This window comes from Pelodiscus sinensis, chromosome 2 (genome assembly GCF_052426305.1).
Source record: "Pelodiscus sinensis isolate ZL-2025 chromosome 2, ASM5242630v1, whole genome shotgun sequence".
Lineage (NCBI taxonomy): Eukaryota > Metazoa > Chordata > Testudines > Trionychidae > Pelodiscus > Pelodiscus sinensis.
Window position 1 is genome coordinate 202588339 of NC_143053.1, and position 576716 is coordinate 203165054.

The 576716-nt window shown below is 42.2% G+C and overlaps 4 protein-coding genes and 1 long non-coding RNA gene across 11 annotated transcripts; 2 read left to right on the forward strand and 3 right to left on the reverse strand.

Annotated features, from left to right (window-relative positions):
* Positions 1 to 8981: 8981 nt before the first annotated feature.
* On the forward strand, positions 8982 to 47608 carry CDCA7L (cell division cycle associated 7 like). 2 transcript variants are annotated; one of them, XM_075922234.2, is made up of 10 exons: positions 8982 to 9168; positions 25587 to 25727; positions 34458 to 34592; positions 35175 to 35531; positions 39255 to 39329; positions 41213 to 41401; positions 43375 to 43506; positions 44962 to 45111; positions 47078 to 47214; positions 47404 to 47608. In XM_075922234.2, exons 1-10 carry the CDS (start codon positions 9151 to 9153, stop codon positions 47432 to 47434), a joined length of 1365 nt encoding a protein of 454 aa, XP_075778349.1. In that variant the 5' UTR covers positions 8982 to 9150; the 3' UTR covers positions 47435 to 47608. The 2 variants fall into 2 exon arrangements, with proteins under 2 accessions (XP_075778349.1, XP_006138410.2); XM_006138348.5 differs by lacking the exon at positions 8982 to 9168 and adding an exon at positions 9445 to 9579.
* Positions 47609 to 48115: 507 nt separating this feature from the next.
* On the reverse strand, positions 48116 to 121717 carry LOC149525417 (dynein axonemal heavy chain 11-like). The gene is made up of 20 exons (XM_089776662.1): positions 121583 to 121717; positions 114954 to 115127; positions 105955 to 106077; positions 97237 to 97441; positions 94329 to 94493; positions 90486 to 90626; positions 89301 to 89471; positions 87454 to 87576; positions 86742 to 86935; positions 85791 to 85939; positions 84704 to 84831; positions 81948 to 82175; positions 73219 to 73410; positions 67461 to 67580; positions 62840 to 63082; positions 56161 to 56343; positions 55964 to 56079; positions 55281 to 55393; positions 52212 to 52352; positions 48116 to 48869 (listed from the first exon to the last, which is right to left on the reverse strand). Exons 2-20 carry the CDS (start codon positions 115028 to 115030, stop codon positions 48622 to 48624), a joined length of 3060 nt encoding a protein of 1019 aa, XP_089632788.1. The 5' UTR covers positions 115031 to 115127; positions 121583 to 121717; the 3' UTR covers positions 48116 to 48621.
* A 19-nt stretch (positions 121718 to 121736) lies between these two features.
* DNAH11 (dynein axonemal heavy chain 11) lies at positions 121737 to 311797 on the reverse strand. Its single transcript, XM_089776661.1, has 62 exons — positions 310978 to 311797; positions 308576 to 308716; positions 295198 to 295394; positions 289771 to 289960; positions 287896 to 287995; positions 283840 to 284051; positions 277107 to 277340; positions 275424 to 275591; positions 264261 to 264377; positions 262026 to 262163; positions 261789 to 261913; positions 258277 to 258472; positions 254165 to 254269; positions 253163 to 253558; positions 251467 to 251799; positions 250556 to 250810; positions 246426 to 246595; positions 245090 to 245312; positions 238413 to 238529; positions 238235 to 238321; positions 236840 to 236998; positions 235221 to 235304; positions 233860 to 234018; positions 230323 to 230445; positions 229910 to 230032; positions 229285 to 229509; positions 227648 to 227739; positions 225284 to 225410; positions 222093 to 222242; positions 218758 to 218991; positions 216010 to 216141; positions 214032 to 214192; positions 213390 to 213546; positions 213135 to 213280; positions 212383 to 212499; positions 209907 to 210045; positions 207646 to 207738; positions 207296 to 207490; positions 204074 to 204151; positions 203084 to 203216; positions 202357 to 202484; positions 201150 to 201298; positions 198620 to 198770; positions 196367 to 196498; positions 194045 to 194218; positions 192905 to 193109; positions 187986 to 188151; positions 184518 to 184620; positions 183545 to 183784; positions 178720 to 178881; positions 176202 to 176395; positions 172623 to 172785; positions 169992 to 170115; positions 168771 to 168913; positions 160390 to 160551; positions 150643 to 150876; positions 146268 to 146414; positions 137924 to 138037; positions 137183 to 137326; positions 130508 to 130690; positions 128829 to 128930; positions 121737 to 123034 (listed from the first exon to the last, which is right to left on the reverse strand). The coding sequence occupies exons 1-62, from the start codon at positions 311209 to 311211 to the stop codon at positions 122999 to 123001; spliced, it is 9921 nt and encodes a 3306-aa protein (XP_089632787.1). The 5' UTR covers positions 311212 to 311797; the 3' UTR covers positions 121737 to 122998.
* LOC142827321 (uncharacterized) lies at positions 311643 to 340658 on the forward strand. 2 transcript variants are annotated; one of them, XR_012902002.2, is made up of 3 exons: positions 311643 to 311783; positions 335608 to 335795; positions 340423 to 340658. It is a non-coding gene; the product is annotated as an uncharacterized LOC142827321 (long non-coding RNA). The 2 variants fall into 2 exon arrangements; XR_012902001.2 differs by lacking the exon at positions 311643 to 311783 and adding an exon at positions 311877 to 312124.
* SP4 (Sp4 transcription factor) lies at positions 326224 to 364959 on the reverse strand. 5 transcript variants are annotated; one of them, XM_006138347.5, is made up of 6 exons: positions 364811 to 364959; positions 363315 to 363409; positions 361327 to 362881; positions 336012 to 336240; positions 335580 to 335779; positions 326224 to 329526 (listed from the first exon to the last, which is right to left on the reverse strand). In XM_006138347.5, exons 2-6 carry the CDS (start codon positions 363387 to 363389, stop codon positions 329279 to 329281), a joined length of 2307 nt encoding a protein of 768 aa, XP_006138409.3. In that variant the 5' UTR covers positions 363390 to 363409; positions 364811 to 364959; the 3' UTR covers positions 326224 to 329278. The 5 variants fall into 5 exon arrangements, with proteins under 5 accessions (XP_006138409.3, XP_006138408.3, XP_006138406.3 ...); XM_006138346.5 differs by lacking the exon at positions 364811 to 364959 and adding an exon at positions 364527 to 364570; XM_006138344.5 differs by lacking the exon at positions 364811 to 364959 and adding an exon at positions 364030 to 364293.
* Positions 364960 to 576716: the final 211757 nt, after the last annotated feature.

Below are 576716 nucleotides of genomic sequence, written 5' to 3' on the forward strand. Positions count from 1 at the left end.
GTTCTGCTTCACCTTCTGATGTAAAGTAGGTCTAATGCCAACCGGAAACTTTTTCTTATATAGATAGACCTGCAAAATTGGGCCTATGACGTCAGACTAAGTGTAGCAGTAATTTGCAAGGTTCTTGTTACAGTATGATGGGCCAAATTCTTCTCTCACTTACATTCTTTTTAAATAATAAATAATCAAGAACTGTACATGTTACTCTGGGAAACGTGTTGATGGCAGCAGAAAATCGGAAGACAGAAAGCCAGGTCTTTGGCCTTCACTGACCCCGCACCATGTCAATGTGTGCCTTGGCATCAGTGGCAACTTTAATGTGGGTTCAAGGGTTGAATTTCACTCTCAGAAATCATGAAACCAAGAATGCAAAAACAGGCAAACAGACACTTTACCCAGTGGAGGGGAGAACAGACCCTTGGAGGAGGGTTGCAGAGTGAACCCACTCCTTGAAGCAGCAGCTTTTGACCTGCAGAGCTGGGACTGAAATCCCCACTTTAGATGTTGCAACCAGGTGCACAGGATCATATAGCTACCCATTCAAATTTGGCCCCGTTATTTCATCATGACAGACAGCCGGGTCCTGCCCCATCACTGTGGTACAGGAACCACTGCTACAGAAGGACTGAGGGGAGAGTTTGTACCCTGTCCCTCTCTCCTCCCAGAAAGGCCTCCCCACTACAACAGGCCAGGATTAGGGTTGAGTGCCGAGGTGGACTGTGCTGCTGCAGATGGTTGGTGCCCCCTCAAGTGCTTATTATGGCATACCTATTGAATCAGGAGCCTATTTCCAGTTCAGCTTGCTACTGACTTTAGTGATTAGGCACGAACTACCCTTTGCACTGCTGGACCTACACAAAGGACACTTAAAGCTGCCGCAAGCCAGAATCCAAGAACGCTCTGGAGCAGGGGAAACTTCAGATCACATAAAGTTAAAGTAGCCATCTTTACAGTAAGGGGGAGGATGTATCAGGAGATGATGGAGCTAGAATGCCCAGGGAATCAGCTGATCCTTGGCTTGGCAACCACTCCAGCCAGTGCAACTTGGAGCAGCTTTAGGCTACTATAAATTAGTCACAGAGGTAGCCCCACCACTGGGGCACCATCTTGCTTCCCTATCTCTCCACCTGTGCCAAGTGTGAGCTGGATGTAGGTTAGGAAGTATGCTAGATCTAGCCTACATCCTAGAGGCCAGTAGTTAAGGGGACCACTCAGCCTTGTTACCTCATATTAACTCATAACTGAAGCCAAGTCCTCAGAGTCAGGGGAGTCAGAGTCATAAATACCAGAAAACTCCCTTAAAAATCAACTTCTGAAAATTCTGCAGAATTTCCCAGTTGGTTTTGGCTTGTTTGGAAAATTGCTAGTTTTAAAATACGATAAATATGCTTTAGTGTATTATAATAGACTTTATAATTATAATACTAAAAGCTGCATTAATGTGTAAGGAATTCAGTATCATAAGCGCCTTATAAATACCATAGCTAGATTTCTTGTTTTTCTTCTGAATACAATTAAAATAAGTTGTGTATGTACACATATAATTAGAAACTATAACAGAAAATATCAAAAGCATAAAAAGAAAAAAAGTGATGTGAGAGGTCAATGAATTAATATAGCAGACACAGTTCCCAGATAAGTGTGACCACCAGTAAATCTTAGTTTTGATGTTTCAGCTATGTCTTATAAAATGATGATTTGCCCTGCACAGCAGAACAGATCTTGGCCTTTTTTTTCACTTACCAAAGGATTTACAGAGCAGGAAAAGAGGATTACAATTCCTCTCAGCAGAAAGTAATCCTTTTAAGTTAGGTATGTCCGCATTCATTGAGGAGTGTGGGAAAGTGCATACTACTTAAAATGCTTGACAGGTCTTGGAGAAATGAGGTGGCAGAAGATGGGAGCAAAAATTCCTAAAGTCATGACTACAATGGCCCCCAAATTAGTATTTGATGGAGGAGGAAGCATTAGAAATGGAGCTCAGGAGTGGGGATTGAGTTTAATATTCATCTGTTTGTGGGACTGAAAGCATTAATGTCCAATATTGTAATCTAAATTTTCATTGTAATTATTCAATTAAAAACTGACAGTAACCATTCCAATTTACAAGCTCATTCTGAAGAGGTAGTTGTCTTATTCTTTAATTATACAGTATATCAATATGGCATTACAGTGATGAGGCTCGTATAAATTGATAGATTTGATATAGTTGATATATCTTCATAGCAGCTAATAATTTCTTCATGTATGCTTGTTTTCTGTTCAGAAAGCGATAGTTCAGAGGTATTGTAGTCCAATTATAGTGTTCGTTCTGAGCTTCAGAACTTATAAGTTTCATTATATAGTTTAAATGTCCAAGGGATAGACCCAGAGCCTATAAAAAATGCTCTCATATGATGAGCAAGGTCAGAGGCTAGTCTGGACTCAATAGCTGTAAAGTAATTCTGGACTAATATATAAAGTTGAGGTTGAAGAGCACCTAGGATTTAGTTATAATATCAGGTTTAAGAGGCTGATGAGAAAAGGCAATCACACAAAGGTGACAGGAACTCAAAAAAGCAGACTTTGAAGTAATATGAAAAGTGGTAAAGAAAATGGCAGGAATTCAGTAATGCATAGGAAATCCACATTGGTAAAGTGAGAGCTATTTGAGAGTATGTTTACACTACAGAGGGTTTTTTTTTTAACCGGCCATTTTTCCAAAAAACCCTCACTTATGTCCACACTGCAATAGCATTCTTTCAAAAAAAGTCGAAAGAAAAAAGGGTTTTTTCTGACATTAGTAAACCTCTTTCTACAAGGAAGAGCGCCTTCTCTGAAAGAGCTCTTTCAGAAAAAGGCATTTGTGGAAGGAGTTCTTTCGATAGAAGAGGAAAGAGGAAAAAGCAAAGGTGCCCTGGTAGCCACTCCACCCATAGTAATCACAGCTTATATGAGAGATAGCATCCATTCAGTGTGGACATTATCTGTTGAAAAAGCAGATGGTTTTTTTTATGTGCTTTGGCAGTATTGACGCTGTCTTTTGGAAGTTTTTCAGAAGATTTCTTCTGGAAAAGCTTCTTCAGAAAGAAGTCTGCAGTGTAGACATAACTTGAGATACAGTTGGAAAGATTATAATGAAATTAATTCCAGTAAAATAAAGAAAAACTAAAAAAGCAACAGATTCCAGAGTGTGGCTGTAAAGAGCAGTAGAATCGACAAAGGATTTAAAAAAATATTGGGAAGGAGAAAGATTGTGAGAGGTACAAAAGTAGAAAATTCAGGAAAAAAAAAGGAATGAAAGCAAGAAGCAAATAGCATAAAATAGCACAGGATTAGACAGTTCATAATGTATCTGTAACAGCATAAAAGCCACACATTTGTATTGTAATAGAATGCAATTTAATTCAATCTAATTTAACACAGGACATTCTAACACAATAATTTGAAATCTGCTGTTCACAATCCAGGCTAGCTCCTTGACAGCTTTTTAACTGAATGGAGTGCTTTATATGCAGACTGCTGGGGAAAAGCAAGAGGAGAAGAAACCCAGAGTTAGCAACAGGATATATAAAAGGCAGATCTTTCAGGAATGTTGAAGTACAAGACACTTTTATATTTTAAAATGCCCACATTTCCTAACATAATACATAATTCTCACTCTTTGTCTTTGGTTGAATCTTCTTCTCCCCCTCTCTTCAAAGCTCCTTACTTCAGTGCCCTGAATGACAACCACGGGGTTCTCTATAGTGGATGCTGCAGAGCAAACCATTATTTAAATAGCATGCTTTGGCTTAATGGTTCTTTGTTTACTGGTAACCCCTTTCCTCAGACTCAGTTCTAATAAGCAGTCCCCATATGGCTAGTACATAGGCATAGAAATACTCTGCTGCTCAACTGGATAGCCCATGTTAGGAATCAATAAGGCTATATCTACACTACGAGTTTTCACTGCAAAAATATGCTCAGGGACATAAATTTGCATGACTTGTGATCTCATTTGCTTATTTTCTGCCGATCTGGTTTTTTGCTAGGGTTTTTGCGCAAAAACAAACAGTGTGGACATTTCCTTCTTGTGCAAAAACCCCTTTTTCCCCGCAAGATCTTGTGGGAAAAGGGAGGTCTTGCGGGAAAAGAGACGTTTCTTTTTTGCGCAAAAAAACCCTTTTCCCACAAGATCTTGCGGGAAAAGGGGTTTTTGCACAAGAAGGAAACATCCACACTGTTTGTTTTTACGCAAAAACCCAAGTGAAAAACCAGATCGGCAGAAAATATGCAAATGAGATCGCAACTCATGCAACTGAGTCCCTTATTAGCATATTTTTTGCAGAGAAAACTTGTAGTTTTAGTGTTTGATACAATGAGCAAAATCAAATGGTAAATTACGTGATACCATTTGATATGTGTTTCATGGTGTGGGGTTTGGTTGTATGGTGGGAGAGGGGCTGAAGCATCCCTCCTCCCCATGCGTATAGGGGACGCATAAAACCATACAGAAAAAGGAGACCAAATCACCAAGCAAGTAAAAGAAGCTGACTGTCGACCCTCATCCAGGACTGCCCTAGCCCCAAGCCTCCCACCCCCAGGTGACCTTTAGGACGGCCCGGGGAGGGGGGGGGGGTTGAAGCTCCCTTCCCTCCATTTGTATGGGAACACAGCTAGCTGTTCCCCTTCATCAGGGAGTGAGGGAAAAGTGCAGTTTGCTGCATTTGTCACTCTGCAGGGAGCACAGAGGCAGATGAACCTGGACCTTTCCCAGCCACGCACCTCTCCCCAAACTGACAGATGAACCTGCACCTCTCCCCAAACTGTGCTCACTGGAGCTGCAGCGCCCATGGAGATGCGCTTCTCACCTGGCCCCAAGCTGTTGTGGAGTGAGAGGGCTGGGGTAGTCATCTCTACCCCGGGAAGGGTGCTTACAGAACCCCTCATCTCCAGGCCCACCGCAGAACAATGATTTAATTGAAGAAAAACAAAAATTAATTAAGGAATGCCAGGTAAAACTTCTAGTATAATAGATATACACACACACATCTGTTTGCTTAATACACTCATAGATCTCTGAGAGCTCTTTATCTGATTAGCACACAGTGTGAAAGTGAGCAGGGTATACAATGTCTGTCATGTCTGCATATATATAGCCCTTCACACAAATATTTTTAAAATAGTATCTCTCGTTTGTTTTTAAAGGCAGCTAACTGGAGCTTATTGTAGAAAAGCTGTAAGAGACAGTTTTTGATTATTTTAATTTTTTTTCTGCTAATGGGAATTCAGAAAGAAAGATTAAAATAGGAAACCATGAGGAGAAATTATTTTAAAAGCAGATTTAAATTTCTCTTTCTCTTTTTTTTTTTTTTTTTTTTTTGCTTTCCTTCAATCTGACTTAGTTTTTAACACTTGAAACTGTATTTGTTTTTCACTGTGTTTCCCCTGATGGGATGTTGCAACAAAGCTTATGCTTCTATTCAGTTTCACCTTTGATTTCACTAGTATTAGCCCAGTATTCCAGTTAAGATTGCAAACAGCATAGGAATGCTTATAAACACCATTTTTTTCTTGAATCTTCGTATTAGGATTTATAAAACATATATTTTAATCACATACTTTCATACTTGTAGGTTCAGGGCTTAAACTACCAGCATATCTTTATACAGTACTATACAGTATTTATACAGTATAGGTACATTTATTTTGTTTTTTGTTATGGAAGGCAGGAGAAAGGGAAGGTGTTGATTATAGACTAAAATAAACATGTATTTAATTTCTAAAAAAATCTAGGACCACATCTTGGCTCATAGTATTCCCTTTTGCAGCTTTAAAGGCATACCAAGAGTCTTTCTTGCAAAACTAAAGCCAGCACACTGAATTTGTACTCCCTTACAGGTGTGTGGTAGAATGCTGTGCTGTGGTGAGCCAGCAAATTGGTCCCATAGGACCATTGCTAGAGACAAAAATTAGAACAGCTGAGGCTGGAGAAGAGATCAGGGGACTAGATCTTTAAGACATTTTGTCTTTAAGTCCTACAATTTCTACTGACATAACTACGTGGAGCTTACATTTCTTTACTAGAAAAGATGGGAGGCTACAATGTTACTAAACCTTGTGATTTCATCAGAAGTCTCATAATATTTTGTGTTTTTCTTAAAGCCTCAGCTGCAGCAGTCAAAAATATTGGATTTTATTTAAAAACAAAAAACAAACCTAGCTCTTCCTATTCCAGATAAAAGTTTGAAAAAAAGAAACCTAAAGGCTATAACTAGAAAGTAAAACACTGATCAATTACAAAATGATTTTAATGTCAATCGTGATTTTGGGGACTGATGCATCATGAATTATGAACATTTCAGCCTGAAGACTGGAAGAACGTAAGATCAGCACAGGTAATAAGGGGTTAATAAATAGCTGTGGGACTTGAATACAACCACTTCAGGAACAGAGAGTGAACACCTGCATAAGGAACAGCAGGCTGGAAAGAGGAAATTTATGTCTAAGGAACATGGCACAAACTACCATATCATCTCAGTGCCTGCACAGTTTTTAATGGACTGATCTTTACAACACTCAGGTGAAGTAGGAAAAAGCTGTTGCCTATTATCCCAATTTTACAGAAAGATTAAGACCAGGTCTACACTACAAACTTTTGTGAGGATAGCTATGTTGGTTTGAGGAGTGTTTGACTGATTTGCAGTACACACAGCTATGCCACTACAGGACCCTCATGTAGACAGTTATAAAGTACTATGTTAACTGGCTTTTCTGATATCTCACAATACATATCTTCAGTTTAGTAACTGGGACTAGTATATTGCCTACCATATTATGCAATTGCATGGTTCTGCACTCTACTTTTATGCAATAGAGGCACAAGATAAGTAAACAAGCTGTTATCAGAGATTTATTCAAAACTAAGGGGCTGTGCCCTCTGCTTGTTACACTCATCTACCCCATTCTCTGTCCGCTTTTGCTTCACTGAGAGAGCCTGATGATGTCATTCTGTTGCCCAACAGGAAATACCGTTTTTATGTATCTAGAGAAAAGCAACTTCCAATGTGTCATAGGTCATTACAGCTTCAGCCCAATTTCTTACACCAATGGTGGGCAACCTGTGACCTATCGGGGTTCAATCTGTGACCCGTGAGACATTTTGTTTACCACTGCCCACGTGCAGGGTTGTCAGGTTTTGCTAGTCTCTATGTATTTTTTTTCCTAGTGGTATTACTAAAGTGACGTACCTAAAACAAAGGCATGTAAAATGAGGTGCTTGCTGATAGCACACATTGACCGTGAGAGCCATATTCTCCCTCTGCATAAAGTTCAAGTGCTGGAACAGTTTAATTAGTATACACTGTAAATTGTAGATACACAAGCACAATTAGCAAAATATCGTAGCCCATTCAGATGAAGCAGGGCCACTGATTTGGCTTACTCACTAGCTTAGGTTGCCCATTGGTGTCCTATACCTTCTGTATCTATCGTGATAATCAATGCACTACAAGATACTGAAGTGCCTTCTGAACCATCAAAGATTAAATTATGTTCAATATGGTTCGTGTTAAATGTATTTTTAGTGATCTGGGTGTACATCATGTGGTGCCCATAATGATATGTAGTATCATACTGCATCTGATGAAGTGGGTCTTTGCCAATGAAAGCTTATGCTCCAATAAATCTGTTAGTCTATAAGGTAACACAGCACTACTGTATAGAAACTTTACCTGCATAAACTTGAGTGCTTCATGAAATCAATCACCCTGCAATGCAGTACTGCTCTTGGATTGGTGAGTACTTGTATTTATTTTATAAGTTATTCATTTTACTGTATTTTAATTCTTTGGAAACTGGTATTCCACTGGTAAAGTATAACTCTCAGTTAACCAAAATTTTTGATTAACAGGAACCACCCCCCATCCCATTCTCAACACATCAGAAAACAGAGCTTTTATTGTACCAGCAAACTCAGGCACTTTTCCCAGTGTACCTTATTTCACACAGGGCATGGGTGGGAAAAGATGAGGGACTTAAATCAGCTGTATTAGTGCCTTTTTCCTGGTACAAACTGCAGCTACCTTATCTATGCATTGCTATTATAGCTAGGCATAATGCCCCTAGTGTAGACCTGGCCTAACTGAGCCAGGAATGAGCCATAAGTAGCCCATGGGCTGAACATGGTTCACCAGGGTTAGCCCCTGGAGGGCTACCAGATGCTTTATTTGCCCCTGCGTCCGCTGGTATGGCCTCTTTCTGGGACACTTCTCACAGCTCCCATTGGCCGGGAATAGTGCTCTGTGGGCAATGACAGCTGCAAGTGGACGTACCAGCAGATGTGCCGGTAAATACAACATCTAATTGACCTGCAGGAGCAGTGGCCAAAACAGGTGACCTAGGCGGTCACCTAGGGCACCAAGTAAAATGGCCGTTGAGGGCTTTGGAGGCAGGGGTGCCGATCACGTGTTTCGCCTAGGGTGCCAGTTGCTGGCAGCTTGTCTAGGGCCGCTCCTGTCCAGGGGCTAACCCTGGCGATTTGCATTTGGCCTGCAGGCCACTTATTGCCCAGCCCTCCCCAAGAACAGCAGTGGCAGAGCTAAGACTGGAGCCTAGTTGTCACATCTAACAGCCTAAGGAGCAGGCCAAGGGAGCAAAGCCCTCTCTCTGCCTCGCAGAAGCCTCCCGCAGTGCAGCAAGCCCAGTCTGCCCCAGCCCAGCACAGGGGGTACGTCTACACTCCAGTGGCATGTTGCAACGCCGTGAAGAGGAGCTGCTCGCCTGGAACGCTGCTTCCTAGGTGGGAGCAGGGAGCCCCCCAGAGGAGATAGTCCCCCTCTCCTGGAGGGGCGGCCGGGTTGATGGGCAAATCCTTCCGTGGCCCTAACTCTGGTGCGCAGGGCGGGAATCGGCCGTAGCGCGCTCAGGGGGCAGCGCGGTGGCCTCAGCCCGCGGCCCTAGGGGCTGGGCCCGAGCCGGCCGGCCAGGACGGGGCTGACGAGCGCGCCTCGCAGCGCGGCTAGCGGGGGCGGGCCCAGCGCAGCCCGCGCCTCGCCCCGGGCGGAGCAGGCGGCGGCTGCAGCTGGGCCCCGCGCCCGCCCTGCCCCCCGCACGTCCGGGGGAAGCCGCGCTCCCTGCGGCCCAGCGTCGGCGGCGCGCTCGGTCCCGGGCTCGGGCGGCGGCAGCACGATGGCAGCGGCGAGCAAGGTGAGGCGGCCCCGGGCGCGCCTAGAGCCCCCCCCCGGCCGCAGCGGGGCGCCAAGCGCAGCCCGGCTGCGCGGAGGCGCATGTGCCCGGGCAGCGGCGGCAGAGCTTTGCAGCGCGCCTCTTGCCCCGCTCAGCCGGAGCCCGCCTGCGTCCCTCTCCGCCACGTGGAGCGTGTCCTCCAAAGGGCGCTCCCTCGGCGCCAGCGCTGGGACAGACCCCGCCGCCGCCGCCTCGGCCCTCTCCTCCTCCCCGAGCGACCCCCCGCGCATTGCAGAGGCGGGAGCCCTGGGCGTGCTGATTAATGGGGCGGGTGATGGGCTGGGGCAGGAGGAGGGGGGTCATGCTGCGTTGGCCTGGACTCCCTGTATTGCTTGCAAGTCCGCCCGGCTCTACAGGTTGGCCTCTTAAAAGGTAGTTGATTCCCCTGCTCCTCAGAAGTTTCCAATAATGAACCGATTGCTTGGTGCTACTGGGGAGGTATTTGCAGTGTGTTTGTGGGGCTGCTTTTCCTCCAACAGCTCTCTTCTCATTTGACGTGCCAGATCTGACTTCCCTCTTTCTGGATTTTCCACTTACTTAATGGGACTTTTACTTCTTACACATCTTAGATTTGGAACAAAACTTGGGGATGTTACTGCGTGTAGTTGGCGGCGGCAGCAGACTCTATAGACTAGCTGGCAGCAGTGGCCAAAAAAAAAAAAAAAAAAAAAAAAATGGGGCTGGCAACTACACGCCCCTCTTTCCGTTTTTTCCCCTCCTTCCTCCTGCTTGCATGATAATCAGTGTTAAAATTCAAAACCCAAGATTTGTGAAGCTTTATTTAAGTGGACGCTGCTGTATTTTAAAAATTAAAAGGTTCTTCACTTGTGATGATGTGTTCTTATATTATAAAGCAAAACACTAAACTTTAATTAATGTGTTGTTTGTAAAACACCATTAGGAAAAATAAACTAGTTAGTGTTACTGTTTCTTTGTAATTAAGTTTTTTTCGTTTTCCTGTTATCTTCTGTACATTGGAATACAGAACCGTGTTTTAAAAAGCATATCTTAAGAATTTGTAATTTTTGTAACCAAATCTTAAAATATTTGGTCTACCCTATTGGTGAATTTATTTTCATTGTTTTGTAAAGGGGCTTTTTAAAAAGTCTCTGGATGGCCTGATTCTCATATATTTTCTAGTGATAGTTCTTTTGCTTCTGACCTCTTCTTATTTTTGTTAAAGATGTTGTTTAGTTCCCAGTGCTACAAACATGCATATATGAGTAACATTAAGTCTGTGTGTAAATGTTTGCAGATTGGTGCTTTTGAGGTTTAGTTTTACACTTATGAGTAGTTTTGAACTTCATGTACAATTAGTAGTTAAAGGGACACACACACACAAATTTACTTTTGAAAATATTTGCAGGATTAGGTTTAATACATTGGCACCTTCTTGGAAAGTCACCACATGTATCGTAATTTCATTAATGAATCTGTTAAGCTTAAGAAAAGAAGCTTTACATGAGAGGCAGTTGAATACAGACTAAAAACCATACTAAACATTTCAAAAGCAAAAAGATGTTAAATCCGTATGCACTCTTCCATACAAATATATTAAGAACCTGAGGTCTGTTCCTGGCTCTGCCCTCTCAATTTAACATGATCCTCAACTTCTCTCCATCTGAAAGTGAGACTAACAATATTACTGGAAGTCCTGTGGCACTTTATAGACTAACAGATTTATTGGAGCATAAGGTTTTGTGGGCAAAGATCCACTTTGCCAAGTCGTGGGTCTTTGCCCACAAAAGCTTATGCTCCAATAAATCTGTTATTAGTCTGTAAGGTGCCACAGGACTTCTAGTTGTTTTTGCAGATTCAGACTAACATGGCTACCCTTCTGATACTAATATTACTGGAGTGTTGCAAGGCTATTGGTACTTGTAAAGTGATTTCAGATCCTTTGTCTGATTGCCTTTTATTGGAACTGCAAAATATTAATGCCTAATGCTACAGCGTTATTACGACCAGTTACATTTTTATTCAAGGGACAAGAAATTAAATCCCCCCCTCCCCCGTTATATAAATAGGGCAGTGGAGGGGAAAGAGAACAGCAATCTTTTTAATATTTCTTGTGGCAGTTTGGGGTTGTTTTGGGGTTAAGAGGCACTGCAGTCCTGCACTCCTCCCTGTTATTTCTCTGGAGCTCTAACAGTGGTGAGTTAAATTGTTTCTTGCTGAGTCAGGTGGATTCATCACCTGCAGGAGGGTAGATGTGTTTCAGGCTTCCTTGTCTCTCGGAATCATAATGTAATCTATTGATTATGTTAAGCCCTTAACAACACAGTGAGGTTCAAAGGTTTCAGACACAAACTAGTTTGGCGAGATAGTTGTGTGACCCCATTTTAGCCAGTCACTAGCCAGATATTCTGAGTTGCAAGACCTCTATTCATGTATATTGTTTGGTAACCCAAAGGCCTAATTTTAAACATATCTGTAGAGTGTGCATTTAAACCTAAGTTTTACAGATAGCTTTCAACACTTACAAAGACTTCTTAAAATTGGAGTTTTGTTATAAAAACTGACCCTTGTTTTAGAAATTTATTTTCCTTGGCCAAATGTACATTTCGGGTATCACAGAGGCATTTTAAAAATCATCTTTGACTTATATTAACTGGAATTCTGTCTTTGGATAATACCATCTATGGCTCCAAGCCTGCAAGTGACTCCGGGTAGTGGGCCTTTGTGACTGTCTGATGCGCCACTGAACTCCATGACTCCAGAGAGCCAAGTAGCAAAATTTGGGCCTATTTTTTTTTCTAGACTGGTAGTTTACTCAGGGTACATCTAGACCAGTGTTTCTTAAACTTTTTAAGACAGAGGAACACCAAATAATAATTTTTTTATGAAGAACACCAAGGATTCTTTGTTGAGCTCTCCCCCCCCCCAAAAAAAAAGGGCGGGGTGGGGGGGCAGTAATTTAAGCAAAAAAAGTTGCCTGCTCCTTTAAGGGTGGCCATTTTGAACTCTGTTCTCCGTAGCATACCTCCGACTGCCTTGCGGCACACTGGTGTTCCCCAGAACACAGTTTAAGAAACACTGGCCTAGACTGCAAGATTCTTTCGAAAGAAGCTTCTTTCAAAAGAGAGTGTCCACACCTCAAAACCAGATCGAAAAAGCGATTTGCTTTTTCAGAAGAGAGAATCCAGATTGCATGGATGCTCTCTCGAAAGAAAGCCCTGATTGCTATTCACAGAATGGCCACTAGGGCACCTATGCTTTTTTTCCGACTGCCTCTTCTTTAGACAAATGTCCCTGTTCTGCGTCCACGCATGCCTTTTTTCAAAAGGGCTCTTTCGAAAAAGGCATTTTTCCTTGTAATTTGAGGCTTACCAATATCGGAAAAAAAAACCCCTGCATTCTTTCGATTTAATTTAGAAAGAATGCAATTGCATTGTGGACGCAGGTGAAGTTTTTTCTAAAAAAGGGCAGTTTTTTTGAAAAAACAATGTAGTCTAGATATACCTCAGTGGTGCAGTGATACTGTGCAAATCTGCTTCCTGGGAAACTGGGAGCCAGAAGTAGATTAGAGGCCTCGAATGAGAAAATGCTTCTCTTGTTTCGGGCAATATTAAATCAGAAATACCAGCTTCTGTGTGTGTATCAGTAGTAGGTATTGTGGGGAAGAGCAGATAGGAGAAACGGGAGTGAAGTTGAAGCATGGTTATACTATCTATGGTTCTCATATACATAATGTTAATCTTTTATGAAAGTACCTTTTATAGATTGCAGGCTCACACTCCCTATAAAAAGCAATTGTTCAGTCTTATTCCTGCGATTTATATTGTGTGGATAGACTGCTGAGCCCCATTGGCTTTTGGAGGGCTCCATGTAGGTGTAGCAGTCTGCCCACATTCTAAATTGCAGGATTAGGGTTTTAGTTCCTGGTAATAGAGGCTGGTTGGTTGCAATGATAAACAATGGGGAAAGTTATGGCTTCGTGATGGTGGAAAATGCTTACTGCAGGTCTGGGGTTAAAGCAATAATTCTCAAACTTTTTGACTTGTGGTGCACCCCGCTCAACACAGATCTTTCTGAGGACCACAAGCCAACCACCCATGGTAACAAAATGGGTGTGCGAGGGCGTGGAGGTGCAGGCTTTGGCCAGGAAGTAGGGAACAGGAGTGGGCTGAGGGTGGGAGGTAAGGATGCAATAATATAGTTGATTAATCAATTAACCGATAAGCAAAAGCTTATAGGTTAATGCTACAGACTACACGCATTTCTGCCTCCCTCCCCCAGTAATTCTTTTAACAGGCAGGCCAGCAGTCCAGCTTAGTCCCAGCTTGCACCGGGTCTGAGACCTACCCCTATTCCGGCTCTGCATTTAAATTGTATTAGTAGCCAAGCAGTCTGGCTCAGCTCCAACTCGTGATGGGTCTGGGAGCTCAGATCTCTCCCTGCCACCCTATGCTGCTGTCTCTGTATCAGGCATCCATTCCATGAGAGGAGCCACTTTTAAAACTAGCTTGTGTTTAAACTGGCTTCCCTTGCAGACCAGCTCCTGCCTGGCATCCTGCTCTGCTGCCTCTGATACAAAGACAGCAGCAACGTGGGGTTGCAGGGTGCTCCTTGGGAGTGGGGCTGGAGCGCACTGGCTGCCAGCCCTGCCCCCAGGGACTATAGAATTGTCGAGTAACCGATAAGAATTCATTAGGTTAATTGACTATTCAATTAACCGATATTTAACATCCCTAGTGGGAGGGTGATGCGTTGAGGGGGATAGAGGGGTGGTATTAGGGCATGAGGGAGGTGGGTGGCGCTTACCTGGCTCTGTGTCTCCCGCTGTTCCCAGGCACCACCCTCCGCTGCTGCAATTGGGCGTGATTCCAGAGCCTGCGGCCCACTTGCAAGACTATCCTGGACCACTAGTGGTCCAGGAACCACGATTTGAAAACCACTGGGTTAAGGGAAGTGTCATAGCACTTAACATTGTAAATAAGTTTCTTGTCCTAAGACTTCATGAGAAGTCAAATATTTATAATAGTAACTTCATTTAGTTACTAATTTAAAAACATTTAGAAACCCAGAATCCATTATTTGGGGCATTCAGAAAGCTAAAATTAATGGAAGAGTCCTATTCAATAATAGTTTGGCTAATGTAATAAAGATCATAGCTTTTCATGAATAACTAAAATGTTCACAATATACAGCTATGGTGATAAAGTACTTTCATCTTGGATGGTAATCCATAACTCTTAATCTTGTGTGATCTTTCAGGTGTACATGCTTTTTCCCCATCACATTTTTCCTCTACTTCTCCCAAAGCAGTTTTATGTATTCCTCTATGGCACTGCATGTGCATGGAATATTCCATCCTCAAACTATTTCATAAAGTCCCTTTAACTATAGCCATCTTGTTCCAAGCATTTGATGAGAAACTGTGAACAGGTAAGAGATGATCAGGTATCTCAGTTTGAGTCAATTAAAAAAATCTTCTTGTACACATAGCTAATATGAACATGTGTAATCGTGTGATTCCTATCATTGTCATTCTTCTTCTTCCCTTTTCCACCTTCATTTCTTTTATGACCACTTGCTATAACTGTATGTCTTTAAATTAGATCTTGATTCTACACTCTTATTCAGGAGCAAGACTTGGAATGTAAATAGTTCATGGCAGGGAATGTTTCTTGCTATATTTTTGTTCAGTACGTGGCCTAATAGAGCTGTGATCCTGATTTAGGGATGTTAAATATCAGTTAATTGAACAGTCGATTAACCTCATGAATTTTTATCGGTTAGTTGACTATTCTATAGTCCCCGGGGGGTGTGGCTGGCTACCAGTGTGCTCCGGCCCCACTCCTGGAGAGCCCCTGCTACCCTGTGCTCTCTATCAGAAGCAGTTGCACAGGGTGCCAGGCGGGAGCTGGTCCGCATTGGGAGCTAGTTTAAAAATTAGCTCCCCATGTGAACTGGCTCCACAAAGCTTCCTCTGATAGAGACGTAGCAGCATGAGGTGGCAGGGAGCTCCCTGGGAGCGGGGGTAGGTCATGGACCCGGCGCAAGTCAGAACTGATCCGGGCTGCTGGCCAGCTAGCTAAAAAAATTACTGGCCTGGGGAATTGGGGGAGGAGAAATGCATGTAGTCTATAGCATTAACCTATAAACTTTTGTTTATCTGTTAATTGGTTAATCGACTATACTGTTGCATCCCTATCCTGATTAGGGCCTCTGTGTGCTACTGTGACACAAATAACTATTGTAAGCCTTGAAGTAAATTTATGCTCAGAAGTTAGTCTGTGAAAATCAATCTTTGATGCAGTTTCTGCTCTGAATGGATAAAATTCTGCTGGCTTTGCTCTTGCCATTAGATCTGTTGATGTCATTAGGGTTGTTGCAAATAAAGACTTCTTTACATGCAGATTTTCACCAATTTAGATTTTTTTAAAACCTGATTTATTTAAATTGTCTCAAAAGGTTGTGCAGACATGTATATTTTGGTCTAAAGTCTAAACCACATTGATATCTTTTTTGGTGTGTTTTGTCAAATCTACAGCTCAAGTGTTCTTAATATGAACATGTGCTGGGCCATCACCCAAGAGTACTATCATGAAATATATAGTAGAATACAGGTAAAACAGATTAGGAAGCATATAGTTTTGCCCCAAGGAGTTCAATCTCAAATGTAATTAACACTCTTTTTTTTAAACAAATGTCATCAGCATTGAAGTAGGTCCTCTGGAATGGTGGTCGAAGCATGAAGTAGCATACAAATGTTTAGTATATTTGGCGCATAAATACTTTACAGTGCCAGCTATAAAAGTGTCATGCAAATTTTCTCGCTTCCAGGTGACATTATAAATAAGAAGTGGGAAGCATTATCTCCCATAAATATAAAAAAAGTTGTTTCTCTAAGCAATTGGCTGAAGGAGAAGTAGGTCTGAGTGGACTAGGTGCTATACTTTTACATGGTTTAGGTTTTTGAGTGCCATTATGTAACAAAGAAATCTGCATTTGTAAGTTGTACGTTCACAATAGTTGTACAACTATGTATAACATGAATTAGAAAATGCTATTTCTTTACTATTTTTACAGTGCAAATACCTGTGATAAAGTGATATCAAGTGAGCACTGCACACTTTGTATTAGGGATGTAACAGTGTAGATGATAAGTGGATGCTTATTGGTTAATACTATCAGCTACATGCAGCTTCACTCTTCTCCCCATCCCGTGGCTCTGAAAGAACATTTTTTTAGCAGGCTGGCCAATAGGCCAGCTCGGTCCTGAATCGCACTGGGCCCTGACATGAACCCTGCTGCAACTCTGCGTAATTAGTCCCCAGGATTGATGCTGGGACCTGGCAGAAGCTGGGACTGAGCCAGCCTGCCTCTGCGCCAGCTCCCCAGACAGTGCAGAGCTACGGTGGGATTGATGCTGGGACTGAGAGCTTTCACTGCTAACCCTTATCGGTCAATCATGTAGTTGGCAACATTTTTGTCGACTACACAATTAATAAATTACATGCTTTGTATTTTGTGTGTTAATTGAAATTAGTCTATTTGAAAACGTATTAAATATTTTGGATATTTTTCTAATTTTAATTTATTTTCTATTTTAAGTGCAATTAAAATTGTGATTAATCAAGATGAATTTTTTGACTCACCTGCATGAGTTAGCTGTAATTAATCAGCAGCCCTAGTTGAAAAGTGTTGTCTGGGAAATATTTCTCTTTTTATATATATAAAAACATTTTTCCTGTTAGATGACAGACTGTTCCTGCCAGGTGACAAAATGGAAGTCATCAGCCTCAACAGGCTCTCTCAGCGAAGTGAAATCGGCCAGAGAGAGGGGGGAGCGAGCAGAGGATTCAGCCCTCTAGTGTGTATATAATGAAAACACTTGATAGTGCAGTAAACATGTTTATTATCTTTCAGAATTTGTATCCATTAGAGGTCAGATATGAACATACATGTTGTGGGTTGGAGATGTAAAAGGTTGACTGGTTACCCATTAAGCATTAGGCTTACCAGAATGCTTACTGGGTTATCAGCTAACCAGACCTTGTCCAAACTCCCAAGCATAGCCACTGTGACCGGCTGGAGCAACCCTGGGTGTGTTGGGCCAGCTGGTGGGATCTCAGCCATGTAGGGGTGGCAGGCTGGGCTATGTCTACTATAAGCAGGTACGGTCCCAGCCATGCAGTGGGCAGGCATGACTCCGGCCACCATGTCTGCTTCAGAGTCCCTGCCACATCAGAGCAGATGAGACCCCAGTCCTGACTGCCCTGCACCCACCCGTGAATGATTAACTGGCTAAATGGTATGATTTTAATCATTTAAACCAATATTTACATCACTATTGTGAGTGTCCTTTTAAATAGTCTGTATTTCTCCTAACAGAGCAAAAGCGAAAAGCTGCAGAATGGTGAATTATATTCTGTTCTGCCCTTTGCATCAACATAGCTGCCTGATAAATTCTGATTCCAAAATCTTTACTGTTGCTTCTGACATCTAAAACAAAATCACATCACCTGGTTATTCTTCTCTCCATCAATTCAGATGGAATTTGCACTGCTGTCAGTAAGGAAAATATTGTTTTGACTGGTAGGGAGAGCAAATATTACACACATTCTTCATGGGTCACATATTGAATACCAAGATGTTACTTAAAGTTTGTATTTTCTTACTGTGTTGAAAAAATAACAAGTTTAAGCTTGATTTTTCTCTGTGTATCATTCCTAACCTTTGGTTACAATGGGCACAGCATTGTGAATTTGCATAATCACAAAATAGTCAGATTCCCCAAATGCATGTTGTATCTAATATCAGTGAGCTTAAAGTAACATTTGTACAAAGATTTCAGCATTCTTAAAAAAGATAGATAAGGTACTTCATTATTTCAAATTTAGAGATGAGGAAACTGACCTAGCAAAGCATTTATGTGTCTTGAGATGCTTTTTTCCGTTATCAGTACAAAGGCCCGGTATATCTAGAACTGAGGCCAAGTCTACACTGGCACTTCGCAGCACTGTAACTTTCTGGCTCGGGTGTGAAAAAACGTCCCTCCCTGCTTCCTGTCTCCCAAGCGCAGCAGCTCTTTCCCAGCGTTCATGCTGTGGCCACGTTTCAGTTCAAAGCGCTGCCGCTTTAAACTGTTAAGTGTAGATCAGGGGTGGCCAACCCATTTAACAAAAGGGGGGGGGGGGGCTGGGAGCAGGCTGCTTGGCTCCTGCTGCCTTTTGAATTGCAGAGCCGCAGTGGGGTTTGGTCCCAGCACGAGCTGGTACTGCCTGCTGAGCCAGTAGCAGCCCCTGTCTATGGAGAGCCCTAGCTGTGGCCAGAGTATTAAGCGGGGTGCCCCATGGGTTGGTTCTGAGGCCAGTTTTGCTCAAGATCTTTCTTAGTGATTTCGATGAGGGGATGGATTGCCGCCTCAGCAAGTTTGCGGATAACACTAAGCTAGGGGGAAAAGTAGATACGGTGGAGGGTAGGGATAGGGTCCAGAGTGACCTAGACAAATTGGAAGTTTGGACCAAAGAAATCTGAAGTTCAGCAAGGACAAGTGCAGTGTAAGGATGTTAAAGTGCGGTTAATTGACTAGTTGAGTAGTCGATGGAATTACCATCGACTACTTAAATAGTCAATAGGCACGTCTGCATTCCTCCTTTGAAATGTGTAAGAGCCCCACCTGTGCAGTGCTGCTGCTTTGAAGTACCCCTTCTCCCCTCCTTTCCCCATCTGCTGCCTCTATCTGATAGAGGCAGCAAGGGTGGGGAATCAACTAGTCAACTGACTATTCGGTAAGCATTTGCTTATCGGATAGTTGACTAGTCCTTAATATTCTTAGTGCAGAGTCTTGCACTTGGGATGGAAGAATCCCAAGCACTGTTGCAGGCTAGGGACTGACTGGCTAAGCAGCAGTTTGACAGAAAAAGACCTGGGAATTACAGCAGATGAGAAGCTGGATATGAGTCAACAGTGTGCCCTTGTAGCCAAGACTAATGGCATATTAGTGTGCATTAGGAGGAGCATTGTCAGCAGATCTAGAGACGTGATTGTTCCCCTTTATTTGGCACTGGTGAGGCCACACCTGGAGTATTGCATCCAATTCTGGGTCCCCCATTACAGACAGGATGTGGATGCATTGGAGAAAGTCCAGTAAAGGGCGACCAAATGATTAGAGGGCTGAGGATTTGATTTATGAGGAGAGGCTGAAGGATTTGGGCTTACCTAATATATAAAGGAGAATGTTTGTACGTTTGAGCGCTAATAACTTGGACACTATGGGTATGTCTAGACTACATGGCTCCGTTGACGGAGCCATGTAGATGAGTTTACTAGATATAGGAAAATGAAGCAGCGATTTAAATAATCGCTGCTTCATTTACATCAAAATAGCCACCGCGCTGTGCGGATCAGCTGTTTGGCGGCACAGCACGGTAGTCTGGACGCTCCACACTTGACAAGGGAAGCCTTTGTCGACCGCTCTGCTATGCCTCGTGAAATGAGGTTACCAGAGTGGTTGACAAAGGCTTCCATTGTCGACCACAGCGCGTCCAGACTACTGCGCTGTGCCGCCAAACAGCTGATCGGCACAGCGTGGTGGCCATTTTGATGTAAATGAAGCGGCGATTATTGAAATCGCTGCTTCATTTTCCTATGTCTAGTAAACTCATCTACATGGCTCTGTCAACAGAGCCATGTAATCTAGACATACACTATAAGAGCTACCGCAACCAAACTTTGCATTGGATAATCTTTCATCCAGGAGAAGGTTTTAAGTATTTTTGGACCTGATCGGGGTCCCGCCCTGCTCCCTGTGGCCCCAAGTGTGAGCTGGGGCGCCCTTCCCGCGCCTCCCGGGACTCGCCTCCTCCTCTGCTGCCTATGAGGTTACATAACCTACCCTCTTCTCCCCCGCCAGCATGCAGTGCCCCCACCCTCATGCTTACAATGGCTCGGGAACCCACCCTGCCCCCCCCCCCTCCGCGGCACCTGCAGTCCCAAGCGCGAGCTGAGGCGCCCCTCCCGTGTGTAACCTCCCTTCCATCCGGGGTCGCTCCACACCTGCCACCCTCCCCCCTCTGGAAACCAAAACCAAAGCCAGCCAGCCTTTCTGCTCAGCTCACTGGGCTTATCCGAACAGAAGGAATCCGTGTGCCTGCTGCAGTGCAGAGCGGAGGGGCCAGGTTAAACCCTTGATGTGTTATGCTGCTTTGAAGCCAGCCAGCTACTGTTCGTACTGTGAGTGGGGCTCTTCTGTGTCTGGTTCCAGTCATTGGGGCTAGATGTGAGCTCTGAGCTTTTGCTTGCCAAAGCGGGGCAGGTGGATCCCTGAGCCAACCTTGCAAAGAGAAGTCCCTTTGCTACTGGCCACATGGCTGTGTACTGTTCTCCTGGGGGCTGGCTCCTCGGTCCCGGGGGGAGGAGGGTCCTGCTGCTCTCAGAGGGTCAAGTGTCGGCCAGGAGCCTTCAGCCCCCAGGGTCTGTGGCTCTGGGGGTCCCCTGCCTCAGGCTCCCCTCCTTTCCTACATTTTCAAAATTTTGTTCCTCTGGTTTCCCGAGAAACGCCGGGTAAGTCCAGCTAGTTTAGTCTGTAGAAGAGAAGAATGAGGTGGGATTCGATAGCACCCTTCAACTACCTGAAGGGGGGTTCCAGAGAGGATGGAGAGAGGCTGTTCTCAGTAATGACAGATGACAGAATGAGGAGCAATGGTCACAAGTTGCAGTGGGGGAGGAGAGGCCTAGGTTAGATATTAGAAAAAATTATTTTACTAGGAGGATGGTGATGTGCTGGAATGGGTTACCTAGAGAGGTGGCGGAATCTTCATCCCTACAGTTTTTTAAGTACAGGCAGTCCCCGACTTACGTGGATCCGACTTATGTCGGATCCGCACTTACGAACGGGGCTTTCTCGCCCCGGAGCTCGCAGGCAGCGGTCAGCCACCTCGACCTCCGGGGCGAGAAAAGCTGCTCCCGGTGCCCCTGGTCTGCTGGGGGGGGGGGGGGCGCAGCTAGTGTGCCCCCCCCCCCAGCAGACCAGGCTTTTGTTGTGGACCCTGGGACAGAGCAGCTGGGGCGCTGCCGGTTGGTCCCGCAGCGCCGCTCTGGGCACTACTGGACCAACCCGGCAGCACCCCAGCTGCTCTGCCCCAGGCGTCCTGATTCAGCTGCTGCTGGTCAGTTTCAGCAGTGGCTGAATCAGGACGCCTGGGGCAGAGCAGCTGGGGTGCTGCTGGATTGGTCCAGTAGCGCCGAGGAGCGGCGCTACTGAAGCAACCCAGCAGCACCCCAGCTGCTCTGCCCCAGGCGTCCCCAAGTCAGCCGTTGCTGAAACTGACCAGCGCTGACTACAGGAAGCCTGAGGCACAGTTGCTCTGCCCCGGGCTTCCTGGAATCAGTGGCTGATCAGTTTCAGCAGCAGCTGACTTGGGGTTCTTAAGTTGAATCTGTATGTAAGTCAGAACTGGCGGTCAGTTTCAGCAGCGGCTGAATCTGGACGCCAGTTCCGACTTAAATACAGATTCAACTTAAGAACAAACCTACAGTCCCTATCTTGTACGTAACCCGGGGACTGCCTGTACCATCTTGACAAAACCCTGGCTGGGATGATTTAGTTGGGATTGGTCGTGCTTTGGGCAGGGAGTTGGACTCAATGACCTCCTGAGGTCTCTTCCAGCCCTATGATTCTATGATTTGAGGTGCTCCTGCAGTATAAATAAGCATCTTACAATGTACTATTAATGGAGATGGGCTGAGGAAGTGAGATTCAGGTTTGGATTAGGTTTAGACTACTATTTGTGTTCTAAGCCAGACTGGGTTATTACCTGTGAAATTGCATTTTTTAAAGGTTTTGGTTTGTTACAAGTTTTTCTTGGGTATTTAGTGTTGTTTTGTCATCTCTCTCTAATGTTCTTCAAAGATATTTGCTCATATCTCCATGAACCTGCAAATTTAATTTGTTTCACCACCGCTTTTTGTATTGGAATATTCAGTATAGATTTTTGAGCATATTTGGAGTGTTTTTTCTCTTCACTCCCTCTGTGTGTGTGCTTTTTAATGTAGCATCCCAGTGTTAAAAGTTAAAGACACTATGAGGTGCTTCTATCCTTCAAGTATATTGAATTGGCAGTTCTTTCTCAATTTTTGTAAAATGTGTTTAGGGCAAACATGTTTTTGCTGTCTTTGTTTTGCTTGGCAACATTAAAAGAATAGGATCTAACAATTATCAACTATTTAGCCGCTTGAATGCATTTTGATTGATCCTTAATAAGAGAATGAAGTGCGTGGCTGTCAAAATTTTACACCAGAGTGACACATTCCTTTTTTTTATGGTGCAGATTCATCTTTGGTGTAGCTCTGTTGTTATCAGGACTGTTAGATCAGGAATAAATTTGGCCTGCCGAGACAGCTGTGTATGTAGTGCTTGCTGATCTAGAATGTTGTGACACTTACAAATTTTCTGAAGATGGCCTTTTTATGGTGCTTTAAAAGTCCTTTATGTTACAGTGAATGTATTTGTCTTACAACTTATATTTATATCTTTAAAAATGCTTGTGCAGCCTGAGAGAAGCACACACCCTAAAGATCTGTCCATTTCTCCAAAACCTTTGTGGTCTAAAACTCTAGTCTTGCATTCCTCCTGCTTTTCAGCTCTGAGCAGGAGTGCTGACATTGAAATAGCTGTGAAGCACACACACAGTCTTTTTATAAGAGGGGAAGAACCAACAGTTGATGCATTAATAATGGATGCTTAAAAACTAGTAATGTTTAAAATTGACCATCTGCAATTTCACCAAGTTCCACAATCTGCCGTTTCTATCCCTTCCATTCCCTAGCACTAAATCATCTGCTTTCCCTTTAAAAATTGAGGGTTTTTTTTGTTTTGTGGGGTGTTTTTTTGTTTTGTTTTGTTTTTTTGCTATCACTTTGGATTTTTGATACATTTGGAGCACAGAGTTTAAAAAAATTATGCATTGTGAGTAACTATTGTGTTGACTAATAATCACTGATGAACTAAACAATCTCTTAAAGAAGATAGACAGGAAAATGACAGCTCTTGGTGCCAGGAACATAACTTTTATGATGCACTAGCAGGGTGTCCTGTGCAACCTCATTGACTATGACCATCTTACATAAATCATGCCTTCTTTGCTTTTATTAAATTAAACCATTTAGCCAGAATGGGGACTCCTGAACATTTTAATGAGACTCTTGAAAATCAGAGGGGGGGGGGGGGCCACAAACTAAAAGTCTTTTGAAGTTCTGCAGCAAGTTACTTTAATCAGAGCCCTCAGTATCTAAGAATGCATAGAGATCAAAAAAGGTCCTCTACTGGGAAAGTATGTTTTTTCCCCTTTGTTCATAATCGGTAATTACACCCCCATAATGGCTCCTCTGGTGCAGATGCAGAAGTAATAGACGGTGAAGAAGAAATTAGTTAGGCATACAGTAATCGCAGCAGTGGCTAGCTCAGCTGTACAATAGCACAAGAACTAATGCAGTTGCTCCTGGAAGCAATTTATTCATAGCAACAAGGCTCTTGTATGTTTTCCATTAAGTCATTAAAATGTATAATGCTCCATTTTTAACCCTTCTCTGAGTGAAGAATAAAATTTCTCCACCGCAGAGGAATGGTATTCTGGCTGCCCGTAGTTAGGGATGGGATTGGGGAGAATTCCAGAAGAACTCCACTGTGGCCAATGCAGCTGTGTCTGCTAATTTAAGCCAGTTGTTTAGTAACTGATTCTGACCTTAAACCAGCGTACGTCAGGATTGAATCTGTTTACATCTGTACAGTATTGCTGAAGGTATGAGATTAAAATTAGGCATTTAGATGCTCTTGTATTATTATTTATTTGAAGACACACTTGGCAAGTTGCTACATTGCTTCTCCAGTAGCAGTGGAAATTGGCCAGTAATATGATTCCCCTCTGCCTCCAGATGTTTGGAAAATGGCAGTTCCCATTTGGAAAAATTTTGCTCTTGGCAAAGATAAAAGTTTGATTGGGAATTTATATCATTTTGGGGTTATGTAGGAACTCCTTATTTGTATTTGCTAATGGCATTCTGCATATCTGAGCTCATTTGGAGAGCGTTGTCTTGTAACATAAACCTTTGTGAACCTTGTTTGAACACCATATCCTTCTTGTCAAGCAGCTGTGGTGATCTCTCCAGCATTCATGTGCTTTCATCAGTTTTAGTAGAAATTGCATGTGGGTATGAATTCAGAAAATGCAAAAGAAATCCATACAGAGAATAAGAGATCTTTGCTTGAAGTGTACACGTGGCTCTGAGGATGAACTGCTTGGTCACTGGTGAGCAGTTTGGGCACTTGACTAAAGACACTGTTCGGCTGAGCATTCCTAAAGCATTCTGCCATTCAAGTAATGCTAAGCTTGAATCATTGTATAGATATGCATTAGGATAAGAAAGGGCATTAATTAGATCTACCCACACAATGCAGAGCACCTTCTATCCCACTTCGTACAGATGGGCATATTCATTCAGCCATCCCATATGGAAAAGCTCTAAATGGTACAAGCTTGAGAGCTGCCTTAAGGACCTTCTTAAACCTAACTAAGGGTGGCAGGTCAAAGATGGTATCTGGAATGTTAGAACGTAATGTCCCAAAAGTGAAGCTCTGGGTGCTGGTGGCAGAACTTTCTTAGCTTTTGGGCTGCACCTCTGGATTTTGTTCCTTATGTGAAGGTATGATTAAGCACAAATCTGGTCATTTTAAAAAGACTGGAAGATCTCTTTGTCCAGAGCTTCCACGTGGATTAAATCCTGTGGTGCTAGCTGATAGCTCTGGGCACCATGGGTTTACTTTGTATTATTGAATGTCCCAAAATAAGCCTTATGTAGTGATGAGTATGGAATGCACGTTGTTTTTATTTTTAAAAACATTGCAAACTGTTGTTTACAGTAACTATAAATATAGTTATAAAAAGGATAAAACCCTCCAATTAAGTTTCTTTGCATCGGCAGACCTGCCTGAAATCAGTGACAGCCCTCATTTCTGAACTGTTTGCTGTGTCATTAAATTGCAGGTGGTAGTGAGTTTGAAGATATTACTTATCTAAAGATCCATATGGCATATTTCTGTGATTAAAAGCTGCCGACTCCTCGTGCAGACACTTGTGTATTGCGCTTGTCTTTACTCCCATGAGCTGTCCCATTGTGTGATGTTAAACACATGCAGAAATACTGGTAGGATTGGGACCTGAATTTGTACATTAAAGCAGTCTGCACAGCAGCCTGTGGAGTTTGGCTTATTGAGATACAAATATACATTACATAGAATACATGAAGCAGAATTGTATGTGAATAAGAGAGTGACAAATGAACAAGAGGCTGCTATTCCCATGAGAGTTTTTAGTAGATGATTATTTGCAATGACTGACTTTATCTTCCATCTCATTTTGAATTGAAAACAGATGCCCAAGGAAATGGCTGACATTTTTAATGCCCCCAGTGATGATGAAGATTTTCTTGGGTTTGGAGATGATGTTCCCATGCAAACCTTTTCGTCAGATGACAGCTGTGATAGTTTTAATTCATTGGAGTCAGGAAAAAAGGTAGGAACATTTTATCATAAATGCTAGTGTATTGGTTTCGAACAGTAAAACTTCTTTGAATTTATTTCAGGGCAGTGCTGACCTTAACTTCGGGCAGATGTGGAAATGTATAATCCTTGTAGTAGAATCAAACTATTCATCTTTAATTTGTAATGATTTTTAAAAATGGACTGCTATAAGAAACTCATTTTCCTTTCTGCATTATGAAGGGAGCCTAGAGTGAGTTTGGTATTTGTAACTTGCCCACATAGCCTGTAGGAGAGAATAATGGCCATTCAATGATTGCCAACACTGGAGGATGTGGTGCAGCTCAGTAAAATGTGTCAGTATGAATCAGTTGCACCTCTGCAGTGCTGAAGTGGGATTCTGTTGGAACCTCATGCTTTGAGTTGCTTTCTCACTACCAAGATGCTAACGTGTTTTTATTGCTTTAATTTGTAGAATCTACCAGTTACTGCTCTAGTGGTGAGGTGCACAGATGTCATTTTGTGCCTCGTTAATGAAGTAGTCAATCTGTGCAGTGACTAGATATAGTAGTGTTTGGGTTTTTGAGGCTTTTTTTTTTTTTTTTTTTTGCACTTGGAAGTACCAGAAGTGAGTGTGTGGAGAAGGACACTGGGAAGGGAGCAAAGAAAAAAAACTGGTTTATATGAGAGTTGACTGGTCTTGACAGTGATAAACTTACATCTGGGTTTTTTTGTTATAAGGGATGGAAAGCTAGTGAAGAGATTCAAGGAAGGCAGTAGCACACTTGAAGGAAGGAGTCGGCTTTCATGGTATTTTGCATAGACTGCAGGTGGGAGATGTGAGGAGAAGGGTTACAGTAATCAAAAAGATGACTAATGCACTTTAAATGCAGAACTGCAGTGGAGGTAGGTTCCCGACCTGGTGCAAGCTGGGACTGAGCCAGGCTGCTGGCCAGCCTGCTAAAAAATTTACTGGCAGGAGGAAGGGAAATACGTGTCGTCTAAAGCATTAACCTATAAGCTTTTGCTTACTGGTTAATCAGTTAATCGTCTATACTATTGCAACCCTACTATAGAGCTGGACCTGCTGCAAAGCAATCTCCAGCTCCTGGATCTCATGCTGCACCTCTTGGTGCAGTGTTTGCAGGCTGCCTTCATGGCATGGCAGAATCAGGACTTGCTGCTCCCTGCGGGGCACCACCTCACTTCTCTCCATGTGTGGTTCATGCAGCACAGCCCCTCCCGACCGTCCCTGCACACTGTACACCTTCACTTCTGGACTGGACTAATTGATGTAAATCCTGTCAACTACAGGCAGTCCCCGAGTTACGCGGATCCGACTTATGTCGGATCCTCAGTTACGAACAGGGCCCTTCCTCTCCCTGGTCTCCAGCAGACCAGGGAGAGGAAGCGTCTGGGCTGTCAGCTGGCCGGGGCTGTCAGCTGGCCGCGTGTGCCGCCGCTCTGCTCTGCTCCCCCTCCCCCTGGTCTGCAGACCAGGGGGAGGGGGAGCAGAGCAGAGCAGAGCAAAGCAGCGGAGCCGGAGGGCAGCAGGATAGCCACGGCGCGTCTGGGCTGTCCCGCTGCCCGCGTGTTCCGCCGCTTTGCTCCCCGTCCCCCTGGTCTGTAGACCAGGGGGACGGGGAGCAAAGCAGAGCAAAGCCACGGAGCCCGAGGGCAGCAGGATAGCCACGGCGCGTCTGGGCTGTCCCGCTGCCCCCGTGCTCCGCGGCTTTGCTCCGGACGCCTGTGGTACAGCAGCTGGGGCGCTGCCGGTTGGTCCTGTAGCGCCGCTCTGGGCGCCACTGGACCAACCCAGCAGCACCCCAGCTGCTCTGCCCCAGGTGTCCCCAACTCAGCAGCTGCTAAAAATGACCAGTGGCTGACTCCAGGAAGCCCCTGCCCCGGGCTTCCTGGAATCAGCCGCTGATCAGTTTCAGCAGCAGCTGACTTGGGGATGCCTGGGGTTCTTAAGTTGAATCTGTATGTAAGTCAGAACTGGCGTCCAGATACAGCCGCTGTTGAAACTGATCAGTTTCAGCAGCGGCTGAATCTGGATGCCAGTTCCGACTTACATACAGATTCAACTTAAGAACAAACCTACAGTCCCTATCTTGTACGTAACCCGGGGACTGCCTGTATTCAGTTAATCGAAATTTAACATCCTTATCTGGGACGTGGACATGGTGATGTGCATCGTGGGGGACGCAGCCCACTCTCGTCTCCCTTGGCTTATGAATCCCTACACTCGACACCTGGACCCCACCACGGAACAGTTTAATGTCAGGCTCAGCAGGGCCCGTATTGTGGTGGAGGGCACCTTCGGGTGCCTCAAAGGGAGGTTCCACTGCTGCTTCATCCTCCTGGATTTTAGCGAGTGGGGGTGGCATGCTGAGTCCTCCGTAATATTTGTGAGAGTAAGGGGGAGACATTCCTGCCAGGCCGGGGGACAGAGGCCAAGCAGCTCACCAGAACTTTTGAGCAGCTGCACACAGCTACCATCCGACAAGGCATCAGGGGCCTGTGCGCATCCAAGAGGCCCTGAAGGAAAGTTTCATACAAGGACACCTGTGAAACTCTCCCCTGGACTTCCCCAAAAGGGGCCTCTGCAGGGTTTGTGTGCCTTTCCTCCTTCACCCCTCTTTCCCTTCCTCCTTTTCTCCCTCCTCCCTACCCCTCTCCCACAGACACAATAAAGCAGACTTTTAAGTTTGGAACAATGAACTATGTTTTTGTTTTTGTTTTTTAATTTGGAGTAATGAAAACTGGGGAGGGACAGAGGAAAGAACCTGGGAAAGGAGAGGGAGATGGAAGGGGAAAGAGAGGCTCAGGGATGGGGCTGGGAGTGGTACCTGCCTCAGGTAGTTCCACCGCTTCTTGTACAGGGCCCTTGGCAGCCATGGGGAGGAGTTAGGGGAGAAGCTGGAGGAGCGAGCGAGGGGCAGCTGCTAGACTGCGCAATGGCAGCATGCATGCGGTCGATGGCTGCTATGTATGTTGCACACATGCTGTGGGGCTCTTGTGCCGGCTTCCACCAGGTGGTGCGGCGTAGCTCCTAGTCCGCTTCCCACCGCTGGTCCTGCTGCTCCAGAGACCACTGGAGGTCATGCAGGCAGGTGATGTGTTCCCACTCAAGTCCTCACAGAGACGGGAGGCTGGCTTGGGAGGTTTTGTGGGCACCTCGCTAGCAGCTGGTACGGCTGCGAAGAAGGAGGAGGGCAGTCATCCCAGGAGACAAGGTGTATGAAGCCTAGCCCTCATCTCTGAGGTGACACGGAAAAGTCTCGGGTCAGACAAAGGCGATGTGCTTGCAGCAAGGCCATCAGTAGCCTAGACAGCGGGCCCCGTCCTGCAAGAGCACAGATGTCCCCGGGGGAAGCCTCACTACCCCCACATTCTGAGGACAAGCAGGCATGGGTGCTGGCCACAGGGAGAAGACCTGCATCCCTGTCCTCTGGAGGGGGCGGGAAAGGTAGTGGGGGAGGTGTGTGTGAGTGGCAGACACTGCTTACCAGGAAGGGTGCTGCTGGGGCCCCCTCCACTTCCTTCCCCTCCCAGCACGCTCTCTTTGCAAGGGCTCGGTGTCCTCTGCCTTACTGTGCGTGTCCGGGAGTGCATGCTGCCCTGAGAGAGTGGGCATACCCACGTGCCATGTGCGGCACTGCTCTGTGTGTGTGTGTCCATGACCTCAGCCTCCTTAGTGGTGACTTGTGGTGGGAGGGGTCCCACCATGGAGTCAGGCAGACCTCCAGAAACCCTGTGAGTAGGAGCCTAAGGGTCCTCTTCAGCAGCCTCATTGCAGCAGTGTGCTCTGGCCTGGCGCTCCACGTGCACCCATGTGCACAGGCTGCTGCGCAATCCCCAGGCCGAGAGGGCCAAGCGAGGAGTGTGCAGCCCCTTGCCGCCTGCCGCCTCCCCCTGCGTGTGTCTAGGGAAAGTAATGGAGCTCGCCTGATGTGCCTTCCCCAGCTTAGTCTGATCCCTGGGCAACATCCTGGGAGGGTGGTACTGGCTGAGCTCCTGGCTGGCAGGCATCGAAGTGTCTGTGGCCTGGTCCTGCTCCTCCTTGGCTATAGGTCTGCCCTCCGGAAGGGTGACAGTTGGCGTCTCCTGCCCAGAACTCACAACAAGGCTGGGGGAAAGGGACTGATTCCCCTCCCAGGTTGCCGTGGAGCTGGTCAAAGTAGGGGCAGATCTGCGGTGCTGTCCCTGAGTGGGAGCTGCCCTCCCTAGCCTTGGTATAGGCCTGCCTGAGCTCCTTGACTTTCATGCGCACCTGCTCCTGGGTGCACATGTGTCCCCTCTGACCCAAGATGTCAGCCATCTGGCCATAGATGTTGGCGTTCCTGCACCTGGTGCAAAGATCCTGGAGGTTTTCCTCATCTCCCCAGAGCTCCATGGGTGTGGACGTTAGTTCGAATTAACTTTGATAGGCGCTACACAAGCGCTCCGCTAGTTCAAACTTAATTCGAACTAGCGGAGCGCTTAGTTGGAACTAGGTAAACCTCATTCTATGAGGACTAAGCCTAGTTGGAACTTACTAGTTCGAATTAAGGGGTGTGTAGCCCCTTAATTCGAACTAGTGGGAGGCTAGCCCTCCCCAGCTTTCCCTGGTGGCCACTCTAGCCAACACCAGGGAAACTCGTATGCCCCCCTCCCGGCCCCGGACCCCTTAAAGGGGCACGGGCTGGCTACGGTGCCCGTGCCAGGTGCAAGCCTGCCAGCACCCAGCTAGCAGACCCTGCACCTGGCACGGCTCGAGCCAGCCACCCGCTGCCACCCAGCCCTCCCCCTCTTCCCGGGACCAGGCTGGCGGCTCCCGGGAGCTTGCCCGGGACCGCAAGAGGCGGGCACCTGCCTGGGCTAGTGCGGACATCGTGGACCTCGTCCACAACCTCCGCACTAGGCACAGGAAAGTGGCCGTTTAGGGCACGAGAGCTGCCAGCCTGGCCACCCAGGAGCAGGTTTGCATGAAAATCAAGGTGGTCCACTGAGACCCCCGACCCTGAGCCCTGAGCTTAGAATGGCCGTCCTGGGTCAGACCAAAGGTCCATCTAGCCCAGTAGCCTGTCTGCCGACAGCGGGCAACCCTAGGGACCCTGGAGGGGATGGACCGAAGACAGTGACCAAGCCATTTGTCTTGTGCCATCCCTCTCCAGCCTTCCACAAACTTTGGGCAGGGACACCACTACTACCCCCTGGCTAATACCACTCCATGGACCCAACCTCCATGAATTGATCTCACTTCTCTTTAAACTCTGTTCTAGTTGTAGCCTTCACAGCCTCCTGCAGCAAGGAGTTCCACAGGTTGACTCTTTGCTTTGTGAAGAACAACTTTCTGTTACTAGTTTGAAGCCTGCTACCCATTCCTTTCCTTTGGTGTCCTCTAGTCCTTCTATTATGGGAACTAATGCAGAACTTTTCTTTATGCACCCTCTCCACCCCACTCGTGCTTTTATAGACTTCTATCATATCCCCCCTCCGTCTCCTCTTCTCTAAGCTGAAAAGTCCCAGTCTCTTTAGCCTCTCTTCACATGGGACCTGTTCCAAACCCCTGATCATTTTAGTTGCCCTCCCCTCTCCCAGCCTCTCTCTTCCCCTCTCCCACCTCTTTTTTCCAGTCTCCCCCAGTTTTGTTCAATAAAGAGAGATTCTATTTTTGAACACAATTGTCCTTTATTTAGTACATCAGGAAGGGGGGCTAGGGAGGGGTAAGTGGAAGGAGGTGAGGGAGGAATGGGGTACGAGCCCCCGATCGGGAGGACTGGGCTGTCTCTGCCGGCTTCTGGGGGTGGAAGCTCTCCTGCAGCCCCCCAATTGCCCCCTCTCCCCAGATGGCAGCCTGCGGCAAGTGCAGCCGGTCTGATGGCCGAGTGCTGTGATGTGCCCAGTGTGGGTACTCCGGGCACTCCAAGCCAGGACTGCTTTGCAAGAGGGGCACCCCTGAGAACTGTCTGTCCGGGGTGGGGGTCGGGTCCCTTTAAGCACAGCCCTCGGCTAGCCTGAGACAGCAGCTCCACACTCTTAAGTCCTCATCTGATGCCCTGCCGGCACTGCTTCCAGCCATCCTTAACCCCGGTTCAGGGTCCACTTAATGTGGACATGCTAGTTCGAATTAGCAAAACGCTAATTCGAACTAGTTTTTTAGTCTGGATGCGTTAGTTTGAATTAGCTTAGTTCGATTTAACTAATTCGAACTAAGTTCGAACTAAGTTCGAATTAGTGCTGTAGTGTAGACATACCCCATGAGACCAGTCTAGGATGGGGCCTGCCTTTTCTGCCCCGGGGCAGAGGCTTGGGAACTGCCGCAGCAGTGGGGGCTCAGAAGGAGTGCTGGGGTCTGCCATGGCAGCAGGGAAGTCAGAGCTGGGCACTGCTGTGCAGCACAGGGCTAGCAAGGCTCTCATCGTGCCACAAACTGTTTACCCTGAAGCTGCAGCTTTAAGGGCTGAAGGGGAGTTCTGATGAGTGTGGACAGAGTGGCCACCAGGGCAAATGTGAGAATCCCTGGAGGCCAGTTATTTTGAAATAACCTCTGCTCCCCCTTTTACACATGCCCTATTTCAAAATAATTATGCTCAAGGAATGAATAATTATTTTGAAATAGGTGTCATTCCTCGTAAATTGAGGGTTACAGAATTCTGAATAAGGCGCCTGATATTTTGAAATGATTTCAAAATAGTGTGCTTGCTGTGTAGACGCTCACCTAGTTATTTCAAAATAACGCTGGTGTTTAGACGTGCCCTTAGAGACTAACGAAAGTATATAGTTTCATAAGCTTTTGTGGTCAAAATCCACTTAATCAGATAATTAGTGGATTTTGCCCATGAAAACTCATGATACTAGATTCATTTGTTAGTCTCTAAGGTGTCCCAGCTACTTTTTGTTTTTGTTACAGACTAACATGGCTACCTCTCTGAAACTCTTTTGTGTCACTTAAACATGTGGTCAACCTAGCTATGTTGCTCAGGGTTGTGAAATATTTCATTCCTTGAGCATAATAGTTAGGCAATGTAATTCCCAGTATAGGCACAGCTAGGTCAGTGGAAGAATTCTTCCATCACCTTTTAAAGGGATAGTTTAATTACATAGATGGAAAACCATTTCTATAAATGTAGAAAGCATCTATGTTACAGCGTTACTGTACTGTAACTGCTGTGCTGCAGGTCTGCTGCTGTAGCACTTGTAGAGTAGATATAGTCTAGTTGCACTTGTTTCTCCTTGCTTGCTTGTAGTAAATTACTATTAAGGACATCTCAGTGTTGGAAGCATCAGGCTGTACTGTTCTTACACATCATTGGTCCTAATTCCCTATTTTCAGGCACTGTCACAGAGCTAGCAAACTGACAGTCTTCTTTCTAGACTGCGCTGCAAAGTTTTATGCAAGTTCAGAGCAAACACAAACTTAATTTTTCTCAGAGAAAAATACAATTTCATTTTCAAGTTACTTTCCTTTTATGTTTGTTCCTTTTTCTAGCAGCTGCACTGCAGCTATCAACAAAAGAACAAAGTAATTTTGCTCAGAGAAAACTCACTCCAATTACCCATAATAATTTGTAGGAGATCTTTTAAGTGTAAAGAAACAGTATATGCAATGATTTTTCCTCTATTCCCCTGCAAGTTTTTCCACTCATCTATTATATCTATTTTTCACCAGATATTATCTCAATATAAAGAAGTGTATAATTAAAGTTGGGGAAGGGAGGGAATTGAAGGAAAAAATAAAGATTTTTAGCCAAGTGTAGTTGTATGAAAGGTCATTTCTGTATCTTGTGTGGGAGTTAAAAACATCCAAGGAAAACTGGAGAAGCAAACTGTATCAACTGAATGATGCTGAGTTTCAAAAGGCAGGTGCAATGTGATTGTGTGTATGAACCCTGCCCTGAGCTAGTCTTATTTTTTGCAATAGCAGTAGTGACACATTGATGTAAATTCTGAAGTTTTTTTTATATTGTTTCTTTTAAAATCTCCCTTTCTCATCATGAGATGTATATTGCTGCTTTTTTTATATGTATAGTAAACCACTTGTGTGTAAAATATTTGATGTGCATGCAAGACCTGAAAGGCATTTGGAGATTCTTTATTTATTTGTGGAAAATATTTTTCTTTTCACTAGTTTTTAATGTTAGAAATTTGCTTTCTATCTAGTTTCGAAGACACTAAGATGACCAGAGAATTAATAAAATGATACTCCAAGAGCAGAGGAGGAGAGTAGAAATTGAGCAAAAGAATTTTTAGTTAGATTGTTTAAAACTTTTCATTTTTGTTTTCACTTTATTGAACTTCAGTGATGAACTGACTTTTTGGGTAAAGGGAACCTTTGCTGATTAGTTTCCTCTTCACTTCAGTTAAAGTGTGACAGACCACCTCTCCCAACATTTCCATTGAACTCACAGAAGACCAGAATTGTTATTTCTGAGGTTTAAAAACAAATCTATTTTTAAGCAAATCCTTCTTAGCTCTGCTTGTGCACCATAAGGAAGCAAAGAAGGATACAAGCTCAATTTTTAAAAAAATTATCTGAGCTCACCTTTAAAAAACATAGCAAAAGTGGAAAGTATCCCTGTTCATTTGAAATAACTGATAGGGCTTAAACCCAGTGCATCTTTTTCTTGTGACAGATTTTACACTTAACATTTTCACAGGAACATACCATCTGCTTAGTAACACGTTTCCATTAAGCATTTTCTGATTTGGCTTGGGAAATAAATTTGGATGCAAACTGTGTCCTGGTTGTTGTAATTCCTGTATACTTGTTCAACAGGATGTTCGATTTCAATCTAAGTACCTGACTGAGGAATTGAGGAGAATTTTCACTGAAGACACTGATTCAGAGAATGAAGTATTTGAGGGCTTTGCTCCGAGTGAGCTGGATGTAAACAATGCAAATGGAATAAAGGTAAAGCTAACATTTTCATTGTATTCAGATTCATACATGGACTCTTCCTGCCCCTTTTTCTTTCTTTGTACAGTCCTTGTGTTTTCATACTGCTGGTTGAAATTTATTTTCTTATTTAACAGTGTCAAAGATTTGTGCTGAAAATAATTGTTTGGTTAAGTATTTGTTTTTAGCACAATTTTCCTTAATAGTTAATCTTTTATTAATGTATCATAAAAGACAGAGATGGAAAGTATCAACTAGTGCATATAACTAAGTCCTATCTGCTTAAGGGAAGGATAGGAGATTAGAAACTTTTCACAGCGAATGAAATTCATTCCTGTGCTGAGGTTCAACACAAAATCTATGTGCTCCTTATGTCTCACATCTTTATATAATTAGTGGGCATTGAGCTGGTGGAGCAAAGGACAGAATTGCACCCACTGTGAAACATTTTATTTTTATTTTAAACTCTTTAGCAAAACACACAATGAAGTTTCCAGTTTTTCAGATTCTGATACTTATTCTAATAACAAGGGTAAAAAGTGGCTGGTTCCCATGTGACAGCTATCAATATACCATACTAATGATCTCTGCTTTCAGCCAGTGGAATCAGATTTGAGTGATGGAGAGAACAATCATTTATCTTTACTGGGTAGCGAGGAGGACGAGGCAGAAGAGAAGGCTTCCCTCAAGAGAAGAAGCTTTGGCCTTCGTGTGGCATTTCAGTTCCCCTCAAGAAAATCTACAAAGAAGAAGGTGCCCGAAACAACTTTTTCCAAGTTACACTTGCAAGACAATAACTCCCCTAAAACTATCACAAGAGAGAAAAATAGCAAGCGATGGAAGAAACTAGAGGGGTCTGCCTCTGAGTCTGAGGAGGATGTTAAAGAGACGCAGGAAGAAAGCTCCAGTGCTCTGCTTAAAAGAGCCATGAACATCAAAGAAAATAAAGCCATGGTAAGACCCAGCCGACGAAAGTTAATACTCAATAAGGGTATGTCTTCCACTACAGAGTTACTGAGTTAGTGGCATTCGAGTCCTCAGGCTAGCTTTGTGCGGGTGTGAGCAGCCACACTGCAAAGCCGTACTTGAGTTACTGTGTCCAGCTGGTGATACACTCTCTTGTATGTGCATCATTAGGCCTTCTGTGAGGATATTCCTTGGTTCTTTATGCTACAGTAAATTGAGCCACTCCCAGTGAGTTGTGGGAAACTTGTCTGCCCTAGGCTCACTGGGAGGAACAGGGAAAGGCCTTGAAGTGGTTGCATTCTTGCTACAAAGTGTATAGATTTCCTGCGTGAGTGGAAAGCCTCACCTGGGCTCCAGCCTGTATACCCTGAGCCTTGCCGGCTAGTTTGGGCTGAAAGTACCACAAAACCCAGGGCAGAGGTTTAAGTGTGTGGACAGGAGTGGGATTAGCCCAGGTTACTTATGTGGTGAAATCATACCTTATAACTAGACCTTATCAAAAAGCATTGCTGTCCATTTTCTTAAGTGCTTCATTGTGAGATTGTACAGTAGAGTTGCTAATTTGCATTAGTGACTGAGATCTATTGCAGTTTTCTAAATGGAAAAATAAGATAAAGCAATCAAGACTTTTGTATCTCTAAGGCTACGTCTACACTGCACAGTTATTTCAGAATAAGATATTCTGGAATAGTTATTCCAAAATAGCTTATTTCAAAATAGTACGTTTACACTGCAGGGAAGCCTCAAAATTCGTCCGAGGCAGGCTTCCCTAATGTGGACATGCTATCTTGATTTAGAGCCCCAGGAGGAGTAACTTAGAATAGCCCTGGTGAGGGGCTATTTCGAAATAGCATATACACATGCCAAAATAGCTGTTTTGGAGTAGGTGGTGGTGTTCATAGAATGAGGTTTACAGAAGCCAGAATAAGCCGTTTGTTATTTTGGAATTATTTTGAAATAACGGAATTGCTGTGTAGACGCTCACATTGTTGTTTTGCAATAACAGTCATTATTCCGAAATAACTTTGCTGTATAGACACACCCTAAGTGTATATTGTTCCCTTGTTTGAGAAGTGTTAAAACTTTCATGCTGGTGCATCATGTGTGAGGGAGACCGTTACCTTCCTGTTTTGTGCTGTGATGCCTTTGGCTTTACTGCTGCCATATTGTGATACAAACCCATAACATACTTGGGACTCCTGTTGCCCTTTCAGATTTACTGCTTCTCTTGTTCCTGCTTCCCATTGGGCATGAACATTTTATTATTTCCCTCCAGGGCTACGGGCTTGTATCTTTCCAAGTTAAAGCTCACTTTGTAGTTTCTTACCCTTGTTCCTAATCTATCTTGGTTCCTCTGTATAATTGTGCTGTTCTTACTAGGGATGTTAAGGACTAATTGATTAGTCAATTCCTCCCCCCTGCAACTATCAGATAGAGACAGCAAAAGGGGGGAAGTGAGGGTACTTCAAAGCAGCAGCGTGGCACAGCTGATCCTGAGATCAGCTGTGCAGCACTTCCCTATGTGGAGACTGGGGTCAGCTGGGGAGTCCCCAGCTGACCCTGTTCTGGGGAAATGTCTAGCAGAACCCACGGTCATGTGGGTAAAATAACTATCCTTTGTACTTACTGGTATTTAAAATCACTCCCAGTTTAGTATCTGTGTGAATTTCTTTAACGTTTTCTTTATTCTCCTCCAGACTACTAATGGGGGATATTTAATATGTCTCTTTTTAGATATTTAAAATCACATTAGGTTTTTACTGAGAAATGCCATGTACTCATTGTGGCCTTTTCATGTCCACATGTAATTTTTGCCATGGTTATTTCAGAGGCTTGATAGCCAAAAATCTCCCCCATTTCAGGTCTTTCCTTCTTACGGTGCTCCCTAATATCAGTGTTACCCACACATCTAGTGTGGTTCACTGTCCCATGCAACAGATAAGACCAAAAGACCTCTCCAACACAGGCTGGGAGCCAGCTGGCTTTTAGCTCAGAGGATAGAGGTGCCTATACTGAGCTCCACAGGTCCCAGGTTGAAATCTGCCTGGTGGTGGTTACATCAGCAGCTGTTGAAACTTAGCCTCTGACCCCCTTCAGAGCAACTCAATAGTATTTCAAAACAGCCAGTCAAGGTGATGTAGAGAAGAGAGGCACAGGTCCAGGACCTGAGTTTAGGTCTTTCATGTATTATAAGTACATCGAAGTGTTACTGCTGCTTTTCCTAGCTTGCACTGTGCTGGTGACATCACACTTGCCATGGTGGGGTGGTGCTGACCAACAGGAGTATTTTAGTACCTTATTTTGCAAAGAGGTGTGTTCATACTCTCACATACACACAAAGCTTTATTACTAAAGCTAGGCCACCTCCAATCTGCTCCATGGAATGAGTGAGCTGTGGATTCACTAGTAAAGAACTTGTGCTGGGCTATTGTAAAAGGAAAGCTACTGACTATTCTCACTGGGTTCTGATAAGAATGACTAGGAGAAAATTCTGATCAGCCAACAAAACGTCACTAAGACTCTGGCTGCTAGGGATGTAAACGAGTAGTCGAGTATACAGTTAGCAGCTAAGCCTAGGCTTACCGGTTGATCTTCTCAACTACTCGCATTCCTGTAAGTAGAGGGAAGCAGGAGCCAGTGCTGGAGGGAGTTCAGACCACCCCATGTACAGACCACCCCTCTGTATGCAGCCTCCCTGCCCAGAGCAGCACTCTGTATCTGAGGCAGCAGCACAGGAGGGGAAGGGGGCAGGAGAGGCAGCCAGTGTGCACAGGGAGCTGGTTTTTAAACTGGCTCCTCTCAGAGACCAGCTCCCACCTGGCACCCCACGCTGCTGTTGCCTCTGATACAAAGGCAGCAGCATAAGGTGCAGGGGGCTCCCTGGGAGTGGGGCCAGATTGCACTGGTTGCCGCTCCCCCCCCCCTCGGGGGAGACGGGAGGGCTATAGAATAGTTGAATAGCCACTAAGAACTCATGCCTGACTCTTCAGTTACCCAATATCGAACATCCCTAAATACAGCACTTGCTGCTGCTCTATGCCATCTAGGAAGAGGTCTTCTATTGACTTAATTACTCCAGCCCCCTGCAAACAGGGAGTAGCTGTTCTGCCCATCTACTGCTGTCCACGTGGGTGCTTAGATCAGTGTAAGTTACATCAGTGTTGGGGGTTGTCTTATTTATATCCCTGAGCGACATAATTTATACCAATGTAAGCTTTGTGTGTACATAGCCTAAGTCTGCACTGTCAAAATAACAGTGTGCTAGCAATTTTGTATTAGGAAAGTATATGTGCCAAGAGAGCCCACAAGAAACCTCTTACCTCTTATAATCCCTTGATACAGTTAGGTCCACTCTTGTTGTCAAGGGATTAGCTTTCCCATGTTAAGTGAAAATTTCAGTCATTATTGGTCATGGATACTGTAACCTCAGTATAACACAATTCTCTAGAGCCATATTTGACAGAGTTGGATGTGATTTTAGCTGCACGACTTCAGTAAAAATCAATGGGATTCATGGTGCTAAAATCTGCTGCAGAATGTTTAGGGGTAGAGGTTTAAATGAAGTGTTTTAAAGAATGGTTACTTACACTGGAATTTAATGTATTTGAAATAACTGAGAATGTGTGAGAGCAGAGCATGGTAAGGAATGAGTAGGTTAAATATTTTCAAGTTTACAGCAAGACTTCAATAGGATTTCTTTATTAATTTCAGCTTGCCCAATTATTAGCAGAACTGAATTCCATACCTGAACTGTTTCCAGTGAAAACACCAACCTCAACTCCTTCTGTAAGTTTTTCACTGTTTGGTTAAATGTATATTGTAGCTGAACTTTAATGAGATTTGTGTCTTCTGATGAATGTTTTTCTTTTTGGGAATTTTATTTGTATTGATTTGATATTAGTTAGATGTTATGTAAAAAGGCAGGGCTAGGTTACCAAGATATGCATGTAAAGAAACATCTCAAATTGCACAGTGTTTCTTTTGAATATACAGAAGTGAAATTAGGCACGACTTCATTAACTTAGGCCCAGAGAGGCTCATGAGACACTGGACAAACAAATGTATGTACAGGCAGTCCCCGGGTTACGAACAAGATAGGGACTATAGGTTTGTTCTTAAGTTGAATTTGTATGTAAGTCGGAACTGGCTCCAGATTCAGCCGCTGCTGCTGAAACTGACCAGGGGCTGACTACAGGAAGCTGGAGGCAGAATTGCTCTGCCCCCAGCTTCCTGGAATCAGCCACTGATCAGTTTCAACAGTGGCTGAATCTCGAGCCTGGGACAGAACAGCTGGGCTGCCAGGTAGGTCCCTGCAGGACCAACCTGGCAGCACCCAGCTGCTCTACCCCAGGGTCCACAACAAAAGCCTGGTCTGCTGGGGAGGAGGGGACGCACTAGCTGCGCGCCCCCCCCCCCCAGCAGACCAGGGACACGGGGAGCAAAGCTGCAGCGGCGGCGGGGTGCCGTGCCTCTGAGGCTTTGCTCTGGCAAAGCCTCAGAGGCGCGGGACCCCGCCGCCGCTGCGGCTTTGCTCCCGGTGCCTCTGGTCTGCTGGGGATCGTATCCAGCAGACCAGGGACACCGGGAGCAAAGCTGCAGCGGCGGCGGAGTCCTGCGCCTCCCTGGCTTTGCTCCAGGTGTCCCTGGTCTGCTGGAGACGGTCCCCAGCAGACCAGGGGCACCCGGAGCAGCTTTTCTCACCTCGGAGGTCGAGGTGGCGGGACCGCTGCGCTCTGGGCGGTCCCGCTGCCTGCGAGCTCCGGGGCGAGAGAGTCCCATTCGTAAGTGCGGATCCGACATAAGTCGGGGACTGCCTGTATTTGAGAATGGTGGTTAAAGGGCAAATAGGATCTTGTAGCTGGAAAGCTAGAGAGAGTGAAGAAACTGAAGTTTGTTTTCAGATTGTGTCAGTTTCTTGCTAATTTTTCTTTCTGTTAAAATCCATGTTTTAAGTAGAGTTGTGATGGGAAAATTCAGTCAGTCTTGCATAGCAGGATGTTTCTATTTCTACCTCTGGAGCATCTCTTTTTGGCTTAGAAATCCCTAATCCACAGTGATTACTGTGGAATAATGTTAATTTACCAAGTATTCCACATGCATGAGGAGGATTGCACAGACATGTTCCTGACTTGGAGGTGTCCTTGTAAAATGTTTGTCATTTGTGTCTTAATATATTTTAAATATGTTGAGATACATTAAAAGATAAATATGTTTGTCTTCATATTTTAAATTACAAAATATATGAAAGTCTGGCTCATCATTGATGGCACTTCAAGTATTAATTGTGACATATTAAACCTACTTTAAATCTCTGGAATCTAGTAATATGTATTCAGTATTTTTATTCTGGAAAGAATCTTGGGGATAGAGAGTTGGAATGCTCCTGTCCCGATGACAGATTACTTACTCATTTTTTACATATATGCTCACTTTTCCAATTTTTTTTAAAGTAACAATTACAGAATATTGCAGCAAGTTTCCCATCCAGAGAGATTCTGCGCATTGGTTTGTGGTACTAAATTTGCCAGGATTACCTCCTAGATCTGTGCAGACACATATATAGGTCTGGTAATTTCATGCCCATATAATCTCTGGTTGCTTCCCACCCCAATTACATAGCAGTGAGGCTGATGTGACTGTTTTAATAGAAACCATTTTTTCCCCTGTAGAAACAGAAGAAAACCCCAAGGAGGACATTTTCTGAAGGCCAGATAGAGCGTCGTACAAACCCAACCAGAAATGCTCGTCCACCAGAGAAATTTGCCTTGGAAAACTTCACTGTGTCTGCAGCCAAATTTGCAGAACACTTCCATAATTACAGACAACAAAACCTCTTACTAAAGAAGAGACTGAGCGGGGTATTTGCCAGTTTAGTTTGTTTACTAATCCTTGTCGTGTGAAGATGCCACTCAAGCTGCTCAGAGCTGGCAAGCATTTGGAGTGGGGACAGATGCAGCAGAGAGTTAACTAGCATTTAGAGCCTTTGTGCTGGGATTAGAAACAGGAGGGAAAAAAGGATCCCAGAGCCTCTCCCATCTCTAGTCGCCCAAGCTGTTCCAGTATGTAACCCATCTCATTTGAAGTATATCTAATGATATGATTATGCATTGTCTAATATTAGTATTATTTACTATTTGAAATCCAGTTGTTGCCCAGGGCGCGCTAGGCTCCAGCAGGCTAAGAACTGGGGTGATAAAGAGGTGGGGGGAGAGGTGACAGAAGAGAAGGAGGGAGAGTGTTAGAAGGGAGCAGAAATTGAGGCTGAACTTGCCGAACTTCAAGTTAAGAATTGGTCAGAACCGGTGTGGGGGGGGGAGAGAGAAAGGAATGGGAGAGGACTTTGGAAAGCACCCAATCAGAATTTGAAAATAAGCAACAAAATAATTTTTGGAGTCATGTGATGTTACTTTTTTGTTACATTTGTCCTCCTGCCCCATACCTCGTTTTATCAGTCATACTTGTGTGTCATGTCTGCTAATAAATGGTAAACTTTGGTAAGGATTCGCTCGTGTTGCGTCTGTGTGCCATGCTGAATCACAATGGGACTGTAACCCTGCTTAGGTCCTTTTGTGTGGTACCCCAACATAAATGGTAACAGCAATGAGAGAGGTAGGAAATCCACACTATTAGGTGAGGAATGTGGCAGAAGGGAAAGAGGAGAAAATGAATTTTCAGGTGGATATCTGTGTGATCGTGAGGCTCTCTAAAGGCAGTCAGTAGATTAGGGGTGCTCAAATAGGATGTTGGGGATAAGCCAACATTTGGATTTATTGGGGTAGGTTTTGATTGGGGAGAGGTGGAAAAGAATCAATGCTGGAGGAGAAAGTAGAGTTAATTTTATTAAACCATAAGAGGAGAGGGAAGAGGAAATCAGAAGAGGGTTCAGAGAGGCAGAGCAGTTATAGACACCAATGGATGGCAGGTCACAGAGTAAAAATATGGGCAACATTGAAGTAGAGGTGATGGTTGTAAAGGGAACTCGGTTACTGCGCAACCAGAGAGGGAATAGTGCTGAAGGAAGACGAGGTTGAGTGAGTGGCCATTTTGGAGAGTTGATCTGGTGTTGAATGGCAAGTGATATGAGTGCAAAGACTGAGTGGCCAGATAGGAATTAGTGTGAAAATTGAAATATCTAGAGGGTGTGGGTAGGGATTGGAAGGAGAAGCAGGAGAGCTTGGAGTATCAAAGTCAAGAGAAGATTAGGGAGGAGTCGGTGGCTGGCAGATAAGTTACATGGAGAGGGAGTGTAGAATATGATGGGCGCATTGCTCAAGGAAAATGAAAGGATGCACTGGACAAAGAGGGGATGCTGTACATGGCAGAACCCTCACACTTGCTTGTGGATGAGACTGGGAGTGAAGAAAATTAGGCTGCTGTGGATGCTGGAGATGGAGGGAGCAAGAGATGAAAAGGTGGATGGCAGATATTTATTTTCTATGAAGCAGGAAGTCTATAGGTGGTGTGGTTGATTGCCATTGAAGGAAAGGATGAGGCATTTGTTGGAACATGATGCCAGAGGTCTGAAAGATGGGGGTGATGGGAGAGTCAGGGCTAGGACAGATTTCCTTAAAGGAACAGAGACAGTGGAGGTAGGATAGGAATTTTGAGAGTGTTGAAGCAATAGGGGAATAAGGATGAAGAGGAGAGGAGCTAATGAAAGCACTGAAAACTGGGATGATAGGAAGGATATGGAGTTAGAGGGGCTACAAACCCTACTTGATATGTTCTGTTCTGTTATAGTCATAGCCTGTGGGATTGCACATTTGATCTAAAGATAAAAGCTCTTTGCCCATCATAAGACAAACGGTGCTGAGATGAGTTTGTTTTGTAGGGTGACTGTGGAGTGCGCAAAAGAAGAAGGTCATCTAAATACTCATCTTACCGTCCTGTTGAAGATATCACTGATGAGGACTTGGAGAATATCGCAATTACAGTTAAAGATAAAATCTATGATAAAGTCCTGGTAGGTTTCTGCTTTTTTCCCTTTGACTGCTTAGAGTGAGGAGCGTATGATTAACTACTTCATTTCATGAACTGAATATAGTGCTCATTGAAACGTGGAAGAGTAAGAGCCCTGGAGACTGCATTGCATATTTATCTAGTGAGTGGGAACAGCAGGGAATCTTCTCTCCTTAGCAAGGGGAATGTAATGCACTTTCTGTACTTAGCCATTTCTTGCCAGTTGTGGCCAAGTTCTGCCGCTGTTACTTGTTGAGTGGGAACTATATTGAGACCATTAATTTGCTTCCACCAAAGGGCTGTTAGATGATAGTGGGCGTGGCCATGAATGATCTGGGCTCAGCTTTAGCCAATGACCTAGAGGTGCTTGGTTCCAGATCCCATTTGTGTTCCTCTGTCCCCCTTACCACAATTACCCTGAAGTGTTAGAACCTGGAAGAGACAGGACTATTCAAAAGGACGTTTTTGTGTGTCTCTGGCATGTTGTTGCATAAGCAGGGCTGCTCTTCTAAACACCCACTTTGACACATTGCTTGTGCATACTTTAAAATTAAAATGCACACGGGTCCCTCTGATTTGTGGTTTGATGCTGTCACAGGAATCACTGCACAAAGCTTACCTAATCCTATGATTTCTTTAGACTAGTGTATATAGTTATTTTGTAGGCCATGTGGTATTCTTCATCTGGTGGCCTTACTGGCAGGAGGGTAAATAAGTTGCAGTAATTACTCCATGGAGATTGCACTTGTCTTCCTCTTGCTCCGGTTCTTTGCTTCCAGAATCCCTCCCAGCAAAGATTGAGGTTAATGGTGCTTTACTTCCGAGGGAGTCATAGGTTTCAATTTCTAGCGCAGTGGATTGCAGATGCAGTAGAGGGGCGGCAGTCTAATGTATCGACTGGTAAATATATGCATCCATTAGGCAGTGTTTCTCCCGCTCCTGAGAGGCCTTTGCACCCTTAAAGAGTTCAGAGAATCGCCATGTTCCCTTGTTTAACATCCTCCCTCCCCCACCTTTAAGGGCCCATGTTTTCACCACAGAGACCTGCATGGAGATCCTTTTGGTGTGTAGCAATGGTGTACCTTACTTTCCTAGAGAAATCACTGCTGAATGACTCTGTAGGTTCTTAGCCTTTGCCCAGGGTGGATTGGAACCAGAAATGTAACATGGGCTCATGTGACACATTAGATTCCTAAGCATTCAGAACAGGGTTTGTCTCTGTGTTTTGTAGCTCGCATACTTCCAAAGACTGTAGAAATAATCATGGTGTTGGAAGTTACGTTTTTTTCTGGTGTTTTATTAATCTAGTTGCATCTTGCTCCGAAGGAGGAATGTTAGTTTTCTCTACCTCAAGCTGAGAGGTGCGTTTAGAGAATTCCAATTCCTGGCATCAGAAGTTCATCATGATATGAAATGCTGAATTTTTACTCCTCTCTCTCCCTTTCCTTTCCAACTTCAGGGTAGTACATGCCATCAGTGTCGGCAGAAGACAATTGATACTAAGACAGTCTGTCGTAATCAAGGGTGCGGTGGTGTGAGGGGGCAGTTCTGTGGACCGTGTCTTCGTAATCGATATGGTGAAGATGTGAAATCAGCCCTTCTGGACCCCGTGGGTATCCAATTAAGACTTTTGTAGCTTCAAAATCATCATGGATTTCTTGCATAATGTGAAATACAAACATTATGTCACATAAAAGCCTGAGTGGGGTGGCAGGGATTGATATTTATCTTGCTGAAGTAGGGATGAGAGTGTGGTGCTTTCAACCTGCTCTTAGTTGCACTCAGGAGCGGGAAAGATAACTAATGAGGCTTAGAAGAAAGGGGACCTGATTCTCCCAAGTGCCTGCTTTCCTGATGCTTACACTGGTCTTGTCTGCTATGTAAACATTGGAAAGAACCTCAAGAATGTAGGTCCTCTTTCTTTCCCAGAGCCCTTAGTCTGTCTTCAGCAGAGCACATAGACCTGTAGTGTCCAAATCAATTCCCTTTCATAGGGTCTGGCTGTCTTAATAATTATAATATGGAGGTATACCTATCTCATAGAGCTGGAAGGGACCTTGAGAGGTCAAGTCCAGTCTTCTGCCCTCTTGGCAGGACTAAGTACCATCCCTGACAGATTTGCCCCAGATCCCTAAATGGCCCCCTCAAGGATTGAGCTCACAACCCTGGGTTTAGCAGGCTCAAACCACTAAACTATCCCTCTTGGCAGTTCATATACAATTAGCACCATAAAACTCAGCCTAAGCTGCTTTTCCAGGCTTGCCTTTTTGTTGCCCTCCTCTCTGGCTGAGATACAAATCCTGCTTTCTTCCCCCCTTTATCCTTGTGGAAGTAATCAGATCCACCTTCCAGCATAACAGAGTTGAGCCTAATAACAGAAAAGCCCAACATTTTTATACAAAATCTTGGGTCTGTCACCCTGTTAAGCAGTTTCCCTGCCCTCCAGAGCAATGGCCATCTTTTTGTCTGATGCAGTTCCTGAAGTCACGTGTTGCAGGGAGCCAACCACCTCTCCTTGCTCTGAGCTCCTGTCTGTTTTTTTTAATGTTGTCTTTAAAAAACATTTTTTCAAAATGTTTTCCCTTTCAGATAAACTGGCTGTCTTTCACACAGCTGCTGAGTGACAAACCCATCCCTCCCTGGAATTTGGGTTCACTGGTAACTGAAATATAAACCTTAGCCTAGGGCTCCTGCTTAAAGACCTTCTCTGCTTGTTTCTGGGCTCAGAGACATTCTACCTCTCTTTGATCCAATTAGCTCCAACCAGGGTATAATCTTTCAATATGGCTCAGCCATAGTTATCCTGAATCTTAATAATGGAGACTTATCTCCTAAGGTGCTGGAATGGAAGAGCCTCACTCTTTCAATTATTTTACAACACTATATCTTTCAGGAAATCATTATTACTAGAATTTGTTGAGGGTGAGCTAGGAATTTTTCAAAGTAAAGAACGGATAGTGTTCTTTTCAGTATGGCACACTGATTAACCAATCTTTGATAAGGTGCTTACAATATTTGTTTACATAATACAGTATTGCCTTATATAAAGTACTGTTACATGAAGTAGTCTATAGCTCCTTAGAGACTAACACACACACAGTATCATGAGCTCTGTTACAGGAAGTGGAACTTCTGTTTAGGGTCATTAATGGGGTGAAGAAGATGGTTATACTTTTACATCTTTAATGCAAACCTGTTTAAACTGTTAACGGTTATGTGCAGGCTCCTGCCCCACTTCTGGGGAGCCGGCTGCCACCCTGCACTGTTAGCTCTATTAGAGCTGTTTCTGGGGCAGCAGCCAGCTCCCTGGGAGCAGGGCCAGTAGGCAGGAGCTGATGTGCACAAGAGTGGTTTCAAAATTAGCTTCCAGCATGCACCAATTCCCAGAGAGCCGGTTGCCACCCTGTGCTGTGGGTGCGTGTAATTGTGTAACCACTGACATTTTCAGTGTAACCACTGACATTTTCAGTAGTTACATGGTTACCCAACTGCCTACTAGGTATTTAATGTACCTAGTATAATACTTCTGTAGATAACTCTGCCCCTATACCTTTCCCTCCTTGTCTGTAATTCAGGATTGGATTTGCCCGCCTTGTCGTGGTGTCTGTAACTGCAGTTACTGTCGTAAGCGTGATGGCCGCTGTGCCACAGGAATGCTTATCCACTTGGCAAAATTTTATGGTTATGACAATGTTAAAGAATATCTTGAAAGGTAAGATGATGATTATAGAACTTATATACGTGCTGTCTTGGCTCTAAGGGGGTGGGGAGGAGGCCTGAGCCTCATGGGCCAGATCAAGGCAAGCCATGGCTGGGGTTTCCAACACCGTTCTATGCTTTTGTTAATGCTTTTAAAAATATCAGATTCCCATAAAGTAACATTTCTCTACTTGTTTTCTAGTTTACAAAAACAACTGAGCGAAGACAATTAAGGATGCTGAGCACAGCTGCCTGACCTGCAGACAAGTTTTTTTTTTTTTGTTTAAAAAAATTTAGTTCAGGGTTTTAAAAAAATTACAATTATGTTTATACAAGATAGAAATGTAGAACATACCTTGTATTTGTTTTTACTGATTGGTCTTTTATATAAAGATTTCTCAAGAAAATGTTTTAATAGAGGATCCATTATTTTCTGCAGACTCGTCTGTACACACAGAGCAGAACAGCACTTTTAAAACTTTAGTGGTTAGTATTTAGTAGAGCTTCAGAACCAAGTCAATGCTCAACTCCAAAAGCTGTGAAGGGAAATTATGTAGCACTAAAATTTAACCAGTGGGGGGGGGGGGAGCCCAAGATCTTAAAATAAAAATACTTTTCTTAGGCCAAAAAGTATTATTACATTTTTAGTCTTTTCCCACGCCAGTTTGCATGGGGATACAATACTACTCCCTGACCAAAAGAGTCAAAGCCTTTGCTGTTGGTTCATGAGCAAATCAAGTAACTGCATTCCTCAGTTTGGGGAAAAAGTAAGTTTTCCCCTGCAAAGATGGAGAGTGTCCGTTTTTGGAAACTTACAATTCACCCAGAACTGGAGTGAAATTATGTGCTGTTTTTACCACCTAACTGTTCGCTCCCCCTTTCCCTCCTCTTTAATCTCAAGAACTTGAGAGTGCAAGGGGTGTAAAGGGGAAACATTTTTTCCTCTTTGTTTAAAAATAAATGACACACGCTGCTCATTGTGAAGAAAAGAGCTTGGCACAGTGATGCACCTGTAGTCAGAACACTATACACTCTTTTAATTTTACAGTGCAAAGTAAGTTTCATTTTAATTCCTAATTGGCTGCTTAATATGTTCAAGAGCACATGTCTGCTTAAAGGCAGGCTTTATAGACAACACTGTTTAAAAAACCCATATTACTGCAGTCTGTCAAACTGTTTGTAAAATATTGTATGTTTCATTCTGTGTAGAGATGATAAACCATGGAGGAGCATTTTGTGGGTTAAAACAGTACATGGAGCTGTTTTAATTTTCCATAAACTGAGGGAAAATGTTGATTAACAAAGGACGTAAATCCAGTTTATAGAGATCCACACTTTTAAAGTGTTGTATAACATTATCACAGTAGGACATAATGTGAGAAACATTTATCTCCTTTTCCATGTGACTGTAGGCTCAGTATTAAACTGCCAAGAGTAAAGCTACTCCTGCAAGTACCCATTTAGCAGATTTCTCCTTGCTCTTCAAATTGAAAGTCCAAACATATGTGGGGCCTCTGTTTTTAGTTTTATATACTGGACATTCATATATGTTTTTGGTGTCCTGTCGCTCCATTGGAATAGCTCGTACAAAGATGACTGGCATTGCTGGAGTCAGATCCATGAGCCGGGCTTCAGCTATGACCCCTGACTGGATGTCCCATCTCGCTCCTGTAGCAAGAACACACACAATTCTGAGTGTTATAAATGCTGCTCTTGTGTGCCATACAAATGATTCAAGTCTCCATTTTTAATAGCTGCTTATTGGTAAATACCTTGCCTGAGGGTAGAGCAGATATGGCCAGAGGGCAAAACTGTAGTCCATGGTATTCTATAGTGCAGCTGCATACTCTTACTTGTAGATCTCATCACACACTACAGAAATGCCTGCTAGAATCTGTAGTTTTGTTAATGCTGCCTTCTAGATTAAATGACTGTGGTCTATTCTTTGTGGGAACATGCGTGATGCAACATTACTTCTACAACTAGAAGAGTGGAAGTTAAGGGGCTGGATTTTCCACACCAATCTAAATGGAGTAACTCAGGGTACAATTTAAAAACACACAACAGGGACTCGCATGTCAAGGGCTCAGGCTGTAGGGTTTAAAATAGGAGTGTAGATACTTGAGTCTGAGCTCTTGACCTTCCCTTCTTTCAGCAAGAATAGCCAGCTGGACATAATTGGCTTGCTGTAACATGTCACTGGAGAAAAGGCCCAGGTAAGTTTTTACCATGATGTAGCTAGTGAAGATCAACCTCTCTCTGGGAAATAAGGGTTGATCTTGACAGCTTCATCAAGGTAATACCTGCTGTGCCAGGTGTTCACACTTGAAAGTCTATATGCTGCAAACTGCCAAGTGCCCTCAGTTAACTTGAGTGGGAGATGAAGGTGCACACAGGAATAGGCCCTGGGAGAGGGGGAGATGCTATTTCAAATTTACATCCCTCTTAAAGCTTAACGGTACTTGTTTAAAAAAATTGTGCAAAGCACCCCTGTCATTTGTGAATTCTGCTTGATGTAAGATTCATAAGAAAATTGAGGAGATGTGTAAAGCCATACTGTGTTTGGATATGCTATAAAACAGGCTAAACAAATTATTAGATTTATAAGGAAAAGCTTATCTTGTACTGATCTTTTAGCTTACTGTATTTAGGCACAGTTTTGTTAGTAACAAAAATATATTTGCATCTCTCAAAGCTGCACACAACTAGGAGCTACAGCAGGCTTGTGTGTATGAGCACAAGATTATAAAAGCTGTCCTATGCTGCATTGTGTCCTTCCAGATGTTGAGTTCACCTATCCTCCTTCCTCTAAAAACCAGGAAACACAAACTCATTGCTGCTATCAAAGGTTCAGTAAGGGAAAAGGGTGGGACAATAAATAGTCAAGAGGAAGTTCTAAGAACAAGTTCTGATTTTCTTTGTGTTCCACAGATTTCAGTTTATCTGCCTTCAGTGTGTTAGGAGTATCTGTATTGAATGGTGAAGGGCTTAGTTGAAGCAGGTTGACAGATATTACTTTGCTCTGACAAGAGGTGGTAGTGTACTGCACTTCCAGTGACCAGGTATGCCTCTCTTCAGCAGTGTGTTCTGTTGGTGGTCAGCTGGGGTGGAATACATGAGCAGAGGTCCTGGATTTTAGGGGTAAATGAAGGGCAGTGTCACAAAAGGATCTTTAAGGCAAGAGCAGGTAGGAACATTTTCTAGGTATGGGAAGACTTGTATGGATTAGACTTAAGGTTTGAATGTAGTCCAGGGAGTGGGGTAGGTAGTCCCAAATGCAAAGGTTAAAAACCTTTCTGCTCCTATTACATCCAGTATGTGTGTTGGGACATCACTCAGATAGCACTGCTGGAGTGGCATGTACCATAACTTTGTATTTCCTGGCTTTCAGAAGTGAGCGTTAGACTGAGTGTAACTGAAGTTAACATTTTGAAAGGGCACAAGGCAAACTTTAACTGTTATTAAATAATCCAAAATGGTGTTGTCTGTGTATGTCTGAAATAACTTCTCAGAATCTCCATGTGCCCTAGAACATACTGACAGTGATTTTGCTATTTTTGCATCATCATCTTTTCTAGCCCACACACAGGCTCCTCAGGGTAAAGGAAAGGATGCAGGGAATAGCATGGAGCAAAGCTGAATCCCTTCCAGCATCCCTCACTGCATACGGTCCAACAGTGGGCTCTGGCACATGGGGAAGGGGCTCTTTTGCATCCAAGTCAGAGAGATATGAAGTGCTCCGTTCCTTTTACTGAACGAACATGCCCATTCCCAGCTCCTCACCCACATTTCTGCATTTAAATGCCTGTTCTCAGTACTGGGGGGGGGGGGGGGGCAGATTGCTAAATACTGTGGATCCCACTTTCATCTTGGAAGCAGCAGGGGGCAACAATGACCCTGGGACCTCTTCTCAATTGCAAGCAGCAGCCTAGGAAACTATTCCTGGTTCAACACCAAAGTGTTAGAACCGGAAAACGTTCTGAGCAGCTCATGTAAAGGGGGTGGTGGAGCACTGCGTCAGGAACCCCTTGACCTACCCATTTGCTTTCCTTTGACCATGCTCAGTGCCACTGCACAAGAAACAGTTACATTAGCATAAATGCCCGCTGCAGTCTTCTATTGCTGTCTGTTAGACAAGGCTCATGTCTTGACATTTCTAAAGTGAAAGGCTCTGAAGGTTGATTTTAGAGCACTTAACTACTGGTTTGTGAGAGATTTTTCTCTCAGGGCAAAACTTTCAAAAAAGGAGCTCCAGGAGTATGGCAGTACAACCAGCAGGGCACAACTCATGTCCTCAGAAAGCTGTTAAGGCAGGGTTCCTACATGGAGTGCACAGATGCAGCTCAGTTACCATTCTTAACAGAAGGACTAGTTTCAGAAGATCGCTATTCTTGCTGCCTGTGCACATTTCATGCTTTTAGTCATTTCAGTTTAGCTCACACCAAATGTTACATTTTAACTTTTTCAGTATTGCTTCTCCATAGGGAATTTGAGAGAAATTCCAAATAGCTGAGATTATTTTGGGGAGGATAAGTGTGACTAATATGTTTGGTTTGGCCTCAAGTGTAGCAAAAAGTTGTTAAAACCAGGTTATCTTGCAAACAGGTTCATTTTAGGAGAGCTGTATCTCTGGAACCTATTGCTGAGATGACACCAACTTTGCCCTGCCAATGCTACTCTTGGAGCACTGCAAGGTTCAAGACAATTCAATTAAAAGTCTTGGTGTCAAACAGGAAGTGTTTCTTAATAATGGCTACGTAGTGGAACTGCTGCTCTGTTACAGTACAGTCAAGCTTAATGCTTTGTTAATGCTAGTGTAAGTTTATGGAGTAGAGACACTGGCTCTGTATGAATCCTGGCCTAAATAAATCTATCATCTATCCCAAAATGACTAGTGAAGAGCTAACTACTTGTGGCAACAATGACCCACTTTAGAGAAACATGCAGAAAAATTCTAACATCAGTAATTATAAGGCTGATTAAATCAAGCAGTTAAACTAGACATCTTACCTTCCATAAAAAGACCACAAATATATGCTCCTTCTCTGGGTGGGTGGCCATAATCTTCTCTGAACTTTTTGGTAACCTCTACCGTCAGACACATCTTATCCAAAGGCCAGTCATTCTTGCGGGCTGTGCACTGCATAATAGCTTTAAAAAAAGCCAACATTACTCTGAGCCATTTACCATTGACAGTAATTTTAATGTCACAACTCCTCAGGTATGCTTCCCAAGTTTGTTATACCTGAAAGCTACCAAGCTGAGTGCGGCTCTGGCAGTTGTTTGCAATAGCTCAAATTGCAAGAAATTAGTTGTATACACTGCTTTTGAACTTTTCAGAAACTAAAAACAAAACACATGAAGTCAGGTCTCTTGCAACACAGCAAAATACATATCTACCTGGGCGCACAAAAATAGGTGCCTACTCTCTGATTCATAATTAAAGTTAGGAATGCTGCAGAAGTTATTGCTTCTGCTATTGCTAATTCATTGTGTCACTTGGCCTACGGCTACACTGCAGAGTTTTTGCACAAAAACTTGCGGAGTATCCACACTATACAAGCCTGTTCTTGCACAAGAAAAAAGTAGAGTAAAGTGTAAAATAGGGTTTTTTGCACAAGAGTTATTCCTCTCCCCAGGATGAATAAGCCTTTTTCCGCAAGAGTTCTTGCACAAAAAGACATGCGTGGACAGGCAACAGGGGATTCTTGTGCAAGAAACCCTTATGGCTAAAATGGCCATCAGACCTTTCGTGCGCAAGAGAGCATCCATACTGCCATGGGTGCTCTTGCACAAAAGCACATGGCAGTGTGGACACTTTTGTGTACAAGAACTTTTTGCAGAACATCTCTTCCACAAAAAGTTCTTGCACAAGAAGCCTGCAGTGTAGACATATCCTTAGTGAGTTAGATGACTAGAGTCATCAAACTGACTAGACAGAGGCTGAAAGAGAAAAGGGTGTGTGTTTGCATAAGCCTCAGGACTCTGCTCCAAGACTCTAGTCTAACACGTGAAGGACTAGTTGAATGTCTTTACTGGCTACTGTGAATTTGAATTAAAGCATTTTTACAAATCTCTCTTCATTGTGTAACTCCCATTAGTGCACTGATTTCCAAGCTATGGCCTGGGGATCACCAGCTGTCCAGTGATGATGGGGTTCTGAAGAATTAAATATGTTGAGATGTTGGTTGGCCGGAACTTGAGGGTAGTGGGGTAGCAAGTCCCTGAGAGGGAATTTGATTTTACCAACTACTGGGTAAAGTGAAAACTTGCTGAAGCTTGGCAATGGCTTCTACGTAGTTGCTTTAGATTGTAAACATGGACTCTAAGGGACCAGTTTAATAAACTGCTGAAGAGGGGAACGTCAGTTATTTTTCTCACTTCCTTTACATTATTAAAATATTTTACAAGTGAAGAATAAAAGGCATGAAACAGAGTGGTATATTAAACACATTGGCTACGTCTACACTGGCATGATTTTCCAAAAATGCTTTTAACGGAAAACTTTTCCGTTAAAAGCATTTTCGGAAAAGCATGTCTAGATTGGCAGGATGCTTTTCCGCAAAAGCACTTTTTGCAGAAAAGCGTCCGGGGCCAATAGACGCAGTTTTCCGCAAAAAAGCCCCAATCGACATTTTTGCGATTGGGGCTTTTTTGCAGAAAACTTTACTGTGCTGTTTACACTGGCCCTTTTGCGCAAAAGTCTTTCGAAAAAAGACTTTTGCCCAAACGGGAGCAGCATAGTATTTCTGGAAAACCACTGACGATCTTACATGAGATCGTCAGTGCTTTTGCGGAAATTCAAGCGGCCAGTGTAGACAGCTGGCAAGTTTTTCCACAAAATCGTGATTTTGCGGAAAAACTTGCCAGTCTAGACACAGCCATTTAGTTTAAAGAATACTGAATGGAAAAGCTATGGTTACAAACTAAATTTAAGCTTTTGCTTTAATCAAACACAAAAATGTAACTCAAGTTCAGCATCTCTCTTCTCACCATCCAGACTTTTCTCCATTTACAGATGTCTGATTGTGCAAACTATGTATTACTCATGCTATTAATCTCACTGAATCAATTGGAGTAAGTAGTACTCCATATGGACCTGAAACACCTAGCTATTAGCTCACTAAGGGCATGTCTACACTAGGACATTATTTCAAAATAACTTATTTCGAAATAAGCGTTATTCCTCGTGGAAAGCAGGAGTTATTTCGAAATAATGGGCTTGGTAGTGTGGACTCTCTGTTTGTTGTTTCAAAATAAGGGGAGTTATTTTGAAATAACTTCTTAGGGTAGACTAGGGCATAGGTAGTAAGGGCCCCCAGGATGTACTAAACAAGATTGCCAACAAATTTTTTAAAGGGACAGTGTCAAAAATAACAAACATGGTATCTCACATCTCTAGAACACATTAGACTGTCAACAGTGAACATTTTAAAAATCTTAATTTGTCTTTTCAACTTGGATATAGAAAATAAACCAGTTTGTTTCTAGTCAATTTCACTCATTCAGTCTCATACAGTAGCATCAGTCAACACTGCTAATACCACAGGGCTATGTCTACACTGGCGCGTTCTCATGCAAAAACTCTTGTGTGGAAGAGTTCTACTGCAAAAACTATTCCAGAAGAGAGCATCTACACTGGCATGTGGTGTTGCGCAAGAGCATCCATGCCAATGTAGATGCTCTCGTGCGCAAGAAAGCTCTGATGGCCATTTTAACCATAGGGCTTTCTTGTGCAAGAAATTCATGTTCCCTGTCTACACTGGCCTCTTCTGGAAGAGCTCTTGCACGAGAGGGCTTATTCCTGAGCAGGAGCATTAGAGTTCTCGCGCAAGAAGCCCTGATTTTATACATTAGAACGTCAGTTTACTAGTGCGAGAACACGTGGCCAGTGTAGACAGGCAGCAAGTTTTTGCGCAAGAGCGGCTGCTTTTGTGCGTGATCGCGCCAGTGTAGACACAGCAGAGGTATGTTTAAGTTAACAATAAAACCTGTTTGTAAAAACTGTCAATCCAATAATTTGGGGTTGAAAAAAATATGACCTTGTTCCTTTAGCTGTTATTAGCCATTATTACTCACCAGTCAAAAAGGACTGAGGGTTAAAGAATCCAGAAAGCCACATCACTGCTGGAAGCACAAGATCTTGTGTCCAGGTATCAAGTTCTCGACACCGCAGAAGGAGGTCATTAATCCTGAAACAAGAAGCAGCAGCTACTTCACTGCTGCCATGGCCATGTGAACAACAGTGACCGTGTATAAAAATGTTGTGTACCAGATAAATTTTGCAGTCTCTCTCTGTGGGGAAAAAAGCATGAGCCTAAAGAAGTCAAAAAGCAGGTATAGATTAAGAAGCCAACGCTAGGATGGGATTAGCTCTTTTCTAAGTATAGACAAAGCATAAAGACGGTGCAAGGAATCGGATGTGAAAAGAGCCGAAGGAGTGAGGCTAATACATCTGCGATTGGGCACATAATCCACCCACTCTGTCATGGGGATGCAGTGACATTATCCCCTTTGAGTTGCACTGTATAATTCCAATTTTGCCAAAAGCATAGCTGGAAAAGTTCAGAAACACTTTAAAGATTAGTATTCCAGCAATAGTCATTTCTCTCTAGAATAAGAGTGAACTGAATTAAATGACACATTTAAAATGCACAGGAAAGAAGCATATGCTGCACTTTTACAGCAGAGGAATAACCACATCCATTGAAATTAAGCAACATGAGTTACGTTTATTTGGTAAGGTGCTGTAGCACACTTACCATTGTGCAAGGCCATAGGTGGATGCATAAGCTAACTTGGTCCATGCATCAGGTACAATATTATAAAGCAATGCCGACTGCTGTGCTTCCATGTCAGGCGAAAATGTCAGCTCCCCCTGTGAAGGATAATAAATTCACTTAGTACCCTAAAGAATTATGAAGTTATTCCTGAGTAAAAGAAAATTCATTTCTCTTACCTTCAACCCAAGGTCCAGTTGTTTAAGTGATTTGTGTATTGCCCGAATGAGAAGGTTCATTCTCTCACATTCTTGGAAACAAATGAGGACATAGGGGCTCCGAACAGCAGCTTTCTGTGTGATCTCTGTCATATTGAACTCTTCGGGAAGTTTCTCCAGAATATCATCCACGATATTCTTAACCTTATCACATCAATACAGAGCGATCAGAAATGTGTGCATTAGGGATTCAAACAAGACCCAAGATTATTTGTATGACAGTGGTGCTTCATGGCCCCAGACATTAGCTGACATGCTAATATTGATTTTTCATTGCCCAGCCGTGGAATCAGACAAGCACAGATCGTTTATTATTGACTAAACAAGGACTTGTAAAAAGCACCAGATGTTCAGTTCAACCTATATTTTGGAAGACTATCCCCTAAAGCCCATATGATAGTCTCACGCTGTCGTGTGGACAGGAGCAAAACGAACAGCCACAGAGGGTCCAATCCTCTAGGGAAAAAAGATGAGGTAGGAAGCAAGCCACTGTCTATGCATGACTTGCAATAAATGCTGCAAAATTTCATTGGCCTATTGGAGGGTGCATCACCACAGAAAAGGGACGTAGGGCGAGGACAGCTGGGGTTATGGTGACAGTCAGTTGCTAAGCCATACTTCCCAGTCCACAGAGGAAAAGCGCAGCGAGCCTGGAAGACACAAAGGTGGCAGAGATCCACAAGGCTTGAGAGTCTCCTGGCACTCCAGCTTTAAGAGCCATGCCCCAGATCACCTCATAATCAGGGCTGCTATAAGTCAAATAGGCCCAACCTGGGGTCCTAGTTCCTTGAGTCAGCTATATTAGAAACTCAGATTTGACTAACATATATATGCAGGTTTCTAGCCCTTAGAATTGCAAAAGCGAGTCTGAAAACAGCTAGCGTGTATCCAAAGTTGCAATGTTTGCCTTTGGCTGCAGAGCCTGGCGCAATGGCCCAGAAAAATGAGGGTTGTCTCAGCATCTCAAAGGATGTTAACTGCTTTCAGCGGGCGCAGGGAGGCTGCAAACATGACTATAGCAGGGGATGCGTGCATGGTGCAGGAAGGAAGATGCCCAGGAGATGCCCTACACAGCTGAGATACATGCCACTCCCTCAATGCCAACTCTGCCCACATATCTACACCAGCAACACCATCACAGGACCTAACCACATCAGCCACACCATCACGAGTTCATTCACCTGTACATCTACCAATGTAATATACGCCATCATGTGCCAACAATGCCCCCTGCTATATACATTGGCCAAACTGGACAGTCCCTACGTAAAAGAATAAACAGACACAAATCAGATATCAGGAATGGTAACATAAAAAAAACCTGTAGGAACACACTTCAATCTCCCTGGACACACAGCAGTTTTAAAAGTAGCCATCCTGCAACCAAAAAACCCCCCTTCAAAAACAGACTTCAAAGAATAAAAACTGCTGAGCTACAATTCATTTGCAAATTTGATGCTATCAATCAATTTAGGATTGAACAAAGACTGTGAATGGCTAGCCAACTACAAAAGCAGTTGCTCCTCGCTTGGGGCTGTGTCTACACTGGGCCACTTATTCTGGAAAATCAGCCGCTTTTCCGGAATAAGCTGCGAGCTGTCTACACTGGCCCTTGAATTTCCGGAAAAGCAACGATGCTCTACTGTACAAAATCAGCCGCTATTCCGGAAAAACTATTCTGCTCCCGCTCGGGCATAAGTCCTTATTCCGGAACACCGTTCCGGAAAAGGGCCAGTGTAGACAGCCCAGTAGTCTTTTCCAGAAAAAAGGCCCGATCGCGAAAATGGCGACTGGGGCTTTTTTCCGGAAAAGCGCGTCTACATTGGCCACAGACGCTTTTCCAGAAAAGCAGCCTGCCAATGTAGACGCTCCTTTTCCGGAAAACTGAAAACGGAATAGTATTCCGTTTTAAGCATTTCCAGAAATTCATGCCAGTGTAGACATAGCCTTGGTGTTCACACTTCCACATCAGCTGCTAGAAGTGGGCCACATCCTCCCTGACGGAATTGATCTCGTTATCTCTGGCCTTCCTCTTGATTGGTACTCACTTCTTTTCATGTGTCTGTATATTTATACCTGCCTATGGAATTTATACTACATGCATCTGATGAAGTGGGTCTTTGCCCATGAAAGCTTATGCTCCAATAAATCTGTTAGGCTACGTCTACACTGGCATTCTTTTCCGGAAATGCTTAAAACAGAACAGTTTTCCATTATAAGTATTTCCGGAAAAAGCGCGTCTACATTGGCAGGATGCTTTTCTGGAAAAGCACTTTTCCCGGAAAAGCGTCCGTGCCAATGTAGACGCGCTTTTCCGCAAAAAAGCCCCGATCGTCATTTTCGTGATCGGGGCTTTTTTGCAGAAAAGAAATCTGTGCTGTCTACACTGGCCCATTTCCGGAAAAGCACTGATGATTCTACAGTAGATCGTCAGTACTTTTCCAGAAATTCAAGGGGCCAGTGTAGACAGCTGGCAAATTATTCCGGAAAAGCGGCTGATTTTCCGGAATAAGTGGCCAGTGTAGACACAGCCTTAGTGTATAAGGTTCCATAAGACTTTTCGCTGTTTATGCAGATTCAGACTAACATGGCTACTCCTCTGATACTTGCCCCCTTCCATTGTTGCCCTCCGTGCATTACAGTAGTCACTTGCTGTCCCCAAGGAGGGGGAGCTCGTGTTGCCAATTCCAGGAGAATGAGCCCCATACTGCTGCTCCTGCCTCTCTGGAATGGAATGCTCCCAACCAATGTAACTCCCAGGGTCATAAGAAGTCATGGAGGAGTCACGTAGTGGAGTGTCTATGGCACCAGATTGTCTTGATCCAGTTCCAGCCATAGTCTCATTGGTCCACAGTCAGACGGGAACATGCCGTGGGATAGTCAAGAGTATAGTGATTTCTACCCAAGTTTTCTCCTTCAGTTTTTTATGAGAGAAGCACAGGAAAGAAATCACATAGCAAAGTGGAAATCCAAGACTACATCGTTCTCACAAATGTCCCCTATAATTTGTATGTGACTAGGAAGTGGTCATGTCCTGAACAGATATGACTGTTCTGTGAAGGCAGCTTGAGAGTCCTATTTTAAGTCAATTATGAAAATGTTCTGCACCAAAAAGCAATCATAGTCAAGTTGCTTTCATTAACTGTAGTTTGCTAGTTGTCAGGAATTCAAGAAGCAAAGTGGTAATTGGGAAAAGTTTTTTTTATTGCCAAATAAATCCTCATTCTACTGTATCTTTTATAGAGACCAACAATGACATCCAATTTGGCTGAGTCGAGCATCTGTTTTTTCCTTATGGAAACTAAATTCTGAGTATGATAATAGTATGAATGCAAACGGGGTATCAAAGAAATATACATCCTCTATGGACACAACCAGGAAAAACCTTTTCAACTTTAACAGCTTTTTTGTTTCAAAATGCATTGAGCTGAGATTTAGGTGCCGAGTTCCCCCCTGCGGAAGATGGCAGATTTTCTTCGTTCTTGATGAAACCAGTACACTTATAAATGTTGGCACCCTACATCTAGTAGCATGAGGAATACAAAGTGTACACATGCACACACTGGTATACGTGCACACACACACAAGAGTAGCAATGAGCAACCAAGAATAGTTAGTGGGCCATATGCGTGGCTCTCCATCTCAGTGGGCTGCAGCAGCTCGCGGCCCACTGGAGTTCCACCAGCAGCCCTGTGTGCCCCCCCCCCGTCCCTCTCACACACCGGGGCACTGGAGCCTGTAATAGGGCATCTGCCTTGCACAGGGCCTTTAAGGGTTAAAACCCAGTCCTGGAAGAAGGCGGTGAGAGTGGAGCCCAGAGCTGAGGCAGATACAGCCAATTAGGGCCCAGTTGGGGTTGTATAAATAAGAGCTCCTGGAGGGAGGAGAACAGACACACTCTTGCTTTAGTTGGGACCTAGCTGCTAGGGAAGCTGACAGCTTCCTGAGACAGAGCAGTGTTGGGGAAAGGCAGGCAGAGCTGGGGAGCTCTGGCCTGACCTCACTCCCAGGCTGCAGGCCTGAGTGAACTAAGGCTGCAGGGAAACAGCCAGAATAAGAAAAGGCATGAGGTCCAAACCCCCTTGCCAAGGATGAGTGACCATTTCAGATTGCAGTTTGCCCCTGAGGTAAGGGGCTAGTAAGATGATGACAGGCAAGGTGGGTATAGAGGTTTGGGGTTCCCTGGGAGTTACAGACCCCCAGAGTGGAGGGGCACTGACCTAGGACAAGCTGAGGAGGAAAGGGCATCATGGCTAGGAAGGGACACGAGACTGACCCAGCAGAAGACCTGCAAGAGAGGCTGCGACATCAACCAGAGGGAGGCGCCTGGGGGATTAGTGCCTGCCCCATGACACGGCCCCACACCTGCTTCTCTCCCTCCCTCCCAGAGCTGGAATGCTGCGAACAACTGATTCTTGGCGTTCCAGCTCTGGAAGAGAGGTGGAAGAGTGGGGATGGAGTATGCATCAGACGATTTGTGGCTCCTCTAAAAGTGCTGGGAGGGAGGGGAAGAAGCAGGAAGTGTGAGGCCCTGATTCATGAGAGGTACGTGGGGAAGGGGACAGCCAGGGGGTCTGCAGGCTGAAGGTGGAGTCACATGTGGTCCATGTGTTGCATGTTGCCCACCTCTGCACTAGAGCTTACACTCTGATCAGTTTTGTGTTCTGTATCTTACATTTGCTTGTTTAATACAAACCTGGCTTCACATACAAATGTAACACAAACCTGGGACGGAAAAAAAAACACTTTCTGGACTAAGTGCAATTTAGAATAATAAAAGTACATATTTGAAAGCTGTGTTTATAAGGGACCTTTTGAGATGTTGAAATCGGGACTTTCCATGCTAGTTCAGTACTTGGCTTCTCTGCTGATCTTTCCAACCACAGATCCAATTGTGCGGTGGCTTTACGTGCAACATGGACAACAGTCCAAAAGGATCTGATGGCCGACATCTCATTTTGCATATTCTGCAAACAGCTACTTAATGGTACTTTACCAGGAATCTTAGAACCTGGGCCTCTTGAGAAACTACGTAGGTGCTGCTCTGCCTTGCTGTAATGAAGCGAGAGCAGCCTCTTGAACCATAATGCTCATTCTTCATGTAGTTGTATTGTGAAACCCTTATTCTTAATCTCAAACAGCTAAAATATTGGGTGCATCTTTGTCATCACTTGTTTATATGTGTCTTACCAATCTCACCCCTTTCTGCATGTACTCTGTGAATATCCCCTGCTGCTCTGCATCCATGCCTAGAACTAGTAATTTTATTTCTAACGGGGGTAATTTTGGCTACTTGAAAATAACTTCCTGACACTAAACAGAACGGCATGATGCATCAGTACATGTAGCAACACCAAGAGCTTTCTCTGTGTAGGTCAGAGGTAGGGAATATAACGATGACCTCCTGTTTGCCTGATCTGGCCTTGAGGCTTAAGGCTCCCTCCTAGTATTGAAGATGGAGCACCAGTATGGGTTCCCCATCCTCCCACCATTCCCCACAAAATCTACTAGCCTGGCCCCCCAAGACTCTGGTGTGTGAGAGGAATGTGGAGAATGTCTTCTCAGTCCCAAGGTCGCCTCATTGAGGAGTGGCTTTTCCCCCCTTCTCACTTGTGTGCAGTCCCTGACCCAAAAAAGGTTCCTCACCTCTGGACTAGGTACTTATATGGCCCCCGTCACGACGGTATGTGACTGCTAGTTAAGGTTATGTGGGTTTATCTCCTCAGCACACTTATCCTATTAAAAATATATCTTGCACATATGGGGATCTGAGGTCCAGAAAGTGTATGAGGCAGATTCTCTTCCCAGATCTGCTCTATTTGCACCAATTAGGTGGCCCAAAGAGAGCAGAAGCCTCCTGCGACTCCCCTGCAGGGAGAATCATGAGGAAGCTCAGACCGCAGCTTAGAGTCAGTGTTCTGGCTCCAAGACCTTGCTGCATCCCTGCAGTGCAGTGGGCTATGGGGATTGGCTGAAGCATAGCATAGTCGTCATAGAGGCCCTTGGGGATATTGCCATGGCAGAAACATCAGGATCCAGAAGTGGCTTCCTGACATTCCCCCACTTAACTGCATTCAGTGGAAGCTGGACATTGTAGAAAATCTCCCCCCTTCCCAAGTGATTTGCTCAGAAGCACGTGGGAACTCTGTTTCAGAACTGGAAATTGAAGCCTTATTTCAACCACATCAGTACCAGGCACTTAATGTGAAAACTGAAGTAGCTGTCAAGGCAAAATGTTACCTGCTTCCTAACTGACAATCTACTGAAAATGGCAGGGAAGGGGAAGAAAACCAGAATCAGACAAACCATAACATTATGTTTTTCTAAGTCAATGTTTTTTTGCTCTTTTAAAAAAAAATATAAAGAGATTTATTCACTGGCACCCCAGCTTCCATCCAAAGTGAAAATGGTATTAGCAGTTCCTATTAAAAATTACAGGTTTCTCTTATTGATGGGCCAAAATTCATCCTTGATGTAATCCTGAGCTTCACCAAGTTTAAATTTGACCTGCTGTTATTTATAGAAGTTAACTATCTCTGTGAAATAATGCAATCTAATCAACACTCCTTTTTAGTGGTATCCTCTGGTGCTAGGAGAAGCATTCCTATGGGAAATGTGATTAAGAAGAACCATCACTTACCTTTTCCTCTGCAGACTGTCCTGATTCCTCACCTACAAGTAAATTCCTGGGCTGCATTTCCAACAGAGTTTTGAAGAGGTTCTCTGATGTCACTGTCAAGAATTCTATCTCTGCATTAGGATGGAGTCCATATAACACTGGGCTTTCAGCTGGAAGCATTTCATCTATATACTTATGGTATCCAGCATAATCCAAATTTGGAGGTGATAGGAAATCTGGAGCCAATGCCAGTTCTCCGTCAAGCTTCAGAAAGAGAATGTACAAGGTTACTATCAGGTTTACTCCACTGTGCCAGGAATTAAGTTCAACAGAAGCCTGTTAGAAGTGCCAGCTATGTTCTACCACAATAAAATATGGTTATTAAGGATTCTTATTACAATTACTACATATATTGCTAACGTTCCCATCACCATAGCATGGAGGTGCCTGCCTGTACTACCTTTCACTTTCAGATGTGTGATATTAGGGGTTATTTTAAATATGCAACTATAGTCCAATTCCTGTAATATTAGAGCAAATATTAATGAATGTATCCCCTCCACACTGCCATGAATGGTAATGAATTATTATTATTCAGTTCTATAGGTGGGAAAATAGTGGCATTATGGGCTGAAGTGACTTGCTCACAGTTACTCAGAAAATTCGTGGCACAGGCAGGAGTACAACCTAGATCCCCTGAGTCCCAGTTGAGTACCTTGACCACAAGACTACTGTTTATTATCTTAATTAAACATTTTTATTGTGATACCATCTACAGTCTAGCTAGATCAGGGAGCAGTACAGGCATGTAGCAATTGTATGTCCCAGCCTGAAGAGTTTACTGCTCAGAAGACATTACAAGGTACATGATGGAAAAAAGCACACCTGGGTGGATAGTAGTAGAGAAAGGGTAACAATAACAGGATCTGAATCATACTGAGCTAATCAGGAGCAGCAATCCCAACACACCACCTGCTTTGCCACTATCAGGAGGCAGGTTTCTGTGTGTACAACAGCATCCGTCCTCCTCATTCCACTTTGCTCCTAACATCCAAGTGGTGAAATGCAGAGGAAGGCCCTGTTTACTCTATTAACCTCTCAGCTGGCATGTTTCCTGCAAAGGGAGAGGAGCTTTGGATTGCACACTGAAAGTGTCAAGGTTTGGACTCAACTGGGTGTTCAATGGTGGTAAGTTTCACAGCTGAGAAAGTCTTCTTCCTGGTTGCTAGATTGAATCTGGATTCCACCATCTGCTGTGTTAGAGAGAACAGTTGCCATGGAAAATTGCAAAGCAACTTTAAGATAGGCAGGTCCTAACCCCTTTAGGGTTTTAAAAATAAGAATCAGAGCCATAAAACAGACCTAGAGCTGAATTTGCAGCCAGCATGCAGCTCAATGCACTGGTATGAAGTGCAGTCCATGGTCTGGCCTACCTCACAGCGATAACATAGGTAAAATAAAAGCAGTAATATACATATATAATTGCACTAGCTCTTTGCTTTCCCTTCACCCTCACTTCTGAGCTGCAAGGATTTCAGTGGTTTCAGAAGGTCCTCTGAATTCAGCATCCCAGCCACAATGGTCTCACTCCAGTCTGGAGTGTCATTTTTGTTGAAAGATTTTTTTTTCTGGTTACAAGTGGCTCTTTTTAAGACAGCCACTTATTTTAGATGTGGAGGGGAGAGGTCTGTTCCATATAGCCACAATAAACTTCAAAGGTGTTCAGATATTATGCCAAGTCAAGATCAAGCCACTGATGGCACTAATACAATCAAGTTATTTTCATCTTACATCCAGCTGTTTATTGTGCATCCGGCAATACAGACCTCACCTGCAATGATCTCCTCAAGGTGCCACGTCAGCTCCAAGTTTTCCAGTAAGTTAAAGGCAGCTTCTGTTAGTTATTCAATATTGTTTGATTTCTTTGGTGGGTACTTTAAATAAATCTAATTATATTTTTGCTGGTTTACACACACAATGCAAGCTGTGGTTTATAGTAGGAACCAACGGTCCCTCTTTATCCATCCATGTGTGGAACAAATTTTGTTTTGTGCACTGAGACATGTGTGTGTGTGCACCACCAGTTGAAACACTTGCTTCCAGCTGTAGGTGCTCTGCTAATCAGCGGGGTGGCATTTGAATATCTCCTGTGTGACCATCCAAGTGTTCAGCTTACAGGGAACACTGGTGGGAATACACCAGTTTGTCTTTGGCCAAACACTACATACAACACCAGGCAAAATCTCAATACAACACTCACCCCAGCCTGCCTTATTGATTACATTTACAGCTAATGAATTCACCAGGAGTGCCAATAATTAAAGACAAGTCACTGATTTGCTAAACAAAAAGATAAGAATGCTGATTAAATGTATTTGTTGCCATATCTGTTTGTGTTTATTTGGCTGCCAGACAATAAAAGAGTTCTTGTTACCTCTGATAATTTCGGGGAATAACACTGTCCTATCATAGCAAAAAGCCTGAAAATGTATCATCTCATTATTTCAAACATCAGCAGATCTGTACTCAGGGCTGGGTACCTAAACTTTCCAAAGGGCATACAAATACCAGTGATTCTCCTCAGGTTTCACCACCTATATTTATTTTACAATTATTTGAATGAAAGTTCAGGCTTCTGAAGGTTAATGGACTGCCTATGTTGGAAACAGTAATTCTTTACTTATCATAGGCTAGACACAGAGCAAGAACAGCGGAATGAGCTTCCCACACTGATCCCACGACCTCAGCTGTCATTTAGAGAAATCCGCCTCTGTAGAGGTCAGAAGTACAGTAGTGTTTAGCCTTCCATCTCCATGGTAACTTATTCCAGCCTCTTCCTCTGAACAGCGACTTCCAATTGTGTTAATCTGAGTGTGGCTTTTTGACATATGAAAACCTGCTCATTAGGGATTGAGGAGATACAAGCACACTCATTTCACTTCGAACCTTCAAGACAGACTTAGCTGCAGTGGCAAGGGTGAAAAGTGCATTTTCCTTAAGTTATCCAAGCTCCAGAAATGATCTGCTTCAGGCTTGCATGTTAATGCTACCCCTCTACCCCACACGAGCTGTTTGGACAAGGCAAAATTAATAAAACTGTAAAGGCCATTTTAAAAAAATGTGTTCACTCTCTTTAGTATAGACATTTCTCCACTTTGACTAGCTAAAAATCTTAAGAGAAAGCAACCAGAGAAATTTAGAGTAAAATAATACCAACACACTCACTGGATTTCTAGAAAGAAAATTAAGTAAAGCCAAGATTTTCCATGGTTTATATTCTGTCACAACAGTGAAACAACTAACTCTGCTTGTAATACAGAAGCTGTGGATTTTGAAACAATTTTGGAAATTTTGCACTTTGAATGGGTGAGCAATGCAGTCTAACTTCAGATATCTAAGATTAATATACATCATGCTACATACATCTGGTGGCAACTTGCTCTAGTTCAGTGGTTCTCAAAGTGTGGTCTGCAGACCTCTAGTGGTCTGCATCCATCCTGCAGGTGGGCCACAGTCTGGCAATCCCCCCCCAACTGCCCGCCGTGAGGAGCCTGCACTGGCGCTCCAGCTCTGTGCCCTCATCCCATGAGGTTGGAGCACCAACATCAGTTTCCAGCTGTGTGTATGTGTGTGCAGGGGGAGCCCTGAGCCTTATGGGCTGGATCTGGCTTGCAGGGGGAGGAAGCAGCTCTGTGCATGGAAGCCACTCGCCTGGAGGCTTTCCCCATGGCTCCCATTGGCTGGGAGCAGACGGGGGTGTGGAACCAGATAAGTGCCCCCCATTCTCCTCCCACTGAGATCCCGCACCTGCACCCTCCTCTACTGCCAAGACCCCACCCCTCATCCCCAGCCTGTTCTTGCACCCTTCCTCCCCCCTAGACTCCTCCTTCCTCATCCCCTCCTGCACCCATTTTGTCATCATGGGTGGTTGGTTGGTGGTCTGCTCCAGCTATATCTAAGAATCAAGAATTCCACAGGAGTGGCAGAAAGGGAGAAGCAGTCCATTATTGCATCTCATATTCTGAAACCACTGGGAACTGAGGGAAAGCCATTTTGCTCGGATGCTTTTCATTGACAAGAAAAGAATATATAAGACAAGTAAGTATAGGTTCTTGGGTGCCTGGTATGTGTATCACTCTGTGGTGTGATCAGTGAGGCATCTTTCAATTGTGCAGCTTTTCTATCCTACCAGGAGTTTTCAAACCAAGAGTGCATCACAGAGGGGTTAATTTTTAATAGCAAACCCCATTAACTAAATGCACAATGCACTTCAGCTGGCCATTCTACACAGTATGTAGTATTGTTACAAAACACTGAACACATGTTGCAAAACTACAGATGGTTGCAAAAGCAGCTAAGTAATATAGCAAGTCACAAAAGTGTTGCAGACAAGATTTGTGTGTGTGTGAGATGAAGTACTGTACTAATTACAAATTGGATTATTTACTTCAAAACGGACGTGCAAGATTTTTGTATGGCTAGGGTAGGGCTGAGTGTTATTTCAAAATGCTTCAGCTCATAGCAAATCAGATAAATGAATAAATAGTCATTATGAAGTTTAATGTATTAAAGCTAAATACAAAATATTTTATTCCTTATAATATTTTAAATTTAAAATTCTTTAGGTATATATAAAAATTACCATAGCTGGGCTCATGAATTCCTCTAAATACATATGACAGAGCTTGCGGTCCCGGTCATCAGTGATGTGTCCACCATACATAATCTCTCCAAAGAGATAACGCAAATCTTCCCATGGAACCTACCGAAGATAATGGAATGCATAATTAAACAAATACCAAGTCAGCTTTCAAAGGACAAACCAAAGTCGAACAGAATTATAATGCACGAAAAATGTTTCATGAGAACAATAGAAAATCAAAACACTTTCCTGAGAAGTTGCAAACATTAGATGCTCTCATTATTTTGGATTTAGGATAAAACATACTACAATTTTTTTAATTCCAGTTATTGGTTTGCACAATCAGTGATTTTTAGCTGTAATTGTCATGACATTTGATCAAGTGTGTGTGTGTGTGTGTGTGTGTGTGTGTGTGTATACACACACACACACACACACACACACACACACACACACACACACACACACATTTGATCAAATGTCATGACAATTACAGCTAAAAATCACTGATTGTGCAAACCAATATCAATTGAGGTATAAGTCATCATTTTTATCCTAGCCCTTACAAAAATCGTTTAAGGAGCAAAGTACATTTTCAAAACACTGCATAAGGTAAGAGAATGTAACTCATTGATAAATATATGCGTTTCCCTATACAGGTTTTAGAAAACATAATCCTGTGAGTGACTGTAGGAAACCTAATTATGTCTCTTTTAATGGGAAAAACAAAACATGTGTCCGACTGCAGTTATATAAATCTCTCTAGAAAATACTGAGTAAGTGAAAATCTGTTATTTGAACTAGAGATGCATTCAACAATTTCAGTAAAAATGGAATTAATATTTATGCCGTCACTACCAAATCACTTGAGGATTATAGTCATTGTGATTATGGTCAGAGTGCCATACCTCCAGCTACTGATCAATGATAGTAGAATATTTTATTCAAGAAACCACTGTCTCTATCTTTTTATTTGACTTAGCAAGATTCAAAGCCTCTTTTTGCTATCCCTGGTTTGCAAAATATGCCAGTTTGTGATGAAGCCTTTCCAGGCAGAAACCTTTACACCCTCGAGGGCAGTATTTGCCTCCTAACAGTTCAAGTAAAAACTTAATTATAGGCTTTGCATGATGTGACAGAACAGAACAAGTAAAATATATGGAGCTATTCCAGTGTGTTTGCTATAAGTTTATTTGAATTTGAATGTGTGAAAGTCTTATTGCACCTTTTTTTCAAATTGGTTTGAATTGAATGAAAAAGAATGACAAAGAGAAAGAGTCACCAGAATGTAATAAACTATGCTCCAGAAAGGCTCGACAGCACATCTCTAAGAAGAATATTGAGAATTTCTGATTCAGAAGATTAATCTTACAAATAAACAAACAAGTTTTTATCATTATTGGCTATAAAATTGCAACTGATGCATGTCTCAGTCTACTATATATTTATTTCAATATACCAGTATTTGTTGGTAAGGAAATTGCTTTTCTTCTTTGTGCCAGATAACCTTTTTCAAAGTCTGTGTGTGTGTCTTACATGAGTATAGCAACACTTTAATTCAGTATAACCTCAATTAGCCACATGTCATGGGGGACATTGACAATGTTTAGATAATCAAGGCTTCTGAGTTAATAGAGAAATTTCAGTGCAATCACAAGACATCAAGGACACCTTCTAGCTTTTGGATAAAAGAGGTTTCTGGATAACAGGTTTGCATAATTAACATTGTATGGTGTAGGAAATTAGCCTGATGTGTTCATAGAGAGGGAAAGTCACCCTCCATACTACTCTAGTCCTGCACAGGGGCTATGCTGTAGAAGTTTACCTACTGAGTAGTTACACAGGGCCGCCTACACAATTGTGTGCCACAGAAAAGAGCTCATCTATACTAGTACAGAAGGGCATGTAGTGAAAGTGTTTTACCGGCAGACCCTGCTCATCTGCAGGGGGAAATCAAACCTGGGACCTCTGGAGCTAGGAACACAAGTCTCCACTGTATGAGCTAAAAGCCAGCTGGCTGTTCGCTAAGGCTCTAGAGCAGACTTACTATTCTCTCTGTAAGTGGTCTCAGTGCCTCTAGATGGGCAAGTACACCACACCCAGAAGGTGTGTGGGCTATAAAAGGGTCAAAAGGCCCCAATATCCTATATAAAGGGTCACTATTCTATCCCACACTCTTGAAAAACAATTGTGGTGGGAGATGGAGTGGGTTGAACAGAAGCCCTGCACCTTGGCCCTGGGTTGTTTTTGTCTCCACAACCACTTTGAATTCCACTTGCAGAGAGCTCATATGCTTGGGTTTTGTATGGGTGAAGGGAATTTCACCCATGGGGAAATGGATTGATTCATGTCAGCTAAGAAGCCACAAGAGAATTAAGTGTCCAAGGATAAGGTCCTCAGCTGGTATAAACTGTCATAGTGCCATTGACTTCAATGAAGCTGTGACAGTATACTAGGGATGCTAAATATTGGTTAATTGAATAGTCAATCTCATGAATTCTTATTGGTTAGTCAACTATTCTATAGTCCCTGGGGTTAGCAGTGGGTGTGCTCCGGCCCCACTCCCAGGGAGCCCCCTGCTACACCTCCCACTTCTGTGACTGTATCAGAGGCAGTAGCACAGGGTGTCAGGTAGAAGCTGCTCTGCAAGGGGAGCCAGTTTATAAACCAGCTCCCTTTTCAGACTGACTGACTGCCACCCCACGCTGCTGCCTCTGATAGAGAAGCAGCAGCTTGGGGTAGCAGAGGGCTCCCCAGGAGTGGAGCCAGTGCAAGCCAGAACTGAGCCGGGCTGCCTGCCCACCTGGCTCCTAATACATTTTAAATGCAGATCCGCAGTGGGGGTAAGTCCTGGACCTGGAGCAACCCTGGAATGAGCTGGGCCACTGGCTAGTCAGCTAAAAAATTTACTGCCATGGGGGAGAGGGAGAGGAGGCGAGAGGGGAAATGTGTGTAGTCTATAGCATTAACCTCTAAATTTTTGCTTATCAGTTGATTGGTTAATCAACTATACTATTACATCCCTACAATATACCCCAGCTGAGAATCTGTCCTGCAGTCTTCAACATGGCAATGGGTCAATTCGTGCTAAATGTGTAAGGCAAGCAGGATTTGACTCTGTCTTCACACCACATTTTGATGCTTTTAAGATCCCTTTTTTCCCCTCTAATGCCTTCATTTTTAAATGCCAAGGTTACAATACAATGTTATGCAACTTATTCACCAACACAAAATTATTCATATTAACTATATGCAATACTACCAAATGACAAGGTTAAATAATTCTCTCTCCTACCCTCCACCTGAATTAGTATTTAGAGAAGACTCCAGGAACATTAAATGGCATGTCTTTCTGAAGCCTAAAATGTCTGTTGAGTCCACATGAAGCAATGGAAGCAGCTACAAGTATGACCAATAATTCTTTTTATTCAGAATATCACCAGGTTGAATCATCACTGGTTGTTGTGGTCTATTACCATATAGTTTTAAAGTTCTCAATCATTTTGACTTTACAAATCATAGCCAGGCAGTGTACAGCTACAGTAAGGCATGCATCTATGTCACACCAAGAGCCCTAGGCCAGGCCTACACTACCACTTACTTAAATCACTCAAGACTGTAAATAGGCCACCCCTCTCTCGAGTGACATAAATTACACCAACTGAAGCGTTGGCACGGACTGTGCTCTGTTGGTGGGAGAGCTTTTCCTACCAACATAACTACTGCCTCACACACAAGTGGATTTATTACACCAACAAGAGAGCTCAGTCCCATCAGAATAGAGTATTTTCACCAGATGTAGCAATGTAGTGCTACTGATATCTATGATAGTGGAAGCAACTTGACCAATCACCATCCTTATTTTACAGCTAATTTGCATGTCATAGTCTAATTGGTCATCTATAGGAGATGGCACAGATGGCAGATTACTTAGCCAAACTGCCACACCTGTGCACCCAACTGCCATGCACACAACTAGCAAAGTCCATTGAGTCACTGTGAGGTGATGGAAATAAGAAGAATGGTTGAGAGCTGGTATTGTTTGGAATACCAATAAGTTCAATTATTGCTGACATCTGTGTTCTGTTACCAACAAATTTTTTAATTCTCACCCATTTTTGGCCCTTTAAATTTAAAAAAAAAATACACATGACTTTATAAATTATACCCATGTGACAGCATGGCTTCCAGATACTAGTCGCTATTTATTAAGCTTATGAGTAGTTATTTTGAGAACCAGAGGGGTAACCGTGTTACAAATCTGAATCTGCAAAAGTGGCGAGGAGTCCTGTGGCACCTTATAGACTAACCGAAGTGTTGGAGCATAAGCTTTCGTAGGCAAAGACTCACTTCGTCAGATGCATGTAGTGGAAATTTCCAGAGGCAGGTATAAATATGCAGGCCAGAATCAGGGAGGATGAGGCCCTCTTTTAGTAGGTGATCTGGAGGTGTGAATTCCAAGAGAGGAGAAGCTGCTTTCGTAGTTAGCTAGCCATTCACAGTCTTTGTTTAATCCTGAGTTGATTGTGTCAAACCTGAAGATGATTGGATCTACCTCTAGCCTGATTGGATCCATCTCTAGCCTGATTCTGGCCTACATATTTATACCTGCCTCTGGAAATTTCCACTACATGCATCTGACAAAGTGGGTCTTTGCCCACAAAAGCTTACGCTCCAACACTTCGGTTAGTGTATAAGGTGCCACAGGACTCCTCGCCATTATTTTGAGAACAGAGCCTAAAGAGAGAAGGAGATTTATTAATAACGAACACTAGGGATTGGAATAAACTGATGTTAGAGTCGATTTTCTAAATGAGAACCATTGTTAAATCATCACTATAAAAATAAGCAATTTTTTCTAATGTGACACCAAATACCAAATGATGGCAATTCAGTTTCATGTCCTGTAAGCAAAAAGCTTATGTGTGCAGTGAAAAGAATGAAAGGAAAACCAGAACAAATACACATAATGACTGCAAACCAGGACACACAGGGAAACATAAGACTCTGAAGGTAAGATTTCACGTATTTAAGTCGTCTGCTGATCTCTGACACGTCTATGTTATTAAGAAAGGTGGCATCAGAGGACCTACTTACTACCCACCTATTAAATGCTGAAAAATCATTTCTATGACACGGTCTTTGGATTACGGAACTTACAAAAAATACATTAACAGAGTATTTAAATCACACAACTATCAAATATGCTGTCGCTTAGAAATAAAACCACTCATCTATCCTTAACTTCCACTCAGGGAACATTACAGAGAAAGTCACAACAAGGTGGCATCTTTAATACATAATAATGACACATGCAGGAAATGCACCATTATTTATATATGTGACGTGTTGTAAATTGCTTCCATCATCAGAACTAATTGTAGTGATTATTAATGCAGTGTTATGAACTGTCAGAATTGCTGTATGTAATTACATTTGTGCAAATGCTTCATTACCTGCCTAATGAATTTGGCATGTATGCACATGTAAACCACTGTTTTTGTTAACATAATGAAGGACATTTTTTTTGAGCTAAGCTGCTGATATGGAACTGGTTTGACCTACATTCTGAAGTTCAAGCCTCCACTGCTGAAAAACCTTTGATCTGGCATATTTTCATAGTCAGCAATAAATGCATATAATGTAAGCTATTTTAAATAACAGCTTCAGAGAGAAATTATGCCCTACTCTTTCAGTATCCAAGACTGACAGATTCAGAAGAATCTTGATAAAAGGTTGCTTGACCACTGATTCTTACCTTAGTGTGTGCCTCTAAATAGTTGTAGAGGACATTTACACAAATGGTGAGATCTCCAGTATTGAAAGGATATCTTCGATTCCAGCCTTGCGGTCCAAACTTAAGCCTCCCAGCCACACAAGTGTGAAAGTAGCACAGAGAAAAGAGTATACTTTTAAACTCTGACTCCTTGGAGGACAGTTCAAGCGTATCCTGCCAAAGAAGAAAATCACTGTTTTTATCTAATGACCGATAGACTTATAGATGTAGTTGCCTTATTTGGGCCTACTCACACATGTGAAGTTAAGCAAATGGAGTGGTGGGCAAGAATGCAGTCTTAAGTATTTTTCATTTTATATACTACTTTAACTATAATAAACAGAATTGTTCAAACAAATTTTCTTTTTATATAAAAAGGAGCACTTTTCTGCCCTTCTGGAAGAGACTTACAGAATTTAGTAACATTTAAATCAGTAATACTATAGAAATTGTGTATGTTTATATAAATATTATTTAAATGATACACTTTGAAAGAGGATATTTTAAAAAAGAATTTCAGAGAAAATGACATTCCTGCTATAGAATTCTATAGGCTACTTTAAAATAAAAACAAATTACAATGACCAAACATGCCTTATGTTTGGAAAAGGCACATAATATCTCAGCAAGAGTTATAACTTCTCAGTGGAATTTTAGTGTTCGCTGAGAGAAGCTTGGAAATAGGAGTTTCTGTATAGATTTTCCCTCCTCAATTTCTTGAGTCAGACTTTAAGAAAATAAAGTATGATCCGTGGACCCCCAGACTCTTGAATTTCCATAATTGTGTACAAGAATTAATATTACAATTGATTTTTGATACCCATATAAATCTTAGATATACAACATTTCTGGGGGCTTAATCTCTGCTGTCAAGGCAAATCACCTTCCATAACGGAAGAATGAATAGGAAATTGTAAGCAGAATGTGTTTTCTCCACACAGAAACTGGGAAACATTAGGTCCTACAATAAAATTTCTTCTGATCAAAGTAGAGTATTAAATAATCAGAATTAAAATATTGGAATAGGATTTATGAATCTGACTCAATATTCCTAACCCTCTTATAGAAATTAACATAGAATTAAATGTGTCCTATCTGGCGCTGGCTACAGTGTAATGACTATTTTTTAAAACTGCAGGTGCTCCTATAGAAATGTCAAATAACTTTACAAGACCATAAAAAGTATAGTAAGTGCTCAACTTAGTCTCGATACATTTGCCGAAGAATCTGTAGAACAAAAGTTCACTTCAACCAGCATTGATTGACAACAATAAGAAAACACCACGAGAGTTTCCTGTTGAAAATCTCACCTTCAGAAGTTGACAATCCTGCTGAAGTCTTTACAAAAAAACCTGAGAGCCATATCTCAATTTAGAACAGAGTTAACCGAAAGTATCTCTTCAAATTCCAGGATGCCTTGGCTGTATGAGAACTATTTTTTACTAGATTCCTTTTCAACATTCCAGGATGAATTAAGGTGACAGAAAATGAAACTTGCAATAATTAATCTTTGGTGCCAGCTGTAATATTCACATTTCTAATCAACAACCGTCCTTGGCATAAAAGCATTTCACATGTTAGAAGAAGTCTCCATAATTCAGTAATATTTTAGCTAAAGTATTGTGTGCAACATCAAAAAAGATATTTTGGCCTTGGAAAGGATTCAGAAAAGGGCAACTAAAATGATTAGGGGTTTGGAATGGGTCCCATATGAAGAGAGGTTAAAGCAACTGGGACTTTTCAGTTTAGAAAAGAGGAGACTGAGGGGGGATATAATAGACGTATATAAAATCCTGAGTGGTGTGGAGAGGGTGGATAAAGAAAAGTTATTTATTAGTTCCCATAATAGAAGAACTAGAGGATACCAAATGAAATTAATGGGGAGCAGGTTTAAAACTAATAAAAGAAAGTTCTTCTTCACACAGCGTGTAGTCAACCTGTGGAACTCCTTGCCAGAGGAGGCTGTGAAGGCTAGGACTATAACAGAGTTTAAGGAGAAGCTAGATAATTTCATGGAGGTTAGGTCCATAAAAGGCTATTAGCCAGGAGATAGACATGGTGTCCCTGGCCTCTGTTTGTCAGAGGCTGGAGAAGGATGGCAGGAGACAAATCGCTTGATCATTGTCTTCGGTCCACCCTCTCTGGGGCACCTGGTGTTGGCCACTGTCGGCAGACAGGCTACTGGGCTTTGGTCTGACCAAGTACAGCCGTTCTTATGTTCTTATAAAAACAGTGTTTGCCAATACAGGCAGTCCCCGAGTTACGCGGATCCAACTTATGTCGGATCCGCAGTTACGAACGGGGCCCTCTCCCTGGTCTCCAGCAGACCAGGGAGAGGAAGCAAAGCGGTGGAGCACGCGGGCAGCAGACAGCCCAGACGCGTCTGGGCTGTCAGCTGCCCGCGTGCTCCGTGGCTTTGCTCTGCTTTGCTCCCCGTCCCCCTGGTCTGCAGATCAGGACGACGGGGAGCAAAGCAGAGCAAAGCCACGGAGCCCGAGGGCAGCAGGACAGCCACGGCGCGTCTGGGCTGTCCCACTGACCCCGTGCTCCGCGGCTTTGCTCCGGACGCCTGTGGTACAGCAGCTGGGGTGCTGCCGGTTGGTCCCGTAGCGCCGCTCTGGGCGCTACTGGACCAACCCGGCAGCACCCCAGCTGCTCTGCCCCAGGCGTCCTGATTCAGCCACTGCTGGTCAGTTTCAGCAGCGGCTGAATCAGGACGCCTGGGGCAGAGCAGCTGGGGTGCTGCTGGGTTGGTCCAGTAGCGCCGAGGAGCGGCGGCGCTACTGGACCAACCCAGCAGCACCCCAGCTGCTCTGCCCCAGGCGTCCCCAAGTCAGCGCTGCTGAAACTGACCAGTGGCTGACTACAGGAAGCTCCTGCCCCGGGCTTCCTGGAATAAGCCGCTGATCAGTTTCAGCAGCAGCTGACTTGGGGATGCCTGGGGTTCTTAAGTTGAATCTGTATGTAAGTCAGAACTGGCATCCAGATTCAGCCGCTGTTGAAACTGATCAGTTTCAGCAGCGGCTGAATCTGGACGCCAGTTCCGACTTACATACAGATTCAACTTAAGAACAAACCTACAGTCCCTATCTTGTACGTAACCCGGGGACTGCCTGTATATTTTTATTAAAATATGCTGTGATGCTGTATTATAAACTATATAGTTGTACAGCAAAAATTGCCACTATAAAAACCTGTCTGCTTAACCAAGAATATATAGAATTATTTCAGGTAAAAATCCTCCAGGATCTCCTCCTTTTTTTCTACTACCCTCAAATCACAACAACCATTCCTCTGGCACAGGAAACCTGATGTGTTGCTCTCTGTATTTTGTGTTGCCCAAAGATGTTCCTTAGAACACATGTACATAAAATGTTGACCACTGTGCTCATGCCTTGATGAGTGCTAAAGACAAAATTCCTATGTAACAGATATTTGAATCACTAGAATACCAAGATAAATACAATTATAATAGTTTTACTTTGGCACATTTGAATGAGAGGGATGAGCTTGACTCTGATGCACAGTTTATCCAGTTGTCCAGCTAACCTAAACTGAAATTGGAAAGTAATCTACAAGTCCTCCCAGAAGAACAGACTCCAAAAGGAAAAGAGTCTCAAGGGAGAAATAGGTTGTGGGGTAGACACCAAGAAATGCTATTTCGCTACTCTTTAGCTGCTTTCCCCAATACTTGTCCTTGCTGGCAAGGCCCTGAGGCAGTTGGTCATTGCTTCCTTTTTCTGTTCTCTCCTTCCCAGCTATTTAAATAAAATTATACAGGAGAATAATGAAAGACCAACAACAAATACTTTTATTTGCATACAAGCACAGGAATTCATAAAGGGGGTATGTAGCCAGTCCTTAAACATTTTTTTTCACAAAAAACCCACGTTGTGCCCAGGAAATTAAAAGGGTTGGACATAGTCCAACCTAACAGTCATTTAGAATGGCACAAGTATTCACAAAAATTGTCTACTCAGCCTACTCCTTTTAAAGCAAGCTTAAATTCTTCACTAAGGATTTTATTTTGGGGGGAGGTGGGCCAACTAATAAACTGATTATATACATGGAGGGCGGGGGGGGGGGGGGTGTGGGAAGGAATTATTTTTTATAGTTTCAAAATAGAGTCAAAATACAGTAGTTGGTTTGCAAAAATAAGGCAGTGATATTACATTCAGACTCAAAACTAAAGAAAAAGCCCACAAAACAAACTTGAAGTTATAATAAATAATAAAATTAACTGAGGAGACTATCAATAAGAGTCAAAATACTGCATATGACAATCAATGTAAATTGACAGAAAACAATCATGTCATACAATATTAACATGGATGGTCAAGAACAGGGGTGGCCAACCAGTTACAGATGAAAAGCCAAAATGGCTGTGGATAGAGTGCGAAGAGCCACTTATTGTATATTTATTTATATATATCTATAGATAGATAGATATAGTACACAAAATGTAGTGATAAAAATAATATTACAGGACATTTCAGACAAAAGCCAATAAAAAAGTCTCTAGTCACTTAAAAAATTCATGGCCAGTCCATAGATCTTCAAAGAACTTGATAAGGAACAAACATCACATTTTTAAAAAACCCTTTAAAATACAGTAATATTCTCACACACACACACATACAAAAGCATCCCCACCACGTAGTATTTTAAATGTTAAACTACTGCCCTATTATGTCATGTGAGTTTTTTAAAATTAAATGGAACTGAGAAATAAATTTGCATAATTTGAAGTGCCTGTTTCTCTCCAGCTTGTTGATCTCTGGTATGGTTTCCTTTTTTTTTTTTTTTTGTACTTATGAAGATTATGGCTTTTTTATAGTTCTAAAAATTCAGGTCTGTCCCACGCTGCAAATATGAGAGGTTCGAAAACAATAAGGGAGAGACTCATCTCTCAGAATAATTGCTTCAGACTGGCAAACAATAACCTTTGAGTTTTCTTTAAAGAAACACAGTGTAAACCAGGTACATGCGGATTCTTTTTTTGCCCTGGAATTTAAATATGACATCTGTGTTGGCTGCCTTATTCTGCATCCATGAAAACTTTAAGGTGCTTCAGTCCCTCCCCCAGCTCTAACCCAATGCTCTCCCCCTCCCCCAAAAGCCAAGCACACTCAGGCTTCCGCTCTAACCCAGTCCCCCTCCTCTTCCCCAGAGCCAGGCAACCCCAGATCCCCCGCTCTAACCCAATGCCTCCCTCTCCCCCAAAGCCAGGCACCCCTAGCCCTTAGCCCCCTACTCTAACCCAATGCGTGGGTCCCAGAGCCGCTGCCGCCTCCACACACTTCTTCCTCCAGGTGCTGGGGCACGTGCGCAGAGTGGCCAGTCGTGTGTTAGCCACCCCTGGTCAAGAATGTTACAAATATTAACGTTATCAGGGAAGTGAAAGAGATTATTCATCTTAAGAATCTAATTAATCAACCTTAGAATTCATCTGTAAGGAAATAAAGTTTTTGTTTCATCATCATAAAAAATACTTACTATACATAAGAACAAGACAGATTTTAAAACGATCTAGCAGTCTTACTGTAGAGGGCATCAATAGATCTTATAGAAGTTTATGTATTTTGAGTTTCCATATTTTACATTAGTTTATGAAAATTCAGAAATATATTTTTTTTCAAGAGCCAGAGCTGATCACCATTCACATGCCTTTTAGTTAAATAATCTACAATAAAACCAATTTACTATCACCTGCACCTTACTGCTTCCTCCATGCCTGAGGAAGTGGTGGAGTGGATGGCACAAGATTGAGTTCAACTGTATAAGCTAGATTTTTGCCAGTGGACTGTTCCCCGTAAAAGAAGAATGTGACCAGCTATGACAAGAATTCACCTACTTTGTGCCACCTGAACTGGGCAAAGTGGATGAAATGGATCAGAGAATCCAGCTCTAAGGGTCTAATATCCTATTTACATACATGCCTGATGATCAGGCTGGTCTTTGCCTGCTTAGCCTATGTGCAATACATTTCAGTCACAAGACTGTTCTACATTACATTGGCTGCTCACTGCTCTGGGACTGTTTTGACACGCTTGGCAGCCAAGCCTATTTTAAACAAAAAACAGGACTATGTAGCACTTTAAAGACTAACAAGATGATTTATTAGATGATGAGCTTTTGTGGGCCAGACCCACTTCCTCAGATCAAATTGTGGAAGAAAATTGGCACGACCATATATACCAAAGGATTCAATCAAAAAAATGAACACATATGAAAAGGACAAATCAAATTTCAGAACAGAAGGGGGATGGAGGGGGAGGTAAATGTCTGTGAGCTAATGATATTAGAGGTGATAATTGGGGAAGCTATCTTTGTAATGGGTAAGGTAATTAGTGTCCTTGTTAAGACCTGGGTGTAAAGTATCAAATTTAAGCATGAATGACAGTTCAGAGGATTCTCTTTCAAGTCTGTTGTTAAAAGATCTTTGAAGCAGGATGCAGGTAATAAGGTCGTTGAGACAATACCCTGTCTGGCTGAAATGGCAAGAAACTGTTTTTTCTTTGTGATCCTGTCTAACATCTGTTTTGTGTACATTGATTCTTTGGCGAAGTGTCTGAGATGTCTGTCCAATGTACATAGCAGATGGACATTGTCGGCACATGATAGCATAAATTATATTTCTGGATGAGCAGAAACGTGTTCTTGATCTTATAACTTAATTGGTTAGGTCCAATAATGGTATCAGCAGAGTTAATATGTGGACAAAGCTGGCAACGGGGTTTGTTGCAAGGGAAAGTTCCAGGGTTGGTGTTAGTGGGGTTTGTCCTGTGGTTGTTGGTAAGAATCATCTTGAAGTTAGGTGGTTGTCTATGGGTCCCACAGTACTCTAACATCTTTATGGCTGACTTAGAACAACTTTTCCTCAGATCCCGTCCCGTCTTACCCCTTCTCTACTTATGCTACATCGATGACATCTTTATGATCTGGACCCATGGCCAAGAAACACTGGAGACATTCCACAGACATTTTAACAACCTACATCCCACCATCAATCTCAGCCTGTACCATTCTACACGAGAGATCCATTTCCTGGATACCACAGTTCAAATCACCCATGGTAAATTAGACACCACTCTCTACAGAAAACCCACCGTCTCATACAGTTACCTTCATGCCTCCAGCTCCCATCCAGAACACACCATACGATCCATCGTCTATAGCCAAGCCCTTCGATACAATCGCATCTGCTCTAATCCCACTGACAGAGACCAGAAACTTAAGGATCTCTACCAAGCATTTATAAACCTCAACTACCCACCTGGAGAAATAAAAAAACAAATTGAAAGAGCCAGACGAATACCCAGAAACCATCTACTTCAAGACAGACCCAAGAAAACCAACAATTAAACACCACTTGTCATCACCTATAGCCCCTAACTTAAACCCATCCAACACATTATTAATAAACTACAACCTATACTGGAACAGGATACTAAACTCCGAGAGGCTCTGGGAGACAGACCCATAGTCTCCTATAGACAACCAGCAGAGTGATATTCACTCTGCTGACACCATTATTGGACCTAACCAATTGAGTTATAAGATCAAGAACACATATTCTTGCTCATCCAGAAATATAATTTATGCTATCATGTGCCGACAATGTCCGTCTGCTATGTACATTGGACAAACATCTCAGACACAAAATCCTGGTTTTTGTTTCAGCTAGACCAGACTAACACAGCTACATATCTATATATGCCTATTTTACTGGAACATTGCCACAATCTTTATGGACGCTCGCCAGCATCTGGGGATTCCCAGACACTGGAGGACTCTGTTAGTGGATCCTTAAACCAGGCCTTGGTGTAATATGCTGCTGGAATAACCAAGCATTACATAATATCCAAATAATAAAAAAAAAAAAACCCAAGGAGGGTGTCCAGACAGTAACATATGTAGATGTGATCAAAGAAAAAGTCCTTCCTGTCTCTCTTCAAAATCAAACCACTACACCATCCTCATTGCCCCTCAAATCACCCTCAATCAACCCATTCATCAATCTCCCGAAGAGCTTGGGGAAACAGCTGGGTATGTTCTGATGATCACCAGATCTGAACTAGGGCTACCAAGGAAAAGAGATGGATGGTCACATGCTACCTACTAGTAATAGAGAAGGGGACATCATGACTTGTATGGCTAGTAACAGTGGTAGTGGCATTTTTAGTTCTCCCTTTGTGAAAATTAAAAATACTACTACTAAGGATGGGAAGATCATATGTAACATGCGCTGGTAGGAATTTGCAGCTGAAGGGAAATGTTCAGCCTTTGGAAAATGTCAGGGTAGGAAAGGGGAAGCCAACATGACATTCTTAGATCTCCAGTTGGGAGGCAGGGCATCAAATGCTGGGCCATAGCATGTCTCTGATGTTGAGGTGGTCAGTACAGCTACATGTCTCATGTTCAGTTTTCCTGACTGACAAAACTATTATGTTGGTCCATCCTATACTGCCCCACTACCTAATACTCAGAAATACTATCAGAGACAGTGTCTGAAGCACTTTGCCTGGGATGATGGGAAAGTGATTATAAGGAGGAAGGGAAGGGTAGTCTTCTGTGGCCTTTTTTTTTCATATGGAATGGATACCGTGGCCCCCAGCAATCAGATGCCAGCCCTAGTACACCAGTTATTTACAAAAGATTGTAGTAGTAAAAACAAAAGCAAATCCAGGTTAGGTAAATGTTGTCGTTACCTGGTCAAAGTTGTAGAGGGCAGCATGCAAATTAGCCAGCACCCCAGTAGGAGGTTCATTGGTAATTTTAATTGAGTTTTCTAGAATTCCTTGGGGGATGATGTGTTCTTCTGGGGTTGGAGCTGGTTCAGCACTCATAAAGACCCGGAAATCAGGGTGGCTTCCTTTGCTATGTTGTTCAAGGAGTTTCTCCAAAGTTCCCAACCACTTGGCTACCAGATGAATATTCTGTTGGAAAACAGGTAATATATTCATTGTGAGATAAGAATAGGTGTATTATTTCAGAGTAAAGTATACACACACGTTAAAAATACCTTTAGAAACACCATTGAGGCAGTTTCATGAGAAGGAACAGACACTCGACTCCAAATGACATTTCATTATTAAATGAGCTGGTAGTGCAGAAGCAGAAAAATGAAGGATTCTAAGCAACTAGCATATCCTGACCGTGATTACATTAGCAGATATTTCACTAGCCTCCAAAGGTTTCACTCCTTGATTGAGCTCAGCACTACAACACATGGTTAACTTTTAAGCATATGAGTATTTCACTCCTTCTCAGCAAAGCTCTTAGAGCACCAGCTTACATGCTTTGTGGAGCTGAGCCCTGTGAGTACTGAGCTGGGCTCAGATCCCCTATGTCAAAGCAGGTGGGCCCAACTGATTCCATTGTAGGGGGCAGTGCTACTCCTGGGGCTCTAAAGGCCTGTCGCAGGGCAGGAAGAGAAGATGTGCCGGGGAGAGGAGCCCCAGAGGAGTGGCACCAATTCCTGTGACTTGCCCCTTTAGCGGCTGTTCCAGGTGAGCAGCAGAGCTGAAGGAGAACAGCTGAAAAGAGAGTTGCTTGAGAAGAGAAACCCTAGGACAATATGTCTAAGGGAAAGGAAAAGGTGAACGAAGGGGCTGGTTTTTTGATCACTGGCTTATGTTTGGACAATATACCTAAAGGGAAGGAGACTGGGTGTGGAGGTGTCACAAATGGTGTCAGATGGTGGAGAATGTGGGAATCTCAAATCTGCCACAGATACTAGTGGGAGGGAGCAAAATGGATCTTTGGTGCCCAGTGAAGAGAAAGCTGAACCCTTGACATGCCACATTTGGGAAGGTAAGAGAGAAAAATGCAGGAAGCAATTTGTCTTTGGATAACAGGACAGCAGCAGTGGATGGCCAGGGTATAGCAGACACAAGAGCAGCAACAGCTTGTGCAATTTATGAAGAACTTGCAGAAACAGCAAGAGGCATCATTTGCAATTAAACAGAGATGGCAAGATGCACCCTTTCAATAAGAAACATGATTACAGACAAGTTGGACCAAGACATGCTGGGCAACATGGCTAGTGATGGAACTAGGAGCTGGCTGGCTGGCCCCAGGTCTGTCAAAAGCAGGAACCAAAACACAATCCCAAAGGAGTCACTGAATGTTTGAGACAGTGCAAAGCAATACAGGATGAAAAGGATCATCCTTGTATAGCACCATTCCTGATGCCTCGTACTGAGCAGTAAGCAAAGAGCAGGTGATTTCCTATCTGGCAGTGAAGGCAGCCATCCGAGGCTTTAGAAGTGTGCCACAGTGAAAACTGAGCTGTCCTCATTATCCTGCTTCTAAGCCTAACCCTGTGAGGTGCTGAGCATTCTCAAATTCCACTGAAATCCTCTTTTCAGCTCCTTCTCTCTCTCTTTTCTCAGACAATCCCATGGCTTTACTTACTAAGAACTTTATCAATATTAACTGAAAGGTACACCTCCTGGTAGAAAAACTGGAATAGCTCAAAGGGAAAGCTGGTTTAAAAAATAGTGACAATGCCTTTAATTAAAATCTCATTTAAAAAAAAGGTCTCAAGTGTTTCAGTATAATGCCTAGTACAATGTGGCCTTGACCTCATTTGAGGCCTGTAGTCACTACTTATATTTATTTTATTACAAGAAAAGCTAAACAGAAAATAACATTTGCAATAGATAATTAGGTTGGCAAGTTGATGCAGTGCTGATAATGTAAAAACAGAACTGACAGGAATAATATGGCTCTCCCAATATCTTTTATTGGCAAGGCCAGGAATCTACACTTCTAGTAGTGTTTCAGGACAGATATATAGATTAGTATACTACACAGTATATTGTAAAACTGTATAGATTAGTATACTACACAGTATGTTGTAAAACTGCTGGTCACAGCACCTTGTGATAGTGACATGAAGAATCCCACGGCTCCTGTCAACTTCTGTGACTGCAGCAAGAATGATAGTTCACCAGAGAATTGTAAAGAGTGTTGTGTTTGTTGCAGAGAGTGGATTCTCAATTCACATAGTGCTAGCCAAAGCTGCTATTGCTATCTCTGAAGAGCAGCACTCTGGTGCCGATTTTACAGCTTCCCATGGGCTAGCCATTCTAATTTTATTAGAAGTCTCCATTATGGCCTAGTCAATGGAACAAGCGTTCTTAGTTATGAAGTAGAAAAGTGTTCCCAAGGACACAATCATGCCTAGCAGTAGGGTACCTTTTTGTATTATCTCCCATAGCCCCTCTGAGAATACTAAAGTAGTGTTTGTAAATGTGAGGGTAAAGGCAGACTGCCACATACACTCAAAACATGGGAACATTTACCTGGCCTTTTGCAATGCAAAAGAAAAACAAAACACAACATTCTGTTTGTGGTCTTTTGAATTGCACAGAAAGTTGTTCCTTGTTGGACAATCCTTACCTTACAGTCACTCCATTAGCAAACACAGCCATTCACCTGAGTGCTGTTTAACACTTACTTGGAGAATGACCCAATGCCCATATGTGGCAGCCTTCTCTAGTATCTCTTCTGCCACCGTCTCTTGACCTTGTCCTAAAGAGATATTATGGAATTTTCCAGACTCGAGAGTAAACCCAAGTTTTTTGCCTGTAAGGGAAGTGAATAGCGGAGAAAGGGGAAAAATGATAACGTCTCATTAATTTCACTATCACTGGTGCAATATATATTAGTCCTTCTGAAGCACTTCACTAAACCCTTACAATTTCAACAAGCAAAATTGCGAGCTCTCAACAGCAGCCTTATTGCTGGTATTAGAAAAAGCCTGTAGAAATCTGTTCCCTTGGTTTTAAGATAATGAACCTTTTGACATTTTGATAGATGGTAGGCATTGTTACTGAGCTTTAGTAACTCTTATAGGGGGTACAAAGCAATTCCCTTATAAAAAAGGAGCAACATGTGGTAGATATCACATCAGTTTTTTAACTGATTGGTTCAGTGGGTAAATGCACAAGCCTCTCACCTTGTGAGGCCTGATCTTAAATTGAGCACAGTCAGGTCACAGCTGTATTAACCTGGTATTCTCAGTATAGTCTGTGGGGAATAGTAATCCTAAGTATAAAGCGACAGTGCTTTACACAATTGAATATAGTTTGTATAATGACCATTATTTAGTCACAGGGGGCACAAGATTACATGAGCATGGAGAAAATTGCCCTCTGGCCCTCATCTAGTCAAAAGGTAGAAAACAGTACAAAAGAAACTTGCATTATGCCAAGCAGAGGAATGTTCAGTCTAAAAATGTCTTCATACTATAGTGCTAATAGCCTTGCACTTTTCATCCACTCCATTTATCACAAATAGGTGGGGGGTGGGGAAACTTTACAACTTAACTCTTTTATTAAAAATAAACCCAGTCCAACTTTGCCACATTACTTTCTATTCTTTTATAATGACACATTGCTTTGGTTTTGATCTTTAAATTTTGGACTCAATCCTGCTCCATTTACATTTAAGCCCATAGTCTTTAATGGTAGCAGGATTGGGGCCTAGAGACATTTACTCTCTCTCCCCTGTGCAAGTACAACTTCCTTTGAAAACAGACTCACCAAGTGTCTCCATGTCTTTAAGAGGGTCTACTCCAGGGGAGAGGATGAAAAACACTGGAGTGGCAGGACTGCTCTCTTCATATGATTTTGTTAAGTCCATCCTGGTGCCCTCCACGTACTTTGAATCTAGTTTGTCCTCCACAAAGTTTCTATGTAAATATAACATGTAAACTGAGCATGCAAAGAATATCCACAATTACAGATCTGGGGCCTGCATTATTCTCAGGCTATATAACTTGTTGCTACTTGGCTATCAGCAGTTTTATTAAAGAAAGGTATCAGGGAGACAAGCTAAGGGAGGGAAGGGCAGCCAAGCGGTAGAGAGGGTGCAATAAAATCAGGTGGATTTCTGATCAGGAAAAAGGACAATGATGATGCAATAGAAAGGCCAAAGATGATCTTATTTTGGAGGCCAGGAATTTAAAATAACCTCAGAGGGTTGAATCATCTCATGAATCTAACTGCTATCCCTAGTAAAATAATGAGAATGAAAATTCAGAGCAAAATAGGTCTAAACATTGCGCAGTCAAGCAGCCTGGATTTTTTAAAATTATAAATGAGACACTCCTTGTGGCTCAGGGCACATGTATAGAATCTAATAAAACCACCAGTCTATAAATCTATAAATAAGTAAGCCAATTCTCTATACTCAGCCAATCACCCCCATCTGATCCCACCACCTTCTTACAAATACTTGAAAAAGACTAGAAATACTTGAAAAAGGTACTTGAAAACAAATACTTGAAAAAGACTAGATCCCACCACCTTCCTACAAATACTTAAAAAAGGCTATTGTCATGAAGGCCAATAATCATTCATCTTAGGCTCTGATGACCAGCTTGCTTGTAAACTAGAAACCCATAATTGAAAATTTCACCACCGTGGGCTCCATAGCCAATAAGCCATCTTCACACGTGGGTCCACGGATACACACAATGTCAAAGTCCGTACCTAACAGCATAGGTCATTCTATCTGGGCGCAGTGCTCTCAGTATGATAAGTTTCTGAAAAGAGTTTTTGTTTTTCCACTCTTGAGGGAACTTTTCCTTTTCTGGGCATTCTGAGTCCACCCACTTCTTCCATCTCTTAGCCGACCCTTCAATATCTCTGTCCAACCCTTGGAACTCATCCATTAGGGCAATGGCCTGGAACACACCAAACACACACATAGGTTATGTGCCCACAATGTACAGGTGGGGTGATAATGTAGTAAATGTTACTAATAATATTTACTAGTAATATTATTTGACATATATGGCCTAATCTAAAGCACAGTTTATACTTATAGCCCTAAATGAACACGTTTTTGTAAGAGATTACAGCATCTCCATAAAATCTCTTTACAGTTAAATACATAGCTACCACACACCATAACACAGAAGATTAGCATGTTATGAGAATAAGGAAGTGGTTGAAAATTAGAATTATGTTTCTGCAGGTATGATGAATTATAGCAAATCAGTGTTTCCACATGAAATATATCTGACTTTCATTTCAGAGAAAAAAATGTAAAAAGCAAGGACAACTCATTCAATAGCACCACAAGTTATATTAAAACTTAATATGGAATAGATGACTTTATCTGACATTATCTAGCTCTAGCAGGTCTCCAGAAATAACATGAAATAAGATTTAGAACTGAAAAGCAATTCACCAAACCTACCTTAATGGCACTCCATGACTGAGGAGTTAAAAAGTCAACAGGGCTCTTGTGAGTGTGTTCGACTGTGAATCGAAGCAGGAAATCCAATTCAACGAGTTCTATCTCTTTACTTCTCAGCAGAATCTTGATAGCATATACAATTGAAAAAGGTCATCAGGTTTACTTGGCAGTCACTTGTGACAAAGCATTTACCACTCAATACACATTATTGAACAGGCAGCATAAAACACTGAAAATTCTGGTGACTGAATCTTTTGAAGCTCCAACAGAAGAATTTAGCTTTAGCCAATTATTTTAAAATAAGGAATTGAAATATATTATAAAAGTAGTAATGGAGTGAGATTAATTCCTAGACCTTCATTATTCATAAAGCTTATATATTATATTTTCAAGCTTAGTCTTATGTTTGTAGTACAAACTGCAGAATTTGCTTTAGAATGTTAAACAGACATTAAAAAACAAACAAAAGACCCCTATCAATAACTTCTGAACTCAATAATTTTGCAGAAGTTGGAATTGTTGTTATGCTCTAGCAGTAGCACCCAAGTCCTTGCATTTTTTAAAATAGCTAGATTACAATAATACCTATGATTTATGATTCTTTAACTAAAGTAAAAAGAGTTGTTATATGTAAAAACAAATTTTAAACCATAGTCTTTAAAGATCAGTTATTCTGGGCTTCAATTGTGAAAGTTTTTTTAATAGCACTACTGAAGTGAGTATGGAAACCTGAATTCCTTACAATTCCCTACATTTGTCCTCAACCCCCTTTAAACGCATACTAAGGAACAGGGAGTTCAAACCTCTCAGAGTAATTGTTCTAGGCTCTCTTCAGACTTAGGAAGACCACAATAGTTCACATTTGGAACATTTTCTTGCAACGAGAAGGGTGGTAACTTTCTCTTTTAATGAAAATTTAGAATCTGCAAAAGTTAAACATGTCAGGCATGTGAAAAAACCACCTCAGGTGAGATGAATCTAGTCCATAGGTGTAATATACAATAAAAACCTTGGATTCAAAAGTGTTTTTTAACAAAATGCCTAGCATTACTCTCTGTTCTCTTTCCTCCCCTTGCACACTGTGAAGAATGAGAATTATCCATGCTAATTTCATGAATGTTAGATATCCGTGGATAACTCTACCCTGAGAGTTAATTCTAAATAGGGTTCTCCACAGCTACACAGTACTTCAGCCATGATTAATTCAATTTCCTAAGGTTCAGATGGACAATACACTGAAACCACCATTGAAAGACTACCTCCTATCCTCTCTGGAGAAATGCATCAAATCTGATCAGATTCAGGAGACCTTCTCAAAACGACTAGCCTTCAGGTAGGAACTCTTGAACAAAGAAACTTAGAAATGGATTAAAAACAGCCTGTGACAAGAGTCATACACACATGCTGACCAGGGGATCAGATTTTCAGAAAGAGAAATAATGTAGGGAATGTAGCCTGTCTCATCCAGCCCCAAGATCAGGGACCTATTGATTATTTATTTGTATCCTATCTGGCCTATCTTCTATATTATTACTTGGAGACTCTATGCTACAAAAGCCAAATTCTACACAACCTTACCAAGAAGCACTTCCATAATTTTCATCCTTATAATGTCCTTAGAGGTGTATAACAACATTTTTAAATGCTCAAAGAAAATAAATACTTACATAAAATACTCATGGAAGTTAGTATTATTCACATTGCAGTAGCATTCAGAGTATGTTAGGTGTTGTACAACTGCAGGAATAATATAACATATCCTCTTACCCTGAAGTTTCCTTGGAAATGAGAATTAGGTAAAATAAACCACACTCTCCACCACTACTACCTGATCCCCTCCCCCTCACCTGAAATGTTGTCTGGGCAAGAAAGGTGAGTTTATCCCTTTCAAAAAGTCCCCGACTGGTGTAAAGGAAAGCAGAGTATGTAATAACTTCTATCAGGTTGGTGATGCGCCCCTGTAGATCTTCTGATGCTTCAGCCCGTTCAACTGCTTTATGGAAGACTGTGTTGAAGGCCTAAGGAGATGTAGGATCAGATTATTTTTTAAAAATTTGTGTGTGTGTTTGTTTAAAGAGCAATTTCACAGATGTCCAATGCAAGGTTTACAAAGTAAGTGCCCGAGCAATGCAAAATAAGATACTGGATAAAAGTTGCTGAGGGTAAACCTGGAGAAAGTTCGTTCCAATGGGGCAAGAAGAGGGAATTACAAATGGCAATATTTTTTCAGTCTACTCATTTAACTCAGGAGCAAAGAACATATGCCAACTGACTCCATGAATCTCTCCAGCTCACTAGACATACTAAAATCAACACATTCTATCAAAGTGAAAAGCCTGGTCATACACACGTGCTGAGGAAGGAGATTTTCCGTACTCAGACAGTCATTTTTAGTATGTTTATTGTAACGGTATTACTTAGTGAGTGCTTTAAATCACTCTGTTCACTTGGCCTGCCAGGAAGACTTAACAAAAGAAAGGTAAGCATGACTCTCATAATCAGAATGTAAACATCTGAAGAGATTATTGGGGGTGTTCCATATTGTGAGGAATGGGTGGGAAAATGTATAACCTTCTATCTAACACACTAAACCCCTTACATAGCAAATATTAGTATCTGACACAAATATAATAGGTACAGGTGGAACCACTCTAGTCCAGCACCCTCAGAACCTGACCGGTGCCGAACCAGAGAATTTGCCAAACTACAGGGAGGTCAATATTATCTAGCAGCATTACAAACACTTTCACTGCTTACTGGGCTCTTAGAAGACATTTAGGTGTAAATTAGAGCTAAGCAACAGCACGGAACACTGAGCGCTAAGACTGGTGGCTGTAATCAAACTTTATGGGACAGTGGGAATCTTGGCCACACCCATAATAAGCAGACAACTGGCTAACTACAATCATGCCATACAACGGATGTTGCTGGACCAGAAAGTGCTGGACTAGAGAGGTTCAACCTATGGCTAATTGCTGAAATCAAACCTTCATGCTTGATCTTTTGTACCGCACCAGAAAATCAAATTTTACCTTTAGTGAGAACTGATAGATGGGGTTGATTTTTCCCAGATCATTAACAACAAAGTAAAGGACAGATGCTCTCAAAGCAGCTGGTCTGTAATGCTCTCGGGCTTCATTAATTTTCACTTCATTTTCTTTTGCTTCAGCTACCTGTGGGATGATACATTTTAAAATGAACTAGGTGATACTACAACTATCACACTGATCTGAATAATTAAAATTGAAAAGTTACATTGGCATAGCTACATCTCTCAGGAGTGTGAAAAATACATACCCCGTGAGAGCTGACCTAACCCCTGGTTTAGACAGCACTAGGTCAACAGAAGAACTCTTCCATCAGATATCACCACTCAGGGAGGTGGATTACTCCTCACATCACTGTAGTGTCTACACTGAAGCATTACAGATTTGCTACAGTAGCATTTTAAATGTACACAAAGCCTAAAGCAGAGGTTCTCAGTGAGGGACACATGAACGCTTAAGGGTACATAGAGGTCTTCTAGGGGTTGCATCATCTCATCTATATCTGTGCCTAGTTTTACAATAGGCTATGTAAAAAGCACTGGCAAAGTCAGTACAAACTAAAATTGCATACTGACAAAACGAGAAAGCAATTTTTCAGTAATAGCGTGTTGTTACTTTTCTGTATTTTAATGTCAGATTTTGTAAGCAAGTAGTATTTAAGTGATGCAAAACCCAGGATACACAAAGGAGGGAGGAAAATAGTCTGGAAAGGTTGAGAACCACAAGCCTAGGGGTACGTCTAGACTACAGGCTTTTGTCGACAGAAGCTTTGTCGACAGATACTGTCGACAAAGCTTCTGTCGACAAAGAGCGTCTAGACTACATTCAGTTCTGTCGACAAAGCAAGCTGCTTTGTCGACATGGTAGTGTAGACGCAAAGGACAGTTTACATGCAATAACACCTTCTGTCGACAGAACTCTGTCGACAGAAGGTGTTATGCCTCGTAAAATGAGGTTTACGAGCGTCGACAAAACTGCTGAGTTCTGTCGACGTTATGTCGACAGAACTCAGCGGTAGTGTAGACGCAGGTATAGTTTTGTCGACAAAAGTCCACTTTTGTCGACAGAACTCTGTAGTCTAGACACACCCTAAGTGACACATATGTAACCAACAAAAATCTTAACAAGGCTAAGTGAGAAATATAACAGGAATACAGCCTCGAAAGCCAATGTAGAGGAAACAATAAAAACTGTTTGGCACAAGTAGAATTAAACTGGACTAATTTGCTGCCTACAGATCAGTGTTGATTTGACCATCTTTACTATCATAGAATCATAGAACTGGAAGAGACCTCAGAAGGTCATCAAGTCTAGCCCCCTGCTCTAGGCAGGACCAATTCCAACTAAATCAACCCGGCCAGGGCTTTGTCAAGCCGAGACTTAAACACCTCTAGGGATGGAGACTCCACTACTTCCCTAGGTAACCCATTCCAGTGCTTCACCACCCTCCTAGTGAAATAGTTTTTCCTAATATCCAACCTGGACCTCTCCCACCACAACTTGAGACCATTGCTCCTTGTTCTGCCATCTGTCACTACTGAGAACAGCCTCTCTCCATCCTCTTTGGAATCTCCCTTCAGGAAGTTGAAGGCTGCTATCAAATCCCCCCTCACTCTTCGCTTCTGCAGACTAAACAGACCCAAGTCCCTCAGCCTCTCCTCATAAGTCATATGCTCCAGCCCCCTAATCATTTTGGTTGCCCTCCACTGGACCCTCTCCAATGCGTAACTATGCATAACTATGCGTAACTATGCATAACTATCATTTTAAAACTATAGATTAAGAAAAGGTCTGATATCAGTAGTGAATGTTTCATATTTGTTTTCTTGATGCAGAAAGGTTGCTTACGTAACAACAGTGTAAGCTTGCCTTTATTTGATTAGAAAACTTACCAATCAAGCCCCTCCTTCTTCATCACGTTAGAAGTTTAAATAGTAAGGGTATGTCTAGAATGAACGCCTTTTTTGACAGAGGATTTGTCAACAGATACGGTCGACAAAGCCTCTGTCGAAAAAGAGCGTCTAGACTACAACCAGTACTGTCGACAAAGCAAGCCGCTTTTTTGAAAGAGAGTCTAGACCCTCTCTTTCGAAAAAGCACAGTTTGCATGCAATAGCGCCTTTTTTCAACAGAGTACTCTCGAAAAAGGTGTTATTCCTCATAGAATGAGGTTTACCACCGTCGACAAAACTGCCGCGTTCTGTCGACTTAGTGTCGACAGAATGTGGCAGTAGTGTAAACGCAGGTATAGTTTTGTCAACAAAAGCCCACTTTTGTCGACAAAACCCTGTAGTCTAGACACACCCTACGATGGGTAAACTGGAGCATCTTGTATTAAATGAGGACATTTATATAATAAGTCCCCTCCCATGCTTTATGAAAATTGGCTTGTGAAAATAAATATGCATAACTCAAAGATGCTTTAAACAAAATACCTCATGTAACCTATCCAGTTTAATGTTACAATCTGTTGGATCTTCTATTTTGGTGCTTGAAGTGGTTCAGTGTCTGCATTGCTGTGCAGGGAGCAGTAACCCCCAAATACGTGCCTTACCTGGGGGAGACTAGAGGATCTGACCCAGCAGTATAGAGTAGTGGGGAGCCCCAGGATGCAAGAAGAAGTGTGTCAGTGGCATGACTGTTTCACTGGAGAACAATCCCCAGAGGTATTCTGTGACCACACCTCATAACAATAGGTATCACAGAAACTTGGTAGAATGATGATAATCAATATGATATGTTAATACCAGAGTACAAAGTATATGGAAATGACAGAATAGGTCATGCTGGTGGAAGAGTGGCATTGTATGTGAAAAAGCATAGAGTAAAAACCTTAAATTAATCAAACTGTATCACAAAATCTCTACAATTCCATGCTTGAATAATAAAAATATAGCAGCTGGCAAATATTACCAACTACCTGAGTAGGATGCAGATGGTCACTGTGAAATGCGCTGGAAGATCAGAGAGGCAATAAAATAGAAAACTCAATAATAATGGGTGGTTTTAACTATTCTCATAATAATTGGTACATGTCACCTCAGGATTGGAAGCAGAGATAAAGTTTTTTGATACCATACATGACTGCTCCTTGGAGCAGCTAGTCCCGGAATCCACAAGGGAGGGGCAAGTCTTCATTTAGTACTAAGTGCAGTAGAAGATTTGGTCCCAAAGGTAAATATAACTGAACTGTCTCATAATGGCAACTTTATGATAATTAAACCCTTGTTGTGGGAGGGAACACCAAAGTGGCCCAATATAGTAGCATTTAGGAAAAACACAAAAATGAGGAAGCTAGTGAAATATAAATTAAAAGGCACAGTAACAAAAGTAAAATGATTGCAAGCTGCATGGAAACTTTAAACAAACACCACAATTGATGCACAAATTACATAAATTAAATATATATCCCCAAATTAAAAAAAAAAAAGTCATAGGGCCAAAAAGTACCATCATAGCTAAACAACAAAGTAAAAGGCATCCTTTTAAAATTGGAAGTAAAATCCTACTGAGGAAAATAGAATAGAACATAAATTCTGGCAAGTGTTTAGACAGCCCAAAAAAGAATTTGTAGAGCAACGACCAAAAGACTCAAAAACTAACAGGGGAAAAAAATTATACCTTGTAACATATATGACCAGTCACATACCACCAAGATAGGATTTGCATATAGAGCATTTACCAAACAATTAAGCATAACAGCAACATTGAAACAAAGCAAAGTCTATTTATGGATAATTAGAAACACCTTCATTTTAAAAATATGTAACTAATAATTTGAATTTTACTGGTGGCTTTTAAAACTAAAAGAACAGAAATTGTTATTGCCTTATGCTCTATTTCTGCCGCTGTAGACTTCGTTGATTCAAGTTTCTCTACCAGCTCCATGTCACCCAAGAAACTACCCTCAGCAGCTGACAGGCGAAGCAGAAGATCATCCTCTAAGTGCTTCAGCTCAATCTTGAAATCATTCTGCTGTTTGGTAAGGACAGACTAAGAAAGGAAATGAAAAATTTAGACAAACAGCAGCAGCAAAAGATGTTTTGCACAATCTATTTCAGTTTGCTTTCTAGCATCTTCTAGTCTAATGAAAAAGTATGTTACAATTACAGAACTCCTCACTTAACCTTGTCCTGGTTAACATTGTTTCATTGTTACGTTCAGAGCCATCTTTACCCATGTGTAGAATACGCAATTGAGTACGGCACCCAAGAATTTGGGGCACCACTGGGTCTTTATATCCACCAACCTGCTTCTCCCTATCTCTGTTCTGTGGCTCTGCATCCTCCAGAGAGTATCTAGTTCACTTAAAAGTGAAAAAGTCTGCCAGACCTATTTGCAAAATAATCAAACCTATGAAAGAGTCATTCAAATGGTAATGAATCCATTTAACAGGCATTTGTCAACCATAGGTATATACTGCCTGTTTCTGAATTTACTGTGTTAGTAGACAGGACCTTAGTGTAAAATTAGTTTTAAAAATATTTCAGTACTATGTTGCTGCCCCACCCCTGCCTGCCATTGGACATAGAGGTATCAGTTTAACAGTACTGCATAGAGCCCCATAAATCCTAAGGATGGCCCTGGTTATGTTGCTTATCTATTAGAGCATGTGCTTGTTTAAAGTTGTGCAATGCTCCCAAACAAACAACACTGTTTGGCTTCCTGCTTTTTTACCACTATTTGCAGGTCTGTCCTCCTACGGACTTAGACCATGGTGGGCTGGCAGCCCCCTCATCAACTCCCCTAAATTCCTGGCAAACTAATTTATGTGGCTGGGCAGCTGCCAGCAGCAGTTCTGCTGCCCCTCCCACCCAGCCCTGGAGCTGCTTCTGGGAGCTCTCTGCTTGCTGAGTGGGAGATGGTGCTGATGTCAGGACGTTCCCCCATCCATCGATAGAGCCCCCCACTCTGGACCCCATTTCCACAAAGCAGGTCTATTGCGTTTCCAAGGGCTGTCAGATACTTTCCCAAATAATCCCGAATTTTTTTTAAACATGTAGGCTGTGTCTAGACTGGCCAGTTTTTCCGGAAAAATCAGCCACTTTTCCGGAAAAACTTGCCAGCTGTCTACACTGGCCACTTGAATTTCCGCAAAAGCACTGACGATGTCATGTAAGATTGTCAGTGTTTTTGCGGAAATACTATGATGCTCCCGTTCGGGCAAGTCTTTTTCTGAAAAACTTTTGCGCAAAAGGGCCGGTGTAGACAGCACAGTAGTGTTTTCCGCAAAAAAGCCCCGATCGCGAAAATGGCGATCGGGGCTTTTTTGCGGAAAAGCGCGTCTAGATTGGCACGGACACTTTTCCGCAAAAAGTGCTTTTGCGGAAAAGCATCCGTGCCAATCTAGACGCTCTTTTCCGAAAATGCTTTTAACGGAAAACATTTCCGTTAAAAGCATTTCCAGAAAATCATGCCAGTCTAGACGTAGCCGTACTGTATAGGTACACACTGTCTTTTGCTTGTTGAAAAAAATTTCCTTGGAAACTAATCCTCCCTATTTACATTCATTCTTATGAGTCACTTAGCATCACTTTGCTTAAAGTAGCATTTCTCAAGACTATAACTAGAACACCAAACAATATTTTTTTTTAAAATGAGGAACACCAAGGACTTTTTATTGAGGGGGAAAAAAGTCGACGGTCCCTTTAATGGTGGCCATTTTGAACTCTATTGTTCTCCGCAGCACACCTCCGACTGCCTTAACACTGATCTAGAATGTGAAGCAAGGAGTTACTGTATAATAGCCAAATAATGTAATGTATAATAGCATGGTCAAACATGAAAGCATGACACTAAAACTCTTGGTTCTCCTCCGCTTCCCTGCCCTCCACTCTTTCCATAACCCTGAGCCGAGCAAAGTAAGTAGGATCTGATCATAACTGGCAAATGGAAAATTCCTTGGCAGAGGAAATTCCCCTGTAAAGGTGATGGAGTCAACTCCTGCTATTCCACTCCTCTCTCAACCCAGCATGTTGGCTAGTGGAGTGAGACGGAGGTCTGTTCTGCTACCTTGATCTTCCCATTGGTTTATGCTCCTTTAGGGAAGCACCCAATCAACACATGATCTCTTATGGGGGCACTTTTACTGGACCATGAGAAATAACTCAGAAGATCAGGGGAGCATAACTGTTTCCCTGACAGCTGTCCCTACAAACCTGCACAACACAGTGCTCGGATGCAAGGGAGAATTTAGCTGAGAAGTTTTCAGATCCTGCTCCCACCTCTGTTCTTTGAGAAGTAATTTATCATATACCAGTTTGACCGTCTATCAATGGGTAAAATAGTCTCCAGTCTTGCTACTGGTATTGTAAGGCTTGATTCATTTGAGCCTGCAAAGTGTTTTTAGATTTTTGGAAGAAAGGAGTTATAGCAACCTGAAGTAATTGTATTATTAATTTTCCTCCTATACATTTTTAATCTTTCATATAACATCCAGTAAATATGACAAATCGAATCAAGACCCCTTTTCAACAATTTATAAAAGTATTTCTGTTCATAAATGACAGTAAAATGGGTTATTACTGCCATAAATATATGTCTGCATTGTAGAAATAGCAAGAATAGGTTCTTAGTACCTTTAACTCAATGCCCTCAAGCCTACTAGTGCATTCATATCTTCTTACTTGTTGGCATGAAATTTAGTTTGTGCTTATTGACTGAAGATCATTGACTCACAAAATGCATTGAATGGAGTCAGTCCATTTCACCATTCACAAACATAAGGTGGTCTTACCTTAAGTTTTTCTAAATCAGGCCTTTCAACACTAACAACCTCAGCTAACAGCTGGTCTTCTAGCCCATCCTTTGTGACAGTGAAATTAATGAGGGTGGTCTGAGCCTGTAATTCTGGCTGATAGTGAGGGTTAGCCAACTTTGTGTGAAGGATGAGACGGAAATTCTTGTTGAACTCACATTCTTTGTCTTCAATCTTGATATACCTGACAATAGTTAACATGCATAGTAATGGAAACAATACTGAATAAAGCAATTCACAAATACCCTAACCTTATGTAAGACCAGTACTTAAGAACTTTAATGCAACAGAAAAAAGATACAAACCAAGTGCTTAAGAATTGCTGTTTGAGGTACAAAATGGGGATGGTAAAAATTCATCTGAAGCAAATGAAATTTGGACTCAGCCATCATTTCAGATATCTAAAAGGATGTCATAAGGAGGAGGGGGAAAACTTGTTCATCTTGGCCTCTGGGGATAGAACAAGAAGCAATGGGCTTAAACTGCAGCAAGGGAGCTTTAGGTTGGACATTAGGAAAAAGTTCCTAACTGTCAGGGTAGTCAAACACTGGAATAAATTGCCCCGGGAGGTTGTGGAATCTCCATCTCTGGAGATATTTAAGAGTAGGTTAGATAAATGTCTATCAGGGATGGTCTAGACAGTATTTGGCCCTGCCATGAGGGCAGGGAACTGGACTCGATGACCTCTCGAGGTCCCTTCCAGTCCTAGTATTCTATGATTGCATCCTTTTTTCCATAGGGTTGCTTGTTCATATAGCATACGCTTGTGGCTTATCAGCAATGAAATAGGCTGCAATATAGAAAAGTTCACAATTCAGAGGTAACCTTGTGTCCTTGCACTTTACCATGAACTTGGAGACTCTTACAAAAAATTATTGCATGAACTGTGTGCGTTCTTACAATTGTTTTCTTTAGCATCTTTTAAATATTCCAGCTACAATAGTTAACACAAAGAAATGAACAGAAATACATGTTTATGACACACTGATAAAGGACAAGAAGAGACAAAAGGCTATTGACTGAGGAACAGAAGAGCATTTTTAAAGGTGACTGATAAAACGCTTTGTTCAAAACAAATTAATTACTGGGTCACATGCTGCATAGAATGAATGATTCTAAACTTATATTTTATTCCTCTTAAGATCCCTTAAGTAAGAGCCTGCTCCCTGGCTCTGCTCGCACTGTGATGTCCCAACGTGCACTATGTTGTGGTGGTACTGTTGCAAGGAGACCTTACTAGGGAGATACTTTTCATGTTCCACCTTTTATCCCAGGTGGGACATGAAAAGTCTCAAGATGAGACATGGAGATGAGGTAGCCCTGATCTAGCCCTCATACTTTATGTCATATAGTTTTGAAAAACAAAAGTTAATATTTTGTAGTCTTTGGTCTCGTCTTATTTACTTCCTTTCCACAGCATCTTCAAGTGGAAAGACACAAATGAGATTGCACAACAGAGTGGTGGTATCCTACACATCTCAACAACTAGCTCAGCAGTCATTGAGCCTACAAGGTTAGAGAATCAGAAAAAAGAAAGGCTCCTGAATTGTAGCAGATGGTGAACCTGATTGACCTGCAAAAAAGCACATTAACTCTAGCCAAATTTTGAAACTTGGAGCATGAAGCTAGACTCCTAAATTCTTATTTAGGCACCTAAATATAAATGGCCTGAATCCCATTTAAAACAGTGCTAAAAAGGATCCAGCATTCAGTTTGTCATTTTTTGGGGTAGGATTTAATACATAAGGATGAAGTTCACTTCTCAGTTCAGCGAGGCAGATTTAAAGTCTGATACTATGTTCTTGCAACACATTAAGCTCCTCATGTGCAATTCTATACTGGTCTGGAGAGGAAAACATCAGAATCAAATACATCTGAGCTCATCTAAGAGGGTAATTTTGACCTCAGTGCAACATACATATACACAAGCATAAGGGTGTTGGAATCAGGTCTCTGACCGAGGAGACCATCAGTTGGCTTTGTCAGTGGGAATACTATCAAGGGAACAGAACCACCTTATAAAATGAAAGGATTTCTGGCTGTTAAATGAGCTCTGGACTCTTGAGTAGATGTATTGTTTTATGGGTTCTCAGTTCACAGAAGTAGTAAATTATCAATTTCCATGGTTATCATCTATGAAAGGCAAAACCTACATCATGACTCAGTGGGTTTTATAACTGCAGCTATACTGACCTTTTTGTTAATCACAGAGCGGGGGAAAATAAATGTTTTGTTATTGCTCTCTCATGGTTCAAGGAATGTGAGCACCAATGATGTTAACCAAAGGGATGGAAAAATGTACAACAGAAACATTTCATGAACTATATCTATCTAGAAATTAATTCTGGAGTATGAAAGTGTGGAATTCTGATTGGAGAGGCAGTGCAAGCGTAAGCTGTACAGGAATTACTACAAAGGATTACTTTTGGTTGTAGGCTTCTCTTTTCCCATCTTACCAATAGACACAATCTGAACACACTGCATCACGTCTCCCCCTGCCAAGGAACATGGCAGAAGACCTTTCAAACAAGTCTGACAGTGGAGGTTCCTTAGGGTTAAGCGAGGCTTTCAGAGGAAAAAAAGATAGACCACCCCCACTTTACTAGTAGAAGTTATCACAGCCCAAAGGGCTACTTCAAAATAAAGTGAGATACACGTATGTCCCAGAGTTGCATCTCAAAGCACCTGTAACACCATGAAAATAGCAAGGTCTTTGCCACAATGTTTTGCTGTTTTAAGAATCTCAGAATGAAGGTTGGGAACTAAACTCCTGTCTTCTAATGGGTCTACGAATGATGGATATGGCTGATTAGTGGGCACAAAGCCAACATTTTCAAAAATAGGAGTTTCCAGTTAGGTGACTAAATCAATAAGTGGCTTGTTTTTTAAAAAGACTAGGCAGCTATCACAGCTTCATCTTTTTTGTTGCTCACTACTCAGGAACTTCAGAGAAGAAGTCTTAATCTAAGAAGCAGTTTCACTCAGTTTATGTACATTAGTTTGGAGCACCAGAAGTTGGCAAAAGGGATTTGTCTTCAGGAGAGTAGTTCTGGAATAAGGGAAGTTTCCGAGGCCAGCTCAGTACAAGATTGATTAGGTTTGAAAACAGAAACAACCAAGAGAGTCAACAAAATCATCTCTGTTCTTTTTTTTTTTTTTTTTTTTAGGATCTGACACCCAAAGCAATACCCCCATTTTTTCCCAACCCCCAAGTGAAAGGAATGAAAGACTTCTGCATCAAAGGATCAAGAACAGAGACAGTTCTGATGACCTATTCAAAGAAAGCTGCTTTATGGAAAGCTATGCCTTGGACTGGCAGATACTCTGAAAGATCTGGAAGCTGAGACTTCACATCCTGTGGCTCAAATTACCATGGCTGAACTAATCTACTGAAAGGAAGAACTCTTCCCTGACAGGTTTGTTGTCTGGGAAAAAAGGCAGAGTTACACCCAAGAATCTAGACGAGAATTGCTAAGGAGGAAAAGTCCTGAGTGGATGAATATGGCCTCATTGTCTGAAAAAGGTGAGGAATCCTGATCCATCTTGTAACTTGAACAGCAGCTTTTTGTAGTAAATAGCTTGACTACTTAAACTTAAAAGAGCTGTATGTATTAGATGTATAGCAGTGATGGACAACCGAGGCTAGTGGGTGGTCCAGGAGTACCACTTCTACATTTCAGTGGGCCACAAGATTTAAATCAGGCATGTGCACTAACCATGTCCCCAAGAATAAGATTAAGAAAAAGAATACATGGCTCACTGGAAATTTCAAAACAGGTAGAAATGTTTTACTCAATCATGTGTTAGTAGAACTGTCATTAATTTCAAATAATAAAAAAAGAAACATTTACACTTAGTTTATAATACAGCATACTCGGGGTGACTTCTGATTGGATCTGTCCTCCACAAGTGTTCTTAGATTAGGACTAAGGACTTAGGACTCCCTTTGGGGGAGGAAGGGAGTAGGTCTCTGTGCATTGCCCCAGAACCATCCTCACAACTCCCATTTGCCAGAAACTTGAAACTGGCACCACCTCCTGAACATCAAGCTTAATTCCTAGGTCACAATCCCCTCTCCTGCACCCAAACTCCCACCTAGCCCCTGCACCCAAACTTCCTTCCCCAGCTCAGAACTCCCTGTTATGCTCAGACTCCCTCCCAGCTCCCACACCCTCTCCAGCACCCGGTCTTCTGCCCAGAGATCCCTTCTTCAAAAAAATTCCATCCAAGACCTGGAACTCCCTCCTGCACCCTCCCCATTAACATAGTAGAAATGTGCAGGCCAATTTTACCAAAAGTCTTGACATTTTACCAAAATTCTTGAACGGACCCTTCCCCTGCGAATATTATTGCCCATCTTTGTTCTAAATGGTATAAAATATGTCAGACTTCTCCTAGTACTACATTTTAGAGCAGCCCAGAGAAGATGGAGAGAGGTGGTAGATTCTTTTGGACAAGAAAGCAAGGGAAACAATATTTTTCTACTTTGTAGAGGGGAAAAAACACTGTTCAATTGATTTATAAAAACGCTTTATTTCAAACCCCGCTGTTTAAATTAAAAGCTTCTGCTTCACACTTCTGAACTCCAGCAACTAAAGCAGAGAGCAAAACTGAACAAATCAGACGCAAACTGAAGCTGTTACTTAGCAATCTCAGCAGGCTGACTGTACTAGTTGGTCACACTAGTTTTGTGGGGAAAAATCAGCCTGAAAGTTGCACAGCTGGCAAGACGTTCAAGAAAATGAAAGGTATTCCTGTATAGAAACTGAGTTAATTGTCTTGCTATTACCTAAACAATACATAACAGTCATGTCTTACTTGCATGGACAGTACGTTATCAGACTAATGCTGCAACTACATGTACAACCAAACCAGAAATCATCTCAAAGAACAATCTGCACTTCATAATTTCCCAATCCTTTTTGTGAAAAGGGGCTCCCAATCCAGTACATACTACCTGTTAAGGTGGCTTTTAGAGAGAAAATATATTTGCATGGCCAAGATTTTTAGTTGTAGGTGCCTAAGATAGTAAGCCCGATTTTCAGAGATGCCAAGTACCCATTGTAATGGGGCATTCCATATACTTTATGAAACTATTCTTATGAATATGAATATGAATATGAATATGACATAACCAGAGGCACCGACTGCTTCTATAGGCCCCCCGAGGCAAGGTCGGGGGGTGGGAGAGAGGGAGCCTGGCTCCACATCTCCTGAAAGGGGCAGGACCTCATGAAGAAGGGACGGAGCTGGAGCAGCCAGCTCTCAGCACTGCCCAGACCACAGCGCTGCCTCCCTGCCCCAGCCTTCAGAGTGGCACTCCAGCATTGATTTAAAGGGCCCGGGGCTCTGGCTGCTGCCACTGCTGGGCCAGGAGCCCCAGGCCACTTTGAATCACCAGGTCCTTGGAGCAACTGTCCCCTTTTCCTCTCCCCACTCTTGTCGGTGGGCCTGGACATAATGGGAATATGCTTTATGTGAAATACTCATGTCACATATAATTGGAAAAGCTATGATCTACTGAATATGAATTTGCCATTTCTATGCATGTATCATCTTTGTAGCTCAAGTTAGGAATATGGAGTATAAACCTGTATTATTAATGTAGCTAGGCAAAAGGGAGGCCATTAATAGTACTTCAGGCTATAAAGGCCCATTAACAAAGAGACAATGAAGCTTAGCCTTCCTGCAGACACATGGATGAGCCAGTAAAGTATGGAGCTGGGATATAGGTCTTGAAGAGACATATGACCATATCACCTGACACGGGAATCCATCTTAAACCACACACTTTTACCATGAGTAGCTGGGAGCTGGGTTTCAAACAATGGAATCCTGCCTTATATAAATCCTATTTAAGGATGAGGAGTGAGGCAATCTATTTGGTGAGATCTCCCTGGCTACCTCACCCAAGATGACTGCTAGAAACATCTACGACTGAGGAAGGGGAAGGATCAAGCCCAGAATGGAATGCTTGCCAGTCTGTGAAAGAAACTTACTAGGATAATTCTGAGAGCGAGATAGTACATGTAACTTAGTCTCTTTAGTGTATTAATCTTACCCTGTTCTGTTTTATTCGGTTTGGTAACTCACTTTGTACTGCCTGCTGTGTTTATTAATAAACCCAGTGTAAATAATTAATACCTGGGGGGGGAGGAGGGGGCGGAGAAGCAGTTGTGCATCTCTCTCTCTACCCCGAGAAAGAGGGTGAATATCATGCGCTTACTTTGTATAAAATTTCATACAGATTAAGATGGCTGTATCTGGGGTTCAGGTGCCATTGAGGCTGTGCTGAAGCAAGTCCCTTTAGTTCAGGTCCCTTCCTAGGGCTGATCTGATCTCTATGTTTGAATCATATTGTAGAGGGCTGTGACCCCCAACTCCATCACTGCTGGAGGAGGCCTAGGGCATGGCTCAGCAAGACAAAGTTAAGAGATGCCCACGAGGGCAGGAAGGTGGGCTCAGTGTTAATCCAACATACCAAGTGACAGTCCCAAGGGGGTCCTAGCAACCGAACCCATCACTCCCACTGCAATTATTCATGTTGCATGAGCGCATTATATATGAGATTCTCTAAAGCTGAGAATTTTGACAGCAGTCTTAATTCAGAAACACCACCATAAATTGGTATTATGCTACTTTACAAGATTTAAGATCTAGAATAATCCCAGTAAACTATGGTGGGATATAATTTTATGAAGTTGCTTCACAGATCAGCAAATTTTTTAATATACAAGCTAATAAATTTGCTTTGGAAGGACAAGTTGATATATCTTCACAGCTATGCTTTCTGTCGATTGATATTATAAGATATATTTTACTTAAAATTAGGATTGTCTGAAGTTCAGTGGATTTAATTATTTCTAATTATTCAGTTGTTGTCAGTATGTGGCCATTTTATGATAGCAGTATCTACTGTGTGGGTCAGGTTCAACTGTATATCTTTTCAAACACAGAATTAATGTACTATTGATGAAACCATTACTAGAACCAAATTAAAGTCTAGGCTGATGTATTGGTCTGCAGGGTGCTGTCAGACATGAAAGGAGTAATTAGTATTCATTACTTCATACTCTACAACATTCCAATTATTAATGAACTTCAACTGTTGGACTGCACCATATCTATCACAAACATCTTTCTAGTCTTTCTTTATTAAGAAGAAAAAACAAATGTCTGACACAACTACTAAAAAACAGAATGCTGAAAAGTTTGCTGGTTTACTAGGGGAAGTCTGCATATTTTCACCACCTCAGGAGGTAAACATGACACACATCTTTCATGAATGTAATATCTTTCAAATGTTAGCTTTTATTCATTCCCACAAATAACACTTAAACACACTGGCTGTGTCTACATTGGCCCCTATTCTGTAATAGGGATGCTAATGTAGCACTTGGGAATAGGCAAATCCGCGGGGGTATTTAAATATCCCCCGCGGCATTTGCATTTTCATGGCTGCCGCTTTTTTACGGCTTGTAGATAAGCCGGAGAAAAGCGCCAGTCTGGATGCGATCCTCCGGAAAATAGCTTATTTTCCGGAGGATCTCTTATTCCTTGAAAGAGCCTCTGTTTCTCTGGAGCTGGGCAACAGGGGAGAGATCATGTGAGGATTACCTGTTGTGTTCCCTCCCTCTGGGCATCCGGTATTGGCCACTGTTGGCAGACAGGATACTGGGCTGGATGGACCATTGGTCTGATCCAGTATGGCTGTTCTTATGTTCTTAGAGACCACATTGCCATATTTCAGATGAAAAGACCAATCAAACTGAACAGATTCATGCCAGGTTTGAAATGATGTAACTAAAACATCTCTCCAAAGTGACTGCAGCAGCAGCAGCTGATGTGTCATACATTTATTTAAAAATCTTAATACACAATATACTAATTGATACTTTTATGAAAAGTGCTGGAGAGCACTGGAGACTGGCATTTTCAACCACAGAACAGGTACAGCACAGTCCCACCAGCATGCCTCATCTGTGACCATAGAAGTTTCAGGTCTAGAGATACAAGAGAGTATTATCCTCTACTGCCCACAAAGGACTATCAATTAACTCCCAAGCCAAAGTTTACTGACTTCAGTAGAAAGACTCTTATGGACTTTAATGGATTTCAGATCAGGTAGCAACATTTTGTCAATAAAAAAAGGGTTGTAGGACAGTCTCCTTCATATGTCTGTTCTAGTTTATTAAATCTTTATAATTTGCCAGTCATTGCGAATAAATTTACTTTTAAGTGATGTACATTTAACTAAAAAGGATGTAATGATCATAGGAGACATTTACAATAGACAATACTATTTTACAAATAAAGCAAACTGTTGCTGAGGTTCAAAGAACTTTGTTTACCTTTTCCTAATTTTGCATAACTCTGCACTTCCAGTTTCTAGCTAAGGGTAGAAAAAGCAGGAGAAATCCCAGAAGATATTCTAGTCATAATATTTCCAGGCCAGTTTTTAAAATTTGGATGGCATTGGTGGTTTTACATTTTGATATACATATGAACTTTTGGGTGCTTATCTAACCACAGCCAGATGTCCAACTATTTGATATTTACTCATCACCGCAGTTTTAACTCATCACCCTTCTTGAAAAAGACATAAGAATTCTGAAGAGAAGGTAAGAAAAAGAAAAACACACAGTGCTCTTGACAGTAACTCCCAACTAAAAATTCTGAGTGCACAAGAATACTTACTTCCCTTTTTTAATTGTGTTTCTTCCAAGTAAGTGATTGAGTACTGGGTCTACTGTTTCATGCAAGTTTTCAATTAGGATGGTATCTCCATAGGCCAACGCTCTTTCAATGGTCTTCAAAAACCTTAACACAATAAACAACCCCACCTATTAGATAACGTGCAAGTTATGGAGCAATCATGTTTCTGTTTTAGATTACACAAACTGGAGAAATATTTATACAAGGTTCTGCCAAAGCCTGATGTATTGCATTCATAAAGGTATTTTCCAATGATTAATAATTCAGTAATTTTGAGGTATAAATCTTTATTCCTTACTGCTATTTATCTAGTAACAAATATGAGTTAGGCTTTATTAGGGGTTCTGACAGGACCAGATGGGAGGGGGTTGGCTCTATGCTTTCACAAAGGATGGGTCGTTGGGCCAACAGGGTGGGGTGGAGGCTAGCTTCCCCTGCCAGCCCTTCAGTGCCACCTGGAGCATGCTGCATGGGGCTCCAGCAGCAATTTGAAGAGCTGGGACTCCTGGCTGCTGCCACCACTGCTGCAATGGTGGCAACAGCAGCCGGGAGGGATCCCTGAGCCCTTTTTAATTGCCAGGCTCTGGGCAGTTTCCCCCTTTGTCGGTGGCCCTGGGCTTTGTTCAAGCAAAATGAGGACAAGGGCCTACCATGAATAACTACTGATGTGAACGCTTACATCAAACATTCACAGAACAAACCAAATTCACATGCAGGTGATGTTTTCTCTCAAGTGATTTGTTCTGGGTTTGCAACGTGCCTGTTACAATGGGACTCTGCCCATGACTGGGGCTCCAAGGCATTACCACAAGACAAAGAAAAAAAGTAACTGAAATAAATAATTATAAAAATATTTAGGAATGGAATTAAATGCCACAAAAAGTAAATGACAGTGAATCTGAGTGTGTCTTGTTGGCTCCATTATTTTTGTTTTAGGATTTTGGGTGGACTCTCCACTATAAAGTGAATACTGCCTTAGGATTTCAATGACTCCTTGAAGAACTGTATTTTAAGAAGACTTGAAAGAGGAGAGGCAGATAGCTCAGTGAACTGGGTTTGGGAGGATAGGCATATGGACAAAACTGTATAATTTTAGGCATAATGAGGCAATAGGGAAGACTGAGAAGAGTGGGAGATGACAAAGGGGACAATTATTTGGGTGGGTTGGGAAAGCAATAGAAGAAGGGGCTGAATGGGACAAGTATAAAAAAGGGAGGCAGATAGAACCTACATTGTTCACAACGGTTAAAAATTAGGCATTATTGAGATCATTTCCTGTACTATGCTATGTAACTGTCTGTTGTACCTGGATTTCAATAACATATATTAACCTAGCCACTTATAGAGCATGACCGTCTTTAAAAGGTTTTGAACACTATTAAAAAGATGTGGTCGTTTCAAAGATATTTTACTGCAGTGAATAAAATAATGTTCAGTTCAAAACTTACCACAATCCCCTCAATAAATCAAAGTCATCATGAGAGAAGATAAAAACAAACCCATTCCAAAGAAGTGATATCAACCTAAATTTGATTCCATTCGCACTTAGCTATCAGAATTTCAAAGTGGGTTTTTCATTGCTACTGAATGCAGTCTTCTGTATATCATCACTAGACTGAGTCTCCATCTGTGCATTAGGTACATATATGTATTTATCCTATATACTAAATTATACTTTATAATGTTCAGTAATCAGGAAACTGATTAAAATCTTTCATTTTAGCATTCTATTTATAGGAAAATTAATTTGTCCTTTACGGGCAAAGCATCTCCAACATTTATTTTATTCCGGCTTCAGTATTATAATATTTCAAATCTAAAAGTAAATACATTACAACAAACATCAAGTCCCTATAAAAATTATGGGAACTTTATAGCAGTAAATGTGAGAGCTAATTCTTCAGTGTGTACACATACCCTTTCTGTCCTAGACGTATAACTTTAAGGTCAGTCCCATATTTATTCTTTATCCATTTAATTCCTTGTTGCTGGGGATCTATCATCAGAGGCCAGCGCTCACAGTTTGTTAGAATAGTGGCATTTTCTGTTGACATTCTATCACCAGGCAGGCCTTCGTTATTCCATGCTGCAATTGTAGCATCATCAGTCAACATGGCAATCAGGTCCAGGCCTTCAGTTATTGGAATAGGAACCTTTGAATCAGAGTGAAATATAATAATCCAGGTTGCAAAGTAGCAAGGTTGCAAAGTAGCAAGACAAGACTCAGCGTGATGTACGAGATAACAGGAGCCAATGCAATTACAGATTTATTATATATAAAAAACTAAGACCCCTGTGGACTATCAGATGCCAAAAGAAAAAGGCTATATAATAAATCCTATAATTTACTATGATACTTTTAAAATGATGTTTTCTCTTCATTTAAGGAACTTCATATGTATTTATGATTTATTAAGTAAACAAACAGTATATACATGTTTATAGTTTTCAAGCATATACAGATTTTAACACTTCCAGAAGAGGACAACAAATTCGGTGTGCATAAAAGGTATTGAATTGGTAATTCTGGAGAATAAAGCTAATCATTTACAGAAGACGTATCATATACAATATGGGTAGCAACATTATATCATTCTTGCACCACTTTGCTAATGCACTTCAGTTACATGATAAAGAGGTTACCAACATAAATTACAGAATAGGGGAATCTCCATTTCTATTGCGTCTCCACAAGGTCACCCAATAAACTCACCAATTAAAGCCAGCTACAACGGTTTTTGTAATATGGACACTTTTTGACACAGAACTGCACCGAGACCTCCACATCATTTCACACAACCCAAATAACTGTGAGATAGCCATACTTACTGTAAATATTATGACTTTGTATCCTTTAAAATATATGAAAATCTGAAATCATGAAGCATGAAAGCAGGGAAGTTGGAATGCACATGCAAGAGGGAAAGTTTTTTTTTTTTTTTAAAGAGTGTTTTAAGGATTTCTCCAAACAGGTAATGTATTCTGTAGATCACAGGATTGACAAAGGGATATTGAAACTTTCCTGTCTAGGAATGAAATGATGGCATATCAGTGATAAAACTTCCAGTGATGCCAACAGTATCAGGATTTCACCCCGGATTTTTATTTCTGGCAAATAGCAGCCTGATCTAAATTCCAAAACTATAATTTAGAAGAGAAAGATTATCAATCTTTTCAGCCATCCAACACCGTATTGCTTTCTTAGCACTTTTTTGGAGAAAGGGGCAAATTATTCTCCCCACCCCACATAGGCACACAGACAGAATTAATGTTCTAGTTTCTTTTAAAGCACACAGTAAAACCTAGAAGAGTTCTTGCGCATCATTATACAGGCAATGATGTTTTGCAATATCTGTTGCACTAACAAAAGAAATTATAGAAATTGTAGGACTGGAAGGGGCCTGGATAGTTCATCTAGTCCAGCACCTTGCACTGAGGCATGACTAAGGGCATATCTACACTAGGAAATTATTTTGAAATAACTACATTCAAAATACAGTAAAACTCCGATGGTCCGGCATCTCATGGTCCGGCACTCCTGATGGTCCGGCACCATCAGGAACCCGGAAGTGCTCTGGGCACCCGGACCATTGGAGCTGCTCTGCGCCCAGCTTCCCCGATTCAGCCACTGCTAAAACTGACCAGAGGCTGAATTGGGGAAGCCGGGGGCAGAGCAGCTGGAGTGCTGCCGGGTAGGTCCAATAGCGCTGCTCCTTGGCACTGTGGGACCAACCCGGCAGCACCCTAGCTGTCCCCAATACAGCCTCTGCTGAAACTGACCAGAGGCTGACTTCAGGAAGCCCGAGGTAGAGCTGCTCTGCCCCGGCTTCCTGGAGTCAGCCACTGGTCAGTTTCAGCAGCAGCTGACATGGGTACACCTGGGACAGAGCAGCTGGGGTGCTTCCGGGTTGGTCCCACAGTGCCGAGGTGTGGCGCTGACGGGACCAACCCCGCAGCTCCCCAGCTGCTCTACCCCAGGCGTCCTGATTCAAGGTAATTAGTTCCAGTGTTTAACTATCCTTATAGCTAGGGAGTTTTTTCCAATGTCTAACCTAAATCTCCCTTTCTGCAATTTAAACCAATTTATCACTCTCCTTTATATCACCATCTTTTAGGCTATGTCTAGACTACATCCCTCTGTCGGCATAGGGATGTAAAGAAAGCACTTCGAAAGTGCAAATGAAGCGGGGATTTAAATATCCCACACTTCATTTGCATAATAACATAATGGTGCTCTTTCAAAAAAGTGCTATTTTGAAATCGAAACTGCAATCTAGACAGTTCTTTTGAAAACGGGGCACTTTTTTGAAAGATACTGTAAACCTTAGGATCTTTCAAAAAAGTGCCCCGTTTTCAAAAGAACCGCGTCTAGATTGCGGTTTCAATTTCGAAATAGAGCATTTTCGAAAGAGTGCCATTACGTGATTATGCAAACTAAGCATGGAATATTTAAATCCCCGCTTCATTTGCACTTTCGAAGTGCTTCATTAATACTTGAAGAATGTTACGTCCCCCTTCAGTCTTCATCAGACTGAACAAAGCCAATTTTTTCAATCTTTCCTTCATAAGTCATGTTTTCCTGACCTTTAATAACTTTTGTTGCTCTCCTCTGGACTATCTCCAATTTGTCCACATCTTTCCCAGAATGGGACATAGTACCTCAGTTGAGGCCTTCACAGTTTTGAGTAGAGCAGAATAATTACTTCTTGTATTTTGCACATTCCTAGTACATCCCAAAATGATGTTCACTTTTTGTTGCAACAGTATTACACTGTTGACTGAGATTCAGTTTATGGTCAACTGTGACTGAGTACTGTCTTTTCCTGGAGGGAGGCCAAGTTGCTTCACTGTATGGCATATTGACTAGTTCAGAGGCTTATAGAGCCCTGTCACAGTCTAGGAGCTCCAGCTCAAATAGCAGTTTGAGTGCCCTGCCTCCAGCTCACGGCCAGCAGTCCAGAGTGTAGGGGCTCAGGTCAACTCTATGGCCAAGCGACCAGTCCAGGCCTAGTTCAGGGTGGGGCAACAAGCAGTCAAAAAGACAGCTTTGGGGCTCAGCGTATCTTCAGGCTGTACCAGAAGTCATGGTCAGGGCGGGGCAGAAAACAGTTAAGGGCTCAGGCCTGGCTGCAGACTGAGCAACAGTTTGTAAATCCAAGTCCTTGGCCACGGTGGGACAACCACCAAACAGTATCAACAGTTTGAGGCTCATGCCTGACTGCACACTGAACAGTAGTTGTGTCTCCTTGCTCTGGTGGAGAGCCGACAAGCGCAGGGGTTTTTGCCCTGACAAAGGAAACCTACCACCCCAGGTGAGGTGTGGCAGGGGTGCGTCCCAGCCCAGGGCCCTAACAGTGACAGCGCTGGCCACCACTGGGTCAGTGGGGATCCTGGCCACAACACGCCAACCAGGTCATAGGGTCAGCAGGGATCCTGACTGCAACATGTCCTCAGCCGGCAATGGGTCAGTCATCTCTAGGCCGCTTCCCAATTCCTCCTGTGGGCTTATCTGGCTCAGCCTCTGCTCCTCAGGGTCCATCGGGGACAATGGCGCCAGAAGAATGTCTATAGGCTCTGGGTCAGGATCAAGCAACGGTCCAGGTGGCCCAGCCCAGTCTTCTGGGTCTGACAATGACCCTGGCAGGCCTGGCCAGTCTTCTGGGCCCAGCAGAGGCTCTGGCCAGTCTTCTGGACCTGATAGTAGTCCAGGCGACTCAACACAGACTTTTGGGTGCAGCAGTGACCCTGGCAGCCCAAACCATTTCTCCTTCCTAGGGGAGTGCAGTCAGGCCTTTCTCCTTGGGAGACTGGGCAGAGCCTCTGGTTTGCTCTGTGGCTGGGTTCCAACTGAGCCCTTGGCTCCTCCTTTTAAACTTCTGGCCCACCTTTCTGCGTCCTGTGGTTGGGGCTGGGTTGCTCTAGTGCCGCTCACCATGGGTTTTTAGGGAGTTTTTCCCCTTCCAGGTCGGAGGGAGGTCAAGCTGCCTCACTACAAACCCCCAAATTCTTTTCTGAAGTAACCCTTCCCAGGCGGTAATAACCCATTTTGTATTTGTATAACCGAAGTGGACAGAGTACTGGGGTGGTAGTGATGGTGGTTTTCTTTATAAAGTAAGGTTTGTATTTTAGTGTATAACTTTATCTAGTATCCCCATACCTGTACTAAACTCAAAGACTGTATCACCGTAGCTTCTACTTTTTATAAAAGAGATTTTAGCTAGCACCTGTGTTTTTAAAACAATTCATTAACTATATTTCACTCTCTCCATGGGGAAGATGTCAAAACTGAAACCAGCAATCTTGGCAACTGCCACTCAGTAAAAGGTTGATTTGACTAGCAATGCCAGTATTTAGAGAGTGTATTCAAGAAATTATTATTATTAATTTAAGGTAGTGATCACAATGTGCTAAGTGTTAAGGTTAGGCCCTTCCCTAAGGAGCACACTATTTAAAGATAAAGAAGTGTGCAGTCGCTGGAAAGGAATAACAGTAGATAATCTACATACAAGTCACCTAGAACAGGGGTTCCCAAACTTTTTGACACGGAGACCAGTATATCCATTCACGAACTTTTAGAGGACCGGTAATGTTCATTTGCATGTTCATTAATCAAATGATGAATATTCAAATAAGTTGTTTCTGGTCCTCCCAAAACCCCGAGTGCCAACTTTAGCAAAGCTTTTGATATGGTCACCCACAATATTCTTGCCAGCAAGTTAAGGAATGTAGCTTGGATAAATGGACTGTAAAACAGACAGAAAGCTGGTTAGACCAGGGTTTCCCAAACTTTTTACTTTAGTTGGAACCCTTTTTTTTTTTCAATACTGCTTTTTGCAGCTCCAAAATATAAACACATAAAAAACAAACTGAGAAAATACCAGACATATAACATGTCTGGTATTTTCTCATTAGGTAAGTTGTATTATTACTAGTTTGTATCAGTTTGTAGTTTCGAACAGCCTGGCTGGTAAATGTGCTCAGGCTGCATGAGTGTGTCTACCAGCCAGACAGTTCGCAACTACTGGAGGGATGTGTGTGGGGAGGGACAATAGAATCCCCAGGCCGGACTAACTCATGCTTTGTGCTTTGCGGGGGGAAGGGGAACAGGGTCAGTGCCCCAAGATCTACATAGGATCAGGTCAGTCACACTCTCCGCAGGCCGATTGATTCCTCCCCTCTGCTCCCCCCGCTGCGCCTCTGGCCAGCCCCACTTCCCCCAACCCCCTCCCGGGCATCCAGTTCTCCCCCGCTTCTCCTCCCAATCTCCCTTGGCCAGTCCTGCTGCCTGCGTCTAGCCCTCCTTCCGGCGGCTGCTTCTTCTCCCCCCACCCCCATCTTCCCCAGCCAGCTCCCTGCCCCCAACCTCGCAACCCCCGGCAGCCCTGCTTCCACCAGCCCTCCAATATCCCCAGCCTGCCCCGATTCCCCCGTCCAATGCTGCTTCCAGTGGCCAGCTCTCCCCTCCTCCTCACCCCAGAATCCCCTGGCACCTACACCTTCCCTTAGCCCTGCACCCTCCTGGTGCCTCCCCCTTCCCTTACTGCCGCTGCCCCCTTTGCCCTCTTTTTCCCTGATACCCACCCCCTCACCACTCTCTGTCCCATTCCCCTCCTGCCCCTCTGTGCCCTCACACATGACTTACTCCATCCTGGCCTTCCTCATGCCCACCCCTTCTTTCAAGACTTCTCCCAGCACCTCCTCCTCCAGCCCCCAATGCCCTTCCCCTCTCCTCTCCTCTCCCAGCATCACCCTGTCCCCCCTCCCACTGACAACTCCTCTCCTGCCCTTTCCCTCATTGTCTGCACTTGGCCCGTTGGCATTTGTCTCTCTCTCCTGCACCCCTGTCCCTTGGTGCCTTCCCCTCTCCCCACCCAAGCCCCTTCTCCTTCCACCCTTTCCCCTCCACCTCTGCTGCCTCCTCGCCTCCGCCCAAGCCCGCCGCCACCTCTCCTCTCCTCCCCTCACTGCACCACAGCCGCGGCCCAACCCCGTTCCCTACCTTCTGCCTTCCACATTGCGGGGCCAGAGGCCGCGCTCAGGCCCCGGAGGCTGAACCCGGAGCCAGCATGGCCCCGTCACGTGCCTCCGAAGAGTTTTAAAATCCCGGGCCATGACGTCACGTCACACCCGGGCGTCCTCCCCGCCCATGTACAACGCCGCTCATGGGCAGCAGCAGGCAGTAAGGAGGAGCCGCACAGTGATGAGGGTTGTAAGAGTAAATCAAGACATACACAGAGGTTGGGAGAATTCACTCACAGAGCAGAGGGAGTGGGAGGGGAGAGAACAAAACTTCACAAGGGAATATAAGCAGAGAAGGGAAGAGTGACAGAGTTTTGAAATTGGTGACAAGAAGATTACATCTGATATATTGGATGAAAAGCCAATAGAGGGATTCAAAGAAGTTACATAGTACAGGGGCAGTGAGGAGTCCTGTGGCATCTTATAGACTAACTGAAATAGTACAAGGGGTTTGTGTTACAAAGTTACATGACAAAATCCAAAGGCAAGAGAGATGAGTTTAGTGGCTGCATTTTGGAGAGATGGATGTTTTTATGAGCCCAGAGTGGATGATGTTCCAATTATCAAAGTAATAAAACTATTTCAAAATGCTCTTGGAACCTGAACATTAAATGGAATTTTATCTTTACACACCCCTATCAGTAACAATGGCTATAGCACTGAACTAGCGGAGGACATAATTTGGTCAACAGAATGAAGATAGGTAAAACAAAGGAAAAGAAATTCACTTAGAATTCAAACCTCAAGTAGAGTTTGAAAGCCTTATGGTTAGAGAAAACAATATTTTACTTGTAATCTGAGAAAATTTGATACAAACCCATTTTAAAGACAACTAATGAGCTCCACAAAGACATTTTATAGTCTATGTTTAAGAGCGAAACTAATTCTACCTTCTGAACTACAGAGAAGTTAATGAACAGGGGCTTCTGTTATGGACTTTCATTTTGTACAATATGTTTTACCTTTTGTGATTTAAGAAAAGGAATCCACATATGTTCCACCAGTTCTTCGCGATACTGTTTTGTAAAGGATCCAACATAGGACACAAAAGCTGCTGTTAACAGGACGTCACCACATAGTGTCTTTTTTTGAGCTTCAAAGTGTTTAATAGATTGGCTCCAACGAATTTTTTCAGCCTAAAGTGCAAAATTATAAAATTTCATGAATACATATTAACCATCTCTTTAAACTCAGAAGAGTTAACCTTAAAATAACTTAATTTATAGAAGAATACTAATTTGGTGAAAGAAAATGCACAATATCAGTGATGGATGAGTTTAAGATTTAGAGATTTGGTTCAGATAACAACCCATTTTTTTGTACAGGTTGGACCTACCTCGTCTGACACCCTCAGGACCTGATTCCTGAACAAGGGGATTTGCTGAAGACTTTGTGGCTGCTATGGCTGGGGCTCCATAGCTGTTGGGGTGGCTAGAGCTCCATGATAGGGCTCTGTGGCTGCCTTGACTCTGTGGCCGCTGTTGGCTCCCATTAACCAGGGGCCAGAACTCCCCTGCTCGCCCCTTCCTCAACATGGGGCTCTTGGTGGAGCCCTCGCCCACTCCTGCCCTGTGGCCCAATCTTCTTATACCTGGACTCTGTGGTCCAGGAACATCTGTGGATCAGAGAGTCCCAGTTAAAGGCGGTATAACCTGTAGCTGTATTGAACTCAGGATATTAAAGAGAAAAGGTGGGTGGACATCTTTTATTGGACCAATTTCTGGAGAAGGTAACCAGAGTATCATAGCTAAATACAAGGTGGGACAGATTGTTAAGCATAAAGGTTCACATGTTCTAGAAGACCACTTATAATTGAAGTGGGCAGTTAGTACCTCCCCACTCACAGAATGAAGAAGGATCAATAGGCAGCAAAGTGTGCTATAAATTGTTATAATGATCCATATAACCAGTGTCTCTTGTTATGCCCATGATCTTTAGTGTCTAGGAGGTTTTATACAGGTTTTCTTTCAGGAAAAAGACTGAAAGGTCAAATATAAAATGACCATTTTGTGAACACTATTCACTCATAGATGATAGCATCTTCTATCATTTTTTGTGACAATTTATTCAAGGGTATAGGGGCTGTCTGATTTCACCCACATAGTAGATTTTGGGGCATTTGATGCAGAAAGTGAGGTATATCACATGTTCGGACAGGCATGTGTAGGACCCGTGAATCTTGAAATGTGTGTTGTGAGAGGTATTATAGCTGCAAGTTTTGCATCTGCTGAAAGGTCTGGTATTTTGGGTTTGTGCCCTAATGAGAGGGGATCTTGCTTCTGATTATGAGTTTGGCAAGGCTGGTGGGCTGTGTTTGAAGGCCAGAAGAGGCAGCTTGGAAAAGATCTTTTTCAATATGTGGTCCCCACTGAACATTGATTATACTTGATGGATGATATCCCGTATGCATTGAGTGGTAGGTAAGACTCAGGGTGTATGGTTTTTAGATGGCAGGGGGAGGGGGAGAGGGCTGTTTGCCTTTTTTTAAAAAATAAACTGTAATGAAACAATTTCTTTCAAGGAAGCTGGCTAGCCCATTTCATGATGTGATCTACTTTTGTGCTGCAATGTCCTTGTCTGGAGAAGGCAGTTTTAAGTGTGTTAACATTTGTATCTTGGATTTCTTCTTTGGAGCTTGTTATGTGAGTCTGGCTGCAGATAACAGATTTTTTGATGTGTCCGGGATGGCTACTCTATCTGTAGAGGTAAGCTTGGTGATCCATGGTTTTCATGTACTTAGGTCTGTTGAATTCCATTTTAAGATGTCCAGAAAGATGGCAGAGAAGGAATGTCATAGAGAGAATCTGATATACATATATGGTGGTTGTTTGAAGTTATGGTGAAAATGTATGAGGTAATTTAAGAGATGAAAAAATATCAATATATCTCAGGTATACCATATATTTCATAGTGCATTTAAAAATCATCCTTGACATGGCCTATGAAGAGGCTGGCATAGGGGGAGCTATCCTATAACCTCTGCTGTTCATATGTTTTGAGCAAAGTTCTATTACATTTAGATTTGTTGTAGATGAAATGGGTGAGTTGGTAATGCACTTGTGATGGATACTGCAGTATTATCCATTGACTTGTGGACAATTAATGTCATGGTGAGGGATGTTGGTGTATTGCAGGGCTACTCAACATTGGAAGCTTGATTCTGGTTGGGGCCACACATACTCTGATAATAGTGTTTTGTGTGTTATTTCATTTCTTCTGACCAGAAGTGAAAAATAACAAAGGAAAAAAGATAACTGAACTGTTTGACCCTCAAAGATATAACTTAATTTTTGGTTCAAATTTTGGTTGAAAAAAAATCATTCTTATTTTGTCTCACTTGATGTACCCATTATGAGTCACGGAGATTTTACTGAATTAAAAACTGTAAAGATCTGGGATTCATAAACTCTTTTTTCTATCATCAATGTATTGGCTGGAAAACAGTATAGTGAGGGCCAGATAACTGCAAGGAATAGGTGGGGAAAATATGTCTCCACTCCGGGGAAGATCGATGCTGCTGTGATCGATCTTCCGGAGTTCCATTTAGCAGGTCGACAGCCAATACTCCTGCTCCTTTGAGAAATAAGGGAAGCCAACTGAAGCATTTGTTCCCATTGGCCTCATTCTGTGGGGACAGCCGGAAAACTCACATCAAGGTACGTTAACATAGGCAATTAACATAGCTGGAGTCGCATATCTGAATTTGACCTTCCCCTTTAGTATAGACCTGGCCTAAGATCGACTTTCTCCTTATAGGATGCCACCAAAAGTGCAATTAGCTGACAACTTAATGGTTTGTATGAGAGAAAGGCTGGAAGCTGAGCATATGAGGTTCTTTGACTCCATATCTTGATCTACTCCATGTTCTTAGTTGTGCAGAGGATTTCTACAAAGCACTTTTTTCCAGTTCATATTTTGGGATATTTTGGAGAGATCTTGTGTGGCTAGGTGTGGGGGATTATTATTAGATGTATAGACAAGCATTATTTTTCCCTAGTGGCTTGTGAAAACAATTCATTGTGCATTAAGAAGCTGTTAAAACACCTAAAGACACGGGAATTGGCGTTTAAAAATGTATCAAAATAAATATTTTTAAAATCAGATTTTAAAAATGACTTTATTTTCCAATTAAATTGCATAACATTTATAAAAATGATTTATAAAGTATTTGGCACATAATCCCCAATGTACTGAATTCCCATTGAAAGGTCTGGCAGTAGAATTGGGTCCCAGAGGTTACTTACTGAAAGCACAGATTTGGCATAAGTTCTGAAAAATGTTCAGTTACTACTTTGTATATTATGATTATGGCCATTCATCTAGAAAATTAAAATATATTTTCAGCCTATCAAATATGAAAGTAAATACATGTATTTCATTGTGGCAAAATTCTGAACAACAAAGATACATTCTGTAAAATATTAGGACATTAGTTTATTTATGTACTATTTTTGCAGATCTGAATTATCTGTAAAATATATTCATGGAATATTCCTGTCTCTCTTAGGAATACTAGTGGCACTACATGAGATGGCCGTATGTTATTTTAATACATGTGAAACTTCATGAAAGACAGCAGATATCCAGGAGACCTTAAAAGATTATGCCACAATGAGCATACAGACCCAATGCAGCAGTTGCCAGCATGAGACCACAGAAGCACATTGCTGGACAACTTGATAAGCGCTCAGCCCACCACCTCCAACATAAAATTTAAATTTGTTGACTGAAGAAAACTAGAAAAATAAACAAGCCATGACATTTTCTAGTTTTTCAGTCCCTTTCATGGTGTGATCAACACAAGTGACAGCATTAGTCTCACAGCAGAAAAGATACATATTTCAAATTAATCATTCCACTGTGTGTGAACAAGAATCCCAAAAAGACATGCATTCCAAAACCTGAGCTTTAGCTTATGTGCATCCCAATTATCCACAAAGGTAACAGAAGTATCTTTACTCAAACCACAATCCTTAATTGTATGATCTTTCAAGCCTCATGGTATGAGCTCATTAAATGGAACTTGATACGCAGGATGGTGCTTAATTCTAAATGTGTCCTGAAGCATATGAGCTTTCCAACAAATGGTGAGAATAAGGACTGTTTTTGTTTAAAGCACTAACAATTATCTCTGTAATCAAGTATCTTCATTTTGAAGTATTTTAGATATCCAATACTTACTGTAGACCCCATTAGATTCTTCCTTAAATCATTAACTTAAATCAACTCAGACAATAAATCCATTAATGTACAAGAGGGCTTTTAGATTTATCCATTCTCCTTCCTTGTTGTCACTAGTTGGTAAGTCATAAACAATAAAGTGCACCCACCTAATTTTCCAAAATAGCTTTGAAATTTGAAGATTTACTAAACACAGAATGATAGTCTATTTAAATCTTCAGTAATTTTACCATACTCCCCAAGCACAATAAATCACTAGTGACATTGGCTAACAAGGGTTTAAGAGTTGGAACATGCAGTGTAATAAATTTTCAGACAGTTAAAAATCACTATAATTTTATTCTAATGCATTATAGATTGCTTGTAATGTCATCCTGGCCGAGGTGACCCATTTCTAATTTTGAACAGCTGTTCAGCTCGGGAGTTAGTTAATGATTAAATATAAATTGCCTGATTTATTAGTCTGAATGGTTGAGCTTCCAGGTCAATGCTATATAGACAAAATCATCAGTCTTGATACTTTTCAGAAGTTAACTGTCTCCTGTTCTAGTTAAAAAGTATTTATTCTCAGAGGAAAAGACTTGACATTCTCAAAAAATCCTTTAACATTTTTTTCTTAGATTATACAGTGCTATCGCTAAAGAAAACTCTGTCTTTAGGAATAATTTTCTTCAAATTTGAAATAAACCCTTAAAACTGGAGTCGTAGGGATAAAGCTGAAATAAGCTATGCAACTTGAGCTACATCAATTGCGTATCTTAAGTCGAAATAGCTTTTTCGGCTTTTGGTGCTGTCTACACAGCAGGAAGTCCAAGAAAGAGTATTCTTCCTCCAGCTTCCCTTACTCCTCCTAAAATGAGGGTTACTGGAATCAGAGTAGGAATTCCTCCAGCTCGCCATTATTTCGACATTATGTCAAAATAACTGCTTGTAGTGTAGATGTGCACTATGGTATTTCGGAAAGTTATTCCAAAATAACACTGCTGTGTAGACATACTATTACCAGGTTTAGACCCATTGAGAACTCAGTAGAACTTTACTTTTTTTTTTTTTTTTACTTGCAACATCTGGCTAACACTGAGGATTTGAGGTTTGTCTTGCTCTGACTAAAACTGTTCATTCCCAGCTAATAAGAAAATACACCAGTGATTTCACTGTACTGTAACAAGTAAAATATTTTTTCTTAAGTGTCTGACAACATGCAAGTTGAAATTAACTATATGACAAAAACTGTTTTGTTTTAATTACATCATATCATTATTATTTAAGTCAAACTCATTCTGCTTTTCAAACTTCTTTGACTGATTTCAGTGTCATTGTGGTCATGCTGGTCCCAGAACATTAGAGAAACAAGATGGATAAGTCATATATTTTATTAGACCAACTTCTGTTGGTGAGAGAGACAAACTTTCAAGCCTACACGGTCGGTGCTCTTCTTTAGGTGACCTTGAAAGTTTGTCTCTCTCACCAACAGAAGTTAGTCCAATAAAATATATTACCTCATTCACCTTGTCTGCAGAAATGGAGGCACTTAGAAAAGTAGTGAGTTTTATTCTTGCAGAATATACAAACAATCTAACTGAAAATTACTGTATTTTTAAAAATAATTTAAAATACATTGAAAGAGCACAGGAATACAAGTAGTATAACAATCTGCCGTTTATTTTTTTATTATTGTTAATACTAATTTACCAAGAAATGAAGTGTAATAAAATCCACATATTGTGTCAAGACGGTATTTTCTGCATGAGTAATTAGGAAAGCCATATAGCAGCATTATGGTGTACTTGAATGGATATAGAATGTGATCATTAAACAGCCATCAGTTTTTCTATGATGATATTTGTCTACACACAGGAAGGTAATGGCTACACTGAAATTTATACTATGTTTTTTAATAAAAATGCATTATGTTCCTATTAAAAATGAATAGTTTTTGCAACAGCCATACCAACCCCCTCCTAACAAGTGTATTTTACTTACTTACAAACTAAGTGCAATGTGGGCGGATGCCATGTGACTCAATCCTGACCTAGAGGATTGTTCAGTCTCTCTGCTCATTAGCCAGAGGCTGCCCATGCTGTCACAATGTGTTCACAGTTGTGTACAGATGTGGTGACTTAGTTAGGGAGACTTTTTCTGGGGACCATGCAAACATAATCTTATGAGGAGAATGTACATTTTTTAAAAAAATGCATGATACTCCGATAGTCTTCTCAGATTTTGGTTGCCCGTTACCGTATCTTGCTTATTAGTCTTTGTTTTCTTGTTCTTTTACTGAATATATTTAAATCATCCATCATCTGGGAATTGTTAATACCTTATACTCGAATTTTAATGTATTCAAAAATAGTTTAAAATATTTTAATTATGAATTTGGGAAACTTCATTAAGAAAACAGTCTACTTGCCTGAAGTCCCTTGACAAGTCTGTTAGCCAGCTCAATTGTTTTGTTGGTGCGGTCCACATCTTCTTGACATCGGACTTTCTCTGCTATTGCTTTTTCAAATGAAGTCGTGAGTCTGCACAGATTGGTGTCTAGATCCTGAACAAGAGTCAGATATAAGTTTTGTATCCTCAGCTATTTTTTCTGTACTTCAGTAATAATAATTTACATGTATGTAATCACTTCCATTCTGAAGGATGCGAACTCTAAGGCAGGAATGCTTTGTACAGAATGGTGGTTTTCAACCTTTTTTCATTTGAAAAGCCATGAGAAATTTGCAAATGGAGGTGCAGACCCCTTTGAAAAGCAGACATAGTCTTTGGACTGCCAGGATTTCATGGAACGCAGTTTGAAAACAACAGGTTTAGAAGAAGCTCTCAAGTCAGCTGCTGATTTTACATTAGCTTTTTAATCCACAGCTAGTTACAGGTTCCTGGATGAAGATGGCTTACAGGTGCCAAAAACAGTTGGGTCTGTCATGTTATCCCAGTTGGTAAACAGGGGGGCTGCAGTGCACAGATCCACTCTGAGGGCGTATTTACACTGGGTAGTTATTACAAAATAACTCCCTTTATTTTGAAATAACAAGGCAAGCATCCACACTACCAAGCCTGTTATTCTGAAATAATGGGCTTATTTCAAAATAATAACTCCTGCTTGGGGAAGAGGAATTAACTACAGTATTTCAAAATAAGCTATTTCGAGAGTTGTTATTTTGAAATAATTTATTTCTAAATAATCTGGTAGTGTAGACATAGCCTGAGAGTGGTAGGACTACATGGTTCTATCCAGAAAATGATGAAGGTAGCGGAACCTGTCTCCAAAGAAGTGCACCTGAGAGAAACTAAAAAGGGATCTGAAGCTCAGCCTGTAAACATCATACTGTGAGACTCTGGGGAGCCAGAACCTAGCTTGCAGGGTCCATGAGCAACTGTCACATCCATGCTGCCACCCAACAGCTCTAGCAGAGCAACGACTAATGGGCTGTGAACCTTATGAGGACAAGTACCGCTAGATATCCTGCCCAGAGAGGCCCTGACTGGAGAAGCCTACCACATTCTTTCATTGACCCAGGCACATTATTTAAGGCTTAGGGAAAACACCTGGAGACCATCTGTGAATCAAGCCAGATCACTTACCTGCTATATAGATACACCCGGCCTTATTCCAACCCTGTCTCAACTTTTCTCCTGCTTTCCCTGACTCCAGGTAACCAAGTTCAGACCTTTGGCTTATGCATCCTGACTCTAACCACTAGGATTGGCTACGTCTGCTTCAATTCCTGACAGATAACGACACAGGCCCATTTACAGAGGCCAGAATTTGGGAATTTAGCATCATAAACACAAACTGAAGAACACAGCCAGGAGTTGCCTTTATTTATTTTGGGAAATATGCCAATTTAGTATTGCCAACCTAAAAAAAAAAATAAATAAAAAATCATGAGATTCCCCCCTCCCACAAACATTCAAACAATTTTTTAAACAAAATATTGTGTTTTATTTTGGCTTTATCTTTTGAACTCCCTCTAGCCATTCCTAGTGTATGTGAGAGACAATTAGTTTCCCAGTGTTCCACATGTATTGGGAAAGAAGATTTTTCACGCTGACATCAGCCCGGCTCCATCCCTTCAATTAATTCTGGCCACAACCTTCTAATCAATCTTGTCCCCACATCGGTTCAGTTGCCCTTCCACAATGCATCAATTCATCCACCTAGATTTCCAGGACGGGAGGTAACAGCTCCCAGGATTCTTTGGAGTCTCGGCCCCTTCAGAGGCTGCAGGAACAAAGGTGCTACCCTAATCCTGTTGCTTGTAGAGGAACTGAGGGTGGGGCACCACCATCTGGGTGGCGCTAAAAGCTAACTGTCCTTGGCCCCACCTCTTCTGCCCTTGGCCCTGCCCCTTCTGGGGGGTGTGTGGAGATGCCCCCCACCTTGCCCTGGGGCCCATTCATCCTAGACTGCATATAACCACTGGATTGGGAGAAGAATGTTGCAGTGGGACTAGATGCAGAAGAAAGGAAACTAACCCTGGAAAACTGAGAACAGGCACAAACTGGAGATGGCCTGTGAAATGCTAGGTGATAGCTAGGTCAAAAAAGAAGTTCTACTTCCTGGAACGGGTTGGTGTTTGTTCTGACAAAACAGGAAATATGTATAGTAACCATAATCTGTGCCTTCCATCTGGGGATCTCAAACTGATTTATAATAATAGAATCAGAAAAGTAGAATGGAAGGGACACCAAGGCCCGACCGAGCATATCCTACTATTCCTGACACGTTTGTCCAATCTGTTCTGAGCTTTGCTTTGATGCCTACCCCAGAGCTTAACTCTCTTTATATTTATTGTTTTTCCTATTATCTAACCTAACATTTCACAATATTTAACCTAACTGAATTAAATCTCAGGACATCCCACAACTTTTACAGGTAAGGAAACCTCTGTGGCTCAAAGTATGTGGCAAAGCTGAGAAAACAATTCTGACTGGTCTTTATCATAGGACTCTGCTAATAAAAGAATATTAATCTGAAGCTGAAGCTCCCCAAATCTAAACTTTACTAAATGGAGGTTATTTCACAGCTTTCTGTACAGAAGTGGTTTTAACTTTTTTTTTTTTTGTAATTTATTTTTATCTAGCTGACTATCCCAGAAAGGTGTGTGTTTGTATACATTGCTTGGTGATTTAGACTGCAGTGTTATAATCACGTTAATCTTTTGAAGCCTTATATAATTGTCAGATAAGCACAAAATTTTAATTAAAATGTTTCCATTAGTTCAGTAACAGATATTATTATAACAACATTACCTTTACTTGGACAAATCAAATGCATTGAAGTACTGACAAATGGTACCTTTCCTTTATCTAGTGCTACATTACAATAAGTGAATTATTGTGGGACCATTTCTACATCTGATAATGCCACATAGCTGCAGGATGAGTGGATTTGTAATTTATACAAATGAGCTACTTAAATCAGATTACTCATGTGAAAGAGCAAAACACATTGGGAAGCAGTCCCCTTTTCCTATAATTTGTTGAACTATATAAAGCATTTGAATAAACTGTATGATATTTTCTACTTGAAGCTGAGGGGATCCAAGATGTGGGCTGCAAGAAGTACATATAGGAGTTTCAACAGGAGATCTTTCAGTACTCATGATTCCCTCTTTCTTAGGGAACTGCCATATTAAATGAAATCAGTAGTCTATCTAGTTCAACATCCTGTCATCGAAGGAGTCATAGGAAGGTAAAGAAACCTGTTGAAAGTTTCTTCCTAATTATCAATAATTCAAGGTTGGATTAAGGCCTGAAGCAGAGACGATTATTTCTCTTCCAAAACGCCTGGTCATTTCTAACATTTATTACGAGATTTACCCGCTTTTGGGCGGATCCTTAACTCAATTCAACTCAAGTGGAAAATAAAATGAAAATGTACATGCTTCATTTGAATCATTGCTCTGGGGTGGGGCTAGGGATAAGGGGGGGTCAGTTTGCAGGCTGTCCCGGGGAGAGAAGACTCCCAAAGCCCTTTCACCACAGCAGCTTGGGGCCAGATGAGAAGTGCCCCTCTATGGCTGCTGCAGCTCCAGCAGGCACAGCCAGGGGAGAGGTACAGCTGGGGTAGGTCCAGGTTCATTTGCCTCCTTCACTCCCCAGCCAGATTGAGGAATGCAGCAAACTGTGCACTTTCCCCTCGCTTCATGATGAAGGGGAACATCCAGCAATGTTCCTGTATGAATTGGGCTCCGGGAGTGGGGTGGCTCAGGGCTGGAGCAGGAAGGGAAGGGAGCACCCTCAGCCAGCTTCTTTCATCTGCGTAGTGATTCTTTTTTCTGTATGGTTTTACGAGAAGCAATCCCATTCTAGGCACATCCCATCTTCCTAGTACAACCAAACCCTTTCCTTGCTTTAATTTATGATAAGAGGAAGCTGTATACCAAATTTGGTGGTCCTGGCTCTTACCATTTAGGAGGAGTTCTTGAGCAGACAAACATACAAACTCTCTCAAATATAGAATAGATAACAATTCTGGATAGTCTTATTAACCATACAAAGGTCTAATCCCTTTCTGAATCCTGCTGAGCTCTTGGACTCAGTGATATGCTCTAGTTCAAAGATACAGACTTGATGCAAAAATTACTGGATGAAATACAATGAGCTATGTTATTCAGGAGATCAGACAAGATCATAAAAGTACCACTTGGCCTTGAAAAACCTATGACTTAGGTTAAATAATGCTTTGCATAAAAAATATTTCCTTTTGAATTTGCTGCCCTTTGATTTAATTTACTCTATCTCTTCTCAGGTTACATGACAGCAGTTCCTAAGTTAACTTCCCTATGCCATGTATTTTATACATTTTTATGCCCCCCCCCCTCTTATTTGTCTGTTCTCTACGTTAAACAATTCTAATCCTATCAATCATTCTTTGTATGAGGCTTTGTCCATATTCCTAATTTTTCTCCAAACCACCTCTAATTCTGTAAGATTCTTTTTGAGATGGGGTGACTAGTACTGAACGCAAAAGAGACAACACCATTCATTGATCAAGTGGTGCTTTAGTTTCTGCATTATTCTACCTTCCCATTCTGTAGCCAAGGATACAAGATATTGGGTATATTTAGGATACAGAGGTGAAATCTAAGAATTAATTCATGTTTTAATAAAGGGCATGCAGAGGTCAGGCCTATAAGATATTTAGCTTAGCCAAACAGCCTCAGGTGGAAGAATGGGTTGCCTTGACAAGCTGATTGATAAATAACCTTGTGCTGGAAATTATGCTGTTACAATAAATGTGTGAAGTTCTGCAGTCTGGAGAAAAATGTATTGTAAAGTTCCAGATAAAACTAGTTAAAGTTGATTGTAGCATTTGGGGAATTTTTTCAGGTACAGAGGGTGGCAGCAACATACTAACAAGTGATAGAGGGATGTGACTGTTAATAAGTTTAAGGTTAACCAACAAGCTAACCCCTGAAAAACAGGACACCCCAAATTCAGTGGGCTGTGGAAGCACAGATAAAGAAAAAGGGGGTGAAACCTTCATGAAAATTATCAAGCCCAGTGGTCTTTATCGTAACACATTATGAAAGTTGTATCCTGGAGTCTGGGCCTGAAGAGACATCAGGATGATACCTATTGATGGTGATGGAGACAATGAAGAGGAGAAGGAGGAGGCAAACATTCCAGACGCCCCCCCCCAACAGGAGACATGAGTGAAGCCTAAACAATTTGCAGTCTTTCCCCACAGTTGTATTGCAGTGATCCTGGGATTGTAGCTCTGCTTAGTGGATTTGTTAACAAATGACATTGTGATAAACTGTAATTGTTTCTCATGTGCACCTCAGGTCTGTCATTCTAACAATATTGGTAATAATTTTCCTGATGCAGTGGCCATCTAGGAGCCCAAACCATTATTGATCAGTGCAGTCTAAGAAATTAATCAATATACCAATCCAGCAATTACACTACAATGTCTTATGCATTCTAACACTTTGCTTTTTTGACCACAGCTGACATTGAATAGAGAACTTTTCACTGAACTGTCTGTAATGATGCCCAGGTCTCTCTCTTCACATGATACAGTTAACTTAGAACCCAGAAAAGTGTAGGAAGAGATCATATTATTCTCTCTAAAGTGTATCACTTTCCTAATTTCATCTGCTATAGTTTTGCTTATTCACTTAGCTTGGTGAAATCCCTCTGAAGCGCCTCACAATCTTCTCTGGACCTGACTAACTTTCCAAAGAGAAAGAACTGTAACCTGACTTTCTTTTGTTTGTTTTACTACAAAAATTAACCACAGCCAGGCCCTCTGAAAAAGGAAGCCTGGCTGAAGATCTACCATGTACTCAATATAGCTATTGAGAAAAATATGAATGTTAAATATGCAGTGTGATGATAAATTTGGCTATACAGATATTCCCAACGGGAAGTGTAAATTCACCTGTGGTGTTTAAATTTTCCTATAGTAAGCTCTCCATAATTAGAGCACAATAAGCATATGACCATCTGTAGAAAAATTCATAAGGGGAAAAAATGAGAAATGCACATATATGAAAGGCCAGAAAATGGACTCAGAGAAGGGACTTTGTTGTTGTAGTAGTAGAACAAGAAGAGAGGATGTAGCAAGTTCTTTGAGCTATTATTAAGCACAAAACAAAAAAGCACAATTAGTCTACTCTAAAAATTTACTAAAAAAGGCAGGGAGTCCCACATTTACTATCTCTCAGTGTCTTACTGATCATTTCCACCATCACACATGCTTAAAAACGATTTATTCTCCCTCCCCTTACTGTCATATTCATCAGCCTTGCAATCTCAGTCTGGGATCTTTTCTTCTTGTATGTCACTTCCCAATAATAAGGATTCTGTAGGTCAAATTCTACCCATTAGAAATTAAGTTGCATAGGTCTGATTCAGGATAGAATCTGTTCCATCTACTGGATTTTTGTTAACAATTAGCAAGCCAGGACAGCATCTAACTTGCTTTCTTACAGCTGAGTTGATTTGGCAGGGCTGAGAGGAGTAAAGAAAGCAGTAAAGGGTTATTTTTATCCAGAAAATAAGCATGGATGGCTCTGAATATAAACACAGGAGAAAAAGTTTTATAAATATTTGATGATAAATATACTTTTATCAATAACTCAAAAGACAGGATGGTCTGAAGAAGCCGAGGTCCTAGTTTCTGTCTCCAAGTTTTTTAATGTTTTTCTTAAAGATTCAGAGAGGATTTAATTTCATTTTTATTATATAATTAATGCTTCCAACAATGCCCATTCTCTAAGTTATTCCTGTGCAGCTACAGGTCAATAGCCATATAACTGATTCTGCAGAGATATACAGCTCATACAAATCATTCTGTTATTTATATAAATTTCCTTTTTTGTTTATTAAATCTATTGGTTATATCGAGTGACTGAATGAGTTTTGGAAAATTCTGTAATTTCTTTTTAACAGCCTAGTGTGCTCCAACAGAAAATGCAGCATGTCCTTCAATGGTTTTTATAAGAAAAGTAGTACTAAAACTTAATGCAACCATATCTTTGACACTAAAACAAAGACTATATGGCACTTCAGGACTAGGGAGTAATAAAACCAGTTATCTTTCTGGACAGAGTTGGTGCCTTGCCATAGAGATAGACACAAACCAATGAAATAAGCTCAAGTTACTGGAGAAGGATTATTGTTGTTCAGACAGTACTTACAACAAGCTTTTTCCTAATTGCTTCTAGCTTTTCAGTGGCTGCTGCTAGTTCAGCATTTGCCTGGGCTAATGCATGACGTTTCGGCTCCACATCACAATACACCTTGAGACATATAGAGAGTATAGTTATATTGGGACAAAAAGTAAGTCTTGTTTTCATTCACAAAAACTGTAAGTGACACCTGACGAAAGAGCATCTACTTTGTGCAGTGAGCTAGTAAGTCACAGGTCACATACATTTGCTTTAACTGTAGGTTTTTTTACATTGTAGTGAAATACATACAAACCCATATTAAATTCATAATCGTAGCTATACACGTATACTACTGACTTGCTAGGAGAGGATGTATCCTGCCCACTCTTTGCAAACACTTTGCAACTTTTGTTTTCTTAGCACAGAACAGGAGGGTTTCAATTTCAGAAAACAGGTCTGCTGTGGAGCTCACAACAGTTTACACATGGAATTATTTTTTTGGTTCAGAATGAAGATTAAAGGGTCAAGCTTGCATTTAAATGGTACACTGCAATCTAGTTCATTTTCTAATATTTACAACTAGAAGACTTACCCAATGTTGCTCAGATATTTAACTCAATGTTGTTTTTTGGAAAATTAAATTATGGGGCTGGGGATGAAGGGGTGCAGTAAGCAGGCTGGCCCAGGGGAGAGAGGACTATCCCAGCCCTCTCTCAGTGCAGTAACTTGGGGCCAGGTTGGCCACTGAAGCTCCAGTGGGCACAGCTAGGGGAGGGATGCATATCCCCTGGATGGAACAGATCCAGGTTCATCTGCCACCTGCACTCCCAAGCCAGAGTGAGGAGTGAAGCAAACTGTGTACTTTACCCTATGGGGAGCAGCCAGCAATGTTCCTATATGAATCAGGGGAAGGGGGGATTCAGCCGTCCCACCCTAAAGGGTGCCTGGAGGGTGGGAGGCTTGGGCAGTCCTGACGGGGGAAGGAGGGAGGGCAGTGCAACCCCAGCCAGCCCCTTTCATCTGCCTGGTGATTCTGTTTCTTTTCTGGATAGTTTTATGCATCCCCATACAAATGGTAGGGAACTGCAGTTCTTTCCCTTTCCCTCCCTAAAGGGCAATGGGGTGATTCTCTTTTTAGTATGGTTTTCTGAGAAGGCACATCCCCATTTTCCTGGCATAACTAGCCCCTTACCTTGCTTTAAGTTACGACAAGAAGAAGCTGTATACTGAATTTGGTGGCCCTAGCTCTTATCATTTAGAAGAATTCTTGAGCTGACAGACAGATACAGAGACAGACTCACTCTCGCATGAACAGAGACAAACTCTCTCAAATATATAATAGATTACATGGTATCTATTGCTCAACTGTGTTTCGTAGAGCCTTTCATTTAGACAGGTAGCAGAGATTTTTCTCTTAGTTCAAGTGGTAAGGGAACATGCAGTTGGAGGAGAAGGATACATGATTTTCTTACCATTCCATTATAATGAATTGTAAACCCCTATGGCCACAATTTTGTTCTTTTTTTAAAAAAAGTTTTCAAGTCTCTGCATTGTTTTCCATTTCAACCTCTATCTGCATTTAGTCTTGTGTCTTCACTGAAAATAATACACTGAGCCTGCTGAAATAGTCACAAGCCTCTATCATAGCATCCTTCCAAACCCACCTACTTATCCAGTCAGAAACCAAATATTTTGATATATAATACCTCAAAGAATTTTACTATATTGATGACCCAGGCACAGAGACCAGCTGCTGCAAAGGACTTTGTGCGAACCAAATTTGGGTTGAATTCTGGATCTTTCAAGTAATGTTCTTTGACCACTTTCAGACAGTTCTCAGGAATATGCTCCTTATCATAACTAATTATAGCTTGAAGGAAGTCATCAACCTGCAAGAAGAAACAACCCAATGCACCAATCCATAAGCATTACACAGAACATTCCAATGTCATAAGTTAACTCCCGCTTTTGTGACCTGAGATTATTAAAGCAAAATGGACACTCTACATTTAGTTTTGGAGATTGTACTGATCACTAAGGGTACGTCTACACTACAGCATTATTTCAAAATATCTAATTTTGAAATAGTTATTTTGAAATAAGATAATTTGAAATAATGTGTCTAGACACAAAATGCATTTTGAAATAGCGTTTTGCTATTTTGAAATAGCACGTCCACTGCCATTCCCCTCCAGAAGCGTGTGACTATAGCTCTCTGGAAGCGCTCCACTGATTGGATGCTGAATCGCATTTAAGGGCAGCTGAAACCACTTCTGGCAGGGTATCAGGTCAAGAGTTACTTTGTGTGGCTGCTGCCTGAGGCTATGTGAGGCCTGTGCTTAAAGGGATCCCCCTGGACAGCCTTTCCCTGCTTGCTTGCCTACCTCGCTGAGAGACAGCAAAGCATTTTTTTCTCTGTGTGCTCCAGTTGCCTTCACTCGGGACACCACAGCAATCTGCACCATGGAGCCTGAGGTGCCCCTAGGCGCTCTGGTGCTTCTTTTGGATGTGTTGCTGCAAGCCTGGCAGCACTTTCTGGAGGCTGCCTTGAAGCATCTGCTGCAGCCCGACCCCCAGGCCATCCTCTGGACCCTCTTGGGGTTCGTGGAGGACAGCATGCAGCTCCTAGACGCCAGCGTGCCCCGCCACATTTGGCGCCTGGACACCAGCAGCCACTGGTAGGACCACATCGTCCTGGACCACTGGGGAGACCAACAATGGACCCAGAACTTTAGAATAAAGAAGGACACCTCAAGCTCTGTGAATGGCAAGCCTCTGCTCTGCAGTGACGGTACACACACGAGGCCTGCCATTCCCCTCCAGAAGCATGTGGCCATCGCCCATTGGATAGCTACCGTTCGGCACGGGGAGATCCACTGTCGGAGAAGTGCTCATGCAGGTATGGCGGTCTCCAGCTACTGTGCTAGGAGGGAGGGGGTGCAAGGAGGGGATGGGCTGCCCTAGGGAAAAGGGGGGAGGTGATGTAAGTCCCCTCCACAGGAGGGTTTGTTCTGTCCTACCCGCATTAAGGACTGCCCGCGGTGGCCAGGATTGCAGTGGGAGTTGCTCCTGGGGAGTGGGGGCACGGGGCAGTGGCGGGGAAGGAGCAATCTCAGCAACCCCAGTGACTCTTGGTTTTGTGTGTCCCTCTGCAGGTGGTCAAGGCCATCAACAGAGTGCTGCTCCATATAGTCATCTGCCTCACTGATGTGGATGCGGTGATCAAGGGGTTTGGAGGCTTGGGCTTCCCCAACTGCAGGAGGGGCAATCGATGGGACACACATCCCCATCCGTGCCCTAGAACACCAGGCCTCCCTGTACATTAACCGGAAGGGGTACTTCTCCATCAGCCTGCAGGCTGTGTCTGACCACCGGGGCCCCTTCGTGGACATTAATGTGGGCTGGTCCAGCAAAGCACATGAGGCGCGGGTGTACCGCAATTCCTCCGTGTGCCAGAGGCTTCACGCCGGGACTTTCTTCCCCGAGTGCCACATCAGTGTCAGGGACATGGACATGCACGTGTGCCTGGTGGGGGATACGGCCTAGCCCCTGCAGCCCCGGCTCATGAAGCCCTACATGGAATTCCTCAACCGTCCCCGACAGGCCTTTTATCTCAGGCTCGGCAGGGCCCGCATCATGGTGGAGAGTGCCTTCAGCCAGCTGAAGGATCATTTTAGATGCCTCCTCATCCACCTGGACTTCTCTGAGCAGAATATTCCGCACGTGGTGGCAGCATGCTGTGTGCTGCGCAATTTGTGAGAGAGGAAGGGGGAGGCTTTCCTGCCAGCCTGGATGGCAGAGGCCGAGCTCTTGATTGGCCTGTACACACAGTCCCGCATGGCTGCCAGCCAGGAGGCCCATCGGGGGGCTGTCTATATCCAGCAGGCCCTGCGGGAGAGTTTCCACCCAGAGGAGGACTAAAATCTCCCTGGAGTGCCCCACTGGGGGCTTGTGCCCCATTTCACCCTCACATCCTTTCACTTACCCCTCCTTAACCCCCCTTCCTAATTACAATAAAGACACGTGTGGACGAAAACAAACTCTCTTTATTGAACAAAACTAGGTTGCGGGGGGGGGGGGAATGAAGGCGGGAGAGGGGAGGCAAGAGGATGGGAGAGGGGAGGGGTAAACCTGGGAGGAGGGAGCTGGAAGGGGGAGGTGAGGGGAGGAAGAGGGAGGAGAAGCTCAGGGTTGGAGGTCTTGCTGGCCCACCTGTCTCCCAGCACTGTGGGGGGGGGGGGGTCTCGGTGTCCCCGTGGGGGGGGGAGGGAGTACGGAGGGTGGGGCGGATGGGAGGGGAGGACGAAGCAGGAGCGGGAGCAGGAGTGGGAGGAGGAGTGGTAGTTGGGGAGGCAGCAGGGGCTGGAGCAGCAGGAGGCACCATTCTGTGCACCAGGGTCTGCAGGTGGTCTCAGATTGCACTGCCTTGGGCAAGCAGCTCCCGGCAGCTCTCCCACCAGAGCTGCAGGTCTTCATGCACCTGGTAGTCCAGGGTGCAGTGCAGGCCCCGCAGTATCGCCTGGTGCTGCTGCTGGAACTCCTCCTGGTTACGGGTCACCCTGCTGAGTGCATGGAAGTGGGAGGATGTTCTGGGTGGGGTGGTGCGCCCTGCACTCACAACTGCTGCAGCTGTGGAGAAACATGAGAAGTGGTCAGTTCTCCCTGGGGACACAGTGGGTGAAGCCCAGCCCCCCTCTGCACATCGAGAACGGCAGGTCTCCGCACCATTGGAGCCGATGTGCTTGCACACAGGTCATGTTCAGGATGTTCTGCAATCCCTGGGCATGGGACCTGGCCTGGGACTGCACCCATGACCCTGTGCTGTATATAGTGTGTGTGTGTGTGATGGGGGGGAAATGTCCCCTGCCTCTGTGTAGAGGGGGCTTGTGGAGGGAGGGCATTGTGCACTGTCCCATCCTGGGGTCACGAGCACGTCATGTGCCTTCATACATACACGTGTTGGGTAACACGCCCCTGTGTGGCAAGGCCCCTGTGTGGCAGCCAGCTGGAGCCATGTGCCCAGGGATGGCACGGCACATGCACAGGTTGCTGCATGAGCCGTGGCCAGCAAGGCCCACACGAGTGGTCCTTGGTCTTCCTCCCTTCCCTCCCCCGCATAAGGGGACAGTGATGGCACTCACATGTTGCTGCCTTCCCAGCCTCGGACGACACTGGTGACAGGTCCGCTGGGACAGCTCAGGGGCCCTGGCTGTGCGGCATGCTCCCTCTGGGTTCCTGCAGCTTCTGGCTCTCCTCCTCCTTCTCTGTGCCCTGGTCAGGGCCCTCTGCACCAGGGTCAATGACCACCTGGGGGGCACGGACCATCCCGCCCCCCAGGATGCAGTCCAGGGCATCATAATAGGGGCAGCTTTCTGCAGCTCCTTGGTTTTCATCTGAACCTGCTTCTGGGTTCGCATGTGGCCTTTACAGCCGGATGGCTACCAGCCTGGCTACCAGATGGCCACGTTCCTTCATCTAGTGCTGAGATCATGGATGTTGGAGGCCTCCTCCCAAACCTCAATCAGGTCCCTGATCTCCGCACTAGACCAGGCAGGGGCCTGCCTTTTCCGGCCCCTGGCAGGCTCCTGGAAACTGGCAGACTGGTCCGGGGATGCAGTAGAGGGCTGGCTGCTAGTGGGTTGCTGGCTCATGCTGCGTCCAGGCTCAAGGGCAGCAGCAGAGTGGCTCTGGGCTGGCAGGCCTGGTGCTAGCCACAACAGACTGTAGCCAGACTCTGGCCCTTAAGGGTTCTGGGAGGGGGAGGAAGGAGAGGAGTTTTCCTGTTTGTGCCCAGAGTGGCCAGCAGGGCACCCTGGGAAGGGCTGGAGGCTCCTTATTTCAAAATAAGCATCTACACAGCACTTATTTCGAAATAGCAATTTCGAAATTGGAGCTATTCCTAGTGGAATGAGGTTTACCAATTTTGAAATAAGCGCTCCGCTACTTCGATTTAATTTCGAAATAGTGGTTTGGCTGGGTAGACGCTAGGGAAGTTATTTCGAAATAACTTTGCTGTGTAGACAGACCCAAAGTGAATACAAATTTGAAAACAAAACAAAATGTGTGGCCTGAAATATATTTTCATAGAAATCATTAATTTGTAGATTCCTGCTCATTACATACACCCACCCACCCGGTGTCTCTTTTTTGCAATTAAATGGGGAAACTGATATATATACAGGGCTCGACAAATACACTTGCCCACTCGCCCGTGGCAAGTAGATTTTACCAACTGGCGAGTGCAGGGGTGGGCTGGCCGAAGCCTGCACTACGGGCGGCGTGGCCCCATCTGATCCGCCAGCTGGCGGAGGAGTGGAGCGCCGCCAGGGAGAGGGAAGTACAGTGATTCTCAGTGCCGGGCTGCCTGCATGTAGCTCCGGTGTGAGGAGGCGGGGCGTGAGCCAGAGGGCAGGATACTGGAGTGATGTGGCCCCGCCGATTTTAAAGGGCTGCGGCAGCTTGGCTCTGACCGCGTGTCCCTGGGAGCTGGCTGTGGCGTGCGGCGCAGCCAGGCCCCACCCCGCCCTGCCCCACCAGCTCTAGTCCTGCCACGGCCCCAGCCTCCTCGCCGGCGAGAGACCACTCCCTGTCGACCGCCCAGCTCGCTGCGCCCGCCCTGCACCCCTTTGTCTCCACGCCACCCATTCCCCATGCCACCCCTGCTCACCTGCACTCCAGACCCCCTGCTCTCCCTCTTCCCTGCGACTCTCTGGCTCTGCATCACCCTTGCACCCCACACCCTGCTCTCCCCGATCCCCAGCTCTGTGCTGCCCATTCCCTGCGCTGCCCCAAGACCCGGATCCCTCTGCCCCTCCTGTTCCCCGCGTCCCATTCCCCATGCCTCCACCGCACCCTGCTCCTCCTGTGGGTCGGGAATGAGGAGTGCTTGTCCATAGGGAGGGGCTGGACAGGGCAGGGAAAAGGCTGCTGTGATGCAGCAGTGAGTGAAAGGGGGAGGTCACTTGAAGCGCCTTTCCCTTTATGGAAAAAAACGAATGAAAATATTATTTGCTATTTATAGGGCTAAAATGCCGGGACAAAAATGAAAACAAACAAAAAAAAAACCATTGCAAAATGCAAACATGTAAAGAACACAACAAAAAAAGGGGGGGGGGAAGGTTTTGCTTGGGGCAGCAAAAAAGCCTAGAGCTGGCCCTGGGAGAGGGGAAGGGTTTGAGCTGGGCTGAGGGGAGGGGACGGGAGGGGAAAAATATGGGGATGGGGCTTGTGCTAAGGGGAGGGGAGGAGAGGGGAGAGGAGGAGGTCAGGAGAAGAAGAAGAAAGGGGAAGGCACCAAGGGACAGGGTGCAGGAGAGACAAATCCCAGAGGGCCAAGTGCAGACAATGAGGAAGAGGGCAGGAGGGGAGGTGTCAGTGGGAGGGGGGAGGATAAAGGCCACTGGGGGCTAGAGGGGGAGAGGGAGTTGCTGGGAGAAGGCTTGAAAGAAAGGGTGGGCATGAGGAAGGTGGGGATGGAGGAAGGTGGGGATGGAGCAAGTCATGTGTGAGGGGACAGGGACATGAGGGGAATGGGGGGCAAAGGGTGGTGAGGAGGTGGGTATCAGGGAAAAAGAGGGCTAAGGGGGCAGGGGCAGTGAGGGAAGGGGAGGCACCAGGAGGGTGCAGGTGCCAGGGGATTCTGGGGGTGAAGCAGAAGGACAGACACCTGCAGGGGAGGGACAAGCACCAGAGGAGAGAGGCAAGGCAGGTGTGTAAAGGGAGGTGTTAGGAGAGGGGATGAGGAAGGGTAGCTCACATGATCAGAGTGGGGCTACTGGAGGAGTGGGCACAGGGGGGAAAGAAGGGCTGGTGGAGGGAGTCAGGTCTCAGGAAGGCTGAGGGCAGTGAGAAGGGCAGAACTCAGGACAGCAGAGGAGGGTGAGGAGTTGTGGGGAAGCAGGCACCAGGGGAGCTGATGAAGCAACGGGAGGAGACATGGAAGCAGAGAGGAAAGGTAGAGGTTTATAAGATATTTATTAATCACATATTAGTAATTACTGTTCTTATTCTTATTAGGAATTTATGCCATTAAAAAAACACTTTTTTGGGGGGAGGGTGGCGAGTCCCTTTTTTGTCTGGCGAGTAGGGTTTTCCATAATTTATCGAGCCTGCGTGTGTGAGGAACTGTCTTCCTCTTAATTGCTTTCAGTTTTGAAAATAATGATCAATCCCAGTTGATGCCCATGTTGACTTTGGTGTACCACTGAAGACATGTGGAGAAATGATTTATAACAATATGACAATTACATCCATATTGTAAGAAAGTGATATTACATTTTACTTAAACTTTTCTTGAATATAATATTTAACTAACTAGTCCTCCCCTCACCTATCAATAGATGATCAACTTAGCCAACAGACAATTTCCCACAGCACAGTACCTTTCCCATGAAGACTTTAGCAGCTTTCCAACTTCGGTCTTTGGGGACTTTGCCTTTATAAGCCAGTAATACCATGACTGCAGCAGTAACATTGGTTACTGCAATTGGTGGGTTGGGGAAGGCTTTTAATTCAGTGAGATTAACCTAAAGAGTAATCACAAAAAAAAATCACAAAATTGCAGAATATCAAAAGACAAATATTGCAATTGCCAGCACAGCACAGGTAGCACAGAATCATTCTGATACAGAGATTAAGAATGCACAGCTGTACTCTTTGAAGATTTTTAATCATTTGTGTCCCCTTTGGTCATTACTTCATGAAGTAAACCGAGCTGCAACTATTTGCATGATAGTTAAGGGAAGCCAACATCATACAGTAGCACTAAAACAAAGAAGTAATGTTCTGCATGAAATCTATATACATACACATTTTTCCACAGTGTAAAGTGCAGAAACCATTTTCTCATGTAAAATTCCTACTGACCTTGAAACTAAATCAACAAATTATACTTGCTGCAATCAGCAGAATAATCTATCATAAATAAATATGTGGCTTGATTTTACCATCTGTAAATAATTCACAGGAGAAAAGTATACACGCTTATAGCACTTTCAATACAAGTAGGTAAAATAATCTACACACATTCTATTTCTTTGTCAACTTTCTTATGGTCACATGAATTTCTTCCCTCTCTTTTACACACTTACTCTCTCTATATTTAAAAAATGCCTGGTTCTTACCTTATTAAGTGTATCTAAAGCTGCTGTCGCAGCCACTAGAGCAGGTTCAGCTTTCACCAGGTCATCTTCACATTCTCTCTGCTTCAGAGATACTTTAGTTTGGATTGCCGCTACCTATTCAAACAAATAATCTTAAAAAACTAACTTGAGTTTTAATGTTACATATGGAGCCAGAGCTGCTTAAATTGCAGACAGATTTTTTTTTTCTGAGCATCTAAATATGTAAGCAATTTATAATTTGTAGTAGTTTTTCTTACAATGGGCACTGTCACATAAAATGTGTGGCAGACCCAAGGCTTCTCATTTAACAAAAAATCTCCCAACATACAATGGTCCAAAGGAGGAGAAAATGGCCACATACTCAGCTGTGACTGGATTCTGCTAAGTTAAAAGCTCCACCTGGCAGGTGACACACAACCCTCTGCTTAGAGGGAGACCTCTACTGCAGCCTCCTCTTCCTGTGGACCACTGCTCCCACACAATACTTAAGCCCCATTACTTCTGATAAAGAGTTCAGGTTTCTTTCAGCCTAGTTACTCTGCTGTCTTGAATCATGATATTACTCCCTCTTGTTGTTCTGCTCTTTTCTGAGCAGCAAAAAGGAAGATAGTGGAGGACACCTATTGCATTTTTTGTGTGGAAAAAACAGGATAATGGAAGAGCTAGAAATGGCAGAAATTTTGCCATATTTGTTATAGAATCATAGAGGATTACGGTTAGAAGAGACCTCAGGAAATCATCTTGTACAACCCTTTGCTCAACGAAAGATCGACCCCAACTAAATCACAGCAAGAGCTTTGTCAAGCCTGGTCTTAGAGGTTTTTAAGGATGTTAACTCCACCACCTCTCTAGGTAATCCATTCTAGTACTTCACCACCCTTCTTAGTGAAATAACTTAGCTCCATCCTCTTTGGAACCCCTATTCAGGTAGCTGAGGTCTGCTACAAAACCCCCCCTCAACTCTTCTTTTCTGCAGACTAAATAAAGCCCAGTTCCCTCAGCCTCTCCTAACAAACCATGTGCCCTAGTCCCTAATGACTTTTGTTGTCTCCTCCAATTTGTCCATATCCTTTCTGTTGGGGGGGACGGACAACACTCTAGATGTCGCCTCACCAGTACTGAATATAGCGGAATAATTACTTCCCTCGATAGGCTACTAGGGCAGCCCAATATGCTGTTTACTTTTTTGGCAATAAGGACATACTGTTGACTCCTATCCACTTTTTTGTCCACTGTAACCCCCAGGTCCTTTTCTGCACAACTGCTGCCTAGACAGCCAGTCCCCAACCTGTAGCATGGAATTCTTCCATAGTAAGTGTAGGGTTCTGCACTTGTCCTTCCTGAGCCTCATCAACTTTCTTTTGGCCCAATCCTCCAATTTGTCTAGCTTACTCTGGCCCCTACCCTTCAGTGTATCTATCTCTTCCTCAGCTTAGTGTCATTCATGATCCAGCTGAGGGTTCAAACCAACCCATCAGCCAGATCGTTAATGAAGATGTCGAATAAAACCAACCCCAATACTGACTCCTGGGGTACTCTATTTGATACTGGCTGCCAACTAGATATCGAGCTAATGATCACTATTAATTGAGTCCAACAATTTAGCCAGCTTTCTGTCCACCTTATAGTCCATTCATCCAATCCAGAAGCCTTTAACTTGTTGGCAAGAATGTTAGGGGAGACCTTATTGTGGATTTATGTGTCACAAACAGGTTTATCTGGCTTCTTGACAAAAAAGTTAAGTTTTGCAATCATTTACCCAGTTATGTAATCACAAATGTATGATGGATTAGGGTCATAGGTAAACACAGTAATAGGTTCCATCATAGTTTTTACATTGACAGTTTTATAACTAAAAATTTAAAAAATGCAAACCAGTCTTAAATTTGATGAATATGTTTCATTCTTGGAATATATTTTTTCTTTTAAAATTGGTTTTGATTTTATCAATACATCAAGGTAAGAAAAGAGACATTTAGACCAGTTTGGGATTTTTGTAGCTGTGCAATTGAAAAAGAAGCATGCATTTAAAAAAATAAAAGTTTGCACAGAGCTTCTGGTTTATGACATTGTTTTGTACAGTACTGTGGAAATAAATTAAGCTTTCTGATAACTCAATAGTGTCAACTCTGTTTTAATAATACCCACTAATTAAATAAACATGCATTTAAAAGGCCATTTCAGAACAGCTACAAGGCACCACGAAAGGAAGAACTTGTGTAACATCGGCTAAATTACTACCTACACAGAAAAATTACTCTTATCCTGAAATCACCCTGGAAATACACTACAAAATTTGTTACTTAATCATTTCTTTTCTGGATATGCTCTCTTTGCCATTCAAAGACATTTGAATTGCTATTCTCTTCCTGCAAACATCACATTATAGCAAGCTCAAACTTGATTATGAGACTCCACATCTTGACCACAGTGCTGCTGCTCTCATTCCAGAAATGTATAATAAATGTGTCTGAATAAAGTGCTACTATTACACAGTTTTATTTTTAATCTACTATTAAAATTTGAGTGTTTCCTTACAATTGCTAAAGCACTCATCTCGAGTGAAAGTGGAAGGGATATAGCTCTGTCTTGGAGCAACCTGGACAAGCATGAGCAACCTTCAATGTCTGTAGAATGAAGAAACTAAAAATTGTATAAATAAGTTGGTACCATGGTTCAAAGAACTTTCTACTCAAGGAATTATCCTTCTGTAGAAGGATGAAGGTCAACCCAACTGAAAGCAGACCTATTTGGCATGACTACATAGCAGCTCCACATAATTTCAATTCAATTCAGGAATGCTTTATTGGCATGACAACTCACAGAAATATTGCCAAAGGAAGAGAGGCAGGAAGAGACAGATCCTCTTCATGGATGCTGCCATGAAGAATGTTAAATGGGCACTGACGTCCTTGGGATTGGTTTGATGTCTGGCGATTGAAGTGCTTTCGGGCCCAGACATTTAGGGTGAAAAGATATGAGCACTTAGGAGCACAAATCAGTTCTGCTAAAGTAAAATTGAAAAACTCTTTCAAAAAGGTGTAGCAACTTTGGGAAAAATAAAGGAAGATTTTTTTGTGATGTATGAAAGGAAGAGTTTATCTTGATAATAAATGATTCAGTAGTATGAAAAATGACTTATGGAAGATGTAGTAAGAACAGAGGATTCAGACTTTCACCAGATTGACTGATCAAGAAGCATGCATGGAAATGAAAGACAGCGGCTTAGATGCCACATGTTTGAATAGGTCACAAGAACCTACAGAATTGTGGGAAGATCCCAGGTTGGGGAGGCAGGTCTGAGTGCTAGCTTTGCTGGACATGCTCCCCTAAAGAGCGTAAAGAAGCATACTGGCTGCGAGCTTCACCCCAGGGATTATCGAATAGTCCTATAACTGATAAGATTTCATGCGGTTACATGGCTATTCGATCACACTATATCTAACATCCTTAGCAGGAACTCTTACTTTGGTTTAAGAGAGGTTTATATCAGTTTGCCTGAAGTCTATTAAGAACACACTTAAACAAAATCAAATTAAGCCACTTTAAATCTGAAATAAGAGCACCCACATATCCTTGTGCAATGGTTTAACCATATCAGTTTAAAAGCCAGTTTGGGTTATATCAGTACAAATTTCTCATACAGACAAATCCTTATACAGAATTTCTGTGCCACTTGTAATTACTTATTTGGGAGATTACTTAAAGGTGCCTGGGGCTGAAGACAGTTGTACTTAGTTATGTCTTTATCCTGGCATATCACAACTCATGTGAAATAGCTTCTCATTCACACAGTTCCTGTTAAGTCTTGCTTCTAATTACAGAGAAAGTAAAATATTACAGTGATTGGGACAGTAACATTTATTAGATGCTACAATGCATTGGCAGAAAAAAGTTTCTACAGGAACTTTTACTATGAATAGGTAATATCCTAGCTACGGTAGCTGTTTATACAATAGTCAGGGTTGGCTGTTAATAACACATACACACAAGCAAGGATTAAGTGACACGCTGCTACACCAGAAATCTCAATGTAAAGCTTAACAGTCCCTCCTCCTACCTTTTCCCACCTCCAAAACAACATAGGTTCAGAATTGAGTTGGTGAGAGGAACATGTTGAATTTCCCAGCATTTATTTGTTTGCATCCCAGACATAACACACTTTAAAATTTAAGTATTGTGCATGGTTTTCAGCTCTTCCTTTGATCACGCTTTCTCTCCACATGCTGCAAGCCTTCTAGCCTAAGCTACTTATACCACTATACATGGAAAAAATACAAATTCCATATTAGACAAGCTACCCTACATAGGAAGATATAACTCAGCTGATCTGCCCAACAGCTATAGTGAGACAAGGTGGGTGAGGTAATATCTGTTATGGCACCAGCTTTCTGTTTGTGAGAGAGATAAGCTTTTGAGGTGCACTCTGCTTTTGAAGAAATTGATCCAATAAATTATATTACCCTAACTACTTTGTGTCTCTAGTATCCTGGGACCAACATGACTACAACAATACTGCCTATCATGGATATAATTGTACAAGCCTGCACCAACTGAAATCTCCTACATCATAAACAGTACCATGCAGTGATTCAAATATGATGTAGTACTTTTCAATAAACAGGACAATTAAAATATCACAGACTGATTCTTCCTCATTTTCTCTTTTTTGTTCTTATTTATTGTGCTAATTACGCTTTGTTTCTTGGAGGCTGGAGGGAGCTAAGAAGCTATAATGATTTTTAAAGAGAGATAGAAAGTTGATTTCAATAAATCCAGTCATTGAAGTGAAGATAGGATTTTAATACTGATCTCTAACATGTTGGTAGTCCAGTTCCAGGGTGGAAGTTCCCACAGATAAGAATTCCCGAGAACTATCTGAATTGCTAGGAAAGCTAGAAAATAAACGTACTATCATCTGTAAAAAGTAGTTCGACTAGCGAACTCAGTGATAATCCAAGGACAGCACACAAACAAAAGGCACTGGTCTAGTTGGAGGGGGAACCAGAGGAGTTCCAGCCTCACTCCCCATGCTTGCTCAGTGTAATTCCAGCATCCTCAGTACCAACACTTCTCTGCAGTGGGGTCACAGGGTTGTTTTCTACTTTGAAGGAGCAGGGTCCTTACTAGAAATCAAGACATATTACAATGCATTTACAGCTACTCTGCTGCAGAAAGATTACCAACACTCAAAGAGTGCCTACAGCTGCCATGCTCCTCCCATAGTTTACAAGCTCAAAAGCTCAATAGCAGACTTTCTTGACTTCTATACAAGCTTCAGTTGACACCATGGGACTGGTCCCATCCAGACTTATTCTTCCTCCCTGGATGATTCTGATATGATCAGACCACCCCGGGCCTCCCCTCGCCCTTATAGATAGGGCATCTCTAAAGGCAGCATCTAGAAAATGCTTTAAAACTTACAAAAGCCTTACACCATTAGCTTCCTGTGACACACTGTACCTAAAAGAAGGAGCACATTGGAAACCCCACATTCACCTTGGTGTTAAGTTTTGTACAAAATATATCTTCCAGGGTATAGTTTAGAAGTCTTGATCTGATGAAGATTAATATCTCATTTGGTTACATGTCAGGGGTGGGCAATAATTTTTTGTCGGGGGCCACTTGGGAAATTTTTGAAGTGGCCCAGGGCCACACAGGAAGGGGCAGGGCCAAGATACTTCTGGGTTCCCCACCCCCCCGACAATGATTGGTCTGGGGGAGAGGGAGTGCCCCCCCGCCACGTTCCCCCTAGATGCCCATGCCCCTGGCATGGGAAGAGACTTCTCAAGCTCCCCTGCCCCTAGACCAATTAGGGCCTGGGGGTGGGGAAGCGTGCAAAGCCTCCTCCGCCCTGTGAGCAGTGCATGCTCCTGCAGGGTGGCAGGCGGCTTTGTGTGCTCCCCCGCCCCCAGGCCTTAATTGGCCTGGGGGATGGGGAGCGGCAGGGCCTCCATGGGCTGGATCCATCCACTTGGTAGGCCAGATCTGGCCCGCAGAGGCCCTTTTGCCCACCCCTGTTATATGTACTGTTAATGCATGTGAACTCATTGTCTTTAATGAAAGCAGAACAAAGCTCAAAATTTGCATTTAAAAATTAAGGACACTTAATAGAGTAAAACTCCTATTGTCTGGCATCCAGTGGTCCGGCACTCCTGATAGTCCGGCACCAACTAGAACCCGGAAGTGCTCTGGCCAGCTGGACGATTGGAGCTGCTCTGCCCCCAGCTTCCCCAAGTCCGCTGCTGCTTAAACTGACAAGCGGCTGACTTGTGGAAGCCGGGGGCAGAGCAGTTGGAGTGCTGCCAGGTTGGTCCTGCAGTGCCACTCAGGTGAGGGGCGGCGCTGTGGGACCAACCCGGCAGCACCCCAGATGCCCTGCCCCCGGCTTCCCCAAGACAGCCGCTGCTGACCGGCAGCGGACTTAGGGAAGCCAGGGGCAAAGTAGCTGGGGTTCTGCCGGATTGGTCCCGCAGCGTCGCCCTCTCCCACGCTGTGCAGTTCCCCGCCGACCCCCCACACTCCAGACCCCTCATATCCCCCCCTTCCGGTACTAAAGGTGCCGGATTATCGGAAGTTTACTGTAGTAACTTTTGTATGGGATGAAGGGTAACCTCAAGGAAAGGTGAAACTTTTGAGAGCTCTACAGACAGTACAGTATGACCCTAAGACAGCGTCTTTTCTCAACTCAACAATTTATAAAATTTGTTGGAACTTGAGTTACCTATCCCTACATCAAAACAGTTTAATTCAGGGGTGGGCAATAAGTAGCCCTCAGGATGGATGTGGTTTAATCAGTGAAATATCTGCAGGTACAACTACTCTCAGCTCCCGTTGGTTGCGGATCGCCGTTCTTGGCCAATGAGAGCTGAGGGAAGCAGCATGGACTGAGACAGTACTTCCTGCAGCTCACATTGGCCAGGAACAGTGATCTGCAGCCAACAGGAGCTGCAAGTGGCCGTTCCTGCAGACGCACAGGTAAATAAAGGATCTGGCAGCCTACTAGGGGCTAACCCTGGTGAACTGCATTCAGTTCACTTATTGCTCACCCCTGGTTTAACTAATATTCTGAAGCATTACGCAACTCCTCTCTGATATTAACGGAGACAATATACATTAGTTTTGATAGCAAAATGTCAGTCTGCACAGGTCCACTGGATTGCAGGATGGAAGGGCTTAAATGGATCAATAGCTACGATAACAGAAAGATGTATTTTAATGCTAAATTGGGAGGGTTCATTTAGTGATTTACATGTTTTGATTCAGGAGCAAATTTGATTCAGGTAGAATTTGAGTCTATCTTTTCAATAATAAAACTGCTAGCTAATTACACATGTTGAGCAGAGCAGAACAGAGGGGGGAAAAAAGGATTCAGATTCTGAACTACTTGCACACAGGGCGATTCTCAAAGGGAAAACAGGACACTGCATGAGGCTAGTCTGAGCAACACTCTTCTCCTGCCCTGGCATGCAGGACTGGCACAAGCTACTCACTGAACACCTCTCCACCACTGTGGGGCTGGCGTGACCCATTTGCCCAATTTCCCTCTCTGCATGAGGCTAGTGCTGCTGCTCGCTCAAGTCCTTGCAGACCCACTCCCCCACGAGGCTAGGGCTGGCATCACTGCTCACTCAAATCCGGACCCCCACCCCCATCCAAGCTTTACCTCCCACCCTGCACAGGGCTGGCATTGCTGCTCTTCCGCCCCGCACTTTCCTCGATCTCCACTTTTTGACAAAGGTGGGAATTTGTCCTGTTTGCTCTTGCAAACTTCATCAGTTGACAAAAAGCAACCAGAACAAATGCCCACTTTCCCCAAAGCAGTTGTGACAGCTGGCACATGGCTTAAAAAAATAGATTGTTTTCACCTGAACAGGATGTATGGTCACCTTACTTACACATCTCATAGAAGGATTTTAGGATTCAAAATTTAGAAATTAATGTTGTAAGGCAATGGAATGGATTTTGCCATTAACTGAACTATTCAATTTAACTAAAAACACAAAGCCTTTAGAAATATAAAGTTCTCAGAGAAAACTCTGTGACCATTACTACATTACAAATATGCCCAATTCTTAAGATCCACATTCATTATATGCTTGAATGTGCACAGTATTTATTGTTCTTTCATATTATTAAAAGAGCTAAAAGGTTGGGAAAATGAATAATGTAAAGAAAGGTCAAATGATAATCATGGTCTGAAATGCAGTTACATGTGTAAGTATAATAATTCTTTACATTTTATGCTCCCTAGAGAGGAAGCTCTTCAAAACAGTTCACCTACAAAAGGTTTAGTTTGTGTTAAATATAACTCAACAACCCTAAAGGGTGGAATTAGACTGACCTTTTGCTCCTCTGCATCAGCAGCAGCTCTTTCCTGGCTCACTCTCTCAGTCTGAAGCCCTATCTTAGTAATCAAAGCTTCAGCATCCTGATTTCTCAGTTGTAGTTCTGCCTCTTGACAGGCAAGTTTGGATTTTAGGTCTTCTACCTACAGTGCAACAGAGAAGAAATTTTGGAGCAGTCATTAATTAGGCACATTTCTTGAACATTCTCATTTCCTGAAGGGGGAGGTATAACACTTGGACATAACTTGTACTTGAACTTTCTTTTTCATTTCCATTTTAAAGCAAAATAGTATCCGTTCCTTATTTTCCATCTTTACTTGTTATAGTTTGTTTCCATAATGCAGCCCAATTTCTGTAGCTCATAGGGGAAGTATGTTGCTTTCTAAATGACCTCACATATCATACAAAACAATAAAACCACACCTATGAGAAGCTTAACGGCGCCTCTGATATGTCCAATCTGTGATCTGTCCACTTTCTGAGAGCCAAGGTTATTCTTGAAACCAGATGTCTAAGCAGCTCAACAAAGTGCTGCAAGCCCTGGCATAGATGTAACTGTATAAACAGCAGCAAAAGGACATGTTGGAAAATGTTCAGTAACCACTCTGAAGAACCTTTCATAGATCATTTTAATGGAGATTTGCCGAAGGGTTTACATATAAAATATTCAGCTTCTTTTTAAACAAAGACTACCTGTTTATTGAAAGAGCAATTTATTGCCTGACATGCTAGTCACCCACATCAAAATATCTAATAACAGTATTTTTCCATGCATAATGGAACTGCTTTTCTATAATATTTCTTTTTCTTTTTATTCCTTACTCATCCAAGCATCTTATCTAGTTGTTAGTCATGTTCTGATTCTGTATCAACTCAGAAGAGATTCACTATGACCTGATATGGACAGATGCCAAGTCAGAGCTTTAAACCTCAAAGCCAGTAGAAGGTATGAGAGCTATTCTGTTTGTTTGCTGGAAAACGTACAGATGAAATTCTGAAGCCTAACAAAAAACCTATGACACAACCTCTCCCCACCTTTGACTCTGCTAGAACCCTGGGAATCTTCCCACTTAACCCTCTTGTGGCATTGTTTCAGGAGCACCTCGTGGGGTACCCTAGTTCTGACTGTTAATCTAGACATATATTTTAGAAATGTGCATCTGTCTGTCAGGGAGTGAGTTTGTTCAAGAACTCCCCCTACATGGTAAGAGCTAGGACCACCAATCTTGGGCTGTGTCTAGACTGGCCAGTTTTTCCGGAAAATCAGCTGCTTTTCCAGAAAAACTTGCCAGCTGTCTACACTGGCTGCTTGAATTTCTGCAAAAGCACTGACTTCCTACTGTAAGAAATCAGTGCTTTTTGCAGAAATACTATGCTGCTCCCATTCGGGCAAAAGTCCTTTTGAACAAAACTTTTGCGCAAAAGGGCCAGTGTAGACAGCTGAGATTTGTTTTCCGCAAAAAAAGTTCCGATCGTGAAAATGGCGATCAGGGCTTTTTTGCGGAAAAGCACGTCTAGATTGGCCACCGACGCTTTTCTGCAAAAAGTGCTTTTGCGGAAAAGCGTCCGTGCCAATCTAGACGCTCTGTTCCGAAAATGCTTTTAACGGAAAACTTTTCTGTTAAAAGCATTTCCGGAAAATCATGCCAGTCTAGACATAGCCTTGGTGTGTAGCTTCCCCTTACCCTAACTTAAAGCAAAGTCTAGGTTTGGTTGTGCCAAGAAAATGGGAAATGCTGGGAATGGGACTGTTTCCCTTAACAAGAAAGGGGAGGGGCACAAAGAAGAGGGACATGATACTAAGGGTATGTCTACACTAGCTCGTTAATTTGAGCTAGGTATGCAAATCAGGCAATCGGAGTTGCAAATGAAGCCTGGGATTTAAATATCCAGGGCTTTATTTGCATGTTCCAGTCTGGCCGCCATTTTAAAATCCCCCTTAGTTCGAACGAACTGCCCACGGCTACACGCGTCAGTTTACAGTTAATCCTAACCAAGTCCTTAGTTTGGATTAACTTTAAACTGCTGTGTGTATCCACGGGCAGTTCATTCGAACTAAGGGGGGTTTAAAAATGGCGGCCGGATGGGAACATGCAAATAAAGCCCGGGATATTTAAATCCCGGGATTCATTTGCAACTCCGGTTGCCTGATTTGCCTACCTAGCTCAAATTAACGAGCTAGTGTAGACATACCCTGAGAGTGACCCTGAGGGCAGCGAGCCTGCAGGGGAGAGCAATACTGCAGATTGACCACTTGAGGCAGCCACACCACTGAGAGAGTGGCCAGAAAGGATGGGGCTTGCCATCCTGCCTGCCATCAGACTGGGTAAGCAGCCTCCTTACCCCAAACCCTTCCGCCCCCAGCCCTTGGCCACAATGCCAGGGGAAAGGCCCCTGCTAGTGGTGGGGGAACTAGGGGAAGAGAAAAGGCTCCTGTTAGCTGGGGGGAAATGGCAGAGGGAAGAGGGAGAAAAGGCCCCTGCCGGATGGGGGAAATGGGGGAGAGAGAAGGCCCCTATTGGCTAGGAGAACCTTCCCTGAACACCTCCTCAACTCCCTACCCTGACTTCTGTGCATGAACGCGCGCGCGCGCGCACACACACCCACACACACACCCACACACCCCCTCCCCCCCAACCCCACCAGCTTCCTGCACTAAAGGCCCCGGACAACACTGTGTAAGCCTTCTAGTACAGTAATAAAAGACATTTCTGTGGGCTGTTTCCTTTTTGCACATCCCTCAGTTTGGACAACAGAAATAAAGTTTCCATCTATGGTTCTCATGCCTTAGCACAAAGTTGCAATGTTGTACAAACACTGCAACTGAATGTGTGAATGTTACACAGTAGGGTGTGTCTTTACTATGCAGCATTTAGCATCAAGGCTATGTCTACACTGCCCTGTTGCTAAAACTCAACATGTGTGAATGCTTTTTGTTGGCACTTTTGCAGACAAAATAATTCCACCCCCAATGAGCGGGTTTCCCTTTGTCAACAGGAAAGCACTCCTGCTAACAAAGCAGCGTTCACACGTGCACTTGCCATGGCAAAACCTTGTCATTCACCGGGAGAGGGAGGTAAGCACCTATGAACAAGAGCAAGGGCAAACGTCAACACAGCCTAAATCTATAAACATAGAGACGTCTTAGTTTTAGCAAACAAACTGCAAGATTGTGGCCAGCAATGAGCACGCGCTTGAGACTGGGGGGTTGGGGGAAAGATCCAAGGAGCTATTCCCCTTCTGGTACCCCTGTGCACATATGAGTCACAGAATGAACAGCAGGTTTAAGAGGCAAAGGGAGGCAATGCATTCCCAAACCGCCAGCCTGGTCGCGCCCACACTCTGCTCCCACTCTCACCCCTTGAATGCATCTCCACCAGTCTCCAGGGACTGCCTGGGCTCCTGCCCCACCAAGCCTTGGGCCATGCTTCTAGCTCTAACAGGGCTGGGCACTGTCTACATGCTCCAGGGCTAGAGGGACTGTGAATCCTCTGGGTTCACGTGCCACCCGCCCTCTCTCTGCTCGGTGCACTGGCTGGGGCCAGGGAAGCCTGGGCCCATGCACTGCCCTTCCCACCCCTCACCTCTGTCCTCTGGCCAGGGAAGGCTGGAACTACAAGCTGCCGCCCTCTTCCCCCTACACCTCCAGTGTTTTTGCCAGGGTCACAGAAGGCTGGGGCCACACACTGGCCGCTGGGGTGGAGGTGGCCTGCTCCTACTGTATATGTGTGTGTGTGGGGGGGAGGGGACGACACTTGGCTCCTGCAGGGGCTCAGACAGCAGAGGCGGAGTTGGGAACTTGCCTCTCCCATCCTTAGGCTCATCCACAGCCCATGAGTCACAGTTTGGTGTGGAGCACAGACACTGTTTACAACTAGCTATCATTAGCCTCCTAAATAGAGATGGGAAGAAATGATGGCATGGCTTCACCCCTCTAACCCTCCGCCTCCCCATCAGCCAGCCAGCTGTTACATTCAAGAGCCCATCTGTACTTTCTCCCAGGGTGGCCTTCTTGTTATGGTAGTATGTGCTCTGAGCTTCACAATTTCTTCTGGGGCCCTCCTCACCCCTGAAGCTTCGATTTTGAGCCATAGTGTAGCTCAAATATTAAGATAGTAACCCATTTCTCTGACAGACATCTACAAGTATCTAGAGTTTGAAAGGCACTGTTTTTTAAACAGTCTAAAATAAAATCCAGTTTCAAAGACCTAGTCTGGCATCGAACAGGGAAATGTCAAAACTCAGTTGCCTAGTGAAAGATGTTTGAATATAAGATTACAAATTTTGCCTCGGTGAGATAGAAAAAAATATGCATTCCTTAGAAGAGAGAGAAAGACAAAAGCAAGCCTTTTCTCACACGTGATAATTTACCTGAGAAGCTGTTGTTTTTAACTTCTGAATGCCATTCACCAGATGTGCCATGCGCTTGGACATCTCCTTGTTTTTCTTCTTCAGCAGGATCTTATAAAGTGAAATTTGCTCCAGGAAACTTTTTGGAGTGGTATAATTGTACCGCCTCTCGTTCTGATAATATCTTGCACTCATCTCATTGACACTGGTGTGAGCATAAGCCATGAAATGGCAAATGGAATCCTGAACACGTGGCTGAAAACATCGAAGGAACAGAAACATTTAAATGTAAGGAAAAAGAAACATTTCAAAGATTAAATACAGATATATATCTCAGAAGAGGTTGCACAGCTAAGGAAGGATCACCCACAACAACAATTTTCAAACTCCATTTCAAAAGCGTAACACCATCAGTGCACTAAAAAAAAGTTTTCAAATAATAAAACTGAGTCTTCCCAACTTTTTACAATAGAAAATCATTTTTCTCAGTATTCACAAGTTTCACAGCAGTTGAGCACTCTGTACCATTTCACCATATATTTGAGACTCTGTTCCTTCTCTTTGAAGCTCTGCCCCTTTTCCAAGAGCCCCGGTCTTCACATCACCCCTTCTCCCCGAGTCCCTGCTCCATGATGCCTCCTCCCCCTAAGATTCCATCCCCCACCTCTTTCCTCTCCACCCCATTTCCCCCGCTCACTCTAAAAGCGAGTAAAAAGTGATGGGTTCATAGTCCACAAAACCCCGTTAAAGTGCCCCTGATCTGAGTTATTTGTTAAACCCCCCAAAATACAACTAAAAATAGCAAGATCTATAATTAATCACCATTGTATTAATAAGCATAGGTAGAGTGAATGTTCTAGGAATTTGACATTTCCTTTGGAACTCTTGATTGAAAAATCCTCTTCAGGTCAAGTAAAAAAACATGAATGATGATCTTGCTGTGTTTCCACGGATCCCCACAGATGCCCACATATTTCATATTTCCCAATCCTGTTCCTATCTGAAGTCAACTGGCAATACCACTATTAACTTCCAAATAACAGGGTTGGGCCCAATCCAATGCCATTTGAAGTCAAAGGGAGTCTTTCTAGTACTTCAATGCACATTGGTTCAGGCATTTAATGCACTACTTTGTGTATATATACTGCACTCACTGATGGAGTATTTGTTCATAACTTCTTTCCTATAGATTTTATTTGACAATCCTTCTTTATGATCCTTTATTGTGTATAACCTCTTCCAATATACTACATGATAATCAAAAAGAGTCAAAGCATAAACAAAGCTCTTGAAAGAGATTATATGTACTCACATAATCCCATGTCAAGCACAAAATATGGACAAAAGTGAAACCATCTTAATCTACTTGACTTGAGTTAAGTGTGTGTGAGGGGCGGGGGTCAGGAAGAGGCATGAGAAGGCGTGTTTCATGTACAAGTCTTTAAAGTATTTTCAGTCCAAAATAGCCAGCAGATGAAATATGCTACCCTGGAAATATGATCTGGAGCTCTTTTCACTTGGTAAACCTTGGAATGAAAAGCTCATTTCGCATCAGAAAAGTTGGTCTTTTTTTTTTTAAACAGTCTAAGAATAATAGAGTCACTAGAACACATACATACACATGTCTTAGGTTATACTCCGTCCACCTTCTATCACACATAAAAATTAACTGGAAATGCTGCTATGAAGATTTATTTAAGTCCATCACTGTAAGACCTTCCATTTTGTCCTCTATGACTTCTAACAGACTTAACTTTATAATTTGTGGAGTCACATCTCCCTCATTTTAATGATTATTTATTGCATTCTGTACAAAACAAATGCAGTTCAATTAATCAAGGGAAGCCTAAAAATCAATTAATATGAATTAAATGAGCTACACCAACTCTTTAGGAAAGTCACACATAATTTACCAAAGCGTTGTCAATAATGCTTAGAGATCTTTTGGAAAATTGCTCATGAGTGGTTGTTGATGTAGTTAAATGTTTCAAGCCTTCATCATTAATATTACAATCAGCTTGGTGTACACAGACTTACAATTTTTCCTCAGTAAGAAGCCTTATTATAGTTTGTGGCTTTAAAAGCTAGCTTTAAAATAATGAACAGTTTCACCTGTGATTATGATAATGGAAATCAGAAACAGGAACCAGATACAAGAATGTCTGCATATATGGAAAGTTGAAATAAATTGCCTTTAAAATAATAATCTCCACATCCTTTCTTGGAGCAAAGGAAGCATAACCCAGCTAATATAAAAACAAAATGCAGAAATCTGTTCTTAAAGGTGCAAAATGAACAAAAATATTTTATGCGAATTTGGTCACAAGCAGAAATCTGTTTCAGCCTTTCACTTTTAAATATCTATTATATACACAAACATTGCAGTACAGCTATCCATCCTAGCCAAGGGCAACCTTCTTACAGAATAACTGGCCCCTACCCAATCATGACGCTTATGAGCGGTCTCTTCTCAGCAGCCCTGAAAAGCACTCTTTAACAACAGTTTCATTTGTAAATCAGTGAGGGAAGAAGTGGGTTCCGGTAGAGCTGCAAGTGGCCTGAGACAACTTGTCTCAATGGGCAAAATAACTATTGTTATCAAGCTTAACAAAATGGCACAGCATGGGAGATATGCTGAGCCAGAGAGCAGCTGGTTGTAATTCACACTGTTTTTCAGAAAATTCTAATCGTTCCCGAACAGACCTCTTTGATGATTGGTCTTCCCTGCATTTTCAATTTGTCACTTTCTCTTATGATAAGGTCAGCAGTGACAGCACTTCCTGACATTAACAGCTGTGGCTTTTAAAAGGGTCATTGTGGAACTACTAATTGCAGTAATTTCATTAGCATAAATTATTTATTCTGCCATTCATTATCTCTCTCCTTTTTTTAATACTACGTTGCATTTTTCAATATAAGCCCATTCAGAGATGTAGGCAAAGGAAATTATTATCGCTAGTTTGGTCTCCTTTATGTGAAACTTGTTGATATTTTCAATTTTTTTAACTAACTGCTGGACTCTAGGAAATATAACATAGCCACAAGCCAATAACCAAGATTCTCCAGTTCTGACTCAAGAATATTTAGTATTCTGAAATAGGATTGGGAGGATAATGTATTTCCAATTCATAACAAAATACAAAAGTACTTCTGATGCACCAGGAAAAATCACTATTTTAGATCTTGACATACTGGCTTTTGTGTATGGAAGAGCTCAGACAATCCTGTATCTGCTCTGGATCACTACTGGAGTTAAGAAGACTTTTGTGTGAATAAGGAAGGCTCTTCATTGCTTCTCTCAGAATCTAACCTAATCATTACCAAACTAGCTATTCTGAATTGTGACTACAGATCTAAGCTTTTGCCAACAAGTTTCACTAGCTGAAAATGCACTAAGCAACAGTAGAAATTATTGATGCTACTGATTCTCTTGATTGTGTATTTCAGGCAGTTATCAAAACAGAGGGAAACCTACCCATTGTTATATTGGGAGCCAGGAAGGGTATTTATTTCAAGCTGCAGTCATGTCATATTATGTTGGCTTTCACTGTCTCTTATGCAAGATATAGGATTTCAAGGGACAAATTTTCTTAAAGTGCACAGTTTAGTACCAGGCCTCCAGCATTACAGTGCTACAGCCCACAACAGAAGAACTTCAAAAGAGTGGGGAAGATTTGTTTGTTTGAGGAAAGAGAGGTCATTTGTGGATTCCCTTATTTTATGTTTCCAGTTGAAATATGAAAATAACTGCTGGTTCTGGGACATGGAGATTATGTGGCATACTAAGACTAGCCAGAAAGAGACGATACGTCAGAAAACATACTTTGCAAGTATTCTTTCAGCCCCATACAAAGTTTTATAACGGAGCATTAATCCTATACACCCAATATTTGGCATTTAAATCTCAGCATCTCTACATGGGGTTCTTTGTTTTTGCCAGGCTGCATGTTTATGGTTTGTCAATTTGAGGTTTTTTTAAAACATTTTTTAAAACCTACCAGAACTAACCTGACCTCTATTTTAAGTGACACTGTCCATTTCCTCCCCAGTCTCTCTGAACTTTAAGCTCCTTTTCTCTTCCTCACTATTCCACTCTCACTATGCCTCATGGCCAGCATCCTTCCAGTGAGACTCCTACAGCTAGAGTGGAAGCTGCTGAATAAGGCAAATTGCTTGCTCTTCTCAGCTGAATATTTTGTTCATAGATGCATAGTTTTAGGCCAGGATCAGTAGATCATCTACTGAGAGTTCCTGTATATTTCAATTCATGTATATTAAGTTTCACCCAGATCCCTTCACTCAGCCCACTAATTCGTACCTGTTTGACTAAAGCCAATCTTCCAGAAAGACACCCAGTCTTGATTTAAAGACATCAGGGGTGCATATAGGCAGCACCCTTCTGTCGAAATAAACTACGCAATCTGCACTATGCAAATTGAGTAGCTTATTCCGAATTTGGGTTGAAAGAGCTTATTTTGTAATTTGGTGCTGTGTAGACAGCACCAAATTTCAAAATAAGGCACTATTTGGACAATCCCTTAACCCTTGTGGAATGAGGGCTACAGGAATGCCAGAATAGCGCGCTCTCTATTCTGGGAAATAGCAGGCGCATATAAAGATGCAGCATTGCTATTTTGGGATACTTCCAATATCTCAAAATAGTGCTTCAGTCTAGACATACCCCAAGAAATGGAGAATCCATCAAATTCCCTGGGTAGTGTTTTCCAATGGTTAATAACCTTCATTTAAAAACATGTGCCTTATTTAAAATTTAAATTTGCCTGATTTCAGCTTTCGGCCACTGAATCTTGTTATACCTTTCTCCACCTGATTAAAAAGCACTATAGTACCAGTATTTTCTCTTCATGAGAATAAGTATACATTGTAATCAAGATGCTTTCAATCTTTTTTTGATAAACAAAACTGACTAATTCTCTCTCTTTAAGGCATTTTCTCCAGCCCTTGAATTCTCTTTTTTTTTTTGGCTCCTTTCTGTACCCTCTTTAATTTTTCAACATCCTTTTAAAAATGTGATCAGCATGGTATGTGGTATTCTACTGTTAACCTCACCAGTACCATACGCAGAGGCAAAAAACACTCCCCTACTTCTGCTCTCTACTTCCCTCTTTATACATCCAATAATCACATTAGCCTTTGTGCCATAACATCCCACTGGGAGTTCATGTTCAGTTGCTTTTCTATTATGATACCTAGATCATTTTCATAGTCACAGCTTTAGTTAATAAAGTCCCTCATTCTATAGATCTTGCCTGCAGTCCTTGTTCCTAGAGGTATAACTTTGCATTTGGTTGTACAAAAGGTTTTATTTGCATGGGCCCAATTTACCAAGTGATCCAGATCGTTCTGCATGACTGTCCTGTTCTCATCATTTACTACTCTACTGGTTTTCATGTATTTTATTTCATCTCTCTTTTGGATATTTCTAGCCCTTGCACTGGGAAGCAAAAAGAGAAAGAACTGAGTGCAGGTATGGTGAAATGCTGCACTAGGATCAGTGAAATATTTGAGATTTTTTTTAAACACATAACATTTAAAAATAAAACAAAAAGGTGTTTAATGATAACTGACGTGGTTTTTGCAGAAGAGACACTGTAAGCTCTCGGTTAGTACAAATGAACTTAGTTGATTTAGGGATATGAAGGTTTAACCGGTAAGCATCACCCGTAACAGCCCAATTTGCCTTTGGTTTGAAACCCCCACGGGCTCCAGTGGAGCCAGGATTTAACTTTAGAGATGGGAAGAAAGCTTGTTTTTTCTCTTCGCTTGGAGATACTGTCTAAATGCTAAACCCTACATAAGCACAAAATCCAGTTAACTTTCTGTTTGTCTGAATTTCTTTTGTTTACTTTCACCACAAGACAGCTGGCATTAAACCCAAAAGTTTACCTTTTAAAACAGTTTTAAAACCTGCCTCAGACTAAACCCCCTTGTAGTTATTGCAGTTTTCTTAAAACATGGGTTTGGGAGAATTAAAAGTTGAATGTAGGTCACACTAATAAGCAAATGCTTAACTGAAGAGCCGACATTCAACTTTCCAAGTGACTGAATGGCATGATCATAATACAGTCTGGACACAGGTGAGCTATGGCTAACAAGACACCTCTTATAAGGAGTAGTAAATAAAGATCTAAATATCTAAAATGAAGCAAATCGAACTACTCATGGAACACAGCAGCACTACAAACGAAAAAGGAAAAACCTTCCCAGCTCAGAGAAGCGGCCGGACACCAGTTAAGGTTCTCTCTCTTTTTCAGGGTGATCCTCTCCCACCCTGCTTCACAAATATACCTCTGCCGCTCTCCTGGCACTTCCTTTGCTTCCCATTCCTTTCTGATCATTCCTTATTCACAGCACTTTCCACTTTGTACTCCTCCTCAGCTGCCCTCTGTTACTCACCTCACCTACTTTCTGATTCATTTCTGCTTCTCTGCAGTCTCCCTTGGTTTTGCTACTCCACCCCCAAAAGACAGCTGTTATAGCTGCTTTGTCCTTTTCTATTCCAGGTCCGCCCTGCCACTTCCACTTCCACTATTACCACCCCCCACCCTTGCTGGTCTTTTTACATATTGTATTACCATGTTCTAATTGGCTTCACATACCCACAGACATTATCTGGACTGACTTGGCCATCAAATGTCTCAGAGGTGTTGCTGTGTTAGTCTCTAACTTTAAAAACAACTTTAAAACCCCCCAAAACAATGAATAGTCCCATGGCACCAAATGCTACTCTGAAAAGAGTGCACTGAGACATAGTCCTAAAATAAATTTCTGATTCTGATAAAACATCACATTATTTTGTCTTTTTGGTTAATTGCCATTAATTTCATTATTAGGCTTAACAAGAAAAAAATATTTCCTGGAGGCAATTATGAACTCATTTGAGCCTGTTTACAGAAGAGAATCACATATGCACATATATATTTCCTCCTGATAATGAATTATTTCTAAATGTCCAAAGCAAGTACCTTACACCATGTAAAAGCATTGTTCTTCACAAAGGGTCAGTTATAAATGCCTAAATTGTGATGACATGTTGTGTTCTCAATGGAGTAGATTAAAATTTATTAAAGAAGTGATCAAACTTGTATTAATTCAAATCAAAATAAATGTGTTTAATCTTTAGCCAAAAGAAAGTGCACCATAAACATATTTTCTTTTCTGCACATTATCCTCATTTCTTCTTTACCTAAACAAGAATGTGTAAGCTGATAAAACAGCAATAAATAAAATAAATAAATAAATAAAACAATTGGGTGCCCTAACACCAAAATTTGTTTAAATATCTTACAAAGCCAGATTGGGCTGTTTATATCAAAACAGTAAGAATTTCTAAATCAGTCTGTCCCTTTTTCTCTCTCTCAGAATCCTATAGGAGGCATCAGTATATCACTGTAGAGCTGGTTACAGCAAACACTAATTGAGATAAGAAGCGAAGCAAGTCTCTCTACAACCAGTAGATGTCATTGGTCACTTTTCATATCACAGCTTGCCTGATACTGAGCACTGTCAATGGCACAAGTAGTAAGGACTGCTACCAAATAGCTCTGCTACCAAAATGCAAAGATCACCAAAGCAGCCCCTCCATTTCCTCTTTATTTTTTAATAATTCCGTATTTTTTCCCTTGTGAAGGGAGTACAAATGTGGCAATTTCTGTCACACTAAAATTTTATTCCCTATTCAAGCATTTCAACTAATAAATAAAAGTTTATCACAGAAATCAGATGTTTAGCAGTGTAACAGAAAACATATGGATTCAGCACGAAATGTGTTCTCTCTTTTCCAAAAGTTCCAATCCTTATTGCATCTAACTGGTGGCATCAAGTTCTGAAAGCTCTTTTCTAAAACATCCCTTACCTGTTGCCACAGTCAGATCTTTAGTTTCAGCTTTTGTCATCCCCACAGCATTCTGTTGCCTGGAAACTCTCCCTGTGGAGTTCTCCTTAATGCCAGGAGATAGCTAACTTGAGATGCTAGGCTTTTCATCTACCCTCTTGAAATCCCTGTGCTTCTGAGCTCTATAAATCCCTTACATCACTAGATGGACCCAGGAGCAGCAGAAGTATGATCCCCTGAAAGTCAGAGTTGCTACAAACTGATTGCCACTGAACCAACTAACAATAACAATTTCTTGCATATAAATGAAACTTTATGAGCATAGTCTCTGCATTAAATTTCTACACACATTAGAGTCTAACTTTTAAAAATAGCCACATGTGAGCAATTTTCTCTCTAATCATTTCCATCCGTGTGTGGGTTTTTTCCACCCATGTACGGAATAATTTTTTATGTGCTCCGAGGTAGGTGCAATTACACCCCACAAGTAGAAATAAAAAACCTACCTGTGGGCACTCTGCTAATCAGCTGGCTGGCATCTGAATGCCTCCTGAGCAGTTTACAGAGAACAGTGCATGTGCAGGAATGAGTGGAGATCACAGTTCAGTTTGGCATACAGCTCGTTAGAGAAGTTGTCTACATCTAAAAACCACTGCACAAGCTGGTATCATACCCTTCGTAGTCCAATAACAGAATGGGAAAGCATTTATGAAAGTCCCCAGGCACACAGCAGCTTTCACACCAGCCTTTGTTAAGAGTCCCTCTCCTTTGCAGCCACCAAATTCACTTATGCACTACTTTAGAAAAACAGATGTTGCAACTGTGAAAAGGGATCCTTGGTCTTTCCAAAATCCTGGGATACAGAATTCACCGAGAATATTTTCAGAGTTGCTGAAAGAGGATAAACATTTTTTCTGGTTTACAGTGAACTACATAGTAGCAAGCAGTTTAATATAAGAAGCTGTGTTATCTATGCTTTCATATCAGCTTCTGCCATCAGCATCAATAATGATGCCAGCTGTCTAATCAGTTATACACCCTCACATGCCATCAGGCTGAAAGAGCAACAGAAACACAACACCTCTGAAAGAAGGAGGTCAATATCCTTGAAAGTCTTTTAATGAGTAGCTTTCTTTTTTCTCCATATTGCCCCCAAGACAATATGGACGGGAAAAATGGAAAACTGCTGCCAGGCTTTTAAAAGCCTCGCTACCCATCCCAGGAGCTACGTTTGGGTGTTTTTCCATTGAAAACCTGGGGGGGGGGGGGGGGGGGGGGGGGGGGGGGGGGGGGGGGGGGGGGGGGGGGGGGGGGGGGGGAGGAACATATGAGATTTGAGGTGGGGTCAAGTTTCAGATTCCAGCTTAAGGGGAGGAAATAACTCTGTTCGCAGGTTTTAAACTACTGGCTGCATTGTGCATGTAGCTGTTGGGGGAAGATTTCAACTTGCCAAAACGTCACTGGCTGGAAAACATTAGCTCTGCTTCGGTAACAATCAGGATAGCAGTCTGCAAGTGTCTTGTGCCCACCTATTACTATGCTAGTGAACACATCTAATTACCATGACTGGATTAAATATGTCCCAGGGCCTAGGGCAATCTCATGCCTGTGGGATCTCCAAAAGCCCAATATCTAGGGAAATGTTGGGGAAGATAAGCCATGCACTCACATCACTGTTTCCCTCCCCCACCATTCCCCTACTCCTGCTGAAGAGCTCTTTAAATTCTGCTGGGAGGACCAGCAACATGTCACAGAAATGCAGTCAGTAGTCGGGGTAAGCTTTATAACCTTAAAGGATAACGAATATGCAAAAGGAATAAAAAGGGTATTGTTTTTTCCTGCTTATTCAATTATTGATCTTTCAGGGAACTGTATTGCTTTCTCATCCAACTGACGAGCTTGAAACTCTGTACCTCAATCACCTCCGTCTCTTCAATGAACCTCCTGCTGACCGAGTGTAGGGCCTCCTGCGGCCACTCATGAAACCAGTCAATAGCTGTGCAGTTAATGATGGCTGGGAACTTCCGTGCTCTAACTCTCAGCGTGGAACCAACTGGAGAGAAACACAAAATGATCTGCGGAGATGAGGAGGGAAAAGAGAGTAAAGAATTACATGGCAAGTTGAGGCGATTAAAGAAAGGAATGTAGTGAACCATGGCAATGAGCCATTGCAAGTGGGTTCACAGCTGAAATTCCAATCAGCCTAGCCGCTAATGAACTTAGGCAAACTAGAATCTTACCTGATGCAAATAAGTTTTTTACTCACTCTATTGTATCTTATCCAAACAATGCCTACTGTGGGTGTCTCTCCTCCCTCCTCAAGCTGGTATCAGTTACTTAGGTTAAAGTATGTTAAACTCAGTAGTATGCCCATAAAATCTTGTCAACACAGACATCCAGCGTCCACTGATTCAGATAACCAAATAGTACTGGTGTTCTGGAATCTATGTAGGTTAAAGTAATATCTACTACTGTTTCAATATCTCAAAATGTCCAGAGGAGCTAATGGAGGAGATAGTTGCTGTACTTAACTCCCTAAAAAGATGTTAAGTTCGATTTAAGAGAATTCACTGAATGTCAAGCATTAGATGATCAAAAGTGGGAAGGAGTTCCTTTATTGCCCATTTCTACCCTCATAGGATGAGATGTATTGTTTCTGTTTATTTAGGAATACTTCATATCATGCAGTATCAACAGCTGTTTGAGTAAATATCTTAATACTATTAATTCCAGAGAAAAATACCAAAATAGCACTTTTACTAACACTGTAAAATGTCTAGGATTAATTATAATCATTCCTAATAACAGGAGAAGCCAGAACAGAGGTCACAGGAGCCCTCTAGATAGATGATAGGTTTATTCTGCCTCTTTATTCATCTGTCAATGCCTATATAATGTATTCATGGAAAACTGTCAAGAAGTAAAGTGACACTAACTAAAAAAGAAAAAGAAAGAAGCAGAGAGATAAAGGAAGCTATAGTAGGGGAAGACAAGGAGGTGAAACAAGAAAAGTCAAGAAAGGATGAAGAATTGAGGGGATTAGTCAGGAATAACATTTGGCAGGAATGGAAAGCTCTTGGGAGAGGAGGGAAAAGAAAGAATTTGGGATGAGTGGCTATACTATTAAAATGCCAATGGCTAGTGATTGCAGAATAGTTTTCTACAAATTCTTCCCTGTGGGAGTAACCCTTGAGGATGATTTGTTGCAATCAATTTGCATTTATGGACAATTCTGAATAAATTCCAGCAAACTGGGAAATCTACTGTTTCTCACTTTCATGTAGATTTCATACCCGGCTTTCTGAGTACCTTTGATGCAAGGACAATAAAAATCCAAAGTCTTGCACATACTGCTAAGCAAGGAGTCTCTCAGAGTGAATAGTATCTCAGTCTTCCATTTCAACCAGTAGTTTCTCTCCTTCTTAAATGTTAGGCACAATTACTTTTATGATATAAAATTACTTTTATGGAGAAGAAGGGCCGTGTGATGGAACGCAGACAGCTTTGCACAACTGCTGGCCCTGCTCTCAGAGAAGAAGGTACTGGTCAGTGAATTAGCATAAAGAACATAATTTCAGGAATCCTTTTGAAGACCATTATGGAGATGATGAAAGGGGGAGGAAGCAGAGGAGAGAATGAAAGACAGGCAGTGAGGGAGGAGAAGAAAGTGATGGGAGTGAAGGAAAAAGGAGAGATGAAGTAAAGAAGACTGACAGCTGTCAACATGAAAATTGCCAGATTAGCTAGTAAGAAGGCAACTGAAATTGTTACTGGAAAAATCCTACCATCAAAAAGGAAATTAAGGTCCCAAATCCATGCATTTGAGACCCTGATCTCAGTTTTGCATTGCACATATCACCAGTTTTAATTTCCATTTACTATTTTTTTAACCCCTAATTAACAGTGTCTCACAGGTAGGAATTCAGTTTCCATCATGCTTGGCACATTGTTTCTGTTTCCTTTAGCTATGATCTCATTGTGATTATTTCTTTGTGTGGTACATGGGGAGGGACAACTCATTCATGTTATAATGGAGATTTGATTTGTTATAGTCTCTCTGATTTCTTTAGCTGATCTAGTTTATGTACAGAAAAAGGGAACACGCCTCTCCTATTCACCTCAAATTCCTCTATCCATAACTCCCTTGTACATTTATGCTGGGTAACATATGGGTGGTACGCCCAGTGGGTGCAGTTTGGGTTTGAGTGGAGAGTCTAGATAGCAGCCTGCCAAGGAACCCAGAGGTAGCCAGGCTATAGCGGGAGTCTTCTTCCCCCCTGCCACTGACTTTCTTGTCATTGTCATGGTGCTAGCATTGGAGCCACATCAGCTACACCAACAGTGGGCAAAATAGGGTCCATGGGCTGGACCCAAAACAGCAAGCCACCAGGTCCGGCTTGCAGTCCAGCAGAAGCCTCAGGCAGGTTTCCTGACTGTTCCTCCCTCACATGCTAATCAAAATGGCTGGCTGCAGGGGCCATGTGTGTCTCTGAATGCAAGAGAAGAAGGAGAGCCATTGTGCACTGCCCCCCAACCCCAGCACAATCTTACGATTCTCATTGGCCAAAAAGCAGCCAACGGGAGTTGCCTGGGCTGTGTTCACACACTGCCTGCATTCCAGGACTCAGCGAAGCACATGGTCCCTGAAACCTGCTGCTTTGAGTGGCATGCAGGGGGCAGCAAGCAGGGAACCTGGCTCAGGAATCTGCTGGACTCTTAGCCAGAGCATGCATCTGACACTCCTCCTTGGTCCTCCACCCAACCCTCTGCCCTAGGTCACAACCCAAAACTCTGCATCTCCTCTTGTACCCCATCTCCAGGTCACAATACCCTCCCAGACCCTGCATCTCCTCCTCCAGCTCAGGATCCTTTCCTGCACCCATACCTCCTCCTGGACTTTGCACCCCTTCCTGAACTCCAGTCCCCTGCCCCAGGTCACCCAACCCTCTTTCACCCAAATTCCCTCCAGATCCACTCGCCAATCCCTTACCCCAAGCTCCCTTCTGCACCCAACCTGCACCTGCACCTTGTCCAGAAATATCATGCACCTTGTCCAGAAATATCATGGAAGAGTGCGGCCCCTTGACCATTTACCAAATTCTTGGAGTGGCCCCATCAAAAATTATTGCTTACCTTGATTTACCTGGACATTGCATTGACCTAAGTACACCAATAAAAAGCCTTACACCTCCCATGGAAGTGATGTTACATCAGTGTAGTAAGTTATTTCAGGCTGGTCTACACAACAAGCTTAGGTTGATGTTTTCAGCCTTAGGTTGAATTTGTAATGAGTGTACCTACACTGCTCAGTCCCTCCTGTTGATCTAAAGGGCTTTTTAAAATCAAATTCTATGTTCCACCTGAACGAGTGGAGAAATGTCTGATACAACATTCATGCCTCAAATTAAATTCAGAGTTACTGGCCTCCAGGTGGTGGTCCAGAGTGCTCCACTGTGAATGCTTTGGCAAGCACTTTGAACTCCAATGCTCTTCAGCAAGTTAGCAGGAAAACCCCCCAGGGACTTTTGAATGTTCATTTCCCACTGGAGCAGCATGGAGAGCTCACCAGCAGTCAAACATGCATGCCCAGGGTCACAAATGCCTCCAGCATGGAGCATTGAGGAGACATCAGTCTGAGTGCTGGGGTGAGTAAGGAAGAGTCTGTGCATGCAGAATTCTGAACCAGCCAAAGAAATGCTGGTATTTATTCCAAAAATCACATAGGGCATGATGGACTAGGGACACATTGCAATGCGGTGTGAAAATAAAGAGCTTAGACAAATGTACCACAGAACAAGCCTGTCTCTGGGCCACAGACAAGGGAGGCTGATGATATGCATCCATAACCACCCACAACGTTTTCATCCCATGAGTCATAACCACAAGGGATAGCTCAGAATTCCAACCTGCTGCAGAGATTCAATGTGAGGATGTTCTCTGTCGACCAAAGCCATCTACTGAGGACATACAAAAGTGCATTTGCTAAATCCGATACTCCAAGTCAAATTAAATATTATCAACCTAATTTTGTAGAGTAGACATGCAGCGGAAGCAAGTGTATAGTGTGTACACTGACATAATCAGGTTGACATATGCTGCTTTATCTTGACCTAATGCTGTACTGTAAACCAAGCCTCTGTTCCTGACATTCATGTAGATTTCATACCAGCTGTCAGAGTATCTTTGATGCAAGGACAATCAAAATCCAAAGACTTGTACACACAGCTAAGCAAGGAGTGCTGCAGAATCTAACAGTTTCTCAATCTTCTATCCCAAGAACATACGAAATGCATTTGACTCTTTCCATTTTTTCCCCAGTCAAAACAATTCAGCCAAATTAAGCAAACCATTTCAGACCAAGAAAATGCACCTTTTGATGTTCTCTAGCTCTCAAAAAAAAATTGCCCAGATCAAATTTGGAGTCAGATTCTCCTCCAAGACATAATTAAGGTACAAGATGAGCAGTGATCACAAAGGAAACGGGCTTAAATTAACAGTATTGGTTTTAGTAAAATGCTGAATAATAAAGACACCGTTTTTTACCTTCATTAAGCTTGAGGTTCAGAAATAGATTGAAATAGTTAATGTATTCATTTTTATATCTTATTGGTCTGTGTTTACACTGCAAATCTGGGGAAAAGAGGTAGGGAGGAGGAGAAGGAGGATGACTCAGCAATAATCCTAAATACATACAGATATCTGCTATCATATTAACTCATGAATTTTATGTCTCCTACAGAACAACATCTCTGCTTTGCAGTCACAATGTGAATAGATACGCACTGTTGTCTCCTGACATGGTAATTTGCACAGCGGGAGACGGCAAAACGGTAGCAAGATTGGAGGCATTTTGAAAGCAGTTTTTTAAAAAAAACCTTTTAAAAATAATAAAATCATAGGAACAATCAGAAGGGGTACAAAGAACAAGGGAGCAGGAAAAAACTGAGAAGGGGATACACAGGCATTCACAGCTTTTTTCCTCCTTTCTTCAAAAAAGCATATGAATTTTCTGTTCATGAGATTGAGACACTAACTAGAGCTAGATATAAAGCTGGCATGTACTTTCTCCATTAGCTGTGATGCACTTCAACCCTGAGGATCAAAAACAGCAGAGAATACAATTCATACCAAATCCTTCCTATGCCTCCCAGAGCCAGTAACCAAACATTCATCACATATCTTGGAAAACAACAATGGAGGACAGAAGTGATAGCAACAGAAGAGGCAGAAACAGAAAAGCAGCAGAGAGAAAGTGGATGTGAAACGAGGTGAAAATTCATTTGATATTAGCTTAACCCAGGGGACGGCAATAATTTCTGATGGGGGGCCACTCCCAAGATTTTGGAAAGTTGTCAAGGGCAGTAATCTTCTATAGTATTAATGGGGGAGATGCACGGTCTGGGGGTGCAGACAGGAGCTTGGGATAAAGAATTGGGGTGCAAGAGGGAGAATGGAGTCTGGGAGGGAGTTTGGGTGAAGGAGGTGGTTGTGACCTACGGCCAGGAACTAGGGTGCAGGGTTTTGGGATGTGACCTAGGGTAGGAGGGGATTGGGTTTTCCCACAGAAGATGGGGTGCCAGATCTGGGAGGGGATATAGGTGCATGTGGAATACTGGAGCAGGAGTGTGGGGCAGAGGGTTGAGGAAGGGAGGAGCTGAGGTGCCAGAGGCTTACCAGCCTGCCTGCAGAACTAATGACTTGCAGAGCTTAAAATGTTTCTACCTGCTTGGCCATGTGCTTGAGAGAGTGAGCAGGAGGGCTGTGCTTTGTGGTTGCCTGTTATTCGAACAGGTAGCTCCCATTGGCCAGAGTTTGTCCAGAAACTAGCCAATGGGATTGTGCTGAGGGAGGAAGTAGCATCTGAATCTTCCTCCCTCCCCTGCAGACTCAAAGGCTGTGTCTAGACTACACCTCTCTGTCGACAGAGAGATGTAGATTAGGCACGTCAAAATTGCTAATGAAGCAGGGATTTAAATATCCCATGCTTTATTAGCATAAACATGGCCACCACTTTTTTCTAAATGGAGCTTTTTCGAAAAAAAGGCAGCCTAGATGTGGATCTGTCAAAAATAAACCCTTTTTCAACAGATCCTGTAAACCTAATTTTTGGAGGAATACAGGATCTGTTGATAAATGGTTTGTTTTCGACAGATCCACGTCTAGACTGCCGGTTTTTTTTTTAAAAAGCTCTGTGTCGAAAAAAAGCGGCGGCCATGTTTATGCTAATGAAGCATGGGATACTTAAATCCCTGCTTCATTATCAATTTCAACGTGCCTAATCTACATCTCTCTGTTGACAGAGATTTGTAATCTAGACACAGCCAAAGAGAAAGTACCCCTCAGCCGCCTTTCTGAGCAGTGTGTGGGACTGCAGGGCAAACAATGGAGCCTGTCTGGGGCTCTCCACTGCCTCCAGGGGCCAGACCTGGTGGCTTGGCAGGCTGAATCCAGCCTGCGGGCCATATTTTGTCCAAGCCTGGCTTACCCCCTGCAATACAAGGACTTGTATCCATTTCAAAGTTTCTTTTCTTTACTGTTATAAAACTCCATATTCTTCTTATCTGTATAGATGAGTTGCAAAATTCAGGTGAGTGATCTTAAAGCAGGCGTGGGCAATAACTGACCTGAGGGCTGGACACGGTTTGCCAGGGTTAGCCCCTGGTTGGGCTGCTGGATGCTTTATTTACCTGTGCATCTGCAGGGAAGGCCACCCGCAGCTTCCATTGGCTGCAGATCACTGTTCCCAACCAATGGAAGCTGTGGAAAGTAGTATCCCGGTTTACGCCACTTCCTGCAGCTCCCTTTGGCCAGGAATAGATCCACGTCCAATGGGAGCTGCAAGCAACCATACCTACGAACATGCAGGCAAATAAAGTGTCCAGCAGCCCACTGGGGCTAGCCCTGATGCATCGTATTGCCCACCTCAGCTTTAAGATCCCCATGACACTTTTCACAAGAGCTAATTGTTGGACTCCAGTTTCCAACATGGAGAATTATGTGCTGCATACTAACAGTTCCCCATGATCTGAGATAAATAGGATGAAATTCAATAAGGACACTTATGAAGGAACAATCAGTTTCACACATATAGAATGGGAAGAGACTGTCTAGGAAGGAGTACTCCAGAAAGGGATCTAGCGGTCATATAGATCACAAGCGAAATATGAGTCAACAGTTACAAAAAAGTAAAAAAAAAGCAGCAGCAAACATTCTTCTGCTCTACTCTGTGCTCATTAGGCCTCACTTGGAACACTGTGTCCAGTTCTGGACACCACATTTCAAAAAAGATGTGGAGAAATTGGAGAAGATCCAGAGAAGAGCAACAAAAATGATTCAAGGTCTAGAAAGCACAAGCTATGAGACTGAAAGAACTGGACTAGTTTAGTATAGAAAAGAGATGATTGAGAGGGGACATGATAGCAGTTTTCAAGTATCTAAAAAGGTGTTACGAGGAGGAGGGAGAATTGTTCTCCTTGGCTTCTGATAATAGGACAAGAAGCAATGGGCTTAAATTGCAGCAAGGGAGGTTTAGGTTGGACTTAGGAAAAACTTCCTGTCAGGGTGGTTAAACACTGGAATAAATTGCCTAAGGAGGTTGTGGAATCTCCTTGTTCGAAGATATTTAAGAGCAGGTTAGACAGACATCTATCAGGGATTATTTAGATGGTGCTTAGTCCTGCTGTGATGGCAGTGGGCTTGACTCAATGACCTATTGAGGGCTCTTCCAGTTCTAGAATTCTATGAATATTTCCATAGGATATTGCCGTCTTTTTCACTTCCTGACGAAAATTGCTTTGTATTGTTGCTGTGTTAAACAGCTCCAACATTTTATTTATAAAACAAACTGCATTATGATAGGGAGTGAAGGGGTCTCTAATGTGAAATTTTAAATCACTAGTACAAATGTTTAGTGCAGACATGATTTACACCAGTGCAGCAACCCAATGGCTAGAGTCCTAGCATTGATAAGGCATGTATCTAAATACACTCACATATAATGTCACAGCCTAGTCCAATAATACTCAGGTAAAACTCCCAATAACTTCAAGACTGACTCAGGGAAGAATTAGTCCGTAGTCTGTAACACATTTGTACATTATTTTGGTCTCCTTCTGCATGAAAGCTACTATGTAAATGTAAGCTCACTGTGAAAAGCATTATCCATGTGGAAATGTGCATCTTTATGCATGGTGTCCTGGATTTTAAATGCATTTCGTAGTATATTGAAATAATCCAATTTTCCATCACCAGCTGCTGGTTTCACAGAGTTTCTATCACGTGTGATTTGCCTTACTTTCAGTTGTAGTCGCATTCGGTCCAAAAAGAATCTCCAACAATTTTCTCTGGTGTCAATCAGACCCAGGCTTCGGACCTCATTCCTAATTCCTGTAATAATGCTATCCATATCTTCATTGCTGAATAGATCCGGGATTTCTCCTACATAACAGCATTAGGGAGATTGAGGGGGAGGAGAGAGAGGACGAATCAGAAAAGTTCCAAAAAACAAGAATCCAAACTATTAACTAAAGTATGTCTGGACTTAGCACAGGGGGGTACTGGTCCATGACTGGGGTAGGCACAAGGGAAACAAACAACAACAGTTAGGCCGTGTCCAGACTCAGGGGTTTTTTCGGGAAAAGTAGCCTTTTCCCGAAAAAACTTTCCCTGCGTCCAGACTCAAGCCGCGTTCTTTCGAAATTATTTCGAAAGAACGCGGCTTTTCTTTCGATGGCGGTAAACCTCGTTTCACGAGGAAGAACGCCTTCCTTCGAAAGTTCCTCTTTCGAAGGAAGGCGTTCTTCAATGTAAAGAGGCCGTCTTCGAAAGAGAGCATCCAGACTCGCTGGGTGCTCTCTTTCGAAAAAGCGGATTTCTCTTTCGAAAGATCCGCCTGCAGTCTAGACGCGATCTTTTGAAAGAGGCTCTTTCGAAAGAAGCCTGCAGTCTAGACGCGATCTTTTGAAAGAGGCTCTTTCGAAAGAAGCCTGCAGTCTAGACATAGCCTTAGTGTTACCCTCTACTTTTTTTTAATCTAAAGAGAGAATTATTTCTCAAGTGAAAAAAATTCTGTTTTACTTCTATGAACCATGCATGTGATGGCCTTTAAAACAGTAGTTCTCAGACTTTTGCAAACAATGATCCCACATTACAAGTGATAAGAGTGTCAGGTCCTCCAAATTCAGAATCCATACCCTAAAATATTAACAGAACCTGAATCTCCTCTCTTCTCCACTGGTATAATCAGAATAAATGCAGATAAATCAATGCAATTACACCAGTGTAAAATCACATAAGTGAAGAGGAGAATCAGGTGCATAAAGTCCACAATTTATGAATTACATGATTTTGTTATTAGCCTTCTGAAGAGGACTCTGGATCCGTAAGCAAACTAAGTATAATACTCAAACCCTGCAAACATCTCTAAGACAAATAATCTCTCTCTCTAAAGTTCAGTGAAACCACAGACTATTTGTCACTGGGGAAGATCTTTCAAGAAATGTGTTGGTTTAATCACCTGATGCTAACAAGTCATTAATCAGCACAAGAAACCGTTCATCTGAAACATGGGCATCTGTCAGCAAAAACACAGTGGGCATGCTCTTGGCTCCAGTCTTGATGTACAAATTGGCAAGATCTACCTGTAAGGAAAAGAGGCAATCATTCATGTTTTGTTAAAGTGTTGATACAGGAGGGAAAAGATATGAAATGCATGTAATTGACATCAATGCCCCATTGATTTACATAACTCTTTCAATTTATTTACAACTGTTTAGCTTGCCACATTACATCCAAAGGAATAAAAGCAGGTTACCTCCAGTTTTAGACATCTGATGACAAGAATGGTGACTTTCACATGACCAAATGGTAATGATGTGAAACAGGCTTCTATCAATAAAAAAAAACTTCCTAACATAGTGGAAACTAATATCAAAACACTTCTACCAAGTAACTCCTTCTCAAAAACAGTTTTAATTATGCTAATAACATCTGAGCATCACACAGAAAAGCCAGCATAATCTTTTTGATTCTTCTTATTGTACCTGTTGTATGATGAATGCAAAGGATTATTTGTTTTGCTACTAAAAGTAGTACATGATTTCACTAATAGGGGAACGGTATGTTATTATTATTTGTATTTCGGTAGCATCTAGGAACCCAGTGTCATGGACCTATATTACGTTGAGCTAAGTATTGTGCAAATACAGAATAATTTAGAAAAACAGAAGACATTACCTGTGTTTTAATTTGTTTCATTTGTGATATAGATTATTTACAATGACAGTTTATATGCTCAGCCAGCCACAGGGCTAGCAGGTTCTTCCCCTCATTTCCCCATCTCAGCTCCTTGGGGGGCAAAAGCTAATCTGCTGCTATAGCTGAGGTTATGTTTATCCAGCCTTACAAACCAAACTGTGAACTGCAATTTACACCAAAATGCAATGCTGCAATTTCTGCGTGGATGCTGTGGGTGTGAACTAATGTTTCTTGTTCACCTTAACACAGTCCCCAAACCGGATGTGAGCTAGGAACCTTTTGGCTTGTTCCCACACTTTCCACATGAAGGCATCACAGCCCAGCATTCACACCCTGGTAGTATAAACTGCAGAGCAGTGTAGAAAAGCCCCAAGTCTTCACTTAAAGTGATTGTCCTCCAAATCTGATATCACAATAAATAATAGAAATAATCAGGAAGATGAGCAGATGATGAGGACTTCAGGGTACAAGGATTATTTTCCCACAGAAACTGAACAATACCAAAAAAATCCTCAAAACCCAAAACCAAATGGCTGTATGCTCAGAAGCATCCCTAGCTAGAAAGCTTCATAGAGTTTTCCATAAGGCAGCAACAGCAACTGAGTGAGATCCAAATTCTGCCGTTACAAACTGCATGCAAACCACCTAACTTCTAGGTGGTTTCAAATCAACATTCTTCAAATATGGAAGAAAAGCAGCATAAAAATATAAATTCTTGTCATTCATTATAGGCAAAATCCTAACTTTTTCTATTATTATATATGCTTGTAAGGTTCTGTGGATGGGAAGTAGAGCAGATCCCACTAGGCACCACTATGCAGTATGTTATCAGCTTTCATGCTGGTGCAGGAAAGGATGGCTTGGGGATGAGTGTGATTTGAAGCATCTCTTACTGTGGTATCTACTTTTGCACTTTATAGCCAATGAAGCATGTGCCCTGGTGACTTGACCTTGGTCCAAACTGGCAGGTAATTTCCTATTGAGGCCATAGTCCACTCACCAGGGTCACACAGACACCCTCATCCAGTACTCTGGCCACTAGGTTTGGAATCTTTACTTGCTGCTTCACAAGGAATGTGAAGCAGAAGAAATTCTATATAACCTCTTCCCCTCTTAGGGCACACAGGGCTCAGTCCCCAAGGTCCTCACCAATCTAACCCTGATCCAGCAAATCACTTAAGCACATGCTTAATGTTAAGTATATGAGTAGCTCCATTAATTTAAATAGCTCACATGCAGCAGAAGACAGAATTCTGTCCTGTAAGTCCAAGTAAAAGTTTTATTCCACTTAATTAGCTTATAGCTGATCACCAAAAACAAACAACAAAGGAGATAATTGTAATTACCATAGTTTTTACCAGATGTTTGCGGCTTAGAAAATAGCTATCTTGAAGGGAGGGGTTGTGGGTGGGCAGAGGAATTCCCACAAGATTTAAGGGAAACTACTGAAATACTGTAAAATATATAATAGTACCCTCCCCCCTTCAATTTGGCTATTGAACTAAAGAAAATTTTAAATAGCATAACTGAAAGCCCCAGGAATTGCAAGTTTTGTTGCTAAAAGATAAGCTGTGAATATAACCGATTTTTCAATTTACTACCCAATGAAAAATCATTTTGGGTTGCCCCAAAAGAAAATTATCTTAATGTTTCAGGTAAGTTAGGAGAATAATTACTACTGTTTGGTTCAAATGAAATGATTAGGGTTGGGGGAGGAGAGTTTTCAATGTTTAGGGTATTTATAACCCTTTTTTTTGTCTCAAAAATTTTGCCCAGCTCTAATCTCAAGTTGTGCAGCCCTTCCTGCACTCTTATTGTAAGCCCACAGGTTCCAAGCAGCAACTTCTTGAAGTCATTAATTCTCAGGGGAAATCAAACAATATCTATTTACCCTCAGGTCTTGGATCCCATAGCCTTTCTTCAATGTGATCTGGAACATGTCAAAGGAGCATATGTATGCTGCCAGCCTAGATAAGCTTTGTTTTCCACTACCACCTACTCCAACAAGAAGTGCGTAACCGCGAGGGGCTTCCAAGATACGACTAATGCGGCACCTGATAATGGAAAAATGAATATAAGGACCGTATTAATTCAGTTTCTAATTTTCATGGATGGTATATATTTTAAGGTTAAAACTGTTTTTTTTTTGCATTAGGATGCTTTTTACCTCCTTATACATGCTGTCATTGATTCATCTTTCTATTGCCAACTTTTTCCAGTATTTGGAAAGCTTGATAGGTAGATAAGTTTAATCATCCTTTCCTAAAGAGCATAAATACAGCACCATTCCTCCACCTAAACTCACTGAATTTACAACTTTTACAGTGACCTCTTGTTGAACAACATTTTAAAGGCCTGATCAATGCCTACTAAAGTCAGTAAAAAGATTTTCATTTAACTTCAATGGGCATCGATCAGGTGTTTAGGAGCAAATCTCAGGCATTTATATTAGGAGATCTGGACTACCAAAACAACAGGATTAACTAAATTTTGTTACAGAATCACTTCATAAACAGTGTGTTTGAAGATCAGCCTTCAATTTACACCTGGCATTTTTAGCTTAGAGTTTGAACAAAGAACTTGATAATCATCAAAACATTCTAAGCCAAGCTGATATTCAACCATAGATCAAATACTCAGCTGAAATCAATGGAGCTGTGGCTAGCCATCTTATGCCAGATGAGAATTTGGCTCATAAAAACATGATTTAGTTTAATAAGAATCTGTTGGAAGTACTTTAATATTTTTGTCCACAGATTAGTGCTTCTAAAAGTTAAAGAAGAAACACATTATAAATAATCATCTAGGTTAAGCTAGTAAACAAAATAAACAAAAAGGAAAACAAAATTTAAAAAATCCTGAAAATTGTCTTTTAAAATTTCAAGATTTCAGTCATCTGATTCTAGTGTTACTACTGTTTAATAGCATTGTAACACAAGCATTTGAAGACTCCTTAACCATTTGCCTCACTGAATACTCTAAACATTGTATGATAATTTAGAAATTGTCATCATAGTAGATCATAACCCACTCCAGAAATCATTCCTGACAACTATTCTTGAGTGGAATCTCTTTAATTAAAGCAGTCAAATAGTATCTATATCTAACATGGATACCTCCTGAAAGGAGAACAGCAGACCTGTTAAACCAAGTCTGATATGTTTAGCTCATGGGCAGAAGTATCATTGTCAAGCCTCTAAACTGATTTCATAATTATTTAATTGATAATTAATTAATAAAAGTAATAGAAAGATTTAGAGGATTTAGCTTCCATTGCATCTTTCAGCAGTTGCTGCTCCTGAGGTTTCCTAAGAAAACTGTTAGTTTGCGTGGCACACATGGATGCTACCTGCTGTCTCTAGACAGTGAGAAAGTTAATGAGCTACCAACATTCCAAGAGAAGGTTTCTGCACTATGATAATCACTTAAATCTCCCAATCAAGAGAACAGAGTCTACTTCCCCCCAAGAAAGTATCTGTAGGATTATTTGTCTATTCCAGCTACTTCCTACTCTGTTTGGAGAGAGATTTCCTCAATGGACTGCTCTGCTAAGGATGACTTTCACAGTACCTGCCCCACTGAACATGTGCTACATAATAAAGAGGCAGAAATACTAGTACAATTTAACAATGAGAAATACTTTCATCTTCAAAGTTTTGACATCACAAATAATAGGAACTGCATTAACAAAACTTAGCTTTGTTAGTAGTGATCACTATAGCTCCCTGAGAAACTGCATGTTAATTGAGGCCCGGTCTATACTAGACCAGGCAGGTCGACTTAATGAATGCAACTCCAGCTACACAAAATGAGTAGCTGGAGTCAGATTACCGTAAGCCAAGCCCTAGTGGCTTCCACACAGTGGGAGGCCAATGGAAGCAAATGCTCCCATCAGCTTCCCTTACTCCTTGCAGGAGGAATACCAGATCCCAGCAGGAGCTGTCCTTAGTGTTTGATTTATGGGTTTATACTAGACTCACTAAATTGAACATTAGAAGATCGACCACCAGTGGTGTCAGTTGTCTGCTAAGTATAGATGTGCCTTGAGAGAATATCTATATTAGAAAGAAGCTCTAAATAGTGAAAAGTAAAAGCTATTTTGTGTCTGCATTTCACTGACTCAACAGAATAATTCTTTGCCGCCTGAAAACATTTCTAGCAAACATAAACTTCTACAGCTTAAGTTGCATCTCAGAAATTGTGCTGCAATTTTTCTGCCATCTTGGATTCCAATATACATCCCCACAGAAAAAAACAATATGATGGATATAAAGTTGAGAGTACATATTAGTAACTTAAGGGTAAGACATATTATGGGTTGTTGTAAATTAGTATTACAAACCAAGCAAATTCAGAGTTCAGATTATGTTTACAAGACATTTATATTAGGGATGTTAAATTGCATTTAATCAGCTAAACGAGTAATCTATGGAATTTCCATCGATTACTTGATTAGTTAATACAAGAGGAAACTGTAGAGCTGCAGCAAGGTTAGCTCCTGGGACTTTTAATACCTTAAGGCAGAAGTGCAGCATCTGGGACCTGGCGTGAGTCAGGAATCAACCGATTCCCAGCTCGGGCCTGGTCCCCCCCCCCCCCCATCTCCTCTGCCTCCACTGCCACCCTGTGGAGACAGTGTTGGGGGGAACTGGCTTTTAAGATGGCTCTTCGCATCACTGGCTCCTGCTCCCCACCCTTGCTGCCTCTCTTTGATAGAGATGTTCCGGGGGGTGGGCGGGGAGAAGTGACTAGTAGAATCACTACTCGACTACTTGATAAGCATATGCTTGTCCGGTAGTCAACTAGTAAACTAGTCCCTTACATCCGTAATCTAGACAGGTTATGGTATGGAGATGTGCAGCTAAGGCTTTTAGAAAAACCTAAGCTCAGCCTTGTAGTGAACACTATATAATAATAATAATAATAATAATAATAATAATAATATAATTTTAATGTCTGTGGTCCCAGATTAGATTAGCCTGATTTTTTAAAGACAACTGATTGTGCTTTTCATATTTTCACCCTCTCTTCTTTAAATAAAAAAGTTGACATACTAAATTTTTCAAAGGACACATTTTAAAAATTATTTTAATACATAAATTAGTGGATTTACTTGCAATTTCTGAGAAAAAAATCATTTTGTACTCAAAGGGTAAATGTGGTTCATACAAAAACAAAGAGGTTGAATCCCTGCTTTACAGGTAAACTGAAACTCATCCTTAACTACTGAGTCTTGACCTGCATCTCTGTAATGTTATTAGTGAAGTTCTCTCACCCTGAATACTACTAGATGGTCGTCTTGGTATAATAATTTTACTAAAAATGCAACTAATCTATAGAGTAAGTTCTTCAACATGGCAAAAGAGGCAACTTCTTACTTAATAATTCTCTGACAGCAGTATCTCCTCTCAGTTTGACTCCGTGGACATAAACAAACATATCAATGGGCTTTTACAAAAAGTCTACTTACAAATGCTGCATGGCATCTTCAAACAAAACTAAGTTCATAGAAGAATTAAGCTCATTGTAGCTTTCTAGTGTCTCTGTAAGTATCTTCCTCAGTACTTCCCACTTCTTGACTGGCATGTAGAGAGGGTTGGCTACCCCATTTGCAAAATGGCAGTAAATGAGTGGGGACTGGAGCAGAGTATTAGCTTCCACATCCTAGCAAATGGGGACAGAAAAAAATGTCAAAAAAGCCCCACAGGAAATACTTTTCATTTAATGGCTGATCCAACACCATAGCAAAAATCTTCAATACTGCCAAAAAGATTTGCTGGAAAGCTTCATCTGAGAGCTGGACAACATTTTTAATTTGAAACTTTTTGTTTGACAAATGACTGTCCTTAATTTTTTTGAAGAAATATTTAATGTTTTTTTAAATTTTCCAATTTTCAACAATAAAATAAATGAAAACCTCAAGCCCACAAAAGATTTCCAGTTTTTTGTTTCCCTTCCCACACACCCTTTTATTCATTTTCTTCTTTTTACCTCTTTTTCAGTGGCAAAACATGGAGGAAAAAGGGTGTGTGTGAGAGTGTGTGTGTTTGTGTGTGTGTGAGAGAGAGAGAGAGAGAAAGAGTGAGAGAGAGAGAGAGAGAGAGAGAGAGAGAGTGACACACACAATGAACACAAAAGGCAAACTTTTTTTTTAAATTTGAGGGGAGTTATGAAATACATGTGCATTTTTGACAAGCTCTATTTCAGATAATAATCCCACTGCCTTGTCTGGGAAATAATGGATATATTTCAGAATAATAAATGTATTTAAAGAACGACAGGACTCTATATAGTTAATTCACATGTGGGCATGGGCACCAATGCACCATTTATTGGGAAAAAAACTACAGGCTTTAATATCCAGCCATTGTATTTTGCTGACATTGTGCTACATTTCCAATGGAATGTTATGCCATGCCTGATATAATGGACAGCACAGATATACATTTTCTTTGTTGTATATGCCATGTTAGGCAAGTGGAAAGATAGTTATAGTAAAGTTTAAGGAAAGGGCTGTTAAAAGAAAACAAACTAAAGTGAGAGGAAAAGACATATTCCCAACTGCCCAAAGGACAAAACATACATAGTTAACTAAGTGATATGATGCCCAAATAAATGGTACAATTAAAAGCTAAGTAATAATTAATGTTTTACATTAAATAATAATTGTTTTATAGTAATTAGTTGCATATATTTTGATCACCTGTCAAACTATTGGAGAAAAATTCTAATGCAAAAGAAAATAAATTAGTCTGACAAGGAAAAAGCTACAAAGGTATTAAATAAATATATTTTTATAACAATTTATGATAAATGGATCAAGTAAGTGCCAACTTGTTACCAGAGATACACCTAGCTATATGAAGATTCATGTAATCAAGAAGACTGCCACCTTCATTTTTGCAGGAGGGCCTCAGGTGTTTGCTTAAAGTTAACAAAAGTGCAACAAACTTGAAAATCCTCCCTCATCAAACATAAGTGCACACCTATGGTCAATAAGAATATTATCATATATGCAGAGACCAGAATTAATTATATCCGACTGAAAAAGCCTTACTTATTATTATGGTCTTTGGAAAGCTATTATCCACTACCACAGAAATGGGCAATAATTTTTTAGGGTGGGGGGAGAGCACTCAGGTAATTTGGAAAGTGGTCAAGGGCTGCACTCTTCCATATTAATGGAGGAGGTGCGGGGGTCTAGGATGGAAGTTGGGTGCAGATGGGAGTTTGCAGTAAGGGATTGGGGTGCAGGAGAGGGTGTGGGGTCTTGGAGGGAGTTTGTGTGAAGGAGGCAGTTGTGACCTGCATTAGGGGACTAGGGTGCCGAGGTTGGGTTGTGACCTATGGCAGGAGAAGATTGTGACTTCGGGCACAGGACTGGGGTACAGGAGTGGGAGCAGGGGTTTTGGTTGTGGCTTGAAGAGGGTATTGGGGTGCAGGATCTGGGAGGGGATATGGGAGTAGGAGGCGGCAGAGGATTTGGCTTATGTGGTGTGGGGGGGGGCAGAGGGTTAGGGTGCAGGGCCCATATGGTTTTTGAATATTTACAAGCCTGAGGAGAGGAGTGGAGGGTGCTTCTCAAGCTGCCTGTTAACAACAGGCAACTTCCATTGGCCAAAGCTGTGCAAAAGCTCACAGCTGTTGAAACAGAACCTGGCTTCTCTCAGCAGCATGCTTGGGGCAGGCAGGGAATCTGCCTGAAACTGCCCACTGCATCTGCAGGCCAGATTTGGCCTGCGGAGGGTATTTTGCTCAGGCCTGCACTACCACATAAACAAGGTGCTTTCTTTTTCTTGACAGAAATCTTACTAACAGATGACGTTAAGGGGAATATGTTCAATCAGCACAATCATTGGCTTCAATTTCTTGAGCTACAGTATGAGATGTATGTGGCAATTTATAGTTACACTTAACTTGACATATCCCTCAACAGCTTTAATGTAATCAACATTGCGGAAGAAGATATTTCCAATCTATATCCTTACCTCAAAATACTTTTGTGCAGTGTCTATCAGCTTTTTATGAAAGAAATGACCATCTTTTGGTTCCACTAGTTTATCTCCATAAACACGTGAAGATTCATGAAGCCAAAGATGCACAAGATCATTTGGCTGCTTTAAACATTCGGGCATAGCAAACCGAATTCCCTAAAAACAAAACAATCACATATATATAACTCCATCCAAAATACACAGCAGCTGTGCATCAAACAAATGTTCGAAAGAGAAGGAGATCGAAGTGTAGCTCTCTAAGGTGTAAGGACATGGTGCATGACCAGATGGGGAAGACAATCAGCACCAGAAGCCAGTAATAAATAGCCCTGTTTTAAGGTATCACTAAGAAAAATCTCAAATGGAGTTTTCTTGGCCAGAAAGAAAGAGGCTATTTAGAATGTGTTGGTTGAGTTGAGGGCCTGCCAGCAGCGAATGTAACTAAAAATGTCTTAGAGGTACTGTCCTATTGCAACCCGGGTCCTTGTCAGCTCTTTAAATAGTTCCCTGCTGGCTTTTGCTGTAGCTCAGTCAGCTCTTGCCTGAGTTGCACACCAGGGTGAACCCACTAACTTTTACTTCTGGGCCCTCAACTCATTAATACAAGCCCAAAGCTTCAACTCCACTAGTTCGCATGCACTGAAATAAGACTTGCCTTGTATACATTAGAATTTTAAAGTGCTAGCTAATTGTTCAAAAATTGACACCTTTTTATCATAGTCAAGACAAATCCAAAATGATATGGCATTCCTTTTTAAGTTTGTGTGGAGTTGTAATGGGATATTCACCTTGGGAGGGTCTCCTAGAAACTTGGTATGGTACAACTGGCCTTTCATATCCCTGTCATGCTCTGTAATTTGTCAACTATTTGGTAGGCCTTCAATGGCTCAGACCCTCAGCCAACTCGTAGTCAACTAGATGAATCTCTTCCATGGTATCAAAGAGTTCAATATGCTGTCAGCCCTCACCAGGGTCTTTATCCCTATCGCTAGGTCCTTGTAATACTGTCTTTCACTTGGGTTTTTAAAGGGACCTTGCCCCCTTCAACAGTGGTTGGCAGGGTTGGGGTAAGAGGTAGGATGATCAGATGACCCGATTTTATAGAGGCAGTACCAATATTTTCAGAATGTCCCTATAATTTGGGACTTTCCTTGCATTTGTCTTATATAGGTGTTTATTTTTGCCCCTCTTTCCCTGCCATCCTGATATTTCATCCTTGCTATCTGGTCACTAGAGGAGATGACCCAGACCCATCTTCTAACTCTGGGTCCCAGCCCAGGGATTTTACAAACAGCAGCCATGTATTGCCTCCTTCAGTTTCCTGCTGTTGTTCCCCAGGTTTTGTCCCCATAGCCTCTTCAATCTACCTCAGGCCTGAAGTTCTCAAATTCTCCTTGCTGAATGCAAGTACCACCAGAATATGTCTTCTGGTTCTCCCTTGAGTGCCTGTGACCAGCAGGGAGCACCCTTTTCTGCTCCTCTGGCCACAGCCAGGAACTGACCTACTCAAACCTTGCAGCTACTTTTATCTGAGCCTGCTGGGTTCTGATTGGCTGCTCCTTCCAGAGGTGGGGGATGGTAAGACCATGGGGCCACCAGCAGAGGGTCACAAATGCATGGTACACTCTATCACAGGAGAATATTACAAATGTTGGACTGAGCAGAAGAATCTCACTAGTCTGTGAGTTGGAGGCCCGGTCTATACCTAAAACGAAGGTCAACCAAAAGATGCTCAAGGATGAGAAAAAGAACAAGACTCCTGAGACACATCCTAAAGCTGACTTAAGCCCCAGTGTAGTCACAACTAGATTAAATGGAAGAATTCTTCTATTGACTTAACCACTGCCTCTTGAGGGGGGTGGATTTACTGCAGCAATGGCAGCAGGTGTTTGCATTACAGCAACATAGTCACAACACCTCAGCTGTGCCATTGTAGCACTTGTATCATAGATAGCCATTTCGTATTTCAGTGAACTGCAAACACAAAAATCCAGTATCAGGGTGCATTCGAGGTTACCGAAATGTAGGTTAGTGAGGGTCCCGTTACAATTTTCAGCACAACTCACCTTTTCCCCTACCTTCTATTTAATTTTTCTAAATTCCAGTCTTGACAACATCACGAGAATTAATTGCTCACGAAATGGGCTATATGAATTATTACAAGAGTTTACAAGTTTTCTGATTCACTAAAGTGAATTATTTACACCACTCTCTTATGGCTTAAGATTTCCTTGTTACCTTATATTTTTATGCTCAATCCAATGGATAAATCATTGCCCATCATTTTGGAAGTTACAGATAGGGCTACAGTCTCAAATTGTTAGATCCTAAAATTTTATTTTTTCAAGAAAAAATGTCTGTAAATATACAAGGATGAAAGCCCATAGACTATGTCAGACAGAAGGCATATATCAATGGGAAATCGCATTCAGTACAAAAAAAAACCCTCTAACCATACCCGATTTGAAAAAAATTTTTTGATGACATATGCATAAAACACTCTGAATTAGCTTCCTTACTGCGGGTACTGGGAGGAGTGGTACCCTCTCTTTTCTGAGAGACTGGAACCATGCAGAAACTCCTCCCTCCTAAGCCATGTGGGTTGGGTAAGAAAAATATTCCAGAGAAGAGCCATCTCCTCTCTTATCCTACAAAAAACTTTCAAGCTAGAAGGATCAAACAGAGAGCACAGTTTTCACTTTGGACTCCTGTGCACTGATTAGCTGTTTGATTCATTCCCCAGCTTCAGTCTCTTCACCTCAGCCTCACTTCCCCCTCTACCCTATGTCTGCTTCCTTACCTTCTCACCTTATGTTTCCTTCTCCCCAACAAAACCTCACTAAAAAAATAATAATAATAATAATGCAGATTGCCTATCTCCTAGAACTGGAAGGGACCTTGAAAGGTCATTGAGTCCAGTCCCCTGCCTTCTCAGCAGGACCAAGTACCACCCCGATGAATTTTTGCCCCAAATCCCTAAATGGCCTCCGCAAGGATTGAACTCACAACCCTGGGTTTAGCAGACCAATGCTCAAACCACTGAGCTATACCTCCCCCCAAAACTGTAGTGTTAATGTGAGGATTGCAAACCATCACTCTGAGTATTACATCCCTTTCTCTTGGGGTATGTCTACACTACAGTGTTATTTCAAAATAGTTAATTCAAAATAAGTTATTTCAAAATAACGCATCTACACACAAAATGCATTTCGAAAGTGTTTTGCTATTTCGAAATAGTGCATCCACACTGAGTGGACGCTGAATTGCATTTAAGGCCAGCCGGAACCAGGTCCGGCAGGGCATCAGGTCAGGAGTTACTTTGTGTGGCTGCTGCATGAGGCTATCTGAGGCCTGTGCTTAAAGTGACCCCCCCCCCCAATCTCCCGGGACAGCGAGTTCTCAGCTTTCCCTGCTTGCTTGCCTACCTCAGTGAGGGACAGCAAAGCATTTTTTTTCAACGTGCTCTGGCTGCCCTCACTCAGGACACCACAGCACTCTGCAACATGGAGCCAGAGCTGCCCCATGGCACTCTGGTGCTTCTTGTGGATGCGTTGCTGTGAGCCTGGCTGCACTTTCTGCAAGCTGCCATCCGGGAGGTCCATCGGGGGGCTGTCAGTATACAGGAGTCCCTGAGGGAGAGCTTCCACCCTGAGGAGCACTAAAAGCCTCCCTGGTCTGCCCCACTGGGGGCTTGTGCCTCATTCCTCCCTCATGTCCTTTCACTTACCCCCTCTCTAATCCCCCTTCCTGATGTCAAATAAAATACATGTATTTTCATGAACACAAACTCTCTTTATTTAAGAAAACTGGGGGTGGGAGGGATGAAACTCTAGTGAGACTGGGGAAAGGAGGTGGGAGAGGGGAGAAGAGCGGAGGGGAGAGGGAAACCTGGGAGGAGGGAGCTGAAAGAGGCAAGCAGGGGAAGAAGGGGAAGGGGAAGCTCAGGGCTTAGGATTGGGGGTCTCGCCCGACCAACCTGATTTTCATGCAAACCTGCTCCTGGGTTCGCATGTGGCCATCGGTAGCCAGGCTGGCAGCTATCCTGCCATAGATGGCCGTGTTCCTCCATCTAGTGCAGAGATTGTGGACATTGGGGGCATCCCTCCCAAACCTGAATAAGGTCCATGATCTCCACCCTGGACTAGGAAGGTGTCCATCTTTTCTGGGCCCTGGCAGGCTCCTGGGAGCTGGCAGACTGCTCCTGGGGAGCGGTGGAGGGCTGGCTGCCAGTGGCTTGCTGGCTCATGTTTTGGGGCCACTGGGTCAGGGGCAGTGACTGCTGGCTCTGGGCTGGCAGGTTTGGAGCTGGCACAGGTACTGTGGCCAGAGTCTATCCTTTTAAGGACTCCATGGAGGGGGGAGGGAGAGGAGTGTTCTTAGTTGAGGCTGGAGTGGACACCAGGGCACCTTGGGAAGGCTGGAGGCCCCCTATTTTGAAATAAGTGTCTACACAGCACTTATTTCAAAATAGCTATTTTGAATTTGGCGTTATTCCTTGTGGAATGAGGTTTACCACATTCGAAATAAGTGCTCCGCTATTTTGAATTAATGTGTAGACACTAGTAAAGTTATTTTGAAATAACTTTGTGAGTAGACATACCCTTGTTGTCTGCCTGTTTTGCCCTCAGATTGTAAACACTGCAAAACAGGGACTATCTGTTACTACTGGGACAGGCCCTAGCACAATGGGACCTTATTATTGGTTGATCCTAGGCACTACTATAAAAAAGACAAGAAAAGAAAAAGAAAAAAGACAAGGAAAAGAAAAAAGATGATGATATGTTGTGCCTAGTGTGAAAAATCAGTCTATGGAACAGACCTGGAAGATGTTTGAGAGATCTCTTAGGTTAAAGATGTAGTGGAATTTAATGGCGGTTGGCAGAAAATTCTGAACCATAGTTTGATGAAGACATATTGCTGCTTGGATCATAGCTGGAACATTCTTTAACACTGATGGATTGAAAGGGTGCCCCTGGAAGTGGAAACCAAGGATCTTGCTATAGATGGTGCTCAGGGCATCAGTGGATGGGAAGTTCAGAGCAAACACTGTGAAATGTCTCTGAAAATAAGAAAAAAGACGATAACATTTTCATTATTCTGAGAGAAGACAGAAGCCAAGTCAATGGCCAGCTGATAATTCCAACAGACTGATGTAAAGTGGCTGAATGCTGTGTGCCACTCAGGGTATGTCTACACTGCAGCTGGGGATGAGCCTCCCTCCCACCCTGGATAGCCAGACTCAGTTTGGCAAGGCATGAGCTAGTGCACTAACAATAGCAGTATGGATGTTAGGGGTTGGCTGCGCTTGAGAGCCAAAGCTGCAGCCTCAGCTGTAACCTCTTCTCTCTCAAATCTGTCTACTCAGGCTGGGAGGCTCACTCCCCCACCCATGTTGTGTACATCTCCTATCCCAAGAGGCCACAACGGGGCTGGTTAAGGAATCAGAGAGCCAGTTGGTCTCGACTGACTCTTATGGCCTCACTTGGGAGCATAAACCAGAGGTGAAAGTAAAGGCCAGCTGACTGCTGTCAAAGAGTTTTGGAAACCCAGAGCAGACATGCACACAGGAAATACCAAGAGGGTCCAGCACTTTATATACTTTAATAAAATCTGTTGGTTGTGAGCATACAGCTCCCACTGGCATTACTGGGAGTTCAAGATGAGAAAAAAAGAGTGATCATGTCCAAAGTAGTGTTTATATCTGTTGCATAAAAAACTACATTCTAAACATTATATCTGACATATTAAACAATAAATGTGGGGTTATTATGCCATAGCGCTTAAAATTGTACCTGGAGTCGAGGGTTGATAGTAAAACTGCCAGCAGTTGGATTCATGCAAGCAACATATTGGCAATTATGTATTTCTTTTACAGTTAACTTCTGCCTATCATACCTAGTCAATAGAAAATATAACAACTTTAGTTTTAAATGATCGATAATTACTGTCAGAGCATGATAGGTAACAATGTTAAGCAGAAAATGGAAATTCTTCTGACATTTCAAAATTTGTTTTCATCCTGACTCAGAATGAAAATTGCAATTCTGAATTTTATGTAGAAAAGAAACTCTGAAAATTTTATTTGGAAACAACAAAATGACCTTAACAACAACAAAAAAAGTATAATAAAAACAAAATGAGAAAGTCATCGAATTATAGAAACACAGGGCTGGAAGGAAACTCGAGATGCCACCAATCCCCAAGCCCCTGCACTGACAGGACCAAACAGGACATGAGGCAAGGAGTCAGAGGACCTGGATTCAATTCCCAGTTCTACTATTAACTCCCTATGTGACTTGGTGTCAGCCGACGGTCAGGGCAGTGTGTGTGTGTGTGTTTCCGAGAAAAGGTTTAACGTCTGTGTCTTTACTGCTAGGACCGGGGTCCCGTCGCAGAGGGTAGCCAGCAGGCCAACAGACGCCCCTTTATAGGAAGAGCTTATTACACCTCAGATTTTAGCTGCTAGGATGCAAAAATCCCTTCGCAGCGGGCAGCCTGGGAAAGACTGAGAGGTGCCCCAACGGACCTGTCACCTGGGAGTGACACAGATCCAAACGCCCAAGCTCTTCCTATACCTGTCCTTTATGACCGGCTGAAGTTCTTTTAAATTGTGCTTGGTTCTGTTACAGCAACTGAAGGAGTCAGGTTAAAAACTTAAACAGTTACAGGTTTATTAAAAAGACTTATAAAAGCATATGATTACAATGGCTATTGCTCTCTCTCTTAACTGTTAGCAAATACAGATTTTAAAAATAGTTACAAAGAAAATAAAGATAGAAAATAGAAATAATGGTACCAAGTGACAGCTTAATCTTTAAAGAGCTCTAAGTCTATGTGTACACTTAAGACAAAGGACCACATCTAGGTACAATTTTTACCCCTTTCTGTGCCTCTTGACTCCAGCCTGTCAGGCTAGGGCCAGTCTCTCAATTCCTAGGAAAGATGAATACGAGGTGGGCGTCCCCTCTGGAACCTCAGGAGATCAAACACCTAACCCGACCAGCAGATAGATGGTAGATTGACACTCAGAGTAAATGTGCTGCTGGGCCTATCTTTATACCCCTGGGGGCCCGTATCCTCTTTCTTATCTTAAGATGCCAAATTGTACCGGTCCATTTTGTGGTACCAGTTCTTACAAGCAAGTTTCAAGTTAATTTACACTTGCAAGAGAGATAACTAAATTGTGAATACTAGACATTTTTTTACTGGACGAGAGATTCCTCCCCCCGCGGACGGCTGTGTATTCGTATCAATATGGGTTTGAGTCAAGGGCACTCCTTGGCAGCGTCTTGGTCAGCAATTGGCATATCTCTGTTTACAGCCATTCACGGTCATACAGCCTGGGCCTTCTGCTCTGTGTGCCCTGTATGCGCCAGGCAAGCAAAAATGGATGTTACAGGGGGGTTCCTGTCTGGCTACACTTGGGCAAGTCATTTAGCCTGCTTTTGGAAAAAGTAGCCTTTAACATTGGGTAACTTCAGTTTTTGAAAACTGAGGCGCTCATTTTTAGAAGTGAAGAGCACTCATATTTTCAAAGGAAGGCAATAAGAGATGCAACTGCCCCATTCCTCTCAAAATCAGGTACTGTACTACATATCAGAAATTTTACACCCAAAATTAGAAGCTGTTGGGAAAATTTGGGCTCAAACCTCTACACATCTCAGTGGCTATACGTATTATTATTTTGTTCAGCATTACAAACAGCACAATATCCAAACATCCAATATGGGTTGATAGTGTGATGCACTGCATTTATCTTGTGCCTTTGAACTTCTTACCTATACTCTGCCCATTAATCCATCACTACTAGGATTATAATTAACATTCCAAACCTCTGGCATCTTCCAGCAGCCAACAATTTAAAAGTAATAAAATAAACCAAAACATTTATAAACTTTTCTATTCATGAGTAATTCAGCCATCACAAATTAATGCCAATAAAATCCTTTACCTCTTACCACAAAGACTTGTATTGTCCTCTCTCATATACGCCCTGCAAGGATTCTCAGATAAGCCTAACTTTAAGCACAAGTAGCCTCATTTAAATCAATGGGACTACAATACTCAAATACATGAACTTAAGTGCTTTGCTGACTATAATGCAAATCAGTACTTTGCAGGACCAAGCCCTACATAAGACAGAGGCAGACAGATGTACACTTATCAGAGTGGTATAGCATCCCACTATAGTTAATGTAGAATATCAACTTCTATTCTAAACATCCTGTGGTCAGCTCCTCAGAACTATCAAAATTTCTTTCGGGCTGAAGTTTTTCATGCTCAGCCTCATGCCAAAAGGAGTGTGGGTTGTGTTTTTAAAGTGTGAACAAATTCAGTGCAGTCACTTGGAATTATCTAAGCATTTGAAAAATGTAGCTTTTCTATATACTCCGATCAGAACTCAGATAAATACTCTCTGGTAGGATTGAATTACCCAATATGAATGTTCAAAACTTTACAACTACTAAGTCAACTTTCCCCTAGCTCAGCTTATTCTATAGAACTGAAATGTTTAAAAAGGAATCAAGTCAAGTTTAAAGAAGATAGCATCAGTAGTTTTAAATGTTCATATTTAAACCAGAAACAAGAAACCTTTTCTAAAAATAGATTTAAAGTTAGGGCAATTTATAGCCTGGGGCAGGTGGGTCTAAAAAGTGTTAGTTTTCTCATTTTGGACTGGTTGATTCCATTGAATTAGTGATATCTCACTGTTAAATAAATTGTCACTTTCTCTCTCTCTGTCTTTTCCCCTGAACATCTGAAGATATTCAGGAAAACATCAGACGTCATTTCTGAATATATAATATTTCCTTCTATATCTTTCACAGAGTTAAAAACTGAATCTACTGTAAAGGACAGGGGAACAGCACAGACACTGGTCTGCCCCCACTCCATCCCTTCTCTGATGGCCACACCCTGCCTCTTCCCACCCCTACTCTGCCCCCACCCTGCTCCACCTCTTTATGCTCTTCCCCTGAGCAACCCTCATTCCCATAACTTCCCTCTCCCTCTCAGAGCATCCTGCACACTGTGAAACAGCTAACTACAGCAGATGGAAGGCATTCTGAGGGAGGGGACAGAGCTGATCACTGGCTGGCGGAAATGAAGAATAGGAGGGGAGCTTGGCTGCTTGCGGGTGCTTAGCATACGCTACTTTTTTCCTATGATTTTTCTGTTTTGTTTTCGGCATGTAAAGAACGGTTACAGAATTTTAGCACATAATCAAATTTTGATTTAAACATAAAAAAACAATTGCTTACCAATGTCCATAATCTAGGTGCTGTCGAATCAGTGTGTGGGGCTGAACTGTTCCATATACATCCACTTCAGGCATGTTCATATCATCAATAAAATAAATTAACTTCTTGTTTCCTATGGGACCATAGTTACGGCCAGCTTTTTTTTCTAGGCTTTTCTCAAGAATCTCTAAAATATTATGAAGGAAATACAAATTCTCAAAACAGTACAGAGACTAACAATCAAGAATGCACAATGAAATCACTTAAGGCTTCAAAGGTCTAGGATTTTCAAAAGCAGCTAGTTGATTTCAATGGGAATTGGGGTATTTAGGCACCTAATGAGATTGGCATTTTCCACAATCTACCTTTTAGATGCCTAGATGCCTTTAAAAACTCTGGTAATTTTGACCTAGTCATATGAAATGCAGTATGTGAGCAGAATGGTTCACCTTCTGAGGAGACCTGTTGAAATCAATTAGGTTCTTCATAGGTACAGGGGTCCATCTATGCACAAGCACTTTGTAGGACCATAGCAAAAAAAAGCAAACCTATAGTGGTTTTGGTCCTGCTTGCAGATTAAGTGGCTCTATAGGAAAGTGTACATTCAGAGACAATCCAGGAAGTGCCAGCTAAGAGCAATGCATAATGAGTTGTGCCTCACTGTCTTATGGAGCAACCTGTTTCCCATCTTTCTGTATCTGTTTTTGTGTGTTACAAGTCTCAATTCTAACACTACTTTTATTCTTATACTTCAAAAGAGTATTTTTTATTTTGTCATTGAACTTCTCTGTAAGCTATGAACACAAGTCAGCAATTTAAGCTAGAATGTGATAGTTCTATATCTTCACAGCATTTACATTTCTTATAGGAAAATAGCACCATTAACTTTTGAAGTTTGATTAATTAATTTGTGTAAAGTGCACTGTGATCATCTGGCTGAAGGCGCCATAGAAGTTCAAAATACTATTTTTCCCTTTTACAATTAAATCTGAAGCTTGTTAAAATCAAATATCCAAACCTGCTGATCTTAAGCCACTACAGTAGAAAAGAACATAAGCAGGATAAACTTCTTTGGTTGATATTAGGATTATGTAATTGATAGGTGAGAGAAACAACAACAACAACAACAACACCACAAGAATTATGTACCAGATAGAAAGTCTAGTCACTTATATACCTAAATTGTAAGTATCTTCGTAGTAAAGGTAAAAGATTTCCCTTTTTAAATGAGAACACTACATTTTTTATTGTACAAGTAATTTTCAATACATAATGTACAACAAAATTAGTTTAGAAATCCACAGTAATTTATCTGATTTGAGCAACATTCCCCAAGAAGCAAGGGCTGGATTCACAAAAGGAATAAGATGCTTAACTGTCACTTTAAGTGCCTAAATTCCAAAATCAGGCTCCACTGGGATTCACAGAGCCCCCACTCAGCTACCCTCAAATCCTGCAAGTGCATAACTCATTCTCATGCTTGCTTGTTCTCTCTCTCTCTCTCTCTCTCTCTGGGTCAACGATTCTTCCATTATTTATCTACATAGGAACAGCTTCACTATTTGGGAGGTGGGGAGGCAGGAGAGGAATAAGAATTACTCTGTAGTCTGGTGGTTAGACCCAGAATCGAGCCTACATGCTCCAATAATTTTTTAAAAATTATTTATTTACAGTGGAACAGCTTTACCAGGAGAGACTGAGGAAGCCTCACATCAGAATATCCCACAGAATATTGCACTAGCCACTGCCCAGTGGCTAGTGCACTCATCCAAGAGGTGGTCCATTCCAGCACCCCAACCATGGTGCTAAAAGTTATTTATGAGGAAGCTCATTTCCTCCTCCCTCACCTTTTGGCTTCTTGTTAAACTGTGTAGCTGCCTAATGCCAAGAGAGCTGAGAATCTCACTTGGAGGGAGGCAGCCTCTCTCATAGGGTGGGGGCGGAGGCTAAGCACACATCCCTTCAGCATGGCAACTCCCTTAGGAAAGGAGCCATCTAGAGTGCCAGCTTTCATCAATCCCATTCTCAGTCTCCTATCTCTCCCCTTCCTTGAATAGGGAGCCTAGGTGCCTAATTCAGTCTTTGTGAATCCCAGCAATATTCTATGGATTTAGAATTCTTTGTGAATTAAGCCCATAGTGATTAGTTTCCAAAACATCTGGGAAACAATTTCATACAATCATAGGATCATGGGGTTGAAAGAGATCTCAAGATTTCTATATCTTGAACAGTTTTGACTTCACATCTTCACAAGACAAAATGATCTGAACTATTAAAAATCATCTGCTGAATTTTTTTTAAAAAAATCTTTGCATACTGAAGTTGTAATGTATTCATTCTTCAGTAATTATTTTCTGTTCCTCTTTGGAAACATTAGACAGGGAATATAAACTCTCTCAGTGCATACAAGTATGAATGACAAATTTCATACTAAAGCACTTGAGAAAATATCATCTGGCAAGCACCTTTCTTAATGGAGAACAAGGCGATGTGCAAATCAGATCATGGCCAATGCAAATGACCACAATTAGTTATTTTCACAATTATTTCATGTATATATAGAGTTGTGGTAAATGTGTGTGCACTTAATCCATTTAAAAATATGACCCAAAAAGCATACACTTAATAATTGTGTAAATTATTGGTTTTTTACATGGATGATAGGTTTCATGATAGCAAATGAGAACAAAGAGGATAATCTGCTCTAAGTCGTTATTTAATAAATGTTGTAGCTTTCCTTCATTTGCTCTGGACTTTACAATATCTTTGGATTGGAGTAGAGAGAAAAATGTAAAGGTTAGCATTGGACTATTTTTTATTATACCAGGTTTTTATGATTGCCTGCAAGTAAATGGAAATATACAGGAACACATGAATGCAATGTACCTACGTGTGGGTGTTTGATATTACTCTAGATCTGATTTATATTAGTTCATTTTGTTTCTTAAATGAACAGCCAGGAAACATCCCACATAAATAAGTCACTTGCTACAATTGCCAGCAGGACACTGAGCTAACTCTGTAATGCACTCTTAATTACTTGGCACAGGGGAGAAAGTGCCTCATGTTGCTGAACAGTGACTCATCTAGCCAGTTCAGAAATGTGGTGATATTGCCCCCAGGAAAGCCCATATAGTCAAGTTCAGGTAGAAGGATGGCTGCTGAGTGTGGAGGAGAGATGTAAACAAAGAACTGAGGTTCACTGAAGGATAAATCAGAAATGCAGAGGAATCTCAGGACCTTTGCAGCTATATCATAGGATTGGGAAAAGTCTGCTGTAATTGTGATGCCTCTGGCCTTCTGCTTCAAACCTCTAACACAATACAGATACATCATGAATTAAAGTAAATCACTGCAAGAACACAGCTCTTAACAAGAGGAATTAACATTCTGGGTGTGGATGACCAAATTTAAATAATAGCTGGTTGCAAAAAGGATCATATGCTATTGAAAAGGAAAGAAAACTTGTTTCCACGCTAGTTGTGGGACACTCCCTCCAAAAGCTGAGATTAGCTGTGGGATTGAAGCAGTTTGTCCCTTAATTTAATATTGAGTTGTTACTGGTAGAACATGGTCAGTAAGAGGGACTTGGTTTTAGAACAGCATTGGTAGATTGAAGAGCTCTAGGATAAACCAAAGTGCTTGTTTATTTTACATTCCTTTTTAAAATTTCCTAAAAACAAGGCTGATACATGATTTTTAAATGGTTCTTTAAAATCTGAAGGCATTTATTTGCCTAGTTTATAATGAATTTAATAAGGTCCAAGTTCCTTAAATGTATGCAGGACAGGAGTTTCAATTTTAACAGAATCCCCTATTGATGCAGACTTGCTGCGGTGTTATTAATGACTGCTCTTAGAAACTCATCTGAAGAAGTGGATTTTGCCCACGAAAGCTCATGATACTATATAAATATATTTGTTAGTCTCTAAGGTGCTACAGGACTACTTCTTGTTTTAAAGTTACAGACTAACATGGCTGCCCTGTTAAACCAAGCAAATACTTGTGACTCTGACTAAATATTTGGTTTACTTAAGAAGTTTCCTTTTAAAAGAACACATAGCCTTCAGCAGCAGTTGCCTAGAAGTTCCTTTCATCTGAATCCGTTTACAAAGGAAAGTGTCATGTCTATGTGCTTTAGGATCTTGTTCATAGCTTTCTGCAGCAAATGGCAACTGTTTGCTAAAACAAATCCCAATAAGATAAAGATATCTTACACTTTGCAGGGCAGATCCTTCACTAGATGGGCTATGACAGTTTGCACCAGCCCCACACAGGGAACACCGGGAGCAGCTGCCACCACATGCAGGGCCAGAGCTGGGGAACCCTGGGAGCAGCTGCTGCCTCGCTCGGGGCTAAGAACCCCAGGAGCAGTTGCAGCCCTGCATGGTGCAGGGATGGGGAGCACAGCCCCGCAAGCAGGCTGGAGGGCAGTGGAGCCAGACAGGTGGGCTGGAGGTCAGGCCTCTGTGTTCTCCCAGGTCAGCAGCCAGGAGGGGAGCCCTGGGAAAGCCCAGATACCTGACCTCCCCTGGTCCGGCAAATTCCCTTGTTCAGGACCACTCCGTTCCCAACGGTGCCAGACCAGGGACGCTTAACCTGTACTCAGACAACTTCTATCTTTTTGGCTTCACTAAGCAATTATTTGAAGTGGCAGATCTACATTAGGCCTTCTGAGAAGCTAAAATAACTTAACATGTACAAACATGCATACACACAGACTCACGCATGCACATGTTAAAATCCTATTACTCATCCTGTAATACATAATTCATGACAGACATTTTGGTTAAGCAAAAGACAGACCATTGTACAAGCTACCCACTTTGTAGGTCTACAACATCTTTATAATCATATAGGCAGCATTGGTTGAATTCTGGTCTTTGCCCTAAAAAGAATTATCTAGGTTTCTTATGTTATAATGTTTATGAGGGACTTACTTTGTAGCACCAATGACGTAGTGTAGTAGTTGAAGGGAACATCAGACACCATGTAATCATCAGAGAAAGCTGCAAGTCTATCCCTTACAAATACTGTTTTTCCTACTCCTGCATTTCCAACAAGCATGACTGGTTTGCCTTTCTCTAGCAGCAAATCAATAAAGTATCTGAGACGTGTGGTCTCAGATGTATGAACGAGGGCCATCTGAAACAAAGAGAAAGAGTAGCAACAATTTTTATTCATTGCTTCAGTTAATTTGAAATAAGTGATCTTTTCAGGCTTTTTAAAAAAATACTATGGAGCTACCTGGTAGTGACCTCATATATATAGTTTGGGTGGAATTTTAAATAGGATTAAATGGGACATGGCTTCCTGTTTTTCACTAAATCTAAGAAGTCTATGAATGTGAAATTTCACACAGGGTTAATTTTATGCTCTTTGTTCTGAATACTTTCTTAATTTTAAATCTGAAATTGAACTCTAGCTGAAATCTATCAATGGCAAGCCAATGTTTAAAAAACCACTACACAAAATATGTAGAAAGGTGAACACTGAATATATCTATTCTAGTGCAAGAGGTAGGTTTTAAATTTTGGATTTATATTAATCTTTGGCTGTTATTCAACATAACTGAAATATAATGTTCTATTGGTTTGCAATGGATAAGCTTTTTGCACCATGTGAGCTATTGATGCTTTGCTATCAAACTGAGGAGAGGAGGACCTGTCTAGAGGGGTTGCACATAGGTCTGTCCTGGATCTGGTACTATCCAAAATTGTCTTTAATGACTGGGATAATATTAGGTACATCATTTATTTGACTTTATGCCTCAGTGTCCTCCTCTATGAAGTGAAGATGAAATAATCACTTCTTTCATGGGGTATTGTGTCAACTAATGTGTGTCTGTGTAGTGCTTTTATAATGTCAAGCAATAAGTGAATACCAAGTGTTATTATCCCCAAGTCACTCAGATATTGAAGTATGGACCCAATATTAAAGATCCACCCAAATACTAAAAACTGGAGAATGTTGTTGTTTTCAGGCTCCTAAGAGGATATTCACATCAGTGACAAAAATAAAAATGGAAAACAAAAAGAACAATGTTATCTATACATAACTTCAGTACACATATATTGTACCTGTAAAGGTGTTTCTGGATCCATATCAAATTTTGGAACTTTATCAGTCCATGGCAAGAACTTCCTTGTCTTTGGATCAAGATAATAATCAAAAATTGTACCCTGGGATGGAAACTTCACTGCTTTCATCTCCTTGAGCCACCAGAGGCTGAATTCAGCTTGATAATTTGAAAGCTATAAAAATATTGTAATTTATTTGTTTAGTTCTTTAAACTATTATGGCCTATTATGTTATGTTTACAGCATGAAGTTCTTACAATGTGTAAATAAAGATGAATATTTAAAAAAAAGACACAAACATTGCAGGCATACATAGAAATATGATTTTTGTATACATGCTCCAACATAGTTGTACAGATTGAACCTCTCTGGTTTGGTACTCTCTGGTCTGGCAACATCCATGGTCCAGCATGATTTTAGTTAGTTGGATGTCCACTTATTATGAGGGTGGCCAAGTTTTCCACTGTCCCATAAAGTTTTTTTATAGCCACTAATCCTGAATCCCCGTGTTATGTGCTGTTATTTAGATCTAATTTATCCTTAATGTCTTCTAAGAGCCCAGTAAGCAGTGGAAGTGTTCGTAATGCTGCTAGACCATCCTGACCTCCCATGGTTCAGCAAATTCTCTGGTTTGACATTGGTCAGTCCCAAAGGTTCTGAACTAGAGAGGTCCAACCTGTCATAATGTAGGGTACCCAAACTGTATTTAACTGAGGGCTTGTAGTCTTTCTGACTGAACTGGCTGATGCTCAGCTGGTGCCACTCTTTTATAGGCTGAAATCAGAAGCCCTCCAATTAAACTCACCCATTTTCCCTGTTCCCCATCCCTCTTCAAAAATATAATCAGTTAAGTGTGGCTCATATTTAAATAATAGTGAGTTTAGAGGGTTGGATTGCTTCAATCAGGCCTTGGCTCTTTTTCTTTACTGTCCAAGAACAACTTTCTAAGAGCAAGCGGAACAAATTCTAAAGAGCCCCGAAGCCCATGTAGCTGCTGAATTCAGCTTCATCTTACAAGGCATGAACTTTATCCAGCTTTCTGATGGGACAGACTGAATAGCTGTCATCAATCCATCTGAGGCACTTCCTGCTTCTTCATGTCTACACAAGTTCCTTTTTTACCTCTCAGATATGTATAAACCCCATCACACTTCCAGGGGGGTGAGGGAGGAAGGAGGCAGGGGTGTGCACCTTATTTGTATTAAAATGGAGCCAATTCAGTCATTTTAATCTTTAATACAGAGGTGTGGCTGGGCAAAAATTCCAGGACCAGACATCTTGATCCAAAAATAATTCTTCTAAATGCTTTTTGAGGTTATTAGCCAACAGAGTAGTTCAACCCACAACATGTGATGGAGCCTCTCAAAAGCTCTCAGGAATGGTCTCAGTAAAAGAAAATGTGTGTCTCTATGTACTGGAATGCATACACCTTTTCACTCCCTTTTTGCCTACGTACAGAAATCAGTCATTACATTCTACGAGTGCAGTTAATGCTCCACGATAGTGAAGACAATGGTTCTTCACAGAGAGGCAGGAAGAAAATTGTAAGCTGGGCCACATTCATGTGCCACCAGAGCTGAGTTGATGTGAGGGAAGTGCCTGCCTCCCCTTACAAAGGGGACAGTCTTTTTGGGTATGTCTACACTCCCCGCTACTTCGAACTAGCGGGGTAATGTAGGCATACCGCACTTGCAAATGAAGCCCGGGATTTGAATTTCCCGGGCTTCATTTGCATAAGCGGGGCGCCGCCATTTTTAAAACCCCGCTGGTTCGAACCCCGTGCAGCGCGGCTACACGGGGCTCGAACTAGGTAGTTCGAACTAGGATTCCTATTCCGAACTACCGGTACACCTTGTGGAAATAGGAATCCTAGTTCGAACTACCTAGTTCGAGCCCCGTGTAGCCGCGCTGCACGGGGTTCGAACCAGCGGGGTTTTAAAAATGGCGGCTCCCCGCTTATGCAAATGAAGCCCGGGAAATTCAAATCCCGGGCTTCATTTGCAAGTGCGGTATGCCTACATTACCCTCCTAGTTCGAACTAGGGGGGTAGTGTAGACATACCCTTTGTTCTTTGTATGTGCCATCTCTGGCACAATAGGGTCTTGCTTCATGACTTGCTCCTGGCCATGATCTCTAATAATAAGTAAGGGCTGTTCTGACCCTCAGATACATCATGCCTACCTCAGCGGCAGCAGCATCTATATGGACAGTATCTGCATTCTCCTATCATCAACACTACTGGCTGAAGAGATACAATTAAGGCCTATATTTCTTCAATGAATATCAAAATAATCTGGTTGTGTAAACTGCTCTCTAGCATACCTGATCTTGAAAGAGTCCACCACCAAACGCCCAAACACATGCGAAGACAAAGTATATCTCATAAAGATCTCTTGGGCAGTCAGAAGGCAAATTTTCAGGGGTCAGCAAACAATCCAGCAAGGAACAAAGGGTCTTTAAAAAAAAAAAAAGCGAAGAGCATGATCTTTGAACCCTTGCTCCCAAAAGTCAAGATGGTGACTCTAAGACTATGTCTATACTATGCACCCTACAATGGCACATGTGAGCTGCTGCAGCTGCGCTGCGGTAAGGTACGTTGTGTGGCTGCTCTTTATCACCAGAAGAGAGTTCTTTGGGTGACAAAATAAAACCACCTACAACAAGGGGCACCAGCCTTGTCACCGGAGTGTGGCTTCTGCTGATAAAGTACTGTCCGTACCAGTGATTTTTGGTCATTACAAATGTCATTCAAGGATGTATCTTTTCACACCCCTGAACAACAGAAGTTTTAATATTAAAAGGTCTAGGATGGTCTAGTAACGTAGACAAAGCCCAAATGTCAGGGACAACATGATGTACAAAGTATGCAGCAATCATGACTATATAATGCAAGTAAAGGAGGCTGGCATTAAAAGAAGGAAAATGAGGAACCATCGTAAATAGTTCATTAGGCTATAGTATTTCTGCCTGTAATATTTTTACGTTTGCGCCATTTATACAAACTTGTTAAAAAAACCACAAAAACCCACCACGCAAAAAAATCCCAGAAAATATACAAGTCTCTGAATAGGATAAAAGAAAATTAAGTATAATCTTGAGGGAATTCTGCACCTGGTGCATGTGGAACTATAGTAAAATTGTGGAATTCCTCTAGGACTGAGTTATCCACTCTTCCCCCATTCTGTATCACTGAAAGATTCCTATTCTAGGCCTTCAAAAGGAAAGACTTAGGGACATCCCATGTGGGAGAGGACAGAACCTCTTTTCTGGAAAAAATGGGCAATTCTAAAATCTCTTATATTAAGTATTCACACTACAGAGGAACAATTGGCGTTCAAGCATATTTTTAAATTTATTCCTAAAAATAAACTGATTGACACACACAGAAGCACACACCAAAAATACTCAAATATTATACAACTTGTTATGTTTTGGCAGTTATTCAAATAAGAAATAATTTTAAGGTTCAAATTAACCATGCAATCCACTTAATATTCCATGCAGAAAGACTACTTTAAAATAACATTAAGATTACAAACAGAGCTGTGCAGAGACTCGAAGTTCCATTTCAGTAAGGTTTTCAAGATTTGGCTTCATTCCAAATTGGAGTAAAACCCAAACATTTCAAAATTCTCTGCAAAACAAAATTTCTGTATGTTCTCGTTTAGTGTCAAAACATTTCATTTTGGCAACAATATCTAATACAAATACAATTTTAAACAAACTATTTTTAGTTTAAATGAAAGACTGAAACATGAAATGAAAGACTGAAACATTTAGTTATGAAAATGTCAAAAGAGGATGTTTTGACATTGTCAGAATTTTGTTTTTCTGTCTATTTTCCAAAGCAAATTTTTGGCCAAGCATTTGAACTTCAAAAGACTCATATATACTGATGAAATGTGGTTCTATCAAAATTTTTCCAACCAGCTCTACAAAAATTCAAAGTAAAGCATTTGGAATTTAGAAAATGACCAAATGCAGGTATATACGTTAGGATTTAATCATATTACATGATAGTATGCATTTTTCTATATGACCCCTGTGTCATGATCATTTAAAACATTCATAACAATAAAGATGACTCACATACATAAAATTAGACATGTAAATAAGGATTTACAGTAGAAGAAACTCGGTGTTTGTTGGCTAACTCGTGTTCAGTATAGTAAACAATTGTTTAATTTTATCCCCCTCTATCATTCAATAATTGGTACAATGTCATATTTACTGGACACCAACAAACTCGATTTCTCTCTCTTTACAGGTGTTTATAAATAATTCTTCTTGTTACAATAGATCCCAGCAGGAGAACATCTTTGGATTCCTAACTCTTTCCCCGCTCCCAGTAGTCACAGGGAGAGAGGCAGAGCTCCAAAAATGTGTCCACTTTTGACACAATTATTCTGAAAAATAAGTTTAGAATCTATTAATTTTACACATTTTGAAGATGCAAATCTATTTTAACAGCTCGGTTTCATATGCAACAAAAATAAGATTGCATGTTCAGTACAGGTTTCAGGAAATTTGTTATCTATACTTACTGACATATTTTAATATCATTTTAATGCATACCTGCACCATACTATTCTCAGGAATAGGGGTGATAGTTTTAAAGCTTGTTCTGAGCTGGTCTAAGCAGGGAGGCACATATTTATCAAAGAGTATAATTAAATTAGCTTTTTCAGATTGATGACTTCTGTTTTCTATCCAACTGGCAACATACCTGCAAGCCGAAAAACAGAAAGAACCAGATTTTGTAGGGCAGAAGTCCAAAATGGAGGAAATTCTTCTCTAACTTCCAACATATATTAGGTTTGCTGAACAAGAACATAAGAATAGCTATATTGAGTCAGACCAAAAATCCACCTAGCTCAGATCCTGTCTTCTGATCAATGCCAGAAGCTTCAGAGGGAATGACCAGAAATGAGTGATTATCAACTGATCCATCCCTTGTCAACCCATTCCCAACTTCTGCCAAACAATGAGATAAGAGTCAGGCCTTTGCAACAATATAAACTTGTGACATACCTCTTGTCCACACACAGTAGCTATCAGATTGGTTTGACATGATTTGTTCTTTACAAATCCAGTCCTAGCCTTCACCACATCCTCTGGCAAGAAGTTCCATAGATTGACTGTGCTCTGAGTGAAGAAAAACTTCCTTCTGTTTGTTTTAAACCTACTGTCTATTAATTTCATTTGGTGACCCCTAGTTCTTATATTGTGGGAATATGTAAATAACTTTTCCTTATTTACTTTTTCCACAACAGTCATGATTTTATATACCTCTATCATATCCTCCCCCCCCAAATCTCCTCTTTTCTAAGCTGAAAAGTCCAGATCTTTATAATCTTTCCTCATATGACTTTTTTTTGTTCCAAACCCCTAATCATTTTTGTTGCCTTTTTCTGAACCTTTTCCAATGCCAATATATCAGTGTTACTTAATCTTTTTAAGACCAAGGAACACCAAATAATAATTTTTTTATGGGGAACACCAAGGATTTTTTGGTTGGAAAAAAAAAGCCCCCAGGGAAAAGTTGCTGAGCCAAAAAAAAAAAAAAAAAAAAAAAAAAAAAAAGGAGGCTTGTCCCTTTAAGGGCAGCCATTTTGAATTCTGTTCTCTCTGTGGCACACCTCCAACTGCCTTGAGGCACACCAGTGTGCCACAGAACACACTTTAAGAAACGCTGCAATGTATCTTTTTTTGAGATGAAGCAACCACATCTGTACGCAGTATTCAACATGTGGGCATACAGTGGTTTTATATAGAGGCATTAAGATATTTTCTGTCTTATTCACTATCCCTTTTTAAATTATTCCTAACATTCTTTTTTCTTTTTTCACTGCCTCTGCACACTGAATGGATGTTTTCAGAGAACTATCCACAATGACTCCAAGATCTCTCTTTTGAGTAGCTCTAGCTAAATTAGTCCCCATTATATTGTACGTATAGTTAGGATTATTTTTTCCATATTGTTTATAACATAAGACCTAAGTGGAAAGACCATAATGTGTCTATAGGCAGCATATAGCGAAACTGATTCTCCCTCTAGTTTTTACCGAACCAGATACCTACATTTTCTTACCATGATGGTAAATATTGCATGAAGCTGAGGCTGGACATGTTTGTAGCTACTGATAAATAATTGGGGAAAAATCTGATTTGTCCACTGTTAATGCTTCTAAACTCACACTGAGGGATGGAGGTTCAGGAATATTAACCAAATGTTCTCTAACCTGGTGTGACCATATTATGTTAGATTGGTCATTCTGATACCTGACTTCTCAGGGTCACCCCTCCCAAATCCATCTCAACACTTCTCAATAGTTACTATGAGATTATTAGTCTAGTATTGCATCCATATGTCAACATTAGCATTCTAATATACGTTCGCCTCATTGGACATCTTGTATACCTCCCAGACCAACCTCCCATGAGTTACATTAAATTATTATATTCACTAGATTTCTTCCGGGACAAAAGCCGGATGTATGTTTGCACAGCAGTGAGCCCAAGGCCATCCCAGTTTCAAGTGTGATTGCTAGGTACTACTGTAATACACATTTTTCATCAACATTTCAATTTTGACTGCATGTCCACAGTTTTTGTAATCAATTTTCACAGAATCGTGACTCTAAAATAAGTCAAAGAAGGGGAAAAGAACGATTCGTAGATAAATGGGAAGTTGAACTGGAAACTCTCACAACCGTATTTCCTGTTACATGTATCAGTGGAGCAAAACAAGAGGATAGTTTAAAAAGGCTGACAGATGTCTCTAGTTACTTTACAGCCTGAGACTGACCTCTTGCAGCTGACATGCTCACATTGTAAATTTCTGAGAATCAGAGTCAGAAATCCCAGATTGAGAAGAATAAACTAGGGATGTAAAGTATAGATAAAATATGGAACAGAAAATCCCAATGTTGACAGTTTTACTGCATATGCAAGCATGTGCATGTGTGCACCTCTCTATACATAGTAAATATGATCATAACTAGAATAATTAATAAAAAATTAATAGGTTCTATTCCTATTCAACTAATTGATAATATTGTTTTAGCATTGTTTTGAAGGTATCTTTAAGAGATAAAATACTCACGGATTCCAACCAAGGTCCTGAGGGTTTACATAAAGAATACCTGCTCTAGATACGGTAGCTGGGGTAGCTGATTTTAAATGATGTATCTCAAACAGCAACCTCATTGATGGAGTCAGAGGGACACGTTCATTGCTGGCAAGGGTCAGGACCTAAACATAACAAATAAAGCAATGAACAAAAGCAATGTGAGCCATGCATTCTAACAATCACATATCATGAACAGGTCTGTGCATATTGGACCTATGTAGATATAAAATTTATTTATAGCACATATGTACCTGCACACATAAATATGGACATAAGAGGATTCTTCCAATTTTAAAATTTAAGGCCACAATTTTTGTTGAAAAACAAACAAAAAAAAGAGTACAAATTAGAGGCCATACTTTATGGAATATGATATGCTGCTTGACAATTCAGTTAATTTTTATAGACAGCAGAATCCACATACATTTTCTTTTAATGGTATGTATATATTCCAGATAATTATTACACTTCAAAATAATTTTCACATGTCATGTAATCTTAAAAAAAGAAGAGAATGATTAAAGCTCTGGTATGAACTAAAATAACATTTATAAAATTAAGTTTAGAATATATTTAATTTCATTGTAGCATTTCTTGTAGAAAATACTGTTGTTTTCCTTGCATTGTAGCAATCATGTGATTAGAGTACAGGATTGGAAGTCAGAGGTTTCTATACTATTCTGGCTCTTTTGCTAACTTGATTAGGCAAGCCACTTACAATTTTTTGTGCATCACGTTTAATAATACTTACCAACTTCATAGCAGTGTTGTTAGGCTTAATTTATGAATGTTTGTATAACTGCTTTAGATTTTTAAAGGAAAAACACTCAGAAAATGCCAATTATTAACATTAATAATAATTACTGTATTTTGGCAGACACTCTGAGTCATATCCCAAAGTACATTTGTAAACCCCATCACACATACATATCCACTGGGTGGTGCATATACCTTTACCATGCAGACAAAATGACTTTAAACATCTCCATTGTGTAGGATCAGGTATGAAAGAGAAAGGTGGTTACCAAGTAGCATTGCACTAATTGGCAACAGTGAAGATAAAAAGGGAAGGGTTAAAATCCTGTAATGACAAAGATATTATACTGAAAAAATATAAATATACACACAAAAACCATATAATTAGAGAGAGGAAAAGCCACTAGGTAAGTTTCCCTGTTACCTTGTTATCATCCATGACAGTATTCAGTGACTCAATCCACATAGGATCTATATCTCCATCTAGAACAATCCATTTTGGCCCATCCTGGGTAATATTAGCCTGTTCTCTTAGAAGAGATGAGAAGAGACCTGCAAATTATGTTTACACAAAATCCAATCAATATGAGTGCTTCAACATAACCTTTTGGAACAAATAACACTCCAGAAATATTACTGCCTCATGAAAAACACAAAAGATTTGTAACAATGTAAGAAAAGGAGCCCTTCTGGTTGCTTATTTAACAGCCATTCAAATTAAAGAAGAGTATGTTCGGTGAGCAGATGACACAGCAAATTAACTGGATTTAAACAATATAAAGACTGATTTCTAGTTTGAGTGCATGACAGTACTGTTTGAGAGAGAATCTTTTCCACTGCATCAGTCCTATTATGTGGGCTAAGTACAGGAGCGTCCATGAAAGTGAGGGAGAAAGCAGCCCTCAAGATCACCCTTGCTCTTTTCCACTTTGGCATCCCTGTTCTGCAGGTGAATCTGACTACAGGATCTACACCGCAAAATCAATCTCCACTCTTTGCGAGGCCACCCCTGCCCTGCCTCCAAATTTCTCTGCATGTAAATATATAGTAAACCCTCCCTGACTGGCAGGCACTGTCTATATTTGTTTTTTTTTTCCTGATGGAGGACTATATAGATATTAGTAATTAAAGTAATGTTATCTGCTACTAGCCATCTTTCCATTCCCGGGTTGCATGATGTATAAAGCCAAACAGCTCATCAGTAGTCACAGCTTTTGGGTTTAGGTCATTCCACACAAACTTTTGTTTCATGTTCACATACGTTCGGCTCAGAGTTCTCAAAACCTGAAAGGCAGGAGAGGAAAAGATCAAGCATGTAACACAGTAACTGAACCTCAAAGGGGGGAGGGGGGGAAGCAAGCAGCTTCTAGCTTCTTTATTGTTTTCCAATACAGTAATGACTCATCTGTCAACCTACATCCACTGCTGTCTTGGTTTCCCTGAACTCCCTCCACTGTCCTACTTTATCACCAACCTCCCCCAGAACAAGTTAAAAGTAACCAATTGGGAAACCTGGTCTGACAACCCTTCTATGGCTTCACTACAGAAAGCTCTTCCAATGGAGAAACACATATGAGGATGGACTTGTACTCAAACCTCTGAACTAGGAATCAAAATAAAAAAAACAGACTCCCTGTGTGACTTTAGGCAAGTCCTTTCATTTCTCTAAGCCTCAGATTCGCTTGGGTAAAATGTGGATAATATACAGTAATGAGCAATGCATCTAGTTTTTCTTACTGTCTGAAGGACCATAATATTAAAAAAAAAACCACCATGGCATTATATACTGACTGTCAAAATTTAGTTGCTGAGATGTAAGAGTGTTATCTTTCAAAAATATTCAGCTACTACTTTGGGAATAAGGCAATGTAGGTCCACTCTTCCTACCTAGTAATCTCACTAAACCCTCCTGCGTGACCAATTCAAACCTATTTGCCAAATATAGTTACTATTATTCATTGTCATGATTATTTTCATTTTGAGTCATGCCAGTAATATGTAGGAGAAAAATCTAAATGTTAACACTGGGGTTTGTGATTGCACTTCTTACCACGGACGCAGGCAGAAAGAGAATTTTTCTCTCCATAAACTAATGAAATACTCTTTATAAAGACTGACAGAAAATATGCTGTCTACTGTACCTTGCTCTTTCCTGTGCCTGCATTTCCCACCACAAAGACAGAATGACGCACTGCCAGAAGCTCCTCCAGCTGAACAACCTGCCAAACAGAATTAGTACATAGCTAAGGGTTTTGTTTTCCTGTCCTCCCATTATCACCAAGACACTAATTATTTCCCACATATTATCTCCCTCCCACCTTTTCCCTTAGTCAGGAAAATGAGCTGCTGGCTTCTCAGCTAACTTAAAAATGTGTATATTCAAGGACTCTGAGTTCATCTTCTAAGGCTGGAGGCAGAGCCCAGCCTGCCTTGGATGAATGAACACATCTCAACAAAAGAAAACAGACCTCATTTCTTACTGTCTGAAGGACCATAATATTAAAAAGCCAATTCCAGGAGGCTCCTGGTCAACCACAATACTGGTTTAAACATGGAGCAACAAACCGTCTGGGTAGCAATATAGGCTGGATTGTCAAAGAGGACTAACTGGACTTCTATGATGACAGGTTATTAAAATAAAAAAGATCAATCACACATTGGGTTCTTCCAGTGCTTGGGGGCCAGTCACTTACACACATCAATGGATGCTCAAGACCTTGCACCAAACAGAATACTATAGCCAATCCTTTAGTAAACTAACTCAAGATTTATTAACTTATGAAAAGAGAAATAAGAGTTACTAAAAGGTTAAAGCAAATGCAATGCATTACAGTTGCACCAAATGACATATTTCAAAATGTTAGCATGGCTGTTACATTAGCTAACTTTCTATAAAATTCTGTGTTGATCAAATCATTTTTGGGGACCTCGCTCCTTTTGTTCAAAATGTCTCCTCTCAGAATTCATCAGTTTAAAGATGAGGTAGGAAAGAGTGGCCAGGGGACTTTGTTCTTACTCTTGATATCCTGACCCCTTTTTGCTGGAAAAAAATCCTTGTTGTATCATGGAGTCAAGCACTTCTACATCATATATGCTCTGCCAACAGTTCCTCATCTGAATCACCAATTTTTGCTTCAAAATTTTGTGTACATGCCATTTGAGGCACCTTCAGGGATGACATACAGGGCTACTATTTCCTAGGGATTTTAGATATTGAGAAACTGAATAGTCAAGTAACTTCATGAATTCTTATTGGTTACTCAACTATACTATAGTCCCCGGGAGCAGGGCCTGTAGCCAGTGCGCTCCCAGCGAGTCTCCAGACACCCCATACTGCTGCCTCTGATACAGCTGAGGCAGCAGCGCAGAGTGGGGGGGAGCAGGCAGCACCATGGAGCCAGTGCTGCAGGGAACCAGCTTTTAAGCTGGCTCTCCCCAGCACCCACTCTTGTCTCCCCCCTCCCCAGCTGCCTCTAATGCAGAGGCAGAGGCAGCGGGGGAGAAATGCATGTAGTAAAGAAGATTAACTGATAAACCTAGGCCTACATGTTGCCATCTTTATTGTTTACAGTTCCTTTGTTATTCCTGAAGAGCTAACCTGTGGGCGTGTCTCAGATTCACAACATTTTTTAATTACAAACATACTGCAAAATCTCATAATTCCATAATACACAATATTGATATAGACATTATAACTACTATCACAGAGAGGCACTTAGTAAAAACTCAGGGCACTGTGGGCAGGCCAAATATCACCACCTTCTACTGGGAAAAGTATCATGGTCCTGGTACCATGAAATAAAAGGTACAGTACTTACAATGATTGTGATTGAATCAATATATGAAAATACAGATACATAAGAAATGAAGCATCACAAATGAATCCATGACCAAAAGTGAAGGGATTACAGATGCTAAAGGTAACACATGGAATCAAAACTTCCATATGTATTTATTCAGGTTCCCTAAGTCTAAAATTGACTGAAATTCCCCCAATTCTTTTTCTGTACCAAAAAGTACCTAAAATAGAACTTAACTCCAAGTATTCTGGTACCTCCTTGACAGCTGCTATCAGAAATATTTTTTCTACTTCTCAAAGTAGAATATCCTCATAGGAAGATACTATGAAAAGGCAAAGGCATGGAGAAGTGCAAAGGAGTAATCTTTTGAACTGTATGCCATAGGGAGACTTTTCATTTGTCTCCCTGAAAAGTTGGGATCATCTGTCTCAAAATAGCAGAAAGTGACTCTCTCCCAAACTCGAGGTACCCGACACCTGACACTGGGAAGACAGCAGAGCACAACATGTGCCTTTTGAATCTCAGCTTCTTCTGACTCTTCGGTTCTACTGTCACCCAAAACTGAACAGTAACAACTACTTACCTACCATAACAATAAAACATGAAAGAACACTGAAGGAGGGAGGAAGAAATCTGGATCTGAGCAAATTGGAGTGGGTTTTCGTCTATCCAGGCACGTGGCTGTAAGGAGTAGAGGTTTCAGCCACCTTTGAGAATGTTTGGAGAGACTGAAGGGAAAGGTGATGGTGGGGGAAAAGGTGAGAAAGTGACCCAAGGGACACTGCTAGGCAAAGGTTCTAGCATTAGGCTCCACTAGGCAGCACAATACACATGAATGGGACTATGCAGAGCCACTCAAAGATCTTACTTCTTGAATCCTTGTTTTGCCACTGCACTGTGTATTGCTGTCACTCACTGTGTCTTGTTTAAAATAAACTATATACATACTATAAGTAATAATAGTTAGCATTTGCTGGTGTTAACAGGTGTTGGCACTGTAAACCTACTGTACTGTGTATTAACAGAAATCATCAACAACAAAGGGGCAGTGCTTCTTTTGTACTGGTACCTATTTTCCCTGCATAACTTAAATTAATTGCATTCCCCTCAGGCATACTGGTACCTCTTTTCCTGGGGCAGCTGAGCTCCCAACTGACGCCCGCTTGGGACATGTGGCTCTTAAAGGGGCTGCAATGGCATTTTGGCCCCCAGCATGGTTTTTTTTTTTTTTTTGCTCAACAACTCCCCCCCCCCAGAGTACTGGCACCTTTTTTTCTTACCAAAAAAAAAAAAAAAAAAAAAGCACTGCAAAGAGGTATTTGAACAAGAGACATTTCCCTGTCTCCATATGGGCAGTATATGCTACATATTTACTAACATGAAAATACTTCTATTAAATTGCATGTTGTCATGACATAGTGTCTTTGAAATACCTACACTTTCAGGGCACATTAGGAACACTGAATGTACTGCAAGTTAACCTTCATGTCTAATACAACCTCACTGCAATTATGTTGATTGAAACTCTTAAGGGGCTTAATTAAAAGCAATGGATTCTTTTACTTTGAGAATAAAGCTCTCCTCAGGCTGCAAGTGAAGCTCCAGGGTGGATTGTTTAACCATCTGTTCAAAGTGCAAATCCCTCCTCCTTGGAACATCCAGAGCTGGAAACAGGTCACTGATCAGGCCCATGAAAATTGGGATATCATCTGTCACTATTTTAGGCAAGTTGAAGTCTCTTAAGGTTCGCATAAGTACCTGGAAAAGGATGGTAAATCACTTATTATATCAGCCAGGGCTTTAAACACATCTCCCTCTTGTCAGGAGTCTGTCTTTATTCACAATGACCCAGAGATAACACACAAAATTTCAGTAGTTCTTATGACTGTTAAATATGTACCTAAGGTACCTACCTGATCCTCAGGTCTGTTCTTGTCTCCTCGCTTCAATGAGCCAGCAACAACCAAAACTGATTTAACAGCACGAAGTCCCCAATCATAATGATCCTATAGAAAAAAAAAAGACACTGACTATCCAGGAAAGTTTATGAAATGAAAAGTTAAAAGGAGAAAAGTGCATACAATTTCAAGTTAAGTGGTGTGCTCAAACTCAGAAAGGGATTCCTTCTCACAGTAGGATTGGAGCTCTGGAGCCCCTGGCTCCCAATCCTGAAATCACATAATAGTAATTTCTGTACTTTTACTACATACCAAAAGTATAGAAAAAAAATTCAAATAAATCAAAAAGGTCTTTTTCATGTTTTAAAGAGTGTGATAGAAGATGAACTTTAGTATATTTTCAGGGAGGCAAGAATTACAAAGTTATGCATGTAGAAAGTTAAACTGTTTTCTTTCACAATGTTTTTCTTTGCCAAGATTTATGGATAAAGGCCAAAGGGTTGTTCTGACAGTTTTCATTCAACTCATAAACCTGAATATAAAGAATACTCTTCACTTGGAAAGAATTATACACTATTTATTCATTTCCAAATGTAAATTGAGAAGAAAAACAATAAATCTTCTGACTTTTATAACTTTGGGGTTTTAGGTAATGAGACTTCATCCTAGTACAATTATTATATAATTTAGCAAGCATACTATATTTCCTGTATTTGACATTATCTTTACTATATTTGTGTGGGAAACTTTAAAACTCTCATACAAATATAAGTAGTCATAAATAACCTGTTGTAATTCTTATATTGCCTAGTAGTTTTTCTTCTTTCAATAGATCCTACCTAGTGTAGATACAGTACAACAGCATTAATTCCACTGCACTGTGTACTGAACAGTTAATAGTAAATTTAAAAAACAACAAATGATCTGGTAGCACTTTATGGAGTAACAAAACATGTAGATGGTATCATGAGCTTTCATGGACACAGGTGATTTCTTCAGATGACCAGAGTGGGCTGTGCCCATGAAAGCTCATGATACCATCTACATGTGCTGTTAGTCTATAAAGTGCTTCCAGAACATTTGTTGTTTTTTAAGTTTATCCTGTACAGACTAACTAGGCTACCCCCTGAAGTTAATAGTAAATTATTTATTCTAAAACTAAAGCATTATAAGGAAAAAGTCACTTCTGAATACACTGATTCATTGTTTTAAATTGCATGAACTGTTTCACAGGATATCACTTTAGCTGATATAATAAATGAAAACCTACAAGCAATTTTTAAAATATATATAAAATGAGAAGGTTTGCCAGCATGGCTCAGGTCCTTCAGGGCAGGGGATGTGGGGGATGCAGGAGTCAGGGTTAGGAAGATGAGGAGGGGCTCAGAGCAGGGAGTGGAGGTGCAGGAATCAGAGCAGGGGTAGGGGAGCTCAGAGGACAGTGTGAGGATGGCTGTTCCCCAGGGCAAGGCCAAAATGGTGGAGGCTGCAGCAGCTGCTCCCTAGGACCAGGCTGGGACAACAGAAGCTGCATGGCTTGGCCAGTGGCTGCTCCCTGGTGTCAGGCCAGGGTTGCACTGGCTGGCTAGTGACTGCTCCCCAGAGCCAGCCCAGGAGAATGAGGGGGCCATACAAGCTAGGCTGGACAGTGGCTGCTTCCCAGGACCAGTCCAGGCCAGCAGGGACCATGCTGGACAGCTGGCCAACCCGTGGGGGCAGGAGCAACACAGGCCAAGGCAGCAGCTAGCTGCTCCCCAGGGCCGACTCAGGACAGCAGGGGAAGAACTGGTCGGCCGTCTGGAGCTCCCAGGAGCAGCCAATAGCTGTTCTCCAAGATCAGACTGGGTGGTGGAAGCTGTGCTGCCCTGCTGGTGGGGCACTTCCTGCCCCCCTGTGGTCATTTGAGACTATATCTGTCTCTGCTATTACAGGACTTCCTTTCCATTTGGTGAGAAACAATCACATTCCACACACATCCCACTGTCCTGGCACAAACCCTTACCTTGCTTTAAGTTACAAGAAGAAGATGTATACCAAATTTGGTGGTCTTAGCTCTTACCAGTTAGGAGGAGCTCTTGAAAAAAAATGATTCAGATGGACGGACGGACGGACGGACACACACACACACACACACACACAAGCTCTCGGAAGTTATAAAAAGGTTATAAATTATGGAAATTTCACTCTGCCCAACATCACAATTTTGAAATCTGGGTTGGGGGAAGGTAGGAGTAATTAGCATATATCTTACCCAGAAGTCCAAAACAGACTCTCACCTGTTTAGAAAGCAGTTCTCTGCAGAGAGTATACAAGGTAATAAACTTCCTGGCTAACAACTGTGCATCAATAAATCCCTCAGCAATCAACATAATTTCACAGATCAGCTCAATGTCAGGGACAACCATGGCACAGGGTCTTTAAAAAGTCAAAATACAACAGATTAGTATTTAAGCATGGTCAAATCAAGTCACCTAAATCAAGTGACCCATGTTTATAAACATTCTTAAATAGAGCTCAAGAGAGTCACAATTTTGTGTGTCAGTCAGAGCTAACAAGGACTCTGCGTCAAAGTAAAAATGGTTAATTAGGCACTGTTGATTATTAGCATTCAGTAATATGTACAAAGGATATTACTGAAAAGTACAGAGTTTTCAAGTCAGATATTTCAGCCTCCTTAGCGCTACAGCCTCAGAACAGTATATGATTCTGTCACTTAGTGTGATGGATTGGCAGATACTGAAAGGCACAATGAATAATGGAACACATAGTCCTACAATTCAAGTCATGGTCACCATGTCAGATTTGCACTTTTCAAGAGTGAATCCTCCTGGAGGATTAGTTAAGATGGAATAAAACTTTACTTTTTAGCTCTGATTTTTAAAAACAGAATATACATTGGCAAGTTATCCAGCCATTAAAACTTCTCAGTCAGCATAAAACCAAAAAAAGACATGAAAAAAAGGAGATAAGATGAAAGAGACCCCTTATTAAATCATTATTTGAAATATGTAGACGTTCTTATTTATTTTTCATAGGGTAATTACATTTTAACAGATATTGTGTCACATAGAAAACCTTTCCTTCCTTCTGCAAAGTGATTTCTCCCGTTCATGATAATGAATGAATACAGAAACTAACAAAAATATTTAAAACAGTGCTTTGTGTAGTCCAAGGAATTTTCCTCACATACATGAAGGTGAAAACAAAAAAAACCATAGTGCACAGTTGTTGAATAAAAGTATCCATAGGGTTAATTCTTCCTAATTCTTTTTAGTGGATGCCTTGTATCCTAAAGTATGAATGGCTAGACTCCATTTATATTCACCTAATTGAACATAAATAAAGAGGTGAACATAGCAACCTCTTGCATGGAATATTAGTTTAATATTTACTATGTTTTGGCTGTCTCTTCTGATTTTGATAGGTGATGACAAAGGGAGTAAGTAAAGCTCTGTGTGGATATAAAATTTGTATCCACATGTAGTCCACGGATATCCATGGATTTGCAGGCTCTAGGAGTTCATACTGTGTTAACAACCAGCTCAAACTGCACTCGCTGTTGAACTTCTTTATAAGAAAATAAAATTTACATTATCTTTCTATACTCCTCTATCTTTGTGTGGGTCAGACTTGAGGAGATGACAGCCCTGAAAGAAAATGATCATAACATGTTTTCCATTGTTCTTCATATTATCTTCATTCGACCACAGTAATGGAAAATACCAAGTAGAATCAGAAATATGAAAAGGAATAAAGAAAGCCCATCCTGTATGCCAAATAGGACACCGGTAATCAAGGTTTGAACAAAGACCTGAAATGGTTGGGTCATTACATTCCACACCCTAATGACATAAAAAGCTACGCTCTGGGTACCTACAGACTACTCTATTAGCCTCATTTAGCACAGATACCTAATTGACCATTTCCTCCCCTATTTTTTCCTTCTCTTTCCCTCCACATTCCCTCTCTTTCTCTGCTATTTGTTTGTACTCTGGACCCCTTCACTCCATTCATCTGAAGAAGTGGGTTGTGCCCACGAAAGCTCATGATACCATCCAGTTTTTGTTAGTCTCTGAGATGCTGCAGGACTATTCGCTGGTTTTTAAGTTTTTTAAAGAATGATTCCTCATTCTCAACGGGAACCTCTGAAACAGCTTCCATTGTTGGGGAGGAACAACTAGAGAATGTGGGGCTACAGTGTTTTTCTGATTTTGTTCTTATGCTTTTTGGGTTTCTTAGACATTTTACTCCTTTTTTAAGCATTGTGCATGCAATCATTACATTAGTTGAGGATGAGGCCTTGTGCTTTTGGGAAATGCTTTCCTTAATACTTTTCAGACAAATGCTCATTTGCTATTTTGGGGGGACAAAAATACTGAAGAAGAATATTGAAAGAAGTTTCCCAGTTTGTGAATTAAACTGCCAAGAATTCTGGGAATACCTGTTTCCCCAGCTGGTCAGTATGCATTTAATAACTTTTCCAGGAATCTTGATGTTTCTGGGACGTGTGACAAATGTGCGGGCATATAGAAAGGTAAATTTCACAGCTATATGTAAAAAAGAAAAATATCAAAGTGCACCCACTCCTATTATTATTTATTATTATTATTATGCATCCATCCCTATCCATTTATTTGGGGAGAAACGATAACTGTGTTGAACATTTCTGCAGAAACGATGGAGTAAGCACAAACTAGGTCCAGGACATCAAGTGGCATGAGTGTTCTAAATAATAATCTACAGTATACTTGCCTAAACAGAGCTTTGAGATTTTCAGGTAGTTCTGTTCGGCCAGCATATCCCGGGTTCATGGTAATAAATATCCCAACTGATGGTTTCAATGTAACATTTTCTCCAAGGAATAAAAATCTGCAATAGCCATGACACAATGTCAGTAAATGGACTGGCTATAATACTGTAGTTTGATTAGGTGCAAACAAATATTTCAATCTTAAAAACACTAAGAAAAACTTAGGATGACAGAATTGCATTTAAAATGGAGGACAGATTGCACGATTTAGGGGGAAAATTGTGCATGTGAATGTGTATGACCAAGAAAGAGTATATGGTCGATTGCTGTGGTGTTTGCCAAATCAAAAGAAATAAGAGAAAGACACAGAAAACATTGGGGCAGATAATTTGCTGATTAAACTGTCATAGCTTCATTGACTTCAATGGACTTAGGACAAAATTTAGCTCAGGCAAGTACCTTCTCCATAGCATACAATAACTCTATAGCAGGAAATCCGTATCCTATTAATTAAATAAAAAAACCTCCTAGGGGGACAATGAGGACAACATTTTGTGTGTGTTTTCTTTATATTTTGGGGGGAGAGCAAATCTTACATATTAAATTAGCTTGTAGATATACAAGTAATACACACACACACACACACACACACACACGAGAATTCAACATCTGTCCATAGGAGGTTTTTTAGAAATGTACTTTTAAATGTTTGTCTTTGCAAAAGTTTACAAAGAAATGGCATTAAAACACTCACTTTTTTCTCTTATTTCTAATGGCATCGTGTATAGTCTTTACTTGCACTGCAACCACTGATAGGACTTCTACTGAAATTCGATTAAACTCATCAAAGCATCCCCATGCACCTGTCTGGACCAAACCTTTGTAGATGTTTCCTATGGACTAAGAAATTGAATCAAGCATTTAGTATTTACGTTCACAAAGAACTAAGTTTTTTAATGTGCTGTATAAAAAAAGTGCACTGAAATCACTGTTTGACAAAACACCATACCTTATAGTCCATCTGTTCAGAACAGTTGAAGACATAGACCATCATACCAAGGGCATGGCCCAGGTCTTTGGTGGTCTCTGTTTTGCCTGTGCCAGCTGGCCCTGCAGGAGCCCCACTCATTGTCAGATGTAAAGATTGTGTTAGAGTAATGTAACACCTTTAAACAATGAGAGGAATAATTAATACTTCATGCAAAAAATGTTACTAAAATGCTGGAGATTTCAAAACCACAAAAGCTGGGAAACTTAGAGTTGAGGATATCACTAAAACCTTAATTTTATATGTTGTGAACATACATTATAATAGAGTTAGGGTTATAATGGACCATGCAAAAGTGAAGTGCAACATGTTAAATGACATATTTATTTTACATCCATAAGCCAATTGTGCAGAATGGTACATACACTAACTGCAATAGTTGTCAGTTTACACTGAGAACATTTAGCACATCAGCTAAGGAATACTTTATTTAATCTATTTACAAACACAAAGGTCTCATCCTATGTTTTATTTCAACACATAAAGGTATTGCATATCTTAAACATATTTATGAAAGGACACAGATTTGCTATGGAAAGTTTAGCTTTATATTCTATTAAATGGATTAATCAGAGATACTGCATTATTAACAACCGTCCGTACCTGTCAGTCAGAGGTGTAATAACTAGCCGAGCTATATTTCCCAAATACTCATAAAAGTACTGGAACTGAGCATCGCAAATGTTGGCAAGGCAGTGTTTCTGGATCTCATCCCATCTATGGCGTAGTTGTGACAGCCAAGCAAAAGCTTGGGAACTAGTGACCTAAAACCATTGCACATACATTGTGTTATATGGAAGCTGTACAGATGAAAGAAATCAGACACTCCAAAAACCTTCAATTGTCATCAGTAGGTTTCACACCTAGTCTTTTACAAATAATGACTACTACAAGTAAGTATACAGGATTATATTCATTTCTTGGCATGAATACATTTAAATGGAAATCTGTGTAATAGAAGATCTTCTTTTTAATAGGGCTATTATTACAAAACATGTATCACTTATTCTGTCAAGCTCCTTCTTGACAAGTGACACAACCCAAGTATGTAAAAATAGTGTCTGATCAAATCATCTTCCAGCATAATTTAATTTTACTTCTCAAATCTTATCTCTTGTCACCTGCAATCCTAATCCGTAACTCTGAAAATAATGCCTCATTTGTTTCTTTCGCCAATTCCCACCTACATGCACTTTTCCAACCTTATCCTTGTTACACTCCGCCATATGGGATAGGTGTAACATATATAACACAGACTCATATCATGTGACTGAGGCCAAGAAATAAAGACAAGGATCTTACCAACCCCACTGTGTAGCACACTTTTATTACACAGTGTTGGAAACAGGGGTGAAAGGAACTTAAATTTCTTACAGGCACTGTCCTATAGCAATTTGGGTCTCTGCCAGCTCTTTAAATAGCTCCCTCCTGGCTCTTGCTGCAGCTCAGCCAGTTCTTGCTAGAACTGCACACCAGGGTGCATCCCTTTACCTTCACCTCTGGTTGGAAATAAACTAATTCATTGTAAAAATGAAACCAAATCCTTCCCTTTGGAAGGAAACCTGGTGGGGAAATATAGAAGGAGATTGCAGTGTTTCCAGATTTTCCTAGAGTTATTTATATTGCTGGGAAACCAGAGAGTCTCAGGAAGTTGAGAAAAATGGGAATTACCTCCAGGAATTCTAGAATTATTTTTATAGTTGCAGTGCTGACACCTACTGAACCAAACTGTAAAGTCTGTATGTAATGGAAACCACTTTAAGCAAGGGGCGCAGCTGCACTGCCAGCACCCCTCGTGCCAGCACCTGTGATTACCTCCTGAGCCCTCTTCACTCTCCATCCAATATAAAGTAATATGCATTTGGACACAGTGACACATTCCTGTAACTTCAGTTTCACCTACTGAAGAACAGACTTGGCTTACCCAAGGATAACTTGTGCTCACAGCAGAGCCACCAATAGAGTGGACAAAGAGAGCAGCTGCACCAGAGCCCAGTGATTTAAAAGGGCCTGGGGCTCCAGCCTGCCACCACTGCTACCGTAGCAGCAGCAGCAGCTAAAGCTCCAGATCCTTTAAATCACCACTGGAGTCCTATACAGACTGGTCCAAGCGTGGGACTCGGGAAGGGGAAAACTGTGGACTCGGTAGGGGGAAAACTAGACCTCAGGCCCTGCCACACCTAAGAACCTGCCCCTTTTAGGGGCCCAGAACTAACCCTCCCTCCCCCATTCACACTCCCCTTGCTGAGGACCCGGCAAAATCTGTTGCCTGCCCTGGCTCTTGGTTTTATGATCTAAGGTTCTGAAAGGAACACTTCACTGATGAAAGTTTAAACCTTGTAACTCCTCTACAAATGGGTTAAAAAAGTTCTTGGTTTGATTCATCACTCCAGAAGATAACGTACCACAGAAAGAGACACAGCCAGTGGTTTGGTACATGGCTAAAAGCAGGTATCTTCTCTCCCTTCCTTCTGCACTCCTACAAGCCCAGACACATGCTTGGCTGAAAATACTTTTCTCTCTCTCTCTCTCTCTTAAATTCTAAAACATTCTATGAAAAAAGTTATACCTTACAATTTACCTTTTGCGAAACAAGTTTTGCTACCACATCTCGAGCATGAACATCTATAGTGCAAATGGTCATGATCTTCTGTCTGTCACCCGAGGCAAGTTCTCCCAGCAACAAAGCAATGAGAGTGTTTAGCTGAGCAATCTAGAGAGATAAAAATAATCCTGTTACAACATTTAAATTCCACTGTCCCAAACACCACCCCCCTAGAGATTAATTCTGCCTATGGAATGAATTCAATTACTACACAAGCTATCTTGTATGTGAATAGTTGTAATTCACAAGTAAGTTTGGAACACTGGAGCAGTCCTGAATATATGATTATTTGTATGGCATTTGGGGGAAAAAGGACGAGTCAGATTTTCTAAAAATAAATAATGAAATCATGGCCCCAAACAGAAGGAGAAATTATTAAAGTGGTTCAGAGAAATGTAACTAGGACATTGGGATAAAGTTAAACAGGAACTATTATAGTCAATACCAGGAAAATCTCCTGAATGGTGAGATCTCTTGGACTGCAGAAAAATCTTTCAAGGAAAAGGGGGAAATGGTTCATTCAGACATTTTTACTGGACAAAGAACTTAAAACTGTATGAAAGCACAATGGCTTGAGGTTTAAAGACAACAACATGCAGAATGGAGGAATTGCTAAATATGATATGAATGAAGTTACTTATAGCTGCACTGTGAACACATCCTTCATAGTTCTTTAAAATATTTCACATTAACTGTCAAGAAGATCACAGCCTATGTCTGTGCACATTTTTATTAGGTAAACATAACATTAATAAGAGTGCATGTAATGCATTGTGTAAGCAAGTCATCAATTTTTAAGCAGACTTCTCTACCTCTTTCAAGAGGAGATGGGGGGGGGGGATTCTGCTTAAAATTGATGACACAATCAAACAGAATTATGACACGTTTAATTTTTTCATTCTCAGCTTGCTGACATGAGGAAAAACCTACTTAGTTCTGGCACATTATCCATTATAATCAAATCAGGTCTAGTTTTTAAAAATTAAGCTATTTAATTTGAAAGTTTGAAAGGAAAAAAATGCTAAAATGTGAACATTATTTTTAAATGAGACGGATGGGGTAATAAACAGTGTAACTTCTGTTAAAACCTCAGGAAATATTCATTTGGGAAAACTAACCACAGTTTCAAACTGAACTCTGATTACTTAGTGTCAAATCAAACAAAGCACTGTCCTAACAGACCCATAAGTTTTGGTTTCCTACATACGTATTATTACCCTCCCGTTCTTCAGGCACATATATTTAAGGGTGTGTGCACCTAAACTTTCCATAATTTCATGGTAGTCTAATCAAGTTTTTCCTTATCGAACAGTATTATACCCTACATTTTCAGAATTACTAGTGATATTTGGGTGTCCCAGTTTTGGGGTGCTCAGTCAGAGATGTAATTCAATAGGAATAGCAGCAATTCTGGTAAGCTGAAAGAATTTTGAGTTTTCCAGTCCCACCACAATAAATGTGCTCCTGATTTTCAGAGGGGTGGTTGGCACTTTCTAAAAACCAATCCCATGAAAAATGACTCAAGGAAGGATGTTAAAATGAGGTTAATTGACTAGTCGACAATTTCCATCGACTAGTCGATAGGCACTTCTGCATTCCAGTGGGGGCCCTTGTACATTTCAAAGGAGGAATGTGGAACTCCTCATCCCACTGACTCCGGGCTGCATGCGGGTGCCTTCTTTGAAATGCACAAGAGTCCCCAGCAGGAGCTCTCGTGCATTTCAAAGACATGGAGGCCAGGGTCAGCGGGGTACTCAGAGTCCCCCACTGACCCTGGGATCCAAGCTACGCTGCATGCCACTAGGAACACAGGGGTCAGCTGAGGACTCCAAAGCTGACCCCAGGCTCCAATGCCCCTTTGAAATGCACTGAGGTGGCATTTCAAAGGGGCAGCTGCCATAGAGCCCAGGTTACCTGGGATCAGCTGGGGACTCCTAGCTGATCGTGGGCTCCCCATGGCAGCGAAACCCGGGGTCAGCTAGGGACTCCCCAAGTGACCCCAGGTTCTGGGGAAATGCCACGCAGACCCCGGGATCAGCTGGGGAGTCTCCAGCTGATCCTGGGCTCCACTGCTGCCTCTCTGAAATGCCGCCTTGGAGTTTCAAAGTGGCAGTGCTGCACAGCTCATAGAGGCAGTAAGAGGTGGAAAAAATTGACTAGTCGACTCGTCAAAGATAAGCAAATGCTTATTGGATAATCAACTAGTCTTTAACATCCCTAGACTCAAGGTACAGATTATAAACTGAGGCACCCCAAATCATCAATAGCTTTTGAAAATAAATTTCTATATCACCTTTTCTGAATAAATGTCCCCCATCTGTCTTTATTAAAAAAAATCTCTCAAAGAGCTGGATTTGGTATTTTCTAAGTTTTAGACACTTTTGGGCCACAAATTATACCTGTTTGAGAAATATTAATTATAAAAAAAAATCTGTATCTTGTAGTTTTTACCTTTCTTCTTGCTCCCCAATAAAACCACAGAAAGCTATCATGGCAATTTTCATTATTGGCAAGAGACACAGAAATGGAATTATCAATAGAGGAAATGAGAATCAAAACAAAAGGAGGCATGTTTCCTTTTCTTCAGGGGATGGCAATAGCAGGTTGCCGAAAATACAGTCTGAACAAAGACACATTTAATATGCTGGCCGAGCATTTCTAAGTGATAGGTTTTTGTTTCCATAATGTACCAGTTTTCATACAATGTAAACAAGACATCAATACCTGTTTTTTATTGTAATCTTTCAGGGCTGTTTCATACCCCTCCTCCAGCCTGTTAAATGCTATCCCTACATCTGTTGTCCACCAGATTTGTGAGCTAGTAAGTGCAACTTGAGCTGGGTAGTCAAATATCCATTGCTCTCTGGGTTTTTCTTCATAGGCAGCTACTGCCTCCATGATATGACGATGCACTGTTTTACGCATGGTTTTTTCAAGGTGGTGTAACCAGGTCTCCACCTATTGAAAAAGATATGCTTGCATCAGTGCTCAAAATATTTTAATGAGGGATTAGCTTCCTAATTTACTGGTATCATGAATGCTTAAACAGATATTTTGTCAAGGAATTTCTTTGTACTTATTAATAAAATAAAACATACACATACACAGACACGGACTCTTTTTGCAACTTCCAGTTAGAACCAGTTTTCTTTCCATCCGTTTTCACCATTGTTGTTTGGTACTGGAAGTCCATTCATGAGTACTGAGATACCAGCACCATTTTATTTTATTCACTTAATTGTGTATGTGTGTGTTTGGGTTTAAAGCTCATCATATGTGTTTGCCTGACAACCCTGATCAGAAAAGTTCTTTATTACCTAAGGAACCAGTACAGAGTGGGCATTAGCAATGCAGCCTTCCTGATGTTACCTTATAACTTGCATAAAACTTATATATAAAACTCACCATATAGGAAGAAAATTGAGTGACCTTGCATGTTCAGTCTCTGGCTTCCCTACCCAAACAATTACCGAGATTACTGATTAGTTTTGATTCACACCCCACATTAGACAAGAGTTCACTGCTCTTATAACTGACACTAAACAAATTCTTGTCCTTCAACTGCTACCAGATGGTAACTACTTTCAGACATCATTCAACTAGGCTCTGTGCATATCCCCTCATTAATACTGCCCCATATTTATTTGTAAAGAAGAGTGTAGAAATAACTACAGTACAATGAAGAACAAAGAATTACATGGGCTTTGAAAACCAATCAAAATATTAGCCCCCACAACTGGTGCTATGGATCTTAGCAGCCTCCTGGGGAAAATGAACATAACCATGAGCACACCAGATAGACGTGAAACATTCTAGTCACATTCGTTTTAGGGGGAAATGTAACACGCTTACAAGAATTATGGTGCATATTTATTGAGAACTATGTATTTTTTTCTTCAGTTGGGAAATAACTTTAATAAATTAGTACTTGTAGTTTTAGCTGGTAATTTTTCTCCTCGGTTTTTATCTTTAAAGCAGGAGTATTAAGGAATGTAATCAGTTGCTCTGAAATTTAATCTAATTGAAAGAAGGCTTTTTAGCTGTGATAAAAGGCTTAAAATTAAGTTTTATCTCAGACAAACATCTGCTTACATGTTCGTTCCATATTTACAGATTATGGAGTATCATCTCATTTCAACCTTTCTTAGTAAGCATATATGACCACTAAGAGGAGATATACCATATTTTTTAGGTTCCAAAGTATGCAATAGTATTTTCCAATCTGATTAGTGCCTATCTAAGGTAGGGTATAGAAGAGGGGTAGAAAGAAACAGCACAAACTTAGCACAGAAAGCTGCATGACCTTAGATTCAACCTGTTCCCACACCATTCCTTCCCTAGCCATTGCTCTTTGAAAACCACCTACCCCCCTGTATTTGATTAGCAGAAGCTCCTATATAATGTATTTGACAGCAAGAACAGCTTCCCAACAGGCTCGAGTAGCTGCCCAGGGGATCCTTAATGGAAACTGCTGATCTGACCAGCATGCAAATTTTTCTGGGAACATTGAGGGAAAACTGCCATGGAAGGAAAATGGGAGAGGATATCACCAGGGAACAGAGGAGGGGGAAATAATATCACAACTCTCAGAGAACAGAGATTGAAAAGGATAAGAAATGAAAAAATGGAGAGGTGGCAGAAATTGGGCCAGGGCACGAACAAGGAAACTTGGTTAGGAAAACACCATCTACCAATCAATATCACAAAGGTGAGGGGAGGGCCTCTCAATAAAAAGACTGACATACATATTGAGATAAAATCAACTAACGATTTCTCTCTCCTTCTAGGAAGCACACTGATGAGAAAGGTGAAAGCAATGCACTTTGATCAATATATGGTTTACATGGTGATGTTTCTCAAATTATTGCAAAAATTAAAAGATCAAGGCAAATATTTTAAGTGTGCTTGCTTCCTTCTCAGCAGATTAGAGTTACACACATACAAATTTAGCAAGGGACAATGAGAAATAAAAGGATTGGTCCTAAATAAATAAGGAACAAGGATATATGTGGGTGGCAGAGGGAGGGGGCAGCCGGTTGGTGCTCCCTGGGGCCAGCCCAGGGCACCATGAAATGCACTGCCTGGCCACTGGTGCTCCCTGGGGCTGGGGTGAGGGGCTCAGGGCAGGAGGTCGCTCTGCCCACACACCAGATGCTCTCTGGGACAGGGCAGCAATGGTGGCACAGAGTGGCAGAAGCAAACCTGCCTGCCAGCTGTTCCCCGGGGCCGGCCTGGGGCAACAGGGTCCGCAGTGGCTGACCAGGAGCTGCTCCCCAGGGCTGCTCCCCAGGTCTGGGGCATTTGCTGCCCCTCTCCCCCGTGGTCATTTTGGAATATAACTGTGCTCTGTGCTGCCTGCCCCCCTCTGTTCATTCATAAATATAACTGTCCCTGCTATCACTGCCCTCCCTTTCTGTCTGATGAGAAACAATCATATTTCATGCATATCCCATTGTCCTGGCACAGCCAAACCCTGACCTTGTTTTAGGTTATGATAAAAGAAAGCTCCATACCAAATTTGGTGGTCTTTTCTCTTACTGCTTACTTGAACAAACCGACTCATTAAAGGTTTAATGGCCACACATACAGACAGACACACAAACTCTCTCAAATATATAGTAGATGATAATCGCTGATGAGAGATCAAAATGCTGCTACTCCATCTCCAATGAATAAATCTTTCAATCTTCAGAAAAAAGTGTGACAGATTAGTGTGTGCGAGACTAATTATGTGATATACTGCTGGGTAGAGTTTGAATGTCTCATAGGTGTATTTTAATGTACACAAAACACCACAAAAAACTTTAAATCTAAGCATAGTCTCAAACAACGGAGAGCTGATTTCAGTCAGATCAAGCAAATGTAAAATATAGGTAAGTATCGCCATGACCAATGAGCAGACTCCTGTGACCTCTGCCTAGTAGCAACCTTCTCCCTGGATCTCCAGTAAGTTTAGCAGAAGAGAATACTCACTTAGTTAATACTCACTTAATTTACCTCTCTTCAACTCCAAGAAGAAAAAAAATCCACTATATAAAAGTTTAAATAATTCAGTGTACCTGACCAATGCATTCACATTTTGCATGGAATGAAACAAATTCCTTTTCTTTGCTGTACATCCCGAGTGCAATATTTGTGGATTTCTCTTTATTGTCTTCAAACTGAAGATCAGCAATGTTGTCAAAAAGTTTGGGAAGATGACGAGTCACCTGTGTCCAGACAATAATAGGTATAAGAAAATAGATCACTGTAAATTGACTCAGATTTTCTATTTTTTTCCCTCATTTCTCTTTACATGAATGAAGATCATGTCAAGTAGCACCTTTGCTGTAATAATCTTGCATTCTCTTACTCTGTTTTTTCTCTCCCTGATTACATACAAGACTGTTTCCACAGGCCTTCAACACACAAAATTTGCATGGATCTTAGCAGGAATTAGACACTGGTAGCAGCACTAAGCCAGTACTTTGGTCTTAAAGATAACCAAGAAATAAAGGCCACATTCTCCCAAACACTGCAGAAGCCCTGAGGTTGCTTTAACTTATACTAGCAGCTAACTTCGTTAGGATGCCGCACAGATGCAAAGCTCTGCCCATAAAGACCTGAATGCAAGCTCAGGATCATTAAATACATGGTCTGTATTTAAACATTTTGCTAAAGAGATATCCCATGCTCACAGAAAAAGTGCCAGCCCAACAGCCAGAGAGAATGAAGTTCACCGCCCACAGAATAAATGTGGCGGGAGAAGTAGTTGTGCCAAAACTTCCTCATTGTCCTGCCAGTGTGCCACAATCCTGAGCAGAAGGCCCACCTTTAGCATGAGTGGACAGTTCAGTGGCCTTGATCTCTCTACTGGTGTGCTTTAAGAATGAAGCAAGTCCCTAAGTTTTAGTGATGCAAGGACGCGATGTGAATTTATGAATGTATTTTAAATCTCGAGTCCGTTATTCTTTGGTAAGGAACTGTTCCTTGCTTCAAGAATCACATCCCTTCTAAATATGCTCTACCTAGGGCACAGAAATAATTCTGAAACCCTGAGAATTAATGGCTAGAGCAGGAGTGGTCACTGACTGGGATGTCATCTGGCTTGTAGATAAGGTGATGTAAAGCTTCTGAATAATATTCAAGTGTAGATGCTTCAAGATAAATGAGCCTCTAACTGTCATGCAACCTGACAGATTATTGTTTGAGGGGAGCAAACAGAGTGAGATGGTTACAAAAAACCCCCGAGTACAATAGTCCAAAGCTCGGTCAGTGACAATGTAACAACGACCATAGACCTTTCAGCACTATTTATCATTGTTACAAGTGGCACCTCTCGGAGATTTGATCTCTAACAAATGCTGGGCCCCAGGCAGTATGGACTGAATGATCCCATAGGTCTTTTCCATCTCTGACATCTATGAGCTATTACAGGTGGCATGTGCCCAATATTTCCTGTAAAAGAAGGCACAGCACTTGCAATACTTCCTCCCTTAAAGACTGTTTCATTTCTCCCTAGGTGATGCTGTCTAGCAGATTGCCAGCTCAAGCTAGAGCAATAGGGTGTGTGTGTAAATATCAAAGAAATGCTAAAGGTCATTGTGCGTTCAAGCCAATTCATTAGTTAGAATAGATCAAAAGGAGATATTGATTGAACTGTTTTTGCCCATCTGTATTCTGTTCTCTGCTATCACATTACATGTAGTTACATTAAATATACCCTGTAATTAGATAATCCTAAATCAAAGGTGTATTAGGGTGAGAATTTAAATAATGTGTAAAATATCATGAAAACTAATAACAGATTGTTTTGATTGCTGTAAATGGAATGGTAAATGAAGACATATGCTAATTCAAAGTATGGGCCATTGTGTCTGACAATGTGAAATCCACAGACCCAGTCTTTGTTCAGCCAACAGAGGAAAAACCCATGCTGTGATGGAGACACTAGCCAGATTGACTTTCCAGGGACTGATCCTGTATCTCTGGACTGATGGATTCTGACAGGGTGAAATAGTGAGTGATTGGGCAGAGAAACCTGAAGCTATTCTAGGTAACCCTAAGGGTATATCTACACAGGAACATTATTTCAAAATAACTAGAGTTATTTTGAAATAACTTAGTCCACGTCTACACAGCAGGCAGTTATTTTGAAATAATGTCGAAATACTGTCAAGCTGGATGATTTCTTACTCCAACCCCTGTAACCAGCGTTGTACTAGGAGTAAGGGAAGTTGGAAGAAAAGTGCTCTATTTCAAATAAGTGCTGTGCAAACACTCCCAATTTTGAAATAAGCTACACAATTGATGTAGCTCAATTTGCGTAACTTATTTCAAGTTAAGCCCTGTTGTGTAGAGACACTCCGAGAGACTTATGAAAAACCAGCAGATTACCTGATCTCTGGCATTATGTTGGACTTACAAACTTTGACTTTGTTAATATATATAAACAACGAATAGACCTTCAGCACCTTAGACACTCACAAAAAATGTAGATGGTAATTATGAGCTTTCGTGGGGACAACCCACTTCTACAGGATGAATCAAATGAAGGGGTTCAGGGTACAAACAGCAGAGAAAGAGAGCGGATGGGGAGTGAAAGATAAGGGAAAAAACTGTCAATTACAGCGACAGTGCTAAATGAAGCTAATAGAATGGGCTCTAAGTATCTGGTGCTTAGCTTTTTATGTCATCATGTTTGACACCTCGAATCCAGGTCTGAACAAAAGACCTGAACTGGATGGGTGCCAGAGCAGCACAAATTAAAACTCTGGCAGCTGCCCTCCCCACAAGCCCACCACTAGCAGCAGGAGCTTTACCTTCAGTGCTGCTGCTGCCCGGGAGCCATAGGTTGCTGATCCCTGCTGGGTTAGCAGCAGGGAGGAAGGGAGGAGGCAGATCAGCTGAGGGAGGAAGGGCTGTGGGATGCAGAGTGATGTGATTACATCACTCTGCTATCCCACAGGGAAAAAAATATATATCTATAGAAAGACGTCAACAAGGTGTCTACTCTGTTTTCTGACAGTCTGACCTGAGACTGGTACTCTCAGTTGTAAGCTATACCAGAAAATATAACAACCTGTTTAAGCACTTACCATTTTTCCCCTCACAAACAGGGACTGTATTATTTACAAATATTTATATTTTGTTTACAGTGAAATCATACTTTAAAAGGAGCATACAGCCATATATGATCTCTTCATAATTAGTATCAAGAAAGTCTTTCTTTGGACATAATGAAATTGCAAAAATGTGCGAGCAGTATTACCTGTCTTGGCTGTGTTCCTTTTGAGAGAATGTCAAGTAAATCAGCCGAAGAAATAAAATAGAACCGAGGAAAAGCTAAGCGCTTGATTTCTAAATACTCAGCAAGGGCTTTTTCACAAAGAGAAAGCCTGAAAATAAAAAGAGTTAATTACATTTATATTTTGGAATTCTATGACTGAGGGCAATTTCCTTTCAAGAAGCTGTAAAATAAGAATTAAGTTTTGGGTATTTAAAAATGAATAACGTAGGTGGTATAAACCACAAAAGACTATGAAGAAGCCATTGTAGAAGCACTCAGTGGGGAATGGACAGAGAGAGGTTATTTGCAAAAAGAAAACTGGATAACAAGTTTTCCATATTGGTTCAAGAGCAATTAGTTGAGAAATAGGGAATAATATGATTTCCTCTTTTTTTTTTTTAGGTGAAGTACAATGAAATGGCTCATGGAGCATCTTTCTCCTGAAGGATACTTCTGCAAAGGAACAAAAAACAAATTTACAGTGCTTTATAGGAATGGCAATTGATGACCATGTGGCAGCTTTACAGATTATACTAGAAGCGCTACTTGGGCCCAGTTGCAATGATGCAACTGTGTTGCTGTAGCGTGTCTGGTAAACACGCTTTAAGCCAGTGGTCCCCAACCTTTTGGGGCTGCCGGGCACAGGGGGGTGGGGCCGCGCCTGTGCCACGCACCCAGTGGTGGGGCCACACCTGTGCCACACGCCCAGGGCCGGCACCGGGCCTGTGCCGTGCGCCTGGGGCAAGGGCCGCGCATGCTCGGTGCACCTGCAGCCCAGGGCGTAAGAATGGCTTGGGCTGGTCACTCGCTGGGCGCACATAAATGCCCCGGCGGGCACTATGGTGCCCGTGGGCACCTCATTAGGGACCACTACTTTAAGCCAATAGGAGAGTGCTCTCCTAGCAGCATAATTACTGCACCTTCATGAAAGGTGGAAGCTATATCAGAGGAAGAACATTGCCCACCAGCAAAGCACCAGTTTGGACAGTGCTTAGGTCACTGTAAATTGTGTAGGATGTCTGGTAAATACGGACAACCCATTTATAAATGGAGATATACCTCTCTCTCAGAACTGAAAGAGACCTTGAGAGGTCAGGAAGTCCAGTCCCCTGTCCAGGACCAAGTACCATCCCAGATCCCTAAATAGCCCCCTCAAGAATTGACTCACAACCCTCAGTTTAAGCAGGCCAAAGCTTGAACCACTGAGCTATCCTTCCAGCTTAGGTGCGTCCATACTCCTCACCTCAATGGGGAGCATCCCACTTTCAGAGTGTGCAGAGTCTCTGTTTGGTGCGCTCAGCTCATTAACAGCTTTCCTGACAGGTTCCTTTCTTCCTCCACTGCCTCTGGCTGGACTGGTGCCCAAGAAAACCCCTAGACCCTCTGGTTCCCTAGGCTCTGGTGCACAACACATCCCTAGGGCTTAACCCCTGCTGCAGCTAGAGGACAAGCAGCGGCTAGGTGATGTGGGTGGCCAGCAGCAGCCTGGAAGTGTTAACTGCTTTTCAATACTGTGCAGATATGAAGGGGCAAGCTGCATGGAGCCACAGGGGAGGGAAGGTGGAAAAGAGATGAGTTCTCCAAAGACACAGGCCAGGTCACCTCTCCCCCCTCCTCCCCTGTGGCAGATGCAGCTCCCATCCCTTCCCTCCTACACAGTGCCAAAAGGCTATGCTGGGCACATTCTATTGGGAATCCTGGCAGAAATATGGGGAGGGGGCATTTGACCCTTCATGCTCCTTCTCCTCCTCCCAGTATTGCCTTAGGAAGATGTGGCAACAGGTACCAGGCTCATCCTAGGTGCCCAGCCAGGAATGGAGGGTGGAGAGGGCTGGGCAGGGAGGGTTGGATCAGTTGGTCACTACTCACTGCTTTTCCATGTGAGAGGGGTGTACGGAAGTGTGCATGTGTGTGTGTGAGTAAGAGACAGAGACTTTTTCCCATGTGAACCCTAAAGTCTTAAAGATAAGAAGGTAAATAAGAAAGAATCCAACTACACAGAGTATTTCTTTTTAACAGTGTCACAGACAACATAATTTGAATGTTTGCATTGCATCATTATGATGGATTGCTACTGAACTCATTTGGCTAATGTTACCAGGTGTTCTGTATTCAGCATAGGGAAATGCAAGTTTAGGGTGACTGTATCACTCATGGGGGGTGGCTTTTTCACATCCCTGAGACACGCAAGTTATATCTATTTAAGCTCTAAGCCTTCAATGACAGCATATTGTAGTAAATCTGCACAAAAAAACAAAACACACCAGCCAATCTTCTAGAGTTTCTTAATTGATTGTTCCTGGCCTCTATGTTTAAACATATTCAAAATTATAGTTTCAATTTTACCTGTGTTGCAAACCTTCAAGTTTTTCATACAGATTTGGTCTGGTTGTTGCTTCTAGCACATTTTTTGTATTCGCTGTCTCATGCATTAATTCCTGTGCAAAAGTGAATAAGTGTCAATTATAACATCTGAAATTCAAGCCAAGACATTCCTTCTCATTGTAGCACATAGTATGAGTCAATAAAGGCACATAAGAGTTGGAAGGAATGGTATTAATGGTTTATTTCAGATTCCATTTTTAATGGAAAATATAAGGATAAACCCACTATTTAGTTCAGTGTCCCCACATTCTGAAGTCCTCCCCTTCAAAGAACCCTAAACCTTCTGTGCTGACCTTGTCTCTGTGGCCCACGGTCAGTCTTCATCTAGCCGCTGCAACAGGACAAACTACAGTCTGAAATGGCCACTCATCATTGGCAACGGGGTGTGGACTTGCTGCCTTCTGCTGCCCCCCTGCAGTCCAAGTAGCCTCAGGCCTTGCTTCAGGCCCTGCAGCCTGGGAGCTTCCCCTCTCAGCCTGCCTTTCCCCAGCCCTACTCTGTGTCAGAAAGCCTCTAGCTTCCCTGGTAACTAGGGCCCTCCAGCTCCATAGTTGGAGAAAGATTGAGTCAGAGTCTTTCCTCACTTCCAGGAGCCTTTATTTATACTGCCCTCAGCTGGGCCCTAATTGGCTAATATAATTGCCATAGCTGCTTGCTCCACAGTCCCAGCCCTCTCCCAGGGCTGGATTTTAACACTTAAAGGGCCAGTGCAGAGCAGACGCCCTGTCACAAGGCAGAACACCTCCTTTGGTCAGCATATACTTCATCTACACCACTGGGTTATTTTGGCATAAAAGTTGTAGTGTAGACAGCCTGAATCATGAGTCCTTTCCCTGTGCTGACCCCAGTGTACTGCTCCTTACACAGTGCAAAAAAACTTAATGCTGTTTTGTTTTCCTCTTATTCATTATTAATAAAATCTAATTATCCCCATTGTATAATTACTATGCAAATAATATTTTAAGATGTATATACTGTTATATATCTTGTGGAGTTCCACAGTTTAGGAAGAAATCAGTAGAAACACAGAGAGCTTGAGCAGTTGCAAGTGTCCATTTTATTTCATAACACAGCACTAACTAGAAGCAGCCCAAACCAGCTAGGCTGACCCCTAGTGACCTAACTCAGTTACTGTAACAACAAGATCTACAGATACAACCCAATATACAACATATACAAGAGAGACTGCAGAACTGACCTTCATATGCAAATTTGACACTGTTTCCCTTGACCTGAACAAAGACTTGAACTGGTTAACATATTAGAAAACCAGCTTTCCTTAATTCAACACTCCATTGACATAAAAAACTAAGTATGGGACACTTCCAGCCCACTCAATTAGCAGCAGGATCACAATTTACCAATACCTTCCCCTCTCTCACCCCCCGCTCCCTTCTTAATCTGAGGGTCCCCCTTTTTCTCTCCACTTAAGCTCATCTCATCTGAAGAAGTAAGTTTTGCCTACGAAACCTCATGTAGATATAGATATAGTGTCACAGGACTACTAATTGTTTAAATAAGGAAACCAGTATTCTACTTTTCCTGAAATAAAAAGAGGAACCATTTCACTATATTATGATAAATAATATCCTACTAACTTTAAAGTCTGCATCAATTCCATCAAATCTTTTAGCATCTTTAGGTAACTGGTTTCGGATATCATCAGAGCCAATGAAAATGCTTTCTAGATGAGACCAAGTACGCTGAACTTCCATCCAAATGAAAATGACTGAGTCTGCCACATTCAGCGTCCTTTGCCAGCTTGTGACTTGTTCAATGAAATATTCTACATACTTACTTTGCAGAATTGTTTGCAACTGAACCTAGAAAAACAAAAGGAGAGCAACAAAAAAGTGGTGATCAAAATAATTCATCTTCCCATAAGTTTTACAAATTCTCTTATAAACTTATTATTGTAGAACAGAGCAAAAGACATTATCTAGCCTTGCAAATGGACAACATATTATTATATGATTTCAAAGAACCTAAGAAAATATAAGAACAAGGAGCTGTAATTTTGCTAACTCCTACACAGAGACAGGAATTTTTCTTAAGATATATATAGTTAAACAGCATACATATAATTTTATAGAACAACATCTGGGGTAAATAGTTTTCATTGTAAATAAAAATTCTAGATAATGTTGTCAGTTTAAGCTATTAAAATGCATCAGAAATAATGAGAATACATATACTGGTAATATTAATATACCAAAATATTACCTGGTTATTCTCTAACGTTTCAAAAAGTTGTTCATCTGATTTTAATAATGGAATTCTGGCTCTGTGATGGTCTTCATAGCAGAACTCCATGGTAGCCCATGTTTGACTGATGTCTGTCAGAATCTGGTTAAAAACAGCATCAGTAACACTTTTATATATTTAAGTTTGATGCTTTGGGTTGCAAAATAAAACTTACCATAAGCAGTATTTGTAAAATATACCACATGCAAAGCAATTAAACACTCTTTCATCTACTGCTATTGATCACATATCATTTTTCAACTGATCACATGAAACTATTTGTGTTAGCCATACATTTCTTCACGTCTAAATTTTATCCATGTTCAAGAGTAAATTAATATACTTTGGCAGGACTACCCTTCATAACAGAAAGAGAAATGGAATTGACCTACCTTCTCAGTGCCCAGCTCTTTTACTGCTTTGTCAACCATGCTTTGGACTATATCTTCTACCGTATGCAGCTGCAGTCCCAGCAAGTCTGCTAAGGTTGTGCCTTCGGTCACTGACAATCTGACCTGTGAAAAAAACAAAAGCTTTGTACAAAATATGCCTTGTGAGGAATTATTTGAAAAATAATACCTTGCTGGTCAGTATCATGAAGAATTGTGTGTAGCAACATGATATGTAACGTGATGAACATAGGCTGAAATCATGACTGAAAGAGTAAGCATGTTTTTGCAAAGAAAAAGGACAAGATGACATTCCAACAAGTGTCAAAGTTGTTGCATCACCTTCAAATGGCCATTTTTGGGGCAAGGAAAAGGGGCAGGAGCAGGGAAATCTGCACCTTAGCAAACAAGAGCATGGATTCTCTCTCACCACCAGACCCCTTATCTCCATCCTTTTAGCAGGAATGAACTTTATCTAGGGGTAACCCTCAGGAAATTACATTGTTAAAAGGAGACTGAACTATAAAAGTGAGAAGCAAAAGCACTCCAAATTTTCTCTACGTATCCATCTCTCTTCTCTTGCACCTAAATGATGACAAAACAAACAAGCCTATGAAAACTGATTCAGATCTGGGAATTTGGTCAGCAATGTTACTGGAAACATGGTAATAGACTTCACCTCAAGATGAGTCTAATTTGTTAAGTTTACTAGGAAGTGTTTTATTTTCATGTCTCTTGTAATCATTTCTTGACTTATGTTTTATACTGCGTACCAGTATAAAACATAACACCTTATAGATCAATTAACTTTTTTTATTCTTTAATCAAAAGTAATCCAGTGTTGTGAAATGTGAGGTTAACTCCATTTAGGCAAGTAGCAAAACTCTTGTACTTTGATTTCTTTAAAGGGGCAAAGGACCTTATATATTGGATTGTCCATGAGGGGACTGGACAGATCAGAATACATGTTTTAGGGGCAAATTGTGGGATGATGTTGTGGTTACCAAGACTAGTGGAAACCAGAGTATTACTGATGTGTGGTCACAAGGCTGCAGCTATGCAAAGAGTTATCTGAAGTGTTATCTGAAGGCAGTCTGTGAGCAGCCCAGGTGGGGAGATACAGCAGCAAAGCACTATGAAGCACCAAAGTTTGTAGGGCAGGTGAGACTCAACTCCGCAAGGGTCTTGATTGCACCCTGGAATGCCACAGACACTCACTATGCTTTTGTATTGCACCATTAAGTGTACTGGAAATAAAGATTATCCCATCTGAAGATACCTGACTGACATGGACACACATTCCCTAGTGGAATACATTGGCTTTTAATATCAGGACAGTTTGCTGCTCATAAGTATAGTCTCAAGAAATTTCTAATATAGACATTAGGAAAATTAGGGATCTGTAAAGTATAAGATTTAAGCAAGACTTTTGTGATTTAAGGTGGTACATTTCTCACAGTAGTACTATTTCATGTAGTATAAAGAAACAACACCTATGTTAAGGTTTCACAGAGTCTGATATAGATGCCCAATATCTTTACACAAGCCACAGCTGTAATTCTCTCATGGCTATTTTTACTATACAACTAGTGCATACATATTGTTTGAGTGAACTGGCAGAGAACTGACATCCAATCCTCAAGTCAATGGAAGTTCTTATAGAGTATGTCTAGACTGGCAAGATTTTGCGCAAAAGCTGTCTACACTGGCCGCCTGAATTTGCGCAAGAGCACTGATTTTGTAATGTAAAAAATCAGTGCTTCTTGCACAAATACTTTCATGCTCCAGCTCGGGAAAAAGCCCTCTTGTACTAGAATAATTGCGCAAGAGGGCCAATGTAGACAGAGAAGAACGGTTTTGCGCAAAAAAGCCCCGTTAGCTAAAATGGCGATTGGGGCTTTCTTGCGCAAAGTCGCATCTAGACTGGCCACGGATGCTTTTACGCAAAAGCATCCGTGCCAATCTAGACGCGCTTTTGAGGAAATACTTTTAACGGAAAAACTTTTCCGTTAAAAGTATTTCCACAAAATCATGCCAGTCTAGACGCAGCCATAGTGCATAGATGACAGCACTTGAGTAAATCTTTTCAGGACTGGAGACTAAAGCTATATCTACATCACCACACAGTTCAGAGGTATGAATAGCAGAGAGCCCTACTGTGCTGAGCTGGAACTCCCCTGTGTGGATGATGCGGACATGAACTAAAAGGTTCCCTCATTCGCATTAGCGCAGACAAGTCCTAAGAAATAAAGTTAGATATGTTTGTATTGCTTCCACTAAAGCCAATGGACTTAGCCTGCATGCATTAAATCCTCTGGAAATTATATTTTCTCTTCCCCATATTGCCACCTCTCCTCCTCTTTTAGTACATTCATTTATTTCATGCACTCTAAAACCTATTAAATATTTCAGTCGTCTTGATTTAACCACATCTGTCACCTCAACCGAATGATACTCTGCCCTCATCATCTATGTTTCTAACTCAGAAGTTATGTAATATATACTCTGAGTTACAGCTGATTGCAAAATTACTCCATTTAAAAATTTTCCTCCAAAAATAGCCTTCTATTAAAGTTGATTTTTTTTGTTTTTCAGTGAAATTAGAAAAGAAATTTAGCACTTTGTAATTTGCCATGATTTTTTTTTATTGTATAGCATTTTCAGCTATTTTTGAAAAGGGAAAAAAAAGAAAACAATCTCCCACCCCTCCCAAAAGTTGGTCCATTTCGAATTCTGTGAAACAATTTTAATTTTTTTGTGAAATTCATTTTTCCTTTTTCAACTAGCTTTATTGCCATTTATGTAAATTTAACAACCCATCCTTGTAACAGCTTCCCTCTTTTTATTTTTGCACAGCATGAGATCCACAATCCGTTCTCCTGTTCTTTCAGCCTTTGCTATGGAAACTTATGTGTTTTAAACAATACAAAACAAAACAAAAAAACTCTTCTACACATTTGCATCCCTCCCTCTCTTTGGCATCCTTCATTTCATCCGTGGCTCCATCCCAGCCTTGACACATTTTATACATATTACAATTAGTTTGTTTGTCCTTAACAATTATTAGCTATGCTTTAATCCTGCTGCAATGCTCTAGGACACAGTTCCCATGTGTATTCTGAGAGCTGGAAAGGCATCTTATGGCACCTTCTATGCTTGTGTTCCGGAATGTCTCGAATGCAGCACTCAATTGCTGCTGATTTGTACACAGAGATCATCCCTTCCTGTGATCAAACCCTTCCTTCAAATGTAGCTGGCAACTATTCTACTGAGTGAGCCAAGTTTGACCTCAGAAGATAGTACCAGAACAAAAGCAAAAATCCAAACTGTGAGGTCATTTCTCAACACAGAAGGCACCTCAATGATCCAGGAATCCCAAATCCTCCTTTTTACACCAGCAGGATATGCTCTGACTGATCATGGAGACCAATCATCTGCTTTTATTCCTTTATTCTTGGCACCAGTAGCTTAATTATACATTGGATGCGACCCAGTACTATACTGATGGCATGAAAACACTGTTTGTTGCTGGATACTTACACCTGTTGCATTCATGAGCTGGTGCCAGTGCCTTTCTCTTAGTGCAGGATTCTGCAATTCTGTGATTGCCCTCAGGGATGTCATTATGTTCTTCACTGTTAATGTCAGGCTTATGTATACATCCCAAGAGCGAATTTCCTTGTCCAAAGACCACAATTTCTAAGAAATAGGTTAAAAATAAAGGTCATGGCTGCATGCCACTATCATAAAATCACCATTCATCTTGCTGATACTGTTAAAAAAAAAGTCTTTCCAAAACTTCCTCTCTTCTGTATAGAAATATGGGAGTCTTAACTATGACAAGAGTAGGGATGGTTTTAGTTGGTCTTTGATCCATGTAGTTACTGAAAAGGTTTGTAGATTAATCTAGAGTTCTGGATGAACCAATCTTAAATAAACTGAAATTAAATAAATGAATATATTTATACAGTGATTATAAACAGATTCAGATTAAACCAGAGCCTTGTCCTTTATTATGGTTCTAATGATCTTGGTATAATATTGTTATAAATGTTAGCTCACTGCATGTAAGAAATTACTTCCCTGTGATATTTAACAGACTGGAATAACTAGAGGAAAAACCAAAGATGTGATGAATGTGACAAATATAAAGTGTAGCAGTAACTCAGACTAGAGAGACATTTATATAAAACCATGGTTTAAAACTGAGAGATTCACATTGGGCCTGATTCTTCTGTCACACCAGTATAAGTCAGGAATGCCTTCACTGACATCCAGTTAATTTGGTGTAAAACCAATATGGAAGAGATCCATGTGCACAAAGACCTTCTCTATTTCACTTTTCCCGATGAACTACTGACATATGCGATGGTCCTGCTAATTCTTCTAGTACTTCAGTTTCCTGTTTCTAATCCAATCTCTCCATGTACCATGAAATTATTGCTTTCACCTTTGTACAAACTCCCATTAGGGACTCATTAACATTTCAAAGGAAGATATTAAATGTTTTCAAGGGGTTTCCTTCCTTCTACAAGTGAAAGTCTCCAATGGCTCATGGTCTGGCAAAATCTGTCCAAATACAGAACATAAACACCTGAAAAGCCCACTGATCTCTGAATTAACGGCTTTCACCTGCCAAAGTCCTCTCCTAGAGCACCACCTTTATACTTTCAGACTGTATTAATTCATAAAAAAGTGACAGTGAAATGTTACCATATACATTCACAGCATGAGGAACCTAACCAAAAGGGATACAAAAAGTTTAAAGAATAAAAGTTCCAGAATGTTCAGTTTGGACAAAAGCAACAAAGACTGAAACATCAAATAGTGGGTGGGGAAAGTGAAAAAGGGGTAAGCAGGGAGACAGATAAACTGTAGAAATAGACAGCTGTGGAACCTGCCTTGGCAAACCTTCTGAGCTCTGCATCCATCTGTTCCACATTAATCTGTCTCCACTGGGTTTTAGTCCAATCATCAATGTTGCTCTGAAACAGTAAGTACAAATAAAAGTATCAACAGTCAGTGAAAACAAGCTTCTGCTGTAGAGTAGATAAATGTATATGACGGGTGGTTCTATCACCCACTGATAGCCCCAGTTCTTAAAACAGTAACTCTGCTTTTCAAGCCTGCACCACCGCTGCTAGTCCAAACTGTACCAAATAGCCTACCGTTTTCAAGGCCAAAACACTTATTTAAGCCATTCAAGTTTCAGTATCTGATAATGCCAGGAGAGCCATGTATTATATTCATGTATTATTAATATACATATAGCACTGTATCTACATTTCTCCATGCATAAATATACTCTACATCTACACAGAATATACATATGAGGGCCCCTGAAACTGACATGAACACTTACCAGACCAACCAAAAACAAACCCACATCTATTCACCGCTCCTTTACCAAATTAATATGGAAAGAAAAAAACCACTGTTTTAAGGCCAAAATATCCTCTTTTTCTGAAGTGAACAGAATTTTATGTTTGATGCAACAGAAAAGTATCTGCTGAATGTGAGTGCTTCACTCACTCAGCCCACTCCCGACACTACTTTTCTTTTTAACTTTACAATATCGCCCTTCAGACTGCTTTCATATACAGCATGAATACCACACAAAATAAATACAATTCAATATGCAATGTGTTTAGTCTATCATAACTCTGCCTTCACCTTATTTTACTCTCCATTGAGATGGCAAACAAGATGTATAGCTCTGTGGCTAAGAGATATATCTTTTGCAGGATAACTCATTCTGGACATGGTCTTTTGCAGGATAACTCATTCTGGACTTCTGCAGCCACAAGTGAAATACCAAAAGGGCATAAGGCTGTAAATGTACCTAGCCTCTAGGGTTCTCTGACAAACCATCAAAATATTTAGTATGTGAACTATAGTAACTGGGTTATTGCCACTGACACAAAATGAAATCCCAGCCCCAGTGAAATCTATGGAAATTTTGTTACTGAGTTCAACGGTGCCAGAATTTTACTGCTAGTGTGAAGGGCGCACAGGGTGGTAGAATTATGAAGGCAAAGCTAAGGCAGTTTCAGTATCTTAAAACTCTTCTTTCTACACTTTGCATTGCATATTTGTTGTAACTCTGCATTTCTTTTATCCTAACACTGAACTTTTTGCTTTCTGGATTTCTAGTGTGTCTTTTTAAAAAACAAAACGAATAAAACTCCAAAACTTTCTGTAACAATGTTTCATTTTATTCTTTAGGAAACTGATATGTATTTACAATTTCCTCTTCAGCTTAAAGTTTTGGGTTCTAGGTTCTTTTTTATATGAGTATTTTAGAAATAGTTAAAATTGAGAATAGCAATATGTTGATCTTCATACTCTATTTATAAACAAACGGTATATATATTTTTTTAAATTGAAAACAAAAACTTACCACATCTACATCTGAACTTGAAAACTTATTTTAGAATAAAAGTATGAAACCTTAAAATAGTACATTCAGAATAGATTCCAGAGCTACAATGTCCCTTTAAAAACAAATAAAATCTCTTACTTTAACATAAATAGAAATATCCCACACTTCCTTGAGTAACCGTATTTCCTTGCGACATTGTTTCATTTGTTTGTAATCTGGAACAACCACTTCAAAAAGATTTGCAAATTCCTGCAGTCGTAACATTTCTTCTTCCAATGCCTCAAGTTCTCGATTTATCTTGAAGAGGAAAAGAACACTCATGAATATAATTATAAAATAGGTCTAGATATCTTTAGAATAACCACCAGATCAGTAGATCTGAAAACAAAAGCCTACAACAAATGTTTGAAACATGTAAACATCTCTCTTTTGGTCTTTGAAATATCAAGTCTATAAGATTGTATACACATTTATATTCCATATGTATATACACAAAAACATAGACACTGCTAGGGATGTGAAGGACTAGTCGACTATCTGATAAGCAAATGCTTATCGGCTGGTTGACAAGCTTGTCGACTAGCTGCTTCTTTCCCCTCACCCCCACACCCATCCCCCTTTGCTGGTTCTATCACAAAGAGGCAGCAATAGAGGGGGGAAGAAGAGAGGGTACTTCAAAGCGGCAGTGCATGGACCCCAGGCTCCATGTGGCGCTGCCGCTTTGAAATGCTGCAGGAAGCCCAGTGTCATTCTCCTCCCGGCATTTTAAAGCAGCTGCACTGCGTGGAGCCTGCAAAATGTTTTTGGTATAGGCTGGACCTCTATAGTCTGGACTTCCACCATCTGGCAACATCTCCAGTCTGGCATCCCAGTGGTTCCTCCCAGGTTGGAGCACTCATGAGGAAAAAAGAGGCCCTGTGCTTAGCAACTAATCCCCAGCCCTCCCAGAGTTTCCAGAGCACTGCAAATTGCTAATATCTAGCACCCAAGCAGCACTGAAGCTCAAGGAAGGATGGGGAGGAGCAGTGATGGGGTGGATACTCACAGGAAAGGGAAGGACGACTGTGGAGCCCCAACACTGGGGACCAGGAGTGAATCATGGTGGTGCAGGGCTTGGTGCACTCCTGTAGGGCTTCGCTCCTGGTCCCCAGGCATGGAACTGCACAGCTACTCTGCCTGTTCCCCCAAGCAAACTCATCTCCCCAAGCTTCATTCTGTCAAAGCTGGCCCCTCTACTGCCACGAGAGCAGAGTTCCACAGTTGTCAGCAGCAGAGGGGCCAGCACTGACCTCCCCTGGTCCGGAAAAATCCCTGGTTTGGGACTGATCAGACCCTGAGGATGCTGGACCTGGGAGATAAAACCACAACAGATTGTAAGATCTACAGAAAGAAATATAGCAGTAAAATCTCAGCCTCTCACAGTTCCATATCAAATATAAAATGTGCAAGTATTTTAATACATAAACTGAAACTTTTAAAATTTTCTACAGAAAAAGATTTCTAGGAAAATGCTTTTTATGGTTTTCCCATTACCTTATCTAGAAGTCCATATGGATTTTTTGCATCAAAGCAAAAGGGAGCTTCCACTCTAAATCTTTCTCTGAATTCTATCTGCTTCTCCTGATGAAAAGAAATGTAGGCAATAAATTCTGTCAATGTTCTTATTCTCATCAGAAACATGTTAGATAACTGAATTCAGAAGTCAGCTTACATCAAATGAAGCACATTTTTTTCTGATCACTGTGACCTCAGAAATCTGAAGAGGAGCCACTTCATGCTTTATAGATGCTGCAACTTTTTTGGTGGTATTCCATTTTTGAGGCAATTCCTATCGAACAAAGTAAAAATCTCTTATATGAGACCTTTCACATTATACACAGCAGAAAAGACAACTTAGAAACCATCTATACAAACTGCTGGCCTGACCCCAAATCTAACTAATATCCAAGGAACAATTAACTTTCATCTTTATTTCACAAATCAGCTTTTTAGGGAAAAGAAATTATATAGGACTTTTTTTAGTAGTAAGTTAGATATGGGTTTTTTCCTTGCGGTGGAACTGATTTTAATAGCTGCAACATAATAAGTCACAAACTCCTCTGAAAACATAGAATTACTAAACTATGCTTCACTGAGCTATTCCAAGTATATAAATCCAAGTATTCCAAGTATTATAAATCATATAAAACCAGATCTATGAGGTATTGGGCACCTCTTACACAGTGACCAGAGCACTCAGCTCTCATTGCCTTGATACCTCAGAGTATGTCTAGACTACATGGCTCCGTCGACGGAGCCATGTAAACCAGTTTACCCAGCATAGGCAAAGAAGTGGGGATTTAAATAATCCCAGTTTCTTGAAAATAAACATGGCCGCCATGCTGTGCTGACGATCAGCTGATCCAGCACAGCGCGGGGGCCAAGTTTATTTTAACGAAGCGGGGATTATTTAAATGAAACGAGGTTTACAGGATCGGTCGGCAGAGGCTTCCCGCATCTAGACTGCCACGCTATGCTGGATCAGCTGATCTTTGGCACAGCGCGGCGGCCAAGTTTATTTTAACGAAGCGGGGATTATTTAAATCCCTGCTTCTTTGCCTATGCTGGGTAAACTAGTTTACATGGCTCCATCGACGGAGCCATGTAGTCTAGACATACCCTCAGAGATTAAGGGACCATATTTACATTGTAACAGTGCAATTAGGATTAGGGCCCATTCCTGCTAGGTATACCCAACTACATATGTGAAATCCCCGCACAGAAAAATTAATCTAATTTGAAAAATAATTCAACAATATCAAGAAGTTGTAGATGTAGTATATCTTAATTTGCTTTTGATGCTGTCTCGACCGTCTCATAAACAAACTAGGGATAAACAATCCAGATGGAGCTACTTTAAAGGTGGATGAATAACTGGTTGGAAAACCATTTCCAGAGAGTAATTATCAGTGGTTCATGGTCGAGCTGGAAGGGCAGATCAAGTGGGGTCCTGAAGGGATTAGTTCTGAGTCTGTTTCTGTTCAATATCTTCATCAAGGATTTAAATAATGGCATAGAGAGTAAACTTTTACAAAGTTTTACAGATGATTCCCACCTTGAGGGGGCTGCATGTGCTTTGGAAGATAGGATTAAAATTCAAAATGATTTGACAAGCTAAACAAAGTCTGAAGTAAATAAGAAGAAGTTCAATATGGACAAATGTAAAAGTACTCCACTTTGGAAGGAAGTCAGTTGCACATATACAAAATGGGAAATTGGAAGGGGTACAGTGGAAAGGCGATTTGGGGGTTACATTGGATCACAAGCTAAATGAGTCAATAGTGTAACATTGTTGCAAAAAAGCAAACATCATTCTGGGATGTATTAGCAGGCACAATGTAAGCAAAACACAAGTAATTCTTCCACTCTACTCTGCACCAGTTAGGCTTCAAATGGAGTATTGCATCCAGTTCTAGGCACCACATTTCAGGAAAGTCATGGACAAACTGGAGACAGTCCAAAGATGATCTGCAAAGTAATTCAAGATCTAGAAAACAAGACCTCTGAGGAAAGATTGAAATAAAATTGTGTTTGTTTAGTCTGGAGATGAGAAGACTGAAGGCAGAACATGATAACAGTTTTCAAGTACATAAAAGTTTGTTACAAGGAGGAGGGAGAAAAACTATTCTCTTTAACCTCTGAAGAAATGGTCTTAAATTACAGCAAGGTCAGTTTAGGTTAGACTTTAGTAAAAACTCCCTAATTGTCAGGGTCATTAACAATTGGAATAAATTGCCTAGGAAGGTTGAGGAATTGCCATCATTGGAGATTTTTAAAAGCAGGTTAGACAAACATCTGTCAGGAATGGTCTAGATACAGGGATGCTTTGAGTGTAGGAGACTGGACTGGAAGACCTCTCAAGGTTCCTTCCACTCCCATGATTCTATGATTAAGTATGCATAAGAAATTGTTGAAGAGGAAGAGAATGATGTTAACAAGAATAAGGTCATATGGTTACATATTTTTGCTGTGTGCACAACTTTGATGGGTTTTAGTCATTTGAAAGTCTTTTCCTCCCAGAAGTTATAGGCATAAAAATCAGCAATCAAGTCAACAGTACTTGGCTGATATCTTCTAGACATCACATCAAAAGTTCTTAAAAAGTTTGATATGGAGTCAAGGAGAGGAAGCCAAAGAGTATAACCAACAGTGATTTCAAGAAATGATTCAGTAAGGTAAACTAATCAAGGTAAACTAATGATTTGGTAGCCTGTAATGAAAACCTGGTATTTGTGATGCTGAATCATTGGGTCAAACAATTAAGTGTAGTTAAGACTCATGTATTCAGCTGAAGCAAACGGGGAGGTGGGCAATTAACTTCTGTAACTAAAATTAAGACAAGATTTAGTTATTTTCAAATTAAATAATTTTCAATTATTCATGGAAAACTACCTTTGGGGAAAGTACAAGTTGCTAGCTTTTTGCTTTAGTTCCTTCTAGGCAAGAGCTTGTTAGCGGAACAAGAACACAAACCTTTATCTACTACATATTTGAGAGAATTAGGGTATATGTCTACACTACAGCATTATTTTGAAATAGCTTATTTCGAAATAACGCGTCTACACACAAAATGCATTTTGAAACAGCGTTTTGCTATTTCGAAATAGCGCATCCACACTGAGTGGACTCTGAATCGCATTTAAGGCCAGCCGGAATCAGGTCTGGCAGGGCATCAAGTCAGGAGTTACTTTGCGTGGCTGCTGCCTGAGGCTATCTGAGGCCTATGCTTAAAGGATGGGAGTCTGAAGCTCCCCCCATTCATTCGGAGACACTGCTGGCTGTTTCCTTTTGTCAGGGAGCGAGGGAAAAGTGCAATTTGCTCTATTCCTAAATCTGGCTGGGAAGCACAGAGGGCAGATCAACCTAGACCTGCCCCAGCTGGGGGACATGCACCCGTCTCCTGGTTGTGCCCCCTGGAGCTGCAGCAGCTATGGAGAGGCACTCCTCATTTGATGGTGGAGTAATCCTCTCTCCCCGGGGCAGCCTACATGCTGAACTGCTCATTCCCTGCCCCACCCCTGAGCAATGATTTAAATGAAGAAAATACAAAAAAATTAAGTGAGATAAGCAGGGCTCGACAAATTAGTCAATCTACTCACCCGGGGCGAATAGATTTTAAGCTGGCACGGAGCCGCAGTGCGATCAGTTCATGCACAGCGTGGTCTGTGCATGCGCAGCGTGCCAAACCGCGCAGCTGGCGAGCGGGGCTCGCCACCACTTGTCAAGCCCTGGAGATAAGAACCTGAGCAATGCTGAGTAAATCTTTTAGTCAGAAACATAACTATCTGTAGGTTGGCAGCCAGACCAAAGTAGAAAAAGAAATGTGCTATGTTTCTGGGGAAGTGGGATATTCCCCACCAAAAAACAAGGACAAGGACAGCACTACAAAACTGCTCCTGGCCCTCTCACTGCGGGAAGAGAATGAGTAAAAAGGAGTTGGGCAAAAAATGGGTGGCTCAACTTCCTGTGGCAAATTTTCTTGGGAGGAAGATCCAGCTCCAATGAGCACCAGTGACATGAGCTCTAATTGGCTATGGTAATCAAGCCCATGCACAGGGATTTCATGGGAGGGGGGACTTTTTTTTTGTAAATGTGGACCACAAGGGTATGAATGCACCCCACAATGTCCCCCAAATAAGCATGCTCTGGCTGGGGGAAGGCAAGAGCAGCAAACAGCTCAAGCCTCTCACCCTCATGTTTTGGACAGCTGCGAGAAGGGTTTCCACCTCCCTTCCACAGGAGCAAGGCCCAGCCCCACCACCCCACCTTGCTCCGGGGGAGGGGAGGGGGGGCAAGAAGAGAGAAATCAGCCACAACCTTCTCCTGGGCGGATGGAGCATGAGGGGAGGGAAGTTCAGGCAGAGCCCACTTACTGTGGGACCATGGGGTGCATTTGCACCCTTCGCACCCCCCTGTGTACAGCCTGATAATAGCTGCAGGGACACAGCCAGCAGAGAATCAGCTCTAAGCTCAGGAACAAGCCTATGGCAGCTTAAGCATGTGTCTGCATTGCACTATTTGTAGGAATTAGCCAGCGCTGAGAGAGAATGAGATGCTTCATTCCATGACTGAGGAGCTGAAGCTGGCACAAAAGCTGGATAATATGTGGCGGCATATAGCAGCAGTTTTGTTTGTACTGGGAGAGAGGGGCAGTTGAAAGAACAGCTATAGAAAGAAAATAGAGAAAGCTGCCTAGACTTTGCAGGGCAGTGAAGGTACCTTTGTCTGGGACTGAGACATTGCAGATAAAGTTTAATATATGTAACTGATAAGAGTTTGGAATGCTTTCTGGATGAATTCCTGTCTCCCCAATAGGCAGATAAAGGGGATATGTACCCAAAGATCAATTACAGGTGCTAAGACCCCACTAGTAACAAAAGAGTCCCCTTACTGCATTTCATAAATATTAAAAATATGACAAGAAAATAAATATGACAAGCCAAAAAGAGTTTTGGAAAACAGGATGTGTCTTGCCTATGAATTAGCTGCTGATTTCACTAAAAACCTCCTCAAAAGTAACTTCCCTTTCCAAAAGGAGAGTTCAATACAGGCAGTCCCCGGGTTACGTACAAGATAGGGACTGTAGGTTTGTTCTTAAGTTGAATTTGTATGTAAGTCAGAACTGGTACATATTGCAGGGGAAACTCTAGCCAAACATTTCTCCAGAGTTCAGTTTTATTCTCCCACACCTCACTTCCCTCAGTCCTTTATTCTCAAGCTGAGGTGTCTGCTGAGAAAAGACGCTCCGCGTCTCCCTGGTCAGCTGGGGGGGCGGGGGCGCGCTAGCTTCGCGTCTCCCTGGTCTGCTGGGGGGAAGCAGCTAGTGTGGGGTTGCCTCACCCCGTTTGTAAGTAGGGATCCAATGTAAGTCGGATCCATGTAACCTGGGGACTGCCTGTATACTGTTTGAGTCCATTTTCAAATTCAGAGTTTTATGCGTGAGATGCCATTTTTGCATGGAGATAAGAAATTTTAAATATTTTTATGTAAATTGCTTTTTTGTCCCATCCTCCCCAATCCCCAAGAGAAATTTCTAATTTAAATTGCAAAGTTTTCCAGGCAAGACTGAGATCATAGGCAGTGGTTGGTCATGTCCACACTTCGCCCCCAGCCCCTCTCCTACTTTCAGCAGGATTCCCCCAATCTCTTGGGGCTGCTTGGTCTTCAGCTCTCTATTGTCAGTCCTCCCCATGCTCCAGAGCTGGGGAAGTTGAAGTGGTGGACTGCTTTCCTGCCAGCCCTCCCTGTACTCTGGTAGGGCCAGTCCACAGGCTGCAAGAGCTCAAGGGGGCTGGATTGCAGGCCACCAATGTTCTGGGGGGTGAGCCACTTTTGGCCTATGCTCACAGGGGGAAGGGGAAGGGCTGGGCCATGGGCTGCCTGTACTCAGGAGGGGCTGGGCCACATACTACCCATGCTTGGTGGGGAGGAGTGCACTGGGGAGGCCTTAGCTCTTATGGGAGCCATGGGTGGTAGGGGCAGAGTCTTGGACAAAAGTGGAGGCTAGGGGCTTGCTTCCCCCAACCCTAGGTGGATATTGGTAGAGAAAGGGAAGCTCTTTGGAAAAGCTTGCCCACAATAATAAGAAGATATAAAGAAGGCATCTGCCCTAGTTTGCAGTCTTGGAGTCTTTTCATATTTTTCAATGCTATTGGATGCCCAAATTAACATGGTGGCAAAAAGCATCAATTTCTATCAGCAATTGTCCAGAAGATTGCACCTCATGTTTTCTGCCTCAGACATTTCTACAGAGACCTATATATATGCAACCTTGAAATTTGATTGTCTTCAAAACCACGTGACCTGTAAATCTCCAAAATGATACAAAAGGCCTGTGTATCAACACAACTCACCAATCCACTGACTCCCTATAAAATCCACATTTCAGTGCAAGGTTTCTGTCATGATTTTCTAAGTCTATCGTGGGATTGGCCCTAGTTGCCTGAGAAGTTCCTTCTCCATACATGATCACAATAGCCATATTTCACTGGAACCATGAAAAGTCAGCTACTAGGGAGAGGCTTGCAAGTGCAGAAGACAGAACTTTCATAGAAGCTGGACCTATTCTATGGAACTCACAGTCTGAGAAGACAAAAATAGACTATGATCCTCATTCTTTTCAGAACTAATTGCAGAAAATTCTCCAGTTTGGTTTTCTCCTCAACAAGTTCTTCACACACAAAAGCAAATAATTCAAAAAATAAATAAGAGCTAATTTTCGTATAGCTGGGAAGGAAGTGAATATAATTATAATTTCTACTTGACTGTGAAATGTTCAAATAGCATGGTTGGGAGGGCAATACACATATACAGTATTGAGTCTTTTCTTTATTTTTAATCCTATAGTACCTCTAACTGGACATAAACTTGGTCTGGTATCTTCTGTCCATAGCTTTCCAACAGTGTAATAGTCTCTTTTAGAGGTTCAAAGAGCTCATCAGTAGCTGTCTGTCTGTCTCTCATAGCCAGGAGATGCCCCATGATTTCAACTAGTCCGTTATAATCTCTTTCATTCACTTCTCTCTGGAGTCCAGCCATTGTTACTTTTATAAACTCTTCTAGGTCAATCAGACTATCAAGCAAAAGAAAATAAGATTTCAATTCTGAAAACCTCCCTCACCATCAATGTGATCCAATGCACAACAAGCTTTAAAATTAATTTCCATTATGGTTGGTTACCTTAGGCAGAGCATCTTATAACAGTTTTTGCCTGATTTTCAAAGATGCTAAGCACCTGAAGCTTAGATTGACAGCAATAAGACTTGCCGGTGCATAGTTGTTTTGAATGTCAGGTCATTTATACCTGATTTAAAAGCATTATTGAAAGTCCATCCCATTATATACAAATATTTTAACATACCCAGCTTTAAGATTGCATATTAGCCTCCCTAGCCCAAATTCTGCTCGCATGTACTGCCAGACTGTCAAACAAATTTAAGGTACCGTATTTTCCGGCGTATAAGACGACTTTTGATGTTAAAAAACATCCCCCAAAAATCAGGGGTCGTCTTATACGCCGGGTATACACTTTGCGGCTTTGCAAAGCCACGGAGGGGCTCCGGCGGCGGGGCAGGCCAGGCGCGCCTGGGATGCCCCGCCGCCGGCTTCCCCCGAGGCTTTGCAAAGCCGCAAAGCTGTATACCCGGCGTATAAGACGACCCCCGATTTTTGGGGGATGTTTTTTAACATCAAATGTCGTCTTATACGCCGGAAAATATGGTACCTTAAATTTGTTTGACAGTCTGGCAGTACATGCGAGCAGAATTTGGGCTGGGGGGCTAATATGCAATCTTAAAGCTGGGTATGTTAAAATATTTGTATATAATGGGATGGACTTTCTGAGGCCTATGCTTAAAGAATGGGAGTCCGCTGCGGCTTTGCTCCCGGTGCCTCTGGTCTGCTGGGGACCGTCTCCAGCAGACCAGGGACACCGGGAGCAAAGCCGGGGAGGCGGAGGGGCGCTGGGGTATAAGACGAAACCCTATCTTTTAACTAAAAAATTAGGGGGTCGTCTTATACGCCCAGTAGCCTTATACGCTGGAAAATACGGTAATAGTGTTGCAGAGTATAAATCAAAGCAAAATTCAGTTCACTGAAGTATTACATTATTTAATAGATATCAGTGGCATTTATGAAAACAGCAGCAAATTAGAATTACACTGAAAAAAATAAGATGCATTTTTACCTGTCAATGACAAATCTCAAAAGATGTTCCTTGAACATCCAGCTCCATTTCTTAATAATGTTTAACAAACTCATTTTGAAAGGTTTCATATCCACCTTAAACCAGTTTTCAAATGTCCTGAAGTCTTCAAACTTGCTAATATGAATGTAAAGACTCTCATAGATGTCAATCTACAGCAGATACAAGATTATATTATATATGCAAACATATAAGCATATAATCAAATCATTACAAACCATATTTGATTGATGGAGACCATATCCTGAAAAAAACCTTTCCAAAACACTCTCTTCTGGTCTTCAAACCCCTTTCCTCCTTCCCCAGCCCCAGCACCCTGAGACACAGGCCAGGACACACCAATTCTAAGTAGCACCACATCCTGACAGAACTGAATGCAACACTTGCAGACATATTTCCACTGCTACAGTGATCAACACTTCCCACAACCACAAGCACCAACTTTCAAAAGTGCCAGGACAGTAATCGACCCCTGGCTCTGCCCCAGCCCATCCGCATTCCAGCTCTTTCCCCAAAGTCCCACCCTCTATCCACCTCTTCCAAGCCCCACTCCAAATGTGCTGCATCCTTGCTCCTCCCTCCTCCCCTCTAGTTTCCCCAATGTCACAAAAGAGCTGTCATATAGGGCCAAATTCTCTTCCAAATGACAAGAGTGGAAATCAGGAGTAAAGTTTATTGAAGTCCATGGTGAGTACACAGACATAAAAAAAATGTATGGACCAAAGAACATAAACAAGACCTACTGTTTACAATCTGATGCTATTTGCACATTACAGTATTGCAGTGACCAGACTGAGGACAATCAAACTCAATGACTGGGGAGGCGCAGGAAGGGAGGGGGAACAGATAGCGGCTGGTGGATGTTTAGCACCATGAAATCTGTGCCTTTGCCTACAACACATCTTTCAAGATCCACAGATCCCACATTTGCCTACAACATGTCATTTACCTTATCCAGTGCATCAAATGATCTAATAACTACTATGTGTCAGAAGCCAGACAAACACTACACTCTTGAATGAGCTCACTCAGAAACATGATAAAGACAAAAACACCATATCAAGTGTGGGCAAACACTTTTCACAAAACAATCTCTGCACATCAGGTCTTGCGATACTCTTCCTCAAAGAAAACCTGCAGGACGCTTTGGAAAGGCAAGCCTGGGAACTTAAATTGATAATACTGCCAGATCTTAAAATGTTGCATGCAACAGAGAAATTGGTTTAAAGGTCACTAAAACAATTTGTAACACACACCTGACTGCTGACCCTTAGCAGCCCACTTCAAAAGCCTTTTGCACAGTGCCTATTTGAAATCATGGGATGGTGGGTGGGCAAAGCCCGCCCACCTTCTAAAAGCCCCTCCCCAACCTTATGGGGGGGACACTGGACCCATGTCCAACTGATTGCTTGGGACAAATAATGACTAAAGGATCAAGAAGTGCGGGCTAGAGGTTCAAAATAAGGGAGCCGGATGGAGACACCGAGCAGAGAACCCCGGACAGCGCCCACTGCTCCTCAAAGCTGTCAATGGAGCCAGTGGACGCCGCCCAGAGGAACTCTGCCCGGATTCGTGACACGAGGGAAGAGTGGAAATAGGCCCCACAGTCGCAGAGAACCCCCTCGTCTAACCTCCTCCTCCTGCTATTATAGATGGCAGCTTTCGCTAAGGCCAGGAGGAGGTTGACGAGGAGGTCTCGCGACTTTGTGGGGCCACGGATTGGGTGTGCGTAAATAAAAAGGTGAGGGGAAAAGTGCAGCCACAACCTCAATAAGAGGTTCTGGAGGAGCCGGAATAGGGGCTGCAACCTGGCGCATTCGAGGTAGGCGTGCGCCAGGTTCTCCCTCACGCAGCAAAAGGGGCAGGTGTCTGGGATTGGTGTGAACCGCGCCAAGTACACGCCCGTGCTCACGGCCCCGTGAAGGAGCCGCCAACTGATGTCCCCAACGGGCCGCGGAATTAAGGTGGAATAAACGCTGGCCCATCGGGGTTCCCCACCCTCTATAGGTCTGAGATAGTCCCGCCACTTTGTATCGGGGTGGGACACGAGGGTGGGGAAATGCAAAGCGTGGAGCACGAGCGTGTACAGCTGTTCCCTGGGCGCGGTCCGGAAACAGACCGGCTGCAGATTTTGCAGCCGGCTGGGGGTCCAAGGGTGGGGAGGCCGGGGGGGCCCGCGGGACAGGGGCCTGATAAAGAGGGACGGAGGCTTTGCAGGAGGGGAGGGGAGGGGCGTTCCCTCTCGCAGGGCTCTCTGTAGGAGATCGCGAGCGGGCTGCGACAAAGCCGCCTTCACCTCCTGGAGTAGGCGCAGAGAGGTTCGGGGGGTGGAGAGCCCCATGCGTTGAGCGAGCGCTCGGGGATCCACCCAGTCCCCCCTGTCGTAGTCCAGGAGGTCCCCGACCATGGTGGTTTCTGCCAGGATCAGCCTCCGGCGCACTGAGGGAGACTCCGCCACCTGCACGCGCAAGGCTGGATTGTGGAGCAGGGGCTCCGCGAGGAGGTCTGCTCCCTCGGAGGCCACAACAGACCTGGTCGCCAGAAACAGCTTCCAGGTCTGGAGGAGGTCCTGGTAGAATTCCGGCAGTTCTGAGAGGTCTCGCGGAAGGCCCCTCGGCTGGATAAAAAAGAGCTGCCGGTCATATCGGAGCCCTCGGAGGCGGCGGAGGAAGGCGTGCCCCAAAATGCTCCATGCCGGACTACCTGCACTAACGAGGAGTCTCTGCAGGGCCTGGAGGCGGAAGGTCCGGACCTGGCTGCGCACGCAGACCAGGCCCTGGCCCCCCTCCTCCAGGGGGAGAGACAAGACCCCTGCAGAGACCCAGTGCAGTCCCGGCCAAAGGAACCCCAAAGCTGCCCTCTGGAGCTTGGCCGGGACCTCTGGGTGCGGGCACAGGGTGTTGAGCCGGTGCCAGAGCATGGACAGGACCAGCTGATTGAGCACCAGTGCCCTCCCACGAAGGGAGAGACACCGGAGCAGTCCTGTCCATCTCCGCAGTCGCTCACCCACTCTGGCCTCCAAACCTTGCCAGTTTTCCGGCGGAGAAGGATGCGTGGCGGATAAATAGACGCCCAGATAGAGCAGCGGACCCACGCTCCACCTGATGGCCTGAAGCGCGGGTGGGAGGGAGCCGGCCTGCCACCCGTCCCCGACCACCAGGCCAGAGCTCTTGACCCAGTTGACTCGGGCCTTTTGCACAGTGTGACGGGCCGGCCCCATCACTCATGCCGCGTCCAGGTGGGCAGGCAGCTCGCGCAGCGAGCGAAGAGCTGGGGAAGCACTGGCTGCATTGCCGCGCATGCGCGGCAAGCCGGGAGCCGCTTTTAAACGCGGCCCCGGCACACCTGAAGGGGGAATGTGCCCGCAAGCGGGAAACGGCGGCGGAGGACGCCGAGGAGGGGCGGACGGACTGTGGAGGCAGCGGGCAAGCGGAGGACCCGGACAGCGCCTCCTTCCCCCCCCTCCCCCAGACAAGAGGGGGCACGCTGAGAACCGCGGCAGAGAGCCCGAGCCGGGACTGACCAGACCCCAGGCCACAGAAGGGCAACCGGGCGACGCGAGACCACGGGAGTGACGCCCCGACCTGGACGGTGTCCCCGGACTGGTGAGAGCTGGACTAGAGGGAGCCCCGAGATGGGGACCTCGGGGGAGGAGGAGGCCATGGGGGTTAAGTAGCAGGGTCCTGGTCATAGCGGGGCTCGACCCCGTTATAAGAGAACCCTACTACGCCCTATAGGCCAAGAGAAAAGGGGTCAGGGGTAGCGGGGAGCCCCTCCGTGAACTGGATGCGGGCTCCCTTACCCCACATTCCTACGGGGCTAGATGAGTGGGGGGGTGGTTCCCCCGTGACACACAGCTATCTAAACATTATTGCCCACCCCATTTCAAGTGGCCTCTTACAACGTCTTACCCTCTATGCTTAATCTGTCCCAACTTGTATTTCGCTCAGACACTGATATCCTTTGTAAAACCTGAAAAACTCTGTACAGCTCAGAAAATTGTCCCTTCTACCAACAGACACGGGTTCAATAAAAGATGTTTCCTCATCATACCTTGTCTCACTCAAATAATAAAGTAAGTAAAAGCTAAAAATGAATATTTGTTTACTTGCCTGTTCTTTAAACTTCTCAAGAGTAGGTGGCTGTTCATGCACTCCCTCGTTGGCGTGAGCATCCATCTCTTCGGAAGTTAAAACATGACCATACAGCAGAAACTGCTTCATAAACTCAGCCCTGTCATCTACCCAGAGATAAGCATAGGTATCCAGAGAATTTTTGTAGTTCAGGGCTTTCTCAATAACATTTGCCACTCTGTCCATAATCTCCTGCCTGATCTCAGATAGCTCTAGCATGTTGTCCATATCACTCTAGGAATGAAAAGAGAAGACGTTATTTTGCAACTGTAAACCAAGTATATTAAATACGTTAATATTAATAGATATAGCAAATGCAAACTAGCTAAGAATTTATGACTGCAAAAATTGGGAGTCCCCATCACTGTTACCGCCAAAAACAACAGAGGAATGCCTGTCAGGGATGATCTCTGTACAGTTGGTTTAGCCTTAGTGCAGGGGAATGGATGAAATAACCATTTGAGGTTCTTCACAGTACAACATTTCTATGATCCCATACACAATAACCAATTGAGGGAACCTCTAAGGGCAGGATTATCTCTGTATTTCTGGATACTATGCTATATACAGCAGTGACAAAAACTGTCACTTCAAAAGAGGAGCGGAATATCTCCTGGAATTGATATAATTCAATTCTCTAGGTAGAGGATGTTACCCTCCTCATTGCTACAACTGATTAAGCTTTGGTTACTAGTATTGACTAGTGCAGCAGCCTGAGAATTCAAAACTTCTGCCCCCAATTACCGAGGATGTGGGACCAGGTTTGAGGCTTGTGGTCACTCTATGAAAATGATGCATTAATTATGGACCTCAAATTCTTGTGATCCACATTTATTTTCAGTTAAATTAGATCCATTACTCCTCACGTATATGGAGAAATTATAAAATACCTGGTAACTGTCTACTTCCAGATGTGCTGCTACTCTTTTCACCTGTGCAGAGATTTTGAAAATATTGCTCAAGAGTTCTTCTACTAGGTCATAAAAGCCATCTCCAGCCTCTTTGTCAAGTGAAGGTTTAAATTCAATATCTGAGGCATTAAGGATCATTTGTGCCTGAAAAAATGGAGCAGGCTTCAAATCTTTGTCTGTATTCTCCAAGAAGTAGTCTAAATTGTGCAAGATTGTGTTAAAGAAGCCATCAACTATGATGTCATCAATGTACTCTATATACATCTTCCAAGAGTCTGAGGAGGAATCTGCTCTTAAGAGCTGCAAGTTTTCCTGGGTATGAAAAAAAAAAAGCATATTATACAATGTTAAAAATCATAATTATTTGCTGTAAAAGAATCAGCATTCAAGAAGTTTAATTGCTTCAATGGTATTTCATTGGTAAGGACCTACAACAAAATAAGATCACTGATTAATGTATTAATTTAAAAAAGGGACTATTACGTAATTTGTATAAACTGATAATGATACCTACAACAAAATAAGATAAAAATAAGTGTGGCCCTGATTCTGAAATCTTATCTACATGGGTAGATCTTGAAGCTTCCTTGAAGTTAATGGTACTGTGGGCAAAGACAGGGTCCCTGTACATATTAGATTGCAATTCAGGGCCTGAATCATTATGTTTTGTTAAAATTTCAATGGAACATCAGCACGTTGAAAGAATATCATTGCAAGCTACTGCAGTACATAACTGCTTCTTTTCTGCACTCCAGTGTAAAGCCCTTATTAGATTCATAATATTTTCAAAAAAGATAAAAATCCTTATATGGTCTTGTTCTTAAATAAAAACAAACTCTTTACTTGCCATTACCAATAAAAACTTATATTAGAAGATGGGCCAGAAAATTACCTTGAGACTATGGCATAAAAACAGTTATTGGATAAACAAAAATATTTAAAGTCTATGTTCTCTTTCATCAGTCATATAATTTGTGTAAGAAATAGACAAGCACAGAATTTTCAAGGACACCAGCAAAAAATGGGGGAAGGAATACAAGAAACTGACATGGGAAATATTTTTTCAGATCAGGACTCCGATAAAGTCATGTGGCACAGTAACTGTTTGAGGGATTTTCAGAGGGGGTAATAAATTGTATTGTGTTCATAAATAACATGGAAATAAAACATTATTAAATATGCCCTCTGAAAGATAAACTACCCAAAGCTGTACTTGCAAAGGTAATTTTACTTATGGAGGTCAGAGAAAAAATTTAGCACAGGGCACCAGGGTAACAAAACTGAGACAATTCAATCTAGACAATAATTCTTCTTATGAGATACAAAATAGCAATGCTAACATCAATCAAGATTATTTTCCATCTTGTCCCCATTTGTTTTTAAATGTATTAATTTTAAAAAGGGACTATTATATAATTTGTATTACTGTTTAAATAATTTAACAATCAAGTGTACATCAGTGAATTTAAATGAATGATAATTTGCAGATAACAGAACGCCAACTATTTAACCACTTCTTGCTATTCCAGCTATAACTCACTTATCCTTAAATTTAACACATTCTATGCAGGATGCTATTAATACCAGTGTGATTATGAATAAACAAACAAAATATGCTTTTTAGAAAGAAAGATTAGAAGATCTAAAAACCATGTAGGATTATTGCAGAAATTACCTCACCAAGTTGATTAATCTTATAGCCATCCTCTTTTATTAATTTGTATGTCTTAGTAAATCTATCTTCTTTATCCTCCAGGCTTAACAAAGCATCTTTCCTATTATCTTTCCTGGATAAGAGTGTGTGTTCTGCCCATGCATTCATAATATGCTGAATTGTTTGAATATTCTCCTTTGACTGTTGAACTCTGTGCTCCAAGCCATTTACTGTAGCTTTCACTTGCTCAATATATTTCCAGCAATTCTCTTCCTGCCATGTGAACACTTCTTCTGCTTCTCTTAACTGATCATCAAGAGCTCTCAGCTCAGTTTCAATTAAAGGATATTCAACCTCCAGAACAGTCTGTTTGAGTTTGTTGTACCACTGAACGATGAGTTCAAGGTTTCCAATATACTGTTGGTGTAAAAAGACATTCATAGGATAAAATTGCTCTAAGGCTGTGGTGTCCAACACGCTGGCCACTAATCACATATGGCTGTTTGGCCAGTTGAGAGTGACTAGTGGCTACTGCTTCCGAACTGGCTGGACACCACAGCTCCAAGGTAATGCTCCCAGTGCCATTTAAATGCCTAGGTGACTTCTTACGTTGGAAAAACAGTTATTCAGTAGGGCCACCATACACCTGTGCACTAGAAAGGAGAACCATTCTGGCCCCAAATGGGCCAGCATGAAATTGAGCTGCATGAGTCAAGATACTATTGGATCCACACTTTAACTATGCAGTTAAAGTAGATCAGCCAGCATGTACTGCATCTGCCTCTGTGGATAGTATAGCCACGATTCTGAGCTGTCACAACCCCATTCCCTTCCTGCCAGTAGCAGAATCTATTTTGTCTCCTTCAAAGTTGTCCACACAAAACCCAGCCATCCCAGATTATGCAATCAATGGCAAATTTCAACTACATTGAACAGGAGAACAAAGTAGAGCACACATGCATGTACACACAGCAACATTTTGCAATAAAAAGGATATATTTCATACTTCCTGAAAGCACAAACCTTAGCAAAAAATTTCCTTTTCTCATATATTGCTAATGCAGAATCTGGAATATCAGATCGATTCAACATCAGGAGATATGTCACCTCTCTCAACAAAGCCACTAGCTATAAGAGACAAAGCAGTGTTATCTTTAAGAAAAAACTTTCTGAAGATATGTGGGTTTTGTTTAATTCTATGTATAACCTCACATAGTAAGGTGCTCAGATGCTACAGTGGTGAGCATGTTAGAAGATTCTCTACAGAACAGAATCTCTTTCATTTAGATTCAAGAATGTGAAGGTGAGGTTGGGCAGAGTTTAGCAATCTAAAAATTAAAAGTGCTATACACTGTACAGTAAATGCCAACTTATTATTATTATCCTCTAGTTATCTCTAGAGAAAGCAATCAATACTACAGGTTGAACATCTCTAGTCCGGCACCCTCAGGACCTGACCAGTTTCAAATCAGAGAACTTGCCAGATGATGAGACACCAATATTGTCTAGCAGCTTTACTGACACTTCCATGGCTACTCAACTCCTAGAAGACAGTTGGGGTAAATTAGAGCTAAACAACAGCATAGAACACTGAAAGCCAGGATAGGTGGCTGTAAACAAACTTTATAGGACCATGGGAAACTTGGCCACACCATGTGATAAGTGGACATCCGGCTACCAGAGTTCCTGCTAAGATTTTTCCATCCATGAGCGGAGTAAGTTTTGTCTTGTGCACCAATACTGAGTTCATGTCCACTTGTTTGGATGTGTGCCACTGTGGCACCCAAGTTATAAACCTCTCCCTTTTACGCTCTGCTGCCATGTCCCTCACCCTCCCCTCACCCCATCTGCTCCCCTGGTGCCTGCTGCTGCCCCATCCCTCCTCTGCTCTCCTGGCTCCTGCCCTTTTCACTCTTCTCAGCCCTCCTGGGACCTGCCCCCACGCCCATTAAGGATGTCAAATGGCAGTTACCTAGCTAATTATATAATCAATACAATTTGTATTGAGTAGACGATTAGTTGATAGGACTGCTCTGAAGTCACAGCAGGGGTAGCTCCAGGAGCCAGCTCGAGCCGGGACTAAGCAGTCCCAGCTCATGCCAGTTCTGAGAGCTACCCACACTGTGGCTCTGCATTTTAAATGCAGTAAGAGCCACTGGGCTTTTACTATATTTAAAATGCAGAGGCGCAGCATCCCAGGCCAGTGTGAGCTGGGACTACTTGGTCCTGGCTTGTACTAAGCTCGTACAACGTGGACAGCCCTGTCTGCCATGAACAAGGACTGCTACAGGAGCAGTCTCTGTTCACGGCAGCCAGGAATGGCCGTGGGTAGCGCCTGGTGCAGGAGCAGCTTCTGTTCACGGCTGACAAGTCTTGCTGCTGCAAACAGAGGCTCCTCCGGCACCAGCCCCTGTTCATGGCAGCCAATGCTGGCCACCACAAACAGAGGCTGATCTGGCACCAGTTCGTGGCAGACAGAACTGGCCACAGACGGGGCTGCTGCCAGAGCAGCCCCTACCTGTGGCCAACTCTGGTCCCCATGAACAGGGGCTAGTTGGTGGCAGCAGCCTCTGTCCGAGGGGCCGTCCAGCTCCCCGCTGGGATCCCTGCAGACAGGGGCTGCTTTGCAGAAGCCTCTCCTATCCCCACCATGCACTGCCTCTGGCAAGCAGCATTCCACAGATGGTGCTGGGGGTAACTGGCTTTTAAGTCGGCTCCTCCCAACACTGGCTTCTGCTCCCCCCCCCCTTGCTGCCTCAGGGTATGTCTACACTACCCCCCTAGTTCGAACTAGGGGGGTAATGTATGCATACCGAACTTGCTAATGAAGCCCGGGATTTGAATTTCCCGGGCTTCATTAGCATAAAGCCGGCGCCGCCATTTTTAAAAGCCGGCTAGTGCGAACCCCGTGCCGCGCGGCTACACGCGGCACGGACTAGCTTCTAATCCGAACTATCTAGTCTGTGCCGCGTGTAGCCGCGCGGCACGGGGTTCGTACTAGCCGGCTTTTAAAAATGCCGGCGCCGGCTTTATGCTAATGAAGCCCGGGAAATTCAAATCCCGGGCTTCATTAGCAAGTTCGGTATGCATACATTACCCCCCTAGTTCGAACTAGGGGGGTAGTGTAGACATACCCTCTGATAGCTTATGCTTATCAGATAATCAACTAGTCGCTTACATCCCTGCTCCCCATCCTCTGTGACCCCAGCACCTGCCCTGCCCTTCCCCCTTGTGCCCACCCTTTCTCTAGCTCCCTTCCCCATTCCCTGTCCTAACACTTTCCTCTACCCACCTGCCCTGCCTCTCTTCTGCCCTCTGGTAACTGTCCCTCCCCTCCCCGTGTCTGCCCTTCTGCTTCACCCCCACAATCCAGTGGCACCTGCACCTTCCCTTAGTCCTTGCACCCTCCTGATGCTTCCCCCTTCCCTCACTGCCCCTACCTGTCCAATACCTGCACTCCTTGCCCTCTTCCTCCCTGGTGCCCATCTCCTCACCACCCTCTTCCCCAGTTCCCCTCATGCCCCTCAGTGCCCTCACCCATGACTTGCTCCATCTCCTGCCTTCCTCAGGCCCGCCCCCCTTAAATCCCTCTTCTCCTGGCAATGACTCCTCCCCTCTCCTAATCCTTCTTCTTGCCCCCATTGCCCCTCCCCTCTCCTTTCCCTGCATAACCCTGTCCCCCTCCCATTTCCTACCCACACTGACACCTTCCCATTCCCCTTCCTCCCTCACTTCTCCTGCCCTTTCTCTTCATTGTCTCTTCTTGGCCCCCTGGCATTTGCCTCTCCTCCACCCTGCCCCCTTGGTGCCTTCCCCTTTCTTCTTCTGCCTCATCTTCTCCCCTCACCCCCACCTTCTCCTTAGTTCTCCCTCTGCCCCTTCCCTTCTTCCATCCTGACACCTGTACTTGCACCTGCCGGGCGAGGCAGCATGCCGGACAGCTGCCCTGCATGTCGGGACTCATGCCAGGGCTGCGGTGCTATTTTTAGTACTGCAGTCCTGGCCTCAGCAGTTGCCATGCAGCCATGACCCCAGCTGTTCCCGGGGACTGTGGCGCATGGTAAGCAGCTGCCCCACCCAGGATTGGATCTGGGCCCGCGGTGTTATTTTTAGTACCGCGGCCCAGGCTCCAGCTCCGGCAGCTGCCATATGGGCTGCATGGAGTCTGCCCAGTTTCTTCTGGGGTGGGAGAGCTACCTGCCACATGGCCCCACCCCTGGGAACAGCTGAGGCCATGGCTGCATGGCGGCTGCTGGGACCAGGACTACGGCTCTGCTGAGAGGGTAGGCAGGACTGAAATTCTTGGTGTGCACCCATGCAGGCATGCACCTTACAGAGAATCCTGCCAGCTACCTAAAATCATGCCAGTTGATGGATGTTGCTGAACTAGAGAGGTTCAACCTGTAAAACAGCCTTTTTATTTCTGAAAAAGTGAAAATTCTCTCCAACGCAAGCACAGGACAACCATATTTCCCAACTGAAAAACTAAGATAATAATGAAAACAATCATAGGAAGCATAAGGCAAAGGCATTTTCCCCAAGCATTATGATTTAAATATATACCAAAATATTAATTTCTCTTTAGAAGGTTTCAAATTTACAACTCTGTCAGGGTATGTCTACACTACCCTCCTAGTTCGAACTAGGAGGGTAATGTATGCATACCGCACTTGCTAATGAAGCCCGGGATTTGAATTTCCCGGGCTTCATTAGCATAAGCGGGGAGCCGCCATTTTTAAATCCCCGCTGCTTCGAACCCCGTGTAGCGCGGCTACACGGGGCTCGAACTAGGTAGTTCGGACTAGGGTGCCTATTCCGAACTACCGGTACTCCTCGTGAAACGAGGAGTACCGGTAGTTCGGAATAGGCACCCTAGTCCGAACTACCTAGTTCGAGCCCCGTGTAGCCGCGCTACACGGGGTTCGAAGCAGCGGGGATTTAAAAATGGCGGCTCCCCGCTTATGCTAATGAAGCCCGGGAAATTCAAATCCCGGGCTTCATTAGCAAGTGCGGTATGCATACATTACCCCGCTAGTTCGAACTAGCGGGGTAGTGTAGACATACCCTCAGTATTTCTAATTTTGGGAAAAAAACACCGCACAATACACATTTAGTTGTAATACTTTATATCATACCTTAGAGTCAAAATTCACACTTAGGAGACCATTTTCAGGATTGCGTTTAATTAGTGGTTGATCTAAATTAAACTGACAAACTTCATCCACCTGAGCTTTCCAGGCACCATAGACCTTCTCTTCATATTTGTCAAGTAATGTCAACAGCTCTATATATTTCTGATAAACTAAAGCTGTCTCAAGACTTGTCAGGATTCTGGAAAAGAAACAAATTACACAATCTATTTTATTCGTTAATAATTGACAATAACATTGCCAAATGTGTTTAGATGCAAAAATCTCACCTCTGACTTAGTTAAAATTTAAACAATGTCCTCTGTTTCTAACTATTTTCTTAGTTAAATCGAATTTCCTCATCCAAACCACATAAAAAGTTGGAGAGAGACCAAGAGTGAGAATGCATTGGACCAGTGTATGTCAAGTGGGTCATGGGCCCGCCCGGGCAAGCCACTGGAGGACCAGCGCTGTTTTTTTTCCCTCTAAGTGTCCATAGCAATGGAGTCTTGCAATTCCCATTGGCTACACTACACTGTTTCCAGTCAAGGGAAGTTGTGGGAAGCAGTGCTGCCCACTTCAAGAAACACTACATTAGACCTACGCTTCACTGAAAATTTAAAAAAAAAAAAAGCTGTGGAGAAGGGAGAGGGCTTGCTCCCTCACTTTACTCACTGGTGTACCTATTGCCCAGCATTCCAAAAGGCTGATTTTCACACTGATTATTCCACACTTATTTCAGAACTGTGCTGGTTTTTGTTTCACTATCAAAGTACACATATTTTTTCTTAGTGGAAAACTCCATCCATGGCGTTGTTTCATATTAAAAAGTATATACACTTGAGTCTCTAATATGGCAACCTTGGGAAACAGGATATGCTGGATTAAAGATTTTGCAGGGCACTGCAGGGTCTGGGGGTGAGAGCGCAGGGGTATGTCACTCACCTGCTGCCCCACACCCACATGAGGCTCCACTTTCCATGCCAATCTCAGACACAGCCCACACAGCACTGAGGAGTGGTGGGGAAAAGCCTCAGGGGAAGCAGCTCTGCATGCTGCCATTCCCCCACGTGGGGAAAACAGTAGTGGCAGCAAACAGAACCGCTTCTTCCTCTGAACGATGGGTGTACAGTAGAGGCTTAAGTGTATTGGATCTAAAGAGATAAGTCACTTAGTGCTTTGATAATTTAAATTTTTGCATCCTGTCACAAGGACTGGGCTTACCAGTGTGTGGCCTAGCATTTAGGTCCAGCTTGGGCTGGATGAATTACTGGACATCACATGACAATCTTTAATTAAAGATAAAGCCTTAATTCCTGGAGATTCAATGACAATTCTGGAGGGTGGCCAGCCCTCCAACATTCCCACCAAAGAAAGAATATTTCATCTCCAAGCCCACTGCATTGGCATGGCCTTGACTCAGGGCTCTTAGGGTATGTCTAGATTACATGGCTCCGTCGACGGAGCCATGTAGATGAGTTTACGAGACATAGGAAATTGAAGCGGTGATTTAAATAATCGCTGCTTCATTTACATCAAAATGGCTGCCACACTGTGCCGATCAGCTTTTTGGTGGCACAGAGGGGCAGTCTAGACACGCTGTGGTCGACAATGGAAGCCTTTGTCCGCTCTGGTATGCCTCGTGAAATGAGGTTTACCGGAGCAGTCGACAAAGGCTTCCCTTGTCGACCGCGGCGCATCCAGGCTGCTCCACTGTGCCGCCAACAGCTGATTGGTGCAGCAGCCATTTTGATGTAAATGAAGTAACGATTATTTAAATCTCCGCTTCATTTTCCTATGTCTAGTAAAATCATCGACATGGCTCCGTCGATGGAGCCATGTAGTCTAGACATACCCTTAGTGTCTCTATCTGCAAATCCTCTCCAAGTGTGAAGGAAGAATAATTTATGTCCCTCCCTCAAAAAGGAAATTTAGAAATTACAGGATCCCAGGCCTTCCCTCTTCACCAGATTCTGTCCCAGGACTAGAAGGAAAGCAGGGGAAATAAACATTCTGATTGCTTCAGAACTGTCTCCATAGGCCTGGGACACCTCCTGCCATTTGCTTCCCACAAGGCTTCAAAGGTCTTTACTTAAAGATCAACAGAAAATAGCAAAATAACAATCTTCAGCTCAGCTACACTCAGCTAGTAGCCTCTATCTTCACAGGGTAGCCCCAGCTTCACACTAGGCCAAGGTAACAGATTGTGATGACCCCACCAATTCAACTGCCCAACTTTAGGTAGGCTGCAACCTTTGATCAGCCCGATTCACTCCTAGTTCAGGACTCCATCTCCCTGGATTCTTTCAGTCCTCAGTCCAAGAGAGAAAGCTACCAGCTACCCCTCTCCTGGGTCTCCTCCCTGGACCCTCTCCTAGGCCTGGGGTAATTGCTGCTTGCAGGCCCCTCCTTTGCAGAAAAGGTTTCTGTTATGCCCTTGCTTGCTTGGGAGCTCTCAAGATAGGTCAGTCATCTTTATCTGGTGAGCCTCCCTTCTGAGCTGTCTGGTTCCCTTTAAAGCTTCAGCTGCAGCAAGCTCTGCAGGTGTAGTGGAGCAGAGTCTGCTCCTTAGCCAGTGTAGGTTTTAAATATCCTGAAGTCCCATTTAGGCACTTTTGAATGTTTTACCCATGTAGAATAATTGTTTGCTTTAACTGAATACAAGTTAGCATCATCTCAAAAGCTAAGGTTTCTCAGCTTTGCTTTGAGTGAATCATACACACCAAGAACACTTTTTACAAATATTAAAAAGTAATTCTGAGGTTATACCTATAAGAGGCAATCACTGTGTGTGTATCAGCATTTTCTACTGAAGGTCCCAACTCTGCAAAGAGAGTTGATTTGGCTCATGTCTTTATATGCGTGGATTTTTTGCAGATTCAAGCCCTAAAACTATTCCTCAACTTGTATTGGCATCAACAATTCCAATGCATAAACAAGGAAGTTAATCAAAAAGTGCCACAGTTGCAAAGGGGCCATATGGCAGCTTCCAAAACTGTGCCCAAAATTTCATATACATGCTATTTTGGTTTTAACATCAAAGATTAGACACATAGAAAACACATATACAGTAAACAGCCTGCAAGATTATCGTGTAATTTTAGAGGCTTATGTAGATCCTGGTCCACAACTGGGGATCATGGGTGCTATGTTAATAAAAATAAATAATAAAATTCTATGTGAAACCATTAAAATTTCATCTATAAATACAGATTTTTTACAGAAGTTACATTTTGAGTTCCTGTCAACACCAGTCTGATAACAAAATGTTTCCATCTCTCAAATACTGATATTACAGCAAAAATATAATGTCAAGTGAATTTGTTAAAGCCAGAAGGTCGATAAAGCAATATCGAGAAATCTGAAAAATGATATCATGTAAGCAATTCATATTTGATAGATTCCTAAGAGAAACAGACAACTTTCACATAGACAAATTACTTTCACCAATAATTGACAATGCCATGTTCAAGGGCTGTCAATGTTATAGTCATACATAAATAAATGTGAACGCTTACGGGTGTGACAGATATGAAAAGTTTGACCAGAATATCTGTATTCGTTCTTGGAGAGCTTTGGACCATTTAAGGTTTCCTGAAGTAAATGGCATATTTTTGTTTATGATTTCCTTCCCCTCTTCCACCTGCAAGTGTTAATATAGCAGAAATGAGTATATAAGCAATTATGAATTAGAGTTCATTAGGTGCACCTAACAAAAACAGGAAAACATTGCTTTATTTTGCTTTGCTACATACCTGCCTAATGTGCTCATCATACAAGTGTTTGCAATTATCCAGCTCTTCATCAAGCATCTGCAGTAAGATGATGTAATTGGGGCTAAAAATCTCCATGATAACAGGTTTCTCTAGAAAATAGCCAAAGATGGCTAAAAGCTATAAAAATTAAAGTGTGTCAGATTCCATCATTTATAATACTTCAAATATGTATCAAGAGTACCTTTTTAGTCTTATTTCCCACTGAAAATTCTCACACCAAAAATAGTATTCCTAAAGCAAATGGACCAGATCTTTATGGAACTACACCTGCAATTTGCACCAGTTGAGAATCTGGCCCTATATATTTGCCAATAGGCTATTAAATTGTACTAAAGTTCACTGCAAAAAGGTTGTGGTATAAATGTTTAATGCATGTCACTTAAAAGCTGAAGATGAGCAAGTAACTTTCCTAGACGCCTTTCAAAATCCTAGCCTGCGGACTGTTGTGATTTCTCTGATATCTTCTCATTTTTTCCCACAGTCCAGAGATCTTCCTCCTTTCCCAATGAGGCACTGGTCTACTGATCTAATGTGGTCCCACTAGTTTATCTAAACATTTAGTTTTAGGTTCCCTGATAGCTAAATGGTCACCTTTAAAGACACCATAATAGAGACTCAACTTAGGGTACGTCTAGACTACATGCCTCTGTTGCCAGAGGCATGTAGATTAGGCTACCAGACATAGGAAAATGAAGCAGCGATTTAAATAATCGCCGCTTCATTTAAATGTACATGGCTGCCGTGCTGAGCCGACAAACAGCTGATCAGGAGGCATACCTGGGTGGCATACCTTATCCCAGGAGGGATTTGCATTCCCTTTACTTACATGTCTGTACAGGTTGAACCTCCTAAATCCAGGACTCCCTGTTCTGGCAACACCCGTGGTCCAGCAGGGATCATGGGTAGGGCTGGACCAGAAAGCCCAACGCACCCAGGAGTGCTAGCCAGCCAGGAGTTCAGCAGGGAGAGTAGGATTGTTAAATTTAGATTAATTAACTAAATCAAATAGTCGATGGGATTTCCATCGACTATTCGATTAGTCTACAAGGGTGCAGGGCTTCCTTTCGAAATGTACATTTAAAAAGGAAGCCCTGCAGGGAGTGCAAGGCCAGTGGAGGACTCCCCCACTGGCCCCAGTCTCCCTGCAGTGCCTCAGTCTTTGAAATGGACAAGAGCCCCTGTGAGGCTTTTGTCCATTTCAAAAGGAAGCCCCCGCTGGCCCCCTGCTCCCTGCGGGGTTTCCTTTTGAAATGTATTTCAAAGGCTGAGATGCCTCAGGGAAAACAGGGCCAGTGGAGGACTCCCCCTGCTGACCCACGCTCCCTGTGGGGCTCCCGCTGGGGCTCTTGTACATTTCAAAAGCAGAACTGCAGCAGAAGTGGCGCGAGTGAAAACTGTTTCAGTTCCCGCTTGCACTGTTTCCGCTGTGCCTCTACCTCTCCTGCCCCCCATGGAGACAGTGCTTGGGAGGGAACCGGCTTTTCAGCTCCCCTTCTCCCCCCCCCCCCCCACTGCCTCTCTCTGATAGAGGGAGCAAGGGGGAGGAAGCAACTAGTCACGTAACAAGTCAACTATCTGATAAGCTTCTGCTTATGGGATAGTCGACTAGTCTCTTACATCCCTAGAGAGGAGCCCCACCACTGGGACTGTAGAGATCCCTAGCTGGGCACAGCACAACAGGGCAGCCACGGAGCCCCATCCCCAACAGAAGCAGGGTAGCGGTGGATGGGGCGCTCCAACCTGGAGAGCCCCAGCCAGCTGGCAGCAGTGGGCCAGAGCCAAGCCCAAGCTCTGTAGCAGGAGGGCTGGAGTGGAACCAGCTGGAGGGAGAGGCAGTGTCCTGGGAAGCCAGTGGCAGGGGACTTCCCGTGATCCGGCAAATTTCCTCATTCGGGACTGGTCAGGTCCTGAGGGTACCGGACCAGGGAGGTCCAGCCTGTAGTGTTAAAAAATATTAGGGCTGCTCTTGCTCCCACTGAAGACATTCACAAACTCTCACTTACAGGTGATGACCAACATTAGTCTCCAGCTATACTAGGATTTGAGACGTCCTAGTATAACCTCTGTAAGATTAACTGCACTCTTCAAGGTATTATAATAAGTACTTTATATTTATTATTCGTGAGTATTAGTGACTCAATATTTTTTCTGAATTAACAATATTCAGCCCCATAATCTAGAATAAATGTATAGTTATGTTTATTCAAAACTGACCTTGAATGCTGATTCTAAACCAGAACAGTCAAGAAATCCTACACAAAGGAGTGACCCAAGATGTCTGTCAAAATCCAGGATTTTGGTTTTAAACTCCACATAGTCATCTTCAAATTCCTATAAAATATATTTTAAAAATCCTGATTTTAATTTTAAACTACAAGACATTTTTAATTTACTGAAATGAATAAACTATTTACAGAAAAAACATCAATGAAGATTCCAAAACACAACTGAAATTGACTTGGTTAATTCAAATCCTTGGAACAAACAGTAATGTCTTAATATTTGCTTGCTTCTTAAATGGAGCTGGAAAAAAAGGGAGAAGGGAGGAGGCCAAATAAATTAAAATATATATTTGACACTGAAGGATACATGCTGGGAGATACTTAACACATACTTAACTGATAGACAAACCTCTGTCATGGATTATCTGTATGGTGTTTGGACCTGCCATGAGTGCAGGAGACTGGACCGCTCAAGGTTCCTTCCAGTTTTAGTATTCTATTATTCTAATGGAATGAGCATCTGAAAATGCTTTCTCAGAAATAAATCACTAGGGCCCAGATTCATTGATTTCAGTGGAAGTTAGGAGCCTAAATACCTTAGATGATTAGGGCCAGGGTAAATTCGGATTGACATTAAAGTCTCTAATGAGGGCAGCATCCACACTTCTTCAACTCCAAGGATTGCCACAATGTGGGGTCTTTTGACCATATATGTGGTAGACGTATCAAGGTGTATCACCAAGGATCTCTTCTTTAGGAAAAAACTGAAATTTCAGGTTATGAAGATGTGAATTCTATTTTGTGAGATATATGTTATTATAAATGTGTTGTGTAGATATGATTCCTGTTCCCCATATGAACTAGATACAGTACTGTCCGCTGAAAACAGTGCCAAAGAACACACAAATTGCAGTTGTGTACACTACCGCATCTCATAGATGAAGCTCCAAATAAACACAGCAAAACCTTCAAAGGATCCTAAACTTGGATCTGGATATTTGATCTAGGGATGTTAAGGACTAGTTGATTATCGATAAGCAAATGCTTATCGGATAGTCAGTTGATTAGTCGATCTGATAGAGACAGCAAAAGGAGGGGAGGAGAGGCAATACTTCAAAGTGGCAGCACTGCACAGCTGAACCTGGGATCAGCTGTGCGGTGCTGCCCCTTTAAATTCCACCTCAGCGTTTCAAAGTGGCAGTGCCGCACAACTGAGTCTGGGATCAGCTAGAGACTCCACAGCTAATTCCGGGTTTTGCACGGCATTTCAGTGGAACACGGGATCCACTGAAATGCCGTGTGGAGCCTGGGATCAGCTGGGAAATCTCCAGCTGACCCTGGCTCTGTATGGCATTTCAAATCAGCAGCGCAGCATGGAGCCCGAGGTCAGTGAGAGACTCTGAGTCTCCCGTTGCCCCAGGCCCCATGCTGTGCTGCCTCTTTGAAATGCACCAGAGCCCCCGCTGGGGACTCTTGTACATTTCAAAGCTGGCACCTGTGTGCAGCCCAGAGTCAGCAAGACTTGGAGTTCTGCATTCCTCCTTTGAAATGTACAAGAGCCCCCAGTGGGTCTCTTGTATATTTCAAAGGAGGAATGCAGAAGTGCCTATCAACTTGTCAAGTAGTTAATGGAAATTCTATTGACTACTCGACTAGTCAATTAACTGTTACTTACCATCCTTAATTTGAACATCAACCAAATGGTTTCCATGACTCTTCATTTTAGTCACATGCTTGACAAATAGGAGCTAACCATGTTGATTACTTTCTTTCTTTCTGAAAAGCCTTTCTAGCCTGTATTCTGAATGGTATATTCTTTCTCAAAACAAAAAGGTTACAAAAAGATCACGAAAATGTCACAGTTAAATTAATGTTCTTTGTTTCCACCAGATGGTGAGCTCTAAAGCACAAGTGAAGAAAACTTTCACAAGTAACAGTAGTGCATGTGACAAAGTCTATTCAATGGACAGGGACCTGCTTACTTGAAAGACAGCCACTCACTCCATGGTGTACTTCTATACTTGTGATCAGTAGAGGTATTCATGCTAGAGCCTTCTGATGTAAGGGAGCTACTGGCAGGACAGTTTGCTAGCATTGCTCTCAAATTTTGAATAAAATCTTACTGTACCCCCAGCCCTAATTTCAAGTAATTTTAATTTGTTAATGTCAGCACATTGTGGAAAACCCATTCCTTTTCCATGTCGTTTGATGGGTGTGAAGAGTAGTGGGGGATTTGTTTGATTATTCTGGCGCTCTAACTGTATGAAGCTATGTTGATTGGGCTCACTTTATTGTAACTTTTGAAAGCAATATTTAAACTGATGTACAGGCACCAGGGTCTATTAGATAGGCACTTTTCAAGGCATAAAAGAAAAGATTAATTTTTTTTCCTCAGACATTTTGACAGAATTCCTTTACATTCTTCCAAAGAAATTACATTACATTAAAAGATAATAATTGTATTGTTTGTCCTGGCATATGATATTATTGTTAGCCAAATATACGTGATATATGGTGGCACAAAATTAGAAAAGAAAACTGAGCTGTCCTCTATTATTTTATTGGGTAGGGGCTGTAAGGAGAGAAATGTCTACACATATCTTGAATGTGTGCCAACTAACTATACTCTTTACTTTCATTCCTATTCTGTTAGCCGTTTAGTCAAACAAGTTTTAACATGCCTAACTTATCCCTTTACTTATCAGAAAGTGGGATTTATAGGCCTCAAAATTCTGCTCAGATACTCAGTTGGTTTGAAAGTTTAAGTAAACAATAAGTCAGAGTCAAAGATACTCCTTAGTTAAGATAATTTGAGAAATCAGCAGCTACACTATATTAGGCCAAAATATAAAATGTTTTCTACATGAGAGCTTTCTAAACCACAGTATAGGTTCAAACTCTCTAGTCCAGCACCCTCAGAAGCTGACTGGTGCTGAATCAGAGAATTTGTAGGACCATGAGATGTCAACATGGTCTAGCAGCATTACCAACACTTTCACTGCTTGCTGGGTTCTTAGAAAACATTCTGGGGTGAATCAGATCTAAGTAACAGCACAGAACACTGAGAGTCAGGACTCGTGGCAGTAAACAAACTTTATGGGATCACTAACTAAAATCACGCCAGACCACGAATGTTGCCAGACTAGAGAGTTCCGAACTGAAGAGATTCAACCTTTAATATCTAAAAGATATCAACTAGTTATTGCTCAGATTTAGGTTAATATCTTGGTGCTCTCCATAAACAGAGCAGTTTGTAGATTTGGACTCCCCATCTGGCTAGTAATTCAGCTGAAAACACGGCTGGTGAAAGAACAAGAGTTCATGCACAGAAATCTATTTCCACTATGAATCTCACCTCCAAGCAGTCATTTCCTCTTGATTTTATTACAGTGAAGTCATCATCAGCATGTTCCTACTAAAATCAATGGCAAAGCTCTCATCAATTTCAAAAATAAAGGATCAGGCCCTAACTGTGATATCAGCTTTGTGAAGTCAGTCTGGCAGACTTTTGTGTAGCTTGGCCTTGAGCAAAACAAGCAACTGGGAGCAAACATTCCAAACTCAAGTCCTCAGTTCATAGCACAGCAGGCAGCCCCATTAGTTGCCCGCATCTGTGCCTGGCTAGTTATACAGACTGACCTAACATTCATGAATTAATAAATAACTTTAAAAACTAGGCATGTGACTCCATCACTTGCACCATTTTTTTAAAATAAAAATTGCTATGGATGATTTGTCAGACTCAAAGGGGGTGCAATCTGACTAAACTGCACAATTATTATGGTGCCTAAGCATGTTGGGCACCTTCTGTAAGGCATCACAGGACAGGAAAAAGAGCCTTAATGTCTGCTCATGTTGTAACTGAATGGAAACTCGGGTATGTTTACACATCAAAGTTATTTCGAAATAACTTTCCTAGAGTTTACACAAGCCATCCACTATTTTGAAATTAAATCAAAATAGCAGAGGGCTTATTTCAAAATTGGTAAACCTCATTCTATGAGGAATAACGCCAATTTCAAAATTGTTATTTCAAAATAAGCGCTGTGTAGACACTTATTTTGAAATAGGGGGCCTCCAGCCCTTCCCAGGGTGTCCTGGTGGCCACTCCGGACTCAACCAAGAACATTCCTCTCCCTCTCCCCACCCCGGAGCCCTGAAAGGTGTAGACTTTGGCCACAGTGCCTGTGCCAGTTCCAAGCCTGCCAGGCCAGACCCAGCAGTCACTGCCCCTGATCCAGTGGCCCCAAAACATGAGCCAGCAAGCCACTGGCAGCCAGCCCTCCACCGCTCCCCAGGAGCAGTCTACCAGCTCCCAGGGCCTGGAGAAGGCGGGTGATTTCCTGGTCCAGGGCAGAGATCATGGACCTTATTCAGGTTTGGGGGGATGCCCCCAACATCCATGATCTCCACACTAGATGGAGGAACATGGCTGTCTAAGGCAGGATAGCTGCCAGCCTGGCCACCAAAGGCTACATGCAAATCCAGGAGCAGGTTTGCATGAAAATCAAGTTGGTCCAGCGAGACCCCCAACCCTGAGCTTCCCCTCCCCGTTCTTTCCCTTGCCATCCAGCTCCCTGATCCCAGGTTTCCCCCTCCCCTCTCCCACCCTCTCTTCTCACCTCCTTTCCCCAGTCTCACCCGAGTTTCATTCCTCCCACTCCTCCCCCCGTTTTGTTAAATAAAGAGAGTTTGTATTCATGAAAATACATGTATTTTATTTGACATCAGGAAGTGGGGTTAGGGAGGGGTAAGTGGAAGGATATGAGGGAGGAACGAGGCACAAGCCCCCAGTGGGGAAGACCAGGGAAGCTCTTAGTGCTCCTCAGGTTAGAAGCTCTCCCACAGGGCCTCCTGGATACTGACAGGCCCCCAATGAACCTCCCAGAAGGCAGCCTGCAGAAAGTGCAGCCAGGCTCCCAGCAACGCATCCATGAGAAGCACCAGAGTGTTCAGGGGCAGCTCTGGCTCCATGTTGCAGAGTGCTGTGGTGTCCCAAGTGAGGGCAACCAGAGCATGCAAACACAAAATGCTTTGCTGTCCCTCATTGAGGTAGGCAAGCAAGCAGGGAAACTTGAGAATCGGCTGACCGGGATGGGGAGGAGGGAGGCGGGACGGGAGTGGGGGGGCTGGGCGGGTCCCTTTAAGCACAGGCCTCAGATAGCCTCATGCAGCAGCCACACAAAGTAACTCCTGACCTGATGCCCTGCTGGACCTGGTTCCGGCCAGCCTTAAGTGCGATTCAGCATCCACTCAGTGTGGACACGCTATTTCAAAATAGCCAAATGCTATTTCAAATGCATTTTGTGTGTAGATGCGTTATTTCAAAATATCTTGTTTCGAAATAAGTATTTCGAAATTAGATATTCCAAAATAACGCTGTAGTGTAGATGTACCCTCAGAGTTGCAAGTTCCATTATCTTTTTAGCATGATCATCTCTGTTAAATCACGTGCAGCTGCAAGTGTGGTCAGAGTCACAATAAAAGTTAAATTTGTTGGGTTTTTTTGCACATTTGAAAAATCTGATTTACACAAATGTTACTAAGATTAAGTCAGTCACATAAATGTTGGGAAACTGGGGTCACCAACACCATAAGCAAGTCCAACAAGGCCTCTTTGATAGCTGCTGGAAATAAAGTAATAAGGACAGGTAAGAGACTTTGCACAAGATGGACAACTAAATAAATCAGACATCTTTAGCAAAGAGTTTTATCATTTCCAAAAAACACTACATAGAAAATAGTCTGAACGTACAACAATCAAATGAGACAAACACCAATTGGGGAGGAGAATTGTGTGTGTTATTCCACATCTAGTCAATTAGAGAAACTCAGATATGTTTCTACCAATGAGATGTGACATATTACTATATCAGATTAAGTAGTCTAGATATGTGCTCAAAGAAGAAAGATTTTCTTTAGTCTTGATTGAGAACATAATCATGAGTCATGTCAATAAAACTGATCATTTGAGGAAGTGTCCGAATTTCCAGTACTTTATATATTAACTACACAAAATAAGCTGTGTATTGAGATGCATGTAGAACATTTATGAGGAAATAGCTTGACATAGCTCATATACTGTGCACTGAGTAAATAGTATGAACTTCGAAGCTTCTGCAAACACATTAGTTTTACCGTGACAGCTATTATTAAAGCTTCTTAGCATTACAAAACCCAAAGGCAAACATTTCCTGAAGACCTGAATAAAAGCAATGTTTTAGTGATAACAAGAAAAACATTACAGCTAATTGTTGCTTGTTCTTATTTTACTGTCTCTTCTTCAGTCAACACTAAAGCTGCATACAAAAGTAAGAATGCTCACCATAAAAAAGAAAGTTAATACTTTTTGAATACGCTTGAGTTAGCACTAAGCTGAAATGTCAATAAGCTTTAAATACAAAATGAGTGCTCTGATGTTTATTTTGAATGCGGCCTTTGCATAATCACTAAACAAGGAATCAATGTCTTAACAACTGATTAACTTACAACAACTTGCAATCTCCATTTCGTGAGACATGACAATAACTGAATTTTAACTAATGGCTTAGAAGGTTTATTAAAGAAGTTTCAATATTTAAACATGCTTTTTATATAGGGAGCATTCAAGAAATATTTTAAATGGGTAGAGACAGGAGTGATAGTAACTTAAGTTTCTTAGGCACTGCCATAGCTCAACCTGCTCCCTCCCTCCCTACCCCCCTCCCTCTGGGGTGGAGCTCAGGGCAGGCGGTGGGGGATTGTGATACAATAGTACCTGTAAGAAATTTAACTGAGGGTTGGAGGCCAGGGGGTTCAGGGAAGAAGGTTGGAGTGGGGCAGGGAGTGCAGGACTCAGGGTAGGGGGTTGGGGTTGTATGTAGGATGGAGTGTGGGATGGAAGTCTCAGGGCTGGTGTAGTCCCTGTTGATGACTCTACCCTGCACTGATCCTGTTCCAAGGTAAATGGGAGCTGTGGGGGCAATGGTCATAGGTATGGGAAGGGAGCTAAGGGTAGGTAGGGTGCTGCAGCATCCCTGGGATTGTGGCCCAGCACCTGGGGTCCTGCTGCTGGCCTCACATGCCCGGGGCTCTCCTAACGGTCCTGCATAACACAGTCCCAGCTGCCAGCCATGCTGTGTGCACTAGGGCTGTTCTGCCAGCCATGCACACCCAGGGGTCTGGCTGTCTTCTGGGGTCCCAGCTGCCTGACCCGCACACCTGGGACTCTCCTGGCAGCCTCATGCTTCATTCCCTGTGCTGTGTCAGGGCTGTCTGCCACTGGTCATGCACATTCAGGGGTTCCAGCTGTCTCTGCCACACTTCCGAGACTCTCCTGCCAGTCCTGCATGCCAGCCTCAACTTTGAGCAGCGGGGAGGAGGACAGAATTGGGCTGGTGGGGGAGGGGCCCTCTTTCCTACCACTGCACCACATTGGGGCGCACCAGCTAACTTTCACCTTTGGGTAGGGAAATACAACCTGAAGGTTAGATGATGCAAATTGCACACAACCCAGAATTTGGGGCAATGTAGCCTGTACCCTACTGGAGATACAAAGGGCTGTCAGAACACAGCAGTGCTTCAGCCATACCTACATTCTCTCATTCATCCCTTAGGGCTAGGAGAGAGGCATCATAAGAATCATAACACTGGCTTTCCCCTCTCCCTCCCCCCCAGAATGGTTTTAAGGTTTTCATACAGAGCAAAGTCTTATTGAAGCTAGAATCTAGTCCTAATATTTTGCCAGAATTTTAACCTGATCAGATTTAAGTTGAAGTTGAAGAATGTTTTCAATACTCTTATTAAAACAGTCTATTTTGCAACATGTATACTACGGACAAAACCTTGAGCTTCCATTAATTTCAGTAGGTTCAGACTTTCACTTTATCAATGTCAATATTATGAAAAAGTTAGAAAATAAAACCTAACAATTATCAGATTGTGCTTGCATGATTCTTGCATTTTTAAACAAATCTAAAATATTTCAGATATTTGCAAAAATCACTACACTACACAGTACTTCATTTTTGTTCCATCCTCTATTAATACATAAATCATCTGCAATTCATTTACGTAACCTTAGAATTTGGTTCTGTTCTAAAAAAGTGTGTCTGTAAAAAGGGCATCTCCTTACGTAACAGAGGTGTTCCCTGTGCATTAAACGTTCTAGCTGCTTTAGTGACAAAAACAATTAACAACTGAACTCTACTGCTAAAAGCCCTGCAGAACCCACAATGAGGATAAAGGAAGCCTAAATTCCAATCGTTTGCACCTGTACAAGCACAATAAAGACAGTGGGTTACAGCAGATGTCAGGAAGGCTAGAATCTGAAGACAGAAGAGTTACACAAGTGTATCTAACTTATAACTTGGCCCTGCATTACCGGTGAAGACACAAGAGAGAGAGAGAAACAAAGCTTAGTATGACTTTCAGAATGCAAGCAGAGTCTGCAGGAGTGGCATTAGAAAACGAGTAAAACTTCCATTGATTTCAAATAGGCCAGGATTTCCTCTCATGGAGGGAGAAACATGAAAACTCGTAGGCTACGTCTAGACTGGCATGATTTTCCGCAAATGCTTTTAACGGGAAAGTTTTCCGTTAAAAGCATTTGCCGAAAAGAACATCTAGATTGGCACAGACGCTTTTCCGCAAAAGCACTTTTTGCAGAAAAGCGTCTGTGCCAATCTAGACGCGCTTTTCCGCAAAAAAGTCCCGATCGCCATTTTCGCGATCGGGGCTTTTTTGCGCAAAACAAATCTAAGCTGTCTACACTGGCCCTTTTGCCCGAACAGGAGCAGCATAGTATTTCCACAAGAAGCACTGATTTCAGACAGTAGGAAGTCAGTGTTCCTGCAGAAATTCAAGTGGCCAGTGTAGACAGCTGGCAAGTTTTTCCGCAAAAGCAGCTGCTTTTGGGGAAAAACTTGTCAGTCTAGACACAGCCATAATGCAATGTGATCAGAGTGAAACCAGACAAAGCAGAATCTATCAAACGGTTAAAGGCTCCGATATGTAGGTGTATCAATCAGGTAGTAGGCTCCATGATATCCACCCAATTCCCATTCAGCTACACTTAACTCAACTGGTTCCTAAACTCACTCAGGGTATGTCTACACTATCCCCCTAGTTCGAACTAGGGAGGCTAATATAGGCATTTGAAGTTGCAAATGAAGCCCGGGATTTAAATATCCCGGGCTTTATTTGCATCTTCCCGTCCAGGCACCATTTTTAAATCCTCTTAGTCCGAACTAACTGCCCATGGCTACACGCAGCAGTCAAACGTTAACTCGAACTAAGTCCTTAGTTCGAGTTAACTGTTACACCTTGTTAAACTAAATTTAACATCCCTAAATTTTAGTCTTATTTATCTGTACATGATAGTCCTATTGAGTATGCAATGTCTATGCTGGCTCACTTAAAAAAACTATCAACATAACATACCAAAACAAATTTTTTAATTATGACATATCAAGATTTGGCACACTGAAGGTGAAAATATGTGCCTTTGTTGACAACAAATAAAATGCTGATATCTGTAACAATTTATTTTTAACTCTATTCCTCTAATTCTTTGAGATCCCATTAGACAACTTGATTACATACAAATTTGAAAGCATCATTGCAAAAAGGGGACAGAATTCTTTAAAAATAGAATTTTGGTTTCCGGAATGAATTATAAATAATAAGTCAATACTAAAATCTTAAAATAAAAGATGCTACCACCAAAATATGTATATACATAATTTGAATCATAATACTATATAAATAAATATTAAAATTGTACTAATTAATATATTACAACATGGTTAATATTATTTATTGTAAGATATTACATAGCACACGTGCTTTACAAGTCCCCTACCTAAATTTCCCAATAGAATCTACCTTAAGGTTCAATTCATTACTCATGCCCAAATCATGTCAAAACTGAAAATATGAAAAGTCTCTGAGGGGTAACCATATTAGTCTGTACCTGCAATGAGAAGTCCTAGGGCATCTTAGAGAATGTCTATTCTAGGAAATTATTTTGAAATAACTAAATTCAAAATAACAATTGAAATAGCATGTCCCCAGTATGGGGGAGCCTTGAAATTAGTACGATATAGACTCTGTTATTGTGGACATGCAACCTCGATTTAGAGCCCCAGTTAGCACTGGGGAGTAATTACTTTGAATTACTCTGGGGAGTAGTTATTTCAAAATAGCAGCAGCAGAGCATCCACACTAACACTATTTCAAAATAAAATGCAGGACAATGTAGCACTTTAAAGACTAACAAGATGGTTTATTAGATGATGAGCTTTCGTGGGCCAGACCCACTTCCTCAGATCAAAAAGCTCATCATCTAATAAACCATCTTGTTAGTCTTTAAAGTGCTACATTGTCCTGCATTTTGCTTCAACTACCCCAGACTAACACGGCTACATTTCTATCACTATTTCAAAATAGTTACTTTGAAATAGGCATTATTCCCCAAGGAAAGCAGGAATACAGATTTCAAAATAATGGGATTGGTAGTGTGGACACTCCACTTATTATTTCGAAATAAGGAGAGAAATAAGGGGAGGGGGCTATTTCAAAATAACTCCTTAGCATAGACCAGGCCTTAGAGGCTAACTGGAGGAGTAACTACTACTCCAATTCATCTAATGAAGTGGGTTTTACCCATGAAAGCTTATGGCCTAACAAATCTGTTAGTCTTTAGGGTGCCATAGGACTTCTTGTTGTCAATATGAAGTATGACTTAGCTCTTAGATACCATTTAAAAAGGCATATTAAGACAGTTAGCAAACTACTTTTAATAGAATGGTTAATTGATTGGTAGGAGCCTAAGTGGATTAGCATATTACCCTTTTTTAATCTCTGGAGACCAATGTTCACATCCTCAAAAAAACCTGACAGATGCTTTTTGGACACTTGTGCACCTCAAAGTTCCCAAATAATTCAGTTAGGAGAAAATACTCAGAAAACTGCTCTTGGAAGACGAGCATAGAATAATAGCAAGTCATGATGGAGGTGCATTAGTGAAGTTGTGATGGAAATTTGCATAATGCCTACTTATATTATGCCTGGCTCTAATAAATGCTATGATTTTTTTCATGTTCACAATAACTAAATCTTTTCACAACTATTAAGATAAAATTTTAACACACTAATACAAAAATTGCAAGGTTACCATATTATGGAAATCTGAAGGATCATATGTTTTCTCCTTAAAAACTTTACAGCTTTCTATAAATTCTTCATTCATTCTGTAGATTTGTTCACTCAAAGTTTTCCCCTTGACTCCACCAAACTCCAGCTTTTCCAGCTTTTGAAATTCAAACATGATAACGAAGATATCCTAAATCAATGAAAAACAAACATATCCAATGTGTCTTAACACAAAACAATAGAAACCATTCTATTTGAGATGTTTTTGCCTGGTTTGACTCAAACCAACAAACAAAAATGGAGTTAAAAATTTGCACCACCTTGATTAACCAGGATGTAAGTAAGGAAGGTCTAAGTTTTGCAAGTTGCTCCAGCTAGACACAAGATTCGTTCATACAGAGACACTCGCAAGATTTGAACCTAAGTGGAAACACAATTATCCAATCCAAATAAATAACTGTAAAATTTGCTTTAATTTCATCAGTGGCTGGAGTAGAAAGAATTAGTGGGACTGAAAAAATACTTTCATTGATTCCTTGTCATTATGCGCTACAAAATATGAACATGAAAGTTAGACATAAATTTGATTCAGAGATGTAATGCTGAACCTTTTATTGCCTTCTTTGTAGTCTTTTCCAAATAAAATTTAGTTTCTGTAGTCTCAATTTCACACAAAAGAAATAAGTTTCATGTGTCCCAGAACTGTTTGATAACATATTTAGAAATGCACACTTGCAACTCTTTATAGGAACAACAAAAAACATGTTTCTCTGGCTATACTGAAAGGAAAACAGGAGATACTTGCTATGGATTTAATCAGGCCACAACTTAATAAATAACTATTTATTATTATTATTATTATTATCATTATTAGACTACCCAGGAGACAGAAGTGTACAACGCAGACAACTCCATGTTCATTCAAGTAACTACCCAGGGCTTTCACCAGGCCCCCACCCCTTCATTTTCCATTCAGATCCCCCAGCCAGCCCATGGCTTACACTTTACCATTTACCTCCTCATGGAGGAGTTAAAGTGGATTATAAGGAAGGATTTCTATGATTCATATGGCAGTGAGTCAAACCCCCACTCAATCTCATTCCATTCCTTTAACCGGCACCTCCTTTTTAAGTTCTTTACCAAGCCATTTATCTAGTCACTGGGTACCTTCCCTATAGAGTATCTGTACTGGACATCTGCCTCACAGTTATGAAGTGAGTTGTGACATTGCCCTAACTTCCTTTTCTCTTCTCCAGAATAGGTTCTTTCTGACACTCGCTGTGGGAAGGCAGAAAAAAAAAAGCCAACTCCACCTAGGCCAATGTGGTGGTGAGAGAAAAATTTCTTCAGAGCCCCCCTAAAAGGATCAACTAGCGCAATCCCATAGCAGGTCCTGACCAAACTGATATTTGCCATCTCAAGGGGAGGGAGGAAGGACAGGAGCTGCATTGCTTGCTGCATACACAAAGGGCTTGTAACACTGGGGCTTCCACCTTTTAAATATTTTGCCCTACATTCCCAGGGATGACTCAGTATGACCAAGATGACTCCCACCTACCTTTTCGCTGCAGTTTCTGAAACACTACTACCTTTCTCCAGCAAGCTCACACAACGTCCCCTCTGCTTCAGATGTGGTGTGGTTATTCTCAGATATACTATGCTGCTTGAAAAATGGATAACCTTAATTGTAAATAGTAAATAATACCTCAATTTTCACTAAGCGGTTGAGAAATAGGTCAAATCTGGCAAACACCATATTAGATTGGAAATCCCATGGTTTAAATTCTTTGTCATTGGTGAAGTAACTCGCCAGCTTCTCTCTGTGGCTAAAGAAGAACATCTTAAAGCTCCTTAAGGTATTTACAGCTATTTTCACATGTTCCAATGTTTCTTCAATTTCTCCTTTCAAAAGATCTTCTGGCGAAAGGTATGATCTAGCCTAGAATTTAATAAAAATGATAGCAGAAGAACAAAAGAGTCGCTGCTTATCAAAGCTAGCCATGACTTTAGTCAAAAATACACTTCTTACCATCTATACAACTGCTAATAATATTTAAATTAATCACATTAATTAAATTAATTAAAAATAGATCTAAAAATTTTAGCTTGGCAATTTTCCCAAGTTATAGCTTACATTTAAGATGCTCTAAACAAAACACTTTTTTTAAAAAAAATCAGTATTTGCTGCATCATATCATTCTCAGATATCAAATATGTAACCCCTGAAATCAAACCAGCCCTGGTATGCTATCTTTGTACACAGTGAAAGTGTAATGGTTTGTTTATAGTGGGGGGAAACCCCCACAAAAACAGATCAGAAATACTTAGGGGAAAATTAATGTTAGAGATGGATTTATCTGTTTATTGTTTAATTCCTCTATTAGCTCTCTAGTCTTTATTACACATGCTGCTAACACTGCCAACTTCAGACCTATATTACTTTTTTTACTTTGTAAGTTAATGTAGTGATTTGGTTTTTTTAAGACAACTTATTTATGGACCCTTTAACTATCCACAGTGAAAACCAGAAATAGCTATGTCATAGTAACTGTTTGATAGGTGGTGCTGCCAGCTCCACCTATAATGAAATTGGCTAACACTTCCCATTATTAGACACAGATACTTGCAACTTTAGAAAACAGTAATGCTCAAGATAAAGCTTTCCATGTCAGGATCAGACTGAATACTTTACTCATTTACTGAAGTTCTGGAAAAATGTTTCAGTGTGAAATAAAGACGTTTTGTTCATTTTTAAAAACATTTACAAATGTTTCATTGAGATACTCTACTGCACTTCTGTTCCTTAAAGCAGGGACCTGAAATTTGGCAAAGAAAGTCATCAAGTTGTCTTTTGTTTTCTCATTAAGAACCCAGCCAAAATCAGACCCAATTATAAACCTTGGAAGATTGCCATTTGCACAGGCTCATTAGAGCACTGTTAGCGTCCACAATCAAAATTCTCTCCATCTTTTACCTTTGGAGAAGAGATGTCCTAACACAAATGCAGAGGGGTGAGAAGCAGAGCAGCAGTGCTAGGAAGAGGGATAAGACAAGGAAGAACAGGAATACATTGGAGGGACAGAAGCAGAGAGAAAAAGAGATTGAGTGCAAGGGGACACAGCAGCAGAAATGTCTAAACACGAGTTAACACTCCCCTCAGGAATAAATTGAACCCAGAACTTCATCAAAAGTCCCAACTATGCACAAAATATGCATCATGTAATTAAAAGATATATCATAATACATATGCACAAGCAACCTTAATTTCTGGTATTTTCTAACTTCTGAATGCTTGAATCTGCAACCTGAGCATTCTTCTAACATACAGGCAGTCCCGGGTTACGTACAAGATAGGGACTGTAGGTTTGTTCTTAAGTTGAATCTGTATGTAAGTCGGAACTGGCGTCAGCCGCTGCTGAAACTGATCAGTTTCAACCGCGGCTGAATCTGGTTGCCAGTTCTGACTTACATACAGATTCAACTTAAGAAACCCAGGCGTCCCCAAGTCAGCTGCTGCTGAAACTGATCAGCGGCTGATTCCAGGAAGCCTGGGGCAGAGCAACTCTGCCTCTGGCTTCCTGTAGTCAGCCACTGGTCAGTTTCAGCAGCGGCTGACTTGGGGACGCCTGGGGCAGAGCAGCTGGGGTGCTGCTGGGTTGCTCCAGTAGCGCAGCTCCTCGGCGCTACTGGAGCAACCCAGCAGCACCCCAGCTGCTCTGCCCCAGGCGTCCTGATTCAGCCGCTGCTGAAACTGACCAGCAGCGGCTGAATCAGGACGCCTGGGGCAGAGCAGCTGGGGTGCTGCCGGGTTGGTCCGGAGCGGCGCTGCGGGACCAACCCGGCAGCCCCCAGCTGCTCTACCCCAGGGGTAGGCAAGAAAAGCCTGGTCTGCTGGAGGGGGACACTAGCTGCACCCCCCCCCAGCAGACCAGGGTGACGGGGGTGGCGGGACCGCCCAAGTCCTCCATGGCTTTGCTCCGTCTCCCTGGTCTGCTGACCTGGGAGACGCAGAGCAAAGCCACAGAGCACGCGGGCAGCGGGACAGTCCAGGCGCACCGTGGCTGTCCCGCTGCGGGCATGCTCCGCGGCTTTGCTCCTGTCCCCCTGGTCTGCTGGGGGGGTCCAGCAAAACCGCTGGACCCCCCCCAGCAGAGCAGGGCCACCCGAGCAAAGCTGCCGCCTGGGCAGCTTTGCTCGTTTGCCCGGGAGCAAAGCCGCCCAGGCGGTGGCTTTGCTTGGGTGTCCCTGGTCTGCTGGGGGGGTCCAGCGGCTTTGCTGGACCACCCCAGCAGACCAGGGGGACAGGAGCAAAGCCGCCCAGGTGGCGGGGGTCCCGCTGCCTGGGCGGCTTTGCTCGGGTGTCCCTGGCCTGCTGGGGGGGGGGGGTCCAGCGGCTTTGCTGGACCCCCCCAGCAGACCAGGGAGACCAGGAGAAGCTTTTCTCACCCCAGAGGACACGGGTGGCGACCTGCCGCCCGTGAGCTCCGGGGCGAGAAACGTCCCGTTCGTAAGTGCGGATCCGACATAAGTCGGATCTGCGTAAGTCAGGGACTGCCTGTAGTTTTTGTAATATAGTTTTGCATATAGACCCTGGAAAGAATTACATAGGTTTGCATATAGAACCTGGACAGAATTACAGTAGTTTTCTAGCTAACAAAGCAAATCACTTAATTATCTATAGTTGAACTTTAATAGCTAAAACTGTAAAGCAAAATTTTCTTCGTGAAACAGAAAGCAATTTCCAAAGAATCTAAGAAATAATTAAACAAAACTATAGCCTAATGCAGTGGTGCGCAACCCAGGGGTCGCGACCCCCAAGGGTTTTGGGGAGTCACGGTACTTTGATCCAGCCAGCTGGAGGCTGGGCCTGGCAGTTGGTAGCCCTCATGGAATGGCACTTGATCCGGCCGGCCAGGAGCTGGGCCCGGCCATTGGTGGCCCCTGTGGTATGCAAGTTTTAGTATCCCCTTTTTACAGATAAAAAACACCTGATACAGAGTGGTTGATGAAGCAGCACCATATCACAAAGGGAGACAGTTTGGAAATAATCCTGGTATCTGGACACCCAAGCATGTATTATAAAAAACTAGGTGGATCTGCTGCAGAAGAGTACCAGGCAACAGGCTGGTCTCACAGTTAGACAGGAGATTGGGTTCTACCATTAAAAAGCAATCTGATATCTACAAAGATCCACTGACACATAAACATCAGGTAAGACTTTGGGCACTCAGTTAACACAACAGTAAAATGGGGATGATAAACACACACCAGTTGAGGTGTTGGGAAAATGATGCAGCTGACATCTGACTCAACACCTTTGGATGTAAATTCACTGACAATATAGAAGAGTAAAACATTGTTTTTGCCTGGTCTGGCTTATTCACATTTGAGGCAAACTTGTAATTTATGATAAACAACAAATGGTCTGGTAGCATTTTATAGACTAACAAAACATGTAGATGGTATGATGAGCTTTCGTGGGCACAGACCATTTGTTGTTTTTTATGTTTTTCCTGTACAGACTAACTCGGCTACCCCTTGAAGCTTGTAATTAATGGTTGTTACATCAGATATAAGAACTGAATTTATGAAATTAGTATAATTCAAGTGAGAAGTTACCTACGTAATAGACTGGAAAAAACCCTCTCCTCTTTGCTCTGTTGCTATCTCACTTTTCTTTTTCCTCACAGCTCCTCTCACACATAAGGAAAAAAAACACACACACTCCCATCTACAGTTATTTTTTATTATTTAACTCTACCATGCCTTATTTTGAAGCCAACATAGCAGTGGCCAAATATTTTTTGAGGTTTCCTTTCAAGACAGTTAACATCCCTCCTGATTGGCTCTAAAAGTTGATGCGATTGGAGTAAAAATCAGAATTAAGAAGTAAAACAAACAGAGTCTCACCTACATCATTCAAACTAGTGTACTATTTTCCTTTTTAAGCAGAATCTGTCTTATGTTTGGAGCACTCATAGATACCGTGGATTCTGAGACACATACAGGCAGTCCCCGGGTTACGTACAAGATAGGAACTGTAGGTTTGTTCTTAAGTTGAATCTGTATGTAAGTCGGAACTGGCGTCCAGATTCAGACACTGCTGAAACTGACCGCCAGTTCTGACTTACATACAGAATCAACTTAAGAACCCCAGGCGTCCCCAAGTCAGCTGCTGCTGAAACTGATCAGCAGCTGATTCCAGGAAGCCCGGGGCAGAGCAACTCTGCCTGGGGCTTCCTGTAGTCAGCGCTGGTCAGTTTCAGCAGAAGCTGACTTGGGGACGCCTGGGGCAGAGTAGCTGGGGTGCTGCTGGGTTGCTCCAGTGCCGCTCCTCGGTGCTACTGGACCAACCCAGCAGCACCCCATCTGCTCTGCCCCAGGCGTCCTGATTCAGCCGCTGCTGAAACTGACCAGCAGCGGCTGAATCAGGACCTGGGGCAGAGCAGCTGGGGTGCTGCCGGGTTGGTCCAGTAGTGCCCAGAGCGGGCGCTGCAGGACCAATCGGCAGCGCCCCAGCTGCTCTGCCCCAGAGTCCAAAACAAAAGCCTGGTCTGCTGGGGGGGGGGGGGCGTACTAGCTGCGCCCCCCCCCCCCCCAGCAGACCAGGGACACGGGGAGCAGAGCCGCAGCGGCAGCGGGGTGCCGCACCTCTGAGGCTTTGCTCTGGCAAAGCCTCAGAGGCGAGGGACCCCGCCGCGGCTGCGGCTTCAGTCCCGGTGCCTGTGGTCTGCTGGGGACCATCCCCAGCAGACCACAGGCACCCAGACTGAAGTGGCAGCAGCGGCGGTTCCCCGCGCCTCTGAGGCTTTGCTCTGGCAAAGCCTCAGAAGTGCGGGAACCCGCCCGGTGCCCCTGGTCTGCTGGAGACGGTCTCCAGCAGACCAGGGGCACCGGAGCAGCTTACGAACGGGGCTTTCTCGCCCCGACCTCAGGGGCGAGAAAGCCCCGTTCGTAAGTGCGGATCCGACATAAGTCGGATCCGCGTAAGTCGGGGACTGCCTGTATTCTTATTGAAAGAAACATATTTATAGCAATAGTAAGACTAGATTAGTTACTCTGTAAATACAAAATTAAAAGGGCAAAACTTAATAGTAGTCAGTGCAGGAATTAAGGAAAGCTTCAATGGGAAGATGAACATTCAAACTTTGTAACTTGGCCTTCCAGAATCCGATGTAAACATGGTAGCAGGGAAAGAGATGGCATGACAAAATGGGGACTGGCCACCGAAAACCTATTCTAGAAATAAAAATAGACATGGAAGGCTCAGCAGCATAGCATTGTTTAATGTGGAAACCAAAACTATTGTTTGTGACCCTCTTCTATGCTGGTATTCCACCTTGCATTCAAAAAATAATTATATTTTCTTCTGGGGCACAAGCGGTCACACCAGTTTTTTCTGAGAAAAGCCAAGCACTACTATGATTCCACTGTAAACATGAAATGCAAATATTACAACAGCAACAGTACATTCAGTCCTCCCATTGCTATCTCCTAGTTTTCCTTCTTCCTGTTCAGCAATAACTCTGACAAGCCTCTGTCTTAACAGCATAAATCAGGACTAATGAATAGTGTGAAAGGAGAATCAGGTCTTTCGTCTCATTCTCTCACCAGCAAGAGCCTAGAATGCTATGGCAGTTTAATGCATTCATGCTCTGGAGTAGGCTAAGGGTGTCAGTTTCTCTTGTGTTTCTCCAAGGTGCCTTTTTTGGCTAACAAACAAATGCTACTGACTGTTTTTGAAGGGAGACCCAACTATATTTGCTTGGCCAGAAGTACATTGTCTACAACTCTGAAACTTGAGGAATGGCTGTATTTAAAAGCTACCACTGTGAACACATATCTTAGCCCAGTGTATTTCAGATGCCTGGATGGAAAAAGTGGGAAAGGATCTGTGTTTGTTACATTACTGTGACTTTCCAATGATGCTAAATGGGACACATCTGTTGATTGTGGAAGGACAGAAAATACAGCATTTCAAAGTCACTCACTGACAATTTGCTTGCCAATCCCCTCCGTGTGTGTGTGTGTGTGTAACTCAGTAGCTATTATCAAGTTTGCAATATGAAAAAGCAAATAGTTACCATTAAACATACTAAGGAGAAAGATGTTGTAACTGCCTGGCAACGAAAGAAACAACTTTTTATGTGCTGTGTGATTTTTGACAAATATCTTTCCTTCTTTAGGCAAACCGATTATTGCCTTTTTTAACAAAGAACTTGTGAAATGGCAACACTGATAGTTGTAATTATTTGATTGTGCTGCAAGTGAAATGGTAACTGGAGATCTCTGCAGAAATATGATTAATCTTCTAATTATGGTGTTTATTATAAAACTAATACAGACTAAACTCAAACTCTTGTTTTTAGCATACCATTTATTGACTGGCTCTAATGTATTAAGTACTTATATATTTATGATTCATATTTTGAGGCTACCTGGTCAATGAAGAGATTGCAGAACTCTTGCAGTAGCACTATTATTCGTGCAGGCACACTGTAAAACTTGGAGTGACTCCAGATCAGGCAGATGATGTGAAACAAAGGGGGGATTAAACCATGAATCTTGGGGAATTCTGTTTCCTGAAGAAACTGAATGTGTCTTCTCAATGGTCTCAGGTACAGTTCAATATCTTGGGCTTCCATAAGTCCTGTAAAAAGAAAAAGAAAATGCTAAAACTTCAGGTAAGTTTCTCAATCAACTTGTTTATATTGAGGAGAAAAATTATTCTAGTCTAAAAGGAAAATATTTTCATTGCACTAGCTGTAAATATTAGAAGGCCTCTCACTGTCAGGTGGACAGTCTAACTTTGTAAATGTAATCATAATTTCATTTTCCCCCCCCCAAAGATACAGAACAACAACCGTCCTTATCCAGGGAGTAAAGGCATACAAGGTAGGCCACACAACAGAAGGCTCATTCAATCCCCATTTACTAGTTCTGCTGCTGGAGAGCTAGAGTTCTATGCATCACAATTCTTTCTTTTCCATCTATTCCCCCTGCCTTAGTCAACCAGCATGGAGTGATGCAGAAGTTACAGCAGACCTACAAGTGAAGTAATAAGCATATGCCATCTCATCAAGTTCTCATGATAGCAAGAAGGAAAAATCAGAGGCCTATGGTTTTATTAAAAACTTTGCTGGAGAAATGGCATGTTCCCAATCTGTGCTCACTGGCAAAGAGCAGTGTGTTTATGTGTACCTGTCTATACCAGGAAAGTCAGACAGTGAAAGAAGAAGTCTCCCTTCCTATCCCATTTGCATAGGATATCAAGAGACACGACATGCCATTCCAACATTATTCCCATGAGCCTAACTGGCAGGATCTGTGATGATCTTTGATAAGAGAGCAAACTTTGGCAGTCCCATAAGCTATCCTTCAATATCGGGAAAAGCCTTGTTGACCAAGTAGTGAAGAGGCCTATAAATCTTCAGTGAGATAACAACTGCTGAGGATATTTTTACCAGGGTAGGGATCATTGTGTGACACATTATATGATGGCGTACAAGCTGCTCTGTAATGATGTATGAAAATTGAATGTTGACCTAGTTATTGGGATGATTACTGTATGAGTATAATGGGTTAGTGTATGAAGGCGTTGTGGGGGAAGGTTAAACAACTCCATCTCACATATTTGAAAGATGTTTTGAGAGAATGTCATGACAGGAAAAGGCCTGCATACACCAGAAACCAAGAGAACAACAGCAGTTTAAAAAGGGACTCTCTTAAGAAATGGGAAAAGTGTTCGGGTAAACCAGCCTAAGGATGCTATGTTGACACTTCATATTCTAAGTGTGAATTCCTGCATGAGCATGAGCTACTACCCACAGTAGCTCTGACAGAGCAAGTACACAAAAGATTGTAGCTGCCTCAGATACATACTGCTCCAAGATGCTAGGTATGTAGTTAGGGCATCTTCTCCTCCCACCACTAATGCTGACACAGCTACACTCTATTTTCCCTGTGCTAACTCAATTTACACCTCCAGCTTGAAGAACATATAAACCATACATATTGCTCAAGTTTCTGAAGAGGTTAGACTTGCCTTCATTACCACGAGGTAGGTAAAGACTTTAGGTAAAAATAGATGTGTGTGTGGACTGCTGGTTGTTTAAAAATAGTTTCTGTGTGACACTGACTCAACTGTTCAAAGAAATGCTGTAGGAAGAATGTCCCACTAAATTCTCCACTGGTCTTAGATTCCTGAAGAGAAGAACCACATGTCTGAACTCAATTTTGGATAAATGCTATTCAAAACATAGAGTATGTTAGTGCCGGGCCCAGGCTAAAGTGAGAGAACTGAAAAATGTTATCCCAGGATAGGTAAGGGCATGAAGCCCAACATCAGAGCACACTCAGGGTACATCTAGACTACAGGGTTTTGTCGACAGATACTGTCGACAAAGCTTCTGTCGACAAAGAGCGTCTAGACTACATTCAGTTCTGTCGACAAAGCAAGCTGCTTTGTCGACAAAACCCTGTAGTCTAGACACAACCCTACATGCAATAACACCTTCTGTCGACAGAACTCTGTCAACAGAAGGCATTATGCCTCATAAAATGAGGTTTACCAGCATCGACAAAACTGCTGAGTTCTGTCAACATTATGTCGACAGAACTCAGCAGTAGTGTAGACGCAGGTATAGTTTTATCGACAAAAGTCCACTTTTGTCGACAAAACTCTGTAGTCTAGACACACCCTCAGAGAGACCCGAAAAGGAACAGCAATGCAGCTACCCATGATTTACTGGAGCCCACTTCCACTTCATGCATTTGACAAAGTAGGCTCCAGCCTACGAAAGCTTATGCCCAAATAAATGTGTTACAGATGCTACAAGACCTCTTGCTATTTGTTCATAGGTAATTATTGCTCATTTTAAAAGTGTTATGTACTAGATGTCAAGCTAGAATGTATTTTGACAATATAACCAATGCAGCAAACAAACGCAGCATCATAACAAATGTAAAAAATAGTTAACAAAACAATTTCACATTAAACTGAAAATGGATCTCTGTATTTCAACTTTTTGTCCAATAAATTAACTTTTTTCCAAATATTTGTACTTTCTATATAGTATCTTTAATGACCTTCAACAGGAAGCCATTACTGTTAAATTGACCTGGAGAGCTGTGACAGATGAACCAACCTATTATATCTTTGGCTGACTGATGCCTCATTCTCTGGCAGGGAACAATACTGAGCCAACTCAAAGGTCTGCTCCTATTCAGAGGAGAAATCCCATTCCTGTGGTCTGGAGAGGGACACCACAGTTAAATCTCTCAGCATCCCTTTTCTACAGCAGTTTACACAATCTCCTGGACAAGAGTGCTACTGGCTCTTTACCATGCATGAATGCTTAATGCCTCTGGGGAGCTGAACACTCATGTCCTTACAGAGTGGAAGCGTTGGTGGGGGGAAAAAATTCTAACAAACTAAGTAAATTCAGGAGTCCATTGCTGCACCTATCTCCTTTTCCCCCAGATCAAAGATCCAATACCAGTTTAATAGGCTACCCCCTTGCTCAAACAGAACTGCTGCACCCTTGCATTGGCTTGGTCTACATTTCTCCCCACATTGGGATTGTGGAGTAGCACTGCAGACCATTAATCATGAAGCATGAGAGAGTGACTGATTCAACATCTCTAGAGCAGTTTACAATACCTAGCCTCCCTTGAAACAGAGGATAGCATATGGTTATGGAACCTAGACATCAAGCAGTGACATCAGCATACAAGACAGACCCATCTATTAAATAGGCATAATTTACCTGCCTAACAGCCAGGTGCTGCTAAACTAAGACAATGGGAGACAGCATAACCTAGTAGAGAACACATTAGCCTAGGTCGCACAAGACCAGGGTTCTAATCCTGACTTAGCCACCTGGATGGCCTTAAGCAAGTCACTTCACCTTCAGGAGTCTCATTTTCTTGTCTGTAAATGAGGCTAACAATACTTACCACCATTGTACAGCAATTTGAGAATTACTGATGAAAAGTACTACATCACAGCTAAATATTATTATTGCTTATTAAGCTAACAAATCATAAGATAAATGACACTTTAAGAGTACCATACATTTGTATTATATTTCATTCAAATTTCATTTTCATATTATGCATATAAATGCAAACTAATGAAAAAGGAATATTTGGCTAATGTACTAACCTCATGTTATTCATATTAGCAATAAAGTCTGCAGACCAACAGATATAGTATACATGTAGACTCAAAATAATGTATAGAAACACAAACACTATTTTATTACTACTATATCCTTCTGATTTTATGTAAAAAAGTATCCACATAAACTTTATAAAAGTAAATAATGAGCAAAGTCTAAATACAGAGTGGCTTGATTTAATGCGTACATGCTGTTCCAGTAGCACATTATCAGTGGCATACTATAGTGTCATGTTAAATAATATTATAGATTATTCTATAACAAAACATATAAAGGTAGACAACATATAAATTTAATTCAAGCTATCCTTACCATTTTCTACATCCTTGAAAATGTTCTGAGAAGTAGGATAATAGCTGCTCTCTTTGGCTTTTAAGATCTTAACCATATTTTGAACAACAGGAGACTGAAGCTAGAATTACAACAAAACAAACAAAAACCTTCAGTGAAGACCAAATTTCTGTCACAGAGTGGAGTAGATTGTTTGCCTGGATACAGAGAGTAAAATCAAAAGTTTACTGCCAACTTTAATAGAGTCAGGATTTCACCCACAGCATTTTTTTTAAATCTCGCATTTATGCACATTGGACCTCATCTAATATTCATGGAAATCAATGGAAAAAGTCTGTTTGACTTCACTGCATACTGTGTCGGGCCTTCTATGTTCATAATGTTTATCTAATTTATACAGGAGCACTGCTAACAACAAGGATAGTAGGAATACAGAATTTGAAAGAGGATGGTAACTGATCTGTTTTCTAACTCCAAGCAATATTTCATATTTGAAATGTAAATAATTTTGATAACTGCACAAGATTTCAATAAAACAGGACTGGAGAATTTGTAACATCAGTTTTAACAAATCAGTACTCTGAAGCAGCAGCTCCCAATTCCATAGCTAACATAGAAGCTATTTCTATTACATTGAAGCCTGATTTTCAAGCCCAATTCCTCCAGAAAGAAATCATTCCAACTGTGTAGCATTTTCTCAGGGAGAGGCACAGTAAAACATTTCTAAAGTTCTGGATTCATATTTTCAAATCAGCACAGGGAAGTTAGCCATCTCTTTTTACAAATTAATGTAACATATGTAATTAAATCCTTTGCACAGGTTCAACCAAGATGTTTCAAATTTTTTCATTATCATTTAAATTGTGAAAGTTTTCATCATTATATGACTCTCATGGCTTGGCCCAGGAACTTCAAATTTTATTTTACTGAATATGTGAGGGAAAATGCCTACTTGTAGCTTTTATTTGGGTCTCATTACTTTGTGGGAAAGAGAGCAAAGATATAGTCTGAAAGAGACTTAGTAAGAGTTAGGGTACACAGGAAAGATACAGAGTAGAGGAAAGGCTAAAAATGAATTGGAGAGATGGGAAAAATACAAGAGAGATAAAACACATTTTTTAAAGTTCTTTCCTAGTAGAAATGCTTGATTCAAAATGATAAAATAAATGTTTGGGTTTTTTTGTTTTTTTGTTAAATAATTGTATAAAAACAAGCTGTTGGTTCAGAGGTTTTCCTGTGGCCACCCTACCTGTACTAGCTCCCTTCAATTTTATTATTTTCAGAGAGCATGGAGAAGGCTGATGCTAGAAACTTGGAGAAGGAAGAAAGGGATGCTGAGGACTCATGGGTAGGGATACTCCAGATATTACACAACCACTTCTTTTAAATTTCTGTTGCTCATTTTTTAAAAAAACCCACCAAACCATCACCACCAACCAGGGAGATTCCTAAGAAAAAGCTCATTTAGCAAATTTAGTTTAAAAGGTGTGTTTCAGTGAAGTCTGGTTAATCACCACATTGTGTGTGTATATATATATATATATATATATATATATATATATACACACACACACACACACACACTCTCTCTCTCTCTCTCTCTTTCCTGACAATACACACACGTGACAGAGCATTTAAAAATGAACAATTAAGGGATCTGGACAGTTCCCCACTGCCATGTAGCCCTTCATCACTAATCATCATACTCAGTTATTTACACCACTCACCCATTCTTAACTCCCTTTTGTTTGGGCATATCTATGGAGACAGACTAATCAGAAATCCAGATCTTCAGTTCTGCCCATTGTCTGGAAACAAAGACTCATTTTGCATACAAAAATAAGACACCCATAGAGGGCTTCCCTTAATATCTGCTGAATATATGAAATCACTTACTTGATCATATATGCACAACAAATTATCTTTTCTCATCTTCCAGAAGTTGAGCTCAGTTTGGGGATCTGAATGGAGGCCCTGCAGAAGAGGTTGAACAGAATCCCTTTGCAGTATGTCATGTATCTGATGTGACCATTTAATAACCATAGATTCAATTGCATGTAGCACTGTCCTAGCATAAGGATATTGTCTGCAAAAGGGAAAAAATTATCAATGTTTTTGCTGAAGTACTGGTGGTGTGCAAAGGGCAGTGGTATAGTAATATGTGTCCTTGTCCCTCTCTTTACACTTTTATCATGAACATCTTAGTGTGAGTACCTAGAATATTGAGTCCAGTGCTGATCAACACATTACAAAAAGATATGTTGAAACCACTATAACTACATGATCAGGGAGGCAAAAGGATTGATTTGAGAAAAGAATAAAGAGTTTATTGTCAGTAAACAGGTGATAATTTTGTCAGATCTATACACTATTCAAAGCTATTGGCCAAAAACTTTTGGTTTGTGAACAGTTCACTGTGAATGTACAGTATTCAAAATAAAAGGTTTGTTGTTTAGTTTACTGGTCCTGGGTCACATGATAATGTTCCTATTTCCTGACTGGATGATAAGTTACAATCAGATTTCCAGTCCAAATATTCAATTTCTGAGTTCAAATTCACTTCCTATGAATATCCTTTAACATTTTCTAATAGGCACTATTTCTAGTAACATTCCAAGCTGTTAGTTATCTTGCTATAATATACAGGGCCCACAAAGACAAGGAAGGGTGCAAGAAAAGCTGAAGTCAATTATATTTACAGACTATTAAGGTGTGCTCCTATCTCAGGCTATGAGGTAATAACTGGTCTTAGGAATGTGAATGTTTAACCGGTTAATTGGTGGGGGGCTGGAGCAGCCCTCCTCCCACCATAGGCAGAGGGCTGCTCACACCCCGTGGGGCCCGCCACGGGTAGGGGACACTCCGGCCAGGCCAGAATAGCCCATCTCCTCCCCCCCGCCACTCACCCTGTTCAATTGGTTAACCAATTAACTAATTAAACAGGATTTTACATCCCTAGCTGATCTTACTAAAATACATTTAAATTCACATCTTTTGTTGTTTCATAACAAGTCTGTGCATGGATATTCTTCATTAAAATATTTCACTGTAGTTTAAGGGGTTAAAATCCATTAATAACATGAGATGTGAATTCAAACAATTATTTCAGTGCAGATTTGTTTATAGATAAGTACTAACCTTCTCTTTTCTGCCTGGGACCCATGGCTCTCATCTCTCTGGTCTTCTCTGTGTAAAATGCCTGCATAATGTTATCTTCTCCCTCGGCCCTTCTCACACCACCTTGCTATTTCTTAATATACTAAATTCAAGAAGACAGTCCTCACCTGCAAGGCTCTACATAATCTTCGCCAATATAAATCTAATTTCTCTCCATTCTCCCTCCCATCCCTTCACTTTTCTTTGCAGCCACATTTCCCATTTTGGGCTTTCTGCTTATGTCATGCTACTGAAGCACTTCCCCTCTCTTTACCCAGCAAGCACTTTCTCTTTTCTCTCCACTTAACACATCAGGGCTTAGATCCTGATTGGGGCCCGGAGGCCCCACACATTACAACAATAAGTATAAATCCTTCCGTTCTGAGTAACCTCTCTGTGCAGACAATCTGTCCTGAATACTTGTCATATGTTTGCCTTATTTAAATTGTAAGCTCTTTGGAGCTGCAATGTGTAAATGTGTGGCACTTTAATACTGTTTACTGAAACCACAATGACCACTACCTGCTCAAAGAATGGTCTCAAAAGGAACTGACTTCCCTGAACTTCTAAACATATATCTTCCAGCATTTAAAACAAGCACCATGTCTAAATATTATAATAGATCAGTGACCAGATGCTCAGTTGGTATAAACTGTCATAGCTTCATTGACTGCAGTGGAGCTCTATTATTTTAAACCAGCTGAGAATCTAGGTCCATATTTCACTACTTGCAATTAAATATCAGCACAATTACAAAAGGCAGCATGTACCACATTTTTTTTATTTTCTTAGCTCAGGTTGAAACAGCAGTAGGTGGTCTAAAATAATTTAGTATTATGGCTGCTAACCATTAGAGAATTAATCAGCGTACATGTTGTGATACACAGAATTTCTTAGAAACAAAACAAATAGCTTGAGCAATGTAGCACACACATCCCTTTAAAACAACACATATACTTTTATGTAAAAAAACACCTGAGGGTAAGCCTACACTGTAACACTATTTCGAAATAACTAGTGCTATTCCGAAATAACTTAGTCCATATCTACACAGCTTGCAATTATTTTGAAATAGCGTCAAAATACTGTCAAGATGGAGGACTTCTTACTCTGACTCCTGTAACCCTCATTGTACGAGGAATAAGGGAAGTTGGAGGAAGAGTGCTCTATTTCAAAATAAGTGCTGGGTAGACGCTCCCTATTTTGAAGGGAGGGTAGGGGACTGAACTCGATGACCTCTCGAGGTCCCTTCCAGTCCTAGTATTCTATGATTCTATGAAATAAGCTATTTTGAAATAAGATACGCAATTGACATAGCTCAATTTGCATAGCTTATTTCAAGTTAAGCCCTGCAGTGTAGATGAACCCTGAATGTAATAAAAAAATAGTGTCTAGTATTTCAAACGGTAGCCTTGTAAAATAATGCATATGGGATGCAAAAATTACAACTATTACACAATAATTCTTCTCTGGTATTATATCACCATTTAAGTATTTTTCCTTCCCTCCAGTGGTATTTTACAGTTACTGTCCTTAAATCCAGGCACGGTGTATAAATAATTCCCTGGAAAGCAGTGTTGAAATTAAAACCCTTTTTAATTCTTGTGCATGACACCAGCCCTGTAAATTTGTATATTCAACCAATCACTGCTGCTCCTGCTGAAACAGCCACTGAAGACATGTTGAATGAAGAGCACTCAGAGTGACAGGAAAATACATAATACTGTAATTGAAAAGGAGATAGGGGAAGATGGAAGAGGAGCCAGAAAAAAGGCTACAGTCCAATACAGCACTTAAGCACCTGCTTAAGCATGCAAGTAGTTCCTCTGAAGAACTAAGATTACTCATGCGATTGAAGTAAACTTGTATTCAGGTGCTCTGCTACATCTGAACCAGTGAACAGGAGCAGCAAACAGGGAGTTTTGAGAGGGAGTTGGGAAGGGGCCAAGGTATTCTTGCCAGTCTTTATACTTTAGTTTAAAGGTTTTAATAAAAACTTCCTGTTTTAACTAGAAACATTATCAATCAAACTCATTCATAGGAAAAAATGCAGACAGAAGCCCAGCAGCAGAGAGGGGCTATTCTGTTTATTGCGTCGAGAGTAACATGTATGATTACCTGCCCTGTGGGCGGGTGGTGTATGTGTGCACCCATTGCAAGGAGCTCCTGACCCTCAGAGACTGAATTCGAGCTTTGGAGGCCAGGGTGGCTTAACTGAAGGAGTTAAGGGAATCAGAGAGCTATGTTGATGAGACTTTCCGGGACACTGTAGTACTGTCCCACCTCCAGTCTGAGAGCCCCAGTGCTCTTAAGGATGAAAGTCTCAGGGGAACAGAGCATTCAACGGGAGCAGAGGGAAACCATCCCATAGCTGGGACCCTCCTTCCAAAGGATGTTGCAGTATCCTCTCGCACTGAGGATACCTCTGAGGGGGAGGGAACTCCAGATGTTAGGAAGAGGCAGGTGTTAGTAGTGGGTGATTCGATCGTTAGAAACATAGATAGTTGGGTTTGTGATGACCGGGAGAACCATATGTCACTTGCCTGCCTGGAGCGAAGGTTGCGGCTCTCTCAAGGCATCTAGATAGACTTATGTGTAGTGCTGGGGAGGAGCCGGTAGTCATGGTACATGTAGGTACCAATGACATAGGGAAGGGTAGGAGAGATGTCCCCGAGGCCAAATTTAGGTTACTAGGAAAGAGAATGAAATCCAGGACCTCTATGGTGGCATTCTCGGAAATGCTTCCAGTTCCACGTGCAGGGCCAGGTAGGCAGGCAGAACTTCAGTCTCAATGTGTGGATGAGATGATGGTGTAGGGAGGAGGGGTTTAGATTTATTAGGAACTGGGGACACTTTGGGGAGAGAGGGAGCCTATACAGGAAGGATGGGCTCCACCTAAACCAGGGTGGAACCAGACTGCTGGCACTAAACATTAAAAAGGCCGTAGAGCAGTTTTTAAACTAAGAGATGGGGGGAAGCCAATTGGTGCGGAGAAGCACATAAATCGGATGGAGACTTCTCTTAGAAGAGAATCCATTGATAGAGATTCTCTAGGCTGTAGTCAGAAAAAGAGGAGGGGAGAGGACAAACCATGGGCCAGAGCAGACAAACAACTACATATAAAGGAATCCAATGCATCAGGGAAGGGCAGACAAATAAATAGTGGCAATTTTTTAAAGTGCTTCTACACAAATGCTAGGTGTCTGACTAATAAGATGGGTAAACTAGGGTACCTCATGTTAAAGGAGGAGACAGACATAATAGGCATCACTGAAACCTGCTGGAATGAGGAAAATCTGTGGGACACAATCAGACCGAGATATAAAATATATCGGAAGGATAGAGCAGGCCGTGTGAGTGGCGGAGTGGCACTGTATGTGAAAGTTAATGTAGAATCAAATGAAATAAAAATCTTAAATGAATCAACATGTTCAATAGAATCACTATGGATAGTAATTTCATGCTCCAATAATAAGAATTCAGCAGTAGGGATATATTATCGACCACCTGACCAGGACTGTGATACTGACCTTGAAATGCTGAGGGAGATTAGAGAGGCTACCAAAATAAAAAAAACTCTATAATAATGGGGTCCACCCCCTTTGGGGCACCTGGAGCTGGCCACTGTCAGCAGACAGGCTACTGGGCTAGATGGACCTTTGGTCTGACTCAGTACAGCCATTCTTATGTTCTTAGGAAGTAGTAACTAGTGACAGTACATGCAAAATTTTAATTCAAAAAATAGCTAGCTATATTTCATACTATGAGACTATAATTTCATGTAGAGTTTCTGGTGACTGCATAACTTTCACCTTGCTCTTGCATTTAACTGGCCACCAATAAAAGCCCTTATGCATACATTCTGTGTAGCCTCTCCTATGCAAGAGAGTGTTTAATTTAGTTATTTTGTTTAAAAAAATTGGCATGTTGAAGAAAAAGCCACAATTTAGGACACCCTTAAACATGCTCATGGGAGCAATGAGATAACTCAAGCGTTCCAAGTTCAATATTATGAATATTCTAAATTTAATATAAAAAAGAGATATTGTTAACATTTACTAACATGTTTATTTCACTAACGCAACTAATACTAGTTTAGATTCCTATGGCTGAAAGACCATTCAATGCAGTGTCTATTTGCTATACTGTATGCATTCTGCTCCTTACTTGTTTTCAGCACACATCTGATGCAAGTCAGCCTTTGCTGCAGCTGTTGGAATCGGAAGAAGGGTTCTTCCAGAAATCATTCCCTTCATAACATGCACTTTATTTTTCATAATTTCCACATGACGCTCCATGTCTTGTGAAATAAAATGTGGCCAGGATCCATGGTTTTTCTTATTGGAAAGAATAGGCACTACCACCTGGAGGCAGAGTTGAGAAAGAAGTGTCACAAATCAGTTAAATGTTCAAAGTTTCTCAGTGGTACTTCACAACATACTGCTTCTTTGAATCTTGAGTGGACAACAAATATACCTCAAAAGTAACCTGAAGCATATGTCAGAAACAAATTATTACTTAAACCTAAGCCAACTTTTTGGGGTTTTTTTCTGTTACTATGCACACATTCAGCCTATTCAAATTGTATTGTACACAACAATAATATACATATTTACATTTACTGTCCCCATTAAGGTTCTTTCACAGAAACTATGCTTTTAAAAAAAAATTCTCCTCCGCCTTTTTTCCACAAAAAAATTAGGAGAAAAAAAAAAAAAAAAGAGGGAGGTCAATAAATATCCAGGTCTGTGTATTCAATCTCTCTTATTAGAGGGCACCAAATTATCACCAACAGCCTAGTCCCAGGTATCTCTGTTTATCAAAGCAAAAAAACAAGTAACCCATAAATATTTAATTTCTGGTCAGGCTCAACATTATATTTAAAATAAACTCAGAGTAAAAATACCTTTCTATAATAAGCCTTTGTAAAATTAGTTTCCTCTCCTCCCCCATCAGTGTAAATATGTGGTTTTGTTTGTAACTGAACGGTGCATATTCGTAACATCTATTTTAAAGCCTTCAGTTTTAATTCATAGCTATATTTTTCTATAGGACATTCACTGTACTTGTGAAGCACTTAAGCACATACGTAATTTTAAGCATGAGATTATTGCTCATTGAAGTTTACAATTAAGCAAGTGTTTAAGCATGTTGCCAAAATGGGAGTACAAGGGTGGATAAAAATCAATGACTTTAAAAATCAATTTTGTAATTTTTTTTTATCTAAATCAGATATTTTTAAAATCACTAAAATACTGAATTCCTCATTTAAAAATAAGTTACAATTAAATCTCATCACAATTATACTACACCTACACTTACAGTCTCTCAAAAATGAATTAATGGCTCTAGTCTGTCCAGCCTAACAACGAGCTCTTTTTTCCTGAAAATTCTGGGACTTCAATTTCTGTTTCTCTGCAACTAACATGTACAAAGACAGGCCCAGGCTGGATAGGATTAGTTTTGTTCTGTGCTTATATAGTGATGGACCTTTGCCAAGCAGATCATAGTTTGACAGAGACACAATATATAGGAACAGACTAACAACAGAGAGACAGTATAGAGGAACAGAGTGAGGCAACAAAGAATGAAACAGTGGAATGGACTAAAAAGAAAAAGGGAAGACACACCGTTTCCTATATTTCTGCACACTTTGCCATAGAAAAAACTGTCATGGCTTCTGTGTGTAAGAGAGACCCTATCTGGGAATATATTGAAGAAATTCATTCCCTGGGTAAAAAAAGAAAAACGTGTCAAGTGTAAGCAGTGCAAGATAGCTGCAAGAATGAAACAGCATAAGGAAAATTGCTTATTGGGAGAAAATGATATGGATGAAGATGAGGATGTGTATGCAGAACAATGTGGATCAACTTTGCAATGTATCATTCTTCAAGACTCTCTATGTCTTTTAGTAGAAGTGTGATTTAACAAGTAAATTCCCAATCTGTTTGCAGTGTTGGATGTTGCTAGAAAGTTTAGCTTAGCCAATCTTTATGGTTTGTTTAATTAGTTAACATGGTTTAGAATCTATAACCCAAGTATACAGTACAGAAACCTGCAGTAATGAAATCTAGAGTTGCCAATTGCCACTAAGTGTTATTTTCTTATTTTATATTACATAATACAGGCCTTTTATTTTGGATCATCATGGTCCCAGACCATATTAGTGATGGCATAAGTCTATTCACTATTTTACTGTAACATAACAAAGCTTTCCCAAAAGAAGCCCTATCCTATACTTCTTTTCAATGGGGCTAACTCCAAATTAAGTGCACTCTAAGCACACTCGGTTTTTTTGGTAACTTGGAATCAGTACAGGCAGTCCCCGACTTACGTGGATCCAACTTATGTTGGATCCGCAGTTACGAACGGGGCTCCCCCGGAGGACACGGACTGCGGGAACTCGCGGTCCTGCCGCCCGTGTACTCCGGGGCTTTCTCCGCGTCTCCCTGGTCTGCAGACCAAGAAGACGCAGAGCAAAGCTGCGGAGGGGCTCGGGCAGCGAGGCAGCCCAGGCGCGCCTGGGCTGCTCCGCTGCCGGCTTCCCCGAGGCTTTGCAAAGCCCCGGGGGGGCTCAGGCAGCGAGGCAGCCCAGGCGCGCCAGGACTGCTCTGCTGCCGGCTTCCCCGAGGCTTTGCAAAGCCGCGGGGGGGCTCGGGCAGAGCCTCGCTGCCCGAGCCCCCCCCCCGCGGCTTTGCAAAGCCTCAGGGAAGCCGGCAGCGGAGCAGCCCAGACGCCCCGCGGCTGTCCCGCTGCTGGCGTCCTCAGAGGCTTTGCTCCCCGTCTCCCTGGCAGACCAGGGAGACTGGGAGCAGAGCTGCGGAGGACCCAGGTGGCGGGACCGCGGTGCGTCTCAGTCTGCCGCCCACGTCTTCCTGGTCTGCTGCTAGTACGTCCCGCCCCCCCCCCCCAGCAGACCAGGCTTTTCTCCAGACGCCTGTGGCAGAGCAGCTGGGGCACTGCCGGTTGGTCCCACAGCGCCGCTCTGGGTGCTACTGGACCAACCCGGCAGCACCTCAGCTGCTCTGCCACAGGTGTCCTGATTAAGCCACTGCTGGTCAGTTTCAGCAGCGGCTGAATCAGGATGCCTGGGGCAGAGCAGCTGGGGTGCTGCTGGGTTGGTCCAGTAGCGCCGAGGAGTGGCGCTACTGGAGCAACCCAGCAGCACCCCAGCTGCTCTGCCCCAGGCGTCCCCAAGTCAGCTTCTGCTGAAACTGACCAGCACTGACTACAGGAAGCCTGAGGCAGAGTTGCTCTTCCCCGGGCTTCCTGGAATCAGCTGCTGATCAGTTTCAGCAGCAGCTGACTTGGGGACGCCTGGGGTTCTTAAGTTGATTCTGTATGTAAGTCAGAACTGGCAGTCAGTTTCAGCAGCGGCTGAATCTGGACGCCAGTTCCGACTTACATACAGATTCAACTTAAGAACAAACCTACAGTCCCTATCTTGTACGTAACCCGGGGACTGCCTGTACTGCATCAAAATGACATGGATTGAGGAAGAAGAAAACTAGCTGTAGAAGTTTTAAGGACATCATACATTTAGTGTTCTGGGGACTTGTCTGTTAGAGTTAATAACATTTGAATTTTTCTTAAAAAAAAAGTTTTTAAGGACACCCATCAGCTAGCCAGTCAGGAGACTGCTACTATTGCAAACATGAAACATTTATGTAACATTTAAGATGTAGTTTAATAAAATATCAGTATTATTGTGTGTGTGTGTGTGTGTGTGTGTGTGTTTTAGTTCTTATCATTCCTAATGTACTATTGCTGCATCTTGTCACAGATTATGAGTATTATGTTCTATCTCCTAAATTAATAAAAATCAAGTTACCTAAAAATATTACATGAAGTATACACTCTTGGATGCTGTAAAATGCTGTCCTGAACTGTAAATCCCCATGTTTTAGTGATCAAATTTGCATCATTGTTTGAAGAAATATGTGACATATTAGTGGGAAACTTGATTTAAATTGATGATGGGGGGAAGGGGTAATTTAAATCAATCGACCCTGGAGAGTACAGCATTGCTCTTGCTTAAGGGTTTGTATGAATCAGGCTTAAACCGCAAATACATCAATTAAATCTGTATGCCAATGTCCCATAGGGGCTTGAGGATTATGTTTTATTACATTACATAAATCCTAGTGAGGTTAGAGCCCCATTAGGCTCAATATTGTAAAGCCATAAACAATTAACTCACCACCTTAGACTCAAATACTACAAACCGCTCATTCAGAGCGCCACTGACTTCTGCCTGTGCAGGGGTCCTTGGAGGACTAGGTGCCTTGGTTCAAAACAAAGCACAAAAAGGGAGGTGAAATAAATGAAGGAAGGGTAAAGGACAGGGATAACAGGGACACAATCATATTTCTGCATAGAGTAGCTGAGTGCAAAATTTGTAGTTACAAAGCTTGATTCTGTTTGCTGTGTTAGATCAACAGTAGCATCAGTTCCCCACCTGCCTTTCGACTATTATTTATTCTGTAGGCAGGATGGTAAAGTACATATTAAGAGAGGATGTGGCACAAAGCAGCCCCAGAGCATGCTGTCCCATGGGATGGCAATGCAAACATTTCACCTCAGTACCCTCTTTGGTGTTCAGTAAACACAGTAGTCCTCCAGCATGTGAAAGAGATTCTCTTACAATGACAATTACTTTGAAATATGGTGGAACTTGGAGTTGACTGAAAAAGGATCACTAACCATCAAATCTGTGAATTTAAGAACTTTCTTTTAATACTAAGGATGGGAAAACCCCCTTCAACAAGGCCAATCTATAATTGGGCATATACTAAATTTATATCCATTTAAGTTGTAAAACGAGTTTTATAAGATTTCTGTTATAAAAAAAAGGATCTGTCCAATTAACAGTATTAAAAGATCCTCTATATTTTATGACGTAGTTTCAACTGCTTCTGAGTAGAAGTGCACTTTCAACATGTGAAAAGATAAGCCTGGTAAGGAACAGTTTCTTCTACCACACAGCCTCCTCCAATCTTCGGTATCCTCCTGGACCCAGGAGTGGGTTTGTTTGTGTGTAAAACTAGCATTAATCCTCTTGGGTTCTATTTTATTAAATCCTTATAAAATAAATACCATTTCTCTGGCACTCCCAAGCTCGAAACCCTCTTTCCTTCAGGACTTTCCATTTACCATTGGTTTAGAACATTAGGTCCCATCTCTCTTAGGATTTGTCTACACCACATGGTTTTGTTTACCAAGGTTAGATTTCATCACCAAAACAGTGGAGGTGTACACATGACATGGTACTCCTGCTGATTTAATTCCCTGGCTGTGCCAACAAAATAAAAGCACTTTGATGAGTGACAGACATTTTTGTGACAGAATGTCAGTGCACTTGCTTGTATCAGGACATCAATGCTCATAACATTCTTCATGATTGCTCTGGTCAGCAGTTTGAACTCAATTGCCCTGTGTCCCTCCCTCATTTAAAGACCTCTTTTCAAATTACCCAGACACTTTGTTCCCTCTTATCCACTCACCTTTCCCACCACCCACTGCACTCACCCTTACCCCTCCACTCTTCGTAGGCAGTGTGAAAATGGATGGTAAGAACAAGGTGTACGTGACTTTTGTGATTCATGGCTTAGAGTACCTTCTCAACAAGGTATGTGTTCATTGTTTCTTTGGCTTCTGCAGATGTGCAGCTGAGGACCAGCTTCTATAATACCAGTGGAGCACCTCTATCAGATAAGGTGAACCAGGAAGAGTATGGATATGTTTTGAAAAGTGCTGCAGTCATCAGATGCAGCACATAGCAAAACAAGAGTGTAGAAGAAATAGTTAATAAACTCGGGCTGGAGAGCCTACAAAAGAGATATGGGCAGGAGTGGATAACAGATGGACTGAAGCGGAGGAGAAAGCTACTGGGACAGATAGTGATGTTCAGGTCCCTCATAGTCTTGCAATCCGAGCACATGCATGAAAAACTCACCCATAGCCACATATAGCCATAGCATGCTCTCCCCAACTCATTCTTCACATACTCCCATTCTATCAGCATCTCTTGCAATCTACCTCTAGATACTGATTTCATGATGAAAACCAGAGTTACACCCAGTTGGAAGAACCTTCTGCTCACAAACAGGGAAGAACTAATTGGGGAAGTGGAGGTGGGTGACAACCTGGGAAGCAGTGATCATGAGATGGTAAATTTCAGGATCCCGACCAAAGGAAGAAAAGAGAGTAGTAAAATACACACCTTGGACTTCAAAAAAGCAGATTTTGACTCCCTCCAAGATCTGATGGGCAGAATCCCCTGGGATGTTAACATGAAGGGGAAAGGAGTCCAGGACAGCTGGCAGTATTTTAAAGAAGCCTTATTGAAGGCACAGAAAGAAACCATCCCGATGCGTAGCAAGAGAGGCAAACATGGTAGGAGACCGGATTGGCTTATAGGTGAAATCCTTGGTGAACTTAAGCACAAAAAGGAAGCTTACAAAGAGTGGAAACTTGGACAAATGACCAGGGAGGAGTTTAAAGGTATAGCTCGAGAATGCCGGGGAGTTATCAGGAAGGCGAAAGCGCAAATGGAATTGCGACTAGCTAAGCATGTGAAGGATAACAAGAAAGGTTTCTACAGGCATGTTAACAAGAAGAAGGTGATCAGAGAGGGTGTGCGGCCCCTAATGGATGAAGGAGGTAACCTAGTGACAGATAATGTGGGGAAAGCTGAAGTACTCAATGATTTCTTTGTGTCTGTATTCACGGACAAGGTCGGCTCCTGGACTTCTGCGCCAAGTGACACAAGATGGGATGAAGATGGACAGCCTGTGGTGGGTAAAGAACAGGTTAGGAACTATTTAGAAAAGCTAAACATACATAAATCCATGGGTCCGGACTTAGTGCATCCGAGGGTACTGAGGGAGTTGGCAGATGTCATTGTGGAGCCTTTGGCTATTATCTTTGAAAAGTCGTGGAGATCGGGAGAAATCCCGGATGACTGGAAAAAGGCAAATGTAGTGCCCATCTTCAAAAAAGGGAAGAAGGATGATCCAGGGAACTATAGGCCGGTCAGTCTTACCTCGGTTCCTGGAAAAATCATGGAAGGGATCCTTAAGGAATCCATATTGAGGCACTTAGATGAGAGGAAAGTGATTAGGAATAGTCAGCATGGATTAACAAAGGGTAAGTCGTGCCTGACCTATCTGATTAGCTTCTATGATGAGGTAACTGGCTCGGTGGACATGGGGAAGTCAGTGGATGTTATATACTTTGACTTTAGCAAGGCTTTTGATACGGTCTCCCACAATATTCTTGCCAGCAAGTTAAGGGATTGTGGATTGGATAAATGGACGGTAAGATGGATAGAAAGATGGCTAGAAGGCCGGGCCCAGCGGGTAGTGATCAATGGCTCGATGTCAGGATGGCGGTCGGTTTCTAGCGGAGTGCCCCAAAGTTCGGTTCTAGGACCGGTTTTGTTCAATATCTTTATTAATGATCTGGATGAGGGGATGGATTGCACCCTCAGCAAATTTGCAGAGGACACTAAGCTGGGGGGAGAGGTAGATACGCTTAAGGGCAGAGATAGGGTACAGAATGACTTAGACAAATTGGAGGATTGGGCCACAAGAAATCTGATGAGGTTTAACAAGGACAAGTGTAGAGTCCTGCACTTGGGATGGAAGAATCCCAAGCATAGTTACAAGCTGGGGACCAACCGGTTAAGTAGTAGTTCTGCAGAAAAGGACTTGGGGGTTACAGTGGATGAGAAGCTAGATATGAGTCAACAGTGTGCCCTTGTAGCCAAGAAGGCTAATGGCATATTAGGTTGCATTAAGAGGAGCATTGCCAGCAGATCCAGAGATGTCATCATTCCCCTTTATTCGGCTTTGGTGAGGCCGCATCTGGAGTATTGTGTCCAGTTCTGGGCCCCCCACTACAAAAAGGATGTGGACGCATTGGAGAGGGTCCAGCGGAGGGCAACCAAAATGATTAGGGGGCTGGAGCATATGACTTATGAGGAGAGGCTGAGGGACTTGGGTCTGTTTAGTCTGCAGAAGTGAAGAGTGAGGGGAGATTTGATAGCAGCCTTCAACTTCCTGAAGGGAGGTTCCAAAGAGGATGGAGAGAGGCTGTTCTCAGTAGTGACAGATGGCAGAACAAGGAGCAATGGTCTCAAGTTGTGGTGGGAGAGGTCCAGGTTGGATATTAGGAAAAACTATTTCACTAGGAGGGTGGTGAAGCACTGGAATGGGTTACCTAGGGAAGTAGTGGAGTCTCCATCCATAGAGATGTTTAAGTCTCGGCTTGACAAAGCCCTGGCTGGGTTGATTTAGTTGGAATTGGTCCTGCCTAGAGCAGGGGGCTGGACTTGATGATCTTCTGAGGTCTCTTCCAGTTCTATGATTCTATGATAACCTGAACCATGTCCCTTTTGCAAATAAATAATAATTTACAAAAATGTATCCTTTAATTAAAGTCTAGTCTTTTAAACAAAAAAAAGTCTTTATTTGTGTCATACACACTGTAGATGCAGCTAAATTCAAATACAGTGGCTACAGGCAGGAACATTTGCGTACTACAGTTAAAGCTCAGGAAGCATTACGGGGGTCATTTAAGGCAGCAAATAAACATTGCCTGACAAAATTAATCATATAAAGAAATATTACTGGTGCTTGTTAAACAAAAAGCTCCTTCAGAGCCTCTCCGGTTCTAATCCATCCCCACCACCCGAGTCCCTCTAATTGCCCTGGTATCTGATTGCTCAAAATCAGCAGCCAGATGATCCACCCCTAGGGAAACTTTTCCCCTTTTAATTTGCAAATGTAATGCAGAGTACAGCAGACTGCCATAACCATCACAATATTTCCCTCACTGACATCTAACCTGCCAAAAAGGCAACACAAGAAACCTTTTAATCTGCCAAAGGCATGTTCAACAGTCATTCTGCTGAGCCTGTTGTTGCTGCTGTCTAGGTTCCTAGTGTAAGGCCTCATGAGCCACAGAATAAGAAGTAGGTGGGCTCTCCCAGGATCACAATGAACATTTGCACATCCCCCTTTTGAATCTTGCAGTCTGGAAAAAAGTCCCATCATGCCACTTTTTGTACAGTACAATGATCCAAAAGATGCATGAATTGTGAACTTAGTGACAAACTCACATTCAGGTCAGTGAAACAGCCCATGGAGAAGTAGCTCTTTTGGTTGACGTGCTCTGCTGCAAGATGGTTTAGAGCCAAACTTGGGATGTGTGCCATCTATCTCCCCCCACAGTTAGGGGATCCTATGGCAACAAAGCCATCAAGTATTTCCTGCACAATACCCAGAGTCACAGTCCTTCGTAGCAGGGGGCATTAATGGCCCAGCATACTTGCATCACTACGACCCTTGTGGTGGATTTTCCAACCAAACTGATTTGTGACTGACTAGTAGCAGTTTGTATTTCCCAGCTTCTATACAGCAATTGCCACTTGCTTTTCAACTGAAAGGATAGCTCTCACCCTAGTGTTCTTGAGCTGCAGAGCCAGGGCAAGCTCTGCACACAGTTCCAGGAAGATGGCTTTCCACATCCCTAAGATCTGCAGTCACTGCTCATCATCTTATACATACACCATGATACAATCCCACCACTCAGTGCTTGTTTCCTGAGTCCAATACTGATGGTCCACCATATGGAGCTGTTCTTTGAACACCAGCAGCAATCTTGAATTGTTTCTTTCCATTGCACACAAGCAGGGCTGACATCATAGATTCACTTTGTTTCCCAGCTCATGAAATACTGCAGAACCAACCACATTAGGTTCATAATGGTCATCACTAAACTGGTTACCAGTTCAGGATCCGTGCTTTCAGGCAAAGATGGGGGTGCTGTTAATAAATGGCACAAAATGAAGCTGAAAGCCAATGGAATGGTGGTATGGGAAGAACTTTATTACAGCACAGTGAGTACATCCTCACATTGGCAAGTTACACAGTGGGAAAACTAACCATGATGCAAGACACTGCTAATGCAAGAGGAGTGTTGTGTGGATGTGTATAGCCAATGTAATTAAAACAACATATGGTTGTTAATGTAACTTAAGTCAACTTACATTCTGCCGTGTACACAAGACCCTAGAAGCTCTGACAGTCCCATGCCAACATTTAGAATTTTCTCTAGGGCAGGGGTGAGGAATCTAAGGCCTGGGGGCTGGATGCAACCCCCGGCTTGGCTGGATCTGCCCCTGAGGATTTGAGCTCCCACCCAACATTAGAGACCCTGTGCTTGTGCTCCAGACCCCCACAATTCCCTTGCCAGGCTGGAACACAAAATCTACAGGCCTGGGCCACACTAGGCTCTGGTGTGTGAGGAGAATGTGGGGAATGTCTTTCTCCTTTTCTCCTTCTCGGTTGGGGGCCACGTCACAGAAGGTTTTGGGGTTTGCTTTTGTTTCTCACTTGTGCGTGGCCCTGACTGATCTTTTTGTGGGTTGGCGGCCTTGACCCAAAAAAAAGGCCCCCCACCCCTGCTCGAGGGCAACCTTCCCCAATCCTTAACCTCAATTCTTGAGAACAATTCCTTCCCCAGTCTTCCTTCATGGCTGGCCTTGGTGGCACATCGCCATCATCAGTAAGTTTCGCTCACAGAAGAGCATCCCTGAAGCTCTCTCCTGACACTAATATCCCCTGGAAACTCCTTTTAAAGCCTCAGCAGGTAGTTACAGGACTCGGGCACCTGACACCCATTCCCAGCATGGTTGGTGATCATTCTCAGATGGATCTATCCCTAAAAGGGCTGTGCCTTGGAACGGATTGGTGTTCAAAAGGGATATGGTAGATGAATCAGAATTTAGACTTTATTAAGAAGTTTTATGGAAACTTCTGTGGCTTGGTTTTATTTTGAAGAAGAAGAAGAAGAAGTGAAAAGGAGCAAGTTGTTTGATTTTTCATTTTATTTTCTTATTTGTGATGAATACTCCCCTTCTGGTGTGAAATTTTATTGCATATTGTGAAGAATTGTTTCCAATGAGAACATTAGGAGCTCTTAACGAAATGTCTTCTTTATACACTAAATAGACATGATAAAATTGATTTTAAATGCCTAATCTTTCATTTTTTCATCCATCCAAATTTTTGCTACTTTTAAAAAGGTGTAAGTGCATGTTTGTTGTCAATGTTTGCTGAAGTCTCTCTCACCCTCTACGCTAAATAATCAGCAACACATGAGGCATCTCAGGTTATGCTATATCTTTAAATCAAGTGTTTGAACAGGTGCTTCTGTTGTGAAAGTCTCAGTTGATTTCTGCAGACTTTAGTATGTAAAAAGCTAGAGTGACACTATCAGTATGACTTGTTACAACTAAATTCCAAATGTGTTTGCTGATACACATCCTCCATAGCAACAAATCAGAAAAAGTAATTAATTTGTAATAGGAAATACAAACTGAAGCATCGCCCAACCATGTACACTAGCTTTCACAAAGGAGAATAGGATCCCAAGTAAATGTGGGATTTGGAACTAAGGCATCCACACAACAGACATATCCTTGACCTCATCAGCAGCAAATTTCCCTCTTCTTTTCATTATAGTTTGTGGCCTCACTCACTCGAGGAGATTTTCAAAAAACTAGACTTTGCCAGCCTCTATAAAAAAAATGGATCCCACTTAAATGGGTTAAACTTTGACTTACTGAAGTCAATGTGAATTCTCCCACTGACTTCAATGGTGCCAGAATTTCATCCTTTATCTTTCCAGTGTAAGTTTGCTAAAGTTTGTCCCCAAATAATAACTTCCTCTCAAACAACAAGATCACCACAAAAAGACCAATTCAGGGTCAACAAAGTTACTGGCCAACATAGAGAGAAGCTGCAGTACCTTTTCTAGTCTTAGCATCTATCATTATTAATTTAAGAAATAATGAAACATATTTTTCACCTTACTGAAATCCATTATATTCTTAGTCAAATATAAAATTAAATTATGTTTATGATTCTTTTTCAGTATTAAAGGTATTAATATACTCTTATTAATGCTTACCAGGAATTATCACTTTTTGTATTCTGACTGAATTATTTTCATACTGAGGACCAAATTCTTCCTTAGACAACAGTAGTATAAATCTAGAGTAATTCGATTGACTTCTGTGGATTTAGAATAATGTAACTCAAGACCAATTTTACCATGTTTAAGTATCTTACCTGACATCCAGCAGAAGCAGTGACTAACACGAGAAATACTTTAAGTACAATTTTCAAAGGAAATAGCCGTCTTGCTATAGATCCAAACACAAAGAAGTGATACCTAGAGATCTGAGGAATCAAGCACTTACATTTCTAAAATGCTCTTTTTCCAACCATAAGATTCCAAATGCAACTTTATAACTCAGAGTCAATTCAATCATAGTGTAAGCAGGCAACTTCACAAATGTCAAAGGTGTTGCACTGCTTTTATCAGCATTCAAGTTGGTCCTGAAAGCCAACCAGCACAGACTGAAAAGCACCCAAAGTAAAGTGTTTTGGATAATATGACTATGCGTCTATGTAACAGGAAATAACATGCACACCAAATGAATTATTTCTGATATCTGCCTGATTCTACACAATTTACCACATCCAGTTATTTTTTCATATTCCTTCTTTTAAGAAATAGAATAATATAACTAAAGATTGACAAGATTTTAAAACTTCGCATATATATTTACCTTCTGATTTACATTTCAGACAAAGGTTCAGAAAGAATGGAATGAAAGTTTGGCTTGGATTGACTGGAACTGAATTCTTATTAGTAAGGAAAAGAGATGTGTATATAAAAGAAGTTTATCAGGCCTATACCCCTTTCCTCAGAGGGGTTGGAACAAAGAGTGCTGGGACTGTCGCTGCACACCCTGACTTAAAGTGGCTTTCATCATCTATAGGGTTTACAGTTTGAGTCAATGGCTCTCAGCACTCCCATTATAAAAAAAAAAAAAAATTCATGCACCCCTGCCCTTTCTATGAAATAGTTACAGATTTCTCAGATGCAAAAACAAACACCAAAAAAAAACCCTTTGCTTATGTGACTATGAAAGCATTTTAGTTATCTAAATCAACATAGATATGACCCAGAGTAATGACTGCATATACTCTTAACTTTTGGCGTTTAACTACCATCTCCTACTTCAGTAGGCCTGGATATGAGAGAATCAACCACAGCAGAAGTGACTTATGATGACCCATTTTTCATGCTGACTTCCTTTGGAAAAAAGGATGTCAATGGCCCTCACTAAATACGGGCTGCTAAAAATGGATTCTAGATTCCTGAACAGAATCAAGCATGCACTTAACGTATTACCAGCAGGTTACACAAAATGTTTAATGTGTTGTAGAAGAACAAGTCAGATGATAACATCACTTTAATTACAGCAAAAATAATAAGCCAACAACCTATGACAACACCTCCACCACTCATCCCTTTGTGACACGTCTAGGTAACAGTTTTATTGTGATTTTTTTCCTTTTACCAGTGTAAGCATTATTTTGTGTAGTCCCGTATCTGCTACAAATCTAAAACTACAAATGCAGCATTCATATTTTAAGTATTATTAAAAATATTGACTTCTAAATACCTCTTCTATGAAATCAACCGTATGCTCAAGTGGGGTTGCAGACAACTCTTCAAATACTAAGTCTTTTTTATAATTGTCCTTTCCAATGCATTCTGTGGTCTTCATAATGCAAACTACTTTATGTTTTACATCGTTGGGTATCTAAAGAAAGAGAATAATAGGTTATCAGTCCTATGAACTTACAAAGCAGTCAGAGAATAGAACACCAGTAATGAACGGCCTTCTGGGTGACATAATATTGAGGTCCTCCTGGTCAGGCCTGCTCGACCGGAGTGGAGGGAGCAGGGCACAGAAATACAAAACAGTTCGCGGTATAGCAGCCTGGGATTCTGAAACACCTTTTCAGAATCCCTGTGCAGAGTGTCCAAAACTTATACCCAGATGTTGGACTTGCTTTAGAGTCTGATTTTTCACCTTCTTGTGGTTGGTTTTTTGCAAATAAGCACCAGTTTAAAAAGCCACTCAAAAACAAGAACCAAAACACACACACACACACACACACACACACACACACACACACACACACACACACACACACACAGAACTGTGGTCACATTTCTGGACAACAGTGTATTCGCATCTTGGTGATAGAAAATAAATTAACCCCATACATAATGTCTGCACTTTCAGATAACGTATAGGGCCAAATTCTATCCCTTGATATAAGATCGTAACTTCCACCCAATACAAGCTAAATGAATGTTTCTGACAGCAGCTCAGCCTACTTATTAAATACACATACAACAATAAATTCTCTCTTTTCATTCCTTTTCATGAAGTGTTAGATGAACAACAATATAGTCCCAAACTTTCAATTTTAGTTTTCAGTGAGGTGGAAGTATTTCATGAGTTGACAGTTGTAAGTTGTATCCGGAATGTTCTCTAGAATTTAAGTTTTCATTAAAAAAATAAACAAAACACCCCTAAACTTCTGGGTTACAAATTAAACTGTACTATCAGAATAGTACTCCAAGCAACAAGAAATGTGGGGCAAGAGGGCAACAGGCTCAGTATTTTTTTAAATGAATGTAGGGAAATTGGATAATATGCTGACCAAACTAATTCATTTTGTTCCCCCAGAGACCCAATTCTGGTGGGTAGAAACCATCTTGGAGGACAGTTACTTTCATTAGAGTGTTATTGATAGAAATTTCCTTCAGTTGACAGCTAATGATCAAAATAATTCAAGAGTTTTTTTTTTAAATCTGATGTACAATGGGTATTTTCAAAAAGTGCACAGTTATATCTTTCAGAATCAAGGTATTAACTAAAGAACACAAATACACAATATTAAGTAAGTATACACAAATACACAAAATTACTTGTGTTCCTAGCTAAAACCAGCAGCTTGTTAGCTATTACATTCAGTGGATGGCATCCTGGACTCACTGAAATTGATGACAACTGCCACTGAGTTCAGTGGAGCCGGGATTTGACCCATGTATTTTAAACAAGATAGGTTAATATTCTAGAGAGTTGAGTCTTCTGAGTTATTGTGGACAAAACTGGGTTCCCCACACTCATAGGTGAGCACTTATTCCCATGCACATTCCAATTGACTTCAATGAATATATTTGTGTAACTAATCACAGTGTGAAGGCATGCCTGATCTTAAATCTTAATCACATTTCTCTGTGGTAATCAGACCTGAGTAGTTCAGGAGTCAAATTACCAGTCAACGTTGCCCAACAGAACCATAGTAGTGTGAAGTCATTGTTTTATTACAATACTGTATATTTTACACACACACACACACACTGTATAATTCTCACAGCAGACGAGTTAATAACTTAATACAAGTTGATAACTTATTTAATAACACAGTAAAAGCATGCTGAATGGTTAATAATTAAATCACAGTGTTTTAATATCATGTGATGCAAGAAACACAGGAGACATTGCAAAACCACTTGCTGCTCTCAAGCCTCCGGCTGAGTTACACTGTTTTAAAAGAAAGACCCCTGAGAGAAGTTAGAAGAGGGGCAAAAGAAATGTCTGACACTGAAGTAGTTTCTACAGAGAGCATTAATGCTAGAATTTCTATACTAAAGATATAATTAAAGTGAAATTCACTTCAATAAAACGTTCATTCATCTCCAAGTTATTTCCCCCTTAGAATCATTGCTGTGGGGACAAAAACAGAAGGGTTGAAACGTTGTTGGTGATAGTGACTGAGATTATGTTAAACTCTACTCCCAAGCTATGTCCAATTTTGCCAATATCTGGTAATATTGAAACGCTTCAGTCCACCCATCAGAAGCTCCTACCCCTGAAAGAGCCACGCAGTAGAATTGTGCTTTTCATGAACTACCTTAAGGTCTTAGGTGCGATAAAACTCCAATGAATATATTTGCAGCATCACGAACTGTATGGTATTTGTAATTCAAACTTCAGCACCTTACCTTCTGCGTAGCTGTTAACATTCCGACAAGAGGGGAGGAAAACAGCAAAAGAGCTGGCTCGTTTTTGTTCAAAAACTCTGCCAGGATTTTCTGGTTCTCCTCATTTTCAAGATATTTGCTCCATTTCTCTACGTGGAATTTCAGCAAAAGTGCCAAACGATGCCCCACAAACTGCACCCGCTCATCCTCTGAGAAACTTTCTTCCTGTGTAGCCTGTTCTTCTTCCTCCTCCATCTCTAACCCGAGAATTGGAGGGGCTGGTGGGAGCAGCGTTAGCGCAAAAGGGTTCCCCACAAGTAGCTGCTCAGGGAATAACTTGTCCCTCTTCTTCCAAATCCCACCTACGCAAAAGATGCCACTTAGTGTCCTCTTGAAAATGCAGTGCCCTAGTTGGATGGTGATAGAGATGTAGCCGTGTTAGGTTGCAACTCTGTCCCTTCTACAGCCCCAGCGCATGAAAAATCCCCTTGGTTACAGGACACCGCGCAGTTGCTTGTCTGAGTTTCCTTCCGCCCCTGCCCTGCGTTTGGACTTCGCCTGCGGCTCTATGGCTGCCCTGCCTGCGGCCCCTGAGAAGTAGCCAGGGCAATAGTTACAGCAGCGTCGGCTGCAACCTCAGCTGCCATAAATTGCAGGGCCGCGGCGTTCTGTTTCCCTGGGGATGACGGAGCCCCCAGGCCAGCCGGCCCCGCCTCTCCAGGGAGTGGGACACACCTCTTCCCAGTCAGGCCAGCTCCAGCTGGGGAACGAACCGCCGCCTGCCACCAGACTTGGGCGTGGAGGGGGAGACAGAGAATTTGCAGCAGGTGGGACGGGGGCTCAGAAAGAGGTGGGGGGTGGGGTGTCGCGCTCTTTGATACAGTTCCAAATTCAGCCTCTCCCCTCCCCCCCCCCCCCCCCCCGCACACGGCGGTGCAGTCCCTTTTTGCTGGGGCTCTTGCGAACTGCTTCGCTCAGTGGCTCGCGCAGTTCGGAGCGCGCAGTTCCCGGGCGACCTGGGAGCTAAGTTGAATAGGAAGCCGTGAGGGGACTGTCTGGCCCGGAGTGGGGGTGAGGTGAGATGGGGTGGGGTGATGCCATGGCATGGAGCACGGAAGAGGAGACGACGACGAAGCGATTTTGGCATGAAATGTGCGCTCCTCCCCTGGTGAGTCTCAGCGCTCAGTAGGGGAGGTGGGCGCGCAGCGGTTACGGATAGTTTTGTGGTTTAAAGTGACAACTTTTGTGATTAAGAACTCCGCTGCTCGGTGTTGAAACAACAAAACGTAAGTAAGAATAAGTGACCACCAATCATTGGTATAAAATGTAAGTGTGGAAAAATAATTCTCCATTTTTTCACTTTTTAAAGCAGTCCAGTACTCATGCTGTGTTTTTATACCCAGCACTCACACTTAAAAATGCATGTAAGATTGTAACAAGGTTCCAAGAAAGTACATTAACTAAACCATCGCACTGTACTTGGAATAAAGAAACATGCACGCAGTATTTGCATATATATAGATGCCACAGTTTGGTGGAGAGGTAATAATTTATAGACCTTTTTTCTTATAGATCAGCAGTTCAGATACCCAAGATGACTGGGAGTTGATACCACGAGAGACCTATCGGAAATGAGTCGGCAGACTCTGCAATCCTGACCTTAGTAGACAGTTATATACAAGAATGGGGGAGGAGGGGTGGACCCTTTGCCAGCTCCCGTACATTTTTCTGAGAGTTTGTGTATTGATTTACTTGGGGAGAGGTTTTTTCCAAGCACACTTTTAAAATGTTAACAGGAAGCTATTCATCAAAAAAACTAATTTAAATAAAAATAAGATTAGCAAATGTTTAGCTTTATCCTGTAGATCACACCTCTTCTCCCCTTCTTTCCCCCACCCCATCTCTGTTTAGTGCCTGTGATATCAGCTCCTAACCCATCCCATTATTTTCAATACATGCCTCAAATTCTCTTCATCTCAGCACAAGTGAAGGTGCAAGTTCCACTCTGCTCCCACAGATTTAGACATGACTGGACCTCTTTATAGCATTCACATTGGAAGTGAATGGCTCAGACAAAAGTAGCAGTTCAGAAAGGTCTCTTGGATTATGGCAATGGTTCCCAACCTTTTCAAGCATATGGCTCCCTTTTCAATATATTATAATTTCATGGACCAGCCCCTGGGTGAGGGGAAGGGAAAAAAAGAAAAGTAAAGAAAGGAAAATAATTTTTAAACTTTCCAGGGACCCCCTGCAGTACTGTCACAGACCTGTGGACCACAGGTTAGGACCCACTGGCTTATGGAATGGAGGACAGTAGAGAAAAAGGAAACAATTGCCATCTAATGGAAACAGAACATATTGATCTAATTGAAACTGCTCTGTGTGGAGTCAGTAAAGAAATGGGTCCTATGCTGAGGCTTAAATAGAAAGAGAACATCTTTTTTTCAAGCAGAACACACAGGAAGAGACTTCCTGCCTGAGTATGTCAGTACACCTTTGCATCTTGCACACTATTTCCAGGCAGCAATGGAGCAGCAACTCCCCGTCAGAACGGTCCGCTGTTGCAGATACTGTAGGAAATCTACTCCAGAGTAGAGGTGAAAGTAAGCAGATGCGCCCTGGTGTGCAACTCCAGCAAGAACTAGCTGAGCTGCAGCAAAAGCCAGAAGGGAGCTATTTAAAAAGCTGGTAGGGACTGGGGTTGCAATAGGACAGTATCTATAAGAAATTTAAGTTGTGTTCACCCCTGTTCCAGAGGGATGCCCTATCTCTAGATCCAGGGTAGTAGCCTCAGGAGAAGGGTGAGCCCCCGAGCAGGGTGATCATGCCCTCCCTTTGCAAGGTAGCCAACCATTCACTCTTCAGCAAGGGCTTGTTTCTTTGTTTCCTCTTACCTTTTAAAAAATAAGATACAGTTTATATGTTTATGAACATAAGAACGGCCGTACTGGGTCAGACCAAAGGTCCTTCTAGCCCAGTATCCTGTCTGCTGACAGTGGCCAGCACCAGGTGCCCCAGAGAGGGTGGACCAAAGACAATGATCAAGCGATTTGTCTCCTGCCATCCCTCTCCAGCCACTGACAAACAGAGGCCAAGGACACCATTTTATCCCCTGGCTAATAGCCTTTTACGGACCTAACCTCCATGAAATTATCTAGCTTCTCTTTAAACTCTATTATAGTCCTAGCCTTCACAGCCTCCTCTGGCAAGGAGTTCCACAGGTTGACTACACGCTGTGTGAAGAAGAACTTTCTTTTATTAGTTTTAAACCTGCTACCCATTAATTTCATTTGGTGTCCTCTAGTTCTTCTATTATGGGAACTAATAAATAACTTTTCTTTATCGGCCCTCTCCACACCACTCATGATTTTATAGACCTCTATCATATCCCCCCTCAGTCTCCTCTTCTCTAAACTGAAAAGTCCCAGTCGTTTTAACCTCTCCTCATATGGGACCCATTCCAAACCCCTAATCATTTTAGTTGCCCTTTTCTGAACCCTTTCTAAGGCCAAAATATCTTTTTTTAAGGTGAGGAGACCATATCTGTACACAGTATTCAAGATGTGGGCAAACCATAGTTTTATACAGGGGCAGTAAAATATTCTGGGTCTTATTTTCTATCCCTTTCCTAATAATTCCTAGCATCCTATTTGCCTTTTTGACTGCCGCTGCACACTGCGTGGAAGTTTTCAGAGAACTGTCCACGATAACTCCAAGATCTCTTTCCTGATTTGTCGTAGCCAAATTTATGGCTTTATGGATGGTTGGTAACCCTGATTGTAGACCTCGTAAAAAACCATGATCACAATTAGCCCTAACAGGCACCTTTGATGGCAATCTTGACAGAACCCATGCACTAAATCAGGTCAAGGCAGGCAGTGTAGGGAAGACTTCACTATCATTCCATGTACCCATTCTATGGATAAATAAATATTATAGTTAAAATAGAAAACTATTAAAGAAACATATCACCTTTGGATGTCATATTCAAGCCAAGACAGATGGAAAGTGAACCTGCTGTCACTCCCATAACTTCTGAACTGCTAACCTAAAGAAATTGTATAATAAATCATTACTTCCTATCTGTCTGCAATGTAAATTACAGCTTTCATGTATTATTTCTTCAGAAACCAGGTAACAGAACTTACTCCATGGTGAACTGCATGTACACCGTTCTTCACACCAGGGTTCACCTTTTAGATCATCCACTGTATGATTGCAACTATCTGGTTAAATGCACTCAAGACTCAGACATTTTTACATTATATGAATTTTATCAATTTCTTACTCTTTAGAACTTAAAAATTAAGTAAGTTCCCTTTGGCAGGTGTGAAGTAAATCATTTTTTATTTTGCTACCTGAAAATCGTTTTCTTCGTTAGTTCTCTTAATTATGAAGTAATGAATCACTCCTCACACAGGTAGTGGGGCCATTCTGCTTGTCAGGATTTTGGTACCCCCTTGCAGCAGCCTGTTCATCACAGGGACTCATTTGCATGAGTCGCAATTTCATTAGCATATTTTCTGCCATTTCTTTTTGCGCAAGGGGTTTTTGTGCAAAAAGAAGCAGTGGACTTTTTGTGTGTGTGCAAAAATGCCATTTTACGCAAGATCCTTATGCCTCTCCCAGGAGGCATGCAAGCGTTTAAAAAAGCTGACTGTTAATGTTGATTTTCAAGAAGTCTCAGAGCACTGAAGAATTCATAGGACTGGAAGAAAGCAAATGTGCTAATTTTTAAAAAGGGTGACCTAAGCAATTAGAGGTCTGTCAGCCAGACTAGACCTCCCAGGCAAGATAATGAAGCAGCTGATACAGAAGCTTAAAGGAAAGCAATGTTGTTAATGCAAATCAACATGGAGTTTTGAAAAACAGATCCTATCAAACTAACTTGGTATGTTTTTCTGATGAGATTACAAGTTTGGTTGACAAAGATAATAGTCCTGATGTAGTATGCTTAGATTACTATAAGGCATTTGACATGATTTTACAAAAGGTAGATTATGCATGACCAACTGGCACTTTCCTGTAGGGGCACAGGTGTCCCAGGGAGCCTTGCTACCTCCACATCCCAGTGAGAAGTAGGCATGGAAGGGTACCGGCCAAGCCAGGAACCTATGGATGAGAGGGGGAGGACGGGGCAGCTCAGCTTCCTACTGAGTCCGGCATACCGTAGGTCCAGCACTGGCGGCATTCCGCAGAGAGAGAACTTCTATCCCTGCCCACTGGAGAGGAGAGGAGAGGATGTTGGAGGAGGTGTGTGAGAGCCAAGGCCACTTGCTACTAGGTCCCTTCCTCATCTTCCCCCTGGCAGGTTCCCATTTAGGGGATTGGTCTTCTCTGCATTGTCGTGCTTAACCAAGAGCAGATGCTGCTCAAGTGCTGGTATGAGCTTGTGCCATGTGCTGCACTGCTGTGTGTTTCCAGGACCCCAGCCTCCTTAGTGGTGGCATGCCACAGGAAGGTGTCCAATCACAGATGCCAGAGTAAGGCAGATCTATCCAGAATCCTGTGAGAAGAAGGGAAGGGTTCCTGTGTAAGTGTGTCATGGGGCTGAGTGCTCCAGACTGGCATTCCATGTGCACTGCGAGACTCAGGCCAAGTAGGTTGAGCGAGAAATGTGCAGCCTCTTGCAGTCCACTCCCACAATTGTATAGGGAAAGTGATGGAACTCACTTGAAATGCCTTCACAGGGGTTGTCCGAGCCCTGGGAGACATCCTGGGAAGCAGGGAGGAAGGGGGACCTGCTCCAGGCTGATGACCTCCTGGTTGGCAGACATGATATCCTGGTTAGCCTACTCTACCTCCTCCACAACCCCATCCTTTTGGAGACTGACACCAGGCATGTCGTGGCTAGAGTTGATGACGGGATGTATGCGACTAGCATCTCCTCCCAGGATGGCATCTAGCTATTCATAAAAGTGGCAGGTATGCAGTGCCGTACCAGAGCTGGAGCTTTGCTCCCTCCTTTGGTGTAGGACTGCTGGAGTGCCTGGTCCAGGGTCCTGCTGTGCCCCTTCTAGGCCAGGCTGGCAGCCATCCTGCCATAGACCTCAGCATCACACCTCTTGGTATGTGAAGATCCTGGATGTTTGTCTCCTCCTCCCAGACCTCCATGAGATCCAGGATCTCTGCACCTGTCCAGGCTGGTGCCCTCTCTCACCCCTGGCCAGGGGCATCAAAGGCTGTTGCGGACATTCTGGAAGCATTGGGTGGTGCAAAAGGGAGCGCTGGAGTTGGCCATGGCTCCACTGAAGGGTGCTGTGTGGCACAGGGTTAGCAGGGCTGTCATGGTGCCACAAACCTTTTTCCTTCTGCCTGCCACTTTAAAGTATGCAGGAGAAAGGGAGCAGTGGAGTTATCAGGTGTGCGTCCAGAGTGGCCACAAGTTCAGCTGTGAGAGGCCTCTGGAGGCCAAAATAACAGCAGCTGAATGCCCACACTAACACTATTTTGAAATAGGTGTTATTCCTCATGACAAGCAGGAGTTTTTATTTCAAGGTAGCAAGCCCGTTATTTTGAAATAATGGCCTTGATAGTGTGGATGCTCTACTTGTTACTTCAAAATAAAGGGCTTATTTTGAAATAACTCCCTAGTGTAGACCAGGGCAATATGAGGAGGCAGAGAAAAGGGCTAATGGTATTTTAGGGTGCATCAAGCAAAGCACTTCAAGTAAAGTTAGGAAAGTGTACTATTAGTCACTGTGAGAACTCATCTGGAATACTGTGCACAGTTCTGGTCTCCCATGTTTAAGAAAGATAATTCCAAACTGGAACCAGTGCAGAGAAGGGCTACTAAAAAGTGATCCAAGCAATGGAAAATCTCAAGGAGCTTGGCTTGTTTTGCCTAACCAAAGAAGGCTGAGGAGAGAGATGATTGCTCTTTATAAATATATCAGATGGATAAATTCCTGGAGGGGAATGGCGATATTTATGTGCCAAAGATGACACAAAAACAAATGGATATAAATTGATTTAAGTTTGCAGATGATACCAAACTGGGTGGGGTTGCAACTTCTTTGGAGGATAGGGACATAATTCAAAATGACCTTAGCAAGGTAGAGAAATGGTCAGAGGTAAACAGGATGAGGTTTAATAAAGAGAAATGCAAAGTGCTCCACTTAGGAAGGAACAATCAGTTCCATACATACAAGATGGGAAGCGACTGTCTAGGAAGGAGCATGGCGGAAAGGAATCTAGGGGTCATAGTGGACCACAAGTTGAATATGAGTCAACAGTGTGATGCTGTTGCAAAAAAAGCAAATATGATTCTAGGTTGTATCAACGGGTGTGTTGTATGCAAAACTCGTGAAGTCATTCTGCCGCTCTACTCTGCACTAGTTAGGCCTCAGCTGGAGTACTGTGTCCAGTTCTGGGCGCCACATTTCAAGAAAGATGTGGAGAAATTGGAAAGGGTACAGAGAAGAGCGACAAGAATGATTAAAGGTTTAGAGAACATGACCTATGAAGCCAGGCTTCATGAACTGGGCTTGTTTAGTTTGGAAAAAAAGATTAAGGGGGGAAATGATAGCGGTTTTCAAATATCTAAAAGGGTGTCACAAGGAGGAAGGAGAAAATTTGTGCCTCTTGGTTTCTGAGGACAGGACAAGGAGTAATGGGCTTAAAGTGCAGCAGGGGAGGTTTAGATTGGACATTAGGAAAAAATTCCTAACTGTCAGGGTGGTCAAATATTGGAATAAATTGCCAAGGGAGGTGGTGGAATCTCCCTCTCTGGAGATATTTAAGAACAGGTTAGATAGACATCTGTCAGGGATGGTGTAGACGGAGCTTGGTCCTGCCTTGAGGGCGGGGGGCTGGACTCGATGACCTCTCGAGGTCCCTTCCAGTCCTATGATTCTATGACCATCAACAAGTTTAGGCTTGAGTCTGATTGGTAAGCCATATATGAAAAGGAGGTATGAGGATGAGGATGCAACTGTCTGAATAGCTGCATCTGCAGAAGCCTTTAGCATTTTCTCTGCGAAGAACAAAACCAGTTAGGAAATCACTGTGGGTGTTTGTTGCTATAGCAGATCAACCATAGGGACAAGTATTATTTGCTTAGAGACTCTCAAAGTGGCTCTCAGGCTCCATTGGTCTTTGTTATCAATTGGCTCCCATTACTCTCTGAGACAGGGTTAGAGCCCATTCTACTAGAGCACAAGCAACCTCAGCATCTCTTTGAGAAATACCTACACTAAGAAGTACCTGCATTTGTAGGTCAGCTACCTGGAGCTCCATTCTTACTGTCACAAAACTTTATGTTTTAGAGTTTAGGCCTCTTCAGGGTTCTGGTATGCATGGAAAAACTATTCCATTTAGCTAAACAAAATCTTCTGCAGTGAAGTTTGATGAATGGGTACATGAAGCTGTGTGACCTAGTAGGGAAAACCTTGTCTCTTGCATACCTTAAGCCACAGTCTTACCAAGCTGTCCATAGGGAAGAGGCCTTCACTGAAGTTGAGTCTAGGCTTTATAGTTTTCATGAAAGTCAAAATGGACTTTTTTATTTGACTCTCATAGACATTAGAAGATGGTATATAAATATAGTAGTTTATTGGATCTCAAGTGGATATACCTGTTAGTAGCCAATTTTCCACACGTGGGAAAATGGTGTAGCCATTTTGTTTCATCTGTGCTGCTACCACTGAGGTGACCTTTATGAAGATCCTGGGTGCTGTATCTAGCATGAAGTATTCTGAACTGGCAGTGCTCCTGTTCTGCTTGAAACCTGAGGAATATTCTGTGGGATGGATGAATGTCTGCACGAAGGTAAGTCTTTCATATTGAGAACTACAAACCACATGTTTTCCTCCAGAAGGGAGATTATTGATGAAAGTGTGCCCACATAGAACTTTGATTTTTCAAATAAAAACATGTAGCTGGTATAAAGAATGTATTTCCTTCCTGGATTTATTTTTTTGAAACTGTGAAATAAGAGGAGTATAACCTCCTTGATATTGAGATGGCACTATAGCCCCTTGTTGTAGGACTTACTGATGGAGGATGTCCTTGTGAGAGTGGATTTGTGGGGAAGAAAGTCAACTGAAATGGATGATCTGTAGTACCAACTTGTCCACTGTTATTGCCCTTCAGGTATTGGCAAAAAGGATGAGGCAGCCAGCAAAGAACTGGAAGCAGTAAGGAATAGCATCAATAAGAGTACATAGTTCTCAAGCATCTCAGCAGAAGATAGGTGGAGCTGAGCAGTGGTAGTTGAAGTGGAGGAAGCCACACTTCTGAGGCTTTGCAACTTCTGGTGATTCTGGGGAGGTCTGTTAAGGGCACTAGTGGTAAAAGCAGTGAAAGGGAGGACTGCTCATATTCCTCTGTGATGTTTTTAGGGCTGGTGTATAAATTCTCAGGGAATGTAGGATCATCCTGGAGTCCTTTAACAACTGTAACTACTAATTGGTTTTTTCACTGGAGATGGGACTCAGTGAAGTTCTCAAGGACAAGTTCTCAATGGTATTTTGAAGTTCCTTGGGGAATACTGAAAAATGAAGCCATGATTCATGCCATGTGACTATGGCGATAGCTCTAGATGCATAATCTGCTGGGTCTATTGCCTCTTCAAATGAGGTCTTTGCCACCAGTTTATCATAATCAGTGAGAGCTTGTAATTGAGTCTTCTTCTCTAGGGCTGTGTCTACATTTGCATCCCTTTTCCGGAAAAGGGTGCCAATGAGACAAGTCGGAATTGCAAATGCCGCGGGGATTTAAATATCCCCCGCTTCATTTGTATAAACGTGGCTGCTGCTTTTTTCCAGCTCGGGGCTTTGCTGGAGAAAAAGCGCCACTCTAGACGGGATCTTTCGGAAAATAAAGCCTTTTCCGGAAGATCCCTTATTCCTCTTAAAATCAGGAATAAGGGATCTTTTGGAAAAGGCTTTATTTTCCGAAAGATCCCGTCTAGAGTGGCGCTTTTTCTCCAGCAAAGCCCCGAGCTGGAAAAAAGCAGCAGCCACGTTTATACAAATGAAGCGGGGGATATTTAAATCCCCCGCTTCATTTGCAGTTCCGACTTGTCTCATCTGCATCCCTTTTCCGGAAAAGCGGTGCAGTGTAGACACGGCCTAGAAGTTTGTCTTTGAATTCCACAAACGTAATTATATAAATATTTGCTAACAGAGCCTGGTACTTAGCAATTCTGAACTGGAGCCTGATCAATGAAAATAACTTCCTCCTAAGAAGATCAAAATGATTGGATCCCTTGTTTATAGGGGCTGCTTTCAGGTGCTGGAGTCTGGTTCTCTCTGGAGTGCCTGCAACTCTAAGGCATTGGGCATGAGTGACAATTTTGCATAAGTATGACAATTTCAGAGCGTGTCACAAAACGATGAATATGGTACACTGCCTTGGCTGGTTTATTGACTAGGAGGGATACCTGAGTGGAGTCAGAGAGTTTTAAAAGGAACAGGATCCTACACTGTATGTAATGGACCTTCTTGAGTGTGCTCTGGAGTTTAGTCATCACCCTCTGCCAATTGTCTGTGATCAAGTGAGAACAATGATGATGGAGCAACTGTGTTAGCAGGGAGGGAGATGACATACCCACTGGAATTATCAGTACTACTGGATTTGGCGTAATTTCTTTGAGTGCTCTGATGAGGTCAGTTGGTGTTGGCGATGAGGTCATTGTGATTCATGCACAGATCCAGGATGCTTAGCACAGAGATGCCATGACCTCCACTATGGTCAGTATAAAGGGTTGACTAGTTGCGGAAGGCCCCAAGACACTGGATATGGTTGATTTTTTGGGCAGTTATGTCTATGAGGACAGCTGTCCAGATATCCTGGAGCCTTTGGCTGGTCTGGCTTCCCTGCAGCATGAAGGTTCATCTAGATTCATCAGAATTGGATTCTACCAAAAGTGCCGATGGTGCTCGTGGATACCACCTCTTACTGGTGGAAGGGGGAGGAGACAATTTCCTTCCCCTCAGAGTAGCTTCTTAAGGTGTTGAGATGCCCCTGAGGAGGACTGGATCCAGAAACAGGCTGAGGGTATGGTACAAAAAGAGATACACTCTGAAACCTTTATCTCTCTGGAGGATAAGGGACCCAGAAGTGGGTACCGATGGATCCAGAATGTCTAGGGGCATGGTGGTCAGCAGATCTTTCTTGGAGCAGGATGGTACCAAGAGCTCCTAGTTGGCAATGATGGATGCCTATCCTTTGTCTATAAGCGGGAGCCAGTTCCAGTACCAGTGAAACCTAACCTTTCCTTCTTCCTTCAAACTGTACCCTCTTGGTCAGGTTTTTGTACACCTAATGTCTTCAGGACACCCCTCTTTCCCTCCTCACACAGACACATGAAGACTCACCGGACCTGGATTGAGTTCAAGAGAGAGAAGCAATGGGAGATGTTGCACTTGGTGGTGATGTGAACTTGCCCACGGTAGCAAAAGCAGTACTGGATTTTGGTGCTGATGGAGAAATAATGTGGGCACCATACCATGCCTTCTATCTTCAGTACCCAGCACAAAGAGAGTAACTGTATTGGTGCAAACCAAACATATATACCTGCTCAAAATCTCCGGTCTCAAGTCCGTGTGGAATTTACACAGAAACCAGCATTTGGAAAACCCAAAAAAATCTTCACACCAATAGAGCATCAACTTTTAGAAAATGTATGTGTAATTTTAAAATGTAAGCCTAACCATGCTACCAAGTTCCTCCGTAATACAAAGGATAGATTGCTGTCATCCAATTCAATAAAGAACTGGCTAAATGAGAGTGTTATTTCCTATGGAAAGCCTACACAAGGGACTACACCATTGTAGTCACTTTTAGTAGAACCACAAATTTAGCAGATTACAGTGCCAGCAGATGAGAGCCTGAGAGTGGGGAGATGGACTTGGTATTCTTGAAGTGTGGAGTTGTTTAGACAAAAAGACCCAATACCCATAAAAACCGAGCAGTTTCACAGGGTGAACTTTTCTGCTAATTGGCCATTTTAGTGAGCTTTCCAGACATTTTGAATTCCTATTGGGGCTAGCAGATTGCATTGCTACCTTCTGTGCCCATTTAAGAGTAGTTCAGGCCAGCCTGCAATGAAGGGGGGCAGACTCAGGAGAAAGAAAATGACAGATCTTGAAATAATACTCAAGCCGGTAAGACTTTGTGGATTGCCAAAATTACATGGTGCCCAGGAGCACTCAATGTAGTCCCAAAGAAGCTCCTTTCTACAGTAAATTCAAAGGCTATCACATCAATCAGGAGAAGAATATGATTACAGTGTTCTAAGTTAGAGAAAGAGACAGCTGTTGTAATTAACTGAGACTGTGGTTTAGTGTTATTGACTTTTTGGAAAAGAAAGAATATTTCCAAGCTAAACTCAAAAATGATAACCATGGAACTTATATTCAACATTAACATCTATGAAAGGCAGCGAGACACACAAATTCCTTGATCCACAGTCATTTGTGGATGGGTACTTTTGAATCTAATTAAAAAAACAATGAAACAATACAAAACACCCCAACAATCTCAATGCAGGTATTTAAGAAAGCAATTCCACTTGAGCAATAAGAACTATATAATGTATGTTTTTAGATACCACAGTCAATTAAAGCCTTCTATGAACAGACTAGGAAGCCTAAACTTTAGTGTTCCTGAAGGACAGATGTGTTTTTCAACTTATGTTAGAACTCTGAAAATAAAGTGAATATTCTCACAATACTTTTCCTGGTGGTAAATCATTTCCATTATGTCACAGACATCTGGAACAACATCTCACCTGTGCTGATGGACTACCTGAAGGGTGGCTTTAGGCCACCTTTACATTCCTTGTTTGTGCAGCCAACTCAGCTCAATTTAGAGCAATCCTTACAGTATAGGGGACAGCTGGTTGGCTTTAAGTTGCATCCTGCTGCAATTGCTCCAAGGAGTTTCCAGCAGCCATAAATTGCTGTAGCAGACCAGACTCTGGATATATCTCATTTTCCTCAGCAAACTCCTAACATACTACTCTCTTAGGGCTTGCTATGCCAGCCCTATGCCACATGAGGATTCCCCTTAATCTAACAGAACCCCTAGATTTGTTAGAAAGATGCTTGGGTGAGGAATAGGAGGTAAGGAGCTGATCCATGGTTATTACAGAAAAAAATTAATACGTATTTGCCATTTAACTGGATAGGTTATACTACCAGCTTACCTTCAGAGAACCTATTTTACAAAACTATATATAATGCAGGTACAATGTTATTATTTGTATTACTGTTTTATCTAAGCGTGTATAAGAAATGTTGTTTGGAACTACATTTTACATTTGAAAAAAAGTAGATGATAGAATGGCCATATTTTAAGGAACCATGCAGGGAACAGAAGGAAAGTTTGAATATTTATCCTGTCTCCTAATTGGTTTAAGTTTTGTGTTACATTTTCTGATACTGCACTACAGCAATGGGTGCAAAGTAGAGGATTTCTCTCTTCTCAACAATTTAAGAAAATTTAAAACAGCAGCTATGAATAGGTAAAACAAGAATTGCTGTGCCTCTGTAAGATCTCTTTTTTAATATTTTGTAATATAAACTTACTAATAGGTTACATGAAACCGTAGATCTTAATTCAACCTCTATTAGACTTTGACTACAGTAAAAAGCTCTGTTTGGTATAGGTCGAACATCCCTTGTCTAGCACCCTCAGGACCTGAGTGGTCCCAAACCATGAAGTTTGCCGGACAAGGAGAGGTCAGGGCACCCTATCTAGCTGTAGGCGCTGCTGCCAGCTGGAGCTGCGCTCCTTGCTACCCTCCAACTGCCTCCAGCCCCCCACTGTGCCAGCCCTGACGGGGGCTGTGCCCCTCCAGCATGCCAGCCCCAAACAGGGGCTGGACTGGCTGCCTCCAGCCCTGACTGGAATTGTGCCCCCTCCTACCCCTAGTTCACCAGCACTGACAGAGACTGTTTCCTCCACTGAGACAGCCCCAGGCGCAGCTTCATTCCTCACCTCACCAGCCTCCGGGGCTGCGCTCCTGGCCACTGGTCCTGCTGCCTTTAGGAACCTGCTGAAGAAAGGGAGGTGGAATACGCTCCTCACTGTCAGCCCTGACCAGGGCTATGCTTCCCACCGTGCCAGCCCTGCTGAAGATTCACTCCCCACCACCAGTCCAGCCCAGGCTGCACTTCTGAACCTGGCCAGCTGGAGCTGTCTTGTTTAGTGATATCCCTGGTCCTGCCGGACCACAGATGTTGCCAGACCAGAGAATCCTGGATTTTAGAGTTTTAACCTATATTAGTTATTCTACTGAAATGGAAGTAAAGAAGACTTGAAATTAAACGTCTCATCAAACGTAGATACAATGAAGCTCATAAGATTTTAGGTCTATATTAGAGGAGAAAATTGTCTTAAACCAAGACTAGGAATAAGGAATTTACATTCTGTTCCTATCTATGCCAGAGTTTGTGAGAAACACAGAGCAAGTCAATCAGTTTCTTTGTATAATATTAAATATGTCTATCAGAAATTCTGGAAGGCTTCATTAGAAAATTCTCTTAAGTTTTATAGGTAGAAGGCATTATATAAGTGCAAAATATTGCTACATTGTTTTCCAGAGCCACAAATCCTTTTATATCACTGAAACAAAGTGAAACCCAGAATAATTTTTTGAGTACTCAAGTGCGTACCTTAATTCTTTTTATGGAAACAGTACATTTTTTTTCCATTTCTGATCTGTGACATTTTGGTTTTTATCATCTGTCATTTCCTTCTTAATAATATTGCAATTTTAGTTTCTGGTATTTCTAATTTTAGTTCAATTTTTTCTGCAGCCACCTCTTGTAATGTTTTTTAATAAAAATGATTGTGTTCAGATATAACTATAACTCCTGTTCCCGAGAGCTGAACAAGCATGACAAAACTCACAGAGATGGAATCTGCAATTTTAATTCCCTGCTGGGAGTCTGCCAGTCAGGGAACACAGACCAGCAAGTACAGGTCTTAATTACATGAATCCAGAGGCTGCTGCCAATGCTTCTCCATTGAGAAGCATTTGCTTTCTACTGTTCTTCTTGATGAGCAGATCATTCAAACATAATTTATTACTACTGCATATTATAAGTAATTAAAATGAAGAAACATTTTAACTCAAGGGAATTTTAATAGGTTACTTGCAAAATATTATTGCAGGCAACAACTTGTACATAATTTTAGTTCCAAATCTAAAAAAAAAAAAATCAGCATTATAAAAATGTCAAATTAATGCCTTACAGGCTTTGCTGGCAGAATTCAGTTCTAAATTCTAGAATGTGGGAAATCTGAATTTATTTCTCTCTTTTTTTATTTTTCTATTTTTTTAGAAAACAATTTACAAGTGAAATATTACTACAAAACTTTTTATAAGGAATTTTTGCAAAACATTTACATTTTTACCATCTATTTCTCTGTTTCAAAATCATTATGTAGATTTAATACCCTATGCTGCACATCAATTTATGCAGGATGACAATTCAGTGACATGCATTAAAAAACACCACAAGGCATTAAAATGAAGACTTAAATACAAATATTGTTGCAATAAAACAGTTATAAAATTGAAAAATAGGACCTAAACATCATGCTTACCTAAGTTTGACAAATTAACTTTTTCTCCTAAATTACACACTTTTATTACTGCTCTCGTGAAAGAGTGTGATAAATAATGACTTAACACCAATTTCTAATGTAATCAGCAACACATACACAAAACTAACCAAAGAAAGTATATTGTAAGAAAAAAATCTATTCTAACACTGAAGTTCTACCATGATAAATACACTTTGCACTGATAATTACAATAAAGCAAAATTTCATAACAGTGGCAAAAGGAATGAACAGTGAAATGCCATTAAACAAGATACTACTGCACATCTGTGCCCTATTACTTACAACAGCTATATCCCACTGAGTCAAATAAAGGACATTGAAATTTACGATCCTTCTAAGACAGAAAAGTGGACTCAGAATGGTATGCAGAACAGACTGTCAAAATGTTTCTAATTCCAGCAATAAAATGTGCACCTGCTAACATAAGTTAATGTACTTTAGATGCTATGAAGCTAACCAGATTTAGATTTTGATACATTTGTAAAAGGGACTCATTATAGATTAAAAATGACTTCAGTTTCTTATCCGCATACATAAGTATGAATGAAAAAATATGAAATAGATGGGCAGAATGCTCATACCTTCAGTTTACAAAAACTGTTAACATCTAAGAAACATGATTATAACATTAGGAAAGTTTTTCTTTGCATAAAGAAATTTATAGCACTGATTGTGAAGCATAATGATAAAACATGTATTTGATGTTTCAGTTCCTATATAACAAAATTAACAATTAGAACTACCTAATGTTCATTTGTATTAAATGTAATAATCTAATTGATTCTGATGTTTTAAATCCAAATACATCAGTTGAGAGTACTTTAAATAAAATATACAAAAGAATGTACAAAATTCAACTAAAATTTAAAGACTTTGTTACAAGTCTACAAAAGCTTTAAGAAACTTGAAATTTATAACCACAGTGTAAAATTGTTTTTCCTTTAAACTCTAAGCTTTTAATGTAAACTGAAAGTATAAAAGACCTTCAGCTTTATATTTCGCTACAAAGGGCTGGCCTAAAGTGTACACAGTGTAAACAATGATTGGTATTTCTTTCTTCAAAAATACATGAAACATCACAAGATTGATATGAGAAGTAAGTTTTCTGAGGGAATGTACAAGATATTTGTTATGTGTCTCATACAAACATTTTCCAAATAAACTGTTCATCTTTAATCTGAAGGCAAAAGAATGATCTTTCTTGCACACCCCTTTATATAACAAAAATATTTTGATATAAAAATTTTAAAAATAATGAGATACCAAATGGCTAAATTTGTAAAACATTCCATTTACGCCTATGGGAAATAATTCAAAATCCTGAGTGAAATATTTGGCCATCTTTCCTCTGTATGCACACTAGGGGTTTTCTGTATAAAATGCTCAGCTGTTTTATTTCTCCAACAATTATGTTCTATTAAGTTAATAGAAATTGGAAATATAATAAAATCTTTTTAATCAATTGTCATATGATAAAAAGATATCTGTGTTCTATTTTCCCCCTCCCCCAGTTTCTCTTGTGACTAGAAGTACAAAATTATTTATTCAAAAAATGGGTGGTGGATATTCCTTACCAGCCTATACACTCACAAATGGAATACAATATGATGATTATGAGGGAGAGAAAGAAAAATGTATTAATTTACAATTACCTTTTTTGTTATTAATATGTCATAATTTGTCCTTTTCTTTGGCTGCTTAGTCAAAATATAAAGAATTCTTCACCTTAACTGTAATATAATAACTTATATTTACAGGACAGAACTGTAGAATGAGTTACAAATTTCATTAAACAATTCAGTTGTCCAACTATTTTCCAAGTATTCTCATAAAATGTGAATATTCAGAACTATGAATTTTGTGACTAATTAACAAATGGATTCCTGATGTCTTTAAAATGTAATGAACTGGAATATCAAAACTTAAAACACATAAGTTGCCATATTTTATTATCCTATATAAAGATATTAATTCTGTAAAATCTTATGTTAATATATTTCTGTAGTTAATTTTTTCTAATGTTTGCATTAAATCTAAATATCTCTTAACTCTCCAAAGAAAGAGAGAAATCTGAGTTCACTGATTGTCATTTATACACACTACTATAATGTAGTGGTCAAAATTATCTGAGCCGCACCTCAGATCTGCTTTGCAGCATGAATATTCAACCGCTATCTGAATAATTTCTAATCTTGAGAAAAGACGGCCAAAATCAATTTACATACTCTACGGAATTGAGCAAAGAAATAATTATCACTCAATTCTTATGCATTTTTGCTGTGCCTTATAGGAAAAGAAATTTCCGTGAAAATATTACAGATTCAGATTATAAACAAAGTACCTCCAAAGGACAACAATCCTAATCAAGATCCACCCTGTCATATTGATATTGTCTGATTTTACAAACATAGTAACACACAAATGCTAAAAGAGAGGGAACTTTTTCTTTTAAAACAATTATATAATATAGAGCCACATAACTAAAAAAGTACAGTATGGAACCAGTACTCCCCCAACTCTTTATCCAGTATGTCAATTTGCGCTGTTTGTATTTTTGAAAATTTGTCTTGTTGCACCAGTGTACACTTCTCATGCTGACCCTCCATCTGGGAATACTTACAGAAGTCAAGACAGAAAACATGATTTCCTGCTCTGTAATCCACTTTTACCAGCCCACTTCCATATCATGAAAGGTATGTAAACTTAAGTGCAGCACTAGGTGTCTGTATAAATGATCCTTTCAGAATTCTTCCATGTTTGTTGAAACATTAGGGGTTGCTGGGTTTGAATCTTGAGAAATTGCTGCAACTGTGACAATTCTCGGAGAGCCAAGAACCTCAGTAACTGAAGAGTCCAGTTCTCCTGAAGTAACAATAGCAAGGGCTGTTCCACCACCTTTCTTGTTCTGATGAGTTTTGACATGTTTGGAGAGATGGTCGCTCCGCATAAACCTTTTAGAACATTCTGGGCACTCAAATCTTTTTTCACCTAATTTAAAACAAAAAAAAATGTCAGTGAAAGAAATATTTATCGAATAAACTACTCTTCCCTTTTAAAATGCTTTCAACAGTTTTACTTGCAGCTTATACTTCCTCTGTTGTGATTTTTCAGTGCAGGGTCTGAATTTTAGTTTCGTGGTAAGAATTCTCTTTCATAAACCTGGAGCCTAGCCATGACTAGAAAAGAGAACATGACTAAAATACTGGATAAGAACTGCTGAGAAGGGATACAGGTAGCTTCCATACTCTAAGGATCTATCCCCTGAGAATCAAGGGCAGCCATCCCTCTGAAGAGATTCCAGAGTTTCTTTGGAGTGCGAAATGGCCCCTTAGGATTCAGCTGGACTGCAGATCTCCTCTGCATGAGGTCTTCTGACACAGATTGTTGGTGAAGTAAGGGATGATGCATTTACTAGCCCAAAAGACCAGATACATGCTAGGTGACATGATAACTAGCATCTAAAATGTTTGTTAAATGGATGAGCCTATGTCTTGCCAACTTAAGCACCTAAGAAAACTTAACAATCCTCTCCTGTGAAGGGTAGACGAGAACCTGAGACATGTTTAAAGACTTTTTCTAGTTGGATCAAATTCAAAAAGGAGACTAATTCTTCTTGAGGTTAAAAACAATTCCATGTGATTAAATAACTCCCCTGACTACCAAACAACAATATAGGACTAAAAGCTAGTTTACACAGAGGGTTTGAATCTGCAATGAATTAACGTGCAATATGCAAGCCACATAACAGCATGCATATAGGACAGCAGCAGTATTCCCTCTAACATTTTCATTTGCATGCACCATGGAAGTCAGCTAAATTCTGTGTCCTAGAGTGAAACTAAAATAAATCCCCATGATTCTGCTCTCTCCATCCCCTGCTTCCTCTCTTTCTAGGAGCACAACCACCATTTTTAAATTGCTGATAGCCAGCACTGACCCAACAATGATCTGCATGATCCACTATGCTTGGGCTTCATCTACTGCATTATCAAGACAATGATGGGGCAGCAGCAGAGGAAGGAAGATGAGGAAGACAAAGATGAGGACTATACCAAGCAACTGCTTTTATAGCCTCCATTCCTGAAGCAACTTCACTCAGTGCAATGCCACTTGTGGGCTTGGGAAAATCAGTGTCAATTAGGGGGAAGGATCAATTTGTAGACCTGAGATAAGTAAACGTGATGAAAGAACTTCAGGATTGTGAAGGTGACCTTTTCTGAGAAAAGTACTGAACTAGGCCGAGAGCTGCAGTGCAGCATACCAACATGCAGTGTACTACACCAATCAAGAAGGTCAACACTACCATCTAGAAGCAGCCCACCCCTGAATGCTACCAATCCATAGCCAATCACTTCTGCATAAAGAGACTGATTGTTGGATCCATTGTCATGCAGGTGTGCTCACAAAATTATTGATGATTTTGCACATATAGGACTCCCAAACTGTACTGGGGTAATCAAAGATCTATGTGCCTATCATTTCTCTCCCACACAAAGATCAGAGTTTATAATCACTTGGGGTAATTCTCCATGATTAAGGCTAAGATTTAGTCACAGGTATTTTTTAGTAAAAGTCATGACAATAAAAAAAATTCACTGTCAGTGACCAATCCATGACTTTTACTATAAATACATCTGATTAAACTTTAGCTGATCCTAGGGCACTGCTACTCTAGGAGATCTGATTGCCTCTGGACCTGATGCTCAGACTGCCTCCTGGGTAGCTGTAGCCAGACATGAACCCCATCGTTTCCCCCCCCAGAGAACAAGAGAAAGGCAGTCAGCCTTTGATGCCCTGGGAACGCAGGTGTGCTGCCTGTCCCTGACTCTACCATAAACAGAAATGAGACAGTAAATGGGCTAGCTGACGACTGGGAGGCCTCCCGTTGCCCTGATGGCTAGTATCAGTAATTGACATGCCTGCACTGTCCCAGGAGAGGAATCTTCGCCCATCACATACCAGAGGTGCCCATTGTCTGCATTTTCCCAGGTGTGAATTATGCTTTGCACCCTTCGTGGGAAACTTGGTGTTCAAAGCCATTTTTCCTAAATTGGCCACTTGAGACCAGGAAGAAGCCTACGTTACCCAGGGGCTATAAAGAGGGGTTTAGTAGCCCACCCCATTTGAGCTCCAATCACCTACACCTGCTGGCAGGTATTGATTGTCTCCCGAGGTCTGTGGGACGCCCAACCTCGCCCTACTTCTTCCCGAGGGATTGAGAGAAAGACGCTGGCCATGCCAAGTCTGGAACGCAGGGGTGAGAATTGTACCTGCAATGTGTTTCTTTATGTGTACACTTTAATTGTTACTCTGTTATAAGTTTAGTTACTTTATTATAGTTTCTTAAGTCAAACTGCTTCATTTCTATTGTAAACTGCCTTTGGCAAGGTGATTTAGCTATAAACTTTGGAAATAAGTGGGGTGCCCTCATTCACTTATAAATATATATATATTGAACCAAGTTTCTTTTATTCTCTTTTCTTTCTTTCTCCTACAAATAAGCCAGTGCATGTCAAGCTTCTGACTTGAACCCGTGCTGCTGTACCCGAACCGAACACAAACAAAAGAACTTCAGCCGGTCATAAGGGACAGGTATAGGAAGAGCTTGGGCATTTTGGATTGTGTCACTCCCAGGTGACAAATCCGTTGGGGCATCTCTCAGTCTTCCCTAGACTGCCCGCTGCGAAGGGATCCTGTATCCTAGCAGCTAAAATCTGAGATGTAATAAGCTCTTCCTATAAACTCGGGGCGTCTGTTAGCCTGTTGGCTGCCCTCTGCGACGGGACCCCGGTCCTAGCAGTAAAGTCACAGACGTTAAACTCTTTTTCGGGGCGCCCTCCAGCCTCCTAGGCTGCCCACTGCGACAAGATCTTGCATCTCAGCAGTTGAAGACTTGGGTGTAACACACACGCACACACTGCCCTGACCATCGGCTGACAGAAGCCCATGAGACCACCGTCTGACTGTCTGGTTCTGGGACTGTTCTATCCAGCCCTGGAGTCAGTCACACTGGCTGCTGCAGAATACACAACGTTTATGGAAATTCAAATGATTTCTGCAACCTCCATTACAAATTTGCAGTCTCATCCATGGTGCTCCAAAGTCTGGTTGACGACCAAGGCAGGTTTATAAACATAAAAATATGGTGAATTGCATGTTGTTTTGTATGCACCAATTCCAGTATCGTACCGCTTCGGCGCATAGGGAGCGTGATCTTGCTCCTCCCTGTCTGTTTATATAATACATTGCCGCTACGTTGTCTGTCAACACCCTGACTTTTTTGTCTCTCAGACTGGAGAGGAAGTGTTTGTATGCTAGAAAAATCGCTCGCAACTCTAGCTGGTTGATGTGAAGGCATCTCTCGGTGTGAGACCATCGTTCCTGGATGTGCTCTTTGCCCATGTGAGCACCCCATCCAATGAGTGAAGCATCTGACGTTAATTGAACCGTCTTTGAAAAGACTCTTGGAGCCTAAGCCAGCCCAAACGGAAGGACGCATTACTGAAAGTGCTCGTTGCTTATAACAAATCGCAGAAATCATCTGTGTGCAGGGTGTATGGCCACATGAAAGTAGGCATCCTGGAGGTCGAGGGCCACGAACCAGTCGTCGGTGTCGAGAGAAGGAATAATTGTAGTCAGAGTCACCATTTTGAATCGCTGCTTCTGCAGATAACGGTTTAACCCTCATATATCGAGTATGGGTCTCCAACCCCATTTTCTTTTGAGTTAGGAAGTACCTCAAATAAACCCTTTTCCCCTGAAGCAGTCTGGGACCCTTTCTATTGCTCCGATTTCTAACAGGCGATAGGCCTCCTGTTGTAAGAGGGCCTTGTGAGAAGGGTCCCTGAAAAGGGATGGGGCGCTTGGGGTGGTGGGGGGAAGGGATGTGAATGGGATGGTGAGTCCAGATTTTATCACTTCCAAAACCCATCTGGCCGATGATATGGCAACCCATTGATGGTAGTAGGGTTGCAGCCGATGTTTGAAAATGGGATTGGTGTCTCTGACTAGAACAGGAATGTTCATGCTGTTGTACTGAATTTGTCCTTCTAAGAGCCCTCACATTCATTGCTTTGTTCACTATTGCTTGTTACTCTCCTGCGTTTGGAAACCACATAAGGATCAGCACTTGAAAAAGAACTTATTCCTACAAGTTGCAAACAACTATCTTCGGATGTTCAAGAGCTAGGGCGTGCCTACCAGGACTTGCAGCTTCAGCCCTGTGGCAGGAGCCTCTGCCCCACAAGATGCAGCTTCTGGGACTAGGGGCTTCAGCCCTATTCCCGCTAAAACCCCACAGCAGGTACCTCCCATGGGGCTGAAGCCCTAAGACCTCCCTTCGGGCAGGATAATAAGCCCTAGCCTCACAACCCCACTGCAGAGCAGAAGCCCTGATCTCCCCCAAACAGTCTGGTAGGCAGACACTAGAGGACGTGTGGAGGGCTCTGCAAGTTGCATTTTAACTATAAAATAGCGGCAGTTTGGCCACCACTGACTTTTAGAGTATATGCATCCTACATCTTGGAGTAAACCCCCTGGCCCAACTCCACAGAGTCATGCTAAAAGAGTTGTGCTACTGCACTAAAAATAGCTGTGTAGACACTGCTTTCATGGCCACAGAGCACAGGCTCCAGTTTGAGCTGCACCATTTACACAGCTATTTTTAGTAGGCTATCGGAATGCACAACTATGGGGAAATCACACTTCAGGAATGAAAGTTATTTGTAACTCAAATATTCTTAACTCTGAATGAAATGTTAGGGTTATTCTTTCAAAAGTTTGACTTAATACAGATGTGAAACTATTATACAGAAGAAAAAATTTGCTTTTAACTATATTAATTTAAATTGAACAAGCACAGAAAGTTCCTTTACCATGTCAAATCTTTTTATTTAAAAACTTTCCTTTTTTGGTAATTTACATTTAACTCTCTACAGTATTAAACAGCATTTGCTTTAATTTTGTCTCTGCTGTCTGACTGTATATTAAGGAGTGTGGTTGATCAATCAATTCGTAACTATGAAGTTCTACTGTATCTGGGCTGAGAGACTTGCTTTCAGACATAGTATAGGCATATTCTCATGGGACACATGGATAGAAGGAAGGAACTGTTTAACTATCACCTCAATTAAAATAAATCTTCTTAGTTGTTTGTTCTTTATCTGGCACTGGTCAGTCTCCTGGTTTTGGTCCCACCAGGACATATGATTGGTAATATCCACAAAAACATCTTTAATCCACAAGAGCTTGCTCCCCAGATAATGATGAGATGTAGAGTCTCAGCATAGCTCTAAGCAGCTGCTAGGGAAATGTTATAAGTCTTCCACATTGCAGTAATGCCGATGTATCAAATCCAGGAGCAAATGGACAAATTCTGGCCAGAGTTTTTAAATGCAGGATGGACATCCAATCAGCTTTATCTCAGAGCAATAGAAGGCACACAAGTAAAAAGAAAAGTCAGTAATGGATGCCCACACACAGTGTGGAATACCAGTTGGATGACTATTACAGTAGTGCACAGCAGCACTGTGTGTACATGAACAATGCACCACAATACACACTGAAAGATAACAGAATTTTCAGAGTTACTGCACTTTAATAAACTGTGCTGTGTGCACATAGGCATTTTCAAAACAAAACAACTCAAGCTACTATAGATTAAATCTCTGTGTAGAAAAGCCCCAGGGCTCTGTCTTGATTAGGAAAATTGGTCAGGTTTAGGTCAGGCTTTCACCCAATGCATGCTAGTTAACCATGCCCTAACTAATCTTTTTTTTACTGCAGAAGCAGGGAAACAGCTTGAAACTTGATGTAATTATCAAATTCTAGCCTAGTCTACAACAGTAGTCTGATACAGAGGAAAATTAATACTTATAAACTATAACATTTAAAAAAAATTTGGAACAGGCTGGATGATTTCAATTGTAATACATGCAGTATATTAGATGGTCTACATAACTGCTTTAATTAAAGTCACTTCACTGATGGCCACCATCATTAAAGGAATACTCTTTAGAATACTGCATAAACAGTTGACTAACCTGTATGGGTTCTTCTGTGTCTTTGCAGCTCATCACTCCGTGTAAATCTTTTGCCACAAAACATCCAGTTGCATACAAATGGTCTTTCTCCAGTATGCCAACGAAGGTGTGCCCGGAGATGAGATGTTTTCCCATAAACTTTTCCACATCCTTCAATATGGCAGATATGCTGCTTCTTTTTTCCTGGCTCACTGCTACCTCTGAAAGGATAAAAAGGTAAGCAGTTAGGTCATTTTGTTTTAAAATGATCAGCTCTTTTAATAAAAATATAAATTGTAAAATTAAGTTGATTATAATAGTCTTTTGAATAGAAAATCTAGAGGCATGATTTCCTATTTATAGAATTAGAAACATGACAGTAATGCAAGGAAAAAAGCCCCCAAAATAAGGCCCCACAAGATGCCTAAAGTTTAACTGACAGACTGACATTACCTTCCTTCTCCTTCTCTACAATTAGGACAGGAGCAGGCAACTCTTCTTAACCTCTTGCCAGGTTGTACATCCTGGTCAGAAGCTTGCTGGGCCTGTAACTGCACTTGCGTGATCTGATCAGGACTAACAGCACCAATTGCTGCATTAGCAATTCCTCCTACTGCTACTGTTACAGGAGCTATTGTGGCCTGCTGTACTTTCACTCCTCCATCCTGTCCTTGCTGCTGGCCTGTAAAATAAGAAAGTTTTTTTAAGTTTTAGCGTTCACCTCAGAAAGGTCACAATACAGTATTTTATATGCCTTATATTCAAGAGAATATCCATTGTCTCAGGTGGATGAAAACTGCATAAAAATATTAAACACAGGAAGTTTACTAGTGTGCTTTTGTATATAGCAAGCAAACATTATACCCTTTAGTAAACAATGATTAATGTAATTTATTATAAAAAAAGAGTACAGTGAAGCAAAATGTGTACTCTCAACAGGAAATAACTAGTTTTACAAGCATATTTTAAATGAAGAGATATATCAGAAAATATGAAACAAAGCACTACACAGAATTCATTTTCTACTATTGATGCTTTTCCCTAGAAGAACCCTGGAAACCATTTTCCTATTTAAATCACACATTTATTTTTAAAGTTATTTTATGAAATTAACCTACTATTTTTGCAAGCAACTGAGCCACAAACTTCATTTCTATATAACAACGCAGTATCTTGATGCATTTCATTTGGATATCTTCAGAACAAATTTATATTAAAAAAAAATGCTGCAAAGTCAACTGTATATAAAAGGTAGGAAATGCCAGAAGTAAGATTGGCCATGCAACATTAAATCTTCCCCAAAGTATGGCTGGATTTAAATTATCTTTAATTACATGCTCAGATAGTATTTATTCTGATGGCATTATGAAATTATGGTACTTCCTAATTTTTGAGTGATTGACTTTACATCTTAAGCAATATATTTCAATGACTTTACTTAATTTAATTACCAATGTTTTTTAAAATGAAAACTGAAAAAATATGCATCTGTAATTACTGTCTTCCTCCTTCCACCACCACCCAGAAATAGTCAGCATAGTTTGAATTTGAGATCTTAAGATCCATAGTGCAAACTTCCTTTATTAAAGGTAAAGGAATAATTGGAAACACCACCATATGCCAGAAAGCTACACCAATAAATGCTAGGAAATAGTAAAAAATTCAGAATCAGGGTTCCAGGATTTTGTTCCTGACTCTTCTCTAAAAGTATTAGAATAGCAGTTACAGATAGTATTGCCAGTCACTTAGACTTGGCATGTTCAAAGTGAAAGTCACTGGGGCTTAGTGGATGAGATATTCACCATTAACAAACAAGAGATTCTAGTCCCAGCTCTGCCAGAAGCTACCTTACAAAGTCTCCATGACAAGAATGAGAAGGTTTAGCTTTCTCCTAAGTTTTCTCATATCATTATTAAGGATGATAAATTGCGAGTAATTGATTAATCAAATGGTCAATGCATTTTGCATCGACTATTTGATTAGTTGATAGGATGCCTCCACTTTAAAGGCGAAAGTGTCATGAGGAGCCCAGAGTTGGGCTTCTTGCAGCATTGCAAAGTGAAAACGCCATGTGGAGCCCAGGATTAGTTGAGGACTCCCCTGCTGACCCTGGGCTCTCTGCGGTGCTGCCACTTTGAAGTATCCCCTCTTCTCCCCCGCCCCTGTTGCTGCCTCTTTCTGCTAGAGACAGCAAAGGGGGAAGGGAGGGAGGTGAAAGGGGAAAGTGACTAGTCAACAAGCCTGTCATCTGGGAGTTAAGAGGGAACATGTCATCTTCTGGATTTTTAATTCTGCGCTCAGAGCAGCAATATGAACATTACAACCCCAGGGGAGCAGAATGAGAGGTTTTGCACGCTGCCCCCACCCCCAGCAAAATCTTGCAGTTCCCACTGGCCCATGAAAGTATGTGGACTTTCAGAAAGCCTCTGACAAGGTCCCACACCTAAAGATCTTAGAAGTTAAGTAGCCATGAGGTAAGAAGAAAAGTCTTCAATTATTTCTGGGGAAATTCTGTGCCACTGAACAATGCAGAATTTTGCAGAAATTAACATTGAAAATATTTTAAAAACTGGAATAGTTCAGCTTTAGAAAAGAGACCTGAAAAAGCAGGAAAGCTTGTTTTTCTTTTCCAGATTATGAACAAACGGGAAAATGAAGGTGAAGACAACCAGGTTAGCTGCAGACACTAATATTTTAAGTTTCTCATGTTGACCTGGCTGACACAGTCAATTTAATTTTTGTTTTTTTAATACTTCATTAAAATATTTTAGTAAAAAACAATTTTAACAAAAACCTGATTTAAAAAACTTGAAAGTTTAACTAAATGCAAATGCTTTTTTTGTTAAAATATTATGTTTGCTTTTGAAGAAAAAAATCCAGAATACATAACATTGTTGATTTAGGTAAATAAAACATTTTAATACTTTACTTTCAACTTATATTTAACTATTTTCACACTAATAACTTCAATTTCCCATGCTCTCAATATTTAGGCTCAAAACATAACTTCACCTTATTTTTTGTTAACTTAAACTATCCTATAGGCTACATCCCACAGAAGCCGTAACACATATTTTGGCACAAGTTAAAGAGTATGCAATATAAGACAATATACTGCACTCTTCTCTAGCCCTGAACTAGTGACAAATAGGGCTAGATAGGTATTACAAGTGGCCGAGGAAAATTCTCCAGAGCAGGAACTCTGTTAGACTTATGCATTCCCTAGGGAAAGGCATGGGTTGTGGCAGAATGGGGAGTAGTATAATGCCAAGTGAATATGGGTTGCTGCACAGCAAACCAATAGGCAACTCCAGGGATGCTACTAAGCTAGAGTAGCCACTGATGTTGCTCCATTTTACCCTTGGCTTGTAAAGCCACTTCTGTCCCATAGCTCTTGGGAGGCATACCACTGAATATGCCCTTATAGATAAACGAGGGAGCCAACCTATAGCTATTGTGAATAATAGTTTTGAATTTAAAATTAACAATAACGGCGTCCTGTTTATAAGATATCAACTTTTAAAATCTCTTTGACAAAGGTGCAGAAAGGTTTTCTATTTGTGTTTATATTCCTCACCAGCAAAAGGTAAAACATTCAAATGTGCCTAAAAGGCTTCAGGAACTTAAAGTTAGTTAATAGCTTTTGAATTCTAAAATTTTAGAATTCGAAATCTTCAGAGCAACAACAGCTTTAAAATGTTTCAGGCAGAAATTAGATTTTTAATTTGACTGCTTTTTTGTTTAATTAAAAAGTGACATTTCATATTTGATATAGCAGGTACTGAACTGTAGTAAAAAAGCCCCTGAGAACAAGATATCACACAGTTTAAAACTCGAAGAACACAATATAATAAATGCAGTTCCTAGTGCTCAGTGGTTCATCACAATTTGTTGCTATTCTTGGAACATAAGGTTGTAGTACACAGCATATTAGAGGTTTAGTTAGCAAGTCAAAAAAAAAAGATAGTGCCCCCCCTCCCCCGCCTTCTTTTAAATGGCTACCCTGATTTTACCAATAAGACCTAGAGCAGATGAACATCATAATATATGTTGTTGAATGTAGAGCAAAGTACTTCGGAAACCTTCTTATTCTGCATATTACTCCAATAATTCAGAGAAACTATCAACACGAGTTTGTTAATTTCTCTTCAGGCAAGAGACAACATAGATCAGCTTTTTAAAATAATCATGCAGATGTAGTAGAAGAACTTTTTAAATGGAAGTAATAAAAATTCTGATATTAAAAGTGTGAGTTTGGTTAATACGCCACTTATCACTATATTCTGTGTTTAGAAGGTTCCCCTGTGACTGAGTGGCAAAATCTAGTATCTTGTTTTATACAAACAAGATACAAGTTTATTTGCTTTGCTATCTGAGAGACAGTGGGGATTGTGTTTACTGTTTGCTTTCGTATGTTGCATATAATTCCTGCTGTCCAGTGCTGTTCTGTTGTAACCCTGTGGGTAAATCTACACTAGAATTTGGTCAGAAAAACAGCCATTTTTCTGACAAAACTTGCGGAATGTCCACACTGCAGTTGCGTTCTTTCGAAAGTAAATCAAAAGAACAGAGGGGTTCTTCCGACACAGGTAATCCTCTTTCTACAAGGAAGAAGCCTTTTTCTGAAAGACCTCTTTCGGAAAAAGGCATGTGTAGATGGAGAGGAGGGTTGGTTTTTTTCCCCAAAAGAAGGGGCCTCCAGGAAATAACACAGGTGCCCTGATGGCCACTGCATACAAAGTAATCAGGACTCTATAGTTCCTGTCTCCTGGCCCCTCTTAAAGCTGCAAGCACCCCGGACAAGCCTAGTGGAAGCTGGCGTCAGAGCAGCAACTCACTGCGTGGTTCTTTCTCCCTGCCACAGGCCTTGCCAGCCATGTCTCAGCCTCAAGCCCCTGCAATCTCCCTGGCCCTCGCAGGGAACAGCCCCGGGGTACCAGGATCCAGTCCAGACCGGAGATCCTGTGCTTCCTCGAGCTGTGGGGCAAGGCGGAGACCTTGCAGGATCTCCAGTCCAAGCAGCAAAACATGGACATTTATGGCCAGATGGCCGACTCCCTGGTGGAGCACAGACACTGACCCCACACCTGCCCCTACTTCGACAAGCTGCACCAGATCCTAAGGGGTGGGGAAACATCTTCCCCAACTGTCCTCATGGACTCCGGCCTGGAGACCCCTGTCATCACCCAGCCGGAGGTCTCCGCAGAGCAGGAGCAGGAGGGCCAGGGCCGGCCGCAGGCAGAGACAGACACCATGACTCTTTCTGGAGCCAGTGCCAGTGAGCCATGATGACTCCCAGGCCTCCTCGGACACCTGGGAAGGATCTTCAAGTGAATGGTCTCACTTTGTCACACACACAGGGCGGGAGATGCAGACGCACAAGGGGTGGGGGGCAAGTGTCACTTGGGCTAGACATCATGTTGCAGTCTGTGCACATGCAACCACATGCAGTGTTAGTGTGCGGCACATGGACACAGCCAGCAGGCAGCCCCGAGCACAGCTTAGATCCTGCTGCCAGGCTCAGAGGAGGCCACACATGTCCTGCCAAGGGGGGGTCGGGGAGTCGCAATGGCTGGAAGCAGGCTAGCCAGAAGGGCACAGGCATGACCCCACACAGACCGAGACGTGCCGCACACAGCACACGGGCATGCCTGCACATGCAAAGCAGCAGTGGGTGAGATAGATCAGAGGTTTGAGCATTGGCCTGCTAATCCCAGGGTTGAGAGCTCAATCCTTGAGGGAGCGACCTAGGGCAAATCTGTCAGGGATGGTACTTGGTCCTGCTGTGAGGGCAGGGGAGCTGGACTTGATGACCTTTCAAGGTCCCTTCCAGCTCTATGAGAAGGTATATTTCTATTTATATATATATAAGGGCAGCAAATCCAACCACAGTCAGGTCCAGGTCTCACAGGCGGATGACCCTGCGCAACAGGATGGAGTTGATGGCTCTCACCACCTGCAGAAGGAGAGATAGATAAACACATAAAACAGGAGAGGGGGTACCTGAGCCCTTGGGAGATTCCTGCCCCCCCCCCAGGAGCCACCATCTATGAGGCTGCTTCACCAGCAGTAGCAGTAGGGCTGTGTGAGGGCGGGACAGCACAACCCCCTGGGGACAGGGCTTCCTACCACCCCCACTTTATGCCCCACAGCCCACAAATCCCCTTTCCTGAGGGTCCCCTTATCAGGACTCCCCCCACTCCCCACAGGGACTGCAGCCTGAGAGTGCCTTACCTCCATGAGGCGGGCGGGCCTCGATGGACTTCCCCACGCCAAACTGGTAGCTGTAGCTGTGGGAGGTGGTGAGCTTCCAGAGGGCTATTGTGACTATCTTCTCCGGGGGGATGACAGGCCGCAGGTGAGTGTCATGTCTCTGGAGGGCAAGGGCAAGCCAGACACACAGCTCCAAAAAGGTGGCCTTCCACATGTGGAAGTTTTGGAGCCACTGCTGGCTGTCCTACCAGTCTGAACAGGTGTCGAGCCTCAAAAACTCCTCGCCTCTTCATAGGGGGTTGGGGTTGCAGCTGCCAGAATGTAGCTCCTGCACCCAAAAAGAGGACCCCTAGAATGAGCTTGGGGTCCAGCTCAAGAAGGACCAGGAAGGCAGGACCAGGAAGGCAGCTGGCACAAAGTGTTGCAAAAATTGGGGCCATTGCCTACCCAGGGCTGCTCCGGCTCCATAGCACTAAGAGAAAAGCTGTGGCATCCAAAAATGAAAGGGCAACCACAGCAGGCACTGCGAGAGCTTTGCTGTCCCTCAAAGAGGTAGCAAGCACACAGCAGAAGCAAAGAAATGGCTGTTCAGGGGGTTCCATTTAAGCACATGTCTCTGCAAGGCTTTGGCACCAGCACTCGGAAGCAACTGGTGACCTAAAGCCCTGGCTGAAGTGGTTCCGGGTGGCCTTTTATGTGAGAGCGGAACTCTCAGTCTGGATACTCTCTTTCAAAAAAGTGCATCTTTTTTTGATGCACTTTTGTGTGTGGATGCTCTTTCAGAAGAAGTTTTTTCGGAAGATCTCTTCCGAAAAAAGCTTCTTCCAAAAGAAGCTTGCAATCTAGACGTAGCCTATGCGTGTGCCTCAGTTTCCCTGGGCACAACACTGGTACCTGGCTGGGGAATGGAATGTTGGGTGTGGCTCTCACTGAGGGCAGGAGCACATTAGAGCAGGCTGTCTTGTAACCTGAGCCAGGGGGAAGGGGGGCCACCCAGGGACACCTTGCCCAGGAATCCAGACAAAGTAGAAGGCGGGGCTGCCGGCACCAGTTGCCGCAGGCGGGTGTGTGTGTGTGTGAGATCTCAGTGGATGGAGGATACAGGGAGGGGGCCCAAGGGCACTGGCTCTGGACTCCCCTTTCCCCAAGTTGGACTGTACTGACTGGTCCTCGTTCCTGTGTCAACAAGTCTGTGCTACACTGCGTGCCTGTCAGCAAATAAACCTTCTCTTCTACTTGCTGGTTGAGAGTCACATCTCGCTGGGGTTGGGGGTGCAGGGCCCCATGACCCCCCACACTCTGTGACACCATCTACTTCAGCATTTACACTAAGAAAGATGTGACCTGCATTGCTTTCCAATTGTTTTGTTTTATTTTATTGTGGCAGGGACAGAGTTAACCTATTATTACCTGCAGCATTCCTTTTGGGAAAAAATTTAATTATCCAAATATTCGGCATAGCACAAAATAAAAAGATTATAAATAGTCTCTAATCACCAGCAAGAATAGCAATTCTTGAGGATCTATTTTTAGTGAGTCTCTCCTTGCAGAAGTAGTTATGCCGGTTTTCCCCTTATCTTCTCTCCTTATACTGAAACCAAGATTTAATGTATTTTGCAATTCATGTAGATGTACCACAGCAAGTTTAGGGGTTATATTAATGTTGCACAAACATGAATTCCTATAAACATCTTTCAAGTTCTTCCCAACTCTTGCTCACGTGCACAGAATTGTCTGTCACAAACATATATATGGTTGTGCCAATTTTCTTCCACATCTTGATCTGAGGAAGTGGGTCTGGCCCACGAAAGCTCATCACCTAATAAACCATCTTGTTAGTCTTTAAAGTGCTACATAGTTCTGTCTTTTGTTTCACTCTATGCAAAGAACCTGTGTTTGCAATATTGCTTCTGAAAATGCATTAAAATTAATACCTAGCGTAGGGATGTTAGCGAGTAGTCAGCTACCTGACAAGCATTAATGGCAGCAGGGGAGAGAAAGGGACAGGAGCTATTGCTGGCAGGAGCAGGCTTAAAAGCTAGTTCCCCCAGCACTCTCAGCGGTGCTGCAGGGGCAGTGGGAAGAGGGAGGATAAGGGAGGCTGCTGCAAACAGGGACTGGGGCTGGAGCAGCCACTGCCCATGACCAGCCCTGGCCACTGTGAAGAGAGGGTGCTTTGGTACCAGCCCTGTTCATGGTGGACAGGGCTGGCCACCACAAACAGGGGCTGATGGACTCAGCATGAGTTGGGATGCTGCACCTCTGCATTTTAAAATGTAGTACAAGCCCAACATTTAAAATGCAGAGTTGCAGTGTGGGTGGCTCCCAGAGCTGGCATAAGCCAGGATTGCTCAGTCCCGACTCAAGAAGGTTCATGGAGCTTCTGCCGATCTGGCTCTGCATTGTGGCTCTTATCAACTAATTGTGTAGTTGACGCAAATTGCATCGACTACACGATTAGCCCGATAACTGCAATTTAATATCTTTAATCTAGACACAGATGCCAATGCAATAGTTTGAGAGGTCATCTAGCTTAATATTTTGCTGAGTGAAGGGTATATTAACGAGAGACTTATTTTGGGCAGGGATGTTAGATATCATGTAATTGAATAGTTGTGTAACCCCGTAAAATCTTACCTGTTACATGGCTATTTAATAGTCCCCAGAAGTCACGCTGTTGTCTCCATATCCGAGGCAGCAGCATAAAGTAGCAGATAGGAGCTAGTCTGCAAGGGGAGCCAGTTTAAAAACCAGATCCCCATGCAGATCAGCAGCCTACCACCCTGCCCTGCTGCTTCTGATACAGAGGCAGCAGTGCAGGGTGACAGCAGCCTGCTTGCCGGGGGTCCATGCTCCCCATGCACAGAGGCTGCTCCGCAGAAGCAGCCCCTGTCCTTGGGGAGGGGGAGTCTGTCTCTGATAGACGCAGTAGCATGGCAGGAAGGGGGCAGGCAGATCCAGTGATCATGGAGAGCCAGCTTTTAAGACTGCTCCACACACGCACTGGCTCCTGCTTCCCCCCTCCCCTTGCTGCCTTTATCAGATAAGTCAATAATTTATCAGTTGATAAGTTTAACCAATACACTCAGGTGTCTCAGTTAATCATATAGTTGTCTACACAGTGACATCCCTAATTTTGGGCACCAATTACTTTATGAAATATGAAAAAAAACTACATCCAGCTGCCAAGTTATTGCATGAACATGGCCATCAAAAACTTTTGAAAAATATTCCTGAACCATTCAGACATCTGTATGACAGAGTCTACATTTGCCTTCATGTAGAAATGCTAATGTATTGTTAAATGTTAGATAACTGGGTTATCTAACATATTTAACAGTACATTAGCATTTGTAAATACTTCCAACCTTAAAAACAGCTATTTTCTTGTTAGTGTGTTTTTCTACCTAACAACTATTTCACATTACTTTTCCTCCAATAGGGCAGGTTGCCGTTCAGAAATTTCATCACATATAGAAGGAGAGCTTAAACTTTATTGAAATGTAGGTAATTTTTTTTTTTTTTTGATCAACTAGATTCTTTCATGTAATGGAAAACAAAATGCAGAACATTCTGCTTTAATACTGTAGAAATGAATATTTGGCAGAAATATTTCTTATTTTAGAATCAGGGTTGTTTGTTTTTTTTAAACCATTATTGCTTTAAAGCAGAGGTGGGGGAACTTACGGCCCGGAGGGCTAGGGGTTCCCAATGCAGGGCAGGGAGTCAGCAATGGTGCTCCAGCCTTGTGGTCCCTTCATGAGCATTGCAGGCCAGATTTGGGTAAGCCAGGGCTGGATCTGAACCACAGGTTCTGACTGGTGGGAGGAGCAAGAAGCTTCTTGCACTACCATTCTATTTACCCCTTCCTGCATCTGGAGAAATGGTGGCACAACAAAGCTATGCCTAGAGGCTTATCCCTTGCTACTCCAACTGGGTGCAATTGTGGCCAATGGGAGCAGCAGCAAGCAGTGTTTGAGAGTAGTGCCTGAGTGTGGCATGTCTACACTACAGAGTATTTTTGGAAAAACAGCCATTTAAAAAAAATTCAATTGCACCCACACTGCAATCGCATTCTTTTGAAAGAAAATCAGAACAGAGGGGTTTTTACAGCATTGGTAGTCCTCTTTCTACGAGGAAGAAGCCCTTTTCCGAAAGTTCTTTTGGGAAAAAGCATGTCCGGACAGGGAAAAGGGAGTTCTTTTGCAAGAAGAGGAAAGAGCAGAGGGGCCCTGGTGGCCACTCCGTCCGTAGTAATCACAGTTTAATTGCGAGATAGCATCCACAGCGAACGGACACTATCTTTCAAAAAAGTAGATCGCTTTTTCAATAGGCTTCGGTAGTATGGATGAGCTCTTCCGGAAGAACTCTTCTGAAAAAGCTTCTTCAAAAAGAAGCCTGCAGTCTAGACATAGCCAGAGTCATGCGCATTCAGGTAAGCATCTCACAATTGCACGGACTTTGCACCCATGCCCTCCTCCTCCCCTCCTACCTAGGACTCCCACACTGAGCCTGCTGCTGCTACACCCTACCTCTGACTTTTAGCTTTCATTTTAAATATATGAAGTTGCTCCTCTTCTTGGCTGTGTAGTCTGAAAACATGAAGTATATCCTAAATGCTCGGAAACAAGTACATAAATAAAGAAAACTTAAAAAAGTCTCCTGAGTTTTGGGACTTGACTCATGAGTTTTGAACCATTAGTACTGGCAATACAATTTTTATCATAAGCTCCTGTTACTCTCAGTTGTTTGGTTTGCATGCTTAGTCTGAACTGTAGACTATACCAGATTACTTGGCTCCAGTCAAGGCCATGCTGGGTTGTCATCTTTACCTTTGCAGGATCAAATCAGTTGGCTTATGTCTACATTACAGGCTTTTCTTTGAAGTACTTGGGGGTGGGGGGGAAAAAAAAAGTGATGGAAAGTTTGAAATTCATATTTTTCCTAGAACCAGTGGTTGTTTTTCCACAACATTTCGCCTAGAACCAGTGGTTGTTTTTCCACAACATTTCGAAAAGAAGTGGCTCATTTAACTTCTATTAAATCCATAACCATGAAAATTAGGTCTGCCAATTATTGCAGCTACCTCAAATGATTAATACAAAACAAATCAGTTTTAACTGCATTGTTAAACAATAATAGAATACCAATTTAAATTTATTATAAATATTTCTGCATGGTTTCTGCATCTTCAAATCTATTTCAATTACAATACAGAATAAAGTGTACATTGCTGAAATTAATTTTATTACAAACGTGTCTTAAAGAAAATAGTATTTTTCAGAACACCTCAATACTGTAGTGCAAACTCTATTGTGAAAAATCAACTTTACAAATAACTGCATTCAAAAATAAAAATGTTAAACTTTACAGCTTGAGTCCTACTTTTTGTTCCACCAACTGATAAGACAAACAAGTTTGTTTACAAAAGATAATGCTGCTTGTTTACAAATGTCACCTAAAAGGGAGAGCAAGCGCTTGCAAGGCACTGTTGTAAACAGCATTGCCAAGATGTTTACGTGCCAGATATGCTTAACATTTTGTGCCTCTTCATGCTTTGACCACCACTTCATAGGGCGTGTTTCCTTGATGATGATGAGTTCTTTTTGATAATGACCTAAAGCAGCAAGGACCGACACATTCATTTTCAAATGGGTGATCGAAGACGATACCAGTCTATGAATGAAATGTATTAATACTTGCATGAAACGCTCTTTACATTAACGTTATATTTAAATATTTTTTAAAAATAGATTACATCCTAGTTAGCAGCCCTATTAAAGTATCCTAGTCTCTGGCTTGACAGACCACTACCAAAATGTGCAATAATTTCCAAACTATACCTGAAGACCTATTATTTCTATTCCTAGGAACTATAGTAATCTTAGTTATTGAAGAGAATCCGACTGTGCTAGGCGTCATACAAATCCAGAACAAAAAGATAATCCCCATCCCAAGGAGTTTACAAACATTACTTAAAATTCCTTTAATCTCTATAACAGTGGTCTCCAACCTTTTTACACCCAAGATCACTTTTTAAGTCTCAGAACAGGCCAAGATCTACCACCCTGCCCCTTCCTTGAAGCCCCACCTCTTCCTTGAAGCCCCGCCCTCTCTATTCCCCTGTCCATCACTTGCTATCCCCAGCCCTTATACACGCTGTTAAACGGTTTATTTTTAAATTATGCAATATATAAAATTAAAATCACATGTTTATAGTTATGAAATAAATGGTCTGTTTTTAATTCATGCTATTTAAATGTCAAATGAAGCATTTACATTTATACATTTTGTTCTCTGCTATTTTGTAAATCTAAAATCAAGTATTGATAATTATATATTTTTTCTTCCAATAACAGTCTCAGTGTGACACCTGTGACTGAACAGTATCTGCCAGTGTCTTGAAGTCTGGGTTGTAGTCTGAGATTGCTAGTCGTATACAGTCCATCAGATGGGCATCTGTGATCCTGTGCTCAGCCTGGGAAGCTTGCTCCAGCACAGCTGGAGCTAGACGCAGCCTCCCTGGGCTGAGCGCAGGGCAGCCTCGCTGGAGGGAAGAGAAGTAGCTGCCCGGCCAGCTGGCCATGGCGCTCAGCCAGGGTGCACCAAGCTCCACCTGGGCAGGCGCCGAGGAGAAGCCGCCGATCAGCTGGAGCGTGGGGCAGCTTCTTTCAGCTGCAAGCCACAGTCAGCTTGCTGGGGTGTTTCAGCCCTCCCGACCTCCCAGCTCCCACCATTCCTCGCAGCTACTCACCTGTGTTGTTGCTCAGTGAGTAGCTGCTCCTCAAATGAGGAAATCTAATATAAATGTACTGCGCAGGCACGCAGTTCAGAGAGGGCTCAAGAGCTACTCTTAGAGCCCCTGAGAGCTACCGGTAGATAGTGATCTACTGGTTGGTGACCACGGCTCTATAAGGTCTGCAGGTGATTTGAATCAGCTCCTGGAACATAACAGCTCCAAAGGAGTTACTGATGACAGAGATTAGATGACCTCCTGTACTGAATTATAGGACTTTGAATGCTCTTTGGAAGACTCAAACTAGAATTCTGACATCCACTAATCATCTATCAAACTTGTTAAGGGCATACCTTTTGTGATCCTTTCTAGTTCTCCAAGTAAAAGCGAAGCTTTAAGAACATGCTTTGGTAAACCTTAAGGCTACGTCTACACTGGTCCCTTTTCCGAAAGGGGCATGCTAATTTCACAGGTTGTAATAGGGAAATCCGCGGGGGATTTAAATATCTCCCGCGGCATTTAAATAAAAACGTCCGCCGCTTTTTTCCGGTTTTTAGAAAAGCCGGAAAAGAACGTCTACACTGGCCACGATCCTCCGGAAAAAAAGCCCTTTTCCGGAGGATCTCTTATTCCTACTTCAAAGCGTGCTTGAAGCACAGATAGGAATAAGAGATCCTCCGGAAAAGGGCTTTTTTCCCGGAGGATCGGGGCCAGTGTAGACGTTCTTTTCCGGCTTTTCTAAAAGCCGGAAAAAAGCGGCAGACATTTTTATTTAAATGCCGCGGGGGATATTTAAATCCCCCGCGGATTTCCCTATTACGACCTGTGAAATTAGCATGCCCCTTTCGGAAAAGGGGCCAGTGTAGACGAGCCCTAAGTGTCCATATTCTTTCAGCAGACCTGTCTGATATTCCCAATTTGCCACTTAAAAGTTCCCAGAGATTCATAAAACATTTCTAGGCCTCACCTTAAAATATGGCCATTCTGTTGCATAAGAGATTGGTCATTTAATAAATCATTTTTTCCCAACTCATGCTGCACTATGTACTGTCTCGGGGATTGGAGAAAAACAGCCACTAGATAACACGAGAGCCTAGAAGAACTGAAATTGAGACTTCCTGTCCAATCTGTGCTTGAAGCACAGCCTAATAGAGCACAGGGATGTGAATTTACATATAAAATGTTAACTGGTTAAACATTAAGTTTAATTGTTAACCCTGAGCACCACCCCCGCGACCCCAGTACAGCTGGGGGGTAGTGGCTCCTCTGGCTCCAATGCAGCTGCAAGTGGGGAGGCTGCTGCTCCAGCCTCACTGCATGCTCCGGCATTGGCCCAACTGCAGCTGGGGGGGGGGGGGGAAGCTGCTCCGGGCCATTGTGGCCAGGAGAGCTTTTCTGGTCTCAGCCACAGTGGCTGCCACGGGGGGGAAGGAGGGCAGCTGCTCTGGCTGGGTTCACTGTGGCCACAGGCAAGGTCCAGCTAGCCAGGCCAGTTAAGCCACCTGCTTACCATCTAACCAGTTAACCTCTTATATCCCTACTAGTGTGGGCAAAACTATAGTACAGTTACCACACCAGAACCTGACTGACATATCTGGCCAACAAACCGTAGCCCTAGAAAGCCTGCCCATGGCTAGGACTAGGGATGTTAACTAGCAATTAATTTACTAGTCAAGTAGTCGATAGAACTTCCATCGACTAGTCGTTAGGCACTTCCACATTCTGCCTTTGAAATGTACAAGAGCCCTCTTGTGCATTTCAAAGCTGGAATGCAGGGTGGAGCCCAGAGCCAGCAGTAAGTCCTACTGACTCCAGGTTCCTTGCCAGCTCTTCCGCTTTGAAATGCACAAGAGCCCCCCACTGGGAACTCTTGTATATTTCAAAGCTGGCACACCTCACTGAGCCCAGGGTCGATCCCAGGCTCCAAAGGATGCTGCCACAGGGAGCCCAGGGTCAGCTGCTGAGTCCCCAGCTGATCCCGGGCTCCAAGCTATTTTGAAATGCATTTGCTTATCAGATAGTCAACTAGTCCTTTACATCCTCAGCTGGGACTACTCTGAACTGTGAGCTTAGGTCAGACACATACAGTATGTGAGAAGAGACTGAGTTAATCTGGTTACAGCAGTATAGTTGCTCTCTTTCACAAAAGACCCAAGACTCACATGTGTTTCTCTCAATCAGAAAGATGCCTTCCAACTAAACCTAGAATGATTCCCTTACACTGGGATTTGGGGATGGCCAGAGCTTGAGACTGACCTACAACTTACCACTCCATAAAGGAAAGATTGAGACCCAACATGAATCTTTGCCAGAAAGAACTGACTGCCAGCTGTGTAATAGGGGACAAACAGGTATGCTCAGAGGGGGCATTAACTATTCTTCAAGCCAAGGATGTAAAATCCTGATGAGAAAGATAAATGATAAACGTTAAGTTCAACTGAATAACTGGGATCCTGTGGGTCCCTCCACCTGCGACACTCCATGGGCAGGGGACTGCTCAGGCCCAGCCAGACCACCTGTTAATCACTTACCCAGTAAGCATCACCCAAAAAGGGTGATGCTTACGGGGTAACCAATTAACCCTTTACATCCCTATTTCAAGCACCAATTCCAACCAGCAACTAGGGCCCAGAGGAAGATTTTGGTGCAGAATTGGCACAATTTTCTCAGGCATAATCTATGATTAAAAATGAGAGAGAATGAAATACTAGTTCTAAAATCTTAAAGAACATGCTGATCAGAAATAAATTAGCAGAATTAAAAGTTTCTCCGTATAACAATTTATTACAATAAGTTTTGCACTTAAAACTTGTTCTTATGTATAAAAGTAACTTTATTTCACTAACAAAATTTGGAAATGCTGTTTCAATTTTAATTGAAATTGAATTTAAAGTGTATAAAAACCCATTTTCTAATGTAAAAAAAAACATAAAAGTTAAAAATCTGAAAAGAAAGTGTCACTTACGCCAGGGGTTCTCAAACTTTGTGATACCATGACCCCCTAAAATACTAAATGAATTTGTGTGACCCCTCCCACCTCACTGCCTGGGGTCGCTTCCTTCCCCCTTCTCACCAGACTCCTTGCCCTCCTGGGGTTCCTTCGAGGCATTTGCGGTCCTTAATGTCCTCTGCCCTGCAGGCTCCTTCCCCCTGTCTCTTTCTCCTATGTGCCTCTTTTCCTCTCCGCATCCCTTTGGATCTTTCTCTCTCCTCTCCTCCATCCTCCACTCCTCTCCCGTGTCTTCTCTGCCTCCTCCTCTGACCCCCCCCCCCATGTACCCTTATTTACCTCTGGGTCCTCTGCCCCGACCCAATCCCCCAGCCTGCTGTCTGAGGGACCCCAGCCTTCTCCCAGCTGGGGAAGCGTTCGGTCGCTCGGCAACTGTGTCCCGGCCGACTCCTCACGCACCAGCTTCACTCTACCACTGCCTTGCCTCCTGTTGCAGCTGAGCCACGCTCCCAGAGTCCCACGGCCCCGGCCACACTGGGCGGCTTGCTGGCGGCTGCCTTCCACTGCCCTGCTGCTTGTGGCCCAGGGGTCACAAGTGAAAAACTGAATCCAGCTGCAACCCCCCCTCTAAGTTGCTCGTGACCCCCTAAGGGGAGTCGCGACCCACAGTTTGAGAAACGCTGACTTAAGCTATTAATTTGCTTAAATGAATACAGCCAAAGTATATCCTGCTAGTTCACTTGTCTTAAAAGTGGGGAACCTAAGTTTCATGCCCCCTTCTCTACATCAGGAAAAGGGAAAAAAATAAATTCAGGTCTTCCACAACCTTGCTGATCACCTTGCACAGTGAGCTAAAGTTTATAAAGAGGGGTTGTAAGGAATCAGAGGGATTTTACCCTTTTCTGGACTTCCCAACCATTCAGTTAATTAAATTGCCTATAAGAGTTAAACCTAGTGGGCCCTGGAGACTCTCTAGGAAGTATTGGCAGGGAGCCAGGAGAGCCAATGAAAATGGAGTGTGGAATTTTTAATTGAAAAGCAGAGCCTTCCTGCTGCAGTCTTTGTTTAACCAGAGGGGAGCTGGGAGACAGACTGAGTCAGGAACAAGACATGGAATTTCTAGATATCCATGCCTAGGGAAGGACTAAACCTTGAAATAAAAGATGCGAGTAGACCAGGAAATGGTTAGAGGCAATCAAGTTACTTTCTGTATTTCTGGGTTTGTTGGACTCCTCAATACGTGGGCTCAGCACAATTTCAACACCATACACTAACTTTGTAACTTAATCCCAGGGAAGCAATTCTCTGTGTTTTTAATCTTGCCTTTCAGTTGCTCTAACATCTAGCTACCAAGTAATGCTTTATCAAGAAGGTCTTAAAAAAATCACCACCTTTTAAAGACTATGATCTGATTCCTGTGTCCTATATGACAGACACTTGTGTGCATGTATCTAAAACTTCCAGGTCAGTTATAGAGCTTTGCTTGTTTTCAAGTTTTCTCCTGAGGGATGATGAAAGAGCTGGAGGGTATCCTACAGGAAGAAATTCCCAAGTGTCCTCCTAGGTTCTCAAAGATGATCTGCATTTGGGTGGCAGCAGCATACTAGGAATGTAATCGGTTAACCAGTAAGCATCATCCAGACCCCCCCACCCTCCCATGTGATTTTGGGAGAGTACAGGCAGTCCCCGAGTTACGTGGATCCGACTTACGTCGGATCCGCAGTTACGAACGGGGCCCTTCCTCTCCCTGGTCTCCAGCAGACCAGGGAGAGGAAGCAAAGCGGGGGAACACGCGGGCAACGGACAGGGCTGTCCGCTGCCCACGCGCTCCGCGGCTTGGCTCTGCTTTGCCCCCCCGTCCCCCTGGTCTGCAGACCAGGGGGACGGGGGGGGGGGGGGACAAAGCAGAGTCTGGCCCCGTGCTCCGCGGCTTGGCTCTGCTTTGCCCCCCCCCCGTCCCCCTGGTCTGCAGACCAGGGGGACGGGGGGGGGGGGGGCAAAGCAGAGCCAAGCCGCGGAGCACGCGGGCAGCAGGACAGCCACGGCGCGTCTGGGCTGCCCGCGTGTTCCGCCGCTTTGCTCCCCAGGGGGACGGGGAGCAAAGCAGAGCAAAGCCACGGAGCCCGAGGGCAGCAGGACAGCCACGGCGCGTCTGGGCTGTCCCGCTGCCCCCGTGCTCCGCGGCTTTGCTCCGGACACCTGTGGTACAGCAGCTGGGGCGCTGCCAGTTGGTCCCGTAGCGCCACTCTGGGCACTACTGGACCAACCGGGCAGCACCCCAGCTGCTCTGCCCCAGGCGTCCTGATTCAGCCACTGTTGGTCAGTTTCAGCAGCGGCTGAATCAGGACGCCTGGGGCAGAGCAGCTGGGGTGCTGCTGGGTTGCTCCAGTAGCGCCGAGGCGCTGCGGCGCTACTGGACCAACCCAGAAGCACCCCAGCTGCTCTGCCCCAGGTGTCCCCAAGTCAGCCGCTGCTGAAACTGACCAGTGGCTGACTACAGGAAGCCCCTGCCCCGGGCTTCCTGGAATCAGCTGCTGATCAGTTTCAGCAGCAGCTGACTTGGGGATGCCTGGGGTTCTTAAGTTGAATCTGTATGTAAGTCAGAACTGGCATCCAGATTCAGCCGCTGTTGAAACTGATCAGTTTCAGCAGCGGCTGAATCTGGACGCCAGTTCCGACTTACATACAGATTCAACTTAAGAACAAACCTACAGTCCCTATCTTGTACGTAACCCGGGGACTGCCTGTAGTTCAACATCACATTAAATGATTAAATGGGATTTTACATACCTACAGTGTGCCAGCAAAGGTCAGGAAATCAGTGATCTTTGGGAGTTAAGCAGAAGCTTTTAGTGGCAGAGTATTTTAAAGTCTCTTGCAGGTCCCCTCCTTCTGCATTTGAAGTGCCGGAGTGGGGAACTGTCTTGACATGGTAGCAGCAGTGGTGGGATTTTGAACCAGGAGCACAAGCCTTAGGATTTTAAAAGGCCTCCCCTCCCCTGCCTTTTGGAAGTTTTGGGATTTTTTTCTTCTTCTGCTGCTTGAAGGGGTAAAAAGGCACACAGAAGGTTCAACCTGAAAAGCCAGAATGCCCAAGCCAGTTTATTTTGTTTTTTCCTAGCTTTCACGGCAACAAGGTAACTAGGGTAGGATAGGGCACGAAAGCAGCCAAGCGCATGCATTTGGATTGGGGCGTAGTAATCATAGAGCAATCAACCTTCCCAAAACGGAATACCAAGGCCAAAACAGCCCCAAACTAGGCCCAGATGTCCAACCCAATGGCAGCCTGCTGCCCAGCAGCCAAGGAGGGGAAGCCAGCCATGGCAGCCCGGCACAATTAGCACTGCTGGGGCCACATGCCACCCGGCAGTGGGGCTGCAGCACCCTGATTGGGCAATGTGCTATTCTGCAGCAGGGCTAGAGTTGTCCAGCTGACCAGCAGCGGGGCCAGACATCCCAGCCAGGGTATAGGAACTGCAGCAGGGAGGGGTAGCAGGATGAGGGGCTAGTGTCAGGGGGTCACCTGTTGTCTGGAATATTCCCTCATTCAGGACCTCCCAAGGGTGTCGGACAACCTCTATTGCAAAACTTTTCAGTTCAATCATTTGAAAATTTTATTGTCTTCATTATGTGAAAAGAACTTTTAAAAACACACCTAGATTTAGCTTTTTGTCATTTGTCATACACTTTTTTGCTTCAAGAACAGCTAATCGTTGAATACTAAATATCTTTATACCATGAACACTGAAACTGAAATTGTCTACCAGAGATATATTATTATAATAAAATAAAGTGCGTGTCTAATACAGGCTGTTTCTTAAAATATCAAATGAATGAATTTTGGAAAAAACCCACCACCAGTATTTCTGTACAATCAAGTTAGTACAGCATTTCCTAAACTTCTACATGTGAACTACAACTCCCATCCACCTCTTCAAAAAAGTGAAAACAACAACAGCCCCTCAACCTTTATCATACATTGTTACTGTCTTCCTGAAATGAGCTATGAGATTCATAAGTTTACTCTTACATTTTTGATGAGCAATTAAATAACTGAGAATTTTGTCATTTAAAGTCATCAGAATTTGAATTATCATCCACTGAAATGAATAGGTCATTTCAGAAACAGCTATTGTTTCAAGCTCTCTGCAAACTCAGGGAGACATTGCTGCATCAGTTAAAACTGGTTATTTAAAAAAAATTCACAATTCTATCTGCTAGAAACCTCAGTTAAAGCCAAGATTCTGGACAACAGAGGCCTTTTCTACTGCCTTCACCCGAGCTAGTACTTTGTGCCCACTGCAGAGAAGGGTGGGGCCTCCATACACTATAAAAACATTGAGTTAGTCTATATTCTAGAGACTATTTTATTGTTAGAAGCAACATCTGTTTGTTAATACTAAGTACTACTGCAATAAATATAATATTCCAAAGGACAATATGATCTAGCACACAGAGCATGTATGTGAAGTTATATAAGACATTCTAACCAGAGGCCCAGTCCTACTTTTGTCATATTACTAAGAACTGAAATTAATATCAAACCTTGGCTTTTAAGCTGATCAGATCAGGTAAAGACAAACCAAGAAAGAAACAAAAACAAAAGTGCAATTATTTCTTGTCTTGTGTATTAGCGGAGACATCCAATTTCTGAGCCAGATTCTATAGTCCATGTTCAAACAAAACTTCTGTTGACTTCAGGATCAAGTCCTGTATATCTTCTCTCATTCTGGATGACTAGAATGACATGGCTTTCTAAGATGCTCTCAGCAAGTTCAAGGTTTCAAGACAGAATCCATTCATGACCTACATATTGATCATTAGGGGGAAAAAAAGCTTTCCAGAACATAAATCTGACCTTTCCATACAAGTCTGAAATCTATCATAAAATGCCAGAACCTGTATCTAGCAAATGACACTTTGGGTTTGCTAGATTAGCCCATGGTTACTTATTACATTAGGATATGAGGACAGAGCTTAATAGCATTGACCATGTCTGAATTAAGTGACGGAAATTGGAATTCCAGTAATTTTTATATTCTTATTTGTAAATGTTTACATCTGTTAAACAGCATAAAACTAATGCTCATTTATATAGCAACTAACTATAATGGACTACCAAAGAACAAAGAAAAAAAAGTTAGCCTTTTAACTATTAAGGAGTCCAGCCCCCAGTGGTTACCCAGATCAGTAAGCACACCAGCCATTCAGGGTGATACCTACCAGTTAAACTTTCACATTCCTAGTTACAATAATCTATTATTATTTAGAGAAGTATGCCACGCATATTTAATGGTTAATAAACTACTTTATGGGTTAAGCTTGCAAAATCCCGACAGTCCGCCTGACAGCATTTCTATCTATCCCCACTCTAATGTGATAACTTTTGATTGGGCAATCAATTCCACAATTTCAAGAAGTGTTCTAGGAATCAGTGGCCAGAACCCTATTGATTTTTGGGGGGGGAGGAGGGGAAAATCAGAAAGCTAGAAAGAGAAACATGTCAGATTCATGGATCCCATGTTATCAGATCAGCAGAGCCAGAATTTCAAGCACCTCTGCAACTATCTATAAATCAAACTGGTTGATAAGCAGAGATGAGATTGTGAATGTTATCTTCCTGAGTTTAAACATATTGACACCTTGAATGACCCATCTCCTACAGAGAAAGTGAGAGAAGTGTGTATACAATCTGTGGAAGCAGGAAGAGTGACACAGCCTGTAGCTTCAGAGAGGAAATGGACATAGGAAGTTACAGAGAACTCCCTATACAAGGAAGACTGAGGGAATCTGGGATGCAGTAATGAGGAGAATAAGGAGCCACACAGAACCCATACTATTTGGGAGGTAAATCGGGGCACACCTCTCCATGTTTGGAAAGGTGGAAGTCACAGAAGACCCTAAAATAAGAGGGGAATGGAGTAGGGCACACAGAATTATGGGTGGATGAGGTAAAATGGAGGACTGGAAGGAGTACGTGCTGTGATCCCTCACTCCAGTATAGACATGAAACAAATTGCCGAAGTCAAGACAGAATTTATTAAGGACAACAGTACTTAAAATAAATAAATAAAATCAAAAATACACTACCTGAAGACAATTATGACAGTTCACCTTTTCATCTGTATTTATGGATCTATGACAATGGAATATAATTATTAGCTTATAGTAGTTTACCTCCATTATGCAAATGAGAACATTTTTAGAAAAAACAGTGTCTTTTTAGAGTATTAAGTTTATAAATGGTGGTAGAATCTCTATTAAATCACAAAAATCCAATCTAATTTCTAGATGTCAAATCAGATCATAGTGAATTAGCAGTTTATGGAGTCTCCTAATGAACAGTAATATAAATTATTAATTAAGGCTTTTCACTAGTGTCAACCACAAGTAAAATTCACAGTTAATATTTATTCCTCTCTTCTATCCCACAATATTCATGTTAATAGAGAAATATTTCAAGGGAAGATGTAGGTATATTTAAGAGACTTTTAATCAACATTCATCTAACCTCACACAGAACACACTTATTGAGTGTTCTTGTCAATGTGAACAATGTTTCTGGAGGCAGGGACGAGACAAGCATCTTCATCTATCTTGAAGCCTCCCCTATTATCATACAACTGTAATTTGATTTCTCTACACTTTCTGCCTCCCAAGGGATCTGGTAAAGGGTGTAAACAGCAGCATGGTCAAAGGACTCAATGTTATCCTTTCAGTCAAATTCCCATAGTACATAGTAGAGGCCTAAACGCTATACAGTAGAAAGCAGAAAATGTCTCTTAGACTGCTTTCCAAAGCAGACTTCAGTAAGAGTTCCATTCTAATGAGTTCTGACTATTTGCAAAAGCCCCCTACCAAGACAATTTTCCAGTCCATATTGGCCAGCTACTGCTACAGCAGAACTATATAATCCATTCCTACAGTGCAATATTACTTATTTGAACCAGAGCCGCCAACGATTATGACTGCACCCTTGATTACTGAGATGAGACATCACTAAAACTAACCTACTGTTTTTTATAATCCAATAGAATTAATACCACCACCTTGTCCCTTCACACAAAATCCAGACAAAAAAAAATCAGATCAAAGTATTAGAGCCCATAGGAGACCATACTATTACATGCCACAGACAGAACAGAAATGACAGAGATGCACCAATGTCCATGGACCCTATAACGGAAGGGATTAAATGAGATGTACCCAGATAATCCCAGCAAGCGATCTAGACTTCAATTTGCAGGAAAATGAAAATTCACAGATATGTCTCAGTCATTTACAAACTAGTTCTTAACAGTTAAAGCCATGAAAAAAAAATATTGCAGGAGATACAAAACTATGCCAACTTTCAGATCTGCTTATCAGACGTTAGAAATAATATCTAATCCCTACAAAAAAGTGAAGAATCCTCAAGCTTATAGCTACCACACAGTTCAATTGGCATGAAACATCCTGCAGAACATCTGTATACATGCACAACTGTAAGGCAAGATCTGAACTAGAAACTTCTGACAGTACGACATCAGCTGGAGCATTTTGAAAAAAGAAAAAAAAAAAAGCAAACATTTTTATAGTGACAAAACCTGTAGTGCAGATGCAGTTTGCTGACCTCCTCCACCCAAAAAAATAATAATACAGCATAAGAACATCCTTGTTTTGCTCAAGAAACTTACATACAAGTTACCAACAAAAAGTGTTTTTGCTAATGTAATAGCTGCATCTTCATTAGATACTGATACACTAGCAAACCTTTTCTAGAGTTAAATCGCTGTGTGTCTCCACAGAGATTTTTCTACTTCTAACTAAAGTGGATCAAACTCAGAACTATGTGAATTAAAAAAAGATACTAGTAAAAAAAGTATTGATAAAACTTTGTATGTAAAGATTAATTTATAAAATTCTCTCACACACACACACACACACACACACACACTTCTCTACCCTTCTTCTATTGAGGATCTGAAGATCCTACAGAATTCACTTTCAGAATATTTATGAAAAAAATGTTTACCTGCATTCTTCTTGGCTCATAAGAGTACAGTCAGACAAGCATATACAATGTAAATCAAGACTTCTAATACTCAACAATAAACCCCAGCTAAGAATGATTTTTAAATAGACTATAAGAACTGTGTTCTGTATCAGTGGTTCTCAAACTATTTACTATTGAGGGTCAAATATGCAGCTATCTGTGTTATGTGGGCCATAAACAAACATATTCTACCTGCATGGTCCCAAAGATAGCATATGGGCTGCAGTTGTGTGCTGCATGACTCCAGATGGCTGCACGGCTCCAGCCCCACTGGGCAGCCCAGCACTGGGACTCCGGGATAGGGATGTTCAATTTCAAGCAATTTACTAATTGAATAGTCCATGCATTTTTGCATCAACTAGTGGATAGAGTGCCTCTGCCTTTGACGTGTCAAAGGCAAAAGCACTGCTGGACTCCCCCGCTGACTCCGGGCTCCATGCAGCGCTACCACTTTGAAACGCCGTGTACAGCGTGGGGACACCCCAGCTGGCCCAGGCACCACACCACGCTGCCACTTTGAAGAACCCCCACCTCTTTCCCTCTCTTGCTGCCTCTTTCTGATAGGGGTGGCAAAGAGGGGGGGAGGGGGAGAAGAGAAGTGACTAGACCTTCACATCCCTACTCTGGGACTCTCAGTGCTGTCATGCACACTGCTCCGGGACCCACAGGGAGGCTGTACTTCACACACTGGGACTCTGGACTGTACTGTGGCTCCCTGCCCCACTGAGATACTGCAGCTCGTAGCCCTGCTGAGCAGCTGCACACTGGGTCTACCAACCCCTCTAGGCAGCCTCGCTGTCAACTCAATGTGGGCAGACCACTGCCCTACCAGCCCCCTGCCCTACCAGCCCCGTGGGGATCCTTGCCGCTGGTCCATACTCCATACCGCAAATCCCTCATTCCTGCTCCTAGGCATCAACAAGGGGATCCTTGCCGTTAGGACTGTCTACCAGACCATGGATGTTGCTGGACCAGAGAATCCCAGTTAAGCGATTCTCTACTTGTATTTGCATGCCTCTGCCTAAGAGCCAGACCTGCTGCTGACCACTTCCATGGTGCAGTGCCATCCACGGTGGCAGGACAGGCAGAAAGCCTGCCTCTGCATACTACTACACCACTGACCAGGAGCCAACAGAATTAAGCCCCAGTCCCACTGATGTTCTCACCCTGAGCCTTGCCCCCCTCTCCCCCAGCCCAGAGCCCTTCCCTGCACCCAACCCCCCACCCTAGAGAGCCTGCATGCCAAACCTAAAATCCTGGCCTCTTTCCATACTGCAAATCCCTCATCCCTGCTCCTGGGCATCAACAATTATTTGTATTGCCAGGTTACCAGAAAAAAAAAAAAGTTTGAAAACCTCTGGTGTAATCAATTAAAGTGAGAAATGACCAAAAGATTACCTAAGTTGACTTGTTAGACACCATTCTTGATGACATGGGCAAAGGAGAAGACAGCAATTACCAGCTTAAGGTCAAGAGTTGAATGTTCTCCAAAGTGTAACAATGAAATAAGTTTGGATAAATAGTTTTACTATTAGAGTCCTCTGACCAGAGAAATCTAAAATGCACACGATTCTTTATCATACATCTGCTAAACTTTTTCAAATATCATTTTAAATTATATATACTTGATCAAATTAAATCCAATTCCATATTTAAGAAAATTAGGCTATAGATAGGAGCTCTGGATATCTCCAAGACCATAACATTCACACACACAAAATACCCCACTAAAATTCTAAGTTATTTTTAAAAATTTTAAGTGTTTGGCATTGAGTGTATTTTCTTACAATGTTAAACCCAGAAGTATAAGCAAAAACAATCATAGGACACTTACCTGCAACACTGGTAATGGTAACTGGAACCCCTTGAACTTGAACACCTGCTGCACTCAGACTGGCAACACTTACAGTTTGGAGGTTAGGCATTGAAGCAAGCTGGGCAGCGTTCAGTGTGATTGGAGTACCAGCAACAGCCATTGGTGCAATCTGGGCAATAGTTGCACCCCCACTTGAAGACACTGGGGTGATGGTTAATTGCTGGGGTAATCCAGCATTTTGAACTTGCAAATTTGAAAGGCTTTGAAGATTCTGAACCTGCACAGTTTGCCAGCTGATCTGCCCTGATGGTGTTAACGTTGGAGCCCTGATGAGTACCTGAGTTGGACTCACTGCTTGCAGTTGAACATTTTGCAAAGGCTGTTGCTGGATGGTCTGTATAGTTTGCCCTGACTGGAGCTGAAATGACTGGGGAGGAATGGCTTGAATAATCTGCTGCTGTGGTTGTTGGATCTGTATTTGCTGTAGAATTGGCTGACCTACAATTTGCACCTGCTGAAGTGAACTTGACTGATCCTGCACATTTTGTAGTCCATTAGGCTGAAGCTGACTGGAACTTTGGGATTCTGATTCTGTAGTAGTTTGAGATTCTTCAGGAGTATGCTCTGAACTGCTGCCTGCTGTGTTTGCATACTGGCCTGCCTCTGCAGAGTTTACTAGAGTGTCACTGCTAGTTAGAGATGTTGAGGCAGTGGTTGTACAAGTGGAAGAAGAGGAAGGGGATTCTGGCATAGCACTAGCAGAAGCAGTGGTGACAGGTGTGGATACTACCTGATTCCCATTGGAAACTGCACTATCAGCAGTCTGGCCAACCTGTCCAGAACCACCTCCTGCTGCCACATTGTTTATCACAGGCAATGCTAGAGTTACTCCTCCAATGTTTATAGGCAAGGTTGTTACAACCTGAGCCTGTGTACCTGGAATAGTCTGCAGCTGCAGTGGTATTGAAACACCAGGCCTAATCTGGACTGGAACTGTCTGATTTCCCAGGTTTTGAGCAATAATATTCCCCGAAGCTGTCCTATTTGCAGTTGCAAGAATAGCTTGATTATTCCCTGCAGGGATGAGCTGAATTTGACCCTGTAAATCTTGTAGAGCTGTAGCATTAGCAGGATTGATTTGAATTTGTTGACCTTCCGTTGTCTGAATCTGTGGGATTACTTGATATTGGACATTACCACTTTGATTCTGTACTTGTACTACTTGAAATTGTCCCGAGTTAGCAGCAGAATTTCCCGATTTAGTTTTTGAAGGAGATGTATTCCCATTATTGCTGCTAGAAGGACTTGCTGTGCTTGAAGTAATAGAAGATCCTTGTTGAGCAACATTATTTTCTTTTGAAGCAGGAGGAGCAGCAGCAGCAACAAGTTGCCATGCATTTCCAGCAAGCTGAGTTGTTACTAATTCCAATTGTTGTGGCTGATTTTGAAGCTGCACCAAACCTTGGCTTGGATCTATAATAATCTGCTGTTGTCCAGTTGCTTGATTCTCACCAGGAGTCCCTATTTTGCTACAAGTGGCTGCCAGCAAAGCCAGAGGTGAAGGCTGAGAATCCTACCCATAAAGAAAAAAAAAAAACAGCAGTCAATTTAAAAGAGTAGATTTGAATTATTTGACAGTTTGGCTATCAAAGTTTATTCAAGAAACACAAAAATGCTTCAAGTATTTTAGAACACACAGATCATACAGTACTGAATGAGGAAGTACAGTGTCAGAGCCTCACATGTTTGAAAAATAAGGCCATTTATCACCAATAAGCAACACACCGATAGTGTTTTTTCCTCAATTCAATCTTTTTTATAAAATTCCTCAATATACAATAAGCATCAGTTTAAAGTGTAAGCCACCCAAAAAACAGGCCAGGCAGTCAATATTACCATTTTTCACCCACCCCGAAAAAAGTCGCCTTGAGCAGAAAATGCAGTTAACTGCACATTTCCGTTTAAACATTATGAGGTGTGCAGTTTCGTTTGTGTGCATGTGTTACCTGTGAGCCTCCAGTTTTACTTTTTTTATTATTGTTGTTCTCTGCCTCAGGAGATTTCTCTCCCTCTGTGGGCATAGCTTCCTCCTTCTTTTGATCTGCAAAATATATGAAGCATAACAGGTTAATTATTCACCTTTTGTTTATATAAAAACAAAACCTATCAGCATGTCTGCTTTGGTACCCAGTTACTTCGATTTTACCTCTCCGTTAAAACCACACTCCAAATCATTATGACAAAAGAGCAAGTCCCAAAAACGTGGTTTGAAACCCAACCCATTGGGGGCTGGAGAGTTAACACCCAGAAAGGGGAGGTTTGGTTTCCTTTTCCCAGATAGCTGGGGGGAAAAACCACCCACAACCCTCCTCCTCCTGCCCTCTAAAGCATCGATGCCCATTAAGTGGTCATCGATACTTTAGGGGGCAGGAGGAGCGCTGTGCAGGGGGAGGAAAAGAGGCATGAGGAGGGCAGGATGTGCACCGGAGGGCGGGCTAGGGGAGAAAGGGGGAACGGAGGAGGGAGGGAAAGAGGAGGGACAACGAGCGAAGTGGGCAGGGAAGGAAGAGAAGAAAGGGGGAGAAGGAGGGCCAGGGGAGGACTGAGGGCGGGATAGAGGGGCATGGAGGGGCGAGCGGAGAAGAAAGGGGGATGACTGAGGGAGGGCGGGATGGAGGGTGGAGCGGACTGAGGGAGGCAGGGAGGGAGGGGGTTACATACCGCTCATCCCGCATTAATGCCCCGCTGAGGCGCCGCTCTGGGGGGGGGAGGAGGAGGAGGAAAGGAGGAGGAGGCGGAGGGTGGGGTGGGGGTAGCGCAGAAGGCCGGTCGCAGCCGGAGCTGGGAGGAGCGGGACGGCCTATTTTTCCACGAATGGCCGCCGCTGGGCTGTGGCGTAGCTGCCTTTCTCCGCCCGCCACCGCCGCCTGCCCCTGAGCCCGGCGCTTGATTGACAGCTCGGAGCCGCGGGGGGGGAAGGGGGGGAGAAGGAGGGGCGGGGCCCAGCGAGGCCTAACTGACGCCCACTGAGCAGGAAACAGAGCCCAGCAGCCGACTCGGCCTCTCCCCTCCTCCGGAGCTGGCTCCTCGCGAATGGGCGGGGCGAGGGCGGCGCGAGGCAGCTACTGAGCCCAGCTCCGCGCGTCCCAAGCCCAGAGCAAGAGGGCGGGGGCGGGGCCAAGGCGGCGCGAGCTCCGGAGCAGACGACCGAAGCGAACCTTCGCCGGCAGCAGCAGGCGCTCCCTGACAGCGCCAAGCGAGGCAAGGAAGGGGCGGGGCCACGCCGAGATCGGGGCGGGGTGAAGCTTCTGTGCCTGTCGCGAGCAGCCAGAAGAGCTGATTGACAGCGCGCGCGAACAAGAAAAGGAGCTCGTGGGAGGGGGCCTGGGCGGCACGAGCCAACCAAACGGCAGCCGGGCACCTCACGCCCCCTGACTGACAGCGCGCGGGAAAGCGCCGGGCTGTAACCGCCAAGTCCCGCTGACGCGGCCTTCGTCCCCACCCCAAGCTGTGCCAGGAATCCGCGCGTCTCATTCCTCTGTGGGCCCAGCTGCCGAGACACTGCAGTTTTCCTCGCGCGCTCCCCCTGCCCCAGCACCAGCCCGCAGCGCTTTGCAGGCGGGAACGGAGGCGTCCACCCGCCAGGGGCATTTCCCGCGCCCGGGGAGGGGAGGGGAAGTGGGTTCGCCTTTCCCATTGGCTTAGGCGCAGCGCGGGGTATGCCGGGATGTGTAGTTTCCCATGTGCGCATGCGCTGGACTGCTCTCGGGCCGTCCGCGGGGCGGGTTGGCGGGGAGCTTGAGGGTAGAGGTAGCGGAGACGGAACTCATGCAGCCGTGCGCTCCCCCGTGGGGCGCATTGCTCCAGGCTTTGAGCCAGCCCTGGGCCGGGGGCTTGGAACCAGGTTGGATGAGTGGCTGAAACGCTCGCACAGCCTTGGCTGCAGAGCCGCTGCCCTATAACCCTGCGTCTGAGTAAGAGCAGCCTCCGTGCCCGGCCTCGCAAAGCCCTTGACAAGCAGCCCCCGTGTTACTAATGCCGGGTTGTAACTCGTCGGCTTATGCTGCTGCTGATTGAGAACAGCGCGAGTCCTTCCCCCGTGAGCTGTGTCCCTTTGGCCTTTCTCACAGAAGAGGTTTGCGGCCCTTATTTCACAAATGTATAAAGGCGCAAAGGAACCTTCTCTATTTTTGTAAATCTGCTCATTTGCCTTACAGATTTAGATCTGGACAACACTGTACTACACCAAACATAAGAAGAGTTCTGAAATTATGGCTTCAGATGAGGCTGAACATAGGGAACAGCCAGGCTGTTTAGGATACTAGTTTTTATTAACGTTTATTTAATACCAAAACCTAAGTATTTTGGAGAAATAACTTTTCCATTAAGGTGTGAGAAAGCTACTGGTATCCATCTGAGGCCTCCAACAAGTCTTCTAGGAAAAAAAGGAAGACCAACATTGCCACCTCCGATGTTTCTAAAATGAATACACAGCAAAAAGAAATATCTTGTAACTTGTTTAAGCATCATAAGGAAACAGGAAAGGATACACCATTTTAAAATTGTCTAGCTATGTCTGGGCATTTCCAGCAGCACTGACGAGCCTCTGTGGTTCAGCTCAAATGTTCAGAAAATGAAACTTCATGTGCTGAATAATAGGTCATTCATATGTGCAAACAACAATAATTACATCTTATAACACAGCCAAATCTGGATGTATTTTTATGGGAAAAGCACATAATACTACTGCTCCAAGAATTACCCTCCCATGCCAACAGACCAGGAGTGTCCTGGACTCTCCAGGAATTAAAAAAATAATCTTTAATTAAAGATTGTCAGTTGATGAAACCTCCAGGAATATCTCCAAACAATGTTAGCAATCCTACTCCCATGCTCGGAGCGGCCCTAGACTAGCTTCCAGCAACTGGCGCCCTAGGTGAACCATGCAATCAGCACCCCCACCTCCAAACCCCTCAATGATATTGTGCCATGATTTGGTGCCCCATTTAACTTGGTGCCCTAGCTGACCGCCTAGTTCACCTATATGGACGGGCTGCCCCTGCCCGTGCTAGTTTTCAAGGTCCTGTTTCAAACTCTGGAACTGTAAACTAATAAATAAAGGGTGAATAAAGGCTAAGGTAGGAGGAATTATAATGAAAAAGCTCCCTATTTGTTACCACATCAGTAAAATCACTTTTGAAATTCCCATGAGGACTCTGTCTATATGCCTTTTAAAATCTGGTTCAAAATGCACAATTCTGTAGGCCCTGCCAGCCCATATCCCGGGTGTTAGGGGAGAATGGCATTTAAGGGAGTAATGGATAAATGGTGGGAATTGAAATAAGGGTAATCTCAGTAAGTTTAATTGTTTTTTATATTTACATCCAAGTGGACCCCCTCCAATACAGCTTGGTACCCCTACTCCTTTTCTATATCCCATGTTTATTTCGCGAGCCAACTCCCATCAGTTTATACTTCCTTCCTTTTTCCTGTCTTTCATCTTACCTCTCTCTGCCCTCCCAAGTGATTCGTCCATCTAAATCTCTGTTTACTTTTTCTGCTCTCAAATTACCACCTACTTCCTTGTGCGTTTCTTCTGGCTTTTTCTCCTTTTCACCTCCTGCACCTGATGCTTCGCACAGATGCATTCATTCCAATTTGTAAACGTATGTGAGAGTTGTTCTGCTCAGCATTGCAAGGTCTAAGTAAGGATGCCTTGCAGTGCAGAGCGTTAGTCTACACTTAAAATTTAGTCTGACTTAACTTTGTCACTGAGCACACATCCTTGAGCACTGTAGTTAAGCCAACCTAACCCTTTGTGTAGAAATGACTAAACCAGGGGTCAGCAACGTATGGCACGTGCCATAAAGTGGCACGCAAGATGATTTTGAGTGGCACGCGAGGATCCCGTATTGTCGCTGGAGCCTTGCAGCCAGCACTCAGCCACGAGGCTGCAGCACCATGTCCGGAGGGCAGGCGGGGAAGTGAAGAAAGCAAATTCATACCACCCCCTCGGACAGACTGCAGAGCCAGGTTTTTTCCTCTCACTGTAGTTGATCCATCAGCCTAGCCTGGGGTCAGCAACCTTTCAGAAGTGGCGTGCCAAGATTTCACTTATTCAATTCTATTTATGGATCTGCGTGCCCCCAAACCCCCACTTTTGTCCTGCATGTGCAGGGTCCTGAGCCCCAACACCACCTCCTCCTAGCGCCTAACCTGCTGCCGGGAAAGAAGGGGGGCACCAACCCCTCACGCACTGGAGGAAGCTTCTACAGTACAGGTTGAACCTCTCTGGTATGGCACTCCCTGGACTGGCAACATCTGTAGTCCAGCATGATTTTTAGTTAAGCAGATGTCCACTTATCATGAGTGTGACCAAGTTTCCCGTGGTCCATAAAGTTTGTTTACAGCCACCTGTCCTGGCTTTCAGTGTTCTTTGCTGTTATTTAGCTCTAGTTTACCCCTAAATGACTTCTAAGAGCCCAGTAAGCAGTGGAAGTGTTGGTAATGCTTCTAGACAGTATTGACCTCCTGTTCATCATATTCTCTGGTTTGGAACCAGTCAGGTCCTGAGGGTGCCGGACTAGAACAGTTCAACCTGTACTGCACTCTGATGGCATAGCTGCAGTTCCGTAGCTGTGCTGCAGTGGCATCTGTAGTAGAGATATGGCCTTAAATGGCCAAGTCACATTTTCAAAAATGACTTAGTATACTAAAGTCTGGTTTCTCTAAACACAGTAGGAATCAAACAACAGCAAACATGTTCTTTGCGCGCACGCGCGCACCCACACACACTAATCAGTGCGCTAGCTGCTATGTCTGTTGTAACAATCACGGGTTTCAAGTTCTATTCAAGCTTTACCATGTATCTGTGTCTGGGTGGAGGCTTGTATTTTTCCAGCTGTCTGGTTCTATAAAACTCAATTGCTTTTTACACGTATCCTGAAAGAAAGGCCACTATTACACCCACTAGTTTCCATGAGGTTAGCCGAAACTATAACAACACCTTTAGGAATCTGGGCCCTTCTCTTAAACCAAGAGGATGGGTGGTGGAAAAAGGCTGAACCTACAGTAACCAACTCCTCTCCTACCAGTTTGCAGTAGCACAGGCTGCTCTTGGAAAAAGAAGAGAAAGAAATACAGCACTGAGCAGAAGGGGAAGCTCCTGAATAAACTCTCAGCAATTGTAGTGATCTTTTCTGGAGGAAGATGAGGGGTACCTCCTGGAAGTATCAACTCTCCAAGAACAGACGGAGCTGGATGGAGACTCTGGATGGAATTTGCACCCCCAAGCTTTAGTAGAGAGGCAAAGAAATAAAATGTCAAACTGATCCAAATGTCATCTGACATACATTCTTTCAGCTGTCTTGCTTTCTCTTTTGAAATAAAATTTCTGATAGGAGAGGACAAAGCCAGGTATTCTATTTGGATATAATTCTAGCTCATAAGAATGGCAATTTAATAGTGGCCTCTGGATAAGAATAATAGAGGATATGCAATATTAAGAGTTAGCAAAGAGGACATAAAAACTAGTGAAACAATACTTAATTGATCAGATGTCAATTCAGGACATAGTTTGGAGAACATCTTCTTGACACCATAAATAATTGCTTCTAGGACTATCTGGCTTTGCTAGTGCACAAGAAACTTACCCCTAAGTAATAAATAAGATTTGATTTAAGAAGTAATTGCAACTGAGTGGGTAAGAAAGAATAAACTAGGGATGTTAAATATCAGTTAATTGAATATTCGATTCACCTCATGAATTCTTATTGGTTAATCGACTATTCTAGGGTACGTCTACACTGCCTCCCTAGTTCGGACTAGGGATGCAAATGGAGACGACCGAAGTAGTTAATGAAGCGGGGATTTAAATATCCCGTGCTTCATTAACATGATCTCGCCGGCGCGCTAGTTCAAATCACAGCTGATTCGAACCAGGAAGTGCACATCGGGACATGTTAGTTTGGACTAAAGCCCTTAGTCCAAACTAATGTTACTCCTCATTTTTTGAACAGTTCTCATTTTTTGAAGAGTAACATTAGTTTGGACTAAGGTCTTTAGTCCGAACTAAAGCATCCCGGCGCGCACTTCCTGGTTCGAATCAGCTGTGATTCAAACTAGTGTGCCGGCGAGATCATGTTAATGAAGCGTGGGATATTTAAATCCCCGCTTCATTAACTACTTCGGTCGTCTCCATTTGCATCCCTAGTCCGAGCTAGGGATGCAGTGTAGACGTACCCCTATAGTCCCCAGGGATGAGGCTGACAGCCTGTTCGCTCCAGCCCCACTCCCGAGGAGCCCCCTGCCACTCTATATTGCTGCTTCTGTAGCAGAGGCAGCAGTGTGGGGTGTCAGGCAGGAGCTGGTCAGAGATGGGAGACAGTTTAAAAACCAGCTCCCCTCGCAGACTGGCTGCCAGTTGCCCCACACTGCTGCTTCTGATACAGAGGCAGCAGTGCAGAGTGGCAGCAGCTCCTTTCTGGGGAGGGGTCTGAGCTTCTGGTGCAATTTGGAACTGAGCCAAGCTGTCTGCCCTTTAAATCACAGAATCATAGAATCATAGAATAATAGGACTGGAAGGGACCTCAAGAGGTCATCGAGTCCAGCCCCCCGCCCTCAAGGCAGGAAAAAGCTCCGTCTACGCCATCCCTGACAGATGTCTATCTAACCTGTTCTTAAATATCTCCAGAGAGGGAGATTCCACCACCTCCCTTGGCAATTTATTCCAATATTTGACCACCCTGACAGTTAGGAATTTTTTCCTAATGTCCAATCTAAACCTCCCCTGCAGGACTGCAGCAGGGATAGGTCCTGGACCCAGCGCAAGCTGGGACTGAGCCATGCTGCTGGCCAGCCTGTTACAAAATATACTGGCAGGGGCAGGGGGAATGTGTGTAGTCTATAGTATTAACCTATAAGCTTTTTCTTATTCAATCGACTACACTATTACATCCCTAGAATAAACATAAGATTAGTAAAGTTATCCTAATCTTAGAAAGTTTTTTAAAAATGAAAAAATCCTATTTTAAAAATAAAACTGAAGACAAATGTTAAGAAAATAAAATCCTTAGAATCAGTTTGGAATTTATTTATGTAAGCATGCCATGCTAAAATGACAGGGTACAAGCGTACTCCAAACCCAAGAAACTAGCAGAAAAGAAAGAAAACCAATTTTTGGGTAAAGAATATATTCAAGCAAAAAAGTATCCATAAAAATGTAAAAATTCAGCCCACATGGTATCAGTAGTGATGTCAGCCCACGTGATATCAATAGATACATAAACTCTGTCAGGTAAATTCTATGATGGATGCTGGGAAGTCTGTAATGGTATTTGAAAAGAAAACATGCAAAAACATTTACATTCTTTGAGTGTATAAGCCTGCAAGAGTCAATGGATATACTAGGCTACTTGGAATTAAAGGACAATGGATGCAAAGAAATAACTTATTTAACTTCTCTATAGGCTTAACTATACAGGATAAAGAGGAACACACCTATCCAAAAGCGATTTTTTGCAGATAACAAAGATAAGGCACTGCGTTTGAAGTAGCAAAAGAGATGGTGGTGGAATGAACTGACAGTTTAAACTGCAGTAAGTCACGAGGAATGAATAAACAAGATAGGTTAGGAAATATCTTTTAGTGGACCAACTTCTTCTGTTGGGGTACATCTACAAAGCACCTTTATGTTGAAATAAGCTATGCAATTTGTGCTACAAATTTCAAGATAATTTCAAAATAAAGCACTATTCTGACTTAACCTTCGTGGAATAAGGGTTACAGGGATGCAGGAATAGCGCATCCGTTATTTTGAAATATATTTCAAAATAATGTGCATATTTAAAGATGCGGAATTGCTATTTCAGGACACTTCTAAACATGCTTCCACTGTCTAGACATAGCCCCAGTGAGAAAGACATGCTTTCAAGCTTACATATAGCCCTTTTTCAAAACTGTGTAAGCTTTGAAAGCTTGTTTCTCTCATCAACAGAAGTTAGTTAAATAAAAGATATCTCACCCACTTTGTCTTTCTAATACAGTATTCTGGTACAACATAGCTACAACAGCAGTGCATATTAGGACTGGATGGCATTTATCAAAGAGTGAAATTTCTGAGCTGCTAACAAAAAAATGAGCCTTAATTCAGAAACAGATTAATTACCTAAAATTATTAATGATAGAGTTGACATCACACATCACTTGGCAGGATAGGGACAAAGCAGAACAACTTAATCTAATAGAAAACTGTGCTTTATCAATCCTTTAGAATTCTATGTAGGTCAAATAAAGTTCTGCAAAGAGGCCTGTAAGTAGTTATGATTGCAGTTATGATTGTAGGAACTATCAGGGATAGAAACTAGTTAAAACAGTCATAAAAATAGAAATCAATTATTGATTCTCAGCATTAAAAGAGGTTAAGTAATAGAGTGCTCCATTGATCCATACTGCAACTGATGTTACTGAATTTATTATATTTATTAATTAATTACAAAAACTTAACTTACCACTAAGATTGAAAAGTCAAAGATTCAAAGGTTAGAAAAAGCCAAAATTAATGATGCTACATTTGACTGTGGGAAGCTCAATGAAAACATCTGATCAGCATGCACTGGCAGGCTTGACAGTAAGAAAGCAAGCAAAAAGTTAGGGTGCATAAGGAATGGGATGAAGACAAATATCCAAAATGTGATGTAATTCTATCTCAGAACATTTATAGCAGAAATAAGGGTATGTCTACACTACCCTCCTAGTTCGAACTAGGAGGATAATGTAGGCATACCGCACTTGCAAATGAAGCCTGGGATTTGAATTTCCCGGGCTTCATTTGCATAAACTGGGTGCCGCCATTTTTAAATCCCTGCTCGTTCGAACCCCGTGCCGCGCGGCTACACGCAGCACGAACTAGGTAGTTCAGACTAGGCTTCCTAGTCCGAATTACCGTTACTCCTCGTGGAATGAGGAGTAACGGTAGTTCGGACTAGGAAGCCTAGTCTGAACTACATAGTTCGTGCCGCGTGTAGCCGCGCGGCACGGGGTTCGAACGAGCAGGGATTTAAAAATGGCGGCACCCAGTTTATGCAAATGAAGCCGGGGAAATTCAAATCCCGGGCTTCATTTGCAAGTGCAGTATGCTTACATTACCCCGCTAGTTCGAACTAGCAGGGTAGTGTAGACATACCCTAAAAGACATTGAGGTTTAAATATGCATCAAATTTAGCTAAAAAATGTATACAGGCAGTCCCTGGGTTACGTACAAAATAGGGACTGTAGGTTTGTTCTTAAGTTGAATCTGTAGGTTTGTTCTTAAGTTGAATCTGTATGTAAGTTGAAACTGGCGTCCAGATTCGGCCGCTGCTGAAACTGACCAGCGGCTGACTACAGGAAGCCCGAGGCAGAGTTGCTCTGCCCCGGGCTTCCTGGAATCAGCCGCTGATCAGTTTCAACAGCGGCTGAATCTGGACGCCAGTTCCGACTTATATACAGATTCAACTTAAAAACCCCAGGCGTCCCCAAGTCAGCTGCTGCTGAAACTGATCAGCAGCTGATTCCAGGAAGCCCGGGGCAGAGCAACTCTGCCTCGGGCTTCGGGTAGTCAGCCGCTGGTCAGTTTCAGCAGCGGCTAACTTGGGGACGCCTGGAGCAGAGCAGCTGGGGTGCTGCTGGGTTGCTCCAGTAGCGCCGGCTCCTCGGCGCTACTGGACCAACCCAGCAGCACCCCAGCTGCTCTGCCCCAGGCGTCCTGATTCAGCCGCTGCTGAAACTGACCAGCAGCGGCTGAATCAGGACGCCTGGGGCAGAGCAGCTGGAGTGCTGCCGGGTTGGTCCAGTAGCGCCGAGATTGGCGCTGCAGGACCAACCGGCAGCGCCCCAGCTGCTCTACCACAGGCGTCCCGAGAAAAGCCTGGTCTGCTGGGGGGGGCGCAATAGCTGCGCCCCTCCCCCCCCCAGCAGACCAGGGAAACGCGGGTGGCAGGACCGAGACGCGTCCCGGTCCCGCCGCCCCGGTCCTCCGCGTCTCCCTAGTCTGCTGGGGGCCCCCCCCCAGCAGATCAGGGAGACACGGAGCAAAGCCGCAGAGGACCTGGGCGGGGGGACCGCCCAGACGCGCCGCAGTCCCCCCGCCCGGGTCCTCCGCGGCTTTGCTCCGCGTTTCCCTGGTCTGCTGGGGGGGCTCCCCCAGCAGACCAGGGAGACGCGGAGCAGCTTTTCTCACCCCGACATAAGTTGGATCCGCGTAACCCGGGGACTCCCTGTATACCATTTCAAAAATCAGGAATTAGCAGAAAATTTAGTCCACTCGTTTTGAGACCTCTTGCCATCTGTACCTTTCTTTAGATGAAAGTTAAGGGCTGAAGATAAATGGAAGATATCCAAGAAAGACAAGTTACAAAATACCTCTGATCTCACAAATTAAAAACACCCACTAGTTTGACAACATTTTAAACTTAACTGATCATTGTGAAAATTAAATCTTTATGAAAGGATCCTACTTATCTTTGTTCTTGTTTTGTACTAAGTCTTCCCTGTTCATACTTATGTCAGGTTGCAATGGTCACTTGAAAAAGAACAAAGAACAATTTCAAGGAAAAACTGTCCAAAAGCCAGTCAAAAGTAACTATACAGTACTGTTTTATACTGGTCATATCTCGTCCCTGTTCCCCCTCCATTTTGTGACTGAGTTATGGTAGAAGCATAAGAATTGCTTTCTGTTTTATAAAGAACTTCATGCAGATTGCTGTAATTCACCCACATGGTGTTAAAAATCAAATTATAAATCATAAAATTCCTCTGTTCTTCAAGTCTTACTTATTGTGTGTGAAAGACAAGAAAATTACTTTCTCATACTGCTTGGAATTATGTGATGTTATAATAAGATGTTGTTGCTAAGAAATAAGAAAACTCTTTTGCTTAGAAAGAGAGCATGACCATGAACAGAACTCCATGTGGATAAGAAGAGCACTTTGATTTATGACTGTGCATACATATTTTTTATTTTAAAGCACAAGCACAGTTGCCTGACATCAAAGACAGCGTTTTCAGACTGCAGTTTATTGTACTTTGCTAGTCCCAGTAGCTGCATGTTGTTGAAAGCAATCCACAGAAGTGGACAGAACTAATTTGACATCATGTAGCCCAGACACTTTAGCCTTCTAGTGAAGAACTACTAAAGTGTTTTTATGTCAAAGTTGTATCTCCTGTAATGGTAGATAACAACTCTGAACTAGCTAGACATGTCAATAGCTTTCTGCTACTCTGAAAGCTAAACAGGAAATCCTAATTCATTTGATGTGGTTTCCTGCTGAAATACATGTTTGCAATGACAAATGGATGAACACTGCAAAAGTTAGTTCCATGCAACTGAAGAACACTTTTACATTTTAAAAAGTCTTAGAGAGGTAGCCATGCTAATCTGTAACTTAAAACAAACAAAACAAACAAACCCTAGTCCTGTAGCACCTGAGCCTTGGTATACACTAGGGAATTATTTCAAAATAAATGCCCTTATTTCAAAATAACAAGAGAGAATCCACACTACCAAGCCCGTTATTTCGAAATAAGGGGCTGGTTATTTTGAAATCATAAGTCCTGCTCTTCACAAAGAATAATGCTTATTTCAAAATAGTAATAAAAATGTAGCCGTGTTAGTCTGGTGTAGCTAAAGCAAAATGCAGGACTATGTAGCACTTTAAAGACTAACAAGATGGTTTATTAGATGATGAGCTTTCGTGGGCCAGACCCACTTCTGAGGAAGTGGGTCTGGTCCACGAAAGCTCATCATCTAATAAACCATCTTGTTAGTCTTTAAAGTGCTACATAGTCCTGCATTTTATTTCAAAATAATTATTCTGAAATAGTGATAGTGTGGACACTCTACTGCTTCTATTTCAAAATAACCACTCCCTAGGGTCATTCAAAGAAATCACTTCCCAATGCTTCCTGGGGCTCTAAGTCGATGTAGCGTATCCACATTAAGGGAGCCTGCCTCGTACTAATGTCAGCGCTTCGCTGTAGTGAGGAGTCAGACACACTATTTCAAAATATTTATTTTGCGAGTGTTACTCGAGAGACCCAGTACCTTGAATAATTTAGTAGTTATAGGATCTGAATGATGTTAAATACCTAGAAGTGAGATCTGTCTGGTATTGCGTATTTCTATCGCAAGTAATTGAATGAATGACCACAGACCAGATATGTTTAAATCAAAAGTAAGTATATTGTAAATTTAGAAGCACAGGAAATAACAAAACAAGCCCCAAACGCTTGATATTGAACACATCCACCTACACTCTAAAAGGGATAAAGTAATAAAGAATAATCCCAATACAATAAAGAAATACTTTACAGCATCAGTTCCCAACCTTTTCTAGATGGGGACCTATTTTGACAATTCAGGAAGACTTGGTGGCCCAAGGTAATTAAAAAATGGGGGAGAGACGAGGGAGGGGAGGGAAGGGGCAGTGCCATAACTAGCTAATTTTGCGCCTAAGGCAAGAATATGAAATTGTACCCCCTCCTGTTTATATATTCATAGTAGTTATTTCACAGAAAAACTGAAAATACATTAATAATAAAATAATAACACTACATTTATTTGAGTTGTGGTGGGGGAAAGACACTCATCCCCAAACTACTCCCTCTGGCTTAAACCCTATACTCAGAGGCTGGAGGGGCTGGTGGAGTCACACTCAGGGGCTAGAGGGGCTAGGGAACTGGAGGGCCTGAGTCACACTCGGGCTGGAGGGGCTGGGAGTCACACTCGGAGACACACACTCAGGGGCTAGGGTCACACTCAAGGGCTGGAGGGGCTGAGATTCACACATTCAGGGACTGGGAGTCAGGGCCTGGGGGGCACACACTGGGCCTGGGAGTCTCACACAAGTGTTAGAAAAATATTAGAAATATAAAACTCATTATTCAAAAAACCAAGTAAAATGGTTCACCTGAACTTAAATTAATGGGATGGTTGAGCTTGCATTTGCTTTTCTAACTGTTGTATCCTTGGAATTGTTGTGGCACTCCCTAGCACAGTCCCAGCCTCTCCCCACCTGGGCTCCTGAACACAGTCCCAGCCCACACCCCAGCCCCCATGGCTGCAAGCCAGCCATGACTCTGCCCTGGTCAGCAAACACCAGCCGCAGGAACCCCGTCCGAGGCAGCTGGAAACCTTTCAACTGGATGCCCGGACACCTGGGCCCCCATCCCCACCTACCTGAGCTGGGCGCTGCTTCTTCTCTGCATTCCCTAGCGTTCTAACTTCTTTCCCCCCATGTCCAGGGATATTTCCTTACTCCAGTGGTCACCAAGCAGTAGATCGGGATCTACTGGTAGATCATGGAGCCTCTGACAGGTAATCCTGACTGGTTTGGCTAAGAGGCTATCAAGTGCCGGTAGTTCAGCTGCCCTTCCCCACACTGCTATGCACCTCCTGCCCTTTGCCTGGGAGCTTCCCCCTGCCCCCCGGGAGCCTCCTGCTTGTGGTACAGAGCAGGGAAGAGAGAGGAGGGATGCTAATGTCAGGGTGCTCCTTCCACACTATTCTATCTCCACAGAATGAGGAGGGGGCACAACAGGGCCTGGGATGGAAGGAGTTTGCTGGCTGCTTTTGAGAGTGGTACAGGGCCAGGTCTGGGGTGAGCCTGCCTTAGCCCCACTGCACCACCACCCAGGAGCCACCTGTGGTAAACAGTGTCCAGCTCGAGCCAGCTTCCAAACCCTGCCCCAGTCATGTACCCCCTTCTACACCCCAACCCCTGCCATAGCCCCCCTAGACCCATACTCCCTTACAGAGCCTGAACCCACTCCTGCACCCAACTCCCTGCCCCAGGCTCAGCTCAGAGCCCCCTCACACTCCACATCCCTTAGCCCAAGACCAGAGCCTGTGCCCCAACCCTCTGCCCCTGCCTGGTGAAAGGGAGGGAGAATGGGAGGATGGAGTGAGCAGGGGCAGGCCCTCAGGTATGTCTAGATTACATGGCTCCATTGACGGAAACATGTAGATGAGTTTACTAGACATAGAAAAATGAAGTGGCGATTTAAATTATTGCCACTTCATTTACATCAAAATGGCCATTGTGCTGTGCCGATCAGCTGTTTGGCAGCACATCGTGGTAGTCTGGACGTTCCGCGATCGACAATGGAAGCCTTTGTCGACTGCTCCGTTATGTCTCATGGAATGAGGTTTACCGGAGTGGTCGACAAAGGCTTCCGTTGTCGACCATGGAGCATCCAGACTACTGCGCTGTGCCGCCAAACAGCTGGTCGGCACAGCGCGGCGGCCATTTTGATGTAAATGAAGCGGCAATTATTTAAATCGCCGCTTCATTTTCCTATGTCTAGTAAACTCATCTACATGGCTCCGTCAAGAGAGCCATGTAGTCTAGACATACCGTCAGAGAAGGGGCACGAAGGAGGCCGGGCAAAGGTATTTGGGTACGAGGTAGATAGAATAATAGAATCATAGAATACTAGGACTGGAAGGGACCTCGAGAGGTCATCGAGTCCAGTCCCCTGCCCTCATGGCAGGACCAAATACTGTCTAGACCATCCCTGATAGACATTTATCTAACCTACTCTTAAATATCCCCACAGATGGAGATTCCACAACCTCCCTGGCTAATTTATTCCAGTGTTTGACTGCCCTGACAGTTAGGAACTTTTTCCTAATGTCCAACCTAAATCTCCCTTGCTGCAGTTTAAGCCCATTGCTTCTTGTTCTATCCTCAGAGGCCAAGATGAACAAGTTTTCTCCCTCCTCCTCATGACACCCTTTTAGATACCTGAAAACTGCTATCATGCCCCCCTCAATCTTCTCTTTTCTAAACTAAACAAACCCTGTTCTTTCAGCCTTCCTTCATAGGTCATGTTCTCTAGACCTTTAATCATTCTTGTTGCTCTTCTCTGGACCTCTCCAATTTCTTCACATCTTCTTGAAATGCAGTGCCCAGAACTGGACACAATACTGCAACTGAGGCCTAACCAGCGCAGAGTAGAGCAGAAGAATGACTCCTCATGTCTTGCTCACAACACTCCTGTAAATGCATCCCAGAATCATGTTTGCTTTTTTTGCAACAGCATCACACTGCTGACTCATATTCAGCTTGTGGTCCACTATAACCCCTAGATCCCTTTGGGTATGTCTACACTACCACCGTAGTTAGAACTAGGGTGGTAATGTAGGCAACCGGAGTTGCAAATGAAGCCCGGGATTTGAATTTCCCAGGCTTCATTTGCATAAAGCCGGGCGCCGCCATTTTTAAATGTCCGCTAGTGCGGACTCCGTGCCGCGCGGCTACACACGGCACGGACTAGGTAGTTCGGACTAGGCTTCCTAGTTTCACGAGGAGTAACGGTAGTTCGGACTAGGAAGCCTACTACCGTTACTCCTCGTGAAACTAGGAAGCCTAGTCCAAACTACCTAGTCCGTGCCGCGTGGAGTAATGGTAGTAGGCTTCCTAGTCCGAACTACCGTTACTCCTCGTGGAGTAACGGTAGTTCGAACTAGGAAGCCTAGTTCGAACTACCTAGTTCGTGCCCCGTGTAGCCGCGCTGCACGAGGTTCAAACCAGCGGGGTTTCAAAAATGGCGGCTCCCCGCTTATGCAAATGAAGCCTGGGAAATTCAAATCCCGGGCTTCATTTGCAAGTGCGGTATGCCTACATTACCCCGCTAGTTCGAACTAGCGGGGTAGTGTAGACATACCCTGAGTATGGTTATCCAACCAGTTATTCACCCACCTTATTGTAGCCCCATCTAAGTTGTATTTGCCTAGTTTATTGAAAAGAATATCATGCGAGACCATATCAAACGCCTTACTAAAGTCTAAGTATACCATATCCACCGCTTCTCCCTTATCCACAAGACTCGTTATCCTATCAAAGAAAGCTATCATATTGGTTTGACATCATTTGTTCTTTACAAATCCATGCTGGCTATTCCCTATCATCTTGCCACCTTCCAAGTGTTTACAGATGATTTCCTTAATTACTTGCTCCATTATCTTCCCTGGCACAGAAGTTATACTAACTGGTCTGTAAGTTCCTGGGTTGTTCTTAGTTCCCTTTTTATAAATGGGCACTATATTTGCCCTTTTCCAGTCTTCTGGAATCTCTCCCGTCTCCCATGATTTTCCAAAGATGATAGCTAGAGGCTTGGATACCTCCTCTATCAGCTCCTTGAATATTCTAGGATGCATTTCATCAGGCCTAGTGACCTGCAGGCATCTAACTTTTCTAGGTGATTTTTAACTTGTTCTTTTTTTATTTTATCTTCTAGACCAGGGGTCTCCAAACTACGGCCCGCGGGCCGGATGCGGCCCGCGAGGCCCTCTCAGCCGGCCCGTGGAGACCTTTTTGTCTACGGAAAAAAAATTACGGAAATTTACGTGTATCCTGCCAAGATCGCGTAATTACTTATCAGTGTGTTTAAAGTATTGGGAATGTCGTTAGTTTAGTAAGAATTTTTCGAATATTCTGAAGAGGAAACATTAAAAGCAACAATCTCTCTACCATAAGTGGATATATTTGCACACTATATTCAGGTAAGTTTAACTTAAGAAATCATAAGAATTTTTAAAAATTGTTTCGGGTCATTTGTGTATCAATGTGTTATTAAATAATAACTGAATAAAATAATATTAAATACATAATTTAAAACAACATCCATGTTTTGATTGTTTTTTATTTGGACCTCAAGTGTGTAGTCGGCCCCCGAACTGCTGTTTGATAGTTAATGCGGCCCTCGGGCTGAAAAGTTTGGAGACCCCTGTTCTAGACCTACCCCCTTCCCACTAGCATTCACTATGTTAGGCGTTCCTTCAGACTTCTCGGTGAAGACCGAAACAAAGAAGTCATTAAACATCTCTACCATTTCCAAGTTTCTTGCTACTGTTTCTCCCTCCTCACTGACCAGTGGGCCTACCCTGTCCTTGGTCTTCCTCTTGCTTCTAATGTATTTATAAAAATACTTCTTGTTTCCCTTTATTCCCGTGGCTAGTTTGAGCTCATTTTGTGCCTTTGCCTTTCTAATCTTGCCCCTGCATTCCTGTGTTGTTTGCCTATGTTCATCCTTTGTAATTTGTTCTACTTTCCATTTTTTATAGGACTCTTTTTTATTTTTAGATCATGCAAGATCTCGTGGTTAAGCCAAGGCGGTCTTTTACCATATTTTCTATCTTTCCGACGCAGCGGAATAGCTTGCTTTTGGGCCCTTAATAATGTCCCTTTGAAAAACTGCCAACTCTCCTCAGTTGTTTTTCCCCTCAGTCTTGATTCCTATGGGACCTTACCTATCAGATCTCAGAGCTTACAAAAATACACCTTCCTGAAATCCATTGTCTCTGTTTTGCAGTTCTCCCTTATACCCTTCCTTAGAATTGTGAACTCAATGATTTCATGATCACTTTCACCCAATCTGGCTTCCACTTCCAAATTCTCGACCAGTTCCTCCCTATTTGTTAAGATCAAATCTAGAACAGCTTCCCCCGCATAGATCCTGGATTGCACTTAAATTCAAAAAGTGATCTGCTGTTTAAAAAGTGATCTCATGCTGCCTTATTCTGCTCTGAGTCACTGAAATGGTATTTAATTCAATTGATTGTTTTAACTGTCTGAAGGATGTTAAACCAATTAAGTTGAGTACCACTTCAGGTGAATGGCTCCTCAAGACTATGGGGGGGGGGGGGGGGAGGAGAGACACGACCTTTTCAAATGTGTGACTGGCTCTTTAAGAGCACCACCTGGGGAGACACTTGGTGACCCTTTTGAAATGTAATGGCGACCCATATTTGGGAAACCCTGCTTTACAGTCAGATGGCAGTTGATGGTGAGGTAAGTGATGACTAGGACCTACAACCCTAGAGCTAACTCTTAGCTGTTGGGGAGGACCTCTAGGTAGTCCCATGCTGGTATTGTCAAGGTGTTAATGGTAGGCAGGAAAACAGTTCTCAATCATGACCTTGAGCTTTCTCTACAAGCAGCTGAACCCTTCCTGAAGGCTTCTCCTCCACTCTTCCTTCTCTGGGTCTTCACCACAAACTCGGTTGGTAAGATGGAAGATGCCTGAAATGGTTCTCCGCGGATGGTGAGATTCAACAGGCTCTAGTTGGTGTAACTCAGATGCTTCACCCAGCCTTCGCTAGAGCTAGCACTGAGGAACAACACAGACACCCAAGTCTTTTCACCACACTGCTGAACACAAGGGATCAAGACGACCAATGAAGAACACGAACCCCCAAAGAGGCAGGTTATAAAGTCTGTTTGGCGGGAAATGGGAGTAGTTGGGAATGGTACCGTGTGCAGCAGACTGGTGCTGAGTGCAGCAGATTGGTGCTGAGTGCAAACCCTGAGATGGTATGCTAATTAGTCCTCTGGCGGGAAAAGCCAGTTTAACCAAGTTGCATTGTCTATTGCATTGTCCATCATGGCACCTCAAATTAACTCTCAACAGCAGTTGTTATTTCAAAATAAGTTATTTCAAAATAATTTCCTAGTCTAGACATACACTTAGGGTATGTTTACACTACCACCCTAGTTCGAACTAGGGTGGTTAATGTAGGCAACCGAAGTTGCAAATGCAGCCCGGGATTTAAATATCCCGAGCTTCATTTGCATCCTACCGGGCGCCGCCATTTTTAAAGCCCCGGTAGTTCGGATTCCTTGCCCGCAGCTACACGCGGCACGGAGTAGGTAGTTCGGATTAGGCTCTCTAATCCGAACTACCGTTACTCCTCATGGAATGACTAATATATATATATATATAGTATCATGAGCTTTTGTAGAAAAAAATCACTTCCTCAGATAAGCAGAGTGTAGAAAAAAAGGGGGAAACCTCATAATATATAACCCAAAAAAAAGGAAGAGGGGGAGAAAAAAACCCTGTCAATTGTAGTACAGGTGCGAATGAGGCTAATTGAGTGGCCTGGAAATATCCCATACTTAGTTGTTGACAGTTGGATGTTAAATATAATGGCCCATGACATGAAATATAATCCAGTTCGTGTCTTTGTTCGGGCCAGGAGAAATAGTATCAAATTTGCATATGAAGGCCAGTTCCACAGTTTCTCTCTGTAATTGCTTTTTGAAATTCCTTTGTAGAAGAATGGCTGTTTTTAAATTAATTAATGAGTGCCCAGGTAAGTTTTATATATCTATATCTATATCTATATCTATATCTATATCTATATCTATATCTATATCTATATCTATATCTATATATAGTTAGTGTCTAAAGTGCAACAGGACTACTTGGTTTTTTACATTTTTGGCATTCTTTCACATTAGGTATTAGGAGAGGCACTTTGCCCAGCCCCGGACAGCTGCTATCCGCCAGGCTCATCGGTCTGCTGTTTGCATACGGGAGGCCCTACGGGAGCAATTCTTAATTGGAGGCCACTGACTCTACTGAGGGGCTTCTGCCTGGGGACTGGGCCCTGGCCCAATAGAAGCTTCCCTCCACAACCCATCTCCTGACTCTGTTTGGAGAAATAATAAACACCAGGGTTTGTCTCAAAATAATAAGTTCTGTTTCATTTTTTAAAATATCACTCACTGGAAAATAGTATAACTGTTGCAAACATAAAAAAGCTTTTGTTCATTTTTGATGTAGAAAATATATTTTCATGCCAAACTATGTACAATAAACATTTTGTTTAACACATTCCTTGTCATTTAACTGGGTTGATGGGGGTGCTTGAAACCTGGAGAGGGGAAGGGGACTTGAAACCTGGAGCGGGGAAGGGGACTTGAAACCTGGAGGGGGGAAGGGAATCAGGTTGCACGGTGCTTGCCTGATCTCAGTCTCCTGCTTGGGCCTCGTGTTCGGGGTCCACCATGGCCACGGGATCGGGTGGTGCGCCTGTCGGTTGGCTGGATAACAGCGGGTAGGTGCTCTTGGGACTGGGAAGCCTGGGGGAGAGGGAGGTCCAAGGGGGGAAAGGGATGCTGGTGTGGAAGGGGGGTTTGGTGGGGTGTGGTCATGGGGTGCTGGAGGAGCAGGACCAGGCACAGGAGCAGGCAAGCCGCAGACCTCCCTGAGAGTGGCACTCAGGGACGTGCACTGCTGGACCAGCTCCTCCATCAGCCGGTCATGCCACCGATCCTCTGCCTCCGCCCTCTCTCTCAGGATGTCCGCATACACACGCCTGTTTCTGCGGCTCCCATGTCCCCGAGATGGAGGTGGGGCTAGGGTGCTGCGGCCCTCTTGCACGGCTGGTCCAGCTGTGGAGGAAAAGAGGAAGACACAATCAGTCATAAAAAACTGGACTATGTGGCACTTAAAATACTAACAGGATGGTTTATTAGGGGATGAGCTTTCGTGGCCCAGACCCACTTCCTCAGATCAGAGTAACACGGCTACATTTCTATCACAATCAGTCATGTGTGCAACAGCTGTCCAAAAGGGCATGCCCTCTCCTTGAGACAGGGGAATCAGACATTCTGAAGGTAACACCGTGTGTGACCTGGGCATCAGCCTGAGCATTACAGGTTTCCCTTGTGCACCACCCACTGTGCACCCACCTACCCCTCCCCCCCCCCCGGGTGTTACACAACCTCACTGCACTCACCTGCTGCTTCATCTCCGGCGTCAGATGACACCTGGGAGGCCTCTGGGGTCTGTGTGACTGGCTCCAGGGTGAGGGTCGCCGTCTCCTCACTGTCCTCCTCTGGCACCATGTCCCCGTCTCCAGACTGCTCTGGGTCCTGCTGTGGCGCGTCCACCACAGGGTCCGCCAAGCCTGACTGCATGAGACGCTGTGGTGTGCGTGCTTCATCACCACCCAGGATCTGGTCCAGCTCAGTATAATAGGGACAGGGGTGGGGGGCTGCCCCAGAATGGGAGCTATCCTCCCTGGCCTTCATAGACTCATAGACTCCAAGGTCAGAAGGGACCATTATGATCATCTAGTCTGACCCCCTGCACAGTGCAGGCCACAAAATCTCACCCCCTCCTAGAATAATCCTCTCACCTATATCTCAGATATTGAAGCCTTCAAATACTTTGAAGACCCCAAGATGCAGAGATCATCTAGCTGTGATCTGTACCCCATGCTACAGAGGAAGGCGAAAAACCTCCAGGGCCTCTGCCAATCTACCCTGGAGGAAAATTCCTTCCCGACCCCAAATATGGCGATCAGCTAAACCCTGAGCATGTGGGCAAGACTCATCAGCCAGACACCCAGAAAGTTCTCTATAGTAACTCCTATCATCCCTCCATTGACCTATTTCCCACTGATAATGAATGGTCAATTAGATACCAAGATCCAGTTATCTCATCAAACCATCCCCTTCATAAACCCATCTAGTTTAATCTTGAAACCAGATAGATCTTTTGCCCCCACTACTTCCCTTGGAAGGCCGTTCCAGAACTTCACTCCTCTAATGGTTAGAAACCTTTGTCTAATCTCAAGTCTAAACTTCCTACTAGCCAGCTTATATCCATTTGTTCTTGTGTCCACATTGGTATTAAACTTAAATAATTCCTCTCCCTCCCTGGTATTTATCCCTCTAATATATTTAAAAAGTGCAATCATGTCCCCCCTCAGCCTTTTTTTGGTTAAAGTAAACAAGCCAAGCTCCTTGAGTCTCCCTTCATAAGACAGGTCTTCCATTCCTCGGATCATCCTAGTGGCCCTTCTTTGTACCTGTTCCAGTTTGAATTCATCCTTTTTAAACATGGAAGACCAGAACTGCACACAGTATTCCAAATGGGGTCTCACCAATGCCTTGTATAATGGCACTAACACCTCCTTATCCCTACTGGAAATACCTCGCCTAATACATCCCAAGATCGTATTAGCCTTTTTCACGGCCATGTCACAATGGCAGCTCATAGTCATTCTATAATCAACCAGGACTCCGAGGTCCTTCTCCTCCTCCGTTACTTCCAACTGATGTGTCCCCAGCTTATAACTAAAATGCTTGTTATTAATCCCTAAATGCATAACCTTACACTTCTCACTATTAAATTTCATCCTATTGCTATCACTCCAATTTACAAGATCATCCAGATCTTCCTGTATGATATCCTGATCCTTTTCTGAATTAGCAATAGCTCCCAACTTCGTGTCATCTGCAAATTTTATTAGGACACTTCCACTTTTGGTGCCAAGATCAGCAATAAAAAGATTAAATAAAATTGGCCCCAAAACTGATCCCTGAGGAACTCTGCTAGTAACCTTCCTCCAACCTGACAGTTCACCTTTCAGTATGACCCGCTGTAGTCTCCCCTTTAACCAGTTGCTTATCCACCTCTCAACTTTCATATTAATCCCTATCTTTTCCAATTTAACCAATAATTCCCCATGTGGTACTGTATCAAATGCCTTACTAAAGTCGAGGTAGATTAGATCCACTGCATTTCCTTTATCTAAAAAATCTTCACATATCCTTGGTGCAGCTCCTTAACTTTGGAGCCTGGGTGCGGGGGTAGTGTCCTTTCTGGGCCAGGGCCTCTGCCATGCGGCCATAAATGTCCGCATTTCGCCGCTTGCTTTTTAGGGCTTGTAAGGCCTCCTCCTCTCCCCAGAGCTCGAGAAGGGTCTTGAGCTCTGGCCCAGACCATGATGGTGCCTGGCATTTGGAGCCCCTGGTTGGGTCCCCAGAAGGGTCTCTAGAAGGGCCAGGAGGGTCTTGGGGCTGGGACATGCTGCACTTAACCAGCCGTGTGCTCTGGCTGCTTTGCTGCCACAAGTGGCTGTGAGGGTGCCTGTCCCTTTAAGAAATGGCTGCAGACAGGAACCAGAGAATGAGAGGCCAGATTGTCCACCAGGGCTTCTTCCTGGAGGCCATTATTTTCGAAAAAATGGCCTCCCCGCATCCACACACACTTATTTTCGACGGATCTCTGTCGAAAAAGGCGTTCTTCCTTGTGCAATGTTTACCGCCATCGAAAGAAAAGCCGCTTTCTTTCGATTTAATTTCGAAAGAACGCGGCTGTAGTCTAGACGCAGGTGAAGTTTTTTCGAAAAAAGGTTACTTTTTTTGAAAAAACCCCTGAGTCTGGACACAGCCTTAGTGTCTGATGCCTCTCTGGCTATTTCCTTCCATTTTCCTCTGTCCAGTGCAGAGTGACTTAGTTTCTGTAGACTAGCTCTGCACCAATCTACTATATCATCTACCCATTCTCTGTGGGGGTTGCGTCTCCTATTCGGACCATCCATTATGCCGAATACCAGGTTCTTAACTTTTCACTCGTCATTCATTCTGCAGATATGCCCGAATAGCTGTAACTTCCAGTGTATGACCTTCTGCAGTAGGACCTCTTTTGGCTGTATCTTCCTATATAATTCCTCGTTGTGACCTTCTGCATCCATCCTATTCGCAGGATCTTTCTATAACAACTCCTCTTGAACACCAATATCCTTCTCTTCTGCATTGCATTTAAAGCCCCCAGAAGCACTCTGGGGAGGTCATCAGGAGAGCAGACACTTCCTATAGCTGCTTCCTGAGGCTAGCTGAGACTTAAAGGGGTTCCTCTCTACAACCACGTCTCACACACCACTTCTCCACTGCCTACCCGCTCGTGGAACATCAAACCCATGCCACATGCTTTGGTTGCCCTTGCGGATGCCACAGCACTGACACCATAGAGCTAGAGCTACTGCAAGGCAGTGCCAGGCTCTTGGATTTCATGCTGTGCCTCATGGCACACTTCATCCACACTGCCCACATGGTGTTTCAGGACCACAACAACCAGCCCAGACTGGAGGACCTCTTCACCCAGGCCTTGGCACTCATGATTCACCAAATTTTCCTCCATCCTCTGCACATCATGGAATGCCACTTCTGGCGGAGGGACACCTGTTCGGACTGGTGGGACCGTATTGTCCTGCAGTGGTGGGACAACCAGTAGTGGCTCCAAAACTTCCGCATGCATAAGGACACCTTCCTGGAGCTATGCAAATGGCTCACCTCTGTCCTCAGGCTATTGGACACCCGTCTGTGACCTGCCTGCCCCCTGCAGAAGCACATAGCCATCACTCTAGGAAAGCTAACCATGCCAGAGAGCTACCACTCTGTGGGAAGCCAGTTCAGCATCAGGAATTCATGGTTGGGGATGTGCTCATGCAAGATTTGGTTATTTTACTATTTTACTATAAGGGTGTTGAAGCACTGGAATTGGTTACCGAGGGAGGTGGTAGAATCTCCATCCCTAGAGGTTTTTCAGTCCCTGCTTGTCAAAGCCCTGGCTGGTTTGATTTAGTTGGGGTTGGTCCTGCTTTGAGCAGGAGGTTGGACTTGGTGACCTCCCGAGGTTTCTTCCAACCCTATGGTTCTATGTTTCTATAGGTCAGGGGTTGGCAATCTTTTCAAACCAAAGAGCTAAACTACATCAAAATTCAGAGTAAGTGGTCAACAAATAGCCATATAAGAATGCCCATTTGCATGACTGAAAATATACAACTTAAAATTATTGATAATTGACATAATGATTAATAAGAGCATAAATTAAATATTGTACTCACAGACTTTATTTAATAGGACTTCTGCTGCTGCATCTTTTTGCACATTTCTTTGACGTTTACATCATAGCTGGTCAAATCCTGCTTCATGCACCTATTACGGCTGTCATCTACCAATCTTATGGCAGGTGGCTAGAGATGTAGGGGTGCAGGAGTCTGGGTTGGGTATATGGGGCAGAGGGTTTGGGTTTCTGATGGATTCAGGGCACAGGGTGAAGTGTAGGGGGGTGAAGGAGTGTTATGGCCGGAGCTGGGGATATGGGGGTCCAGGAGTCTGGGTTGGGGTGTATGATGGACTCAGGGCACAAGGTTGGGGTGGGCATGGGGGGTGCAGGATCTTCATTCTGACCTGGTCCAGTGTCCAGCTGTGCCCCTTCTGAGCTAGGCTGGGGGCCATCAGACCATACACCTCTGCATTGTGCCTCTTAGTGCGGAAAGCCTGGATGTTGGTCACCTCGCTCCAGACCTAGATGAGATCCAGGATCTCCGCACTAATCCAGGCCGGTGCCCTCTTTTGTCCCTAGCTAGGGGCTTCAGAGATTGCTGCAGGTGTGCTGGTAGCCGTTTGGGGTCAGAGGGAATGCTGGGGTCTGCCATGGCTGCACTCCAGGTACTGTGGGGCACAGGGCTGGCAGGGCTTGTGTGATGCCACAAGCCCTTTCCCTTCTGTCTGCAGCTTTAAAGTCTGCAGGAGAATAGGAGCAGTGCAGTTGTCAGGGGTGTGGCCAGAGTGGCTGTAAGGGCCGCTCTGAGGCCTCTGGAGGCCAATTATTTCAAAATAATAGCAGCTGAGCATCCACACTCAGGGTATGTCTACACTACAGAGGTTTGTCGGAAAAACAGCTGTTTTTCTGACAAAACTTGAGGAATGTCCACACTGCAATTGCGTTCTTCTGCAAGAAAAATTGAAAGAACAGAGGAGTTTTTCCAGCATTTGTAATCCTCATTCTACAAGGAAGAAGCCTTTTTGCAAAAGAGCTCTTTTGCCAAAAGGTGTGTGTGGATGGGGAAGAGGGATTTCTTTTTGGAAGAGGAAAGAGGAAAAAGGACAGTGTCATGGGGGCGATTCCATTCATTGCAATCACAGCTTACATGCAAGAGAGTGTCCATTCAGTCTGGATGTTCTCTTTCAAAAAAGCAGATTGCTTTTTCAATGCACTTTTGCAGCGTGGATGCTCCCTTTCGGAAGAAGTTTTTTGGGAAGATCTCTTCCAAGAAAAGCTTCTTCTGAAAGAAGCCTGTAGTCTAGACGTAGCCTCGGGGTATGTCTACACTATGGGATAAGGTCAAATTAAGATTTATAACTTCAGCTACATTAATTGCATAGCCGAAGTTGAAGTACCTTAACTCGACTTTTGGAGTTATCCACACTGCAGGAAGTTGAAGGGTGCACACTCTTCCTTCGACTTCCATTACTCCTCGTGGAAACAGGACTACCAGTATTAACCAGAGCGCCCCTTTCAGTTTGACTTAGCGTGTCTTCACTAGATCTGCTAATTCGAAACCTGGAAGATCAACAGCAGCAGCTTCAATAGTCTTTGTAGTGCAGACAAAATAACAATAATGGGTTGGATGCTTGCCTTGTTATTTCAAAATAAGGAGAGTTATTTCAAAATAATTCCCTAGTCTAGCCCAGGACAGAGAATGCTACACTAACTCCTCCCATCCCCAGCTGCCAAGATAGGGAGTATACCTCATGGATGCTGGCTGCCATATGAGTTCCTTTTGGCTGTTGGCAGCTGGAATAACTCAGAGCAAGAGACTGACATGGTATAGAGTCAACCCAGGAATGAAGGGGCACCAAAGTTTAAAAGTTTTGTTCAACACAAATTGATTTTATTTGTTTCATTGAGAATAAACAAAACAAAGAATAAATTTCAACTTTTGGTCTGAAACAAATCAAATGTTCAGATTTTACAGTTTGGCCACTGAATTAAGCTCATTTCTACTAGTAACCCAGGGTGCTGGCTTTTGCTATATTTAAATTATCACGAAGAGAGGGAATGTGGCTCATCAACCAATTCAGGGTACATTAAAAAACAACTGACAGAATTTGAGCATATTTAGTCTATGTCTACCATAACAAAATTATCCATTGAGGACAAATAGAATCAGCAGTGCGTGCAGTGAAGCCAGAGCTGATCCGAGTTCAACTGCAAAAATATCCAATGATAAACACCATTCAGCATAATTTCAGATGCTGTGATATTTAAAGTTTGCAAGCCATAAGTAATTTTGTGATGTACTTAAGGGTCACAGTTATTAAAACCTCCAGCTTACCACCAGCCCTTCGAACACACCTCAGGTAACTTAATGTAATGCAGTAATGAACTGTCAAAAATAATCTATGGCACATTGAGGATAGTATTAATATAAACTGAAATCAATAGCAAAATATATAAGATAAAGAAAAATTTACTGATTGTATTATTTATTTTCATATTTGATCCAATTAGTACCTCAATTTATCATTAAATAATACTTAGCTCTTATATTGCATGTTTCATCACTGCTGCAAAATTTCCAATTTGCTGCAGAATTCAGCTATAGCCTTGCTGCAAAATTTAGATTCAGATTGTGAAAATGACATCTTGAATGTTGATTCATGGTTGTTCCAGAAACATACACCATAAAACAGTGTGGGAACCCTAAGGCCCGGGAGCCAGATGTGGCCCCCAGCTTGCCTGAATCTGGATCCTGAGGCTCAGGGCTCCCTCCACCTCTCTCCCCCTCTCCCCAGCACTGTGGAGCCCGTGCTGGTGCTCCAGCCCCCTCACTTCCTCCCCATAGGGCTGAAGCATGCAAAATCTACTAGCCGAGTCCCCCTAGGCTCTGATGTGCCAGGAAAATGTGGGGAGTGTCTTTCTCCTTCTCAGTTGGGGACCATGTCAGTGAGGGTATGTCTACACTACCCTCCTAGTTCGAACTAGGAGGGTAATGTAGGCATACCGCACTTGCAAATGAAGCCCGGGATTTGAATTTCCCGGGCTTCATTTGCATAAGCGGGGAGCCGCCATTTTTAAAACCCCGCTGGTTCGAACCCCGTGCAGCGCGGCTACACGGGACTCAAACTAGGTAGTTCGGACTAGGATTCCTATTCCGAACTACCTAGTTTGAGCCCCGTGTAGCCGCGCTGCACGGGGTTGGAACCAGCGGGGTTTTAAAAATGGCGGCTCCCCGCTTATGCAAATGAAGCCCGGGAAATTCAAATCCCGGGCTTCATTTGCAAGTGCAGTATGCCTACATTACCCCGCTAGTTCGAACTAGCGGGGTAGTGTAGACATATCCTGAGGGTTTGACTGATTTTCTTCTCACTTGTGTGCAGCCCCCAACCTGAAAAATGTTCCCCACCTCTGCTTAAAACAAACATCAACACAGAACGAAAAAGCAGGGCAAACTAGCATCTATATTTTTAGCACCCTAGGCAGTAAGTATGTCTCCTCTAGCTGGAAATGTCCCTGGAACTCAAAATGTAGGCACCTCCTAAGTGACTTGCCCAAGGTAACTCATAAAGTCTAGGCCAGAAGAAGCAGTTGAACCCACATCTTCTGAGTCCTGGGCTACCAGCCAAACCACTGGACCATCCTTCATATCTACTTAATGCGCTATTGAGTAGTTCAGTTAAAGCAAGGTTTAAATTATTGTTCGGCATGTAAACTAATTATCATCTAGTAAAGATTTTGCATGCAGGTCACAAGAGAAAAAAGATATAATGAGCACTGCTGATGAGCATGATGATACCGTTTATAACTGAAGACACAAAAAATGCTAAAGTTTTGAAAAGTCATATGCATGACAGAAGCCAACTTAAATTAAAGAATTTCAGGTCAGTTGAGACCCTGAGGGCTGGAAGTCAAGAGAGGTAGAGATATTTCTTTTGAATGGCATGTGAAAGTACTCCCTGGTAACATTTGTGTCCTTTTGAACATAAAAATCCAGTGCAGCAATATTTTCCAAGATCTTTAGGACGTCTGTCTTTTGTGCAAATGAATACAGCTTTGAAGCTGATAGGAGTCTGAGTCTAGTTTTAACAGATGTTATGTTCTATATTGCAGGCTTGCTCTGCTGAATCAATGTCAAAATATTTCTTAGCCTTTCAAGCCAAGCAGGAAGATGATTATGGTTCTGGAATTTGTAGTGTTAATTTGTTAGAGATCTGTTTGGTACACACTTGTACAACATATTTTTTTCCTTTTCATGGATGTTATAATGGTTAAAAAGGGACAATGAAACAGCAGCTACACAACGGATGGAATAAATGTTTTTCAAAAGACACAAGCATGTCCTGAGATGTAAGGGATCTGAGCTTGAATTCTTGACTGGGTTTCTTGCTTCCCAGGTTGGCAGCTGGAGCCCAGTGCAGCTCAACTCCTAAACAGGTGGCATGTAGAAAGCGTAGTAAGTAAATCTTACATTACTCTGAAGTGTCTTTGGCTGGCTGCCTTTTGCTGGCAGTTTTAGAAACAGTATTTGATAGGACTGCAGACTTGTGGGAGTTCTTCCCTAAGCCCATTTGGAGAAACACAGACACACACAGCTGGCATTCACTGAAATCTGGATCTTCAGAAAAAACAAAGAATTATTTGCTACTATTTTTCAACTAAGCTTAAAGGACATTCAAATCGTTCAAAATATCCAACCCAGGCTTGGCTTTGTTGCATATAGTCTGGTATCAAGCAATGTCTTTATGTTTCCATAATTTAACACCACATTATGTATATAAATTGTAAACTGATAGTATTAAATGCAGAAGAAATTCCTTGGAAACCAATACATTTGTGCATAAGTTTTAATAATCTCATTTCTTAAATTTTCTTTTCAGTTCAAACCCAATTACCTTGTACTATAGAAGTACAATAGCAAGTTCCTCTTTTCCAGACATTCAAAGTGCTAGACTTTAATTGGAATATATTTTAAATGTCAGATTTTAGGAGGGATACTTATTAGGTAGATAGTATTAGAACAACAGGCAATTATATAACATTGCCAAGAAGGTGTGTACAATAAAAAGAAATTTAGTGCTTTTCAACATAACATGCAGGTTTATTATTCTAATATTAACCTAGTTTAAAATTGCTTCAGCAAGAACTGTAGAGAATCTGGTTTCAATTGTTTGTATTTTTTTCATTTTTCTTTCCCTTTTAAATAGTCCTGGCAATAACAACATGTGGAATTTAAATAAAGTAAGACAAATTCTTTCAGATACAGTCCAGAGTAGCTCCACAGAAAACAACAGAAATGTTACTGGTATTACTTAAGTTAAATTATCCCAATTGCTAGTTAATTATGAAGATAGAATATATTATATATAATTCATTTTTAGTAATAAAGTATTGCATAAAATAAAAATATTTAGAAATCCTTTTTTTGTATTATCTTTAAATTAGTTAGTTGGAGAGACTATAATAAAGATCTTTGACCGGAGATATATTTTAAAACATGTTTCTGTGTTGTTTTTCATGGTACTCTAGCATGCTTTCCTTACACTGCTGATCCCTTTTTAGTTCTTTGAGGTCTCTATTACTTTATACACTTAAAATGTTACCTCTTCATAATCACAACAGTCTGCCATTCACTGCCTTCAGGACCAAGGAAACACTTTTGTCCCAAACTTATTACTCATTAGATAGCGAAATCTATCTTCTCGCAAGTCAGGACCAGGGGCAGTTTTGTTGCACAGCCCTCCTCCTCCCAGCAGTGGCTACTAATCCACAAAGGCTACAATGGCAATCACCAATGGCAGTCACAACTTCTTTACACAAGTTATGCCAGATACTGATCCCATTGGATTGGCTGCCTCTGCCTGCACTAACCTCAGCCTACCTCCCAGTGTAGCATTCTGTACTGGCCTGTACAGGGCTGACACACAGATCTTTTCCCCAGCACAGACCCTCCACCACCAGGCCCTCCGGTAGAACCACTTTATATAAATGACAATTTATGAGAAGCAGAGGGCTTTGTGCTGGCTTTTGGCAGATGGGTGAATTTCACACCATTGCTGAATCCTGCAACCACCAACATCTGTGGGCCTTTTTCAACGGATTTCAGTGGATGAAGGATTAAGCTCAATATTACCTATATACCTTGATCTGCATTCTTTCCAGCATTACTATAATTGTTTATGAAAGTATCTCAGTTATGATTATTTCAATTCAAAAAAAGAATCATGTCTCAGAAAAGAAAGGCTGTCATAAAAATGGGAGGCTTCCTCTTTAAAAAAATGTTTTATCTTTAAATAAAGCAGGTGTTGTGATCATAAGTGGCAGCTTCCAGAAAATATAAGAATGTCAACAATGGCAAATTGGTTAACTATGTATTAGTATGCTCAGAGGATGGGAATAATGATAGTGTTCTGTCATATTTTTTTCCTCTTTTGTTTTTTATTAGAAAGGCTGTGTTGATTTTTCAGAACTGAGAGTAGGAAACTTATATATATTGGATTTAGCAACAGTTGTTTCCCTACACACCGAAGAAACAGAGTGAAGAACTCAGAAGCCAGATGTTTCTGTTAGCTTAGTAAAATAGAAAATGAAGGAAAATTAATATGAGGAAGACAACAACTACAAGCACATGGAATTGTCTGCAAATGGCACAAAAAGAAGGTGCATAATAAGGCTAATTTATTAGTGTTTATTGAAAACATTAGCTATTCATTTTAAGAAGCTAATGTTGACAGTCAATATATGTTCTAGAGAACATCATAAATATTTTTCTATTTTTCTTCTGAAATCATAATGTAATTACTGGATAGATTGATTCAATAAGAATATAAAAGGCAGATACAAAGTCCATGGATAGCATACAGTTTCAAAGTGTATCTTATTTATTTAGTTTTTTACATATTATGGAAAACATTAGGATTTATTCATTTATTCTGAAGTAACTCCTGTATTTTTCGGTAGTTCTTTGGTTTACTTAGTACAACTATGCTCCTGAAAGCATCCCATTCCCTCAATTCCCAAACCAAATTACTTTATTTCATAATATTACAATTGCAAACCAAATGGGCAGGGTTAGTATGAACATATCTGCTGAGTAGCCCCAAATCTTAAGTGCCAGAGCACCGTCCAAATACTAAAGTGTTCACTGATTTGCTCCATAAACATGGATGGGAGAACTCTGTTCTGAAACCACCACGAGAGGAGTGTACATCTTCCTCATGGACCCTCTTGAATTCCAGTCCTACTGGACTGGACTATATTGGTCACAGGAAAGGAGTCATGGTTAGTGGAGGTGGAGCAGATGATGGGATTGAGATGGAATTCAAGATGAGCACGAGCCAAGAAAGACAGAATGAGACAAGGCAAATATGGTGAAAGTAGTCTAACAATTGTTAGTTGTTTATTTTATTTAATAGATTGTCTTTGCTTTACTCTGCTAACAAATAACATAGCATCTCTCTCAGTGTTGAACTCCACCTCAGTCCAAGCTTCTCAGTATTCACCCTATCAGTGCCACATATTTTTTAAAAACTTAAAAAACAACAAATAGTCTAGTAGCACCTTAAAGACTAAAAAAAACATGTAGATGGTATCTTGAGCCTTCATGGGCACAACCCATTTCTTCAGATGACTGGAATATTGGAAGTCCAGATCCAAGAATAAATAAGGGAAGAGGGAGGGCAGGGAAAAGGAAAAAAATGGAAGGGGAGGAAGAAAAAAGAGACAATGAGTAGATAAGCTTCAGAGGGCTAGCTGAGTTAGTCTGCATCAGGAAAGAGTTTAAAACAACAAATAGTCTAGTAGTACCTTAAAGACTAAATAATTACACGAGGCTGATAAGAACCATTAGTTTGCACTTGGACAGGAAGATGACCAACACCACATTCTACACAGATATCAAGGACCATTGGCACCTTCATTGTTTGGTTGGTTGATAATGTGCGAGCCATCCAATATCATGATTCATACCATTTGCATGAGAATTAAACTTTGTGAATGAAATTAAGTTCTGACCTTTCTCCCTGTATTTGGCTTGTGGAATTGGTCTGAAACAAAACAGCAACTTGGAGATCCATTAAAGAGTGTCCAGAAAGATTAAAGTGTTCTCCAACAGGTTATTGTGTGTTGCCTTTTTGGATATCTGATTTGTGTCCATTAATTCTTTCCCGTAGAGACTGTCCAGTTTGACCAATATACATTGCACTGGGGCATTGCTGGCATTTAATGGAGTAGATCACATTAGTGGATGTGCAGTTAAATGAGCCTCTGATTTGGTGGCTGATGTGGTTGGGTCCAGTGATGAATTCGCTTGTGTAGATGTATGCACAGAGTTGGCACTAGGGTTGATTGCAGTGGGGGTTCCTGGATGCTTATGATGGAGATGTGTTGCATGGTTACCGGAAATAATTTGTTTCAGGGTCGAGGGTTGTCTGTAAGCGAGAATTGTCCTTTCCCCCAAAGGCCTCAGAGTGAGGGGTCATTTTCCAGGATAGGTTGTAGATTGTTGATAAAGTGTTGAAGAGGTTTAAGTTGTGGACTGTAGGTGATTACAAGTGGAAATTTGTTGTTTTCTCTTCTGGGAGAAGTAGTTGTTGTCTGGGTACTTTTTTGGCTCTGTCAATCTGTTTTTTCACTTCTCAAGGTGGGTATTTCAGTTTTAAGAATGCTCTATATAGATCTTGTAGGTGTTTGTCTCTGTCTGTGGGATTGGAACAAATCCACTTGCATCTTAGGGCTTGGCTGTATAGAATAGATTGAGAAATGCGACTGGGATGAAAGCTAGAGGCATGAAGATAAGGGAAATCAGTTCTCTGGTATTCCGATCTAGTGTCTGTGAGTATGTCTACACAGCAAAGCTATTTCGAAATAACAGCCGTTATTTCAAAATAACTTTCCTAGTGTCTACACAGCCAAACTGCTATTTTGAAATTAATTCGAAATAGCAGAGCGCTTAATTCAAATTTGGTAAACCTCATTCCATGAGGAATAACGCCAAATTCGAAATAGCTATTTCAAAATAAGTGCTGTGTAAACACTTATATCGAAATATGGGGCCTCCAGCCTTCCCAGGGTGCCCTGGTGGCCACTCCAGCCTCAACCCTCCTCTCCCTCTACCCTCCTCTCCCTCTACCCTCTCCAGAGCCCTTAAAGGGGTAGACTCTGGCCGCAGTGTCTGTGCCAGCTCCAAGCCTACCAGCCGAGAGCCAGCAATCATTGCCCCATACGCAGTGGCCCCAAAACATGAGCCAGCAAGCCACTGGCAGCCAGCCCTCCACCACTCCTCAGGAGCAGTCTGCCAGCTCCCAGAAGCCTGCCAGGGCCTGGAGAAGGCGGGCACCTTCCTGGTCCATGATGGAGATCATGGACCTTATTCAGGTTTTGGGAGGATTCCCCCCAACATCCATAATCTCCGCACTAGACGGAGGAACTATCCATCTATGGCAGGATAGCTGCCAGCATGGCCACCAAAGGCCACATACGAATCCAAGAGCAGGTTTGCACGAAAATCAAGTTGGTCTGTTGAGACCCTGAGCTTCTCCTCCCCCTTCTTCCCCTTGCTTCCCTCTTCCAGCTCCCACCTCCCAGGTTTCCCTCTCCCCTCTCCCACCCTCTGTTCTCCCCTCTCCTGCCTCCTTTCCCCAGTCTCACCAGAGTTTCATTCCCCCCTCCCAGTTTCATTAAATAAAGAGAGTTTGTGTTCATGAAAATACGTGTATTTTATTGGATATTAGGAAGAGTAGTTAGGGAGGGGTAAGTGGAAGGACGTGAGGGAGGAATGAGGCACAAGCCCCCAGTGGGGCAGACCAGGGAGGCTCTTAGTGCTCCTCAGGGTAGAAGCTCTCCCGCAGGACCTCCTTGATACTGACAGACCCCCAATGGACCACCCGGATGGCAGCCTGCAGAAAGTACAGCCAGGCTCGCAGCAATGTGTCCATGAAAAGCACCAGAGTGCCCAGGGGCAGTTCTGGCTCCATGTTGCAGAGTGTTATGGTGTCCCGAGTGAGGGCAACCAGAGCACGCAGAGACAAAATACTTTGCTGCCCCTCATCGACGTAGACAAGCAAGCAGGGAAACCTGAGAACTGGCTGTCTGTGAGGGTCCCTTTAAGCACAGACCTCAGATAGCCTCAGGTAGCAGCCCTACACAGTAAGTTCTGACCTGGTATCCTGCTGGAACTGGTTCTGGCCAGCCTTAAATGCGATTCAGCGTCCACTCAGTGTGGACGTGCTATTTCAAAATAGCAAAATGCTATTTTGAAATGCATTTTGTGTGTAGACGTGTTATTTCAAAATATCTTACTTCAAAATAACTATAAGATATTTCAAAATAACACTGTAGTATAGACATACCCTGTGACAGGTAAGATGAAAGACAATTTACCTCAGAATTGATATAGAATCATAGAATACTAGAACTGTAAGGGTATGTCTACACTACAATGTTAGTTCGAACTAACGGACGTTAGTTCGAACTAACATTCATAGCCGCTACACTAGCGATCCGCTAGTTCGAATTTGAATCGAACTAGCGGAGCGCTTAGTTCGAACTAGGAAAACCTCATTTTACGAGGATTAAGCCTAGTTCGAACTAGCTAGTTCGAATTATGGGGTGTGTAGCCCCTTAATTCGAACTAGTAGGAGGCTAGCCCTCCCCAGGTTTCCCTGGTGGCCACTCTGGCCAACACCAGGGAAACTCTATGCCCCCCTCCCGGCCCCGGACCTCTTAAAGGGGCACGGGCTGGCTACGGTGCCCGTGCCAGGTGCAAGCCTGCCAGCACCCAGCCAGCAGACCCTGCACCTGGCACGGCACAGAGCCACCCACCCGATGTCCCCCAGCCCACCCCCTCTTCCTGGGACCAGGCTGGCGGCTCCCGGGAGCTTGCCCTGGAACGCAAGAGGCGGGCACCTTCCTGGGCTAGTGCGGACATCGTGGACCTCGTCCACGATCTCCGCACTAGGCACAGGAAAGTGGCCGGCTAGGGCAGGAGAGCTGCCAGCCTGGCCACCCAGGAGCAGGTGTGCATGAAAATCAAGGGGGTCCACTGAGACCCCCGACCCTGAGCCCTGAGCTTACAATGGCCGTCCTGGGTCAGACCAAAGGTCCATCTAGCCCAGTAGCCTGTCTGCCGACAGCGGCCAAACCTAGGGACCTTGGAGGGGATGGACCGAAGACAGTGACCAAGCCATTTGTCTCGTGCCATCCCTCTCCAGCCTTCCACAAACTTTGGGCAGGGACACCACTCCTACCCTCTGGCTAATAGGACTCCATGGACCCAACCTCCATGACTTGATCTCACTTCCCTTTAAACTCTGTTCTAGTTGTAGCCTTCACAGCCTCCTGCAGCAAGGAGTTCCACAGGTTAACTATTTGCTTTGTCAAGAAGAACAACTTTCTCTTACTAGTTTCAAGCCTGCTACCCATTCCTTTCCTTTGGTGTCCTCTAGTCCTTCTTTATGGGAACTCAGGAAGAACTTTTCTGAATGCACCCTCTCCACCCAACCCCTGCTTTTAGAGACCTCTATCCTGTCCCCCCTCCGTCTCCTCTTTTCTAAGCTGAACAGTCCCAGTCTCTGTAGCCTCTCTTCATCTGGGACCTGTTCCCAACCCCTGATCATGTTAGTTGCCCTCCCCTCTCCCAGCCTTTCTCTTCCCCTCTCCCACCTCCTTTTCCCAGTCTCCCCCAGTTTTGTTCAATAAAGACAGAGTCAGTGTTGGAAGAAACGTTGTCTTTATTTTGTACATCAATAAGAATTAACTAATTCGAACTAAGTTAGTTCGAACTAACTCTGTAGTGTAGACATACCCATAGGGACTTCAAGAGATCATCAAGTCCAGGCCCCTGCCCTCATGGCAGGGACCAAGCATGGTCAATATCATCCTTATTGACACTATGGGCCATATTTTAAGACATTGACCCCACCCATATTTTCTTGGAGACTACTTTAAGTTGTGCTTGGGGCTGTATCACTCCCTAGGCAACCTAGAATCTCAAGAACACAACAGTGACTGAAAGCCCATCCTTGCCAAACTCCTGGGTGTGCTTGTGTATGCTGCAGCTTCTCGACATGCAATATATAATCCAACCCTTTAACTCTGACTTCCTATGGTCTATCTACTAACAATTTTATATAGCCTGATTTTCAAAAATGTTGAGCACCCTTATTTCCTATTGACCATCATAAGAGCTGTGGATTCCCAGCACTTTTGAAAATCGGGCCACTGCATATATATCCATAAGGAATATAACTTAATTTAGCAATGGTCAATGTTAAGTTTTCCATTTTGTGTGATTATAATGAGATGGCTGCATTGTGGGTGGTTCTAGAAGGGAGCTGAAAGCGATTTTTGTGTGTGTGTGTGTGTGCAATTGAAGACTGTGAGTATGTTTGGATATTATGTTTTTGTGGTAAGGAAGTGAGATGGTTTAGTATGGCTGTGAATAGTAATTTTTCTGATGATTAATTATTGTCCTCATAGGAAATCCACTTGAGCAACCTTAGCTCTAAATTAGTTAATTGTTTTTGTGTCAGAATTAGAGTTCTGGTTATTTTTCTCAGATCCTGAAATGTTTGAGGAATATGATGTCATCATTTGTTGTGCTGTATAGCTGTCCAGTCTCAGTCATATAAAAGGATTGATAATACTGGAATGCTATACTGTAGATATTAAACATTGTGATCTAGATTGTACATAGTAGACAAAAAGCATTGGTAGCCTTATTGATTCTCACACTTATTTCCTTTTTCCACAATCTATCATGATCAAGCTGTAAAGACAAAAGAAGGAGCCTACTCCATCCAGTCTCTCATCATAGACACTGACAGTTCATGCTCCTTAAAATCAGCTCTCATAGTTGTAGAGGTCATGTTACTGATTAAGTCCATATCTATTAGATTTACTGTAGTCAGCCATATTATTGCAGGCCTTGATCTTAAATATGAAATTACTAAAGTACTAATTTTGGTTTGTAATCTATCCTTTAAATCAGCTTCTGTACCAAATGACTGGAGAATAGCTAATGTGATGCCAATTTTTAAAAAGGGCTGTAGAGGTGATCCTGGAAAATATGGGTTGGTAAGTTTAAGTTCAGTACCGGGCAAATTGATTGAAAGTATAGTAAAGGACAGAATTGTCAGACACATAGATTAATATAATTTATTGGTGAAGAGGTAACATAGTTTTTGTACAGGGAAATCATGCCTCACCAATCTACTAGAAATCTTTGAGGTGGGCAAAGGGGATATTATATACTTAGATTTCCAGAAAGGCTTTGATGAAGTCTCTCACCAAAGGATTTTAAGCAAAATAAGATGTCATGGGATAAGAGGGAAAGTCCTCTCATGGACTGGTGACTGGTTGAAAGACAGGAATCAAGGGGTAGAAATAATCGGTCAGTTTTCAGAATGGAAACATTCAACATATTCATAAATGATCTGGAGAAAAGGGTAAACAGTGAAGTGGCAAATGAGACAAAACAGCTCAAGATAGTAAAGTCCACAGCAGTCTGTGAAGAGCTTCAGAAAGATCTTACAAAACTAGGTGACTGTGCAACAAAATAGCAATGAAATTCAATGTTGATAAACACAAAATAATGCATGTTGGAAAACATAATCCCAACTGTAAATGCAAAATGCTGGGGACTAAATTAGTTATTACCACTTAAGAGAGAGATCTTGGAGTCATTGTGGATAGTCCTCTGAAAACATCCACTCAATGTGCAGCACCAGTCAAAAAAGCAAGCCGAATGCTAGGAATCATTTTAAGAGATAGAGAATAAGACAGAGAATATCTTATTGCCCCTGTATAAATCCATGGTATGCCCACATCACTTGAATACTGTATACAGGTGTGGTTGTTTCATCTAAAAAAAGATATCTTAGCACTGGAAAAAGTTCAGAAAAGGGCAACAAAAATAATTTGGAACAATTGCCATATGAGGAGAGATTAATAAGACTTGGACTGTACAGCTTAGAAAAGAGGAGAGTAGGGGGGATATGATAGAGGTCTATAAAATCATGACTGGTGTGAATACAGTGAATAAGGAAAAGTTATTTACTTATTCCTATAACATAAGAACTAGGGGCTGCCAAATGAAATTAATAGCTAGCAGGTTTAAAACAAATAAAAGAAAGTATTTTTTCACACAAAGCACAGTCAACCTGTGGAACTCCTTGCCAGAGGATGTCATGAAGGACAATACTGTAACAGGGTTAAAAAAAGAGCTAGATAAATGTATGGAGGATTGCTATTAGCCAGGATGGGCTGGGGTGATGTCCCTAACCTCTGTGGCTACGTCTAAACTACACCCCTCTGTCGGCAGAAGGATGTAAATTAGATGTATCAAAAGGCAAATGAAGCTGGGATTTAAATATCCTATGCTTCATTTGCATAATGGCAGCCACCGCTTTTTTCCGAAACAGGGCTTTTCGGAAAAAAAACAAAACCCGGCAGTTTAGACGGGGCATTTTCTACAGAAATGCCCTGTTTCGAAAGATCTCCTCATTTTAAAAAACTCATTTTTGAGGAGTGCAGGATCTTTTGAAACGGGGCATTTCTGACACTTCTCTGAGAGGCAGTAGTGAGCAAAGACTTGGAAAAAAGCTATAATGGGACTGCACATAGAAGAAAGGCAGTTATCACATAGCTGTCACTTATTTTCCTTCCTACAAAATATCCTTCAGGTCCCATGGGAAATTGGATAATGGCCAGGAAGCAGGCAGGGAAGTATGATCATAGCTACTCTATGTAGCATGCTTCCTACAGTGAATGAAGTCTGTGTGGAAACAGGTTTAGTTAATGCTGTCTTTTTTTTATGCTCTGTGGCTCCCATAAGAGGAATCACATAGTGCAGCCAACCAGTCTATACCTCTCATCTCTTCCCAAAAATGATGGAGCTTGAAAAGAGAGGGGAGAGATCACCTAGGCATCTACCCAGAGTTCTGTGATAAAATGTTTGTTTTAATTACATAGGTCCCCTGCTTCTGCTCATTTGCATCATTTGACTTGATATCTATGTACCTCTGAGAGAGAAAAATACAGCCATACTATATACATTCTATAAAAAAGTTTAACAATACTATAGAAAAGTAACCCTGCTCTATTACATTCTACAAGACAAAGAGGGTATTCATAATCTTACAGGAGGCACTTAATACTTCACAACATCAGCTCAGGGCTCATGTTAGCACTTGTGGTTCTTGACACAAAAATGGTAATGTCTTCTCTCCTCAAAATCTTTATTGCTTAGTGACATTGTTTGACAGAATAACAGAAAAATCTCATTAATATACCCAGCAGGCCAACAGCCTTGCTGGGCCTCTGCTCTGTGCCCTCCCCCCCAGAAGGGGCGGTGCCTCATGTGGAAGGGGTGAGCTAGGGCTCTGGCCACTGCTGTAATAGCAGTGGTGGTGGATGGGAGCTCTGGACCCTTTGTATTGTCAGGCCTCGAAGCAGTTGCCCCCTTTTCCCTCTCCTGTTGGTGGCCTTGCTGAGTATACATAGTAAATTTTAGTGTATTTTGCCATGGGAAAATTGACCACCTGTTTATATTCCTTGAGCATAGTGTTTTAGAAGTGGTTGAGGTTGAGATTTAGAAGTGCCACAGTTTGCAAATGAAAATGATTTATGTTGTCTTTGAAATTAATCACTGACATAAAGCAATAAGAAGACGTCTAGACATTTCAAAGCAAAGATAAGAAATAGATTTTGTAAGTAGATGTTTGGAGTCTTTAATGTATCATTAATATCATTTAAATCCTATATATACATGGACTGTGAATCTACCAATGGACATTAATAAGAGAAAATACATGGCTAAATAAATATTTACTGAAGTCCTAAGTGCAAATAGTGTCAGGGTTGCAAATAGTGGTACCCCAGTGAATGTCCAGGGATTTGATTTTTGGTTCAAAAGGAAATCCACTAATTGTACAACCATTGATCTTGACCTTAATTTTTAAAAACAATGCTGCTAAAAAGAAAACAAAAATGCTACTTTAAACTAATTTGATTTCCAGCAATGCTATCTTCTGTTATTCACTTCCTATACACACACAGCAGTATTATGTGGGATAAATAGCTATGGAAGTGCTTTGCATACTCTGTCCCAGTGTTTTCATGCCCACTTCTGAAATACGAAGGACTGAAACTCCTGGGTTAATCTAGTAGATAAATGGGAGATAATAAGTGCACACAGAATGACAAAGTAGGAAGGTAGAATTAAAAATGCCATGTCGGGCTACGTCTAGACTACAAGCCTCTTTCAAAAGAGGCTTTTTCGAAAAAATCTTTCAAAAAAGCTTCTTTTGAAAGAGATCGTCTAGACAGCAACCAGTATTTTCAAAAAAGAGAGCCGCTTTTTCGAAACAGAGCACCCCGGCAGTCTGGATGCTCTCTTTCAAAAAAGCACTGTTTGTGTTCAATATTGCCTTTTTTCAAAAGAGCACTTTTGAAAAAAGGCGTTATTCCTCATAAAATGAGGTTTTCCATGGTCGAAAAAACTGCTGCATTCTTTCGATTTAATTTCAAAAGAACGCAGTAGCAGTCTAGACGCAGGTGAAGTTTTTTCCAAAAAAGGTCACTTTTTTTAAAAAAAACCTTGTCGTCTAGCCACACCCTCACTGTGCCGGTGTCTTTGCCAAAACTAAAGAGGCAATTGACAAAATGTCTTTTCTGTAATGCTGACTGATTATGGTGACATATGTAGTGACAGTAGCAACTTTTAACTGATGACAAAAGAGCTACCTCAATGGCTAATAATTTTAAGAGGAAAAAAAAAAAAGAAAAAAATAGCATACTGAGGAGATGGAGATTAAAAACACATTTATCAAGAGGAGAACGAAGGACAATAAAAAATATAGAAGCAAAGGAGTGCAGTTTTCAGGACTGTCTTCTTTCCTCTTTTGTAGCTAGTGGAAAATTACAGATAGAAGTGTCTCCATTCAATTTTAATATTTTACAATTGCAGGAGAAAAAGCCATTTTAAAATAATAGGCATTTTAAAGCTACAAGAAAAACATTGCTCCCAAAGAGCTTCGGAGGCACAAAAGCCAACACTTGTGTACAGAGAGGAGAGAAGCTATTGGAAGGGTATGCTCAAAATGATTGCATTTGCAAAGTGCATAGGTAAGTTCTACTTATGCACACATAAAAAATGAATGCTGAAAATGCAACTTGTACTGTATCTTAGAAACTTATTATTAGGCTGATTTACAGAGGGTGTATAGATATGACTTCAATAAAAATCTTCATTTTTTAAAAAAGGAGGGCTGGATATGATCAAAGCAGTAGCCAAAGCTGATGATTTCTGCAGCAATGTTTTGGTCAGGAGGAAAGAGAAAGGCAAAGGTGGGAGTCCAAAGAGGAGATGTTTGCAGTTGTTCATGTGAGAAGTGATAATTATATCTTCATAAAATATTTTAGCAGTGGAAATGGAGAAAATCGGCTGCATTTCATAGATGTTGTGAAAGCAAAGCCAATAGGAATTAGGAAAAGGATTCACATAGGAAGGGGAAGACAGAAGGAGACATTAATAAAATTACTTGCAAGCTTATAGGCAAAGAAGGATAATGGACTTGTTAAAGTTATGGAGATGGGAATTGTAGTACGTTAAGATGCTGTAGTTTTAGATCTCATATGGTATGTTATTAGACAGAGAGATCCTCCCTACAGGTTTCCAATTTTTCAATACCCTTAATTTTTGGACTTTAGTTTTTTTTTCAAAATAAGTGCTTTTATCAAATAAGTTTATACGTTTTTTATTTTAAGAATACAGCACAGGACATGACAGGTGTTCAGTTACAATTTATTATTAAGGGGTGTGTGTGAAGATTTGAAATTGAACTCTAACAGCAGGTGTCAAAAAGGTGATTTTTATAAAGAAAGAAAGCAAACATTAAATTGTACTAGAAAACAACAGATTTGAACAAGTTCCAAAAGACTGCACTAATTTGCAGGCAAACATTTGACTATTACTCATAATATAATTTTTGCTTACTTTGGTTTAAGCACCAAGCCCGTGCTTCAGGCTCTTTCTTTCTCCTACAGGAATAAGAAGGAAGATAAATGAAAATGGACAATTATTCACCCTAACCAAAATATGGCAACACTATAATTCAGTGCCTATATCCAACTAATAAAGTCATGGGTCACCTGCTGCACTTCTTTTCTCTCTATACATGGCATTTGATTTGGCCATTTTCCTATCATGTTGCCTCAGAAGAGACATCTTAATCACAGAATTATAGAAATGTTGGGATGGAAGGGACCTACACCAATCATCAAAATAGTCCCATGTATTGAGACAAGACCAAGAAATCCTAGATCATCACTGACAGGAATTTAGCCAAACTGTTATTTAAAACATCTAATAATGGAGATTCCACAGTCCCTCTTGGAAAATAACTACTTTTATAAGTAAAATATTTCCCCTAATATCTAAGATAAATTGGCCTTTCTGCAGATTAAGTGCATTACTTCTTGTTTTAACTTCAGTGGGCCCTTAACATATTTGAAGACTGTTATCAATTTCCTACCCAATCTTCTTTTCTCAACGTTAAACATGCCCATTTTTTTAACCTTTCCTCATAGACCAGGTTTTCTGAAATGTTTATAATTTTTGTTGACTTCCTATGGATTCTTTGCAATTTTTCCATGTCTTTGCTGGAGTGTGGCACCCAGAACAGGCTGCAGCTGAGGCTTCACTTGTGCTGAGTACAGCATGACAATTATCGCCTATGCCTTACATATGACACTTCTATTAATACACCCCACTGTGAGATTAGCTTTTTCACAATTACATCATTGTTGAATAATATTCAGTTGTGACCTACAATAACTCCCAGATCCTGTTTAGCAGTTCTACCACTGTGCATTTGTTCTCCTTTCTGTAGCTGGCACTTGATTTTTCCTTCCTCAATGAATTTCTTTGCACTTATCTTTATTGAATTTCATCTTCTTGATTTTGGACCAATTCTCTTATTGGTAAGGCCATTTTGAATACTGATTCTGTCCTCCAACGTGCTTGCAACCTTTCCCAACTTGGTGTCATCTGAAAAATGTATCAGCATACTTTCCAGTCCATTATGAAAGTTATTAATGAATATTGAATAGCATTGGATCCCAGACTGATACCTGATGGAACCAGAATAGATGCACCCTTGCCAGTAAAGGAGCCATTGATAACTACTCTTTGAGAATGGTCTTTCAAGCAGTTGTTCACCCACCTTAGAGTAATTTCATCTAGTTCATATTTCCCTGGTTTACTTATGAGAAAGTCATGTGAGAATATGTCAAAAGCCTTACTAAAATCTAGATCTGTCTTGTCTACTGCTTTCCCCATCCATTAGACTAGTAATCCTCTCAAAGAAGTAAATTAGGTAAATTTAGCATGATTTGTTTTTGACGTATACATACTGGCTATTCTTTATAACCATATTATCCTCTAGGACAGGTGCTTACAAATTGGTTGTTTAAAGTTATGCTAACTAGTCTATAATTCTTGTATTCTCTTTGTTCCCCTTTTTTAAGGATATGTATTTTGCCCTTATCCTCTGGGACGTCCCCTGTTTCCAAGACTGCTTCAGCTAATTCCTTAAGTGCTCTATGGTGAATTCCATCAGGGTCTGAGGCCTTGAATACATCTTTCTAATATACATATTATTTAACCTGTTTTTTTTCTCTGTTCTGCCTTATGTTTCTTCACCCTTGTTAATATGGATCAGGGCCTAGGGCAACATCCAGTGGTTGAGAGAAAACAAAATCCACAGATTAATTTCAGTTAAGTAACTTAATTTTTCTTTTGATTGGACTTGATCAAAAGTTTTGCTGTGGGCAATGTGGGCATTGGATTCAAATGCATTGTCATGTTTACTTGAAAGTCTGTCTGTTCAATAAATTCAGTATCATCACCCTAGGCAACTTGCAGTGGGTTTTACTTCTTGTTTCCTGGTGGAGCCAGCTCAGACACAGAGACCTATTGGCCACAGGTGACAGAAATATGACCTATTGGCCATAGATGACAGAAAGGGTTAATCCATTGCAGCAGCTCACAGTTGCATACTAAAAAAAGGACCTTAATAAAGCTGAGTCAATTGTCTTGAAAAGAAAGATTATGCTTGTATGCACATATTAAATCAATCCTCTGGTTGAAGAAAGAAAGAAAAAGTGAGATACTTTGTGCTCTCTATGTGTAGATTCTGCCTTTATGGGGGAAATTATCTCTCCCATCTCTTTGAACTCAGTAAATGCCCTCTGGGTCAGTTATCAAAGAAGGAGCAGACTTCTTTACAGTCATTTTACTAAAGGAATTATAGAGCTCCTCGAGGAGGTGACATGCTTTGGGGTACTGTAACGCCCACATCAATAATATTAAATAGCATTTGCCATTACAAGGAACCCTGGTAAGGATGAATTTCAGGTCTAAAAATCAGATTCCATCTAATCTTTTAGTTAGTTCCATTCCTCTTTCAGACAGTCTTGAATGGAAAGTGTTTGATTTGTTCAACCTGTCTAGCATTTCTTTACTGACAGCTACAAAAGGCCTTTTGCTGAAGGCCTGAGAAAAGGATCTGGAATTTCAGGTATTCTTTTGGAACTTGTTCAAATCTGTTGTTTTCTAGTACAATTTAATGTTTGCTCTCTCTTTACAAAAAACACCTTTTCTGCAGCTGCTGCTAGAGTCCAGTTTCAAATCTTCATCCCCCCATTAATAATAATCTGTAATTGAACACCTGTCATGTCCTGTGCTGTTTTCTTAAAATAAAAAACTTATAAACTTATTTGATAAAAGCACTTATTCTGAAAAAAATTGAAGTGCAAAAATTAAGGGTATTGAGAAATTGGCAACCTGTAGGAATATAAGCTTATTCATATTATAACATATAGCTATACAGAGTGTGTGATTATATAGAGATCAAATCTATATATAAATACACATGGACAGTATTTATAACTATATATCTTACTTTTTATATCTATATATTACACATATGAGTAGACTTACTTTCTATTAGGTTGTCATTTTTCCATTCACTTATTTTTTGGTCTGCAACTTTTTTTCAGAATATTTTTCCCATACAGAAATTACTTCCTGTTTGACACTTTCTGATGGATTTTGTTGTGACTTCCAGAATTCTTCTTGTTTGAGAATTTGGATTTATAGCTGTATATGTGTTTTTTAAAAAAACATGAATTATCCACATGGAACGAGGTGTACAGCTAGTTCGGATTAGGAAGCCTAATCCGAACTAGCTAGTCCGTGCCGCGTGTAGCCGCGCGGCACGGAGTCCGAACTAGCCGGCATTTAAAAATGGCGCCGGCCAGCTTCATGCAAATGAAGCCCGGGAAATTCAAATCCCGGGCTTCATTTGCAAGTGCGGATGACTACATTACCCCCGCTAGTTTGAACTAGCGGAGTAGTGTAGACATACCCTAATAGTGTAGTCGATTATCCAATTAACCAATAAGCAAAAGCTTATCAGTTAATGCTATAGACTACATGCATTTCTCTCTCCTCCCCAACCAGCAAAATTTTTAGCAGGTTGGCCAGCAGCCCAGCTCAGTCCTGGCTTGTGATGGGTCCAGGACCTCCCACTGCTGCGGCTCTGTATTTAAAGTATATTAGGAGCAAGGCAGGCAGACAGTCCGGCTCAGTTCCATCTTGAACCAGGTCCGGGAGCTCAGACATCCTCCCCCCCCAGATGGGCTGCTTCTACCCTGTGATGCTACTTGTGTATCAGAGGCAGCAGCACAGAGTGATATGCAGCCAGTCTGCGAAGGGAGCTGGTTTTAAAACTGGCTCCCCTGTGTACCAGCTCCTGCCTGGCACCCCATGCTACTGCCTCTGAAATAGAGGCAGCAGCATGGAGTTGCAGGGAACTCCTTGGGCGTGGGGCCTGAGTGCACTGGCTGCTGGCCCCACTATTGTGAACTATAGAATAGTTGATTAACTGGTAAGAATTCATGTGGTTACTCGACTAGTCAATTAATCAATATTTAACATCCCTATATGAAAGTGTTACTTGATGGAATTTTTCTGAAAGTTTAGACACAAAATCAGGCAAGATATTTGGGAAATTTGATGGGGAAAACAGATGAAATCACCTCCTGATACATTTTTTGGGTGATTTTGTGTCTCTTTTTAACTTAAATCAGCTTCTGCTAGAAACTCCAAATTTGTTTTTATGTTTAGTCTTGGTAAGGCTTGATGATTTTTTAGGGCTCAGGACTAAATCAGGATTCTGAGAAATGCCCATTCTTTCCAGTGGTCCTAACTACAAATAAACAAAGACAGAATTAAGAATAAAATGTATTTATGTCAGAAAAACGCCTCTGTGCATATTTTTCTTTTTAAATTAACAGGCAGATTTACCAATTAAGGAGGTCTGGAATTCAGTTCCTATCAATATTAAACAGGTTTTGTGTAAATGTTTTCCAGGAAAAATGTCTTGTTAAATATTTACAGGCTTATGTGCAGTAGATGTGTCAAGGAGGCCTAGTTAGAGATACTGCCACAAAAAATAAGGGAGGAAGAAAAGGGAGTTACTCACCTCGTGCAGTAACGAGTGTTCTTCGAGATGTGTGTCCCCGTGGGTGGTCCACTGTAGGTGAACGGTTGCCCTGAGCCGCAGATTGGAGCTTTGTATAGCAGTTTCCCCTGTTGAGCCACGCATGCCCAAGAGGCGTCTCGAGCCCTTCCCGCCTCCTGAGGAGTGTGACTCAACCCCCTCCCTTTCAGTTCCTCGTCTCCGCCCGAGAATTTTGACTCCGAGCAGAGGGGAGGTAGGGAGGGTCGTGGAGGACCCACGGGGACACACATCTCGAAGAATACTCGTTACTGCACGAGGTGAGTAACTCCCTTTTCGTCTTCGAGTAGTGTCTCCATGGGTGCTCCACTGTAGGGGTACGTCTAGACTACAGGCTTCTGTCGACAGAAGTTTTGTCAACAGATACTGTCGACAAAACTTCTGTTGACAAAGAGCGTCTAGACTACATTGAGTTCTGTCGACAAAGCAAGCTGCTTTGTCGACATGGTAGTGTAGACGCAAAGGACAGTTTACATGCAATAACACCTTCTGTCGACAGAAACTCTGTCGACAGAAGGCGTTATGCCTCGTAAAATGAGGTTTACCAGCGTCGACAAAACTGCTGAGTTCTGTCGATGTTATGTCGACAGAACTCAGCGGTAGTGTGGACGCAGGTATAGTTTTGTCAACAAAAGTCCACTTTTGTCGACAAAACCCTGTAGTCTAGACACACCCTAGGTGACTACAAAGCAGTATTCAATGTAAGGCTGGAGGGAGCCGGAGTCATTGTTTAGCAGTGGTAGGGTATGTCTACACTACAAAGTTAGTTCGAACTAACGGACGTTAGTTCGAACTAACTTTAATAGGTGCTACACTAGCGCTCCGCTAGTTCGAATTTGAATCCAACTAGCGGAGCGCTTAGTTCGAACTAGGTAAACCTCATTTTACGAGGACTAACACCTAGTTCGAACTAGCTAGTTCGAACTAAGGGCTGTGTAGCCCTTTAGTTCGAACTAGTGGGAGGCTAGCCGTCCCCAGGTTTCCCTGGTGGCCACTCTGGCCAACACCAGGGAAACTCTATGCCCCCCTCCCGGCCCCGGCCCCCTTAAAGGGGCACGGGCTGGCTACGGTGCCCGTGCCAGGTGCAAGCCTGCCAGCACCCAGCTAGCAGACCCTGCACCTGGCACGGCACAGAGCCACCCACCCGATGCCCCCCAGCCCACCCCCTCTTGCCGGGACCAGGCTGGCGGCTCCCGGGAGCTTGCCCTGGACCGCAAGAGGCGGGCACCTTCCTGGGCTAGTGCGGACATCGTGGACCTCATCCACGATCTCCGCACTAGGCACAGGAAAGTGGCCGTCTAGGGCAGGAGAGCTGCCAGCCTGGCCACCAAGGACCAGGTGTGCATGAAAATCAAGGGGGTCCACTGAGACCCCCGACACTGAGCCCTGAGCTTACAATGGCCGTACTGGGTCAGACCAAAGGTCCATCTAGCCCAGTAGCCTGTCTGCCAACAGCGGCCAACCCTAGGGACCCTGGAGGGGATGGACCGAAGACAATGACCAAGCCATTTGTCTCGTGCCATCCCTCTCCAGCCTTCCACAAACTTTGGGCAGGGACACCACTCCTACCCTCTGGCTAATAGGACTCCATGGACCCAACCTCCATGACTTGATCTCACTTCCCTTTAAACTCTGTTCTAGTTGTAGCCTTCACAGCCTCCTGCAGCAAGGAGTTCCACAGGTTAACTATTTGCTTTGTCAAGAAGAACAACTTTCTCTTACTAGTTTCAAGCCTGCTACCCATTCCTTTCCTTTGGTGTCCTCTAGTCCTTCTTTATGGGAACTCAGGAAGAACTTTTCTGAATGCACCCTCTCCACCCAACCCCTGCTTTTAGAGACCTCTATCCTGTCCCCCCTCCGTCTCCTCTTTTCTAAGCTGAACAGTCCCAGTCTCTGTAGCCTTTCTTCATCTGGGACCTGTTCCCAACCCCTGATCATGTTAGTTGCCCTCCCTTCTCCCAGCCTTTCTCTTCCCCTCTCCCACCTCCTTTTCCCAGTCTCCCCCAGTTTTTTTCAATAAAGACAGAGTCAATGTTGGAAGAAACGTTATCTTTATTTTGTACATCAATAAGAAGGGGGGCTAGGGGGGGTAAGTGGAAGGAGGTGAGGGAGGAATGGGGTACGAGCCCCCGATGGGGAGGACTGGGCTGGCTCTGTGGGCTTCTGGGGGTGGAAGCTCTCCTGCAGCCCCCCAATTGCCCCCTCTCCCCAGATGGCAGCCTGCGGCAAGTGCAGCCGGGCTGATGGCCAAGTGGTGTGATGTGCCCAGTGTGGGCACTCAGGGCACTCCAAGTCAGAACTTCTTTGCAAGTGGGGCACCCCTTAGAACTGTGTGTCCGGGGTGGGGGTCGGGACCCTTTAAGCGCAGCCCTCGGCTAGCCTGAGACAGCATCTCCACGCTCTAAGTCCTCCTCTGATGCCCTGCCGGCACTGCTTCCGGCCATCCTTAAGCCCTGTTCAGAGTCCACTCAATGTGGACTTGCTAGTTCGAACTAGCAAAACGCTAGTTCGAACTAGTTTTTAGTTCTAGACGCGTTAGTTCGAACTAGCTTAGTTCGAATTAACTAATTCGAACTAAGGGTATGTCTACACTACCCCGCTAGTTCGAACTAGCGGGGTAATGTATGCATACCGCACTTGCTAATGAAGCCCGGGATTTGAATTTCCCGGGCTTCATTAGCATAAGCGGGGAGCCGCCATTTTTAAATCCCCGCTGCTTCGTACCCCGTGTAGCGCGGCTACACGGGGCTCGAACTAGGTAGTTCGGACTAGGGTCCTATTCCGAACTACCGTTACTCCTCGTGAAACGAGGAGTACCGGTAGTTCGGAATAGGCACCCTAGTCCGAACTACCTAGTTCGAGCCCCGTGTAGCCGCGCTACACGGGGTTCGAAGCAGCGGGGATTTAAAAATGGCGGCTCCCCGCTTATGGCAATGAAGCCCGGGAAATTCAAATCCCGGGCTTCATTAGCAAGTGCGGTATGCATACATTACCCTCCTAGTTCGAACTAGGAGGGTAGTGTAGACATACCCTAAGTTAGTTCGAACTAGCGCTGTAGTGTAGACGTACCCGCAGAGAGTACTGCTGTGGCAACTGCTGAATCACTCTTGAGTTGTGGAAGGATAGCGTAGTGTTTAGCAAAAGTATGGTCTGAAGACCATGTTGCTGCTCGGTAAATGTCTCTTAAGGGGACATTGCCCAGAAAGGCTGTAGAAGCAGCCGTGGCTCGAGTAGAATGCGCTTGTGGTGGGCGTTGTAGCGGTCTATTGCCCAGAGAGTGGCATTTGATTATACATGTCGATATCCACTTTGAGATTCGTTGCGATGATATCGGTGTCCCTTTGGATCGTTCAGCAATGGAGATAAAAAGTCTTTCAGATTTACGAAATGGTTTTGTTCTTTCTAGGAAGAAGGCCAAAGCCCTCCGGATGTCCAGAGTGTGCAGGCTGGCGTCTGTCTGCGAAGAATGCGGTTTTGGGAAAAAGTTGGTAATACGATCGGTTCGTTGAGATGGAATTCTGTACAGATCTTTGGCAAAAACGTGGGGTGGGGTCTCATATGACCCTATCCTTTGTGAAAACTGTGTAAGGAGGTTCTGACATTAATGCTCCGAGTTCGCTCACCCTCCTGACGGAGGTAATGGCTAAGAGGAAGCAGACTTTCATAAAAAGGAAGGGAAGTAGTACTGTTGCCAGTGGCTCAAAGGGAGGTCTGGTGAGGCAATTCAAAACAAGATTTAGATCCCACAAAGGGGGTGGGGCCTTATGTGGTGGGTACACATTCTGGAGTCCCTTGAGGAATCTCTTCATAATAGGATGGTTAAAAATAGAGAAGCCGTCTACTGAGGTATGAAATGCTGCTATTGCAGAGAGGTGTACTCTTAGAGAGGAGATTGACAGTCCTGATGCTTTAAGCTCCAGAATGTAGTCTAGGATGGTATTTAGTTCCACTTTGGCTCGCTGACACCAGTGACAGAAATGTGTCCATTTCTGTTGGTAAGTTTTCCGAGTAGATTGTCTCCTGCTATGGAGGAGGACATCTTTTACTCGCTGGGAGCAGCGCTCTTCTACCTCCAAGAACCAGAGAGAAGCCATGCGTGAAGATGCAGGGTATTGAGTTGTGGATGCAGTATCCTGCCGTCGTCCTGAGATAGTAGGTCTATCCGGTATGGTAGTGGGTGGGGTGGCTGGACCGCTAGCCTGTGAAGGTATGGGTACCAGGTTTGGCGACACCATGATGGTGAAATCAGGATGACTAGGGCTTTGTCTCTCAGGATCTTGTGCAGAACTCTTGGGATGAGCGGTATGGGAGGAAAGGCGTAGTGTAGGGGGGCTGTCCATTTGATTAGGAAGGCATCCCCCAGGCCGTGTCCAGACTCAGGGGTTTTTTCGGGAAAAGTAGCCTTTTCCCGAAAAAACTTCCCCTGCGTCCAGACTCAAGCCGCGTTCTTTCAAAATTATTTCGAAAGAACGCGGCTTTTCTTTCGATGGCGGTAAACCTCGTTTCACGAGGAAGAACGCCTTCTTTCGAAAGTTCTTCTTTCGAAAGAAGGCGTTCTACAATGTAAAGAGGCCGTCTTCGAAAGAGAGCATCCAGACTCGCTGGGTGCTCTCTTTCGAAAAAGCGGATTTCCTCTATCGAAAGATTCGCCTGCAGTCTAGATGCAATCTTTCGAAAGAGGCTCTTTCGAAAGATGCTTTCGAAAGAGCCTCTTTCGAAAGAAGCCTGCAGTCTAGACATAGCCCCAGAGAGTGTTTGCCAAGTCCCACACGTGAGCAGAATTGGGGACATTTGGTGTTCTGGGTAGAAGCAAAGAGGTCTATCAATGGCCATCCCCATTGGTGGAAAATTGAGTTTGCCACCTCCATATGTAACTCCCATTCGTGGTCCGTGATGAAGTTTCGGCTGAGGGAGTCCGCTTTGGTACTGTTCACTCCGGGCAGGTAGGATGCTATAAGGGTGACTTGGTTGCGGATACACGCGTTCCACAGGCGAATAGCCTCCGAGCATAGAGAGCGGGAGCGGGCTCCACCCTGTCTGTTTATGTAGAACATCATGCAGATGTTGTCCGTTAGGATGCGGACTGTGTGATTGGCGATGTCGAGGCAAAGTGTGCACAGGCATTTCTTACTGCCCTTAATTCGAGGAGATTGATATGTAAGAGTGTCTCGTTTGGGGACCACCTGCCTTGAACTTCGTGACCGTCCATATGTGCCCCCCAGCCGAGCAGGGAAGCATCTGTGGTGATTTGAATAGTGGGTTCGATTTGTTGGAACGGAACCCCCGCCAGAAGATTGTTTGGCACTGTCCACCATCGTAAGGATACGAGCACGTCTGGTGGGATAGTAACCGTTTTGTTTCGAGGGTGTCGTGATGGGATATAAACGGTTGCAATCCAGAGCTGGAAACATCGAAAGTGCAGACGAGCATGGTGGACTACGCAGGTGGTGGAAGCCATGTGTCCCATTAGTCGGAGGCATGTAAGTATTGTGGTGGTAGGAACTGTGAGCATCCCGTTTATAATTTTTTGCATGGTTGCAAAGCATTGTTGAGGTAGGTATGCCCGGGCTGTAACTGAGTCCAGGTGTGCGCCAATGAACTCTATATCTTGAACCAGGTGCAGAATTGATTTGTCTTGGTTGATTAGAAGGCCTAGATGACTGAGGAGGGCCGTGGTCGTATGTATCATAGAGGCGGTTTCGGCGTATGAGGATCCCTTTAGAAGGCAATCATCTAGATAGGGAAATATGATGACGTTCTGCCGTCTGAGATACGCGGTTACGACCGCCAGTACCTTCGAAAATACCCTCGGAGCTGATGAGAGACCGAAGGGAAGAACATTGTACTGGAAATGGTCCAGTCCCAACGTGAAGCGTAGGTAGCGTCTGTGGGCGGGGTGGATGGTTACATGGAAATAGGCATCTTGGAGGTCGAGGGCTGCGAACCAGTCCCCTCGATCTAGTGTAGGAATGATTGTGGAAAGAGTGACCATCTTGAAACGCTGTCTCTTGAGAAATTTGTTCAGTTTGCGGAGATCCAATATAGGTCTCCAGCCCCCCCATTCTTTTCTCGGTCAGGAAATAGTTCGAGTAAAACCCTCTCTCGTGGAACTCTCGGAGTACCCTTTCTATAGCCCCAATGACAAGGAGCCGATTGACTTCTTGTTTTAGAAGGGTTTCGTGAGAGTGGTCCCTGAAAAGGGACGGGGTAGGGGGAGGGGTAGAGGTAGGGGGGATAGAAATAAAAGGGATGGTATAGCCCACTCGAATTATCTCTAGGACCCAGCGGTCCGATGTTGTGGATTCCCACTGTGGGAGGAAGGCGCGCAAATGGTGGTTGAATAGATGGCCATGTTGAGGTGTGAGATCGAACGGGAGGTCTTGCAGACCCTCGACCAAATGTTCAAATTTGCTGCTTAGATGGTTGGTTAGCTAGCGGGCGGGCTTGGTTGGGTCGCCTTCTGGGACCTCGCTGTCTTGGTCTGTTGTCTTCATAAGGCCTCTGTGGTCGATTGTACTGTCCATACCGATATCGATTATATGAATTATATGGGGTGTATCGCCTGCGTTTATAGGGTGACGTGCCCATACCTAGCGTGCTAAGTGTGGACTTAGAGTTTTTGCTGTTGTGGAGCATTTCGTCCGTAGTGGCTGCAAATAGCTTTTGTTTGTCAATTGGCAAATCTTCCACTTTGGGCTGGAGTTCGCGTGGAACTCCAGATGACTGGAAGCTAGTACGCATCACCACCGCTGTAGCTGTAAGTGTCAGCTACATCCATTGCCATTTGGATAGTGGTGCAGGCGATCATATGGCCCTCATGAACTATTGATTTTAAGATGGGTCTTTTGGAGTCGGGGAGATGCGCCATTAGTTCTCCCAGTTTTGAGTAGTTGTCAAAGTTGTGATTTGCTAAGAGAGCAGAGTAATTTGATATTCTGAGTTGTAGGGTTGAAGAGGAGTATACTTTCTTGCCAAAGGAGTCCAACTTTTTGTGGTCCTTGTCTGCATTGCCCATCCTATACTGTGGAAACTTCGCTTGTTGTTGTACTGAGTCCACAACTAGTGAGTTAGGTTGTGGGTGAGTGAAGAGAAAGTCATTGTCTTTTGAGGGGACAAAGTACTTTCTGTCAATTTTCCTGTTAGTTGGTTGGATAGATGCAGGCGTCTTCCACAGATCTTCTGAGGTCTCCATGATTGCCTCGTCTATGGGTAGGGCAATCGGATGTAGAGTCTTTAACAATTGGTATTGTTTCTTCTGCACCTCTTGCAGGGAGACATTCTGGCTTGTCGCTACTCTCTTGAATAGTTCTTGGAACTGTTTTAGATCGTCAATCGTTCCAGTGTCTGATGGTACTACGGCGTCCTCTGGTTGTGCATCAAGGGCATCAGAGTGTGTGACGTTTACTGACTGAGTATCTGAGTCGTTGTTTGATATTCGTTCCACCTCATCCTCCGAAAAACTTGCTGGAGGTAGGGGTTGTGGCTGAGGCCAACTTCTCCGGGATGCAGTGGAACGAAGTGGGGAGCGGTGTCCATATGGCTCCCAGTGTTCCCACGGTCCCCATTGCGGTGGATAAGGTGGAGGTGGGTAAGGCCAGTATGGGTGCCATGGGCCATGTTGTGGCGGAGCCCTATAATGGTGAGAGCGAGCCCTCCCAGGTGATGGATGTCGCGAGGAATAGACCATGTGGTGGTCATCATCGGGAAGGGGAGCGTCGTGAAGAGACAGAGGTGACATCGACCTTGGAGGGGATTGCCTTGATGGAGACCCCTCAGGAGAGTAAGAAGTAGAGGGCAGGCACAGATAATGATGCCTACTGTATGGATCAGTCTCTTGTTGGGGCTGATCCCTAGGAGCCTCATCTGGCTGCTTGTCTGGCTGTGGGAGGACCAGTGGAGCATCAGCTGTTGCCAGAGGCTTCGGAGGCTGCCCATCGCTTTGCTGCGGTGCCGTGACTTTAAAAGGCACCGCAGCTTTAAGCCGTAGTGTGGCTTTCGGCGCTGCAGAGGCTTGAAGCAGCGCCGGGGCTGGAAGCGGTGCCGCGCTCTGAAGCAGCACCGTGGTTTGAAGCGGCGCCGGCTTTTCATGCCGTGCCAGCTGCTTAGAGCGCTCCCGGGGCTGCTCAGCTGTTGAGCGCCCCGATACCGGCACAGAGTGGGAGGATCGCCCCGAAGCCTTAGTGGCAGGGGACTTCCCAGCCTGGTGTGCCTCTCCTCTATGTTTGGGAGAGGAAGAGGCTGGAAGAGAGCGGAATGGAGAGGCTCTGGGTCTCGGGGCATTTCTGGAAGGCGGCGGAGGCTCTTGCCGTGGTGCAGATTGTTCTCCCGCAGGCTGTAGAGCTTTTTCAGATAAAATCATCCTGAGGCGGAGCTCACGGTCTTTTCTGGCTCTTGCCATCAGGGAATTGCAGTGGGTACAGTTGTGGGGAGAGTGAGTCTCCCCCAAACACCGTATGCAGTCCGAGTGGCCATCTGAAGCCGGCATTGGGTCCCGGCATTGACCGCACTTTTTAAGCCCTGAGGAGCTGGACATTGCAGGCTCTCTCCCTCTTGAAATTATTATATTTATCTTCTATATTATTATAGTTTATGTGGTTTTGCTTCTTCTTCTTTTTTTTTTTTTTTTTTTAAGTCTTTATGTGTTTCTTGTTTGACAGGCGGGAGAAAGCCGGTTCACCGGAGTCCCGGTCTGAGGTAAGTTCAAGCCCCCTGAGGGGGGGATTTAATTAAATCTATTTTTCCTATTTCTAGTTTTTTTTGTTAATAAAGAAACAAGGAAAGAGTAACTAGGATAAAACAGGGGAAGCTAACTATGCCTAAATAACTAAGAGGAAAGTAGTCAGATAATATGACAGGGAGCTCCTGGCTGCTCCGTCCGCTGACGAGGGCGGTTAAAGAGGAACTGAAAGGGAGGGGGTTGAGTCACACTCCTCAGGAGGCGGGAAGGGCTCGAGATGCCTCCTGGGCATGCGTGGCTCAACAGGGGAAACTGCTATACAAAGCTCCAATCTGCGGCAGGGCAACCCTTCATCTCAGTGGAGCACCCTCGGGGACACTACTCGAAGAAGAATAGAATGTTTTCTACTTTCTAGCGATCTTAAGTGAAAAATTAAAAGACAATAGAGAAATGATGTCTGCCTCCTACAGTTAAGGGGGTGAACAGATATAATGAACAGAGTAATGTAACAGTCACTGTAGCTGTTAGCCAAATGTACAAGCATCAGGGTTCCTGGAAATTGGTATCTGGGGACAGGGCTGGATTAAAGGTGGGGGGGGGGAGCTAGCCAGCTGCTGCCTGGGGCGCCAACCTATGGAGAGTACCTGATTGAAGTGGTAAGGGGCACTGCGCGCCCAGGGGTGGGGCCGCGCATACGCCGTGCACCTGGGCGTGCGGCTCCCCTTGCCACTTCAATCAGGCACCCCCCATAAGTTGGCACCAGGAGCGGAGCTGTGCCTGCGCCGTGTGCTCACTGCCCAGGGCAAAGTATGGCTCGGTCTGGCACTGTCTGGGGAGGAAGTGTTTCCCTGATATTTCAGCTTCTGGAGTGAGATCGTTTTTATATGATTGACTACAGTTGACGTAAAACTAAGAGGTGAGCATTGACCAGATAAAGAACTTGTAGGATGTAGCAGTAGTATTGAACTGTAAATCACAAAGAAGACAGATTTACTGGGGAGAAACCCTACCAAGGCACTCAAGGGGAGGAAGATGGAGATGCCTTATGTCAGTCCACTTTCCCTTTTACGAACATAGAATCATAGACCACTAGAAGGTACCAGGTCATCAAGGGTCCAAGTCAAGTCCAGACTCCTGCCCCTTTAACATACCTTAAAGGCCTGTACTGCATTCAGTTGCCCAGGAGTTCCAGCCCAGGAGTTCCAAGGAACCTGTGTATGCAATGATCAGAAGCTTCTTTGTCCCTTTTTTCAGTTATAATGTTAACTGTTACTGAAGCTTAACCCTTTCACCTGAGTGTTATGATTTAGATTTTATGAATGTTTAGAATCAGTGTTCCAGGCAAATCCTATGTTTTCCCTTTGTTAGAGTAATTTCTCTGTGCTGAGGTGCATAAACCCCCACTCTGAGCAACCAGGGGTTAAGGAATTACTCTGGGCTCAGCCATTCCACCATATCTGTAGTAAATGTGCCAACTGAAGGAGGAGTTTAAAAGCAAGAGAGCAGCTCACATTGAAGTAGAACCAGGTAAGAGAGAAGATGTGCATTACTGGCAGTTTGCAGAGAGATGAGCTAAATAACTTCCCAAAGGTCCCTCCCTCAGGCAAGGGAGGACCTGATGTATTGACAGCCTGAGTGGGAAGTACTCCTTCTCATATGAACTCTGGACTTGACTGCTCTCCTTTATATTTTGTTTGGATTCCCCGCAGCAGGCAAAGACTTGAGTTGGCCATGGGAGGCTGCCCAGGAGGCAGGTGCCATCTGAGAGGAAAGGAGAACAACCACACTACACAAAGCCACCAGAACATGCCTTGGGGTGAGCAGATAACCCTCATGCTGCCTAACCTCAGACAGCAAACTTGGGATAATCACAGGGAAATTGTAGGAAGTGATCCAAGGAAAGATGCTGTAAGAATCTCTGGCTGTAAGAGCATTGTTAGACCTTAGAAGGCACTGAATTGGAGCCTGGCAGAGTGGGAGGTCCTGGGTTCTCCTACGAACAACCCTCCCCTCTCCCACACACACACACATAGACTTCAAAGGCCTAAGCTCTGAACACTAGGCCCCACTCCACTACCAGGCAACACTAAGTGAAGGTCATGAGTCTTCTGCATCTTCCTCCTTCAACCCCAGATGCCATCTATCTTTGTTTCATATACATCTTTTCCCCTCATGAAACAGAACGCTCTTGATCAGCATGAGATCCAGGAGTTCCCTTCTGAGAGGCATTAGGTGAGGCAGGCAATTATAGCATTGATTTAGTTATCTAGTTCATAAAATGCACTATTACAGTTTTCCAATTGTGTGTACAAAGCAATTTTTGTACTTGTACTGCAAAATGCTGTCAACTGATGCAAACTGACCCAATGTCAATCAGAGGAGTCATCCAAACCTCACTTTAAAGAACTCAAGAAAAATCTCCAACCCGCTGAAAAAAACCCTACTTCCCTCCAGTGCCCACCATGCTTCCACTACAGGCAAATGCCTGAGCAATAGGTTTGCTAGGTTGGTTAGCTGCACCAGTAGTAGGAGTGTAGCTTGAAAACACTGAAGAGTAGAAGGTCTTTCCCTACACTGGAAAAGCAGAGGGTGGTTAAGTTGTTGAAATAACTCATTGGAAAAAAATTCTGAGCCCAAATACTTTTGCTTAAGGGATGTAAGCAGAATAATAAACAAAAAAAGTCCCCAATTCCAGGTTCAAGTGAATCTTATGATCATAGAGCATGGAGCCCATAGAATGTGGTGGTATTCTCCTCCTTCATTTTCTAAGTGGCCTCTCTTCCACATGTCTACACTATGTGGAAGATTGACCATGGCAACGTCAATCTTCCAGGGTTCGAATTAGTGGATCTAGTGAAGACCCTCTATTTGAACTGAGAGGGTGCTCCCATCAACACCGGTAGTCCTGCTCCTTTGAGGAGTGAGGGAAGTTGACAGGAGCATGTGCCATGTGGACAGCACCAAAATGAGATTTAAGATACTTTGACTCCATCTATGTAATTAATGTATCTGGAGTTGTGTATCTTAATTTAAACTTCTTCCCTAGTGTAGACCTGGCCTTAGAGTCCTTCTCTTGAGTTTCTGTAGAAGGGTGGGGAAAATGGAACTGGAATTAACCCATTAGTTACAGGGTGCTGAACAGTGCCCCTGCATGCCACATCAGTTGCTTGACCCCATTCATCATACAAGAGGTATATCTCAGAGGTATATTTCAACTTGACATTGCATGTCACAGATTCATCATCACAACTTCAGACTTCCTACCTGGTGAATGAATCACATGCCTATTTTTAGGCATTATGGAAATGAAATATATCAATGACATATGTTTTACAGTTAGAAGAAAAGGTGAGAGAATGTCTTTAAGCCTGACATCCAGAATAATTTAGAAGTGCTGACATACATTGTTTGATGCAACAGTTTTCTGCATCTGTTTGTTATCAATCGCTCAGAGAATGAAAAAACGAGTAATTAATGTTTGTAAAAAGTATCGTTGCATCTACAAAGACAACTAACCCAACAGTTGAAAAGCGAGATAGTAAGCCATTAAATAACTCTACCTTTCTGACATTGTTTTTATAGCATTCACAACAGTACTGCTCAATCATAGCATTTCACAGCCCATGCTGTCAATCATATCACATGCAATATAGTATTCCATCGACCAGATAAAAGACAAGAGGCCTGTTTTCTTTGCAATTACATCTTTACTTTAAAATTATCATTAGCAGTTATGATCCATTACTGGAAAATTACCCCCAAATACTGCATCAGTGAACTTAAGCATGACTATACCTTTGCTGGCTTAGCCCATTGCCCTGCAGTACCCTTTGCTTGCTCTTCCTAATAACAAGACCTATGGATGAGGCACATCCCTTGTTTACAGTGGCTTTTTCTTACATAATTAGTGAGCAGAAATTACTAGATGAAGGTCTCTTCCATCATTACAACACGTGAGTCTATGAGTATAGAAAGTCTGCTACAAGTACAAGATAACTTTTAATAGTGGGAAACTCTGGATGAAATCCCAGTGTGACCAGGGGATGTTCTGATTCAGCATGTTCTTGCTGTGGTCTCTGCCAGTGAAGTCCTCATAACAGAAACTAATGTTCCCCTCCCTGATGTGGCAGAGGCAGACAAAGGCATTCTCTGGGAATGAATCTATCCTGAGTATGTTAATTTGCACCTCCCTGATTCAGCAAAGGGCAAGTGTACTTAGGTAGGGTCACAAAAGGGGAAGGGGGAAGAGAAGAAACATAAGCGATTCAGGGCAGTGAGAGTTAGACTGTGTACTTTGCAGTGCAACAAAATAAGGCATTTTATTGATCAATATACCCTTTTTCTGGTCATAATCAAGAGAGGGTTCTAAGAATGGATAGAGGAATCCCTTTGCATTTCATGGCAGGAACTACATTGGAGCTCTATGCAGAATGAGAACTTTGCCTAGGTTTAAGCAATATAAACATAGTCCTGATCAATCAATTTATAAAAGCCACAATGATTGCTTCATACCATCCCTTGTCAGGAAGAAAGCACAAAGAAAAAGAAAAGACACAAGATTTTGTTTAAAATTTCACCTGATCCCCAAATGAATAATGCAATGTTTGAAAAAATAGTTATTTTTTTTTATTTTTGTTCTTCAGGGCTTCTTCATGCTGAAAGTGAATGTAAAGGTGTAGCTATACCATAAGAAATACTTCTCTGGTTGAATGAATGAGTGCTAGAGACCACGTGGGAAAAAATCTGTTCTCATAAGATTTCAGACCAATTTTTCAAAGTGACTTGTAATATTAGGAAACATATCTGAGCTAGTGGGTACTTAAACAAACTAAAATTGTTGAAGTTCACATATAACTACTGATTATAATGTCACTCCTGATGTGCTATTTCTACATACTCTGCTGCAAAAATGTTTTCTTCTTTCCCTTGAATATAGAATATTTTCTGAAAATGACACAGCTCTGAGGTGCAGGATTGACAATATTCAGTCCTGAACCAGTGCCAAGTTTAAGGCTTGGAGAACTTTGGGAACAGAAGCAGATTCTCTGATTTTTTTTGTAATTCTCTGTTTCTTAAATACTAAAATAGCATCTGTGTGTATACATACTATGAATATAGATAACTGTGTATAACTTCTCATAATAATTACAGCTGGAAAAAAATCACTGCATCCTTCTGCCAGTTTAGAGCTATATCAATCTATTTTTAGTGTGAGGTGAGACAGTGGAATAACTTTGGTAAAATAACATCTTTTATTCTATATGTTTTGTCCAAATGACTTCAGTGAACAAAAACCAACATTTTAGAAGCAAAAATAATGCAATCATTCACAGATTGTTTCTGGACAAATATTTGGCAGAAAACAAATATTTCCATTTAAGCTTAAAAATCAAGACACAATTGAACTTTTAATGTATGTTCCCATATTAAATTTATTTTTATCGGATGGCTTACCTGGTTTGTGCTTGTTAATTCAGCTATAAGAAATCCAAAATATTTCCTATAAATCAATATGAATGGTATGCCATAAGACTGAAATAAATTTTTAAGTTGCTTTAAACAAAAATATAGATTTTTTAAATGAATTGTGCAGATCATGAAGAAAATTTGTGGCCTCAGGATTCAAAATATGGGAGACTTTAGAATAATAAAATCTAGATTGGATCACTTATAATACCTTCAGTTTAATATTGGGGCACTAGATTATCAATCTAAAATTAAAATGTTGGAATCTTTCCAGATTCTTGGGAGCAGTTTGGCCACAGGTCAGTATTTATGAATTTGGCTGAAGTTCCATATAGTGCACATTATTATGCATTATAATTATTATTGCATTATAATAATAATGCATTATTATTTCTGTATTGAAGTGTTATATGCTTTCTGATCATACTTAGGGAGAAGTAACTGACTGCAGCGCTATGTGTTAGTGAATGACTTATACAACCGTTTACTTAAGTGAGCCACTTCATGAGCCATAGATGATGGGAATCAATGCAACTGTATTTGTGATTACAGTATTTACTTCTGTACATTATTAACTGTTGTGATGGTGATAATGAGGCCCAAAGATTATTGTAAACTGGTAGATTGGCTCCTCAAAGTGGTGCATTTGTTGGATTTGTTGTTGATCAGGATGGCACATAGGCATGCCGTACATGTTAGGTTCGCACCAGGGGCAGATGACTGTTTTGCGGGGCCCCAGGCAGCGTAACTCCGCGGGGCCCCCCCTTTGCCATGGCGCATGTGCTGTGACACCATGCGCATGCGCAGTGGAGCCACGGCGCATGCGCAGGGCTTTTTTAAGCGCGGGGCCCTGGGCGGCCGCCCCATTCGCCCTGCCCTATATCCGCCCATGGTTCCCACCATGATGAGAATGTTGACATTGCTAAGGCTGAGGAAGGAAGGCCTTCTTGGCTGCGGGAAGGGAAAAATCTGACAGCCATAATTCCCCAATTGTATTTTCAAGGAGTAAACTTCTCTGAGATTTTTATGATGCAACTGGAAATCTCACTTTCCCCACCAGGACATTTATGGTCTAACTGGCTTACTCTCCTTATCAGGCTTTTTCAGGGAGAGTGTACAGGCAGTCCCCGGGTTACGTACCAGATAGGGACTGTAGGTTTGTTCCTAAGTTGAATCTGTATGTAAGTCGGAACTGGCATCAGCCGCTGCTGAAACTGATCAGTTTCAGCCGTGGCTGAATCTGGACGCCAGTTCTGACTTACATACAGATTCAACTTAAGAAACCCAGGCGTCCCCAAGTCAGCTGCTGCTGAAACTGATCAGCGGCTGATTCCAGGAAGCCTGGGGCAGAGCAGGGTCTGCAGGGAGACGGGGAGCAAAGCCTTGGAGCACGCCTGCAGCGGGACAGCCCAGGCGCGCCTGGGCTGCCCTGCAGCCCCAGCCCCTCTGCGGCTTTGCTCCGCGTCTTCCTGGTCTGCAGACCAGGGAGACGCGGAGCAGCTTTTCTCGCCCCGGAGTACACGGGCGGCGGGACCGCGAGGTTCCGCAGTCCATGTCCTCCGGGGCGAGAAAAGCCGCGTTCGTAACATAAGTCGGATCCGCGTAAGTCGGGGACTGCCTGTATCATGCTTCCTGTACCATACATATGATAAACCTAATTTTGGAGTTATTTTCATTTTGGCTAGATATGGGAAAGAATCTTTTACTGAGAGTAAAGAAATAATGCAGAGGACTCTATAGTCTTTCATTTTTAGTTTTTCATTACAATTACTAATCATCAGACTTAAATAATGCAAGAAGCTTTGACGGGTATTTCAGTGAAATCACATGGCTAGTTGGTTTACAGACTGAAACAATAAACCACAGAGATCTGAAAAAACATGTTTGCTCTGTTTGTATTTATACCCTAAAAGCCCTACACAAGAGACTTTTGTTCAGCAGTTTCTGTTAAGAGGCTAACAGTTTTTAGAAGTAAGTGACATAAAGAAAGAAGTTGTTTTGCAAACAATGCTTGTAGGTACCCTGTGCACTGATCTGAACGAAGATAGGTCAATCAAAACTCTGTTCCCAGCCTCGTGCGTGGGCAGCAGTCCTCACTAATGAGGGTTCCCATGTACTTGATAGTGATGGGGAAGAAATCAGCAGAGGCTCGGGCATGTCTACACAGCCTCTCAATTTAGATTACAGGGGCACGAGTTCACAAGAGTGTTGCACTGTAACTCCATGTGGCTGCTGCAGGTGAGAACTAAAAGATTCCAATTCTCATTAATATAAAGCTCTTCAAATGGGATTATAGTGTAGACAAGAAGGCCCTCAAATACTTGGCCAGCTCTGTCTCTGTTCAACACTCAGATGTTCTGCATCTGCTGAGTTGCAGGACAATCGGTGACACTCCCTATTGCAGCAGAAATGTATTTGATGATAAAAGTGCTTTTCTACCATTGTGCTTAAGAGAGGGAAAAGGTTGTGTATAGCCGTGTAGTTTCACTCAGACTGATTTCTAATCAGTTTCTTGGGCTCTCAGCTTTTGCAAGGATGCCTCAATCCATTGCTAACAAAATCCCCTTTTATCTATAGGCAAAAAGCTGGGATTCTACAAAGACAGTCAATTCCAGCTGCCATATCTTCTCTCTGAAGCTAATGTAGCTTTGCCCCTGCATGTCTTCCTTAGCCATCTCAGCTTCTTCGTGAGCATGAATTTGAATTTTAAGGTATCAGGGTAAACCTCCCAAAAGTCAAAGCAAAAAAAATCCTTGATTAAAAAAGAACATGTCCATTTTAAGACAAGATAGCCAAGATTCTTTCTAATCCCTTCAAGTTCTCTGACTTGGATGCCAACAACATCTCCATATAGTTCTTGACCACTCTTCTTTCCCAAAAATAATTTAAAAAGTGTACATTTTTTTAAAAAAATCAGAAGATGATGGATGTCCTTGCTTTCCTCAGAGGATGCTTCTCCAGAAGAGCATAGACAGACAAATGAGATCGCCTTACGTGGAGTTTGCAGCTAATTTTTTTAACATGGTAAATGTTTCCTCCACCTTAGAATTAGAGAACGGGGAAGTAGAACCCTCCAGTTTCAAAACAAAAGTATGTCTTCCTTCTAACACACAGAAAAGGAATCTCTAATCTACTTGATAAATTTGGCAGAGGATATCATCCTGGGAGACTAGTAACAACTCAATAGCTGCCTTCATGTGTGTAGATAGTACCCAAGGCTCTAGAAGTGAGGAAATCAAGACACACTAAATCTAAGTCTATACTAGGTGGTTACTTGAAAATAATCCCCTTTAGGTCAAATTTATAAAGGGAGTGTCCACTCTATCAAGCCCGTTATTTTGAAATAACAGGCCACGTATTTTGAAATCTGTACTTCTGATTTCCTTAGGGAATAACACTAATTTCAAAATAGTTATTTAGAAATAGTGTTAGTGTCGACACTCTGGTGATGCTATTTCAAAATAACTACTCCCCAGAGTAATTTGAACTAATTACTCCCCAGTGCTTCTAACTCGAGGTAGAGCATCCACATTAATGGAACCTGCCTTGGACTAATTTTGAGGCTTCCCCATAGTGGGGAAACACTATTTTGATTTTGTAAAATCAGGAGTTATTAAGTCAAATTTAGTTATTTTGAAATAATGTCCTAGCATAGACATGCCCTAAGCATCGCATAATTCCATCAGAGTGTTTTTCCTGAAGGAGCAGGCGACAGGAAAACCCAGGCATTCTGCATCAAAACTCCTAAAACTCAGTAGCAACAATGCAAACTTTTACCTCATACACTCTTTTTTTTCCAGAGGAAGCTGATACTCATTGTCCTGAAGGAGGAGGGCACAGCATGTCAAGCAGAGCCACCTCTCTTTGCCCAGTGTAGGGTTGGTACACTCCATTATGTGATTTTTGGTATTCCCTGTTAGGTCAAACAATTGTGATAGGGTGCTCAGGGGCCCTGGCAGGGCCAAGTAATTAAGCAGTTTGCAGCCCCCTGGCGCAGGACAGAGCAAACACTCAGTGCCTAGCCTGAGCCATGTGAGTGGGACAAAAATAGCATTTGGGAGCTCTGGCCCTCTTGGCAGGGCAGAGCAAACAGTCTGTAGCCTCTGGGGTGAGATAGAGCAAACTGTTAATCTATAATTTCCTGAGCCTCCTGTCTGGGACAAACAAAAGCAGCTAGGGGCAGAACAAATGGTCAGTCTGTAGCCCAGAGCATCCTGGCTAAGGCTAGGTTTGCCAGGCATCCAGTTTTCAACTTGAACTCCCAGTCTAAAAGGGACTTGGGAGCTCCAATCAGCACAGCCACTGAGGCCATTAAAAATCTGATTGGCAGCACAGTGGGAGCCCAGGAATAAGGCAGAGGCCAAGCTGCCTGACTGCATGGCTCCTGGAAGCAGTTGCAGGTCCCTGCAGCTCCTAGGTGCCCGGGGGGCGGCTCTGTGCAGTGACCTTGTCCCAAGTGCCTGCTCCACAATTCCCATTGGCTGGGAACTGCGACTAATGGAAGCCAAAGAGGTGGTACTTGTGGGTTCAAGGACAACACATGCAACCTCCTTGGGCCTTGGGGCCATAGGGACCTGGTGGCTGCTTCCTGGGACCTAAAGTAAGTGGCTGAACCCTGAACTCCCTCCCACCCGCCAATCACTTATCTCAGTCCAAAGTCACCTTCCACACACACATACACTCCCTCTTGGAGCCTGCAGTTTATACCCCCTCACTCCAGCAACCCACCTCAGCATTCAGCCCCCTCGTACACCACAAACCCCTCATCCCTGGACCCATGCCAGAGCCCACACACCCCACCAAAGCTCTCACCTTCCCACACCACAATTCCCCTACCCCAGCCCAGAGTCTCTCCCACACCCTGAAGCCCTCATTTCTTGCCCTATCTGGATCCCACACTAGCAGTGAGAGCCCGCACCTTCCCTGCGCACCCCAATCCAATCTCAGCCCAGAGCCCCCTCCCCACACCCCATACCCCTTATCCTCCATCCCACCCCAGAGCCCTCACTCCTAGTCAGATCCATTCCTCCCTAACCTCCCTGGCGCAGCCTGGACCCCTCTCCTGTACCTGAATTCCTTATCCTCAGCCCATCCCAGAACCTGCACCTCCCCACTGAAGCCCTCACCCCCCATTTCACATGCAACCTCCTTGCTCCAACCTGGTGAAAGTGAGTGAGTGTGAGAAAGGGCAAGTGATAGAAGGAGGGGTGCGGGGTGGAGTTGGCGGGAGGGGTTGGGGAGGGCCTTGAATAAGGGGCAGAGCATGAGCAGGACCTAAGGGAAGGGGGGCAGTGGTGGTATGTAGCTGTTTGGTTTTGTGCCATTAGAAATTTGGCAATACTAACTAGGGCACACAATAGCAATTGGGGGCTCTGACTCTCTTGGCAGGCATAGCAAACAAACAGGCTGTAGTGCCTGTGGTGGAGCAGAAAAAATGCCCCCAAGACCTATGTTGCGTGGCAGTGTAGAGGGGAGTGAGCAGGGTAACCCAGGTGCCCACCAGTGCACCAGGAAGCCAGAATATTCCTTGATAAGGGTTCAAGCATCAGCTTCTAATATGTTCTAATAAGGCCCATCTCAGGCAGCTCAGCTGACTGGAGCTCAGTGTCCCAGCCAGTCTCCCAGGGTCAGCTGGTTGTCCATAGCAACCTGGAGTGCCAAAGGTTCTTCTGCAGGAACCCACAATCTATGTCCCCCGTCCTTCTGCTCCTCCATGAGCTCTGACTGAGTTGAGCTGCCTCCAGTTAAATGTCTCTTCCATCTGGAGCATACCCAGCAAGGGGGGGGGGTGACTTTCTGGGCCCACAGTTATTGATCAAACCCCAGTGGCCTAGTGAGGATTTGGCACATCCCATTGCACCCATGCTAAGCAAACTTTAGCATTTGCAAAATTCTCAGTGGGAGTGGTTCTTGAGAATTTGGCTGTGCTCTCTTTTGAAAACTGTGTTATATGCGGAGTCCTTTTTGCTTGCCCATTATCACTCTCTTTTTTTTTACTCTTTCTTGAAAATTTGTGGGCTTGAGTCTCTGCTCCCTCACAGCCACTTGCACTTGTGCAAAGTGGTGTATTATGCAGTCAGAATGATTGACACTACAGGCTGGAGCGCATGACCATACAAGATGCAAGGCAGTAGACAGTCATGTCCTTTGTTGTCAATCTTTCCCTTCCTCCCTCCTTTGCATCCACGAGGTCTACACTAAGGGAGAAAGTTGACCTAAGACATTCAACTATGCTATGTGTATAGCATAGCTGGAGTCGGCATACCTTGGTTCGAGTTTCTGTGGCATCCCCACTGTGGGAGGTCAATGGGAGAAACTCTCCGTTGACTTCCCTTACTTCTCGTGACCTGGTGGAATACTGGCGTCAACAGGGGCACTATCAGCTGTCGATTTAGTGGGTCGTTACTAGACTCACTAAATTGAATCCTGGGAGATCGATCTCTGCAACATCAAACTCCCAGTAAGTGGAGACAAGCCCTTCCATGCTTTCTCTCCCCTGAAATAGACACATCACTATACCTCCTCCCATTCTATTTCTCTCCTTGTTTTCTGATTTTAAATGCACTCTTGCTGGTCATCTATCTATAGAGCCTCTGAAAAGACCCTTCAGAAGCAGGAGCATTTAGCATGCTGGGAAGAGACAGAATTTTTGGACGTGTTATCTCAGCATAGTGGGAGAGATCTGACCTAGCAGAAGTAACACAGAAATTAAATAGGTTTGAAGGGGGAAATTGTGGAGCATAGGGGAAAAAACTGTACTTCTTAATTGCATTTTATTCACAGCAGTTTGCTGCGCTTGTCTACCATGCTGACAGAGAAAAGTAATAAAAGCACAATTGTATATAATATTGTTAGATTTGTATAAACTAAACTAAAATTTGGTATGCATTAATGCTGATTGGCATTTACTTGCCATAGGCATGTGAACCAGTGAACTCAAACCTTTCAGCATTTCACAATAACTATTGGTTTTGTTTTAAGTTCTCTTCACAGGTCCTAAAGGAAATCTGCAACCTAATAATGCAGAAACATAGGTACACAGGATATTTCACGAATGTAGAAGGACTTGAAAGTCTTTTTCTGCCTTCTATAGCTTTGAATTTACATTTTACTCACTATTGTTACCCTGCATAAAATAGAGACAAAACAATAGGCAAACAACTATTCTGGTGCCGACAAATACAGATCCGAGGAAAGTGAACAGATGCCCTTTTTTTCACACTCCTGTCATATGACCCTTTGTTTTTAGTAAAATGGACCACAGGGACAGAACAGAAACGCAGCAAAACAAAGCAAAGTGAGAGCAAAAAACAAACAAACCTTTTTTTTTAAAGAAAAAACACAAAAACAAGTTCTACAAAAGAAGTCTTTTGGAATAATCCACCCTTTTGTGCCAAAACCCACAATTCTATCTAAAGCGACAAAGGAAGATTGTCCTAGTTTTAGAATATAGGTGCTGCTTCTTTGAGATGATCCTATATATTTCAAATATGAAGGTTCAGAATACAAGAATCTGCAAGAATGTTACTGGTACAGGGTATGCCTACACTGCATGTTTATTTCAAAATAAGGTATTCTGGAATTTTCAAATCAGGACCTGCTTGTGCAGTGTAAACAAGGTGACATGGCTACCATCATTATGAAAAGATGCTGGAGATGGATTGGGCACGTGCTCAGGAAAGATGGAAGCTCCATCACAAAGATTGCTGTGCACTGGACCTCTGAAGGGAAGCAGAAATGAGGATGACCCAAGACAACATGGCACTGGACCGTTGAAATAGAAATGAAGAGCATAAATTACACTTGGGGCACTTTTGAGAGGTTGGCCAGAGACAGACAGAAGTGGAGGACCTTTGTTGCTGCCCTATACGCCAGTGGGCGTGAAGGACGATGATTATGATGATTTCAGAATATTTATTCTGAAATAGCTTATTTTGGAATAGCACGTCTACGCTTCAGGGAAGCCTCAAAATTAGTCCGAATCAGGATTCCCTAATGTAGACGTGCTATCTCAATTTAGAGTCCCAGGAGGCACTGAGGAGGAATAACTTAGAACGGCCCTGGTGAGGGGCTATTTCAAAATAGCAGCAGTGGAGCGTCTACACATGCCTTATTTTGAAATAGCTATTTCAGAATAGGCTTATTCTTCGTAGAATGAGGTTTACAGCTTTCGGAATAAGCTGTCTGTTATTTTGAAATAATGGAATGGCTGTGTAGACGCTCATATTGTTATTTCAAAATAACACCAGTTATCTCAAATAACAGTGCAGTGTAGATACACCCTCGGTGACTGACATGGTTGTTTTTAAACTTCAAATATAGTCAAAGGATTATACTATTATTTCTAGCTATGATTTCCTGGTCCTAACACTAGGCCAGATACTCAGGTAGAGCTGAGCTGGGCTAATGTGGGACCTTTATGCTAACTTGTACATAGAAACAACCAGCATCCTGTGTAGACTACTAGAGCATTCTAGGAGCCTGTTTTGCTAGCCACACCCCTTTCTATCACTCACATGTTGGCACAAGTGGGTGGTGTAGTGGAGCTATGTCACCTGTGCATTACACAGCGATTTCCTTCACATACCTCTCAAACAGAACAGAGTGAAACTGATGAGATGACCTTCATCCTTAGACATCAATGTATTGATTGTTTAATCTCTCTCGTTAATTGACCTGGAACTAGCAATTTTATTGGTCACAATTAAACGAACATGAGACAATCGGGGTTTTAAAAATAGATGGAATTCTCTTCCTTCTCCCAGTTGCCAAACCCTCCCCCACCAAAAAAACAAACAAACCCCAAAAAACCTTCTCAAGAGATGCCTCTTCCATTTTAAAGATTTTTTTGTTTTAAATTGTTAATTTAAAAATTATAGACTCTTTTAAAATATGCTACATCTAATCTGGGACTATAAATAATAAAATGCATTAATCATTATTACATGAACATAAAGACTAGTGTGTAATATGGTACGTTTCTGGTAACACCACTGAGAGGGTGAATTGCTTAGAGACAGGGGGCAACTTACAATCCATGACTGTGGACCCTCCGCAATAAGGCACCAAACCAGTCACAAAGAGAACTTCTGTTCACCACACTGGCTCACAGGAAGTCATACAATCAATCCCTTTAGACATTCCAACCTTCCTATACCACCACCAGTCCCACTCTTTGTACAGATGAGAGGGTATGAAAACCAATCTCACCAAAACTGAACAGGTTCTTCCGATCACAAGGTTGAGACTAAAATTGTTAAAAGAATCAAATTACATTTACCAGTTGCAAAGTTCTTGGTGCCGGCTTGTAACAGAGACGATCTGCTGTTTTATAACTCTCTGTAATACATACTTACTTAGGATGGCTCATCAGTCCTTTTGGGCTTAGTTTGCAGCAAAGATACTTCAGAAATGATTAGCTGGAATAAACACAAATGGAGGAACCTCTAGGGCCCTTTTTATAATCTTGCCCATGTGGAAGGAATTCCATTGTTTATGCTGTGTGAAAGTATGACCTGTGATACTTTCATATGTTTCATCCCCGGCCAGCTAATCCCAGCCTCTGGCACTACTATATGAGCAAGCCACATGTCCATGCATGACTCAGTCCTTTTAATCTAGCAGCCATGGCTTACACCAGGGGTGGGCAAAGGGGCCTCCGCAGGCCAGATCTGGCCTGCCAACTGGGTGGATCCAGCCTGCGTAGGCCCTGCTGCTCCCCTGCTCCCAGGCCCTAATTGGGAGTGGGGGTGCACACAAAGCCTCCTCCTGCCCTGCCAGGAGCACGTGGCGCTTTGAAGTGCCGCATGCTGCTCACAGAGTGTGTGTGGGGGGGGAGAGCGGAGGAGGCTTTGTGTGCTCCCCCGCCCCCAGGCCAATTAGGGCCTGGCGGCGGGGGAGCTGCGTGAAGCTTCTTTCACCCTGCCCCGGCCCTGGGAGGAGCCCATGGCACTTCAAAGTGCCACGTGTTCTTCGCAGGGTGAGAGGAGGCTTCTCGCACTCCCCTGCCCCCAGGCCCTGATTGGCCTAGAGGTGGGGAAGTGTGCCAAGCCTCTTCCAGGACATGAGTATCTAGTGGGAAGGGGGAGCAAAGGGGCTCCCCCACTCTGAGACCAATCATGGTCTGGGGGTGGAGTAGCCCCGCCCCTTCCTGTTTAGGCCCTGCCCCTTCTGGGGTGGCCCCTGGACAAAAATTATTGCCCACTCCGGCTTATAATCTTGTCTGAATGTTCAGAGCAAAGCTAATCAAATGTCAATTGGCACCACTTAAGGTGCATTATTAGTCAAGTACTCCTATTCACTTGACTAGCAATCCTTTCACAAAAAGTTGGCCAAGCCTCCTGTTGAGGTCTCCTGGAAGCAAATATATGAAACACAAGTACATAGCCAATACTCATAGTTTCAAATACAACAATGATACATGCATATGAATAGTATAAACAGAACTAACGAATCATACGCTTTCTATAGACATCTCATTTAGCCCACTTTGTACAAGATTTGGTGCAAACATATAACAGTGGTTGCAACAATATTTTGTATGCTTCTATTACAATAGAATTCAATAATGTCACAATAGCCATACCTGTTCAAGGTCTGTTTTCTGTCTGACAGGTGCCAGTGCCAGATCTTTAGAACAGTGTTTCTCAAAGTGTTCCTCGAAACCACTGAGAAACCTGTTAACTGGCCATGCTGGTTTATTATTTACCAGCGTCATGGCCACAGAGCTTTGTGGCTTCTATTGACTCTGATTTGCTGTTTGCAGCCAAGGGGAACTGTGGGAAGCAGTGGTCTGGCCTATACTGCTTCCCACAGCTCCCGTTGGCTGCAAAACTGAGTCAATAAGAGATATGAGACTCCATGGCCGTGGCACCAGTAAATAGACACAGCAGCATGGCCAATTAACAGGTTTATCAAAGTGATTTTGCAGACAACTCTAAGAAACACTGCTTTAAAGGGAATGAAAGAAACAGGGCTATTTCATATGATCCATCCCCTGCCAGACAATCCCAGCTTCTGGCATTGGGACACTTAGGGACAAACAAAGCATGGGGTTATATCCTGACTGATAGTAATTGATGAATCTATCTAGTTTACTATTTTTTTGAACCCAGTTACAATTAGATCACTTGTAGGGCAGAGTTAAGGTCGATTGGGCACTTTATTTATATATTTGCATATCATTTAAGTTTCATCTTAACTCTGAATTTCCTAGGTTTATAGTGCTTACCTTTGGACTAATTACAAAATATCATTAATGTGTACTCTACATTACTGATATTTATTCTTAATGCTAACTCCATGTTAATGTAGTTTTTATCTGGGTGTGTTTATGTATGGTTTTATATATTGATTCCTTTTTAACCCCAACTTACATAGGAAAAAAACCTAAGTAACCAATGGTCATTTTTTTTAAATGGTGATTTATTTTTCTGACTTTTTTCCCTAATACAAATTTGAGTGGGTACTCTTGCCAATATCGTAGAATATCGTCACCTGAAGACTTAGCATATTAAATTTTGAGCGCAAAATGCATTTTATAACTGTAAAATAGTAAGATGACCCTTCTGCAGTAAGTGCCATTCTCAGTGCAAATTTAATTTCAGAGTTGCCACTAACACTTCTGTGATATATATTTGAATGTCTGTGTCCATCATCGAAGTGTGGCTGCCCCTTAGGCAACTATTTAACACAGCGTTGAAATATTTTACCACACCGTAGTACATATAAGGCTACGTCTACACTGGCCCCTTTTCCGGAAGGGGCATGTAAATTTCAGCAGTCGTCGTAGGGAAATCCGCGGGGGATATTTAAATATCCCCCGCGGCATTTAAATAAAAATGTCCGCCGCTTTTTTCCGGCTTTTAAAAAAGCCGGAAAAGAGCGTCTAGACTGGCCCCGATCCTCCGGAAAAAGTGCCCTTTTCTGGAGGCTCTTATTCTTACTTCAAAGTAAGCCATACTTCAAAGACGTAGCCATAGAGCATAGTTTCTTACTTTCACTAAGGTCCCTTTACTCCACTCTTGGCTCAAAGTGGGTATTATTTTATCTAGCTGAAAGAGATGTTACAGAAATATGAAGAATGTAATTAAACAAGTTGGAATTAGGCCAGGATACCAAGGCTAATATTCCTCTTCTTCTAAAAAAAAATCACTGGATTTTTTTAATTCACCAAAAGTGATGATTAATTTCAGTTTTACAGCTCTGCCAAAACTCAGTATCTTCTGTAGTATTCCAGTTGTGCTGGATGGCAATATGATTAGTCTAACACTGACTAATAGGAAAAATCAGCAATTCAACTACTGAACCAGTCTAATCCTATTTAGTAGCATATCTGACAAGATCACAGTTTGGGGTATTGTGAATGCAGACACTTTCATTTGTTTTTCTCTATTACAATATACATGGATATGAGATATGCTAATGTACATGGTTGACAGAAGTGTTTTAAATGAAGAACAGTAACTGTGTGGAAGATAGATGAAATAATTTTTCAGTGTGTAACTGTCACATATCTGTCAAACAATTTTCTACTCTGCCTGTGCACCGAATGCTAATGAATATCACAAATGAACAGTAACCTTAACCACAAAAGATTCAGTTGTTTTCCATTATTTCTGAAGTACGAGGGAACATAAACTTGTTTTGTGTAAAAATCATGATTGCCAGATATTGTACAAAAAAGAAAAAGAATAATCATTCTTGTGTAATAATTTGTATTTTTCTTGTGCCATACAAGGAGAATCTCAAAGCCCTTCACAAACATTAATGAATTAAGTCTGAGAAACCCTGTGTTCAGGTATGCATGATGAGCCCCATTTTACAGCTTTAGAAACTGAAGCTCCAATCAATTAAGTAATTTGTCTAAGAGCCGGAAATCTCTTGAACTTGAATAGAAACCTGCTCTGTGCTTTGCCAACTTCTCTTGCCCAATATGCCATTTCTCTGATTTTCAAATAACAGTGGTGGAAAATGTGTCACAACAACATTACACAAAGTTTGACCTCTCTTGTAAAATGTGGGATGCAGGAATCTGGCCTGTTTCCCTTGAGGGTGGCAGTTATCCTAAAAATGGCAGCAAGTGTGTTAAAAAATAAGAAATACAATTTGCCTAAATCAACAAAGTGCAGCAAACTCTTCTCTACAAAACTGGCATAAGTAGCACTGGCCATCATGAAATTAGCAGGTTTGTTCTGTCTGACTCTACCTGAACCCATTATGAAGTAATGTAATATCCTCCACTTAGACAACTTTTAAAAAGCTGGCACAGGGTGAGAGTTAGACGGTGAAGGGAGATTACATGGTGTCATAGACAGAGGCAATCGACGGGAAGAATTAGAGAACTACGGAGAAACATTATACCTAAATAAGGGCATATACTTTTTCTCAGTATGACAGACCCACTAAGAGTTAGATTGACACTAACTTCTACCTTATGTGAAGGTGACAAGTTTGAGGAGGTGAAAAAGAGTAGCAATAGAGATGATCTACAGACCACAAAACACAAACACCATTGGCACTAATTGAACCTTTTGTCAGATTTTGTGAAGACACCTAAGTATCAGGAGGCATAGAAGCAAAATGAACTTCTCACCCTGTGAGGTGATGCAGATCATTGTCAGGGCTCACTGCAAGAGGAGCATGATGGAACAGGTATTGTTTGTTCCTTGTGCTGCACCATTTTTGTTGACAGCTGGAGAACCTCTGTTTTTCAAGGGTAGCATGCTGGCACTCTTAAATATGACACTGCTGGCTGAACAGTGTATTCCCCCAGACAAAAGAGACCTATTGATTCTTTTGACCTACTCCCTAAGTAGATGGATCATAAGATATGGTAAAACATTTCCCTGCCTACACATCCTTTCTGTGCTAAAGATGGGACTTGTCCAAAAGGTAGCAGGAGAAAAAGGAGACTGGAATGGAGGTATGTCATTCACATCTGCAACATATCTATTCCTTATCCAGGTTCCCTAGTATATTTCTGGACATCAGATACGGTCTGGATTCAGAGAGATTTCAATCAGACCCCACAAGTAAGCCAAGGAATTCTTTCCAATTTCCCCAGTTTGAGAGTGATTAACAGTGCCTTCATTCTCACTGCGGCACCTGCAGATAATGAAGAGATGTATTCACAACAGAAAGCAATTTCACAGCATGTACATTCAGAGGCATTATTTATTTACTAATGCTCTAGCTAAAAATTCTGGGGCTGCATAACAGCTACATGCATAAGATCTCATCACTCATCCATAATTTACATTCTTCATGGATGCCAAGCTGGTTGGCTAATTGGGAATTCGTTTGATTTGGAACGTAAATCACGTTTCTGAGATGGGTTCAATATTAATATGACATTGTGTGCTTACACTTTATTGGAGCATATAGCATTTTTTAACTCCTCACTCCTAGTTTCAAATCTTTGCATATCAGCTCACAAGTAATTAGTCCATCTAGTTCAACATACTTCCTTCAGCAATGGCTAGTGATTTTTTTGGGGGGAAGGGAAGGCACAAGGATGGCATGGTATATTTATGGGTGGTGGTGCATGTAGTGAGTGAATATTCCTCTCTGATTGCTGCAGTGGATGGGAGTGAACAACCTCTAGTTATCTGGGAAGCAAGAAAGTGTTTTTCTAGCCCTGGTCACACTAGAGAGTTATTTCGAAATAACTCTCCTTATTTTGAAATAACAAGCAGAGCGTCCACATTACCATGCCCATTATTTTGAAATGATAGGCTGGTTATTTTGAAATAAAAACTCCTGCTTTCCATGAGGAACAGCACTTATTTTGAAATAACTTTTTGAAATAACTACTCCCCAGAGACACATTTCAGAATAACTACTCCCCAGAGACATTCAAAGTAATTTCTCCCAAGTGCTTCTTGGGACTTTAAGTTGAGGTAGCGTACCCAACTTGAGGGAGCCTTCCTAGGACTGATTTTGAGGCTTCTCTGTAGTGTGGACTAGGGATGTTAGGACTAGTCGACTAGTTTGTCCACTAGTCAACTAGTCGATTCCCCTCCCCCCCCCCACCTCTATAAGATAGAGGCAGCAAAGCGGGGGCTGGAGGAGGGAGAGGAGGTACTTCAAAGTGGCAGTGCCGCACAGCTGAGCCAGGAATCAGCTGTGCGGTGCTGCTGCTTTGAAACCCCAAGGCGATGTTTCAAAGGGGCTCCGCAGCTGATCCTGGGCTCCCCGCCTTCCGGGGAAGTGCCACACAGAACCCAGGGTCAGCTAAGGAGTCCCCAGCTGATCCCGGGTTCCACTGAAATGCCGCACGGAACCAGGGTCAACTGGAGTCCCTAGCTGACCCCAGGCTCCACGCGACATGCAGCACATCATGGAGCCCGGAGTCAGGAGGGGACTCTGAATCCCCTACTGATCCTGGGCTCCATGGCTTTGAAATGCACACAAGCCCCCGCTAGGTACCCGCGTGCATCCCAGAGTCAGTGGGATTTCCTGATGGGGCTCTTGTACATTTCAAAGGAGGAATGGGGAAATTCCATCGACTACTCGATAAGTCAATTAACTGCATTTTAACATCCGCAGTGTGGACACGCTATTTTGAAATATTTATTTTGGGAGTTATTATTTCAAAATAAATTATTTCAAAATAATTTCCAAGTGTAGACATGCTCCTAAATAGTTCTATGAAATGTATACATGTGTGGTTGAATTCTCTAGTGTGGGTCTAGCAATAACCAAGGGGTTGTACCAATTACAAAGAGGCATGTTCATAACTCTTGTTCTCTTGACAAGATTCCTTCTTAGTCATCAAGATTACTGCAGGAGATTGTGCTCAGGACCTTGTGCACCAGCAGTGAAGTTTCTAGCAGGAAAAATATTTAGTTTGCCCTTTTTTTGATATTTTATTGTTTGCAATAAATGGAACGCAAAATTAAAGGACCACTGGGAAAGGATTTACATGAAGTTAACTAATTCTGAAAGTAGACTAAGGCAGAAATATAGCTTGAACAAGATTTGAGATAGCTGTTGCCATCTCTCACAACAAGGATATAAAAACAGTAAAACCTTGAACTCAGAATCTACTGACAGATCCTGGAAATTGCCTCCTGTTGTCTCACTGACAGTTTATATTGAGACTGGTTTTGTGGGCAGTGTAGAGATACGCTCTGTCAGGGATTTGTTGGATTAAATCCTGCCACAACTCAAGTCAAAACTCCTATGTCTACACTACAAAGTTAATTTGAACTAACAGCCGTTAGTTCAAATTAACCTTAATAGCGGCTATACATACAAACCGCTAGTTCGAATTAATTCGAACTAGGTAAACCTCATTCTATGAGGACTAACGCCTAGTTTGAATTAAGTAGTTCGAATTAAGGGCTGCGTAGCCACTTAATTCGAACTAGTTGGAGGCTAGCCCTTCCCAGGTTGCTCTGGTGGCCACTCTGGACCAAACCAGGGAAACTTTTCTGCCCCCTCCTGGCCCCAGAGCCCTTAAAGGGGCACAGTCTGGCTACAGTGCTCATGCCAGTTGCAAGCCTGCAAACACCCAGCCAGCAGACCCTGCACCTGGCACAGCATGAACCAGCCACCCGCTGCCACCCAGCCCTCTGCCTCTTCCCAGGACCAGGCTGGTGGCTCCCAGGAGCCTGCCCGGGGCCGCAAGAGGCGGGCGCCCACCTGGTCTAGTGCGGAGATCATGGACCTCATTGAGGTTTGGGGGGAGGCCTCCAACGTCCACGACCTCCACACTAGGCACAGGAATGTGTCCGTCTAGGGCAGGATAGCTGCCAGCCTGGCCACCAAAGGTCACATGCGAACCCAGGAGCAGGTCTGCATGAAAATCAAGATGGTCCAGTGAGACCCCTGACCCTGAGCCCTGAGCTTAGAACATAAGAACATAAGAATGGCCGTACTGGGTCAGACCAAAGGCTAGCCCAGTATCCTGTCTGCCGACAGCGGCCAGCACCAGGTACCCCAGAGGGGATGGACCAAAGACAATTACCAAGCGATTTGTCTCATGCCATCCATCTCCAGCCTTCCACAAACAGAGGCCAGGGACACTGTTCCTACCCCCTGGCTAATAGCACTCCATGGACCCAACCTCCATGAATTTATCTAACTTCTCTTTAAACTCTGTTATAGTTGTAGCCTTCACAGCCTCCTGTGGCAAGGAGTTCTACAGGTTGACTATGTGCTGTGTGAAGAAGAACTTTCGCTTATTAGTTTTAAACCTGCTGTCCATTCATTTAATTTGGTGTCCTCTAGTCCTTATATTATGGGAACTAATGAAGAACTTTTCTTTATTCACCCTCTTCACACCACTCATGATTTAATAGACCTCTATCATATCCCTCCTCAGTCTCCTCTTTTCTAAGCTGAAAAGTCCCAGTCTCTTTAACTCCTTTTCATATGGACCTGTTCCAAACCCCTAATCATTGTAGTTGCCCTTTTCTGAACACTTTCCAAGGCCAAAATATCTTTTTTGAGGTGAGGAGACCACATCTGTACATAAGATATGGCGTACCATACTGAAGATATGGCGTACCATAGTTTTATATTTCCCATCCTCCTTCTTCCCCTGGCTTCCCCCTTCCAGCTCCCTCCTCCCAGGTTTCCCCCTCCCCTCTTCCACCCTCCCTTTTCCCCTCTCCCACCTCCTTTTCCCAGTCTCCCCAGAGGTTAATTCCCCCCCCCCCCCCGTTTTGTTGAATAAAGAGAGTTTCTATTTTTGAACACACATGTCCTTTATTTTTTACATCAGGAAGGGGGGCTAGCGAGGGGTAAGTGGAAGGAGGTGAGGGAGAAAAGGGGCACGAGCCCCTGATGGGGAGGACTGGGGTGGCTCTGTGGGCTCCTCGGGGTGGAAGCTCTCCTGAAGGGCCTCCTGGGTCCTGACAGCCCCCGATTGACTCCCCCGGATGGCAACCTGCAGCAAGTGCAGCTGGGTTGATGGCCTAGTGCTGTGATGTGCCGAGTGTGGGCACTCAGGGCACTCCCTTTAAGCACAGCCCTCAGCTAGCCTGAGGCAGCAGCCCCACACTCTTAAGTCCTAACCTGATGCCCTGCCAGCACTGGTTCCAGCCAGCCTTAACTTTGGTTCAGGGTCCACTCAGTGTGGACGTGCTATTCGAATTAGCAAAACGCTAATTCGAATTAGTTTTTAGGTCTAGACGCACTAATTGGAATTAGCTTAGTTTGAATTAACTAATTCGCATTAAGTTAGTTCGAATTAGTGCTGTAGTGTAGACATACCCCTATTGATATAAATCACGCCATCATTTCACCCCTTCTCTCTCCTAGAGCACTTGTGACTGGTCCTCATGAGTAGATGTGGGGTGAGGGTGCACATGGAAGTTGAGGAAGGCTGGGCCTCTTGTCTTGTGCACTTTCACAGAGGCTGGTCACAAGTTAGACTTATATTTGTAAGTTTCACTGTCAGCTTTGTTGGGCAAAATCCTGCAAATTCTAGATAAAGGTAGTATAAATGAAGATGGAGGGCTTAACTTAGCCCCATGGTAATTTGGCTTCTGTCTTTGTAACCCATTTCACAGGGTTTCCAGAAGCAGAAAGACCAGTGATGGGGACTGTAGCAATCCATGATAGCTGTATCCTTCACTTCGCAGTGGGGTTTGGCGAATACAACCCAGTACCTTTCTGAAAGTGGGTGGTGCTATTTTAGGATGAGTTGCTTCTAGGAATCACAAATACATTTCCCATCATTCTCCTTCTGAAGGGGTCTTTTGAAGCTCTAATTGGAAGATTAAGTTGTGTTAACTTCTGTTTATGTAATGAAAAATCAGGCTGAAGTAAAGAAAGACCTGGAAAAATATTATTCCTTGCAGTCACTGGATCTGCACGTTGGGCACTTAAAAATACCAGTCAACCAGATATATGTTGTGACTCAGTACATTATGTAGGATCCTGCTGTGACCACTGGTCTTATGCCACTTTCTAGCCCAGTGAGATTCAAATCCAGCAGTTATTCCAGGACCTTACAATACACACCTCCCTCCCCAACAAATCTAGCTGGCTGATATTTTAAATGTATCATATGCACTAGCCAGAACAAGATGCCATGTTTGTTAAAGCATCCACAGTACAATGATAAAGTGTTAAAGAAGTTTTAGTTGTGTATTCACCTTTTAGTTTTTTTAATCTTAAATCAGCAAAATTGTATTCTATTCAGTGACAAAACATACTATTTTTATCTTTGAAAAAATGAGAATACTGTTTGTAAATCAACTGAAAAATGAGAATACTGTTTGTAAATCAACACAGGCCTGAGATACATAGATATCATCTAACACAAGTCACAATAACAAAAACTGAGTGCCCTCTTGTGGCCAGCTAGTATCAGATTTAAAACCCAGGGATATCAAAACTACAACCTAGCCTAGCATATTTGTTGTTGTCATGGGGATGTTTTGCAGTTAGAATCATATACACAGAATGTAATTTCTGTTTAGAGTTCATTTTCCAAGAGCAATTATATGAATTATTTCTGTAAACACAAAAGACAATTTGACTTTAAACATCTATTTCAAACATATTTTTCTTTTCATTCAGGCACTGTATAGTATTATGTGTTATTTGCCATTAGTTTTAGTGTTGTATTTCAATATGGGCAGAGTAGTGTTGATGCTGTTAATTTTCTCCGGTTGCATACCATTAAAATCTTTATAACATTTGCATTTAAAAAATCTTAATAGCACAGGAATAAGGTTGCCAACAGCTGCTTATGGCAACAGAAAATGGTTAAATAACATTTTTCAGAGAAGTGTAAGTCAGCATTAATATATGTTAATTTTCAAAAACACTTTTGTGTTTCTTTTTACTATTTCTTGTATCTTTTATTTTTTTTCATAAAAGCATGTATGAGTATTTAAATTCACAGCTGAAAATGCTTTGATCTATGGACCTGACAAAAGCAAGATTATATGCAAAAATGACATGATGAATGTATATAAAAAGATTATATATTACCATCTTCTCAATTTAATAAAACATTGATTTCATGAATACATGTTTTAATTATAGAATTAGAAAAAATGCTATTTGGAGTATAAACATAAAGCAAGTATGGGAAAAAATTCTTAAACAACTGAGTTTCTATTTTTTTCTTCTTTAAAATTGCAAGATGCTGAATTAACATTATAAATATATATAAGAAAATAAAAAGTATCCCTTTGTTTATACGTGCCAACACCTTAACGATGATTTGAGATGTTTCCAGCATGGATGTTTTTATGATTAATATTGTATTTCTGAAGGCATACACCTTCAGCACGAGCTTGTTTCTAAGCAGAATTCTGTAACACCTGCTATATCACTTCCATAGTATAATACGAAGAAATAAAACTGCATGTCTTTTATTTTTCCATTTGTTGTCATTTAAAAAAGGACTCTAAAAATAGAATGGATCTATATTTACCACAAAATAGAACAGAAAGATTATTTCTAGAAACAGAACAACTCTAAAAATGCAAACTATCTATTCAAGTTTCTTAAACAACTGAGGGTTTTTCTGTTTGTTTAGTTTTTGTTTGTGTTTTTTTAATATATCCATTCTGGTATTAACATTTCAACAATAATGTAGAGCAAATCATGTATTATTCTGCAGGAAATGTTTTATGCAGATTAATAATTTTCAGTGTTGGTATTATAAATCAACTAATATACAAAACAACTTTAAACGCTGAAGTTGCATTTTTTTACTCAGACTACCAACTAAAGAGAGACAAAAAAGGGAAAAGGGTGAACAAACAAAGATGAACTCATCCTTCCATGAATTACAACTCAAAAATTGCAATAAAATTTACTGTTTGATCAAGGTTCACTGGAACTTATTTGAAAGAGATACTGGCAAACTAGGCCATCAATTTTTTCATGTCATACAAAGACAACATAGTAGCTAAATACAGCACTCAGCTGTTTTGCTTTTTCCTGAGTCTGAAGGGAGTAAGTAATACACAAAACAGCTTTTGTTACTACTTCAGTTCTGCAACAATTACACTATTGCTCATATTCATTTTTCTATGCATGGTTTAAATATATTGTTTCACACTATATTAATTAAACCATAAGATACACAAACACACTTATTTATATGGAAAGTAGTCACCTCAGTTAGCATCTCAAGGTATGTACTTACCCAATCAGTATTACATACATGGATGTATAAGTACTATATATCAAGGCATTTGTGTCTAGCCTTTGTTATTTTACACATTCTGAACCCAAGTGCCTTACATTTATTTTCATTTTTGCAAGAGTTGCTTATGTTTTTTGCAATAGATGTTTTGAAAAAAATGAAGCTAAGATTTGCTGTCCAAAGACTTTAATATGCATGAAGGAATATGTGCAGCATTTTTGATCAACAGATGGCACTCTATGGTTTTCAAAGGGGTTTAGTAGCAGCTTTTATGGGGTTGAGTGTGTATTTGACAGACTAAGGTTTTAGAAAAGTATGCTTCAACAACAGGCAGAAGCTCTTAGGACTGGTCAAATGTATAATTTATTGAAAATGTTACTGATCTCTACAATAGCATACAATACATGAATTAAAGAGAAACCCATCATTTGAGAGAGTCAGATACTAGAGATTGTTAAATCTGTGGAGTACAAAGTGTTAGTTGGTAGCTACCCTTTAAACATTGTAAAGTGAAACATACTTTTGATTCAAAGTTCACATATTCAGCACAGAGAAGTTGTCAGTTTGTTTGTTGCCTTAACATTATAACAAAACATTTTCTAGATGGTGCTTGGTCCTGCTATGAATGCAGGGGACTGGACTTAATAATCTCTCAAGGTTCCTTTCAGTTCTATGATTCTATGAAAGTACTTTTCAACTGGACAGGTCAGTGCAAAATACCTGCTCAATATAGAATTTTTAAAAATGCAAAATGTTGTCTAACATGGTGTTTCCTTCAGATAATATTTAATATACTAGTTTAAAGACACTTGACATTGTTATCATTTCTTGACAAGTCAAAATTATGAAATTAAAATCTAAAATTGGAAGAAGAAAAAGCAGAGCAAAATAGATGTTTCTGAATTATTTGTACAGAATGGACTGAAATGCAATTTATTGTGTGGAATTTATTGGATTAGTTTTACTTTTTACAGTGTAAAACTTTGCAAATGGTACAACAGCAGTACATAGTTATCTGTGAGAAATTCAAACAGATGCCAGATTTCACATACTTGAAATATTGTGTATATCATCAACATCATCATCCATTGTTTTGAATGACTTTTGTTCTGTGTAAAGTAGAATGCACCACAAATAAAAGCATAGTAAATAAGAATGAGTAACTAATGCAGCATAATGGCTCAGATTCAGCGAAGCATTTAAGCATGTGCTTAATTGTAAGCACACACTTAAATCCATCTCTGTTCAGCAAAATATGTAACATGCAATTAGCTTTTAAAACAGAGGTTTGAATGCTTTGCTGAATCACAACCAAAATGGGCAACTTCAACTGAGAGAATTAAGACAGAAAATTGTATAGCAAATCCTCATTTAATCAATATCATAAGGAATTACTGTTATATATGTTCATATTTACAAATGATATCAAGGAAGATTTTGCTTACACTGACACAAATTCATAGTAACTAGATTGATTTCAGAAAAGTTGCTTTGAATTTACCCTGGTGTAAATGAGTTCAGAATCTGGCCCTAAGGTATTAAATAAGGGACAATAGTTCCTTTATTGCTACCTTGACTAGTAGGTATTAAAAGCTGTTTTCCTTGCTTTTACACATACATTTGCCAACAGCTGTTTCAACATTTATAAACACTTTCCCCAGTGATTGCCAAATAACCATAAATTCATTTATGCATATTTTCAAGTTGCAGGCATAAAAATAATTACATGTCTGATTAAACCCATTTATGCCTGCATGTCTATAATAGATATGAATTGTTGCAATGTATTACATCTACACCCATAAATATTACAACAAATGCAATACAGGTTATCTTTAGTAGGTGTGAAGCAATAACATATTCAGCTATTTCAAATTGTTTCTTTTCAACTATGTACAGAATATCTTCCACAAAATGGTATAATGCGAGGTAGCATGCTAAAAGAGCCTCAAGATTGGCTACTCCTCTATTTTTCCATAAGTTAATTATTATAAAGCTATAGAATGGAAACGCACAGTAAACTGCAATAACAAAAAGAGACAGAGAGCTTGAATATGAGATTTCGATGCATGCAAACCTATTTATAAACTGCTTCTTCATCTGGACCCGGATAATTAAAATGCTGACTCTGTTCTTAAAGGGCTATAAAACAGGATACAGCATGTTTTTTAAAGTTAAAAACCTCTGAGACCAGGATGCATCTTGCTTGAATACTCCACTTTTAAATCTGTATCACAGAGACTGAATTTTGCTTTTTTTCCTATTGCGATTTTTAGCTTTAAATGTTTTTAATTACATAATAATTAACCATATGCATCAAATCACAAACCTTGGTAATTTTTCATTCTAAGTGTTCCAGCACTATTAATTCCTTTGGTATTCATTGTAATAACACTGATGAGAATGAACTCATTTTGTATTCTCATAAATGTCATAAGTAGTTACACTGGAAATCTCCTGCAAATCAGCATTAATTAACGTACCACCTACTTTTCTTAGCAAACAAGAATATGTGATTTGTCTTATTAATGAACTCTCTTACCTTCTCATAATTGTCCAAATATTGTGTTGTTGGTACATATGTGTTTGTACACATGCTCACTAGAATATATGTTTTCATGACACAAATACAGAATTTTGACTAAAAGATTAGCATACTTTATATAATAAGTCCTAAAGAAGAGCATCACAAAGTATTGGACCTAATGTTGACAGTGTCATTTTACTTTTAGAAAATATGAAGCAATTTTAGACTGTTTTTCTGATGTATAAAAGCCAAGATACATAATATGAATCCTAAAAAAACCAATAAGGCAAGAATTACAAGTGTTTGCTTTAAGATTTTTAAACTATTTCTTTGCATTCTTGTTAACACATAGTATAGCATAAGAAATATTTTGTACATTTTAATGCAATTTTTACACCTATACGCCCGTTTAGATACTGTGTGATGTGATGTCATTAATGTGCTAGTAAAAACAAACAAACCTAAACCAATTCTTTGTATAAGCAAAGTTTTTTAAAGTGTCTTGGCCTTGAAAATAGGTATGATCTTAAAGATAAATGCATATTCATTGTATAACATTCATAAAATGCTGGAACAGCTAAATGGTGTCAGTGTTTCCATCAAACTCATTTCATCATGAATTCATAACTTTCACTAGAAAACTAATTTCTGAAAGAAACTAGACAGTCAAAATGTCAGCCTTCAAGTCAATTTTTGTACCATAGATTTTTTTTAAATAGAGCTGGTTTTGCTCAGTTTCAAGTGAGAGTCAGATTATTCTGAGATACAAGTGTGACAGAGATATTTCTCTAAACATAAACATAAATTTATGGGCATGTGTGGTTATCCAACACACAACAACAAAATGTTGCTTGCTGGTACTGTTGTGCTATATACAAAAATCCTAAATATTAAAATGGAAATTTGGCAAAGTGGCATCATATGATTTGCTCTGTTACCTAAAAGTATGTCTTAAACACATAATTTAAACTATCTGTCAGAAAGTCCATGAAGCATTTGTGGCATTCAGTTGTGTCTGGTCCCCATACATAACTGTAGGGGAATTTGCCATTGTCTAATTTTTATTTAAAAATAAAAGTAAGTTAATGTAATGCGTGTCCTCTAGTATTAGTGCTTTCTTTTACAGACAGAAGTCAACTGATGAAATCCTGCTCCATTGCCATCATTGGCAACACTCATGGGGTATGTCTACACTACCCCCCTAGTTCGAACTAGGGGGGGTAATGTAGTCATACGGAGTTGCAAATGAAGCCCGGGATTTGAATTTCCTGGGCTTCATTTGCATGAAGCCGGCCGGCGCCATTTTTAAATGCCGGCTAGTTCGGACTCGGTGCCACGCGGCTACACGCGGCACGGACTAGCTAGTTCGGATTAGGCTTCCTATCTGAACTAGCTGTACGCCTCGTGGAACTAGCTAGTCCGAACTAGCCGGCATTTAAAAATGGCGCCGGCCGGCTTCATGCAAATGAAGCCCAGGAAATTCAAATCCCGGGCTTCATTTGCAACTCCGTATGACTACATTACCCCCCCTAGTTCGAACTAGGGGGGTAGTGTAGACATATCCTTATTGACTTCAGTGGAGCAAAGATTTCATCCATGAAATCCTAACCCTACATTTTTATCCCATTGCACTATAGGAAATGCAGATGCAAAGGATTCTACTCTCATCTTCATGAGTACTCATAATTTGCATGAACATTAACAGCAGTTAGTTACATCCCAAGGGAAAGAAGAATCCAAATATGTAGCCATAGTAACTGGCCAGTGTCATCTGAGACTCCTAGACAGAACAGGACCAGGTTGACTATTATGTTTTCTTTGAAATTATTGGTTTTTGTTGATTTTAATGTGTAAGGCAGATCTTCCACATTTGTATATGCACAAGTAGAATAATAAAGTATGATTCTAATCTGGAAAAAAGCTGTATAAAATTAGTATCTTCTCAGTCAGTAGACTGGTTGCCACAAGTAGTGTAGTTGAGTAACCCACTTCTCATTTGGGGAGCTTCTACACAGCAGCATTATTTTGGAATAACGGCCTTTATTCCAAAATAACAATGTAAGCATCTACACAGCAATTTTGTTATTTCAAAATAAATTCAAAATAACAGTTGGCTTATTCCGACTTCTGTTAACCTCGTTCCATGAGGAATAATGCCTATTCTAAAATAACTATTTCATAATAGCAGTAGTTTAGATGCTCCACTGCTGCTATTTTGAAATAGCTCCTCCCCAGGGCCATTCAAAGTAATTACTCCCCAGTGCTTCTGGGGCTCTAAATTGAGGTAGCGCATCCACATTAGGGAAGCCTGCCACAGACTAATATTGAGGCTTCCCTGTAGTGTTGATGGGCTATTTTGGAATAAGCCATTTCGGAATATTTCTTCCGGAATAACTTATTTCAAAATAAGTGTGCAGTGTAGACATACCTTTGGGGAATAAGCAGTTCAGTTTAGGTTAGTTTATTCACTTTTTTTTTTTTTTTACCACACCAGCACTAGTTGCCCCAATATATTCACAGATGGATCTACTTACTTTGGAGATGCAGAGCATGATCAAAAAGACATCTAGTTGCCTAAAGATGCAGATAGGCCTGTGGAAGGATTTTTCTTCCAAAAAGAGCCTTAGTGTCTAATTCCCAAAATGGAGTATCTACGCACTTTTGAAATCCTATCCAGCCATTCAGGATCCATTTCTTATTACATGTAAAAAAATTATCCTGAAATAATGTTTAAAGCACAGTTATATTCTCTAAAGTGAATCTGTCAAACAGTATTGAGAGGTTTCATACTTAGTTTGGATCTGGATGTTACAGGGAGAAGATAATCAGCTGACACACCAAAAGATGGTTGTTCTAACAACCAGCTTCTCAATCTCAACTTCACCTATCAAAGTCAAGTTGCATATTTACTACAGCAGTAATTGTGCAAAAAGCCTATCTGCTACTCTAGGTACCTAAATATCTTTGAAAATAGGAACCAAATCCTACAAGTGTATCAAAATGGACAAGCCTTTAGTCCTGTGGTTTGCCCTCATGGAACAATTTGCAGGATTGGCACTTACGGCTGCTACTCATGAGCACCTAAGTGTAAGCCTAAGAAGCTTATTGAATTGGAGCCTTTAATCTACCCCCTTCTTCTGTTTGCTCATTTATTGCCCATTGTAAATGTGGTCAGGGCAGGGACAGAGGGTTGGGGTTCAAGGGCTCTGGCTGGAGGTGCAGGCTCTGGAGTGGGACTGTGCAAGAGGGGTCTGGAGTACGGGAAAGGGGCTCCAGGTTTGGGGAGGATCTCAAGCCCACATATAGTATCTTAGGTTCATCTAAACTACACCCCTTTTTCAATAAAGGGATGTAAATTAGACGTATCAAAAGTGCAAATGAAGCGGGGATTTAAATATCCCGTGCATCATTTGCATAATGGCAGCCGCCACTTTTTTCCAAAACGGGACTTTTTGAAAAAAAAACCCCAGGAGTTTAGACTGGGCATTTCTGACAGAAATGCCCCATTTCGAAAGATCCTGTACTCCTCAAAACATGAGGGCTGTGAATAGACTGGCCAGTTTTTCTGGAAAATCAGCCGCTTTTCTGGAAAATCTTGCCAGCTGTCTACACTGGCCGCTTGAATTTCCGCAAAAGCACTGACGATCTCATGTAAGATTGTCAGTGTTCTTGCGGAAATACTATGCTGCTCCCGTTCATGCAAAAGTCCTTTTGTGCAAAACTTTTGCACAAAAGGGCCAGTGTAGACAGCTCAGATTTGTTTTCCGCAAAAATGCCCCAATCGCGAAAATGGCGATCGGGACTTTTTTGCGGAAAAGCGCGTCTAGATTGGCACGGACGCTTTTCCACAAAAAGTGCTTTTGCGGAAAAGCGTCCGTGCCAATCTAGACGCTCTGTTCCGAAAAAGCTTTTAACGGAAAACGTTTTGGTTAAAAGCATTTCCGGAAAATCATGCCAGTCTAGACGTAGCCGAGGAGTTTCTGGTAGGGAACACACCCCTCCTGTTCTCCAAATCAGCTCTGGTGACACTGTCTATTCTTCTTATCCGGACAGAAGAGGGTATAGGCTCTGGCCATAGCTGCTCCCTGCTGGGGCCAGTGGGAACAGGCTCCCCTCTGCCAGCCCTGGCTCTCAGGCATCTCTCCTTGCTGCAGCCTTGCACCTCTGCAAGGGCCTTCTCCATGGGGCTTACTGGGAAGGTCAAAATTATTTAGTGAAAATCACTTTGCCAAAGAAAGGTAACAGATGTTCTACTGGGATAGTGAATACTTTGGATATCTTTGGACACTATGTCATATTTTTAATGAAAAAAATAGGACTGGAATTTGTGTGATTATGGGAGACTTTAATTTCTGAGATATAGTTTGGAAGACAAATACTACTAATAATACAGGGTTTTTATATTCCTAGATGGGATAGCTGGCAGATTTCTTCACCAAATAGTCACCAAAAAAGCAAGAGATGATACAATTTTAGATGTTTAATATTGGTAAGTACCAAGCACCTTATAGAAGAATTGATTGTAGAAGATAGCTTGTTTTGAGTGATCATGAGTTAATTCAGTTTAAACTAAATGGAAGGATAAACAAAAACACATCAGGGAACCAGAGAAGATAATTAGACTGAAAAATTCAAGAATTTAAATGTGAAGGAGTCTTGGAATTATTTTGTCTGCCAGAATTATGGGCAGGTTAGTCACAAGGCTACTGAGAATGACTAATATTTAGGGGTGAATCCTGTTTAGCCACCCCAGTCACTAACAGGAGCAGTTTCTTTGTGCGTGAGAGCGTGTTTGCTCTTTAAGGGCACAGTGTACCCTAATGTAACAGCAGCCTATAATACCAAAGGTATTTAGGCACCCAATGGTATAGACAGGTGTTTAATGGGTTTTGTACAAATGCTCAGGTTAATTAGATGCCAATTTACCATTAAAATCAAAGTATATAACCTGCTTAAGGTGCTTTTGAAAATCCAGTAGGCACCTAGCTGCACCTTTAGGCACCTAAGTGCTTTTGAAAATCTGGTACCAAATGTCTAGCACTGGCCCCAACAATTGCATAGTGTCCCTTTTACATTGTCTTGAAAAATGTGTCAGTAAGAGTGAGTGGCCTTAACATTAGTAATCTTTCAGTTCAAAGACTTATATTCCAAGAACATTCAATTCATATAGTCCATCATTTCAAAGACTGAACATATGCTATGATGTGTGCTTTTATCTTGTTTTTCAAATAAATAAAATGGATAAGTTATATTATATTTCTGGTTCAGTTGATAATCTGCTTTATAACTATGAAAGACTGGCTTGCAATATCCATCAACAAGAAAACAGTGTAAAAAAGGTAATTCAGTAACAATAAATAGCATAGGCAGTAGTAGAGGGTTACATTACAGTGTACAATGCTTCAGAAATGCAAGCATTTAAATCAGTTACACAGAATTAGGGAATAGATGTATGCTTCTCAGGAAGTTGAGAAAAGAAAGAAAGAAAGAAAGAAAGAAAGAAAGAAAGTTCAACGTAGTAGATGAGCTGGTAGTCTAATTAAAGGAGTATGAAGTTCTCCCATCATGGGTAAGTACCACAGAAGAAAATTAACACAGCAGGACCATTTGATTTTCCTCCAAAGGGGAGGGTAAATGTGGAGTGTATGTGCATGTCACAAAGGGGGACATTTTCTGCGTTTAGTTGATCTCATTCCACACAGAACAGCATTGATTTTGGAGAATAAGCAGTACCACTAGGTCTGTGATTGTGCATACTCGGAGAAAAGAAATCCCTGATTAGGGAAAGCATAGAGATCACAGTCTCTACTCTACCCCATGTCCTACAACCTGCCCGCAGATTGACAGGCTTTGGATTTTATCTCCACAAGCCTCCAGAGCAGTTTCCAAATTCAAAACCTATTTACTCATGCTGTATGCACAGGTCCATGATGATGGGTTAATGCTGAGGATGTACATATGTGTTAGTGAATCCTCAGAATGAGGAAGAACAGAATTCCCAACACCTGAATTTCTCTGTAGTATTCTGCACAACTACAGTTAACACAATTCTAAACAAACTGTGTTTTAGCATGCACAGACTTGAGAGGGGAAAGCAGAATGTAGGGACAATGTTCTCTTAGCCAGTCTCATTTAAAACTATGGACTACCCACTCCTGCTCCTCAGCCTTCCTTGTCAATTCACATCCCATAACATTCCCAATTCTTTTCTGGCTGGAGCTGAGATTCACTGCTGAGACTGAAGTTTTCTTATTTAATCCAAATACATAAATCACTCACCAAATATCTTATTTTTAAAAATAAGTCCATTCATTTTAGCTTTCCTGATCTAAGCTGCAGCGATTCTTCCTCTCTGTACCACACTGTGTAAATGTCACACTTGCAGGGGGGGAAACCCTGGGAGAAGCTGAACTTTGACAGTCCTGGTTACTTTTAGCCCAATCTTTCCTGTAATGGGCTTAATTTAACCTCTGCTCCTTGAAGAGATTGATGCAGAGCCACTTTGTTCCAGGGGGAGCTTCAAGAGGGATCATGCCTCCAGGAACCACAATTCTTCCTTTCAGGAAAGGAGGGGAACGTGTCAGCTGCCCCATGCCTTAGAATGGCACAGTCTGCATTTGGCCAATGCTGACAGCCAAAGGGAAGGGGGAGGTCAGGGCTGGACTTGTCCCTTCCCCCTCTTTTCTTTGAGAGGCCTGAGCACCCCTCACTGTAAGCAGTAACACGGTAAGGGAGCTCCTTGTGTCTCCCCTCATCCTTGCAAAGCTACAGACAGATGCTAATTCACTATGTAATTAAGCATTCCACAGAAAGGTCTGGAGACAGTTTAATGTGATATGGCGGCATAGTACTTACCTGAAACTTGTGCTCTTTTATAGAGCTATACCTGTAACAGGTACTTGGGTAAAATAAGCTTCACACAGAGTTCTTTGATTTCCTTGAGATGCAGATGCCCAGTAAAGTTCTAAAGCATCTCTTTGCAAAGTAAAAATAAAGGAATCTTTGTAGCCATCATTAAATGCCTTCACTGTAAGATTTACTGCTGTAATCATGACAAAGCAAATGGATGCTTTTGGCAGCAAAAACAGTCTTAAAAAGACAGTAGGTATTGTTATTGTTTTCCTTGTAAAGTATAAAATACCTCAAAAATTACATGGTGTCTCACAGCCTGCCATGGCCTATAAAATTGATGCACTGTCTTTAGTTTTATAAAGAAAATTACACTGTGTTACCTTTTTGTGTTTTTGAGATATGGTACTGTCCCCTAAACTTTAGACATATAGTTATAAGTGGTTTCAATTTCAAAAACGATAGACCCCTGCAGCTCCCTCCAACTTCAACAGGATTTGTGGATGTTTTGCACTTCTAAAAGCTGCTTGTATTTAGGAAAATAAATATGGCTTTAGGAACCTAATTCAAACACCCAAGTTTGCAAATCTTGGCATATATCATTTTTCTTTCTACCATTGTAGGTCACATAATAATATTTAACTCTTGTATAATACTGTTCACCAGTAGGCTTCAAAGTGCTTTACAAAGGAAGTAAAGCACATTTCACAGAAGGAGATATTGAGGCACAGAGAGGTGAAGTAACTTGCCTAAGGTGTCACAGCCACTCAGCTGGGAACAAAATTCAGGCCTGATGAGTTCCAGTACAGTGCTCTAGAAACTATCCCAGCTGGCACCTGATTGAGCATCTCTCAAATAAAGTGGACACCAGATTTTCTTGAGGTATGACACTTATGAGCTATCTGCTGGATCCTGGCTGTAGTTAGCCAACTGAGAATTGCCCAGCAACTGTAAAGCCAGTAGACAAGTAAGCTATTGCACCAAACTCCTAACCCCCCTATCAAGAAAGACTGGGATTGTGTCAGCCTGGACCTCTGCTAAACCTCAGCAGGCTTATGAGTCCCAAGGGATCATATGCAAGGCTTGAGACAGGTGCAGACAAATCCACAGAATCAGGGATCCATAACCAGCTCACCAATTGCTCTCACTCACTCTCTTGCAAACAGAATGCAGATGCAATATAGAATCTTCCCCTGCATATAATGGGCTATATTACAAATACAGTACTTAAGTTTTATAATATATTAAATAGTTTACATATTGCAAAACATGGCCTCAATTCTGCATGAGGTATGCTTGCACAGAGCTCTGTGGCCACGTGGAGTCCATTTAAAAGCACTGGGACCCTACACAGGCAAAGGAGTCTGTTCTAAAAGATCCTAGTGCAACTTTGAGGTGTATATTTTAAAATATGTCTTTAGAACACATGAAATGATAGTATTTTTCAGAATGGGCTAAGTGTCCCAAACCTATAGCTGAGTGCATTGGTTCTGTAATTCAAATGTACAGAATTGGGTCTGGCTAGTGCATGACATTTGTCCTTACTTTGATCAAGGGCTTCCTTTTTAGTGCTTATACATCAATGATATCTAACACACAAGCCTTTAGCACTTTTCCCATAACAGTTTGCTCCATGCTAATCAGATAACACAAAGATTTGGATTTCTCCTAGGCCATATCTACACTATGGCTTGGTCTACACTAAAGGAGAAAATCGACATTAACTTTGTAGCTGGAGTCAAGTATCTTAAATTGTATTTTGGAGCTGTCCACACAGCGGGAGATTGATGGGAACACATGCTCCTGTTGACTTCCCTGATTCCTTGTGAGGAGCAGGACTACTGGCACCGACAGAAGTGCTCTCCCAGTTGGAATTAGTGGGTCTTCACTAGACCCACTAATTTGAACCCCAGAAGATCCATTGTGGCAGCTTCGATCTTCTCTGTAGTGTAGACAAACCCTAAGGCTATGTCTAGACTACGCTTTATTTTTGAGAGAGGATATGTAAATTCCATGGCAATTTGCATATCTTCTTCCAATCTCACTTTTGAAAGCGGGTCTTTCAAAAGTGAAAGTAGTCTGGATGCGGGTTTTTTTTTCAGAAAAAAAAACCCTTTTTTGAAAAACTGCATAAATCTCATTTTTTAAGGAAGAGCTGTTTTTCGAAAAAGGGCTTTTTCCCCCAAAAACCCCCTGCATCCAGACTACTTTCACTTTCGAAAGACCCGCTTTCAAAAGTGAGATTGGAAGAAGATCATGAAAATTCCCACGGAATTTGCATATCCTCTTTCGAAAATAAAGAGTAGTTAAGACATACCCTATGGCTACGTCTACACTGGCATGCTTTTCTGGAAATGCTTTTAAGGTAAAAGTTTTCCGTTAAAAGCATTTTCGGAAAAGCGCGTCTAGATTGGCAGGACGCTTTTCTGGAAAAGCAGTTTTTGCGGAAAAGCGTCCGTGGCCAATCTAGGCGCGCTTTTCCGCAAAAAAGCCCCGATCGCCATTTTCGCGAGCGGGGCTTTTTTGCGGAAAACAGTACTATGCTGTCTACACTAGCCCTTTCAGGCAAAAGTCTTTCAGAAAAAGACTTTTGCCCGAACGGGAGCAGCATAGTATTTCCGGAAAATCACTGACGATCTTACATGAGATTGTCAGTGCTTTTCTGGAAATTCAAGCGGCCAGTGTAGACAGCTGGCAAGTTTTTCCGGAAAAGCAACTGCTTTTCCGGAAAAAGGTGGCCAGTTTAGACACAGCCTCCGAGTGCTATATTGGCATAGCAGCAGCAGTTTAGTTATGTTGTTGTAACCTAATAGTGTAGTGTGATGGGGCAGAGGCGCCCCGCACTAAGGGCCCTTGGCTGACCGCCTGTTTGGCGGCTCTCGGGGGAAAGCCGGGGGGCCCCGAGCAGAGCAAGCTGCAAGCGGCCGCCCGTGCGGCACCCTTGCAAGTCGCAAGTTGCTGCACCAGCTGTTCAGCGGCGGCGCGCCGGCCGGGAACACCAGGGATTCCCTGGGACGTCACCAGGCTGGTGATGTCACCGGCTAGGCGCAACGCCGGACCGGAAACGCGCCCACGCCACGCCGTGCGGGGCCACGCCGGCGGGACGCGGGACGGGGATTTAAATGCCAGCCGGGAGCAAGACCAAGGGGGAGTGCCGAGAGCGTCCCCCCCGAGAGCAGCCGACGGATGGGCCCCAAGCCGAGGAGGTAAGCCCCGACCAGACCTGCGTGGGGAGAGGAAGCAGCCCAGGGCGGGCGAAGGGAGCCTGCGGACTGCGTGTTTCGGCTACGGCCTCGCCAGTCGGACCGGACAAGAATCACGTCCGAGTCTTTAGGGCCCTGGGCTGGGTTCCGTGAGAGGGGGCAGGCCCGGACCCCCCTCTCCCCATCGGGGTAAGCGAATCCTCCAGCGTTTCGAAGGAGACCCGGGAAATTAACAATATCATTAACTTGTACGCCGGGAGGCAATCTTGAGGGTGTTGGGACCACAGGACAAGGGGGCGGAAGGGGATTAACAGACGGACCCCCGTGGGTGAAGGGGGGCATGTTTACAGTAGTCACCACTTACAGTGACAAAAGAGGTCTTTAATTCAACATAGAAACTCCAGCATCCCAAGCTGCAGTAGCTAGGTTTATTGATACATTCTTCAATCTACCTATCTACATCTACACTATGAGGGTATGTCTACACTACCACCTAGTTCAAACTAGGGTGGTAATGTAGGCAACGGGAGTTGCAAATGAAGCCCGGGATTTGAATTTCCCGGGCTTCATTTGCATAAAGCCGGGCGCCGCCATTTTTAAATGTCCGCTAGTGCGGACTCCATGCCGCGCGGCTACACGTGGCACGGAGTCCGCACTAGCGGACTTTTAAAAATGGCGGCGCCCGGCTTTATGCAAATGAAGCCCGGGAAATTCAAATCCCGGGCTTCATTTGCAACTCCGGTTGCCTACATTACCACCCTAGTTCGAACTAGAGTGGTAGTGTAGACATACCCTGAGTGAGGTCAGCACAGCTATGGCATGGGATGGATTTTTCATACCCCTGCCCTGAGCATCATAGCAATGTCAATATACATTTTAAGTGTGGAGTAAATCTTAGATTAGTATTTATTTCCATTGTACTTCCTAGAAAGTTTGCGCTGTGTATTCTTGGTGTTGTACTACAGCTTTCTATTTTTTAACAAAATAACTTCCTAAGACAAAAGGAAAAAAAGGAAAAAATTCAAACTAAAGACTATTATACTTGGAATAACTCCTATTTCAAACATACTTTATATATGTATTTTTGGGTTGGGACGTTTCTTACTTTAGGAACATAAGAACAACCATACTAGGTCAGACCAAAGGTCCATCTAATGCAGTATCCTGTCTTCTGACAATGGTCAATTCCAGATGTCCCAGAGGGAATAAAAAGAAGAGGTACTTGCCAAATGATCCATCCCGTCACATAGCTTTAAGTTCAGTTTAGTGATTTCCTGATCTTGACCGAGCCTGCCTGCAAGCTGAGAAATGGCATATGTGGCAACAGGCAGCAGCATCTGCAGACAACAAAATACACAGAGGTTTCCAGCTGCTATTCTGGGAGTCTGAGCAAAGGAGATTTCAGCTCACCTAATCTTCTAGCAAGATGTAATAGCCCATTCTCTGAGTCTAAAGGTCAGGGAAAGGAAAAGGAAAAGAAATGCCCCCTAGTGCAGAGGAGTCAAGTCAAGGACAATGTCCAGATACTATGGTACTGCGTGTCCTATAAATACATTGCAAGGTCAAAAGTGGTGGAAGAGGCAGCTTCTTAAGGGATGATGGGCCATTCTGTTTTGTTGGTGGCCCTTTCTTGGAGCCTTGTCATCTAGAAAAGGAATTCTCTTTCCCATGAATAGGCAGAAAATTCAGTAAAAATAGCAAGAACTTGTAAAAGTATGAAAAGCCTTGGGGAATTCATGGATTCCATGTTTAGCACTGTCAGTTCAGTTCACAATGCCTTATCAGGGTCACCAGTTCAGATACATTTGGGCTACGTCTATATTGCACATTCTTGCACAGGAAGATATGCAAAGGAGGCACGGTGATGAATATCGCCACACCTCATTTGCATATCTTCTTGTGCAAGAATGTGCAATGTAGACGTATCCTTAAGGCTTAAGCAAAAAGGCAAAAATTTCAGTGCTAACATCTAACAAGCTTCTTGAACCAAGGACAATTAAACCTGAAGTAGTTATACCTTAAGATACCAGAAAAAAGAAAAAAAAACTATGACAAGAATGCCAAACACTATCCCCATTGTTAGTGGGAGATGTTAGCTTTTTGTGGCTGACAATCTGGGTTAACAGAAATAGTATCTATAACACACCAGAACCGCCCCATAGGAGGAACAGAAGACTTCTAAACAAACCCAGGGATGACATAAGCTCTCCATTACTGGAGTAATCATTTGTTGACAGAAATAACTTTGTCACTGACAATCAAAAAGATTAGGAGCAACAAAGCCAGACTTCAGGTGACAGATTTACCTCATCAGCTAAATAAGTCACTCGCAGAAGGAACTTATAAGCAGGCATCAGCACCACCATAGTGTGTGATGGACACTTGACAAAATAAGACTTAGTGATGGACATTGTCTGGTGGTTATATCATTCAGTCATTCAATCCATAAAATAACGCACATGATTTTCCACACTGAAAACAAACAGTAATGTAATAATAAATAATAATAATAATCTTACTTTAGTATTTTTGAACACATCATCTACCTTTCAATTTTGGAATAATGTGCATAATGATTAATTTTAGACCATTTATAAATTTCACAAAACTACTTTCTTACTCTGATGATCAGTATATTAAATTAACTAGAAAACTGTGACTGCATGAATTTGAGCAAGGGTAGAAGAAATAGTAGGAGCAACAGGGAAAAACAGCAACCTGACAATATGGCTTGACAATTTATTTCAACAGCTTTTCATGAGATAATTTCAGATGTATATAGAGAATGCTACATAATGTATGGTAGTGAAGGTTTCATAATATTTAGGTCCTACTCTTAAATTACTTCTTGGGAGTTTTGGCTGGGCCCTTGAGAAATTCTTGCAGGGATTCACCACAGGCAGCTCCCACAAGTGACTTCCCAACCCTGCTGTTGCTGGAGGATGCCTTCCAGGCAACTGAGACACGCTGCCTCTGTCTGCAGGTACTGCCCCCTGCAGCTCCCATTGGCCGCAGTTGCCACCTGGCTGTATCGCCACCAGTAACAACAGGTATGGGGAGCCACTTGCAGGGAGCCACCCAATATAAGCTCGCCCCACAGCCCTCAACATTTTTACCATGGACATTTGTGTCCATGTATGGATATGTTGCCAATCCCCTGCTCATAAAAACATGAAATGGCCACGTGATCAGAAAACCAGTGGAATTAAGAAACTATTATCAGTAAATAACCAAACAGCCAATAAGAGGCATAGTAACCTTCCTAACTGTCAAGGGGTTCAGGCTCACCACGCTAACCTCTATCTCTATTTCAACATTGCCAACCTTGTGCCTTCAAAATCATGATCAGACTTCCAAAATCATGAGGTTGTCTTAAAAAACATGAGAATTTTTAAATACAAGTTTTGGATGCTTTTTAATCTGTTTTTTCAGCCTTTTGGATACACTTTGTTCACATTTTCTAACCATAAGAGCCAGACCCTAAGATTTTATTTTTTTATTGAAATATGAGATTCTCTCCTGATCACCTGATTCACCTGAATGCTGGGGCTTTCAGAAAAAAAACCCCAAAAGTAACAGACTCGCAATGAAATTATTAGATTTGGCAATTGTGCTATTTGTATTATTAATTAGTGGCACTAATTTGTTGTTGTTGATTTTGTCTGATTTAATATTTCATTTACATTTGTTATTTTAAAAGGGGGAAAGATGTAACAATAAATGCTAGAATCAGCATACACTAACCATAGCCATAAAATACCATGTGACTGACCCCAAGAAATAAGCAACAATCTCTTATTATTCAGTACCTATTAATTAAAATGATATGGCAACACAACACTTTTCACAACAACAACTAATTTTAAGAAATCTAGGTTCTATTTCCAGTCTGACTCAGAATTCTTGTATGATCATTTAGATACTTAAACCTTGTAACTTATTATAGTAAAAGAACCTATACAGAATAGACTAGAATCATTAGTGAATTACTTATGGCCTAATTTTTAGAAGTGATCCTCTTCTCTGAACCCCAGTTTTGCCACTCGTACAAGGGAATACAACTATTCCTTTATGAGATGCTCGGATATTGTGATCAATGCAGTAGTATAAATGCCTACACTTATATGTTAACAGAAACACATATTTGCATACAGGAATCAAGTATTTAAGAGCCCATTTAGGTGCACACAAATATGGGTTTTGTTCAGACACAAACTGGAGGCTGTTTGAAAATGCCTTACTTTAGGGTTTTGAGATATTCTCTGCTTACCCTTAAATTTGCTGAAATTCTGCCATTCTTCACAAAGTTCAGATGTCCTCACATACACTTGTCTGCCTTAGAGAAGGCAAATCTCCAGAGGGAAGATTTTATACTAATCTCAGCTGATCTTGAACCTAGCAGTTGCCAAAAATAGTCACAAATAGCAACTCAAAGCAGTCCCCTGTGGCGAGGAAATGGGTAACATTGTCACAAACTGGGACATGGATGGTCATGCCTAGTGGACAGAACAGAGGCCTAGCATGGATTCAGAGGACAGGAAACGCACCAAAGTTCAGAGCCAAAGTCAGGGACTGTGACACGGAAGCCTACCGGTAGTTTGCTACTCGGGGTCAGCGACTCTTGATACGCCTGATGAACTTATTACACCTAACACAGCCCTGTCATATTTATTGATAAAGAGTGCTGTGCATTATATTAAATGAAAGCTGGTTACACACTGGTTTTAATATTATTGTGTGATGTTCATACAGATATTGTGTAAAGAATTGTATAGGTTCTAGAAATATGTTCCTAAAATATGTCACAGTGAGGGCAGAGTAGATAACCAATTTTTGTTCAAGACATGGGAATTTTGATATGCCTGTTTGCTTGTGTCTCCACCGTAAATTGAGCATGGTAGTGCCAAAGACAGTGGAAAGTTCATTTGCATCTGAGGTAACACCAGTTAGCAGGAGGATGGGAACACAGCATGACATCAGAACATGAAGGACACATTTCAGTCTCAGAGGGGTAGCCGTGTTAGTCTGGATCTGCAAAAGCGACAAGGAGTCCTGTGGGACCTTATAGACTAACAGATGTATTGGAGCATAAGCTTTTGTGGGCAAAGACCCACTTCGCCAGATGCATGTCAGTCTGAATCCCAGGAGGTTATCCTGACTCTTAAAATTAAGACTTTTAAATTGAAAGTGTGCCCTTGAGAGGAGTGCAGGGAAAGAACTCTCTCAGTGCTGTATGTGAACTGCTTTCCATGGGAGGAGCAGCTAACACAACACTGTAGCCCGGTTTACACTGGTGCTTTACAGCACTATAACTTGCTATGCTTGGAGGGGAAGGCATACCCCTGAGCCAGAAAGTTATAGTGCAGTAAAGCAACCATATTTGCAACCATTTTCTGTTTCTTTTATTTCTGCTTAATATCATTCAAATCTCTGTCCTTTAATATAACTGCACTGAGATGAGTTTATTACAAAACAAAAATAAGTTTGTTAATAATGTGAAAAAGAGGTCTCAGATGAGCCCACAGTGTGTAGTCTGGGTATGTCTACACTACAGCACTAATTCGAACTAACTTAATTCGAATTAGTTAATTCGAAGTAAGCTAATTCGAATTAGTGCATCTAGACCTAAAAACTAGTTTGAATTAGCATTTTGCTAATTCGAACTAGCATATCCACATTGAGTGGACCCAGAACCGAGGTTAAGGATGGCCGGAAGCAGTGCCGGCAGGGCATCAGGTTAGGACTTATAGGGTTGAGCTGCTGTCTCAGGCTAGCCGAGGGCTGTGCTTAAAGGGACCCGACCCCCACCCCGGACAGACAGTTCTCAGGGGTTCCCCGCTTGCAAAGCAGTCCTGGCTTGGAGTGCCCTGAGTGCCCACACTCGGCACATCACAGCACTCGGCCATCAGCCCGGCTGCACTTGCCGCCGGCTGCCATCCGGGGGAGGGCGGGTGTCAATCAGGGGGCTGCAGGAGAGCTTCCACCCCGAGAAGCCCGCAGAGCCACCCCAGTCCTCCCCATCGGAGGAACTCCTTGCTGCAGGAGGCTGTGAAGGCTAGAACTATAACAGAGTTTAAAGAGAAGTGAGATCAAGTCATGGAGGTTGGGTCCATGGAGTAGTATTAGCCAGGGGGTAGAAATGGTGTCCCTGGCCTCTGTTTGTGGAAGGCTGGAGATGGATGGCACGAGACAAATGGCTTGGTCATTGTTTTGGTCCATCCCCTCCAGGGTCCCTAGTGTTGGCCACTGTCAGCAGACAGGCTACTGGGGTAGATGGACCTTTGGTCTGACCCAGTACGGCCATTCTAAGCTCAGGGCTCAGGGTTGGGGGTCTCACTGGACCACCCCCTCCTGGGTGGCCAGGCTGGCAGCTATCCTGCCCTAGACGGCCACTTTCCTGTGCCTAGTGCGGACGTCGTGGATGAGGTCCATGATCTCCGCACTAGACCAGGCGGGCGCCCGCCTATTGCGGACCCGGGCAGGCTCCTGGGAGCCGCCAGCCTGGTCCTAGGAAGAGGCGGAGGGCTGGGTGGCAGCGGGTAGCTGGTTCGTGCCGTGCCAGGTGCAGGGTCTGCTGGCTGGGTGCTGGCAGGCTTGCACCTGGCACGGGCACCGTAGCCAGCCCGTGCCCCTTTAAGGGCTCCGGGGCTGGGAGGGGGTCAGACGAGTTTCCCTGGTGGTGCCCAGAGTGGCCACCAGGGAAAGCAGGGGAGGGCTAGCCTCCCACTAGTTCGAATTAAGTGGCTACACAGCCCTTAATTCGAACTGCTTAATTCGAACTAGGCTTAGTCCTCGTGGAATGAGGTTTACCTAGTTCGAATTAAGCACACCGCTAGTTTGAATTAAGTTCGAACTAGCGGTTTGTATGTGTAGCGCCTATCAAAGTTAATTCGAACTAACGTCTGTTAGTTCGAATTAACTTTGTAGTGTAGACATACCCTCAGTCTCCTTAAAGACAGTAGACATGGTCATTTCTGTGAATAATATTGCCAATTTCAAGAGACCAAAAATCGTGAGTCAGACTCCTCAAAAATCATGAGATTGGCCAAAAAAATCACGTTTTTTTTCACCGCCACATCTCTCCATCTCCTTCCCAGCAACTAATCCTGTCCCTCCTCACCACATCAGTTCAGCCCCCCATCACCATCAACCCTCACTGCCCTCAGTTCACCCTCCCCAGCACTCACTCCATCTTCTCAGAACCTACTATGGATACAGCCTTCCACCCCATCAGCCTCCATCCTCCTCACTTCAAGCTCCCTTTCCAAACTCAAGGCAATAGTTCAGGCCTCTCAGCCTCACCTCTGCTTCTCTTAGGGTTCTTCATTGCTGGCTCCTCAGGCCTGAGCAGGATGGAGTCCCCTCCCCGCCATGACATGGGGACAGGATAGCGGTTTTCAAATATCTAAAAGGGTGTCACAAGGAGGAAGGCGAAAATTTGTTCCTCTTGGTTTCTGAGGACAGGACAAGGAGTAATGGGCTTAAAGTGCAGCAGGGCAGGTTTAGATTGGACATTAGGAAAAAATTCCTAACTGTCAGGGTGGTCAAATATTGGAATAAATTGCCAAGGGAGGTGGTGGAATCTCCCTCTCTGGAGATATTTAAGAACAGGTTAGATAGACATCTGTCAGGGATGGTGTAGACGGAGCTTGATCCTGCCTTGAGGGCGGGGGGCTGGACTCGATGACCTCTCGAGGTCCCTTCCAGTCCTATTATTCTATGATTCTATGATTCTATGATCAGCCAGGGCAGTAGGGGGTAGGCCGCATCTCCCAGCAGGCACACTGGCATGTCCATGTCTCTGACCCTGATGTGGCAGTCAGGGAAGAAAGTCCCAGCGTGCAGCCTCTGGCACACGGAGGAGTTGCAGTGCATCGTGTGCCTTGCTAGAGCAGCCCACACTGACGTCCGTGAACTGGCCCCCGTGGTCAGACACGGCCTGCAGGATCATGGAGAAATACCCCTTCCAGTTGATGAAGAGGGAGGCCTGGTGGTCCAGGGCATGGATGGGGATGTGCGTCCCATCGATTGCCCACCCGCAGTTGGGGAAGCCCAGGGCGCCAAACCCCTTGATGACCGCGTCCAGGTTGGTGAGGTGGACGACTCTGCGGAGCAGCACCCTGTTGATGGGAGACATACAAAATTGAGGGTCACTGGGGTGCCCGGGTGGCTGGGAGTGTTCGTTCCCCGCCACTGCCCCATGCCCCACTCCCAGGAGCAACTCCCGCTGCAATCCTGGCCACCACGGGCGGTCTGTAGCGCAGCCGGGACACACCGAACCCTCCTGTGGAGGGCACTTACACCACCTCCCCCCCGTTTTCCCTGCGGCAGCCCATGTCCTCCTTGCAGCCCCCCCCCCTGGCCCAGTGGCCGGTGAGTGCCATACCTGCATGAGCACCGCTCCAACGGTGGATCTCCCCACACTGAACTGGTTGCCGACGGATCAATAGCTATCCAGCGAGGAGAGCTTCCAGAGAGCGATGGCAACCCGCTTGTGGAGGGGAATGGTGGGCCTCATGAGAGTGTCTCGTCGCCGCAGAGCAGGGGTGAGCCACTCACAGAGCTTGAGGAAGGTGTCCTTCTTCATCCTGAAGTTTTGGGTCCACTGTTGGTCTCCCCAGCACTCCAGGACGATGTGGTCCCACCAGTCGCTGCTGGTGTCCAGACGCCAGATGCGGCAGGGCATGCTGGCGTCTGGGCACCGCTCCTCCAGGGCCCCCAGGGGGAACAGGGGGAGGGCTAGGGGGCTGGCCTGCAGCAGCAGGTGTCAGGCAGCCTCCAGTAATTGCTGCTAGGCTTGCAACAAGACGTTCAACATGAGCACCAGAGTGCCCAGGGGCAGCTCTGACACCATGGTGCGTAGTGATGCTGTGTCCCAAATGAGAGCGACCAAAGCAGACGGAGAGGAAAACTCTTTGCTGTCCCTCAGTGAGGTAGGCAAGCAAGCAGGAAAGCTGAGAACTGGCTGTCCAGGGGGGTCCCTTTAAGCATGAGCCTCAGATAGCCTCAGACAGCAGCCACACAAAGGAATTACTGACCTTATGCCCTGCTGCAACCGGTTTCAGCTGCCCTTAAATGCAATCCAGCGTCCAATCAGTGTGGACGCACTATTTCGAAATAGAAAAACACTATTTTGAATGAGTTTTTGTGTCTAGATGTGTTATTTCAAATTAGCTTATTTCGAATCTGTCAGGGATGGTGTAGACGGAGCTTGGTCCTGCCTTGAGGGCGGGGGGCTGGACTCGATGACCTCTCGAGGTCCCTTCCAGTCCTATTATTCTATGATTCTATGATTCTATGATTAACTCCCCAGGCTGGCAAGGGCACAGCCACTGTGGCTGAGACGAGGAGCCTCAGCTCCAGTTATGGCTGTAAACAAATCCTGACCTATGAAAGGTCTATTGCAAGATCATTAGTGAGGCTTAATTTTTCTTAGAAATCACATCCCTCACACTAATATGGCTGCTCACTGTGAGGGCCCAGAGACAGAGGTTGTGAACTGGGAGCCTCCACTATTATCTGCAAAGCAAGGAAAGGATTGGTAGGGTTCTGAGGCACTTGCTGGGTTAGCTAACAGAGTGGACTGTCAAGGAGTTAACACACAATTTAGCAGAAGCAACGTCTCTTACTGTGGCAGAAAAAGAACCAGATGACTTAAAGCTGGTAGACCTGGCTAGACTGGCCTGGGTTGATTTTTAGCTGAAGCAAGGAAGGCAGAGGAGAGATTGAAACTGCATTGAGTGACACATCATGAGACTGGCCAAAAAAATCATGGTTTTTTTCACGAGAGTCTATTGCGTGCGTTGTTTTAGGTAAGTCTCTTGATTTTTGAACTCCATCTGCTTTACCTCAGAGGCTGTGTGTAATAGTGTCTCCTACTCTCCCATCTGTACTGGATAAGGTGATTTTGGCCACTGCCGCAGGAACTCAGAAGTGCTGTAGGGCTTGTCTATACTTACCCGGAGATTGTGCTCTGGAGATCGATCTTCTGGTGTTCGAATCAGCTGGTTTAAATAAGGACCTACTAAATCAACAGCTGATGGTGCCCCCATTAACTCAGTACTCCACAGAGTCACAAAGAGTATGGGAAGTCAAAGGAAGAGTTTCTCCCGTCAACCTCCCGCAGTGGGGACATCACAGAAAGTTGACTTAAGGTACATTGACTCCAGCTACACTATTCTCGTAGCTGGAGTTGAGTATCTTAAAGTCGACTTTCTCCAGTAGTGTAGCCCTGGCCTAAGAGTGGGTTTGCTGGCTTCTTCAGCCAATCATAGAATACTAGGACTGGAAGGGACCTCGAGAGGGCCAGCTATGGTGCAGTTATGTGCATCAGCTGCTTAGAGACTGAGTAGGGGCAACTACAAGTTTTCATTCCTGACGAGAACCAGCCATGCCAGCTTTGTGCTACTGTGAGAGAGGGCATTCTTAGTTGAGCCTTTAGAGCAACCAGAACAGGGTCCAAGGAAACAGCCCATGGCACAGACCGAATAAATTTAAAAAGAGAGCTTGGCCTATGTCTAAATTACTCACTGACTGTGTTTAACAGCAGTGTAGTTAGAGAAAGGCTGCCTGCAGCCAGATCAAAGAAAATAAAAGGGCAGGATGTAAGATTCGCAAAAGCATTACAGTAATTACATGTGCAACTTTCCAAAAGGAGAGGGAGAGGAGAGGCTCTTATTGCTTTAGTCACATTATGTTTTAGTTTGACTTCTGTTCTCTCTCCCATTTGAGACCCACGTGACCTAAGATCATCATATAGCAATCAGTGTCACTTGTTGTACCAGATGCCTCAAAGGCAACATTGTGATTGCTCCTCCCCAACCTCTGTACTTGACAATCCTATACAAAAAAGAAAGCACAGCTACAAACTGCTGCATAAAACCAGTATCAACTATAATATTTGTTTAAATACATTTCCTGTTTCAAAAACAAAAACAAACAAACAAACAAAAAACACCCTGGACCAAAAGCAGGAACATTTCTGAATAGAAACAGCATGAGAAATAGTGGCGATGTTTCAGCTAGAAAATCATCTTTAAATTGAGTAGAATTGCTAGATTAGTAACTCAGATTTACATTGTGTCTTAAAACCCAACCTTTTAATGAGAAGCAATACAAGACTGAAGAGAAATTGAGAGCTCTTTACCTGGAAATACTAGGATGCCTTTGAAAAGTAAAAATGCTGAAAAGGAATGCATGTTGCAAGGACGTCCCATACATTCTATATGTCACTGGAACATTAACATCAATTGTTACTTACAGAAAGTACAAAACTCATAAATTGGAATGAATCAGAAGATGGCATGGAATGAAAAGAGAGTAGAACCAACTTCTTCCTCCTTTGCAGCAGAAACTAAATACCTCAAAGAAAACCCAGACCAGGGATTTAGGTTCCTAAGAAGACAAATTGCCCTCCCCCCAATAAATCCAACCCATTAAGAACTCTATGGGGGGAAGAATTCTTGCTAGAAAAATCCTTTTGGAGAAGCAGTATGGTACAGTTTAGTGCTCTATAGAGAATGGTAAGTCACTTCCACTATGCTGTGTTGTTGTTTCAATTTGTTTTTAAAGGATCTGTATAGACAACCTAGGGATTGAAGATTGTTTTGGAGAACAGTTTTAAACCCGCATTTTTTATTATATGTTTTGTCAAAAGATATACAGTAATTCCTCATTTAACACAGTAGATACGTTTCAGAAAATGATCGTGCTAAGTGAAAACGTGTTATGTGGGGTCAATTTTCCCATTGAAAATAATGGAAAAGGTGGGGGTTGCGTTTCAAGCGCACGTGTGCTCGCAGCTCCAGCCTGCACTTGTTAGCAGCTGGGACCAGGACATAAGGTTGGGGGAGAAAGGGGACTGGGTTATAGCAGGGAGGGGTTCTGGAGAAGGGAAGGGAAGGACAGGGGAGGGGGCTTGTAGCCGGCAGCTGGGTTTCCCCAGCTGGCTGGTCACTGGCAGCTGCACGGGGCTTCCTCTGCCTCCTTACAAAGCAGCGGAGATTTGCCGCTCACCGCGCAGCTCCCCAGTGACCCCCTCTGGCCAGACACAAAGCATCTGGCCAGAGGGGGTCACTGGAGAATGGTGCTGTGAGCAGCAAACCTTTGCCGCTTTGCAGAGAGGCAGGGGAAGCCTCGTGCAGCTGCCAGCCACTAGCTGGCCCTAGGGGAAATCGTGTTATTGTGGGGTCGTGTTGTTTGAAAAATGTTCCCTAAAAAAAAAAATCGTGCTATTGTGAAAATGTGTTAAGCAGGCACATGTTACATGAGCAATTACTGCATCTTACAAAGGAGATAGTAGGTTTTTGTTAAAAAATAAAATTGATATCTGATTGATATATGTGTATATGATTGATATTATGTGATTGATATTAATCGCAAGTGTCAATTAACTCAATGAACTTTTGTGCCATGGACATTACGCTCTTGTCATAACAAAGGAGAACATTACATTACAAGTGATCGAATATAATTGTTTGCGGTGGTCGGAGGATTCTGTATTGTAAAACAGCCTGTTCATGTTAGCACAGTACTAAAGACAACAAGTGAATTACTTGGAAAATGATGGCATAGATGTAAAATCCAAGGGTCCAGAGGCCAACTAACTACAGAGACTCAGCTGCAGACAGAAAATATATGTTATGTATGTTTTCAATGGATTCTTTCATTTATCCTGTTAAGAAGTACTGACTCCTCAAATCAAATGTGAGTTAGGACAGAATTTTAATAGTATTGGAAGTCATTGTAATGAAGCAATTGGGTATTTGAGAAAGTGCCTGATTGCCATGCTATGTGTTCTACTGTGAACAAGAGGTGAATACTGAGAGAAGTAGAGACAGAAAACCATAGCTGTGGCACCAGATATGGAACTGTAGTAATAATACTGAGTTGTTATCACTATCCATAATTTACATGCACAACATCCTGAAACTGAAAAATTAAGGATCATGTATCAGGCATAATTTTGTGGATGCTTTGATATGCGTGAAGGGGCACATTTACATTAAGACACATTTTACAATACTTGGTCAGTGTATACATGACTTCAAGTGAGATAACTTACTCTGTCAGAATTATGTGTGTAGATGAGAGTCTGGTCCTTTAAAAACAAGGCCATAAACCCCCCCAATTATTTAATATTCTGATTGTTTTGGAGCAAAGAACAATCGATAATACTTTTTTGTAGCTATTTTTCGTACAAAACAACTTATTGAAAGAAGATTTGTAAAGCACTATATATTATAAGAAACATATCCAATATGTGATTTTAAGACTGATAAAGGTTAAGGTGCACTTCAAAATGAAAGGGGCAGAAGACACTTTATCTGTGTAACCAGTTACATTGAATCTGTATACTTGTAGACTGCCAAGTGGTTTTAATCAAAGATGTACTGGAAACCTTTTGTGGACATGTGTTTAGTTTCTGTACCAGAGGGGAACAATCCTGTTGGAATATTAGATAAAAGGAGGACAGGATGAATAGTTCATACATCTGCTCGAAGATTAAAAAGAGAAGAAAAGCACTTTAAAGGCGGGGGATAGATTGATCACATGCTGAAATCCAGCCCACTGTTAGGATCTGCAGGAAGCCTCTATGCCCCACTTAACCCCTACTTAAGTTCTTAACATAACATTTAAGTGGAGTGTAGGGCCCCTGGCAATGGATTGAAATTCACCTGAAAATGTTGTAAGAAATTGCTTTCTAGACCTAAAAGGATTAGAAGTTTGCTTGAAGAAATCTTTCTTGCTACAATGTTTTGCAAAACTGTGAAAGTGAAAAACAAGAAAAACTGTGTTTTTCTGGGAAAAAAGCAGATTGCTTGAAACAAAGAAGGGTCAAGTCTTTTTTGTTGAATTGGGACAGATGTTTTATACAAAACCAAAACTGTTTAATCTTTTATATACAACAGTTTCCAGTAGCTACAAAAATCATTTTTTTAAAATTGACTTTAGGAAAAAAAGTTTAGATTTTTCCCTTCAAAGCAGACATCTGCTTTATTCTTCTGTAAACCACAAGTCAGGAATATTGTTCAGAAAATCTCCTTTGCTATCACTATTAAACTTCCATAGAGGACAACTTATTTCAGTAAGCTTTTGTCTACCTGATAAAATATCAAACTTAATCTGTGGGATTGGTATTATATCCTCTGGGAGATGCAAATAGAATTTTAATTTTCTGTGTCTTTCATGCACCATTTGTTGTTTATTCCTTCGTAATAGTATTATTTTCATTATAATAATAGGATTATGTTTGTCAGAACATGTGTTGTCTTCCACAGTGTAACCTCACATTTTCCCTGGGGAAAACAAGGTAGGCACTAGTAAAGAAAGAATGTGAAAACGTGAGCTAACTGTAGCAAGTTATAGGTGTAATACAGTCCTTTAATCATAAAGTTTTAATGCCTGTTTAAAGCAAGTTAAAATAATTATCTTTGTCGTGAATTGGATTTTAAAATGTACATGTAAAGATGGCATTAACAAATTGCTACACAATTTATTGTAATGTTACCCACCTTAAATCTAATAAATATCTTGAGTTTCATTTCAACTACAGTCATTTTTAACATTTTAAGCTTGTATTGGTTATGTAATTGTTCTAGTTGAAGTAGATGTGCCGCCACAAGATATTTATCAAAATGTTTACGTTAGAGTAACTTCTCAGTAATGTAAAGCATTCAGTAAGGCCAGGTCTACACTAAAGGGGAAGGCTGACTTAAAACACGCAACTCTAGTGATGTTAATTATGTAGCTGGAGTCAAAGTATCTTAATCACATTTTTGCGCCATCCACACAATGGGAGGTCGATGGGAGAAGAAAAGTCATGAGGAGCAGGACTACTAGCACTGACAGAGGAGCTCTCTTACTGTTCACTAGACCCACTAAATAGAATCCTGGAAGATCGACTGTAGTAGCGTCAATCTTCTGTGTAGTGTCAACATGACCTAAGTGTTTTTAAAATCACAAGCTGGATTCTGATATGTATGACACCAGTATACCTCTATCAATGTCAATGGAGTAACTCCTGATTTATGCTGTTATAAGAGGGGAAGAGAATCAAGTCCAATATGTTTACTCATTTAGTGATTTAAATTAAAGGAGCAGTTTTCAAAGGCACGAAGATACCCAACTCCCAGGGTATATCTACACTACCCTCCTAGTTCGAACTAGGAGGGTAATGTATGCATACCGCACTTGCTAATGAAGCCCGGGATTTGAATTTCCCGGGCTTCATTAGCATAAGCGGGGAGCCGCCATTTTTAAATCCCCGCTGCTTCGAACCCCGTGTAGCGCGGCTACACGGGGCTCGAACTAGGTAGTTCGGACTAGGGTGCCTATTCCGAACTACCGGTACACCTCGTTCGAACTAGCGGGGTAGTGTAGACATACCCCCAATTATTTTGTAATTCTTTTTACAAAAGATACCCTCATAAGTACATGTTTGCAAAGTATGATCTGATTATATTTATTCTTCTTGTTCGCAAAATGGTGTCTTCACCCATATTTATTCAGAAATAAATAAAGAAAGAATTATTAAATTAATTATTATTGTTGTTGTTGTTGTTGTTATTTCTGGATTTTATTTAACCTTTTCTTAAATTACATTTTTTTCACAAGTCTTTATGATTTTGATGGGAAAATATGAATCCTATTTACTGTGGTGAATGAACTATCCAAGGAACAACACATGTATGTTTATATAACATGCATACAAATACGTGAATCTTTCCAGTTTTTGTTTTCCATGCACTCAAAACTATTCTGCATACTGAGGTAATTGTATGAATTCTTTAAGAGATTTATAATGCTAATGCAGTTTGCATAGAGAAAAAACAAGTGCAAATACTAACCTCATTTCTACAGTACAGGTGTGTAATAAGCCTGTATAATTAAACCAAAGATACATAATGATTTGTTGTTGGTTATGCATTTAGAACAGCTGATGATGTTCTTCATGTGTGGTTCATGAGTTAAGAAAATTACCTATGGCTCCACTGTTAACCAGGGAGATTCCTTGTGGATTTGAATATGAGAAAACATTCTGCACCTTTTATAAAGAGGATTTTCAGCACTGCCTGTAATTTAACCTCTGTGTTACAAGCAGCTTTACCTAAAGATGATTAAAAACATGTACATTCATGAACCAGGTCATTTTCATCTCTATAAAAATGGAAAGGGAAAGATATCAAAATACATGGCTTCTACCAATGCCCTTAATGTGATACACCAGTGTGTTTAATTACCAGATTACACAAAAAGTACCCTTTACTGCTAGGCTCTGTATTTCACAAAATTATTTGTAAACAGTGAACTAAAATTATTTACAGAAGAATAAAACAGCATAAACTTGAGATACTTAAAAAACATTAGACAGCAGTCTGAATATTATGGGTTTAGTTGTTCCAGATTTTAAACTATAGGTGATCCTTCCTTGCACTTCACAAGGTCATTTACAGCTATACAAAGAGAATCTAAAACACAACCATGGTGTGAGTAGAGAATCCTTATTTGTTAACATTTCACACAAATACACATGCATTTACATCAGTGACCCTGATTCTACATTATATATATATTCCTTGTTGTAACTTACACCTGTGCAAATCAGGTGTAGAATGTTATCAAATCAATAGTTTCCCATTTGCTCACACAAACATGGTGTTTTATATCCACTGAGCACTGACTTTGCACATATGTAAATGACCACACATGATGATGAGACAAGGTCTTTGAGCATGATTCTAAACCTCACATAGATTTTACACGTGTGTAAATGTACTGACTTCAACAGAGCTGCTCCTGATTTATACCAGCGTGATATGAGAATCTGGTTCTTTGATTTCACCAAAACATCATTCGTGTGTACTCAAAATTTAAAAAGCAATTCTGTATAAAATAATCTTGAAATCTAAGCAGTCTGATATTACCATGAACACTTGGAGAACATTTGGTTCGTTTCCTAATTTTTACATACTGAAATATTCTAGAGCATTCATTTCCTGATAAGCATTTGAACACTTTATGGCAAAAATGGAATTACATGGTAATACTGCAAGTTTAGAGGATGTTTTGTATGAGTAAACAAAATATGGAAAAATATGCTAACCAAAAAGTAAAGGCAACACGCAGGCTATAACAGATACTTCATATCAAACCAATAATCCTGGAAGATAGATCAATAACATAGGCTCAAACAGCTAATACACTGATTAAAATTATATTGCACTACAGTGAGTACTATAGTAGTAACAGATGTGATGTTATCAGGGTTCGATAACGTTTTCTCATAAATTATTGCATAAGCACTGTTAATCATCACATACAGGTGGTATTGCCACCTGTTTAATTCAGTCTCAAGCTGGTTTACACAATGCTGAGGCTAAAAAACAACAACCCAAACTCTCTAAATCCTCACAAAATTACACATGTACTTACATATCAGACAAGTACATACAATTATTATTCCGTTCAGTTTCTATCCAAAGATACGGAATGAAAATAGACCCTCACTGTCAAGTATTTCTTTAATCATTAACTTGTGGTGAAATGCAGTGATACTGGTGAGAACAGATGGTATCCAACCTGTCCAATGTGAATTTTTTCCTGCTGATTTAATCATTTGTGTTCTTGAGTTCCAATTCTAAAAGATGAATTTCTCCATCTAGAGCGACAGTCCATTTAAAAAGTCCTTTTACATGCTACTATGCTGCTAGAGAAGGTGTTATTAGATCTATTAACATTGGTAATAGAAAACAGCAGTTACTGGAAATGGATGCAAAATATGGAGCAGAGGGTGCAGAACATTCCTACTTCTTTGAGGAGAAATCTCTCAGTACATTTATGTCTAAATAGGTCTATTGCAAATAGGTCATGTGTTGTCTGGGACACCCCACCCACAGAGAAGGAAATGTGCAGGAGGACTGAGAAAATAGGGGGCCCAATTCTCAAGTCTTCTCTGGTGGTGAAAAGGAGCCAGAAACCTAGTCTAAAGGGCCTCCTGAAAGGGAATACTCCCTGGTGGCACAAATCTACTGCAGCAGCACTTCATCACCCACTCAGGCTTCCCAGGGCAGGGACCTCCTGGGTTTATGAGCCATAGTGTGAATGCAGTGGCCATCATATATGGTAATTTTGCAATGGCTAATCAGACATGAGAAGACACAATGTGTGGATGCATATGAATGCAAACAGCATTTGCACACACATATGTGAGAACAATTAGTAGTCTGGTGACACCTTAGAGACTAACAAAAATATAAAGAATCATGAGCTTTCATGAATAAAACCCACTTAACCAGATGAATACAAATCTGAGAGAAATAGGACAGAAAACCTTGAAAATGTGGTAAAGAAAATCTTGAAAATGTGAATTCTAAAGGCTCAAAAACCAGTAGACAAAAACAAGACACCAAAATAAATAGTTTAAAAAAATCTCAGGAGTTTTGGAATGTTTATGGATGGCCATATTGCAATTCCTTCCTCTACCTGTTACTTTGTACCTAAATATTTCAAGGGTTCTTCCTGCATGTGTTTGGTGTTCATGCTTTCCATGCAAATACAAAGTAGCTACACAGAGAGGAGATTGCTCCATTATCTCTTCCTCCTCCCATTCACATATCTATATTTTATTAAAGATTGACAGAGGATAAAATAGAATGTAACACAGCAGAAATCCACTTGGCTCCCACCTTGCATCAGGAACACCTTTCTCCCTGGCTTTCTGCCTCTCATTTACTTTAAAGGATTCCTAGATTCCATTATTTCCAGCTCAGATTGGTGGGAGGTCCAACCATAAAACTGCTCCTCCACACTTCACATACTGGTGAGTGTTCCACATTGGCAGCCTGTTCCTCTTCACCTCAGCCCCAGCTCTGAAAAACAACATTCCCAAGCCTCTGATCTTCCTGAAATGTGTCCATTGCAGTGAGAAGAATGCTGAGCAAATATATTGTTTCTACAGGTTGAACCTCTCTAGTACAGAGCAATCTGGTCCGGCAACATCTGTGGTCCAGCATGATTTTAATGAGCCAGATATCCTCTTATCGTGTGTGTGGCCAAGTTTCCCACAATCCCCATAAAGTTTGCTTACAGCTGCCAATCCTGGCTTTCAGGGTTCTGTGTTTTAGTTAGCTTTAATTTAGCCCTAACAGTCTTCTAAGAGCCCAGCAAACAGTGGAAGTGCTGGTAAATGCTGCTAAACATAAGCATGTGTTTTCTTCTTTTCCACTTATTTCCTTGTGCCATACAGTAAAATTGTGTAACAACACTAACACTTGGTTATGAAGAGATCTGATAAGCTAGGCATGGGCTTATATAGGGTGTATCAGGACAGTTATACATTATTAAGCAACAATGCAAGCATTGTTCTGTTTATTCACCTCAGTAAAATAAAAATAAAGAGACCCACTCACTAGATTAGTGATCTAGAGAAATGGTCAGAGGTAAACAGGATGAGGTTTAATAAAGAGAAATGCAAAGTGCTCCACTTAGGAAGGAACAATCAGTTCCATACATACAAGATGGGAAGCGACTGTCTAGGAAGGAGCATGGCGGAAAGGGATCTAGGGGTCATAGTGGACCACAAGTTGAATATGAGCCAACAGTGTGATGCTGTTGCAAAAAAAGCAAATATGATTCTAGGTGTGTTGTAAGCAAAACTCGTGAAGTCATTCTGCCGCTCTACTCTGCACTAGTTAGGCCTCAGCTGGAGTACTGTGTCCAGTTCTGGGCGCCACATTTCAAGAAAGATGTGGAGAAATTGGAAAGGGTACAGAGAAGAGCGACAAGAATGATTAAAGGTTTAGAGAACATGACCTATGAAGCCAGGCTTCATGAACTGGGCTTGTTTAGTTTGGAAAAAAGAAGATTAAGGGGGGACATGATAGCGGTTTTCAAATATCTAAAAGGGTGTCACAAGGAGGAAGGCGAAAATTTTGTTCCTCTTGGTTTCTGAGGACAGGACAAGGAGTAATGGGCTTAAAGTGCAGCAGGGGAGGTTTAGATTGGACATTAGGAAAAAATTCCTAACTGTCAGGGTGGTCAGGGTGGAATAAATTGCCAAGGGAGGTGGTGGAATCTCCCTCTCTGGAGATATTTAAGAACAGGTTAGATAGACATCTGTCAGGGATGGTGTAGACGGAGCTTGATCCTGCCTTGAGGGCGGGGGGCTGGACTCGATGACCTCTCGAGGTCCCTTCCAGTCCTATTATTCTATGATTCTATCTCCTGTAGTTTGGCAAATTTTTTCTGGTTTGGTACCCTCAGGTCCCAAGGGTACCGAACTCGATCACTTCAACCTGTAGTCATGCTGTGTTCCATGTTTGCTTCCAGGCAGGGCAAAAACCTTGAGGTAACAGAATTTTGTAGATATGACTCTAGAATCCTATTACACACAAACACGCCATGTTAAAATAATTTAGGTTGCTAAACCAAGCAGTCCAAACTTAGCAAATGTCAGTATTCTGCCTTACCTATGTGCACTCCCTACCACCAAGCCACCATCCAGTGTACGAAATGAGACAGAGTCCTTTGGAAAACATAGAATATAATTATGTAACTCATGACTGTATAATAATGTTTCCACACACGAGAGCCAAGTTAAGCTTTCACAACAACGTAAATCTGGAGTTCCTAAATTTACCAACTATAATAATGTTCTTTCAACACAGATATTCTGTGTGTAATTTCCTAGAGGTGTGGGGGGGTTTTGGTTTGGTTTGATTTGGAAAAAGATAAACAAAGTTCTATTATGTATAACCATAAAAGCCATGCATCACCATCTGAACACTGAACTTCCAGGACTGCAACACACACTGATAAAGGACTAATGACTTGCATATTCAAAAATTTCAGAGGGGTTAGTCTGTAGGGGTATGTCTACACTACCCCCCTAGTTCGAACTAGGGGGGTAATGTATGCATACCGAACTTGCTAATGAAGTCCGGGACTTGAATTTCCCGGGCTTCATTAGCACAAAGCCGGCTCCGCCATTTTTAAAAGCCGGCTTATTCGAACCCCGTGCCGCGCGGCTACACGCGGCACGGGCTAGATAGTTCGAACTATGTAGTTATTCCGAACTATCTGTACGCCTCATGGAACGAGGTGTACAGATAGATCGGAATGGCTACATAGTTCGAACTATCTAGCCCGTGCCGCGTGTAGCCGCGCGGCACGGGGTTCGAATAAGCCGGCTTTTAAAAATGGCGGAGCCGGCTTTATGCTAATGAAGCCCGGGAAATTCAAATCCCGGGCTTCATTAGCAAGTTCGGTATGCATACATTACCCCCCTAGTTCGAACTAGGGGGGTAGTATAGACATACCCTAACTGATTTTTTTTTTTAAACAGCGAATAATCCTGCAGCATCTTAGAGATTAACAAAAATGTAGATGGTATCATGAGCTTTCGTGGGCACAACCCTTAACTCCATTTATCTGAAGAAGCGGGCTGTGCCCACAGAAGCTCATGATACCATCTACATGTTTTGTTAATCTCTAAGGGTATGTCTACACTACCACCCTATTTCGAACTAGGGTGGTTAATGTAGGCAACCGGAGTTGCAAATGAAGCCCGGGATTTGAATTTCCCGGGCTTCATTTGCATGTTGCCGGGCGCCACCATTTTTAAATGTCCGCTACTTCCACGAGGAGTAACGGTAGTTCAGAATAGGAAGCCTAATCCGAACTACCTAGTTCGTGCTGCGTGTAGCCGTGGGTACGGAGTCCGAACTAGCGGACATTTAAAAATGGCAACGCCCGGCAACATGCAAATGAAGGCCGGAAAATTCAAATCCCGGGCTTCATTTGCAACTCTGGTTGCCTACATTAACCACCCCAGTTCGAACTAGGGTGGTAGTGTAGACATACCCTAAGGTGCTGCAGGACTATTCATTGTTTTTTACAGGACTAATGACATTAGCAGGCAACAGGGGAAGGCTGAAGGGATAATATGTACCAGGAAGTAGGAGAAGTTCAGCATGGCTTGCTTTTTCTCACCACAAGAGTTGGTTGGAGTTCCTGCTCCATGTGGTGGCCCAGATGTACCACTTGAATATGTGCTGAGTCTACAGAGTCACTATGCAAGGCCTGACACATTTCTCCTCCATCCTAGTTTTGGCTGCCCTGCCAGCTCCCAGGCATTCCCATGGCGAAATAAGCTGCTGCTGTTTTATCAACTGCATGGGTTCAGCCTTAGCATATTCCTGGTCTATCTTTTTCTTGGGATGCTGCACATGACAGAAGAGAAATATATCTCAGTAAATTCATCATTAAAAGTAATGGCATAAAGAAAAGGCACTTTTATAGCCTGAGGGCTTTGCCTCTTCAGAATTTCAAAAACATACAGTAGCAACAGGGGTGTTAAAGCATTTCAGAAAAGGTCACACAAGCAATAATCCCTGTAAGTTGTGCATTGTGTGGCCACTCAGGAGAGATTCAAATGCCACTCAGCTGATTAGTAGAGTGCCCACAGACAGGGTTTTTCTTTTCCTCTGGGTGGTGCACATTCACCCATGCCTTAGTGCATATAACAACATTTATTCTCCACAGGGATGGAAAAAGTCTGCATATGGATGGAAAAGATTAGAGGGAACATTGGTCACAAGTTTCTTTTATAATGTAAATTGTTAGGCACTTACACTGGTTACACTATAAGCTCCCCTGTAATGATCATAAAATGTATAGAAATTTGTATTCTTACTCTAGAATTTTGGAGCTATCCTGTATAATTATATGTAAACTATTTAATAGATATTTACCATATAAATCAATAAGTTGGTTTTAAATAGAAAGGTCATTCTCTAATCAATTCTGTAGGACTTTCCCAGCAGGAAAAGTATCAGAATAGGCCCTTAGGGAATATTGCTGTTAGAGTAAGAAAGATTCCTGTCTCACCACACTGTTCCCCAGACATGTGTGGTTGTGAACCTGCAGAGGGGAGGCTGGTAAATTTCATTAGTGGGGATGGAACTGGCAAAGTGGAGGCAATAGGAAGTTGTGTGTGGAACTACACATCAGAGGAGAGGAGAGAAAGTGAACTAGCAGGGTGGATGGAGGATGATCAGGGAACTGCCCAGCACCAGGGAGGGATGGGGAATGGGGTGGAGGGTGAAGATAGAGGCTCTTGATGGTGGGGAGGAGGGAAGGGTGAGCTGAATCTGAGACAAATACATTTCTGTTTCCTACTGCAATTTACTGAGTGCTCTCTAAGGTTAAGGCTGCACAGTAGTTTCAGACTTAACTCACTGTTCTTGTCTTTGTGAATCTGCATCAGACACTGGATACTGCATAGATTTTTGTGTGTGGTTAATACTCAGAAAAGTGACACTGGAACTGTCTTAATCATAAGAAGAGTGGACATGTCTGGGCTTTTATCTATAAAAAAGGAGCAAACAGTATTAAATATATTTTTTTTAATTAGAATTGTGTGAAAACACAACAATGCACTATATCAGTAGCATAGGTGGCCTATTTTTATTGCATGCTGTTAGCCCTGCTGAGTGGGTGCAAGATGTGATTGATTGTATATGACTGTCATCTAGATGTGTTATTTACCTTACTCTTCATGACTGCTTCTTGTCCAAATATCAGCAGGTGTATTTACATGATTTCTCATAAAGGACTAGAGAAAGCCTTACTGGGAGTGGTCACTTAGTGTGGGGACATGCTTAATTGAAAGCCTGAATCTGACTAAGTTCCTACTCTGATGTGATCTGACAAAAATGATCATAGGATAAAATTGCCTCTTGCTGATCCCCACCTATGTTACATCTCAACTTGCTGCAAGATTGAGGCAAACTGCACCAATTTACTGCTCCCAACTGCCTGATAATGGACACTTTGCTGTGCACTCTCCCTTCATTACAGCACAGGTCAGGGCTGTTAACAGGGGCTCTTGCCACTTTTGACAGATAGTCACTACCAAGATGAATGGCACTAGCCACATGACCACTTAGTACTATGCTTTTCCTTTCTAGCACCTTCAGAGCACTTCTATTTTTTAAAAACTCACTTCATCCTTTAACTCTTTATTAACTAGAACAATCAATAGAAACTGTTGAAACTGACCTCATGCAATTCTTTAAATTAAATTGTACACATAGCTATGAATAAATATTCCTCATTTCCTGTGAGCCTGTTACAGGGATTCATTTAAATGCTGGTGTTAAAAACAATAAATTTAAAATTCCCTAAGGACTTTCAGCTGTTTTGCCCAGCTTATTTGTATCTCTCAGAGCCACTTTCTAGCACGATGAAATATATAGTGTCACAACACTAATCAACATGTTTTGACTTTCCAATGGTCATCCTTAGTTCTGGAGTCATGGCCTATTGAAGTGTGAAGTATTTTACTCTTTACAAATTTCCCCAGCTCACGTGAGACATTATCAGTCTAAAATAACACTTTCTCCTTTAAATAATCCTTATTCTACTTACAGAATGAACATACAGAAGAATAAATAACAACATACCACCCCCGGGTACATGATTACAAAGAGACTTAAGTTAAACATTACAAAATGGAAAATCAAAATTTTTCATTCAGAAAATGTCAAAACGTGATGCTTTGACATTGTCAAAACTTTTTAATTTTTTTCCCTAAATTAAATTTCAGCAAAATCAACATGATTTTGCAAAGTATTCTGACTTCAGTGGAATTGCATTGTCTGATGGAAAATGGTTCCATCAAAGTTTTCCTGACCAGCTATAGTCCTGAATTACTTCTCTTAGTAGTAGGCAAGACAATATCGTAATTACCATTGGCATCTTTGAGGGGGTAATATTTTCCCATCTTCTGCATGTGCTTTGTGGCAAAGGAAGTCAGAAGGGTCATCTGTGAGTGTGCAAGAGGTTATTGGATAAAGGCCATCTTTTTTTTTTACCTTGCCCAACCTATATTTCTGCTTGTGTCCCACTTCATCTCCATTCCCCCATATTTGATCTTCCTGTACTTGCTAGCTGAAAAGCAGCAGAGTAGACTGACCACAAAGGAAAATATCAAGGGCCATGTTCAGCAAGGTGGCAGTGGGCACCAAAGAGGGCCGTGTTCAAGCCTCCTTTCTCATCTTTTCCTCAACCTTTGAGAAAAGCAGCTTTTTCCATTCTTTTTCCTTACACTTCTACTTCCAACAACAGACGACAGATATTGCTGTGGCTTCTCCCCACTCCGTCTCCAGAGCAGTATTGTGTAGATAGCTGTTGGTGCAGACTCCCCAGCAATGAGGTAGGGCAGTTCTGAAGAAGGAAGAGAACAAAAGATGGAGCAGTCTTGGGGTAAAAAGGGATCAGGCAAGATTAATCAGAAATGGTGTGCCTATATTAGAAAATACTCATTAAGGGCACGTCTACACGGCAGGGCTAAAGCTGAACTAAGCTACACATCTTGAGCTACATCAATTGTGCGGCTTAAGTCAAAATAACTTATTTCAGTTTTTGGCACTGTCTACACAGCAGGAAATCAGAAAAAAGGTCTCTTCCTCTGACTTCCGTTACTCCTCGTAAAATGAGGGTTACAAGAGTCAGAGTAAAAAGCCCTCCAGCTCAACATTATTTTGACATTATGTTTGACATTATGTCAAAATAACTGCTTGTGGTGTAGACATGGACTATGTTATTTTGAATAGTCTGGTAGCACTTTAAAGACTAACAAAAAATGTAGATGGTATCTTAAGCATTTGTGGGCACAGCCCACTTCTTCAGATGACCAGAGTGTTGGATGTCCAGAACTAAAATAAATAAGGGAAAAGGGAGGGAAGAGGAGGAAACAAATTTCAGGGTACTGATTCAGGCTTGCCTATAAAATTAACAAGTGTTAAGAAAAGGAAAAAGGGAAGATGAGAGTAGTAGGGTCATATCACAAGCTTGGAGTTCAGTTTTCTCTTATTACACTCTTTCCACAGAATTTTAACTATAAAAACCATCTGAGAATTTGCTGACTCTGCTGTAAGGGAAGGAAAGCACTTTGGGCCTTTAACACCATTTCTTAGCTTTTTCTTAGCTTACACTATATCACCAACACTAAGATTGAAGCCCTGTAGACCTATTGGTTATTGCAGTGTCCTGACAAGAGGAAAACATCAGTACTCTACACCGAGACCTGTATCCATGGTAACATGTACTTCAATGTATATATTTTCCCCAAATATAAAGACATATATGTTATTTTTTAATTTTGCTTAGCATGTTAATATTACTGTGTGGTATATGACACAAAGCTAGTACCTGCTATGATCTTGTTTTCTGTGCACTGCACCTTAATATTTCTAGTAGCCTTGCATCTACAGCTACTCTTTTGTGAGACCCTATTACTCTCATCTTCCCTTTTTCCTTTTCTTAACACTTGTTAATTTTATAGGCAAGCCTGAATCTTATGTTATTGCACTCTCTTGTGTGCCTTTATTTTTGTTCTTTCCTGTTTTGTTGCTCCTTTTAATCTGAAATAAAAGTCATTCAGACTCAAAGTAGATGGCTGCTCTTTGTGTATGGAAAAACATAACAATTATCATGATTTAGAATAACATCAACAATGACCTCTAGGTTGGGCATTTTCCGAACGTTAATGACCAACCGGGTTAAGGACCCTCTGCTCTGCTTCAGGTCCTTCGCTCTTCCAGCTGGTCATTAGCAACCAGGAAATGCCTGATCTGGGGGTCATTATTGTTTAATTAATGCAGACTCTAAAACAATTTTCACATAGTTTCATATACTCTGTAAAGTCTCTAACAACTGAAAATTACCTCTAAATTGAAAGTGTAGGAAAGTTATTTTATGTTATTTATTAATTTGTCCAATTAATGTGAATACATAATTAAAAAATAGTAGGAAAATTTTTTAGAGAAAGACTGAATAGAAATAATTACACTGAACTCACAGCCTTTTAGGGTTAGATGGGACTGTCACTCAGTTTACACACAATTAATGTTTTTCTCGCTGTTTCATTCTTGATCATTTCACTAAGCTTTGCTCTTGACAGTCAAATTATGTGGTCACAACTGTTATTAGATTTACATTGCATTGTCTAATTCGCTTTGCCTCAGGAAATTAGATGAATTATTAAACACATAATCTGTTATTCCCTATTAAAATTAATTGATTTTCATGTCAGTTTAAAACTAATGAATCATCAAGGGATATACTCATAAACCCTATCATGTATCATGAAGACTATTTTATTTCTCATCATTTCTGGTAATGAACTTGTACAGTATGTTGCTTTGGATGCTTTCGCATGAAAGCAAAAGTGTAATTAGTCTAAAATAGCTTTTTTGACTTGTTTACTACAATACTTGCAAATGTTTTGGATGTGTTAAAAAATTAAACTTTGAACAGTAGCCCAGCATAACAGTTATAGATCAGTAAAATTACTTTGGATTTACATCAGTATAAATGAGACCAAAATCTGTCCCTTGTACTATGAAATACCATGAATCCTCTGAAGATGCTTTGTTAGAAACTTTCAAGAAAGTAATTAAAACAATAGAGTAAAATTGGATAATTTTATGCCTATACTCTAGGTAGCGTAAAGAACCATTATGCAATTTCTGCCCAAATTAAAATGCCATTAATTACCTTTAAAAATTAAAAAAGTCAATAGAATATTGTATGCAAAAGGAGAAGCTATGAAGTTATGTTATTTTAGGAAACAACTTTATTCTGTTATTCTTCACAACATTAACAATTAAGTATTCAGTAAGCTGTCCAACATGTTGAAATATTTATTACATCATTCAGATTTCAAATGTCTTCCCTAGTGTTTTACTTATGCCCGTGCTTTTTTTACTGCTGAATTCAGCTACATCATTTGGCATGTATAATATTGGAAAAACTTAAAAAACAAGGAATAGTTTTGCAGCACCTTAGAAACTTACAAAAAATGTAGATGGTATCATGACCTTTCATGGGCACAACCCACTTCATCAAAAGCTCATGATACCATCCACATTTTTTGTTAGTCTCTAAGGGTACGTCTAGACTACAAGCCTCTTTCGAAAGAGGCTTTTTTGAAAGAATCTTTCGAAAAAGCCTCTTTCAAAAGAGAGCGTCTAGACTGCAACCTCTTCTTTCGAAAAAGTGAGCCGCTTTTTCGAAAGAGAGCACCCAGGAAGTCTGGATGCTCTTTCGAAAAAGCGCTGTTTGCATTCAAGAATGCCTTATTTCGAAAGAGCACTTTCGAAAAAAGGAGTTCTTCCATGTGAAATGAGGAGTACCACCGTCGAAAGAAAAGCCGTGTTCTTTCGATTTAATTTTGAAAGAACGTGGCTGTAGTCTAGACGCAGGTGAAGTTTTTTCGAAAAAAGGCTACTTTTTCCGAAAAAACCCTGAAGTCTAGACACAGCCTAAGGGTGTGTCTAGACTACAGGGTTTTGTCGACAAAAGTGGACTTTTGTCGACAAAACTATACCTGAGCCTACACTACCGCCGAGTTCTGTCGACATAATGTGGACAGAACTCGGCAGTTTTGTCAAGGGTGGTAAGCCTAATTCTGCAAGGAATAATGCCTTTTATCGACAGAGTTCTGTCGACAGAAGGCGTTATTGCAAAGTGGCTTGCTTTGTCGACAGAACTGGATGCAGTCTAGATGCTCTTTGTTGACAGAAGCTTTGTCAACAGTATCTGTTGACAAAGCCTCTGTCAACAAAAGCCTGTAGTCTAGATGTACCCTAAGTTGCTGCACAACTATTTGTTGTTTTTTAAGTTTTTCCAGTTACAGACTAACATGGCTACCCTTCTGAAATGTATAATATTATTATACTACTATAAATGTTTCTAAAATACGATCCTTATTCAGTTGCTTTGTTTGTAAGAAGCACCATTGATTCACGCAACACAATTCAAAAACTCACTTTTAATATTTCTGATTGCAGTGCTCATCTAAACCACTGGCACTGGTCTCAAGCAGTGGTCTCCAGAGTGTAGCATTGACACAATAGCTTCCTAGGGTTTTGAGAAAGCTGCTAATTTCACCTTTCAGCTGAGATAAAGATCTTAATAATCTGCAGCTGCCCAACAGTGTTCGACAACACTAAAGTTCCTTCCCTTCAAATTAATACACTTTTATTTAATTATTTTCCATGGCTTGTTCCCATTTTATACATGATTGCTGTTTACCAGACAACAAATCATATTTATACTTTCAATTTTAAATTGGGAAGAGTAATGTATTTGCTGACTTCTTTGTGTCTTTGACTTCTAATGTAGTCTTTGACTTTTTTCTTTCTTTCAGTTCACAAGGAAATTAATTTAAACTAGCCCAATCATACTGCATCTAAACATGACCCTGTGTTCCAGTTCAATCAAGAAAATGCATTGGCAGTATGAAAATTAAAAATGTTTGAAGGGAAAAACAATATTTTTCTATTGTCTTCAAAGATTTATGAGACACATACCTATAAAGAAATGCATTTATTTATCATCTCTCCTGGTATGTCTACACTACAGCATTATTTCAAAATATCTTATTTCAAAATAGTTAATTTAAAATAAGTTATTTCAAAATAACGTGTCTACATACAAAATGCATTTTGAAATAGCGTTTTGCTATTTCGAAATAGCGCGTCCACACTGATTGGACACTGAATTGCATTTAAGGGCAGCTGAAACTGGTTCCGGCAGGGCATCAGGTGAGGAGTTACTTTGTGTGGCTGCTGCCTGAGGCTATCTGAGGCTTGTGCTTAACGGGACCCCCCTGGACAGCCAGTTCTCAGCTTTCTCTGTTTGCTTGCCTACCTCACTGAGGGACATCAAAGCTTTTTTGTCTCTGTCTGCTTTGGTTGCCCTGACTCGGGATACCACAGCACTTGGCACCATGGAGCTAGAGCTGTCCCTGGCACTCTGATGCTCATTTTGGATGTGTTGCTGCAAGCCTGACTGTGCTTTCTGCAGGCTGCCTCACAGCATCTGCTGCAGCCCGACCCCCATGCCATCCTCCGGACCCTCCTCGGGGACAGGGAAGAGTAGCTGCAGCTCCTGGATGGCAACGTGCCCCACCGCATCTGGTGGTCTGGACACCAGCAGCAACTGATGGGACCACATCGTCCTGGAGCGCTGGAGAGACCAATAATAGACCCAGAACTTCAGGAAGAAGAAGGAGACCTTCCATGTGCTCTGTGAGTGGCTCACCCCTGCTCTGCAGCAACAGAACATGCACATGAGGTCTGCCATTCCCCTCCACAAGCGTGTGGCCATTGCTCTTTGGAATCTCTCCACACTGGATAGCTACCGATCTGTGGTGAACTAGTTTGGCATGGGGAGACCCACTTTTGGAGCAGTGCTCATGCAGGTATGGCAGTCTCCGGTCACTGTGCCTGTGGGAGGGTGGGGCAAGGAGGTGATGGGCTGCCCCAGGGAAAACGGGGGGAAGGTGGTGCAAGTCCCCTCCACGGGACGGTTTGGTCTTTCCCACCCACACTATGGGCTGTCTGTGGTGGCCAGGATTGCGGGGGGGGAGGGGAAAGGTTAGCTCCTGGGAGTGGGGGCACGGGGCAGTCGTGGGGAAGGAGCACTCTCAGCCACCCTGGCACCCCAGTGACTCTCAGTGGTTTTGTGTGTCCCTCTGCAGGTGGTCAAGGCCATCCACAGAGTGCTGCTCCCCAGAGTCATCTGCATCACTGATGTGGATGCAGTGATCGAGGGGTTTGATACCCTGGGCTTCCCCAACTGTGGGGGGGCAATCGACGGGACACACATCCCCATCCGTGCCCCAGACCACCGGGCCTCCTTCTACATCAACCAGAAGGGATACTTCTCAGTCATCCTGCAGGCTGTGTCTGACCACCAGGGCCAGTTCGTGGACATCAACATAGGCTGGTCCGGCAAAGCACATGATGCACGGGTTTACTGCAACTCCTCCGTGTGCCAAAGGCTGCCTGCCGGAGAATAATTCTGGCTTCAGACTTTGTAAAAATATTGCATATATAAGAAGCCATCCAGAGCATAATTCTTCCCCGACTGCGACATCAGGGTTGGGGACGTGGACATGCCCGTGTGCCTGGTGGGGATGCGGCCTAGCCCCTACAGCCCTGGCTCATGAAGTCCTATATGGGACACCTCAGCCCCTCCCAACAGGTCTTTAATGCCCAGCTCGGCAGGGCCCGCATCATGGTGGAGGGGGCATTTGGGTGGTTGAAGGCCCGTTTTAGATGCCTCCTCATCCACCTGGACCTATCCGAGCAGAATATTCTGCACGTGGTGGCAGTGTGTTGTGTGCTGCATAATTTGTGTGAGAGGAAGGGGGAGGCTTTCCTGCTGGGCTGGATGGTAGAGGCCGACCACTTGGCTGGCCTGTATGCACAACCCCACATGGCTGCCAGCCAGGAGGCCCATCAGGGGGCTGTCCGTATCCAGAAGGCCCTGCAGGAGAGCTTCCATCCGGAGGAGGACTAAACTCTCCCTGGTGTGCCACGCTGGGGGCTTGTGCCTCATTTCACCCTCACATCCCTTCATCCTTCCTGATGTACAATAAAGACATGTGTGGATGAAAACAAACTCTGTTTATTGAACAAAACTAGGGTGGGGGGGAATGAGGGAGGGAGAGGGGAGGCGAGAGGGTGGGAGAAGGAAGGGGTAAACCTGGGAGGAGGGACCTGGAAGGGGGAGGCAAGGGCAGTAAGGGGGAGGAGAAGCTCAGGGTTGGGGGTCTTGCTGGTCCACCTGTCTCCCAGCACTGCGGGTGTGGGGGCCTTGGCATCCCTGGGGGTGGAGAAGATATGGAGGGTGGGGTGGGAAGCAGTGGGAGGGGGAGAAGGAGAAGGAGTGGGAGGAGGAGCAGTAGCTGGGGTGACAGAAGGGACTGGAGAGGCAGGAGGCAGCAATCTCTGCAGCAGGGTCTGCAGGTGGTCAGAGATGGCATGGCCCTGGCCAAGCAACTCCCGCCAGCTCTCTCACCGCAGCTGCAGGTCTTCATGTGCCCATGGTTGAGGGTGCGGTGCTGGCCGTGCAGGATCCCCAGGTCTGCCACTGGTACTCCTGCAAAGTGCATCGACTATTCGATTGGCCAGTTAATCTAAATTTAACTCAATTTATCTCTAAATTTGCTCATTAACATAGGCAATCCACCTTCCTATGAGACAGTAGCTGTGTTGTTGGAAGAATTCTTCCGTTCACCTAGCGCTATCTACATCACTCTCTACATCAGGTTGGCTCAACTTTGTCACTTAGGAGTGCATTTTTCCCACCTTCTGACCCACACAGCTGGGCCAATCTAACTTTTTAGGTTAATTATTAAAGACACAAGATTAAAAATATAATCAATCAAATAATTGTAAAAGAAAAGATTGGGGTATTCGTATCTAAAGTATTTTACATTATATACATAGCCCATTAAAAAAATGTGTAAGATGCCTCAAATATTTTAAATGGGGGAGGGGATAAAAATATTTTAAATAAGTTTTAAATCAATAATAAAGTCCCAGTTTGCATCCATCTCTATTATATATACACCTCATTAAATGTTTTTGAATGTTTTTGGCTGTAAGGTGCATGTGGTCATATCATAATAGCATCAAAGAATATTGAACGGATCCATGCAAGGGCACCAAGTTACTGCATTGTGAGGTTTTTTTCTATGAAACTCTTACACTGGAAATTTAATCTGTTCATTTTGACCAATGGGATTCTCTGCTTTGTTATTAAGGAGCTGGATATCCTTTTACTTATCTGTGTACAAGTGTAACCAGTTTGTCAGGAAGAAGTATCATGGTGGCATATAAAATTTTATGAGAGGCAAGTTGGACTGAAAGCAGTGAATATTCAAGTACTAAACAATGAAGAGGCACAGGAAATGCTGGCTTCAGTGCCAAAAATAAACACTACAATAGAGGGAAACAAATATAAAACTTTAAAACCTCACAAATGTAAAATGTCATACCCAATTGCCAAAATAACAGCCAAACACACAGACAGAGGCGTAAGTTTGCAAGGAGAACAAAGACTGCTATAAATATTCCAAGAAGCCATTTAAAAGAGTAGGAGTGGTTAGTTCTCCAATGTAACGGCTTCCATAAAAGCTTTTATTGTTAAGGGAGTTACCTTACTAAGAGCTAGATGGAGAAAACAGGATGAATGGAAAAAACTTCATGCAATAACCTAAGCTGAAAGATGATTATCAGCCTCGGAGTTCTCAGCTTTTGAATGGGTGCTGCTGTTAAACGGTTGCTGTAGCCGTTAAAGAAAAGCTTGTTTTGTACAACTAGCCCATTCTCCTTCAGGTGAACGGAGAGTCAGTGCACCTGTCTCCCTTTCTTTGTACATTGATACTGATTGATGTTTTGAAATTGAAGGGCCTTCAGTTCTACCTTCCATGTACTCTTCTCCTTTCCCTTGGTACGCTTATACTGAAAGTCACCATCAGAATTTTAGGAGGGAAGAGTGGTCATGACCTGCCATGGCTGTGACATTCCACTGGAACAAGGAAACTGCCAAGCTGCAGGGATGTGTGAGCGCAGCCCTGGATCTAAAGCATGGAACTCACTCCCACAGGTGATCCCACTGGCTGCAGAACTCACCACCATCAGAATTAAAGGCAAACATCGTTGCTTTGACTTTCCCCAAGTGAATTATGTCCACACACATCACACTCACCAACATAAAAAGCAACCATAAAGTAATCAAGCCATGTCTCTTAATGCTGAGAAAGGAGAACAAAAATAAGATTGTTTTTATTATTTCTATATTCAAATATGAGGGAGATTCTCACATAAGGTACTAATTGGGACTTCATAAGTACCTAAACAGTGAAGTTGATATCACACACATTTCCACCATCTTCAAAGGAAGCTCCAAATTCTGAAGGGAGTTCTGCCCACACTATATATTTTTCAGAGGGATAGGTGAGTTAGTCCGTAAGAGGAAAAACTTAAAAAACAACCAATAGTCTGGTAGCACTTTAAAGACTAACACAATATGTATATATTTAATATACAAAATATGTATATTTTTGTTAGTCTCTGAGGGCACGTCTACACAGGAGGACTAAACCCAAAATAAGCTATGCAACTTGAGCTACATCAATTGTGTAGCTTAAGTCAAAATAGCTTATTTTGGCTTTTGGTGCTGTCTACACAGCAGGAAGTCCGAAAGAGAGCACTCTTCCTTTGACTTCCCTTACTCCTTGTAAAATGAGGATTTCAGAAGTTGGAGTAAGAAATACTCCAGCTCGACATTATTTTGACATTATATTGAAATAACTGCTAGCAGTGTAGACGCAGACTATGTTATTTTGGAACATTAGTTATTCCGAAATCACACTGCTGTGTAGACATACCCTCAGGTACCACAGGACCACTCATTGTTTTTAAAGTTATAGACTAACACAACAACCCCCCTGAAATTTTTTTTAGACCACCGGAGTTTTACATATGATCAGTTTACTAAATATATTTTCCCCTTTGATTCTCTGAGCATTTTTTTTCTCCTCAGCACTTGAGAATGAATCCAGTGATTGGAGAATGGTTGCAAATCAATGAGCACCACTATTGTCTACTTCTGCTAAGAGATCCTAACAGAAAATGCCAATCAGATATAGTGGCTCTGTTTCATCTTTGAATGCTCTCTCAAGAGATGTTTCATTATTCTACTGTGGCATCTCTTAAGAATAAGTAAAAGAAAGGTACTAGCATGAAATGTGCCCTGTCTCTTTCCGTTCTAATTTGAATCAATAAGGGTATGTCTACACTACAGAGTTAATTCAAAATAACAGACGTTAACTTTAATAGCTGTCTACACATACAAACCACTATTTTGAAATAAATTCAAAATAGTGGAGCCCTTATTTAGAATTAGGTAAACCTCATTCTACCAGGAATAACACCTAATTCGAAATAGCTGTCCGGAGTGGGGGTCGGGACCCTTTAAGCACAGCCCTCGGCTAGCCTGAGAAAGCATCTCCATGCTCTACGTTCTTCTCTGATGCCCTGCCGGCACTGCTTCCGGCCATCCTTAAGCCCGGTTCAGGGTCCACTTAATGTGGACATGCTAGTTCGAATTAGCAAAACGCTAATTTGAACTAGTTTTTTAGTCTGGATCCGTTAGTTCGAATTAGCTTAGTTTGAATTAACTAATTCAAACTAAGTTAGTTCGAATTAACGTTGTAGTGTAGACATACCCATAAAGACTTTTTTTTGTGGCCACACAAGTGTTTTTATTGTAGATCAGGAAGGGGGGTTAGGAAGGGGAAAGGGGAAGGAGGTGGGGGAGGAATGTAAGGCCCCAGGTCCCAGTGGGGCACGCCAGGGGGACTTCAGTCCTCGTCTGCCTGGAAACTCTCCCACAGGGCTTCCCGGATGCGAACAGCCCCCTGAAGGGCCTCCCGGCTGGCAGCGGTGCGGGGCTGTGCTTACTGGCCAGCCAGCTGGGCAGCCTCTGCCATCCAGGCTGGCAAGAAAGCCTCCCCCTTGCACAAATTGTGGAGCATACAACACACTGCCACCAAGTGCAGAATATTGTGCTGGGAGAGGTCGAGGCGGGTGAGGAGGCACGTAAACCGTGCTTTCAGTCGGCCGAAGGCCCCCTTGACCACAATGAGGGCCCTGCTGAGTCTGGCATTGAAGGCCTGCCAGGAGAGACTGAGATGTCCCGTGTAGGGCTTCATGAGCCAGGGCTGTAGGGGGTAGGCCGCATCCCCCACCAGGCACACTGGCATGTCCATATCCCCAACCCTGATGTGGCGGTTGGGGAAGAAAGTCTGGGGTGAAGCCTCTGGCACCCAAGGGAGTTCCTGTACACCCATGCGTCGTGTGCCTTGCCGGACCAGCCCACATTGATGTCCGTGAACTGGCCCCGGTGGTCAGACACAGCCTGCAGGATCACGGAGAAGTACCCCTTTCCGTTAATGCAGAGGGAGGCCCGGTGGTCCAGGGCACGGATGGGGCTGTGTGTCCCGTCTGTTCATTCCTAGGCAAAGGTCGCACAACAAAAACTGAAAGCACAAGAACGTCACCAGCTTTATTACAAATTATAAACAGACCAGATCACTCAAATATTTGTTAAGATTTGTGACACTTTTCAGTAAGTCTGAAAAAAGTGCCTGTAGCATGTCCACGGCCTGGTCATTTTAAAAGAAGTTTATACATGCTATATAACCCTTCTGCCAATCACTATTGGCAGCAGCAACAAGGGCCAGGTTCAGAATTTGGGGGTTCCTTTCCAACATTACAGTATAAAACTGACTTGAGTCCCCACCCAGATACCTGAGACACCACATCTGAGAGGCACATCTGAGAGGCAGTATGTCCCCTCTCACAAGTACAGTTTGAGTGTAGCAAAAAACTTTAATAAAGGAAGGGAAGTAACTTAGCATTAATTTGGGAAACTACCACAAATAAGCTTCCTAAGCATAAACCAGAAGCAAAAGACATAAACTGAGCAGTGTTTTTTGCCTTCAGGTTCTTAAGTCCAGCAACCCAAAAATCCCTTTAGCTTGCTTGTCCCTTCTCTGCACCCTACTCACAGCTGCTGCCTTGATCAGTGCAACCCCAGAATTCAGACGTTCATCTGCAGAATTCACATCTCATTTTGGGTAGAATGGGAGGGAAGGAAGCACCTTACATGCTCTACTGCTTGAACACTTGCTCACCTCCCAGCTGGCTGATTACCAGGGCTATGTCTACACTGGCGGCATCTTGCGCAAGAACATCTTTGCGCAAGAGCACCCATAGCAGTGTGGATGCTCTCTTGCGCAAGAAAGCTCTGATGGCCACTTTAGCCATAGGGCTTTCTTGCACAAGAAATCACCGCTGAGTGTCCACACTGCCCTCTTGTGCAAGAGCTCCTGCGCAAGAGGGCTTACACCTGTTAAAAAAGAGCATAGCTCTTGTGCAAAAAGCTCTAGTTTACCATGCCGTACTGTAAATTTCCTTGTGCAAGAGCGGTCGGGCAGTGTGGACGCTCTGTGGATTCTTGCGCAAGAATGGCCATACTTGCGCAAGAAGCCGTGAATGTCAACATAGCCCAAATGTCTCTGCACGGCTCTGATCCTCACTGCTAGTTGCCCTGTTAGCTGTTCCTCACCAGCAGCTGCCCTCCTGGCCACTGGGGGCAGGAGGAGGGCGCTGAAGACATGTTGGTGAATGACCATGCCTCTCCACCAGCCACCCTGCTGGCAATTCACCAAGATATCTTCAGAGCCTCCCACTATACACAGCTCCTAGTGATTTTCAGCCGTTAGTGGGGAAGCCTCACTGCTGATGCATACTGAACACTCTTCTTGCATCAGAAACTGTGTTCTAAAGTAGGTCTAATACTTAGATCTAGGAGTCAGTGATTTCAAGTCTGCAGCACATAACAATGCTCCCAAGTGAATCTAAATTAGCTCTTTTATTATACCATGGAGAGAGGAAGGGTCAAATGGTTTCTAGGCCCTGCCCCCAGACCACCAAGCACAAATACCTGTCCTCTGTATCTCTCAACTCACTGGGCTTTGTCCCCCTCCCTAGCAAGTGCTGTTTAGTTGAGGGTGAGTCCCTCCTTTGAGGTATGCCCAATACAGTTCTGCTGTTCTGGATTCTCACAACAAGGCTAACAACTCTATATTACTCTTGCTTCAATAACAAGGAGACTGAGGATTCCAACACCAGCCAAAAGTGATCATTTGAGCAAGCAATCCCACAATGCCGATTACCTAGACATGGTGCCCATGCAAATAAGAACAGTTTCTGAAGTCCTCTTCCACAGCTCACCACTAGATGTCAGGGGAGAGCTCATTCAGACTCTCTTTACAATTAGTTCAATGTGTAATAGAAAAGTGACCATATCCTAAATTCAAAACTCCAGTCATCTGAAGAAGTGGGCTGTGCCCATGAAAGCTCATGAAACCATCTACATGTTTTGTTAGTCTTAAAGAGCTACCAGACTATTTGTTGTTTTTTAAGTTTATCCTATCAAGCAGGTCAAGTTCTGAGAGCCTAGCCAGTTTTTAAAAATTACAAAACAAAATACAGATTTTCATGATCTCACCCTTGTTTTGTTTTTTAGCAAAGAGCTTCTCTTCATACAAATAATATTTTCCCTACCAATTGACCAGTACACCAAACTCCTCAAAGACCCAGTGGAACAAGCGGGCCCCTCAGAGTACCCTGAATGAAAACCAAACAAACACACATACACCAGGCTACTTCAGAGAGAGAGGAATTCCAGAGCTCTGAGACGCTTACAAGGATGTCTTGCTAGCAATTATCTCTCCATAACACTGAGGGCAGCTCTAGCATCAGCATCTTACTGACTCCAACTTATAGACATATATTGGGGGGGGGGAGGGGAGGGCGGGGAGGAAGGAAATCTCTCGAGTAGGCTGTTTCCATATAACTGGATAGGAATATTTCAGAACTCTAGGCATCACAAGATTACTGGACAGGTAAGCAGCTACAAGCCATTGAGGTCTAGCTCTTCCCCAAACAACTTCCCTACACAACACATCTCCCCTTACCTGTAGCTGTCTTTGTCAGAGGACGCCCAGTGGCCTGCAATATCTACCAACACCACTCTGGCAACTCCAGGAGGCAGAGACCCTTTTTTTTTGTTCTGTCTTTGTATAGTACCTAGCACAATGGGATCTTGGTCCATGGCTGCGGATCCTAGGTGTCATAGTAACACAAATAAATAAACAAATAATGTTAGCTGTACGTACACTGCTTCATGGAGCATGTCTTACTCCTCCCATGCATGGAAAGTCCACAGACTTCTCCCCTGTCTGTTTCTCTTCTGAGACCTGGGAAGATTTTAAATGTCATCTTTCAGGTCAAAATGTGCCCTTCTTCAAAACCTTTTTGCTCCTGAGCTTCTCTGTGAAGATATCTAGTGAGCATGTGCACAACATATGTACGTGTGCCTGGGGAAGGGGGGGGAACTGAAGTCTGAGTGAGGCCCTTGCCCTCTCCTGCCACTGACCCTCAGTTTCAGTACTTTGGCTCAAGCACACAGAATCAATGCAGGGACCCTGCAATGATACATGGAGTTAGAGGTGTGACTGATGGAGGTAAAACCACCAAGGTGACTCTCTCCTCTCTATCCCAGACTCTTTTGTCCACACGATGGAATGCAGACATTACCTGGACATCCATTGTATGACATGGAGGAAAGGACAGAAGGAGAGAGATTATAACAAGAGATCAGGTCTATAGGAAAGCCCCTTTTAACAAGTATGGGGAGCCCATCAAAATGTGCCCAAGACCCAATTTTCTCTACGAATCCCATAGAAGGCACATTTGACAGGTCGGGTGAAAGGCTTCAAAATGAGACCAAGAGTAAGCTAGTTTGATGGGCTTCCATACCCATCAGGATCAGGCTTGACGATTGTTGGGAAGTTGGGCACATTTTGATGGGGTCCCCGTGCCTATCAAAATACTTTCCCATAGATGACATTGCCCGATGTTAAAATGGCAGTCAGGGCACACTTCGATAAAGAGGCTATTTTGATATGACACGTCCATTCTTTATTAGCTCTCAGGACCCCTGCAAAGCTGCTTTTTCCGCCTATACAACATCCCCACTAAGACCCTTAACCAGTCCCAGAAGACACAAAACTTGTTTACAAAGTATCTGGCTGAAATTAAGTTCTCTCTCTCCTGCTGTCTTTTTTCCTGGCTGAAATATCAGGCTATTTGGGACTGTTTGCAAAAACCTGGGATTATCCCAGTCAAACCAGGGCTATAGGCAACTATGGCAGGAACAGAAAAGGCTGCAGCTGTGGAGCAATTCTGCAGCATTCTAGGGAAGGATTCAGTCTTTAGTGTTCCTCTGGTAATACATTAAGAAAATTAAACGGCAGATGTAATAAAGACTCTATCAACATTTGGAAAGAACAATCTATAAATAGCATCACTACTATGAGTGTATTGACAGTTTTATGGTGTTAGCTGGTGTCTCTTTAAGATGTCGAATCTGCTCAGTTTTATTCCCTGCTTTCACAGCCTTAGAGTATATCAATAGAGAGTATATCGGCTAACCCATTTAAATCATTCCATTCCCAAGCATTACTTCTCAGCAATCTATCACTCAAAGTGCTTGCAAGACAACGGTCTTATCTGAGGAAAAGCTCAGCTGCTGTAGTTCCACAGGAAAATAAATCACCACCACTACCAACAAGATGAAAAGTCAAATACAAGAACCAATGAGAGAATAATTATAGCTAAAGAAATGGAAGTGCCTAACTTCAGCACTACCTCACTGCTGAAGTCCTCTCTCAGGCAAAACTCCCACTGTAGCTAATGGAAGATTTGTGTTTGAAAAGACTACAAGAACTTATGGACCCTCAGTTGAGGAAGAATGCTTTATATCATATTGGGCTACATAGGGTCACTTGTTGAGCAACACTAGAATATTTTGTTCATAATGAGGCTTATTGAGTTTGGTTGCCGTATGTTTTCAGCTTCTAATTATGGTGTTTAGAAGACAATGCCGATGGCTTAAAATAATAAGAATGCTGCTAAAACTGCAAAGGCTGCTGCGGTATTACAAATACAAATGTTGGTTCTTTGCGTATAGTATACATTTAACCTGTCACCAAACACAGAGCATTTTACAGGTAAAATGTAAAAGGATGCATTTAGTAGCAATGTAATGAATGATTTTTTTTGTTTTAGCCTTTGAAGCTAACTAGCTATGTTAAAATTAAACTTTATTAAATTATAAATTAAGGCATGCCACATAAAAAATGTCTGCAACTTGCTTCTGTTACAACATGAGTCATTATGATGCAAAGTTAAAGGTTCCTAGAACATAATGAAATTCAAACTTGCATTCTTAGTGCAGTTGCCATGGCCTATTCAGCTGAAAATGAGAATTATAGTGAGAGCATTTCCTGGTCTTTGACCCTTCCTGTAGGGTTTTAAAAAGCAGGTTTTATGTAGAGCGCTAACCTTATTCTGAAGCAATTCAATTATCTGAGCAATATGAATGGCGTTAAAACACTTTAATAAATTGAAAAGTATTTAAACATCTTTATTCTAAGTTTCAAATGGCCAGGCATTTACCTTTCAGGCTTTCTGTATGTATTGTATAATGCAAAAAGGCTTTGGCAATGAAATTGATAATATTAAAAAATACATTATTTAGTCTATATAAATATTTTCAGACAAGTGTCTTAGGTAGGTTGGTAGACTAGGTTTGACAAAATAAATTTACAATAATATACATTATTTACGTATATTTTACAGACTATTGCACACAGTACACAAAGAGCTGTTGGTTCTGATATGAGGAACTTCCATGGCTTCTACAATATTCACTGAACATATTCCTAAAAAGTCAGTAATTAAAAAAACCTGTATAGCACACATTGATTGGTCCTCAGTAAAACTACAATATATTTTAAAACTGATTAAAGGCTACATATTTTTATTTTTTTCCTTCAAATGCTAAAATTAAACATTTTGTCTAAATTCTGCCCAGGCACTCTCTGGTCTGGCAACATCCAGAGTGCAGCATGATTTTAGTTAGCCACATGTCCATGGTTGTGGCCAAGTTTGCATGGTCCAATAAAATCTGTTTACTGTCACCTATCCTGGCTCTTAGAGTTCTATAATGTTCTAATTTACCACTAACTATCTTCTAAGAGCACAGTAAGCAGTGAAAGTGTGGGTAATGCGGCTGGACAATATTGACCTCCTATAGTCCGGCAAATTCTCAGGTTCGGCACTGGCCAGGTCCCAAGGGTGCAGGACTAGAAATGTTCAACCTGTAGTGCTATTATTCAATTGAAAATGATTAGCTACTTTGCCTCAAAAGTACAAATGAATTCACTGCAAAGGCAATGTTATTAAATATATAAAAGTTAAATGGAATTGTACACACTTAGACCACGTCTGATTTGGGTCCATATAAACTTTACTTGCAATGTCTGAGTTTTGCCAGCTGATCTATTTTTAAGCTTATTAAACAAGTCATCTACACACCACTACGGTGGGCCTGTCCTATTTTTTCATTCCCATTTAAAGCATATCAGGAACCTTTAAACAGAGTACTACAGAATTCTACAGAAGTAGACTAAAATATTACAATCTACAATTGTGGTACTACCAGGTCTTGATTACTGCAGCATACAGTAGTTGTTAATCTTGTGTTTAATAAGGAAGGGTGGTAGTTTCAAGAAGAGTCTTAAAGATGTGAGAAACATTTTTCTAGTTGCCTGCGATGGCTTTTACAGATCTGATCAATTGATTTCAAAGGGATGGTTCAGGCCTTGGAGACAGTAGAAGGATATTGTTTTGCAACTCAATAGATGATGTACATTTATATATTAATATGGATTCCATCTATTTGGCAGATATATGCTTGGTGGGATTGCTCAAAGGAGATAAGATTAGTCCCAGCTGAGAGAGTCGGTCACACAGAGAGGCTTATGCAGCAACTATTGTTTTACCAGATAATACTTTTCCTATCTGCACCCAGGATGGACTTGAAGCTGTTCCTGTTAATCTGCTGTTAGATATTCACCATGCCACACATCTAATATTCCAACAGTGCACCAGCTGTAGTGCATCAGACCAGCCTCAGGCCCTTGGCACTTCCAATCTGGGGGGCACAGAGGATGAAGAACAAGAAGTGTGACAATTATAATAAAATCTCCTGTTAATTGTTATGTACAAAGATTCAGCAAACACACACATGTATGCTCAGTCAGACCAATGTGAGAACTGCAAAGACCTATGACACAGACAAGATGGTCTCTGATCATTGCAGACTGTTGTGTTGTTTACATTTTTCACATAAGATGTTAATGTTCCTTGCTTCAAAGCAGTTAATAGTGACAGGGCAAATCTGCCACCATTTTACTCTGTTGTGGGCTGTTGCTTCCCTGTTGCGAGTTTCAACTTGACATGCTTTCAAGCAGGGTGGGCCCTAGGCAAGGTGGGGAGCTCAGCTCCAGACCCCTGGAAGGGGTAAGGCTTTGGGCAGGAGGGATGGGGCTTGAGGCAGCCAGCCCTCACTGTCACCCGGACTGCTTCAGGTGAGTCTCCAGTGAGGATTTAAAGGGCCCAAAGCCCTGGGCCCATTTAAATTGCTGGGGCTTGTAGCAACTGCCCCTTTTTCTCCCTTCCCCCAAACAGCAGCCCTACTTTCAAGTTTGACTTCAGTGCATCTTTATTTATGTCATTTTGTACTGGACACCTTTAAAATGAGAGTCTTGTGTTTGCTGACCATAAAATATTACCTAATTTTCTTAAGTTGGCCATACAAATGAGATGCCCAGACCAACGCAGCTGAGCTTTTATAATCATGTCAGACATCTGCCAATGATTAAGGATTTTGAAATAGGAAATGTAATTCCACCATTTGACATTACAAATGGACTGAAGGCAGCATATATGGCAGCACTAGCTTGGGCATGTCTCCCAATCCTCTAGTACTGTCCAATTTAGCTTAATGTTTGTTTCAACACCCCTGTCATTCTATAGGCTGGTGTAACAGCATTTCATATGCAGAGCTGGCCTTGGATATCTGAAGAATAATTCCATAAATTATGGTATTCTGTGGCAGTCTTCTTAGCACATGCACAATGTATTGTGGCATGTGACCAGGAGTCATCACTAAATTTGATCTGCTGGTTGGATAATTAGTTTCCCAGTTTGGGACAGGAAATGTGACACACACACTGATCCATGCCCCTCTCTGTGACAATATACACCCTAGCAGCAAAACTTCACAGATATGAGAGGGAAATTATTGACCTAAACAGCTGGATAGACATGCTCTTCCCCTGGCACAGCACTTCAGTTTTCTGTAGGCTGATTGTGAAACCAAAGGGATTGACTGACCACAATGATCCGGTCTAAACTGAATGTCTTCAGTCAAGTTGAGCAGCCCATGTGAAATATGAGTAGTCTGGCAATGGACAACCACTTCCTCAGTCCAATGACAAAATCGCAGCTGCACATGCTCGTTTTGTGAAAGCAGCACAGACAGAGCTTCTCTCAAAAGAAAGAAGGAGGATTACAAAGCCACTGACAAGGATGGATAACTCACAAAAGGATGCCACATGGATAGGCAAGGGGCTAAGGTGGGCCAAAAGAAAGGGCAGTCACAGAGGCATCAGCAGAACTGCTGCTTCTCACTGCACAAAGTAGCTGATTTGTAAAACACATATATTGAGGACTGATAGTCATGGGAGCTCTGAAAACAGTTTTTACAAGAAAAGCGGTGTTAGCCTTAATGGGCTGATCAAATTCTAGCAAAGGCAATTACACGCCACCAATATTTTCCCATTAAAATTTTAACTGAATACTGTATTGACCATTTCCTATCATAAAATGCTATGTAGGGCTACCATGTGTTATTAAATAGAGATGTGAATGGTTAACCTTAACAGATAAGGTTTACTGGTTCTGGTTAACCAGTACAGGCTGGACCAGCCCCCCCACCTGCCGTGGGCAGGAGGCCCCCCCACCTCCCATGGGGCCCAACACAGGTAGGGGCTACTTTGGTCTATACAGGCAGTCCCCGGATTACGTACAAGATAGGGATTGTAGGTTTGTTCTTAAGTTGAATCTGTATGTAAGTCGGAACTGGCGTCCAGATTCAGCTGCTGCTGAAACTGACCGCCAGTTCTGACTTACATACAGATTCAACTTAAGAACCCCAAGCATCCCCAAGTCAGCTGCTGCTGAAACTGATCAGCAGCTGATTCCAGGAAACCTGGGGCAGAGCAACTCTGCCTTGGGCTTCCTGTAGTCAGCACTGGTCAGTTTCAGCAGCGGATGACTTGGGGACGCCTGGGGCAGAGCAGCTGAGGTGCTGCTGGGTTGCTCCAGTAGCACCGCTCCTGGGCGCTACTGGACCAACCCAGCAGCACCCCAGCTGCTCTGCCCCAGGCGTCCTGATTCAGCTGCTGCTGAAACTGACCAGCAGTGGCTGAATCAGGATGCCTGGGGCAGAGCAGCTGGGGTGCTGCCCGGTTGGTCCAGTAGTGCCCAGAGCGGCGCTGCAGGACCAACCGGCAGCGCCCCAGCTGCTCTGCCCCAGGGTCCACAAACCTGGTCTGCTGGGGGGGGGGGCACACTAGCTGTGCCCCCCCCCCCTCCCAGCAGACCAGAGACACCTCTGGCAAAGCCTCAGAGGCGCGGGACCCCTCCGCGGCTGCGGCTTCGCTCCCAGTGTCCCTGGTCTGCTGGAGACGGTCCCAAGCAGACCGTCTCCAGCAGACCAGAGGCACCGGGAGCGAAGCCGCAGCAGCGGCGGGTTCCCGTGTTTCTGAGGCTTTGCTCTGGCAGAGCAAAGCCTCAGAAGCACGGGAACCCGCCGCTGCTGCGGCTTCGCTCCCGGTGCCTCTGGTCTGCTGGAGACGGTCTCCAGCAGACCAGGGGCACCGGGAGCAGCTTTTCTCACCCCGGAGGTCGAGGTGGCAGATCGCTGCCTGCGAGCTCCGGGGCGAGAAAGCCCCATTCGTAAGTGCGGATCCGACGTAAGTCGGATCCGCGTAAGTCGGGGACTGCCTGTAGTTCAAAGCAGCTCTTATCCACGGTGAGGGGCCAATCCAGCATGGCCATGGCGGGCGGAGGGAGGGATTCGCTCCAGCCCAGGATGACTGGAGTAATTCCCCTGACTGCCACCCCTTTAAGTGGTTAACTGGTTAAATGTAGATAACCAATTAAATGGGATTTTAACAGTTAACATGTTTAACCAGTTAATCAATTAAACGGGATTTTACATCACTGCCATCTGTTTAAAATGTTGTCTCACACTATTAGTGGGCAAAACATTACCTATACAGTCAGAAAAATACTGAGAGCCCTTAGGAGAGACAGACAGACATTTACTATTACTAGCTTCACGATGTCAGAGGAGATATTGGGAGTGACCTGGATTAGCACAGAATGAGACCCCTTTAAAAATGTGCATTTTTTAAAACACCCACGTCTTTTTGGAAAAGAGGAAAAGATATCTTAATTGACACACTCCTTAGCAAGCAATGTCTGCCTCCTTTTCAAGTCATCACACTGCAGAGGAAAAATTGAAGTGCAGCCCAAGATGTAAAATATTGATGTTGCATTATTCAAACAAGAGCTTTGGAATGTGTCTCTTTTGTGTAATCATGCTAAGAGCAGAAATGCATGTGGCATAAATGATAGATCAATAAGATTCTTCTGTGTTTAGATGGCATCAGATTCACAATGCCAGAGCAGAAATTAAAATGCCTCGTAACTTGATATTTTCTAAAAACATCATAACAATAAGAACAAGGTTTATTAACAGGATTCTGTTTTTTTATTAACAGAGGCATTATCAGTAGTGTATGTTAGATGTCTATGTATGTGTGTGTATATATATATATATATATATATACACACACACACACACACACACACACACACACACACACAAAATATATCTTGTTACATAAAGAAATATTAATGTTGCAAAGCCCAGCACTCACAGGTTAGAAAATACTAGAAGCAAGGTTGCCTGCACAACCTTAATTAATCCCCCTTTTACATATACATTATGATACAATCATTAATTATATGAGCACATTTTTTTCCACAAGACCACTGCCTCATTCACAGCACAAGATGTTGAGCAGTTATTTAATATGTTGAATATGCTCAATCCCTTGAGCAGTTATTCAATATGTTGTTTATCCTTATCATTAAATGTGTAGCAAAAGACCATTCAAATACTGAGCTGAATAGAAGTTTATTTTCTCACAGGTTTTGCCTTGGTACTCGACACAGTAAAACATGAGCACTTCACAAACACTAATGAATGTATTGTCCATTCACCAGTATGATGTGAGGTGGTGTTGTATCTCCATTTTACTGATGGGGAACTGAGTCACAGAGACATTTTAGGTGCCAGTCTGAGGTGTCTTTTGACTGATTTTTCAACGAATTAGGCATTTTCATAAAATCATAGAATACTAGGACTGGAAGGGACCTCAAGAGGTTGAGTCCAGTCCCCTGCCCTCATGGCAGGACCCAGTACTGTCTAGACCATCCCTGATAGACATTTATCTAACCTGCTCTTAAATATCTCCAGAAATGGAGATTCCACAACCTCCCTGGGCAATTTATTAGAGTGTTTAACCACTCTGACAGTTAGGAAGTTTTTCCTTATGTCCAACCTAAACCTCTCTTGCTGCAGTTTAAGCCCATTGCTTCTTGTTCTATCCTCAGAGACCAGGAAGAACATTTTTTCTCCCTCCTCCTTGTGACACCCTTTTAGATACCTGAAAACCTCTATCATGTCCCCTCTCAATGGGTATGTCTACACTACCCCGCTAGTTCGAACTAGCGGGGTAATGTATGCATACCGCACTTGCAAATGAAGCCCGGGATTTGAATTTCCCGGGCTTCATTTGCATAAGCCGGCCGGCGCCATTTTTAAATGCCGGCTTGTTCGAACCCCGTGCCGCGCGGCTACACGCGGCATGGGCTAGATAGTTCGAACTAGCAAGCCATTCCGAACTATCTGTATGCCTCATGGAACGCGTGTAGCCGCGCGGCACGGGGTTCAAACAAGCCGGCATTTAAAAATGGCGCCGGCCGGCTTATGCAAATGAAGCCCGGGAAATTCAAATCCCGGGCTTCATTTGCAAGTGCGGTATGCCTACATTACCCCACTAGTTCGAACTAGCGGGGTAGTGTAGACATACCCATACTTCTCTTTTCCAAACTAAACAAGCCCAGTTCTTTCAGTCTTCCTTCACAGGTCATGTTCTCTAGACCTTTAATCATTCTTGTTGCTCTTCTCTGGACCCTCTCCAATTTCTCCACATCTTTCTTGAAATGTGGTGCCCAGAACTAGACGCAATACTCCAACTGAGGCCTAATCAACGCAGAGTAGAGCGGAAGAATGACTTCTCGAGTCTTGCTCACAACACACCAGTTAATGCATCCTAGAATCATGTTTGCTTTTTTTGCAACAGCGTCACTTTGTTGACTCATATTTAGCTTGTGGTCCACTATAACCCCTAGATCCCTTTCTGCCGTACTCCTTCCTAGACAGTTGCTTCCCATTCTGTATGTGTGAAACTGATTGTTCCTTCCTAAGTGGAGTACTTTGCATTTGTCCTTATTAAACTTCATCCTATTTATCTCAGACCATTTCCCCAATTGTCCAGGTTATTTTGAATTATGACCCTATCCTCCAAAGCAGTTGCAACCCTTCCCAGGTATCATCTGCAAACTTAATAAGAGTACTCTCTATGCCAATATCTAAATCGTTGATGAAGATATTGAACAGAACCGGCCCCACAACAGACCCCTGCGGAACCCCACTTGTTATACTTTTCCAGCAGGATTGTGAACCGTTAATAACTACTCTCTGAGAACAGTTATCTAGCCAGTTATGCACCCACCTTATAGTAGCCCCATCTAAGTTGTATTTGCCTAGTTTATTGATAAGAATATCATGTGAGAGACCGTATCAAATGCCTTACTAAAGTCTAGGTAATTTTGTGTGTTTGTTGTTCATCTGCATATATATGGGGTGCAGCAAGGACAAAGCAGGGGCAGGGAGAGGTGAAACCTGGGACAAAGAGGGTTTTTTCCCAGTCCTTCCTGGGCTAGGAGTGGCACAGGGAGGAGTCACATCCTGGGGACTGGTCACATGGCCATGTCCCTCCCTACCAGTTGCCCCTGTACATCAGCACGGTTTGAACCTCTGCCACTTGAGCTAACACAATAACTAATAACAATAGAAGACTGGCATCCTCTGTGTGGATCAGCACTAGAAGGCGACGACACATGCGTTGTCAGTAGGTTTCACAGTTATTTGCTGCCAGCAGAGGAATGCTGAGACTCAGGAATCTTGGGCTCCTCCCCAGAGTCTAGAGAGAAATATGGTCTAGTGTTTACACACCCTTGTGTCTCTTCCTCCATGTTTGACCTCTTCTGCTCCTGGCCCTTCCAGCTTGTCCTCATAGTCCCACTCTCCATCTCCCCATCTTCATCTCACAGTGCACATCCCTCCCACCTCACCTCTTCATCCCACATATAACCCCCTGTAATTTGGCCAAATATAGGTAAATTTCCCCAAGGACAGCAAAAAGCACATCTCTGACCACAGAACAACCCCCTGCCAACTTTCTTGACCCTCCTCCAATCATTGGAGGGCTACAGTTTCTCAACAAAATGGTTGCAGGAATATGCTGGTTGCTGCCTTCCACCTGAGCAGCCACAACAGTTCAGTGGTGCTGTGTGTCTTTGATTTGCAAAAAACATCTGAATGAAAAGTGCTACGGAAAGGTTAAACATTATAACAACTGTACTCTACTTCTCTGGGACATGCTGAATCATGATCAGGGCTATACTGGAATATCTGCCAGGAAAGAGATTTAACCATATCAGCAGCGACTGCAGTTTAATCAGGATGAAGTTAGCATAAATTCCACTTAATGGAGTCGGGCTACAGGCCTGTCTTCCCCAGCCCGAAACAAATTAATATTACATCCAAAGTCTCTTCAGGTGCTTCTGTAAGGGCACAGTTTTATTCTTTAAACATTAAGATTCCCAACATAATACCAAATGGCCAGCCTGCAGACAGGGCCGGCTCGAGCCATTCCTGTGCCCTGGGCAGCGAGCGTGCAATGCATGTGCAGCTCCGCTCCCAGGGGCATGGCGCATATGCAGCCCTGCCCCCGGGAGCACAGCATGTGCATGGCCATGCCCCCCAGCAGCTCTAAGGGGCACCGCTGATGGCAGCTCTCAGGGGCGCCGTGCGGCCCCCGGCCCCAAGCGTGTGGTGCCTGATGGCAGCTCTAAGGAGCGCTGCACGGCCGGGCATGCGGCACCCCTTACAGCTGCCATCAGGCGCCTCCCATAGGTTGGTGCCCTGGGCAGCTGCCCGGCTAGCCCCCCCACTTAATCAGGCCCTGCTTGCAGAAGCTCAGAGGCCTTTTTTTGTCCATCTCTAATCCCTCCAACCGCTGTCCCCCAAGCCAAGGCCTAGCCCAGGAAGAACTGGGAAAACCTCCTCTTTGTCTCAGGTTTTGCCTCTCCCCACCCCTGCTTTGCCTTTGCTGCATCCCCACTCCCTCTCTTCCTTCAAGCCCCTTCCACGATGGGGTCCGGGGGTCTGCCAAGGATTCCACAGGAGCCACCTCTCTCCTCCTTAGCTACACTCTTTCAGCCCTTTAATAGGAATCTGTAATCCCCTCCATCAAGTCCAACCACCTGTTTGTAAAGGTACTCTGGCACCAAAGAGGGGTGGCTGACCCCTGGCATTCTGGCCTTTAAAGCGGCAAACCTCTCTGTTACCCATAGAACACAGTCAGCTAATGCCAAGTACTTAAGTGGTGTTTAAACAGGTGTGCAATTCTAAGCTCTAGTTCTTTACTACTGAAGGTGACAATTATAAAATGAGGCCAAGTGCACATTTAAACCACTACAGTGGCACAGTTTCCATTGACTATATTGGGGATTAACTCATCTCCATGGATGTGGATTTTTCATGTCCTTGAGGGTATGTCTACACTACCACCCTAGTTCGAACTAGGGTGGTAATATAGGCAACCGGAGTTGCAAATGAAGCCCAGGATTTGAATTTCCCGGTCTTCATTTGCATAAAGCCGGGCGCTGCCATTTTTAAATGTCCGCTAGTGCGGACTCCGTGCCGCACGGCTACACGTGGCACGGACTAGGTAGTTCAGACTAGGATTCATGAGGAGTAACGGTAGTTCGGACTAGGAAGCCTAGTCTGAACTACCTAGTCCGTGCCGCGTGTAGCCGCGCGGCACGGAGTCCACACTAGTGGACATTTAAAAATAGCGGCGCCCGGCTTTATGCAAATGAAGCCCGGGAAATTCAAATCCCGGGCTTCATTTGCAACTCCGGTTGCCTACATTACCACCCTAGTTCGAACTACGGTGGTAGTGTAGACATACCCTGAGAGACATAGTTGTGTCAACCTAACTTCTGAGGGTACACCTGGCCTAAGTATTTCCATGTGCAAAGGTGGGCTCAGTCTAAGGGAGATGGACAGTTCCAGATGATGGAATTTATAGGTTCCAAAGCAAGCAACCAACCACTAACTCCAATATAAAACAAGGAAATTTTGTGGGAAAAATAGCATTAATTGCAATGCTGACATTGAGAAAACAAGTAATTAAAAGTCATAAAATGTATAATTAACTAAAATTCCTTATCTGTACCCTCTTTCTGTGCCCGTCTTTTACTTTAAACAATATCTTTTTTATAATACATTATTTTTACAAACTGCAATTTCTCATACAATCTAACGTACAGTACAACTAAGACAAAATTTCAAACTTTTGTGCTAAAGATAGGCAAATAAGTAGGGTAGGTAAAGATAGACATTTGTGTCAAAGATAGGTATCTACAGTCCATAAATATGAATATAAGTACCGGTACCTCACTTCAAACATTCACGTACCAAAGCCTTTATATTTGGTTAACCTTTTCATGTTAGAAGCAAACCAGGTTTGAAACAGAGTATACTAAAAGAATGTATCATTCTATTTGTCCACAAGAGGGAACAGAATCTATCAACACCTAACTTTTGGGAAAATACAAATGTTAAAATGACACAACAATAGTATATAAAAGTAAAAGAAAAAGCATTCTGACAGAAATTGAAAAGATGGGAAAAGAAGCTATGGTACTTTTGGGAAAAATCAGTGTTGATGATACCCCAGGATGTCTCCCTTCAAGTAGGTCCTATGACATCCCAAATACCACTCATGTAGATATGTGAAACAGTGGCTCACTTTGTCTCATTAAATTACTCCACTGTTTAAAGAGTGTGACCAAACAAAAATATCCTTAGAAACACTAAAAATATATGGAAGAGACTAGAATGGACACAAAGCCGAGAAATTGCTAACTACCCAGCACATCAGCAACTGGGAAATTGTTGAAAACTCAAACTTAAAAATATTGGACACCCTTCTTGAAGTGCTCATTTGACTCAAATAGATCTTGGTGATGGGACTTTCTTTGGTAAGTTCTCCAGACTTACTTTGAAGTGCTAGAACCATCTTTCAATTCAGTTCAGTTCAATTCAATTCAATATTTCACTTCATTTCTTTGGGGGAGGAGGGAGAATGGGGATAGTCAAGTAATCTATGAAAACAAAGTTCAGTGATAATTCTGAGTGCTAAAAAATGACATCTAATAGAAGAAGGGAAAGAATAGCACCAAACATCAAGGGATGGCACACATCTGCATGGCTGAGATAGCAGCCTACGAAATAAACACTGGATTCTATATGTACATTGAATTATTTTGGATTTTAGAACTCTATGGGTAGATATTATGTCTTCTGGGGGAAAGAACAGATTCTGGGTCAGTGGGAATAAGTCTGACTGAGAGTAGGCAATCAATGAATTCTGGGGAGGGGAACTGGGCGGGTTGGGGTGGGTGAGCAGCTTGACCCTGACCTCATGCTTTTTCATCTCTCTCTTCCTTTCTTCTCTTTTTTCCTTTAGCATGAATGAATGTATGTTGTCTGCTGTGTTGTCAGTGAACTGGGAGGTGTGTGAGTCCTCTTTGTGTTGTGGTTAAGTACTACTTGACACCTATATCAACAGCGTACTCAAAGATGTAGAGAAAACATTTCATCCCGAACCAACCACTGGAGGATAGTGAAGGTTGATAAAAATACTCATTGTCCAAAGGATCCATCCCTAATTCTTTAATGTCTGGTTTAAGTTCTTGAACTTCCTTTCAATGCTAAGCTGAGTTTTAACAGAAACTTTAAAGATGGAATTGTATTCATTTGTTATCTGTTTCCTAACCTTACTTAATTATTTTTATTTTGCAAGAATGTATATGGTAATTTGTATCTCATTTAATATAAAAGTACATCACAAAAGAATAAAGGTACCACAATAAAGTGAGGATGAAAAGGAGTATAATATAGAGCAGAGGTCACCAACCAGTAGTTAAGGATCTATCAGTAGATCTTGAAGCCTCTGACAGGTGATCCTGACTGGTTTGTCTAGGAAGCTATCAAGTGCTGGCACTTCAGTTGCCCCTTTACCCATTGTCATACTGCTCCTGCCCTCTGCCTTGGAGCTGCCCCCCCAGGAGCTTGCTGCTTGTGTGCAGGATGTGGGAGAGAGAAGGGGGGGCACTGATGTCAGGGTGTCCCTCCTCCCCCCCACTCCTGTATCCTGTCTCCACAGAAAGAAAAGGGAATGGAGGGAGCTTGGCAATGCAAACCTCTGTCACTCCCACACACTGTGTGTGTGTCTGTCATTCTCGCAAACACCGACTGTCCTTCACTTTCATCTCCAAGCCCAACACATATGTGGGGAGCTGTTATTTTTTTTACTGCTTGCAAAGTGTATTATTTCTTCATTTCTCTCTTATGCTTACTTTTAATATTTGAGTAGTGAGTTCTAAAATGCCTAACCTGTTGTGGCTGGAGTATTTATCCCTGTGGTAACTGCTGCTCCTGGAAGTGACTGGCATGTCCCTGCAGTCCCTGAGAAAGGCAGATCAGAGGTCTCTCCATGCTGTCCTTTCCTGCAGACACCACTCCTGCAGCTCCCATTGATCAATAACGGGGAACTGTGGCCAGTAGCAGCTGTGGGCTCCATGCCTGTAGACGAAGGGCAGCACATGGTGCTATGGAGCCATTGCTGTACATGCCAGCCGCTTTCAGGAGTGGTGCAGGGCCAGGGCAGGTGCTCCACCACCTGGAAGCCATCTCAGTTAAATGGTGACCAGCCAAAGCCTGCTTCCTGAATCCCTATCTCATCCCTGAAACTCCTCCTACACCCAACCTCCTGCCCCAGACCTGAGTCCCCCTGCACACAAACTCCTTCCCAGAGTTTGCACTCTAAAATCCATCCTGGACCCCAGTCCTACAGTGGTATCCCTAAGCAAAGTGCACTCAACAGACACCCTAATATCCAAGCTATAATGAATTGGAACTGAGGTGTTGTACAAGTACCACAATTTTTAATGTAAGAAACAAGTCTCATCCATTTTGTTACACTGCCTTTCAGAAAGAAAGTGGCAATTAGATGTGTTAACTTTGCTGTCTGTAACCCCCAGAGCACACTGTTCCTACAGCCAGGAACAAAATCAAGACATCTGACTCCAATCACATTTCACTGCAGTGTCATGAACTGGTGAGCAACCTACCAGCCCAGAGTGTCATGTGTTTCTCTAGGAGCTGGTGGACAGAGGATAACAATTTTTAGTTCAAGGAGAAGTGGCTGGTGCTATGGATCTGAACTTCTGGATTCACATACTGCTGACAACCCAAATAGTAAGAGTGTGATGATCACGTAAGTAAAACAAAATGCAGGACAATGTAGCACTTTAAAGACTAACAAGATGGTTTATTAGATGATGAGCTTTCGTGGGCCAGACTCACTTCCTCAGATCAAATAGTGGAAGAAAATAGTCACAACCATATATACCAAAGGATACAATTAAAAAAAAGTGAACACATATGAAAAGGACAAATCACATTTCAGAACAGGACTGGGATGCGGGGGGGGGGGGGGGGGGGGGAGGAAGGAAGGTAAGTGTCTGTGAATTGATGATATTAGAGGTGGGGAGAGTGGGATGTCTGTGAGCTAATGGTATTAGAGGTGATAATTGGGGAAGCTATCTTGGTAATGGGTAAGATAGTTTGAGTGTTTGTTCATTCCTTCCCGGAGAGTGTCGAATTTTAACATGAATGACAGTTCAGAGGATTCCCTTCAAGTGCAGATGTAAAAGGTCTTTGTAGCAGAATGCAGGTGGTTAAGTCATTGAGAGAGTGTCCTTTCTGGTTAAAATGGCAAGAAACTGTTTTTTCTTTGTGATCTTGTCTGATATCTGTTTTGTGGGCATTAATCCTTTGGCGAAGTGTCTGAGATGTTTGTCCAATGTACATAGCAGACGGACACTTTCGGCACATGATAGCATAAATTATATTAGATCAGCGGCACAGCCATGGGTACACGCATGGCCCCACAGTATGCTAACATCTTTATGGCTGACCTAGAACAATGTTTCCTCAACTCCCGTCCCCTTTCACCCCTTCTCTACCTACGGTACATCGATGACATCTTTATGATCTGGACGCATGGCCAAGAAACACTGGAGATATTCCACAGAGATTTCAACAACCTACACTGTCATGGCTCCTTCCCCACTCTGGCATGATAAATGCAGAAATGGGGGCCAGCAAGAGTACCCCAAAGCCTTATCTACCAGGCTTTGGTATAAAACTTCCCCCAAGATCTTAAAAACCTAGATCTTGGGAATAAAACTTCCGCTGCCACCACCCAAATGTTGCTAAAGAAACCAGGGGAAAGATCATTTGGGAAATCTTCCCCCTAAAACAAAAATCAGGGCACACCATTAACCACTGCCAGGTTAATAAAAGAAAAGAAAGAACGTTTATTATTACAACAATATTCCTGTTGCAACCATAATGACTAGATAGGGAGATAACAAAATATACTCATGGAGAAACTCCATGGGCCTAGAACTTAGTTACAAAGAAAAGCCAAAACATCTTTTAAACAGTGCCAGATCTCAGATCCCATACCCAATCCTTAAAACAATAAAACCTAACGAAACTGCCTAAACTTTACCCTACTTACAGAAAATGAAGAATGGTGTCTTGGAGAGAGAGAGAGACATGCTTGTCCCTCTCTGTAGCTGCAGAGAACTCTCTCAGAGAGAGAAAAAAGGAGAAAGGAAAAAACCCAAATTCCTTTGTCCCAGGTTGAAACTCCCTCCTACATTCCTACTGGTCACTCCACCTGGCTAGGTGTAGTTAACCCCTTAATCCCCAGGCTGCTGGCTAACCCTCATAATCATGACATACACCCCACCATCAACCTCAGCCTGGACCATTCTACACGAGAGATCCACTTCCTGGACACCACAGTACAAATCAACAATGGAAAATTAGACACCACTCTCTACAGAAAACCTACCAACTCATACAGTTACCTACATGCTTCCAGCTCCCATCCAGAACACACCACACGATCCATCGTCTATAGCCAAGCCCTTCGGTACAACCGCATCTGCTCTAATCCCACTGACAGAGACCAGAAGCTTCAGGATCTCTACCAAGCATTTATAAACCTCAACTACCCACCCGGAGAAATAAAAAAGCAAATTGAAAGAGCCAGACGAATACCTAGAAACCATCTACTTCAAGACAGACCCAAGAAAACCAACAATAAAACACCACTTGTCATCACCTACAACCCCCAACTTAAACCTGTCCAACACATTATCAATAAACTACAGCCTATACTGGAACAGGATACCATACTCCAAGAGGCTCTGGGAGACAGACCCATAGTCTCCTATAGACAACCATCTAACCTCAAGATGATTCTTACCAACAACCACAGGACATACCACACTAATACCAACCCCGGTACCTTCCCTTGCAACAAACCCCGTTGCCAGCTTTGTCCACATATTCATTCTGCTGATACCATTATTGGACCTAACCAAGTGAGTTATAAGATCAAGAACACATATTCCTGCGCATCCAGAAATATAATTTATGCTATCATGTGCCGAAAGTGTCCGTCTGCTATGTACATTGAACAAACATCTCAGACACTTCGCCAAAGGATTAATGCCCACAAAACAGATATCAGACAAGATCACAAAGAAAAAACAATTTCTTGCCATTTTAACCAGAAAGGACACTCTCTCAATGACTTAACCACCTGCATTCTGCTACAAAGACCTTTTACATCTGCTACAAAGACCTTTATGTCAGCAGAAAGGGAATCCTCTGAACTGTCATTCATGTTAAAATTCGACACTCTCCGGGAAGGAATGAACAAACACTCAAACTATCTTTCCCATTACCAAGATAGCTTCCCTAATTATCACCTCTAATACCATTAGCTCACAGACATCCCACTCTCCCCACCTCTAATATCATCAATTCACAGACACTTACCTTCCTTCCTTCCTTCCCCCACCCCCCGCATCCCCCTCTTGTTCTGAAATGTGATTTGTCCTTTTCATATGTGTTCACTTTTTTTTAATTGTATCCTTTGGTATATATGGTTGTGACTATTTTCTTCCACTATTTGATCTGAGGAAGTGGGTCTGGCCCACGAAAGCTCATCATCTAATAAACCATCTTGTTAGTCTTTAAAGTGCTACATTGTCCTGCATTTTGCTTCAGCTACCCCAGACTAACATGGCTACATTTCTATCACGTAAGTAAAGACTGCATCATAATATATCTGCACAAGATCAGAGCGCAAATTGCACAAGTAACCTTTATGATGACATTTTCTAACTCTCTGCTCAACTTTTCAACCTCAATGTTCCTTTAATGCAGGGATTTTTAGAAGAGATACTAAATACATCTAGGGACCCCACTTCTTGGGAGACTGAGAACCTCAGACTAATGAGTTACAATTCTTTGTGATCAGCAGCAGGTCACCAGCATGCATCCATACCTCCTCATGTGAGACTAAAAGTGTTCTATATCTGATGGATGTTTATATGGTATGAGTTTGGTGGGTCTCAGCTCCAGTTTTCACATCAAATTCACTAAAATGCTTTACAGTAATTGACAGAGTCAGCACAGACAGCATGGGTTGTGGAGCCTGAACTACCCTTGTTGCCCTTGGAGGAAATCCCTGCTAGCTAGGACTGAGGTATGCTGGCTGGACTATATGGGGAAGCTTGCCATGCTGCCCCCTGTAGATATACAGAAGACTTCATTCATGAGTGCAAGCTACGACTGGCATGGGGCAAGAATGTTACATCCATGCCCCTTTGTTCTGGCTATGTCCCCATTTCCCTGCAATACCATAGCAGGAAGCTGTAGTGGTGTAGTAGTGCAAAGCGGCTACAGTGCCCAAGAAAACTTGGCTCATGTTTATCTTTGTTATCAAATATACATAAAACTGGGTGAAAGTTTCCCATCAAAACATTTTAATGGAAAATAATCTTTTTTCACCTAAATGAAAGGTTTCGGCAATTTTTCTTTCCATTTTCTTCAAAAAATGTTTTAAAAAAACAAAACAAAAAGTTTGTCAGTTTTCAAAATTAAATTTTTCCAGTGTGTATTTGCCCCCCTTTTGCTTTCTTTTCCATTTTCCCCATGTACGCTGCAGAAAAGGAAAGGGGAAACCAAAAATAAGTGGCAGAAAAATTGAAAATAAGTTTTCAAAATGATTTCTAAAAAAAGTAACCAGCTCTAATTGTAAATTATATTATAGAAAGAAATATCTGAGTCCTAACATATATCACTATTCTCATGGGTGGTTGATGAAGGTAGGGCTGTGGGGAGGCAAGCCCCCAGGCTCACCTCCAGCCAGCCCCTTCTACAGAGGCCCTGCCCCCCATGGAAGCCAAGCTGGCTCCTTGCCTCCCATCCCCCACGTCAGGGAGGAGAGGAGAGAGGGTAGACGGTGCATATCCTCAGCCTCCCTGACGCATGGAAAGGGGGGAGGATGCACGTCCCCAGCCTTCCCAGCCCCAAAGCTTGGGCAGGCGCAGGAGGCAGCAACACTCCTCCTAGAACACCTACATCAGGCATTCTTGGGGAGGAGTTTAGGTTGGGCCAGGTTGGTGGTTTGGGAAGGCTGTGCCTTCCCCTGCCTATTATACTGGATGCCCATGACTATTGTTTATGGTTGCTTTCTGATTCTGGGCCAGAAACTGCTCACCTTACTTCTGTGTAGCCCCTCTGGGCTCTAGAAACACTAAGGTGGTGCCTAGGCTATAGGTTTTTTTTGGAAAAATGGCAGTTTTTCTGAAAAAACTTCACTTACATCCACACTGCTATTGTGTTCTTTCAAAAGAAAATCAAAGAACAGAGGGGTTTTGCCAACATTAGTGAACCTCATTCTACGAGGAAGAACGCCTTTTCTGAAAGAGCTCTTTCGGAAAAAGGCATGTGTGGACGTGGAAGAGGGAATTTTTTCGGAAGAAGAGGAAAAAGCATAGGTGCCCTAGTGGCCACTCTGTCCATAGTAATCACAGCTTAAATGCGAGATAACGTCCATTCAGAGTGGATAAAATCTTTCGAAAAAGCAGATCGCATTTTCAAAGCGCTTTGGCAGTGTGGACGTTGTCTTTCGGAAGAAGTTTTTTCAGAAGATTTCTTTCTGAAAAGCTTCTTCTAAAAGAAGCCTGCAGTTTAGATGCAACCTAAATCCCATGTATAAGGCAAGCAGGGGATGGGCCTTTTATCTTTGGATGATTCTGCATTTTAATTTTAATATGATGGCACTAAAAATCTTGTCTCAATCACCAACAAAACTTGGTCCAATATATGTACTGCCTCAACCACCCTGTTTCTATTTTAATGGAGATTGTGGTAAAATAGTTCCTACCTCTTTGTATGCACATACTCACTTATGTACAGTAAAAAGGCTTAGTCTGCATGTGATTATATATATAGTCTCTCTTGTGCACAGTCTCTAATACTTTCTATTTTACATGAAGTGTACCTATGAAGGTATGTGTACCTATGAAGGTATAGTAAATAATTATGTAGCATTCAGCATTAAAATGTATGTAATTTTTCCTTGCACCTAATTAACATTTCTATAGTATCTGAGCTATCCCTATGCAAGTGAATGAAATACCAGTGTAAGGCTACAATTGCTGATGCAAGTAATTAAAAGGTATAGCGGTGACTAATGTAATAGTGTATATCTAGAACATGGTATAATCTAAATTCCATTTCCATAAAATGCAGCATGGTTCTCCTGTTTGATTACAAAATGGTCTAATATCTTATTGTATAACATTTGCTGAGTGGAAGGATTCACATTACATTTTGCCCAACCACAAACCTCTGCTTTAGACTTTTCAATCTACTGTTTGTCCAAAATAAAATATTTTGCTAACCGTGTGCTTTCAACAATAGACTGCTCTAAGCAGCTGCATTGTTTGTTTTTAAAGGCTTATATATACAAACTGTTACAACACAAAAATGTCCCTTTTTTTAAAAAAAAGCCTGAAGATTTAAAAAGTATAAATATATCCTTGAATGTTCATTAAATACAACATTTCTTTTGGTTTCCTGTATTAATATGTGCAAAGTCAGCATCCGAGTAGCTTTTGCCCATTTAAATCATGAATCCGCACAGAAAAATCTTAGTCCATACATACCTTTCTTGGAGTAATTTTAAGTTTTCCCATGTCCATTAGGCCCTTACAACCTAATCTTGCTCTGCCAATTGCTCCCATGGTGAGATCATTAAGTAAATTATTTTAAGATCAAACAGCCTGCAGTGACAATGGAGTTCCATGTAAGGTAAATGCTTCAAAGCCCCCCTCCCCCTACCCTCTCAAATTATAGCTCTACAGGCTATTCATCACCTCTCGATGGGGCTTGCCCCGCCATTACTTGGCTTTTTGCTGCAGGCTAAGGTAGCACCACTAATTGGCCTTTGTAACAAAACTGACCTGTGGACAGGATAAAACTTGTTTGGAGCTTTAGAGACAAAAATTATTCAAGGTTAAAAACACATGAATGCCACAGCTACGTCACCATAATAAGGAGTGAATGAATTTCTTCCTCTTGGTTCTTAATGTGAAAGAATGTGTTCATGTGCCCACGCGAAAACAAAAGCTCCTTCAGGTAGTTGAACTAGTCCACTTTTTTTTTAAGCTCAAGGACAAGTAGGTCTATCATTTCCTTTATTTCTTTGGAGCCCCTCACAGTGAGGACCCTTTGATCTCAGAGAATAATGGTAGATGGAACAATTTAACTGCTTCATACAGGTGCAGGGAGTTTACTTGACAGATTGTGGCTTTTATTTCTAGCACATTAGCTGTGTGCATACAAATGGACTCTTGACAGATTCAAGCAGGTAGATCAGAATTAAAAAAATAAAATAAAGCCTCAACAAAAGCTTGGTCACACCTGCCAGGCTAGCACAATTTGAAAATGCTGCATAAATTAAAGACAGGTAAAGCCATTAAGTTCCCCTGCTGTGAATGAATTTTTTACAACTGAAGAAGACAGCGTGTGGGTGGGAAAGAAGCTTGAATGAGTAAACAACAAATGATCCAGACAATCTCCTTCTAGTTTAAAGAGCCTATATTCAGTCTGAGTTATTTTAAAATAAATAACTCTCACTAGTGTAGCCTCGTACTGTAGCACCTAAATTATATTGTCTATAACAGAGGACTGAATGGACGGGAGAAGCAAAGTGAAGGAAAGCATTTTCAAATCATGTTTACTCAAACCAGCACTTTTTTCCCCAAAGGATGATTATCTGTGCAAATTATCGTACATTTACAGTTACTCATGATTACGACTGCTGAAGTGAAAATCTGCCCTTTTAACTTTGTAAGCTGTTTTTTTTTCTTTTTTGGTTTTTCACTTAGCGTAAGTGTAGTTAAAATGGCTTGAATAAGATGCTGTTCAATAGCCTATCTACAATAACAAGTCTCCTGAAGATTGCTTCTTTAGACTGATACTGCTTATGAATGCCACTCATTAATTTTGCATTTATTTCTACTCTTTTCTGTTTAAAATGTGATGTCATCTCAGTGCATCCCCATTCTTCCAGTAAAGTCTTGCCATTGGAGACCTTGTCTATACTTGAAACTGAAGTCTGGTCCACACACAAGTTTTCTATCAGTATAGCTATTTTAGTAAATGGTATAGACATAGTTATTCTGGTACAATGTCTAGTATGGAATTTAGTTACACTATTATAATCATAGCAATACCGCATGTAACCAAGTCCAGAGAGCACTATGTCACTGGTGATAGCAGTATTAAAAGCTATAGAGCAGATCAGTTTCCATCTCTGCTACTAGAAAACTACAAATCCTAGTTTCATGGATGAAACATAGTTCTCAGAAAGTGAACAAGAGCAAACTATTGTACTGAAGGGTGAATACTCAATTGACATTAGCCAGTATCACTGATATTCGCATGCAGGGCCAAATTCAAAGGAGACGTAAATGATGGTTTATTTACACAATGAAAAAACCTTAAAATAACGAATAGTCTTGTGGTAAGATGGCATAACTTGCATACTAAATGCACTAAAACATCAGGATTTCAGAAGTTTGAGCTACGCTTTAAGATTTTATGAGCATCTCTCAATTAAAGGTGTGGCATTTTGCTGACATGGGCAAGTTGGTAAAAACTCCTAATGTAAGTGCAGTTGTATCAATATAAGAAATACTTATTCCACTACAGCTTATGCTGGTTTCCCAAATGCCTTTCCTAGAGCTATCCTATCCTTCACACAGAAGAGCAGCAGGATACAGTAGCAGCTATCAGTGGCAGTGCGGTTCATAAGGGTGCCATGCCGCCAGAGGAAAAGGAGGTTTATAGCAATGCAGAGAGACAGTTTCTCTGTACAGTGGGTGATGCCTTTCCCTATAGTGCAGTGGTCTCCAACCTTTTTACACCCAAGATCACTTTTTAAGTCTCAGAACAGGCGAAGATCTACAGCCTCGCCCTTCCTTGAAGCCCCGCCTACATTACATGAGGAAATCTAATGTAAATGTACTGCGCAGTTCAGAGAGGGCTCAAGAGCTACTCTTAGAGCCCCTGAGATCTACCGGTAGATCGCGATCTACTGGTTGGTGAACACGGCTATAGAGCTATAAGATCACCAGGGTTTGAAGGCCGTATCCCTAATTCCACCTGAGGGAAGCATTTTGAAAAGTTCACGAGGCAAACCTAGGTGGGCCCTCTGGCCCCTGTACAAGATGCTGTAGAAGGGTATAATGTGGCACTTAATTTATATAACAGTCCCTGAAAAATAACTCTATTCAATATTAAACTCTTTCCTATTCCTTCTTGTATCAGCCAGCATAGCCCAGGTCATTCCAGAAGAGATGCAGCTACAGGTAATAAAAAGCTTTTATTTTATTTTTATTTTATTATTTTTAGTTAAAAGCAAAATCTGCTCTTGAAAAAGCCATAGTGTGTGATTGCTGAAAGGCTGGCTCAGAGACAGAGTAATATATCCTTTCTGCAGTTTGCTTCAGTGGTTTCCACAGCTGGAATCCAAATAATAAATGTACCACACACCAGCCACCAAAATAATCAGATAAAAAGGATGTGAAATATCTCAATAATAATATTTCAGCAAGATCTAGTGCAAAAAAATGTTTCAAGACTTTCCATATTCTACTTGATTGGTCTTTTCAATTTTAACATAGGAGAATAAAATATGCTGCTTTAGGCCATATTTCTGTTTAAGCTACTACAGGTTTATGAGGGTGCTAAAATGGTGCAGCAAACATAAAAATTAACATCACAGTTTTGTGGGGTTCTTTATTGCTCTTATTTAACTAAATATATGGTAGTTATTGGTGTTTCCTTGTAAGCAGGTTTGTTTTTCAAAAAACTGAATTCATGTCTGGTACATAGTCAGTCACTTTATCTTTGCACAGCACCTTTCTCAGGCAAGGCCCTTAACAAGGATTCTGAAAAATCAGATTTACATTAATACCCACAGAATCAGAAGCCATTAAGTGCAGGACTGAAAAAAATCTTAAAATACAGTTTGCATAGAGGTAGATGCTGATTTAGTATCTACCAGGGTTACAAAGTCTAAAGGCTTTCCACACGTTCTTTGTAATTTTGGATGAATATTGGCATAATGCAGCACAAAATCAGATGGCAAAGGGTGGGGGGAGGGGGAGAGGTTTATGAAAGCAATGGATTTTGAAAGAAGTAAGAGGTCCTGGTGATTCAGTAGGTGGCACTCTTTCCTCTGAGCAGATATTGAATTAAGGTACTAGCTTGGAGTTGGCTTCCGGTCATTGTACTGTTGAGAGATAGCTATCTTTCAAATGAGCTACGGAACAGATTGGTCTTAACCTCATCACCATTAAAGAATCCGTGAAAGTTTACACAAGAGTACGAATGTTAATTCTAATGTCCTGCCCAAATTTTAATTCTGGTAATTAGATAATATCTTCAGTTCCTAAATATTCACTGCAGTTTCTACTGGATATGGTATCCCTCTTCATTTATGTCATGAAATGTTGCTGCACACTGTTAAACAGCTGTTATGTTTCACCCTCGGGTGGTTGCATTTTAGTCTATATACATAGATAGGCGTGTATAATCTTTGAACAGCATTTGGACAATGCTACTATATAAAGACCATTATAAAAGAGCCTATATAGATGATAAAATTTAATGCCCTCTTTCATATCAAAACACATTTTTAAAGCCCAGAAACAAAGGGAAAGACTTTAAAGATCTAGCTATTCATCCCATATTGGAAAATAAGTAGACAATAATAAAAGAGCAAAATATTTATAACAGAAATTATTAGCAGAAATGGGCCCAACCACAAAATGCAAAACTAATCAGAATGTTGATCAGAGCCTGCAGTTTTTGTTCAGAGCATTACAACCCTAGACTTAGCTGCAAAGCTTGGCAAAAAATATGTTGTACCCTCCTCAGAGGTGGAGTTCCCAATGGAGTGGTATGCCTTCACACTACCTCTTATTCAGAGTAGTAGATCTGTTCTGTAATATTTATGTCTTGGACACATCTAACTCTTTACTGTAAAAAGGACTAGAACTTGAAGTGTTGGGTACTCTCTGGCATTGACAGTAAACTGGATTACGTGACCTACTCTTAATTCAATGGCGCTGTCATCTGAATTCCCACTAAGAATTAAAAAAACCCATAAAAGGACTACTTTTTCATTATTTCAGGTTTGAATAACAAGTATATTAAATCTCCTCCCAAGTGTTTCCTACACTTCTTGATTTACAGTGTACTTTAAATGATAAAGCTAAAGAACTGTTTGTGATTTACATTCCATGAACTTTTTTTTAATTCAAATGTAGGCATACAAATGTTATTCTTTCAAATAAGCAACGAGTGGTCACTGGCCCTGTTCTGGGTGCTGCTCTGATTTAACTCTGATAAATTTGGGAAAATTGCTGAGAGGATCTCAGGTGGAGTTTAGATTATAATTCACTTGACACAATCAGTTAAGAGAGATCGACTGTTTATAGATTTTGGATTGGGAAAAAAAAACCCTACCACAATGATAATGCAAAAGAATGTTAGCTCTGTTATTAATGCACTTGCAACATGTAGCTCAAATCAATTACATACTCTTTTAAATGTCAATGTCTAAAGATGACATGTTAGTGCAGCTGGCATGGCTTATAATTTATGAATTTGACATCAGAATTAATGACATAATTACGTATTGCTGTAATATATCTATACATGAAATATTAAGTTAAGCAGCATTACAAATAAGAAATATTTGTCATTTAGCACTATTACTGACAGTATGGTTTTCCTGATTTTGGAATCCTTCTGTACTATATCTAGCGTGTTAAAGGAAATACAGTAATTCCTCATTTAACACTATAGATGCGTTTCTGAAAATGTTCATGCTGAGCAAAAACGTGCTATGCGGGGTGAGTTTTCCAATTAAAAATAATGGAAAAGGTGGGGGTTGCATTCAGGTGGTGGTGGCGGCAAAGTCAATTTTTGTTGGTGCTGGGTCATCAACGTCAACATTAGATATCTAAAAAAACAACAACAAATGTTCTGGTAGCACTTTATAGACTAACAAAACATATAGCTGATATCATGGGGGGGATAGCTCAGTGGTTTGAACGTTATCCTACCAAACCCAGCATTGTGAGTTCAATCCTTGTGGAGGCCATTTAGGGCAAAAACTTGTCAGGGATGGTACTTGGTCCTGCTGTGAAGGCAGGGGACTGGATTCCATCCCTTCCAGTTCTAGGAGATAGGCAAACTCCATTAATTTATTTAATTTATCATGAGCTTCTGTGGGCACAGCTATTTGTTGTTTATTTCTGTACAGACTAACTCGGCTATCCCCGGAAGCATTAGATATCTAGTAACACAAGGTAACTAGCAACACAAGTCACCGCAGTTTGTTAAAACACAAAGATAAACACATGACTGAGTGAAGGAGCATTATAACCATGTGTATTCATCCACTCATGCATATTAACACTGTTTTCACCAATTTATACTGCCATATGAAGTAGTCTGCCACTAGATTATTTTTGTGTTATTTCAGGGACGGTCGGTTATTCAAAAAACGTTCCCCCAAAAATCATGCTATTGCGAAAACATGTTAAGCAGGCACGTGTTAAATGAGTAATTATTGTTTAACATCACCAGGCTACAACAGCCTTCTGCACAGAGAATATTAAATAACCACAATGATTTCCTGTAGAGAATGGGAGGAAGAGAGAGTGGATATGAGACCCACAAAAAAGACATGGTCATTCTGCCAAAACACAGGACATGATCCACATGACCAAGATTCATTTAGCCCAAAATGCAGAATGAAAGTTCAACATCTGCTATGTATTACTCTCCTGTTTAAAAAATGTCATTACCCAATAAAGGATTAACAGTATCATGAAACTCAGGTGACGGAGCACAATCCCACAACGTGAATCGAAATATTCAAAGCAAATAGTTTGTGAACAACTGAGAGGTCAAAATGGCTTTTTGGAACCACGTGGTGAAAAGCCAATACTTTTCCAGAAATAAACAATTTACTAATCAAAAAGGTGCATTATAAAAAAAAATTAAATTCATAGTTAACATTATTTGTAACTAAAAGTTTGACCACCTGTATACAGGAATAGCTTGCAATGGGCTACCCACAAGTGTATTCTAGTCCTACAAGACATGATGACACCAAGATGACAGGGGTTGTACCCTTTTGAAAGATAGGTTTAACATTCAAAATGAATTTTGTAAATTAGAGAATTGGTCTCAAATCAACAATATGGAATTCAATAAAGATAAGTACAAAGTACTAAACTTAGGAAACAGAAAAGAAATGCACAGCTACAAAAAGTAGAATAACCGGCTACGTGGTAGTCCAACTGAAGAGGTTTGGATGTTCTAATCTGTCACAAATTGAATTTGAGTCCACAGCCAATGCAATTTCAATAAAGGCTAATACCATTCTGGGAGGTATTACCAGGAGTGTTGTATGTAAGACAGTGACGGTAATTGCCCTCTCTACTCAGCATTGGCAAAGCCTCAGCTGGAGTACTTTGTCCAGTTCTAAGAGACACACTTTAGGAGAGATGATGACAAATAAGAGAAAGTCCAGAGGAAAACAGGAAAGGCTTAAAAACAGGGCATGTTTAGTCTTCGGAAAACAAGACTGAAGGAGGATCTGATAAGTCTTCAAGTACAGGCAGTCCCTGGGTTACGTACAAGATAGGGACTGTAGGTTTGTTCTTTATTTGAATCTGTATGTAAGTCAGAACTGGCGTCCAGATTCAGCCGCTGCTGAAACTGATCAGTTTCAACAGCGGCTGAATCTGGACGCTAGTTCTGACTTACATACAGATTCAACTTAAGAACCCCAGGCATCCCCAAGTCAGCTGCTGCTGAAACTGATCAGTGGCTGATTCCAGGAAGCCCGGGGCAGGGGCTTCCTGTAGTCAGCCACTGGTCAGTTTCAGCAGCGGCTGACTTTGGACGCCTGGGGCAGAGCAGCTGGGGTGCTGCCGGGTTGGTCCAGTAGCGCCAAGGAGCGGTGCTGCGGGACCAACCGGCAGCGCCCCACCTGCTCTACCACAGGCCCGGGGCTTTGCTCCACATCTCCCTGGTCTTCTGGGGGAAGGGGCACTAGCTGGGCCCCCCCCCCAAGCAGACCAGGGACACGGGGAGCAAAGCCGCAGCGGCGGCGGGGTGCCGCGCCTCTAAGGCTTTGCTCTGGCAAAGCCTCAGAGGCGCGGGACCCCTCCACCTCCCCGGCTTTGCTCCAGTTGTCCCTGGTCTGCTGGTGACGGTCCCCAGCAGACCAGGGGCACCCAGAGCAGCTTTTCTCGCCCCGGAGGTCGAGCTGGCGGGACGGCTGCGCTTTGGGCGGTCCCGCTGCCTGCGAGCTCCGGGGCGAGAAAGCCCCGTTCGTAAGTGCGGATCCGACATAAGTCGGATCCGCGTAACTCGGGGACTGCCTGTATATTACGAGGTGTTCTAAAGAGGACTTTGATTAACTGTCCTTTGTACCCATAACAAGTAGGACAAGACGTAATCAGCTTAATCTGCAGTGATGGAGATTTGGGTTAGATATTAGGAAAAGCTTCCTAACTAAATGGATAGTTATGCTCCGGAACAGACTTTTGAGAAATCTCCATTATAATAGGTTTTAAAGATCAGGATGGAAAAACACCTGTTAGGGATTGTCTATATTATTTGGTTCTACTTCAGCACAGAGCATTGGACATTTATATGATTCTATGTTGGGTCTCAGGATTCCTACTTTATTTCCACCCAAACAAAGCCCTTTCATGGCTCAGTTCAAAGTCCACTGAAATCAATGGGAATCTTTTCATTAACTTCAATGGGTTTCGGTTCAGGCTCGTATCTGGGCGGAGTTACTTTTTAACAATAGGAGGACCTACAGATAGAACCAGTAAATTTGACATGTGGTATTTTCTCACAACACTTTCCACTTCTTTTCTTGCCTTAGACAGCTTGGGTGGCTATTTTTCTGACCACTTTTCACTCCTTTTTAGTAACCTTCCACAGGGGGTGGTTCTGTATTATTTCAAAAGCATCCTATACCAGCTCTTCAGATTGGTTTCATCCACTTGTAGTGAATTATGTATTGTTGATTCTAATTCCACATACGCATTTTTTAACAAGATCCACGAAAAAGACATAGGTTTTGGTGACATTATCAACTAGCTCCTGTGATGGGTGTGTCCTGGAGTTCTCAGGGTTCTCTCCAATCTGCTTTGGTAGAGTTTTAGCAGAGGATGGGGGAATCCACAGTAAGTCCAACAATATAAAAAAAATAGACCCAAAGTTATTGACTTTCCATCAGAACTAGGATCAGAGACATCTTCTGGCAGAATCCTCAGAGTACCTTAGTTCTGATGAATATAGAAAAGAAGGAAAAATACCATTTATAATTTGTGTTTTTAACTATTAAAATGAGAAAGTGGTTCTTGGTTTATGCCTATTATACTCTGTGATGAACAGCTTACAAAATATAACTTATGACAAAAGCTTTGTAATCATAAGCATCATATTACATCTTTTGCAGCATAAGATACTCATAACAAACTCCAGGATTGACTTGCATGACATACAAAAATCAAGATGGGTTTCCTGAGGTGAAAGAGGGGCTCCATTGAAATCAGTAACTGAAATCCCATTTACTTGAATGGGCCTATACTTCCTGTGTTTTGGAGTCATCAGTTCTCAGACTGTGATTTGCAAAAAGCATGGGGTCATGGGGTTTTGGCTTTTCTCCTGGTTTTCAGCAGCAAAACTTCATTAAATACAACTAAAAATACATTAACTACTTTCTAGCTACTCCTTTGTCATATTAGCAAGTGGTTTGGTTACTTGAAGTATGTTGTGCAGCTGCCATTGGTAGGAGAAGCACTTTTTGAGATATTCTGTCTAGAAGACAGACACAGTATGAAAAAGTTTGAAAGTAACTTCTTAACAATAGGTTTAGTGAAATTACGAATTTGACATCATAAGCAACAAAACATATGAAACAATTCTGGCTGTTTTGTTAAAGATAACAGCAATTCCTCTGGCTGAATAACTTATGCCTCTAAATTCTTTAATACAAATTCAAAGAAGAAACATCACAGTTTTAGCAGCACCACAAGTAAAATAGTAGGACAGTTTTTAAAAGGAGCCTTATTCTTAATTTGTTGTTCAATCTGCACTTAAAGGTTTAGCAAGCACTATGTTTCGTTGAATAACAAATGAGCTTGCTACAGCTGTATTTGATTTCTTTAATAAAAGTAACAAGGTCTGCCATATTATTATATGTACTGGGATTGTGAATGGCTTATTACTATTAATAAGCGATTCATTTGCCAGAGATTATGGATTTTGCTCCTTTTGACCTAATGAATAGTATAGAGTGTTATCACTTAAACTTTATATTGAACCACAGTACTGCATAATGTTACTTCAGTCCATTCTGAAATGAGTCAAAATTGTCATATTCTTTTTGTTAGAGCAATGATCAAATATTGACATTTCTTCAGTTCATACAAATGGATACAACCTTCTTACATGCAACTTGGTCAATATATCCTGATGGTCACATTAGGGATTTGGAAATCAATGTAGTTTTCCTGTTATTCTTTTATGATTAAATCAATTGAAATTATTTACTCATAGCAGAAAATACGGGTGATTGCCAACCCTGAGGCTTGGTGAATTGCTTTCTCACTACTGCTGCCCGCTAATGAGAAGGCACAGGTTCTCTTAAGGGATTGACTAAACTTGATCATATATAGCAGCAATCTGAGATGAATTTAATTGTTTATTATTAATGGCTATCAATGTTTCCTGGCAATGCCCATCTTTATCATTTGCCATTGCATTAACATTGACAAAGCAGGGCAATACTGAAACCCAGCAGTGTAACAAAATAACAGACACCAAGCAAGTCAGCTAGAAACAGCTCTAGCCTCTCTCTCCCATTAAGATGTCTTGGGACATCTGTGGTTAGGTAGAAAGACCTATTAAAGACAATGGAATTATCAATTACATTGGTAGGCAAACAAGACTTGTGGGGACACTTTTGCTAAGATTTGGAGCCATTTAGAAAAAGTAGACCATGTAAATAGATTTATATTAAAACTTCTTGTCCTGGGAGCTTAATTTGACATAATAAATGTGGTGGGCAGGCTATGGTGTTAGAGAAGGGAATAAAATACCACTTTGCTTACCACATTGCTCTTGTTTATGCAGGCATATAGTCATGTGTTGCACTGCAAAGTTTGCATTGGTAGAATGAAATATTTACAGGTTATCTTCCCCATCACCACCCTTACACCTGTTTTTTATAAGGATGTACAAAATTTCCATATTTTTTCAGATGAATTCATGCTTCATTCATGAATAGTGTAGCACTTCAGTCTATTTGAATAACTTGAAGATGAAGGAAGTGGCATGAAACAGAACACTCACTCAGACAGTGGAGGATCAATCAGTTTTTGATCCTTAAATGAGGGAATGCCATGATCTCATGCTGTCCAGCTAAAGAACAAAGTATGGAGCAATACATCCTTCTTCTACCCTACCCTCCACTTCAGGTGAGTGACAAGAAAATGATAGAATGGAAGGAGTTAAGCTAGCTCATCTCCCAGAAGAATATATATTTTTAATCACCAGTATATGTGCTATTGGGGGCATGAGGCCCACTGTTATTTAAAAATGTCATTGGCTGAGGTGAGGTGGAAGGATTGTGTGTGAAAGAAAATCCCAGTTTGGGCCCTGATTCAGGAATCATCACATGCTTAACTTAATGTCACGAGAATGTGCTTGAATGCTTTTTTGAATACAGGTTCTTTCCTTACTGAAAAATGTAGATAGAATATTCTTTCCCCTGCCTTCATTGCACGTTCCCAGCTTGCTGTGTGAATATTTCTTCCTCTGGGAGAACAAAGGAGAAGGAAAAGGAGAGAAGACTTCATAAACTACATGCACAACTAGCCTCTCTTTCCCATTAAAAACAATGAGTCAAAGTCAACTACAATGACTGCTCATCTGGAATAATTCCACTGACTTCCATTAAATCACTTCATCAGTGTAAAAGTAGACTTTTGATTAGCCGGTTTAAAGTATGGTAACAAATTAACAGAGCTTCTAATGGATCATCTCAACCAGTCTTTCCCATTTTCCAGAGAGACCCTCAAACTCTGAGACTCCTTACACCTCTCAAAATACGTTAGGGCAGTATTTCTCAAGGAGCCATCTGTGGACTGGCAACCAGTCCCAGAGACTTCTCGGGCATAGTTTAGGAAGGGCAGCAAGCTGGTCCCTGGTATCAAAAAGGTTGACAAACTCTGTGCTAAAGGATTTGGAGTCCTGACCACTTGAGCCGTATGTTTTCATCTGGTTTTGGTTTACAGGTATTGTACAGTAAACCACTCAGATGCCACACCAAAGATTCATCCCCAAATAATGCTATTTGCATACAGATGTACATTTTATTATTTTATGCAAATTTGGACAAATTGTCAGGGTACATTAGGATCTAAACACTCAGCCAATTTGGTTTTCAGAAATTTCTACTCTCTATTTATATTTTCAATTGTATTGTATTTTGACTGTTTATGCAACACCTCAAGTACTAAGTGCTTTGGAGAGTGCAAAGAAAGCACTTCAAAAATGATCAATTGTTACTGTGAGTGCTATAAATCACCTGCTGAATTTCAGGATTTTTTTTACATTCTCAAAGAGAACCAAATGAAGAACCCCCACCAAAAAAGCCAGATACTTCTGGACTAAGATCATATTTGCAAGTTTTAGTCAAGAGAGATTTTATGGCTTAGTTTATTCTCAAACTAAGGGTGTGTAATGGAAGTATTGACAGATCGTTAATTATATTGATAAGGCTGAGTGCTGCTATAATAAAAGTTAGGAGCCAATTCATAAAAACATACCAAATACTCAACACATACAGCTAAATTAGAACATTTGCAATGACAAACTTTCCAAGGCAGCAATGTATTCAGATTTTGCTTGAGAAATTGGGGTAGTTAATTTCTGTTCTTCAGAATCAGAAGTTTCAGAACGTGAGCCCATCAATTAAAATAGAAACAAAGTCAAAAGCCTTTGATTTGACAAAAGCACTGCAGCTGAGATTTTACAAGGCAGCAACTGGAACCTTATTTTTATGGGAAGTGGGCATCAAAATCTTTTAGGAGGCTTTGACAATGTCAGCCAGGAACTTCGAGACAAAAAAAGTGCAAGTGGGAAACATAAAACTATGCATAGATTAGAAGCCCAAATTCAACAGGGTCTCAAAGTTAACAGCAGGGTCTGAAAGTCAATACCAGACTGAATTTTGACACTAGAGGAATGACTTCAGAATGAGCATGTTATGACCTGAACATTTAGAACCAGCAACAATGACTGACTGGCAGTAGTACTTTGAACGAAGTGAATATAATAGAGGTTGCCAGGGGACTAATTAGAAACAAATTGAAATAATTTGGCTTGGAGGTACTAAAGGTATACGCAAATGTCAAATATCTGAAGGTAAAAGGGGCACATTCAACCAATCTTTTAGTGACAAGATCACTTTGTAACATTAGAGACTTTGAGACAATTTCTACTCTTAGTTGCACCATTGTAAATCTGGCATAACTTCACCAGCGTAAGTGCGGGCAGAATTTGTCCCATGGTTTCTTAAATGTCAGACACTCATTTACTCTGATTCTGAAATAGGGGATGTCTGCAAACTTATTTACCACAAGAGACTCCTTAATTCATTCCCCCTCACCTTTTTTGAGATGAACTAGTCTGCTGCTTACATGTGGTCAAACAGGTGACTTTTCCTTCAAACATGTTCACAGCCATTCATAAATGACAAGAAAGGGCAATTTGCCCCTCTTCCAAAACTGTCACCACTCCACTCCACCAATGTCCTACTTCTTTACTAACCTGTACCGGGCCAGGAATTCCACAATCATTTTCAAACATTCCTCAAACCATCATCTTGAGACATATGCCCATCAAACTCTAGAGGACAGATCTCTCTAGGTAAACAATCTGCTGAATGAATATATTTATTAGTCATTATAAAAAAAATGTTTTGCATATAAGAAATCCAGTTAAATATATTTATGACACCTACTAAATTCTAAACATAATTTTTCATGGTATATGAGTGGCAGCCTCCTTGGAAAGAGTTAGGAAATGTTCATGTTATGCGACTGCAAGCTCAATTTGCTAATAAAGACTATACCTTGCCCTGAAGGTTTTTTCCAGCTGCAGCCCCTGAAGCACAAATGTCGAGCATGTATCACACAGAACTGTCAGTTACTACTGGAGCCAGAAAATTGTTGTTTCAAATGTTACAGTACAGGAAAATCGCATCTCTGCACTTGCTGCCAAAAAAATGACAGCTTAATTTATGCCATGCTGAAGCTACATTACAGAGCCATTCAGCTTGGCAGTCAAGTACACTCCACGCTCACATCTTCCCCCTGTGCAAATGCACTGGGAAGAAATACACAGGGACTGTAATAAGGACAATTGGCTTCAGTGTTTTCCATGTCAGTGGAACTAAATACAGGTGAAACAGTATCAGCGATAAATAACATCACCCAAACTTCATATGCAAAATACAATTTAGCATGTGGATTCACGAATAATCAGTGAGGATGGCTGACAGAATTGCTATGCATGCAATGGATTATGGAGAGGTTTGCTTATGTCAAACTCCTGGGTTTTATGTTGAGGGGAGGTGCTGAGGTATTACCCGTGCCTTTGAAAATTATGTCAGTATCCTTGGTTCAGACCTTCAAAACTTGGCAATGTTTACACTTTCTGAAATTAAAAATCTGGCAGTATAAAAGCACAGCCCAGTGTGTCGATATCTGTCATCAAGGTTTTCAGCAAGACATTAAAGATGCACACAACATTACTTAAAAATAAACAGCTAGCTGACCAAACCCCATCAAAATATTATCCTGAGGAATCCTACATTGTTTTTGTATTTTATGGCCAACGCTCAATCCATTTAACACTGAAACAATGATCAGCCACATATTTTGGTGACATGTTAATAGAACGAATGGAGATCATGATGTGGGGCGCTTTTGCTTATCTGAGGCATATTAATCCTAATCCCATCATAATTATTTTCAGAAAGATTATCAGATTTTAAAGACTCAGATAAATTAAGAACTCCAATTTCCTTTGCAACCTCAAGAAGACCAAAAATGTACTTGAGTTTCTCCTTCCTTTTCCTAATGCCACATCATTCCTTTTGTATATTCCTTTTGTACTAACCACAACATTAATACTCAGCATTTATCTTTAAAATGTTTTGCAAACAACTGGCTGACTTTCATACCTCTGTGAAACACATAATAATAAAACAAAAGGCTTCATAAAATACATCAAATGCAACAGCAGCCTTTTTAAAAGGATTAGAACTCTTCTGTCTAATCTATTTTAGGTTTTTCCATGACATCTATCCCCAAGGTAAGTAGTACAATGCTCTAGACAAAGGTAAATTATTTGTAAAATATGTATAGTCCTGAATACTAGCTAGACTATGCTTGGAAGTTCTGTATACAGGAAGTCCCCAGGTTACGTACAAGATAGGGACTGTAGGTTTGTTCTTAAGTTGAATTTGTATGTAAGTCGGAACTGGTACATATTGTAGGGGAAACTCTAGCCAAACATTTCTCCAGAGCTCAGTTTTATTCTCCCACACCTCACTTCCCTCAGTCCTTTATTCTCAGCAGACACCTCAGCTTGAGAAAAGCTGCTCTGCATCTCCCTGGTCTGCTGGGGGGAAGCAGCTAGTGCAGGGTTGCCTCACCCCGTTTGTAAGTAAGGATCTGATGTAAGTCGGATCCATGTAACCCGGGGACTGCCTGTATTAGTAAATAACTGCAGAATTCATAAGTAGGTGATGCTTAAAATGAAATGATGCATGGGGCTGATATGAATTCACAGGCTTTACTTTGCCAGGGTTTGTGTCTATATTTCCTTTGCTTTGATAGTGATGGTTCACACACACACACACACACACACACACACACACACACACACACACACACACACACACAAAACCTTTTCAGAGTTTATGTTTTAACTGGTTCAATGGTAATATGCCAAAAAACGCGTGTCATGTGAAATTGTGCAAAACTACTAATATTGCACAATTTTGATGCTCTCATAAACCCAGTACGGGTTCACCCAATAGTATCAATTCATAGCAAGTTCTTCAGCAAAGGTACGTTAACTTGCCCATCTCGAGTAGGACATCAAACTGAAATGACGTCAGGCTTGCTTCCCTTTTAATTGTAAGTATTTAGCACAACTTTAGTATTATCCAAGAATCTCCCATAAAATAACTGAAGGCAGACTCTGCTCAGACTTGCACACTATGCAATCTCCTGGAGTTTTCTTTCCATAAGCAGCAGATTCCTAAACTACAAAGAGTAGTGCCAGGTTCTTTTTATTTGAAAGAAAATGTTGGCATTGAGTTTCTTCAAGATGATTAGCTATCCTCTAGTTCTACCATCAGCTTGGAAAAAACTAACCTTGGTTTATTTACTCATCTCAGCCTGTACAACTTTTCTGTAGTTCAATTTTCAAGATTTTGAACCTTTTTATCAAATAGGATCAGAAGATGGCACTGCACTAAGGCTACGTCTAGACTGCAAGCCTCTTTCGAAAGAGGCTTTTTCGAAAGATACTTTCGAAAAAGCCTCTTTCGAAAAAGAGCATCTAGACTGCAAGCAGTTCTTTCGAAAAAGCAAGCCACTTTTTCGAAAGAAAGCACCCAGGCAGTCTGGATGCTCTCTTTTGAAAAAGCCCTGTTTGCATTCAAGAACGCCTTTTTTCAAAAGAGCACTTTCGAAAAAAGGCGTTCTTCCTCGTGAAATGAGGTTTTCCGCCGTCGAAAGAAAAGCCGCGTTCTTTCGATTTAATTTCGAAAGAACGCGGCTGTAGTCTAGATGCAGGAGAAGTTTTTTCGAAAAAAGGCTACTTTTTTCGAAAAAACCCTTGAGTCTGGACACAAGGGAAAAATGAGTATCACAAGGGCAAAAAATGCTTTTTGTGTATTCTAGTCTACGTGTAGGGAAAGCTCATTGGAGTAATTAGAGCACGAAGCTGGGGTGTCCTTAATCCCCTTTGGACTTAATTTACCCATGTGTAAAAGGGAGAAAATTGCCTACCTTACAAAGTTGTTGTAAGGATTGGCTGATGACCCTTGGTACAGCACTTGAAAATAATTATGATTTATTGTATAGTGCCACAGATGTTTGTAGCTCTTTATAGGCAAGTAAAAAGACAGCCTGTACTTCTGTGACCACACACTTTTTAGTTGAAAAATCAAATGCTATTTCATTACTGTGTGCCACAAGGTTTCTTGCACTTTCCTGTGAAGTATCTGGCTCTGGTCATGGAAAGAGACAGGATCTTAGATTCAATGCACCCCGGTTTGATCCACAAAGGCTATTCCTGCTCCCACTAGGCAAAGTATTATTTAGCCACAATGAAATCCTGTGAGTAGCTTGATTTTACATTGATCTCCTGTAAGATCAAACTAGTTCCACACACACTCTAAGCCCTACTGTTATCAAGCAAAACATAGCTATGCTTTAGATAGCTACAAAAGGTAATTAAATAAAGTCCCTGTAGCTATGGGAGCAACAAGTTGTTGAGGTGCCAGGCCTACACAAGTACAATTCCATACTAGATAGTATAGAAGCTGGTGATGTCCTCTAGGTGCCCCAATTAGCTTTTTTCTCCCCATTCTTCCATCTTTACCCACCATTTAAAAATGCCCATCCTTCAGACCCACTATAGTTTTTCAACATTTTAAAACGAAAATAAAAAGGAAAATGCACCCTGAAAAGGGCAGTAGGATGGCCATACAACAGAGTTACTCTTGACTGAAGCAAATTGAATTACTTGGGTTATCTATTAGTCATCTTGACTATTTGCAAATTGTTCATGAATCATTTAGATTTTGGTATATTTGTTACTTGCAAATATTTGCCAAATAGTTTATATGAAGAATTTTCAGCCTCAGAGGTGTTTGTGAACTGTTGACTTCCTACTGACGATGTGTTATTGATCACATATGTTCTTGTTTCCTCTTACAAACTGGATGACTGAAGCTTTTTTAGAACAGATGAATAAGGAATGGTGAATAGTAAATAATTGATTTTCAGAATAATAAATATTGAGTTCATATTTAGGGTAATTCATAGCGTTCATGAACATTTTCATCATTTCAACCAGAAATCATCCAGATAACAATGAGCAGTGAATAATATGACTCCACCAAAGACAATGTAGTGTTTTTAGTAATTCAACCAGCTCTATCCAGTTTGCAGTTTTATAAAAAGTGTGCTCCTCAGAAAGAATCTCACTCCAATCACATCAGAGTCTTTACAGAGCTGTAGTCACCAAATATTCCATGAGTGGTAGCCATAGGATCACTGTGCAGAAGACTTTTGATCATTTGTGCCACATACGTGAACAAAAATTATATGTAATTCAAGTCCTAATCCATTGAATTGGAATTTAGCTACTGACTTCAATGAACCAGGATTTCACCCCATATGCTCTGCATATTGGATTAAAGTGAGATCATATATTCATTCAAATGACCTAATATGAAAATTAACCCATTCAGATATTATAACCTATATCCAAACATACCATGTCAATAGAAGAAACACCCACATCCTTCCTTCATGTTTAGTATGTGTGTTATATCAAATTAAGGTGTATTCTAGCCTCTGCAGAAATATTATTGATTACAAGGCAATATATTGCAGTACAGAAATGATTCTGACAGTTAATGCTTTCATTTCATGACAGTACAATCAGCTATTGCTTTAATTTCATATCCAATGTATCCATTTGAGGACTGGAACCCGCTTTCAAGTGAGTATAAACATTCGAAACAAGCACAAAGATAGACAGTATTTGTGAATGTAATATTGCCAACAATGATAAAATAAACATACCCATGAATATAATTTATTGAAACAGAAATACAACATGTGTGCACTATAGTATGGGTTTTTAAGGACAAATATAACTGAGTATCTATGTTGCTGAGTATCTTAAAGCTCTTCAGCTTTCTCACCAAACAAAATAGTTAAAGCTTCTCCCTGCACAGAGAAACTTTACATTTATATTCAATTTTGCAAGAAATATTATTAGAAGTCTTCACTACAGAATCAAGACTTAATACCATTGCATTCCAGCCTGTCTGGCTATAGAATTCAGCCTGTACTTTTCACTTCTTATACAGTAGGGAGAATACTATGACATGTACATGCCTCTCCCTTCAATAGTGCATAAAACAGACATTTGTTCCACTAGTGACATACAAACCATAAACACCAGAGCTGCGTCTAGACTGGCATGATTTTGCGGAAATACTTTTAACGAAAAAGATTTTCCATTAAAAGTATTTCCGCAAAAGCGCGTCTAGATTGGCAAGTGCCTTTGCGCAAATGTTTTGCTTTTGTGCAAAAGCATCTGTGAACAGTCTAGACATGATTTTGCTCAAGAAAGCCCCGATCGCCATTTTAGCCATCGGGGCTTTTTTGCGCAAAACAGTTCTTCCCTGTCTACACTGTCCTTCTTGCGCAAGTATTCTTGTGCAAGAGGGCTTTTTCCCGAGTGGGAGTGTGAAAACATTTGCGCAAGAAGCACTGATTTTGCACATTACAAAGTCAGTGCTCTTGCGCAAATTCAAGCGGCCAGTGTAGATGGCTGGCAAGTTTTTGCGCAAAAGCATGTGCTTTTGCGCAAAATCTTGCCAGTCTAGACATACCCCAGTTGTTAGCTGAACAGATGAGTTGCATCTCAGCTTTATTTGACAATGTTCCAATTAGATCAGCATAGTCCAAACCCTCCTTTTAACACACAGTATTTTGGTCTTGCAAGCAAATTTGGCCATTGGCCATCTCTCCTGTTACTGATGATGAGTCTGAGAACTGCATATACAAATGATTTAATTGCATATATAAATGATTTAATTGCAGATTAGACAAATCTAATGCGGATGTACCCAATCATATAATTATTCAAAAGATAATGATTTTTGTAGCCATTTGTCAAAGATGTTGCATATTTAGTTCACATTTTGGGGAGATTTTTATTAAGTCAGTTCTCTAGCAACTTACGTGGAAACTAACTGTACTTTTTGCTAGCATGCTTTCTTTTCTATTTAGCTCTTCTTTACTGAATGAAGTACATGGATGAGTTTTAGTTGAGTGGGCATTATTAAATATCAAGAAGCAAAAGCTTGTTTTTGTCACCCTCAAAAAGCAGCATTAAACCAAACAGTGGGCTTTTTTATTCACAGCATCCAATTTTGGAGAACTCACCCTGGCCTTAAGTTGGGGCATGCTTATTGAGGGTGCATGAAAGATCCATGCAGCTTAGCTTGGCCAATGGTGCCTACCTGTCTCGCTGAGCCAATATACCATTGACAAGGAACATGAAGACTATTACAGATCAGACTAGCTGACTGGGGTGCAGCCAAAACAGCTTTAAATCTGTTCAGAGGAGCAGATGGCTAGAAACATTTGTCACACACTTCTATGCTTTTGTTGCGATTGAATGTTTGCTCACTGCTACATCTATGTCCACCGCTATTTTTTCTTCCTTTCCCATCACATAGTTTCATTAACCTAACATTATTATTTTTTTCTATCATTCAATAAAAACTTTTAAGCTGTGTTTGCCAGGTAGAAAGTAGACCTGGAGGGTTAATTACTTGGCAGTCATGGTACAGCATTTAACCTCGTAACAGTTGGGTGACAGAACCTATGCTTTCTCTCTTGAAACAGGAATCACTTGAGTTTTGTGTTATTAATCAAACACAAATGCTTGTCAATTTGGTCTAGTGCAAATTTCTAATACTATGGGTTCATTGTAGGGAGAATCCCTAGCTGAAGTGAAGCCATCATTATGGTTCTATTGCCCTCCCTTTTATCAGGCATTACATAAGAGGCGTGGCCACAGGAAAGAGGATGTGATTGAAGCATTTCTATATTCTTGCTATTTTGGGCTGGCAAAACATCCCTTTAGGGCAACAGGCAAAAAGAAGTAAGTCAGAACAAGCCTAATTAAGTCAGGAACCAAACTAGCTCCAAAATCAACACACTACAAAGCTTAGTCACCTTCCTTTCCACCTAACTTGGGTCTACCACATAGCACAGAATTGGGCCTACATTTTTTCATCTTTACTCTCTTTGTATTCGGGGAGCGGGTGTTGAGGGGGGCGTCATGATTTAGTCTTTTCCGTGCCACATTTTCCTTCTTTTCTCTCAACTGAAACAATGGCTACAACATTGAAAATCAGTGATCAGGAGGCATCAGTCACATTTTTATTTTCAATTAGCCCAAGTAAATGTGCATATGTTTATTTTATCAAATGAAACATATGGTAGTTTTATGTTAAAATACTAGTTATAAACCTAAAAACTGGTTTCCAATTTTAAAGACTGTTTCCTGCATCAGCAGGTGCAAGAGACAATATATAAGCTCATCTGCAGGACTACTTTTGGAATAAAATGACATCTGGTGAACTAAGGCACCATTGTCCCAGTATGTTACAGAATGGCATATATGCATTGCAAAATGGCTTATTTGATTGTCTTAATTGCATATCTCGTTCTTTAAAACGCTTTGCTTTCATAGTTGTGACAAAACATATTTTAAGCTGCCAAGTTATACTAAAATCAAAACTGCAATATCTCCAGTGGAAGAATTTTCTGGCAATCAAAACTATTTTTTTTTCTTTAGGAAAAGGTTCTATACACAAAATCAGAGAAAATGCTACTTTAAAAATGAAAACAGCATAAACCTCCTAGTATTAAGAGCTTGGATTTGATTCAGATTTGAAAATATTTTAACAGTTTATATTTAGAGACAACTTTTTTCTGTTTTGATTTGAGATTCACAAATGGAGATGGGGAAGAAAAGCATCTAAATATAAGAAATGTTGATTTTTTTCTCTTAAAAACTGAAGTGTTTTACAATAAACAAAGAGTTAAATGTCTAGTTGCTAAGAGACCTGTATCAAAACAACTACCTTTTCCAGCATAAGCTATGCTTAACTCATTGTGGTCTCTGGTTCCCTACAGTATATTGCCATGGAGCAAAGAAAAAAATCTCCAATATGTAAACACTGGTAAAGACAATTAAAGACTTTAATGTACATATTTATTTGATTTCAAGTTACAGTTGGAATGCTACTGAAGCTTCCTTGTTATTCTTTCTAAGCAAAACAAAAGCAGGAACATGTCAAAGTCCATAAGATCACAGTAAGGTGTTTCTATTTAAATAGTAAGGCAAGTGTCTCTGACACATGACCCTTTAAAAACAAAAAGGACCATTTCAAGCAATATCTTTAAGTAGTGCGTGCTTTGTATTGACTGACTCTCATACTGGTGGAGTCTTTGATTCTCCATATAAAAGAGTGTCTTGGGTCAGCGCATTGCAGGCTGGAGCCCTGTTGACCCTGCAGCAGACTGCACTGCCGCTACTAGGGCCCTGGGCTGGAACACTTTGGAGTGGGCGGGCCTGCGTCCTCCCTGACACCCACCTACCAGGTGGCAGTCTCCCCTTCTCTGCCACTGCAGGTGAGCTGCCTGCACTCCTGCTGAAAAAGGAGACAGACTGCTGGCTACGCCTAGCCTGTGTTTGTGTGCAGCCCTGCCTGGAACAGGCCTGGGCCACCGAACTACTGTTTATCCCTATTGTTTGCTGCCCCACCCTGAACTAGGGCGAGGGCTCCTAAACTAACTGTGTACTGTTTGCTGCCCTGTCCTGAACCAGGGCCAAGAGCCTGAACTGTATTTGTTTATTGCCCTACCCTGACCTAGGGCCAGGGTCTTTGAAATAACTGCATTTTGTTGGCTGTCCTGCCCTGAACCACAGGTGGGATCCAAAACTTAGGGTATGTCTACACTGCATTCCTCTTTCGAGAGAAGAATGCAAATGCAGCCAGATGAAATTGTGAACAAAGCACGGATTTGAATTTCCCACACTTCATTTGGATAATGGTGTCCGGCCACTTTTTCGAAATACCCTATTTCAAAGAAAAAACCACTGTGTAGATGGGGTTATTTCGAAAACAAACCCTTCTTTCGAAATAACCCTTACTCCTTATAAAATGAGGTTTAAGGGTTATTTTGAAAGAAGGGTTTGTTTTTGAAATAATCCTGTCTACACAGCGGGTTGTTTTTCGAAACAGGGTATTTCAAAAAGCAGCCGAACTCCATTATGCAAATGAAGCATGGGAAATTCAAATCCACACTTCATTTGCAATTTTGTTCGGCTGCATTTCTATTCCTCTCTCGAAAGAGGAATGCAATGTAGACATACCCTTTCTGTGTTTGTTGGTGCCCCACCTTGACCTAGGGCTAGGGCTCCTTACTGTGCTTGTGTGCTGCCCCACCTGAAACAAGGTAGGGACTACTGAACTCCTGGACTGACTGGGTTTATTTACTGCCTTGCTCTGACCTAGGGCCAGGACTCTCTGTACTGACTGTGTTTATTTGCTGCCCTGCCCTAACCCACCTGTGTTTGTTTGCCTGTCGCCCACCCTGAACCAAGGCCAAGTTCTGAACTGTTTGCCTCTCACTCCACCCTGAAGGAAGGCCAGGGTTACTGGACTACTGATTGGCCTCACTTTGTTGTCACTGCCCAATAACTGGACCTTGACTATTGACCTGGGGGTTTGTTTTAGTCCCTGCTGTAGTATGGCAGAGTGGCCGCCCACTGACCTGGAGGTGAAGGAGCCCCTCCGGGAGGCCTAACTGGCTACAAGGAGTCAGAGTAAGAAGTCCTCCAGCTCATCTGAAGAAGTGAGCTGTGCCCACGAAAGCTCAAGATACTGTCTGCATGTTTTGTTAGTCTATAAAGTGCTACCAGACCATTCGTTGTTTTTTAAGTTTATCCTGTACAGACTAACTCAGATACCCCTCTGAAGTATTTTGACACTATTTCAAAATAACAGCCTGCTATGTAGAGGCAGACTAAGTTATTTTGGAACAGCGCTAGTTATTTTGAAATAGTGCTGCAGTGTAGACGTACCCTTAGCAAAGGAACAGAATGAATTCTTCTCCCTACATCAGATGCCTGGTCCCTTGGTTTTCAGCTAGAAATGATTTTCAAAGAGAAACTGAAACTATGAAAAGGAAGGACAGACACCACAAGAGATCTCTCCTTTCTCTCCTTTTCTCACTCATTGCAACTCAGAAAAAAACAAGAATCAGCCCTTGGACTCTAGTGAGGGGTCCTAATCTGAAGAGTGTAGTCAATATGCTATCATAGGCTTATATAGTTTGAAATTAGGCACTAGAAAGCATTTTATCCTTATTTTTCTTGTAACCATTTCTGGCTCTTATGGACTTTATTGATGTAGTTGATCCAGTGTGGTTAAGTTGAAATGCCTATGTATATCCATTTAAGGGGGCAAGCAGTGTGCATATTATTCCATTAAAAGGAATAATGAACTTAATATATTTTGACCATCCAGGCGAGAACTGGGAGAACAGGACATACGTTTCTGGGGGAAAGTCAGGGACTGGCAATATGATGGGGTCACTCTGAAGAAAAGAGAACCAAGGCTGGTAAAAGCTAGCGTGTAACCCAAGTGCACCTGGCAGGTTGCTGTTCACACAGTCCCCCAAGGTGTGGCCTGCATGCTGGAAAGCTGTTTGAGAGAGAGCCAGGTGGGAGTCTCTCAGCAAGGCACTGTGAAGCACCTAATGTTGCAGGGCAAAGATGACACCCCCGGTTGTCTGAAATGCACACTGGGATGTCACAAAAAACAGGACTATGTAGCACTTTAAAGACTAACAAGATGGTTTATTAGGTGATGAGCTTTCATGGGCCAGACCCACTTCCTCAGATCACAGTGAGAGTGAGAGAGAGAGAGAGAGAGAGAGAGAGACAAAAAGGGGAATGACATTTAGCTGTAGTCAGCCTTTTGCCAGAAGTTCTGGTGAGAACAGTTGATTGTGACCAACATGGTAAAAATTATGTTACTGTAAATGTGAGTTAGTAGAGTCATATAAGAAAGAAACACATGCCTTTCTCGTTGTGAATAAATGTCGGGGTTCTAAGAAGACTCCTTTTTTGTTTGGATGTCATAGAAAAGCTAAGTGAGCAATGAGTTTCTCAGTTAGTTGATAATTTTGAGAAGTTGGGGAAAAAATTAGTTCACGTCAAACATTTTTTCTAATTTTTTAAAATTGCCAATTAATTGAAAAATAGTGTGGATTTCAATGATTTTTTTAAAGTTTGTGAATTTTCTGAAATAAAGAGTTTGATGTTCATATGAATTTGTGAAAAGTTTTGGTATTGCCAAATTTGTATCCCTCCCCCCCAAAAAAGTTTTGGATGAAAATATTCCCCCAGTTTTGGTCATTACCAATACAGGCCACCTTCTGAGCATGTATGAAGACCGTCTGCTTCCTGCTATTGTTGGAAGTTTAGTCAAAGCCCTGGAATCAGAGATTTCTTGCAAGAGTTATAAGAAAATGTTGATCCCTGAATTAAGAACTTTAGCTTTCCTGATATAACATCTGCCTCTAGAAGATGGTGTTGTACATAAGGGGGCATGTTAAAAGTACAGTATTGATCTATCACCATTTTCTAGGATGGTATTTTATTCTCTATTGCCATAGGTGATGACTTCTCAGATTAACACCAGAAGTATGACTATGTTATCTATTATTCAGAGAAGACAGTTAACAAATTACTTTCTATATACTCCCCTCTAGTTGCAATATGTTACCAAAAACTGGCTCAGTCTTACTGAAAGCCAAATTTAAGTGGTCTAAATGTATTACAAGAAATAAGGCCAAAACAAATCACTCTGAGGCTCAGCAGCCTACAGTGAATAGCCCAACCGAATAAATTGCTAGGATGTTCTTAAGCATTAGTCAAAGTTAGCATTTTGTTCCTAATGCTCACATCACTGTTTACAGCAATTAAGGACTATTATACCAAACTGAAAAATTAGATGAGTTCTGGATTCACAGGTGGCGGATTATCAAACTATGCCAGTCACAAGACTGTTCCATGCATGCCACTGAGTTCTACCACATTTCTGAGTGTGAGTAAAGGGGCAGGAAAAAGCTCCTATTTACACAGAGTAGTCCAAAAAGTTCATGTGGTTCAGTCCTTCATTATGATCCAATTTTTCCTCTCACTTATACCAGTGTAAACTCAGCTAGTCTGGTAGAGTTACAATGGATTACACTGGCATACCTGAAATCACAATGTAGCCATATTTCTGCAGTTTACAAAAGGAATCAGGGGTTTAGAGGAAAGCCTTTTCATTAAGCCCTATTGCCACCCCCCTCTAACTGGACAGGCCACCACCGGAATATTTACTAGGAGAAAACACTTTATAAAAAAGAGCAGATGCTAAATATTTCAGTTATTTGTTAGTCTCATATATCAAGCTAAAAAAAGTGTGATGAAGCCTATTACAGTTCACCTCGAAGCAGTGTTCCCTCTATTTTTTTTCCATATGTGTGTGTGGAATAAATTTTGTCATGTGCACTGAGTTGTGCAGATGTGCACCACAGTAGAACACATGATACTGGTTGTAGGTGCTGTGGGTGTTCTGCTAAACAGCTGGATGGCATTTGAATCTCTCATGGCTGGCCACCCAAGCACTCAGTTTACGGGGAACACTTCCTAGGAGTGCGAAGTCTTGAGGATGTGGCACTCTGTTGACAAGAAAGTTTCTCCCTATTACCCTTATGAATGCTTGGTTGGAATCCCACAGTTACTGCTTGTAAGGAGGAAGTTCCATAAAGACTACTTCCCTTCTAGCATACCCATACAGAGCTGTGCAGGAGTCAGCTTGTAACAAATAATTAATCTGAGGGAATATTGTCTTTGTTTTGAGTTGACAGAGGCCTAATAGATGTTACTAGGTTTGATGCAAAATACAACTTATTGCATATGTTTATACACCTCAGGCATGGAGATGGAGGGTTCACAGAAACCTTTAAAAGAGGCCTGGTTTCGATAGGTAGCTTTGTTGCTCTATGGGGCTTTGCTTTTTATTTTTAAATACTGGCTTTGACTTTAACATGACATAGCTCTTCAGACACATGACCCATTCAGTTGTATGGTTCAGTGTTAGTCTAATCAAAACATGTTAGCCACATGAATATTTGTGAAACATACAGATGACAGCTTCACTATATGCATCCAGGATGAACTATCTCTTCAAATGAATGACATCAATGTAATCTCTCTGAATTCAGCAAACTATAAGTCATGTCAGCGATGTTCTACCAACTTTACAAGACTGTAGGACCCTAATCAATCTCACAGTCATGTTTTTAATCCAAAATCTTTAACCTTGCCCATTTACAATGTCATGCCTCGAAACACACATAGAAAACCAGACTCATTTTCTTTCTTAGAAATTGTCCTTAATAATTTCTGTACTTGCTGACTCATAAACAATGTGATTGTCAGGGAAGTGTAACTATTTCCTGCAAGTGATTTTCTTATATAGAGTATTATTGAGGATATTTTAAATGGGCTGAAATGTAAAAATAAAATGAATCATTAATATGAAGAGACTATATATATAATGTTTTGCATTTATAATTAAGGAGGACAATCTAGACATAAACCATAAAAATTATATACTAAATCCTGATTGTATGATAAAAGTTCAATGCTGCCAAAAACAATTTAACATACTCCATATTGGCTTAATGAAGCCTTCCTTCATAATTAACTAATTAATTTTAAATTATTTAATTTTAAAAGATGCTAAAAATATCTGATAAAATACAAACAATTCCAAATGCCAAACAGTTAAATATAAGACTTGCTCAAATCTGTTTAATCAATAAACCTGTTAAGTATTTTTGTGCCTTAATTTTAGGGGCTACATAAATATTATTAAGAAATTACACTACATACACTCATTTCCAAGGCTAAAGAATGTTCCACTGTATGTAGGTGCTGAGAAGGCTAATGAGAAAAAGAGTGATTGTGACAAGCAATTATGTCACCTATGTGAATAGCTTAATTTTCTAAATTATCCACTTTGATAATTATGACATCTCATTTGTCTTTTAATTCCATGAGCTGTGAAGTTTACCTTTGATAATTTTTTTTGTAATCAGATAAGAGGCTTTGATAAGCCAAGGGTCTATTAAATGCCTGAAAAACTCACATTTCACTCTGATTGTCTGCTCATCTGCTTGAGCTAGAGCAAACAGCACTCTTCACAAGAGCTCTCCAAACAGGGCTTCCACTCCTTCTGTTTGCACTATAAAAAAATGTTTGCTAAGCAAATTAGTAATGTAAATAAGACTGCAAGTGGGAATGCTTAGCCTGCTTAAGAGTGAGAGCAAACAAACTGTTTTCAAGCACTTTCCAAACCACTTCAACAACAGCCGTTTGCATACAAGCAATTAGCATGCTAATTACAAATAGCTCTTATCTACTCATTATAACATTCCTAAGATTCAGTTACTTTGACTTGTAGGGGATATATAAGGAGTTTGCATTTAATTAAATAAATCCCAGAAAATAGTATTTTAAAGGAATTTTCCTGTGTTTAGCTACAATTCAGGATGAAGCTAATATTTGGTAAATAACACAGTGTTGTGGATATTATGTATGTATGCATACCACTATGTACTATATACTGAGTATACAGAACATCAAAAGGAATATTTTAGATAATTTTTATAAATACCTGTGATTGTATCATCATCTTTATTCAATGATTAGGCAGATTATCTCTTCCAGAGCTGTAGTAATAACCACCAGCAGAGGCCAAGTTTGGCCACAGGATTGAGTGATCAGCTTTGCCAGTGGAAAGCACTGATAATATATTTCAAAAGTGCTGAAACATCATTTCTATTCCCTTTTAAAGTGTTAATTAATTTGATACTTACTGAAGAATTTAAGTTCTCAAAAATGCCTATTTTTACTCTAAGTCAATACAAACAGATTCCTATTTCCAATTATTCCTAAAGCTGAACATGAGTTTTATTCATTTGTACTTTGAATCACCAAGTTGCCAAGATGATCAACACTGAATTAATATGGTAGTGCCATGAGTAGACATAGACCATATTGTGCTAGCTGCTTTACAAACACAGTCCCTGCCCCAAAGATTTCATAATCTAATTATGCCTGCTTATTTTATCTTAATAACAGAATCATACTAATGGAGGATTGTGTGTATAAGTGGAACATCACTGACAGGTTTTTGTCCAACCTTTTCTTAGAAACCTCTAGTGACAGGGATTCCACAACTTCCCTAGGAATACCAGTCCAGTGCTGAACTATTCTAGTAGTTAGAAAGGTTTTTCTAATATCTAATCTAAATCTCCCTTGTTGCAGGTTAAGCCCATTATTTCTTGTGCTACCTTCAGAGGACATGGAGAACAACTGATCACTATCCTCTTTACAACAGCCTTTAACATATTGGACCAATGTTATCACGTCTTCACTCAATCATCTTTTCTCAAGATTAAATGCACAGTTTTTTCAACTTTTCCTTCCATATCAGATTTTCTAAACCCTTTATCATTTATGTTACTCTCCCCTGGACTTTTTCCAATATGTCCATATGATGTCTTTCTTAAAGTGTGATAGAGATGTAGCCGTGTTAGTCTGGGGTAGTTGAAGCAAAATGCAGGACAATGTAGCACTTTAAAGACTAACAAGATGGTTTATTAGATGATGAGCTTTCGTGGGCCAGACCCACTTCCTCAGATCAAATAGTGGAAGAAAATAGTCACAACCATATATACCAAAGGATACAATTAAAAAAAATGAACAAATATGAAAAGGACAAATCACATTGCAGAACAGAAGGGGGATGCGGGGGGGGGGGGTGGGAAGGGGGAGGAAGGAAGGTAAGTGTCTGTGAATTGCTGATATTAAAGGTAGGGAGAGTGGGATGTTTGTGAGTTAATGGTATTACAGGTGATAATTGGGGAAACTGTCTTGGTAATGGGTGAGAAAGTTCAAAGTCTTGTTAAGTCCCTGGTGGTAAGTGTCGAATTTTAACATGAATGATAGTTCAGAGGATTCCCTTTCAAGTGCAGATGTAAAAGGTCTTTGTAGCAGAATGCAGGTGGCTAAGTCATTTAGAGAGTGTCCTTTCTGGTTAAAGTGGCAAGAAACCGTTTTCTCTTTGTGATCTTGTCTGATATCTGTTTTGTGGGCATTAATCCTTTGGCGAAGTGTCTGAGATGTTTGTCCAATGTACATAGCAGACGGACACTTTCGGCACATGATAGCGTAGATTATATTTCTGGATGCGCAGGAATATGTGTTCTTGATCTTATAACTCACTTGGTTAGGTCCAATAATGGTATCAGCAGAATGAATATGTGGACAAAGCTGGCAACGGGGTTTGTTGCAAGGGAAGGTACCAGGGTTGGTATTAGTGTGGTATGTCCTGTGGTGGTTTAGCAACCACCACAGGACATACCACACTAATACCAACCCTGGTACCTTCCCTTGCAACAAACCCCGTTGCCAGCTTTGTCCACATATTCATTCTGCTGATACCATTATTGGACCTAACCAAGTGAGTTATAAGATCAAGAACACATATTCCTGCGCATCCAGAAATATAATCTACGCTATCATGTGCCGAAAGTGTCCGTCTGCTATGTACATTGGACAAACATCTCAGACACTTCGCCAAAGGATTAATGCCCACAAAACAGATATCAGACAAGATCACAAAGAGAAAACGGTTTCTTGCCACTTTAACCAGAAAGGACACTCTCTAAATGACTTAGCCACCTGCATTCTGCTACAAAGACCTTTTACATCTGCACTTGAAAGGGAATCCTCTGAACTATCATTCATGTTAAAATTCGACACTTACCACCAGGGACTTAACAAGACTTTGAACTTTCTCACCCATTACCAAGACAGTTTCCCCAATTATCACCTGTAATACCATTAACTCACAAACATCCCACTCTCCCTACCTTTAATATCAGCAATTCACAGACACTTACCTTCCTTCCTCCCCCTTCCCACCCCCCCCCCCCCCGCATCCCCCTTCTGTTCTGCAATGTGATTTGTCCTTTTCATATTTGTTCATTTTTTTTAATTGTATCCTTTGGTATATATGGTTGTGACTATTTTCTTCCACTATTTGATCTGAGGAAGTGGGTCTGGCCCACGAAAGCTCATCATCTAATAAACCATCTTGTTAGTCTTTAAAGTGCTACATTGTCCTGCATTTTGCTTTCTTAAAGTGTGGCCCCCCCCCCCAGAAGTGTACTGCAGCTGAGGCCTCGCCAGTGCCTATTACAGCAGGACAATTACCTTCTGTGTCTTACATATGACACTCCTATTCATACACCCCCACTGCACGATATTACTCTTTCTCACAACTGCATCACATTATTGACTCGGATTCAATTTGTGATGCTTTGTTACCCCCCAGGTTCTTTTTTTCAGCAGCCCTTTTGCCTGGAGAGTTATTTCCCATTTTGTAGTTGTGCATTTGATTTTTCCTTCCTAAAGTGAAGTACTTTGCACTTATCTTCAGTGAATTTTATCTTATTGATTTCCAACCAATTTGTCAAGGTAATTTTGAATTCTAATCCTGTCCTCCGAAGTGCTACCTATCACAACTTTGTGTCTTCCAGTGTCATCCAAAAATGTTATAAGCATGTTCTCCACTTCATTATTGACTAGATACATCCTCCTAGTATCATATGGAACCATTTACTATTTCAGAACGGTCTTTCAGCCAGCATATTGTCATCTAGGCCACACTTCCCTAATTTGCTTATGAGAACATCATGTAGAATTGTATCAAAAACCTTACTTAAATCAAACTAGATCACATCTACAGCTTCCCCTTTACCTACTAGACCAGTAACCCTGTCAAAGAAGTAAGGTTGGTTTGGCATGAGTTGTTCTTGACAAACCCATGTTGGCTATTACTTATAACAATATCTTGCAGGTGCTTACAAAATGATTGTTTAATAATCTGTTCTATATATTTCCAGATATTGAACTTGGGTTGACTGGTCTACAATTCCTGGGTCCTTTTTGTTATCCAACTATAAAGATACATACTGTGTTTGCAGTTTTCCAGTCTTCTGGCATCTCACCTGTTCTCCATGAGATCTAAAAGATAATCACTAATGATTCCAAGATTGCTTCAGCTAGTTCCAGGTGAACACTAGAGTGAATTTCATCAGACCCTTCTGACTTGACTACAAGTAACTTATAAAGTATTCTGTTTGTTCTTTATTTTGGCTTATTGTCCTTCTCCTTTGTAGTTAAGTATCTGGTTATATTTGTTTTTGTTATTCTTTTTTGTTATATTTCACATACATTTATATAATTTTATCTTCTTTGTAATTAGATGCACCTAGAATCTTTTATATTAAAACTGAGATTTTCTGTTAATCAACAGCCAGATTTTAAGATGGGAATCCATAAGTTTCACTAAAATCAACAGGAGTTCAGAGTTTGCAACTTCTCTGTAAAACCAGGTTATGAGAAGAACTGGGCAAAATTTTTTGACTGAAACTCTTTTTGGCAAAAATGGTGATTTGTGACAGTGAATTGTAAAAATGAAAAAAATTGTAAAAATGAAAAAAAATCTTGAAAAACATACATTTTCAAAATGAAACATTTGACTTCTCAATTTGAAACAACGTTTTTATTTGAAATTACATTTAAATTTCAAAACTATAGACAGGATAAAAGCTCAAATTAGAAACAAAATATTTAATTTCATGTCAAACTAAATATTTTAGTTTTAACTTTTCTATTATTTGAAAATGTAAAAATTTTAGTTTTCAGGTTGATCCAAAATTACTATTAAAAAAATCAGAATTGCTAGCTAATAAAAAAGATGTATAATTTGCAGAGCTCATGTTTTCATGTGCAAATGGAGTATTTACATACATAAGGCCATCAAACTGACTCTGTGCATGCACAAATACTCAGTTTACAGTGCCTGTCTTTGAAACACACAACCTAAAGCTGTCTCAATTTAGCTCTATAATTTTTTTGTATATTGTAAAGGCACTCGAAGCCTTTTATCTAAAAGGTAAATTATAATCCAGAACATTCATCCCTGCCTTTAATTTATCAGTCTATTTTTGGCCTCTTATTCTTATTGTATATACTTTCATAGATTCCAGAGCCAGAAGGGACCAATTAACGATCATCTAGTCTAATTTCCTGTATAACAAAGGATATGTAACTTCCCAAAATAATTCTTAGACCATATCCTTTAGAAAAATATGCAGTTTTGATTATAAAATGGTCAGAGATGGAGAATCCATCCCAATCCTTGGTAAATAGTTCCAATAATTAATTAACCTCACTGTCAAATATATCCTCCTGATTTCTAGCCCAAATTTTTCTAGATTCAAATTCCAGCCATTGGATTACGTAATACCTTTCTCTGCTAGACTGAAAAGGCCATTATTAAATATTTCCTTCTCACCTACATACACTAATCAAGTCATCACTTAATCTTTTTTTTTTTTAATTCTCAATATATTGAGGTCTTAAGGTCTCTCACTATAAGCAATGGCTTTTCTGTACTATTTTATTTGCCTGTGGAGCTTCTGTGTGTCTGGAGGCTGGGCACAGTATATTGAGGGTATGTCTTCACTACAATTAAAAATACAGCTGGCCTGTGCCAAGTTAATTTGGGCTTGTAGAGTTCAGGTAAAGGGGCTGGTTAATTTTGGTATAAAATGTTTATGCTTGCCCTGGCATCACCTGAGATTCAGGACCCTGAAAGGTGGAACAACCCCAGAACTTGGACTGCAAACTGAGCTCAAACCTCTGTACTACAATTAAACAATTCCTGCCTGAACCCCACAAATGCAAGTTAGTTGCGACGGACCTAGTCATGGGTACCTAACTGCACTGTAGACAAGGCCCATACTGTGTGTCAAAAGAGCGATTTAACATATAAGCCTGCACACTGGCTTCAAGGATGAATCTGGCCAATGTGCAGGTGTTTCTGACTATACACAAAGGATGGGCGAATGAGAAGAAAAAGATAAAAGCAAGATGGTTAGGATGGTGGCCAGACTGAATTCAAGCAAAATTATTTCCATCCATTAATCAAAGACAGGTCTGCATGCACAGACCCAACTTTACGTATAAAAGGAACCATTAAGAATATTTTGCCATTGAAACACAGACTATCTCAGAGAGTTTGGTCAGTGCATGTAAATATATATACAGCTATGTGGGGGAAGGGTGTCTATGCACACACACATCATGTAAAGGAGGTAAGAAATGACTAAGATAGGAAATAAAAAGAAAAGCTGAGAAATGTAATTTTTAATCTCCAAGCATGAATGCAACACAAAATGTCTGCTTTAGTGTTGCCACGTTATTTCATTTAACTCACAAAGTAGCTGCGTCACATGGTATGTTCCTCCACTCTCACTTTTACCCATTGGAATATCAACTGCCAGCAGTCAGTAGCAGACAACATTTTTTTAAAATAAAAATAGACTATTGCAATTATTTCAACATACTGGGCAGAAAATGAATTAGGGCATTGGGCTTTCCTTGGGATTGGGAGTGGGGTATAAGCTAACTCAGTGCCTGTAACTGTGAGACTGCTTTTTTCTGTTTTCTCTTTTTCAGATATCGTGGAGATGCACCTGACACAGTACTCACACTCTGAAATCCTGGCCCAACAAAATCAATGACTAAACTCCCATTGGCAAGGCCAGAATTTCACCCCAAAGATGAAAACTCTAGGCAGCATCAGTAAATAAAATACATTAATTTATTGTTCTAGTGCTATTACATTATGCTAAACTCTAATGACATATTCTTTGTCTGGTATGTTTTAGTTCAGTGCATGTAAAACTGCATCAGGAGGAACGCAGCTAGAGAATTCTAATAATTTGGATAAATTCAAATCCCCTTTTGATGGTCAACCATGTCTGCTGGATGGTCTGGGACAAGATCAGAGCTGTGACCTTGCTATCTCTCACTCTACCAAGAGACTGTAGCTGTGTTCAACCCTCAGTCTCTGGGGAACTTTTCTCACTCATTCTACCCTGTTGACAGACAATTTATACTTTTTTAAAAATAATTTTTGCCAGTGATATATAGACGCAAAAGTCAAGGATTTTCAAGTAATCATTTTGGCAATGATTGGTTTAGTCTACTCTGCTGCCAACTCTCATGATTTTAACATGAGTCTCTTTATTAGAGGCTTTTCTTAAATCCCTAGTTCCAAGAGTCAAGTGATTATGGAAGAATCATTGCTTTCATTGTTTCTAGCCCTCATGGCTGAAAAGCTTGAAAATGTGACTTGAATCCATCCAACAGCTTCAAAAACCAGAAGACTAGAGAAAAATGATTGCCTAATTTAGTGTTTTTTTTTTTAAAAAACCTCATGATTTAAAGCCAATCTCAAGACTTTTGAATAGTTGGCTTTGGGCATTTTGATACATCCTAAGTCTACTGAAAGCAGGTAGGGAACGAATAGATGACTGCCTTGTGTGTGGGTTGCACTGGATCAGTGCTGTAGGGAGACAGCAAAGAGGGTATATTGTTATGCAGTTTTCACCTCTCCAAATTCCATAGGGTACATCTAGACTGCAGGCTTCTTTTGAAAAAAGCTTTTACAGAAGAGATTTTCCAAAAAAACTTCTTCCAAAAGAGAGCGTCCACAGTGCCAAAATGCATCGAAAAAGCAATCTGCTTTTTCGAAAGATAGCGTCCACACTGAACGGATGCTATCTTGCATTTAAGCTGTGATTACTATGCACAGAGCGGCCACCAGGGCACCTGTGCTTTTTCCTGGAGGCCTCCTCATTCAAAAAAACTCCCTGTTCCAGGTCCACACACTCCTTTTTCTGAAAGTGCTCTTTCAGAAAAGGCGTTCTTCCTTGTAGAATGAGGTTTACCAATGTCAGAAAAACCCCTGCATTCTTTCGATTTTGCAATAGCTGTGTGGACTGAAGTGAATTTTTTTGGAAAAACAGCTGTTTTTCAAAAAAAAACCTGCAGTCTAGATGCACCCATAGTAACAGAGTTATCTGTTTCACACCACCTGGCAGCTGAGAATATTATTGAAATACTATGTATGATACGAACATTTGCAAATCAATGTATGTATTAAAGTGAGTTAAGTACTGAACAATTAAAATGCATTAAATCTGCTTAAAGAGCCTTTGTTATTAATGTTTTTCATTTTTATGCAATAATCATGCTTTTACATCTAAAGAGCACTCTTCTTACCACACCTCACTAAGTCGTTTAGACCAGGGCACCCAATAAAGCCTCAGATGACACAGGGATTGGGATACTGTAGAAACCTAAGTAGAACAGCAGAGCAAATAATAAGGGCACTACAGTCAGTTGGTTAGTCAGAATTAGTTGATCCAAGTCATGTTTTTATTCTGTATAATTGTAAGGCCCAGCTCCCACTGAGACAAGAGCACACCACCAACTGTTGCCAATCGCTACAGGACTGAATGATCACTTCATCATGAGTTTCTGTGACAATACTGCTTATCATTTAACTATTTAGCCTTCCTTTGTGAGGTTGGGATGCCTTCCTATTTGGCTGTACAGCGCCTTCTAAAACAGGGTTATGATGCTGATTTGGTGACTATCAGTGGGACCATTCCTGAGTGTAAAGTTAAGAACGGTCAAACTTTTCAGAAAGGTTCAGTACTCATCATCAAATCTAGATTTTCAAAAGAGCTCAGTTTCTGGATAACGCAGCAAAATAAATGGCCAGACTTTTGAAAGAGTTTAGGATGCTGAGGTGCACATTTGCTGCAGAGTTCTTGTGAAACTCTGGTTCTTTTCTTGGCGCCAAAATGGGAGTTAAACTCTTTCAAAAATCTGGTCCCGATTGAAGGTGCTAGTCAGGAATTTGAGATTACAAACTCTTCAAGGAAATGACGGTACAGCTCAAAGTCCACTGCTTATGCTTACAAAAATACACATACAGTTAATGGGAGTTCTGCATGCAGAAAGATTTGCAGGATCAGGCCCCACATTTGAATATAAAATTGATAATTCCTGAATGGCAATAATGAACAATGAATAATGCATGGTATTGGTATTTTAAAATGTATAGTTGGTTTCCCCGCTCTCCAGGTTATGTGGATACCTTGAATTTTTCATACCAACAAAAATAATCATAAGCCAGTTAATGGCTGGAAGAGATTTTCCTGGTGACTAACTAAAGCTACCTGCTGCTTTTCTAATTCTTCTGTTTTATTTTCTCATTTCTTTCTAGTCTAAAGTGGAGAAGTCAACAGATGGAGTCACAGAAAATGTGTGATGGATGGGCGGCAGGATTCAGATGTATCAGAGGGGTAGCTGTGTTAGTCTGAATCTACCAGAACAACGAGAAGTCCTGTGGCACCTTATAGACTAACAGATTTATTGGAGCATAAACTTTCGTGGGCAAAGACCCACTTTGTCAGATGGCAAACTCTAGAAAATGTTGCTGTCAGATGTCTTTCCTGTTGGAGTGGTGTGTTTTTCCATTGTTCCCTTAGCTGGGGCTTTTACTAAATGTTGAGCAGTCACTTCTTGGCTAACTCCATTCAAGCCATATTTGGATCTTGCTAGAATGGCTTTGGCCTCATAAAATTCATTGTTAATATTTACTCTTGATCATGAAGAGTTTTCCATCTAATATGCTCTCATGGTCAATGACTGCTTCAAAATAGCTAGCAAGGATGGAATGTTTTGACTTTACTTTTATTGCAGAGCAAATTCTTCTATAAAAACTATGTTATGCTGTTAATACACACTGTACATGTTATGTGTGTTATTTATAGAACTGTGAGAGTTTTGAATGGCTAGTGCTTGCTCTTTATTTAACAGGTCTCTCAAGTCAGGAACATGAAGTGCTCATTGTCTCATTCTACCTCATTGTCTCATTCTTAAACAAAAATTCATGTATATAGAGAAATATGGCTGACACTCTCTTAACTGGGTTTCACTGGTTCAGAAACATCCATAGTCAGGCAGGGATGTTGCAGGACCAGACAGTCCCGGTGGAGGGCCAGAAACAAGGATCCCTGCAGGGCGAGCTGGGCAGTGGGATGTCTGCAGGGAGCTGATGGTAGGGCCACCCACTGCATGGCAGTGGGGCTTGGAACCCTGGTGTGCAGCACATGAGGGATTGCCCAGCGAGCCCCAGCACCCGGTGAGTGAGGCTGCTCAGGGAGCCTCAGCGACAGGCTGCCCAGCGAAGCCACCCAGCAGGTCGGCAGGACAGTGGAGCCAGCAGGAAGTGGGGAGCCAGCTGGGAGGCCAGTGGCTGGGCCAGGGGAGTCGGAGTGTCCAAAAATAATCTTCTCTGGTCTGGCAAAATCCCTCATCCAGGACCGGTTAGGTCCTGAGGAGGCTGGACCAGGAAGGTCCAACATGTATCGGTATTCTCCTTCCAGTCCTTATGGTTGAACAAAAGAAGCACAAGAAGTTGTTTTATAAGATTTTTTATGGATAAGTATAAGCGTCATTTACTGGTAACTCAATGGGCAGCTCTTTTTCCCTTGAGTCAATATAGTACCAATGCCTCAGCATAGTGTTAGAATTCCCGCTATCCTGCATCTTTAGTTAAAAAAAAAAAGGAAATGAATGTTCTTTAATGGCACACTTTGTAGCATAGGCAGGATTTAAACCACCAGGCATATTTGCAAATGAAATTTTTATTATAAAAATTATTTTACAGATATTTAAATAAACCCCAAGCAAGTAGTCCAAGTTTTATAGACAAAGGAAAGAGATCATCCTTTGGTTATTTGCTACTTGTTGAAGCTTCCCCTGTAAACTAAAGTTGAAGGGTTAGACTCAGACTTGATGCAATCAGTGAAAATCCTCCTTTGATTTGCAGGCCAGAAACTGGCATGATGACTATTGATGTATCTTTCAGTCCCTTTATATCAGAAAAGGCATGAATCAAGAATATAATTTTCCTGTGCCCTTTCAGTGGCTTGGGATATGTGAAAAACATTTTGGGAAGGGCACTCAGGCACCCCTAGATCTCAAATCTCAAATAAAAGAGTAAATAAAAATAAACAGTGAGAAAGGTCACTGGATACATCACTGAACAATCATGAGCGAAGAAGCATGAGAGTGCTAAATTAATAATAAAGCAAAATGATTTTGGAGTATTAGCATCTAAGTGCCTGATCTAAAGCTTGCTGAAGTAATTAAGGATCAGATCCTCACAATAATATAGGTACCTAATTCCCATTGAAATCAATGGAGCTAAGAGACTTTCCATTCACTTTCACAGGCTTTAGATCAGGGCCACAGAATTTATGAAGCATTAGGATAGTTATTATAAGATCATTATTACCTTGGGACACGATACAGAAAGGAGTGTTATTGTTAAATTACTGCCTACAGAACCCCTTTAACAATGAAAATTATATATATATTTCCATTGTATATGTAGCTATCTATTAGGAATTATGTAGTTAAATCTGGGAGAAGAGTAAAAAGTTCTTGTGCCTTATACAGCAGGGCCAGACGGGAACGGGGCGCACTCACTCCAGTCAGGAAACCCCCGGCATTAGCTGGGCCAGGCAGCAGCTGAAGAGCCCCAGGCCAGGAAACCCTGGGGAACCCCCTATCACGTGTCAGCAGGGCCAGGAGAGACCATAGAACACAGCCAACAGCAGGGCCAGGTGGTGGCAGGGGAGCATTGGCTGGAAAGCCCTGGGGAACCTCCAGTGCAGTGGGGCTGATTGGCTGGGCGGCCCAGCAGGGGAGCTCCAGGGAACTCTGGTGGCTGTGAGCGGGGCCACACGGTGGGAGCCGTAGCCTTGGGAGCCCAGGGAGAGGAGCCAGGGAGTAGGGCAGCCAGCAGGGGAGCATTGACCTCCCCTGGTCAGGCAAACTCCCTGGTTTGGGTGCTGGACCAGGGAAGTCCAAGCTGTATATTTAGGATATATTGGTTAAAATACGTCTATTAATTAATCTTCTAACACAGGATCTACAGGTCTCAAGTGTATAAGATATTCACCTTAGCCACACAACACCTTAGGCCTGAAACAGACTGGCCTGAGTAGCTGACTGAAAGATAACCCTGTACCCCAAAAGTGTAAGATTATGGTAAAAGATGTATGTCAAGTCAGTGGTTCCCAAACTCTGGGTCACAACCCTAAGCAAGGCAATGCCTCCTGTGTAGACAACACCACTTTGCTCTGCACGGTGTGATTTTACAGTGCTTGCAAGGTCATGATGCATACATACTAGATCAGGCTGTGCAGAGGACACCATTTTGTATGGCAAAATTATGTCCCCCTTGTGGCATGACCCATGCATGTGTAGTGCATGAGAAGTCACACTGACTGGAGGATGCCATTTTGCTCTTCAAAATGGCATCCTCCACGCTGTCTGGGGTCTTGGGAGGAAATAATGTATTAAAATGAAGTTAAGCAAAACTGTGTTATGGACTGACGTTCTGAAAACTATGCTGCAGTGGTTGAGAAAATATGCCACAATGTTCGGTTCATACCCTAAAATGACCAAGATTTTGTAATAACCTCAAATAGCTATGGTAACTCATTGACATAGATGTTAATGAAAAAAAGGAAAACCAAAGAGATAGCCAGTGAAAAATTGGGCACCCTTAAATTAGTGGAGTGTGGAAGTATGGATCAGGAGAAAAGGGTTGGAATTCTTCTGTATCTGTATGAGCCTTAGCAAGCATAATGACAGCTCAGAATAAAAGGGGTAGCCTGATCTGTGTGCTGGGAGAACCTATGGGGAGACATTATGAGGGCAACCCATAGTAATGATAGTAATAATGCTGAAGATGATGATGAGGAAGATGATTGACATTCGAAGGACCCCTAGCAGAACACGTGAGAGATGATAGTCATAGAACTAAACACTCTCTCTCTCTCTCTCCTCTGCTGCTATATTTCAGTGTTTGGAGCCACTGTAATCTAATATAAAAATCTATCAATAGTCAATATATTAATCCAGTACATAATATGGTTACAGAGCATAGCAAAAAAAATATCATGATGTTAAGTCACACAGAATCATTAAATTTTAGTTATGTTGTAACCTCACAGAGGCACTCCCATTGCTAATATAAACACACAGAATAGATTTGTTTTCTGTGTTGGTTCAGTAGTTAAAGAACATTGATTATTGTGAAGAATTCTAGTCAAGTTTCCTTTAATCTGGAATCCTGGTTACAAATTTTTTTGAATAATTTCCTTCCTTCCTAACATCTGTCTTTCACCTACTGAATTTTTTTTTTAATCAAGAATCTTGTTACCATAGTATCATTAACACCAGTTTTTATTCCAATACTGGACCCATCAATTCTTGTCAAGTTCCCTAGTGGATTAAGAGATAAGTGGCACTTGATCTTTAAAAAAAAAACACTAATTTAGGACTGGATTTCGGAAGAAGGATAAATTGAAGGGGAAATTCCACATTTTGAGGAAGTCTTGGGAAGAAAATGAGGATATTTAGCATATGTAGCATATTTAGCAAGTATGACAACTGTTGGAAATAGCTTAGATATTCTGTATTGCCAGAAGTCCCACTGAAAGGTTTAGTGAGGGTACTGCAGATGAGGCAGGCAAAGGTTCAAACTCCAGCAAATACAGTTTATCACGTGATTGTGGAAATTTATTATGGGGATTTCCAAACCATGGGTCTATGGTAGACATATTTATAAATGTATACATCTAAGCAAATATCAATCTGTGTCTATAGTATATATACACTGAAAAATTCTGACGTCCTTGAGGAAGAGCATCTGGTGTCACCACATTACCTAGCACTTATTTCCTTCTATCTTGTTCATGATCCTTTTAGACTGAATTTTCTGCCATTCCTTGTGATCTCTCATCTAACACTCTTACCTGTGTTAATGCATTCATCATTCTCTTTTTATGCTGCCATCCCTGTTTTATTGTTACTCTCTCCAGCACATTGTTTGCATCTATCCTATGGTATTCTTATACAGTGCCCTGTCACAGCTTGAAAAATATATGGTTTGTTATTTATTCTTTGAAGAGCTTGTTGGGCTTTTTCCATATTGACTTCTTAGGTTTTTACATTCCAGTCTCTTACTACTACTAATAAATTCTAATACTACAATTTTATTTCCAGTAGAAAAAACTCGCAGTGCTTTGTCTCTTCATGCAAATAGCCCTAGCAGATTTTAACACAGCAAATCTGAGTTAAATGTCAATATTTGGAAAGTTAGAGTTTATAATTTTGTTCCTACAATTTTTCACTTTTCTTAATTGACACTCAGATCAGGAACAAAATGATTTTTATTGTATATTCTTTATTACACTTACCTTCCCTTTATATTGATTGATTTTTATAGTGATCAGATGTGTAGTGGTCAAATGTTTATAACTATTCGTGGAATTCCTATGGTGACATTCAGGGGAGCAATCCAGACCCGTGAGAGGCTGTGTCACTCCTGTCCTGCAAACCTGAGTTCAATGCCTTCCTGCTGTAGCTCTTAGCTGTTATCTGCATACTGGCAGGCCCAAGTAAGTGTCTGCATAGTTGCCGCCTGCCAGCTACACATCAGTCACACTCTGGATTCCACCAACTTTGGATACCAGTTGCAGATGCTGCGCCTAGACGATGGCGCTATTTCAGGATACATCTGGTATCCCAAAATAGCATTATCTACATCTTGACAGTGCACCTGTGATTTCAAAATAGCTTTCGAAATAATGGACGCGTCATTCCCATGTCCCTGTAAACCTTGTTCCACAAAAATTAAGGGACGTTTTGGAATAGCACGCTATTTTGAATTAACTTGAAATGAGCTACGCAATTTGTGTAGCTCGAATTGTGTAGCTTATTTTGAGCTAAGGATGCAATGAAGTATAGATGTACCCAGAGTGATCTCAACTCACTCTGGGTCCATCTATATTGCACCCTTAGCTCAAAATGAGCAAATAAGCTATTTCAAGTTAAATTTCAAAATAAACTGCTAGTCTGAAACATCCTCATGGAATGAAGTGAACAGGGACATCGGAATAGCGAGTCTATTATTTTGAAAGCTATTTTGAAATAATAGGAGTGCTGTCGAGACACAGAAAACGCTATTTTGGGATACCGGAAGTATCCTGAAATAGTGCCACAGTGTAGATGTACCCTTTCAGTCCTGGATTTTCCCAAAAAATATTTGTTCTACACTGTACAGCCCTCTTCTGGACAGTCCAGATTTATCAGGCCCATTCTTCTCTAAGGGGATAAATATGTAACAGTGTGCTGCCCTAAATGGAGTTACTCATACAGTTCAGAACACTAGATTAGCTTTGACTAAATAATTTAAAGATTATTTAACTACAAGGAGATAGGTTTTAATTGAGTACCAGAATAAGGCATTAAAGTCAGAAATGGTTACAAGAGAAAGGAAGATAAAACACTTCCTAATAAACTTAACAAACTAGGTTTGACTCAAGGTAAAGTCCCTTACCATGTTTCCAATAACACTGCTAACCAAATTCTCCAGCCAAGATCTTCTCCCAGAGGCTACAGGTTGCCCACCACTGGTCCATAGTTTGTTTCTTTTGTCTTCTCAGATGAAGGAGTGAGGAAAGGATAGAAGAGAGAACTTGGGGTATTTTTACACTTTTAGGCTACGCCTAGACTGGTAAGATTTTCCGCAAATGCTTTTAAGGGAAAAGTTTTCCGTTAAAATCCTTTGCGGAAAAGAGCATCTAGATTGGCACGGACGCTTTTCCGCAAAAGCACTTTTGCACAAAAGCATCCTTGGCCAATCTAGCCGCGGTTTTGCACAAAAAAGCCCCGATTGCCATTTTCGCGATCGGGGCTTTTTTGCGCAAAACAAATCTGAGCTGTCTACACTAGCCCTTTTGTGCAAAAGCTTTTGCGCAAAAGGACTTTTGCCCGAATGGGAGCAGCATAGTATTTCCGCAAGAAGCTCTGATTTCTTACATGAGATCGTCAGTGTTCTTGGGGAAATTCAAGTGGCCAGTGTAGACAGCTGACAAGTTTTTCCAAAAAAGCAGCTGCTTTTGCGGAAAAACTTGCCAGTCTAGACACAGCCTTACAGTTCAGTCACCCTTTGAAATGCATTTTTCTGAGCGTTACCCCTAGATAAAATTAATATCTACTGTAAGGATGGAGACAAGGAGTCTGGTGGTCAAAGAGGCTCCATGCTGTTGTTTGCTAAGTACAGATCCTTGTTCCTGCTTCCTTTCTTTTCCAAAGAGTGGACACTTGATAGGGGATTGCTCATCTGTTTTCATGACACCTAGCTAGAGATGTCAGCTTGGCCTTTGTCTTTAAGAAGTTTACCCCCTCCCCAGACTTTTCTGGTAAACACACTTCAGTCATGGTTTCAGTTTATGTTCATAATTTTACCTGTAACACTAATTTTGGTACATGCATTTCATTGTGATATTGATCAGCAAGTAATTATTTTGTACAAAAATTATTACAGTGGTGTGCAAGGTGTGGAATACAGGAAAAAACCCTGATAAATCCCCTTTGGAAACCTTGGACAAGACCTTCTTTGTCATCAGTCCTGGCAATGTGTTCTAAAATTCTTCAGTTTCAGAGTAGTTATTTTAATATTATCAGTAAATCCTCCCATTCTGTCTTCTCCTGTTGACTGTAAACTCTTTTCCCTGAGAGACATGTATCTTGGTAACTCCAGTTTAAGTTTCTTAACCAATCTTCACCTTGAACAGCTGATCAGCATGCATGTTCTTTTGGCTCAAATTTACTGGCTGTTATTTGTGCTTGGACTGTAATCCTAGCTTCATTCAAGTCATTGGGTCTTATCTATGAAATCTGAAATGTTTTTTTTAACAAGACTCTCTGATCCGTCCTACAAAGCTACTTTCTGAAACCAAAAAGTGTCGTCTCATTTGTAGAGATGGTCAAAAACATAACAGCAAAATATTTTGTGTGACCTATTCAAAAAGGGATTCATGTTTGGTTTTTGGATCAACTGGGTTTGCCAAAATTTAAACTTACAACTGTCCAATATATCCAAGTTTTGAAAGTTGATGATTACAGTGTAGTGGTTCACAAGATAATTGTCCTGATAAATTAAATGTGATATATTTAGAGGACATTTTTATTTCTCTAAGGGTATGGCTACACTAGCCACCCTAGTTCGAACAAGGGTGGCTAATGTAGTCATTCGAACTTGCAAATGAAGCCTGGGATTTAAATATCCCGGGCTTCATTTGCATGTTCCCGGACACCACCATTTTTAAATGCCCGGTAGCTCGAACTACCTGCCCGTGGCTACACGCGGCATGGGCTAGGTAGTTCGAATTAACACTCTTAATTCAAACTACCATTACTCCTCATTGCAGGATATTTAAATCCCAGGCTTCATTTGCAAGTTCGAATGACTACATTAGCCACCCTCGTTCGAACTAGGGTGGCTAGTGTAGCCATACCCTAAGAAATTTTCCCCTAGCTTGACATTTATTTTAGGAATGTCAACGTGTGGTCAAATACATGATTAATCGATAAGTCTAGGTTTATTGGTTCATCTTATTGACTACATGCATTTCCCCTACCTTGCTGTACCTGTATCAGGGACAGCAGGGTGGCGGGAGAGTGGAAGCTGGTGCCATGGGGAGCTGGCTTTTAAGCCAGCTCTCCACGAGCACCAGATCCACACAGCTGCCTGCCACCCCAACCCCAGCCCTTCTGTCTCTAATAGAGAGGCAGCAGCACAGAAGGTGAGGGGGGCAGGCAGGAGCTGGTGCATGTGGAAGCCAGCTCCCCATGCATATCAGCTCATGTGAGCTGCTTCCCCCTTGCCACGCGCTGCTGCCTCTTTATCAGAGGCAGTAGTGCAGAGTATGTGGGGGGGGGGGGAGGAAGGGGGACAAGCGGGAACACATATACATGGGGAACTGGCTTTTAAACCAGCTCCCCTTGTGTGCTGGTTCTGTGGAAATGTCTGCTCTCCCCTCTCCCCATATTCCTGCCTCTATGAGAGGCAGCAGCAGAGGGTGGGGCACAGGAGAATGCCATGGAGTAGCAGGCTCGCTGCAGACACGGGCTGCTCTGTGGGATGCTGGCGCAGCTTCTGTCTGCGGGGAGCTCAGGTCCCCCGTAACACATGCTGCTACCACCCTACCAAGCTGTCAGGGGGCTCCGCCCCAGGCACTGTCAAATAGTCATGTAACCAATAACATTTTATTGCTTACATGACTATTCAATGAATCGCTATCTAACATCCCTAATTTATTTAATTATTCTGATTTTTTGCAAATAAAAAAATAAACACTAAAAAATGAGACTTCTATGATGTTATAGTTTCATGAAAATCATCTGTATTATTGACAGAGAGAAAAAATAAGCCAGGTAATGACAAGATATTTATAGTGTCCATATGGCTGTCATGCGCATTCTGCAATGCATATACCAAGGGAAAATGCTGGAATCCTTCGTGTTGAAATATCAGCTTAGTTAAAGGACTCATGATGAACCATTTGTCTTTTACCGTAACCCCACCAGTTCTTTCAGCAATTCTCAGTGTTTGCCGCAAAGAAAAAGGGACCACTGCCAAGGGGATGGATTTCAAAGAGTGATTTTTGTTTTGTTTCAGTTTCTCCCACTCTTACGGTATGTCTGCACTAGCCCCCTAATTCAAACTAGGGAGGTTAATGAGGGCACCCGAAATTGCAAAAGAAGTGTGGGATTTAAATATCCCACACGCTTCATTAGCATGTTCCTGGGCGGTCGTCATTTTGGAAACTGACTAGCCCGGAATAACTGCCCATGTCTACATGCGGCAGTAAAGCGGGAGTTCAAAGTAAACCCCTTAACTCAAATTAGCTGTTAAACCTCATTCTAGACTACAACCAGTACTTTCAAAAAAGCAAGCCATTTTTTCGAAAGAGATCACCCAGGCAGTCTGGATGCCCTCTTTTGAAAAAGCACAGTTTGCATTACATAGCACCTTTTTTCGAAAGATCACTTTCGAAAAAAGGTGTTCTTCCTCATAAAACGAGGTTTTCCGTGGTTGAAAAAACTGCCGCATTCTTTCGATTTACTTTCGAAAGAACGCGGCAGCAGTCTAGACACGGGAAGTTTTTTTAAAAAAAGGCCACTTTTTTCGAAAAAACCCTGTAGTCTAGACACACCTTGAGTGACAACAGTTCTGCCAACCTACGTGATAGTGTAGACATAGCCTACATTATCAGGAATGACTGAAATCACTAAACAAAAAGAGGGGTTTTTGTTGTTGTTCATTTTTTGTAACCACAACTGTAAACGATGTAATTGCTAGGCCAGTGTAAACTGTCTAACAATTTGTGTTATATTTCTCCATGCACAAGGCATAAATAGATAGTCAATCAGACTGAATTTCTTTTATTTTAGATAAAAAAGAGTGAGCAAAAATGCTCTGTAGCAGACCAAACATTGCCTCAGCTTGGTCTATTTTCAAATGAATACAGAATGGCTGCTACTCTGTGCAGACAGTCCTCAGGGCAGTGCACAGAAATACTGGATAGAGAAACTGTGTTTCAACCATGGTAGTTCAAACCATGTTTATACCCTTTTTAAAGCAGACCTACCACCATGGCACTGGACTGACCCCACCAATGGAAATAACAATGGGAAAGATCTAGAAGGATCAACATGTTGCTGCATCACAGAGCCTCTACTGCCTACAAATGCCCTGGGGCCCTAGCATGGTTCCCTGGCCTAGGGATTACTTTTCCCCCTATTTTTTCACTAGAGCCTAGTTATACAAGTATGAGTGCATGTGGGGGTGAGGGGGTACAATGCATATTCCTCCCCACCGAACATAAGTCTAACCTCCTCCTTGATCTTGGCTCCTTTCCTTTTTCCATCCATTTCCCACCTACTCCCCTCACTTGTTTCCTGAATCCATGAAAGACTCTGTGCAAGTCCCAGGAAAGGGGTGGGAGAACAAGGCCTGAGCCTCACTTTCACATGAGAGGAAGTAGATGTGGTATGAAGTGAAACCTGTTCTCTGTGAATCATAGGCGGGGGAGTGAGGAAGATCTGGACCACAGCCTTTTTTTTTCTAATGTAGACAGAACCTTTCATGTCTAACAAAAAATGTGAACATGGGAAATCTCAGGCTCTGAATTCTTATGTTGCATAAGGCAATACATCAGTAAGCTATTTTGCAGAATAAAATTAATCTTTACCTCCTTCCCTCTTTGTATTTTTTCCTAACTCACGTTTACAGTAAAAATACACATGTCGTTAATTATTACAGATATTCCAGCTGACAAGCATCAGAACCATAAGTGAGCCTCACCCCATGCAAGCAAAGTCTTTAGACAAATGTCACATGTAAGTGAAAATTGATGCGTAAAACATGGATATCAACTATTTTAAAATGTTTAATTTAGCATTTGTCATATTCTACTTAGGGGTGAAATGTAAAATTAATATTGCAAAAAAAGTAAATGATTAGCTGATGTCACTGTCTTCACAGAAGCTATGTCAGTGTTAACCATTATTATCCTAGAAGTTTGTACTACTGTTCACAGAAGGGTCTAGAGTAACTCTGCTATGCAAACAGTCCAATGACTATTAACTACTCATATTATAAGCCCCTTTGTCCATTCCACAACAAACAAAATAGATGCTCTAGAATTTTCAGCTGTTCAACATTTAATGGCAGGGATTTTTTTTTTATAGTTCACCTATCATACTCATGTGCAATTGAATGTGTCTTCCATATACAATTCTTGCCAACTCTGTCTTCAGCAATTATCCTTTTCTAGTACCCCATTGCAAAACACCTGCCAACAATATGAAATTTGCAGGTGGTAGCCAGGAAGCACTGCTTTTCTCTTCTGATTGCAGTCACCCTGTGGTGACAACTGAGGGTATGACTACATTGCCATAAAACACCCATAGACGTCTCATGTCAGCAGGCATTGGGTCCTGGGGCTAAGGCTGCAGGGCTGCAAAACTGTGGTGTAGATGCCCAGGCTTCAACTGGAGCCCAGCCTCTGAGACCCTTCCCCTTTATAAGTCCCAGAGCCCAGACTCCATCCAGAACCTGAAAACCTACCCTGCAATTTTACAGCCCTACAACCCAAATCTCATGAACCTGAGTCAGCTGGCTCATGCCACCCAGGGGTGTTTTACTACAGTGTAGACAAGTCTGAATGTGATGGCTCTGGCAGGGCAACTGAACTGCTGTCTCCATTTAACACTGGTCCAGTGACTGTTGAATATTCTTACCCATGTTTTCATGTGGAGGAGGCTAGTAAAGCTGCTACTCACAGTTAAAGAGTTTTCCTAATATGTAATGACATTTTCCTTTCACAACGTCATATTGTATTCACTGCATCATATTGTTAGTTCATATTTAAACTAACATATTTGTGATGCACAATAACCCCCAGATCCTTTTCTGCTGTACTACTGCTTGGCCAGTTTTTCCCCCATTTTGCATTTGTGCATTTGGTTTTTCCTTCCTTGGTGTAGTTCTTGGCACTTGTCTTTATTGAATGCAACCTTGTTTATTTCAGACCACACATATGCTAAAAAATATCTATGTGAAAGACTGCAGTACCATGTGTGTTCAGGTTTGTCAGCCTCACATTATGCAGCTGGACTCATGGTTTTCTGGTACCTGATTTTATTGGCAGAAAAATACAAAAATAGACTCAGTAAAAAGTTTAAAACTCTTTCAAACACTTCTGAAGTAGATTTTTCTATAAAATACATGGCACGCAGAATACATAATGGGTGGGGCATGCTAAAAACATTTTAACAACACCCATTTGGAATGATGTGTTTGAATTCACCACTCGTGAGTAATGCAGCCATCCGAAATTCTTGTCAATAAAACCTTCATACCATACAATCAGGTATATTTTGTGGACATAATTATAAATATTCCCATACTACTTATTACTCTAAATAGACTGATAACAGTTTAATCCAATGACAGAAGGATGCTATTTGAGCAATTATTATGAATGAGTACTAAGCACCTGGGCCTGTTTTATTCCTTGCAGACACAACTTTGCTATAATTAATATAACGAGGGTTCATTTTAGGGTTTTGCTCGACAATGACTAGGTTCTGTAGTTCTCCCTGACTTTCTAACTCCCAGATTACTGAATACAGCCTAAGCCTTCACCACACAGACTTTCCAAGGCCTCTGTGGGACTGTTGGTTAGAGCTATGCAAATAACTGATTTTTCAGTTTGCTGGCTGTTCTGGAAAAAGATTACAAATGTTTTTCACACTAAGAAGTAAAAAAAAAAAAAGTTTATTCAGAATGTTTTTAGTTGTTTTTTTTAAGGGTAGGAGTGAACAATTTCATTGCATTCACAAGAATTCACAAAATGTTTGGGTTGACTCAATTCTGCATTCTCTGTGAAAATATTTTGGCTAATTTTTTATCCCCAGCTGTATTGCTGACTTACACTAGGGAGCTTAGATAACATTTAGTTGAATAATCATGTAACTGCACAAAATTTTAGCGGCAAAATCTAATCGACAGTCCCTGAGGGTGGGGCCAGCATCCAGTGCTCTCTTGGCCCCATTCCCGGGGAACCCCCTGCCACTCCAGGCTATTGCCTCTGTTTAAAAACTGGCTCCCCACACAGATCAGCTCCCACCTTCTGGCCTGCCCTGCTGTCTCTTATACAGAGGCAGCAGCATTGTCAGCAGCAACCCCTGTCCGTGGGGGGCCCCAGCTCCCCACAGACGGGGGCTGCTCCAGCATCCCACCTGCCCCACACCTCTATGGGAGGCAGCAAACAGTGGGCAGGCAGCTCTGACTCCCCTGGTGAATTTTAAGAGCATGTCTTTTATTTAACATTTTTTATCATGTTTTTCTTAAAATAACTTTATGGGACATTCAATGCAGAGGTGGGAGCCAGGAAACTAGAGGCAGAAGGATGGCCATTTAGCCCAGTATTCTGTCTTCCAACAGTGGCCAATGCCTGGTGCCCCAGAGGGAATGAACAGAAAAGATAAGTAATCATCAAGTAATCCATCCCCTTTTGCCCATTCCCAGCTTCTGGCAAACAGAAGGCTAATGACACTATCCTTGCACATCCTGGATAACAGCCATAGATAGACCCATCCTCCATGAATTTATCTAGTTCTTTTTTTAACCTTAACCTTTAAGCTTTTTGCTATTTCGAAATAACGCATCCACACTCTGCAACATGGAGCCAGAGCTGCCCCTAGGCACTCTGGTGCTTCTCGTGGACCTGTTGCTGCGAGCTTGGCTGAACTTTCTGCAGGCTGCCATCCAGGCAGTCCATTGGGGGACTGTCAGTATCCAGGAGGCCCTGCGAGAGAGTTTCTACTCTAAGGAGCACTAAGAGCCTCCCTGGTCTGCCCCACTGGGGGCCTGTGCCTCCTGCACATCCTTCCATTTATCCCTCCCTAACCTCTCTTTCTGATGTCAAATAAAATACATGTATTTTCATGAACACAAACTCTCTTTATTTAACGAAACTGGAGGTGGGGGGGAGGATGAAACTCTAGTGAGACTGGGGAAAGGAGGCAGGAGAGGGGAGGGGGAAACCTGGGAGGAGTGAGCTGGAAAGGGGAAGCAAGGGGAAGGGGAAGCACAGGGCTCAGGGGTGGGGGTCTCTCCAGACCAACTTGATTTTCATGCATACCTGCTCCTGGGTTCGCATGTGGCCTTTGCTGGGCAGGCTGGCAGCTATCCTGCCATAGACAGCCACGTTCCTCTGTCTAATGTGGAGATCATGGATGTTGAGGGCATCCCCCCCAAACCTGAATAAGGTCCATGATCTCCACCCTGGACCAGGAAGGTGTCTACCTTCTCCAGGTCCTGGCAGGCTCCTGGCAGCTGGCAGACTGCTCCTGGGGAGCAGTGGAGGGCTTGCTTCCAGTGGCTTGCTGACTCATGTTTTGGGGCCACTGGGTATGGGGCAGTGACTGGTGGCTCTGGGCTGGCAGGCTTGGAGCTGGCACAAGCACTGTGGCCAGAGTCAACCCCTTTAAGGGCTCTGGGGAGCTGGGAGGGAGAGAAGTGTTCTTGGTTGAGGCTGGAGTGGCCACATGGGCACCCTGGGAAGGCTGGAGGCCCCCTATTTCAAAATAAGTGTCTATACAGCACTTATTTTGAAATAGCTACAGGCAGTCCCCGACTTACGCGGATCCAACTTATGTCGGATCCGCACTTACGAACGGGGCTTTTCTCATCCCGGAGCTCCAGCTTCCTGTAGTCAGCCCCTGGTCAGTTTCAGCAGCAGCGGCTGAATCTGGAGCCAGTTCCGAGTTACGTACAAATTCAACTTAAGAACAAACCTATAGTCCCTATCTTGTACGTAACCAGGGGACTGACTGTATTTCAAATTTGGTGTTATTCCTTGTGGAATGAGGTTTACCAATTTCGAAATAAGTGCTCCCCTATTTCAAATTAATTTCAAAATAGCGGTTTGGCTATGTAGACGCTAGTAACATTATTTTGAAATAATGGCTGTTATTTCGAAATAACTTTGCTGTGTAGACATATCCTGAAAGAGCAAGAGTGAACATTTGAAACATTGCAAATCCCTGAAAGTTTGCACCAGAAGGACACTCATTATTTACAATACAGCAGCACTGCCTAAAGACTTGTTGAGCTATTCAGTAAAACAGACTGCCCTCCCTAAACTGCTTACAATCCTCATTTAAAACAAGACATAACAGGTGGGTAAAATAAATGAATGGTAGAGAACGGACAATACAGTAATAGTAACGGACTGTATGTGCAATATATAGGCATAGAGATGAGGTGCTAGTATAATTTTCAGAAATGGTAATAAAAAGAAGTAACTTACATTACAAACACCTTTCCAGAAGACTATTCAATAAACTACAAGATTTGACTTGTGTCAAGCAATACCTTCCAGGGGTGAATATGGAATATTCTTCACGCCAATTACTATAGTTTCTGTGTATGTTTATAGAGACAAATGGCACTGGATGCCACAAAGAGCCGTTTCAATTGCCAAAGGCTATTTCTTCATTCATTATACATGGGAAAGTCTTATTAAAGAAAACACCTTTATTACAGTGGTGCCCGCTAGCACTGTAGTACTTAGTATGGACTCAGTCATCAGTATATCCAGTACATAACTCTCTCAAAGGGATTTTTTTTCTTTTTTTAATTTAGCTGTAAAAAGTTTTCTCCTGGGCTGGACGCAGCCACACAAAATTCTCAGCCTGAGAGCAATTTTCTGTTACCAGTTTTAAAAAAGTGGAATAGGGGAGCTTTTTAACATTAAAAGAATTAAGCAAACGTTAAGTTTTTCCTTTTGACAGTCTTCTAACTTCCAACTGAAAATCTCACACTCAGAAGCACAGAAAGGAACAGAGCAGCACCTACAATGACATTAGGACTCCATTCCTTGCTCCTCCCCAACAGAGACATACCCAGCTGGGCTTAAACCAGTGTTTGCCTTGATCACTCCTGTCTACACACTCCTGCTGAGAATATGGCTGTAAATACACAAACTCTGCTTTCCCTAGCTTCTATGACAATTCTTCAAGCAACGTTTAAATGGCAACAATGAAATCAAAGATGACAGCTAAACAAAAATTGAGGAATCAGAAACCAAAGTGATTTCCCTGCAAAAAGAAATGGTAACCACAGTAATCAAGCCAAAGACGCAAGCTCAGAACACGAGTCCATAAAAATGAAAATTTGTTATCCCCTGAAAATTCATTATCCCCTGAATACATGCCCTGAATGTAGACCACTAAGTATCTCATCATTTACAAAAAAATGTTTAAATATTGACTTAGATACCTGACTTTATTAAACCACATTTGAAAATGTAAGCTTTAGGCAGATAGCTAGATTGCTGTTGTACGGGTACATTTTCTCTCTCTCTCTCTCTTCCTCTCTCATTTTTATCTCCAGATTTGAGTCTCAATTTAAATGAAATATCCAAACATCCCCAGATTTGGATGCATCCAAAATTTGAACTCAGATCTAAATGCAAAATTTGTAAGTGGCCTTTATCTGTACAATACACCAAACCAGAAGTCTGGATCCAAATACTCCTTATTTGGGTATTTGAACTCTGCATCCAATTTTTGCAGCTTTAGTCCATGTCTAATATTTATTGTTAGGAAACAGATATTGAAGCAGGGTTTAGTAAATAGGTCTGAGAGGGAAAATTCATTCTATTTTGACACTACCAAACTTAGAATAGTTAATGAACATAAATTGGTGAAAGATTTTTTCTGAGTTTATGAATAATTATTAAGGCTGTCAATTGACATGTGTTAACGTCTGTGTTTAACGCAGTCCAGGATTAACATGTTAATTTTTTTAATGCATTAATCACAGGCGTTAAAGCTGCACTGCCCCTTAGAAGTGCTGCTGCAGCACTTCAAAGGGACAGTGCAAAGCGGAGCCAGGGGTTCAGCCCAGTCTCTACTGCCCCTGTGAAATGCCCAGAAGTGGCATTTCAAAGGGGCAGATGCCTCACAGCTGAGCCGGGGATCAGCTGTGTGGTCGCTGCCCCTTAGAAACACTGCCTCCATGATTTTTAAAGGGGCAGTGTAGCCCAGGGTCAGCTGAGGACTCCGCGTGGCATTTCCTCAGAACCTGGGATCAGCTGGGGAGTCCAAGCTGTGCTACCGCTGCCCCTTTAAAACGCCGCCTCTGAACACGTTTCAAAGGGGCAGCCTTGGAGCCTGGGGTCAGCTGGGGAGTCCCCAGCTGATCCCAGGTTCCACTGCTGCGCAGAGCCCAAGGTCAGCTGGGGAGTCCCCAGCTGACCCCAGGTTCCACGGCTGCCCCTTTAAAACAGCACCGTGGGGTTTTAAAGCAGCAGCACCGCACAGCTGTGCAGCGCTGCCACTATGAAGTACCTCTTCCCCTTCTCCCGCCCCCTTTGCTGCCTCTATCAGATAGAAGGGGAGGAATCAACTAGTCCACTAGTCGACTAATCTTTAAGATCTCTACTGGGAATAAGCTGGGCACTCCAGCTGATCCTGGGCTCCTAATGTGCTGCCCCTTTGAGGTGACAGGGCAGCATTTCCAAGGGGCAGCGCAACACAGAGCCCAACACGCTGCCCCAGCGCTTCAAAGGGGAGGCACATCTGATTCATCGCAATTACATTTTTAATCATGTGATTAACGGCAATTAAATTTTTTAATCGCCTGACAGTCCTAATAATTATTCAATATAGAAAATTCAATATTTGTCTGCATTGTACTTTTAGCGTTACATGCCATAATGTTTACATAACTTTCTGAAAATGCATATTCAGTAATAATACTGAAAATTCCCCATTATCTATGTGGTTATATCTAATTGTGTATTTAATTCATGGTCACTGGAATTTTTTCTTTGACGTCTTATAAGCAGAAAAAGGATACAACAGGTTGTGAATTCTCATCGCCTACAGTAGTGACAACTAAAATGAGCACAAATTTCACAAAGGGATTCCAAGTTCACATATTATTACACCATGATCTCATACTGAGAAAAAGGGAAATGTACTCATTTGAGCTGTCACTACTTTTTAGTCTCTTCATGTTACCTTTTTAATTTATCATTTACAGCCAAACCTAACTAATAAGAGAATCGCCTTCATTTTTTTCAATTTTACGGTATTTTCTACAAAATAAAGATTTTGATTTCTGATAAAGCTTGGAGGCACATCCTAGGTGTGGCTCAGTAGGAAATCAGATAAATAGGGTGAGCGTGTAGTTATTTCATGCCAGATAGCATATGTGGAAAGGGGAAGAAATTGCATCCGAACTGAAGAGAGAAATAACCTGTTAGATTTCAGTGAAAATTTGTCCTGAATAAGGACTAAAGGATTTTATCCAAGATGATATGGCTATGTGATCATGTTAAGTCTTTCAAACAAGAATGCACAAAAGATGTATTTGTATCTTGCTGTAACTCCTTTACATCATTGCAATAGTATTGGTGTTAAACTTAAAACCCCCCATCATTTTTAACCAAAGATCATATGCTGCTCTGAATTCTTTTTTTTTTTTTTAATGCTTTTTCTAGTAACCTTCAAAAATGAACTTGGAGGTAAGGGTGTCTCTGTCAAAGATGCTGTCCCAATGCAAAAAAACAATGTTTTTAATGGACACAGCTGTTGTTTCAAAGCATTTTCCTAGTGAGCCGTTTGTACATTATCCTCATCACTACATCCCGACCATGAAGTATAGCTCAATGAATAACTAACAGATGATTACATTTATGAGTAAAGACTACTCATGGCAGACAGCTACTTCCTACAGGTGACAGGCAATCTTCCGCTGGAGCTTCACCTGACTAGTCATTTTGGGACATGATCACAAGGGTTGGAGACTGATGAAATTATCCTGTCCAACATCAAACACAAAGTGGGTGTAAATCAGCTGAGGCTGCAGCAGAAGGAAAACAACTCATTCTTTATGCTTTGCTGGCAGCTCCTACATTACAAATCCTAACAATGTCATTAAGTGACCCTATTAAGAACTTCATTAATTTTTTCCTATCAGTGTGAGCTTGAATTTAACATTCAAATCAGATTGGGAAAATCCCATGAAACACGAAGGTTTGCCATTGAAAAAGAGTAAAACAGTGTATTAGATAGGATTGAAGCTTCCTGGGACAGCACTTTCAGCATGTATACATAAAATATGTGTATTGAGACTCTCCTTTTGACCTTGGACAGCCATGTAGGTACTTACATGCTATACCATTATAATATCCCTGTGGCTTACTCCATAAAAAAGAAAATGATAGAAAGCTGGCACCTGCTGTTTAACCTTTTCTTCCTGCAGAATAAAGAATTGTTTTTCGAAAAATATAAAAGAAAATAAGGACAGCATCTGCTAATCATCTGCACCATACATAATGTAAAGGGACTGTAGCACTGAGAAGCAATTTTAAAATTAGCTTTTGGAAGGACACAAATGTTAATAAAAATTCTGTCATTTTCATTGTAAAAGCGAAAGGATTTCTAAGGATTCTATTTACCAAACATGCCAGGAATTTATATGCATCGTTCACATTAGTGCAATTGGTGGGATGACATGTAAATCCTCTGCATACCAGCAACAGAATACTAAAATGTCCTCAATACTTAACAGCATACTTTAAAAAAGCCTTTGAAAATGTAACACTGCAAACCAAATCTTTGCAAATCAAGTAAAATATCTACACTATGAAAATAAACAAAGATGAACGGGGTGATATTGCAATTCATTAAAAGCCAAGTATTTTGCTCTTAAAAATACTCTTGCCACACCTGCCACACAAGAAAATTTCAGTAGATCTGCATGAAAGGAATGTGCACAGTTCAATAGGCAACCTGAATAGAAATTAAGAATGAAAATAACCTCTGTAGATCCATCTACTCTTTGATTCTAATTGATAATTCCCCATTTATATTGATATCTAATGAGAAATCATGAACCAACTCCGATACCAGCAAATGTATATCATGTTTATAAATAACTGATCGATGTCACAAACAGCAGAGGAGCACCACAAATAGCAGACTATTGATTAGCCACAGAGTATCTGATTTTGTTATCTGAGGTTCAGCAAAGATCACCAAGTGGTATGAATACATATTCCACCTAGGCATGAAGATATGTTTTGAAACTTGGAGAATGTGTGACTACTTCAATACTTGCATACTCTTGAATTGAACTAAAGACCTAGTATTTGCAGTGATATTAATATTTTCCAGTATTTGACCAGTCTCAGTATCTACTGATATACAGAATCTGTTTTTCTATATCATGTATTGTTCAAACCAGTTACACAGGGAAAAGAGTCTTTTATAACATACTTCCTATAGCTTTGTCTTTAATTCTGCTCTACATTCAGAGAACTTGAAATAAAAAAAAAACCTCCTCCAAAGTATAACAGAAGAGAGGAAAAAATCCCCTTCCACGAAAGACATTTGGGGAACAAATGAATGCAAAACCAATCCACTGATATTCCTAAGAAATACATTTTCTAGCACTCCAGTGATGGCTATTTGTGTGTTCTCTGCTCAGTGCTCCTTCAACGCTTACATTTTAATTAGCCTGCACTTTGCTCATGGAAGGTATGTATTGGCTCACTGCCAATGTTGGCTAAGATTCTTCTTGTCACTACAGTGTCTAACAGCATGTACAGAACAATATCCCAATTAGATCTTTAAGTGTTAGAAACATGATACACCATGTTTTTTTCTTGGCCTAATTGGTACAAAGTTTCAAACTATATACTGAAGATGACTAGTCATTCCAGCCCTTTCTACCACAGCAGTATAAGCCTTGACAAGGCTATTTCAAATTCTAGAAATCCTGGCCTCCGGGAAGTTTAGTGTTAGCATCCCCCAATTCAGGATAAAGGCTTACATCAATATCAGAATTGTCACTTTATCTCTTCAAAAGTTCACAGGATAAAATGATCACCCCATCAGCATTTTTTCCAAAGAATTCCCTCAGTCTTTGTAATGAAGGGATCTATTTTTCTCTGAGGGTATGTCTACACTACAGCACTAATTCGAACTAACTTAGTTTGAATTAGTTAATTTGAACTAAGCTAATTTGAACTAGTGCATCTAGACTTAAAAATTAGTTCGAATTAGCATTTTGCTAATTCGAACTAGCATGTCCACACTGAGTGAACCCTGAGCCGGGGTTAAGGATGGCTGGAAGCAGTGCCAGCAGGGCATCAGATTAGGACTTAGAGTGTGGAGCTGCTGCCTCAGGCTAGCCGAGGGCTGTGCTTAAAGGGACCCGACCCCCACCCTGGACAGACAGTTCTCAGGGGTTCCCCGCTTGCAAAGCAGTCCTGGCTTGGAGTGTCCTGAGTGCCCACACTGGGCACATCACAGCACTCGGTCACCAGCCCGGCTGCACTTGCCGCAGGCTGCCATCCGGAGGGGGGGTCAATCAAGGGGCTTCAGGAGAGCTTCCACCCCGAGAAGCCCACGGAGCCACCCCAGTCCTTCCCCTCGGGGGCTCGTACCCCATTCCTCCCTCACCTCCTTCCACTTACCCCTCCCTATCCCCCCTTCCTGATGTACAAAATAAAGGACACGTGTGTTCAAAAATAGAAACTCTCTTTATTGAACAAAACTCGGGGAAACTGGGAAAAGGAGGTGGGAGAGGGGAAGAGAGGGTGGGAGAGGGGAGGGCAACTAAAATGATCAGGGGTTTGGAACAGGTCCCATATGAAGAGAGGCTAAAGAGACTGTGACTTCTCAGCCTAGAAAAGAGGAGACT

Coding starts and splice junctions, on each gene's coding strand:
- CDCA7L (XM_075922234.2), top strand. Junction 41,402..43,374: donor TAAAGAAGAGACTGAGCGGG/GTATTTGCCAGT, acceptor TTTGTTTTGTAG/GGTGACTGTGGAGTGCGCAA. Junction 47,215..47,403: donor GTTAAAGAATATCTTGAAAG/GTAAGATGATGA, acceptor CTTGTTTTCTAG/TTTACAAAAACAACTGAGCG.
- LOC149525417 (XM_089776662.1), bottom strand. CDS start 115,030: ATGTTGGATCCTTTACAAAACAGTATCGCGAAGAACTGGTGGAACATA. Junction 87,577..89,300: donor TTGCCCAGACAACATTTCAG/GTGAGGGGGAGG, acceptor TATGCTATCAAG/ATTCTGCTGAGAAGTAAAGA. Junction 85,940..86,741: donor AGAATGACCTATGCTGTTAG/GTACGGACTTTG, acceptor ATATTTACATAG/AAACTTTGTGGAGGACAAAC.
- DNAH11 (XM_089776661.1), bottom strand. CDS start 311,211: ATGGAGGAGGAAGAAGAACAGGCTACACAGGAAGAAAGTTTCTCAGAG. Junction 170,116..172,622: donor ATGGGATCCAAGACCTGAGG/GTAAATAGATAT, acceptor TTTTCCTTACAG/GTAGATCTTGCCAATTTGTA. Junction 137,327..137,923: donor CTTTAGATACACTTAATAAG/GTAAGAACCAGG, acceptor ATTACTCTTTAG/GTTAATCTCACTGAATTAAA.
- SP4 (XM_006138344.5), bottom strand. Junction 362,882..363,314: donor GTAAAACTGGAGGCTCACAG/GTAACACATGCA, acceptor CTTTATGGGTAG/GATTCTCAGCCTTCACCTCT. Junction 336,241..361,326: donor TACCATTACCAGTGTTGCAG/GTAAGTGTCCTA, acceptor CTTATTTTACAG/GCCAGCAGCAAGGACAGGAT.